The sequence below is a fragment of the Lissotriton vulgaris genome, chromosome 9 (genome assembly GCF_964263255.1).
Source record: "Lissotriton vulgaris chromosome 9, aLisVul1.2, whole genome shotgun sequence".
In the NCBI taxonomy this organism is placed as follows: Eukaryota; Metazoa; Chordata; class Amphibia; order Caudata; family Salamandridae; genus Lissotriton; species Lissotriton vulgaris.
Genome location: NC_141697.1, coordinates 852,009,929 through 852,586,644, shown reverse-complemented (window position 1 = coordinate 852,586,644; position 576,716 = coordinate 852,009,929). Strand labels below are relative to the sequence as shown.

At 44.7% G+C, this 576,716-nt stretch overlaps 2 pseudogenes; both read right to left on the bottom strand.

Moving 5' to 3' along the window:
- Positions 1 to 230,419: 230,419 nt before the first annotated feature.
- LOC147692358 (uncharacterized) lies at positions 230,420 to 236,738 on the bottom strand (annotated as a pseudogene).
- Positions 236,739 to 236,896: 158 nt separating this feature from the next.
- On the bottom strand, positions 236,897 to 508,848 carry LOC147692357 (cytochrome P450 2G1-like; annotated as a pseudogene).
- Positions 508,849 to 576,716: the final 67,868 nt, after the last annotated feature.

Here is a 576,716-nt window from a genome sequence, read left to right as displayed (position 1 = left end):
CAGACATTTTTCCCATACTACTCATTTGCTCATCACCGCCTACAATCCCACTCTTAACCTTGTATATTGTCATTCAAATCTCCACTTGCTCTCTCCAACTTGCACTTGATCTTTTCCCTCCACATGCACTCCCATACAGCTCAAGCATCTCCATCCCATGCAGGCAACCCACCACACTCAACAACAGCTTTTATGTCTCCTTAATATGTTCTAGAGGTGCCCACCTTCTCAAGATGTGCTCAACTACCCAGATGCCCACCCCATGGGCCCTCCACTCTGTACACCCGCTTTTTGCATTCTCTTTCCACTTTAAACATGCACTGTAAACTCTATGGGTGAAATTTGCGAATTCGCGGTCCGCGAATTCGCGCGAAAGCGAATTTGCGGTCCGCAAAATTCGCGAATTTGTGCGAATTTGTGGATTTTTTATTTTTGCGTGTTCGTGGGGGTTTATTCAGCGAGGCTACGCGAACTTACCCATGCGGTCGTTTTTGGGCGCGGCCATCGTGTTCGCGGGAGGAAAACAACTCGGAAAAACTCAGAATCAAGGTAAGTCAACGTGTCGTATTTTGACGATGGCTGGGTTAGCGCTTAGCTTTGCTACACGTTTCTCGCTTAAATTGGCTATACATAGAAACGCCATTTTATATGTAGCGGCGGCCATTTTAGATCACGAGCGGCCTCGTGGCCAGCGTGCCCTTTAGTCCTTCGCCCGTTCCACTGACCACTCGAGTCTGCCCAGCAACAGGCTATTTTTAGTATTGGTCAAGCTCACACATGCGCAATTCACAATGACCAGTCACTCCTTAGGAATGTGCCGCAAACTGACCAGTGGGTTTGAAACCACCCAATGAGCTGGCAGTGTTCCAAAACATGCCCTTATATGTACATAATGTTTTGTAACTTTGTGCCGCTTGTCTGTTTTTATTACCTGTAGAATTGTATAAAAGAGGGGGTCACACCGATGTTCGGTGTGATACCTCCTGCATTACCGAAGGGTGCTGTATGAGTGTACCACCACCCCATGGGGTCTTAATAAACTTGTTCTTCGACTTTTACAGTTTCCGTGCCAACAGTTCTTCCAATGTATGTGGGTTATCTTCGGAACATGTAGGCCTTGGGAACCCGATACTACAAATTGGCGACCACGAAGGGACTCATCGGCGACTCGGATGCCCGAAGGAGAGGTCGTGACGAAGGTTTGGACACTCGCCATGGACGCGCGCTGCCACTAAGTGACCCGAGTCTTGGCACCCACAGTGTTTTTCCCTTTCCTTCCGATCTGACCTTCCAGGTGGCGCCGGTCTCCGACTGAGTTTCGATCGTCTGTGTTGCTGGATAAAGTGCCATTTGGCTGATTCGATTAAAAGACCTTGGCAGTTGGAATCTGGACCTTTGAAAGTTTGGGTAAGGTTTGCGATCGGTAAGGTAGTCTATGGACGCTTACTGAAGTTCTATGATTTGTGATCGGTAAGGTAGTCCTCGGACGCTTGCCGAAATTCTGTGACCTATGACTTTGATTTGAGTTAGCTAACATTTGTGAACTTGTGAATTTGTGAACTTTGAACCTATATGTGTAGTGCACTTCACATAGGCAGGCATGTAGAGATGTTTCTCTAACTTTGTTTTTGTTCCTCTGAGCGGCACATTTGTGTGAAGTACTGTAAGTGCCATTTTATACGGTGTCACGCTTTCGTGATACTTTTTGAACATGCCTGTTTACAGCACGCTTCGAGGGATGTGCTGTCTTGGAAATGGTACCACAATTAGGTTAGCGGAATCACAGCCGGCTCCCCCAGAGGGAACACCAAATCGCGAAATGTACATTAAACATGGCCTTCCCCCTATAATGTACAGTAAACTCTGGCATAAGTATACAAAGTCGGATCCTGAATTGCAATGGCCACTACATGGGTCGTTCGATTTGCAAAAAGTACAGTTTGTGGAGCAATGTCTGTTTCAACGCAGGTCTAGACAAAACATGTTTGATTGTGTGCGAATGTGGGAGAAAGCGGTGCGTGAGCGAATGAAACGTGAAGTTGCCTTGGCGGACAAAGAGCAGCGCAAGGCTGCTCGGGATAAGGCTTTACGGCTTGAGGAAAAAGAGGCTCAGGAGAAAAGAGAGAGGGTGGAACGGGAACGTAAATTGCAAACGACGGGTCAATTCCCTATTCGTCGACCGCTTTATCCTGTCCTTAATAATGAAATTGATGATTTTTCATTGCTAGATCGGTCACCGCCTCCGTGTGTTTCGCCAACGGCTCCAGCTGAAGATTCGGGTGATGATGGGCAGGATAAGTCGGAAAAGAAGGGTATATCTGCTCTCAGGTTTACCACGGAGAGGTCCGCACATTTACGTAGTTGGGCTCGTAAAGTGAATAAGAATTGTGTTCCTCAGGCTGAGGTGGTTGCGGAGAGGAGTAGGTGGACGGATCATGAATTACTGTATTTTCTGTCCAATTTGGCGGATGAAGTTGTTACCGCGTATCGTCAACTTTCAGATACGTTTGAACCTAAAGCTGTGTCAGTATGTCGTGAGAATTTGGATAAAGGTTTATTTGATCTTGCAGATGTTGATGGCCTTTTCAAGCAACTGATCCAGCTGCGAGATGAAACAACCGGATTGCGGGAGGAGCGGAAAAGGAAGCAAAAGGAGTCCGAGTCGGAGAATAGCGAGCAGATTAAGGAGTGTTCTCTCCGGGGTTCAGATAAGAATTCTGCATTGCATGTTATGCCTATGCGTGAAGCCGCACCCTTGTATGTTCCACCGAAAGGGGAGGGTACAGATGATGATAGACGGTCAAAAGATGCGAAGGGGTATTTTGTATATAATTGGGTGTATACGCCTTGGAATAGAGCGGATGTTATGGCACTGAAAAATTCTTTACCTGATCTTCGTAAGAATCCGGCAGCATTCTACGAGGGGGTGGAAGGGGCTATTTCATCTTGTGTGATGACTCTGGTTGATATAGATTTGTTCTTTGGGTTAATACTTCCGCCTGAAATGTGGAGACAAATTCGTAAGAATAATGATGAAACAGTGCTAGGGGGTACATGGAAAGAGATTAATGAAGCTGATTTAGAAAGGAAACCAGCATGCAAGCCTTGTCAGTTGATTTTAGACCTTCCAGCGGCTATTTTGATTAAATTAAAAACGCTCGTTCCTTCTACAAAGATCGATTGGACTATGTTAGCTTCGTGCAAACAAAAGCCTGATGAAACGGTTTCAGATTTCTTTACACGCTTCGAGGAGGCATTCCATGATTATAGTGGTCAATCGTTAACAGACGATACAGGTCGGCATTTGTTTGTAGATAAGTATGTGACTAATCTCCTACCGGAGATTGCAAAACGATTGAAAACGAGTGAAAGTTCTTGGGCCACGGCGACCCCTGCGTCTTTGTTAACGATGGCTCAGTATTATGAGCGGCAGGAGATAGAGGCTAAAGAAAGTGTAGATAAGAAAGCGAAAGAATTGAAGACGAAGGTAATGTTGGCACAGGTCCGTGGGACTCAGAATAGAGGGAGTAATAGAGGAAGACGAGGTGGAGGTACTACGTCGTATGGTCGTACGGATATAGCGGAGGATCAATGTGCTTATTGTAAAGAGTTTGGGCATTGGGCTGAAGATTGTCCGGTACTTCGTGAACAACGTAGCCAGCATGGCCGAGGAGGTGGAAGGTTATGGGGAAGTTACTCGGGAGTGAGAGGTGGTGGAGGTGGTCGTGGAAGGGTTGAGCAAGGGGGCCGTGGCCAGGATGAACGAAATACTTTTGATAGACGAAACCAATATCAGATATCGGAAGGCGAGAATGTGGAACACCAGGATTATGTACATGCATAGGACTGCGTAGGATGGGGTGCGGAACCAATTGAAGTGCCTGTAGATCAGGAGGGTCCATATGTAACAGCGGGTATTTTGGGTTCTACTGATCAATTCCTAGTTGACACCGGAGCTACCCGTAGCGCTTTGTCTAAAAGATTGGTTCCGAGGGCTCCCCTGTCTGGCGAAATGATTACATGTGTAGGGTTTGATGGCACACCCTCCCCTAGCCCATTGTCAAAACCCCTAGCGCTTTGTCTCGACAAATTTTTTAGTTTTGGCCAATTTTTGTTATCGCCCTATACACCAGATAATATCTTGGGCATTGATTTGCTTAAATATTTTAGAGCAACGATACGGTGCGCTCCGGAGGGAGTGCGTGTCATTCTCAATGACAATTATCCTGACCCAAATAGGTTTTATACTATACAAGACATTTCAGCTTTGGCCTCTCTCCCGCACACGTTATGGGCGACATCAGATACGGATGTGGGGGAGATGCGTATTCCACCTATTCACATTACTGTTAAGGAAGGGGCTTCTCTGCCACGTGTGCCACAGTACAAGATTTCGAAGGAAGGAGAAATTGCCCTGACACATATTGTCCAAGATCTGATTGCGGCTGGGGTGGTGGAAGAGGTTTCTTACAATGTCTGTAATAGTCCTATTCTGCCGATTCTTAAGAGAGATACTGACGACAAAATTTATCGGTTTATTATTGACTTGAGGGAAATCAACAAAATTGTCGTTCCCCAATACCCGGTGGTGTCCGATATTACGACCTTGCTTACGCTGGTACCACCAACGGCTACGACCTTTAGTGTAATTGATTTGAAGAATGCTTTCTTTTCTATTCCTGTCCATCCCGATAGCAGATATCTGTTTGGCTTCACGTTAAATAATAAATCGTATAGATTTTAACGTGTTCCTCAAGGGTACACTGAGAGCCCGAGTATCTACAGCCAGGCTTTGAAAAGACAGCTTGACTCTTTTGAGTTGCAGTCGGGGGTTGTCCTTATCCAATATGTGGATGACCTCCTGCTTGCCGCTGATTCTTATGCACAATGTGAAGAAAGTACGATTGCGCTGCTTTCTTTTCTGGCACAGAATAATCATAAAGTTTCCAAGAAAAAGCTTCAGTACTGTAGACCCAAGGTGACCTACCTCGGTCATCTTTTGTCTAAGGAGGGGCGTGCATTGACATCAGATCGAATTCAAGCAATTTTAGACACACCAGTCCCCCGCACGCAGAGAGATGTACGTGCCTTCATAGGGTTGACGTCCTTTTGTAGACAGTGGATCATGGGTTTTTCACACATCATAAAACCTTTGCTAGCGTTACTGTCCAAAGCTACACCAATGCCCCTTGAATGGACAGATGAATGTCAGAAGGCTTTTGAACAGTTAAGACAGGCCCTTTGTTCTGCACCCGTGTTAGGCACACCAGACTACACGAAACTTTTCACATTGTACATGCACGAGAATGATGGGTGTGCGTTGTCAGTGTTAGTACAAGTACACGGGGACAAGCAGAGACCATGTGCATACTTCTCTGCTATTCTTGATCCTGTAGCACGAGGGTTGCCTGGGTGTTTCCGAGCGGTAGCAGCAACAGCAGTAGCCATACGGCAGAGTGAGGGAAAAGTGTTATCACATAAACTGTTGGTGTTAGTTCCTCACGCAGTAGATGCCCTGCTAAACCAAACGAAAACCCAATATCTCACGAGTGCACGTTTAACAGGATATGAGCTTACACTGTTGGTGCCACATATTACACTGAAAAGATGTGCTACTCTGAACCCTGCCACTTTATTGCCCTATCCGGTCGAGGAGGGTCAGGAAGAGAAACATCACGACTGTGTTTTCCTGACCGAGGAACAGACAAAGGGTCGTATCGACTTACAGGATATGCCACTTCCAGATGTGGATGGGGAACTGTGGGTTGATGGATCGTGTTTAAGGCTGCCAGATGGTACGACTTCTGCAGCCTATGCGATCACGACACTTAAGACAGTGGTAGAAACAGCTAGGATACCACAGAAATCGGCTCAGGCAGCAGAGCTGATAGCCTTAACAAGAGCCTGTGAATTGAGTACTGGCCTATGTGTGAACATATACACAGACAGCCGGTACGCCTTCGGAGTAGCACATGACTTTGGACTACTCTGGAGAGAGCGTGCGTTTTTGACGTCTCATGGGGAACACATTATGCACGGAGAACTAGTGCGTGATCTCCTAAACGCGTTGCTTTGTCCAAAGAAAGTAGCGATAGTAAAATGCAGTGCCCACAAAAAGATTACGGATGAAGTGGGCCAAGGAAATGCCTTCGCAGACAGTATAGCGAGACAAACAGCCATGTCCCGGACTAGCTCCCCCATGTATGTGACACAATCACAGGCTGAGCGATGGAGCGATGCTAGAGCAGAAATATTGGATATTCAGAAATCAGTTACTGAAGCAGAACTTGCGGCATGGGCAGTAGATGGGGTGCTAGACGATGAAGGGTGTTGGAGAAGCAAAGATATGGAGAAATGGAAATTGCCTGCGGCTTACTTGCATGTGATGGTCCAAATGGCACATGGGTTGGCACAAGTGGGGGCTCTCGCAATTACTCGACTATTGACACGAGTTTGGGAGCATCCCGAGATTGCTAATACTGCTAAGAGAGTAGTGCAGACCTGTCTGATATGCTTGCAGCACAACCCTGGAAAGGGGACCCATACTCCGAAAGGAGGGTTCGTTCCACCTTCTGCACCATTCGAGGTACTCCAAATGGATTATATCCAGCTTGAGCGCTGCAATAACCTGAAGTATGTCTTAGTGGTGGTATGTGCTTTTAGCAAATGGGTTGAGGCTTTCCCCACGAAAGACAATACTGCTTTGACAACAGCTAAGGTTTTGCTCAAAGAGTACTTCCCTCGATTTGGAATTTGCAAATATCTGTGGAGTGACAATGGGCCTCATTTTGTCGGGAAAATTGTGGAATATGTGTTGAAGGGGTTAGGGATTCAGCAGAAGTTTCATGCTGTGTTCCACCCTCAATCTGCAGGTCTTGTCGAGCGGTACAATGCCACGTTGAAATTAAAACTGGCCAAGATCGTGGCGTCCACGTCATTAAAATGGCCGGATGCCTTACCGCTAGCATTGCTCTCCCTCAGATCAATACCCCATTCTCGAACGGGCCTCACACCATATGAAGTGGTGTTCGGAAGGCAGATGAATATCTGGGGGGTGCCTAAGCCGCGATTGATACATGATGTGCCTTGTGTAATGATGAATGACTATTTGGCACGATTAACAAATGATTTGCTTTCTATTCATCAACAGGTTCGAGAAGTGCTCCCTGACAACTCTACTGGAGAGGGCCATGATCTTCGTCCTGGGGATTTTGTGATGATTCGGTCGTTTGAGAGGATGAATAGCTTGGAACCGAGGTGGCGTGGCCCTGAGCAAGTCCTTCTCGCTACTCGGACAGCTGTACGAGTGACCAACAGGAAGCGGTGGATACACTCAACCCACTGCCGTCGTGTCTCTCCTGATCTAGCAAATCCTGTTGTGTTGACCAATTATAAAGAAATTTTGGAAAAGGAAAAGAGCCCAGCTGTGACGTCGGCCGAAGTTGAGGGAGCCTTCCCGGACCACACTGCTTCTGGACGAGAGCGCTACAATCTACGGCCACGATAAAGAAGAGTTTCTTTTTGTGTTTTTATGACTGGTTGGTTACCGCTCCAGGTTTGTGAAACGGAAACCGGGAATTCCAAGGGGGGGGATCAGTTCTGCCAGTGTAGCGACACCCGTCTTGGCCCGGAGAAGAAAACAACGGCTACCTCGGAGTTCAGCACCATATTTTTCTTTTTTAGGTATACACGCATGTATATTTGAGACTTTGTGACCAATTTGAACTATTTGAGACTCTGCAAGAATTTTCCTGAACTATGGCATCATCAGCATCACGAGATAAGCGACTCTTGGGTGCCATTCTCTTTGTTTTGACTATTGTGGTGATAGCTGTAATAGCCTGGGTAGTTGAACTTGTGGTACCTGCACGCGAACATTTGCTGCCGACTACCCCGGCTCCATCTGAACATTTTCACTTTACCTTACCCTACCATGAAGAACGACATCGGCAAACTTATCTGAATAATAGTTTTATTCAGATCCTACATCATACGCACAATATGACAAATACCTCAAACTGCTGGGTGTGTGGGATGTTGCCTGGGCACCAGAAGAAAGGGGGTACTCCACTCATTCCTCTCCCATTTTCGCATAATGGATCTTGCAATGCCTTGTACACTCTCCTCTTTACTCTGAGATGGCCAACAAAAGGGGGAGTGCTTTTTCGTTTGAATAAATTGTGTCACCATGACCGGGATGGGTATCCACAAGCTGAGGGTACTCGATTCGAATGGGAGGAATACCGTCCCGATAATGTGTCTGCTTCACGAATTTACAGCAATCAGCGAAATATCAATGTATCGAATGCACATGTCATTAATGTTATTGCTACTAAAGCGGATCTATGTATACGCAATAAAGGTGTAATTTCTGTTGGGAAAAGTGAATGCAACACCACACTCACATTTGACAGTCCTAATGGTATATCGTTTGTAACATCCCGCAATACTTACTTCATCTGTGGAACGAAGGGTTATCATCAGCTTCCATTGGGATGGTCAGGCACTTGCTACGTGTCTTTTGTATTACCTCCTGTATTCATTGCCCCACCTATGTATCACAATGACTACATTTTATATCACAACTTTGTTTTAAACCGTGCCAAACGCGCTGTTGTTTTGGATGATATTGATCAAACGGACACTACTTTGCAGCAGTATGTGGACTTTAATTTGGGCCTGTTTTCCTTCGTTGGGGCAGCTTTGAACAGTCGAAAGATCCGACGATTGACCCGTGTTGTTGAGGCTGTGGCTAATGATACTGCAATAGCACTTGGAAATATCATGGAAGAAGTACAGATTTCTAGAATTGTTGCGCTCCAGAACCGGATGGTTCTAGATGTAGTGTTAGCTGACCGTGGGGGGGCATGTAGAATTATCGGAAGTAGCTGCTGTGTCTATATACCTGACAATTCACTGTCTGTATACGATGCTATCACAAAGTTACATAAGATAGCCGCTGAAATACATCCGGATAATGGTACTTGGACTCTGTCAGGATGGTTCTGGTCAATACTCACCACCTGGGGATGAAAACTGTTAACGATTTTATGTATCATTGTGGGGATTCTGTTCTTTGTATGCCTATGTATCCAATGTGGCCCAGCTTTATGTTCTATGTGCTTATCAGTCTGTGTACCATCGAGACGAGCTCTTGCTCATGACAAAATGATGCTTCATAAAGAAGTAACACAAATAATGTTAATTGATATAGAAGATGAACACCCTGACTATGTCCACTATGAGGTAGCTTCAGCTAAACGCTAAAAGGGTCGTCTGTCGTATTTTGACGATGGCTGGGTTAGCGCTTAGCTTTGCTACACGTTTCTCGCTTAAATTGGCTATACATAGAAACGCCATTTTATATATAGCGGCGGCCATTTTAGATCACGAGCGGCCTCGTGGCCAGCGTGCCCTTTAGTCCTTCGCCCGTTCCACTGACCACTCGAGTCTGCCCAGCAACAGGCTATTTTTAGTATTGGTCAAGCTCACACATGCGCAATTCCCACTGACCAGTCACTCCTTAGGAATGTGCCGCAAACTGACCAGTGGGTTTGAAACCCCCCAATGAGCTGGCAGTGTTCCAAAACATGCCCTTATATGTACATAATGTTTTGTAACTTTGTTCCGCTTGTCTGCTTTTATTACCTGTAGAATTTTATAAAAGAGGGGGTCACACCGATGTTCGGTGTGATACCTCTTGCATTACCGAAGGGTGCTGTATGAGTGTACCACCACCCCATGGGGTCTTAATAAACTTGTTCTTCGACTTTTACAGTTTCCGTGCCAACAGTTCTTCCAATGTATGTGGGTTATCTTCGGAACATGTAGGCCTTGGGAACCCGATACTACAAACGCAGCACGAGCAAGATTGTATTTTTAAAGAGCGAACAGGCAAAAAAAATTCGCAAACTTGCGAATAGCGGATTGTTTGCCAATTTTGCACAATTGGCGGACCGCGAAATTGCCAAAAATCTGCAAATTCTCTGAGCGGAACAAATTTTCAGCCCATGCTTAGTAAACTCTTTGCATCAACTCTCTATGACCCAAAACCAATCTACACCTGTTATCCACCCCTCTTCATCACATCTACTGAGAAAGCTCCACTTCCACTGTTCCCTTTGTAGCTTGGCACCCCAATTCTCTACATCTGATTTCATTCAAACTAATCATAATATACTTTAGATCTCCATCCTGTTCATTCTCTTTATACCTTATCCATCCATTCCTTGAGTTTCACATCTTCCCTCCATGTTCCTTTTCCAGCCTCTACTGAAGTCCATCTTTTCTCTTCATCATGTACACCTGCTCTCCCCACCCTACTTGTGATACCTACTTGCACTCTCCACACCCAGGAGCTCCTACACCCTGTATGTGCAGAGGCATAACTATTAGTGATAATAGTAAAGCTGGTGCGATGGCACCAGGGCCAAGGGATGTGAGGGGCCCTCTGAATTCTGATTATGACAGAGTTCCCCAACTTAAATAGGGGGTTATTGTGCCTATAGCATCTGATCTGCTATCTATGTGCAGTATTCACTCTCCAAACCCCTTGTACACCCACTGTATTCGCAAACCTCATCTGATCTCCACCCTACATATCTTTTCCAAGTCCTTTGAATCCAGTCTGCAATTCACACTCCTACTTTTCACTATGTAAATCTGCTTTTGGAATTCACCTGCTCTATCCTCTCTAAACACCACATCTTCCCATTGCACAACATCCACCTAAGTCAGCTTTGTACGCTTCACCTGCTGCATCCACTTTCTTCCCTACACATGTTTTCTCCATTCTTCTGTCTATGCTCTACTTGGGCTCTTTACGCTCGTCTTCCTCTCTTCACCTTGAACATTTGCTCTTCACTTTCAACATGTATTTGCAATATTCCACTTCTGTCTCCACCCCTATATCCATTTTCCCTACTGGACATCAGTTCTGCTAACTCTGTTCGCTTCCCGAATGGACTCCCCAACATGTAGATACTCTTTGCACATCTGATTCCCACCCTATATATTGCTGTACACCTGCAACAACTATTCTCCACATTGTATATATGCTGTTTTCATGGTCTCTCTATTACATAATTCCAGTCGCCACGACGTAAACAACAGCCTTTTGCTTTCTGTTAGCTTGTGTTGTTCCCATGCTCTCAAGATAGAATTTTGACCCAAACTAAATTTTCAGCTTGTACCTCCACTCATGTGCTCCTATTTTAGTCTCAGCACTGTTTTTACCTTCATATGCCATCTGTGCATGCTTCCACCATTCATATGCTCCTTCCACTGTGCAATTATTGTTAACCTCTCTCAAGTCCCATGTGTGCTCTCCACTATCTACTTCTGCTTTTTGCATCACATCCAACCTATGAATTTGTTCTATTCTCTCCACACACAACATCCTCCTCTGTACTACATCCACTCTCTGCCCTCTATATTCTCTGTTCAAGCTCTATATCTGCCTCCTGACATAGCTCTCCTTCCTCGTATACTCTCGCTGCCTACCTTGTCTATTCTTACCCTCCATTTGCTGCCACCTCTCAACAGATTTGTCCACCAAGTGTGCTGTCCATGCAGTACTCTGTTCTCTATCAACCACATATGCACTACACTGTTTACATTAGCTCTCCACTGTTTGCATCCTCTCACTACATCTGTCCATCAATATCCACTCTCCAAAATGTACATACACTCTCTGAGATCCACTTGCTCTTTCCATGCTTTGTGCTCACCATCTACAGGATGAACTCTCCACCCTGTCCATACACACCATGCTTATAAACTCTCCACTCTGCATTTTCACTTGCTATGGCCCACGCCCACTCTCTACGTGTGTTCTCCACACTTCTACACAACAAATGCAGTGAAGTCTTTATCCTGTACTTCTGCACTCAGTGCTCTGCATCCTCTCTCACCATTGCACACCATCATAGCCCTCTCATCAAGTTGTATAGCTGCTTCAACCTTCATCATCTGTTTCAGCTTGTACTTCATGCATATGTCTGGTTCATGAGCTCTCCATCCTGTGTGTCTACTCTTTAAACCATTCTTCTCCTTCCATATGTGATGTTCCCTATCCAAATGTGTTCTCCATGGGAAACATCCTTAACCTGACAGTCATAACAACGATCTGCCATTATCATGCAGTCACTACCCCGACTGCGACGTTACCATGCATTACTTTACCACGCAAGTTGTTACAACAAATTGCTGTAGGTGTGCATTGTTGTACTGATGTTGGATTTTTACGTCCAACACATTCCCTACTGTTGCATAGACTGGAATTGGAACAGTAATCTAATTATATTCCAAAGTCCTGCTTGGTAAGTTAACACATGGCAATGTCTTAGCTGGGGTAGTTGACTGTGTTGTAAAGGTATGCGGGTTAAATGCATGCGGGGTTCTGGAATACAAATGTTCTCCCCTCTTCACATGCACTGTAAACAATACATTGGGTGTTCACACTCTATATCCAAACATGCTCACCATTGTGTTTTGTCTCTACCCTCAACATCATGTACTCCTCCCTCAATCTGTATGCCAACCTACATATCTGTTATCCACCCTCCTTCACTTCACATTTGCTCTCCAATTACATTTTCTCTTTGCCGTACATCGACTCTCTTCCCTGTACTGCAAACTGAACACTCTATGTGCAAGCTGAACATTTTACATGCACTCTCCAACCTGCACTTACAATTTTCAACATGTCTGTAAGCTCTCAATTTATAAGATGCACTCCATATCCTATACATTCACCTTGGTCAAACCCATTCTCCATAACTGTTTTCATTCCACCTCACTACATCTGCAATGTAGGCCCTACCTCTCTCTCCATCCTATACATTCACAGTCCGATTTCTATCGCTCTGTTCCACCTTCACTCTCAAAACGCCTCAACACACAGTATATCAGCTCCCTACTTTGCTCATCTGTTTCACAAAGTACCTCCGCACATATGACCGCTAAGTGTGCTTTCCACCCTCATATGGTATTGACCTTCTACAGAACTTAAATTCACTTACCATGTGTTATGTCCATGATCCATTCCAGTCTTCACCCTCCATATATTGTTAAAACTGCACATTCATTGTGCACTCTCTATTTCCATCCTCTAAATGTGTTATTCACCCTATGCATCTACTCTAAGCCCTCTCTATCCAGTTTCCAAGCCCCATCGCTGCTTTCCATCATGTTCATTGCCTCTACACTATTAACTTGCCCACCATATAATCTCTCAGTTCTCTACATATAGTCTTGGCCCCCGATTCTACTGCCCACACTCTTCATACTCTATCTGCATTTGCTCTGTACCCTCAAAATACACCCATCTTCTCTCTACCATGTTCATGCACCCTCAACATGCCAACATGCCCTCTTCATCCTGTTTGTATTCTCCTTCCTCCACTTGACTTTCCACTCTGTGCTGTTTTTCTCCACATCTTCATCCCAACATATGAATCCACAGTGAATGCCCAACCTGCATATGTGTATTCTATTCTGCCCGTTTCCACTCTAACCGTCCCATTAGTGCATTTCCTCTCCACCCTCTGTGTGTGCTCCTTATGCTCTCTGAGTGATCCTTATCCTGTCCGTAGAGCCCCTATAATGCCAATGTTCTCTCTACCATCCTCATGTGCTCTCAATCCCTGCAGATCCATCCTCAACAGCTGCTGTCCAACCTGCAAATACACACTTCAAACACCAATTGTGCCTGCCACCCTGTACATATGGGGGGATATTCCCAAGTACGTGCGATAATCATCGGCAAAATCGGTTATCGCAATGTTTCATATCGCCCGTCTATCACTGGAAAAAAACTCTGTGTTAACATTCTATTCACAACACGGCTGTAACATGCAATATTATCCCAATACTGTGTCAAGTGTCTTTGATAAAGTCACCAGGATGGCGATAAAAATCTAAACCCCAACGTGAAAAAATTGCGATGGGCCCAAACGCGATTGAAAAATCCGCGAAAAGCTGCGCCAGGCCTGCAATTCACACACGTCAGGAGGAAAAAATCACTATAAAAATTGGAAAAAAAAACAAAAGCAAGACAACTACGAAGGACAATGGAGGTAGCCAGAGCATGTACAGAGGACAACCAGAACCCCACAAGCCAGCCAGAGGACCATCCCGGGACCTTGGGGTCAGGGAAGGGCAAGGACAAGAAGAAGAGGAAGAATCGGTTTAGTCCTCAGGAAAACAGGATCCTGATAACGGAGGTGATAATATACCATCAACTACTGTTTGTCATCTCTGCTGTGTCATTGGCAACAAAAAATTTAATATGTCAGTCCATCGTGGACAAGGTGAATGCCGTCGGAGTGCTGAAGAGTACAATGGAAGTGGTCAAGAGGGGCTGGAATGAAGTGAAGCGCAAAACTAAGCAGAAACTCGGCAACAACTAGAAAGCAGCAATGCAGACTGGTGGTGGGAGTGCAGCGCCACATGAGTAGCTGGATGAGATGGAGAAAATGGTGTCCACAGTCATCAGTGTGGAGACGATGGCAGGAGTCGGGGGACCGGACACTGCTCAACATGACCTGACACAACAGGAAAAGGGTGAGTAACGACCAGGGATTGGGGGGACAGGGGGAGATGAGCATAATGGCACACATGCACAATTAAGTATAGCACATCTGCAGAAAAACCATGCCCCAGACTCCCAACTCCCACCAAAATACCAATGTACCCAAGTATGCAACATCTCAGCACTGTATAAGGCACAGAAGTCAAAGGCACACCGTATGAAAGGGATAAGGGGCAGCAAAATCAGAGCTGCAGGGGCGACTCTTCCAAAATGCAGCACACACGCAAACCATGCAGAGCACATCAACATTGAAAACAAAGTGGTTCAAAACTCAACACATCCACAACAGAGCAGAGGACACAAATGGTGCCGTATGAAGAAACTGGCCAATCAAATTTGGCATTGCAGAGAAATGTGAGTTGACAATGTACAAGTACAAACACACATTTGTGATGTTGTCGAAATGTCCACTGTCCCCCATCAAATAGGCAGCGCCTCCCATACAGTCACAATGTACCATGTCATGCAGTCGGTATGGAAACATGTACAATGTGTCACCATACATGTGAACACAATGTTAAACTGCATGTTCCCTTCATATTGCAGAGTGAAAACCAACACCTCCTGCAGAGCAGACCGAACATCTCTTCTCTGATGATGAAAAGGACCACCACACCTTCGACACAGACACCCTCCAAGGGTTCCTTGACAGCTACGCCAACCCACCTCCAGTAGCAGGGCAGCTCAGCTACATCAAGGAGACCCTACCTCCTGCACAGACTACACAGCAGGCAGCACCCACCACCACGGCTGCCTCCCAGGACCCCCAAAGGTGACATGCTTCATCATAATAAAGGAATTTTGTCCTAATAAGTGAAGCATGTCACCTTTGGTGAGTGAGGCATTTTGTCCAAATAAGGGAATTTCCCACAGCTAGGTCTGTGTGTTATAGTCTGGGGCTTCTTTACAGTTCTTCACTAACCAATATCTTATCTTTGCTTTTCTGCGCAAATAGACCCAAGGATTTTACACTTGTATTTGTATGATACTATTGGGGATATAATCCTTTGTAGGTCTTTAAAATTTCCCTAGGACCCTCCTGCTATAAACTTGCTGTTGTGTTACTAGTTGCAGCATGCCACAGCCACTCCCTCACAGCTGGTTGACACCCACAAACATCCAGCACACGCGTCACAGGACATGTGACCCTGTCAATAAACAGTGCTCAACGCCATTTACACTCTCTATCTGGGTGTGTCTGTGTCATTATTATTAATGCGTGAGAGCCTAGGCCCTACCACATCTCACTCCCCACTGCCGGAGGTGACATGATGGCGTCTGCACCACGAGACTCAATCATAAAGGGCCCATGACTTGCGTTGCACAGACTTGGTGGCACCGGATGCATTGCGGCCGACACGGGCCTACCGCCACTGGACGGTAACTTCTGGTGCACTGAGGTAGGGGCAACTTAAGTGCTGAGCGGGTGTGCAGCCTGCGATGATGCCCCATCCTGGTGGTCCGGTCTGGTAAGGATTTGTGTGAGACCTGTTGGACCGCAAGGTGTATGCCTGAGCCACCGAGTTGGTGGCACCTAAAGAGCTGAGCGAGTGTGCCACCTATGATGATGCTGTGTGCACTGATATGATCTCTGCCATTACAATATCAAGACCCAGAATCAAGTTTGTGACCTGGTGTCCCGCGGTGTGGGGCTGCATGATGTGGAGGCTACCAAGGTCGCAGGTCCCGGGCTTGGAGTTTGCACTGGCACGTGGTGGGCCCTCTTGGAGACACGCCCGTGGCGGAAGGTGAGCAGTGAAGCCTGGGTGCGAAGTGTCTTCACTCTCTCTCCCTCTCCCTCTCTTCCTTTCACTTTCTCTCTCTCTCTCTCTTCCTTTCACTTTCTCTCTCACTCTGCCTCTCCCTCTCTTCCTTTCACTCTCTCTCTTTTCTTTCTCTTCCTTTCACTCTCTCTCTCTCCCTCTCCCCCTTTCACTCTCTCTCTCTCCCTCCCTCTCTTTCGCTCTCTTTCTCTTCCTCTCCCTCTCTCCCTCTCTCCCTCTCTTTCTCTTCCTTCCACTGTCTCTCTCTCTCTCCCCCTCTCCCTCTCTTCCTTTCACTCTCTCTCCCTCTCTTTCTCTCTCTTTTTCTCTCCCTCTACTTCTCTTCCTTTCACTGTCTCTCTCTCTCTCTCTCTCCCTCTCTTTCTCTCTCTCTCTCTCTCTCTCTCTCTCTCTCTCTGTCTTTTTTTCTCTCCCTTTTGTGGTTCAGGTTGTTGTCCAACTTTACAGCAGGTAAGATCAGGTGTTAAATTCCTGCTGCTAACGTGCCTTATCACCTGTTTTGTGATCTTATCGCCGATCTGGCTGGTCATTGAGAATGTTGCGAAGTGGTGTTTTTGCCGCTTTTTGCACAGGAACTCCTACTCTGCATCTCATTAGCGTTAATTGCCGGTGTCATCAGTGGCAATGTTTTTTGTGGCTGCTATCACAGGTAAACTGGTGATGATGGCTGTTAGCACCAGCTAGTGAATGGGGCGATACATTTATCGCAACTTTGCCTGCTACAAAGTGCCGATAACTCGGCGATAAGTCCTTGAGAATATGCCCCATGATCTCCAACCTCCAAATTTGTTTTTCTCTCTCCTTGAACTCTTTCCACACATCATTTGTAATCTTCACCATCTACATGCTCTCCACCCAATATTTCCCTTTTTACCCTCCTCTTGTTTTTGCCACCCTGTACAAGCAACCTCCACATTGTACATCCAATACCCATGAGTCACAGCGTTCTTGCTACATTGGTTGTGCAGGCTCTACATCTATTTTCTCCCTGTACATCTGCACTCCGCAGCCCTCATCTTCTCTCCATGTTCCCCTGTGCATATCTGCACACCATACCCCCTGATAAATACTGTATTTTACCTACCACCCCTGATCATTCACTCTCCATCAGGTACCTCAACATGCATACTTCACTTGGTACTTGTGCTGTCGACATTCGCTCTTTATTTTTCATGTTTGATCTCTGCTATCCACATTTTATACCATGCACTTGCACTACTAATCTTCATCCTTTGTCCACCTTCTATATCTGCACAATGCTTCTGTTCCCCTTACACATCCAATGTAAGCCCTATGCAGCCACTCTCCAAGTTGCATATCTTCTCTGCACCCAATAAATCTGTTCTCAGCAACTTAAGCCACTCTTCGCACAACACTTATGCTCTATGTGCGCTACATCCACTCTCCACCCTCTATATTTGCTAAACACTGTACTCACTGATCCTCTGCCCTTTATATTTTCTATCTAGGGTCTACATCATGCCTCCACAATGTATGTCACTCTCTCCATAACACCCACTGAGACGCAGTCCATGTGTCAGCCATCATTTCATTCTTTCTCTGTGTACCTAAATGATGGCTATCACCCTCCACACCCACTCATCTCCATTATTATGAGCTTTCCATGCCCACTAATTATCCACTGACACTAACTCTTTTCCTCGATAGCCGCCAAAAGCACTCTGCATTTTTCTCTTGGACCTGCTGTCCATCTGCTAGCCCTTACTTTAGATCTGGTCTTCAAATCGGCTCTTCAAATAAGCTCTCCATATCCTCTCTTAACATTCACTACACCCGCACTCTTTACAAGCATTCTCCTCATTGTCTACCAAAATCTGCTTTGCCCAACACATTTCACATGCCATATTATTAATCTTCTGTCCAATTGTGTACTGCTCCACCATCCACAAGCAGGAAGTCAAGTTTCTGCATGTTCATTCTTTAAATGCCACCTACTTCTGTCCCATGCTTTTCTGTTCTACACTACATTTGTTATGATCTTCTTTATCCCCTCTGCATCTGCTGCCCACATAGACTTTCCACATCAATATCCTCTCACAACATATAACTAGTTCAACATCCAATTACACCTAAAACCCATTCTTACTCAAAGAGTGACAAGGTTTATACCATTTGTCAACTGTGATTTATAACGAAAATCACTGCATTCCTTACAAGCATCCACTCGTGTAACCTTGTCACTAGCAACAGCCCCACAGTCCAACACCCACATCACTTACAATACCCCTTCACCTACAGCCACTAAAAACAGCTTGCCATTCATGCCAGCCCCACTAATAGCACAACTTATTAAAGCACACTTATAAACACTTGTCACAAGATACAGTGTCATTTTGTGCACCCTCTTCTCACTAGCAACCATTGAAGCTACTTATCACACCTTTTATTCACCATAATAATGTAACACTGTGTACATCAACCAACCCACCGGCAAGTCCACCATTTTTCACAGATGCTCACACTCTGTACCCTCAAACATCTTTTATCAGTCACTGCTTTGCATAGGTTACTTTGAACACATCCTATTCACACCTGACACCCACAAACGGCACAACTCACTCATAACAACCCAGAGATTGCATCATCCTAATCCCACTACTCACCTACAGGCACTGAAATTCACCCCAAGCTCGCCATCATTCCCTTTCTTCCTCTCACTCTTGTCACACACAAAACCACTGAAATAAATTAGCAAACCAAGGCACTCACAATTGACCACCCGAAGCCATTTATTCACAATAAAGTTCTCAAGTATCACACGACTGCATTTAGTAAATCACCCACCACTTATGAACTCAAAGGAAGTCTATTTGTATTACTTATCAACACCCTCTCACCCAGGTCAAGTCAAGTCAAGTCATAAAATTTGTATAGCGCACTACATACCCAGAGGGTTTCAAGGCGCTTAGGAAGAGGAGGAGGATTATTTGTCAAATATCCACGTTTTAAGCTGCTTTCTGAACGCTAGGTGGTTCTGGGTGAGGCGGAGGTAAGCGGGGAGTGAGTTCCATGTTTTAGCAGCCAGGTATGAAAAGGATCTGCCTCCCATGGTGGTCTTGTTGATGCGAGGTACAGTGGCGAGGGCTTGGTCGGAAGAACGTAGTTGGCGGGAGGGGGTGTAGAAGGACAGTCGAGAGTTGAGGCAATCTGGTCCGATGTCATAAAGTGATTTGTGTGCGTGGGTGAGCAGTCGGAAAGTGATCCTCTTATTGACGGGTAGCCAGTGGAGGTCTTTAAGGTGACCAGAGATGTGTTCGTTGCGTGGGATGTCTAATATGAGCCTGGCTGAGGCGTTTTGGATTCGTTGGAGTTTCTTCTGGAGTTTAGCTGTGGTACCTGCGTAGAGGGTGTTTCCATAGTCCAGTCGGCTCGTGACCAGAGCGTGGGTGACTGTTTTCCTTGTTTCGGAGGGGATCCAGCGAAATGTTTTTCTGAGCATGCGAAGAATGTTGAAGCAGGAAGAGGATACGGCGCTGACTTGTTTGTTCATTGAGAGTGAAGAATCCAGGATGACGCCAAGGTTCCGTGCGTGGTCTGTCGGGATGGGTGCTTTTCCGAGGGCTTCCGGCCACCAGGAGTCGTCCCAAGCAGAGGGGGATGTGCCTAGGATGAGGACTTCTGTTTTGTCTGAGTTCAGTTTCAGGCGGCTTTGTTTCATCCATTCGGCGACTTCTTTCATTCCTTCGTGCAGGTTAGTTTTGGCGGTGCCGGGGTCATTGGTGAGAGAAAGGATCAGTTGAGTGTCGTCCGCGTAAGAGATGATGTTGAGGTTGTGTTGGCGTGCGATGGCCGCGAGGGGGCTCATGTATACGTTGAAGAGGGTGGGACTGAGTGAGGATCCTTGAGGTACGCCGCAGATGACTTCAGAGGCCTCGGACTTGAATGGAGGAAGGCGGACTCTCTGGGTTCTTCCGGTGAGGAATGAGGTGATCCATTCCAGTGCTTTTCCTTGGATTCCGATGTTATTGAGGCGTTGTAGAAGGGTGCTGTGGCAGACTGTATCGAATGCTGCAGAGAGGTCGAGGAGGATGAGGGCGACTGTGTCTCCATTGTCCAGTAGAGTTCGAATGTCATCTGTTGCTGCGATGAGGGCGGTCTCAGTACTATGTTTTGCTCGGAAGCCAGATTGTGAGGGGTCGAGGGATTTGTTGGCTTCGAGGAAGGCGGCGAGCTGGTAGTTGACGGCTTTCTCGATGACTTTGGCCGGGAATGGAAGAAGCGAGATGGGGCGGTAATTTTTGAGTTCGGTGGGGTCCGCTGTTGGTTTTTTCAGAAGGGCGGTGAGTTCAGCGTGTTTCCAGTCTTCAGGGAAGGTAGCGGAGTTGAAGGAGCAGTTGATGACGTCTCGGAGGTGCGGTGCTATGACGGAGTCTGCTTTGTTGAAGATGTGGTGAGGACATGGGTCTGTGGGGGATCCTGAGTGGATGGAGTTCATCAGGCGGATGGTGTCCTCAGTGGAGATTGGCTTCCAGTCGTTAAGGGTGTTCACGGTGGGAGGATGGACAGCAGACGGCAGGGTGGGTTGGTTTCCGGGTTGGTTGTCAAAGCTGTTGTGGATGTCTGCAATCTTGTTGTGGAAAAAAGAGGCTAGGGAGTCGCAGAGGGTTTGAGAGGGGGTGATGTCGTTGGAGTTGGCCGAGGGATTGGAAAATTCCTTGACGATGTTGAAAAGTTCCTTGCTCTCACACATAGCTCCTCACAGTGCTTCTCTATCGTAACTGTGAAATTAGCATGAGAGTTTCAATTGGGAGAAGAAAAGATATTATAAATCACTGAAAGTTGGTGCAAACTCCTTTAAATTGGGAATGCTGTACGACAAGGAGTTTCTGTATTTTATTCCCCATTTAAATTTACAGTAATCACAGTGAGCAATGTCAGTAATAGTTACTAGAATTGTTCCACAATATTTTCAGGAAGGTGTCTGACATACACTAATTGAGGGTTTCTATGTTTGTCCTTAAGAGTTCACTCTAGTGCTGTTAAAGTCTAATCACAGAAAATTACTTTGATGCAATCAAGATGGAATAGCGCAGGAGTAGTAAACATCTTCTCAGAAGGGCTCACTGAGTTAGGCTGAATTAATAAAACTACATCCAGATGTAGTCACAAAGTAATTTGAAGTAATGCACATTCTGAATTAATCATGTTGTCATCATAAAGCAATCTGCTCCCATCATCTATATTTCATGGAACCATCATTAAGTAATGTGGTCTCATCCGTATTTCTCATGGAATCATTCTATAGTAGCTGAACATAATCACCCATTCTCCGAGAAAGTCATTGGGGTTTCATCCTGGTGTAGTAAACAATCATCACATGTTTTCCACTAAAGTCACCAGATGACCATCCTGCAGTAGTAAGTGATCAGCACCTTAAAGTAATCACAACATAAGCCTGGAGTAGTTTTTCTGATGATTCTAGAGTCATCTCATTTGAATATTCCACCCTTTACACATACTTTAGGATGGCTTGGGATGACTTCACCAAGCAATTACAGGAATAGCCCAGCTGAAATCATCGGATGAACTCAGAATAACTCCAGGAAGAGCTTCCTTTTTGACTTGGGTTTAACCCCCACTTCCAGCAAGGGTCTCCCATGAAGGTCAAGACCTTTTCTCTGTAGCATCTAAGTAGGCCTAGAGGGGACCAGGAGGCAATGACACCCACCAGGCCAAGATCTGAGGTCCCAGCCAGTCCACAACATCAGCTTACCAGTGAAAAGGAGAAACAGAAGCGCCCGGTCGGCACCACTCAACAAGAAGACAAGGGGCCCGATTCTGATGCAGGTTGGAAAGCTTCCCAACCAAATGGTTCCTGACCCACTCGGATCGGGAGAGTCCGACCGACGGAGTACGATGCACCCGGATGCTTCCCGATCCGATTTGGTTGGACTCTAATTGACTTCAATGGGAGCATATGTTCCTACCCGCATTATAATTGGGCCATCGGTCGGTAAGACATGTTCCCGATTCGATTTGGAAGGAGCAAATGCCATTAGGAGGCCTTCCTAACCGCATCAGAATCAGACCCTAGGTGGGAAAGTTTTCCTAACCGCATCAGAATCAGGCCCAAGGCCAGGACCGCCTTCTAAGTCCCCACTCAGACACGGAGGTAGGCCCACTGGCATGGATATCCTGGCCAGAGGTGCTTCAGGAGGCCAACACTCAGCTCCACGACATCCTCAGGCCTAAAAATCAAAGTCCAAATCACAGACTCAGGTCAAAGATGGCCACTGTCTCCTCCTGCCCAAGGGCCAACACACAACAACACTCTACCCCCTGCAGAGGCAATCACAAACTTCTCCTTCTCACCGCAGAGGCAGCCTTGCACCAACAGTTTCACAGCCACCAGTGAACTGCCAGCTGCTGGCAGGAAGTCTGGGCCGATCGAGGGCATGAGATGCATGCTGTGCCTCTTTAGGTAGGAAGCAATGGGGCGGATGCCGCTACCTAGTGGTCTGAGAGAGCAGCGGAGTATTTAAGGAGCTTTCCAATGTTTTTTGTGTTATTACAGATCTCTAGGCGTGATGTGTAATCAGGATGCATGCAGGATTCTCAAGGATACCGACAGCGGGGATTTGCAGCTCTTTAAGTGGATATCCTGATGGCCAACTTGCCTCCTCATAGGCAGAAATTGATAGCAAATTTATAAGCTTTCTCATAAAGCTTGACCAAGTTCCTTCATACACGTTTTTTTCCCTCTGTCTTGGTTTCAAAGGGAGTATAAATAAAAAATTTCTGGAGGGTACAGATTCAAGCTTTGTTATGTAACACGGTGAACAGACAAAATATTGATTCTCAATTATCGACGTACCAGAATATCGATATTGAAATATCATCATGCCAGAATTTCGACAGTCAGAATATCGTCGATAAGAATATCCAGTTGAAGGTAAGTAATATCATTTTTTTAAATATTGATGTTAAAAATATAGTTTTTTTGGTTAGTGTTATGTATGTTAGTATTTAATTTAATGTATGTGTTCTATATTTTTGTGTAACGATTGCTTTTGTATTTTAATTTATGTATTACATTTTTATAAGTTATACATTTTTTTTAACAACATTTTGTGTTTTAGTTCCGTAGCGGGTTGTGGGTTCATAGGGGAATAGGATAGAAAATAATTTAATTATAATAGATGTATTAATAATTTTTCTAAGTTATTAATTATTTTTTTATTACATTTGGGGGTTGATTCCGATTCGGTAAAATCCCCTACGAATCCCCGTACGTAGCCTTTTTCGCGTACGAATCGTACACCTTCAATGTCCCTGTACGTACGATGAAGTACGATCCGAACCCAAAGCAGATCTCCGTATGAATTGTACGAAAGACCATGGGACTTAAAAATACGTACAAATCGCATTCAGAACACGCAGTACCCGACGTCCGTACGGATCGAAGCAGCTTTTCACGAACCAGCAAGTACGATTCGTTACGACAACACTCCGTACGACTCTTTTTCTACTGGAGTGTAAAACGTCCGGAAAAGCATATTTCGACTCGAACCGCGTGCGAAACAGACCCCCCGGGTACGCAAGTGCACCCCATGACTGCAGGGGTACAGTGCATAGAGGTACAGAGCATAGGGGTACGGTGCGTACCCCCATGATTGCAAGACTACGGTGCGTATGTGAATGTATGGTTCTCCGTACGAATTGCTCATACGGCGTTTTCCGTACGAATCGCGTTCTCGTTTTCTGGTCCGGATCGTACTTGTCGGGTCGTACAGCATGTTTACGATTCGTACGGTTCACCGTGAGGGTCCTATATCGTACGGATTTTCCCTTGCTTTTCGTATGGTTCGCACACATTCGCACGTATTTTTTTTCTACTGATCGTACTACGCGTTTCGGACGGATTTGTACGATTCGTACAGAAACAGCTACGAATTCTCGTCGTCATACGGATTTGTTTCCCTAATCGGAATTGATTCCTTTGTGTTTTAGTTCTGTAGCGGGTTGTGAGTTTATAGGGAAATAGGGTGGGAAGTAATTTAATTATTATTAATTAATTAATAGTGTTTCTTTATTCATATTATGTATTTAATCATTTATATTATTAGTTGTGGTGATCAATGTCATGTTGATTACTTAATCATTGGTTACTAATAGGTATTAATCAATTGCTAAATATGTTATTTGTCTCATTTTTTAGTAGTGGGTTGTGGGTTTATAGGGGAGTGGGAAGTAATTTAATTATAATTAATGTATGTTTTTATTAATTAATATTTATGTTTTTAATATTTATATTGTTACATGTGGTTATTAATGTATGATTCATGAATTATTATTTGGATATCAATAATTAATAATTAATTAATAATTATTTTAATTGTGTCTTTTTTTTAAAGTGTGTTGTGCATTGATAGGGGAATAGGGTGGAAAGTGTTTTAATTGTAATACAAGTTTTACTATTTTTTTCTACAATATTTATTTAAAGGTATTTTATAGTGTTAATTGTGTGAACTAATTTACTAGTGATTGTTTTTAATGTGCTTGTTAATTGTTATTAGTTAATTAATTAATTAATTAATTGTCAATTAAGTTTGTTAATTTTGTCATGTTTTACAATATTGGTGGTGTTGTTTATAGGGGAATATGGTGGGAGGTAAATCATTTTGAATAATTAGTTATTTTTTAATTAATGTTAATTATTTTGCTGGAGTTGGAATACTAAATTATTCCCCTCCGCTATCCAACATTTTCCCTACTGTTGCACTTACTGGAGTGGAAAATTATTTTAACTCTTTCGCTATCCAACACTTTCCCTACTGTCACACTTGTTGGAGTGGGAATAGTAATTTTTACCTCCCAGCTAGCCAACACTTTTCCTACTGTTGCACTCACTGGAGTGGGCATAGTAATTTTTACCCTTCCGCTATCCAACAGTTTCCCTACTTTTGTACAAAATTATTATTTAAAATGTAATTAATATTTTATATATTAAAATTATAATATACGTTTTTTATTGATAAGATTTATGTTATAGGTGTTTGTGTGTATATATATTTAATTGTATTTTTTGATGTATTTCGAATATGTTATAATTAAATAAAAATAGTATTTATTAATTATTTTAAAGTAAATATATAAAAAATAAATTGTAAATATGTATGTTTAGTTTTTTTAATTTAATTTAATATTTATGTATACAAATAATTTATTTTTAAAAGTTAATAGTATTTTTCTTCATTTTACAATATTTTTTTCACATTAAAAAAAACTGATATATTTAACTTCGATATTTTAAACAATATATTTTTTCCATTATTTTTGTACTTACCATGTTGTAGATAGGATGTCGATATTCTGGAGATCGATATTCTTGACACGATATTCTGGTAGGTCGATATTGTTGTCAGTGATCCGCCAATGCAACACCTGTGCATAAGCAAATCTCTCCGTTTCAGGCAGGTTAAATCTTTGTCTCTGGGTCTTATATGAGAGGATCTGATAATTGGTAAAAAAAGAGCCTGTCATTAGACATCCCTTGTCCTTCAATGTCATAAAGTTTTCCAGCTCTTTAGCCAGTGTGAACTCTTTGTTGAAGGAGATGAGTATGGGAAAGGGCAAGGTTGTGAAGCTATTCTGAAGCACCACCTTATCTGGACATTAATGGTCACCCTGGTAACCATGATCAAGTACAGTCCCAGCTCATCTGCACCTTCTTTGGACAACAGGGTCGGCCATAGACATTTATGCTTTTGGACATTCTATAAAACACCATTATTTTGAATTCTCTTTTATCCCCATTCCACCAAAAATCTCAATTGGGCAGTTTGGAAGTATTATATGATATTTGAATTATCAGCCTTCCATTTGCTTTAGGACTATGCAGCATTTTTTCAGTAATACATGAGGATTTACCAGTCCATGTGTAGGAATTTAGCAGTCCTTCAATCTGTTTGAGTGTAGTAGGTGGGACGATAAGTGCTACTGTCTGAAAGAGATAGACGATTTGGGGCAGTGTCTTTATTTTAATAGCCGGTAGTCTCCCCAACCAAGAATATTGCTTTGTGTACCATTGTTGGAAGTCTTGTTTGATGTCTTTAATGAGGGTTGAGTAGTTCAGCTTTACCATTTGGGTGGTGGCCCGAACAATTGATATTCCTCTGTATCATACACTATCAGACATCCAAGGGATGTTTCTCTTTGTGGTGGTAGGGAGTTCAGTTGTAGGGCCTATGATTTGGTTATGCAAATTTAAAGTTAGAGACCCTCTGATATGAGTGCAATTCCTGGGGGATCACCAGTACAGAGACCTGCAGGGCCATCCCTATGGTTACACCTTTGATATTATTTCTTTGCTTTATCACATTTGTAAAGGGTGTGAAAATGAGTGGCGACAATGGACAGCCCTGCTTTGTCTATCTCTCTATCATCATTATATGGCAGTCCCTCCCTTCTCAGGAATTCTGTAATTTAAGACCAATCCACCCTATCAAATGCCTTTTCACTTTGACGGCCAGTAGTAAGGCATTTTTCCTGGTTCTTCGTGCAGTTTCTGAAAATGTAGGACAGAGTTTTTTTGTGTTATCCCTGCATTGGCTTCCTGGAATGAAGCCAGACTGGTCTGCCTCGAATAGGTCTGGGAGATTTGGGTTTCATTGGCTGCCAGTATTTCTGTAAGAAGCTTTACATCAATGTTTAGAAGAAATGGGCCTGTAGGAAGTACAGTGGACATGATCCTTACCTGGATTGGGAATAACCAGTATAACACTCCCAAGGTTGTGTATCATCAGGGCAGCCTGTCTCGCCAGTCTCATTGTAGAGCCTGGCATGAACAGGTGCTATCTTGTAGCGATGTAGCTTCTAAAAGATCGCTTTGTACTCACCTGGGCCCGTAGATTTACCAAGTTTAAGTTTAGACATGGCAGCTATAACCTCTGTGACTGTTATTAGGTCATATAAACCTTCCTGTGCGTCTGTGCAGAATGACCATAAGAAGACCTACTTAACTCTTTTCAATGACAATCTGGTACGTACTGTTTTTTTGGGGTATTTTTATAGTTTACATACAAAGTAAATAAACTCAGCCCAGAAATTGAGCACCAGACTGCTGGCAGACCAGCGTGAAACTACAGGCCCCATAGTTCACATCGCTTAGAAGGAGGAGGGGCTTGAACTGCACCCGCGTTGAAAAGTGTGCTCCATTGCAGGGGCCTCTGGGGCCTTAAAATTAAGCACCAGAGTGCTGGCGGAGCACCAGGGGACTACAGCCCCCATAGGTCACATTGCTTAGAAGGAGGAGGCACTTGAACTGCAACATTATTGAAAAGCATGCCCTATTGCCATGACCCATGCATCCCTGACATTGAGCAGCGTAGGGCTAGTGGAGCAGAGTGGTACTGCATCTTCCATAGTTTACATCGCTTAGAAGGAGAAGCGGCCTGAACTGCACCAGTGTTGAAAAGCACGTAACAATGCCACAACTCACAGGAAATGCGGGGATGCACCAAGAATTTGCCCGGGCAAAGAAAAGGCAGAGAACGGGCTCATCTCGGCCCATCTGCGGCTGATCCAGGGTGGGCTTGGCCACTCCTGTTATGCTGTGGGTCATCGGTCCACATGCCTATGCAAGGACTGACACAGACACAGTATCTAACGATATTCAACTGGCTCCGAGCACGTGCACTTAGGCCTTTTTATTAACAGGCTCACGTCACTCGTGACTCCCGTGAGGGATGCGTGTGGGGGTGCAAGTGTGCCCACTCCAATAGGGGAGTGGCTACTAAATCAGTGCCTGTCGAGACACTAGGACGTGTCTCGCAGGACACAACAAACCCCCATTGGCTCCCCTCAAGTTCTCATTTAGTGAGCTTTTCGTCACCCTGCCATTATGCTTTTCTGCACACCAGTTGGGGTGAGACTCCTTCCTGTAGCTACCTTGGTGGTTAGGAACGAGGTCGCATTTCTTGGCCCCTTGACTTCCTTTCTTAAAGCTACTGTCCATCCATGGGCCTGTTTTCATTTGTTTCACTTATTATCGTCAGACTTACCAATTGTATTTTATAAGATTGTGAGCTTCTTGCCATGGATTTTAGCCCTAATAAATGCACTTTTGGATAAATTACTGCTGACTGGCTTTATAAAGGTCTGTTTCTTACAGCTTGCTGATCTCGGACTTGGCCTGTAACTGTTTTTTTTTAACCTGTTGCCTGCTATTGCATCTAGGTATAGTGTGTTGTTGGCTGGAGATTGGTTGAAAACAAGTGTAATTGTTGCCCTAAACACATTCCCCTGCAGAAGTGGTATAGTATAGCCTAGGTGCAATAGGGTAATATTAGCTATTAGTTATTAGTAACTAGATCTGCCACCATGGTAAACCAAAAGGCTAATGATAAATCACCTGAGTTCCGAAGGCGACTAAGCAACCAAGATGATAATTGTACCCTTGATGGGATAGATGTCTTGATTGAAGAGGTCGAGGACCTCTTAGCTAAAACAGAAAAAGGGAAAAAAGTAAGGAAGGGGGGCAAGGGGAACGCAAAATCTTTTTTTAATATGGCTGCCTCAAGAGGATAAAATGCCCCCATAAGCACAGTGGTTCACATTGAGCCACCCCTAACCAATGCAACTAGCCAGCATAGCCCCCAATTGGAGCATTTGTTATTGACATAGTTGCGCCTTTGGGGATTATTAACAAAAACACATCTGATTACAACCAGTCACCTGCCTTGCCCAACAGTCCCATTGTTTAGCAATGCACGCACTAGGGTTAACACTAAGGGGTACATTACGATGCCGGTCAGACGAGAGTCCGACCGCCATCTCAGCAGGAGTGTGACTGGCCGACAAGCAGTCGTGGTCCTACATGCCAGATTAGGATGGGACCACTGTGTAGGTGGTCGTAAACATCCTTTCTTCTAGTGTGACTTGTGCTGCGGCCCAGAAAAGTGCCAGGCACCATGTGATACCAGGCATACGGTGCATTGATGTTTGTGGGGCACAACATGTGCCCTCCAGGCCACATAACTAAGGCCGAGGGGGTACAGGCCCTGCTCGGTGCCCCACAAGTCCCTTTTTGGCTACCTGTTTATGGCTGTGGGACCACCAAGAGCAGGAAGCTGGGAAGGGATATCCTAATCCCTATTACGGTGCCTGCTCAGGCACAGCCACCATTGTAGGGATTAGGAATCCGAACATCATCCCGAAGGGATCTTTGATTTACTTGGAGCTATGTCCTGCCTACCCCACCTCTGCTGTCTGACCAGCTGCATTGGAATGCAGTGGTCCGACGGATGCCCTAGATGTCAGGTGGTCCACCACTGATTGCCTGTTGGTAGCGGTCCACCCGCCATCGTAATGGGGGCCTAAGTCTTGGATCAACTTTCTAAAAGATGAAATAATGGGCCTACAAGATTGTATTAGCAGGTTGTCTGAGGCCATAAATTATAAAATGGATAACCTGACTGCTCTATTGCTAGATTTCAATGTCAACCTTAATGATGTCAGGGAGAACGAAAAATGTACAAACTTTTCTCCATCTAACAATGAAAAATCTATCAAAGCAGGAGGGCCAATGACCCGCCCAGTAGTGGGCAATCTCAAATCATGAATGTGCACATGTCACTAAGGCTGGGCTTCTCCTTTACCTTTTTGGATGTGGGCTCTTGTCCATGGGCCATTCCAGGGGTTGTATCGAAGCACCCTTTAAAAACCATGGGGCAGACTTGCAAGCCCCCTGCGCCACAAGTATGTCACTTTTTGTGACGTACTGGTGCTGTACTTTACTGCTCCATATTTACAAGGACAGGAAAAGCCACCCTGCGTGGCTTTTCCTGTCTTCGTGAATATGGCCCCTTTACACACAGCACTTTGTGTGAAAGGGGCGTTCCATGGGTGTTGCTGTGGGTGTTCCCACGCAACACCCATGGAACCAGACACATTTCCAGATTCATGAGGAAGCCTAAATCTGGAAATGTGTGTGAATGCTACACCACCCAAGGGGAGGCTTAGGGCGGTACAATGAGGAGAAGTGTTTTCATTTCTCCTAGTTTTTTCCTCTTTCAATGTGTACTGCATTCTACAGCATGCATTGAAAGAGGAAAATGCCTGTAGTGATTGTTTTCGTGCAGGAAGGTGCACCTTCCTGCACGAAAACAACCTCCCCATGACGCAGGCATCCTTGCACCATGGTGCAAGGTTGCCTGTGCCATCGCATGGCAGCTGTTTGTGCACCAGCGCATGGGAGAGCACAGGAATACAAGATATCATTGTATGTATGTTGCATTCCTGTGCTCTGAAAGTGACTCAGTACGGCGCAGCCAAATGGCTTGCGGAATGCACTCAGTCACTTTCTCGTAAATCTGCTCCTATGAGTATAAAGCCAATTGCCCAAAATGGCCTACACCTGCCCTTAAATAAGAAAAACCCCAAAACTAGGCCATCAAGGCATTGATTTATGCAGCATGATACATTCAAGCTCAATGTTCCAAATCTAGCCGGAGGCTCTAGAGAACCCCAGGAATCCTGGTTCAAATGATACTCATTGGTTCTGTAAAGTTAGAGATTGCAGCTCAATTATCAAGGATGACATCTTAGACACATTTTTCTTCACTGTTAAACATTCCACCCATGATTATATTGGCCAATGGCTTTAGAATCATAAGCTTATTGACATACTTTTAGCCTTGGACTACAGACTCAGGACCTACATGGGGTCAAGAATAAGACTGAAGATAAATCGTCAACAGTACACACTAGATAGCAACATTGTGAACTGCAATGTGTCACTGTCCTGCCTTCACCCACCTCCAGAAGTCCCTGTGCATGCCACAAATCTTTCTGAAGTAGATTGATTACACAAGGAACATAGTGAGGACGCCTCATTATTTCCCTAGGTAATGAACATTTTAACCTCTAAAGTAGCCTTGACCATTCCCATGCCTGCAAACTTGACAAAAAGGGGCAAGACACATCTATCCTCAATTGACACTCCATCTGTAGAGACAGAGCTGACACACTGCAGTGGCATACAAGTTCAAATGCTGGGGTTGAGTATCTATGCATTCGACACCATAGGAGTATTATTCAGGAACGTAGCAGGAGTAAAAGCCAAACTATCTGACCCTGAATGGGGCTCATTTATAGATCAACATCATATTGCCCTTCTCCAGGAGATGTGGACGTTAGAGCCGGTCTTCAGTAAAGGGGACATCTCTTGCTCGACCAATGCAGTATCATCAAAAGCATGCAAAGCCTTTGGCAGCCTTTTGATATGGTTAAAAATGGACATGTATGACAAGGCTAAGCAAATACCAACTGACAGAAAATACATTCTGTTCCTTGTTATTTCCACAGGTAGTTCCAGTGAGTTTAGGCACATGGCCATTATTAACATCTACATTTGTTCCCTCCCTGACAATCTACAGTCTGGTACCATTGATCTATTGATTGATATGATGGACCAGTTTGCCCAAAATAATCCCTTGTTACTGCAGTACACTAGTTAGGGATGGTACCCCATTGCTCTCCTTGTCCAATGAGGAGAATGAACTTTGGGGGGCACCCTGTGAATTCATCAACCCAGGCTGCATGCCAATAAAGGTCGCCAGTCAAATTACTGATTGTAACACATGGGCTGAGAATACTGCATGGCTCTACTTGCTCTGATTTTCCTTCTTGTCCCACCTTTAACACATGCACATATGCTAGCCATATAGATTATATTTTTCTTGACACTAGAATGTGGCACTATATAATAGATATGGTGGTGGTGCCTAGAACGGACAGTGAACACGAAGCACTTTGCACACAAATCTAATCCGGGTCTTTTTTGTTGATTACATGGCATGAGCTTAACATTTCTTCAAATGCCATTGCCACCACAAATGGCAGAAAGAATGTCAAATGGGCTTTGAAAAACTGGAAGTCCTACAATCTTGATCCAAATGTATTTATTGGGGAAATCCTGGGCCCATAAGAGCAAGTCGATAAAAAGGTGATTAACTTCATTAGCCTCCAATGTGAAATAACAGACTAACTAAAACAACACTTCACTAAGGTGAGGTGAGGGGACAACACTGGGAAATCATCCTTGGTACTACACTTGTGAATGCAGATCTGCCAAAACAATTTTATGAAAGCAGTTGAGAAAGGAGATCAGAGGGAGATAAAAGAGATGAGAAGAGGGTGAAGGGCAATTTAAGTCAAATGCAGAAGATACTCTGAGGAAGCACAGTGTGAGGATCTGACAGAATCTCTTCAAACCAATAATATGAAGACATTCTGGAAAATATATGCTAACGGGAGTATTACCATTGGCATCCATCCTGATTTGGTTGTGCAGCCTGAACTGTGGTTTATACAATTCTCAGAGCTCTATAGTAAGTGGGATATCCCTTCACCTTCCTATGATGAGGCCATTGAAGAACACATAGATCCTAACAATGTAAATAACGAAGGAGATTTTACTGAATTTAGTCTGGCCGAGATGGACTGGACCTTACAACAAATGAAGAGGGAGAAAGCTCCTTCCCCTGATGGCATTCAAGGTGACTTGTGTCTTTCCCAACCTGCAGTCTGGGTTCCCTATCTAAACACATTGAGTAACGCCATCCTGAGAGGGGGAATATTCCACCCTCTTGCTGAGAATCAACCATAGCCCCCCTCTTTGAAAGGGGGAGGCATGATGTCCCGCCAACTATAGGCCGATCAGCCTGATCAATAATAGTGAGAACATCTTCTGCAGACAGGTATTGTCAAGACTCATGTTGTGGATATCAGATCACCATATACTCTCAGACAGCTAAGCAGCACTCTGGACCAGGTGTTTTGCTTCAAGACGATATGTTGGAAATATGTCCGGAAGCGGTCCACCTATATGTATTCTTTATGGATTTGGATAGCTTCCTTTGACCTTGTCTCCAGGGAAAACCAATGGAGGGTGCTAGAGAACTACAGTATTTCAGATAAACTCTTAAGAATTATGAAAACCTTGCACTCTGAGACTTTTGCTCAAGTAAGGTGGCACGTGGGTGGTGAATTGTATCCTAGAATACCGATTAAGTGCAGAATAAGACAGGGCTGTGTTCTGACCCCCTAACTCTATAGTTTATATATCAGTTGTGTAGTTGAGTGGCTGGCTAATTGCAAACATAATGTGCCGAAATCCAAGGACATTAGCACTGCTGCAACTAATGTTTTCTGATGATACGCTACTGCTTTCCAGAACCCCACTTGGTCTCTTAGCACTTCTGGATAGTTTTGCTTCTCTCTGCACCTCAAGGGGTCTTGAGAATAATACTGCAAAATTAAAATTCAGAGCAATAAACTCTCATCATTCATTCAGAGGCAGGATGCGGGTGGAGGGGTCCCTTGTGGACAAGAGTTTCTACTATCTGGGAGTTAGGCTAGCCAAGACTCTCTCCTGGGTGCCCCAGATTGAAAGAAGAAGAGCCCTATTGCACCAAGGAGCACCACCTGTGGTTAGGAAAAATAAGGCCATGTCTAGTGGCACGGTCACACCTGTCCCTGAAGTTTACAGGACCATTGCCTTAGCTGCCGCTACCTATGGAGCAGAGGTAAGGGGCTATGCTGATGCCTCTCATTTGACCCTACCATAAAACAATTTTTTCAGGTCACTGCTTAGTTTGCCCTCGAGCACGCGCTTGATAACTGCACATCTTGACCTAGCATTGAGCACAGTAGCGTCTCGCACAGGTAAGAGCTGCAGTGTGGCGAGCACAAAGTAAGTGGTTTTATTTATTTATTTAATATCACTTATCCCATCATCTGTCAATTTCCACGACCCCCACCCTACCCAGCGCCACCACTCTTTCCTGTGCGAGCCACCACTAATTTAGCAAGTTAGACTAAGTGGTCCTTTTAAAAACTCTACGGTACTGGCTACATCTCTGTACATCTGCAGAACTGCCCCCCTACCATGAAGGTCTAATTGAACCTATTAAGATAGATAAAAGTGCATCCACTCATTGGTTTAACATTTAAACCAACTTTGTGTAGCCATCAAAATGGAGTCAGTATGGCAGCATCAATGCACAAAGGCATCTCCAATAAGGGGAAAAAACATTTTGGAAACCATGTTAACCAGGTTATGGAATGATCAAAAGAGGAGAGATTCACTCAAAAATTATTTTTGCACAAAGGCACTCCTAGCTGTGAGCCCTACCTGAATAGGCTCAGGCCCACTCAAGCAAAAATGTGGATGTCAAATTCAGAATCGGCCATCTACTGCTCAAATCTTTCACAGCTAATAGGGCAAAGACCACAGCACCATCTACTAATTGCCCTTTCTGTTTGATATATCCTGAGATGGAAGGACACTTCCTATTCTTCTGCCCAGGCTATGTGACTCCTAGAAGGAGGTAGATTGTTCCTATTTGCAAGCTGCCAGGCACCACACACTATGGGGAAGCCTACAGGCTTCTCAGATGTGACACAATATAACATATTGTATTTGCCATCTCCTGGTACTTTACTCTGGGCTTGGAGAATTATTTCTGGGAATCTTCACAAAGAGTCCTGGAGGCATTACTAGGGAAACCTTCTCTTTAGAATATGTATTTCTACCCATATGCTTGCACGTGAACTTTAAGATCCTATCTGTCTGTAAACTTAATCTATGCACTTTCATTATGTGATTTTGTTCCCAACTATATTTGACTACGCTCTGAGAATGGATCCTTATTCTTCAAAGCCCTTGGATGCACTATAATGGAACAAACTGTCCTCATCAACCCTAGGCACCCATTTTGTGCAGAGAGATTTAGATTTGGAAAGTCTGACAAATATGCTTGTTGGCATAAACTTGGGAATTCTTTTTCCAACTTATGCTTTCATACTCATATGTTTGCATGCGCACTTTAGGATTTAAGTTTTGATTATGCACTCTCATGATTACTTTTATCATTACCTTTATGCGTTTCTGCATTGAGAATGGATTTTTGCATTTGTATTTTTTAATTAATTGATGTATATTCTTCTTTTATGGTTTTTACAAACCGAAATAAAGAATTGTCGCAATTGAAATAAACTCAGGGCCTCATTTATGAAAACGATTGCATCAATGCGAAAAAACAGTCATGCAACAGTTTTCACTGCGCCCTCCTTGCGACATGATGGATGCATCATATTTATTGTATGTTGCGTCATGTTGCAAGGATCTGTCAGCGCAAAAGTGACGCACTGCTGGGGTGTGTCTGAAAACAGACGCAACTCCAGCAATGTGTCCTTTCACATGGGGCAAGCCCATGTGAAAGGGCCTGCTTCAGTCTCACGCCTGCTGGGAGGCAGGCGTAATGTTCTGACACAGTGGCGTGCTAGAAGTGGTGCAGTGAAAACTGAGATATATCACTGTGCCACTTCTACAAGGCTTTTTGCGGGAGAATGCCCACCCTGTATACATTATACCTGATGAAGGTGTAATGTCGTGCCGGGCTTTACAAAGTGACATATCTGCTTAGATGCACCAGTCTGTAAAGAGGGCGCAACATGGCTCATTTTATACGCCGCCACCCCATCACAAAAAGTGATGCACAGCCAGCATAAAAGTGCTGCAAGGCATCATAAATAAGACCCTCAATATTTTGATGCGATATTAGTGTGTAACAGTGTTTTTGCCTGGATATTTTCTCACACAGCCCAAGTAAGTGTGCTCTGATTTTTCTCATTGATACTTAGCTTCTGCAACTCAATGGGCTGTAATCTATAAAGTGAACTGTCTTTGTCTGCTCAAGGCACATCCTTAGTGTACAAAAAGGAACAGTGCAGCAGTGCAAATTGGTACCAACATGCCTAGAGTGGGGACTGTACATCCTTGAAACTGCTGATTCGTCTTTCAAAGTGAAGGAACTGACAGCACCGTTAGGAGGGGCGGAGGCCCCTGTTTGGCTAGCACAGAGGCTTGTGCAGAGTGTAACTCTTCCTAACTTCAGAGAATTGGTTCCCTCTAAGAACGTAGCTATCAGTGGTGCTGCAGGTGCTGTGGCACCGGGCCCCAAAGGCCTAAGGAGCCCACTGAACCAGAATTATTGCTATAGTTTATTACTCAACCAGGGTCCATGAGGTCCATCTTCCTTGCTTGAACAAGGGTAGATTATTCTTTGGATGCACCCCTTTTTTCCTAAGGGATGCATTTACTATGGACCACTTCCTGTCAGGTGTACAATCAGTGCTTATCTCTATGGCCTGTTTGCCCCTGAGCCCATGTCTGAAATATGTCACAGGTACTGGGGAAACGGGTGTGATTATTTGAAATAGACCACGCCACCACAAAACTGAGTGAAGAGCAGCAAAATGTGCAGCCACGTTTTCAGAATTAAGAATGTGGCTGCATAAGCCTATACATGGACAGAATGCCAATTGTGCGCTTGGCTTTTTCTATAGTGTAGCCCTCCGTTGCTCAAACCATTCAATTCATCCTATGCTTCAAAGCAGGAGGATAAAAACAATGTTTGAGTTTTGCTTCTTGTAATGATTCCTTCCGGGTCGGCTAAACTTCACTTCATAGAACATGATAATTCACCATACTTTAGGGAACTGATAGAGCGCTATGTTATTCTGAAAATTCTAGAGGTGCGTCATAATCACGGGTAGTCAGCATCCACATATTTAGAGGATTGTATTAATGTGTGATCATTAGAAATGTAGTAATTAATCAAATTATGTTAGAATGTTTAGGAGTATTCATATTGTTTGAAGACTAATGTAGTGTTTAACCGAGAAAATGTCTTAAATAATGCAGAAGGTATTGCTTCACATATAAGATGTTGCATTAGGATTAAACGTGCGCCATGTTAAAAGTTGCACATGTAGGTTTACTTATTCACGTGTGAAATGTAATGCATTAAAATGATTTTGAATGTAACCCTTATAAAGTGGTTTTAGAAATGTGTTTAAATGTGTAAAGGCCTGATTGTATGAAAACACTAATAGAGGCCTAACTGTGATTCTTAGGTTTTCTGAATTATTGTAGGCCTGAAAATGTATTTTTCCTTGGGAAAGGCTCCTTTTCTTAGTCAAATTTAACATTGCAGATTTGTTTGTGTGCAAGGTCGATCTGCTCACAGGCTTTCTGTCGCAGGTGCAAGGACACACGTTTCATTAGGCAGAATAGCCTTTTGTTTTAGTAGTTAGGATGGTAGAGACGAGCACCGTGGGAGTCAACAGGAATGTCAAGACAATACTTTTGGCTCGGAAGGTGCCTGGGACCCAAGGACACACCAACGGTTTTTGGATGAAGATGGAGTTTCATTGGAAAAGTACAAGCGAGAAGACCTGCAGAAGGGGTGTGTTTTAGGGCATGTTTAAAGTTTTTGGGGTTTTGCATTAGGGACAGTCCCCCGAGGGAGGAGAGGAGTGAAGGGATAGAGGGGAAGCAAGAAGGAGCATCTTAGAACAAGCTCTGTAGCTTAGGCTACTTACCCATGGAAAGTGAATGTATTTCTGAGGAAGTCTTCACTGCTGACACCTTTTTTCCTTCTTGCCTGGGTGGGATTATTAAGTAGGGATGTCACCTTAGTGTTAGTGTAGGGACAGACTAATATTCTTTCTTCTTTTTGGTAAATGCAGTCATTGTTTCAAGCAGGGACGGTTCTCATTTGCCTGATGCTTTTGGAAATCACCTTGATTGTAATTTTGAGTCGTTTGAGACTCTTGCGTAGGATTATGTTTGTATTAGTGCGTGTCTGTTTTCTTAACCTCTTGCTGAGGTGCCTATATGTTCACTTATTTATGGCTTTGTAATAAACCTCTAAAATTGATCTCCTAGTCAGTGGTCCTTCGAATTGGATTGATTTGGTCTCAGATAAAGTTATTGTGAATTGGATGATCTTCTCTTTACACATCTTAGCAGAGAAAGAAATGGTCCAGTCGATTAAGGATTCTAAAGATTGGTAAGAGTAAAAATCAGGATAAGAATCCGACCCTAACAGTTGGTAGCAACCGAGGATGGTTGCCTCTAGAGTAAGAGGAGATCGAGATTAGGATACGATTTTCCAGAGCCCCCTAGAATTCAGAAGATGATTGTCCAGCGGATTGTCAGTGGAAGACGGCGCTTCATGGAAACAGACGGAGAGTGACTGTGATGAAAGCAGCAGTTCGTGGGAGAGTGATTATGAATATGGTTATGTGTTGTTAGATTACAGTGTTAATGTTGTGATGTCTTTCGGAGTTGGAGTGACTGTTGCGTGATTCCGAGATCAGGGTGTGAGCACTTGCATCCCGGGAAAATCTTAGGCTTGACGAGTAGCTTAAGAGGTTGTGGTGTAGCAGACACTCAGAGTAATTGTCAACCATTGTGAAGGGAGTCGTGAGGTACCATCGACTGCCAGGACTGACATAGAGGGAGTGAATGTGTGAGTGTGTGAGTAACTGACATTGATCGTAGGTTGCTGTATGTGGAACATCGAGTGATTGTAACTTATCAGCTGAGGTGGTTGTCCGGTCGTTTCGTGGACAGACAGTTGCCAGATCGAGGTAAACAATTACACGAGACTGTGGACGTACAATCAGAAAAGTGATTGCTTGGACGTACAAGCAGTTATTTCAGCGGATGAATGGGACGCGTGAGTGGGTGAGAGATGAATTGTTAAGAAGTGGAACTGCTGTGAGTGGAGGAAAGTGATGTCAGAAGGTACCACGCTATGATAGGGCAGTTGGTTTGAAGCCGCACTGGGATTGGCGACTTGTCATCAGGAAGCAAAGACTCACATTAGAGAACTGATCATAGGGATATGGGCATAGAACAGACTTGACAAGTGGGAAGAAAGGTGGTCCAAGAAAAAGAGCACTAAGAAGATAATGGCAGAGATACCTCCTCCGGGAGGAGTCAACATCAGGAATAGGGAACTATCCTTCATGAGAGATATCTAGCGGAGGGTATGTGCATGTGCCTTGGAGTAGAGGGGATTTGGCAGCATTCACAAATACTTTCCCTAAATTGAGGGAGAGTCCAATTGAGTGGTATAAGCAGATTGAGCGGTTTGTTAAGATTTCGAAAGTGTTGTGGATCGATTTGAATACCTTGTTTAATTTTGTGGTCCCAAGTGATCTGTGGGCAGCTTGTAAAATTGCGATTGAATGGCCTACCTTGGAGCCGGACAGGGATGCTGTCATGAATGGTCCGTCACCGATTGTCATGAAAAAGTATGAGGAAGCGATTTCATGGCTGAAATCAAAGGTATCCCCACAGGATATTGATTGGGTAAAAATAGATCGGAAGGTTCAGGAGCCAAAGGAAACAGTGTGTGAATATTATGAGAGGCTTTTGCAAGTCTTTAAGCAATAAGTGGGTTGGATACGATGAACTCTAAGGATATGGGACAGTTTGTTTCTAAGATTGTCCTGGGTTTGAGACCTGAGATTCGCCTCATGATCCAACAGCATTTGATCTGTTGACAGAACAAACCAATAGACGAGATACTGCAATATGCTAGATATTGCAGCGATGAGGTGGATTCGAAACATAAGAAGCTTAAGTACAAACTGATGCTAGTTGAGATGCAAGCGGCGGACAAGGGAGCTTAGGCACAGTCAGGTGGAGGAACGCTGGGGAGGAGACAGAATGAGCAGAATAAAGCAAAAGGAAATGCAGAGGACCCCAAAGTAAAGGTAGATGTGGCAGCGCTGAAAAAGACCACCGTGTGTCACCTTTGTAACAAGGTTGGACATTGGAGACACGAGTGTCCCTTGAATTCGTTAAATCAGCTGCAGCAGGAAGGAGAAGTAGTACAGGTGCCTGAAGTGACAACCACTGTAATCAAGCCCAAAGCGATGAAAGGGGGGATGTTGGCTCCATAAGTACAATTTCCCCAGCCACCGAGGATCTCGCAAGGGACTCGGACGTACCAGCAGATGCCTCTTTTTGTTGGCAGAGACGACTGTTACTTAGATCCGTTGGCATGACGGTGCCTGAAGGGGAAGGAGTTAGACCAGAGGGGACCGTTCATAGAAGCTGATGTTGATGGTCACCCTACCACCTTTTTGATTGACACTGGTGCTACCCGTTTTACTGGGAGATTTGCAGTAGTTCCCAACCTACCCCTCTCGGGACAATCACTCCAAGTTGTAGGTGTTGCAAACAAAAAGATGACAAATCCGTTGACTGAACTGATTCCTGTGAGGATAGGAACATTCCAAGATAGACATTAATTTGTAGTGTGTGATTCAAGTTCTTCTTGTCTGTTAGTAAAAGATCTTTTGTGCAAGCTCAATTCAGGGAGTGGAATTGCAAACCAATGACGATGATGCCACCTTTAAAGTTGCAAATCAACACTTATGCATAGAATTGTACCCTGCAGTGACAGAGGAAGAGCTGCCACTTGATTTGAAAGATTCAGTCTCGCAGAAGGTGTGGGAATTTACGGGGCAAGACATAGGATTAATCAAAGGAGTAGAACCAGCCAGAATTCAGATCAAACAGAATGTTGAGTTCCCAAGAATGCCCCAGTATAATCTGACCCCAAAGACAGTTGCAGGGATAAAATCTCTGATTGATTCGTTGATTAAGCAGGGGATCCTGAAGGAGATAATGGGCAGTCCCTGCAACTCGCCTATTATGGGATTGCAGAAACTGAGTGGGAAATTTAGAATTGTGCAGGACCTACGAAATATCAACAATAAAGTTGTTCCATGTTGTCCAGTGGTACCAAATCCATCAGTGATATTGTTTCAGATCCCATGTGAAGCAGAGTGGTTAAACTGTGATAGATCTTTGTCAAGCATTCTTTTTAATACTGTTACATGAAGAGAACCAGTATCTTTTTGCGTTCAAGCTGGAAAACCGTGTGTTAACATGGTGTCTAAGCATGGGCGGAAAATCCGTTCCGCTCGCGGATTTTGCGGATTTTCGGTAAATTCGCAATCCGCGAGATTCGCGAATTTCCCGCAAAATCCGCAAATTCGCACGCAGCGGATTTTTTTTCTTGGTGATACAATTTTGCGGCGTGCGGCGTTCACTTACCGTCATTCAGCGTTTGCCGAGTTGTTTTTCTCGATATTTTGCGAGTGCTGCGCCATTTTGGATCTTGCAGCGGGATCCCGCGGGAGTTTGGTGACCGCGATTACGTCATCGCGGCTTGCCACCTTACACAGCAAGAGTTTGTCAACGCGAGTACGCCGTGATCACGTATCGCGTGAGTTCGCAATTGCGAACACGTAGATGCGGCGGGCAGCAACAATCTCGCACTCGTGAAAATACAAAATTAGCAATTCTGCACAAGACATCCACCAGCAAGCAGCATAAACCTTCTGAAAATGATGATTTTTATCTGAATAACTCCTCAGGTTGACATTTGCCTGCACTTCTTTTGCAAGGAGTCCATTTTGGGGAGGGGGGGGTGGGAGGAAGGAAGTGCCCTACAGTCTCCAACTTCCTGTTCCTGTCCAGCAGGCTCCTCCCAGTGCTTTGTCCATCTCCTGGTCACTTTTCATTTGGATCTGGAGCTGGAAGGATTACTTTTTGTGGATGCTGCTGGATATTTGGATTTGAGGCCTTTTTGACTTTCTTTGGATCACTTTTGGATTAGAAATTTCACAAGTAAGTTTGTTTGGGGCATTACAGTTGCTGCAACTACAATTTTGGAATTTTCGATTTTTGGGCTGTTGTTGGGGCCTTTTGCCCAGGGGTACTCAGTGGTGGGTGGACTGAGTCTTTCTGTGGGATGTCTTGAATTTAAACATCATGGAGGGCCTGGATGGCTTGGGATTGTGCTGATTTTTCTGTGATTTTCGTTTTTTTGGGCTGTTGTTGTGGCCTTTTCACCAGGGGTAGTGAGTGTTGCATGGGCCTAGTCTTTCTGTGGGGTGTCTTGAATTTAAACATCATGGAGGGCATGGATGGCATGGGATTGAGCTGATTTTTCTGTGTTTTTCGATTTTTAGGGGTGTTCATGGGGACAGGCCATGTGGGTGGGGGCCATTTTGAGTGCTGCTACAGGCAGGCCCTGGCCATGTGCTGGGAGGCAGGGGGCCATTTTGAATGCAGGCAGTGTTCTTAGGTCTGCAACCATTTTGCCTAGCTTTCAACCTTTATGCCCAGGGGTAGTGAGTGTTGCATGGGCCTAGTCTTTCTGTGGGGTGTCTTGAATTTAAACATCATGGAGGGCCTGGATGGCTTGGGATTGTGCTGATTTTTCTGTGATTTTCGTTTTTTTGGGCTGTTGTTGTGGCCTTTTCACCAGGGGTAGTCAGTGTGGCATGGGCCTAGTCTTTCTGTGGGGTGTCTTGAAGTTAAACATCATGGAGGGCATGGATGGCATGGGATTGTGCTGATTTTTCTGTGTTTTTCGATTTTTTGGGGTGTTCATGGGGACAGGCCATGTGGGTGGGGGCCATTTTGAGTGCTGCTACAGGCAGGCCCTGGCCATGTGCTGGGAGGCAGGGGGCCATTTTGAATGCAGGCAGTGTTCTTAGGTCTGCAACCATTGTGCCCTAGCTTTCAACCTTTATGCCCAGGGGTAGTGAGTGGTGGATGAACCTAGTCTTTCTGTGGGGTGTCTTGAATTTAAACATCATGGAGGGCTTGGGATTGTGCTGATTTTTCTGTGATTTTCGATTTTTTGGGGTGTATAACTGAACTGATGTTCCTCTGTCTTCCATTGTTTTTAGGTGCACAAGACTCAAGAGAACCACCAGTGCCAGGAAGAAGTCCTGCAGCGGTGTGTGTGTGCAGCATAACGTCACGCGACGTCACGTCTGGCCACAGACAACTCTGCAACTTGTGCAACTGAGGCCTGCTGTTCTGACCTGCTCTGAAGAAGATGGCCCCAAAAAAAGTTCCCCGTAGCTCCTCTAGCAAGAAAGTTGCCAGTAAGGAGCAGAAGAAGCAAGTTACCAAGGAGACTGGTGTGCCGCCCGCCACATTTTTTGGGAGTAAAAAAAAAAGTACGCCTGCAGCAGCAGCGGGATCTGCTGGGGACCAAGCTGGAAGCAGCACCCCCGCTCCATTGGGCTTAGTGCCACCACCACCACCACGCCAACTTAAGTCCAAGCCCTTGAGTGCTGCAGAGGCACTTAGTCTAGTTGTTCAATCACCATCGACCAGTGATGTTGGCTCATCGCAAGAAAGTAGCAGCAATGTCCCTCAATCAACACAGGTTGTTGTAACTCATCTGACGAGTGTTGAACAACCACAGCCGCAACAACAACCACATGTGCAAGTACAAGCCCAAGTACAAGTGGAAGGAGAGGCAGCGCAAGGAGATGCGCAAGCAGAGGTGCATGGAGGGTCACAAGTGCCCACAATAGTTGTTCCTCCCGAAGTAGGGGCACATCAGGAAATCGCCGATCAAGGCGAGGTATCATTTGAGGAAGCCACTCCTCCTGATGATCATTCATTATCTTCCACACCCCTAGCAAGGAAGAGATCAAGGGTGGTGTCTACATCTTCTTCAAGCACACCTCCTTCTGATGATACGGATCAAAATTGGGAACCAGCACCACTGCCGTCTGAGAGTGAGGCACACCATGATCTGACAAAGGTAGTTAAGCGTAAAAGGAAGCGCGTCCAAAGTCTCATAGTTATGGAGTGTGATGAGGCTCAACAAGAAGTGGCGGATACTGCTGCTGATGAAGACTCTCACGACGACGACACAGTCATCATAAAGGTCACTGCAGCCCCAGCGGGCATGCAGCAAACAGACATTTTGACCCTAGCCCGAGAAGCTGCTGAGCGTGATGATGATGTTGTCGGCGAGGAGGCAATGGAAACACCACAATCATTGGAGTTAACTAGTACACCAACACGTACCGCTTCCATATTTCTTACTCGCCACAAGGGACCTCCATCCACCTCGACCTCAATTAGTGGTGGTGAAAGTGCACAACATACGAACGTTCGGCAATCCACATCCTCCACTTCATCTGGCATTAGCAGCATGACCACCACCACCAGTATTGCCGCCTCCTCCGGCCCCCACAGACATTTCAAGTCCCCAGTTTGGGACTTCTTTAGTGTTTGCCCAAAAAAGGAAAACGTAGCCATTTGTAGCATTTGTAAGCTTCGAGTTAGTTGTGGTAAGTTTGGTACCAACTATGGTACCGGAGGCCAGAGAGGTCATCTTAGGAGACAGCATGCTGTCCAATGGTTTGCGCACCTACAGGAGATCAAGGAAGCCCGAATTGGAAGTCAAGAAAACGTTGATGTTTCATCTTCTGATGATGACGAGGAGGAAGAAGACGTGTCAAACACTTCACTTACACCCAGTACCCCTGTCAGCAGCACACCCCATTTGAGCCACACTAAAAGTGTGGGAGAGAGTGAGACACCAATGCGAAAAAGTTCATCAGCGAGCGTAACTGGGTCGAAGAAGTCATCATCATCCCGTAAATGCTTGGTCCAAGGCAACATTAGAACCATGTTGTTTACAGAAGCGCCATATGAACGCAACCACCCACTGACGCGTCTGTATAACACTAAGCTGGCTAAAATGCTAGCTCTGGACCTTCTCCCTTTTTCTTTTGTAGAAGGGGTTGGTTTTCTAGAATTAGTGGCAGCGCTCTGCCCTAAATGGAAGGTTCCTAGCCGGTTCTATTTTGCCAGAGTTGCGGTTCCAGCACTTCATGAAGATGTGCTGGAGGTGATTGGGGCAGCTTTGCAGAAGAGTGCTGTTCACACTATACATCTGACAACAGACATGTGGACCAGTGGCGCAGGCGCTGATTACATGTGCATCACTGCACACTGGGTCTCTTTTTCAGGGGTTAAAGCAAAGCTAAATGCAGGTGTTGACCCGGACCAAGTTTTTAAAGCTGCTCGGAAACATGCAACATTAGCCATGTTTGGCTTGGAGAAACGTCACACAGCACAAAACATTTTGGATGAGTTTAACACAAAGGTCTTTCACTGGCTGTCCCCAAAAAAACACCACATTGGTTATGTTTCCACGGATAATGGCACCAATGTAGTTAAGGCCATGGAGCTGGGTGGCTATTTCAGAGTGCCGTGTTTGGCGCACTGTATAAACCTGGTTGTTAAAAAATTCTTGAGTGATGAAGACAGTCCAGCGTGCGAGGTAGTGGCCACCTGCCGAAAAATGTGCAACCATTTCAGCCATTCTTTTAAGGCCCGGAAGTATCTGAGGAGCCTGCTACATGAACGTCGAATGCCAGTGAAAGCACTCATCCAGGAGGTGCCAACACGTTGGAACTTAACCTTCTACATGCTTGAGCGTCTGTAGGAGCAGTATACGGTACTCAATCACTATTTCTTAAAACAGGGTACAGCTCAGAAGGACCTGAGGATGGATGCGGTGCAATGGGACCTAGTTAAAAGCCTGACAGACATGCTTCGTCCTTTTGAGGTCTTCACGCGTGCAGTCAGCAAGGAGGACTGTAATTTGGGAAAAGCTATCCCATTGTTGTGCATGCTGGAGCATCAACTCAAGGCGGTGTCTTCTGTGTTTCAAAAAGATGAAAAAAACCAAGACCCTTTTGTTTTGGCGGAGAAATTATTAGAGCGCCTACGTGGTGATGAACGTCTTAAAATGATCCACTCAGAACAGCATTACATTTGTGCTACTATTCTGGATCCACGCTACAAAAAGGCGCTGGCAGGCCGAGCATTCTTTCCTTTTGCTGATGAAGATGTTACAAAGTACAAACGTTGGCTAGCCTTGTCAGCCAAGAGGTTTGAAAGAGAATGGCAGCTCATTGAAGGAAAAGGCAGTACATCAGCATCTGCATCAGCAGGCCGTCCCCAGTCAAAACAATCCACTTCTGCACCTGTGGCTGTGGCACAAGTGACCTCTCAACCATTAAAGCACCGGCAACCGGATCATCTGCACCAGACACAACAGTAACATTGGATGCTGAAGAGGATTGGCTAACTTGGCTTGGGTTTGGTTCTCAAAAGGTCACAGCAAAAAGTAAGCAAAGTGGAGGAACCTTGGAGGACCTTGAGTCGATGGTGCAGGACTATCTGAATGACTCAACAGAGGTCTATGTTAATGCTGACCCATTGGCGTATTGGCATGGGAAAAAAGAATTGTGGCCACAGCTCTCCAACCTGGCTATAAACTACTTGTCTTGCCCACTCGCAAGAATGTCTTCTGAACCTGTTTTCAGTGCTGCTGGTGGCATTGTAACTCCCAAACGGAGCCGCCTCTTGCCCAAAAATGTGGAGAGGTTAACAATGATCAAGATGAATCAGCACCTCATACCACCAGATTACAAAGTACGAGAAAGCACGCCTCATGAAGACGAGGAGGACAGCAACGTAGATGAGGGAATTTGTTCTCTGTTTTTGTGACACTGACCTCACCCTGCCTGAATTCGCAGAGTATGATGACAAACTCTTATTCTTATTCCCTCAAATCGAGCCCTGAAAATGGGACAATGAATCAATAACTTTCTTTTTCGTCCTTATTCACTTTTATTCCTGTGTCTGTCTTTCTTTGTTTTGCACAGTTAATTTAATTCAAACTTTAATCACCTAATCACAAAAACAAGCCCATCAGCAGAACTGTCTTCACTTGTTTGCTTATTGATTTGAAGGTGCCGCAGTCTGCATTCCTCAGGTTCACAAGTTCACAAGAACATGCTCCTCTATCCTCCTCCTCCAGACTACTATTTCCCTCAAAGCAGAGGGCTGGATTACGCCCAATGAAGAAAGACTCAGCACTTGTGGGGGTGTTCTACTTCTTTGCGGGTGAGTTGACGGCTCTGGGGCCATTGCTGGGAAGCTCTAATACCGGATACAAGTGGTTTGGACCAAATCGGAGGCGGAAATTTTGTTGCCGTTTTTGCTGACTTGCTTGCCTTTGAGGTGCTCTTTGGGGGGGTTCTGGGTGTTTGCGGGTGAGTTTTGGGGTCTGGGAGCACTGCTGGGACAGTCTAATCTTGATTGCATTTGCTTTTCAGGAAATCCGTGGTGGAAAACGGGAGTTTTGACCTAGCTGCACAGCGCGTTTGGACCGAAGGCCGAGAAATATTATAAGTATGAGATTTTCCTTTTTGGCTGTTTGGGGGTGTTGTGCATTTTTGCGGGTGGGTTGGCGGGTCTTGGGGCATTCCTGGGAAGGTCTAATACCGGATAGAAGTGGTTTGGACAAAATCCATGCAGAATTTTTTTTTCCTATTTCTGACATTTTGCTCAATGTAGCTTTTTCGGGGGCCTGTTTGGGGGGCTTCCTGGTGTTTGTACGTGGGTTTCGGGGTCTGGAAGAACTGCTGGCTCTGGATAATTTTGATTGCAAGAGGTGTGAAGCAAATCCATAGTGGCAGAGGGGAGTTAGGGCCTAGCTGCAGAGCGCGCGCGGAGTGATTTTGGAAATTGCCAAGAAAATGACTAAGTCCCCATTTTTGTACTTTTGATTTTTGGCTGTTTGGGGGTCTTCTACTAGTTTTTGCGTGGGTTGACGGCTCTGGGGCCATTGCTGGGAAGCTCTAATACCGGATAAAAGTGGTTTGGACCAAATCGGAGGCGGAATTTTTTTTGCGTTTTTGCTGACTTGCTTGCCTTTGAGGTGCTCTTTGGGGGGGTTCCGGGTGTTTGTGGGTGAGTTTTGGGGTCTGGGAGCACTGCTGGGACATTCTAATCTTGATTGCATTTGCTTTTCAGGAAATCCGTGGTGTAAAACGGGAGTTTTGACCTAGCTGCACAGCGCGTTGGGACCGAAGGCCGAGAAATATTGTAAGTATGAGATTTTCCTTTTTGGCTGTTTGGGGGTGTTGTGCTTTTTTGCGGGTGGGTTGGCGGGTCTTGGGGCATTCCTGGGAAGGTCTAATACCGGATAGAAGTGGTTTGGACAAAGTCCATGCAGAATTTTCTTTTCCTATTTCTGACATTTTGCTCAATGTAGCGTTTTCGGGGGCCTGTTTGGGGGGCTTCCTGGTGTTTGTGGGTGGGTTTCGGGGTCTGGGAGCACTGCTGGCTATGGATACTTTTGATTGTAAGAGGTTTGAAGCAGATCCATGGTGGCAGAGGGGAGTTAGGGCCTAGCTGCAGAGCGCGCGCGGGGTGATTTTGGAAATTGCCAAGAAAATGACTAAGTCCCCATTTTTGTACTTTTGCTTTTTGACTGTTTGGGGGTCTTCTACTAGTTTTCGCCTGGGTTGACGGCTCTGGGGCCATTGCTGGGAAGCTCTAATACCGGATAAAAGTGGTTTGGACCAAATCGGAGGCGGAATATTTTTTGCGTTTTGGCTGACTTGCTTGCCTTTGAGGTGCTCTTTTGGGGGGTTCCGGGTGTTTCTTGGTGAGTTTTGGGGTCTGGGAGCACTGCTGGGACAGTCTAATCTTGATTGCATTTGCTTTTCAGGAAATCCGTGGTGGAAAACTGGAGTTTTGACCTAGCTGCACAGCGCGTTTGGACCGAAGGCCGAGAAATATTGTAAGTATGAGATTTTCCTTTTTGGCTGTTTGGGGGTGTTGTGCTTTTTTGAGGGTGGGTTGGCGGGTCTTGGGGCATTCCTGGGAAGGTCTAATACCGGATAGAAGTGGTTTGGACAAAATCCATAAGGAAAAGCCTTTTGGCACTTTTTGTAACTTAGGGTTCGTTAGGGTTAGCCCTAATGTTGAATAAAGGTAGGGCTATGACCTTTTTCAAGATTTGCCCGGCGCTAACCGCCTTTGTACCATTCAAATTACCAAGCAATGAGGCAGGCGCCGGAGACCAGAAGGCAGGAAACAGAAGTTTTATTCCGACGGAGCAGAACACATCAGATCGGACAACAAGGTATCGTCTCGAGGTGCTCTAACAGCCTCTCTGAGGCCTGGCCTCTTATACACTGGTTTATGGCATGTAACCTTTCTTTATTACAATCAGAACATTGTGAAGTAAGGAAAAAGACATCCCCGTAATCCTCGTGTCAATCCCACCCCACATGCCTCTACAATAGAGATCCTCAACCTGCTGATAAGAGGAAGGGGTCATCGCGCAGCTGAGTGTTCTGCCGATTCTTAGGATGTGTGCGCCTGATCATTTCCCGGGGGTGGGGAGGTCTTGATCAATAGAGGGTCCTTTGAAGAAGAGTGACTTCATACAATAAGGGGCAGTAAATGATATCTCCCGGCTTAGGCGATGGCCTCGGACCTGTGTGGACAGCTGGACACGGGGGAAGGGGTCATCAAAGGAGTGGTATTCATGCCGCGTGGACAATCGAGCGCGGAGGGGAGGTTTATCAACAGAGGGGCATTCATGGGAGGAGAGGAGATGCTGGTCAGGCGCAGGCGTGACTCCCAAGGACAGGGTCATGCAGAAGGGTTATGCTCATGAGAGGGAGGGAGGGGGAGCCAGGGTGCGCGGAGGATGCCTGCTGGGTCAGAGGGGCGTGCTGGCGATCGATTGTGGACAGGGAGACCATGATACCTAAAATGGTTGTCGTGCACGTTGTACATGGGTGACAAGCTGGCGCAGATGATGTTCAGCTCGTGAACTAAAATTCCACAGTCCTCCCTTTTAACATGTCTCGCCAACTTGTCAGTTCGGATTTATCCCCATAAGGCCACGTATTTCTACTTCATAGAGGGGGCTCATGTGCTCATTTCGGTGGTCCAAAGTCTTTGGGCACATACAGTTAGAAACGAGGCTGCACAAAGATGGCAGACATTGAATACCTAAACAACACCCACATAATATTACAACAGGTATCAGTACGAAGGAAAACAACTTCCAACCCCAGCCCTTCAAAGTGTCCCAAAACCAGCTCCCAAGCGACCATCCTTCTTGTTCTTGGTGAACCTCCGAGGAAAGTCTGTGGAGGTGCTAAATTGCCTTGTAGACTGAAGGCGAGTTGTCAGGCACGTAGGTGCAGCAGCTAGATCCGATGATGCGGCATGCTCCTCCTCGGTCGGCTAGGACCACGTCTAGGACAAGGCGGTTTTGAAGGGTCACAAGGCGGACCGCCTGAAGCTCCGCCGTGTTGTTGGCGAGGATGCCAGCCGTGATGTTGATCGTTGTTTCTACTGCCTGGGTCAGGTGTCAGATAGCGCGGCTGTTTGCCATTGGGCCCCACAGAGGAACAAGTCCCTTTGCTGCATCCAGGAACTGGGCTCCAGTGGAGTCGGCTTGTCCGATGTCATCTGCACGCCTCTGCCGGTGATGGTTGGCAGGGGCTACATATGTGGGTTTGAAGAATGAAGGCAATGTAACAGATACCCTTCCAACCTTTCGGGAGCCAGGTGTAAGCTTTGGTGCCACACACAAAGTACATATTTGGAGAAGCAACAAAGGAAGGGGAATCAACTGAGTTCAATGTTCTGGTGATTCGGCAGGAGCTGTGACCCACCAGCTGTGTTCCCTGGCCTTCGAGACACACAAGACCTGTGACATTGATAACAGACAGAGCCACAGTCAGAGTGGCGGTGGTTTGTTTTTGCAGATGAGAGAAGGTGGATCTAGCTGGATTGTGGAGCACCTGTACTTCGACACGTTCTTTGGCTGGAATGTCTTTAAGGAAGGTGGCGCCTATGAGCGCAGGACACAGGGGAGCAGAGGTCTTCCCGGTTTTGTTCAGCCAGAACCCAGAGTAGAAGTGCGACACCGTCTGGCTGGAAGTGGCGTTGTCCTTGTGGCTCTCTTGCATGAGGATCAGCCAGGCGAGGCAGGAGCCGTGAACTGAAAAAGGAGAAGGGATGAAGGGGATAGAGTGTCCAGTGGCATGCGGGAGCAACCCGCAGATCCAGCAGTTCGTAGCATTTGCAGCAAGGTTGTGTTGGTGCAACAGTTGCACGAAGGAATTGTTCCAAAATTCCCTGCGCCTTTCTCGGAGCTGAGGCGACAGGGAGATTAGGTGATGCTCTTTCATAGGGGTTGGTCGTGCAGTGGGCAGCAATGCCTCATGAGCCGGCGTGCTTTCCTCCAGAATCCAGAAGGAGGTCATGAGGAGGAGGCAGAAGAGGAAGACAATAAAGAGGGCGATTGTCTTTGATTTGTGCAAATTGTCAGTCTTTGGGTTTCTATAGTGGGTATTTCCTGTTGCTTCCATCATCTTCTTATCTGGCGCTTCCATCATCTTCTTATCTGGCGCTTCCATCACCTTCAAGGGGCTCGGTAGCGGGCAGAACCACAGACTTCGTTTAACTTCTCTCCCGGCAACCCTTGGTTGTGCTTAGGTCACCGTTCTGAGATTCAACTTAGTCCGTGGCCTACTTAGCCGAAGCTCCCTCCTTTCGACGTAGGAAATACCCTTCTCTGGTTGGCACAGTGGGGTCAGAGAATTTTGCAAGTTCAAGTGCCTCAGTATCGGGATAACAGTTCAAGGTTGGCCGATCTTTGTTCAGGAGCTCTTCTTGGGTGTTGACGTTTTCTGTCGTGGCCAGGTTTGCAGAGACCTTCCGGCAGTGATGCGCGTGCAGCCAGTGCCTCTTCCCCTCCACTCGAAGCGCCGTCCGTGTGGTAATCAGCACTTGCCAGGGGCCCGTCCACCGGGGTTCCAGACTCTTGGTCCGCTGGAAGTTTCGTATTAGAACGAAATCTCCCGGTTGGATGTCGTGGCCGGGGCCCCTGGAAGCATCGGGGATGGCCTGCTGCACCTGTTGATGAATGACAGACAATGTTTTAGTTAACTTGCACAAATAATCAGATAGTAGGACGTCCGGGACGTCATGAATGGAGGTTGGTTTGGGAGCAGTCCAGAGGTTCATCGGTCGCCCGAATACAACCTCGTAGGGGGTCAAATGGTGTTTGGTGGGAGTGGAGCGCATCGATAACAATGCCAGTGGGAGGGCATCCGGCCATTTAAGTCCAGTGGTGGCCACTATTTTCGACAATTTCAGCTTCAGTGTGGCATTATGGCGTTCCACCAGGCCGGCGGATTGGGGGTGGAAGACTGCGTGAAATCTCTGTTTCACCCCCAAGCCCTTTAGGATCAGTTGGATAACCTCGGCTATGAAGTGGGGGCCATTGTCGCTCCATAAAATTCGACAAAGGCCATAGCGAGGAAAGAATTCTTTCAGTAGTACTTTGGCAGTAGTCATGGCAGTGTTGTCACGGGTTGGATAGGCCTCTACCCATTTGCTGAAGGCACATACGATGACTAGTACATACTTCAAGCCTTGGCATCTCTCTAGCTGGATGTAGTCCATTTGAAGGACCTCAAAGGGGTGATTGGGGATCCCAAACCCTCCCCGGGGTACCACAGTTCCTTTCCCGGGGTTGTTTTGCAGACAGATAAGGCACTGTTGGACTAGGCGTCTGGCTGAGTCGGGGATTTTGTCGTTGTGCCAGACTTTGGAAATAAGTTCGATCATGGGTGCAGATCCTATGTGTGCGGGGGAATGAGCCATTGTCAGTATGGGGATCAGGTATGAGTCAGGTAGCAACCATTTGTTTGCATCTTTTGTTCGCCAGCAGCCCTCATCATCCTTCAAACCCACCCCGGCCCACTTAGTCAGTTCGTGAGGGGTGCTGGTCGACTGGATGTCTCTGATCATTTCCCTTGTGTCAGTCCATTTCTCTGCTTGTGACCTGGTCACATACATGCGTGTCATCGCCCTATTCTCAGCTGTGGTTCGTGCAGTGATGTCGGCCAGCGCATTCCCTTGTCCGACTAAGTCTGTCACCCTTTTGTGTGCCTGACATTTGATCACCGCTAATCGTTTGGGGAGGAGAACTGCTTCAATCAGGGCGGAGACTAGATCTCCGTGGAGGATAGGGGTGCCGTGGGACATCAGGAATCCCCTCTCCACAGGAGCCCAAAATGGTGGACCACCCCGAAGGCATACTGGCTGTCTGTATATACGTTCGCGGTGGTCCCCGTGGCTATGATGCATGCTCGTGTGAGGGCTATCAGCTCTGCTGCCTGGGCAGATCGTTGTGTGATGCAGGCTGTCTCAACTACTGTTCGGGCTGTCATAACTGCATAGGCAGCTGAAGTGGTGCCATCTGGGAGTTTTATGCATGAGCCGTCTACCCATAGCTCTCCATCGGGGTCAGTGAAAGCAGTATCTCGGAGGTCAACTCTACTCCTAGTTTGTTCGTCCGTGAGGGTCACACAGTCGTGTATGGGAGGAACGTCGGGGTCATTTTCAGGTAGGGGCAACAATGTGGCCGGATTCAAAGTCGTGCATCTCTTTAGTGTGATGTGGGGTGCAAGTAGCGTCAATTCGTACCCTGTCAGTCGTGCGCTAGTCAGATGTTGAGTCTTGGTTTGGTTCAGAAGGGTGTCGACTGCATGGGGTACTAACACAGTGAGGGAGTTGGAAAGTACGATTCCCTCGCTCTGACGGATAGAGACAGCAGCGGCAGCTACTGCTCGAAGGCAGGCAGGCAAAGCTCTGGCTACAGGATCAAGAGTGGCGGAGAAGTAGGCGCAAGGGCGCTGCTTAGGACTAATTGATTGAGTCAGGACAGACAATGCACACCCCTCCCTTTCGTGGGTGAAGAGGGAGAAGGGTTTGGAGTAATCCGGGGTTCCCAGGACGGGTGCTGAACAAAGTGCATCTCGTAATTCCTTAAAGGATGCTTGACACTCAGGGGTCCAAGGGAGCGGGAAGGGGGCATCTTTGGCCAACAGGGCAAGTAGGGGTTTTACAATGAGGCTGAAATTGGGTAACCATTGTCTACAAAAAGAGGTTAGGCCAACCAAAGAGCGGACTTGCTTTTGTGTTTTTGGGACGGGGGTGTCTAGGATGGTCTGGATTCGGTCAGGTGTAAGTTTCCTCCCTTCTTTGGACAGGAGATGGCCTAGGTATGTCACTTGTGGCTGGCAGAACTGCAATTTCTTTTTGGAAACTTTATGGCCATTTTCTGCAAGAAAGTGTAGGAGTTGAACAGTGGCTGTGATTGCAAGTGGGGTGGTGTCGGCTGCCAAAAGGATATCATCGACATATTGGATCAACACCACTCCATCTGGTAGCTGGAAAGCATCCAGCTGTCTTTTGAGGGCCTGGCTGTAAATGCTGGGGCTTTCAGTGTACCCCTGGGGAGCTCTACAAAATCGGTACGAGCGGGATTTTAAAGTGAAGCCGAAGAGATAACGGCTGTCTGGATGGATGGGGATAGAGAAAAACGCATTCTTAAGGTCGATAACAGTGAAGGTGGTGGCAGTGGACGGGATGAGGGTCAGAATGGTGGTGATATCGGAGACTACGGGGTATTGGGGTACAACTACTTTGTTAATTTCTCGCAGGTCGATGATGAAGCGGTATGCTTTCTCATCTCCTTCGCCTTGCTTCTTAACAATAGGTAGGATTGGGCTGTTGCAGACGTTGCTAACCACCTCTTCAACCACTCCTGCATCTACCAGAGACTGAATGATCGCTACCAGTGCCTTCTCGCCCTCTGGGGATATCCGATATTGTGGGAGTTTCGGGAGCATAGCGTCCTGTCTCACAGTTATATGAATGGGGTCAATCATCATTCGTCCCACATCAGAGTCATTTTTGGCCCACAGGTACGGAGGCAGGGTGTCAAGCAAGGACAGGTCAGCGTCAGTTATGGAGCACATGTGTCGTGAGGGGCAGGATCTGGGCATGCCTGGGTTGTCGTACAGGATGACTCGGATTCCATCTGGGGAACACCTAATGGTAGCTCGAAAATGTTTCAGTAAGTCAATGCCCATAATGGCGTCAGGGGAGTTGGAGGAGAGCAGAAATGTTGTGTCAGTGGTGTTGCTTTCTAGGTCAAAGGTGATAGGCACGGACAGGGGATTAGTGGAGGGCGTTCCATCGAAACCTATCGACGTAATGTGTGAGCCAGACAAGGGTGCCCTTGGAATCAGTCGTTTTGATAACACACTACGTGTCGCCCCAGTGTCTACCAAGAATGGAGACTCTGTACCCAGGACCTTAGCGGTGACATAAGGACCTTGCTGGTCAACACAGAGCTCGACTGGATCCCTCCCTTGCCCCTGGCAGTCCTATGCAAAATCGGGGGCATTCTCACATCGGATAGTTGATATTGGTTCTGTCGGGGGCGGTCAAATGTGTTCGATCTCCCTGATCTGTCATTGTTTGTGTCGTTCATGTGCCCTCGTCCCTGTCCTCTATTTCTCGGACCACCCGCCACATCTCTGGGGTCCCTATTTCTGTTCATCTCTAGCAGAACCGGACACTGGGATTTCCAATGGCCGAATCCTTTGCAGAAGGCGCATTGGTCATTGTTAATGTCTCTACGTCCAGTGTAGGGTGTTGGGGTATTATCTTTAGGAGGTGAATTTCTGGGGGCGGTCGATTGGTAGTTCCCCCTTTGGTGTTCCCGTCCTACTGCTATACCTTGTATCTGGGCTATCATTACCCTTTCTTTTAAATCTTTCTTCTTTTTCTCGGACGCCCTATCGTTCTCATTCTTTTGGTGCTCGTAATACTGAGCCATCTGAAGGATGGCTGCGGGTTTGGAGGCCCCCCAACTACTCTCACTCGTCTGCAGTTTTTGGGAGACCTCTTGTGTTAGGCCCTTTACATAATTTTGTACAAACAGGTGCTGTCCGGTTGCGGTGGTCATGTCTTGGCCACTGTAGTCGGAGAACACTGTCTCGAATCGGGAGAAATATTCGGACACATCTTCCTGGGGTTTCTGTCGGCAGGCCGTGACTATCGACCAATCTACCTTTTTCTCTGGGATCAGTGTCTTTAACTTCTGAACTAGTTTGTCTGGGAGTTCTAGTATGTCCTTTACTGGTTTCCTTCCAGGCTCTCGCTGTCTATCTAGTTTACTGAGTTGGTCCCAGGTATGTCCAAACAGATCCGTGTGGTCAGCCTTCCGGATTTGCTTCCACACATCAGCTGGCAGGCATAACCCGAAAAACAAGTCAATGTCCGCTAAAGTCATTTTTGTCGAACCCAAGGCTGTACCTAATTCGGTATAGAATGCTGTCGGGTTCTTTCTTAAATCGGGCAGAGTTTGTTTAAAGGTTAGGATATCTTGTCGGTCCCATGGTTGGTAAACCCAATTGTACACAACTCTCCCTTTTGCATCTGCGTGATTAATATCGTTGCTTGTTCCCTGGCCACGTGGCGGGATCCAGTAAGGGGCCGCTTCTCTGATGGGCATCATAGTGTTGGCTACTTCTACTGAGGTTGTTTCAGGGACTGTAACCTTAGTTTCTGGTTTTTGCTCCGTGAGGTGGCGGAAGACCTCAAGCGTCTGCATGAAGAGTTCCGTCGCCTCACATTCAGTCCCATCTCCGATATCAATCTTCCTATACAGTGTGGTCAGTTTAGCGGGGCCCTTACTTTGATACCTATCTTCATATGCGTTCAGGGTGTGGTAGCTGAATCGCAAAATGAAATGCCGTCTGTGGCTATCGGCATGTGAGTTATACATGTTCATTGTGTACTCTTCGCTCTCCCTTCGTTCCACTAGTGTCTTTGCTATTTTGTCAATCCCATCCCGTTCATCTTTGCTCAACCTATTTGATCTGGCTGGTGGGTGCTCGCTAGCCTCGGGGGCATCTGTTGGTGCTGCTAATGTGGCTGGTGCGGAGGCCGTGAGGGCTGGTGCACTAGCGCTGAGGCCGTTCTCGCTCGTACTCAGGGCCTGCAGGTGTTGTTGGCAGGGAGCATATGGAGGGGGCATGTAGATGATTGGGGGACCTAGCAGTAACTCATCGTTCGCCCGCTGTTTGGAGGGCAATTCAGGGTAGAGCGCAGAGGGGGTCCTAACAGGACATTGACCTGTCGACCCTGATTCTTGGTTTTGTGCAGCTTCTTTTCTTTCTTTTATTTCTTCTTCTAGTTGCTTGGCGGCTAGGTGGGCTGCCTTTCGTAATTCTTTCCCTATTTTTGCTTCTTCTCTTTTCTGTCGTTGTTCCGTTTCTTTGCGCCACATGCCAATACTATCGAGCATAGTGGGCGTGGTCTTTTTTTTCTGGAGCGCTATTTCTAATGTTTTTATTTTATTTTCATCAAAGGAACCTATCAGTGGCCACTGACTTTCGGGGTTCTTCTTTGTATATTTATGCCATAGCTTAGTATAAGCTATAGCGACTAGTCCATGCTTAGTGAACATGTCCTTATTAGGGGTACCTTCCAGTGGAGCTGGATCGTTCATCTCTAATAAGCGGTCCGGGCTGTACAGGCTACCAATCAGTGGGGAGAAGATAGGCATGACGGGTTACAACGGGGACAAAGGTCTGCACTACCTATCTTATCACGGCGGGCAAAGACTAGACAGAATATTTCTATTCTCCGTTGTTTGCCGGCGGTGAATACCTCAAAAGAACCAATACCGAACAATCAGTGTTCGGTCAATCAAACAATCAGTGGGGAGAATAAGTGGGTACGAAAAAGGTTTGCGTTACCCACTCTTTCTCTACCTGCAAAGAGAGACCTTGTTCTTCCCTGTTTGCAGACAAAGAATCTCCAGACAATAATCCATGAACGACAGTTCGGGAAAACAGTGGGGGAGGAAGATAGGCACGACGGATTACAATGGGGACAAAAGTCTGCGTTACCTATCCTTCACTGTTTGCAAAGAGAGAGCCTGTTGTTTCTCCGTTTGCAGACGGTGAATCTCCAGAGGGTTCAACAAAGCGTAATACTAGTATTATCCAAACCAAACAATCATTTCTCGATTTGTCGTGTTTACACGACCTTACCCGGACCGCATGGACGGTTTCCTGTCTTCTGAATCCAGCGCCCGATCGTCCTCTCTTCTTCGTGATGTTCGTGGCACTCCTGATGGTTCCCAGTCAGGACCGTAGATCACTCGAGAGAGGTCTATTCGGAACTAGTGAAGGTCGGATGATCGGCTGTCAGACGAGGGTCTATCGGACACGAGCTCTCCCGATCGTTGCAGTCGTTCACTCTGTCGTCGGGACCTCTCCCACTGGATCCACGTGTCGCTGATGGGCCCCACGCTTTGGGACGCCAATTGTTGAATAAAGGTAGGGCTATGACCTTTTTCAAGATTTGCCCGGCGCTAACCGCCTTTGTACCATTCAAAGTACCAAGCAATGAGGCAGGCGCCGGAGACCAGAAGGCAGGAAACAGAAGTTTTATTCCGACGGAGCAGAACACATCAGATCGGACAACAAGGTATCGTCTCGAGGTGCTCTAACAGCCTTTCTGAGGCCTGGCCTCTTATACACTGGTTTATGGCATGTGACCTTTCTTTATTACAATCAGAACATTGTGAAGTAAGGAAAAAGACATCTCCGTAATCCTCGTGTCAATCCCACCCCACATGCCTCTACAATAGAGATCCTCAACCTGCTGATAAGAGGAAGGGGTCATCGCGCAGCTGAGTGTTCTGCCGATTCTTAGGATGTGTGCGCCTGATCATATCCCGGGGGGTGGGGAGGTCTTGATCAATAGAGGGTCCTTTGAAGAAGAGTGACTTCATACAATAAGGGGCAGTAAATGATATCTCCCGGCTTAGGCGATGGCCTCGGACCTGTGTGGACAGCTGGACACGGGGGAAGGGGTCATCAAAGGAGTGGTATTCATGCCGCGTGGACAATCGAGCGGGGAGGGGAGGTTTATCAACAGAGGGGCATTCATGGGAGGAGAGGAGATGCTGGTCAGACGCAGGCGTGACTCCCAAGGACAGGGTCATGCAGAAGGGTTATGCTCATGAGAGGGAGGGAGGGGGAGCCAGGGTGCCCGGAGGATGCCTGCTGGGTCAGAGGGGCGTGCTGGCGATCGATCGTGGACAGGGAGACCATGATACCTAAAATGGTTGTCGTGCACGTTGTACATGGGTGACAAGCTGGCGCAGATGATGTTCAGCTCGTAAACTAAAATTCCACACTAACAGCAGGATTGCATGTGTTTCGGGGTGTTCTAGATTTTTGCAACTGAGTTCTGGGGTCTTAGAGCACTCGTGAGAATGTGTAATTTTTGTTGCAAGTCATTTGAAGAAAATCCATGGTGGGAAAGGGGGGATTTGGCATAGTTAAAGAAAGCCTTTGCCACTATTCTTAACTTAGGGCTCGTTAGGGTTAGCAGTATTTCTATTGCATGTGTTTGGGTGGGGGGGTTTTCGAGTCTTGGAGCGATGCTGGCTATGGATACTTTTGCTTGCTTGCAAGTGGTTTGAATGCAATCCACGGTGGGTAAGGGGGTATTTGGGCCTTCTATTACTTTCAAAGTACGTTTTGTCACCAGTTTTCTGCTAGGCCTAATTTTTTGAGATCTGATTGGGGGTCTTCTACATTTTTGCGACTGGCTTTAGTAAGGGTCTGGGTGGGAGCACTGCTGGGAAGGTCTAATTTTGTTCTAAAACACAGTTTACAGTACACCTAGCTTGAGGGGAAAGATCCGCTAAATTAATTTGCCCATACTTATTTATCCTTCAAAAGGTGACTCAGACAGAGTACGCACTTTCAAAATTATTGTACTGTCTATTAGGAAAATCAAAGTGTGACTTTTTGCACTACACAGCGTACATACCTTATATTTATTTATCAGTGGTGTTCTAATATCACTTCCTGTTTTTCATTCAATAATTACAGGCCAGGTTTCAGTCTGTGCAATGGGTAAAAAAGGATGGAGTCAGGCTTCACATTAGCGAGCCGCAATTCAGCATCCGCCAGGCAGGCAGTGGACAGGGTGTCTTCTGGTCACCAACATTGATGGACGAAGCGTCAGCTGGAATGGAGGAGTGCCGCTAATAAGAGGAATTGTTTCCTGCATGCAACTTACTTACCAAATTCAACAGGACAACTACAACCACATACAGATACAGTATCCATTGTTTTCTTCTATGAGTGTGACTGCATTTCTTGGATCTATCTCTTGGATTTCTAAATTGATCCCTACAGCCATTCTATAGGTTTTACTTCGGCTATTTTTTAAACCTAATTTAATGTAAGAAGTGTTTCTCTGAGTGCAGAGATAGGCAAGTGAAAATGCTGCAGCCCTGTACTGTCGCATTCTAGTACTACTTACTTTTCAGTAACAATGCATGCAGTAGTGCATGCACTTCCTTTATGGCACTTAAAAGATTTATGGTTAGCTATGTACCCAAAGATTTCTTTATCTTCAATTATTGTTTGTCTATGCTGTGCTTTTTTTTCTTCTCTCAACAAAACCTACCCAAAAAGAAGCCCCCATTCCCATCCATTTTCCAAACCCTAACCCTCTTCCCCCGGGCTGTGTGGTTTTGATTGATGTGTGACTAAATGACATCAATAATTCCACACACTTGCTGGGGAGGATAAGGTCATAGCAACAGGCTGGTGAAGGAATCCGAGGATATATTCTAGACTTACTCAGCTTCAGTACCAATGTCAAAAAAATTCAACGCAAGTACTACTTATACTTTCAATACTTTACAATTTGTTAGGCTACATTGTGGCACTGTTCTAGTGTACTGTCACCTGCTATATTCTCTATCGTACCGTTCTAATGCTACGGTAAGGACAAACAAGGTTTCATTTTCTTTTTTTTCAGATGCTGCAACTGACACTGAGTAACAACACTAGTACCAACGCAATGATGACATTTCATCCGCCCAGGAATGCCATATCGCCATTTGACGTGCAGCCAGCCCTGTGCCTAGCCCTATTTCCAAACACAAATTACAGGTAGGATAAGCGTTTGGGGGGAGGAAGTATAATGGAGTATTAGGAGAGACGAGAGACTGACGCTAGTACTTGTAAAGTCCTAGGACTATTGAATTCACTTACTCTGTGAGAGGCACTTAGTTTTGAAAACTTTTGGGCAATTAATTACACAACTTGAATCAAGATGCCACTTAAGTGTCCCCAAAACAAAGTTACTGTTAAACCCCCACCCACCAGCCTCAAAAGCAGTAAAAAAACATGTATGTTAAGATAGAGTTTAAAGTATATTTATATCCCTGACAAAAATAATCTCCCACAAGACCCAACCCACCCCCACTCCCTAACCCCAACGAATGTCCGTGAAAAGTCCCAAAAAGTGAAAAAACCCAACTCCCAATTCCCACCCCCAGAAGTCTTTAAAAAAGGGGCAAGGGACAGTCTCCTCCTACTGCTGGCTGCTGCTGTTGAATTTACGGGCCAGGTCGGAATGCTCCTTGCGGAGGGTCTCGAGCAGGGTTTTGGTGTTGAGCAGCTCCTGCTCGAGGTAGGAAACCCTCAGGGAAAGGCGGTGCATACGTTTCTTCCAACTGCTGTGGGGGCAGCTGATTTCTTCGCTCGGCGGTGGTGGGTGGCTGCGGTACCCCGGCTCCGTACCGCTGGAGAACTGCGCCGTCTGGGTGACCCAGGGAGCGCGGAGGAGGATGCAGCAGTCCCTGTAGATGTAGTGGTAGACTGCGTGTCCCCCTCCTCCTGGGCCACCGCCGCCGATATTCAGCGACAATGGCCTCCAGCCTCCGTTGCCGGGCCCTAGTAGCCAGCTCCTTCCGGCTTGGTTTGGAAGGAGCATCTATATGAAGAAAGAAAGACATAGTCTGTAACCAATGCTCTTTAAGATTAACAAAAAATGATTCAGCAGAAAGTTGTGTCACAGTAGAACTAGCAACTTGCAAGTGCAGTACATAACTATTGTGGCCAGTATCTATCTAACCTCCCACTTCTTCACCCTTGCTCTAACATTAGTGGGAGTTTAAGGAATCAATTCTACGAGCACTATGGACTCACTCCATTAGAGTCGACTATGACAGTACACCAGTCTTATTCTTCTTCTTCTCTCTTGTTTAGCAAAATTGGTACGTTAACTTCTGCAAGCCGGCATCATGCCAGCGCAGTCAACTTGCACCCGAGGAAAACAGACGCCCGCCATGATGAGTGAGACAGACTTGCGTTACTGTACCAGTCCAGTACATACAGGTGGTGATGCTGTTACTTTGAGAATATACTGTTACAAGGGCTACTGCTTAATTAATTTAAGTTTCACCCTACAGTGCCAATGAATACTAGAAAAGGAAAATGAAGAAGATAAATAATCTGATTATCTATCACTGCACATGGTATGTATTTACTTACATATGGGATGACTTTAGGTGCTTTGCTTTTTTTTGAGTGAACAGTGATACATCCACACATGAATGACCGAGTTCTACTAAACTTATTAACAGAGGTAGTGAGTGGCCATCGTAATAGCCGGATATATGCTGTGCTTGCAATACAAACTACTGCTACTATTCATGGTAGTATTCAGACAAAATTACAACTTCTTTTCCTTGCCTTTCCTACACTGGGACGGACGTGCGGGTGCGGTATTACATGCTCTTCAAAGTAACACTTAGTTCATCCAGTGACCGTCTACTCTCTCTAGATACACATATGCTATCTAAGAGTCAGATAGTACCATGATCCAGGCATCCATCCATTCAAACTATGGGGCAGATTAGGATTGCGGATTTCCCGCATCCTCCGGGCCGGCGGAATCCACCGCCGGCCGGAGGATGCGGGAAATCCGCAGCAGACTGAAAAAGACCCCCGCCAGATTAGGATGGCTGGGGGATCGTTTTTCAGTCCGCAGCTTTTCCGCCCTCGGTCTCCTCCCGTCCGCGGCGGAAAAGCACTAACATGGCTGGCGGTGTCTATCAGACACCGCCACCCATATTAGGATGTCTGGAGGAACACATGCCTTTGCACAGCGGCATTTCCGACATGCAAAGGCATACGGACTTTTGTTTTGGGCCCGTTGCAGGCCCCCGGAGGTGAATGGGGGGTGCACATGTGGGGTACCTATGGTACCCCCCTGCATTTGCCTGCACAAAGCGGCAGGCACCATGCGGTGCCTGCTGCTTTGTGCATGCAAATGCACAACTTACATTTTTATCATTGCGGCGGGTGCTGCTTCAAGCAGCACCCGCCGCAATGATAAAAATACAGGGTGTGACCGCCATGGTGGCGGTCATATCCTAATTACCACGGAGGGACCGCCACTGCACCTGCGGACGGTCCCTCCTACTCTATGGTGGCGGACGGACTCAGGTCCGTCCGCCATCATAATAGGCCCCTAAATGTCAATCATTCTTCTTCATGTCTCTCATCTGGACAAACCTTACGTTTTCTCACGGGGAACAGCACACTATGCAGTCTGCAATCTCAATAAGTAAGGAATATAAGAGCTTACCACTGCCCGCCACTACCGTGGCAACCCGCACAGCAGTTTGGTCCGGCACTTGCACCGCCTCCTCCCCAGAGCTTCCCTCCACCTCCGCGCTGGGCCCAGCACCAGATGTTCCACCTACAAAGTACATTTAAGAATGTTAGATGTCATAGACATACACCACTCACTAGCATTTTGTCTAGGAATGAAGAAATGTGAATACAGAAACCAATCTAATAATTTGTGACTGTCTACTCTAAAGTAACATTTTCCAGTGAAGGGTCTGGTCTTGCTGCACTTTTTGGCACAACTGATGAATACTTGCTTTTTAACACGCACCATTTTTCTCATAACAGACAGGAGCTTCACTTCTAAGAAAAAATCATCATCATCACCACTAGGACAGAGGGACCAACGATTCATCACCAAAAAGAAAAATTAAAGTTCAAACCAGGTGAGGGCTCGGCTCGCCCACAATAAATGTGTGAAATAAATAACTATTAGCACTTTTCCATTTTTAATCAACCGTTTCTGTTTTATGACAAGCTTGATTTTAATAAATATTTTTACTTTAATAAAGCTTTAAAACTTAAATAGACTCTGTGGTTTTTGCTCATGAGTGAATGAGCAAAAGGTTTTGCACTTTGCAAGCATGAGCCCGTGCCTCTGACACTTCTGGACTCTGACTCCGTACTCTTGTCCTGCATTGGATAATAATCATCATTGGGGATCAATCATCGATGAATTCGGGAGCTAAATGACTCTGCCACACTATCTAGTCAGTAAGGAGATTGGGGGTTCTTCAAAGTCTGATATCACTGAGGTATGTGGAAAGTCTACCTGCGCCTATTATAATTGATAAACAATGCACTATTTAGTGTCCATAGTTCTGTTTGTGCAGATTTGTCGCTGCAACAGTAGTAGAATGGATTGTCCTCCTATCCAAACCAAAAGTAAAGCAGTATCTTATTCATTCTTGGTGGTCATTCACCTTTTTATTGTTGGCAATGTTCAAAGCATAAACATTTAGAAGACTTGAAAAGACATTATGGACAATCCCAGAGGACTGCACTCAGTGCATAGAGCTATTGCTGACTAGAATGGGAGTCCAATGGAATTGCTAAATGTGCAATCTTACTTAGCTACACAGATAGACTAATAAGAATAATCTAGTAATACCACAGGGAGTCATAGTCGAGACAGGATAAGAATTTAGATACAGTCTACAAGAAGATCAAAGACGATTTAGAAAAAAATCTAATGAGGAACGCTAGGAAAAAATAGGTACTCTATATTAAAATTAAAACTTACCGGGGCCAGCAAAGGAGCCCTCGCCTGACTGATCCTGTTCAGCAGCAGCAGCAGCCTCCTCCAATGCCATCTTGCCCCTGGGGGGAGCTGATGTACAACATGAAAGAAAGAAAGACCAGAAAACATGGATGAGATTTGTCAACCAAATCAAACATTTCAAAAGAACAATAACAAAATATTTTGGCGAAATAGCTAATAGACAATTATTCCACGGGATATATTGACCGATCTCATGTGGTCTACTATGTTATTAGTATTGCTTGATTTGCGGACCGTCGACTTTGAAAGTTCTTATGTAACTCACTAAACAAAGTACTAAAAAGCTTTGCCTAGGACTGGCAGGCAGCAGTCCGCAGCACACGAAGTGACAGACAAAGTCCATTGTGATTGCAGATCAGCGACAACACTAAAGTTTCCTACTACATTAACCAGTCATTAAAATACTCAAACTATCAATCCACCACCACTATTTCTTCTTATCGCCATGTGTACAAAGGAAGGACTGGACTTGAGTCTGTAGGGGCTAATTTAGAAGCCCCTTGCGGCTCTTTTGCTCCATTGTTGCGTGACTTTTGTGACGCAGTGGCAGAACAAAAGAGGCGCCATGGTGCGGCGTATATTAACAACGTGACGCATATGGAAGATGCATCACGTTGTAAAGCGCTGCGCCATCAGGGGGCGTTCCGGCGCAAGGGAGGGCGTTCCTGCGCAGGAACGCATCCTAAAAGTGGCTGAGAGAAATCTACAAGATTTCAATCAGTCACTTTGAGGACAATGATGCGTGACTTAAACCCTGCGCCTGCTTGAAGCAGACGTACGGCTTGATGCAGCATTGGGGAGATAGGGCACCCCAGAGCATTGCTGGAGCTGCGCCATCATTGCGACGCAACTCCAGCAATGCGCCGCCTTTACGGCACAGATGCGTAACGCTTTGGTGACGTTTTGGGCCCATGGTGCGCCGCATTGTAAATACGGCGCACCATGGGTGGTGGTGGCGTGGCGCACAAATACTGGCGCATCCCTGCTACTTTGCAGGGATGCGCCGGTAATTAAAAATCTGACCCTTAGTGTCTAGCATTAGGCAGTTCTTTAAACTACACTCATGCATATTTTCACAGGCCAATGAAATGAGCACAAAATCGAAAACAAATAAGCATAGTAGCAGCGCTACTGAGAAGGAGACCAGTGCACCTGAAATGCACAGAAGATTTTGAAATATAATTTACCTACAATGTAATCACCAGCATTATTGTTCTTGGTAAAAAACAAAACTTTGCAAGATAATAACACACAGAGCAGGAGAAAACATAGTAAAGAAATAGCTACTACTACTCACCAAGCCCGGGGATCTCAAGGCCGAGCAGGTCGAGCAGATCGCGTTCACGGTCCAGGACATCCGTCCAGTGGTGGGTGGCCTGGTTGTAGGTGCGCCGGACCCGAGAGTGGTGGTACATGGCCCGGCACACCTTCTCCCACCGCTTCCGGCGCTCCTGGATCCCGTACCCGCTAGTGATCCTGCCGCCTGCCATGATGGTCCTGGGGAGGCAGCGCTGAACATAAAAAATTAGTGCGGCCACCTCCTCCGGGCTGAAAATCTCCCGGGGTGCGGCCTGCTCCCCCCTCAAATGCCCGCACGGGAGCCTGGCATGGGGTGCGGGACCCTTCCCCTTCTCGGGATGCTTCCCGGCTCCCTTCACCATGGTCTGGGCAGAAAGGAAGCTAAATAATACAGAAAATAGAATAGGGAAGAGAAGAAAAGTAAAGAGTTTAAAAAAGTAGTTTAAAATTAACCAAAAGTAGCAGAAAACACAAAAATATAGAGCTAGAAAAATAGAGAGATAGATAATAAGTAAAATAGATTAAAAAAAACTTCAAACAAGCAAAGGATCTGGCGTTCGCAAATTTTGCGAATTTGCGAACTCGCAATCCGCAAAATCCACGAATTCTCGCGAATTTGCGGATTTTTTTGTGTTCGCAAGGGTTTCTGCCAGTTCGCGAGAGTTTGGTACCAGTTCGCAATTGCGAACTTACTTGTCGACTCGCAACGGTCGCGACTATGTTGTTTCTAAGCCTGGTTCATCATCACAGGTTCCCAGCACCCTCTGTTTCACCACTGCCACCCTCTGTTTCACCCATGCCACCCTCTGGTACATCAATGCCACCCTCTGGTTCATCATCACTGTAGATTATGGGGGGGAAAAGCAAGCACACCTGCCCTGCTTCAACTGACATGAATTAATTTGGGGTTGGTTTATTAATGTGTCACTGTTTTAAAATTCCAGGTCTGGCACCTGCTTCCTTATCAGTAATTTGCTTTCTGTTGCAGTGCAATTTTTTTTTCTAGGACCTTTGTGGCCTACTTGTAGCTATTCTATGAGCCTGCTTTGAGGGTCAGAGCAGGGTCATACAATTGTTGCAACTAGCAACTGAACTCTGGAGGGGCCCCAGTCAGGAAGCACTACAGGGAAATGGTTACTAATGATGAGTTTGAACTCTTGCACCTGCTGAGTGCTTTCAGTTTTGCAAAACTCGTTTTTCTGCAATTTTGCGGGATTCGCGGGGCGCGAACTTGCGCGAGATCGGATTCGGAAGCCGCGAATTCGTGCGAATATGCGATTTGTTTTTTTGCGGCGTGTTAGTTCGCAAGGTTTTGTGCGTTTTAGCGAGCCGCTTGTAGCGCAAGGCGCGAAGTTACCCTCGCGGTCGTTCAAGGGCGCGGCCATCTTGTTTCCGGGCGCGATGTGTAATCTCGCAAAGTGTGCGGCTCGCTAGTACAATTTCGCGTGTGTTCGCGAGGAAAATCTCGCGCGAACTTACCCGCGCGGTCGTGAACGGGCGCAGCCATCTTGTTTCTCATTCATTGCTATGGTTTCGGGCATGCTTTTTGTATCCTCTCTGTTTTTTTTTATCTATTTTACTTATTATCTATCTCTCTATTTTTCTAGCTCTATATTTTTGTGTTTTCTGCTACTTTTGGTTAATTTTAAACTACTTTTTTAAACTCTTTACTTTTCTTCTCTTCCCTATTCTATTTTCTGTATTATTTAGCTTCCTTTCTTCCCAGACCATGGTGAAGGGAGCCGGGAAGCATACCGAGAAGGGGGAGGGTCCCGCACCCCGTGCCCGGCTCCCGTGCGGGCGTTTGAGGGGGGAGCAGGTCGCACCCCGGGAGATTTTCAGCCCGGAGGAGGTGGCCGCACTAATTTTTTATGTTCAGCGCCGCCTCCCCAGGACCATCATGGCAGGCGGCAGGATCGCTAGCGGGTACGGGATCCAGGAGCGCCGGAAGCGGTGGGAGAAGGTGTGCCGGGCCATGTACCACCACTCTCAGGTCCGGCGCACCTACAACCAGGCCACCCACCGCTGGACGGATGTCCTGGACCGGGAACGTGATCTGCTCGACCTGCTCGGCCTTGGGATCCCCGGGCTTGGTGAGTAGTAGTAGCTATTTCTTTACTATGTTTTCTCCTGCTCTGTGTGTTATTATCTTGCAAATTTTTGTTTTTTACCAAAAGCAATAATGCTGCTGATTACATTGTAGGTAAATTATATTTCAAAATCTTCTGTGCATTTCAGGTGCACTGCTCTCCTTCTCAGTAGCGCTGCTACTATGCTTATTTTTTTCGATTTTGTGCTCATTTCATTGGCCTGTGAAATTATGCATGAGTGTAGTTTAAAGAACTGCCTAATGCTAGACACTAAGGGTCAGATTTTTAATTACCGGCGCATCCCTGCAAAGTAGCAGGGATGCGCCAGTAATTGTGCGCCACGCCACCACCACCCATGGTGCGCCGTATTTATAATGCGGCGCACCATGGGCCTAAAACGTCACCAAAGCGTTACGCATCTGTGCCGTAAAGGCGGCGCATTGCTGGAGTTGCGTTGCAACGATGGCGCAGCTCCAGCAATGCTCTGGGGTGCCCTATCTCCCCAATGCTGCGTCAAGCCGTACGTCTGCTTCAAGCAGGCGCAGGGTTTAAGTCACGCATCATTGTCCTCAAAGTGACTGATTGAAATCTTGTAGATTTCCCTCAGCCACTTTTAGGATGTGTTCCTGCACAGGAATGCCCTTCCTTGCGCCGGAACGCCCCCTGATGGCACAGGGCTTTGCAACGTGATGCATCTCCCATATGCGTCACGTTGTTAATATACGCCGCACCATGGCGCCTCTTTTGTTCTGCCGCTGCGTCACAAAAGTCACGCAACAATGGAGCAAAAGAGCCGCAAGGGGCTTCTAAATCAGCCCCTACAGACTCAAGTCCAGTCCTTCCTTTGTACACATGGCGATAAGAAGAAATAGTGGTGGTGGATTGATAGTTTGAGTATTTTAATGACTGGGTAATGTAGTAGGAAACTTTAGTGTTGTCGCGGATCTGCAATCACGATGGACTTTGTCTGTCACTTCGCGTGCTGCGGACTGCTGCCTGCCAGTCCTAGGCAAACCTTTTTAGTACTTTGTTTAGTGAGTTACATACGAAGTTTCCAAGTCGACGGTCCGCAAATCAAGCAATACTGATAACGTAGTAGACCACATGAGATCGGTCAATATATCCCGTGGAATAGTTGTCTATTTGCTATTTCGCCAAAATATTTTGTTATTGTTCTTTTGAAATGTTTGATTTAGTTGACAAATATCATCCATGTTTTCTGGTCTTTCTTTCTTTCATGTTGTACATCAGCTCCCCCCAGGGGCAAGAGGACACAGGAGGAGGAGGCTGCTGTTCGCCAGGATGCAGGCCAGGATCGGGCAGGCGAGGGCTCCTTTGCTGGCCCCCGGTAAGTTTTAATTTTAATATAGGAGTACCTATTTATTCTTAGCGTTCCTCATTCGATTTTTTCTAAATCGTCTTTGATCTTCTTGTAGACTGGATCTAAATTCTTATCCTGCTTCGACTATGACTCCCTGTGGTATTACTAGATTATTCTTATTAGTCTGTCTGTGTAGCTAACTAAGATTGCACATTTGGCAATTCCATTGGACTCCCATTCTAGTCAGCAATAGCTTTATGCACTGAGTGCAGTTCTCTGGGATTGTCCATACTGTCTTTTCAAGTTTTCTAACTGTTTATGCTTTGACAATTGCCAACAATAAAAAGGTGAATGACCACCAAGAAAGAATAAGATACTACTTTACTTTTGGTTTGGATAGGAGGACAATCCATTCTACTACTGTTGCAGGGACAAATCTGCACAAACAGAACTATGGACACTAAATAATGCATTGCTTAGCTTATCAATTATAATAGGCGCTGTTAGACTTTCCACATACCTCAGTGATAACAGACTTTGTAGTTGAACCCCCAATCTCCTTACTGACTAGATAGTGTGGCAGAGTCATTTAGCTCCCAAAGTCACCGATGATTGATCCCCAATGATGATTAGATTATCCAACGCAGGACAAGAGTACGGAGTCAGAGTCAAGAAGTGTCAGAGGCACAGACTCATGCTTGCAAAAATTCCAAAAGCTTTAGCTCAGCCACTCTATTCTGGAGGACCAATTAAAAGTAAACACATTTATTAAAAGCAAGTTTGTCATAAAAGTAAACGTTTAACTGAAAATGGAAAAGTGCTTAGTGCTGACGATTAATTGGACACATTTGTTGTGGTCGAGCCGAGCGCTCACCTGGTTTGAACTTGATCTTGCTCATGTTCTTAGAAGTCAAGCTTCTGTCTGTTAGGAGAAAAAGTGGTGCGTGTTAAAAATAAAAAGCAAGCATTCATCAGTTGTGCCAAAAAGTGCAGCAAGACAACAGCCTTCCCTGGAAAAAGGGACATTTTTACTTTAGAGTAGACAGCCACAAATTATTACATTGTTTGCTGTTTTTTTAACATTTCTTTATTCCTAGACCAAATATTATATAGTAGTGAGTGGTGTATTCTAACATTCTTAAATGTACTTTGTAGGTGGAGCAACTGGTGGCGGGGCCAGCGCGGAGGTGGTGGTGGTAGAGGAGGGGAACTCTTCTGGGGAGGATGTGGTGCAAGTGCCGGACGACACTAGTGTGCCTGTGAGGGTTCACACGGTGGTGGTGGGCAGAGGTAAGCTATATATTCCTTACTTATTGAGATTGAAGACTGCAGAGTGTACTATCTGGGGCTCTGGGAGGGGGAGGGGGTGCACCAGCAAGTGCAAGGAGCCGGCGCCCGCTATCTGAACGGGTGTATTATAAATCAACCAGGTAGTAGCCTCCTCTAAATGTACTTAGACTTAGCTGTGTAGTATTTGGCGAGAAGAATCCCAATCAGATCTGAGATGAACTTGATGTATGGGATGAACGAAAAGCGAAAGAAGGGTGTAAGTAAGTGTGGAAGGATGAGAAATGTAATGATGACTGGCAAAGAAGAATGATATGTGTTTGTTTGGTCCCCGAGGTGGCTGGGAAGGAAAGCCTGGGTGGGTGAAACAGAAACTGTATGTGTGCATATACTTTGAAAGGATGGATGCCTGGATCATGGTACTATCTGACTCTTAGATAGCATATACTCTTAGATAGCATATGTGTATCTAGAGAGAGTAGACGGTCACTGGATGAACTAAGTGTTACTTTGAAGAGCATGTAACACCGCACCCGCACGTCCGTTCCAGTGTATGAAAGGCAAGGAAAAGAAGTTGTAATTTTGTCCAAATACTACCATGAATAGTAGCAGTAGTTTGTATTGCAACTGCAAGCACAGCATATATCCGGTTCTTACGGTGGACACTCCCTACCTCTCTTAATAACTTTAGTTTAGTAGTAGTAAGTCATTCATGTGTGGGTGTATCACTGTTCACTCAATAATAAGCAAAGCACCTAAAGTCATCCCATATGTAATCAAATACATCCCATGTGAAGTGATAGATAATCAGATTATTTAGCTTCTTCATTTTCCTTTTCTAGTACTCTTTTGCACTGTAGGGTGAAAGCTAAATTAATTCAGCAGTAGCCCTTTTAACAGAGTATTCTCAGTGCCACCCGTAATAGAAAAGTAAGAGCTTCACCACCTGCATGTACTGGACCGGTACAGTAACGCAAGTCTGTCTCACTCATCATGGTGTGCGTCTGTTTTTCTCGGGTGCAAGTTCACTGCGCTGGCATTATGCCGGCTTGCATAAGATAACGTACCAATTTTGCTAAACAAGAGAGAAGAAGAAGAATAAGACTGGTGTACTGTCATAGTCGACTGTAATGGAAGTCCATAGTGCTCGTAGAATTTGTTCCTTAAACTCCCACTAATGTTAGAGCAAGGATGAAGAAGTGGGAGGTTAGATAGATACTGTCCTCAATAGTCATGTACTGTGCTTTCAATTTGCTACTTGTACTGTGACACAACTTTCTGCTCAATCATTTTGTGTTAATCTTAAGGAGCATTGGTTACAGACTATGTCTTTCTTTCTTCATATAGTTGCTCCTTCCAGAACAAACAGACCGTCAAGGAAGGAGCTGGCTCGAATGGCCCGGCAACGGAGGCTGGATGCCACTGTCGCCGAATATCGGCGGCTGGTGGCCCTGGAGGAGGAGGACACGCAGTCTACTGGTACAACATCCACTGGGACAGCTGCATCCTCCTCCAGGCCCCCACGGGCTGCCAGCCAGCGCAGTGCTCCAGCGGTACGGAGCCGGGCTACCAAAGCCAACCGCCACCGCCGAGCAGCAAAGACAGCAGCTGCCCCCCACAGGCGTTTCAAGGCACGCCAGCACCGCCTATCCCTCAGAATGTCCTACCTGGAGCAGGAGGTCCTAACGTACAAGACCTTGTTGGAGGGCCTCCGCTCCGACCATGCCACCCTCCGCAAGGAGTATGATGCCCTTGCCGCAAAAGTGAACAGCAGCCTGCCGTAGTGTCCCTTGCCCCTTTTTTAGAGATTTTTGGGGGGTGGGATTTGGGAGTTGGGTTGTTTTTTGGGACTTTTGAAGGACAATCGTTGGGGTTAGGGAGGGTCTTGCGGGAGATTATTTTGTTTGGGCTACAAAAATATACTTTTTGAAACTTTATCTGAGCGTACCTGTTTTTTACTGCTTTTGAGTCTGGTGGGTGGGTGTTTAACAGAAAGTTTGTGTTCCTGAAACTTAAGTCTGTGTCATTTTCTTCCTTTAAGTGTAAATGGCTAAATGTTTTCAACACTAAGTGCCTCTCACAGAGTAAGTCAATTCAAGAGTCCTAGGACTTTAGTAGTACTACCGTCAATCTCTCGTCTCTCCTAATACTCCATTATACTACCTCCCACCAAAAGCTTATCTTACCTGTAATTTGTGTTTGAAAGTAGGGCTAGCTCCACGGGAAATGGCGATTAAGGTTGGCAATCCTGGGCGGATGAAATGTCCTCCTCATTGTGGTGGTACTAGTGGTGTGACACAGTGGCAGTTGCATGCCTATGGAAAAAAAGAAAATGAAACCTGGTTTGTCCTTACTGTAGCATTACAACGGTACGATAGAGAATATAGCAGGCGACAGACAGTACACTAGAACAGTGCCACAATGTAGCCTAACAAATGGTAAAGTATTGAAAGTATAACTAGTACTTGCGTTGAATTTCTTTGACATTGGCTACAATTACAAGAAATAGTACTGAAGCTGAGTAAGTCTAGAATATATCCTCAGATTCCTTCACCAGCCTGTTGCTATGACCTTATCCTCCCCAGCAAGTGTGTGGAATTATTGATGTAATTTAGTCACACATCAATCAAAACCACACAGCCCGGGAGAAGAGGGTTAGGGTTTGTAAAATGGATGGGAATGGGGGTTTCTTTTTGGGTAGGTTTTGTTGAGAGAAGAAAAAAAAAGCACAGCATGGACAAACAATAATTGAAGATAAAGAAATCTTTGGGTACAAAGCTAACCATAAATCTTTTAAGTGACATAAAGGAAGTGCATGCAGTACTGCATTCATTGTTACTGAAAAGTAAGTAGTACTTTCGACAACCGCGAATGACAGAATGCGACAGTACAGGGCTGCAGCGTTCACTTGCCTATCTCTGCACTCAGAGAAACACTTCTTACATTAAATTAGGTTTAAAAAAATAGCCGAAGTAAAACCTATAGAATGGCTGTAGGGATGAATTTAGAAGCAGAGAGAGATCCAAGAAATGCAGTCACACTAATAGAAGAAAACAATGGATACTGTATCTGTATGTTGTTGTAGTTGTCCTGTTGAATTTGGTAAGTAAGTTGCATGCAGAAAAAAATTCCTCTTATTAGCGGCACTCCTCCATTCCAGCTGACGCTTCGTCCATCAATGTTGGTGACCAGAAGACAGCCTGTCCACTGCCTGCCTGGCGGATGGTGAATTGCGGCTCGCTAATGTGAAGCCTGACTCCATCCTTTTTTCCCCATTGCACAGACTGAAACCCGGCCTGTAATTATTGAACGAAAAACAGGAAGTGATATTAGAACACCACTGATAAATAAATATAAGGTATGTACACTGTGTAGTGCAAAAAGTCACACTTTGAGTTTCCTAATAGACGGTACAATAATTTTGAAAGTGCGTACTCTGTCTGAGTCACCTTTTGAAGGATAAATAAGTATGGGGAAATTAATTTAGTGGATCTTTCCCCTCAAGCTAGGTGTACTGTAAACTGTGTTTTAGAACAAAGTTAGACCTTCCCAGCAGTGCTCCCACCCAGACCCTTACTAAAGCCAGTCTCAAAAATGTAGAAGACCCCCAATCAGATCTCAAAAAACGAGGCCTAGCAGAAAACTGGTGACAAAACATACTTTGAAAGTAAAAGTAGGCCCAAATACCCCCTTATCCACCGTGGATTGTATTCAAACCACTTGCAAGCAAGCAAATGTATCCATAGCCAGCATCGCTCCAAGACTGGAAACCCCCCCCCGCCCAAACACATGCAATAGAAATACTGCTAACCCTAACGAGCCCTAAGTTAAGAATAGTGGCAAAGGCTTTCTTTAACTATGCCAAATCCCCCCTTTCCCACCATGGATTTTCTTCAAATGACTTGCAAACAAAATTACACATTCCCATGAGTGCTCTAAGAACCTAGAACTCAGTTGCAGAAATCTAGAACACCCCGAAGCACATGCAATCCTGCTGCTAGGGCTAACCCTAACAAACCCTAAGTTACTAAAAGTGCCAAAAGGCTTTTCCTTATGGATTTTGTCCAAACCACTTCTATCCGGTATTAGACCTTCCCAGGAATGCTCCAAGACCCGCCAACCCACCCGCAAAAAAGCACAACACCCCCAAACAACCAAAAAGGAAAATCTCATACTTACAATATTTCCCGGCCTTCGGTCCAAACGCGCTTTGCAGCTAGGTCAAAACTCCAGTTTTCCACCACGGATTTCCTGAAAAGCAAATGCAATCAAGATTAGACTGTCCCAGCAGTGCTCCCAGACCCCAAAACTCACCCACAAACACCCGGAACCCCCCCCAAAGAGCACCTCAAAGGCAAGCAAGTCAGCAAAAACGGCAAAAAGATTTCCGCCTCCGATTTGGTCCAAACCACTTTTATCCGGTATTAGAGCTTCCCAGCAATGCCCCAAGACCCACCAACCCACCCGCAAAAAAGCACAACACCCCCAAACAGCCAAAAAGGAAAATCTCATACTTACATTATTTCTCGGCCTTCGGTCCAAACGCGCTGTGCAGCTAGGTCAAAACCCCCGTTTTCCACCACGGATTTCCTGAAAAGCAAATGCAATCAAGATTAGACTGTCCCAGCAGTGCTCCCAGACCCCAAAACTCACCCACAAACACCCGGAACCCCCCAAAGAGCACCTCAAAGGCAAGCAGGTCAGCAAAAACGGCAAAAAAAAATTCCGCCTCCGATTTGGTCCAAACTACTTTTATCCGGTATTAGAGCTTCCCAGCAATGGCCCCAGAGCCGTCAACCCAGGCGAAAACTAGTAGAAGACACCCAAACAGCAAAAAAGCAAAAGTACAAAAATGGGGACTTAGTCATTTTCTTGGCAATTTCCAAAATCACTCCGCGCTCTCTGCAGCTAGGCCCTAACTCCCCGCTGCCACCATGGATTTGCTTCAAACCTCTTGCAATCAAAAGTATCCATAGCCAGCAGTGCTCCCAGACCCCGAAACCCACCACAAACACCAGGAAGCCCCCCAAACAGGCCCCCGAAAACGCTACATTGAGCAAAATGTCAGAAATAGGAAGAAATAAAATCTGCATGGATTTTGTCCAAACCACTTCTATCCGGTATTAGACCTTACCAGGAATGCCCCAAGACCCGCCAACCCACCCGCAAAAAAGCACAACACCCCCAAACAGCCAAAAAGGAAAATCTCATACTTACAATATTTCTCGGCCTTCGGTCCAAACGCGCTGTGCAGCTAGGTCAAAACTCCCGTTTTCCACCACGGATTTCCTGAAAAGCAAATGCAATCAAGATTAGACTGTCCCAGCAGTGCTCCCAGACCCCAAAACTCACCCACAAACACCTGGAACCCCCCCAAAGAGCACCTCAAAGGCAAGCAAGTCAGCAAAAACGGCAAAAAGATTTCCGCTTCCGATTTGGTCCAAACCACTTTTATCCGGTATTAGAGCTTCCCAGCAATGGCCCCAGAGCCGTCAACTCACCCTCAAAGAAGTAGAACACCCCCACAAGTGCTGAGTCTTTCTTCATTGGGCGTAATCCAGCCCTCTGCTTTGAGGGAAATAGGAGTCTGGAGGAGGAGGATAGAGGAGCATGTTCTTGTGAACTTGTGAACCTGAGGAATGCAGATTGCGGCACCTTCAAATCAATAAGCATACAAGTGAAGACAGTTCTGCTGATGGGCTTGTTTTTGTGATTAGGTGATTAAAGTTTGAATTAAATTAACTGTGCAAAACAAAGAAAGACAGACACACAGGAATAAAAGTGAATAAGGACGAAAAAGAAAGTTATTGATTCATTGTCTCATTTTCAGGGCTCGGTGTCAGGGAATAAGAATAAGAGTTCATCATCATACTCTGCGAATTCAGGCAGGGTGAGGTCAGTGTCACCAAACAGAGAACAAATTCCCTCATCTACGTTGCTGTCCTCCTCGTCTTCATGCGGTGTGCTTTCTCTTACTTTGTAATCTGGTGGTATGAGGTGCTGATTCATCTTGATCATTGTTAACCTCTCCACATTTTTGGGCGAGAGGCGGCTCCGTTTGGGAGTTACAATGCCACCAGCAGCACTGAAAACACGTTCAGAAGACACGCTTGCGAGTGGGCAAGACAAGTAGTTTATAGCCAGGTTGGAGAGCTGTGGCCACAATTCTTTTTTCCCATGCCAATACGCCAATGGGTCAGCATTAACATAGACCTCTGTTGAGTCATTCAGATAGTCCTGCACCATCGTCTCAAGGTCCTCCAAGGTTCCTCCACTTTCCTTACTTTTTGCTGTGACCTTTTGAGAACCAAACCCAAGCCAAGTTAGCCAATCCTCTTCAGCATCCAATGTTACTGTTGTGTCTGGTGCGGATGATCTGGTTGCCGGTGTCTTTAACGGCTGAGAGGTCACTTGTGCCACAGCCACAGGTGCAGAAGTGGATTGTTTTGACTGGGGATGGCCTGCTGATGCTGATGTACTGCCTTTTCCTTCAATGAGCTGCCGTTCTCTTTCAAACCTCTTGGCTGACAAGGCTAGCCAACGTTTGTACTTTGTAACATCTTCATCAGCAAAAGGAAAGAATGCTCGGCCTGCCAGCGCCTTTTTGTAGCGTGGATCCAGAATAGTAGCACAAATGTAATGCTCTTCTGACTGGATCATTTTAAGACGTTCATCACCACGTAGGCGCTCTAATAATTTCTCCGCCAAAACAAAAGTGTCTTGGTTTTTTTCATCTTTTTGAAACACAGAAGACACCGCCTTCAGTTGGTGCTCCAGCATGCACAACAATGGGATAGCTTTTCCCAAATTACAGTCCTCCTTGCTGACTGAACGCGTGAAGACCTCAAAAGGACGAAGCATGTTTGTCAGGCTTTTAACGAGGTCCCATTGCGCCGCATCCATCCTCAGGTCCTTCTGAGCTGTACTCTGTTTTAAGAAATAGTGATCGAGTACCGTATACTGCTCATACAGACGCTCAAGCATGTAGAAGGTTGAGTTCCAACGTGTTGGCACCTCCTGGATGAGTGCTTTCACTGGCATTCGACGTTCATGTAGCAGGCTCCTCACATGCTTCCGGGCCTTAAAAGAATGGCTGAAATGGTTGCACATTTCTCGGCAGGTGGCCACTACCTCGCACGCTGGACTGTCTTCATCACTCAAGAATTTTTTAACAACCAGGTTTATACAGTGCGCCAAACACGGCACTCTGAAATAGCCACCCAGCTCCATGGCCTTAACTACATTGGCGCCATTATCCGTGGAAACATAACCAATCTGGCGTTTTTTTGGGGACAGCCAGTGAAAGACCTTTGTGTTAAACTCATCCAAAATGTTTTGTGCTGTGTGACGTTTCTCCAAGCCAAACATGGCTAGTGTTGCATGTTTCCGAGCAGCTTTAAAAACTTGGTCCGGGTCAACACCTGCATTTAGCTTTGCTTTAACCCCTGAAAAAGAGACCCAGTGTGCAGTGATGCACATGTAATCAGCGCCTGCGCCACTGGTCCACATGTCTGTTGTCAGATGTATAGTGTGAACAGCACTCTTCCTCAAAGCTGCCTCAATCACCTCCAGCACATCTTCATGTAGTGCTGGAACCGCAACTCTGGCAAAAGAGAACCGGCTAGGAACCTTCCATTTAGGGCAGAGCGCTGCCACTAATTCTAGAAAACCAACCCCTTCTACAAAAGAAAAAGGGAGAAGGTCCAGAGCTAGCATTTTAGCCAGCTTAGTGTTATACAGACGCGTCAGTGGGTGGTTGCGTTCATATGGCGCTTCTGTAAACAACATGGTTCTAATGTTGCCCTGGACCAAGCATTTACGGGATGATGATGACTTCTTCGACCCAGTTACGCTCGCTGATGAACTTTTTCGCATTGGTGTCTCACTCTCTCCCACACTCTTAGTGTGGCTCACATGGGGTGTGCTGCTGACAGGGGTACTGGGTGTAAGTGAAGTGTTTGACACGTCTTCTTCCTCCTCGTCATCATCAGATGAAACATCAATGTTTTCTTGACTTGCAATTCGGGCTTCCTTGATCTCCTTTAGGTGCACAAACCATTTGACAGCGTGCTTTCTTTCAAGATGACCTCTCTGGCCTCCGGTACCTTAGTTGGAACCAAACTTACCACGACTAACTGCAAGCTTACAAATGCTACAAATGGCGAGGTTTTCCTTTTTTGGGCAAACACTAAAGAAGTCCCAAACTGCAGACTTGAAATGTCTTTGGGGGCCAGAGGAGGTGGCGATACTGGTGGTGGTGGTCCTGCTGCTAATGCCAGATGAAGTGGAGGATGTGGATTGCCGAACTTCAGTACGTTTTGCACTTTCACCACCACTAAATGAGGTCGAGGTGGATGGAGGTCCCTTCTGGCGAGTAAGAAATATGGAAGCGGTAGGTGTTGGTGTACTAGTTAACTCCAATGATTGTGGTGCTTCTTCCATTGCCTCCTCGTCGACAACATCATCACGCTCAGCAGCTTCTCGGGCTAGGGTCAAAATGTCTGTTTGCTGCATGCCCGCTGGGGCTGCAGTGACCTTTATGATGACTGGGTCGTCGTCGTGACAGTCTTCATCAGCAGCAGTATCCGCCACTTCTTGTTGAGCCTCATCACACTCCATAACTATGAGTTTTTTGATGACCTTCCTTTTACGCTTAACTACCTTTGTCAGATAATGGTGTGCCTCACTCTCAGACAGCCGTGGTGGTTCCCAATTTTCATCCATATCATCAGAAGGAGGTGGGCTTGAAGAAGATGTAGACACCACCCTTGATCTTTTCCTTGCTAGGGATGTGGAAGACAATGAATGGTCATCAGGAGGAGTGGCTTCCTCAAATGATACCTCAGCTTGATTGTGGATTTCCTGATGTGCCCCTACTTCGGGAGGAACAACTATTGTGGGCACTTGTGACCCTCCATGCACCTCTGCTTGCGCATTTCCTTGCGCTGCCTCTCCTTCCACATGTACTTGGGCTTGTACTTGCACATGTGGTTGTTGTTGCGGCTGTGGTTGTTCAACACTTGTCAGATGAGTTACAACAACCTGTGTTGATTGAGGGACATTGCTGCTACTTTCTTGCGATGAGCCAACATCACTGGTCGATGGTGATTGAACAACTAGACTGGCTGCCTCTAAAGCACTCAAGGGCTTGGACTTAAGTTGGCGTGGTGGTGGTGGCACTGAGCCCAATGGAGCGGGGATGCTGCTCCCAGCTTGGTCCCCAGCAGATCCCGCTGCTGCTGCAGGCGTACTTTTTTTTTTACTCCCAAAAAATGTGGCGGGCGGCACACCAGTCTCATTGGTAACTTGCTTCTTCTGCTCCTTACTGGCAACTTTCTTGCTAGAGGAGCTACGGGGAACTTTTTTTGGGGCCATCTTCTTCAGAGCAGGTCAGAACAGCAGGCCGCAGTTGCACGAGTTGCAGAGTTGTCTGTGGCCAGACGTGACGTCGCGTGACGTTATGCTGCACACACACACCGCTGCAGGACTTCTTCCTGGCACTGGTGGTTCTCTTGAGTCTTGTGCACCTAAAATCAATGGAAGACAGAGGAACATCAGTTCGGTTATACACCCCAAAAATTTGAAAATCACAGAAAAATCAGCACAATCCCAAGCCCTACATGATGTTTAAATTCACCACAGAAAGACTAGGCCCATGCACCACTCACTACCCCTGGGCATAAAGGTTGAAAGCTAGGCAAAATGGTTGCAGACCTAAGAACACTGCCTGCATTAAAAATGGCCCCCTGCCTCCCAGCACATGGCCAGGGCCTGCCTGTAGCAGCACTCAAAATGGCCCCCACCCACATGGCCTGTCCCCATGAACACCCCCAAAAATCGAAAAACACAGAAAAATCAGCACAATCCCATGCCATCCATGCCCTCCATGATGTTTAACTTCAAGACACCCCACAGAAAGACTAGGCCCATGCAACACTGACTACCCCTGGTGAAAAGGCCACAACAACAGCCCAAAAAAATGAAAATCACAGAAAAATCAGCACAATCCCAAGCCATCCAGGCCCTCCATGATGTTTAAATACAAGAAACCCCACAGAAAGACTAGGCCCATGCACCACTTACTACCCCTGGGCATAAAGGTTGAAAGCTAGGCAAAATGGTTGCAGACCTAAGAACACTGCCTGCATTCAAAATGGCCCCCTGCCTCCCAGCACATGGCCAGGACCTGCCTCTAGCAGCACTCAAAATGGCCCCCACCCACATGGCCTGTCCCCATGAACACCCCCAAAATCGAAAAACACAGAAAAATCAGCACAATCCCATGCCATCCATGCCCTCCATGATGTTTAACTTCAAGACACCCCACAGAAAGACTAGACCCATGCAACACTGACTACCCCTGGTGAAAAGGCCACAACAACAGCCCAAAAAAACGAAAATCACAGAAAAATCAGCACAATCCCAAGCCGTCCAGGTCCTCCATGATGTTTAAATTCAAGAAACCCCACAGAAAGACTAGGCCCATGCACCACTCACTACCCCTAGGCATAAAGGTTGAAAGCTTGGCAAAATGGTTGCAGACCTAAGAACACTGCCTGCATTCAAAATGGCCTCCTGCCTCCCAGCACATGGCCAGGGCCTGCCTGTAACAGCACTCAAAATGGCCCCCACCCACATGGCCTGTCCCCATGAACACCCCCAAAAATCGAAAAACACAGAAAAATCAGCACAATCCCAAGCCATCCAGGCCCTCCATGATGTTTAAATTCAAGAAACCCCACAGAAAGACTAGGCCTATGCACCACTCACTACCCCTGGGCATAAAGGTTGAAAGCTAGGCAAAATGGTTGCAGACCTAAGAACACTGCCTGCATTCAAAATGGCCCCCTGCCTCCCAGCACATGGCCAGGGCCTGCCTGTAACAGCACTCAATATTGGCCCCCACCCACATGGCCTGTCCCCATGAACACCCCCAAAAATCGAAAAACAGAAAAATCAGCACAGTCCCATGCCATCCCTTCCCTCCATGATGTTTAACTTCAAGACACCCAACAGAAAGACTAGGCCCATGCAACACTGACTACCCCTGGTGAAAAGGCCACAACAACAGCCCAAAAAAACGAAAATCACAGAAAATTCAGCACAATCCCAAGCCATCCATGCCCTCCATGATGTTTAAATTCAAGAAACCCCACAGAAAGACTAGGCCCATGCACCACTCACTACACCTGGGCATAAAGGTTGAAAGCTAGGCAAAAGGGTTGCAGACCTAAGAACACTGCCTGCATTCAAAATGGCCCCCTGCCTCCCAGCACATGGCCAGGGCCTGCCTGTAGCAGCACTCAAAATGGCCCCCACCCACATGGCCTGTCCCCATGAACACCCCCAAAAATCGAAAAACACAGAAAAATCAGCACAATCCCATGCCATCCATGCCCTCCAAGATGTTTAACTTCAAGACACCCCACAGAAAGACTAGGCCCATGCAACACTGACTACCCCTGGTGAAAAGGCCACAACAACAGCCCAAAAAAACGAAAATCACAGAAAAATCAGCACAATCCCAAGCCATCCAGGCCCTCCATGATGTTTAAATTCAAGAAACCCCACAGAAAGACTAGGCCCATGCACCACTCACTACACCTGGGCATAAAGGTTGAAAGCTAGGCAAAATGGTTGTAGACCTAAGAACACTGCCTGCATTCAAAATGGCCCCCTGCCTCCCAGCACATGGCCAGGGCCTGCCTGTAGCAGCACTCAAAATGGTCCCCATCCACATGGCCTGTCCCCATGAACACCCCCAAAAATCGAAAAACACAGAAAAATCAGCACAATCCCAAGCCATCCATGCCCTCCATGATGTTTAACTTCAAGACACCCCACAGAAAGACTAGGCCCATGCAACACTGACTACCCCTGGTGAAAAGGCCACAACAACAGCCCAAAAAAACGAAAATTACAGAAAAATCAGCACAATCCCAAGCCATCCAGGCCCTCCATGATGTTTAAATTCAAGAAACCCCACAGAAAGACTAGGCCTATGCACCACTCACTACCCCTGGGCATAAAGGTTGAAAGCTAGGCAAAATGGTTGCAGACCTAAGAACACTGCCTGCATTCAAAATGGCCCCCTGCCTCCCAGCACATGGCCAGGGCCTGCCTGTAACAGCACTCAATATTGGCCCCCACCCACATGGCCTGTCCCCATGAACACCCCCAAAAATCGAAAAACAGAAAAATCAGCACAATCCCATGCCATCCCTTCCCTCCATGATGTTTAACTTCAAGACACCCAACAGAAAGACTAGGCCCATGCAACACTGACTACCCCTGGTGAAAAGGCCACAACAACAGCCCAAAAAAACGAAAATCACAGAAAAATCAGCACAATCCCAAGCCATCCATGCCCTCCATGATGTTTAAATTCAAGAAACCCCACAGAAAGACTAGGCCCATGCACCACTCACTACACCTGGGCATAAAGGTTGAAAGCTAGGCAAAATGGTTGCAGACCTAAGAACACTGCCTGCATTCAAAATGGCCCCCTGCCTCCCAGCACATGGCCAGGGCCTGCCTGTAGCAGCACTCAAAATGGCCCCCACCCACATGGCCTGTCCCCATGAACACCCCCAAAAATCGAAAAACACAGAAAAATCAGCACAATCCCATGCCATCCATGCCCTCCAAGATGTTTAACTTCAAGACACCCCACAGAAAGACTAGGCCCATGCAACACTGACTACCCCTGGTGAAAAGGCCACAACAACAGCCCAAAAAAACGAAAATCACAGAAAAATCAGCACAATCCCAAGCCATCCAGGCCCTCCATGATGTTTAAATTCAAGAAACCCCACAGAAAGACTAGGCCCATGCACCACTCACTACACCTGGGCATAAAGGTTGAAAGCTAGGCAAAATGGTTGTAGACCTAAGAACACTGCCTGCATTCAAAATGGCCCCCTGCCTCCCAGCACATGGCCAGGGCCTGCCTGTAGCAGCACTCAAAATGGCCCCCACCCACATGGCCTGTTCCCATGAACACCCCCAAAAATCGAAAAACACAGAAAAATCAGCACAATCCCATGCCATCCATGCCCTCCATGATGTTTAACTTCAAGACACCCCACAGAAAGACTAGGCCCATGCAACACTTACTACCCCTGGTGAAAAGGCCACAACAACAGCCCAAAAAAACGAAAATCACAGAAAAATCAGCACAATCCCAAGCCATCCAGGCCCTCCATGATGTTTAAATTCAAGAAACCCCACAGAAAGACTAGGCCCATGCACCACTCACTACCCCTGGGCATAAAGGTCGAAAGCTAGGCAAAATGGTTGCAGACCTAAGAACACTGCTTGCATTCAAAATGGCCCCCTGCCTCCCAGCACATGGCCAGGGCCTGCCTGTAGCAGCACTCAAAATGGCCCCCACCCACATGGCCTGTCCCCATGAACACCCCCAAAAATCGAAAAACAGAAAAATCAGCACAATCCCATGCCATCCCTGCCCTCCATGATGTTTAACTTCAAGACACCCCACAGAAAGACTAGGCCCATGCAACACTGACTACCACTGGTGAAAAGGCCACAACAACAGCCCAAAAAAATGAAAATCACAGAAAAATCAGCACAATCCCAAGCCATCCAGGCCCTCCATGATGTTTAAATTCAGAAACCCCACAGAAAGACTAGGCCCATGCACCACTCACTACACCTGGGCATAAAGGTTGAAAGCTAGGCAAAATGGTTGTAGACCTAAGAACACTGCCTGCATTCAAAATGGCCCCCTGCCTCCCAGCACATGGCCAGGGCCTGCCTGTAGCAGCACTCAAAATGGCCCCCACCCACATGGCCTGTCCCCATGAACACCCCCAAAAATCGAAAAACACAGAAAAATCAGCACAATCCCATGCCATCCATGCCCTCCATGATGTTTGACTTCAAGACACCCCACAGAAAGACTAGGCCCATGCAACACTGACTACCCCTGGTGAAAAGGCCACAACAACAGCCCAAAAAAACGAAAATCACAGAAAAATCAGCACAATCCCAAGCCATCCAGGCCCTCCATGATGTTTAAATTCAAGAAACCCCACAGAAAGACTAGGCCCATGCACCACTCACTACCCCTGGGCATAAAGGTTGAAAGCTAGGCAAAATGGTTGCAGACCTAAGAACACTGCCTGCATTCAAAATGGCCCCCTGCCTCCCAGCACATGGCCAGGGCCTGCCTGTAGCAGCACTCAAAATGGCCCCCACCCACATGGCCTGTCCCCATGAACACCCCCAAAAATCGAAAAACACAGACAAATCAGCACAATCCCATGCCATCCATGCCCTCCATGATGTTTAACTTCAAGACACCCCACAGAAAGACTAGGCCCATGCAACACTGACTACCCCTGGTGAAAAGGCCACAACAACAGCCCAAAAAAACGAAAATCACAGAAAAATCAGCACAATCCCAAGCCATCTAAGCCCTCCATGATGTTTAAATTCAAGAAACCCCACAGAAAGCCTAGGCCCATGCACCACTCACTACCCCTGGGCATAAAGGTTGAAAGCTAGGCAAAATGGTTGCAGACCTAAGAAAACTGCCTGCATTCAAAATGGCCCCCTGCCTCCCAGCACATGGCCAGGGCCTGCCTGTAGCAGCACTCAAAATGGCCCCCACCCACATGGCCTGTCCCCATGAACACCCCCAAAAATCGAAAAACACAGAAAAATCAGCACAATCCCATGCCATCCATGCCCTCCATGATGTTTACATTCAAGAAACCCCACAGAAAGACTAGGCCCATGCACCACTCACTACCCCGGGGCATAAAGGTTGAAAGCTAGGCAAAATGGTTGTAGACCTAAGAACACTGCCTGCATTCAAAATGGCCCCCTGCCTCCCAGCACAGGGCCAGGGCCTGCCTGTAGCAGCACTCAAAATGGTCACCATCCACATGGCCTGTCCCCATGAACACCCCCAAAAATCGAAAAACACAGAAAAATCAGCACAATCCCAAGCCATCCATGCCCTCCATGATGTTTAACTTCAAGACACCCCACAGAAAGACTAGGCCCATGCAACACTGACTACCCCTGGTGAAAAGGCCACAACAACAGCCCAAAAAAACGAAAATTACAGAAAAATCAGCACAATCCCAAGCCATCCAGGTCCTCCATGATGTTTAAATTCAAGAAGCCCCACAGAAAGACTAGGCCCATGCACCACTCACTACCCCTAGGCATAAAGGTTGAAAGCTAGGCAAAATGGTTGCAGACCTAAGAACACTGCCTGCATTCAAAATGGCCTCCTGCCTCCCAGCACATGGCCAGGGCCTGCCTGTAGCAGCACTCAAAATGGCCCCCACCCACATGGCCTGTCCCCATGAACACCCCCAAAAATCGAAAAACAGAAAAATCAGCACAATCCCATGCCATCCCTGCCCTCCATGATGTTTAACTTCAAGACACCCCACAGAAAGACTAGGCCCATGCAACACTGACTACCCCTGGTGAAAAGGCCACAACAACAGCCCAAAAAAATGAAAATCACAGAAAAATCAGCACAATCCCAAGCCATCCAGGCCCTCCATGATGTTTAAATTCAAGAAACCCCACAGAAAGACTAGGCCTATGCACCACTCACTACCCCTGGGCATAAAGGTTGAAAGCTAGGCAAAATGGTTGCAGACCTAAGAACACTGCCTGCATTCAAAATGGCCCCCTGCCTCCCAGCACATGGCCAGGTCCTGCCTGTAACAGCACTCAATATTGGCCCCCACCCACATGGCCTGTCCCCATGAACACCCCCAAAAATCGAAAAACAGAAAAATCAGCACAATCCCATGCCATCCCTTCCCTCCATGATGTTTAACTTCAAGACACCCAACAGAAAGACTAGGCCCATGCAACACTGACTACCCCTGGTGAAAAGGCCACAACAACAGCCCAAAAAAACGAAAATCACAGAAAAATCAGCACAATCCCAAGCCATCCATGCCCTCCATGATGTTTAAATTCAAGAAACCCCACAGAAAGACTAAGCCCATGCACCACTCACTACACCTGGGCATAAAGGTTGAAAGCTAGGCAAAATGGTTGCAGACCTAAGAACACTGCCTGCATTCAAAATGGCCCCCTGCCTCCCAGCACATGGCCAGGGCCTGCCTGTAGCAGCACTCAAAATGGCCCCCACCCACATGGCCTGTCCCCATGAACACCCCCAAAAATCGAAAAACACAGAAAAATCAGCACAATCCCATGCCATCCATGCCCTCCAAGATGTTTAACTTCAAGACACCCCACAGAAAGACTAGGCCCATGCAACACTGACTACCCCTGGTGAAAAGGCCACAACAACAGCCCAAAAAAACGAAAATCACAGAAAAATCAGCACAATCCCAAGCCATCCAGGCCCTCCATGATGTTTAAATTCAAGAAACCCCACAGAAAGACTAGGCCCATGCACCACTCACTACACCTGGGCATAAAGGTTGAACGCTAGGCAAAATGGTTGTAGACCTAAGAACACTGCCTGCATTCAAAATGGCCCCCTGCCTCCCAGCACATGGCCAGGGCCTGCCTGTAGCAGCACTCAAAATGGTCCCCATCCACATGGCCTGTCCCCATGAACACCCCTAAAAATCGAAAAACAAAGAAAAATCAGCACAATCCCAAGCCATCCATGCCCTCCATGATGTTTAACTTCAAGACACCCCACAGAAAGACTAGGCCCATGCAACACTGACTACCCCTGGTGAAAAGGCCACAACAACAGCCCAAAAAAACGAAAATTACAGAAAAATCAGCACAATCCCAAGCCATCCAGGCCCTCCATGATGTTTAAATTCAAGAAACCCCACAGAAAGACTAGGCCTATGCACCACTCACTACCCCTGGGCATAAAGGTTGAAAGCTAGGCAAAATGGTTGCAGACCTAAGAACACTGCCTGCATTCAAAATGGCCCCCTGCCTCCCAGCACATGGCCAGGGCCTGCCTGTAACAGCACTCAATATTGGCCCCCACCCACATGGCCTGTCCCCATGAACAGCCCCAAAAATCGAAAAACAGAAAAATCAGCACAATCCCATGCCATCCCTTCCCTCCATGATGTTTAACTTCAAGACACCCAACAGAAAGACTAGGCCCATGCAACACTGACTACCCCTGGTGAAAAGGCCACAACAACAGCCCAAAAAAACGAAAATCACAGAAAAATCAGCACAATCCCAAGCCATCCATGCCCTCCATGATGTTTAAATTCAAGAAACCCCACAGAAAGGCTAGGCCCATGCACCACTCACTACACCTGGGCATAAAGGTTGAAAGCTAGGCAAAATGGTTGCAGACCTAAGAACACTGCCTGCATTCAAAATGGCCCCCTGCCTCCCAGCACATGGCCAGGGCCTGCCTGTAGCAGCACTCAAAATGGCCCCCACCCACATGGCCTGTCCCCATGAACACCCCCAAAAATCGAAAAACACAGAAAAATCAGCACAATCCCATGCCATCCATGCCCTCCAAGATGTTTAACTTCAAGACACCCCACAGAAAGACTAGGCCCATGCAACACTGACTACCCCTGGTGAAAAGGCCACAACAACAGCCCAAAAAAACGAAAATCACAGAAAAATCAGCACAATCCCAAGCCATCCAGGCCCTCCATGATGTTTAAATTCAAGAAACCCCACAGAAAGACTAGGCCCATGCACCACTCACTACACCTGGGCATAAAGGTTGAAAGCTAGGCAAAATGGTTGTAGACCTAAGAACACTGCCTGCATTCAAAATGGCCCCCTGCCTCCCAGCACATGGCCAGGGCCTGCCTGTAGCAGCACTCAAAATGGTCCCCATCCACATGGCCTGTCCCCATGAACACCCCCAAAAATCGAAAAACACAGAAAAATCAGCACAATCCCAAGCCATCCATGCCCTCCATGATGTTTAACTTCAAGACACCCCACAGAAAGACTAGGCCAATGCAACACTGACTATCCCTGGTGAAAAGGCCACAACAACAGCCCAAAAAAACGAAAATTACAGAAAAATCAGCACAATCCCAAGCCATCCAGGCCCTCCATGATGTTTAAATTCAAGAAACCCCACAGAAAGACTAGGCCCAAGCACCACTCACTACCCCTGGGCATAAAGGTTGAAAGCTAGGCAAAATGGTTGCAGACCTAAGAACACTGCCTGCATTCAAAATGGCCCCCTGCCTCCCAGCACATGGCCAGGGCCTGCCTGTAGCAGCACTCAAAATGGCCCCCACCCACATGGCCTGTCCCCATGAACACCCCCAAAAATCGAAAAACACAGAAAAATCAGCACAATCCCATGCCATCCATGCCCTCCATGATGTTTAACTTCAAGACACCCCACAGAAAGACTAGGCCCATGCAACACTTACTACCCCTGGTGAAAAGGCCACAACAACAGCCCAAAAAAACGAAAATCACAGAAAAATCAGCACAATCCCAAGCCATCCAGGCCCTCCATGATGTTTAAATTCAAGAAACCCCACAGAAAGACTAGGCCCATGCACCACTCACTACCCCTGGGCATAAAGGTCGAAAGCTAGGCAAAATGGTTGCAGACCTAAGAACACTGCTTGCATTCAAAATGGCCCCCTGCCTCCCAGCACATGGCCAGGGCCTGCCTGTAGCAGCACTCAAAATGGCCCCCACCCACATGGCCTGTCCCCATGAACACCCCCAAAAATCGAAAAACAGAAAAATCAGCACAATCCCATGCCATCCCTGCCCTCCATGATGTTTAACTTCAAGACACCCCACAGAAAGACTAGGCCCATGCAACACTGACTACCACTGGTGAAAAGGCCACAACAACAGCCCAAAAAAATGAAAATCACAGAAAAATCAGCACAATCCCAAGCCATCCAGGCCCTCCATGATGTTTAAATTCAGAAACCCCACAGAAAGACTAGGCCCATGCACCACTCACTACACCTGGGCATAAAGGTTGAAAGCTAGGCAAAATGGTTGTAGACCTAAGAACACTGCCTGCATTCAAAATGGCCCCCTGCCTCCCAGCACATGGCCAGGGCCTGCCTGTAGCAGCACTCAAAATGGCCCCCACCCACATGGCCTGTCCCCATGAACACCCCCAAAAATCGAAAAACACAGAAAAATCAGCACAATCCCATGCCATCCATGCCCTCCATGATGTTTGACTTCAAGACACCCCACAGAAAGACTAGGCCCATGCAACACTGACTACCCCTGGTGAAAAGGCCACAACAACAGCCCAAAAAAACGAAAATCACAGAAAAATCAGCACAATCCCAAGCCATCCAGGCCCTCCATGATGTTTAAATTCAAGAAACCCCACAGAAAGACTAGGCCCATGCACCACTCACTACCCCTGGGCATAAAGGTTGAAAGCTAGGCAAAATGGTTGCAGACCTAAGAACACTGCCTGCATTCAAAATGGCCCCCTGCCTCCCAGCACATGGCCAGGGCCTGCCTGTAGCAGCACTCAAAATGGCCCCCACCCACATGGCCTGTCCCCATGAACACCCCCAAAAATCGAAAAACACAGACAAATCAGCACAATCCCATGCCATCCATGCCCTCCATGATGTTTAACTTCAAGACACCCCACAGAAAGACTAGGCCCATGCAACACTGACTACCCCTGGTTAAAAGGCCACAACAACAGCCCAAAAAAACGAAAATCACAGAAAAATCAGCACAATCCCAAGCCATCTAAGCCCTCCATGATGTTTAAAATCAAGAAACCCCACAGAAAGCCTAGGCCCATGCACCACTCACTACCCCTGGGCATAAAGGTTGAAAGCTAGGCAAAATGGTTGCAGACCTAAGAAAACTGCCTGCATTCAAAATGGCCCCCTGCCTCCCAGCACATGGCCAGGGCCTGCCTGTAGCAGCACTCAAAATGGCCCCCACCCACATGGCCTGTCCCCATGAACACCCCCAAAATCGAAAAACACAGAAAAATCAGCACAATCCCATGCCATCCATGCCCTCCATGATGTTTACATTCAAGAAACCCCACAGAAAGACTAGGCCCATGCACCACTCACTACCCCGGGGCATAAAGGTTGAAAGCTAGGCAAAATGGTTGTAGACCTAAGAACACTGCCTGCATTCAAAATGGCCCCCTGCCTCCCAGCACAGGGCCAGGGCCTGCCTGTAGCAGCACTCAAAATGGTCACCATCCACATGGCCTGTCCCCATGAACACCCCCAAAAATCGAAAAACACAGAAAAATCAGCACAATCCCAAGCCATCCATGCCCTCCATGATGTTTAACTTCAAGACACCCCACAGAAAGACTAGGCCCATGCAACACTGACTACCCCTGGTGAAAAGGCCACAACAACAGCCCAAAAAAACGAAAATTACAGAAAAATCAGCACAATCCCAAGCCATCCAGGCCCTCCATGATGTTTAAATTCAAGAAACCCCACAGAAAGACTAGGCCCAAGCACCACTCACTACCCCTGGGCATAAAGGTTGAAAGCTAGGCAAAATGGTTGCAGACCTAAGAACACTGCCTGCATTCAAAATGGCCCCCTGCCTCCCAGCACATGGCCAGGGCCTGCCTGTAGCAGCACTCAAAATGGCCCCCACCCACATGGCCTGTCCCCATGAACACCCCCAAAAATCGAAAAACACAGAAAAATCAGCACAATCCCATGCCATCCATGCCCTCCATGATGTTTAACTTCAAGACACCCCACAGAAAGACTAGGCCCATGCAACACTTACTACCCCTGGTGAAAAGGCCACAACAACAGCCCAAAAAAACGAAAATCACAGAAAAATCAGCACAATCCCAAGCCATCCAGGCCCTCCATGATGTTTAAATTCAAGAAACCCCACAGAAAGACTAGGCCCATGCACCACTCACTACCCCTGGGCATAAAGGTGGAAAGCTAGGCAAAATGGTTGCAGACCTAAGAACACTGCTTGCATTCAAAATGGCCCCCTGCCTCCCAGCACATGGCCAGGGCCTGCCTGTAGCAGCACTCAAAATGGCCCCCACCCACATGGCCTGTCCCCATGAACACCCCCAAAAATCGAAAAACAGAAAAATCAGCACAATCCCATGCCATCCCTGCCCTCCATGATGTTTAACTTCAAGACACCCCACAGAAAGACTAGGCCCATGCAACACTGACTACCACTGGTGAAAAGGCCACAACAACAGCCCAAAAAAATGAAAATCACAGAAAAATCAGCACAATCCCAAGCCATCCAGGCCCTCCATGATGTTTCAATTCAAGAAACCCCACAGAAAGACTAGGCCCATGCACCACTCACTACACCTGGGCATAAAGGTTGAAAGCTAGGCAAAATGGTTGTAGACCTAAGAACACTGCCTGCATTCAAAATGGCCCCCTGCCTCCCAGCACATGGTAAGGGCCTGCCTGTAGCAGCACTCAAAATGGCCCCCACCCACATGGCCTGTCCCCATGAACAACCCCAAAAATCGAAAAACAGAAAAATCAGCACAATCCCATGCCATCCCTGCCCTCCATGATGTTTAACTTCAAGACACCCCACAGAAAGACTAGGCCCATGCAACACTGACTACCCCTGGTGAAAAGGCCACAACAACAGCCCAAAAAAATGAAAATCACAGAAAAATCAGCACAATCCCAAGCCATCCAGGCCCTCCATGATGTTTAAATTCAAGAAACCCCACAGAAAGACTAGGCCTATGCACCACTCACTACCCCTGGGCATAAAGGTTGAAAGCTAGGCAAAATGGTTGCAGACCTAAGAACACTGCCTGCATTCAAAATGGCCCCCTGCCTCCCAGCACATGGCCAGGGCCTGCCTGTAACAGCACTCAATATTGGCCCCCACCCACATGGCCTGTCCCCATGAACACCCCCAAAAATCGAAAAACAGAAAAATCAGCACAATCCCATGCCATCCCTTCCCTCCATGATGTTTAACTTCAAGACACCCAACAGAAAGACTAGGCCCATGCAACACTGACTACCCCTGGTGAAAAGGCCACAACAACAGCCCAAAAAAACGAAAATCACAGAAAAATCAGCACAATCCCAAGCCATCCATGCCCTCCATGATGTTTAAATTCAAGAAACCCCACAGAAAGACTAGGCCCATGCACCACTCACTACACCTGGGCATAAAGGTTGAAAGCTAGGCAAAATGGTTGCAGACCTAAGAACACTGCCTGCATTCAAAATGGCCCCCTGCCTCCCAGCACATGGCCAGGGCCTGCCTGTAGCAGCACTCAAAATGGCCCCCACCCACATGGCCTGTCCCCATGAACACCCCCAAAAATCGAAAAACACAGAAAAATCAGCACAATCCCATGCCATCCATGCCCTCCAAGATGTTTAACTTCAAGACACCCCACAGAAAGACTAGGCCCATGCAACACTGACTACCCCTGGTGAAAATGCCACAACAACAGCCCAAAAAAACGAAAATCACAGAAAAATCAGCACAATCCCAAGCCATCCAGGCCCTCCATGATGTTTAAATTCAAGAAACCCCACAGAAAGACTAGGCCCATGCACCACTCACTACACCTGGGCATAAAGGTTGAAAGCTAGGCAAAATGGTTGTAGACCTAAGAACACTGCCTGCATTCAAAATTGCCCCCTGCCTCCCAGCACATGGCCAGGGCCTGCCTGTAGCAGCACTCAAAATGGTCCCCATCCACATGGCCTGTCCCCATGAACACCCCCAAAAATCGAAAAACACAGAAAAATCAGCACAATCCCAAGCCATCCATGCCCTCCATGATGTTTAACTTCAAGACACCCCACAGAAAGACTAGGCCAATGCAACACTGACTACCCCTGGTGAAAAGGCCACAACAACAGCCCAAAAAAACGAAAATCACAGAAAAATCAGCACAATCCCAAGCCATCCATGCCCTCCATGATGTTTAAATTCAAGAAACCCCACAGAAAGACTAGGCCCATGCACCACTCACTACACCTGGGCATAAAGGTTGAAAGCTAGGCAAAATGGTTGCAGACCTAAGAACACTGCTTGCATTCAAAATGCCCCCCTGCCTCCCAGCACATGGCCAGGGCCTGCCTGTAGCAGCACTCAAAATGGCCCCCACCCACATGGCCTGTCCCCATGAACACCCCCAAAAATCGGAAAACAGAAAAATCAGCACAATCCCATGCCATCCCTTCCCTCCATGATGTTTAACTTCAAGACACCCAACAGAAAGACTAGGCCCATGCAACACTGACTACCCCTGGTGAAAAGGCCACAACAACAGCCCAAAAAAACGAAAATCACAGAAAAATCAGCACAATCCCAAGCCATCCATGCCCTCCATGATGTTTAAATTCAAGAAACCCCACAGAAAGACTAGGCCCATGCACCACTCACTACACCTGGGCATAAAGGTTGAAAGCTAGGCAAAATGGTTGCAGACCTAAGAACACTGCCTGCATTCAAAATGGCCCCCTGCCTCCCAGCACATGGCCAGGGCCTGCCTGTAGCAGCACTCAAAATGGCCCCCACCCACATGGCCTGTCCCCATGAACACCCCCAAAAATCGAAAAACACAGAAAAATCAGCACAATCCCAAGCCATCCATGCCCTCCATGATGTTTAACTTCAAGACACCCCACAGAAAGACTAGGCCCATGCAACACTGACTACCCCTGGTGAAAAGGCCACAACAACAGCCCAAAAAAACGAAAATTACAGAAAAATCAGCACAATCCCAAGCCATCCATGCCCTCCAAGATGTTTAACTTCAAGACACCCCACAGAAAGACTAGGCACATGCAACACTGACTACCCCTGGTGAAAAGGCCACAACAACAGCCCAAAAAAACGAAAATCACAGAAAAATCAGCACAATCCCAAGCCATCCAGGCCCTCCATGATGTTTAAATTCAAGAAACCCCACAGAAAGACTAGGCCCATGCACCACTCACTACACCTGGGCATAAAGGTTGAAAGCTAGGCAAAATGGTTGTAGACCTAAGAACACTGCCTGCATTCAAAATGGCCCCCTGCCTCCCAGCACATGGCCAGGGCCTGCCTGTAGCAGCACTCAAAATGGTCCCCATCCACATGGCCTGTCCCCATGAACACCCCCAAAAATCGAAAAACACAGAAAAATCAGCACAATCCCAAGCCATCCATGCCCTCCATGATGTTTAACTTCAAGACACCCCACAGAAAGACTAGGCCAATGCAACACTGACTACCCCTGGTGAAAAGGCCACAACAACAGCCCAAAAAAACGAAAATTACAGACAAATCAGCACAATCCCATGCCATCCAGGCCCTCCATGATGTTTAAATTCAAGAAACCCCACAGAAAGACTAGGCCCAAGCACCACTCACTACCCCTGGGCATAAAGGTTGAAAGCTAGGCAAAATGGTTGCAGACCTAAGAACACTGCCTGCATTCAAAATGGCCCCCTGCCTCCCAGCACATGGCCAGGGCCTGCCTGTAGCAGCACTCAAAATGGCCCCCACCCACATGGCCTGTCCCCATGAACACCCCCAAAAATCGAAAAACAGAAAAATCAGCACAATCCCATGCCATCCCTGCCCTCCATGATGTTTAACTTCAAGACACCCCACAGAAAGACTAGGCCCATGCAACACTGACTACCACTGGTGAAAAGGCCACAACAACAGCCCAAAAAAATGAAAATCACAGAAAAATCAGCACAATCCCAAGCCATCCAGGCCCTCCATGATGTTTAAATTCAGAACCCCCACAGAAAGACTAGGCCCATGCACCACTCACTACACCTGGGCATAAAGGTTGAAAGCTAGGCAAAATGGTTGTAGACCTAAGAACACTGCCTGCATTCAAAATGGCACCCTGCCTCCCAGCACATGTTCAGGGCCTGCCTGTAGCAGCACTCAAAATGGCCCCCACCCACATGGCCTGTCCCCATGAACACCCCCAAAAATCGAAAAACACAGACAAATCAGCACAATCCCATGCCATCCATGCCCTCCATGATGTTTAACTTCAAGACACCCCACAGAAAGACTAGGCCCATGCAACACTGACTACCCCTGGTGAAAAGGCCACAACAACAGCCCAAAAAAACGAAAATCACAGAAAAATCAGCACAATCCCAAGCCATCTAAGCCCTCCATGATGTTTCAATTCAAGAAACCCCACAGAAAGCCTAGGCCCATGCACCACTCACTACCCCTGGGCATAAAGGTTGAAAGCTAGGCAAAATGGTTGCAGACCTAAGAAAACTGCCTGCATTCAAAATGGCCCCCTGCCTCCCAGCACATGGCCAGGGCCTGCCTGTAGCAGCACTCAAAATGGCCCCCACCCACATGGCCTGTCCCCATGAACACCCCCAAAAATCGAAAAACACAGAAAAATCAGCACAATCCCATGCCATCCATGCCCTCCATGATGTTTACATTCAAGAAACCCCACAGAAAGACTAGGCCCATGCACCACTCACTACCCCGGGGCATAAAGGTTGAAAGCTAGGCAAAATGGTTGCAGACCTAAGAAAACTGCCTGCATTCAAAATGGCCCCCTGCCTCCCAGCACATGGCCAGGGCCTGCCTGTAGCAGCACTCAAAATGGCCCCCACCCACATGGCCTGTCCCCATGAACACCCCCAAAAATCGAAAAACACAGAAAAATCAGCACAATCCCATGCCACCCATGCCCTCTATGATGTTTAACTTCAAGACACCCCACAGAAAGACTAGGCCCATGCAACACTGACTACCCCTGGTGAAAAGGCCACATCAACAGCCCAAAAAAATGAAAATCACAGTAAAATTAGCACAATCCCAAGCCATCCAGGCCCTCCATGATGTTTAAATTCAAGAAACCCCACAGAAAGACTAGGCCCATGCACCACTCACTACACCTGGGCATAAAGGTTGAAAGCTAGGCAAAATGGTTGTAGACCTAAGAACACTGCCTGCATTCAAAATGGCCCCCTGCCTCCCAGCACATGGCCAGGGCCTGCCTGTAGCAGCACTCAAAATGGCCCCCACCCACATGGCCTGTCCCCATGAACACCCCCAAAAATCGAAAAACACAGACAAATCAGCACAATCCCATGCCATCCATGCCCTCCATGATGTTTAACTTCAAGACACCCCACAGAAAGACTAGGCCCATGCAACACTGACTACCCCTGGTGAAAAGGCCACAACAACAGCCCAAAAAAACGAAAATCACAGAAAAATCAGCACAATCCCAAGCCATCTAAGCCCTCCATGATGTTTCAATTCAAGAAACCCCACAGAAAGCCTAGGCCCATGCACCACTCACTACCCCTGGGCATAAAGGTTGAAAGCTAGGCAAAATGGTTGCAGACCTAAGAAAACTGCCTGCATTCAAAATGGCCCCCTGCCTCCCAGCACATGGCCAGGGCCTGCCTGTAGCAGCACTCAAAATGGCCCCCACCCACATGGCCTGTCCCCATGAACACCCCCAAAAATCGAAAAACACAGAAAAATCAGCACAATCCCATGCCACCCATGCTCTCTATGATGTTTAACTTCAAGACACCCCACAGAAAGACTAGGCCCATGCAACACTGACTACCCCTGGTGAAAAGGCCACAACAACAGCCCAAAAAAATGAAAATCACAGTAGAATTAGCACAATCCCAAGCCATCCAGGCCCTCCATGATGTTTAAATTCAAGAAACCCCACAGAAAGACTAGGCCCATGCACCACTCACTACACCTGGGCATAAAGGTTGAAAGCTAGGCAAAATGGTTGTAGACCTAAGAACACTGCCTGCATTCAAAATGGCCCCCTGCCTCCCAGCACATGGCCAGGGCCTGCCTGTAGCAGCACTCAAAATGGCCCCCACCCACATGGCCTGTACCCATGAACACCCCCAAAAATCGAAAAACACAGAAAAATCAGCACAATCCCATGCCATCCATGCCCTCCATGATGTTTGACTTCAAGAAACCCCACAGAAAGACTAGGCCCATGCAACACTGACTACCCCTGGTGAAAAGGCCACAACAACAGCCCAAAAAAACGAAAATCACAGAAAAATCAGCACAATCCCAAGCCATCCAGGCCCTCCATGATGTTTAAATTCAAGAAACCCCACAGAAAGACTAGGCCCATGCACCACTCACTACCCCTGGGCATAAAGGTTGAAAGCTAGGCAAAATGGTTGCAGACCTAAGAACACTGCCTGCATTCAAAATGGCCCCCTGCCTCCCAGCACATGGCCAGGGCCTGCCTGTAGCAGCACTCAAAATGGCCCCCACCCACATGGCCTGTCCCCATGAACACCCCCAAAAATCGAAAAACACAGACAAATCAGCACAATCCCATGCCATCCATGCCCTCCATGATGTTTAACTTCAAGACACCCCACAGAAAGACTAGGCCCATGCAACACTGACTACCCCTGGTGAAAAGGCCACAACAACAGACCAAAAAAACGAAAATCACAGAAAAATCAGCACAATCCCAAGCCATCTAAGCCCTCCATGATGTTTAAATTCAAGAAACCCCACAGAAAGCCTAGGCCCATGCACCACTCACTACCCCTGGGCATAAAGGTTGAAAGCTAGGCAAAATGGTTGCAGACCTAAGAAAACTGCCTGCATTCAAAATGGCCCCCTGCCTCCCAGCACATGGCCAGGGCCTGCCTGTAGCAGCACTCAAAATGGCCCCCACCCACATGGCCTGTCCCCATGAACACCCCCAAAAATCGAAAAACACTGAAAAATCAGCACAATCCCATGCCATCCATGCCCTCCATGATGTTTAACTTCAAGACACCCCACAGAAAGACTAGGCCCATGCAACACTGACTACCCCTGGTGAAAAGGCCACAACAACAGCCCAAAAAAACGAGAATCACAGAAAAATCAGCCCAATCCCAAGCCATCCAATCCCTCCATGATGTTTACATTCAAGAAACCCCACAGAAAGACTAGGCCCATGCACCACTCACTACCCCTGGGCATAAAGGTTGAAAGCTAGGCAAAATGGTTGCAGACCTAGGAAAACTGCCTGCATTCAAAATGGCCCCCTGCCTCCCAGCACATGGCCAGGGCCTGCCTGTAGCAGCACTCAAAATGGCCCCCACCCACATGGCCTGTCCCCATGAACACCCCCAAAAATCGAAAAACACAGAAAAATCAGCACAATCCCATGCCACCCATGCCCTCCATGATGTTTATCTTCAAGACACCCCACAGAAAGACTAGGCCCATGCAACACTGACTACCCCTGGTGAAAAGGCCACAACAACAGCCCAAAAAAACGAAAATCACAGAAAAATCAGCACAATCCCAAGCCATCCAGGCCCTCCATGATGTTTAAATTCAAGAAACCCCACAGAAAGACTAGACCCATGCACCACTCACTACCCCTGGGCATAAAGGTTCAAAGCTAGGCAAAATGGGTGCAGACCTAAGAACACTGCCTGCATTCAAAATGGCCCCCTGCCTCCCAGCACATGGCCAGGGCCTGCCTGTAGCAGCACTCAAAATGGCCCCCACCCACATGGCCTGTCCCCATGAACACCCCCAAAAATCGAAAAACACAGAAAAATCAGCACAATCCCATGCCATTCATGCCCTCCATGTAGTTTAACTTCAAGACACCCCACAGAAAGACTAGGCCCATGCAACACTGACTACCCCTGGTGAAAAGGCCACAGCAACAGCCCAAAAAAACGGAAATCACAGAAAAATCAGCACAATCCCAAGCCATCCAGGCCCTCCATGATGTTTAAATTCAAGAAACCCCACAGAAAGACTAGGCCCATGCACCACTCACTACCCCTGGGCATAAAGGTTGAAAGCTAGGCAAAATGGTTGCAGACCTAAGAACACTACCTGCATTCAAAATGGCCCCCTGCCTCCCAGCACATGGCCAGGGCCTGCCTGTAGCAGCACTCAAAATGGCCCCCACCCACATGGCCTGTCCCCATGAACACCCCCAAAAATCGAAAAACACAGAAAAATCAGCACAATCCCATGCCATCCATGCCCTCCAAGATGTTTAACTTCAAGACACCCCACAGAAAGACTAGGCCCATGCAACACTGACTACCCCTGGTGAAAAGGCCACAACAACAGCCCAAAAAAACGAAAATCACAGAAAAATCAGCACAATCCCAAGCCATCCAGGCCCTCCATGATGTTTAAATTCAAGAAACCCCACAGAAAGACTAGGCCCATGCACCACTCACTACACCTGGGCATAAAGGTTGAAAGCTAGGCAAAATGGTTGTAGACCTAAGAACACTGCCTGCATTCAAAATGGCCCCCTGCCTCCCAGCACATGGCCAGGGCCTGCCTGTAGCAGCACTCAAAATGGCCCCCACCCACATGGCCTGTCCCCATGAACACCCCCAAAAATCGAAAAACACAGACAAATCAGCACAATCCCATGCCATCCATGCCCTCCATGATGTTTAACTTCAAGACACCCCACAGAAAGACTAGGCCCATGCAACACTGACTACCCCTGGTGAAAAGGCCACAACAACAGCCCAAAAAAAACGAAAATCACAGAAAAATCAGCACAATCCCAAGCCATCTAAGCCCTCCATGATGTTTAAATTCAAGAAACCCCACAGAAAGCCTAGGCCCATGCACCACTCACTACCCCTGGGCATAAAGGTTGAAAGCTAGGCAAAATGGTTGCAGACCTAAGAAAACTGCCTGCATTCAAAATGGCCCCCTGCCTCCCAGCACATGGCCAGGGCCTGCCTGTAGCAGCACTCAAAATGGCCCCCACCCACATGGCCTGTCCCCATGAACACCCCCAAAAATCGAAAAACACAGAAAAATCAGCACAATCCCATGCCATCCATGCCCTCCATGATGTTTAACTTCAAGACACCCCACAGAAAGACTAGGCCCATGCAACACTGACTACCCCTGGTGAAAAGGCCACAACAACAGCCCAAAAAAACGAGAATCACAGAAAAATCAGCCCAATCCCAAGCCATCCAATCCCTCCATGATGTTTACATTCAAGAAACCCCACAGAAAGACTAGGCCCATGCACCACTCACTACCCCTGGGCATAAAGGTTGAAAGCTAGGCAAAATGGTTGCAGACCTAAGAAAACTGCCTGCATTCAAAATGGCCCCCTGCCTCCCAGCACATGGCCAGGGCCTGCCTGTAGCAGCACTCAAAATGGCCCCCACCCACATGGCCTGTCCCCATGAACACCCCCAAAAATCGAAAAACACAGAAAAATCAGCACAATCCCATGCCACCCATGCCCTCCATGATGTTTAACTTCAAGACACCCCACAGAAAGACTAGGCCCATGCAACACTGACTACCCCTGGTGAAAAGGCCACAACAACAGCCCAAAAAAACGAAAATCACAGAAAAATCAGCACAATCCCAAGCCATCCAGGCCCTCCATGATGTTTAAATTCAAGAAACCCCACAGAAAGACTAGACCCATGCACCACTCACTACCCCTGGGCATAAAGGTTGAAAGCTAGGCAAAATGGGTGCAGACCTAAGAACACTGCCTGCATTCAAAATGGCCCCCTGCCTCCCAGCACATGGCCAGGGCCTGCCTGTAGCAGCACTCAAAATGGCCCCCACCCACATGGCCTGTCCCCATGAACACCCCCAAAAATCGAAAAACACAGAAAAATCAGCACAATCCCATGCCATTCATGCCCTCCATGTAGTTTAACTTCAAGACACCCCACAGAAAGACTAGGCCCATGCAACACTGACTACCCCTGGTGAAAAGGCCACAACAACAGCCCAAAAAAACGAAAATCACAGAAAAATCAGCACAATCCCAAGCCATCCAAGCCCTCCATGATGTTTAAATTCAAGAAACCCCACAGAAAGACTAGGCCCATGCACCACTCACTACCCCTGGGCATAAAGGTTGAAAGCTAGGCAAAATCGTTGCAGACCTAAGAAAACTGCCTGCATTCAAAATGGCCCCCTGCCTCCCAGCACATGGCCAGGGCCTGCCTGTAGCAGCACTCAAAATGGCCGCCACTCACATGGCCTGTCCCCATGAACACCCCCAAAAATCAAAAAACACAGAAAAATCAGCACAATCCCATGCCATCCATGCCCTCCATGATGTTTAACTTCAAGACACCCCACAGAAAGACTAGGCCCATGCAACACTGACTACCCCTGGTGAAAAGGCCACAGCAACAGCCCAAAAAAACGGAAATCACAGAAAAATCAGCACAATCCCAAGCCATCCAGGCCCTCCATGATGTTTAAATTCAAGAAACCCCACAGAAAGACTAGGCCCATGCACCACTCACTACCCCGGGCATAAAGGTTGAAAGCTAGGCAAAATGGTTGCAGACCTAAGAACACTACCTGCATTCAAAATGGCCCCCTGCCTCCCAGCACATGGCCAGGGCCTGCCTGTAGCAGCACTCAAAATGGCCCCCACCCACATGGCCTGTCCCCATGAACACCCCCAAAAATCGAAAAACACAGAAAAATCAGCACAATCCCATGCCATCCATGCCCTCCAAGATGTTTAACTTCAAGACACCCCACAGAAAGACTAGGCCCATGCAACACTGACTACCCCTGGTGAAAAGGCCACAACAACAGCCCAAAAAAACGAAAATCACAGAAAAATCAGCACAATCCCAAGCCATCCAGGCCCTCCATGATGTTTAAATTCAAGAAACCCCACAGAAAGACTAGGCCCATGCACCACTCACTACACCTGGGCATAAAGGTTGAAAGCTAGGCAAAATGGTTGTAGACCTAAGAACACTGCCTGCATTCAAAATGGCCCCCTGCCTCCCAGCACATGGCCAGGGCCTGCCTGTAGCAGCACTCAAAATGGTCCCCATCCACATGGCCTGTCCCCATGAACACCCCCAAAAATCGAAAAACACAGAAAAATCAGCACAATCCCAAGCCATCCATGCCCTCCATGATGTTTAACTTCAAGACACCCCACAGAAAGACTAGGCCAATGCAACACTGACTACCCCTGGTGAAAAGGCCACAACAACAGCCCAAAAAAACGAAAATTACAGAAAAATCAGCACAATCCCAAGCCATCCAGGCCCTCCATGATGTTTAAATTCAAGAAACCCCACAGAAAGACTAGGCCCAAGCACCACTCACTACCCCTGGGCATAAAGGTTGAAAGCTAGGCAAAATGGTTGCAGACCTAAGAACACTGCCTGCATTCAAAATGGCCCCCTGCCTCCCAGCACATGGCCAGGGCCTGCCTGTAGCAGCACTCAAAATGGCCCCCACCCACATGGCCTGTCCCCATGAACACCCCCAAAAATCGAAAAACACAGAAAAATCAGCACAATCCCATGCCATCCATGCCCTCCATGATGTTTAACTTCAAGACACCCCACAGAAAGACTAGGCCCATGCAACACTTACTACCCCTGGTGAAAAGGCCACAACAACAGCCCAAAAAAACGAAAATCACAGAAAAATCAGCACAATCCCAAGCCATCCAGGCCCTCCATGATGTTTAAATTCAAGAAACCCCACAGAAAGACTAGGCCCATGCACCACTCACTACCCCTGGGCATAAAGGTCGAAAGCTAGGCAAAATGGTTGCAGACCTAAGAACACTGCTTGCATTCAAAATGGCCCCCTGCCTCCCAGCACATGGCCAGGGCCTGCCTGTAGCAGCACTCAAAATGGCCCCCACCCACATGGCCTGTCCCCATGAACACCCCCAAAAATCGAAAAACAGAAAAATCAGCACAATCCCATGCCATCCCTGCCCTCCATGATGTTTAACTTCAAGACACCCCACAGAAAGACTAGGCCCATGCAACACTGACTACCACTGGTGAAAAGGCCACAACAACAGCCCAAAAAAATGAAAATCACAGAAAAATCAGCACAATCCCAAGCCATCCAGGCCCTCCATGATGTTTAAATTCAGAAACCCCACAGAAAGACTAGGCCCATGCACCACTCACTACACCTGGGCATAAAGGTTGAAAGCTAGGCAAAATGGTTGTAGACCTAAGAACACTGCCTGCATTCAAAATGGCCCCCTGCCTCCCAGCACATGGCCAGGGCCTGCCTGTAGCAGCACTCAAAATGGCCCCCACCCACATGGCCTGTCCCCATGAACACCCCCAAAAATCGAAAAACACAGAAAAATCAGCACAATCCCATGCCATCCATGCCCTCCATGATGTTTGACTTCAAGACACCCCACAGAAAGACTAGGCCCATGCAACACTGACTACCCCTGGTGAAAAGGCCACAACAACAGCCCAAAAAACGAAAATCACAGAAAAATCAGCACAATCCCAAGCCATCCAGGCCCTCCATGATGTTTAAATTCAAGAAACCCCACAGAAAGACTAGGCCCATGCACCACTCACTACCCCTGGGCATAAAGGTTGAAAGCTAGGCAAAATGGTTGCAGACCTAAGAACACTGCCTGCATTCAAAATGGCCCCCTGCCTCCCAGCACATGGCCAGGGCCTGCCTGTAGCAGCACTCAAAATGGCCCCCACCCACATGGCCTGTCCCCATGAACACCCCCAAAAATCGAAAAACACAGACAAATCAGCACAATCCCATGCCATCCATGCCCTCCATGATGTTTAACTTCAAGACACCCCACAGAAAGACTAGGCCCATGCAACACTGACTACCCCTGGTGAAAAGGCCACAACAACAGCCCAAAAAAACGAAAATCACAGAAAAATCAGCACAATCCCAAGCCATCTAAGCCCTCCATGATGTTTAAATTCAAGAAACCCCACAGAAAGCCTAGGCCCATGCACCACTCACTACCCCTGGGCATGAAGGTTGAAAGCTAGGCAAAATAGTTGCAGACCTAAGAAAACTGCCTGCATTCAAAATGGCCCCCTGCCTCCCAGCACATGGCCAGGGCCTGCCTGTAGCAGCACTCAAAATGGTCCCCATCCACATGGCCTGTCCCCATGAACACCCCCAAAAATCGAAAAACACAGAAAAATCAGCACAATCCCAAGCCATCCATGCCCTCCATGATGTTTAACTTCAAGACACCCCACAGAAAGACTAGGCCCATGCAACACTGACTACCCCTGGTGAAAAGGCCACAACAACAGCCCAAAAAAACGAAAATTACAGAAAAATCAGCACAATCCCAAGCCATCCAGGCCCTCCATGATGTTTAAATTCAAGAAACCCCACAGAAAGACTAGGCCCAAGCACCACTCACTACCCCTGGGCATAAAGGTTGAAAGCTAGGCAAAATGGTTGCAGACCTAAGAACACTGCCTGCATTCAAAATGGCCCCCTGCCTCCCAGCACATGGCCAGGGCCTGCCTGTAGCAGCACTCAAAATGGCCCCCACCCACATGGCCTGTCCCCATGAACACCCCCAAAAATCGAAAACCACAGAAAAATCAGCACAATCCCATGCCATCCATGCCCTCCATGATGTTTAACTTCAAGACACCCCACAGAATGACTAGGCCCATGCAACACTTACTACCCCTGGTGAAAAGGCCACAACAACAGCCCAAAAAAACGAAAATCACAGAAAAATCAGCACAATCCCAAGCCATCCAGGCCCTCCATGATGTTTAAATTCAAGAAACCCCACAGAAAGACTAGGCCCATGCACCACTCACTACCCCTGGGCATAAAGGTGGAAAGCTAGGCAAAATGGTTGCAGACCTAAGAACACTGCTTGCATTCAAAATGGCCCCCTGCCTCCCAGCACATGGCCAGGGCCTGCCTGTAGCAGCACTCAAAATGGCCCCCACCCACATGGCCTGTCCCCATGAACACCCCCAAAAATCGAAAAACAGAAAAATCAGCACAATCCCATGCCATCCCTGCCCTCCATGATGTTTAACTTCAAGACACCCCACAGAAAGACTAGGCCCATGCAACACTGACTACCACTGGTGAAAAGGCCACAACAACAGCCCAAAAAAATGAAAATCACAGAAAAATCAGCACAATCCCAAGCCATCCAGGCCCTCCATGATGTTTAAATTCAAGAAACCCCACAGAAAGACTAGGCCCATGCACCACTCACTACACCTGGGCATAAAGGTTGAAAGCTAGGCAAAATGGTTGTAGACCTAAGAACACTGCCTGCATTCAAAATGGCCCCCTGCCTCCCAGCACATGGCCAGGGCCTGCCTGTAGCAGCACTCAAAATGGCCCCCACCCACATGGCCTGTCCCCATGAACAACCCCAAAAATCGAAAAACAGAAAAATCAGCACAATCCCATGCCATCCCTGCCCTCCATGATGTTTAACTTCAAGACACCCCACAGAAAGACTAGGCCCATGCAACACTGACTACCCCTGGTGAAAAGGCCACAACAACAGCCCAAAAAAATGAAAATCACAGAAAAATCAGCACAATCCCAAGCCATCCAGGCCCTCCATGATGTTTAAATTCAAGAAACCCCACAGAAAGACTAGGCCTATGCACCACTCACTACCCCTGGGCATAAAGGTTGAAAGCTAGGCAAAATGGTTGCAGACCTAAGAACACTGCCTGCATTCAAAATGCCCCCCTGCCTCCCAGCACATGGCCAGGGCCTGCCTGTAACAGCACTCAATATTGGCCCCCACCCACATGGCCTGTCCCCATGAACACCCCCAAAAATCGAAAAACAGAAAAATCAGCACAATCCCATGCCATCCCTTCCCTCCATGATGTTTAACTTCAAGACACCCAACAGAAAGACTAGGCCCATGCAACACTGACTACCCCTGGTGAAAAGGCCACAACAACAGCCCAAAAAAACGAAAATCACAGAAAAATCAGCACAATCCCAAGCCATCCATGCCCTCCATGATGTTTAAATTCAAGAAATCCCACAGAAAGACTAGGCCCATGCACCACTCACTACACCTGGGCATAAAGGTTGAAAGCTAGGCAAAATGGTTGCAGACCTAAGAACACTGCCTGCATTCAAAATGGCCCCCTGCCTCCCAGCACATGGCCAGGGCCTGCCTGTAGCAGCACTCAAAATGGCCCCCACCCACATGGCCTGTCCCCATGAACACCCCCAAAAATCGAAAACACAGAAAAATCAGCACAATCCCATGCCATCCATGCCCTCCAAGATGTTTAACTTCAAGACACCCCACAGAAAGACTAGGCCCATGCAACACTGACTACCCCTGGTGAAAAGGCCACAACAACAGCCCAAAAAAACGAAAATCACAGAAAAATCAGCACAATCCCAAGCCATCCAGGCCCTCCATGATGTTTAAATTCAAGAAACCCCACAGAAAGACTAGGCCCATGCACCACTCACTACACCTGGGCATAAAGGTTGAAAGCTAGGCAAAATGGTTGTAGACCTAAGAACACTGCCTGCATTCAAAATGGCCCCCTGCCTCCCAGCACATGGCCAGGGCCTGCCTGTAGCAGCACTCAAAATGGTCCCCATCCACATGGCCTGTCCCCATGAACACCCCCAAAAATCGAAAAACACAGAAAAATCAGCACAATCCCAAGCCATCCATGCCCTCCATGATGTTTAACTTCAAGACACCCCACAGAAAGACTAGGCCAATGCAACACTGACTACCCCTGGTGAAAAGGCCACAACAACAGCCCAAAAAAACGAAAATTACAGAAAAATCAGCACAATCCCAAGCCATCCAGGCCCTCCGTGATGTTTAAATTCAAGAAACCCCACAGAAAGACTAGGCCCAAGCACCACTCACTACCCCTGGGCATAAAGGTTGAAAGCTAGGCAAAATGGTTGCAGACCTAAGAACACTGCCTGCATTCAAAATGGCCCCCTGCCTCCCAGCACATGGCCAGGGCCTGCCTGTAGCAGCACTCAAAATGGCCCCCACCCACATGGCCTGTCCCCATGAACACCCCCAAAAATCGAAAAACACAGAAAAATCAGCACAATCCCATGCCATCCATGCCCTCCATGATGTTTAACTTCAAGACACCTCACAGAAAGACTAGGCCCATGCAACACTTACTACCCCTGGTGAAAAGGCCACAACAACAGCCCAAAAAAACGAAAATCACAGAAAAATCAGCACAATCCCAAGCCATCCAGGCCCTCCATGATGTTTAAATTCAAGAAACCCCACAGAAAGACTAGGCCCATGCACCACTCACTACCCCTGGGCATAAAGGTGGAAAGCTAGGCAAAATGGTTGCAGACCTAAGAACACTGCTTGCATTCAAAATGGCCCCCTGCCTCCCAGCACATGGCCAGGGCCTGCCTGTAGCAGCACTCAAAATGGCCCCCACCCACATGGCCTGTCCCCATGAACACCCCCAAAAATCGAAAAACACAGAAAAATCAGCACAATCCCATGCCATCCATGCCCTCCATGATGTTTGACTTCAAGACACCCCACAGAAAGACTAGGCCCATGCAACACTGACTACCCCTGGTGAAAAGGCCACAACAACAGCCCAAAAAAACGAAAATCACAGAAAAATCAGCACAATCCCAAGCCATCCAGGCCCTCCATGATGTTTACATTCAAGAAACCCCACAGAAAGACTAGGCCCATGCACCACTCACTACCCCTGGGCATAAAGGTTGAAAGCTAGGCAAAATGGTTGCAGACCTAAGAACACTGCCTGCATTTAAAATGGCCCCCTGCCTCCCAGCACATGGCCAGGGCCTGCCTGTAGCAGCACTCAAAATGGCCCCCACCCACATGGCCTGTCCCCATGAACACCCCCAAAAATCGAAAAACACAGACAAATCAGCACAATCCCATGCCATCCATGCCCTCCATGATGTTTAACTTCAAGACACCCCACAGAAAGACTAGGCCCATGCAACACTGACTACCCCTGGTGAAAAGGCCACAACAACAGCCCAAAAAAACGAAAATCACAGAAAAATCAGCACAATCCCAAGCCATCTAAGCCCTCCATGATGTTTAAATTCAAGAAACCCCACAGAAAGCCTAGGCCCATGCACCACTCACTACCCCTGGGCATAAAGGTTGAAAGCTAGGCAAAATGGTTGCAGACCTAAGAAAACTGCCTGCATTCAAAATGGCCCCCTGCCTCCCAGCACATGGCCAGGGCCTGCCTGTAGCAGCACTCAAAATGGCCCCCACCCACATGGCCTGTCCCCATGAACACCCCCAAAAATCGAAAAACACAGAAAAATCAGCACAATCCCATGCCATCCATGCCCTCCATGATGTTTACATTCAAGAAACCCCACAGAAAGACTAGGCCCATGCACCACTCACTACCCCGGGGCATAAAGGTTGAAAGCTAGGCAAAATGGTTGCAGACCTAAGAAAACTGCCTGCATTCAAAATGGCCCCCTGCCTCCCAGCACATGGCCAGGGCCTGCCTGTAGCAGCACTCAAAATGGCCCCCACCCACATGGCCTGTCCCCATGAACACCCCCAAAAATCGAAAAACACAGAAAAATCAGCACAATCCCATGCCACCCATGCCCTCTATGATGTTTAACTTCAAGACACCCCACAGAAAGACTAGGCCCATGCAACACTGACTACCCCTGGTGAAAAGGCCACAACAACAGCCCAAAAAAATGAAAATCACAGTAAAATTAGCACAATCCCAAGCCATCCAGGCCCTCCATGATTTTTAAATTCAAGAAACCCCACAGAAAGACTAGGCCCATGCACCACTCACTACACCTGGGCATAAAGGTTGAAAGCTAGGCAAAATGGTTGTAGACCTAAGAACACTGCCTGCATTCAAAATGGCCCCCTGCCTCCCAGCACATGGCCAGGGCCTGCCTGTAGCAGCACTCAAAATGGCCCTCACCCACATGGCCTGTCCCCATGAACACCCCCAAAAATCGAAAAACACAGAAAAATCAGCACAATCCCATGCCATCCCTGCCCTCCATGATGTTTAACTTCAAGACACCCCACAGAAAGACTAGGCCCATGCAACACTGACTACCCCTGGTGAAAAGGCCACAACAACAGCCCAAAAAAACGAAAATCACAGAAAAATCAGCACAATCCCAAGCCATCTAAGCCCTCCATGATGTTTAAATTCAAGAAACCCCACAGAAAGCCTAGGCCCATGCACCACTCACTACCCCTGGGCATAAAGGTTGAAAGCTAGGCAAAATGGTTGCAGACCTAAGAAAACTGCCTGCATTCAAAATGGCCCCCTGCCTCCCAGCACATGGCCAGGGCCTGCCTGTAGCAGCACTCAAAATGGCCCCCACCCACATGGCCTGTCCCCATGAACACCCCCAAAAATCGAAAAACACAGAAAAATCAGCACAATCCCATGCAATCCATGCCCTCCATGATGTTTAACTTCAAGACACCCCACAGAAAGACTAGGCCCATGCAACACTGACTACCCCTGGTGAAAAGGCCACAACAACAGCCCAAAAAAACGAAAATCACAGAAAAATCAGCCCAATCCCAAGCCATCCAATCCCTCCATGATGTTTACATTCAAGAAACCCCACAGAAAGACTAGGCCCATGCACCACTCACTACCCCTGGGCATAAAGGTTGAAAGCTAGGCAAAATGGTTGCAGACCTAAGAAAACTGCCTGCATTCAAAATGGCTCCCTGCCTCGCAGCACATGGCCAGGGCCTGCCTGTAGCAGCACTCAAAATGGCCCCCACCCACATGGCCTGTCCCCATGAACACCCCCAAAAATCGAAAAACACAGAAAAATCAGCACAATCCCATGCCACCCATGCCCTCCATGATGATTAACTTCAAGACACCCCACAGAAAGACTAGGCCCATGCAACACTGACTACCCCTGGTGAAAAGGCCACAACAACAGCCCAAAAAAACGAAAATCACAGAAAAATCAGCACAATCCCAAGCCATCCAGGCCCTCCATGATGTTTAAATTCAAGAAACCCCACAGAAAGACTAGACCCATGCACCACTCACTACCCCTGGGCATAAAGGTTGAAAGCTAGGCAAAATGGGTGCAGACCTAAGAACACTGCCTGCATTCAAAATGGCCCCCTGCCTCCCAGCACATGGCCAGGGCCTGCCTGTAGCAGCACTCAAAATGGCCCCCACCCACATGGCCTGTCCCCATGAACACCCCCAAAAATCGAAAAACACAGAAAAATCAGCACAATCCCATGCCATTCATGCCCTCCATGTAGTTTAACTTCAAGACACCCCACAGAAAGACTAGGCCCATGCAACACTGACTACCCCTGGTGAAAAGGCCACAACAACAGCCCAAAAAAACGAAAATCACAGAAAAATCAGCACAATCCCAAGCCATCCAAGCCCTCCATGATGTTTAAATTCAAGAAACCCCACAGAAAGACTAGGCCCATGCACCACTCACTACCCCTGGGCATAAAGGTTGAAAGCTAGGCAAAATCGTTGCAGACCTAAGAAAACTGCCTGCATTCAAAATGGCCCCCTGCCTCCCAGCACATGGCCAGGGCCTGCCTGTAGCAGCACTCAAAATGGCCCCCACTCACATGGCCTGTCCCCACGAACACCCCCAAAAATCAAAAAACACAGAAAAATCAGCACAATCCCATGCCATCCATGCCCTCCATGATGTTTAACTTCAAGACACCCCACAGAAAGACTAGGCCCATGCAACACTGACTACCCCTGGTGAAAAGGCCACAGCAACAGCCCAAAAAAACGGAAATCACAGAAAAATCAGCACAATCCCAAGCCATCCAGGCCCTCCATGATGTTTAAATTCAAGAAACCCCACAGAAAGACTAGGCCCATGCACCACTCACTACCCCTGGGCATAAAGGTTGAAAGCTAGGCAAAATGGTTGCAGACCTAAGAACACTACCTGCATTCAAAATGGCCCCCTGCCTCCCAGCACATGGCCAGGGCCTGCCTGTAGCAGCACTCAAAATGGCCCCCACCCACATGGCCTGTCCCCATGAACACCCCCAAAAATCGAAAAACACAGAAAAATCAGCACAATCCCATGCCATCCATGCCCTCCATGATGTTTAACTTCAAGACACCCCACAGAAAGACTAGGCCCATGCAACACTGACTACCCCTGGTGAAAAGGCCACAACAACAGCCCAAAAAAACGAAAATCACAGAAAAATCAGCACAATCCCAAGCCATCCAAGCCCTCCATGATGTTTAAATTCAAGAAACCCCACAGAAAGACTAGGCCCATGCACCACTCACTACCCCTGGGCATAAAGGTTGAAAGCTAGGCAAAATGGTTGCAGACCTAAGAAAACTGCCTGCATTCAAAATGGCCCCCTGCCTCCCAGCACATGGCCAGGGCCTGCCTGTAGCAGCACTCAAAATGGCCCCCACCCACATGGCCTGTCCCCATGAACACCCCCAAAAATCGAAAAACACAGAAAAATCAGCACAATCCCATGCCATCCATGCCCTCCATGATGTTTAACTTCAAGACACCCCACAGAAAGACTAGGCCCATGCAACACTGACTACCCCTGGTGAAAAGGACACAACAACAGCCCAAAAAAACGAAAATCACAGAAAAATCAGCACAATCCCAAGCCATCCAGGCCCTCCATGATGTTTAAATTCAAGAAACCCCACAGAAAGACTAGGCCCATGCACCACTCACTACCCCTGGGCATAAAGGTTGAAAGCTAGGCAAAATGGTTGCAGACCTAAGAACACTGCCTGCATTCAAAATGCCCCCCTGCCTCCCAGCACATGGCCAGGGCCTGCCTGTAGCAGCACTCAAAATGGCCCCCACCCACATGGCCTGTCCCCATGAACACCCCCAAAAATCGAAAACCACAGAAAAATCAGCACAATCCCATGCCATCACTGCCCTCCATGATGTTTAACTTCAAGACACCCCACAGAAAGACTAGGCCCATGCAACACTGACTACCCCTGGTGAAAAGGCCACAACAACAGCCCAAAAAAACGAAAATCACAGAAAAATCAGCACAATCCCTAGCCATCCAGGCCCTCCATGATGTTTAAATTCAAGAAACCCCACAGAAAGACTAGGCCCATGCACCACTCACTACCCCTGGGCATAAAGGCTGAAAACTAGGCAAAAAGGTTGCAGACCTAAGAACACTGCCTGCATTCAAAATGGCCCCCTGCCTCCCAGCACATGGCCAGAGCCTGCCTGTAGCAGCACTCAAAATGGCCCCCACCCACATGGCCTGTCCCCATGAACACCCCCAAAAATCGAAAAACACAGAAAAATCAGCGCAATCCCATGCCATCCATACCCTCCATGATGTTTAACTTCAAGACACCCCACAGAAAGACTAGGCCCATGCAACACTCACTACCCCTGGTGAAAAGGCCACAACAACAGCCCAAAAAAACGAAAATCACAGAAAAATCAGCACAATCCCAAGCCATCCAGGCCCTCCGTGATGTTTAAATTCAAGACACCCCACATAAAGACTCAGTCCACCCACCACTGAGTACCCCTGGGCAAAAGGCCCCAACAACAGACCAAAAAATCGAAAATTCCAAAATTGTAGTTGCAGCAACTGTAATGCCCCAAACAAACTTACTTGTGAAATTTCTAATCCAAAAGTGATCCAAAGAAAGTCAAAAAGGCCTCAAATCCAAATATCCAGCAGCATCCACAAAAAGTAATCCTTCCAGCTCCAGATCCAAATGAAAAGTGACCAGGAGATGGACAAAGCACTGGGAGGAGCCTGCTGGACAGGAACAGGAAGTTGGAGACTGTGGGGCACTTCCTTCCTCCCACCCCCCCCCTCACCAAAATGGACTCCTCGCAAAAAAAGTGCAGGCAAATGTCAACCTGAGGAGTTATTCAGATAAAAATCATCATTTTCAGAAGGTTTATGCTGCTTGCTGGTGGATTTCTTGTGCAGAATTGCTAATTTTGTATTTTCGCGAGTGCGAGATTGTTGCTGCCCGCCGCATCTACGTGTTCGCAATTGCGAACTCACGCGATACGTGATGACGGCGTACTCGAGTTGACAAACTCTCGCTGTGTAAGGTGGCAAGCCGCGATGACGTAATCGCGGTCGCCAAACTCCCACGGGATCCTGCAGCAAGATCCAAAATGGCGCAGCACTCGCAAAATATCGAGAAAAACAACTCGGAAAATGCTGAATGACGGTAAGTGAACGCCGCACGCCGCAAAATTGTATCACCAAGAAAAAAAATCCGCTGTGTGCAAATTTGCGGATTTTGCGGGAAATTCGCGAATCTCGCGGATTACGAATTTACCGAAAATCCGCAAAATCCGCGAGCGGAACGGATTTTCCGCCCATGCTTATTAATAAAGAACACAGAAGAGCACAGGAAGGGGAGAGTAAGCGGAAGGTATCAGACAGATTGAAAGAGAATACAATCTTAACTTTATAACCATGTACATTCTTAATACAGCTAATTTCCTCTGATTCTTGACGTGTAAAAAACATAATTGATCTCCAATGGCAAATCTCTAATATAAGAATAATGCACATAAAACAAATTGTCATGATGCAACACTTAATACAATTCCAAGTTGCTAATCCATAGCTGGCAATTTCATAAACGACATGTGCTCATAATACAAAATTTGACAAGAAAGCAGTCTATAATCATACTATACACAGTGGTACAGTCATAATAGATAACTAATCTTGCCCCAGGTAATATTGATATTCATTATCAGTGTTCATACCCTGCTCCACGGCCCTGAGTTTCATGAGCCATAGAACTTCCCGTCTTCTCAATTTCAACTGTCTATCTCCACCCCTGGGGTCATTCTTCACATGTTCGATCCCATGGAAACTCAAGATATGATCTTTCATGTTCTCATAGTTGCGCACAGCATGGCACGCAATAGGATAACGTGTATCACCATTCTTAAGGGCTCTGAAATGCTCCATCATTCTGTCTCTCAAACTCCTGATAGTGCTTCCCACATAAATCATTCCGCAGGAACACACTATCAAATAAATCACATACGACGTATCACAATTAATAAACATGTCGATAGTTTGTGTACCAGTGTCGTTGTAATTAAAAGAAGTAACTTTGTTCAAAGCCCATCTGCAAGAGCTACATCTACCACATTTGTAGAAACCTGTCAATCTATTAGGCAACCATGTCGCTTTCACTGGTTTTACAGGATAACTGGGGCGGACTATATTAGCCAGTGTCATACCCCTCCTGTATGTCAAACTTGGTTTCTTAGTAATAAAGGCAGCAAATCATTATCTGTTCTTAACAAATGCCAATGTCTATTTAGAATCCAGTATAATTTACCACTATCTGAACTGTAGTGGGTAATCATACGAACTGCACCCTCTTGTTGTCTTTTGGCATCAGCTGTCTTGGCTCTCAATGTATCTGTACGTCTTAAACTGTTACCTCTAGTCACAGCTTTCTTAATCACTCCTTGATCGTATCCCCTCTTAAGAAATCTATGTGACATATCTGTCAGATTGTGTCTAAAATCTGAGTCTTCTGTGCAATTCCTCCTAGCACGCACCATTTCTCCATAGGGAATCGCTGTAATTTGACTGTTAGGATGACAGCTGCTCGCATGCAACAATGCGTTGCAGCTAGTAGCCTTCCTATACATTCTACTCCCCAATCTGTTACCCATTACAAATAGTTCAATATCCAGAAAAGTAATATGGTCGCAATCATACTGAGTAGTAAAACGCAAGTTAAAATTATTATCATTCAGATAGTCAAAAAAACCTTTAAGTTGGTCAACAGAGCCCGTCCAAATCAACAAACAATCATCTATGAAACGTCCCCAATAATGGATATATTCAATCAAGTTTAGCCCCCTATGGCCCCAGATCCGCTCCGCCTCAAACCAACCCATAAATAAGTTGGCAAAAGACGGAGCGAATCTGGATCCCATAGCTGTCCCAAGGCGTTGTCTATACCATTTACCGTCAAACAAAAAGACATTGTTTTTCAAAACCAATTCTGCCATCCTTAAAAGCATCTGTGTATGATCATAGTATTCAGCAGCTCTCGTATTCAAGAAAAACTCAATAGCTGATAAGCCTATCTCGTGGTCTATGTTGGTGTATAGTGACACCACATCGAGTGTCACCACAATCATACCCGGCTCCCAAGTAATGTCGCTCATAATGTTAAGCACATGCTGAGTATCTTCTATAAAAGAAGGCAAGTTGTGTACATAAATCTGAAGAAATGTATCGATATACTGAGATAACCTCTCAGTTGGTCCTCCAATACCCGAAACGATCGGTCTCCCAGGAGGTTTGTCTCTACATTTATGCACCTTAGGTAAGGTATAAAGACATGTTGATCTCGGTGCTATAACTTGTAAATATGTATACTAATCATAATCAAGTAATGTCTGTTCATACCATAATTTAAGTTGTTGATCAATGTCTTTAGTCAATGCCACCAGAGGGTTACCAGTAAGTCTCTCATAATAAATCTCGTTATCAAGTTGTGAGTAAATCTCCTCCTTGTAGTCTTTGGTGTACATAAGGACAAAATTACCTCCTTTGTCCGCCATACAAATAGTGACATCATGATTCCTCCCTAATTGTTTCAGGACTACTCTCTCTCCTTTTGTCAGATTATCACCTTTCAAGTAAAATTTGTTTTTACCACATCTATCAATTGTCCTATCCAAATCATAATTCACCTATCTGTAAAAGGCATCAATAATATTGCCTGTCCCCAAATGTGGTGTCCACTTGGACCTCAGGCGTAACCCACTCCCCTCACTCTGAAAACGGGTTACTTCAAAATCATCAAGTAATTGGGAAATCGTCACTGGATCATCCTCTTTCTCAGTCAAAGACACAAGTAGTTGAGTATCTTTCATATTCACTATAGTCAAATTGCTCACATCTTTAATTTTTACATTTTTCTTTTTCTCTGGTACATTGACAAAAAATGTTTTGAGTTTCAATCGCCTCACAAATTTGTATAAATCAATCTCAATCATATACCAAGCAGCCCGAGTTGTAGGACAAAGCCTCCTTCCTTTCTTAAGGAGTGAGGTCATACTTTCAGACAATTTCAAGGATGACAGGTTCACAATCTCAATCTCATTAGAAATCACATTCTCGGTACCATTCATTGTTTCCATGATCTGGTCCTCATCCCCTTTCTTTCTCCCTGACCCTCCCCTCCCTCCTCTCTTGCCTCTCCTGGTCTTTTTATGGTAACATTCCTTTACTAAGAAACCAAATTTGACATACAGGAGGGGTATGACACTGGCTAATATAGTCAGCCCCAGTTATCCTGTAAAACCAGAGAAAGCGACATGGTTGCCTAATAGATTGAAAGGTTTCTACAAATGTGGTAGATGTAGCCCTTGCAGATGGGCTTTGAACAAAGTTACTTCTTTTAATTACAACGACACTGGTACACAAACTATCGACATGTTTATTAATTGTGATACGTCGTATGTGATTTATGTGATAGTGTGTTCCTGCGGAATGATTTATGTGGGAAGCACTATCAGGAGGTTGAGAGACAGCATGACGGAGCATTTCAGAGCCCTTAAGAATAGTGATACCCGTTATCCTATTGCGATCGAACATGTGAAAAATGACCCCAGGGGTAGAGATAGACAGTTGAAATTGAGAAGACGGGAAGTTCTATGGCTCATGAAACTCAGGGCGTTGGAGCAGGGTATGAACACTGATAATGAATGTCAATATTACCTGGGGCAATATTAGTTATCTACTATGACTGTACCACTTTGTATAGTATGATTATAGACTGATTTCTTGTCAAATTTTGTATTATGAGCACATGTCGTTTATGGAATTGCCAGCTATGGATTAGCAACTTGGAATTGTATTAAGTGTTGCATCATGACAATTTATTTTATGTACATTATTCTTATATTAGAGATTTGCCATTGGAGATCAATTATGTTTTTTACACGTCAAGAATCAGAGGAAATTATCTGTATTAAGAATTTACATGGTTATAAAGCGAAGATTTTATTCTCTTCCTCTCTGTCTGCTACCTTCTGCATACTCTCCCCTTCCTGTGCTCTTCTGTGTTCTTTATTAATTATGTTTACGTGTCTATTTACTTTTTTCTGAATACTAGACTTAATATGTAATTGTTCACTCTGTTCTTGTAACTATGTTGCTACCAACCGGGTTACTAATTTAGTGCATTTAGACGTTACTGATGTCTATTTGATTTTAGTTTTTGGACTAAAGTACGATTATATACATATATGCGACTTTCAGGTTTACACGTTTTAGTGTGATTAATGGTTTTCCTTGCGGGGACGGGTGCGTGCATTTTCTATTAACTTATTGAGCATGGGAGGACTAATATAGTCCCTTTACTGTGTGAAATATAACACTTCCGATTTTTATACGTGTGGTTCGCTCATGATTTTGGGCTCATTCTTATCGTAACGTATTAGGGAACGGGTGTTGACTTAGTATCGCAATACCACGCGCATTTACTGTAATGTACTTACATTCTATTTCTTTTGTTTTTTGATGTAAATATAACTACATGCACATCAATGTTTATTGCAATGATCAATACGATATGTTGTTAAGGAACAGTAGATATTACTCAGCAGATAATAGAAATTATAAGATTGACTAGTCTAAGATGGCGCTCACGGACTAAAAGTATTTAAGACCTATCCAAGATGGCTCCTACATAGTACGCCGAGTTACTTGCGGGAGAGCTGCCGTTTACTTTCGGTGAGTGTACGATATTGGGATAGACGTTCCTGGGATTGGGGGCTGTCTTTAAGAATGGACTATACTTACCCCAATGCTTTATTTACAGAATCCTTATACTTGGATGATTATTGTGGATACTTGCGTTTATTGCGTAAACTGGAGTCTTTCTGATGTGAACTATATTGAGGTGAGAGGGAGCGCTTGATGGGGTTACCATGAAATTACATGCATTATGGCAACCTGAGGGTTCCCTGCTTTTGTGGTATCGATTAAGATATGAGTTATAAGAATTACGCACAAATGTGACTCTTGATATTCTGTTCTATAGTTTGTTCTGACATTTATTGGTTACCACCCCGGTTGGAATTGGACATTACTGTAACTTACTTTCTAATCTGGATGGATTCTTAGTATTTTGTTTTGGTGGATTACGTTTAACCACAATTGTGTTATTATTTCTTGAACTTTGGTATGATGATTGGATCATATATTTAGAGATATAATTAATTGTATTATATGAATTTGAAGACAGATTTTGGAAATCCTAACTTTATTGATGGTTATGAATGGAGAATATTTCACTGACAATTAAGTGGAATACAAGGTTGGTGGATTGTTGTACTGAAAATGTTTTTCGTATTTTTAAGGTGCACTTACTTTCGGTGGTGAGTTTCTCTTGGGACTTGGACCTTTTCCCTTAATTTTCCTTCTGACGCGGGTTTTGGCTAGGGATGTATAATTCCATCACTCTATTAATGTCTTAATAATGTAAATATTTTTCTAGCTATACATTTATACAATGTTATTTGGGTTGCAGCCCTGAAGAAGTCGACTGCTATATTTAGCAAGACGAAACACGGGTTGGCTGTTATTCTTGCGTTGGATTTTGAACATGAACTTGTAAATAAACCTGTTGGAAGATCTGAAACTTGGAAAATCTTTTATGATTGCTCTAACTGATACATCATACACATGAAGATGGACTAAGTGGACATTTGTCAGAGAATTTTAGTGTGCTCTAACGGGTTCTTTTGGTGTCCCTAGACCAGTTGCCTATTTCTCAGCTACTCTAGATCCAGTAGCTTGAGCGTTGCCCCGATGTCTCAAATCCGTTGCTGCAACGGGTGTCAGCATTGAAAGATATGAAAGCATTATCATGGGTCATTCTTTGATTGTATATGTCCTGCATTCCGTTGAGTTGTTGACGACAAGGACCAAGACACAGCACCTTACCAACAATAGGCTCAAACGCTACGAGCAAGTTATTCTTGCTGCGGAGAATGTGACCCTTAGAAGGTGTTCTGTTCTGAATCCTGCTACATTGATGCCGTTATCAAACACCCTTGATGAAGATTGTCCAGACCATGACTGTCTCGATGTGATTGAACTTTGCATCAAGCCGAGACGTGACATTGTTGATGGACTATTGTCGGACCCTGATGAGATTTTCTTTGTTGATGGTTCATGCATAAGAGACAGTGTTGGTCAGTTGAGAGCAGCGTTTGCTGTATGCACCATTACGGGAGTGGTTGAAGCTGCTTCCCTGGAAGGAGTAAATTTCGCTCAAGTAGCTGAAAAAACATTGCATTGACTCGTGCTTGTTTGGCAGCTGACCAAATTCGAAATACCATTTACACTGACAGCCAATATGGATTTGTGTGATTCATGACTTCGGACAGTTATGGTCACAGAGAGGTTTTATGACATTGTCAGGATCACCCATTAGGAATGGGGAGTTTGTGAGGTTACTCTTAGAAGCCTTGCAGCGCCCTAAGGAGATTCCTGTTGTCAAGTGCACAGCTCATGGGAAGGGTACAGATTTTGTTTCACTCGGAAACCGATACGCTGATGAATGTGCACGTTTCTGTGCCGAGCAAGGTTGCACTTTTACTGAGAGACACATAGAAGGGAGCCAAGAAAGAACCAAGTTCAACATGATGTGTTAGATGAACTCAAGTGCCTGCAGGAACAGGTTTCAGAACAGGAGAAAAGTGTGTGGATCAAGTCAGGATGTGTGAAAGGAGATGTTGACATTTGGGTTTCAAGTGATGGGAGAGCAGTGTTGCCAGATGACTTGTTGAACCCGATGGCAAGGCAGATTCATGGTGTGGTACATCTGGGGAGAGATGCAATGGTGCAAGTGTTCAGACAAACATGGTACAATCCACGATTTTGTTCAGCGGCTGAGGCTATGTGTCAGACTTGTGTTACTTGCCAACAGATGAATGCTGGGAAATAGACTGTGGTTACATTGAGTCACATTGGGAGGTCGGGAGGACCTTTCAATAGGATGCAGTTGGATTTCATCGAAATGCCTAGGTGCAACAAGTAGCGATACATCTTGGTTGTGGTGTGTGTGTTCTCAAGATGGGTTGAGGCTTATCCAACACAAAGGTGTGACACACTCACTGTAGCTAAGTTATTGCTGCGGGAACTTAGACCTAGATTTGGAATTCCGACCTCTTTGGAATCGGACAGAGGAACGCACTTTCACAGTGAAATCATGAAGATGATTTGCACAGCACTGAATGTTGACCAGAGACTCCATTGTAGCTATCGTACAGAGGCTTCTGGGATAGTGGAGCAAGTTAATGGGACTTTGAAAGCTCGAATGGTGAAGGTGTGTTCGTACACATCTCTGAAGTGGCCTGACGCTCTGCCTCTGGTGTTGATGAGTATTCGTAGTACTCTAGATAGGAGAACAGGTCTTTCACCTCATGAAGTGTTGATGGGGAGGGCTATGAGATTACCAGCAGTGCCATTCACAGCCTTTATAAACATCACAGATGATCTGATCCTTGATTATTGCAAGGGACTCGCTGATGTGGTCTGTTCTGTGTATCTTCAGGTGCGTTCTGCTGTGGTTCCAGTTTAATTGATCTCTGTCACGATCTGAGTCCTGGGGACTGGGTGCTGGTTCAGAAGCACATGAGAAAAAGCTGCTTGGATGTTCGCTGGAGGGACCCTTACCAAATCATACTGGTAACGAACACTGCAGTGAAGTGCGGAGGATTGCCAAACTGGGTGCATGCTTATCATACCCGTCGAGTTCCAGCACCCTTGAAAGAAACAGCTCCTCTCCCAAATGAAAATCCAGCTGTGGTAATAGGGCCACAGGAGGGGACAAGCCAAGCTGTGAGGGTGGCTGATGAAGCTGGTTGCTCACCAGATCAGGCTGATGAGGGTCACGACAACAGCAACACCGAAACTGCATCAGAAAGGGGAAGTTACTGTGAAGGTGATCCAGAGTGAGCAGGGTGAGCAAAGTGAGAGCAAAAGAACTAGCAGAGCAGAGGTACAGTGGCCCGAGAGACAGAGGCGGTTGAATCTTCGGCTGGTCTCCAAGAGGGATCTTGCTCCAGTGTCTGAAGACTCTGAGTCAGATGAAAGCGAAGAAGGGCAAGCTCGTGGAGGTCTAAGGAGATCAAGATGAACAAGAGTGCCTTTTCGGAGATACACAACTCCAGAGTGGTCATACGTTGTGTCTGATGCCAGGAGTGCTGAGATACGGAAGGCTGAGGGCAGTGACAGTAGTCAGTAACATCCCTAACGTGAAATAGGACGTAGTGTTGTTGGTGCTAGGACTTGAAATCGAGGGAGTCCTGACCATCACAGTTCCAAATCCCCCAATACTAAGCACAATTCGTAACCTGATTTTGAATAGACTGATATTTCCTACGTTTGGAGTTGAAGTTCCATTGCATGAAACTATTGTTCTTTGTCTTGAACTTTTACAGCATGTTCTAGAAGTGGTTGAAACAAATCTTATTTTGGATTAAAGAGACTTTGTTGTAAAAAAGTTGAAGTTGATAACCTAGGTCCGAGTGGAAGAAGAAGAAGAAATTTAGAGGCTTTCTGTAGATTTTGGAGAAGGGTTAAGGAAGCTTTTTCGATGAAGTAAATAAGGAACTGAAATCAAATCAGGGGACTACCAGTTTTCCGAGGTGTTGTTTGGGTTGGTTCACAAACAGCTGAAGGAGGAGAAAAAGAGACTTTTGAACGTTGTTGCCGAACCAAGAATATTGAAATCCTTCTGAGACCATGGAGGCTGGAAATCCAAATCGTAGGTCTAGATGTATAGTAGGTACACTTGTAGGTGGAGTGATAGTTTTCATAATTCTAGTAGATGTAGTTTCATATTTAGCCCCACACGAGCAGGCAGAGGACACCTACTCCTACCACTCCTAGCAAGAAAGAGGTCAAAGTAGGAGACAAAAGAGCTTTGCTACTAGAAGAGAGTCGTAGGTTTCACATAGACCTTTCTAGAGGTGACTTTAAGCTTAATGCGTATGCTAAGTTGTTGTATGAATATATTGATGCTATGGATGCGAAGGATTGCTGTGTGTGTAAGCAGTTGCCCGCCTCAGTGGAGGAGGGTATTAGATATCACCACCATCCACTGACGTATGGAATGGAATGGAATGGAAATAGATTTATAGAGCGCGATTGCTGCCCGGGGGCGTCCAAGCGCTGGGGGGTAAGAATTGAAGGGACCGGTGAAGTGACACATTATAGCTCGGAGACTTTGGTGAATAGTAAGGTCTTCAGGTTTTTACGGAATGACAGCAGGTCCGGGTTGGAACGGAGTGAGAGGGTGTTCCAAAGTTTGGCGGTGTTCACCGAGAACATCCTACCACCGGCTCTGGCTTTCTTTACTCGGGGGACCACTGCCAGAAAGGCCTCAGAGGAGCGGAGGTTCCTGTATGGGATTACGTGTGGTTTATTGCTTAGCATTTTTTATGGACGAAGTCACTTTGAGTATTTCATTTCTAATTATGATGCAGTGCTTTCTGAGGTACCAGTTTATAAGCATTTGAATAAGTATAATTATTAAAAAACGGAAGATAGACTCAGAAAATATTTCATACCTTCTTCAGAGTTAAATACAGCTTATGCACATGGACATAATCTGACATGCTTGTTGTCAGATGTAGAGAAAAGGTTCATAGATTAAGTAGAAGATAGATACAGAAAACAGAGACGTGATCCAGGTGAAGGTAGAGTAGATTGGACAGATGAAGAAAAGTTGCACAAATGGAAAGGGAGTTATGGTCCAATAGCACTAGATGAACAGCAGAAAGGAAAGCTATGCATAAGGCATCCTCAGACATATTGTAAAAATGTTAATGTGGAACAGACCACATGTGATCATGTTTTCACTATAGAAGATTCAGCGAAGGACTTTTTGCAAGGTACGGTGCAGGTGATACCAACTGTATATAATGTCTGTGGAAGGAATGCCTGTGTGAGATTGCCTGCAAAATGGTATGGTACGTGTTATTTGGCGATCATTTTCCCTAAGATTTATCATGCAGAAGATTTGGAGCTTTTGGAAGGAGGACAACATGTAAGGGTAAAAAGGGGTGAACGTGCAGCAGCAGTAGTTGGAGATATTTTTGGAGCAGTGATACCATGATTGGAAGTGATTCTGAATGATGTGCAGATCAGAAGGTTGGCGACTGTTGTTGATGAATTGTCAATGAATACAGCTAAGTCACTATTGTTGGTTGAAGGAGAGATGTTGTCGATAAGGACTATGGTTTTGCAAAATCGCCTTGCTTTAGATGTCCTTTTGGCAAAAGAGGGAGGAGTCTGTAAACTTTTGAAGGACCAAGAGTGCTGTACTTATATACCAGATAACAACAAAGATCTGGAGAAATATATAAGTAGCATCACTTCAATTCATCATGAGATTGAGGATTGACTGAGGAAGGTGTTTGGGATAAAGTTGGTAAAGGATTTAGTAAAGTGGGAGTCTGGTTTGAAAGCTTGGGAAAAGGATTCCTTGGCTATGTGTTGAAGCCTCTTATTATAGTTGTGGCTTGTGTGATTGGATTGTGGGGGTTGGTTAGGGCTTACAAGTGGTATAAGTCCAACAGGATTGAGAGGTCACTGAGAGAGTAAGAGAGGCAAATGGAAAGACTGCAGGACAGTCAATATTGGAATCTTAAAAACATGAAGATATTTAGGCAAGGGAGAATGGCAACAAGTTCTGTTTAAGTCGGTTCTTTCCCCAAGGATAGTGTAATTTGGTGATGAGACAGGTCATCAAAGGGGAGAACTGATTGAGCGCCATGTTATTCAGAAAATTGTAGGGGTGCGTCATAATCATGGGTAGTCAGCACCCGCATATTTAGAGGATTCTATTAACGTGGAAATGTAGTAATTAATCAAATTATGTTAGAATGTTTAGGAGTATTCATCATATCGTTTGAAGACTAATGTAGTGTTTAACCGAGAAAATGTCTTAAATAATGCAGAAGTTATTGCTTCACATATAAGGTGTTGCATTAGGATTAAGCAGGCGCCATGTTAAAAGTTGCACATGTAGGTTTGCTTATTCACGTGTGAAATGTAATGCATTAAAATGATTTCGAATGTAACCCTTATAAGGTGGTTTTAGAAATGTGTTTAAATATGTAAAGGCCGGATTGTATGAAGACACTAATAGAGGCCTAACTGTGATTCTTAGGTTGTCTGAATTATTGTAGGCCTGAACATTTATTTTTCCTTAGGAAAGGCTCCTTTTCTTAGTCGAATTTTACATTGCAGATTTGTTTGTGTGCAAGGTCGTTCTGCTCACAGGCTTTCTGTTGCAGGTGCAAGGACACACGTTTCGTTAGGCAGAGTAACCTTTTGTTTTAGTGGTTAGGATGGTAGAGACGAGCACCGTGTGAGTCAACAGCGAGAAGACCTGCCGAAGGGGTGTGTTTTAGAGTGTGTTTAATGTTTTTGGGGTTTTGCATTAGGGACAGTACCCTGAGGGAGGAGAGGAGTGAAGGGATAGAGAGGAAGCAAGAAGGAGCATCTTAGAACAAGCTCTGTAGCTTAGGCTACTTACCCATGGAAAGTGAGTGTACTTCTGACGAAGTCTTCACTGCTGACACCTTTTTTCCTCTTGCCTGGGTGGGATTGTTAAGTAGGGATGTTAAGTGGAGGGACAGACTAATATTCTTTCTTCTTTTTGGTAAATGCAGTCAAGGCTTCAAGCAAGGACGGTTCTCATTTGCCTGATGCTTTTGGAAATCACCTTGATTGTAATGTTGAGTCGTCTGAGACTCTTGCGTAGGATTATGTTTGTATTAGTGCCTGTCTATTTTCTTAACCTCTTGCTGAGGTACCTGTATGTTCAGTTATTTTGGGCTTTGTAATAATCCTCTCAAATTTATCTCGTAGTCAGTGATCCTTCTAATTGGATTGATTTGGTCTCAGATAAAGTTATTGTGAATTGGATGATATTCTCTTTACACTTCTTAGCAGACAAAGAAACGGTCCAGTCGACCAAGGATTCTAAAGATTGGTGAGAGTAAAAATCTAGATAAGAATCCGGCCCTAACAGAACAATGCATTTGCTGCCCAGGTGGAAGTTTTGCATGGTTACATATATCATCATTGTTTTAGAAAAAGTTATTGCAATGCTGATACATTTTGAAAGCAGTCCCTGAATATTGAACTCTTTTTGTCCTGGGATAAACACATAACAGTAAAAGAAGAGTTAACTTGATTTTGTGTGTAAAAATGGGTAGTGTCCTTTATAACTGAAAAATAAGGTTACTGTTATTTATAGGAAGGTGCAAGGAAGCCGAATTTGTGGGAGAATGCATTGGAAATGAGAGAGTAAATACCGTGGTGAGTCGGTTGAAGCATCTCATATTTGCAACAATCCAATCAACAATTAGGAAACTATTGATAGCACACTGGAACTCGGGCCTCAAAAACATAAGTATGAAGGTATATCTATGCATGTGTAAATCCCCGTGAACATAAATCAACATTTTCAGTTGATTTAGAGAAAATATCTTCGAGCAAAGACAAAGGATGCGCCGCAATATGCAACGTCCAAACATAGATTTACGGTCATATGTCTGAATTTACTATTGTAAATGAACGTGTGCGAGAATACATATTTATAAATGTATGTACTCGTAATACGGCGTTGCGAAAATGTGAGACAAATCGCAAATATGCTACAAAACTTTGCACACTGGAAACTTACAAATAATAGCAATGGGAACGCAGCCGCACCTCAATGAGATAACAAACATGACATATCTTAGATACCCCAAAACAAATGAATATTATGGCATCCTGTGTCCTCGGTGTGTCCCTCCAAAACAAATAGATTTCATGCCAACAACCAGTGATTGTGACCCAAGCACTGTGAAGGAAAATAAACTTTACCGAGGAGGAAGATGCTGACTTTGTGGTCCAATATGTAGTGGATCGTTATTGACAACTATTCAGGGTGCCACCACACAAACTCAGTGACTGTGGTACTAGATTATCGCGGTCAGAATATTGTCTAATATAAATATCTTGTCTTAAATATGGTTTAGAAAAGTATTGCCTAATAGATTAACTAGTAGAAAATCTTAACCCAATGGGACCGTATTTTATAAACGTTGCTTGAGACACAATATTTATGTCAGATGACTCTTCTGTATACAGTATTCTGACATACATCCAGCTCAATATAGCTAACAGGGAGGTCATGTAACATCCGATCCATATGGAGAATTCCACTGCTGTTAATTAAAATGTGCACCTTGAAGGACGTATAAAAGAAATTATAAAAGAGGCTGGAGGCAGATGGTAGCTACATTGCATGTTCTCAAATCTGGAGCACCTTCAATCCAAAAGGGACAACCCACTGACTGAACTTAATTTAAGAAGAAAAGCCATATACCATGGATGGAGCCAAAAAACAGCAATGGATTATCCCCCAAAGGAGAAGTACAGTGTGCTCAGCGCAAAAAAACACAGATTGCAGAGGGCATTAAAGATCTGAGACAGAATTATTAGAACAAATATATCAAATTTATTACGACAATTCTTAAATTACAATAAATATAATTAATATACATTTAATAAATACTGTAATATGTAAAATACACAGTCTAAGAAAACCCAGGCGAAACACACATTCTCAAGACCAACTCGTACTCACAGCTAAATTCACACTCATTCATTCAAGCATGCACAAGAATCACACACGGTCCACTGCATCAAAAACCATTAGTCTACCCCAGAGGATTTTTCACAATATTGTACATACAATAGAACACAGTTTGCTATGTAATTCATTTGTATGAACAAGCAAACACCCTTTCACTTTGTTTCTTCATTGGGTGAAAACAAGAGAAAATTATTCGCAAAATTTCCTGTGAGCTTCACAGGAGGCCACAATTAAATAGCATAGAAGAAGACATGAAGGCCAGAGGACCCCAGCACTGGCACGCCTTTGGGGGCCTGACCTAACATGTAGGTCGCACCTTCTTCAGGGCACAATAGAAATGGAGTAAACTGAGCGCCTGGTAGACCTGAGGTGGATATAATTCAGTCAAAGATTACTGAATGTCCAAAAATGTCCAAATGGAGAGTAAGATAAACAGAGGTCCCACGGTAAGGATATACAGGGGATCAGCTGAGTATCTGCTCGATCGAGAATATTTCAGGATAATGGCCACCACAATGTAGGATATCCAAAAGGGGTGTGGAAAAGCCATCTGTGTTTTATTCCATTTGGAGGAGCCACCAGGCTTCCCATCTAACGTGTTGAAGAACTACACAAAATTACTGGACATCCCGGGCCCTACACAGATGGTTTTTCCCACCCCTTCTGGATATCCTACATTGTGGTGGCCATTATCCTCCATTATATCCACCTCAGGTTTCCCAGGTGCGCTGTTTTTCCCTGCACTCCATTTCTATTGCTCCCCAAAGAAGGTGCGACCTACTTGTTGGGTCGGGCACCGAAGCGGGCGTCTGCGCTGGCGTCCTCTGGTCTTGATGTCTCTTTCTTTACTATATAATTGTCGCCTCCTGTGTGGCTTACAGGAAATTGTGCTAATAATTTTCTCTTGTTTTCACCCAACGAAGAAACAAAGTGAAAGGGGGTTTGCTTGTTCATACTCATGAATTATATAGCAAACTGCGTTCTGTTATATGTACTAAATTGTGAAAAATCCTCTGGGGGACACTAATGAGTTTTGATGCAGTGGACCATGTGTGATTCTTGTGTATGCTTGAATGAATGAGTATGAATTGGGCTGTGAGTACGAGTTGGTCTTGAGAAGGTGTGTAGCGGCTGGGTTTTCTTAGACTGTATATTGTATATTACAGTAATTATTAAATGTATAGTAATTATATTTATTGTACTTTGAGAATTGTCATAATACATTTGAGATATTTGTTCTAATAATTCTGTCTCAGATCTTTAATGTCCTCTGCAATCTGTGTTTTTTGTGCTTTGAGCACACCGTTCATCTCCTTCGGGGGGAATGAGACAGTGCTGTTTTTTGTCTCCATCCATGATGTGTAACTTTTCTTCTTAAATTAAGCTCAGGCAGTGAGGCTTTCCCTTTTGGATTGTATGTAATTTCCTCTGCTCACCTGCCTAGGCATCCTTTTCAGGGCCCCCCTTCTGTGTAATTTTCCCAAATCTGGAGCACGTCGTCAATTTACACTGATAGAGGAGAACGAGATCAAAAACATCATCCTGCCCCAAATCAGCATGGCCTTTTCCAGAGAACAAGGTGACACGGCTAGACAAGGACCCTACCAGAATAAAGCTACTTAGCTGTGTATTTCTCCTCAACAATGTTAATTATTCACACTCGAATCAAGTCCAATCAGGCCATTCTAGCTCACTCCTACCGCTCTTTTCGGTAAAAACTCAAACCAACTCACAAGACTCTTCAAAAAGCATCCTCAAGTCTGTCAGAACAAATACACATTTTCTCCCAGACAAGTATATAACATTGTACAAACTTGCAGCCCATTTGTTTCTGCAGTCAGAGCAGGAGAATCCATGTTGTAACCATGACTGGCCATACAGAAACACAACGGCAGGTCTAGCACATGTGTTTTTGAACGTGACATCAGACACACTTTCTTTTCTGTATTCCTTTTCTTATCTGCACTAATCTTTCTCACAACTATTTCCATGTCATGGGGTATGTTAACTGGATCTACATGTGTCCTGTGCAATCCTGCTGAACCAGCAAACGCCTCCTATTTTTATCCACACTACCCCTGTAACTAGTACATGTACTCATTGCTTATCCTATTTTGTAACATTAATAGTAATGGGGTAGCCCTGTGTCCCTCAGAACATGGGCATTAACACAATAAACTACAAATGGTTCTGTTGGATCGAGCAATTTCTTAGCACGCCATAATTGATATGTGACAAGAAACACATCAAGAAAGATATTATGTAGTTTGAACAGTTAATATATTATTCTTGTTTATATATATGGCTGTCCCATGAGCATTTGAACAAATTGCAATAACAAGTGAGTGACTTTCTAGTGAGTAAGTGAAAAATGGTAACAAAGTGATATTGTGTGTGAAAATATATATACAGCAAAGGAAGATAGCGACAAAGTAAAATGAGCGACTCAATAAACATCCATCTTTATGCAATTTGTTTTTCATGTATTCTCATACCCCCTGGCACAAATTGTATTTAAACTTTGGGGTGAAGACACCGTAGAACATGGATTGGTGTAGAGCGTTGACGCTTCGACCCAGGAATGTGCGTTTTTTAGACCAACATTGCAGCAGGTCTTCTTGAGGACAGTGAGGTGAAAGGGGACAGCCTAAAGCGGCACAATAATTGAGAAAATCAATTAGGTGTGTTTCTTGGGCTTTTGAAGAAGGAGGGGTTGGTCAAAATGACCTACTAGGTACTGTGGTATAGGATTCCAGGTTATAGCTTTTTATGCAGCAAGATTCGTCATGAATTGAAGAATCATCCATTCGGTTGGACTCTGCAAAGAAAGAAGCAAGAGTCAAGTCATCCAAAATGATGGCCTTAAAAAGAGAGAAAGCACCTCTTCAAGTTAAGCGTGACCTACCTTCGCTTTAAGGGTACTTGAGTTGGAGGTGAGCCTAGAAACAGAAATGAGGGAATGTGATTAAACGCATGGCCAATGTTGCTAATAACATTAAGGAATTAGCCTGAAAACGCTTATCACGTACTTCTAGATGCAAGAGGACCCAGCAATCCAGTATGAAGGGACTGACAAACTCCATCATCCAAATAGAAATCTAAAATGTAAACATAGCATTGAATTTGGACTAAATGGTGGGTGAAAAAAACGCTTGGAAAAGCGCACGTCTTTCCTTAATGGTCGTTTATTTCAATGTGCTGATTCAGAGCTGTTTCAACGTTGGATAATGATCTAAATGCAAGAGCAACCGGCGATGTATTAGGTGAAGGAACACAGGGGCATATTAGCAAGGAACCTCGTTAAACTTATCGCCAATTAAGCGGCAGGAAACTGCAGCTAAAACGGCGATAATGGGCTTGCTAATATGCGTTATAGAATTCCTATAGAAGCCCAGGTTAGATATCCTGCACATCTAACCTGGGCTTCTATTGGAATTCTATAACGCATATTAGCAAGCCATTATCGCCATTTTAGCGTCAGTTTCCTGCCGCTAAAATGGCGATAATTTTAACGAGGTTCCTTGCCAATATGCCCCACAGAGTCAAACAAACATGCTGTTTCTTCGAAAATGCAAAGAACGCAGCTGGGGAAAACGGGCGTCTTACATTTGTTGAAAGGCAGTCAATTGAAATGGTTTCATCCGTGACCAAGGAAGGAGGCAGTGGCATGCACTAATGCAAGCTAGCAGAGCAGCTAGAATATTACCAAGACTTGCATACATCCCCAACTTGTCAAAGGAAGTGGGGATCAGACTTTTGTTCTACCAGTGATAACGTTTATGCGAGACAACTTTAAATGATTATAACAGCATTATTGGTCAAAACAGAAAAACGTTATAAGACACTTGGGGAAATATTATCAAGGAGGGCGATAAGAGATTATCGCCGCTTTAGCGGCCGTTTTTGGCCGCTAAGCAGCGATAATTCTATTGCCCTATTAGCAAGCTGTCGCTAACAGCAGTTAGCGACAGCTTGTAGGCGATAGCGAGCGGTTTGGGGCCCGCTTTGCATGTCAGCGATATTTATCGCTAATGGCATGCAAAGTGGGCGTACCCAACCTGTTAGCGACTAAAAATAGTCGCTAACATCGTGTGGTATTCTCCTCTTCTTCACTTTCTAATGATTCTTAGTAGAATGTTAGTCTTACTAGAATGTTACTAGGATAGTAGAATGGTATTGTGTCAGAGTGTGTTATGTCTTGAAACTGGGCAGTTGCTGTACATCCTAGAAGCTGGTTGGATGGGATCTTCTAAGAGAAATACACTACAACTACAAAATTGAATTATTACTAGACTCTGCCTCTTAAATTCAACACTGGCTTAGTCGGCAGCTCCTCTGTAAGAAGATCCTAACACCTTGAATATTCTACTTTCCTCTGGTGAGACTTTTAGTTTAATCAATTTTGGATCGTTTGGATTTCCACTGAAGATTTATTGACTTTCCGTGTGTTTTAAAACCCTCTGAGGGTGGGTTTTCAATTCTGTCCATCTTTATTTCAAGCAAACCGCACGGTCTGATGGTAATTATTATCTACACATTTGCTCGCCTGTTTCTGTTTAAATATAGGTTGGGAGCCTCGCTGCGTATTTCTTTAGTGTGGCGTGTTGGTTGATTGTGCACATCAATAACTCTTTAACATTTACAGGGCCGTTTCTAGGTGTTGTGCCGCCCTAGGCGAGAATTTAAAAATGCCGCCCCCCCCTCCCTTTTTCTACCATCACTCTCTCCCCCGTCATCCAGACTAGAAGAATAAATGCATTAGATATAAAAGAACTTGTATTAACTTTGCAAACATGTGTACACATTTTTATACTGTAACCACTGTCAGAAGTGCAGTCAGAGCTTACAACATTTACTTAGAGCACTCACCCTAAAAATAAAAGGCTTTCAATTAAGGAACCATAAATACAAGTTTGAACAGTATGAACATAAGTCCGCCCTATATAAAAACGCATAAATAACAAGGTAAGGGGTCCTCTGCTCTTAAGTTCTGCACTATGCACACAATTTTAGGATGCATACATCCAGGAAAGAAATATACAATATTATATTCTGATGATATAGTATAGTCCCATACAATATCGTATAGTTGATGGCATGCCCCCCCCCAACTTCCCACAGCCCCTCTTCCCACCTGGGCACTGTTGCTAGAGGCCCCACTCTCCAGCCGACCGTGAGAACGGGCTCGGTCCGGAGTCAGGCCGCAGCAGACAGTGGAGATAACATAACAATGAATGATGATACACCTCACCCGGCCGTCACCCACCCGCCCACCTCCACCTCATTTTCATTTACAGACACCAGAAAACAGACCCGGCTCCTCCTCAACCCCATGGCTTCCGTGCTGCGCCTCTACAGACCCGTGCTGCCTGTGCCTAGCTCTGCTTCCATGCGTCTTCTGCCTGCCTCTCTCTCAAGGGCAACATATGGGTACATTTAAAACACACCCACTCAAGTTTCTGCGCCAGGCAGCAGCCCTTATATCACGAGTGGCATTGTTCAGGTGCACAAGCCGGCATCGTGGGTCGGACTCACTGGTTGTGCTCAGAATGTGCTCTCGGACAAAAAGGACTCTCGATAATTCTGTATACGTGCCCTGGAACGTAAGGGGCTCTCAGTACATGTGCCGTCAGACTCAAGGGAGTCTGTGCATGCGTCAGCAGACAAGCAGGGTACTGCATGTGCGTCCTTAAAGACTTACTGGCTCTTAGCATATACAATTAGGCGCGAAGGGGGTCTGTGCATGTACCCCAAGACATGCAGGCTCTGTACACGCAGCATCAGACGCACGCTTAGTCCGTACATCTGCCCTCGCGCACCATACGGGTGCCCTCAGATACAAACGACGCTGGGAACCCATGGACACATAAGGGTGCCCTCAGGCACACAGGATAAGTGCTTCAGCGCTGAGCGCAGGGGTATTAAGCAGCGCCTAATAAATGTTACACTACAATACACGTGCCCTGAGGCACAGGGTGTCTTTGTACACGCACCTTCGGAGCTCTTTGGCACAGGTTGTATAATCCGAAATGTGGGAGACGCGAGTCTGCTTTTTGTACTCATGGAACCAATCGGAGGTGCATTTACGAGACATATTTTGAAGCTGTTTTGAGGCTGGATCTACTAATGTTCGTGTTTCCGTTTTCCCGTTTATTATGCGGCCTAACATACTGAACCCAACAGCTCTCATGCACTCACTGGACACAATGCTCATAAAACACAACAATTCAACAGTCCTTGGCTTTGTGACACTCTTGTGACCATACCTGATGGGAAAGGCCATAGCTGTCTTCCCTGCCATGAGGAGGAATCTTACAACACATTAGGCCTGCCTGCCCTGCCCCTGACTCAGTGAGTGTGTGATGAACATTATTACATTACACATTATTAACACATCATGATTCATATTCAAATTTGCAGCATGCAAATGCATCCGATTCCGAAAAATATATTTTTATATTTATTTTCACAATTGCAGCCAGGCCCAGCGAGCGGCCTTCTGACTGACTCACCGGCGGGCGGTGCGTGCACTGATCTGATTGACTGCTCAAGCCACTGCCTGTCTGCCTGACGACCTGCTGCTGCTGCGTACCGTCGTACGACACCACACGACCACCACACGGCCAGGCGCAGGCCTGACCACCACGGCTATGCTGTTTTTTGGTGTGAGTCGTGGTGCTGGCTGGGGTCGGGAGAGGGCCGGAGGGAGACGGACCGGACAAGACTCGGTGGTGGCACTGGCTGGCAGGTGGCACTGGCAGCTGCAGACCACCAGTGCAGCCAGTATTAATTACTAATTAAATAAAATTATGGGCAAAGGGGCGCCAGGCCAGCCGACACCACATGACGGACGACACACACACAGACCGTCCCCCGCGCGCGCCGAGAGCGCCGTGCGCGTCACCTGCCCTCCCTGGCCGAAGCAGCACTGCTCGTGATTGGCCAAGAATGTTCCTCAGGGCCATCATTGGTAGCGCTATCCCAGCGCTACAAGATTGAGGGCCCTGGGGACCCACTAGTGTGTCCTTGTCCTGCAGACCGTCCCGGGCGCACCCCGCTCTTCTACAAACACACACACGTGACGCCATAATAAATAAATCTAGGGTGTGTGTGCACCGCTCGGCTAAGTGAACAACAAGCACCAGCAAATGCAATTCAATTGCAAACAACATCGACAGCAGGCCAGGTGCGTGCGCTTCAAATCACTTGCCCAGTGCACTGAGTCCAGACTCGGACTCTACTGCATGATCAACAAAATGCCGCCCTCATAATTTTGCCGCCCTAGGCGGCCGCCTAGTCCTGCCTAATGGCAGAAACGGCCCTGAACATTTAAAAAAAAGGGGGAAATGCACAGAAGGGCTATTTGAGCATAAACGGTTGTTTTACTTGCCTCGCGCAACCTGTCTGCTTGCGCTTCTTCCTCCTCTGGAATCCAAAGTATGTAAGCACGCGCATCTTATGACGTGCTAGTACTACATATACGTCCAACGCTGCTGTTCCTGGCATTCTTCTCTGCTTGAAGCATGACGCGCTGGTACTACAGATTCGTCCAAGGCTGCTGTTCCTGGCATTCTTCTCTGCTGTGACCTCATCTCCCGGCATTCCTCGCTGTAAGGGAAGTTAAGGACGTGACCTTTATCTTCCTGCATTTTCGCTTTCCACATAAAATTTGTGTGTTGTCTATTACAGCGATACGCACGCTTTACCTAATGCTAGTCTCTTTTCAGTTTTGGCGTGTTGTTCTTCTCCGCAACACGCGCGCTTCTTTTGAATCTGGCTACAATAAAAGAAGATTTCAGTGCAAATTATTTTTATTTAAATTAACAGCGATTCGCACGCTTCTCAGGATTCAAGGTACTGTCAAACTGGATTTATTTATTTAGTTATTTTTCGAGCCTTATATTTAAACTACAGCGACGCGCACGCTTGGGACTCTTTGTGAAACCTTATATTTTATATTAGGTTTATATTTATCTATATATTTTAAATGTTTGTGGGCTTTATTTTATGAAATAATTGAAATGAAGATACGGCCATATGCACACTGCTTTACTAAATTCCGCAACTATATGTGTGGTTAATTTTATGCACAGTTTAAAGTGTTACTGATTGAGTATTTATTTTTTTATTTTTTGCTATTTGCATGAAGTTATTTAGTGTTCTCAATTGATGAGGAAAGGTTCTCTCATTTAAGCCAATTTTACATTAATAGTAAAAAAAAATAGCAAAGAAGTTCAGTTTAAATTATCCTGGTGAATTTTATTTATGATTTATTCACTATGGTTTTGATTCTGGGATAATAGGCAAGGTCATTTCTGATTTTTGATATTTTGTCCTGGTATTTTTGTGTTCTCCAATGTTTGCAGCAATGCAGAATGTCACAGCGGCCCCATTTTGTTTGTCTTCTCCTGGAGAGCCTCCAATACGATGGAAGAAGTGGAAGAACGTTTTTGAGAGGTATGCAAGGGTATGTGGTGCATCTTTGAGTAATGAAAGGAAGACTTCGCTTTTACTTCACTGTTTGGGAGCTGAAGGCCAGGATGTCTTTGATCATTTGCCAGAATTGTCTACAGCTGAAGCTGAAGGTTTAAATGTATATGAAATTTGCACATCAAAATTAGATAAACACTATCTTCCCAAGATAAGTACTATTTTAGAAAGGTACCATTTTGGTAAGAGGATGCAAAAGGAAGAAGAAAGTGTTGAAGGTTATCTAACTGATTTGAGAAAATTAGCCTCTTCATGTAAATTTGAAAATCTCACCGATTTATGTTGGGTTGCAATATGGACAAGGTGAGAGAGGAGTTATGGCTAAGGGATGAAACCACTTTAGATGAAGTGATAGCAATTGCTAAAAGAATGGAACATTCTCTTAAGTGAGTAGCCATTATTAATAAGGACAAACAGAATAGGTTTAAGATACAGAGTGTTAATGAAAAAAGCCAAGTGTCAGAGACAAAAAGACAATTTTGGCTAAATATAAGGCTAATGAGAGTGTTACAATGAATAAAAGTAAAAGTGGGTATAGAAATTCTTCTTGGAGGTGTTTTAGATATGACAAAAGCGGACACCTTGCAAATTATAGGAATTGTCCCGCCCTTAACAACACATGTGTTAAATGCAAGAAGAAGGGACATTATCCATTGTATGTAAGTCGAAAGTTCCATCAAGGGTTAAGAGAATTGATATTTATGAGGATGAAAGGGTGGATTTGAGTCCTGATGATTTCGAGTATGGTCAGATAGTTTCAGAGATTGTGTGTGGACCCATGAAAAAATCATGTCCTTTTGATGAGATTTTAGTGGAAGGTGCCTGTACCTGAGTTTTGTTTTATTCAGGCGCTAAAATCACTATTGTGTCTAATGATTTATATATGAATGAACTTAGACATAAAGTAAAGCTGTGTAAGCCTGACATCATTCCTCTGGCCTATAGAGGATAACCCATAAAATTGCATGGCTACTTCATTGGATTAATTTAATTCAGTGGTAGGATGATAAAGGAAAAATATATGTTTCGAAAAAAGGTGATAGTCTGATAGGTTGGTTGCACCAGGCCAATCTTGGTGTGTATTTGGATCCCAATTCTGATCCTCAGATTTTATTAAAGGATTCAGTATGTGTGGTAGAAAGAATTTGGAATGTGATTTTGTGAAAAAACTCAAATGTGAATTTCCTAAAGTTTTTAAGGATGGACTTGGTTGTTTGAGGGGTTATCAACATAACATTAAACTTAAGAATAATTCTATTCTAGTACCCTGATAAGTTAGAGGTGTGCCTTTGTCAATCAAAGATGAGATGGAAAAAGAGATGATTAAGTTGAAGACTAATGGGATAATAGAAGAAGTGGAAGGCACCGAATGGTTATCCCCAGTTGTGGCAGCTCGCAAAGCGAATGGAGATTTGCGCTTATGCATAGATTTGCGCCAATTGAACAAGAGTGTGGTGGTAGACAGATTTCCCTTAATGACTATTAGTGAATTGCTTGCGTTATTACGAGGTGCTAAAGTTTTTAGCACAATAGACTTGCCATCAGCCTATCACCAGATTGAACTGGATCCATCCTGCAGGGATCTTACTGCCTTTATCACCCCTTTTGTACGTTTCGCTTCATCAGGATGCCTTTCGGTCTGGTATCGGCTTCGTCCGTATTCCAGAGGATAATGGAAGGTTTGCTTAAAGGTGTTGATGGTATGTGCATCTATCAAGATGACATATTAGTTTATGGTGATGACATGGGGCAACATGATGCACGCCTTAAGGCTGTACTTTCTAAATTATCTGAAGGAAACTTAACTGTCAAGATTGAAAAGTGCAAGTTCAGAACGGAGTCCTTGAATTATCTGGGTCATAATATATCCGGTGGTGGTATCAGACCGAAGGAAGATTTGGTTAGTACCATTCGGAATTTGCCTTCTCCTTCTTCTAAAGAAGAATTAATGAGTTTTCTTGGAATGATAGAGTATTATTCAAAATTCATATAAGGTTTTGCTGAATTGACGTTGAATATGAGATCTTTATTAAAAAAAGGTGTTAATTTTGCTTGGTCTGATTCATGTCAGAAAGAATTTTGTTACATTAAAGAGAGATTATCTATTTCCCCATGTTTGCAAAGTTTTGATACCAATCTTAAGTCGGTCTTGACAACAGATGCAAGTGAAAAAGGCCTTGGTGCTGTTCTGCAGCAGTTTGGGCCACATGGAATAAGAACTGTTATGTTCCTCTCTCGTAGTTTGAGGAACCCAGAAACAAGATACTCTGTAATAGAGCGAGAGTCCTTAGCCATTTACTGGGCTGTTAAGAAACTCAAAAGGTATTTGTGGGGTGTAGATTTTGAGATAAGATCAGATCATAAACCGTTGGTATAAATATTTGAAAGTAAATGTTTAGATATGATTTTGAGCCGCATAACAAAGTGGAATATAAGTCTTCAAGAATATTCTTTTACCATTAAGTACATTCCAGGGGCGGACAACAAGGTGGCGGATGTTTTTTCACGTTTAGTGTCCGGTGTTAGTAGTAGTGAAGAAGAAATTGATGACTGCTTTGAGTGGGTTTGTGCGGTTGACCATAATCATATTTCTGAAGAGAGATGGTCAAATGAAGTATCTCTTGAAATGACGTTAAAAGAAGTGATGAGGTTAATTCAGGGTAATTGGTCAAGTGTAAAAAATGGAGCTGACGCAACCAAGCATTATTGGTGTGTTAAAAATGAACTTTCTGTAGACAAAGGTATGCTCTTTCATGGGTCTAGACTGATTCCTCCTCTAAGCCTTAGGAAAGAGTTGATAGATTTAACACATATTAGTCACCCTGGGATCACCAAAACAAAAGAAAGGGTTTGCATGTCATATTGGTGGCTGGGCATGGATAAACTCGTTGAAAGGGAAATTCGTCACATGCAGTTTGTGTGAAAAATCCTTGTCACTAAGAATTCAACAAATGGTCATTAGAAATCGACCTAAATCTCAGTGGAATGATATTGCCATCGACATTTTAGGGCCAATTAATAATTCTAGTTCACAAGTTTTTCTCTTGGTCATTATTGACATGTACTCTCGGTGGCCAGAAGTATTTTTTGGGGTAAATACTGATTCAAGTATTATCATAAAATGCTTAAAGGAATTTTTTTCTAGGGAAGGTATGCCAAAGTCAATACTTTCTGATAATGGTGTACAATTTACGTCAATAGGAATAAAAGAATATTTATCCTCGTGTAGTATCTTACACAAAAAGTGCTCTCTCTATCATCCCGAAGCCAACGGGATGGTGGAGAGGTTCAATAGAGTTTTAAAAGAAACCATTGTTCTTTCTAAATCACTCTGTCTGGATGTCATGTTCTCACTGCGTTGACTCTTACCTTAAATTGTTGAGTGGATGAAGGCAACGCAGAGGATTTCCGCAGAGACGCAAGTGACCAACTTCCCAATTCCCTAACTATAAACTCGCTGATTAATAAATACAGCTAAGCATAAAATTAGAAATATGGGAGGAGGGCCGGTACTGGACGTTGAAGTGTTGATTTACTTGCTGTCGACCTGCGAACAACAAATTAGGAAGGGTTGTTTAATCGGTCCCAGAACCTAACTCTTCTCTAACCTACTCTCTGATTAACCTTGGGGTTTAGGACCTTAGTTGCTCCTACCTGCGATCAGAAGTAGTTGGTCTTGGTCCAGTATTTCTTTGTCTTGTGGCGGAGGGGTGTTGGATCGTCGTCCGCTAACTGCAGTGGGCGCTAATCCAATGTGCTCTGTGTTTCAGATGATGAGTCTCTACAATTGAAGAAGATAATCTTAGAATTGTTCCTATTAAACATGAATTAAGTACCTCCTAAGACTACTGACTTACTTGCAATTGCTTTCATTTAGGTATTCAAATAGGCAGTTCAGGGAATTCTTTCTGCGCAGTAAAACCTGTTAAAGCAACTCCAAAGAAAAGACAAGAAAACACTTCCCAATCTAAAACATATTTTCCTCCAGTTTTAAGACCTTCTAATAACAAAGGGGTTATTAAATCTACAACATTGCACTTCACAATTGCAAAAATCTATTCTTGTTCAACATCACAAGAATCATTCACTTTCAATCAAAGTCTTTCCTTTTCTTGCGCCGCCTGAAACCACTTCTTTCAAAGTCTCTTCCTTTCTTGCGAAGGGCGCCTATAATTTTAAAATGTCACTTAACTTTTAACCTTTCTTGTCCTTGCAGGTCTTTCAATGTCTCAGGAAATCTTCAGGAAGTCTCCAGATGCAGGCCGGCGTTCATCAGAAGAAATATTCCCAGACGATGTCAAACGCGACCTCTCTCAAAGGAATTCTCGAGGCAAAGCGAAGTCTGGAGTTTGGGTGCGGTTTAAATAGTGAACCGCACCCAAGAAATTACGTGCACACGTAACGTTACGGAAGAGAAATCTCTCGAAGCATTCTACACCTTCAGCGCGTCCTGCGCGCAGCTTCAGAGAGCGCTCTCGGAAGCGCCGGAAAACTCAAAGCGGTTTTCACTTTCAGCGCGTCCAGCGCGCAGCTTCTGAGAGCGCTCCACGAGGCATTCCTTTGGAACAAAACGTACTTTAAGCTACCATGAAACTCGGAACTCAGTAATTAGCAGAGCACCTAACAGGAAAATACAAGTGTCATGAAACGAGATGTGATAAACAAAGAAACCATTTAAAAAGCGAAAGCACACGTAATGCAAAGCACACACTTACATACTGGCAGTGCAGGTGCACGGGAAAGGGTGGGTTTTCTTACAGAATCAGGATCTGGGCATTGCCTAGAAAAGGGGATTCATGACAGTACTCCCTCCTCAAGATCCCCCCCAAAACTGGTACTATAGGTTTGGGTTTGTTCGGATGTCTCACATGAAAAGATTTTACCAATCGAGGAGAATTCTTTAAGTGTTCTAAAGGCTCCCACGACCTTTCTTCAGGACCATAACCCTTCCAGTCGACTAGATAGAAAAACTTTCCCCTGACTCTTTTGGAGTCCAAGATTGCTTTCACCTCAAATTCTGGGTTACCATCTATAATCACTGATGCAGGTGGTATGCTAAAACGTGTTTGTGAGTTAAAGGGTTTCACCAAAGACACGTGAAATACTGGATGAATTTGATATTTTCTGGGTAGGATCAACTTTACACAGACTGGATTCACTACCCTTTCGATTGAGAAGGGACCAATGAACCTCGGGTTAAATTTGTGCTGACCCTTAAGTTTTAAGTTCTTAGTACTTAACCAGACTTTATCTCCAGGAACGTATTCTGGTTGCTTTGTCCTATGTTTGTCTGCAGATCTCTTTTGAATTTCTTTGGCTTGAGCTAGATGGAAAGCTGCCTGATCTTGAATAGAGGATAATTTGGAAACATATTCTGAAATAGTAGGCACTGAACATTCTTTTTTAGAAGTACAGGGAAAACTTTTAGGATGGAAACCAAAATTACAAAAGAATGGGGACATCCCGAGGGAAGTATGATCTACATTGTTGTAAGCAAACTCTAATTGACTTAACAAATCTGACCATTCCCCTTCTTCTGAGGTTAACATGCAACGAATAAACTGTTCTATGGTCTGATTAGTTCGTTCCGTTAGACCATCAGTTTGAGGGTGATAGCTTGAGGATAGTTTAACTTCCATATTCAATAAAGAGCTCAGACTTTTCCAAACATGGGAAATAAATTGAGATCCCCTATCAGAAATTACCACAGAAGGGATTCCATGTAATCGAATGACATTAACCATCAACTGATGTGCTAATTCCAAAGCAGTAGGTAATTTCTTTAGAGGGATAAAATGAGCCATACGAGAGAATTGATCTACAATCGTTAAGATAGTAGTATAGCCTTTATTGGTTTTTGGAAGCTCAACTATAAAATCTAAAGAAATAGTGTGCCATGGATGAGGTGGAATTGGAAGAGGGGTTAGCAAACCACTAGGAGCTTGATGTGACGGTTTATTTTGACTGCAAACACCACAAGTTTCCACAAAGGTCTGAACTTCTTTAAACATAGACGGCCACCAAAAGGTTCTCTTTATGAGCTCATAAGTTTTCATCTTGCTAGGATGAGCAGAAAGAGAAGTGTCATGATGACAATGAAGGATGTCTTTTCTTATCGACTCAGTAGGTACAAAGATTAAATCATGCATGTACATTAACTCATCTCTTACTTGTAGGAAAGGTAACTCTTTCTTCCAATGATCAAAACCTTTCTTGTCTAATTCCTTTTTGATTTCAGCTATGACATCACTTGAGGTTAAACAAGCTTGAAACCGTGACACAGGCAAGATTGGTTGACTTTCTTCTGAAGAAGAGTCTGATGAATTGTATCCCATTCTAGATAAAGCATCAGCCTTTAAGTTTTCCTTTCCGGGTCGGTATGTGATCACAAAATTGTAGTCATTAAAAAACATTGACCACCTGAGTTGTCTAGCAGTTAAAGGCTTTACAGATTTTAACACTTGGAGATTTCGATGATCAGTGTAAATCGTTATAGGATGACGAGCTCCTAACAGGTAGTGGCGCCATTCCTCGAAAACTGCTTTTATTGCCAAAAGTTCTTTGTCAGCTATAGCATAATTCAATTCAGCCGGAGACAATTTTCTGGAATAAAAAGCTATAGGATGCATTTGTCCTGTGTTTTTATCCCGTTGAGATAAAATTCCTCCTAAAGCATATTGTGAAGCATCCGCTTCTACAATAAAGGGTTGACTGGGATCAGGATGACACAGAATAGGAGCTGAAATGAATTTTTTCTTTAATTCCTGGAAGGCCTTTTCAGCCTGATCAGACCAAATGAATTTTACTCCTTTTCGAAGAAGTTTAGTAATTGGAGTAATTATTTGGGAAAAGTCTTGAATAAAACGACGGTAAAAATTAGCAAATCCTAGGAAACTCTGTACTTGTTTTACCGTAGTGGGACTGGACCAGGAGTCTACAGCTTCTACCTTTTTTGGGTCCATTTCAATTCCCTTAGGGCTGATGACATAGCCCAGGAACTCTACTTTTGTGACATGAAATTGACTTTTTTCCAATTTAACAAACAGAGAATTTGCAAGTAGTTTTTGAAGAATGGCACGCACTTGAAGAACATGTTCTTCTTCAGAATTAGAAAATATCAGAATGTCATCGATATAAACCACACAACAAACATCTATGTATTCATGTAACACCTCGTTGATGAAAAATTGAAACGCTGCTCGAGCGTTGCACAGTCCGAATGGCATGACCTGATATTCGAAAAGGCCAAATTTAGTGCGGAAGGCCGTCTTCCATTCATCGCCTTCCCGAACTCTTACGAGATGATAAGCTCCGCGTAGGTCTAACTTGGTGTAGATGGTTGCCCTCTTAACCTGATCTAACAGAGTAGGAATCAAAGGCAACGGGTATCGGTTTTTGATTGTCACATTATTCAAGGCTCTATAGTCGATGCACGTGCGCAACTCACCTCCCTTTTTTGGAATAAAAAAAAGAGAAGATGACACAGGTGATCTAGAATGCCTAATGAAACCATTTGCAAGATATTCATCTAAATATTCTCTGAGATGCACGTTTTCCTTTTCTGTTAAGGCATAAATCCTACTGCAGGGTAGAGTTGCTCCGGGAACCAAATCAATTCTACAGTCAAAGTCTCTGTGTGGCGGAAGGGTATTGGCCTTTTTCTTATCGAATACATCGATTAGATCGGAGTAAACTGAAGGGACCCCCTCGAGAGCCAAAACACTAGAAGAGTCCGAACTAAAGTCAAATCCTTGAATTGTATCATCAGACTTATTCAATTGAAAGCAGTTATTGATACAATGAGTGGATCTAAAAGTCACTGTCTTTGAAGCCCAATCAATTAAAGGATTGTGTTGTACTAACCATGGTATACCTAATATTAGTTTGAACTGAGGGGCATCAATAATATCAAAATGAATTCTTTCTCTGTGAATTGGTGAACAGTCCATTTCCAGTACTTCTGACTGTCTATTTATTGGACCGGAAGTCAGTTCCTTACCGTCTACTGCTCTTACAATCTCAGGATGATCTTTCTGAACGGACTTAAAACCTAATTGAGAGAAGTATTGAGTGTCAACAAAATTACCGGTAGCGCCAGAATCTAAAACTGCTTCTACTCTTTTAGTCGGAGAGGAAGGGTTCAAACTCTTTAATTCCACTAAAATACAGAAATGCTTACATCCCAAAGGGGGAACAGTAGAGGCCAAACTGGGAATTGCACTCGATGAACTGACCTCGACCTTCACCGAGTCTTCTAGTTTTCCGAAAGCTCTTGAATCAAGGCCACATCAGAAGTTTTAGTCCTTCCTTTATTGGGTTTTGTTGGACAATCTTTAACGAAATGTCCCGTCTTTCCACAGTAAAGACATTGGTTTAACTTACGTCTCTTATCCTTTTCCTCCTTTGTAAGGGGACCTCTTATAGAACCAATCTGCATAGGTTCCACAGCATCTAGTTTGGGGACTGATTCGCGAGGAGAGATACTTTTCTCTTTTAGAAAAGGATACTTGTGGTCACTCCTCCCCCTTTCTCCCTTTCTTTCTCCTAGACGGTGATTCAGTTTTACCACTAAATCAATGAAATCTTTTATGTCTTCTGGTGGTTCTAAAATTTGCGTAACCATGTCCTTTAAGTCATCTTTCAAACCTCTGTAGAATATAGAAACTCTTTTATCATAGGGCCACTTGGCTTCTAAAACCAGGCGATTGAACTGAGAGATATAATGAAGTAAATCAGAAGACCCTTGCTTTAAATTGAGTAACTCATTATCTGAGGATTGGACAAAGACATGTTTAGAAAAGATTTTCTTTAAAGCTCGCTCAAAATTGCTTAAATTATATAAAATGGGGTCATCGCTTTCTACCAAAGGTACTGACCAAAGAGCTGCATCTCCTCCAAAATAAGATAACATAAATGCCACCTTAGAAGAATCATCGGGAAAAGCAGATTTTTTGGCTAGGAAGTGTAAATGACATTGCTGTAAGAAAATGGAGAATTTATTAACATCCCCATAAAATCTCTCAGGTTGTGCTAAAGGCGTAGACACTGGGGTTACCACTTGAATCTGCGACTGAGCTCCTGACTCTGAGGTTGTGTCTATAAAGGTGGCAGGTTTTAAAATCGGCCTCTGCTGTATTGCGGTTTGTAAGGCTGCCATATCACTACGAAGAGATGCATTCTCATCTCTTAAATCCTTAAGGACAGCGACAATATCTTGTAAGGAAACTTGGTCCATTGCGTCTGGGCGAAAAGCTACTCGTGGGCTTTGCCTTCTGTCAAGTTCTCACTGCGTTGACTCTTACCTTAAATTGTTGAGTGGATGAAGGCAACGCAGAGGATTTCCGCAGAGACGCAAGTGACCAACTTCCCAATTCCCTAACTATAAACTCGCTGATTAATAAATACAGCTAAGCATAAAATTAGAAATATGGGAGGAGGGCCGGTACTGGACGTTGAAGTGTTGATTTACTTGCTGTCGACCTGCGAACAACAAATTAGGAAGGGTTGTTTAATCGGTCCCAGAACCTAACTCTTCTCTAACCTACTCTCTGATTAACCTTGGGGTTTAGGACCTTAGTTGCTCCTACCTGCGATCAGAAGTAGTTGGTCTTGGTCCAGTATTTCTTTGTCTTGTGGCGGAGGGGTGTTGGATCGTCGTCCGCTAACTGCAGTGGGCGCTAATCCAATGTGCTCTGTGTTTCAGATGATGAGTCTCTACAATTGAAGAAGATAATCTTAGAATTGTTCCTATTAAACATGAATTAAGTACCTCCTAAGACTACTGACTTACTTGCAATTGCTTTCATTTAGGTATTCAAATAGGCAGTTCAGGGAATTCTTTCTGCGCAGTAAAACCTGTTAAAGCAACTCCAAAGAAAAGACAAGAAAACACTTCCCAATCTAAAACATATTTTCCTCCAGTTTTAAGACCTTCTAATAACAAAGGGGTTATTAAATCTACAACATTGCACTTCACAATTGCAAAAATCTATTCTTGTTCAACATCACAAGAATCATTCACTTTCAATCAAAGTCTTTCCTTTTCTTGCGCCGCCTGAAACCACTTCTTTCAAAGTCTCTTCCTTTCTTGCGAAGGGCGCCTATAATTTTAAAATGTCACTTAACTTTTAACCTTTCTTGTCCTTGCAGGTCTTTCAATGTCTCAGGAAATCTTCAGGAAGTCTCCAGATGCAGGCCGGCGTTCATCAGAAGAAATATTCCCAGACGATGTCAAACGCGACCTCTCTCAAAGGAATTCTCGAGGCAAAGCGAAGTCTGGAGTTTGGGTGCGGTTTAAATAGTGAACCGCACCCAAGAAATTACGTGCACACGTAACGTTACGGAAGAGAAATCTCTCGAAGCATTCTACACCTTCAGCGCGTCCTGCGCGCAGCTTCAGAGAGCGCTCTCGGAAGCGGCGGAAAACTCAAAGCGGTTTTCACTTTCAGCGCGTCCAGCGCGCAGCTTCTGAGAGCGCTCCACGAGGCATTCCTTTGGAACAAAACGTACTTTAAGCTACCATGAAACTCGGAACTCAGTAATTAGCAGAGCACCTAACAGGAAAATACAAGTGTCATGAAACGAGATGTGATAAACAAAGAAACCATTTAAAAAGCGAAAGCACACGTAATGCAAAGCACACACTTACATACTGGCAGTGCAGGTGCACGGGAAAGGGTGGGTTTTCTTACAGAATCAGGATCTGGGCATTGCCTAGAAAAGGGGATTCATGACACTGGATTGGTAAAGAGAAATTCTGAGAAAAATTGAGGAATATAGGAAAAGTCCTCATTCTACCACAGGGAAACCCCAATTTTTCCTTTTTCAGAAAAGAATATCCAACTCTTATCTAGAACCTGGTTGGGTCATTAATTATTGTTTGGACAAAGGTAAAGAATGTGTGTCTAATGAGTTTGATCTAGAAAATAAAGAAGAGTGTAAGGCATTGCAAAGGAAAATACATTTTGATAAAAGGAAGGCTGTTAAAATGTTGAAGGTGAAAGTTGCCGATTTGGTGGCAATCAAAAAACCAGGTTTGGTAGGAAATGTATGTTGTAAGTATTTTAAACCTATGTCGGTTATAAAAGTGTTTAGAAATGCTGTGAAAACCCAAGATCATGGAGTATGGAATCTCAACAGAGCTGTCGTTTTAAAGAATTCAAATTTCATCTCTAATGATAAGAATTTTGGTGATGTTTCTGTACTTTGTGAAATCTCTAAAAAAAATGATCGTGCATCTGGTCAGTCACAACTTCGGAGTTCAACAAGGGAATCCAGTCTCTTTGATGGAGATGTTAAGAAAAATGGGAAAGGTGTTCAAGAATACTGTGCAACTTCGGAAATCATCTAGATTATCCAGGCGTCCTGGTCATTTTAAGGAATATGTTTAATATGTACTATTGTTTAGCTTTTCAATTTTATTATATGTATTATTTATTTATTTATTTATTTATTTGTTTTGTTTTTTGTTTTTTTCTTTATGAGGAAGGGAGAAGTGTGATATTCTCCTCTTATTCTCTTTCTAATGATTCGTAGTAGAATGTTAGTCTTGCTAGAATGTTACTAGGTCAGTAGAATTCAATTGTGTCAGAGTGTGTTATGTCTTGAAACTGGGCAGTTGCTGTACATCCTAGAAGCTGGTTAGATAGGATCTTCTAAGACAAATAAACTATAACTACGAAATTGAATTATTACTGGACTCTGCCTCTTAAATTCAACACATCGCTATCGCCTATTATCAACGCAGGCGTAGCGATGGAAATATTCGCGCTAAGCGCGAATATCTCCAAAAGCTAATGCCTGCTCAGACCAGTTCTTAGCCATTATATCCAATAGGAGGTGGATATTATGGCTAAGACCCTATTGGTGTTAATGCGTGAATATCGTTGTATTCTCAGCGATATTCACGCATTTCACCGCTGCTTGACGATAAAAAAAAACTCGCTAAGCCCATTTAGCGATAAATATCGCTAGTTGTTGGTAATATGCCCCTTGGAGCCATAGGCACATAGCTTTTGATAGGACTTGTGAAGGAAGAAGCAGGATACAAGTAAGATGAGGTGAGTGACTCCAAATCACTAAGACACCTACCTGATCCTGCCGCAGTGGTCATATGTGCAGCCTGTCTGATTTTAAATGTTTTTCCTGGTCTACTCATGGAAGTGCAAGGAAGGGGTAAGTGTTGCAAGAAAGGAACTACAAAATAGGATACAAATGGTTCTGTTGGATTGGAGCAATTTCTTAGCACGCCATAATTGATATCTGACAAGAAATACACCAAGAAAGATTTTATGTAGTTTCAACAGCTAATATATTATTCTTGTTTATATATATATGGCTGTCACATGAGCATTTGAACAAATTGTAATAAGGTGATTGTAACACCCAGGCTACAGCCCATATTCATATCCTCCTGGCAAAACAGCCTCTATTCACCTGTTCTTGAGTGGCTTTCTTCCTTTTGCTAACTCCGGGGGTATTCTCATTCACAATACAGGTCCTGGCCCAACAGTTGAGGACACACTTGATGATTACATCCTTGCTGCCAAGATCCCTGATGCTTCCTCAGACAGGATTTTTTCCCATGATACAATCCATTAGACAATCTACCACATCTCCTGCTTAACTCTTCTGCATGGGTTTGTGTTTTACAGCTGCTAGAATATTCTACCATCTCTGTGGCCACCCAACCATCACTTCCTCATGACACCCAGAAAGAGATGGTCAGGCATGCATAGCTGAAGGTGCGTGGCAAAGTAGCACCATAAGAAGACCCAATAGAAGGCAGTGTCTAGTTCAATTTAATAGTGATTGAACTGGCCCCTTGTTGGACCAGGCCTTTTTTACGGGGTCACACTGTTGGACCTGGCCTTTTCTGTAGGGTCCTCACCAAACATTATTCCCTTGCACCTTTAACTTTTTGCTGAATTTATTTTTGATGGCCGTAGGCCTCTGCATTTTACCACCGCTAATCAGTGCTGAAGTAATTATGCTCTCTCCTTAAAACACAGTAGAAGTGGCTTTTTTTCCAATTGGCATTTTATAATTTAATTGTAAGACCCTAGTAAGCTGGCACTAAATATAAATGAAATGCTACTAGTAGGCTTGCAGCACTGGTTGTGGCCCCTTCTTAAGTAGCACTTTGAACATGTCTCAGGCCTGCCATTGCAGAGCCTGTGTCTGCAGTTTTAAAACGGCTATGTTGACCTGGCAGGCTCAACCTTTTGCTAGGCTCAAACCTTGCTTTTTTATTAAACATGCCAACCCTAGGGTAGTCTGCAGGCAGCCCAGAGGGCAGGGTGTTGTGTATTTTAAAAGCAGGACATGTACTTTTAGGTGTTACTTGTCCTGGTAGTAAATAGGGGCCCGATGTAGGTAAATCTTATTTACCGACTCTAGAATACCGAAATTTACCAATTCGGTATTCTAGATTCGGTAAATGAGATGTAGGAAAAAATTCGGTAATTTTTACTGAATCGGTATGATTCGGTAATTACCTGAGGCCCATAGGAATCAATGTCAATTACCGAATCGGTAAATACCGATTCGGTTAAATTACCGAATTGTCAAGGGGGACAGGGTGTCACTTTGACACCCTGTTGCACCCCTGATTCTGGTTTGTGTGCCATGTGACACACATACATGACCTTAGGGCATGTATGTGTGCCACATGGCACAGGTGTACATGCACAGATGTGCATGTACACAGGAATTCGTTATTTACCACAAAATAGTATTTGGTGGTAAATAAAGAATTCTTAAGGGCCTGTGGCACTGTTTTCAGTGCCACCTACATCTAGATTTACCGATTCTGTAAATTTACCGATTCGGTATTTTGCAGAATCTGTAAATTTACCGATTCTGTAAATGTTAGGCCCCCTACATAACAAAAAACAAATACCGGTCGGTAACGGCCAAAATCGGCCATTACCGACCAGTATTTGGTGTCCTACATCTGGCCCCAGGTTCTTAAAATCATTTTTCACTGCTGCAAGGCCTATGTTTGCTTTAGGATAACAATGGAGTTATATAAGTGTAATTTTCAAATGGGAAGGGATAACAGATTCATGTTTGGTGTCTCAGGAGGAATCCTAATTCAACATCCCGATTTATGGTGCAGTTGGGTTTTAAATTACAATTTTGAAAATGCCACTTTTAAAAAAGTTGCCTTTTTTGCCTTAGCCATTTGATGCCTGCAGCCTGTTTCTGATCACATGACTGCATGTAGTTGGCATATGGGCTTTGTGTATTCCTCCTAGACAGCTGTTCACAATAGGGAGGTTAGGTGTGCCTGGATGGACCATCAATGGAGGGACGGGAGGATGGAGCTGGGCACAGCCTCACTTACACTTGAATAGGCTGTGTTCTGCCTTTACACAAAGGGCTGCACTCCCTTTGTTGTTAGTCTAGAGACAAAGCCGAGAAATCAGGGCTCCTGTGCACTTCAAAGGCATACCTCCGGAAGCTTCTCCTCACTTTGAAGGCACACCTGTGTATAAAAGAAGGACCTCAGACACCACCCCTTCAGTACAGTTCAGGATCTGTGGTTACTCTGCCAAGAATTAGGACTGCTGTGCTGCTACAATGATACTGCCACTTTGCTGGACTGCTGCTTTACTGGAACTGCTGGTCTGCTGTGCTAACCTGCTGCCCTCTTCCCTGGGGAAGAGGAAATGGTCTTGCAACTTCATCTTGAACCCAAGATCTCAGAGTCTGCTGACCTACTAACCTGAGCCTCAGAGACATAACAGGCACCCTAACAGCTTCTTGACCAATTCTCAGTGAGTACCTGACCCCCCTAGTGGTGCCTCTCAGATCCTGTAACCTTGGTGTGGCTTCCAAGCTCTTGAAATCATGCTTTTGGGCACTTCGTGACCGTGAATGGGCCTGTTCCCACAAGACCCGTGCCACTCGCACTGAAAACCAGAGTGAGCTGCCGCCAGCCCACGAGGGTTCGACAACATGAAGCTCCAGCCCGCCATCCATGACACCGGGTCTGCTCCATCTGCACTCCAACCACCGCCAGTAATGATCTCCGTGCTCCCTCTGGTGCTCTCCAATGCAAACGGGACTCTTGAGACAAAACTTGAGAAGGTAAACCTTCAGAAGGTCTAATCTGGGACTGTATCTGACCTGTGCTCCACGGTTGGCCTCAACATTTGACTTTGACCAGGACTAGCAAGAGCAGATAGCTGGGGTTGGCGATTTATGCTATTAGGAACTATTTTACAGTTCATACTTTAAAAATTCATAATTATGATTCCACTGATTGGATTTTTGTCATTGTGGTCTTGTTGTATTTATTAAATGCTGTTCGATGTTTCTAAGTTGATGTGGGATCTTTTTGTGTGGTGTTTTCACTGTTTTACTGTTCAAAGTGCTGCACAAATACTTTACACATTGCCTCTAACTTTAGACTGACTGTTCTGTGCCAAGCTACCAGGGAATGAGCACAGGTTATTGTGGGATCTGTTCTTGACTTATCCTTACAATGATTGTGGTTGCTGCTTTACCAGAGCACACACCTCAATCAAAGAGTAACCCCATTTCTAACACACCTCCAGACTTTTGCCCTCTGTTGCTGAACCTGTTTTGTTAGAATTAGGACTCTGTGCAATATTCCCCAAATATCAGTGCAAAGTGCTTGCCCTCTCTCCCTAAAGCATGGTAACATTGGCATACACCAGATTGGTTCATTTAATTTACATGTAAGTCCCTGGCATTGGGTAAGACACATACCCATGACCTGTAAATGAAATGAGATTAGAGATCAGCAACACCCATTGTGCCACCAACTAAAATAGGATTTTAAAACATTTTTAAGGCCTGCCACTGCAGCATGCAGTGCAGTTTTAAACTGCCATTTTGGCCTGGCAAACAAATCTTTTGCCAGGCCTAAACCTACCTTTTGACATACGTATATGTCAACCTGGAGGTAGGACCTAGCAACTCTTAGGGACGGGTGCATGGTATTTATAAAATAGGACATGTGGATTTAAGCTTTACCTGTCCTGGCAGTAAAAAACTCCTAAAGTCATTTTAAACTGTTGTAAGGCTATCTTTCCCATTAGCTAACACCGGATTCCCTTATTACATTGAATAATAAGTAACTTGGATTGGGAGCAGGTAGATAATTTTTTTTTAACTCTTTTGAATTGTAATTTAAAAACCTCTTTATTGGAAAAGTCAGATTTTAATTTACAACTCAAACAATGGCACTTTCAGAAAGTTGGCATTTTTTCTTCCCAGCCAACTGCGCCTTTTTGCCAACGTCTTGGGTCATATGACTGTGAATGGCTCTGTTGTTGGGGTTTGTGTATTGCTTCTAGATAGTAGCACATTGGAGGCTTAGGTGTGGACAGGATGGGCAATCATGCCAGGATAGCTATGGAGGAGCTGTACCCAGTCTCACTTACACTTCAAAGAGCTTTGCCTACAGCACACACAAAGGAACGTGACACATTATTTAGTCAAAATATTGAGTTTAAAATATTGAGTTGCAAAAATATGGGAAAAAAATATTGGGATACAAAAACATTGTGATGCAGAACTTTTGTTGTCAGCAATATCGATTTTTTTAGGTAGGTAATATTGTTTACAAGAATATCTTTGTTACCAATATCTTTTGAAATAATAGAGGGGCATATTATCAAGGGGGTTTATCTCCGCTTTTTTGGCTTTAAAAGCCAAGAAAGCGGAGATAAAATGATCTCCCTATTACCAAGTTGTCGCTAACACCAGTTAGTGACAGCTAAAAGGAGATAGCGACCATCTTGGGCCCCGCTTTGCATGTCAGTGATATTTATCACTAATGACATGCAAAGTGGGCGTGCCAAGATGTTAGAGACTGGAAACAGTCCATAACATCGCTATCTCCTATTACCAACTTTTGGAGATATTCGCGCTAAGCGCGAATATCTCCAAAAGCTAACACCTGCCCTGAGCAGTTCTTAGCCATGTTATCCAATGGGAGGTGGATAACATGGCTAAGAGCATTTGCTCGATAATGCATGAATATCGCTGACTTTTCAGCGATATTCATGCATTGTGGCCGTTTTTGATTGCATTTGCGATAAACCTTGCTAATAGCAAGGTTTATCTGCGATAAAAATCGCCGATGTGCGGCGATAATTTTTGTCTCTAAACAAGTTAGAGACAAAAATTATCGCTAGTTGTTGGTAATATGCCCCATAGTTATCAAAAATATCATTTTTCAGTCATTTTTATGTTTTAGTTCATATGTTAATTTTATGAGGTATTATCATATGTATATTTGTTAATAATATTTTTAAATACAGTTTAACATTTTAAGGGATTTATGAAAAAAAAATTCAATTGCAAATAGTAAGTTATAGTGCAATAGCAAGTTGCTAGGTTTGTAGGGGTATACGGTGGAAATTTAATTAAGTATAGATAATTAACAACACATTTTCAATCTAAGAATACTTATTTAATCGAATATTAAATATGTAAATTGTGTAATAATATTCTTAACTAAAATATTAGGTGAGGGTGGCTGGTTTTGTAGGGTTATAAGGTGGGAGGTTTATGGAATAATAAGTAATTCACAATTAATTATTCATGCATTTGTACCTATTTAATTGATTATTAATTAGGTAAATTGTGTAATATTTATATTATTAAGTTATATAATTGGGGTGGGTAGCTGGGTTTGTAGGGTTACAGGATGGGAAGGTAATTAAGTAATAATTAATTACCAATTACTTATTAATTTATTTTTCATCATTTATTTGAATATTAATTATGTAAAATGTGCATCAATTATATTTTGTAAGATATACTAGATGTGGGCCGCTGAATTTGTAGGGGTGTAGGTTGGGAAGTTAATTAGGTAGTAATCAATGCATAGTTGTTAATGTATTTGTTATTATTCAAATGATTATTAATTATGTAGAGTATGCAATTATTCTATTTTCTTGTGAAATATTAGGTGTGGGTTGCAAAGTTTGTGGGGGTATAGGGTGGGAAGTTATTAAAGTAATAGTTAATTGCTAATTATTATTCTAAGAATAATTAATTAGTTGATTAATAATTATGTTAATTGTGTTAAATGTATGTATTTCAGTTACATTTTAAGTGTGGGCTACTCGGTTTGTGGGGTAAAGTGTGGGAGGGTGATTAAGTAATAAATATTTTTAATTGATAATTTAATTGTGCAATAATTTAAAATGTTTAATTGTTTTTTATACATAATTTATTTTTTGAGTAAATAATACATTTCAAATCATCAGTTTTATATTTCTCATTTAGATACGTTTTGTCTTTAAAGTGAAGTACTTTCCCTACTGTTGCACAGACTGGAGTGGGAATAGTAAATGTAACCCCTTTGAAGTCCAACACTTTCCCTACTGTTGCATAGACTAGAGTAGAGGGAAAAAAGTTACCCCTTCGAAGTAGGATGCTCCCCCTTCTGTTGCACAAACTGGAGTGGGAAAAGTAAATTCAAAACCACCAAAGTTCAATGCTTTCCCCACTATTACACAGACTAGGAGTGGGAATAGTGTATTTTACCCCTCCAAAGTCCAATGCTTTCTCTACTGTTGTACGGACTGGAGTGGGAATATTACATCATACTCCTCTGAAGTCCAACACTTTCAGTAATGTTGCACAGGGTGAAGTGGGAATAGTATTTCTATTATTATTCTTTAAATGTATTTATTATTATTTATTTTTTCACTTTTAAAATATTTGTCGGTAGGTGTATATCTCCCGACAGAGAAGGTGATTAAACATAATGTGTGTGGCACCTCAAGCGTGAGCCTCTTTCATTTGGAATAGTAGCGGCCTGCTTGGTCGCGATGTGCCCAGCTGCGGAATTAGCAGCTCCTTTCGCTGATTATGGTGAGCACAAAGGAACAGCGTGTACCGTTGTTGTAAAGGGAAAACTAATGCGGGCCCCAGCTCCCAGTGGGAATTGAGACTGTTTGGGGGATAACAGCAGTGAAAGACTACCGAGACCAGAAGGCTTACAGCACACGCCCACTAAAGGCAGGACTTTAAACATCGCTGCAAGTGCGGCGCAAATTTCAGCAGCTGTGTCCCTCACGAGATGCCAGTGAGCAAGGACTACGGAAGCCCGAAACGCGTTTGGCGCATGTCACTGCTGTTCATGGTGTTCCTTATGCCCTGCATTCCTCCCGACAGAGAAGGTGATTAAACTCGCTGTGTGTGGCACATCAAGCATGAACCTCTTTCATTTGGAATATTAGCAGCCTGCTTGGTCGTGAGGGGCCCGCTTCGGACTTAGCAGCTCCTTTTGCTGATGATGGTGAGCACAAAGGAACAGCTTGTACCGTAGTTGTGAAGGGAAAACTGATGCGGGCCCCAGCTTACCTGTGTTCAGCGACCCAGTGGGAATTGAGGCTGTTTGGGGGATAACAACAGTGAAAGACTACTGAGACCAGAAGGCTTACAGCACACGTCCACCAAAGGCAGGACTTTAAACATCGCTGAAAGTGCGGTGAAAATTTCAGCAGCTGTGTCCCTCACGAGATGCCAGTGAGCAAGGGCTACGGAAGCCCAAAACTCGTTTGGCGCATGCCACTGCTGTTCATGGTGTCCCTGTGCCCTGCACTCCTCCCGACAGATATGGTAATTGAACGCGCTATGTGTGGCACCTCAAGTGTGAGCCTCTTTCATTTGGTATATATATATATATATATATATATATATATATATATACATATATATACATATTACCTACTGGCGGTCGCCAGTAGGTATATATAGTTAGGATTTTTTCTCTATGGGATTTTTGAACATTCTATGTCTAATAACTTTGGCGTTTGTGGACGGAATTGGCTGAAATTTTCAGGAAAATGGAACATTTTGTTTCTGAGCAGACCCTGACAATTTGGGGGGGTTTAATCAAGGGGGGGCCGAGAAAAAAGGGGGGTCCCAAAACGCGTTTTCCCATGTTAATTTCCATAGGGCGGTTGGCCTCACTTTTAGCTCGAACGGCTGAATGGATTTGCACGAAACTTGGCAAAATTGTAGGGACTGTTAGCCCGATGTGCCTTTGCTAGGTCTCAATATATGTGCTCCAGTGGATTTTGAGTAATTTAGGTTCAAAAAAAGATATATATCTGGGCGGAGCCTAACCACACATCTGATCTGATTGGCTGTCAGCACTTCATCCAAGAAGTGTTGGCAGCCATCTTGGGACCAATATACATGATAGCACCTCATTAAAAAGCATTGTAGTTAATAGAGGGTTTTAGGACTTTAGTTACATTATAAATCATTTGTTGATGGTACCATACTCGTTTTAGGAATTGTGGTGGGTTCTAAGGTGATTTTACCATGTGAAAAAACCTTCTGCTGTGATATCATGAATATTGTTTGAAAGAAAACTAATATCTCATGATTTTGCCACAGTGGTTTGGAAGGGGATCTATAAGCTAAACTGAAAGCATATTTTCTGTAAATTCACATTATCTTTCTCAGTCATGTGAAAATGAAGTCTGACATTCTCAGTAAAACATGTACATCCAACAAGGACAGAGACTGTCAGTTGATTCCTTTGTGTTCTACTGCAGCCTCCTAGAGTGTTCTAAAGAACAACTAGAGCGCTAACAGTCCTACTTATTACAAAGGTATGGCACACCTGAAGCCATCTTGATTGGAATAAAGTGGTAACTCTTAAAACATTTAATTTAAAAAGAAACAACATGAGGGGGTATATTTTGCCATAGAAAGTATGATTAGTGCTGCAGAATGAAAAATTAGGGCACATTTTGAGTGACTTCTCAAATCCTTTTCTATTTCATTAAAACATTCTGACATGCAGTCTCCCAAAATGGCCACCAGAGACAAAAGAGCCCAAATGTAGCCCAAATATCACCCAGATGTAGCCCGAGTATAGCCCAATGACAGAATGTCCCAGAGTGTTCTAAAGAACAACTAGAGCGCTAACAGTCCTACTTATTACAAAGGTATGGCACACCTGAAGCCATCTTGATTGGAATAAAGTGGTAACTCTTAAAACATTTAATTTAAAAAGAAACAACATGAGGGGGTATATTTTGCCATAGAAAGTATGATTAGTGCTGCAGAATGAAAAATGAGGGCACATTTTGAGTGACTTCTCAAATCCTTTTCTATTTCATTAAAACATTCTGACATGCAGTCTCCCAAAATGGCCACCAGAGACAAAAGAGCCCAAATGTAGCCCAAATATCACCCAGATGTAGCCCAAGTATAGCCCAATGACAGAATGTCCCAGAGTGTTCTAAAGAACAACTAGAGCGCTAACAGTCCTACTTATTACAAAGGTATAGCACACCTGGAGCCATCGTGATGGGAATAGAGTGGTAACTCTTAAAACATTTAATTTAAAAAGGAACAAAATGAGGGGGTATATTATGCAATAGAAGGTATTATTAGTGCTGCAGAAAGAAAAATTAGGGCACATTTGAGTGACTTTTCAAATCCTCTTCTATTTCATTAAAAAATTCTGACATGCAGTCTCCCAAAATGGCCACCAGAGACAAAAGAGCCCAAATGTAGCCCAAATATCACCCAGATGTAGCCCAAGTATAGCCCAATGACAGAATGTCCCAGAGTGTTCTAAAGAACAACTAGAGCGCTAACAGTCCTAACAGTCCTACTTATTACAAAGGTATGGCACACCTGAAGCCATCTTGATTGGAATAAAGTGGTAACTCTTAAAACATTTAATTTAAAAAGGAACAAAATGAGGGGGTATATTTTGCCATATGAATTATGATTAGTGCTGCAGAAAGAAAAATTAGGGCACACTTTGAGTGACTTCTCAAACCCTCTTCAATTTCATTAAAAAATTCTGACATACAGTCTCCCAAGATGGCCACCAGAGACAAAAGAGCCTAAATGTAGCCCAAATATCACCCAGATGTACCCCAAGCCCAATGACAGAATGTCCCAGAGTGTTCTAAAGAACAACTAGAGCGCTAACAGTCTTACTTATGACAAAAGTATGGCACACCAGAAGCCATCTTGATTGGAATGAAGTGGTAAGTCTGAAAACACTCAATTTAAAAAGGAACAACATGAGGGGGTTAATTTTGCCATAGAAAGTATGATTAGTGCTTCAGAAAGAAAAATTAGGGATCATTTTGAGTGACTTCTCAAATCCTCTTCTATTTTATTAAAAAAATTCTGACATGCAGACTGAAACATGCACTTTGAATACCAGCAGCAGACGTCCCTGGTGAGCAGTAGCTTTACTACAGTGATCTAATGTGCAACTAGAGTGCTAACATTCAGAATGTATGGCAAATGTGTGACACATCTGAATGCCTTCTTGATGGAACCAAAGTAAACAAGCATTGAAAATGCAATAGATCTCGCCCTCGTTTAAGAGAAAGCCATTCTGTTTGTAATGAGGTGGCTTTTTAGCTTTGCTTTTATTAGTGTTTTTTCAACTTTCATGTAAATAACATGCATCTGTATGCATATAAGTATATGTATGCATGCATTTATGTTTGTATTTATATAGATATACAGATGATATATGTTTATATATGCATGTATATATATATATTCACTGAAAAAACCATAAGCTATAGACCATATATAGTTAGGAATTAGCATTTACAAAACCTTGAAAATTCACTGAAAAAACCATAGGTTATAGACCATATATAGTTAGGAATTAGCATTTACAAAACCTTGAAAATTCACTGAAAAAACCATAGGTTATAGACCATATATAGTTAGGAATTCGCATTTACAAAACCTTATTTTACTCACACAAAACCATTGAAATTCCATATATAGTTAGTTGCACTAACTATATATCGCGCACCCGCAATCCACTGCTGATGATGTCACATATTACATCATTCATGACATGGTCAGTGACATCACTGATGACATCACTGATGACATCTCAAATGACATCACTGATGACATCACTGATGACAACATCCAGTGACTGTATGTTTCTGTAAAGTTAAAATATGTCTTACATATTGAAGAATGAGTGGATGTATAAGTGTCTGGATGAAGGATTTAGTAGGTGCATGACTGACTGTATGAGTGAGTGTTTAATGTGTCTCACTGAGTGCATGGGTTAGTGACTAAACTGTCTTAATTTGTGCATCATTATGTCTGTTGTTCTGTAAACTGTTGCATGTGTTGATAAGTAGCTATATGAGTAACTATATGGGTTATTGATTGGTTGCCCAAGTATTTGTATGGGAGACTGAGTGTGTGTGTGGGTGGCTGGGAGGTGTATGACTCTGTGCATAGATGTGTGAGCAGTTGATTCACTAGATGTATGGTTTCAAAAGTGCATGTGGAAACAGCTGTATGGGCGGTTGACTGTGTGCATGAGTGTATTGGTGAGTGAATGGATATCTCAGTGCTACATGTCAAAGTAAGTACATATGTAAAACACAGTACATGTGAGAGTTGACATATATAAATAACTGTGCATAAGAGCCAGTGAATGTGTGAGTGGCTGTATGGATCATTGTGAACTTGTATCAGGGATTGTATAAGAGAGTAAATATGTGTTAGTATATGTTTGAATAAGTAAAGTTTGTATAACTGTATAGTTGAGGAAATGGAGGTGTGATTGATTCTTTGCATGACTGACTAGGTGTGTGAGTAACTCCATGGATGAGTGACAGTCTGTGAGTGTCTGTTTACACTGATTGTATCTAAGGTTATATTAGAGTCTGAAGAGGTTCATCGTATTATCACATGAATGATATCATCAGTGATGTGATCAGTAATGTCAAATGAGATGTCATCAGTGATGTCATCAGTGATGTCATTTGAGATGTCATCAGTGATGTCATTTGAGATGTCATCAGTGATGTCATCAGTGATGTCACTGACCATGTCATGAATGATGTAATATGTGACATCATCAGCAGTGGATTGCGGGTGCGCGATATATAGTTAGTGCAACTAACTATATATGGAATTTCAATGGTTTTGTGTGAGTAAAATAAGGTTTTGTAAATGCGAATTCTTAACTATATATGGTCTATAACCTATGGTTTTTTCAGTGAATATATATATATATATATATATTTCCACCAACGTGTTCCCGTTACTGAGGGCACTGCTTCTCACAGCCGGTGCGAGTTCCAGGGACGGGCTTTCCCTGCAAATAATCAATCACCAGCACAATTATACTCGCACTCCACCAGGATTACTTATAAAGCAGGTTTATTTCAACAGCATGCCTTTACAGCATGCTATCATTCACCAACGCGTTTCAATCTATCGATCTTGATCACGGTTACAAACATTTGTCCCTCCTTAGTTTCAACATTATATACCAGGAAATCATAGTAGCATTGTCATGATGCATTATGGTACTGGTAGTTACTTTATACATGTATATCATTTTTTTGCTTTTCATTTCATTTTAACAGTGTTTATATTATTGCTTCTAAAATACTGGTACCGGTCAGTACAGCTGCATATGTTCTATTAGTTTTCACACTTTTCTGAGCATGGTAGAGTCATTGCATATTCTCTAAGTGAGTTAGTGCAATTAAATACTCTTGTAATCATGATGGCATTTTATCCTATGGACACCCATATGGTCACACATTGAATATATGTATAGAGTGTAATCGATTCATTACCAAGTAACCTCTAAGTGAGTTACTATGAATACATAATCATATACGAAATCTTATTGTGATTTCATTTAAATGCCCATTGTATTACTCATTCATGCATATGTAAAGTATAGCGCGCCTTGTTCAGTCTTTTAGGACTCATTGTCCAAGTTCTGATATTATTATACAGATTGTACATATTTAACCCACATATATCTTCCTGTTTGACCAGAATATTCTCAAAGGTGGTAACACTTTATCAAAGGTGCACATAAAGTTCTTCATCCCCATTCAACCCTCCGGAAATCTTAGTTTTAAATCGGATTATAAGTCTCGATTCTAATCGACGTAGGGTCATCAGTCTATTTCCCCCTCTTTCTTTTATTGGTATAAATCGCAATAAAAGATTGGTACTGTTGCCAATCCACTGTACGTCATATCCACTGTACGTCATATCTTTCCATGTCCTTTTTTCTTTTTCATGAGTTAACATATGTTTAGACATGGCATAGCTTAGATCACAATTGTCAATCGCTCGGATATGCTCTAGTATTCTTTTATGTAGAGGACAGATGGTGCTTCCGATGTACCTTTTGCCACAAAAACATTGTAGTAAATACACCACATGTGTTGTTTTGCAATTAATGTTCCCTTCCACCGTGAAGATTTTTCCCTTAGGATCTTTAATTTTGGATAGATTACGGCCTACTTGACAGGCCTTACATTGGCTACATTTAGTAAAGCCTTTCCGTTTTTCATCTAGCCAATTGTTACTTTTTTTCTTCAAAGTGGCTATTGACCAATTTATCCCGCAACGACGGGGCTTTCCTGAATGTCATTTGTGGAAATTGGCCCACTTCCTTTCCTATGTCGGGATCTTTTTGCAAAACATGCCAATATTTTTGTTGTGTCTTCCTTATTTTGTGGCTTTCCTTCGAGTAGGTCAATATCATTCTGATTGGTTCCTTCGATGTTGATTCGGGTTTTAATTCTCTTTTCGGGATCAATGTCTCAATTCGGTTTTTTTCTCTCGCTCTTTTTTCACCTCTTTCTATATCACATTTTGTGTATCCTCTGTTACTGAATCTGTTTGCAGTTTCTTTGAACTTCTTGTCCATTTCCTTTTGATTTGAGCAATTTCTCTTCATCCTGACAAATTCTCCATATGGGATATTCTTCTTTTTTACTTCAGGATGGAAGCTCTGTCCATGCAATATACTATTCGTGGCTGTTGTTTTCCTGTGGACTGTAGTTTCCAGCTTCCCATTCTGGACATACACTCTAGTATCTAAAAATACTATTTCAGTTGTACTTATACTGTGCGTAAATTTCAGTCCCAGTTCATCTTATTTAGGATCTTCATGTATTCCAGAAGTTCATTATCCGGGCCATCCTATATTAGGAATAGGTCGTCTATAAATCGCAGCCAGAGAATTACTCTGGCTACATATTGGTCATTTCCTTCTCTCCAAGCTATCATTTTCTCCCACCAACCCATTGCTAGGTTGGCGTAGCTTGGAGAGAAGGAAACTCCCATCGCCGTGCCACAGATTTGGGTGTAGTGTACCTTGTTAAAAACAAAAACATTATTCCTAAGGCACTTCTCTACCATTTCGATAAGCATATCACAATGTTTCAATTGTTCCAATGGTTTTTGTTTCAAAAAGTATTTTACTGCTGTTAAACCCATTTCGTGATTTATTGCGGTGTAAAGAGACACCACGTCTATGGTTACCAGCCGGTAGCCATCTGTCCATTCAATGTTCATCAAATGTCTGAGGAAATCCCCCGCATCTTTTATATACGAGGGTAAGGTAGGCACAATTGGGGCTAAAAAGTGGTCGACATAAATGGCAACATTCTCATATACAGACCCACAACTGGAAATGATCGGTCTTCCAGGGGGTTTATTCAGTGTCTTATGCACTTTCGGGAGAAAGTATATCGTTGGAGTAGTTGGTGTTTGATTGTTCAAAAATTGCACTTCATTTTCATTTAATAGGCCTGAATCTTGCCACTTGTTCAGTCGAAGTTCTAGATCTTTTACCATTTCATTAATTGGATTTTTATTCAACCTTTTATAGTTGCTCGTGTCCCTCAATTGGCGCATTGCTTCGTTGATATAATCCTCTTTATCTTGGATTATTATATTCCCGCCTTTATCGGCGGGTTTGATTTCAAGATTTTCATTTGCCATTAGGGTTTCCAATGCTTTCCGTTCTTCTGTAGTCAAGTTCTCCTTTTGTTTTGTTTTAATGTTGCACAGTTTGTCCAATTCCTCATTCACCAGATCGTAAAAGGTATCAATTTTATTTCCAGGATGTAATATCGGACAGAATTTCGATTGCTTTTTGAAATTCGTGCATGGGTGGCCACTTGTTCTCTGTCCCATTTCATTTAATATCTGAGTATCTGAGATGTTATCTTCACTTGTATCATGTACCAGTTCATAAGCAGTTCTTAATGCTGGTATATCCTGAATGCTCCATCCTTGATTTTCATTGGTGTTGATACTAGGACTAGTTGGATCTATTTTTTGTTTTCCTTGTCTTTTGAAAAACCTTGCAAGTTTCATCTTCCTCACATATTTATAGAGGTCTATTTTGGTTTCAATTGGATCCCAGTGTTTTTCTGGACAAAAGGTCAGTCCTTTGTTCAGTAGAGTCTCTTAGGCTCTTGTTAATACGTGTTTGGATAGGTTGATGATTAAATATGGCTCATTTTCTTTAGGGTCATTTATGCATTCGCTACTCTGTTTCTCAGATTGTATCCTTGATTTTTTCCTTTTACTTCGTCTGGTTTTGCGTTTTTTCCCCCTGATGCTTGCGATCCACTTCCTCTTCCCCGTCCTCTTGAGAAGCCCCTTCCTCTGCCCTTGCCTTTGCCTTTTGGCAATTGCTGGTCGAAATATACCAGTTCCATTTCCTCTAAATAAGAGGGGTTTAGGCCTTGTGGGGTTGGGTCTTCATTTTCACTGAAGTCAGTGTCTGATTCGCTTGGGGTGACATTCATTGATGCAGCAAGAGGTTTCTTATTTGCTTTTAATTGTTGTTTTAGATTTATGAAGCGTTTGGCAAACGTGAGGATTGTTCCTGAGGCATAATCATGTTGATCTCTTCTATATTTTCTTTCCTTTCTTTCCTCTACCTCTTTTTCATGTTTGTCCAAATTAGTTTCCATTGTTTGACGTAGTTTTTTGGATTCATCATCTTTGTTAATTTCCAATATTTTTGCTTCAATTTCTTCCACCCTTTTCTTTATCTCATCTATGTCTATTTTTGCGTACTTTACAATGATCATCATCATATTATAGGAGCACTGCATGTTGTTATTTCCCCAATCAATTAAAATTTCAGACCTTGTATCTGTATGGTTTGGGAGCGTAAATATCCTCAGCCCCCTCGGTACCATTTTTTGTTCCAAATATTTCTCAAGTGTAATGATTTCCCAACTCTTTGTTGTTTCTTTTTTCAAAAGCTTTTCCATCTGAAAAAATAATTGTTTCAATGTAATTTCACCAGTGGGTATTGATGCTTCAGTGTTGGTTTTTTCTGCTCCATCTGATGTGGTTTTCAGAAACATTGCCTCTGCTCTCTGTGCACGTTTGAGAGCTCTTTCCTCCATATTTCCAATAGCAATATTTAACACTGTCTTTTATTGTGCGTAACTTTGTGACAAAGCGCTTTTTCGTTGTGTGGTTCTCGCTCCACACAATGTCCTGCTTTTCCTGGAGAGTTTATTCTACAATTGGGCAAAGTATGCGTCAGTTCCAAACGTACTACTGTCGCTTTAATTGCCCAAAATACACTCGCTGCGACACATGCAGGTTTAAAGCTTATCCGGCACATTTCGGTATCGCGCTCTCACCTCAATCGTAAGCTCGCGCTTCACTCCGTCTTCCGTGCCTCAATTGTATTTTGCAGAGCATTTTCTTCAGTCAGGAATCAGTCTTCAGAAGTCCGGGAGTCTCTGTATCTCAGGACCGCAAAACAACAGGGTCTGTTCTCACACGTTGTCGCGTTTACCGAGCCTCCGCGGTTTGCAGTTTTTTCTCCACAGACGGCAGTAAGACCAAAGAGCTGTCAGGTGCGCCTTCGTATATCCAATTTCCACCAACGTGTTCCCGTTACTGAGGGCACTGCTTCTCACAGCCGGTGCGAGTTCCAGGGACGGGCTTTCCCTGCAAATAATCAATCACCAGCACAATTATACTCGCACTCCACCTGGATTACTTATAAAGCAGGTTTATTTCAACAGCATGCCTTTACAGCATGCTATCATTCACCAACGCGTTTCAATCTATCGTTCTTGATCACGGTTACAAACATTTGTCCCTCCTTAGTTTCAACATTATATACCAGGAAGTCATAGTAGCATTGTCATGATGCATTATGGTACTGGTAGTTACTTTATACATGTATATAATTTTTTTGCTTTTCATTTCATTTTAACAGTGTTTATACTATTGCTTTTAAAATACTGGTACCGGTCAGTACAGCTGCATATGTTCAATTAATTTTCACGCTTTTCTGAGCATGGTAGAGTCATTGCATATTCTCTAAGTGAGTTAGTGCAATTAAATACTCTTGTAATCATGATGGCATTTTATCCTATGGACACCCATATGGTCACACATTGAATATATGTATAGAGTGTAATCGATTCATTACCAAGTGCCTACCTTACCCTCGTATATAAAAGATACGTGGGATTTCCTCAGACATTTGATGAACATTAAATGGACAGATGGCTACCGGCTGGTAACCATAGACGTGGTGTCTCTTTACACATCAATAAATCACGAAATGGGTTTAACAGCAGTAAAATACTTTTTGAAACAAAAGCCATTGGAACAATTGAAACATTGTGATATGCTTATCGAAATGGTAGAGATGTGCCTTAGGAATAATGTTTTTGTTTTTAACAAGGTACACTACACCCAAATCTGTGGCACAGCGATGGCAGTTTCCTTCTCTCCAAGCTACGCCAACCTAGCAATGGGTTGGTGGGAGAAAATGATAGCTTGGAGAGAAGGAAATGACCAACACGTAGCCAGAGTAATTCTCTGGCTGCGATTTATAGACGACCTATTCCTAATATGGGATGGCCCGGATAATGAACTTCTGGAATACATGAAGATCCTAAATAAGAATGAACTGGGACTGAAATTTACGCACAGTATAAGTACAACTGAAATAGTATTTTTAAATACTAGCGTGTATGTCCAGAATGGGAAGCTGGAAACTACAGTCCACAGGAAAACAACAGCCACGAATAGTATATTGCATGGACAGAGCTTCCATCCTGAAGTATTAAAGAAGACTATCCCATATGGGGAATTTGTCAGGATGAAGAGAAATTGCTCAAATCAAAAGGAAATGGACAAGAAGTTCAAAGAAACTGCAAACAGATTCAGTAACAGAGGATACAAAAAATGTGATATAGAAAGAGGTGAAAAAAGAGCGAGAGAAAAAAAAAACGAATTGAGACATTGATCCCGAAAAGAGAATTAAAACCTGAATCAACATCGAAGGAACCAATCAGAATGATATTGACCTACTCGAAGGAAAGCCACAAAATAAGGAAAACACTACAAAAATATTGGCATGTTTTGCAAAAAGATCCGGACATAGGAAAGGAAGTGGGCCAATTTCCACAAATGACATTCAGGAAAGCCACGTCGTTGCGGGTAAATTGGTCAATAGCCACTTTGAAGAAAAAAAAGAAAAAAAGTAACAATTGGCTAGATGAAAAACGGAAAGGCTTTACTAAATGTAGCCAATGTAAGGCCTGTCAAGTAGGCCGTAATCTATCTAAAATTAAAGATCCTAAAGGAAAATTCTTCACGGTGGAAGGGAACATTAATTGCAAAACAACACATGTGGTGTATTTACCACAATGTTTTTTGTGGCAAAAGGTACATCCGAAGCACCATCTGTCCTCTACATAAAAGAATACTAGAGCATATCCGAGCGATTGACAATTGTGATCTAAGCTATGCCATGGCTAAACATATGTTAACTCATGAAAAAGAAAAAAGGACATGGAAAGATATGACGTACAGTGGATTGGCAACAGTACCAATAAAAGAAAGAGGGGGAAATAGACTGATGACCCTACGTTGATTAGAATCGAGACTTATCATCTGATTTAAAACTAAGATTCCCGGAGGGTTGAATGGGGATGAAGAACTTTATGTGCACCTTTGATAAAGGGTTACCACCTTTGAGAATATTCTGGTCAAACAGGAAGATATATGTGGGTTAAATATGTACAATCTGTATAATAATATCAGAACTTGGACACTGAGTCCTAAAAGACTGAACAAGGCGCGCTATACTTTACATATGCATGAATGAGTAATACAATGGGCATTTAAATGAAATCACAATAAGATTGCGTATATGATTATGTATTCATAGTAACTCACTTAGAGGTTACTTGGTAATGAATCGATTACACTCTATACATATATTCAATGTGTGACCATATGGGTGTCCATAGGATAAAATGCCATCATGATTACAAGAGTATTTAATTGCACTAACTCACTTAGAGAATATGCAATGACTCTACCATGCTCAGAAAAGCGTGAAAATTAATAGAACATATGCAGCTGTACTGACCGGTACCAGTATTTTAAAAGCAATAATATAAACACTATTAAAATGAAATGAAAATCAAAAAAATGATATAAATGTATAAAGTAACTACCAGTACCATAATGCATCATGACAATGCTACTATGACTTCCTGGTATATAATGTTGAAACTAAGGAGGGACAAATATTTGTAACCGTGATCAAGATCGATAAATTGAAACGCGTTGGTGAATGATAGCATGCTGTAAAGGCATGCTGTTGAAATAAACCTGCTTTATAAGTAATCCTGGTGGAGTGCGAGTATATTTGTGCTGGTGATTGATTGATATATATATATATATATTATATATATATATATATTTTTTTTTTGCACAAGAATACGCCGCCCTCAGGAACTTGCACGTTTTAAGATTTTATTTCACAGAGCCCAGTCTGCACACCAACGCGTTTCAGCCTTGCGGCCTTGGTCACGGTTGGTGGTATTACTTTCAGCCACTGTTTTTATTTAATTTCCTGTTGACACGCCCATGAATTCTGGGACATGTAGTTTGAAGATCTTAACACAGTAATTCCACAGTGCAAACATTCTTTTTTGATGTAGCTGTTTTTCGGTGCATTTTAACCCTTCTTACATATTTATACATATTGTTTCCAATTTTCTTTAGATGTTCTTGTATCCCTGAGCAGTAGTAACATTTTCTACAATATTTTACAATGTGTAAGTTAATTCTCACAATTAATCATTTACCGTCCTCAGATGGAAATTTTAAATAGCCCTCATTTGAAGCTATTAATGGTTTGATTTGTATAGAATTTATACACAAAGCAAAGCCAACTCTTAAGGTGGTTTCAAAAACCCTTAGTGGGGAGGGGGGGTGGACAAATTGGGCTGACTTTGTGAGGGGTATAGTACCCATTTAAGCCAATTGGCCATTGTTTTGAGAAAGTGTTAAATAAGGGACGCTCAAGGGATCAAACAACTTGAGAATAGATTAAATAAACGTTAACAATTTGTCCAACACACCCATTTTTCTAATAAAACAAAACAAAACAAAATTCTGCCAAACTATCTCAAAGTGTCGGTTGCCAAAACAAATTCATTAATATTTCGAGATATTAGAATGTCTTTCATTAGTGTTCATTCCAAATGGGCATACATTTCTTCATCGACATTCATTCCTCTGGGCTGTTTGGTTCTCATTCGGATAATGTATTTCAATTCCAGTTGTCGTACTTTTTTCTTATCGTCTCCCATTTTCTCATTTGGTTCGATGGCATCTATTGCAAAGAAACTCATATTTAGCCAATGCCATTTTGACAGTCCAGAAGATGCTTGGCAGTGGCGTATGTGTGGCCCCAATTTTTTACAGCACGAATGTGCTCAAGAATTCTCTTTTTAAGTATACAAATGGTGCTGCCTATATATAGCATTGTGCAGTCACATTGGATTGCATAGACTACTAGTTTAGTTCTACAGGTGATCTTTTTATTTATGGTGATCAATCTACCTTCGGGATCCCTGTGGTTTGTTTGTTGGTACCAATTTTGCACGCTTTACAACCATTGCATTTTCTGAAGCCAAGTTGTTGGTTGGATAGCCAGTTAGATTTTGTACTTTGTGGATTAAAATTGCTCCTGATCAGTGCATCTTTGATGGATGGGGCTTTGCGGAACGCTATTTGTGGTCCAGGACCTATGATTTTCTTGAGGTCTTGGCCTTGATCTAGGAGTGGCCAGTATCTCTGTACAGTTTTGCGAATTTTTTGAGATTCTTTACTGTAAATTAAGATGAGTCTTGGTGGTTGTTGTTCATTCGCTTCTTCTTTTGACGGTATAGGTTTTTTAATCAGAATTTCAGTTCTAGTTAGCTTGCCCACCTTCTTCTTGCTTTTGTTAAGTTCTCTTTCATAGTATCCTCGTTTCCGCAATCTACTTGCACTGTTTTTGATTTCTACTTCAGCATTTTTGTTTTGTGAGCAATTCCTCTTCATTCTTAAAATTTCACCGTATGGGATACTGCGGATTAGTCGTTGAGGATGGAAGCTCTCAGCGTGTAGAATGACGTTAGTGGCTGTTTTTTTTCCGAAATAAAGTTGTTTGCTGTTGATTATCTTGTATATAGATTTTGATATCTAGAAAATCTATGTGATTGCGGTTGATGTTACATGTGAAAGAGAAGCCAATGTCATTTTGGTTGAGGGAGTTAAAATATTGTTTGAATTCTGATTTACTGCCATTCCAAATTAAAAAAAAGTCGTCAATATACCTGGTCCACAATACAATTTTGTCCATTGTCCCATTGTGTTCCGGTGCCCATGCAACTTCCTTTTCCCACCATCCCATCGTTAAGTTCGCGTAGTTGGGAGAAAATGACATTCCCATGGCACATCCGCAGAGTTGGTGGAATAACTCGTGGTTGAATAAGAATTCCCGGACCCTGCAGGGTGGCTGCCTGGGATGGAAATCCTGGTAATGAAAACAGCAATCAGAGGTGCCACAGCACAGTTCCAAACTTCACAAAGCATTTATTAAAATGTTGCATTCTGCATCTGTGTGAACTCCTGAAGCGTTTCAGCTTGAATGCCTTAATCATAGGAATATTTACAAAAAGGGGTGGTGAGGGACAGAGTCTCTGAATTAAGCAGAAAGCTCTCACCCAGTCAAAAGATCAGGGCTAGATCCAACACCGTTTTTTAGCTCACTGCACCATCCCAGTTTCAGAACCTGGCTGTATGCAAATTAGTCTGTTCCTGTCCCAGTGCATGATGAGAACAGGACAAACCAAACTACAGAAGCCAATTCTTACACTGGGAAGGAAACAAGCTCCCGGGGACCGGTTTCTGGCATTACAGCCGTCTTCGGCCCGGTTTGCTTGAATCCTGATGGTGCAATGAGCAAGGGTCTCACATCTGAGAATACCCTTCCACGCTTAGGGTGGACATAAATATTTACAAAAAGGGGTGGTGAGGGACAGAGTCTCTGAATTAAGCAGAAAGCTCTCACCCAGTCAAAAGATCAGGGCTAGATCCAACACCGTTTTTTAGCTCACTGCACCATCCCAGTTTCAGAACCTGGCTGTATGCAAATTAGTCTGTTCCTGTCCCAGTGCATGATGGGAACAGGACAAACCAAACTACAGAAGCCAATTCTTACACTGGGAAGGAAACAAGCTCCCGGGGACCGGTTTCTGGCATTACAGCCGTCTTCGGCCCGGTTTGCTTGAATCCTGATGGTGCAATGAGCAAGGGTCTCACATCTGAGAATACCCTTCCACGCTTAGGGTGGACAAAAATATTTACAAAAAGGGGTGGTGAGGGACAGAGTCTCTGAATTAAGCAGAAAGCTCTCACCCAGTCAAAAGATCAGGGCTAGATCCAACACCGTTTTTTAGCTCACTGCACCATCCCAGTTTCAGAACCTGGCTGTATGCAAATTAGTCTGTTCCTGTCCCAGTGCATGATGGGAACAGGACAAACCAAACTACAGAAGCCAATTCTTACACTGGGAAGGAAACAAGCTCCCGGGGACCGGTTTCTGGCATTACAGCCATCTTCGGCCCGGTTTGCTTGAATCCTGATGGTGCAATGAGCAAGGGTCTCACATCTGAGAATACCCTTCCACGCTTAGGGTGGACAAAAATATTTACAAAAAGGGGTGGTGAGGGACAGAGTCTCTGAATTAAGCAGAAAGCTCTCACCCAGTCAAAAGATCAGGGCTAGATCCAACACCGTTTTTTAGCTCACTGCACCATCCCAGTTTCAGAACCTGGCTGTATGCAAATTAGTCTGTTCCTGTCCCAGTGCATGATGGGAACAGGACAAACCAAACTACAGAAGCCAATTCTTACACTGGGAAGGAAACAAGCTCCCGGGGACCGGTTTCTGGCATTACAGCCGTCTTCGGCCCGGTTTGCTTGAATCCTGATGGTGCAATGAGCAAGGGTCTCACATCTGAGAATACCCTTCCACGCTTAGGGTGGACAAAAATATTTACAAAAAGGGGTGGTGAGGGACAGAGTCTCTGAATTAAGCAGAAAGCTCTCACCCAGTCAAAAGATCAGGGCTAGATCCAACACCGTTTTTTAGCTCACTGCACCATCCCAGTTTCAGAACCTGGCTGTATGCAAATTAGTCTGTTCCTGTCCCAGTGCATGATGGGAACAGGACAAACCAAACTACAGAAGCCAATTCTTACACTGGGAAGGAAACAAGCTCCCGGGGACCGGTTTCTGGCATTACAGCCGTCTTCGGCCCGGTTTGCTTGAATCCTGATGGTGCAATGAGCAAGGGTCTCACATCTGAGAATACCCTTCCACGCTTAGGGTGGACAAAAATATAGCCAGGTTCTGAGCTGGGATGGGGCAGTGAGATAAATAACGGTGATGGATCAAGCCCTGATCTTTGGACTGGGTAAGAGTGGTCTGCTCAATTCAGACACTCTGTTCATCACCACCCCCTTTTGTAAATCGATTTTGGCCACTATAGGTGTGGCAGGGTATACTCAGACATGAGTCCCTTTCTCACTGCTCCATCAGGATTCAAGCAAGCCGGGCCGAAGAGGCTGAAATGCCAGAAACCGGTCCCCGGTAGCTTGTCTCCTTTCTGGTAAAGAATTGGCTTGGTAGTTTAGTCTGCCCTGTTCCCATGATGCACTGGGCCAGGGACAGACTGATTTGCATATAGCCAGGTTCTGAGCTGGGATGGGGCAGTGAGATAAATAACGGTGATGGATCAAGCCCTGATCTTTGGACTGGGTAAGAGTGGTCTGCTCAATTCAGACACTCTGTTCATCACCACCCCCTTTTGTAAATTAATCATAGGAATAGCAACTTCGCAAGCCCCAGGTTTTTATACATTCACAATCATGTGACCTGCATTCAGAACTACATTTCCCAAAATGTCTTTCAGACTGCAAGACAATGTCCGTTATACCGAATGGTGTTCTGCTCTTGCAGTACTGCTGCATACTGGCTGAATCTCACAATACGGCAGGTCACAGATATTATAATTTTGTATTTTGCTCAGTGAAGACCATGGTCACAAAATGTTGCTGTAAAACATATCAAATCTGTGCAAAGCTTCTGGTTCTTATCAAGGTGAGGTTTTTGCCTCCCTTGTTTCCCTTTCCGATCTCCATCGAGGTAAGTATTTGGATAATCCATTTTCCTTTTAGGAGGCAGGCGGGTCATGCCCCCTATTGGTTAATCTCACACAAAAAACCCAGACAGAGTCAGAATTCCTCTATAAACAAGCATTTGCAATGCAATAGGTCTTGCATTAAGAAAGTTTGAGCTATTGGTATTGTAAATGACACATTTTTTATTTATGTTTTGTTTTTGAAAATAGCATAAATAATAGCTTTGTCATTTACATTGCCAATAGTTATAACTTTCACAAATGTGACACCTATAGCATTGGTAATGCAATATGTGTTGTATTGACGTGACCTACATGTATTACAAATACCAATGGCTTTTAATTTTTTTTCAATAATTAATACTTAAATAAAAGTTATTGTAATTTATAATGGCAAAAGCTTAAAGTTTTGTAAATAAATGTTGTGAAAATTATGTTTAGTGTATTTTATTGTGACGATAATCCGAGAACAGAAGTGAAATATTACCATCTTTTTGTTACATTTGTAATAAAGCTTGAAACATTGAGAGAACATATTTGAACAAGATGTTGTTGAATGGTTGCACAGATTGATGCTGTGGTGGCGCTGAGTGAGGTTGTGATGGCAAATGAGTGATGCTGTGGCGTTCAGTGATGCTGTGGTAGCGCATAGTGATGTTGTGGTGCCCCTGAGTGATGCTGTGGTGGTGCGGAGTGATGCTGTATGCTATGCTATGTTTTGTTTTGCTTCCTATATTTTGTTTTGTTATGCTATGCTATGTTTTGCTATCCATTGCTTTGATTTGGTATGCTATGCTATGCTGTGTTTTGTTATGCTATGCTATGTTTTGTTATGCTATGCTGTTTTGCTATGCTATGCTTTGTTATGCTATGCTATATTTTGTTGTGTTTTATTATGCTATGCTTTGTTTTGCTATGCTATGTTTTGTTATGCTATGCTATGTTTTGTTGTGTTTGATATGCTATGTTTTGCTATGTTTTGCTATGCTATTATATGTTTTGTTTTGCTATGCTATGTTTTGTTGTGTTTTATTAAGCTATGCTATGTTTTGTTGTGTTTTGCTATGTTTTGTTAAGCTATGTGTTGTTGTGTTTTGTTACGCTATGTTTTGTTATGTTATGCTATGTTTTGTTATGCTATGATATGTTTTGTTTTGCTATCCTATGCTGTGTTTTGTTATGCGATGCTATGTTTAGTTTTGCTAGCCTATGCTTTGTTTTGTTGTGCTATGCTATGCTTTGTTGTGCTTTGTTATGCTATGCTATGTTTTGTTATGTTTTGCTATGCTATGCTATGTTTTGTTATGCTATGCTATGTTTTGTTGTGTTTTATTATGCTATGCTTTGTTTTGCTATGCTATGATCTGTTATGCTATGTTTTGTTATGCTATGCATTGTTATGCTATGCTTTTTTATGCTATGTTTTGTTATGCTATGCTAAGCTTTGTTTTGTTATGCTATGCTATGTTGTGTTTTGTTATGCTATGCTATGTTTTGTTGTGTTGTTATGCTAGCTATGTTTTGCTATGCTTTGCAATTCTGTTTTGTTATGTATGCTATGTTTTGTTGTGTTTTGATATGCTATGCTATGTTTTGTTGTTTATTTTGCTATGTTTTGTTAGGCTATGTTTTGTTATGCTATGCTTTGTTTTATGTTATTTTATGCTATGTTTTGTTCTGCTATGCGTTGTTGTGTTTTGTTATGCTATGTTTTGTTATGTGATGCTATGTTTTGTTATGCTATGCTATGTTTTGTTTTGCTATCCTACGCTTTGTTTTGTTATGCTATGCTATGTTTAGTTTTGCTATCCTATGCTTTGTTTTGTTATGCGATGCTGTTTTGTTGTGTTTTGTTATGCTATGCTATGTTTTGTTGTGTTTTGCTATGCTTTGTTATGCTATGCTATGTTTTGTTGTGTTTTATTATGCTATGCTTTGTTTTGCTATGCTATGTTTTGTTATGCTATGTTTTGTTATTCTATGCTATGCTTTGTTATGCTATGTTTTGTTATGCTAAGCTTTGTTATGCTATGTTTTGTTATGCTAAGCTTTGTTTTGTTATGCTATGCTATGTTGTGTTTTGTTATGCTATGCTATGCTATGTTTTGTGGTGTTTTGTTATACTATGCTATGTTATGCTTTGCTATGCTTTTCAATGCTATGTTTTGTTATGTATGCTATGTTTTGTTGTGTTTTGTAATGCTATCCTATGTTTAGTTGTGTTTTGCTTTGTTTTGTTATGCTATGCTTTGTTATGCTATGCTTTGTTTTATGTTATGTTATGCTAGGTTTTGTTATGTTATGCTATGCTTTCTTTTATGTTATGCCATGTTTTGTTATGTTACGCTATGTTTTGTTCTGCTATGTTTTGTTGTTATGTTATGCTATGCTATGTTTTGTTTTACTATGCTATGTTTTGTTTTGCTATGCTTTGTTATGTTATGCTATGCTTTGTTTTGTTATGCTATGTTTTGTTATGCTATGCTATGTTTTGTTGTTTTGTTATGCTATGCTATGCTTTGCTGTGTTTTGCTATGCTATGTTTTGTTTTGTTATGCTATGTTTTGTTTTGCTATCCTATGCTTTTTTTGTTATGCTATGCTATATTTTGCTATCCTATGCTTTTTTTGTTACGCTATGCTATGCTGTGTTTTGTTATGCTATGCTATGATTTGTTATGCAATGCTGGTGAGGGTGTGTGAGTGTGTGTGAGGGTGAGTGAGGGTGAGGGGGTGTGAGGTTGAGGGGGTGTGAGGGGGTGTGAGGGTGAGGGTGTGTGAAGGTGATGGTGTGTGAGGGTGAGAGGGTGAAGGGGTGTGAGGGTGAGGGGATGTGAGGGTGAGGGGGTGTGAGGGTGTGGGGGAGTGAGGGTGAGGGGTTGTGAGGGTGTGTGAGGGTGAGTGAGGGTGTGAGGGTGAGTGAGGGTGTGTGAGGGTGAGAAAGTGAGGGGGTGTGAGGGGGTGTGAGGGTGAGGGGGTGTGTGGGTGAGTGAGGGTGGGTGAGGGTGAGAGGGTGAGGTGTGTGAGGGTGATTGAGGGTGTGTGAGGGTGAGTGAGGGTGTTTGAGGGTATGTGAGGGTGAGGGTGTGTGAGGGTTAGGGGGTGTGAGGGGGTGTGAGGGTGAGGGGGTGTGAGGGTGAGGGGGTGTGAGGGGGTGTGAGGGTGAGGGGGTGTGAGGGTGTGTGAGGGTGAGGGGGGGTGAGGGGGTGTGAGGGTGGGTGAGCAGGAGTGAGGGTGAGGGGTGTGAGGGTGAGGCGTGTGAGGGTGAGGGGGAGAGGGTGTGTGGGTGTGTGAGGGGGTGTGGGGGTGAGAGGGTATGAGGGTGAGGGGCTGAGAGGGTGAGAGGGTGAGTGAGGATGAGGGTGTGTGAGGTTGAGGGGGTTTGAGGGTGAGAGGATGCGTGAGGGTGAGAGGGTGAGTGAGGGTGAGGGGGTGTGAGGGGTGAGGGTGAGTGAGGGGGTGAGGGTGAGGGTTTGAGGGTGAGTGAGGGTGGGTGAGGGTGAGTGATGTGAGTGAGGGTGTGTGAGGGTGAGAGGGTGTGAGGTTGTGGGGCTGGGAGGGTGTGGGGCTTTGAGGGTGAGGGTGTAAGGGTGTGAGGGTGAGGGTGTGAGGGTGTGTGAGGGTGAGTGAGGGTGTGAGGGTGAGTGAGGGTGTGAGTGTGAGTGAGGGTGTGTGAGGGTGGGTGAGGGTGTGAGGGTGGGTGAGGGTGGGTAAGAGGGTGAATGAGGGTGAGGGTGTGCGTGAAGATGAGGGGTGTGTGAGGGTGAGGGGTGTGAGGGTGAGAGGTGTGAGGGGGTGTGAGAGTGTGGGGTTGTGAGGGTGTGAGGATGGGTGAGGGTGAGAGGGTTGTGAGAGTGAGGGGTGAGGGTGTGAGGGTGAGGGTGAGTGATCGTGTGTGAGGGTGGGTGAGGGTGTGAGGGTGAGTGAGGGTGAGTGAGTGTGTGTGAGGGTGTGTGAGGGTGAGGGGGTGTGAAGGTGAGGGGGTATGAGGGTGGGAGGGGGTGAGGGGGTGAGGATGAGAGATGGTGAGAGGGTTGTGAGGGTGAGGGGGTGAGGGTGAGGGTGTGAGGGTGAGAGGGTGAGAGGGTGTGAGGGTGTGTGAGGGTGTGAGAGGGTGTGTGAGAGTGAGTGAGGGTGAGTGAGGGTCTGTGAGGGTGAGAGGGTGTGAGGGTGAGTGAGGGTGAGGAGGTGTGAGGACGAGGGTCAGAAGTAAATGGTGGCAGGGCAGACATCATAAGACAGAGAGAAGAGACTGGTGGTGACTGCATTGGCCAGTTTCAGAATCAGGAGGGACAGAGTCAGCACAGTCTGCAAGGTATCAACGTGTCTAGAGGCAAAGCATAGCGGATGTAGCATTGCAGCTAGCAAGTCGAGTGTTTTCAAGCTGCGTTTACCTAGAGAGATGGCAACACAGCAACAGCATTTGAGGAGCAAGGCTACTGTAAACAAGCACGGTAGGCTTTCACGTTCATCCAGAAACAAGCTCTCGGCATTGCTGTGGCGGGGGGGCGGGGTATTGGGAGCGCGAGCGCATTCCTTTGAAGTCTGATGCGGGCGTGGGAGCGGCAGCCTTTGAAGTCTGATTGGGGGAAGCGGCAGCCTTTGAAGTCTGATGCGAGGCACAGACACAAGGTGGTGTGACATGGCTGGCGATGGCGTGCACGCGCATAGATCACATGAACTGTGTCTAATCCGCAGTTTGGGCAGACTTTTCGTACTGCTTACTGAAATCTCGTCGCAATGCTTAAACATTGCTTCAGCGAGACCTAAAAACCTTAAAGGACGGTCTGTTGGACATGACCTGCTGCTGCTGTCTCTCGAAAGCCCCAACTGTCTTTATTGCCCAGAATTCCTTAAGTCTCTCTATGCATTCCACTTTGATATTAGAGCATCTTGTCCACTTTGCTCCCAGTATAAACAGAATAGTGAAAACTATTCATATGCCAACTACATGTAATGCATGTTATAAGGACACTAGCATTTCTACTCTAGATTCTCTGGAAGATGAATAACCATAGAATCTCTGGATGAACATCTTCAGGCCAGTCACTGAGTAATATTGCTAATCTCTAGTTTACTACTCTGTTGGCGGGATGGTAATTTTAATGTAACATTCACTAAGCATGTTCATGAGTGTATCAACTCAAATTAATCTGTAAAACCACTGGGGGTATTTTATGTGGGTAATGATTGGGGGCTATTGACAAACGGTTTGTAAAAGTGCCTCAGGCCACGTTTATTTGTGAACAACCCAACAATCGGTCACTCATAGGCATACATGGAAGGCTAGGTACACTAAGTAGTAGAAAAAATTAAGCTTTTTACAGTAATTCGAGAGCAAGTAATACATCTTGTTCAACAAGTTTGAATTTAGATGTAGTCACTCACTCACTCTGAAATAACTTTATTTCGCCAGCACAATGATGGCATAGGGTGTAAGGTGTAGTCAATGTTGTTAGGTTTGAGTGTCCTCCAAGGGGACTATAAAAAAGGTAATCAGTAGCATTTTCAAATATATATTCTGTTTTTGTCCCTTCAGTGGTATTGACTTTAGGTTGGTTGATGCCATCCTTAGATGTAGGGCAATAAAGTCTGTTTCAACCCTCAAATTCGACATTATGGGTTGATTTATCTGGATGGATGTCATGTAAAGGACCTGATAAAAGGGAAAAGTATATCACTGGCTGTAACCCAATGGATGATTTTTAGTGCCAAAAATACACTTTTGTTCTTGGTACTTTTAGTTGGTTACCAATGCCAAGTAGAAGGAAGAAATGAGATAAAAACTGAAAGAAAGTTTAAAATAAATTTAGTTTGATACCTTTTAAGAGTGTTCAGTGTAGAGATGGAAGGAATCTCAGACAGAAGCATTCCTAGGATGCAATGAAAAACATGGACTGGGTGAAATACTTCAACAGGGAACTGGAAATCTTGAGAGCTTTGCACCTGAAGAAAAGTGGTGCACAAGAACCAGTGCATTGATTGTTTCAATAAATGATACTCTAAGTAAGGTAATTTAGTTTTATTGACACTTTTTCATCTGTATAAAAAGAGAAATCCCCCAAAACTGGATATTTCAAATAACCTCTAGTGAAATGGAGATTCAGTCAAATGCAGCTCTGGTGCTCAGCAGAAAAAGAAAACTAATGCTTGCAGTGTACCTAAGATAAACATATCATGAATGACTGCGCTGTGGGGCTGAAAGTGGACAGTTTTTGGTGCTCCACTGTCCTGTATCAATTCTTAATGTGGGGTGATGTAGAGCTGGTATGCCTGTGGGAAATTTCCGAAGCCAGTTGTTACTGGTGTGAGGTCAAGTTCTTCCTGGTTAACAACAGGCTTGATGTCAAAGTTCTGCAGAAGGGCAGTGAAGAGAAGGAACAGTTCCATGCGTGCCAGTCCCTCTGCAATGCAAATCCGCTTACCTAAAAACACAGTAGAAGAGAGCAGTCAGTTCAGTTAAAATAACTTTATTCAATTCAAAAAGAATCATAAAAGTATACTATAAAAAAAAAAATATCATACATACAAATCACATATGGTATTTCAAATTCCAAAATTCACGGATGACAGACAATATACAAAGAATCATATCACTATGCATTGTTGGGCTAAATTATTACATAAGCAGGGGTTTAGCCTCTCACACCAACCCCCATGCTTAATGAGAGGAGCTACAAAGTGCAGTGCATTAAGGCAAATTACACATATACAAATCACAAATATTATTTCATATTCAAAAAGAAGGAATCGTGGACAAATACGCAATACACAATATATCACATTAAAAACATAAAATCAATCAAACAAATTCATAATTCATAACGATTCCTAATTAAAAGAGCAGATCTCATAAAACTATGCATAGAGCTACATATAGCAGCAGTTGATAATGATCTCAAGTACTCAAAGCCTTCCAAATATGTGCAAGGTCTAATGTCTCTCAAAGAGGTTTAATAAAGCAATCTCTTGGGGCTTTATAAAGTGTACAAAAGAGTACAAAGTGCACTGTGCATTGTTGGGCTACATTATTACATGGGCAGGGGGGCAGCCTCTCACACCAACCCCCTTGCTTAGGGAAAGCAGCCAAAAAGTGCAGTGCTTTTAACCAGAATCTGGTCAAATAAAAACGCCATTGTATATGTGTGGTAAAAGACAAGTAAAACTGTGTTATGTGATATAACCACTTGGTCAGATGTGTGTTTATCTTGTCTAAATAGTCCTGAGGCAGTATAATAGGCATTCTTAATGACCATCCGGATTAAGAGAATCAGGATTTTCCTAAACAAAATTTAGGCCTATTTTATAAAAAGTTTCCTTCACATAACATAACCAAGGTATCATCATGGCCTTATCGAGATTCTTACAATCTTTTAAAATTTCTTTTGAGAACAACAAATCCTCGGAGGTCCGTATTTTCCCCCAGAGGAGCAAAGGGGACACATGAATTCTATCTCTCACGAAATATAAACCCACCTCAGAGTGACAGAAAGTGTTTGGAGAACTGTTAGGGATAGATAAAAGGCGTTTTAAAAATTAGTTCTCCATAATTTGTATTTGTTCACTGTTATGGGATCCCCCTACCCCTGCCCCGTAAGTCGCCACTGGCAAACATTTGGATTTATACAAGTCATCAACTCTGCTATTGGTTTTTGGCCCAGTTTGCTAGCGAAACGGAAAAGGGCCTCTACTGATCTATTCGTTTTTTTAAGCCGGGTAGTTATCAAGTAATCCCAGTTTAGTGTTTTATTAAAAAGATTTCCTAAATAGTTAAAATTTGTAACTTTCTCAATAACCATATTGTCCACAATGTATTTACAAGTTTTAGTTCTATTTGAACCACAGACCATTGTGAATGATTTAGTTAAGTTTACTCTAAGATCTACCGCCATATTCATGAAAATCGGCATTTGCGATTCTGAAATAGCGAAAAAAGCGAATCGCTATTCAGAAATTGCAAATCCGAATTCATGAAGAATTGCGATAAAAAAAAGCGAATCGCACGCGATCGCAAATTCCGTTAGCGATGACCGAAAATCGCAGAATAATCGCTATTTCCGGCTACCCGCGCCTGGACTGCGAGCTCGCAAATAGCGATATCGCTATTTGCGATATCGCTATTTGCGAGATCGCAAACTCGCAAGATCGGGAAAACGGGAAGTCGCATTTCGAGCCCAGTGATGACATCACAACCAGGAAGCTGCCGGTTCCCACCACCATTTTCCACATTGAGGCAGAGAGAGAGGGAGCTTTTTGGAGAGCTGCAGCTAACTGGAAAATTACACAGATCCACAACCCTGGTACCATCATGGCTGAGGAACCTGCACCTGGCACCAGCAGCTCGTCTGGGCGCAATAGAAAACTGAAATTCTCTGAGCAGGAGCTGGAACACCTCATTGAGGGGGTTGTGGCCAACCATGACAGACTGTTTTGCGCAAATTCTCGGAGGGTCCCAGAACAGGAGAAGCGGCGCATATGGCAGGGGATAGCCTCGGCAGTGAACTCCGTGGGAGTGGCGGCCAGGTCCCTGGAGGAATTAAAAAAGCGGTGGTACGACCTCCGAGGCCGTGCCAAGGAGAAGGTGGCGGCGCGCCTTGGGGAGTCCTCGGGCACTGGAGGAGGAGGACCAACTGTACCACCCAACACTCCCCTCGAGGAGCAGGTCGAGAACACCATGGAGAAGGAGGCCTGTGTCGGTTTTACTACACTGGACTCATCCCGCACCACCCAAGACACCCAAGTAGCATGCGACTGCGACCCTGCCCCCTATGGATGTCCATGACCAAATAGGCTCCCCCAATGTCCCAAAGGCATGCCATAGTTGCACATAAAGGAATGTCCTGAAGCATTGTGGGAGATGTAGTCTGGCCACAATGTTGTAGTACCACAATGCAGCCAGACAGGTCCCAAAGCACACAAAGCCACTGCCATTCAGGGAATGTCACCCAGCATGCATGTAGCAACTGCACGTCTGCCAGATACATGCAATTAATGATCCACCACTTACCCCCACAGGTGGCGATACCAACAACAGCGATAGGCTGGAGATCGATGAGGGCGTCCCGGAGGTGGAGGTGCCAACACCAACCCAGGCACCAGCCCCTGCCGCTGCATCTACACCAGCAGCAAGTACCACCTGCAGCGTCCCCCCTGCAACTGGTGCAACACCCACATCCGCTGGCAGGCCAGCCCCCATTGTGCCTCCTGCCACCGCTGCTCCTCCCAGAGCCGCAGCCAGGGCAGTCACTTCTGTGCCCCCTGCATCTACTACAACAGCCACACCAGCAGTCACACCCCCTGCGACTGGCGCGCCTGCAACACCGGCGGTCATACCCCCAGCAGCTGTCGCCTCTACATCCGGGGGTGCGCCAGTGACCACACAGCGGCCAGCCTCACACTCAGGCCAGCAGGGCAGGCGTGGCAGGTCACGCCGGCAATCCACAGCAGCTAGCAGGCGGGCCAATGCTCATGGACTGGCGCGGCTCAGCGTCGAGAGACGCATGCTCCGCATTCACCAGTGCCAGGCTCAGCAGCAGGGAGCTATACAGCTGCAACTGCACATGATAGGGCGCAATGTGGCCTCTGTTGCAGGCCACATGGAAGGCATGAGGGCAGACATGGCAGGTGTGGGAGAAGGACTGGCCCGCATGGCTGCAGCCTTGGAGGCCAACACCGCGGCCATGTCGAGAGAGCGCAGTGTAACACGCCGGCGCCACCGCCAACTAATGACCCGGCTTGACACTAACAGCAGGGCAAGTTACGTGTCAGTGAATGCTACATCTCTGTTGGCGCGGCGCTCCCTGACCCAGCAGCACCAAATCATACAGTGCAGCGAGGACATGACAAGGGTGCTGGAGACCCTCACCACGGCCGTCATTGCTCTTCACCCTCCAGCTATTCCATCTGTTGTGGGGGGTGATGATGCGAGTGAGGGGGCGTCCAGCGTCAGCTCACAATCTGCCTCACAGGCCCCACCACACACCAGCAGCACCATGCCCCCCCCATTGCCTGAAGCCCCGGAGGAGGATGCCCCTCTGAGGCGCCATGGCGGAACGCGCACTAGGCGCTCCTAGAGCACTGCAGTTAATCAATGGCACAGGCTGAGGTTAAGCCTGCCATGTAGTGATGCACAGCAGTATGGCGTAATACTGTTTGTTGGACTTATTTGGACAGGAACCTTATTTTTATTTTTGTGAATTTAACAAATACATTTATTTTGCTACACACATTAGCGTTGTGTCATCATTACATTTTGCATGCATTGTTGATTTGTGGGGTGATGGAAGTGGTTGTACTAGAAACTGTTCACTGTGATGTGGTTGCGACGTCTGTGCCCTTCTGCTGGGTTCTCCCCATGTGCATGGCGCGCATGTGCAGGTGGCCGGTTGTCCCCCTCAGATTCACTGCCAGAGATGTCAACAGGTATACGGCGCTTGGTTGCAATGTTATGTAGTATTGCGCAGACAGCCACAATGCGGCAGCACTTTTCAGGACTGTAATACATGGCCCCACCTGTCTTGTGCAGTATGCGGAACCTGCTCTTGAGCAGGCCAAATGTCCTTTCTATGCAATTCCTTGTCCGTATGTGCAATATTGTAGCGCCGTTGCTGGGGTGTAGCAGGGTTGAGGTATGGGGTCAGGAGGTATTCACGGAGGGCGTAGCCACTGTCACCTGAATGAGAGGAGCAGATGGTGATTGCCTGTGCTGCGCTGTTACATCTTTGCAATGTGACATTTCAATCAAAGTGTACTTACCAAGTAGGTGTCCTTCCCCAAACTCTCCCCTGACCAGTCGTGTGTGGAGTCCGCTGTGCCGGAAAATGAAGGAGTCATGGGTACTCCCTGGGTACTGTGCGACAATGTCAGTGATGTATGTCTTAGCATTGCAGACCATCTGGATGTTGAGGGAGTGGTAGGACTTTCTATTGCGGAACATATACTCCATGCCAAGCATGTACTCAGCATATACTCAGCGCCAAGAAGCCCTCGGGCGTACGCGCGCTCTATAAATTTTTATTAACATAACATAACATAACATAACATGCCAGCTGGTGGGCAGATGGCGACGTAGGTACAGTCTATACATCCGAGCACATGTGGAAAATGGGCTACATTGTAGAATTGTAGCTTGGTCATGTCAAATTCCTGTTGGCTGGCGGGGAATTTGATGTGACGGTGTAGCTGGGTGAGCATGGCGTCAACAAAAGTGTGGAGGCAGCGTGACATGGTGGGCTGGGATATCCCCCCAGCAGCCGCTACTATCCCCTGGAAACTCCCGGAGGCCAGGAGGTGCAGGCTACACAATACCAGCACATGTGTAGGCACAGCATTGGTACGGCTTGTTGGGTGCTGCATCAGGGGGTCAAGGTCCTGTATTAGCTGCATTATCATTTCCCCATTCAGCCTGTATTTCGCATATATCTGCTCTCTGGTTTGGCCCAGCAAGGTGACCCGCTGGCGGAATATCCTGTCCTGGATCCTGCGTCTCCTCTGTGCTAATCGCTCTAGCCTGCGACGCCTCACCACCATGTACATTCCTGGCATTGTGGGTCTCCTAATGCTGCTGATGATGATGGTCCTTATGTGTGATTGGTCAGGCCAGTACCTGTTGGTGATAGGACAACGGTTTTTTGAAAGTTTTTTTTCCATGGCTTTCATGGTTACCACCTGCTTTGAGTTGTCCTTATTTTGCGCGGTGCAAATAGCGATTTTTGGGTTTTTCGCTAATAGCGATTTTTCTTGAATACCGATTGCGATTTTATTGCGATTTCGCAATTATTTTCGCAGAATCCGTGGTGTGTCGCTATTTCCGATTCGCTAATGCTCACCTGCCGGGATTCTGCGAATATTTTAGCGAATTCGCAAATATGTGTTTGCGAATTCGCTATTTTGTTGTTGAATGCCGATTACGGGAATTGCGCCCGCATTTGCATTTTCGCAGCGATTGCGGGCGCAATTTTACTTCATGAATCAGGCTGCTAGTCCCAACATAAATTCGTTAAACGCATTCAGACATTTTCGCATACTATTTGCTGTTAGTGTCATCAGCACGGTATCATCCGCATATGACAATAAAGGTATGTAATTGCCATTTATTTTGGGAAAATCTAAACCTTTTTGCAATAAAAACTGTTCTAAACCATTTGTGTATACTAAAAATAAAAAGGGGGCCAGAATACAGCCCTGGCGGACACATTCAGATGTGGCAATTTTCCTGGTTTTTTCACCACCTGGGCCATATCGTACAGCTACAGAAGTCGCAGCATGCAGTCTACGCAGCAGAGTGGCAAGCGGTTCCTTGAATACCATAGACTCCATTAATAACCACAGCTTTCCCCTACATACAGTGTCAAATGCACTGGATAAGTCCATAAAGGCCAGGTGAACTGAGACACCCTTGGCCTTTATGTACTTACCCATAATCATGGCCAAATTAAGACACTGTTCCGTAGTCCCTCTACCTCTCCTAAAGCCATATTGGAAGTCCACGATAATGCCAGAGGCATTCGCCCATGTCTCCAGGCGTGCTAATATTACTCTCCCCAATAGTTTGCAAGAGGCATCTATTAGGGAGATTGGTCTATAACAACAGGGATGGCTTTTATTCCCTTTTTTAAAGATGGCCACGATTTCGACCTCTTTCCAAGATGATGGAATATGTCCCACAATAGTTGCCTTGAAAACATTTAGCAGGAGGGGTGCCCAAACTTGGGGGTTATTTTTAAACAAATCCAGAGGTACAGCATCAGGCCCTGGAGCCTTATGAGCGATACCTTTTCTCAAAGCCTCCTCCACTTCTTCCAACGAGAGCGATAAACTAAGCTGCCGTGCAGTCTGGATATTAAAAGGGGCATCATCTTCACATTCATTTGATAATAGGATGCCCTTTGGGTTAAATAACTTTGAATAGTGGGCCTTCCAAACGTGCCCGGTTATAAGCGAGACCATAGACCTATCTTCATTAATAAAAAGTGGACGATTTATAACCTCCCAAAATATCCTGCTATCTCTCAGGTCACTAGCTTTCTCAAGGTCATCCCAAGTCTGCTTCTTCAGTTCTATCTTCCTTTTGTCAATAGCCTTTTTATAGGTTTGTCTTGCGTTCTTAACCATTTCTTTATACCGGGGGACCGCGTGAAGTGCCTTCCTCAACGCTGTTTGCGCTGAGGAGCATTCAACATTAAACCATTTCATGTCCGGCATAAGACCCTTCCTAGCAGGTTTAAGCAAATTTATGGCCACACTCTTACAGAGAGCTTCAAAATTCTGTAATATCAACTCTGGGTCAGAGGTGACCATTAGACAAGTCATAATTTGTGATGAGTTGGCTTTGAGAATCCTTTCCTCCAATATTTTAGGATCAATCTTGTCCCATTTTATCCTTATCCCTTGATTATGATTGTATATTATTGGTTGTTCTAGGGACTTTTTCCTTGATACCACAGTGCTCAGAGATAGAATAAGGGGGTTATGATCACTGGAAGGATTTGGTTCTACCCTGAAATCATCAACAAGGTGGACATATCTGCTGGAAATTAACATAAAATCTATTTCAATCATACACCCCCGACCCCCTGAAATGTTGGAATGGGTACCGTTGGTATATTGGTCAGGGTGTCAAGTATACAAAGATCATTAACCACAATGATGTTATTTAGGGCGTCATCTGTATAGTATGCTTAAAATGTGCCAGGGGTTGTTCATTAGTGTCAAATAGCCGACAAGTTTGGCTCCCACTATATTGACATAAGGTACAATTGAAATCCCCCAACCACATAATGCACAAGGGAGACATTTTCTCAGTCACTTTAGTAATTTCCACCTTCAAGGAATCAACAATAACAGACGTATGAGTATCAAAAATATTATAGTACCAATTAATTAGAAGCAAGGGTACAACAATCAAATTAGTACGCAAAGTCAGTTGATACCATGGAGAAGCAAATATTTTTTCTATCTTTAGAGACATATTCCATATTGAAATTGAGGTCATTAAACCACCCTTTGCCCTCCCGGAGAGGGATGGTTCAGCCCAAAGAGAGCAGTCAATTATAAAGTTGATTAATCAACTAAAGTATCCATTTTACTGTACAAAATGGACAACCAAACTGTTCATGTTTGATAATGTCTTTTGTTAGTTCTGTTGCCATTCTGGGTCACCTATTCCACATTTTTTCCGTATGCAGTTTTTTCTGAACTGCTGGTCAGGCTCTGAGATTCCTATGGATTTTGAAAGCCTGTTCTAAGGAATATGCAGATCTTTGGGCTGAGAAGCAGCCTACCTGAGGCAATAAATCTGTCTGATGGCTGAGGCAGGCACGTAGAAGCACATATGCTAGTCATGGACAGACTTTCCAGGGCTAACAAAGTCACAGCCCTGGTGTTTGAGGACACGCATCAGTGCAACCCCATTTGTGTCAAGGTGCACGATAACCCCTACAGGTAACTCCAGGAACTCCAGGCTTAAGCCCTGTAGTGCCCAGAGCTATCTGCCATCCTCATCCTCACCCATCTTGTCACAAAGTGGCATGGGGTCAGCAGTCTCACAGACCCTTATCCCATTCTGTGATGAACGGGGTGAGGATGAAGTGAAAAAAGTACAAATTTGAATGCTGGAACCTCCTCATCACTGCCTAGTTTCAAATTTTCAGATTCCTGCCTCAGCGCTCAAGGCAGGATCGGTCTATCTTCCTGCTTCTAGGGTCTAGCTAACACTGACTGTTTAAATTGTAAATGAATTTGTCAAATGCGTGCGTCCATGTAGGTGAGGAATATATGCATGTGTGTGTGTGTGTGTGAGAGAGAGAAAGTGTGTGTGTCTGCTTGTGCGTGAGAACGTGTGTGTGTGTGTGTGTGTGTAAAAGAGTGAGTGAAGGAGAGTTAAGTGAGTAATTGTATGTGTAACAGTGAGTGAGAATGAGTGAATCACAATGAGTGAGAATAAGTGCAACAATATGAATGAGAGAGAGATAATGAGACTGTGAGTAACAGTGAATGTATGTGATTTTGAGGGAGTCAGTGAGAATAAGTGCATGTGAATGAGTGAGGGAGCATTGAAAGTATGAGCGAGAGTGAGGGTGCGTGAATGCAAATGAGTCCCACTGTAAAGGAGAGTGTATATTTGAGTATTCTACTCTTTGAGTCTGCCACTGCCCCTGGCACACTGATAGTAGTTCTAGTCATGTGGGGGTACCAATGGCAAAATACCAGCAGGGGCCTATTGGAGGTAATTCTTAACCTTAACGGTAGCTTTAGTAAAAAAGATTATACTTCCACATTGTGGGTAATTATTAACATTTGGGACACCCTTGGCAAACTGGAGGTACTTGTAGGAAGCTGACTCTGTATATACTGTCCCAAAGTAAGGTATAGTGTGCACAGAGTCCGGTGGGTCCCCAAAGGCTTACAGAGGTACAAGTAGATAATATCTACCTCTCTGTTTGTGGTAATATGGGTGATCAGTAACGCCTTATCAGAGGGTAATGTTAAGCATGTATTGTACACACTCAGGCAAGAAATGGTATCACACACTGAAAGACTGAACTCAGACCAATTGTTTGTATCACAAACATTTCTTTAGTTGTATTGTATTTTTAGAACTAAGCAGAACTTGGTACAGGTAAGTAGAATTGTACTTTCCAAGACAGATTGATCAACAAGCAAGCTGGATAAAGATGATTTTTGTTACAGGTTTGCAATTTGTGATTACTTTTCAGATTACTTTTTAGAGTACTTTTTGTAATATGCCTAGATATCACACTGGGACATTTCCTAGAAAAAGGTAAGTAACATGTTTTTCGTTAAAACACAGTTGCTTAGGTTTCCTTACAAAACACAACTCCACACAGAACTTTTTCCAGAGGAAAACAGTCAATGCAATCCTATGGAAAACAAGCATGGGCATAGCCATTAGGTCTCACCTTTGGGACCTTATAAGTCTTTAGGTATCCAGCACAATATCCTTTGTGCAACAACATCAACTGTTGCATGGCTAAACACTTATAAGATCCCAAAGGCGAGACCTATTGGCTATGCATCCTCATTGCAACCAACAACAAGCTTCTGGCATAGTGGAAAGCCTTTGCAGACTTGTCATTTATCACCTGCTTCTATCTGTATTTGTGGGTTAAATTGTTAGTAACCGGCTTAAATCTTTGCTCAGGCAGTGTTACCATGAGCAAAAATTCCAAACTAAGTAATACTATCACAAAATGTGTTGTACTATGCTGCATAATTTGCCTTTTCTTGCCACACAATTTAGCCAACCCTGCCACATAATTTGACCCTACATGCCACATAATTCCAATGGCACTGCCTATACCTCCATTAGCCAGGCGAGGTCCAATAATTTGCTTAATTGATTGACTTTGTTTTTGGTAAATTTAATTTATCTGGCTTGCCAAATTTTTCAATCTGAGACACTACAGCCCACATTACTGACTAATTTTCAGTAATATTTCTTCCACTTCTCCTTACTGATTTGTCCCTTGTTTTGGATGCCTCCAGAATATCCACGTTATGGGATGAACAGTGCTACGAAAACAACATGTTTTTTTTATCGAAAAGAAAGCCCATTTAGCTTTGCTAAAAGTCGAATAAACTACAAAACCTATTTTTTTGTCAAACTTCCCAAAAGCCATGCATGTCTTGCACATGAGTGCTTTGCTGTAGCAATTACTGCTTGAATTGCACAGATTGGTAAATGAAAAACAGACCAGGATTAATGCAGAACGCTATTCCTCTAGGGAAAAGTGTTTGTCAAGAAGATGAGCGCGGAGTGTAAAGTAAGCCACGCTTTTCATTTGTGTGTGGTTTGTTCTCTGCACCGAGTGTGAAAATAAAAATAAAAAATTCTGTCAGCGCAGATATGTTTTTGACACTTGCATCTTCACCTTTTCTGCATATATGGTAATTTCGAAGCAGGGAAGCAAGTTGAAGAGCAGGCTCCTGAAGGCGTGCGGGTCTTGAGCCAAGCAGGCTGCCCGTGGAAACTGTGCAACGCTGATTCTTATGTAGGAGAAGGCTGTAGATCCACGGGCATCTGCTCTCTTTTCACCTCAAGATAAGAGGTAATTCTTCTTAATAGGGCCCACCCTACAAGGGTCCTTTCAACAGCGGCTCCTCTCTATTTGGTACAAAAGGGGGTGGTGATGGGCGGAGCATATGAACCAATCAAACACTCACACCCAGTCAACAGACCATAAGTTGGCAGGGTATGCTCAGACGTGAGTCCCATGCTCACTTTGCCACTGGATTCAAGCAAACCTGGCTGATGACGGCTGGAATGCCAGAAACCAGTCCTAGGAAGCTTGAATCCGGTCCAGGGAAGGCATGGCTTGGCAGTTCGGGCCGGACTGTTCCCATGAGGCACAGGGTCAGACTGATTTGCATATGGCCATGTCTGGACTGGGGTGGCAGAGTGGGCTAAAGAACGGTGATGGATTAAACCCAGATCTGTTGACTGGGTTTGAGTGTTTGATTGGTTCAGATACTCCGTCCATCACCACCCTCTTTTGTACCTCTCTATATGGGCCCCCTGCACTATTCCGGATGGACCCCTTCTAAAAGGACTCCTTCAAGGTTCCTCTACTTAAGGATCCCTTCATTAGGGACCATTTCTACAAAAAACCCTTAAAGAGCGGTACCTTGAATAGGGGCCGCCATATACAGAGATTGTATTCACCAAACACAAAAAAATTATGGCTTCCTAAGTGTAAATAACGTTCAAGTATTCATGCCTCACTCCGCTTTCCCCTCAGGCCCTCCAGTTAACCATTCAGAGGACTTCCACAGGCCGGATATTTTCACTTCTATTCGTGAAGTGGACAACACACGAGCAGGGGTCAAGCCGTCTATGTCATTTGCCTAATAACAGCTGTCTGTGGGTGCTTGAAGTGACTGAGCTGCGATATGTAACGCTAGATAAAGCCTTTACTGTATACTATATAAATTGTTCGCTCTACACATTTAAAGTCAAATTAAAAAAAATACTGATCCATATGTGAATATAATCCAAAATTGCATATGGAATAGAAGAGGGTTTCCAACAGGGCCTCTCCCCTTCACCTGAAAATATGACAGAGACAAAGTATGTGAGTGGTACTGAACCATTCCCAGACATTTGAAACACCAACCCGCTTGATGTCAATCACAGACCCCGGGTGCCACACGTCTGTGGACGCCTCTTCCCAGTGCCATTAGTACCTCTTTAGTTAACACCCTGCCTTCCCCGGGCCGGGCATCCATGTGGGGTTCTCCCTGATCTCTTGAAGTAAGGAACCTTCCCCTGCAGTGTGAAGTTTTAATTGTGCTCACACACTGTGCCTCCAGTGACACAGCTTGTGCCTGTAAGAATGCTGACCTAGCCCCCGCCTCCTGCTCTATTCCCCTGGCACTATAGCTCAAAGTACTCTGTCGTATCAGACTAAATACAATATCCCCGTCTGGCCGGGACCTGTTTCGGTTACTTTGAGGAGCTAAGAGGAGATTCCTTCCTCCTAGCCTCGGGCTCCTCAGCAGCAAGAGGGGGTGGAGGGTGGGGGCTCCTGTTTCCATTACCAGCATTACTCTTGAAGCAAAGAGGGAAAGAAGTCTCGAAAATGCTTGATAGAGGCTATTTAAGAAAGAAAAAATCAGTGGTACATATGCTAAATGCGTGGTCCCTTGATAATTGGTTCCCCTACCTTGACAGATTACCCAATCGCGGATTCAGGCAAGCGATCCTCAGAATTAGAATCGGGATCAACCCATGGTTAATAAGCAGAGATCTTAATTCAAAAATGTTAGATAAGGAAGGTCACTGCAAGTGTTACTTGAGGACAAAGGCAGACCCGCTGCATATCTTGTTTGACTGTTTTACACTCCAAGACCTTAGGAAACTTCTGTTGCGTCCTGTCTTCATAAAATATGATGTAAAAACAAGATCACAGGCAGCCAGTCTCTTAACAGAAACCCCTACATCGATATCGCAATTGCCCTCGGGAAATTTTTAAAGGTGTCTCTGACTGCACTGAGAGATACAGAATAACATGTAGTACTGGATGAGTTTTTAGCAGATTGTAATTGTACGGAGTAATAAGAATAGGAATAGGTTTTATTAGACAAATTAAGTTTTAAGATAACTGTAAATTTTACTGATTTTTTGTACTTTTGATAATGGTGTGTACGAACCTCGTAAATGGACAAAGTTTTAAAAAATAATAAGTCATACTCCATTTTGTGCTATTCTCATTGCATTGTTTAAAGACTACGGTCATAATAAACATATATTTTGACTTGACATTACCAGACTCAAACTTCAGAATGGTTCTAGTTTAAAAAAGTCCCTTGTGTGATTAATCCCGGGAGCCAAGGGCTGCTCCCTCCAAATGCCTCGTGGTCAGACTTGTGTCATCGTCTTTGGTCATTGTCATAGTCTATGGGTGTTTTCTTACCCAAAGAGACAGCTTCTAAGCTTAGAGGGAGGCAAGGGACACACACGTGGCTCACCTTCCCAAGCGTGAGCACTCATTTCCTACCTCGCTAGGAGCCAATCTTGAGGTAAACGGAATGTACATGTAAACAGACCCGGACTGGACATAGCGGGCACCGGACAATTCCCCCGGTGCACCGCACGGGTGGGGGCCGGTTTTGGGCCCCTGGGGGGCGTTTTTGTTACAGGGCCGTTTTTGCAGCCCTGTACCAAAATCGACTGAAAACCAGCCCTAGCAAAGAGCTCAGCCGCACCTCCAACCCCCCCCCCCCCCCCCCCCGAGTGCGGAGGGGGGCCGGCCATGCACTTTGCCAGGGCTGGTTGTGGTTCCCAGTCCGGCCCTGCATGTAAAGTCAATAACCGAACACAATAGTAAAACGAGTACAACACCAACATGCCAGTGTGAGCAGGCAGAAGTGAAGAAGGGGGAGGGAGACTGCATTTAAACAAAGCATGCACATGCTGATTAAAACCACATTGCCCCTGCACGCTGCTGCTGGTTCCCGAGAGCAAACGCTCTGGCAGTGAATATTTCCCTAAAAGCTGGGGCATCCACAAGCCTTTGGCCAATTGCGTGCTGAAGCCAGACACAAAGGCATCATCTGCGGCGTCCCCCAGGGCTCATCCCCCAGGGCTCAGACCGACACTGTTCAACGTCTACATGGCCTCCCTCGCACAAGTGGCCCGCCAACACGACCTCAACATCATCTCATACACCGACGACACCCAGCTCATCCTCTCCCTTACCAAGGACCCACACACCGCCAAAACCAACCTCCGCAAGGGAATGAAGGCTGTTGCAGGGTGGATGAGGAACAGCGGTCTGAAGCTAAACTCGGACAAGACGGAGGTACTCATCCTTGGACCCACCCCCTCAGCCTGGGATGACTCCTGGTGGCCGACCACACTGGGGACAGCACCAACACCCACCGACCATGCACGCAACTTAGGATTCATCCTCGACTCCACCCTCTCCATGTCTAAACAGGTCAACGCCATCTCCTCCTCCTGCTACAACACCCTCTGCATGCTTTGCACGATCTACAAGTGGATCCCAACTGAAACAAGAAGGACAGTGACACAGGCCCTTTTCAGCAGCAGACTGGACTACGGCAACGCACTCTATGCAGGAATCCCAGCCAAACACCTACGACAACTACAACGCATCTAAAACGCCTCCGCCCGACTGATCGTCAACGCCCCCCGCCGCAGCCACATCACCCCCCCACCTGAGAGCCCTACACTGGCTCCCCGTTGACAAGAGGATCACCTTCAAGCTCCTCACCCACACACACAAAGCACTCCACAACGCCTGACCAGCCTACCTGAACAACGGACTTAGCTTCCACACCCCCACCCACCAGCTCCGTTCTGCCAGACTCGCGCTCGCCGCTGTCCCCCGCATCCAACGAACGACCTCCAGTGGCAGATTCTTCTCCTACCTCACCGCCAAGACCTGGAACACCCTCCCTACCCACCTACGGCAGACCCAAGACCTACTCTCCTTCAGAAGACTCCTCAAGACCTGGCTCTTCGAGCAGTAGCGGCAGTCCCCCTCCCCTAGTGCTTTGAGACCCTCACGGGTATGTAGCGTGCTTTACAAGTATTCTGATTGATTGATTGATTGAAAGGCCAATGGTGTGTGAGACCCCACATGCACAAGCTTCTCCTGAAGCTGAAGTGATTCCAAGAGGTCGATTTCCAATGCATCGCATGTGCGCTGCCATAGGCTCGACCTAAAAATTCGGCTTTGACCATGGACGTCGTACGGTTTGCAGAACTGCAGAAACTTTCTTCGAGTGGGCCGATTATACGAGGGCATTTCCCCCCCCCCTCCTTTACTCTGGTTCGAGTGCTGGGAAGACTCTTGTGGAGCCCGGTCTCTCTAAATTCTTGAATACTTCAATCTGGGCGACATTTTTCTATACGTATAGCCTGTCTTGGGATACCTTAATCGTGCGCCTTCATTTGGACATCTGACGACCAGCACCGTACGCTGTATCAAGATCCCTGTGCGGTGTGTTGGCTTGCTATCTCTTGATAGCAGGATTATCTCCTAAGAAATATTCCCCGAGACTGAAGATCGCCTAGTATGATCATATCTGCGAATCTCTGAACTCCATGATGAAAATACTGATTGTGGATGTTACTTCGAAATTAAGCCCCTGCGTGTAAATCTATACTGCTATTATAAAGAGAGAACACAAACATTTTGGCAAGGTAAACTCGGGAACCACAGCGCCAATCCACACACCCAATACATTGTTGTAATCCTCAGGGTGTGCAGATGGACATAGGCTATAGAAAATAAAAAAAACGTACATTTAAAAATATAACTTTCAAAAAAAAGTAGTGCCCTGAAAGTAGCGCCGGCCGCGACGCTGACGGCCACGACGTAGCGCTGGCCGCAACATACGTGATGACGAGGAGGAGCGGCGGTGAAGTGAGGAGCTCGGGGAGGAGCAGCGGCTCAGGTAAGGCTCTGGGACACGGGACGGGAGGGAGCCGGTGCAGGAGGTTGGCCCGGAACAACTGCGGTAAGGCTCAGGGTCTGGGGGCAGCATTTCAGGCTTGTGTGCACTCCCGCCCCGGCCCCCGGAAGCCACGACATTGTCCGGGACACAGACAATGTCGTGGCAGGCGGGGGCCGGGGCGGGAGTGCACGCAAGCCTGAAATGCTGCCCCTAGCCCCCTTCTGCCCCGGGCAACGCTGGGGCGGGCTGCTAGTATATATATAAAAAATATTCTTGTTTATCGATGAACTAACTTTATCTTATGAGAGAAAAAAGAACCATTATTATGCCTTTCAAGAATTTAGGCCTACCAAGAATGATACAAATTGTGCCCTGATGAAGGAACTGTGGACACATGGTCTTTTTACGAAACGCACGTCGGCGCTTCTTTTTCTTGTTGTCTTGATATGTATATGATTTTATGTATGTTTCGGTTTATTGTCTTTTTATGGTAAGGTAGTTGAGTTGTTGTGTTGAATGGGTGTTCTGGATGTTTGGTTTGATTTTTTTGAATGAAGGATGAATATTGTTGGTTCTCTTGTAGATAGTGTTGTATAGAATTGAATGTATTGAATAATATGATGATGTTCTCTTGTTTTGAATTTTTTGTGATTTGATAATGAATAAATAAGAATATGCTTTTCTGAATAATGCTTGTTGTTGGGACAATGTTGATTTAAATACTGTATGGTGGATACATTACCTAAATACTAAGTTGATACCGTGGAGAGGTTAGTTCTTGTTCTAGATCATGGGTTTACCCAGGGTCAAGGATGCACTCAAAAAAATCACCCTCAATGGCACTAGGACAGCCAAGTGCAGAGTGCTGTTGCCCAATGTTAGCCTGTGGGGCTAGGGGGCTGGCGGTTGGTGGCTGCTCTCAGGCAGGCCACAGGGTTGAGGTAGCATAGCTCCTAGGGTTATGTTCAGTTCAAAGGGCGATCTAAGTTAGCATGCAAGGTGCACCCACAGCGGCATAGGGACAGCCAGGTGCAAGGTACTCAATCAGCGAGTCTGCAGGCGACATTGGGAGGCTCGAGGTAAGTCAGGGAATACCATATCCCAGGTCAGGATCACTGGGGGGACCTCTTCATGGTGTTGGGCACCTCAAACTCAGGCCGTGGGTGTCGAGTGCAGAGTGGTGCAGACTCTTGAATTTGACTGGAGCCAGAGTCTGTTTCTTGAACAAGTTCTGTGCTCATGGGAGACAGAGTCTTTGTAGGGAAGGCAGGGCAGGACATCTGGGTTCTGGGGGACTGCTGGCTACAGGACACACTGGGATGCCACCGGAGCAGGTCAAAGTCAGGATAGGCCGGTAGGGCTGGGGCCAAATCAGTTGGTATCCTATCTCTTCTTTCTTCAGAATTGCTCTTCGGCCCACCTTCTTCTTGCTTGTCTGAGGAGGCAAGGTCCATGGTGTTTCAGGTAGGAACAGGTTGGGAACAATTGGTCCCTCCTTGGGGTGGGTACACTACCTATTATGCCACCGTCCAGTGGGAGGGGGGCATAAGCCTCACTCTGGTTGTCTGGCTACCCCCATCTTCAAGATGACGGGGACTGAAAGTAGTGCTTCGCCTCATGTCCCCCATCTGAGGGTTGGGATTGGCAAAGGTGGGCACACCTCTCCTCCTATCTTAGTTTTCCCAACAAAATCCTTCCCCCCAAAGTGGGGGTTAGAAATGGTGGGGGAAAGTTAGCTAGGTGCAGCAAATGGCTGGGTCAGCTCACAAAGGCAACAAGCCTTTGAAGCTTCCTCTCCGTGGACCCTGCCCATACTGGGGAGGAGGCCTGGCACCTCTGACCAGGATTTTCTTTGTTGCAGGACCCCAAGAGCAGGAGGCTCTCAACCAAGGGGTCCAGAAACAGGCCTGGGTTGGCAAATGGAGAGTAGCCACTCAGCCAGGTCAAATATTTTAAACAATCATTATATGGAAGGGAGTGGCTATAGCTTGCTCATAAGCTACTATTCACAAAGATACAAAAGCAGATAATGAGAAAAGTAATGTTATGCTTGCCTTTAAAAGTTTTTTTGCTTTCATGTTCCCTGTGGTAAGCATGGTGGTGCTTAGTGCAAAACATTTTCAACGCTGCTTTATGACAGCAGATAACTGGAGGTGATAATATGTGACAAGCATCTTTGTGCAAATTTTTTGCATTGCATTTTGTTGTGATGGTGATTGGTTATCATATGTTTGTGCTATTGTTCTGTTAATTGAAAAAAAAATTGATAGACAGAATGTAGAACAATGTCATACATTCACCCCAGTACAGAGATCTGGACCTAAATCCATAGTTTTTTTGCTCACCATGCCATTCCAGTTTGGACCCAGCCATATGCAAATCAGTCTTGACCCTACGCCCAATGGGAACAGTGGAGCCCGAACTGCCAGGTCAGGTTCTCCCTGAACTGGAAACAAGCATCCTAGGACCGGTTTCGGACTTTCCGTCCTCATCAGCCAGGATCGCTTGACTCCAGTGGCATGGAGAGCACAGGACTCACGTCTGAGCATACCCGTCCCACTCAGGGTGACAAATGCAAAAAGAACAATTGATGGACTGAATGCAGAACAATGTCATACATTCACCCCAGTACAGAGATCTGGGCCTAAATCCATCATTTTTTTGCTCACACGCCATTCCAGTTTGGAACCAGCCATATGCAAATCAGTCTTGACCCTGCGCCCAATGGGAACAGTGGAGCCCGAACTGCCAGGTCAGGTTCTCCCTGGACTGGAATTAAGCATCCTAGGACCGGTTTCGGACTTTCAGACCTCATCAGCCAGGATAGCTTGACACCAGTGGCATGGAGAGCACAGGACTCACGTTTGAGCATACCCGTCCTACTCGGGGTGACAAATGCAAAAAGTGCAATTGATGGACAAAATGCAGAACAATGTCATACATTCACCCCAGTACAGAGATCTGGGCCTAAATCTATCGTTTTTTGCTCACCATGCCATTCAGTCTTGACCTTGCGCCCACTGGGAACAGTCCAGCCCAAACTGCCAGGCCAGGTCCTCCCTGGACTGGAAATAAGCATCCTAGGACCGGTTTCGGGCTTTCAGCCCTCATCAACCAGGATAGCTTGACTCCAGTGGAATGGAGAGCACAGGACTCACGTCTGAGCATACCCGTCCCACTCGGGTGACAAATGCAAAAAGGTCAATTGATGGACAAAATACCGAACAATGTCATACATTCACTCCAGTACAGAGATCTGGGCCTAAATCCATTGTTTTTTTGCTCACCATGCCATTCCAGTTTGTACCCAGCCATATGCAAATCAGCCTTGACCCTGCGCCCAATGGGAACAGTCCAGTCCGAACTGCCAGGCCAGGTCCTCCCTGGACTGGAAACAAGCCTCCTAGAACCAGTATCGGGATTTCAGCCCTCATCAGCCAGGATAGCTTGACTCCAGTGGCATGGAGAGCACGGCACTCATGTCTGAGCATACCCATCCCACTCGGCGTGACAAATGCAAAATGAACAATTGATAGACAGAATGCAGAAGAATGTCATACATTCACCCCAGTACAGAGATCTGGGCCTAAATACATCGTTTTTTTGCTCACCATGCCATTCCAGTTTGGACCCAGCCATATGCAAATCAGTCTTGACCCTGGGCCCAATGGGAACAGTGGAGCCCGAACTGCCAGGTCAAGTTCTCCCTGGACTGGAAACAAGCATCCTGGGACCGGTTTCGGACTTTCAGCCCTCATCAGCCAGGATAGCTTGACTCTAGTGGCATGGAGAGCACGGGACTCACGTATGAGCATACCCATCCCACTCGTGGTGACAGATGCAAAAAGAACAAGTGATGGACAGAATGCAGAACAATGTCATACATTCACCCCAGTACAGAGATCTGGGCCTAATTCCATTGTTTTTTTGCTCACCGTGCCATTCCAGTTTGCTGCCTTATTATATTATTGTGTGGTTTTGTTGTGTTGCACTGCAGTTGTGTTACATTGTGGTTTGACTGTTTTGTGTCCTGGTATATTTTCGTTGTGTGATGTTAAAAGGTGTATGTTAGGACTTTATGTTCTGTTATTTACTTTAGATATGTGAACAAATACTGCTACATTTCCAATCAAATAACACACAGTAGGTCACATTGAGGGACAAAGACTACGACTCCCAGCAGCCCCTTGAGACCAGCGGCACACTCCTGACACGCCAACTTGCGCCCGGAGGCGCTACAAAACCCACAAACGCGCCCCGCAGTGCGGGACGCTCAAAACTTGCCTTTTTCTCGTGATTCCGGATGCTGTGAGGGGAACAGCCTGCTTTCCTGGTGCCGCACCATGAGGGAAACGGCTGGGCTCATTCCCACACGCTGTGAGGTAAATGGCCAATGTGGGACAAAAACTACGACTCCCAGCAGCCCCTTGAGACCGGCGGCGCACTCCTGATGCGCCAGCTTGTGCCCGGAGGCACTACAAAACCCAAAAGACCGCCCCGCAGTGCGGGACGCACAAAACTTGCCTTTTTCTCATGATTCCGGATGCCGTGAAGGGAACAGCCTGCTTTCCTGATGCCGCACCGTGAGGGGAATGGCTGGGCTCATTCCCACATGCCATGAGGTAAACGCCCAACGCGGGACAAAGACTATGACTCCCAGCAGCCCCTTGAGACCGGCGGCGCACTCCTGATGTGCCAGCTTGTGCCCGGAGGCGCTACAAAACCCAGAAGAGCGCCCTGCAGTGCGGGACACACAAAACGTGCCTTTTTCTCATGATTCCGGACGCCGTGAGGGGAACTGCCTGCTTTCCTGATGCCGCGCCGTGAGGGGAACAGCTGCGCTTATTCCCACACGCCTTGAGGTAAACGGCCAATGCGGGACAAAGACTACGACTCCCAGCAGCCCCTTGAGACCGGCGTCGCACTCCTGACGCGCCAGCTTGCGCCCGGAGGTGCTACAAAACCCACAAGCGCGCCCTGCGGTGCTGGACATGCAAAACTTTCCTTTTTCTCGTGATTCTGGACGTCGTGAGGGGAACGGCCTGCTTTCCTGATGCCGCGCTGTGAGGGGAACGGCTGGGCACATTCCACACACTGTGAGGTAAACGGCCAGCACGGGACAAAGACTACTACTCCCAGCAGCCCCTTAAGACCGGCGGCGCACTCCTGACGCACCAGCTTGCACCCGAAGGCATTACAAAACCCACAAGCCCCCCCCGCAGTGCGGGACGTGCAAAACTTGCCTTTTCCTCGTGATTCCTAATGCAGTGAGGGGAGCGGCCTGCTTTCCTGGTGCCGCGCCATGAGGGGAACGGCTGGGCTCATTCCTACATGCCATGAGGTAAACGGCCAATGCGGGACAAAGACTACAATTCCCAGCAGCCCCTTGAGACTGGCGGCGCACTCCTGACGCGCCAGCTTGCGCCCGGGGGCGCTACAAAACCCACAAGCGTGCCCTGCAGTGCCGGACATGCAAAACTTTCCTTTGTTCTCGTGATTCCGGCCGTCGTGAGGGGAACGGCCTGCTTTCCTGATGCCGTGCTGTGAGGGGAATGGCTGGGCACATTCCCACACGCTGTGAGGTAAACGGCAAACGCAGAACAAAGACTACGACTCCCAGCAGCCCCTTGAGACCGGCGGCGCACTCCTGACGCGCCAGCTTGTGCCCGGAGGCGCTACAAAACCCACAAGCCTGGGCGAAACCTGGGCCAAGGGCGGGCCTGTCCTTGCCCATCAGGGACCGTCAGAGGCCGGACTGGGCCACCCCCCTTCACTCTTTGAAATATTTACTGGACTGAATATCCCGCACAGCCCAGAAAACAGAAGGTACTGCTTCGAGTGTTCTCCAATGCATATGGTCTGTGTTCAAGTATTATAAGTGAATATTGCGAACAGACCACTTCTGTTAGAGTCCAGGATTTGGTTTGAGGAGCCTGGGAAGCAACCGAAGACTGGATTCTGTGGAAGTTGTTTTTAAAGTGTCTAGTGCTGCACTTTTTTTTCCTCTCCATATTTAAAACTATTGTGACAGATTTCTTATAATGAACAGGGGCAAATGTTCCCTGGGGTGGGGGGTGGGAACTCTAGATACGTTCCTAACAAGGGCAGAGTTGGCGTTAATTCATGAAATTCAGCTTACTGAACGTAGACTCTCACTGGAACAACAAACCCACACAGTTGGACCTCCAACTAGCAATCCATGTATAACTGTAATGTCCCAATCTATTGTAGAGGATCCAGAGGATGCAGCTCCAATAGAGAACACAGTGCCTAGTACCAAGAGGCCCAGGTCTAGGCCAAATGTGAGCACTAGAGGCCAAAAGGCTAAATCCGCTGAGTATAATAGACTCACGCCCCCACCTAAAAAGAGAAAGGGACAGGGCTTAAAAAAAAACGCAAGAAATCCTGTAAAAAAAACAGGATGGTAAGAGCAAGTCTGTGGGTAAGCCACCAAATCAAGAGCAGGCCCCCACTATTAGTGGTGATGATAGCTTATTGCCAGGACCACAGTCTGCAACTGGGTGGGAGGATTTTCTGGTAAAAATTGAAGTGACAGTGGAACTTATGCTGGACTCACTAAAGCACATGCTCTCACAAATTAATGACAGGTTGGCATCACTGGAGAGCTCTTTGAATATTAACCCGACGGTGTGCACCAGATGTAGCAAAACAGCCCTCTTGAGCTCTAAAACAGCAATACAAGACAATCATGCTTTAGAGAGACATGACAATGGGGTGGTAAGTCAACAGCAGACACAGCAGACAAAGCCATATTATAACACTTCAAATGCTCGAATGACATCAGAGCCGTGGAGAGTAAGAGCATATAATGCCCCTCTTAACCAAGTGCAGCCAATCCGGGTTGGGCAAGACATATTATCAGGGCCGGGATCAGGGAGAGGGAGGCTGGCAGAAAATCTTATGCCGTCCAGTAATATGGTGAATATCCCTCTAGCCACAGCAGACAGTCTAACATCAAGACAGGAATGGCCACCAGAATTTAGGAACCTGTCCCTCCCGCCCGAAGCAACTCCGTACACCATTATCTTAGCGAATGTTCCCCTTCTCCCAAATGGAACAGTTGAACATTGGACAACCCTGAGAAAAAAGGCCTTACATTTCCTGGGGGTAAGGACGGGACTTTCTAATACTCTTTTCGCTGAGTTTAAAATGGCTAGATGAATTGCCTGGGTAGGAGGTTCAGTTAAATCCTTTCTCGGTGATTGTATAGTGTTATCATTTGGTTCACCCAACCCGATTAAAACCATTCTGGAGAGAGTTGGATCCAGATATGTCACTTCAAGAAGATATAAATGTCCTACCACTGGGTTTTTTCTATCAACCCCCTAGGCGCTTACAGTATCAGAGGAAGATAGTGAACTGTTCAGGAGGTTTTCAACAGAGATTTACTATTCCAACCAGCAACCAATTTGAAGCCTTAAGCTCCTTGGGGGAAATAGATTGACTGAATGCAGGTGTATATCATCCCACAGAGAATACTGAGGCAGTAAAGTCCTTTGGGGAGGACTACTTACAATCTGGGTTGTGTAACTTGGGGGTAGAAGACAGTGAGTTTGTAAGTTCAGGGGTCGAGCGAGTGAGGGGCCAAGAAGATAGTGACAAGGTTCCCTTTACTCTTAAAACTACGGCTACTTGACAATCTTTTGAACCACCCTTCATTGGGGCTAGTCTTAGTATCAGGAACAAGTCACCGTTACCGCCTGTGTACGACGAAGTGCCCCTCTGTGATATTATCTCTTGGAACATAGCAGGATTGCAATCAAAAATAGATAACCCAGAATGGCTTAAGTACACTAGGGATAGAGATATTATAGGCTTACAGGAAACCTGGGTTAATGAGTCAATCCATATTAATGGATTCAAAACTTTTCATACACCAGCCGTGAAAGGCCGGGGGGGGGGCAGGCTTAAGGGCGGCCGGAGTCTGTATATTTCTAATAAGTTGGAAACTGTTCAGATACAGGCTTTTTTGAGTAGCAGCTTCTATCAGATAATTAAGGAGTCAATAATTTTGAATCAATGTAAAATATTAGTGAATTTTTATAATAATGTGATTTCAACAGAACTCTGTCTGGTTTTAAAAAATGTAAGTAAAGAGCTACATACAATTTGTAAATCTAGTCCTACAAATTTTGCGATAATTATGATGGGCGATTTTAATTGTGCAATGTGTTCCATTGAGGATAGGAGACTGTGTGGTCATTTATATGAGGAAGCGACTCATCTAAGCCATTTCTGTCATTGCTCGGCGGGGAAATTGTTTAATGAAGTTCTAGCTACATATGACCTAGGCTTGGTAAATGAGCTTGTGGAACCCCCAGTAATGATGTCTTACACCTATAATGGAAGAGGGGCCTCTATAATCGATTATATATTAGTCTCCAATAACCATGTCTTAAGACCACGTAGTTTTGGGGTAGATCAGATTTCCTTAAGCGACAACGTTCCGCTATGCTTGGCTGTTGCTCTACCGGTCAAGAAGGTATCTAATTCCAACAAGGATAGTGAAGAAGCGGGTGAATTAGCTCAGGACAAATTTAATGGGTATGCACTCAAATGGGCAACAGTGGATCCCTCAGATGTAACTAGATCTCTCATGGTTAATTGTAAGACAGCAATTGAAACCTGCCTGTCCGAGATAGTACCGGCTGAGAGCATAGTTGCATCTTATGTGGAAATATCACCAGCCCTTAAGAATCTATTAGTGGTGCAGTATCGAAAGAAAAACAAGGATTCAGGCTGGTTTGATTCAAGATGGACCAAAGCTTATTGTAATTTAAAATTAGAATTACATAGGCAGCCTTGAATAGAGGAAAACATCAGACTTGCAAGAATGGAATATCAACAGGCTCTAAGGGAAAGGAAGAATACCTTGAGAAACGAAGCATGGGAAGCCCTACATACAGCGGCAGTCCTGAAGGATATTGCAGCTTTTTGGAGGGCGGTGAAGATACCATTACTAATCACACTAGAAGGTCTATCAATAGCTATTGCTATTTCAGAGGAGGAGTCGATAACCCACTTCGTGCAGGTATACAATGGTACTGATGCTACTCATATTTCACCTGTCGAAGAATTAGAGAACAACCACCCAGAATTGAACTTAAATTTCACTTTAGATGTAAATGTAAATGTAAATTGGTACTTGTATAGCGCACTACTCACCCACAAGGGTCTCAAGGCGCTTGAACGAATACCGCTGTGGAACCCATCCTGGCTTTCCCTGTGAGGCGTCAACTCCTGGGCACCCCCAAGGTGGAGGCCAGGCATCCTTAGCGTTGTGGGGGCCGTTGTGGAGATTAAGCAAGCTATTGCCCAGAGTTGCAGAGTGGGACTCCATGATTGGAATAGGCACCGAGGCGAGAATTATCAGGTCCGTGGAATTTTGAGCCCAAGACCCGCCGAGGTAGGGAATTGAACCGTGGTCCCGGGCTAGACCTCTGCATCAGGGTCTACCGCTCTAACCATTGAGCCACACTTCTCCTTCTGAAGATATTAGAGCATTTCACGGGAGTAAGTCCGGCAAAGCACCCAGTCCGGACGGCATCCCGTTAGATTTGTTTAAGTTCAACGTCACACTATGGGAGCCCATTTTAACGCAGGTTTTAAATGCAAGCTGTCAATCAAAACTGCCAGAAACCTGGGGTATGTCACTAATAGTACCAATCTTCAAAAAGGGAGTCCGGGCTGCTATAGACCGATCTCCCTATTGGATTCAGTGGTGAAAGTGGCGGGGTGAGTGATTTTAAAACGCTTGCAGGAATGGTTAAAAGAAAAGAAAATTTCAACTGATAAACAGTATGGCTTTCAAAAGATGCTTGGTACCATAGAGCAATGCTTAAACTTATCCCTACTCATAGGAAAATATACAAAGGCTAAAAATAGTAGATTATACATGGTCTTTGTCGACCTTACTGCTGCCTTCGATTCAGTGAGTCATGTATGACTATGGGTAGTCCTTGAGGACTTGAAAGTGGAACCCCAAATTATTCTTTTTCTTAGAAATCTCTAAATTAGCGCAAAGGCTAGTGCGCATTATGGAAAGGGAGGAGAACATACAGCCAACTTTCCCGTCATAAGGGGGGTGAGACAGGGCTGTGTGCTCGCCCCCTTTTTTGATTAATTTGTATACAAATGGATTAGGGCATGGGTACAGTGTGGTATGTGGCTGAGGGCCGCACTGATGGGGCGGGGTCAGAGGGGGAGGAGGCAGGGCTACAGCAACAAAAAAAAATGGTTGAACACAGGTCCCTGCAGCAGACGCCTTCGTCCACTGAGCCACCAGACCCGGCATACAGACATGTCTCTCTCTCTCTCTCTCTCTCTCTCTCTCTCTCTCTCTCTCTCTCTCTCTCCCTCCCCCTCACCCTCTCCCTCTCTCTGTTACCCTCTCTCCCTCCCTCGCTCTCCTTCCCTCGCTCTCCCTCCCTCCCTCTGTCTCCCTCCCTCTGTCTCCCTCCCTCCCTCTGTCTCCCTTCCTTGGTTTTCCTCCCTCTGTCTCACTCCCTCGGTCTCCCTCTCTCCCTCTGTCACCCTCCCTCCCTCTGTCTCCCTCCTTCCCTCAGTCTCCCTGCCTCCCTCTGTCTCCCTCCCTCCCTCTGTCTCCCTTCTCCCTCTGTCTCCCTCCCTCTGTCTCCCTCTCTCCCTCTGTCTCCCTCTCTCCCTCTGTCTCTCCCCCTCCCTCTGTCTCTCCCCTCCCTCTGTCTCTCTCTCTCCCTCTGTCTCTCTCTCCCTCTGTCTCTCCCCCTCCCTCTGTCTCTCCCTCTGTCTCTCCCTCTTTTTCTCCCTCCGTCTCTCCCCCTCCCTCTGTCTCTCCCCCTTCCTCCGTCTCTCCCCCTCCCTCAGTCTCGTACCCTCCCTCTGTCTCTCCCCCTCCCTCTCCCTCCCTCTCTATCCCTCCCTCTGACTCCCTCCCTCTCTGCCTCCATCCCTCTCTGCCTCCCTCTCTTTGTCTCCATTCCTATCCCTCCCTCTGTCTCTCTTTGTCTCCCTTCCTCTCCCTCCCTCTGTATCTTTTTGTCTCCCTTCCTCTCCCTCCATCACCCTCTGTCTTCCTCTCCCTCCCTCTGTCTCCGCCTGACTGCCTCTCTCTGTCTTCCTCTCTGTCTCCCTCCCTCTGTCACCCTCTGTCTCCCTCCCTCTGTCTCCCTCCCTCTGTCAACCTCTGACTCCCTCCCTCTCCCTCTCCCTCCCTCTGTCTCCCTCCCTGTCTCCCTTTCCCCACTGGGCATTGTTTGTTCAAGACGGATGCGTCTGTCCATGTCCATTTATACCTTGTTAAAACCATGTTAAAGGTGTGGCTGTGCCAGTGGATGCCTGCTGCCACAAACTGAACACCTGGTGTGAAAAAAGCATGATAGACCACCAGTGGCCCTTTTACATGAAGACTGCCCTGTGAAAGCGTGTGCAAGTGATCAAGGATATGCTGCATATGCTGCCTTTCAGTTAACATCCTGTGAGGGCAACTTGTAAAATTCGAGAAGTAAACATTTCGGAGACCTTCTGTTTTTTTCTGGTTACTTGCACATATAGCTGTTAATTGGGGTTATTCTGTGGCCTGGTCACATTTGCTTTGGCAATGTGTGGCTGATCTAGAATGAATGCACTCTCCTAAGATCCAGTGTTGGGAAGAGATGTGTAGAACAGAGGGGTATCCAGAGGAGTTTGGGCGTATGGACCCCACCCTGTGCCGTGCCTCACCCAGTGCCTGCATTCATCCTAAGAGAGAGGTGATGAGACACTTGAGCTACTCTCCGGTTAGGGAATCTCCCTCGTGCCTAACTCTGTAAATATCTTAGCTAATGACTCCTAAACAATAAAAAAACTACAGCACTTCTTGAGATGTAAGATAAAAAAACGATTTCAAAACTTGAAATGGGTAGGACGTCAGCTTAGAAATGTATATGCACATGTGAGCCACACCGTGTGTGTTTTTTAGAGATCTGTAATGAGGTGTAATGGTGCAAATAAGACTAGCACAGCCTAGGGCTGAGGCCATATTAACAATATGCCCAATGGGAATACTGGGCAGATGGACCGAGCAGCAGTGGCAAAGGAAACCCGACCTGAGCAATAATCCCTACCCTGGTACGATACTGATGCATAGGGTCTGGGGCGGGCTAAGACAGCTTCATCAGAGTGCACACACAGCCGCACCCGAGCACTTCACAAGTCTTTAAAAGACCATTTACATGTTAATTAAGCTTTGTTGCATTTCACCTCTTAGCACCCCTGCATCTCCATTCTGACAATCACTGGAATCCCCCGGCCCCCACAGAGCAGAGTCTCTCCGAGTCTGGGCGTTTGCTGACACATTTTACATTTTTTTTTAACTCAGGCACCATGTCTGGAAGGTCCGCAGGCCACCAAGGAAGGCTTGCCGGGCCGCTGGCGGCCCGCAGGCTGTACTATGAGTACCCATGGATTAGGGGATGCTCTAACAAAAACTACACATGATTTCCCCAACGTTGCCGGCCTGCCCATCCCGATACTTCTTTATGCGGATGACGCTGTTATGTTGGCGAGAACTCAAATTGCCCTCATAAAGGTCCTAAATGGATTTTTTGTTTTCATGAAGTATCTAGGCCTTAGTATCAACATCTCTAAGACATATGTAATGAGATCTGGCCATGGACCCAAGCAAGTGAAAGATATCTTTGTAGAATGGCAGAAATTAAATTCAACTAAGAGTTTCTGGTACTTGGGCGTTTTGTTTAGTCAAAACGAATTGTGGGCCCAAATCATAACTGCTAACAAACTGACTCTTATACGAACTTCGAACGCCCTGATAGGGTTCTCTAAAAAATTGGGCCGGAAACCCCCCTTCGGAGCTGATCCCAATTTATAAAGCGAGATGCATCAGCTCCATGATGTATGGAGCAGGGGTTTAGGGTCTAACAAACACAAAATAGTTGCAGCAAGTGGAGAATTATTTTTAAAGATTTATTCTGTCTGTTCCCCCTAGTACGTCAGCTTTTATTTGCCATGAAGAGTTGGGCCTTTCTATTTTATCTGACTTAATTAAGATAGAACCAATACTATTGTGGCATAGTGTCTGGGTTAAGGAACAAACACAGTTAAATGGGGATATTATTGCTGATTGCCTCCTACTCGATGGAGTACAAAAAATACCTTGGGTTAGTTACCTACGGGACTTTACTAACAATTTGGGCCACTCAGAGTATTTTACAAATCCTAGCTCCATGCAGAAAATTTTGCGGGAAGCATTAAAAAGGGAAGGGCTAGGTATGCTAGAAGAAGCCAGATTACCATTCATGCCAGTCCACAATCCATACTGTTTTTTTCTGCAAATTGTATTCAGAATTGAGAAAAGTGCGGCTGGTCCCGCTTATAAAAGCTTATGGATTAAGACAGTGTCACCCCGCTTTTTTAAAACTGCAACAATTAGAAAACGATCATGCCATTTGGAGACTTGCCATGTTCTTAAAGAAAGTATTTTATTTAAGGAAAAGACTAAGTAATACCGTTGAATTATACATTTTTAACTGGATGGTCTTTTTTGAAATCTCTATGGATTAACCTTTTTCGTTTTCGTTGATAGCTTTGTTTGCACAGTATGAAAGCTGCCACTCTGTAAAAATTTTAAAAATTGCTTTTAATATAAAAATGATTTTAACCTGTGCTTTTATGATTGTAATTTTGTAACAATCGAATAGAGATTTATGAATTGAATTGACGTCACAATGAGAAAGCAAGATGGATGCCCAAACGTTCCAGAAGTAACGTTCTAGACATGCCTGCAAGGCTAAGCAGCAAAATCAGCGAAGACAAGTCAAACACTAAACAAAGTTGATCATCGTATAAATCTTCGTCTAAGAGTACTTCAGTTCCGTTGTCAAGTGACAATGAAGAAGAAGGATGTGTGATGTTGATGTTTTCCTCAGATAAATGTGCGCCTGTTGAACTGGTCACATGCAAAGAAGAATATAAATCAAAGGGAAGTCGACGTGTAAAATCACAAAAGTCATTCAACTATTGTCAGAAAATCACACTAAAAGTAAATGGATGCTCCATACCTTTTATTATTGACAGAAGTGCATTGACAGACATTATGCCTGAGGAGAACTACAATAATATATCTCCATTGCCCTGTCTGACAAAGTCAAAGACCAAAGTGTATACATGGACTGCAATGACACCATTAAAGAGTCAAAGTTCATTTGTAGCAAACATGAAAAACAAAAGAGCAAAAGTACAGGCACACATTTATGTACTTCAAGGTACTGAGTCAAATGCCTGTTTATTCATGTTTATGTTTATGTATGTTTATGTATTTATTTTTATATAGCGCATATATCACCGTTCGGTCTCAGAGCGCTTGCTGGGAGCTGGACTAAGGATAGAGAGACAGGGGGATTTTATCAAATTTAAAAGAGCCAAGTTTTAAGATTTTTGCGAAACGTTTTGTGGTTAGGGTCAGTTCTGATGAACAGTGGTAAGGTGTTCCAAGTGGTGGGGCCTATTTTAAAAAGCTTCATTTTCAATACTGCTGCCGATGTGGGACTGATACCTGTGAACTAGAACATGAATGCTCATCACAAAATAGTAAGTCAGTTTCCATCATTGTTTCATGGATTAGAAAAACTTAGGACAATAAAAATGAAACTGCATATCAATGAGGACATTTGTACTGTTGCTCAAAGATATGGACAAATTGCATTTCATCGACAACAAGCTGTTGACAAAGAGCTTGAGCCATTACTAATGCATGATATCATTGAGGGATCTACTGGTCCAATGCCTTGGGTTTTGCCCATAGTCATAGTGCCCCAAAAAAAGTTATATTTTTTATTTAACAAAGGGGAGATGCAGTGTCTGTGAGTTTTCGGTGATAGGAGCCTTTTGGTTCCTGATGGACTTCGTAGAACTGTGACATAAGAGTTCGGGAGTGAGTAATAGGGTTGATGTTTAGAATGTGAAGTTTGCAGTTACACATAGCGGAATAAAGGCATGTAATACCAAGCTCCATGGGTGGTGTAGTCACTTATGAGTATGCAGGCTGGGGAGGACACTACAATTTCGACACTACACACAATTTACGTGAGTCTCTTCAGGACACAAACCTGCTGTCTGGCACAACACCTACAAGTAGTGTACATCCTTCGTTTGCTGAGGTGGTCGTTGTTAGTTGCCTAAATAAACTAAACAGTAGATAGAGGGTCTAAGGGAAAGTTTTAAGACCATGCAAGTATTTACTCCCCTAAGATAACTTGTAGAACAAAACAAATATCCATGGGTCTGAAAAAATCTACACAGTACCTGTTATGCCATAATCCTATTGTGTCAAAATCCTTCAGAGAGGGCAAGAAATAATTTACTAAAATGGAAAATCCTTTAAAATCCTTTAAAAAGGATGGATACCCACCACTCATCGAAGTGACATGCTTCATCATCTGGGTTCTCCTTCCTGATTACTTAGTTATGTAACCAAGGGCTACAACCTTCTCACTAAGTGAAGGGAGCTCACAGATGTTTTTGATCTATTCAAATCAATGAGAAACTACAGACGAGAGGAGGTGTTCTCTAAATGTGAGTGATGGACACAGTACATGTAAGTGAAAGGTGATGTTAAAATTGGTAGTGGAAGAAAAAATTATTTATTTTATATCTTCTACTAACCAAGGTAAAAACAGTGCAAAAAGCAGTTTTAAGCAAAGGAACTGCCGCAATGTAACTGATTCGGGTCTGGTCTACATGTTTCGGCTTCTCTCTGCAGCTTCAAGGAGGCTCGAGGTACTGACAGACAGAGCGGGCCTCCAATCCTGAGCTGTGGCCAGGTGGGGTGAGGTCTATTCCCCGGAAGACACAGGATTTAACAATACCCTGCCACTTCTGGAGGAACTTCATACCTGCAAATCAGTTGTTTGTTCGGTTGTATTGATTCCAACCTAGAATTTTCACTTGTTAATTTGTATTTGATTCACTACGCAGTAGCAATTAATTTGTTGTGGTCCTGAGGAAGACCTAGGATGAATTTAATATCCTTAAAGACCTTTGTTAGTTGTCACCATGCAACGGCGAGTTGGGATCCAAAAGCCAACTAACATTGACAACCACAGCACACAAATGGTCTGCCAGATGGCATGTTTGTGCCCTAAAGAGACCTATGTAAATTGTGTGTAGAGTCGAAACATCAACATTTTCTATAGCAATTGTCTATTATTCAATCAGTTAAAGTCAGTTATCAGTAAATATATATTGCACTGATTTTGTTTATATATGACATACAATACCTGTTTGGAGAATAAATGGAGCAAATAGTTTTTTTTTGTGAAGAGAGAGAGTTATATTCACTGAGTAACAAAACAGTCCCAGAAAACCGTTGTTTGTTCAAATATTTCCAACCAAAAGCAGTACATGTCTTTAACATTCAAATCACAATCAACAAGTTACCACTGTCTATGGTAGTAAAATACTGATGCAGCACATCTTCCACTATTTGAGACACATTCAACCCTTTACTCCAGTTGTCCAGGTTATGAGATACAGCCCTAGTAGTCAAATCACCTTCATAGCTAAGGTTACAAAGTATCCCAGTGGTAAACAAAGCAGCATGTCATTTCTGCACAACTTAACATGTACTAGTCTTTAAGAGTGGCAGAATAGTCTCTCTCTCTCTGAATGGATGTATGATAAATCGTCAGGGAACCAAAGGGATCCCTTGTCGGAACTTAGGATGCCTCACACAACTAATTAGCTTGATGACTATTGTCATCCCGCCAGATGGTTGTCTTGTCTCATCATCGGCTTCCTGCTCCAACGTCAAGCCGGCGCTGCAATGCCTGACGGGTAGCACTAAGTGCTACGCTTTTGTGGATTTCTTTTGTTCCTGGCCGTTGTTGAGTGCGTGTGAGGGGCCTAAGAGGTGAAGTAGTGAGCGTGAAAAAGTGTGTTAAAAAAGGTTAGTATAGTCCACTAAGACAACTTTATTCATGTGGCTAACTGCCTTGTTAAAATGGTGAAGGGAGGGGTACCGGGACTCAAAAACAATGTAGTTTGGCCTCGTTCAACCCTCGCCTATGGTCAACATGTTTCATGCCCTATCGGCAATTCTTCAGGACCTAATTGTGCTCATAAACTCATGGTATGCCCGAAGCGGGCTAAAAAGTGTGTAGTATACAACCTGAGGGGTCAGTAACCAAGGCAGGCAGGTATCCTGCGTGGAAATCAGCAATTTGAAACCTATTAACAAAAACAAGTTGCATTGGGAACAAGTTTCGAAGTGTGACTGGATTCAAATGGATATTCCTCAGTAGATCACTAACTATCAAAATCCATGTACAAGCAAATCTACATTGAACATCATTTGTGGGTTAAAATGCAGAAAATGTTGAGGCAGGTCACATAAAAGTAGACTGCAGCAACAGGAGGCAGATTTACAAGCCCCTTGCTCCACTCTTGAGTCACTTTTCCCATGTTAAAAGTGATGCAAAAGTGGCACAAGGGGTTTGTAAATCTGCCCCCAGGTGTTTATATTGATTTAGCAGACACCATTCATTTTGTCCCCATGTGCTTTAATTTCTTGAGGGTTTACAATTGCGTATTCTTCCTAAAGACTGTGGGGCATAGTCTCAAGGAACTATTGCACGTTATCGGAACTTTATCGCAGCCAAAGTTGCGATAAATGTATCTCCCCAGTCACAAGCAGGTGCTAACAGCCCATATCACCAGTTTACCTGCGATAGCAGCTGCAAAAATCATTGCCACAAATGACCCCGGCAACTGTCGCTAATGAGATGCAGAGTAGGTGTTCCCGTGCCAAAGGCCGCGACAACACCACTCCGCAACATTCTCCACGACCAGCCAGATTGGCGTTAAGATCACAAAACAGGTGATAAGGCGCGCTAGCAGCAGGAAATTAACACCTGCTCTGACCTGGTGTAAAGTTGGATGACAGCCTGCACCAGAAAAGGGAGCACAGGCCACAGCCACACCTGAAGACAAACAGAAGCCATGGAGCTACTGATCATGCAGCTCGGAGCTCCAACAGGGCCACAACACCCACCACCCCCAGGCCCGCCACCCCCAGGACCCTCACCGCCCCCCATACCACCACACAGGCAGCGCAGACACAGACAGCAGACCTTCAGAAAATATACCAGCCTCACAGACTTAACACCAGAGTATGTCATTGCCCACTACAGGCTCAAAAGGACAACCATCCTCCTCATCCTGAACATCATTGACCACAAGCTGACGGTACCAATACAGCAGACAACCAACATCCCACCTCAGACAAAGTTGCCGGCTGTGCTGCACCTGTTGGCCTCTGGTACCTTCCAACCAACAACCGCCAGAGTCGTAGGAGTCTCAAGGCCAGCCCTATAAAAGTTCCTCAAACCTGTCCTGGATACCATCATCAGCTTGGTACCCCAGTACCTATACTTCTCCCACACTGTGCAGGAACAGCTGGAGACCAAGCAAGGCTTCTACGCCATAGCTGGCTTCCCACGCGTGTTGGGGGCAATTGACTGCACACATATCCTACTTGTTCCCCCTGCAGACACTGCACACAATTACCACAACAGAATGCACACGCATTCCATCAATGCGCAGGCAATAATGGACCATCAGGGAATCTTCACCAACGTCGTCGCCAACTACCCAGGCAGTGTGCATGATTCTTACATCTTCCAACAGTCCATCATCAACCAGCGCTTCGAGGCTAGCTCCTACGGAAATGCACTGCTCGTTGGTAAGTACCAAATGAACACACCACAAACCCAACTCCACAATCATGCAACTCACATCTCTGGGAATGCACATGTCACAAAGCCACATACTATACTCCCTTTGATGTGGTGCCACCTACGCCATGCAAAGCATTCCAACCACATGTGTCTGTGTACCCTTGCTGACTTCAGCCTTTGGCCTACACTGCGGTCCTGCAGGCCTCACACCAATCCAATGCAGTCTGTATCAGGCATAACACGGCACCGTCGCTGGCTAAACACCCGCTCAGCTCTGGGGCCACTACCTCAGTCAGCCACAAATCTTCTCCACATGCCATTCATCGTGTGTTAGAGATCCAGGAGGAGATGGCTTGGCAGTGGTTGACCGGTGCTGACCGCTGCCTCTAGCCTACACTGCGGTCAACAAGGTCACACATTTCGAACTGAGTCTTTATTTCTTTATGGCAGTGTTCATGTCACAGTATGCAAGGAGAGGAGTAAGAGGAAGACGCGCTTCAGTCCGGAGGAGCAAAGGGTCTCCATTATGGAGGTGATAGGACACTACCAACATCTGCACTGGTGCCACTAACTCTGTGCAACTCAGGCCTATGACAAGTGGCTGTGGGCCACTGCTGACTGCTGCCTCCAGCACACACTGAGGTCGAGTAGGTCACACAATTGGAACTGAGCCCTACTCTCTTCATGGCAGAGTTCGTGTCATTGTACAAACCTCATCGCATACTGCATACCCTTCAGATCTGGTGCCACTAAGTATGTGCCCCAAAATTCATGGGCACTCTCTGGTTGAACTTTGGTGGCGTCTGCGTCCATGGGCTGGGGGTTGTCTTCATCATCATGTAGCTGATACTGACATGGTGGTAAAGAGGAGTCTGTAGTATTCAACTTTGCCTTTTGCCTGTTTATGCTCGCTTCTGCCCTCTGCATCATGCCCTGGAAGGACACCTTCCACTGTCCACCGCAACCCTCTGTGACAGTCACCTTGGACACCGATGAGGATCCGTTCAGCTCGCTTGGCCCCACCTCAGTGCAGTGCAAGTCAACATCCCATGGCGGTGTGCCTGTGGTTGCTGCAGTGCATCCGGGGCCACTAACTCTGTGCAGCTCAAGTCATGGACCCTTGCTGTTTAAAGCTTGTACTGCTGATTGTTTGATCATTGTTGTGGTTGTTGCCAGCACCTACCAACTCCTGAGGGGTGGCTTACACTACCCAACACCCTTCCAGCACAGGCGTCACTGGACATTTGATCCTGGCAATAAAAGGGGCCAGGCGCACATGCCGGTAGTCAGTTCCACAAACTCACTCAGTGTCTCCATGTGGTCATTATGTATGCATGAGGGCCACGGGCAATACCACATTACATTGTGCTGTGTACAGCAGGCGCAACCATGTCACCGCAGGCAGTGGGGTAGACCTGGGACATGTAGCCGTGTCGTCCTCCATGTGAGCGTAAGCGGAGTGGATAGGCCTACAACAGTACAGCGTTGGGGTGTGGCTCTTCCACATGTGGATCTGGGTGTGGTTAAGTTTAGGCCTTGCCAAGGAAGTGACTAATGCGTGTGTCTCTGTTGTAGTGTCTGCGCCACCCGTCCCGCAATGGACAATGTTGCTATGTGGCATGCCCCCGGAGTGCAGGCTCAGCCGAAGGGGTACATGAGAGAGGGCATGCCCGCTGGGGGTCAGGAATCACACATCCCAACTGTTGTGTATGTCGCTATTAGCTACATCTGTGTCAGCCCTTCTTTACAATAGGCCTACACACACGTGGTCGGCCACCTTCAGCACACATCATCACTGTGTTGTAGTCAGGCTTGTGGACATGCGCATACAGGTATGACAATGGTGTGCCGTAGGGGTGCATGTGATTCAACTGCGCTGCACACACTAGTGACTATGCTCGGGGGGAGGGAGGCGCAGCAGTGAGACTATGTAATACACATTGATGGCACTCATTTGCAATAGGCAGTTCATGTCATACAGGAATCACTAAATCACACACCAATGAACCAGTCACATCATGCAGTGAGTAGTCTTGACTTATGTCTCTCTGCACTGTCACAGGTGACCAAGGATATGCACTCTGTGTTTGGATGATGACATCCCTCTGAGCCCCGAACACACAGGTCCAGAGGCAGAACAATTTAGCCCACAAACGTACCAGGGGCATTGTGGAGTGCACATTTGTTGTGTTGAAGTCACGTTTCAGGTGCCTGGACGTCACAGGTGGAAGGCTCCTGTACAGCCCATAAATTGTGTGCAAGATGATCGTTGCATGTTGTGTGTTGTACAACATATGTGTACGCAGCAATGCCCCATGGATAGGAGTGCCAAATGCAACGGACGATGATGATGAAGATGAGGCAGGTGGACCACACCCCACTGCAGATGCAGCAGAAATTGACCATAGGAACATCATCATTGACAATTTCTTCTCATGTTGACGTCACATTGTGACGGTCCTTAGCAATCATGGGACAGTATGATGAATGACCACAGGCACAGCATGTGCAAATAAATGCATTCCAAAAAATATTCCCGGCGTGCATGTCACTCATCTGTACAGGCACATCACTCAGACAAGTGTGGGTGCGACATGTAGTGCTAGCAATTTTGGAAATTGGTCATGGATGGTGGGTGGGTCACCTCTGTGCAGTGAGGCTGTTTAGGGTGTTCGAACTGCCAGTTCTGTGTGTCACAGTTGAAATGGTATCCCACTCTTCGGTGTTTCACATGTCTCCCAATTCATTCCATCCTGGCTGTCATTTGTGGCCTGCAGGTGACAACAGGGCTTCTTTTGGGCTCTGATATGTGCCGCCATGATGCAGGGATGCACCCTGTGACTCAAGTCCCATGATATGGGGAACATGTACGTAAGGGAGAGTCACTGCCCCTACATTAGTCCATGTTTTCATTATTGTTTGGTCACGGCATGGCACGTCTGTGTGCAGGGGGTGTTGAATGTCCCTCTGCAATGTGAAGAGGAAATGCGGTTTCACAGTGTGTCCCATGTGTGTTTTCACATTGGCGCAGGTTACATACAGAATGCATGTCAATGTACATTGTGACTGTTTGTGAGGGGATGCCTATCAGATGCGGGACAAAGGTCATTTGTTCTACCTCACGGCTGTGGGGTTGTGCTCGTATGTTGTCATCTCACCATATTTTTTACTCTGCTTTTATGGAGCATTTTCCCACATGACGCGTGGAAATTGCAGGCCTGTCGCTGGTTATTGCTGATGTTTGCATCGCAATTGGCCTCATTGCTACTATTTTCGCTTAGTCTTTCGCATTTTTGCTGTGTCGCGTTGACTTTAACGCCGACATTTGACATGTTGTAGTGGGCCTATCGCATATGAATACTAAGTTAACACGTCGTTGTTTTCCCCGCGATAGACTGTGATATGAAGAGTTATGTTAAGCTAATTTTGCAGTAATTATCACACATTCTTGAGAATATCTCCCTGTGCTTTCAATAAACAGGTGGTACCCCAGTTGCTCTGGAATGGCCTTTTCTGAATCTGTCAACAATGCAGATATCTAATGGCGCACTATTTGCATTTTCCACAGACATACCTCAGACTTGTCTTAAAATGCTCCTGCAACTTTAATAAATTGGTCACTATCTACAATTGTTAACTTTGTTATTATTTTTAAAGTAGCAGCACATGTGCCTGTTTTCAGTGTTTGTACATTCAGCGGGACTGTGTCTGAACTTGTTAGCAATTATTATTATTTTTTTTAATATGTTTTTATTGCAGGCATCATATAAGTCAAATGTTACAACATTGCTCTCCCCCCTGTCTAGTGGGTATGTCGCATTAATCGTCTACTTCAATCTTTACACAGCCCTATTGCCCCCATCCCGGAGGTCGGGCGGCGTAGGTCAGAACAAAGAAAAGGATATTCAAGATTAGATCATAACACCCAACTAGTAGGAGCATCTCGAGTCTGCTTTTCTCTTTTTCCTTTTTTGAAACAACCCCTCGAACATAAGTCCCCCCCCCCATAAATCCCAATCAAATAGGCAGCTAAAAGAAGCAATGCAATTTACTTGATGCACTCTTATATCTACTGTAGTCCCTCCCCAATCATAATCTTGCAACTCTCTCATCCGGCAATTATACCTGTCAATTCCCACCTCTCTCTATGTCAGGTGTCCTTATTCTTTGTCGTGCCGGGGAGTCCCTCAATAAGCTGAAGGCGTTATGTGTTATGGGTCGGTGGTGCACCCTACAGCGTTCGCTAGGGGTCCCGATGCGCCCAATGTTGTCTCCTGTTACCCCTAATGTGGTCACTCATCCCTCCCCCCTCCCACAGTCCCACCACTTCGCAGAATATCTTAGTCTAATTCTGGTGTCATGAAACAGGAGTATTAGACGTTGTGGAGTGTAGTGTGTCCTGGGTGTGCTGTCTGGGCTCTCTGTCAGTGTCCAGCTCCTCCTCTTCATCTTGTACTTCCAGATCCCTCAGGGCCTGTACTAGTACCTCCCATGCCGACGCTGCTGCTAATGCTCTGTCATCCCTTCGTCTGTGTGCCATCTGATATCGAAGGGTGCTTTCACACGTGGCCCATTTCAGGAATTCGCTCATCCAGCGTCTATACGATGGACCAGCTCTTGCCTTCCAATGTTGAGTAATCTCTCGCTTGGCTAGTATAAGGCCCATGTCAATGAATTTGCTGGTATTCCTGTGCTTGGGGGCATGTGGGAACAAGTGTAGAACCCCGACAGCCATATCAAACTGTATCTGTCTCCCCGTCGCCTCGTTCAAAACTTCTCCTATTGCCCTCCAATAATCTCCCAGCCCCGGGCAAGTCCAAAGCATGTGATCTAATTCTACAGCCTCCTTAGAACATCTTGGGCACGCCGCTTCCTGTACTCCAAAATATTTCCGGACTTTCCCTGGGGTCAAGTACGCTCTATGCAATATGAAAAAATGCACTACCTGGAAGCGAGCGTTTCTAGTGCTTTTGCGGGCACGTCTCACTATCTGTGCCCAGGCTGTATCCGGGATCTCTTTACCTATGTCCGCTTCCCACTTAGTTTTCAACACAGTCAACGGAGGTAAGTTTTCACGGAGCATTCTGCTATAGAGGCATGTGACCGCTTTATGAGTGCCCGCTGCCATCATGGTATACTGACAGGCCAGTGATGTCGTGGGTTCCATTAGTCCCTCCCGCCAGTGTGCCTGTATCGCCCTGGTGATCGCGGCATGTAACAAGAAGCCCCCCCTAGACAGATCAAATCTTTCCTGGAGCGCTTGGTAAGGCAGTAGGGCCCCATCCTCATAGAGATCTCCCACAACTTGTAGCCCCGCCTCCTCCCACTTCTGCAGTTGGGACCAGTCCCCTCCGTGCGGTAACGCCGTCAGCATCCCCAGTGGAATTTCCGGTGCATACGGGTGATGCACTCCTGTTAGGCGTTGAGATCTGTTCCAACAAAGTTGGAACGTTCGCTCCTCAATGATCAGATCACGTAAGTGCAGTTTCTGCTGCAGTGTTATATAAGCCAAATGTGTCGCGGTGTACCTCTCTCTCTCTCCTGCTCCGGGCCACTGAAAACTCTCGCCACCTCCTGAGTAAACAGCTGTAGTTGCGCTGCCAGATAGTAAAGTTCGAAATTTGGGACTGCAAGTCCCCCCTCGTCTTTTGGTCTAATGAGCATGTTCTGGGCAACCCTACATCTCCCCGCCCCCCAAAGAAAGGTGGAGCCCTGCGATTTCAGCACTTTGAAAATGGAGCAAGGTATCCACACAGGTAGCGTTCGGAAGTAATATAAAAGTCTCGGTAAGGCCACCATTTTCAACAGGGAGATCCGGCCCATCAATGATAGAGGTAGAGTCGCCCAGAAGGCCATGTTGCCTTTCAGTGCTCGTATACATCGACCCACATTACCTTCTAGCATGTCTGCCGGAGTATGGTATATATGTACACTGAGGTATTTGAAGCAGGTGGGTTCCCATTTTATCAGCCGGTGACCCTCCGGTCTGGGCTCTCCTTGTCGGACAGGAAACATGCACGTTTTGGACCAGTTGACTTTTAGGCCCGAGATCTCCCCGAAGCTATGCAACAATCTTTCTGCTCCGGTCAAAGCTGCCCCCGCATTTTCCAGGAATAGCAATAAGTCATCCGCGTATAAGGATATCAAATGTCTTCCTTCCCTGTCGACTGACCCTTTGTAATGTCTTCCCGTTCTGATCTCACAAGCTAAAGGTTCTATTGCAAGGGCAAACAAGAGGGGGGACAGTGAGCACCCCTGTCTAGTCCCGCGCGTCGCCTGGTATTGAGGCGATATCAACCTCCCCACACGAACCCGTGCCGTCACCGAGGTATATAAGACTCTCGTCCATATATTCCTCACCCAATCCGAAACGTCGCAAAACATTGTACAAGTAGTCCCACTCCAGGCTATCAAAAGCCTTCTCTATGTCTACGGAGAGGATCAGGGGTACCTGTGCCTCAGAGTCGTCTACGTTCATGAGGCGTATGAGTCTCCGAATATTCGAGGTGGTGTTACGCATGGGGATAAACCCCGACTGGTTGTCGTGGACCAACAAGGTCATGCATGGCAGCAATCGGGCCGCTAATATGCTGCTAAGGATCTTATAGTCCGTGGTCAGCATGGACAACGGCCTATAGGAGGTCCTGTCTCTACCCTCCCTCCCTGGTTTCAAGAGCGGAATCACAGGAGCTCAGGGTGTCCCGGCCTCGCTATTTCAAGTCTCCGGAGGTTTCCCTCCGCTGTATCAAGATCCCCTAGGAGAACCTTACGTACCCCCGCCTGCTTCCCAATACAGAGCCCCCTGGTGACAACCTTGAAGGCGTCCCATTCTGCTGCCCTAGTCGCGGCAGTACCAACATTCACTTCGAAATACCGCCTAATCCCGTCTTCCAGCATCGCTTGAAGCAGCGGGTCGTCCAAGGTGTTGGGCCGTAATTTCCACGTGGGAACACATGGAATCTCGGGCATCCAGTTTAGGGTGACCAATAGGGGGTTATGGTCTGAAATTGTCCTGGCGAGATATTCAGTCCGCACTTCTAATGGCATTATCAGTGGAGAACACAGCATTGCGTCCAACCGGACATGCAGCTCGTGCACTCTCAAGAAGTATGAGTAATCCCTACCTGCTGGGTGTTGTGTGCGCCATACATCAACCAGATTCCATTGTGCCTGCCAATCCAACCTGCCCTTAGCTAACCTATGAACCGGGGACTCATTGAGCAGAGGGTGAGACCTGTCTAGCAAAACATCTGTTACTGAATTAAAATCTCCACCAACCACTATGGGTCCCGCTAGTAAATGTGCCAGTGTCCCCGACAGTGTCCCCAGGAATACCAGCTGTTCCGTGTTGGGTGCATATATGCTGCATAGGGTAATGTCTCGGCCCCGTAACCTGCCCGCCACAGCCACAAATCTACCCTCAGGGTCAATCACCTGTCTGGTCATCTGGTCCGGATCAACGTCCCTCTAGCGTATGGGGAATAAGCAGTACTAAACACTTGTCCCCGCCATCTGCGTTGCAGAGCTAGCCCTTCTGTTGCCGTTAAGTGCGTTTCCTGGAGAAAAGCAATCTGGACCCCTCTACAAGTAAAATAAGAGTGAACTTTATGCCTTCTCACCATCGTATGGAGCCCCCTTACATTCCAGGTCACACATTTCAAGTTATCAATGTCAACCATAATCCCATTCCTTCGCAGTACTGATCAAACCGACTTTCGATCTAGCTTCAGTGGTGGAACCTTCCCAACAATCCCCCTTGTACCCCGCCCCACCCCCCTCCCAACAATGAATTTAAGCATCCATTTCAAAGAAACATCCCCAACTGTTACCCTCCCTCTCCTCCCCAGAACAGGACCCAATAGCAACCCATCAGCCCCCGTCCAAACTCCCCTCATTCAACTTATCCCCAGTCTATCCTGCAGTCGTCGCTGCAGTAGCCTTAAGGGCGGTTAGGGGTAGGCTCTGGACCAACGGGCGGCTGCGCCAACTGTAACCCGCCCCTCTAGGATCCCAGAGAAATGATATGCGGTGATCGAGTTCTCGACCACAAGTCACCTTATTTTGTCCCCATCAGTGTTAAGCAATCAATGTTATGAGAAAGATTCGAATTCTCACGTGTCAGGCATCCAGCACTTTGTCTGCTGAGTTTGGTGTCACCTTTGGGCCCTTGTCCCGTGTTATTTCCCTTTGAGTCCGTGCCTTGTTTCGATTGTGGCGGACTGGCACCCGATAGTTCCACCACTGCTTGTAGCGCTGCCTTTCGTTCTTCCGCTGTTTGCGAGGCCGATGGTGTTCGGGTGCCCCGTCTCTTTCCGTGGAGTCTTTGTGATTTCCGCACCTGTGTCTTTCTCAGCATCTCCTTTTCCTGCTGACGCGTGCCGTCGGTTCCTGCTTTATAAGTTTCTATCCACGTCCAGGCGTCCTCCGGGGTATGGAAGAAACGAGCCGTGCCATCCAATTCGACTCGCAGTCTGGCCGGGAAAAGCAGGGAATACCGTATACCCTCATCTCTGAGTGCTCGTTTCACCAACAGGAAGGAGGACCTAAATCGTTGCGTTTCGTAAGTGTAGTCCGGGAACATGGAGACCTTACTATTATCTACTTGGTATGGGCTATCCACTCGAGCTTTCTGCAGCAGCAAGTCCCTGTCCTTATAGTGAAGTAGTCTTGCTATAACCGGTCTAGGTGGCAGGCCCGGTTTGGGAGGCCTGGCAGGAACCCGATGTGCTCGTTCAAGCGTAAAGAAAGGGGACAGGCCCCCTGGGGCCACAGTTGTCTTGAGCCAGGAGTCCAGGTAGCTTATCATATCGCTCCCTTCAATTTTTTCCGGAAGGCCGACCAAGCGGATATTATTGCGTCGACTCCTATTTTCGGCGTCCTCGGCCCTCTTCTCCAATGTTGTGTTATCCGGGCAATGGCATCCTCCGCCTTCACCTTCAAGACCGAGTGATCGGTGGTCAGTTCCTGCAGCACTACTTCATTCTGTTTGACTCTGTCCGCCAACTTGGCATGGTCTGCTCGGAGTAGCCCGAGCCCGGATGCCACCTGCGCAATGTCCTGTTGCAAGGCGTCTTTTGTGGCTGTTATGGTGTCAAGTATCCGGTCTTGCAGCTGCTGGAGGTCTGCTGGTCCCGCCGCAACAGGATCTTGCGTCTCCGTTGTCGAGGTGCCCTCCGCCTTCCCCTTGGGCTTCCCCATATTGTGGACCGTCTCACAATTCTTTGTGGACCTCTTATGGTGCACCCGTAGTCCCAAGTCCGAGCTTGTCAAGGGGGAGGGGTTGTCCAAGCGTCGGCGATGACCCCTTTCCGGCCTTCTTAGAGGCCTTTCGTCTGTGCCGGCTCAGTGGTTTGTTGTGTCCCTGTGGCTGCGGCCCGTCGCAAGCCTCTCAGATCTAATTAGTGCTCTCGGCTCAGTAGACTAGCGATTTAGCCCCTTCCACCTCGTGTCCAAATGGGTCTTAGCAATGTTGCGGTGGGTCGGTCGCCAAGCCGTGCCCCTCCCTTGTACTTGGTGATATGCCCGGGCGCTGTGCAGGGAAGCTCTCTTGGATATCAAATTTCACAAGAATGGTGTACTTGAAATGCCCCCAGCCTGTCCACTCTCCCTTCCGCCGATCCGGGTCCCCCAAGTGGCCCTCTCGGCCCTCCTGCGCTCCGGCCTTGGGTTTATATTGTCCCCCGGGGGCCTAGATGTATCTCAGGGGGCCCGGGATTCCCTCGCCGAGTTGCGCTGTGTGATTGAGGTCTCGGGCGTTTCCCAGACAATAGGGGAGCCTTAGCTGGCTGCACTCCGGTCCTCTGACCCGCCGAGCACTATGCTACCATGTCAGGTCCTGGCCCAAATCCGACACTCTCTAAGCTGCAGCATTGGCACCCCTTCAGTCCCGCAGCCGGCGCTCCTCTCCCTCCAACGCTAGCGGTCTCTGTGCTATGCCGCCGTCCCCTTCTCCGCATTCAGGTCCTGTGGCAGCGCGCTCCCCTGTTGCCGACCAGTACCTTGTTTCCGACTGTCCAGGGCACTGCTCCGTTCTCGCCAGCTATCGTCGGGCTCTGGGCCCCAGCCCTCCACAGACCTCGACAGACCTCGCTTCCTCTCGCTCCGGCCCCTCGTCCGCTGCCAGCTGCCGGTCCCTTCACACACCCTCAGTCTTGGTACCGGATGGGACACTTCATTCACTGGCACCACGGCTCCGCTCACCTTCGCCCAGCATGCGACGCCTAGCGCACCTCCTCAGAAGTCCCTACGGAGCTCCACTTGCCCGCAAAGAACCCTCCTCCAAGGCCCGATCACCGCACAAGCGCCATTTTGGGTCCCGCCGGCCGAAGATCTTTCGATTCTCGCTCCGCCGCCAATGCGGGTTATGGAGTATTTTCTTCAGCGTCCGACTGTGCCGCTGCAGTCCTGTTCTTTATTTCAGTGTAGCGAACCCAGTTTTGTGTGGTTTACCGCTCTACAAGCAGGATAAATGAGGGATCGGACGCAGAGCTCCGAGCTCACGCCACCATTCCCGTCGGCAGTCAAGCCACGCCCCCTTGTTAGCAATTATTATATATTTTATTGGGACTGTGCCTTCAATTTTGTGCTTCATTTCTTCTGCAAAGCACATGAACATCTTAGCAGAATTGTTAGGATTTTAATTGGTATGGTATGCATTGACGGAAATGCTTTGAAATCAGTTTGTATCGAACACGCTAAAGAGTGGAAGAGCAAGCCAGCAGAGTCACATGTGAAGCCCACATCCAGTAACAGGGACCTACTTTTCAACATTTTGTGTTGAAAAAAAGTTATCATATTCCACGTTTACAATTTTCAGGGCCAGTAGTATAAACCAGTGTGGGCATCATCTTTCTCTGGCAAATATTTTCTCAATATGGCAAGAACGGAGCGGTTCCGTCACCAGCATGCGCCCGCCGCGCGGCCCCCGCCCCCTTAGCACTGCGGCGGAATAGCCGCCGCAGTGAAGGGGTTAATATTAAAATGTTAGAAACTCCCTCAATGGATTTATTCGGCCTCATTAGGGGTCTTAAATACCCCCTAGTCCAGATGTTGATACGCATGGGTTGTAAGGAACCACTGTGTCTCTCAGAACAATAACTGATCATGGATCAATCCATTGTTTAAATAATTTTAAGTTTAATAATGTTATTTATTTTTAGTAGATGTTATGCACTATTGCACATGTATATATTTTAAATATCTTGGGGTCATTTTTGATACTAAACTAAACTGTAATGCACTGAGAGAAGAGAAGGTGATGGACATGATGAAAGCAATAGGAGCCATTGCACACTTTGCACACAGATTAGGTACATGGTCGCCTGGGGTGATTTTAAAATTATATCAGTCAATTTGTATATTCAAGTCCGTGTATGGAAGTGAGAGCTGGGGGCACAAAGCAGTGGTGGCTGAGACTGGTGTGAAAACTTCTGCAAGGCACCCCAGCTTACTCTGTTCATGAAGAACTCGGGGTGAGGTATGTGTCCGATTTAGTCGCAGTCAGGCCTTATCTTAACCCCTATTTAAATTAAATGGGTTTTAGACAAGTTCGAATTGCACTTTTGCACATGCAACTTCTGCAGAACGAACGCACTTTATTTTTGGTTACGCACTTTTTAAGAACAATGGTGAGATCTCGGAAAAACAGATATGCCCAGGACTAAGAAGTGTTTTATGAATAGATATTTATTATGATGACTATTGAAAGTGTTTTAAAGGGATTATTTTCCCCCAGAAAAATGCTACTCCTAGTGGCAATGAATCCTAGAACTCCCCATTCATTTGCTGCAGCCTGCACCAGGCGTGCAATTCAAAAACAAAACCCCAAATTGCTTTGCTTTATCATTTAGAGAATATGGGGCACATGTACCAAGATTTTTACCGGTCGCAAATGGGCCCATTAGCAGAATTTGCCCGTTTGCGACCAGTAAAAAGCCTTTTCTGATGAATGAACCCAAAATGCATTCGCAAAATAGGTAATCACAATTTTGGCGATTACCTATTTTGTAAATGCATTTAGGGAATCACAATTTGTGCTTTCTTCAGCCATTACCATCTTTAGATACCGTATTTTTCATGATATAGCCCTGCTTTCATATGTGTTTTTGACTATGCAAAAGTATCCTTTGTATCTGAAAGTTCCTGCCCTGACATGGAATAGGACAGACAAACGAATGATTAAACTACAAGCTACTCAGCTGAGTCACTCACCAAGAGACAGGAAGACAGGACGGAAAAAATAAAGTTAGTCAAAAACATGGTCACTGTCAATGCTGGGGCATTTTTACGTGGGACAGCAAAAAAAGGATAAAGGTTCACTAATCAGTTAATTGACAGATCCCGTCTGATAAAAGGATGGCTGCTAATCATTAGCTGAAGTGCAATGTAGAAACCCATGCATGCAAAGACACTTAAAGGCCCAGGTTTACGAAACTGTTATTGCTGAGGTCATTTTTGATTGGAACATGAGAATGGTTTAAAGGTAATCAGTCATGACACACCTGAAGCAGAACCAACTACACAACTTCCGCAGCTATCACAGCACCGAAACCACTCTGATCACAGCCACCAATGACATCCTGAAACCTCCTCAACCGTAGAAAGGTACCATCTTTGATCTTCCTCAACCTCATGGCAGCTTTCCACACCGTATCCCACCAAATGCTGATTGAAAGACTCCACCACTCTGGCATCCAAGGGGATGCACTCAGATAGTTCAGCTCCTTCCTTATTAGAAGAACCCAGAGGATCCACCTCCCACCTTTCACCTCTGAACCCAAGGAGATCACCTATGGTATCCCCCAGGACTCATCCCTCGGCCACATGCTCGTCAACGCATATATAACCCTGCTTGCCAACATCGGCAGATCACATGATTTCAACTTATGTTCCTATGCAGATGACACTTAACTCATCCTCTTACTCACTGACAACCCTTCCAGCACCAGAATTAACTTCCGCATATGCATTACAAATGCCGCCACTGAATGAAGAAAAACTACTTGCAGCTGAACACAGACACGGAGACAGCAACACATGGAATGACTCCTGGTGGCCATCAGAACTAGGACCCACACCCACTCCCTATGATCACAGCAGAAACCTTGAATCATCATGACAACAAGCTCACCTTGTAATCACAGATCAACGCCATCTTGTCCGCCTTCTACCCCCCTCTGCGCATGCTATGTAAGATCTTCAAGTGGCTACCCCTACATGCAAGAAGCACCGTGACACAGACCCTCATCACCTACCAACTGGGCTATGGCAATGCCCTCTACGTAGGAATCGCTGCACACCTCCTAAGAGACTTCAGAACATACAGAATGCAGGTGCTTTGGAGGAATGAACAAGGGGACAAGACAGAGGACCGCACCACTACATGAGTGCATCTATAGGCACAAGCTAGCCAACAAGGCTAAGCGCGTCCCTGGTGACAGCTCAGCAGGAGACCAAACGTAAGCTGCCAGCAATCACAAACTGAGTCTCTACCCCATGCTTCCCAGTGCAACTCTCAGTTCCCAAGCATCGGCTGCTTGAGACAGCTGGCATCCCTGCTTGCAACCGCACATGCCAAGGGAGAAGAACAGCACCAGCAAATACACAGAGTTACGTGGTTGCGAAGTCCCTCCAGTCCCCCTCAAACCATGCAAATCATCGCCCCCTGTCATCTAGGGCGTCCAATGGCAAACACATCATCATTGCCATGATCCTCACTCGCTCTAACGAAGTAGCATCTCATCACCAAGGTGGAGCCTTACGCCTGCAAACATCCAGAGACAAATGAGGCTCCCTAAGCAATATGATAGACCAAGTGTCCAGAGACTATCTGATAGCCCAGTGTTCTGTTAGTAATCACACCAACCATGGGTCATCTGTCCATTGATGTTGCACATATGATTTGGATGTAGCTTCTGCTGGTAATCCTGCAGTGGTCTCCAGCAATCAGCCCTGCACAGCCAACGCAGTCCCGTGGCAACCCATCAGAACGGTCCTCAAGACAGGCTGCTCTACCGTCATGGTATCAGAAGGCACCTGGTCATCAGAGGAAGATATCCCAAGCATTGTCAATGCCATCCCAATCTTGAGCAGGCTTGCCTTCACAGAGTCAAGACGTCCATAAGAGTAAGATCCGCAGAGGACTCGACCGATGCTCCTGATGCATCAAGTTTGAACTGCTTACACCAGCCGTATCACTGCAAAGGCACACAAGGCCGACAACAGTATGTGAGTGTACAGTGATCCAACTGACTGGTTGTCCAAGAATCCACACTCACTCTACACAGTATTCGTGCCAGGTGGTAGCTGGTTAAATTATTGACAGGTGCTGTGATGCCTAGTGCACCCAGGTGCACCTGTCCACCTAGCTACAACTGTCCTGTGGACTGCCTATCAAAGCTGAGAGACTAAGTGGTGTCTTTGTGGGTATCAGTTTTATTCCCACAGGTTGGACTTGTTTTTGTTTTCAATAAAGTTTGAGAGAAACGTAGTGTCCCAGCATGTACTAGCTACCAAGCACACCCTTCAGGGCTGGCCTCTACCACCACCCCCCACCCATCCAATACAGGTGTCACCAGTCAGTTGAACCTTCTAACAATAAAAAAGAGACTGGATGCACATGCTCGTGGCCAGTTTTAGTACCCCATTAATGGTGTGCATGTCACTCATTGATTAGCATGTGGGCCTTGGGCACACAACATTACACAACTCAAGCATTTGTACTGGGACTTATTTTCCTGCTTCGATAGTGGAATAGAGTACTGCAAACCCCAGAATATAAAGAAAAATCCTGGATTGGGTGCACTATTCACTCTTGGAAGTGGAATATTTGACAGCTATGTATCTCTCTTCTTCTCATGCATGTGCTGACTTTTTTCTCTGCTTTATCCTTTTTGCCTCTCCACCCTCTATCGTTCTGCCCCCTCCCCCTCTGCTTCCTTCTCTCTTATTGATTTGCTTCCCCTTCTTTTGTTTAGTTTTGGCTGCAGTCTTCTTGTTTCTCTCAGGTAGGCATACCAGGCTAATAATGTTGTTCTATCCATACAAAGTACTAGACCATCCACTGCAACAGTAAGGACATATGACTTCCGCAATAGAAAATAATGAGTGAATTACAAACACGTCACATCGATCTGTCATGGGACTAATGGAAGGAAGACAAGGTATTCTGTAGAAGCAGCTTGACCTCTGAGGGCCCGATTCACAGAAGTAAACTGAGATGAAAATCTAACTTTACGTCTTTGGGTATTAACAAAGGGCATTTACGAGTTGTAAAGTTAGACTTTTGTCTCAGTTAAACTTAAGATTTGGTCTTAAGTTTAGCTTTTTGGTCTTAGACAAACTTAAGACCAAAACATAACTTAAACTGAGACAGAAGTTAGACTTTCGTTTCAGTTTACCTTTGTGAATCGAGCCCTCAGTTTTTTATTGTGTTTAGCTTTTTGTATAACTGATACCACACGATTGCAAGAAAAGTGTTGGACACAGTTACAAGCCATTAAATGGAATGTGTTGCTCGCTTAAATTGCTCAGCTGAGGTACATTACACTTATGAATTCCTCCCAGATTGCCTGCCTTTGGATTAGGACCCAAATCATCAATACTTCTAATGATCTGAAGGCTGACTGTAAAACTAATGTATTTGTAATGACAAAATTGTGTCAAAAGATAGAAGTCAGAAAGAAGTACCATCTGGATGTTCTTAACAACTGAATACTCCTGCCTAATCCTTAATGAAATCTTCCCCTCACTCACTTGTGGCTAAGAGGTTTTGTCTATACATTTTGAACAGAGATTTAACCTGAGCAACATCCTGCTTAGTCAAGGTTTCAGGGCTGTGAAAAACTGTGACTTCCTCAAGTCCTCAAACATGGACTTTACGTAGTGAATCCAGGAAGTAATCAGTCGTCTATAACAGGACAGAACTATTACAGTCAAGAACTATTTCCCTATTAAAGGCTTTGTGCGGATTATTCCATATTCGTCATACGTCAATTAGGTCACCTTGAGGAGCTTTTTCAAAAAGATGCTCCAAACCTCTGGAACGTCTTCCTGGAGTTCCTTTTGAGGGTTCAAAGTATCCAAAACACACATCCAAGGGTGTGGAATCTCCTAGATGGTCCTTTGCATGTCTGAACTACAGTTCCCACAATGTACCCAGCCAAGTCCTTAAAAGTCCACTGGACACACTGCAGGATGGGGACTCTTGGTGGAAATGATGCAGGTGGGTTCTGTTGACCTGTAGCTTGCAAAGTCCATTCCTTTATCCCTCTTGAAGCAAGGCAAAGTCCTTAGGACTGCAGTACCAGATTGTCCAGGAGGTGCAGTCTGTCAGAGTGTAGTCCTTTAGGTGCAGGATCCAAATTCCAGCAGGGCAGTACTTCTTTTCAGGCAGCGGATCAGAGGAGCTATGCAGCTCTTCCATATTTATGCAGTGTTCCTGGGTGTCAAGCAGGAGGTCACACCTGACCAATGTGATGCAGAGTGCCACTCAGATGTATCACCATATGTGGCATATTCTTGCCCTAGAAATCACCACATCTACAAAATTCACAATGGAGAAAGTCTCTCCTTAAAGAGTTAGATTGGGCTAGGCCAACTCACTGGCATGCCTAAGATTTACTAACAGTCCCCTTCCACTCCCTTCACTAATCTAATTTCTGAGGCTCCTGAGTGGCTGAGGGTGCAGGATATGGAGTTCAGCCTGTGCTGGTCCCAAACGTCAATCTACCTTTGAATTCATTTTGACTCCCTCGCCCTCTTCCTGCCTTTTGGCATCTGCATCTAAAGTTCTCCACACACAGGAAATCCATTGTCTACTCTGACAGGACACTTCACACCACATCTAGCAGTTCTGGCTCTGTTTATAAAAGGTTGTTCAATCAGGAAAAGGCTGCTAGAAATCTAGATTTTGGCTCACATAAAAGTTTAATAACTTTACTCATAATTATTAGAAATCTAACATTGGCAAATTGTTGAATTTATCTTAACTATTAATCTGATAACTTGAAGTATATTTTTATCTCGCTCTTATCAATATTTATACTTAAACAAAATACCTCAATATTAGCCTATGGAGCCCTTCTTTACAATAGGGGGTGATATTTGCAGTTTTCCCTCACTAGGGCTTATTAAACATCTTTTATAAGATCCCTGCTTATGGTCACATGGCCCCCTACCCAACGGGGCATCTAGGGGAGACGTTAGGGGTGACTTACATGTAATAATACGATAGATTAATTCTTGGTTAGTATCCGACAGCAGGCAACACAGCCATATGCACCCCAGTGCACGAAATCTACTAGGCCCCTAAACCTCCCTGCCCTATTATATTCTAGGGACTCATAGATAATCTGTTTCTCCCGTCTTATTATTTGCTTGGGACTGACAGGGGTCTGTCATTGCCAATTGAATTACCATACACCTTAACAGCAGAGCACTGGCCCTGGGTCAGGTAAGCAGAGCCCAGGGAACTGCCATACTCAATTACCACCAGTACCAAGCAACAAACCGGGGTGATTAGTACACAAAGGATGACTTTCTCACAGTGGGATACCCAGAAATCACCTTTGCGCTCCATTCTGTACTCCTTAAAGTGGCTTGGGGTTACAATAGTCCCATATGCCTGTACCATACAACAAAACAGTGAGGCAGTTCCTCCTATACACTTCCAATGGGGGACAGTTTTTTCCCCGATACATCTGGCCAGGTTAAAAACATACTCAACAGAGCCAGAAAATGTGCACCATACTGAATTAGTACAGGGGTCCTCAATTCCCCTTGGAATCAAATACTATACCCAGGTAAAAGTAATCCTGGGTAGCGCTACAAGTTAGCATATTTTTCACTCTGGGGAAGTTGTAAGCTTATAATAAGAAACTAGGTCTAAAGGGTTGTTACGAGAAAAATATACAAACTTTTTCAAATAGTGTTTGAACGACCTCCTGGTGGTGTTGGGCAATTTACCCATTGTGTATTATTGAAAACTGTACCTAGAGTACTAGCTCTATGTAAATAGTGATGGGCATAGTGATGATAACAAAACATTCCACCATAATTATAAGAATTCAAATACAAATCTTCACTTTCAAATACTGTATAGGATTCCATTTTAGAAAGCATGCTTTTGACAGTGTCCACATCCCATTAATTGGAGAAGGAGCTAGGAATAATAAAGTAATCCCTGGACAGCGTAAACACATAAGGAATCTGCAGAAATTCTGTATGATGAAAAATATCAAATGGGACCTTATCCCAAACAATTCCATCAGAGATAGGAACTGCAGAAATGTTCACAAGGGATGAGCCTCTTTGCACTTTATATGAAGAACAATGAGGTTTCAATACCTCAGCTCAATGGTGCCTGGTGTTAAAAGGCAAAGGGGGTGTTGCCCTAACAGAATAGGTGAGTAGACTAAAGGGAGAGAATGAACACCATGAAGCAGCTTTAAAAGAAGTGCTCACTGCTTGGTGCTGCTCCGTAAAATGATTTAAGATATTTCCTTCTTGTGAGGTCGGACAGAGTCCTCCAACAAATGTGCACACAGGGCAAGGACAGTTTCTCGCCTGAGGGAAAAGCGAGGAGAGTTGCATCAGTCTGGTGGGAGTGGCTGGAAAAAGCACTAGTGGTTGAATTTAAAATGGGGTGCTTATGAAATGGCCCCTGGTGCAGTCAGCAGAGCATCAGTGACATAAAGGGGAAGAGGCATTACTAGCCGACAGCAACACAGTGTAGTGGGTGTCAACAATTTGTTCGGCAGTTCCTCTTTCTAGATAATCAGCACGTGTGCAGCAGTACATGTTAGCTCATTATTGTAATCAGGATGAACGTCTCCAAACAGGTCCAATCTAAAGTGATACCACAGGAACCAGTTGTTGGAAAAAGAAAGGCTTCTACAGTACGGTAATAAGCAAGCGCACAGCAGTTTTTTTCCCCAAGTTACTGAAAGCTGAATTGGGAGTGGGAACTGTCATTAATCATAACAAACAAAACATGCTGAGTCTTCCTTCCTAGGATGCCTGCCATATTTGTAGAGACACAGCCTGTCTATGAAAAAGACACCTTGAGAATTGCTTTTTAGTTTCTACCTTTCCACAACATTTGTATACATCCTTGAACAAGCTAGGAATCACACACCTAGCAATTTAGTCTCCCAGCCCTGCCTCACGATAACACTAAAAACATCTGTGTTGGCAGTGCATGCCTGCGAGCTTGCAGTGTTCCCTGGGTTAATTTTTGGAATGTGACCAATATATTTGAGATGGTCACTGATAGCTTTAAAACTCAACAAGTCCAATGGCACAGCCGTGATACATTTGGTTTTTGATTTGCTTGGCAGTGAGTCGAACAATTTGCCAAGTGTTCTAAGCCTTGCTGGGCTTCTTATTCTTTAACTAGGAAGCAGACCTGGTGGCTGCTGAACTCTGAAATGTCAGAAGGGCTGGGGCATAGTGAGTCAAGCTGGCTCGAGCAAGCCAGACTTCTGGTGAACTTGAAGAACAGATGCAGCTGGTAGAAGTTAATGTTCAGATTTAGGAACATAACATTACAAGCTGTATCCCTAAAATATGTTGTCTTGTGGTTGCTATGGCAACAGAATTCCCTCCACCACTTTCAAAAGTCACAGGCCACCACTGCATCAGATACCAGTACTGCAGCAGAGCAGTCTGGAAGGTAATGTCCATTTAAAAGCAAGAAAAATACTGTAACAAATCCAATCCAAATAAAGAGGAAAAGTAGTAAATTTAAATCCAAATGTAGGACTAAGGAGGAATCATATAAGGCTGTTTCAGCCAAAGAAGAAAAGCATGTGCACCATGTAGTACATAACTAGAGGAATCAAAGGAAAAATCATCAATGTCAGCAAAGTAGCCAGAGGCAGTCTGCGTAGAAACAGAAACCTCATGTGGTACTGGAGAACTGGTAGACACCTCCAAATGTGGTTGTTAATAAACAACTTCATTCTTAGAAATAGCTGTAGAAAACTGTATATTCACAACTTAAGTGCATCCTGTATCAGTAGTAGTAGGAGGAAGCAGTAAAACATCAGCATCTAAAGTCCCCAGTTGAGGAGAAACAATATTTGTATTAATTCATGATTGTAGAGGGTTTTCCTGCATGGGAGTGAAAGGAGACAGGTAGATGCCAAGGAGCCCATTTGACCCACTATGTAGGACTGGCATATGGTGTGGTTTAATGAGATCAATAGAGACAAGCAGCAAGCAGTGGCAATATCACAGTTTAATAGTCTTGTATATCCTTATTAATGTACTGTACTGTACTGTACTGTACATGTACTGTACTGTAAGACTGATTAATGTATTTGAATGCTGCATTTGGAGATCAGTACTTTTATTTAATGTTATAACTATTTATTTTAGATTAATAAAATATTTTTGCATGTGAATATACATTTATGATAAATTTAAGTAGGATGTAGATATGTGTATTTAGATTTTAAAGCAGTTTTATGTTGATATAATTTTTAATGTATTTATTTTGGTAAAGAAAATATTTGATTGTGTTCAGAAAAAATAGTTCTTATTATGGGATATATATTTTTATTTTTATTTATTTAAAATTTGTGTTTTTGGTATTTTTTATTGCTAGGTGTTAACGCAATTTCTTAATATTTATGTCGTCGATATTGGTGGTCTCGATATTTTTGAAATAGTCTATTCTTAGTTAAAAGTGACAATATTTTTGTTTCTGATATTGTTGTTTTTGATATATGTTAAATTTGTTATTTTTAAATTCAATATTATTTTCGATATTAGTGGCTTTCTTAAATGAAGTATGGGATGTTGATATTTTTGTAACAATATTAATGTGTCAATAACCTTGTAGGTAGGTATTTGTGGTGTAGATATAGTGTCCGTGATCTGGCCTGACCATGGTCCCAGAGCTACAGCAGGAAGAGCAGAACAACTTACTCACAAAATAATTGTGTCCTCCAGCAACCTGTACCCTGAAGTTCTGGAGCATAGGAGAGGTTAAAGAGAATTCAGGCTGAAGCTGGCCAAACTGAATCTGGCTTCAGGGGAGAAAAAGCAGAGGCATCCAAGGAGGAAGTTGGCTGGAAGTTGGCTTGAAATAAGGCCTTGGAGGAGAAAAAGCTAGCTGAAAAGATAGCAGCTCAGAGGCCATTGGAGGATAACAAAATATATTTGGCTCATCAGATGAGTTAGAAGCTGGGCTTGAAAAACCAACATACAGGGTCCAGCAGCAATAGTGTCATGGACAACCCAGTGCCCATTGGAGATAGGGTGGTCCGCATACCCGCATACCCAGGGATCTAGTATCTAAGGTGCTGATCAGGAAGGCGATGAGACTGCCACCAACAGCCCATCGGTGGCAGTCTCACCGCCATCCTAAGCAAGTTTCCCGCCAACCACATAAACATGGCAGGGGGTTTGTTGGTGGTCGGAAAGACCAACCATCACGCATCCAACGGGATCCTTGAGCCCGCCGGGGCGGCAGAAGTGGTTGTCTTCCCTTCCATGGTAGCGGTGCCTACCAGGCACTGCCGTAGGGATTACAATGTCCCTTTCCACCCGCCTTTTTATGGCGGTTAACCCGCCTTGAAAAGGCTGGTGGAAAAGGACTTTGGTGGCCCGTAGCGCCTCCTCTTCCCGCGTCCCACCGATGTGGGCACCCTTATCTCCTTGCACCATGTAGCAGTCACCACATGGTGCCTGCCACATAGTGCAAGGTTATGTGGAGTGTCCCTATATTGCATTGCGGTGGGTGCTGCAGCAAGCAATACCTGCCGCAATACAAAATATAGGCATTGGGACCGCCATGGTGGTGGTGGTCACATTGTAATGCCTATGTCTGGTTCGCTGACAGCCTGTCAGGCGGTCCCGATTCCCTATAGGGTGGCGGGAGGACGTAAGTCTGACGTCATCCTAATCAATCCCAAGTTTGTGGCTAGAAATTATTTAGACAAATGTTTGAGAACTGTTAGATAGCATTAAACATGCATAGGGACCGCAAGAAAGATTAGGGAGTCTGCCTCTGGAGAAATATACTAACTGAGTGGAGTGATTCACTATTGGCCCTAGGGAAGGGTGACACAATGAAGTACAGACTCAAGAAGAAAGGACTTGTCAGGAAACATGATCTTACCCCTGATAACTACAGGTTGAAATCTAGAGACATTCAGAAGCTGACAAGGCAGTCCTGTGGGGTTTTCATGGATTACTTTCGCAAGGCATTGGATTGTAAGGTTAACGTTAGGGGAGTGAGTAGCTACAATGTGCTGTATAATTAGGCTGTAGGGGAGCAAATGCTCAGTAATTCTTTTCCAGATGTGCTCCAAAATCTGGTACATCCCCAACTCACTGTACCCCAAGAGCAGGCAAAGGAGGGGGACTGCTTGCTCATCACCAGGGTTCACAAGAAGATACCTGGTGGAGACCCCAAGAAGGGTAGACAAAGTGCTCCCCAGCAGAAGAAAGGGGGTAACAAGGATATAACCAAAGAGTTTGCTGTGGAAAGAAGTCCCCGGGCCATTTAAGCCCACATGGGTCCTGCCTCCCTCCAATCGAAATTTGCGTGGTACACCCCAGTTAGGCAACTTCGCTCTTCTGAAGCCAAACTGGCAGTGGTTTCCAGATTCAAGAAGGTTAGATCCGGAGGCAGATCCTTCGAGGTAACAGCCGCCAAGCTCTGGAACACGGTTCCAGTGGAAATTAAGCACATCTCTGAGCTTCTCCCTTTTAGGAAAAGGATCAAAACTTGGCTCTTCCCTTAGACAATTTGTTCGTTACTCCAGCCCTTGTTGTCTCTCGCTTCTTGCCCCTATGGACTTCAGTTAGCGCCAGGATGCCTGCAATGGTGACAGTCGCGCTTTACAAATGCTGAAAATAAATAAATAAATAATGCAATGGGTGTTACCAATATTGGCACTTTGAGGGGGAATCCAACTGTAAGGAGAGGAAGCAGCCCCACTCTGATATGCAGACCACAGGGAGGGCAACTATAGTTTTCTGAAAGGAGGTAGTGGAGGGAAGAGTAGTGGGTACCCTAGTGTCCTTGGGTGACAGAGAGAAGGTAAAAAAGGCGCATATTCTAAAAAGTATAGGCAATGGGTCACCATCAATGGGCAGAGTGTGGAGGTTCTGAGAAACACAGGAGTCATCATGACTACTGTTACATGTCATCTGGTTTCCTCAGAGTAGGCAATCCTCAATGAATCCACCAAGTTGTGACAGCTGGCAACCACAAGAGTCAGTACTCCATGGCTCTGGTTCCCTTTGGATGGCGGGGTCTCATGTTATTTAAGGGTAGCTGTGAGTATAGCCATGCCTATGTATTGTCAGCTTCAGAATGACATGCAGCTTACCATCAATAAGGAGGTGGAGCTTGATCCCACTTTGAGATGTTAGGGTTATCTGAATGGGTGTGCCTAACAACATAGTCTATGGCATCCCAAAAGGAGAGAAAAAAGGTCCTGAAGCCTGGAACAATGACCCAGGTGCCTGTCAAATGAGAAGGTGTAGGGGGCATTGGAAGCCTGCTTCAAAAGTTCCCACAGCCAGTGAGGAAGCTGATCCTTAGGGGGATGCCATGGAACCTACAGGGGAGGATATTGTCCAACTTTGGGTTATCACCTCAAATACGTAATCCACTTCAAGCTTCTATGCAGGACATACCTCCCATTTCACAAAACAACGAAATGGCTTCCAATAAGATTGTCAGGACTAAGACAAACTAAAACAACACAAATTTTCCTTTTAACTAAAGAAATCAAATAATGTGGAATGTTTGTGACTTTGTGGAAACACATGAAAATAATCTAAAACAGCAACAGTTAATGACTTAGGACTGCCACTTAAATGCCTACAAGCACCAGGACCATCGACAATCCCTAAAGAAGGGGGATGTAAGAAAAAGAAATCCCAGGGGAGAAAGGATCTTCACTGGCTACCCATGCCATCTTTTTACCACCCGCAATTTAGCTCAGAGACTTCAAATATAACAAACAATAATCTAGAAACAGCAAAAAATGATCAGTACAAGCCTTCTCTAAAATGCTCACTAGGAAAATTGCAAAGAAGAAAAATAAATCGTAAGGGAAAAAGGACTCACACTAACCGTCTGTGCCATCGCTCACCACCCATGACTGAGTGGCAAATTGCAGAATTCATAGAAATGGATTAAAAACAACTAGAAGCAGAACTAATCTATTACTTTGGACTCTCGTTCAAATGGGCAGAAGTGCCAGGTTGTTGACATGTCGTGAATGTCGATTCACTAAAATGCCAGGGGTAGAGAACCACACACACTCTTTTGACCTCAATGAAATCACAAGATGCAACATCATATGATGTTTGACCCTGAATCCCCAAAAAGTATGCCATAAGAACTTTACTTTTATGAAATAATAGTTGACGTCACTGAAGCCTAGGGTATACCTCAAAGAGAAAAAAAGTATAACTAAATCACATGGAAATGACAGACATTCATGTCGATAATCAGGGATGTCCTGGGCTAGTGCGGCGGGACAATGCAGACCCGCCCTCTTAAGACTCCAAATGCTGGAAACGGAAAATGTCTGTTATCTTGTTAGTAATTTTTTAAAATGCATCATGAAACATAGAAAGAATCTCTAAAAATCCTCATCAAGCCCACTTTGAGCGGTTTCCTACATATTTCGATCAACTCCTTTTTTAACTGTTAAATGAATTTTATATGAAATGCTATGTAATGTGTGTATTTTTTTTTACTATGAAATTACGTAATGTACGATATTACCTGTCTCTTTTATGGTTTTTCCACTGTGAATAAGCCGAATAAAGATCTTTATATATATATAGTGAACATCTCTAAATTTAGAGTGTGGTTACAGAGTGGTGAAGTATTTTTCCCTGTGGTCCTGTTGGGGTACAATCTGCATGCTGAACTGTAAATCAGTCCATAATCTAATTGTTTTAATTTTCAGTCATGGAAAGCCTAGGGCCGTAAGTGTAACTAAATAAAAGATCCAATTTGCCTTTATAAACCCCAGGCACTACATCATAGTTGCATGGGTTTACTGGGTGAGATCTTTCTATAATTTGGGTATCCAAATCACAAATGTCTTCTTAAGATGACAAGTACGTTCGTTCTTACTCACCAACCTCTTTTTTCTGCATTTCCTTGTATAATTATGACAAGCATTGTGGCAATGTCTCTATTTTTCCTCAAATGGGCAGAACATAAAGGGATAACATCCATATCCTCTTTGAGTGGTTTCCTGGTACTTCTGCCTCATATGTTACCACACCTCACTAGTCACACTACACTATCATTAAACTGCTGAACAACACTTTCTGGATATTTTTTTTCTACCGAATATGTGCCCAGAGTCAATGATTACTCACCTTGGGAATCGTGTATCCTCTGAACTTTGTGTTACAAATCACAGAATGGGGAACTCCAAATGAGGTTACAATATCTTTGGATCTCATGGATGACGGCATCAATTTATGGCATTTTATTCCTGTCTTCGACAGAAATCTGACGGTGTCTGCCGATCACCTCGTCTATTTCTTCCTGCATCTTTTCTGTCACAACAAAAAGGATCAAATCGAGTTTTAACTGACTCAATTAAGTGAATATTATACTTCAGTAAATTTGAGTTTATGCTGATTTAGATGAAAAATCTATGAACTTTGCTTTGAATCATATGTGTACATGGTGAACTTTCGTTATCTTATCTGTAAAAGTTGCACAACTTCACCATTGCTTGCAGTCCTCAATATAAGCTTAACTAAACAAGATCCAACTCTTCCATTGTATGTGTAATCAATTAGTTAACTTTTTTTTGTGAAAAGAGATAATTGACACATAAAACAACATAAACACAGAAGGCACCCCCGGCCATTGCAATTTTACTTCCTCAAGTACATCACATATGTAAATGTATTGCGATTTATATAGCGCACGTATCAGCCGAAGGCATCAAGGCGCTTGCCTTGGGAACCCGCGCTGGCTTTTTCCCTGTGAGATAACCCCTACTGGGCATCCCCAAGGTGAAAGCCAGGCATCCCGCAGTGGGTGGGCTGCCATAGTGGAGATTAAGCAAGCTATTGCCCAGAGTTGCAGCGTGGGACCCCCTGATTAGAATAGGCACAGAGGCGAGAATTATCGAGTCCGTGGACATTTTGGGCTCAGGACCCTGCCGCGTCGGGAATTGAACCCTGGTCAGACCTCTGCATCCGGGTCTGCCGCTCTAATCAGTGAGCCACACTCCTCCACTTATATAAAAGACATAACTCTATTGTAATGTTTCCTTTGAGAAATGTGGGTATTGGTTGAGGAAGGTGAAACACCTATTCAAGCAAACAACCACAATCCTTGACAGGGTGAACCACAAAAGTCAGTAAATTATCCTATGTTTAGCTCTCTAGTAGCTTGGCACAAAAGCAGTCAGGCTTAATTTATGGCCCGATTACGACTTTGGTGGTGTGGAAGCGGGGTCGCTACGCCGCCACCCGGCTCCAACACTGCCAAAGCCGTGTAAGCAAGGCCTGCCAGAATACAAGTTTTCTCGTGTCTGGTGGCTATTTCTTTGTCAGTACCATGGTGGTGCCTCTGAAAATGGGAACTGTAATTAGAGAGCCAAAGGCATGTCTTGCACGGCATGGACTCTGCATGCAGTCCATATTGTGTGGTAACTGGGGTGCATTCACACAGAGTCATTGTGATCGAAACGATATAACAAGCATTTGCAATGCAATAGGTCTCGCATTTGTGAGAGTTTGAGCTATTAGCATTGTAAATGACAATGCCTTTTATTTATGTTTTAAAAAACAAAACGTAAATAAAAGCCATTGTCATTTACAATGCCAATAGCTCACTCGCATAAAAGTGAGACCTATTGCATTGCAAATGTGCCCGACTGAGCACATTTCCAAATGTAAGAATTAAACAGGAAAGCACACTGTGACACCTGCCTTGACATTGTGAGCTGTAAAGTAGAGGTTACTTTTTTTCCCTCCTAACCAGACCTAAGGTTACCTTGGCCAGTATGGGACCAAACCCCTAGGGCCTAATCAACATTTAAATCTCAAATATCTTGCACTTCCCAAAACAGCCTTCAGAGGCCCTTTGTGCTAGTGTCCCTCGAGCTGACATGCCAAAATGGACAGAAAGTTTGACAGCCTAGGAGGCGTATGAGATAGGAAGGGAATGACAGGCCTAGGGGAGGGGTGTCCTTAGTAGCGCCACGGGACTGGGCTTCCTCCGGGCCGAAAAGGGGGCTGGATGAGGTGATGTCATCGGATGCGCTGGAAGAATATTTAGGTACGTGCCCTGGGATTCTCAGCCTCTTTGTCCCCTAGAACCGCCGGCAAGCTGCAGGGGCACGTCGTTGACCATGAGAGGGTTCCAGTCGGCGGCGTGCCGTTTGTGGCACAGGAGGTTTGAGGGGGCCTAGGCGTAGTTGGGTTTGTTAGTTTTCGGAAATGTTTACGAATCCATTGGGGCGTAGGGGCATAGCCCCACTAAGCCCCATGGACCTACCGCGTCGTCACTAAAAGCCCAATACAAATATTTAAAAAAATCGAGCTATCTGCCGGCCGGGAAACCGGGAGACACCCGACTTTCCCGGAGTGCGCGGGGGGGGAGGATGCAGCTGCGCAAGAACGGCGAAACAGATTGAACTCCCGCACAAAGCGGCAGGAGGTGTGTAGGAACACACGGTGCAGCACAGGAGGCGGCCAGTGCAATCGGCACATCGTGGTGGAAAGCAGAATAACCAGGAATCCCCCGAGACAGAGGAACGGAAGATGCAGCCCAAGATGGCGGGGTCATAAAGCCCAGCAACATCGCAAATCGCAACAGCTACTGCGACACCGGAGAATTTCACCAAGCTCAAGCCAGCAACAACGCGAGGAGGAGCCCGGTGGGAGGAACGACTTAGGTCAGACCGGGACGAAATGGAAATAGAATAAGGGCAAGACAATAGAAGACACCAGGCGATAAGGTCGGCCATCTTGAGTGTCCACGCGGCAAAAACAACAACAACAGCGGGCTACGAGGAGGAAGCACAGGAGGCGCATCTAGACTGAAGGTGCCCACAAGCCGCCATACACTGAGGTGAGAAGCGGCGCCAGATAGCGACAACCACCCTAGGCACGCACCAGACCCAGCGGAGGAGCCAAAAGGTCCAGACGACCGGGCAAGAGTGACGGACCTCCACCAGCGCCGCTCAAGAGAGCGACCTCAGCAAGTAAGCCGCTTGCGTTTTTTAAAATCTGTAGCATCTGGCATAAACAGCGTAAACAGCCGGCTGTAAAACAACGGCGGCCATCTTGGGAGGGGCAGAAGCGAAGCGAAAACGGGCGCCAAGGCAGAACGCACGATCACATGACAGCAGAGTGTGAGGCACGATCCTAAGAGGAGCCAGGAGAAGCAAGCACGGACCCCCTGCTCATAATACCCAAGTGACTACCCAGCACAGAAGCCACAAGTCACCGAGAAAACAGTAATATCAACGGCGGACATCTTGGGAGGGGCATAGCCAAGTAGGAGCAGGCTTTGAACGCACGTGCAGAACGCATGAACGCATGAACGCATGAGAGCAGAGTGCAAGGAACGATCCCATGAGGAGCCAGACAGAGTGTCCAAGTCACCTAGCATTAACCAAACGTGTAAACATGGCGAATAAGACGGCAGCCATCTTGGAAGTGGGCGAACCACACAAGCGACTACAGGACGGTGTGGCAGAAGCCAGCAATCAGTAGAAGCAGACACCTCCAGAGCGGGACAACCACATAGGAAGGTACGAAGCTAGGGGAAGGCACGAGCGAGAGGAAATCAACGGCGGTCATCTGAAGGCAAAGTGGAGCAAAAAGGGCAACAGCAACAACGTGAAAGTAGCATTGGCATCAGGGCGAACCAGAACAAGGACAATTAAGTGGCCCAGCAGGTTCACGTTTGGGGGCATAGCAAAGACAGAGGAAGCCACGATCTACGCCAAATCCAGCCCAACACAGGGAGCGCGACAAGCCGACCAGCACAAGAAGGGTAGGACGCCCGCACATCAAGGAACAATAGGGTTTGGCGGGATGACGACCAACGACATCAAAAAGATTAAAACAAATCAAGATTCACCAATCAAGCTGAAGACCTTACAGAACACGGAGACAGTGATGGATCTGCTCCTAAAGAAAATAACAGAAGCCAACGACTTAGCAAAAGCCACAAAGATCTCCATGGACAATGTCCAACTAGAACTCACAGCCATACGGGCCGACCAGAGTAAAATAGTGAGCAGAGTAGGCGAAACGGAGAAAAGAATCAGCGACATAGAGGACAAATCAGTAACCATGGAAAAAGACGTTCGCTATATATCCAAGATCTCAAGCGACCTGCAAAGAACGCTAGCAGAACAAGAGGACAAGAACAGGAAAGGGAACATCAGAATCCTAGGTATTCCGGAAGAAGAAGAGGAAGAAGCAGGCTCATGCGCCGCGCTACTCGAAGTTCTGATACCCAAGCTGACTGGGCTGAACTTCGAAAGAACATTCGAAATTGACAAAGCATACAGAGTGCCTGCCACAAAACAGCTGCACATGAAAGGCCCAAGAACAATCATCTGCAAACCGCTGAGAGCTAACCACACTGAGGCGATCTTTGCCTATGCACGTAAGGGCCAACCCCTCAACTGGAAGGGCAAGAAGATTATCATCACCCAAGACTTCTCTAAAGGCACAGTAGAGACAAGGAAGGCGTTCCTGGCACTGAGGGAAGCAATGAAGAAGGCCAGGATAACATGTAGCTTTGTGGGCCCAGCAAGAATAAAGATAACAGACAGGAAAGGCACGCAAACGTTCGACGATCCAGCAGAGCTACGCAGATACCTTCAGGAACCAGACCAAGAAGAGATGGAACAAAGAAGCCCGGGGACCGCAAAAAGAAGAGCATCCTCTGACGGATCGGAGACAGGCGAAATTGGCACAGCAGGTCGTGGATGAAGGACACTGTCAAAGACGGGGCCGATCTGTCATATACCCAACTTGACCACTGCTACCTCAGCTGGAATGACACATCTACCTCATGATAAAAGAACACAGATCTAAGCTAAGACAAAAGAAAGCCATCCAGGGAATGGACACGAGATATGCACAAGTTCCAACCAAGAACACAAAACCACTCAGAACACTGCTACCTCAGTTGGAAAGACACACCTACCTCATGATAAAAGAATATAGAACTAAGCTAAGACAAAAGAGAGCCAATCCAGGGAATGGACACGAGATATGCACAAGATCCAGCCAAGAACACAAAATCACTCAGAACTTTGAGCCATACCTGGGAAACTGTGATGGACAAGATATCCTTTTATCGACGCTTAACAAGGGAGGGTGCGGGGGGAAGATCTAATGAACCCGGGGGAGCGGAGGGCGGTGAACCGCTGCTGTCGCACGTTTACAGTACTTTGACAGGGGGAGGGGGGAGGGGGGGAGGGAGAGGGGGAGGAAGCAGGGGGAGGGTCATGCAGCGCGGACAATCATTGCTTGGTGGGGCTACCAACTTTTTCTTTTCCTTCTTACTTCCTTTTCACCTACTTACACACACTTCCCTATCCCAACCCAGACCCCGGGGGGGGGCCCAAAGACAGGCGGCGAAAGGTGAGTCCACACCGAAGACAGAAATCACATAGAGGTCACGACCCAGAGAGCAGCTATCCTATAGGTGAACCATGACTCACAACACTCAAGACCTAGCTCAGATTACAGCTGACATCAAGATTGTGTCACTGAACGTCAAAGGTCTCAACCACCCCGTCAAGCGACGGAAAACACTAGACTACCTGAATAGGCTCAAAGCTGACGTATACGTTCTCCAAGAAACTAGAGTGACCACAGAGGATGCTAAAAAACTTAAGGCAAACTGGATAAGCGACATAGTTTGCTCACCAGCAGTCAACAAAAAGGGAGGGGTGGTAACCATTATAAGCAAGAAAGGGAAATTCAAGACTCTGGGCAGTGCAGCAGACACGGAAGGCAGGAGACTAGTCACAAGCATCAAAAGAGGAGAGGAAGTAATACACATAGCTAACATCTACGGGCCGAATGCCTCGAAAAAAAAGTTCTGGGAGGAGGTAGAAAGCGAGCTCAGCAGGATCACACCGGGAGAACTAGTGATAATGGCAGGGGACATGAACGAAGCGATGGATAACGCCACAGACAGGCACCCACACAGGCCAAGCCATGCCACACAAGAACAGAACACGCTAAAAAACCTCTGCACCAAGCTTGCACTAGCAGACCCATGGAGGCTACAACACCCCAGTGCCAGGGAATACTCATTCTATTCAGCACCACACAACTCATATAGCAGAATAGACTATATCCTCATGTCAAGCTCGCACACACACTTGACGGACAGAACAGAGATAGGACCTATAACAGTCTCAGACCATGCCCACATCTCCCTCTCCATAAGCGGGAAGCACACTGACCTACCGAGCAGGGGGTGGCGTCTCAATAGTGATATACTTGAGGATCCCGCCAACACCGGGGAAATTGAGGAGGCGATCACAGAATATCTCTTATTTAACGACACAAAGGACACAAAGGAGGAGACACTGTGGGACGCACTCAAAGCCACAATAAGGGGGAAAATTATAAGTATTAAGGCAAGAATGAACAAAAAAAGGAACAAACAAATTAAAGAACTGGAAGAACAGATAAAGGAACTAGAGAACAACCACATCGCAAACATACTAGACAGGAACACACTCACAACACTAACAAAGAAAAAGTATGACCTCAACAGACTATTAAGTGAGAGGGCAACGACATGGATAAACAAATACAAATCCATAAACTTATGCTCGGCCAACAAAGCAGGGAGGGCACTTGCAGGGTACCTAAAAGCCAAACAGAGACAGCACTCAGTTGCAGCAATCACCGACACAGACAACAGAACGCACACAGGGAACAAACAAATCCTCGAAACCTTCAGGAGGTTTTACAAAGAACTATACACCGCAGACAAAGCACTAAAGGCGGATGGAGGTGCGAGCCTTCTCGAGAAACTTGACCTACCCAAGCTAAGCTGCGAACAAAGTGAGGCGCTAGACCAAAACATAACAAAAGCAGAGGTAGGGATGGCCATAGACGCACTAAAACCTAACAAAGCCCCGGGGCCGGACGGATTCACAGTGACCTTTTACAAAAAGTTCCATACGCAGCTCAAAGAAATACTAGTGAGAGTATTCCAGACCTGCGCAGAGAAAGGAAGCATGACAGACTCAATGGCAGAGGCAAACATTATTGTCATCCCCAAAGAAGGGAAGGACCCACAATTCCCACAAAACTATAGGCCAATATCCTTAATAAACGTAGACTGCAAAATCTACGCTAAAGTAATGGCAGCCAGAATAAACACATACCTACCCACCCTCATACACAAAACACAAGTGGGATACCTGAAAAACAGGCTCTCACAGGATAACACGAGACTGCTCTGCCACCTAATAAACCGCACGGCAAACAGCACAGAAAAGGCAGTAATGATTGCACTAGACGCAGAAAAAGCCTTCGACAGAGTCTCGTGGCCATTCCTGAACGAATGTATGCGCAAATTCGGATTTGGAGATAGGTACAGAGGAATGATAATGTCCCTATACAAAAACCCCCGAGCTCGAGTGGTAGTGAACGCAGCAACATCAGAAACATTCACCCTAGGTAGAGGGACTAGACAAGGTTGCCCCCTGTCACCAGGATTATTCCTGCTGGCAATAGAACCCCTTCTCCACATGATCAGAACAAACACGCAGATCACAGGTGTGAAAGTAGAAGGTCAAGCCTTCAAACTCGCGGCCTATGCGGATGACATCCTGATCTCCACAAGCAACCCACAGGAGTCAATCGAAGCACTGGTACAAACAATAGAGGAATATGCACAAGTCTCAGGGTATAAACTCAACAGGGATAAATCAGAATGCAAACCACTGAACTGCCACACTACCAGATCAGTACTAGGCAAGTCAGGCCTGGCGTGGCAAACGAAACCCCTAAAATATCTGGGACTCCTCTTTGGGAAGGACCTCAGATCAACACTAGAGTACAACGAGGAAGCAATGCTGAAAAAGATTAAGACAAAGCTAGACACATGGGGACCCAAATTTGTCAGCTGGTGGGGCAGAGTAGAGACAGTTAAGATGATGATCACCCCGATGCTCAACTACTTGCTGTCAATGCTACCAATATCACTAACGACAGACTTCTACAAACAAATAGACAAAGCCATCAACCTGTTCCTATGGGGAGGTAAAAAACCGAGAATAAGTCTAGCAAAGCTCAGGCTGAAAAAAGAGCAAGGGGGACTGAACCTCACAAACTATAAGGCCTTCCAGACGGTATGCCTTGCCAAACAAGGGTTACACTGGATAGCACCAACACCAGAATATTTGCCAGTATGGCTAGAGCTAGAAAGGGGCATTCTAGGAGGAGCAGACCCAATCATGGCCCTCACAGCAAATAGACACCCAGAAGCCAAAAACTCAATAATACGGAACACAAAAATAGCACTACTGAGACTGGATAAAGAGCTAGAAGTAAGCATCAGAGGCACCAAATGGGAGTCATTATGGTACAACACCAAAATCACATACAAAGGGAAGACGCTAGACAGCAAAGAATGGCTCAAAAGGGGCATAACTAGACCGTCACAACTAGAGGCAGGAAACAACCCACTCACCTACAAGATGCTCCAACAAACAAATAGCCTACCAGACAAGGAATTCTACGAGTTCCTAAAAATCAAGGCAGCCATCACCAGAGCGAACCTCTCCAAACACAAACCAACCATCATACAGTATGCACAGAACCTAAACACGGCAGGTCACCAAACAGCGCAGATCTACAAAATAATCACACCACGCAGCACCACTCTTAATGACAAAACAATAGCCTTCTGGGAAGAGACCATCCACAGACCGCTAAGTGAAGAAGAGAAGGCCAGACTATGGACATCAGCGTCCAAAAACAAGATCACACCACAGTTAGCACAAACAAAATACTGGATATTACACAGACTACACTGGACACCGGCGAAACTAGAGAGAATAGGGGCTAGCGACAGCAGCGAGTGCTGGAACTGCCACAAAGCAAGGGGGGACCTAGCCCACATGATATACGACTGCCCCAAAGTCAGAGCGTTCTGGAATAAAGTATACAACCTAATAGACTCGATCACAGGATGCCAGATACAACGAGGGCTAGCAGGGATAATCACCGGATTCCTTGAGCCACAACTCCAATCCAAAGTAATACGTGATCTAGTAGACATGCTCCTGGCGGCAGCTGTTAAAAATATTCTGGGGTACTGGAAGAACTCCAGCAAAGCCACTTTCAAGCGCTGGTTCAACTGGGTAACATTCCTTCGAGGGGCAGACAACATCACCGCCAAACACAAGGCGGCGAACCACACAGCCAAAGAGGACATGTGGGCACCCCTAGACAAGTATCTGATGCAATAAACCCCCCCCCTCTCTTTCTCTCTTCTTCCTTCCTTCTCTCTTTGCCACCACCGGGCCAAGCATACATGTACAAGCAGCCCAAGCAAGACAACTGTATACAATGTACATGTGAAACTTATTCAATTCAATAAAAACTTTTGAAATAAAAAAAAAAAAAGAGAGGACCAGGGGGCGGGCCGCAGCCCCCGGGGTTACACAGGGCGACTGGGCGAGGAGTCATGGTGCCCCCCCAGCCAATCCTGGCACTGCATACAGCGCCAGGATTGGCTGGTCAATACATAGCTCGCATGGGAGAAAGCGGGGATTCCCATTTTGGTGTGTAGTTCAGTTGTAGAACTGTATACATTACTTTGGGCTCAATATGTATGTTCCGATTTTGGTGTGAAGTTGTAAAAATGTATACATGACTTTGGTGTGAATATGTACCATCAAAACTGCAGGGCCACACCAAAGGGGAGAGGATGTGGTCTGACGGTTAGCGCAGCTGACTTTGGTGCTGGGAAACCAGGTTCGAGCCTCTTATCGAGCCATAAAAATGTATACATGACTTACTTTTGTGTTAAATAAGTAGATATTTTAAAAAACAAATAAAAATGATGTTCCGACTAAGGTGTGAAATTGGTGTCGAATAAATACATGTTTTAAAAACAATTAATATTAATCATGTATCATTGGTGCTGGAGTACAGACTGGTATTGAACACTGACAAGCTGTGTGCAAGTTATATGGTCATAAAAATACATGAATGATGGATGGATGCAGGATGGATGATGGGTGGGTGGATGGGTTGATGCATGAATGGATGCAGGATGAATGATGGGTGGATGCATGAATGAATGATGGATGCAGGATGGATGGCTGGATGGATGGGTGGATGCATGAATGAATGATGGATGCAGGATGGATGGGTGGGTGGATGGATGGGTGGATGCATGAATGAATGATGGATGGGTGGATGGATGGATGGGTGGATGGATGGGTGGATGCATGAATGAATGAAGGAATGCAGGATGGATGGGTGGATGGATGGGTGGATGCATGAATGAATGATGGATGCAGGGTGGATGGATGGGTGGATGCATGAATGAATGATGGATGCAGGATGGATGCAGAATTGGTGGATGGATGGGTGGATGGATGGATGGGTGGATGCATGAATGAATGATGGATGCAGGATGGATGGGTGGGTGGATGCATGAATGAATGATGGATGCAGGATGGATGGGTGGATGCATGAATGAATGATGTATGGATGCAGGATGGGTGGGTGGATGGATGGGTGGATGCATGAATGATGTATGGATGGATGCAAGGTGGTTCGGGCTCGCTCGCTCGCTGCGGTGCAATATGCAAATTAGTTTACGCCACACCACTTTCAAATGTCACCAGCCGCCCCTGTTTACGATCATGAATGTAAATAATCCTTTTAAAGGGGCGTCCCGCTGCCATATACGGAGGAAGCGCCTTTGGTTTTCATGGGCATTTCCTTTTAGAGGGCCGCGCAGTAAAAGAAAAGATGCGGCTCGTAGTGCAAGGCGTCAAGCTGCCATATGCGAGGGACGCGCCTTGGTTTCCTTGGGTATTTCGGTTCAGAAGGCCGTGCCGTAAAAGAGTAGATGCGGCTCTTAGGCGAGGCGACCTGCTGCCATTTGCGGGGGACGCACCTTCGATTTCAGATGTATTTCCTTTCAGAAGGCCGCGCCGTAAAAGAGAAGATGCAGCTCATGGTGCGAGGCATCCCGCTGCCATATGCGGAGGGGGGGGGGGGGGCGGAGACTGCTGCCCCCGGGGGAAGTGAAGGTCGCAGACAAGTCTTCCCCCGGGGTTTTCGCGTGATAAGCGGAGGGCGGGACTACAGGGGTTAAAGGAAGGGGTGGCATTGGGGAGGAGATGAAGATCCGGCCTCTTCCTGGCACCTGAGCACCACCGGGAGGACGTTTAAGTCTGTTAGGATGTAGGGTCGGTCTTTAGTGGTGGCTGATTTGTCGATCGGCTGGCAGGCAAAGGGTTGGCAAGTTGTCGTGTCAGTCTCCGGGGAGATGCCCCTGGGGAGTTTTTGGCGCGGCGGGTGTTTTCGCCACGAGGCGAGTGCGGAGTCTGAGCAGGCCGGTTGGAGAGGTCATGGCGGGCGTGTCCATCGGGTGCAGCCCCTGGCCGGGTTGGGGATTCGACATGCAGTAAGTGGTGCACATGTGGGGAATGGCCGGGTGCGGCGGGGGGGTTGTGGTTTGCACAGAGGTTCTGTCACCGTGCATGTCGGATGTGGCAGATAGAGAGGGGACACCCTGTCGGGGAGCGGGTGGGGGGCGGGTGTCCCGCGCCGCGCGCCTGCTTTTCATTTCCTGAGGCTTTCCCGGGGTTTCGTCTCGTTGCCTTTGTCTGTGGGGGGAGAGGGGCCTGGGGTTCGGTGTATGAGGCTGATGGGGGCCCCGCAGCGGGGTTGGGGGTGGGGGGGTGTTTTTTCTCCCTCCCCCTTCGTCCGCAGGCCTGGGGGGGGCTTTCCCTGGACGCCTGGGGGGAGGGCGTGAACGGTCCCAGTTCAGGCAGCGGGGTGAATTTTTGGTCGCAGCTGCTCCTCGTTTTGCGGGGGGTATTCCGTTCATTGCTGCAGATGGGTGGTCCTTAATTTTGTTGCGGGCATTCATCAACAGTGGTTAGGCAGTGGGCAGTGAGACACATTCAGCGGCGAAGCCCGGAGCCGGCAGTGGTCCAACAGGCCCCCAGCCATTTTTCTGCAGCGAGGTGGGGCATGGGCCCACCCATTCTGGGAGCCCGCTCTATTCTGGTTGGTCACGGGGCTCTGGTGATAGCTGTGGGGGGGCCGGGGTCGGGTCCCGGTGGAGTTTGTAGGCGGCACGGAGTAGGGTATCAGGGACAAGTGTGAGGGACGGCCGGGACTGCACGAGGCCCGGTGGTGCTTGGGCCTACCTTGTTGTGGCGACCCGGTGGAGGGAGCGAACTAAGGATGGTGGTCAAGCTCGGCACCTGGTGTGACACCAGCGGGGCGCACTACGGCCTCCAAACGCTGGTCTGAAGCAGTAGGGGGGGTCCGCGGCGGACTGCCCTCCATTGGGGGATTCGCGCAGCATCCAATACAGTTTTTATCCAGACACTGTTAAATATGTACTGTGTATGAGTTGGCATGGTTGTTGTGGGAGAAGTGCGTGGGGTCGGATGGTGTGGTTGTGAGGGGAGAGTGGGCTTTGTGGGTGTTGTGTGATGGGGATGTTGGGTTGACTGGTTTGGTGCGAGAAGGGTCAGGCTGATTGGCTACTACGGGGGGGGTACATGGTGACAGGACTGTTCTTTATTGTTGCAGGGGTCAAGGGTGGCCAAGGTTGGACCTGCAGGCACAGCCTCGATGGGCTATGAACGAAAGGGCGTTGTGCTGGAGCAACCCCTTTGGTACGTGATTACGGCTGCGGACTGGGGATGCGAACATCTTTTGCGGGGATCATGGCGATTCAGATGCAATGTGCTGCGAGTGTGGGGGGATGTGTTGTTGGATACCAGTGCTGCTGCGGCAGGAGTCATGATGGGAACACAGTGTGGGCGGCATGATTCACAGTGGATACTATGGCAACGGGGATGACAGGGATGGCCGGTCGGCTCCTAAGTGGCATTTGGTGACGTGACATTGGCTTTCAGGTGGATGGGGGCTCTGGGGTTGGATGCTTACACTGGCGGTGGGGAGTTGTGTTCCTGCGAGATTCGGACTCTACCCGCAACCTGACGGGCGGGGCAGCGTGGCAGCGTTACTTGGGCGCAAGGTTGGAGTAGTGAAGGCGGGGTGCTAGATGCGCCGGGGAGGTGGAAGACAGGTTTTGGTGTACCATGTAGGTGGCGGAATGCTTCACATCTTGGCTTAGCGGATGCGCGATGGGTTTGTCAGTGGGGTTATTCACGCAAAGGTAGGGGAATGGTTGTGACGGGCTATGCCAGAGGGTAAGAGGTTTATTTTTTTGTTCCCAGGAGTTGGTGGCATGGCAGTTTCTTGGGCGTGAAAGGAGTGCAGGAGGGAATGCACAGCCTATATCAGCGGACACAGGCCTGGGAGAGTATTCATGGGATGAGCGTAATATGGTGGCGAGCGTCTGACGCGTCGGCTACGGCGGGGGTGTTTTTTGGTGGGAATTTTTGAGAGAGGTGTGTTTTTTGAGGGAACGAGGCATTTCTGAAGGTGATGCATTTGCGGGGGTGTGAATGGCGGCTCGGGGTGGACCTGTTTGGACAAGTGCGCATGAGTAGCCGAGGGCGTATAACAAGGGGGCGTTTTTGGTGCGGGGATGGCCGAGGTGGGGCGGGAAGATGTAACGCGGTGGTAGAGGTATAGGGCCGCTGTGTGCTGTGGTCTATGAGGATTTGTTTGTCATTGAACTGGGTGCTTGGTACTGCACGCCATGGAGGTGGAGGTTTATGGTTCAGAGGTAGCTGCAGATAAGAAGGGACTGAGGGGAGGGTAGGTTGGATTGCGAGGGGCATGTTGGTAGTGCCAAATTGGGGCACAGGCTTTTCGAGCGGAGCAGCGGAGGTGCGGTGTAGTTGTGACAGAGGTGTGACATGAGGGCAGTGGGGGCCGGGTGTAGCGGCGCACTGGTGTCGGTTTGTTCGGGGGCAAGGGTGTGTGTGGGAAGATCACAAGGGATTATGAGTGAAGGAAGTTGGAGGGAAGGAGTCATTTTTTTTCGAAAGGGGGGAGACATTTCTCCTGGTCTTTACTGGCCTTGTGCGTAACCGAGCTGTTCTGTGGCGGGACGGTCTGGCAGAGGCGTGTGGTTCTTGGGTGCTCGGGGGCGGCAACAGCTGTGGTGTCATAGGGTGGGTCCTGGGGGGGGGCACTGACGGGGGCGCAGGGTGGACAGTGAGGTGTCTGTGGCGATGTGGGTACTGGGGGCATGGGGTTTGTATTGCAGAGGTGTTTAGGCCGACGGCCATAAGAGGGCTGGGGAACGCCATGTATTTCTTGCAGGACTAATTTTTCTTTTTTCTACCATGGGGTCTGGAAGAAGATCGGGAGCCAGGGCAGTCACCTGGATGGGGTGGCCTTTTCTCCCGGCATTTGGTTAACATAGGAGGCGCGCTAGCGGGTGTGTAGACGTTACTGGGTAGGGTCCACGATCATTGGGTGGTGAACTGGTGAGAGAACGGGTCGAATGAAATTTGTGGGGGGGGGGGATGTTTGTGCCAGTACGATCACCGTTGGGCGCAGGAAATGGGAGGTTGCCCTGATTTGAGGATACATGAAGGGGAGAAGTTGACTGGGATATGTCAGGTCTGGCATTATCCTGGGATGCTTGGCGGGGATGTGTTTCCAGTGAACGGAACATGGGGTGTCCTGGACATGCGCATGGTTTGTGCTTGGGGGAAGATGGTTTGGGGGGTCAAGTATGTGGAGGTCCAGGCCATGGCGCTCTGGGTGATGGGACTGTTTGAAGTGAGATTGAAGGTGGGGGCCTTTTTTCACGGCCCCCATCTACCGCCTGCCCCTCCGTCACTCACTTACATTCGAACGGAGGGGCAGGCGGTAGATGGTCGTCCACAGGGGCACCGAGCAGGGACAAAGTTTGGCCCGAGAAAACCTGGGTACAGAATGCAGGCCCGGATTGGTGAATAGTCATTCACTGCGTGTAGTGGGGATCCACAGTTAGCTATCCACTGCAGGGCGATATAAGAGATGAGGGAAGATGACCGGGCAGGAGTTTGATTCCTTAACAAAGACTGAATTTTGTTGGCATTAAGATTCCTTTTCTAGATCGAGAGTGGTCTACAACTGTTATGGTTTGCCAAGGGATACAGAGGACTGAGGTACAAGGGGTGGATGGTCGTTCACCTCGGAAGTGGGGGGGCATCTTGGGTGACCAATGATTGGTCCAGAGTTGTTGGTTTTGGTGGACTCAGGTGCCAGTGGTGGACAGTCGTTCGCCGCAAGGGGGGCACTTATCCAACGCACGAAGATATACAAGATGAAGTGAGGATGAACAGGCAGTGGTTTCATGCTTACCTGAGACCAAAGTTTGTTTTCATTGACATCACATGATCATCTAAGATCACGTCACACTCTAGAATGCTCCTTTGTCTTCATGAACTTCTAAGGTTACTCGTTCTTTGCAGACGTGAAGCAATTCCATATAGAGGGGGGACAAACTTACATGTTACACGGCCTTTGGGGGGCGGGGGGCACCTTTATGGGCCAGGAGCGGGCAAAGATTTACATTGGTTGTTGCAGGGGCAGAGGACGGTTGTACAAGGGGTGGATGGTCGTTCACCTCAGGAAGAAGGGGGCCCATTGGATGGCCAATACAGTGGTCCGGAACGGTTGCTGGTTCTGCTGAGATGAGTACAGGTGGCGGATGCACGCCAGGTGGTGGATGGCCGTTCACCGCGGAGGGGGTGAATTTTTCGGCCAAATGATTGGGACCGGACATGTTGCTGGTTTATACGGGCATTGGTCAAGGTGGTGGATGATCGTTCACCGTGTTGGTGGGGGTGCCGTTTTCCGGCAGGGAATGGCCCCAAAGGGTTTTTTTTGCTTACCCGGCATGCAGGTGCAGGCGGGAGTGATGGACTATCACCGCGTTGAGAGCAGTTTTTTCTTGGTGGGGTTTGTCCAGGGGACGTTCCTGAATTGCAGGGGACGCATGTTAGGTGGATGGTCGTTCCCCAGGTGCTGCTGAGTGGAGGCTGCCTTTAGGCACTGGACTGAAGGGCGCGTGGGCCCGTTTCTGGAGGGGCACCTTTTGCGATTCCCGTTTATATCAAGAGTGGTATTTTGCTGCAGGACCCAGGGTGAGGGGGTGGATTGTCGTCCACTGGGAGGCTTCAGGTGCGGCTGGCAGGAGGCGAAAGGTGCACAGGACAGTGGGGGGGGGTGGGGCAGGTAACCGCCCTACGGGGGTTCCCTGGTTGGCGGTACTTGGAGGGGTGGGGAGTCACATATGGGCGGATCCACCCCTCGGGTGGGGGGAGAACGGTACACAGGTGACTGATAGTGGGGTAAGGGAGGCAATGAGCAATAAAGGCAAAGTCAACAGAGGATGCTTGGAGGGCAAGTGAAGGTGAGAATGGGGAAAGGAAGGAGGTTATCGAGTGAATAGGTGAAGAGTCAGACAGGTGAGAGGGTTTTGGAAAGGCAGAATGGAGAATGCATGGGTATGGGATGGAAATGTATATTTCATGCATTGATGTACTGTTAATAAGTCTAAATGATTATGAAACGTATATTTCATCCATTGATGTACTGTTAATAAGTCTAAATGATTGCAACCTTGTCCTAATAAATGGCCTTTTACGCTTCAAGTAACAGCGTGGAGTGTAGTTATTGCGCAAAAGCCTTTGTTAGCGAATGTTTCCCGCTAAGGGTTTGGAATAATATGTCGGTTTTCACATAACTGATCAATGGTTTGTTTTAACGCGTGGGACACGCCTTTGTTGTCTCCTGGTTTCCCACGCGTCACTGATAAGAGTTTGATGGTGCAATTGTTTGATGAAAGCAGCGCCTATACTGCTTTACGCAACAGTTTTCCGCGGTATGGATCCCTGCAGGTGCAAGTAATTTTCGATGTAACAGTGAAGTACAGCACACTACTGATGTGCTGCGCGCTGCCAGGTTATGGTCTCGCTGATGCTTACCCCCTACCCGTATCGGGAGCTGGTCGCGGCTGGCTCTTCTCTAAAGCTGGCTGAGGGAGGTAAAAGCGCCTCTTTGAACAATAGTCTACTGTCCTCCACATCTGCACAGCGGGCGGAGCTCGTGAGTGTGTGTGAAGAGCGGTACCATCCAGCCAGCTCGCGATGCGCGGCATGCCCACAACAGGCAGACGATAGCTCATGGTGGCAGAGGGGGGGGGGCGTAGTAGTTGAGATGCAGTGAGAGGCGGCCCACAAGCTTCCGCATTGTTATCCGGAGCGGGGACGGCTAATTGGGATGGTCCTATTCCCAGACACGTAAGGGGGAGATCTGCAAATGCGCTTCATGCAAATGAACGTTTTCAAGACAACATTAGTCCAGTTCCTTGTACTGATTTTCCTTACGATCTGTACTGTTGACTGCAGTTGTATCGCATAGTATTAGAAGTCTTTGTTGCGCATTATGCCGTTGGCTCCCTGTATTTGCTGTACAGCCATGCGTAATGCCTTGGTAGAACTGGTGCGACGGACAAGGCAGAGGTATTAAGTATATGCATTCATGTTATGGGGTTGATTTCGTTGCAGTCTTCTCATGTAATATATTGTTGCGCAGTCCGAGACCGTGAATTGGTTGTTTCATCAGTCATTAGGAAAGCCTGGTAATTATTTTGAGCGGGTATTATTGGTTGCAAAACACGTCTTGGCTGTTTGGGTATTCAATATGCGTCGCTTGTAAAAACACTAGGGGGCAGATTTATGTTAACTGGCGCATCCCGAGGGATGCGCCAGTTAACATGCGCCACAGTGCGCCACAGCTACGCCACCCATGGTGCGCCGCATTTATGATGCGGCGCACCATGGGGCAAAAACGGCACAGATGCGTCACGCATCTGTGCCGTAAAAGTGACGCATTGCTGGAGTTGCGTCGCAAGCGCGACGCAGCTCCAGCAATGCTCTGTGGGGGCCTATTCTTTCAATGCTGCCTCAAGCCTTACGCCTGCTTCAAGCAGGCGCAGGGTTTTGACGCAGCATTGCCCTGAAAGTGACTGAGTGAAATCTCATAGATTTCACTCAGCCACTTTCAGGAGGCGTTCCTGTGCAGGAACGCCCCCCCCTGCGCAGGAACGCCTCCTCATGGCGCAGTGCTGTACAACGTGACGCATCTCCTAGATGCGTCACGTTGTAAATAGGGCGCAGGGATGCGCCACGTTTCCGCGCCGTTGCGTCACGCAACGGCGGCGTAAACGTGGCGCAAGCCCTTCATAAATCTGCCCCTAGTTATTCATGCGCACTCAGTTGGCAAGCTCGGCACTTTAAAGTTCATCTAATTTATGCGACAAGTGCTTCAACACACTTACCTTGCGTCAGTGAATTGGCGTTTTTTTATTAGCCAGCAAAACCTGTCTTGGCTGACTGGGTATTCAATGTGTCATTCATAATACCGCTCGACATTCATGCACAATCAGTTGGCCGGCGCTGTACTTTGAAGTTCATTTAATTTCCGAAAGTGTGCTTAAACACACTTACTCTGCGTCGGCTGTCAGTTTCCACAGTTAAGGAGTTATGCTTTTCTTAATTACATTTCAAATGGAGACAGTGAGTTGCTTGTCATTTTAGCTGCCATGAACGCTATAAATTTTCGTTGTTTGAGGCTATATGTTCGGCTAACACCATATTTCCTGGCCTTGTTTCAGGCTGCATATTTCCTGGCCTTGTTTAGACCTGCCAGGGAGGCTGCTGGGGCTTTTGGAAGTGGCCAGATGCCGTTCTGACTCCCACAGTGTCTTAAAGGGGAATCCTAAGACAAGCATTCCGTGGCAGTGTGTTTTAATGCCCTACATAACTTTTGTGTGAAGCTCAAGCAAGACGGAAAGCGTCAATGCGTGGTAATGGTCAACAGTTACCAAGCATGCTCTCTAAAGTTAAAGGTTTTAGCAACACAACCTATCACAAAAGAAGATATTAGGGTAATACACTAACAGCTACCAAGCATGCGCTTTCAAATTTGAAGGTTTAGTAACACAACTTATCACAAAAGAAGATATCGGGGTAATACACTATTTCCAGGAAAGTGACAGCGACGCGATTTTCATTTATTAGATGTGTTTGAAGAAAATATGGGCTCGCATTTTTAGTCGAACTCGAATGTTATTGGGAGGTTAGCAGGCCCCCTATCCATAAGCCGGGGGCCAGGCTTCATGACACAAGGCAGAGCTCCATTACGTACAATACAGGGTTGGATGTACATAAATGCAGTGCGCCACCCCAACAACAGGGGAAATAGTGCAGCAGCTGCTGTATACAGCGATGGCAAAGTTGGAAGGTGCGTTGACGTCGCATGCCAGTGATTACTTGGTACAATCCTCATTTACGTTGGTGTTCCAGTGTATTAAACGGGTTCCTTTTGAAAGGTTCATGTTTCTTTCTCTACATAAGCATTTATGGTTCAGGGGCTACACCAACAGGTGTTCAGATTCCAATTCATATGTCTGAATAGAGGCAACAAACGTGTAGTGCTTTTTTCCACAGCTTATTGTATGAGTCGTCAGACTGGGCTGGAGAGATTTATGGTTTGCCACATACATTGCAGTGCTTGGAGGGCTGCCTCTTGGTCATGGGTTTAATGCCTGGCGAGGTACACTTAGGAGCTCACCTTGGTGGAGGTAGACAAAAAACGTGATTCTATTTGTTAAATAGGCAGCTGTTATTCAGTGCTAATATGCCCATGGCGTATGGGTGGTAACAACTTGGGAGTGACTCCTTGCACGCAATATTATTTGTAGATATGTGGTGGCGTCCATGTCAACATGGGGCTCCTATCGAGTAATAACCCATGCATTGCAAGGGTTGGTGTTCAGCCTCATGATAAAAGGGTTCAATGCCCAGTGGGTAAGCTTAACATTTCATCTCCGAGGGGTTGTACAAAAAGGCAGCATCCAGTTAGCAAAAGAAGCATCTGTTATTCATTGCCAAGAGGCCTCTTCGCCAGGAGAGGGGGTTTAACCCAAAAGCACGTTAGGTATCGACATAAGGATGGGTGGCTACAAATTGGTAGTAACTCTTTGCAAGTTTGGACAAGGGTTAGAAGGATGGCAGCACTAAGGCACACCTAATTTGCGTTTTAAGGTTCTCGTCCGTAAGTTTCTTCTGTGGTGTATCTCAGTTGGTAAACTGCTGATACAATTGTATATAATATTGTATGGGTTCTTTACTGCAGAAATTATATAATACAGGGTTCTAGGGCTACCTACATAAGGTATCTAAATTGGCACTAGGGTTCCCTCTACCTCTGGTGTGGTGTGAGGTCAATGTCGGGTTGGTGTTCTTGGTCGCGCATCACTCCAAGCTGGGCTGCACATACTCCAGGAGAGGTGTTTAAAGAAAGGGCAATATATAACAAGATGTTGGGCGATGCCGCTGTGTAAGAGCTTTATCACCCAGGAAGAGGTGGTGTTGCTTTATGGAATCTGCCTTCTCCCAGGCTTTGATTAACTGCATTTTCAAGGTTATCCCAACAAGGACAAACACGTAGCTTTGCGTAATTTACAAACATTGTTATGCAGGTATTTCTTCTTTCTCCTAAGTGGCATCAGACAAGTAGCATGTTGTTTGGGCTGCAAGCCACAGGTTTTGTGAGGAACGGTCAACAGTCCTTGTTAAGGACACATAAGGGTGCCGTGGGACGGAAATACATTGCGCTTATTCTTTACCATATATCTGCTACATAATAGGGCTTTCCTTAATTGAGTTGTGCTCAATTACCAAATAATTATAATCAGAATTTCCGTTATTCTGTTAAAGATCAGTAATTCCCAGTGAGCTCAGGGTAACATGCAGTGGGGCCTCAGGAAGGGCATGCATCCTAATAGTGGAGGTGTGCTGGGGTGCAACACAAGTCTCTAGATCATCTTCCATAGTAAGGCCAATCTTAAAATGCACGCACACCAAATGCTTTGGAAGTGACTAGACTTATCCTGCGGATTTGGTCCCACTTTTGCTCGTAATACTATGGTCTGAGCAAGATATGACTCCTTGAGAGAATACAAGCTTTTAGGAAAACAATTGACCAACGGGACCATCATTAAATTCCTTTGAGAATTGAGTATGCAGAGACTAAAAGCCTGCTACATGATGAGAACATAGTTTTACTTCTATGTTCCATGAACAAGGAATTATTAATTAATCTTGGGACAAAGAGTGAAGATTTCCCACTTGGTCCGCCACCACTTTAGGGGCCAACACTACTCCTTTGGTTGCCCAATGTACTAGTCCTGATGAAGAATCGCATGGCCACGGTCCAACTTACCTCTAGGCCCTAAGACGAGTCGAAACGTCGACGCTCCTTTCTTTTAATACCTGGATTGTGAAACACATTTTCTGGTGCAATAGACTCTTGGAAGCAATGTTTCCATTTAATGAAAATTGTGTATAGAACTTACATCACAGGCCAGGTTACTGTAACACGGTGAATTGTGTCAACCGATCTATTGTGAATACAAAATTGTAAATATATTTCTATGCCTTTCTTTACTCTTTTTTCTACTAAGCACCTGATATTTCTCTATTTTCATGCACGCCCTCTTTGGGCAACCTAAAAGCCTCTCACATAAAGATAGTTATAAATGCAATGAATTAAAATTGCCCCTGATTTTGTAACTATTGCTGTTGCATTTTTTGTCCTTCTTGTCATAAATGTTGTAACACATTGAATGTGCAGGGTTGATCTGTGAGACATGTCCCATAACTAAGTGGAAATATTGAATAAGTATTGATCAATTCAATTTCAGTGAAAGTAATGGTTGAAGACCATTGTATTTCAATAGTGTTAAACACCCAGGTCTTTGACTTTTTGGGTCACCCCATTTTGGATAATGGTAATCTTAAAATGCAGGCATAAGGTGGTGCCTAATTTGCTACGGTCGTGCCTGATGAACTTAATGCCTTTCACAGATTGATGTGGCTAAAGCATCATGCTGTCAATATATATCTGTGATTCGTAGGAAATCTAGGGCCAGAGTATGCACTTTTGGGGGCGCAAGAATGCCCGGACGAGGGGAAAAATTTGTTTTTTTCTGAACATGGTTCCCTTTTCTACATAAAGCCATCACTGGCGTGAAATCGGTGGCATATAGGGGTTGCGTCTCCTGCATTGGCAACATATTAAGATACTAGGAAAACAAGGGGGAGAGTAAGGGACTGTGTCCACTTGTGGTGGACGAGGAATACTCCTGCTCCCCTGGTCACGGATATTTGAAAAACAAATGAAGGAGTATCACCCGATGTATAGGCTGAAGGTTTTCCAAAAGTGGAATAATTATTCCTTTTTTTTAAAAACCCTCACTCACCACCTAGTGGTGACATGCTTCATCATCGGGGTCCACCCTGGTGGACTAGCGTCACCAGGGTGTGCTTCGACACCTGTAATACACTTTGTAGGAGTGAATTTTAATAAAAAGCAACTGGACAATAATAAAATAATAAAGTGCGAGATACTGGAAGGGGAGTTACGACCTACGTATCTCGATATGTGTTATAGTGCGTTGGTTATAGCCGAGCAGCGGAAGGTAGACGTAGGTTATGGGCCTCTCGCCACGCCAGTAAACTAATACGTTGTACCGCGTGATGCACCTGCCCCCTGCCCGCCGAAGCAAAATAGGAAACTACCAATAGTTTTTGTCCATGCTCCATATTTTTGAGAGCACTCTACCTTTGGTTAATTTTACCATTTGTTCTTTAAGGATTTCGGATAGGGTGAGTCTTTTAGGGGACTCATACCATCCATCTCCTTGGTCCTGATGAATACCGGGCACTCTCCCTAACGGTTGAAACATGTTGACCAACCAGCAGATAGGGACTCTCAGCCTCGCGCCCCTCCACCCTCCCCCTCCAACTATATGTTACTGAAAGTGACATTTGCATAACGGCGCTGCTTAGAGTGGCATGAAAAGGTTACCTTACAAAGTTCGGATTCTTATTCATATCGTGTGATTTTGGGAAAGTGACTTATCTATTGTGCGTAAAATCACAAACGTGAAAAGTCATCAAGCGCAAGTGTAAATTTGTGAAAAAGAATTATAATAAAATACACCATATTGTATTGTCTCTAACTTCCCACTCACCTAAACACACCCCGGACAATGACAGAATCTAAATACACCTTGCACAACTGTCCGCAATGGCATCATCACGCAGAGCACTAGCATGCCAGAATGCCAACTGCTTATCCTCCCGGTGACACGCTGCCATCGCGACAACACGACAAGAAAAATTTACCCTCCCACCCCACACTCAAAGGCTAGCCTGGAAGTGCATTGGCATAGCCAATAGGTCTCGCCTCAGGGACCCTGTATGTGTTTAGCCATGCAGCACATTACATTAGCTCCACGCAAAAGCATAGATATACTGATGTTCAAATATGGCCGGCTTTACCATACACACCATGTGCAAACCAACATCACTGTTGTTTCATTAGGCTGTGCTCTGGGCTCAGTGAAGTACCGGCCTTAGGTGTGCAAGATCCTAGGGCACTGAAGGGGCATGCCAGACCTTATTATGGAAACTCAGAATTGAATGTGGTAGTGGTGGTACCAGGTAGGCCTGCCAGGCGTGGACACCATGCTGGCTGCGGGAAGGGGCTATCGGGCTGTGCTACGGTGTACGAAAAAAACAGCGAGTGGACCTTGGCGGCGGGTGTGCTGTGTGTGAGAGCACAGCACCAAGCACATTTGGAAATATATTTAAACAGCATTACACCCCGCCGGCAACTGAATGATTTTATGCCTTACTCCAGGGCTAGGCACACTTACTTTGGGGTGACGGCTGGTGGCGGGGAAGAGCAGCTGCAATTTAACACGGCCTTGCTCAGCTCTCTCTGTTTCATGTGGCTGGCCGCCGGGCATGATGAGGGCATGAGGCTCCACTCACTCAGCTCAGCACAGTCAGGGGTTACCAGTGCTCTGGGAAGCAGCGGAGCTGTCAACAAACCACCATGTCTACTCTCAGCATTTCCAGGGCAAACCCATAAAAAGCATTCATAAAAAAACAGAGATGCTGACTTTCAGTAAACAAGCTCGTGGGGACGTGGCAAACAAAGCGGCCATTCGCTTTTCTTGTCTGAACATGCTGCCCAAAGAAAACAAAACACAAACACAGCTCCTAAAGCAAATTAAAAGAAGCACACAGTAAGAAAAGAAAAAGGTTTCACCATCAGTATTTATAACAACCTAAATTTTCGCTCTTTAAAAGGCACGCAGCTGTGCCATTAAATACAATAAAAACGCGCCCAGTTTGTGGCATGTTCCTCCACATGTTTTCCATAGAGACAGACCTGGCTGACTCTCTCTCCGCATAAATAATATAATCTAAAACGCTGGACATGTGCCGGTCACACTGTAAATCACAGCGCGGGCAGCAGAGGGACAAAGGTGGGCAGCAACAAGGAGACGTGGTGGGTGGGAGGGGAAGAAATAACAAGTTTGAAACCAAGTGAAGCAAACGGTGCGAGGAGGTGGCTCAACATATAACGCTGCCGACTTTGGAGCAGGAGAACAGGTTTCGAGCCTCGGCGTGGGTGGCATCATTTAACTATGAATAAAGAAACTGATATCTCATGCATATTACATTTAACTAAATTAACAGTGTCGGGTGAGGGCAGGAAGCAGGGAGCTGCCAGATGTGGAAATGCTAGCAGCAAAGAAAAAAAGTAGTCCCTAAATAAAAAGATGACAGCCAGCAGCGTAAGTTAAGTGTAGTTGGCAGATGCTGCTTCCTCCAGAAACGGAAGAAAACGGAAGTGATGTATCGGACCACCAGCAAACAACTAGCGAGATAAGAACAGCAATGCCAGATTCCACCAATGGCAAGCGACAAAACAAAGAGAAATGCAATGGGTGTAGTTTCACTAGTAATGCTGATTACTTGATACCTCGTAGAGGCAGCGCATGCGCTGCCTATGCGAGACCTAAAAAGTGAATTACTTGTAGGGAGGGAAAGGACCCTGATGATCTAGAAAGTCCAGATAGCTCACTTCTGAGTTAAATGGCAAACCACTTGTCCAGTCAATTGTGATAAGTCCAAATCTGAGAGGGAAGAAATGTGGGGAATCATATTTATCCCTTCTTGAAATACCATTTCTAAGTAAACATTGTAATAACACCTATAGGAGTCTTGTTTTTTTCAAAAGACATACGCTAGTTGTATGTATGAAAGTGGGTACAGAGTACATTGGCTTATGTTAAAAAAATCTTATGTTTTAACCTCACTTTATTCATTTGCGCTTATTCTCACCTCTTAAAACCCTTCCCCGGTCCACCTCTGCTTGCAGATTGTTGTGGAGGGAAGATTAAAAAACTCGACCGCGTCCCGGAAGTGACTACTACTTCCGGCCTCCCAGTGGCACGCAGGTCAGCAGTCTAGTTACTCTGCGCAGCCAAAGCTACAAATAGAATCACTTTCCTAAACACCTCAGACCTGCCAGAAGATAAAAATTGAATTGAGCGCTGGTAAAACCGTAAGCACCTGGTAAAGGGCTCCTGCTAAATCTTCTTGAGGGACGTTTATCGCGCTGCGATCTTTTACTCTTTTTAAAACCCATCTTATGTTTTAAACCTCACTTTATTCATTTGTGCTTATTCTCACCTCTTAAAACCCTTCCCTGGTCCACCACTGCTTGCAGATTGTTGTGGAGGGAAGATTAAAAAACTCGACCGTGCCCCGGAAGTGACTACTACTTCCGGCCTCCCAGTGGCACGCAGGTCAGCAGCCTAGTTACTCTGCCCAGCCAAAATATAAAAGAAGTATGCCTCTCCGTTCGCGCAGTGGAAGATCAGCGGGCGCGCCCGCGGCGCGCCAAAGGCAAGCCCGTCTGCGCCCGTCCGCGCCAGACCGGGCCAAGGGCTAGGACCCTCTACGTCACTCCCTGCAGCTCCCATATGCTACACTCGTGAGACCCTTTTCCAGCTTAGACAGACCACCCACACACCATGTCTCCACTCCCTTTCCTTGGAAGAGCGACAAAACAACTGCTCTCACTGCCCCTATCCCCTAGCACCACCAACTACGCCCAAAATGCGGTCGATCAAGATGGCCCTACTCAACTGTAGGTCCCTTCCTAAACACTGTGTAGAAATAAATCTGCTCCTCCAAGATCTAGAGCTAGAGGCTCTGTTCTTGACAGAAACCTGGCTATCTCCAACTTCAGAGCCAGACATTGTCCAAGCCCTCCCGCCAGGCTACCTAATTCAACGCCACGACAGGCCCTCTGGAATTGGCGGTGGAATTGCTGTTATCTATAAAAACCACCTGTCCTGCCGTCTTCTAAACAGCCCTGTCCAGGACTGTGAAAATCCACACTTCTCCATCCAAATTTCTCCGCTAAAATCATTCTCAGGCATTATCATTTACCGCCCCCACAGGAGCACAAGGACGGTTCTGTAGCTCCTTGATGGAAGCCACCATCTCCCAGGTTTGTTCATCTCCCAATTTCACAATACTGGGAGATCTAAATCTCCACTTCGACGACGCAGCAGACAAAGTGGCAGGAGACCTAATCTTAGACCTAGCCTCCTACCACCTCCACCAGAAAAGCCACCGTTCCACCCATGCTAAAGGCCATCTCCTTGATCCCATCTTCTCAAATATCTCCGAGCTATGTGCAGACGAGCCCCTCCCCATCCCCTGGTCAGATCACTGCCTAATCACATTCAAGTACCAAATCCACACTGAACCCCCGGAAGACCCCCTCCTTGCATTCCATCTCGCCCATGGTCAAAACTAATTATCAAAGACTGAATACTCGAACTCGAAGCGACAACACCAGTCCTCGAACCAGACTCAGTCCTAGCTGACCAGCAATTCTCCACCTGCATCAAAAAATCCCTAGATCTAGCTCTGCCAAAAAAACCTCTCCCTAATAAAAAGGGAACCTTTAAATCCCCCTGGTTTACCCCTGAGCTTCGCAACTTGAGAAAACAATGTAAAAAACTCGAATGCCTATGGAGGACGGACTGGTCCAAATCAGAAAAAAATCGAATACAAATCAGCTATGAGATCCTACAAAGCCAGCTTAAAAAGTACCCAGGCGGCCTTCTTCGAAGATAAAATCCAAGCCGCTGCCAACTCTTCTAGGGAAACATACCACATCATCAGAACACTGATGAAAGTCCCACACCCACAGCCTGCCAAAGATCCCTCAGGCCAAAGATGCAACAAACTAGCAGAATTTTTTTTTCCACTAAGATCCTTAACATACTAAAAACCCTTCCCACTCCCAACCACCCCCCAGACCCACCCACCAGTTCCCGCAACCAATGCCCCTCGCCTGGACTCTTTCTCCCCGCTAACAAAGGAGACTCTCCCGACTATCTTAAATTCCATCAAGAGTGGCTCCCCTACGGACCCTGCACCCCTCAACAAACTATAACTCGTGGCTCCCAATGTGACCCCTCTCCTTATCAACCTAATAAATTCCTCCCTAGGAAAAGGCATCGTCCCCCCCAACTGGAAAAGGGCCACAGTTAAAGCACTGCTAAAAAAATCTCACCTTGACCCCTTAGAGCTGGTCAATTATCGACCAATTTCCCTTCTACCAGGAATCAGCAAGGTGGCGGAGAAATTTGTCAATCAACAACTCTCCACCTTCCTTGAATCCAACAATCTCCTCCACCTCTCTCGGACAGGATTCAGGCCAGGACAGGGCACTGACACCGCCCTTATAGCAGTGGTTGAAGAAGCGAGATCGATCCTGGACGCAGAGCCTAGGTGTCTGGCTCGATCATGATCTGAACTTCCATACACAAGCCAGGAAAACCGCTGGAACCTGCTTCGGCCTCCTGCGCACTGCAGGCAAAATCCTCCCCCTCATACCCCCTCAATCCAGGAAACTCCTCATCCAGGGCCTCATTATGTCCAGGCTAGATTACGAAAACGCTCTATACCTTGGCGCCCCGAAATCGGTCATCAACAAACTCCAACATGTCCAGAACCCAGCAGCCAGGCTGCTTACAGGCACAAAACACTGATGCTCTGCGAAGCCCGCCCTTATTTCCCTACACTGGCTTCCAATCTTGGAAAGAATCACTTTCAAAGCCCTATGCATCACTCACAAAATCCTTCAAGACAAGGGACCCCCTATCTTGAGATCCTTGGTCAAACCATACAAAGCTAACAGGAAGCTAAGATCTGACCTCCTCTCCCTGGCAAGCGTCCCCAGAATCAAACAAGCATTGGAAATGCAATAGGTCTCGCAGCATTAGAGTTAGTGCTTTTAGAATTGTTTATGGGTTTTTTTTGTAAATCTTTAGCATTTTTGTTTCCTGTAGCCAATGCTAAAGAATTACAAATAAAAAAGCCATAAACAATTCTAAAAGCTCTAACTCAAATGCTCCGAGACCTATTGCACTGTGTGAGGGTGAGGGTGAGTGAGGGTGAGGGTGGGTGAGTGAGTGAGGGTGAGTGAGGGTGAGTGAGGGTGAGTGAGGGTGAGTGAGGGTGGGTGAGGGTGGGTGAGGGTGGGTGAGGGGTTGAGGGTGAGGGGTTGAGGGTGAGTGAGAGTGAGGGTGAGTGAGGGTGAATGAGGGTGAGTGAGGGTGAGTGAGGGTGAGTGAGGGTTAGTGAGGTTGAGGGTGAGGTGTTGAGGGTGAGGTGTTGAGGGTGAGGTGTTGAGGGTGAGTGAGGGTGAGGGTGAGTGAGGGTGAGTGAGGTGTTGAGGGTGAGTGAGGGTGAGGGTGAGTGAGGGTGAGGGGTTTTGGGTGAGTGAGGGTGAGGGGGAGTAGTTGCGGCTGAGTGAGGGTGAGTGAGAGTGAGGGTGAGTGAGGGGTTGAGGGTGAGGGGTTGAGGGTGATGTATGTTTGCCACCAAACTCCCCAGGCCACTAACGCTCGGACGTCCCATGCAGCTTAAATGGTGCGAACTGAGTTTACAAGCGCACGAGGCCAAGGTATTATGGGGCTTATTTAGAAGCCCCTTGCGCTGCCGGTGGGTCTCTTGTAATGTGTGGAAAAGTGACGAACCGGCGGCGCAAGAGGCTTGCACATAAGCCCCCCATGTATGTAATACATTCATCCCAGAATGCGTGTGCTCAAACACCGGCAGAGCAAAAGCAGCGCATTCCTTCCAATAGGGTGCATTGTTCCTGTTTGTTCCTGGTGTGCCTGATTAAAGGTGTGCCGTGGCGCAAAGTGGAACAGTGAACCCATTATGTAATACGGGCCAAGGTCGTTACACATCGGTAACTGGAAATGTGCAGTTTGTAGAGTAAACAAAAGTCTAGCTGCAATGGACAGCGTGAGTGCCAGAAATGAAGTTAGAAGCCCCTATGTCATGAACATAATATTCATTCTTCTTCTGTACATGCAATGTTTTCACAGGCAGACCAAATATATTAGCTATTTATGAGCAGCTCTGGGAACACATTGCAACATAGATTTTTTTGGAGCAACTCCAAATTCATTGTGGTAAAAACACGCTACTGCAACATTTTGCAGCAACATTGTTCAAGTTTTGTTTGTTGTGTCATATGGCAGTGTCAGAACTTCCTTATATATGCAACGTGTCAGTGAGGTATTTTTTTAAATCTTATTTAAATCTTATTAGCTTATTACATTTGTTAGTTGTGTTAAATGTTATTTTTCTTTAGCTGCAATGTCTGCACCCAGCATTTCCTAACCACCTTTGATGTAAACTGGGAAGCCAGTACTTCCGGCCAATACGTCAATAAAAACAATTGAAAAAACTGTACAATGGTTATTTGGGTACAGAGTGATACTGTGTGGGTGAGGTATATGTGGCACGACATGGTGATGATTTAGTCGTATAAAAGCAAATGAGAAAAATATGAATGAAGTTGGAGCCTTATGAGGTTGGATATCTTTTCAGCTTTTGATTTTTTTTTTAAATAAATAAGTAACTCACGGAAAAGGTTTATGAGACATTCTTGGCACTGCAATATGACACAATAAAAACGGCAACAACGTTGTTGAAAGTGTAAAAACGGCAACAACGTTGTTGAAAGTGTTTGCGGTAGCATTTTCTTACTATGTGTTATTCCTGCTAAAAAAAAATGTATTTTCTAGTGTGCTGCCAGAAATATCAAAAAATAGCTAATACATTTAGACGGGTAGGGAGAGGCGGCGGGAAGGGGAGGGGGCGGAGCGGGTTAAATTAAACAAACGAGACGGAGGGAAGAGAGGGGAGGGGGGAGGAGAAATGCGACACGGCGGGAAGGGGGGGGGGGCGAAGCGGGTTAAATTAAAGAAACAAGACGGACGGAGGAGAGGGGAGGGGGGAGGAGAAATGCGACACGGCGGGAAGGGGAGGGGGCGGAGCGGGTAAAACAAGACGGACGGTCGGTGAGTGGGTCTAGGCATTTGTGTGCAGTTTCACCAGGGATGGTGTATTTAGAGTTGGGAGAGGGGCCTTTCAGACGTTCGAATCAGGCCTAGAGATACTCGCACGGGTCTCAAAGTAAGCTGAACCCCGTTGCAGCCCCTTTCCATGCCAATTAAAGTATTCCGGCGCTTCTATATTGTCTGTGTTTTATTGCATTGCTGTTTGCATGTTTAGTTGCCTGGTTTGTGGGTGCAGGGCAGGGCTATGGTCAAAGGCTTGTTTGAACAACACCGTTTTCATGGTAGTTACTTCCTGGATGTCAAGGGAAGATGTTTATTTCCCTCCCCTTGTCTGTTCATTGGCATATGGCCGTTCGTGGGATTGTGGTTTCTAGGAAGTAAGGAAGTGTACTTTGCCTTCTCACTATTGTAATATCGTCTATTGTGAATCGCTGATAGCATACCCGATGACGCTGCTGCCTCCTGTTGGATTTGCTGGTGTACTGCACAAAGATGTCGGCTTTCGTTTCTGCGCAGAGATGAAATACTTCAATGCACGTACAAAGTCTTCTTGTATCGTGGCTGCTGCATGTGTTCCTGTGTGGCTGCTGCACGTGTTCCTGTGTGCAGTGTTGTATCTGGGGTGTGTATATTTAGTGGCAGCCAATGTTGGCCGGAGCAGGGGGCGGAGCAGGGAGAGCGGGCGTTGGAATTTAATTGACACGGCCGGCCGGTCGTGAAACTGAAAGCATGGCCGGCCGACCGTGAAAGCCTTTGATGCGGCAGGGGGAAATGCGAGACGGCGGGGAGGGGGCGGAGCGGGTAAACAAAGACGGACGTGCACGCGCTTTTAAGCTCAATGCGCATGCGCATTGAGCTTAAAAGTCACGGGCACTGCAAGGAATCGCCACGATTCCTTGCAGTGTGGATAAAGAGTGGATAAGTCCCAATACTCTCGCCTTGCTCGATGCGCATGCGCATCGACAGGCGAGACCTAAAAAGCACGATCTGCGGGACGTCTTTATTCATATAACGCTCCTAAGCTGTGGAACGCCCTACCCCTCAACATCTGTAGGGAGACCAATCTATTAACTTTCCGCAAACTATTGAAAACTTGGCTATTACCCCAGGTCACTCCGTTCACAGACAAAATCTGACGAGTCCAGCGCTGGGACACCCACGGGTAGCTACGCGCTCTATAAATTCACTTCCAATTCCAATTCCCCAAAAAACTTTGAGCTTTGTTAACACTGTAATAGACATTGTCACCCACATTAGAGAGTTGGATAACCACGTTAGCGAGGAGGCCTGGGTGGCCCATTTGAGGCAGAGTTTGGGGACTGTGGACTATGCCCCAGCCACCTTAGTCCCTACTACATGGGTACCACCTATTAAGCATCTGGTATTTTGGTTGGCAGAAGTGAGATATGGACTGCTTCAATTTAGTACTGCCAAGGCTCCAGGCCCAGGTGGGGTGCCTATAGATTTCTTCTTAAAGCACCAAGAACTATGGGCCCCCTCTGTTGACTAATATTTGTAATGCAATAAGTAAGGTGGGTCACATAGCATTCTAGAAAAGCACTATAATAGTCCCCAATTATAGGAAAGGGGATAAATCTCTGCTGCAAAATTACAGACCGATCTCCCTACTAGACAGCACTACACAAGTGATGGGGCTCTTACTGCTGAATAGATGGAAGGAGTGGGTAAGTGAAAGGAATATTTTAATTCCAGCGCAGTTTAGCTTTCAAAAGATTAGGGGTACAATAGACCAATGCCTGAATTTAAGTTTAACAATTGCAAAATACAAAGCTGCCAAGAGCGGTCAGATTTTCGTGGCTTTCATGGATGTGCCAGCCACATTTGACTCTTTCCTCCACACTAAGTAATGGCAGATAATGGAGTACATGAGTATAGATGCAGCGATAATTAGTTCTATCCACTAGATATACTCAAAAGCTACTGCTTGCATGTGCTTTGGTAGGGATGGGGAGTGCACAAGATCTTTCCCAATCCTAAGGGTAGCTAGACAAGGCTGTGTCTTCGCCCCATCTCTATTTTAAATCTATACTAATGGGGTTGAGGCCGCTGTCTTAGGGTCCACCCCAGACGTCCCCTCTTTCAATGCAGTTCCCCAACCGATACTGGTGTATGCTGATGATGCCTTTTTAATAGCCAGAACAGGGGTTTGCTTGACAAAGATTGATAGCTACATATGTGGATTTCATGAAAAGTTTGGACCTGCGAGTGAATAAATCCAAATCCTTTGTAACGGTTGCAGGGGTACGTTCCACGAAACTTCATCCTTTTCATATAGGGGCCAGAAGGCTGGAGGTAGTGAACACTTTCCCCTATCTAGAGCCCTGTTTGATAAACACCTTTTATGGCTAAATATGGTGGCCGTAAGGGCCCTTGTAATGGAGAGATGTGTGATGGCCATACTCAGCTTTATTAAGAAATTGGGGTCCAAACCTATTGAGACAATAAAAAAGATATATAGTGCGATGACCATCTCTGCTGCCACATATTGGGCAGGGGTCCATAGGACGGTGGTAATAGATTCGCTCCAGCTGTTAGATGATATTTTTTGTAATGGGTTATTGAACCTTACTCACAGCTATTCCAGTTACATCTGCCACTCCCTTATTGTTATGGCATTCGATTTGGAGGAGGGATACTGTGAACCTAACTAAATTCATCATTAGAGATTGCCTATCGCTGGCAATGCTCACAAGATTGTATGGCTGCAGTATGTCAAAACTACACTGACCTCATTGGGCTTGGCTGAGTTGTTTATAAATCCTAGTAGCTGCCTAAATTTCTCCAAAGAAAATAAAGGACATCTTTTTAACAAATGTACCATATGCGAGAGAGCTGGAAAATCGACGCAAACCCTCTGTCAGTTTATACCAAATGACCACTTCCATCTTGGCGAGGGAATACTCATATCTTGAGTTTGTGAGGAATCAGCAGCATAGGTTTATCTTGGCGAAGTTCCAACTTAACTTTATTCCTCTGATGTTGGGTATCCCAATGAAGAGGTATTCACTTTCCGATCTATCATCCTGCACGTGTGATGGAAGCTCTGAGTACTCTGATCTTCATATAGTGTTTTTTGTAGTTTTTATAAAGAACAAAGAACAGGGTACATTGTCCTGATTTTGCACAAATATAATTTTAAATAATGTCGCCCAGCACTCTATTCCCTTAAAAAACTCAGTGACCCATTTGTATGCACTGCATTTGCTACTTTCTTTTGGTACACCATGAAATGGAGGAAAGCCTGTACATATTGGGTGTTTGAGGAAAGATGAAAATGTGATTGTATTTATATTTGCCGACACTGTAATTCATAAAAGCTACAATTTTTGTGCTGTTATTGCACGCAATGCACTAAAGTGACAGAACATCATGTGACCTACTTTTAACTTAAAAGGGTATTATACACTCTATAAAAAACTATCTGTTGGCGCTAGTTATTATCTATGCCGAATGCCTTATAAAGGGGACTCGTTAGATTTTATTCCGTTTATTAATGAACTTTTTCTATTGCTTCCTTTTATTGTTGACTGTTTTTAACCTATTTACTTTATATCCGGTGGAAAAACTGCGAAATAAAGATTTTTGACTGAATCACATTCTCAATGAACCATGAGCTACTATTTTTTCAGAACCTATGTATTATTTTTTTAATATTTGTTTTATTTTAATACAAGTTTTTAAAACATATACACCTGCTTAGATGATTAGTCGCCTTCTCTTTTAAACTGTGTTTTATATTTTAAATAATCATCAATGTATTTGAGATGTTACTCGAAGGCATCCCTAAATAATAAGATTTGCCTTTGCAGCATGTCTTCAAAGTGAATCCGTTGTTTGTACTTTTACCTACCTCACTGCAGTTACCCATGCCCACAACGGAAAACTGGGTTGACCTTTTCTGTAATATAAAGCATATATGCAGCACAGAAACAGTACTACAGGAATAACATAACACAAGCAAAATCCCACACCAATGAAGAAAAATAGAGTAACATTTATAAATTATATGACATCAAAAGGAATAAAAAATTCAAACAGTAGAGCCGGAGAAATACGATATTAAAGGTTTGAGAAAGCGCTAACTGTGGGCATCGGGTCGCCCTGGACCCGTACAAAGGAACAAGTTCAGGCCAACTGAAGTGGAGTGCGGGCCGGATACAGGGACCAGGTCGGTCCAGATAAAAACGTTACCTTCTCAAATTTGGGTGTACAGAGTTCAAAACGACAGTACTTCACAGCAGGGTCTCAACTAATGCCAGCCAAGGGCACATGCACCTCTTAGGGATCAGGAACTCACTCCAGAGTCTAGCATGGCTCCTGAAAGTCCAGTTGAAAGTTCAGGAAGGGCGTGTTGCAGCAGGTTAGCTGGGCAGCCGAGCAACAAGCTGTCTAGGACCGATTTCTCATGGCGGCCAGGGTCAAGACACATTTGCATTGGCTGGGTCCAAACTGGAATGGCATGGTGAGCAAAAATAGATGGATTTATGCCTGGATCTCTGACTGGGGGTGAGTGTTTGAGATTGTACAGCATTCTGACCAACAATAGTTTTTTGTTTGCATTTGTCACCCCAAGTGGGACAGGTATGCCCAGAGGTGAGTACCGTGCTCGCAATCCCTCTGGATTCAACCTATCCTGATGGTGAGAGGAGATACCACAAAAATTGGTCCTAGGATGCTTGCTTCCAGTTGAGGGAGGACCTGGCCTGGCAGTTCAGGCTGGACTGTTCTCATGGGGAGCAGGGTCAAGACTGATTTGCATATGGCTGGGTCCAAACTGGAACGGCATGGTGATCAAAAAACGTATGGATTTAGGCCCAGATCTCTGACTGGGGGTGAGTATTTAACATTGTTCAGCATACCGTCCATCAACTGTTCCTTTGAATTTGTCACCCTGAGTGGGACGGGTATTGCCATGCCACTGGGTTCCATCTATCATGGCTGATGCCCCAAATCAGTCCAAGGATGCTTGTTTCTGCCCCAGGAGGACCTTGCCTGGCAGTTCGGGCTGATATGTTCCCATGGGAAGTAGGGTCAAGACTGATTTGCATACAGTTAAGTCTGAATCTCTGACTGGCGGTAAGTGTTTGAAATTGTTTAACATTCTATCCATCAATTGTTTTTTTTGCATTTGTTAACCCGTGTGGGATGGGTATGCCCAGAAGTGAATCCCGTGCTTACCACACCCCTGGATTCAAGCTATCCTGGCTGCAGAGGGATGATACCCTGAAAATGGTCCTAGGATGCTTGTTTCTGGGCAAGGGAGGACTTGGCTTGGCCGTTGGGGCTGGACTGTTCCCATGTGGGGCAGGGTCAAGAATGATTTGCATAATGCTGGATCTAAACTGGGGTGGCATGGTGAGCAAAAGAACAATGGATTTAACCCAGATCTGTGACTGACGTTGCATGCTTGACAGTTTTCAGCATTCTGTCCATCATCTTTTTGTGCTGCTATAAGTCTCTGTTAGTGGGAAGAGTATGCCCAGACCTGGGTCCCGTGCTCGCTGTGCCACTGGAATCACCCTATCCTAGCTGATGGTGGGCAATACCCCTAAACTGATCCTAGGAGGTTTGTTTTGGGTCCAAGGAGAACCTGGCCTGACAGTTCCGGCTGGACTGTTCCCATGGGTAGAAGGTTCAAGAGTGAATTACATATGTCTGGGTCCAAACTGGTGGGGTGTGGGGAGCAAAAGTGCAATGGATTTAACCCAGACCAGTGACTGGAGTAGAATGCTTGACAAGGCTCACCATTTGGTTGATCATCATTTTGTGCTGCTATAAGTTGCTATTAGTGGAAAGGACGTGCCAAGACGTGGGTCCCATGCTCGCTGTGCCACTGAAATCAAGCTATTCTAACTGACGAGGGGTGATACACTGAAACTGGTCCTAGGATGCTTGTTTTGGGTCTAGGAAAGACCTGACCTGGCAGTTCGGGTTGGACTATTCCCACGGAGAGCAGGATCAAAACTTGTTTGCATATAGCTGGGTTGGACTGTTCCTATGGGGAGCAGGATCAAGACTAATTTTCACATACCTAGGTCCAAAATGGGGTTGTGTGTCAGGCAAAGGAATGATGAATTTAACACAGACCTGTGACTACAGGTGAATACTTGACAACATTCAGCATTCCAACATCATTCTTTTGTATTACTTCCAGCCCCCAATACACCACAAGGAAAGGCTCCAAATAAATCACAAATTGCAAAAGCCGGAGCAGATAGATGGCTCAATACTGAAGCACTGGGAAGGTTAGCTAAATATTACCCTTAAGACTATGGGTATAGTGCAACAACCCCTAAGATTTTTTGCCTGTGCAGTTTGCCCCCGATACAGACACATACAGGGGCTGTAATACTGGTTAATCTGACTAGACTGCTTCTACTAAGAACAACACCCAGAGAGGAAAGAGATGTTGGGAACCAGAAATGGCAGAAGATGACACTCATGACAGATCAACCTTGTCTTTTCACCCAGAAGATGTATTGCGCCCAAGGTCCTCTGACTGGTCACCATTCCCTTTGGCGGCACATTATGTTCAATCAAGCATACAAAAAGGTTCAATAAAGAGGTCTGAAGTTGTTTGAGGTAGAGTACCCAAGACCAGATTTACTGGAACAAGTCAGCCGTCCCAGAAATTGCCCCCAGCCTACACACTTTCCTCAAAAAGTATGCACAAAACCCAAAAATTGTCACAGATTATTCTTGGCAAGCATGCCAAAACAAGCTACTAGAAATATCGGGTCTCCTCATGGAAATACTGATGCTTGCCTTGCAAGCTGAAGATATTCAAACAACTTTGAACCGTGATGTCTTGTCAGAATGGACCTACCAACTGGGGAAGACTAAGGCCATCATTTATGGGATTTTGGAATGGGGCAGCACATCAAGTTACCTTGCAGCACTGCCCTACACCAAAGTGAAAGGGCAGAAATGCACATTATTTATCCAATATGCTGCATTCCAGTCCTTTCCCATTGCAAAGGCACCATTCCGGCAGCCTAGTGCCAAAACAGACACACTTGCGTCATGGTGCAAGGGTACCTGTGCAGTCAGTAGGATTGTTTTTGTTCAGGAATATGCCCCATTCTGTACAAAAACAATCCTGATTGGTATTCCCCTCTTTCTATGTGTGCTGCAGAATGCAGCATGCATGGGAAAGGAAAAAACTAGGAAAATTAAAGTTATTTCTCCTCGTTACGCCTCATCTCGGGAGGTGTAAGGTTTTGGCACAACCACAGGTTTACATATCTGTGATATTTGTAAATCTGGCAAAGCATCAAAATCCATGGGTTTTGCATGAAAACCCCAACCGAAATACCCATGCGACGCCTTCCAAGCACAAATTAAGGCAACACAGCTATTTGTACTGCCTTGCCTTACTCCATATCTTTGAGGCCATTCAAAGCCGCCTCATAAATATGATTTTGGAGTTTGCGCCAGTGGAGCATCTCAAAAAGTGATGCTCTAGCAGCGCAAGGAGCTTATACAAAATACCCTAAATGCGCTATCTCAACTGAGAGGCACAAATCAATATTCATGAGAATAGACCGCAGATTAGTGAACCTGTCTTCAGTTGAGGCACCACCTATAGCACATAGGCTCCTATTTGGAGATTATTTCATAAAAAGATCTGGGAAATGTTTACATATGTACACAATGCTTGGTGACGTGCAATCGTCCTCATAGAAAATATTTCAGCCTGCCCTTTTGGCATGGCCAGAAGAAGGAGGGGGCCTTCGCCTGGCCAAACATACTTCTAAAGTTCCCAAAGAAGACATGGGTATCAGAGGAGAGGGAGTTGGCAAGAAAGCCCCAGAGGAAACATATTCTTTCACACCAGTGTAATACGAGGACATGGTAGATACTCCAGGATAAACTACAGAGGCGATTTCCAGATCAGGAAATAACTTTACAGGGAAAGATTTTTCCTTTAACCAAAGTGATTTGAGAGGTAGAATGAGGCACTTAATCAACAATCGGGTGAAAGCACTCAAGATCTTTGGGTTTTAGATACCATGCAGTTATTCAGAATATAATTCTATGGCACACCACATCAGAAGGTTTTACCCACACAACTTTCTTTTTTTTAAAAGAAACACCCATTATACATACTCAAAGAACTGCTGCACAAGGAAGCCATATGTCTTACCACCCCACATTCAGGGGTTTCTACAGCAACATATTATTGGAGGATAAAAAGGAGGAGGTTACAGGTTGGTATCAAATCTCAAATATTTCATTTACTGGGTAATAAACATACATTTAAAAATGAAAAGGATCCATTTGATAAGGGACTTCTTATAAGAGAGAGACTGGATGGTCCACTTGGCCCTTGACAAACCGTATCTTTGCCCCCCACAAAATGAATGGATGTGCTTCATTTTACTCAAGCATTGCTAAGGATTAGATAGTAGTTCTCTGAATTCACCCCAGTTCGAACGGTTGATTTTGTTGAGCCGTAAAGCCATCTAGGAGGCAGGTTTGGTCTAGTTATTATTATTATTATTATTATAAATTTTTATAGAGCGCGTAGTCACCCGGAGGTATCCCAGCGCTAAGATCCCTACCTCTACAGGTCAGTGGGCCAGGGAAGGAAGGGGGGTGAAGAGGGAGGGGAGGGGGGGGGGCAGGAGTTCGGGGTTCCGGACGAGCAAGTTTCTTTTAGGGAAAAAGGTGGGTTTTCAGCCGCTTCCTGAAGCGTAGAAAATGTGGTTCGATTCTCAGGAGGAGGAGTTCAGTTTTGTCATTTGAGCTGTGTGGATAGTCCTTCGATCCTCCAGGGCCGAGGTTGTGTTGGGGTCCAGGTTTGAAGGCTTCTTGTAGAAATAAAGATCATCGAAATCAGTGCACCTTTCTGGCTGCTTTTGTCTAGGATCCTCATGCTGCAAGTTAGGCTTTTACTTAGTTGGACTTACCTCATGCTTTTGTCTCCCTCTCTTTCGATGTTGAGTATACAAGTGTTCCTATCCTGCCAGATTTATTTTTATATTTCATGAGCACAGCTATGTGCAGGAGTGTAGCAGAAGAAAGATAAAGATTAAGCCGATGGTTGATGCATTCAACTGATGCAATGCCTAATGAGGAGCAAAGCCACTGAGTACCTCTGTTGATTTTCAGAAACAAATCTTCAAGGTAATATGGGCAGAAAGTTGGTAAAGGCAGTGAAAAATGGCAAGTAAGCAAACATGGCAAGGAAATACAGAAACACAGAGAAACCGGGGGGTATGAGCCTAAAAGTTGCTGTTCGGCGCAGTTGCACAAGGGCAGCTACTTGCTCCTATGCCACTTGCTTCTAATCACTTTCAGTTTGTAGCAACCAGCTCCTGTCACCCACCTCTTCTGCCGCATAACTCCGCTCTGCCTGCTGATGAACTGCTCTCGGTACTCGGCCCGGCAGCTGCTTCACCTCTTCCCATTTACATACTCCTCCTTAAGGGTCATATTTGCTCTCCTTATGCCTCTAAGCTCCTTGGCCACTCAGGTTGCTGGGTGTGCTGAGATATTCCCAAGATCTTGGGGTGCTGCTGAGATCTGTTGGAGTCCGGCAGATATTACAGCTATGAGGGCTGTAAAAATCTCAGGTCTTGGGCTTTTAGGTGGGCTACCCAGTCAGGCTCCCGCCTGCTTGGCTGGTAGGCCAGGCGTGGCCCTGTGTAGCTGCATTAGGGTTTCAGTTGCAGCGCTCTCTGAATCTCTTGAACTTCTGCTGCTGTTTATTCTCCAGCCCAGTTTGTTTCAAACATACCCGCCAAGAGGCTAAGACAACTGCCCAATGCTTATGCAGCATGGCGTGTCAGGTGGACTTGGTGAGAACTACATCCACGCTGGCAAGTGCCATGGTCAAAGCTAATGCTTAGGGGAGCCTGCAAGAGTTCAGAGAGCCTAGGGATTCTAGTTGATACGGGATACACATTACAGATCTTAGCAATAGTACATCTAGGAGCTACTTTTACAATTAGTAATAAAACTGACGGTCTGGCCAACCTCATGCTAGAACTCATCTTTCATTATTTATCATATTTAAAGGGACATTTAAATCATGTGGCAGTGTAATGGCATAATGATCTGTGCAAGATGAGAAGAACTGACTCCACCCTTACCATCAGTATGTTTCATGTGCTGTGTCTGAATAGAAACAAAGAGTAGAAAAAGGTAAGAAGCACCCGGGCTGCTCATTTACTGCCTACATATGACACACACAAATGTACAATTGCCCCCCAAAAAAATTGGGCTTCCAGTACCCATGACTGTCAACTGGCAACTTGACTCACATATAGCTGTAAATGGTCAAAACACCAAATTGAATTCACAGATAATTGGGCATGCATACATGTGCAATTCTTTACTAATACAAACTTCACTGCAATAATCCGAAAATGTGGGCCTGCTCATTTATAGTTCTAAATTAAGCATTTGGCAGAGTCCCTCAGAATTACAGCAAAGCCAGCACAGATTGGGAAAAGGACGAAAATACAAAACCTACATAAAATTACCTTTCACTTCTGGGTATTTCAGAAGAATCAGGCACCCATATGTCAGGGTAGAGGCAACAGTTTCAATTCCCGCAAAGAATATCTGCAGGGTGCTTATCAATAGGTTTATCATGTTAAATTCTGTTGCTGGATTCTGCTTTTCCTTAGAAAGGAGAGAAGAAGTATGAAGAGTTATAAATTGTTTCCCCACTTTTTTACCTCAACATTGGCAACTGTATGACACTGCTTGATCTATTGAAACTGGCATCCAATTCTCAACCACCACAGTTTAGAATCCACAGTCTCGGAGTCGTCAAAGAACTTGGCGTCAGGCCAGTTCTCTGTAGCTTCTTTCACCCAAGTGCAATTAGGCAATAATTATATTGGCATCAATCTTGGAATGAAAGGAAAGAGTGTTGGAGATGTTTGTAGGTATACATGTTGCAGCGACATGGATAGGGACAGATTGCAAAAAAACAACGAAGCCCCTGCACTAAACACGATCAGTATTGTCTAGGTAAATTATGTCTCGGTTAGGCTAGTTGACTGTGCACATCAAGACTTTCCTTGTAGCAGAACAATAGTACAAATATAAGAGTTCAAAAGACGTAAAGTTCTTGGTGTTGTCCACCAGTTTAATGTTCCTCTGTACAGAGGAACATTAAACACCAAGAACTTTACGTCTTTTGAACTCTTATATTTGTACTATTGTTCTGCTACAAGGAAAGTCTTGATGTGCACAATCAACTAGCCTAACCGAGACATAATTTACCTAGACAATACTGATCGTGTTTAGTGCAGGGGCTTCGTTGTTTTTTTGCAATTTGTGTGGATCTCCTTGGTCCAACCTTGAGCGGTTGTGAGGGATTACCGCCCGCCCTTTTGCGTAGACTTGTTTACTTGTTGATACTAGACACTTTGCGGTCACTCAGGCGTGCGCCTAGTCACTTCTGGAACCCCCCAAAAACCCTCCCAGCTGTATAACATGGATAGGGACAGAGTTGGAAGGTGTTTGGACAATACATTGATTTAAAAATACCAGGAGACAGAAATATTGGTAATTAAATATTGTGACACGCAAATATCATGATGCACAAATATCGTTGACAAGAACATTGTTTTTTGATGTAGGCAATATTGTTTTTAATAATATTGATGTTTTCAATATCATTTTCAAGTGGTTAAAATATCATGTTTTAATTATTTGAATGTGTTTTAGTTGGTATATTAATTGAACGGGCTACTACTTTTTACATATATGTTATGCATTTTTTTATTGTAGGTTTTACTTTTAAGTGATTTAGAATTAATTAATTAATTCTTAATTCATTCATTCATTTTTAACCCCTTCGATGGTGATGACGGAGCGGTTCCGTCATCAGCATCGGTTGGGCTGTGCTGATGACGGAACCGCTCCGTCATCAGCACAGCCCCCGGGGGGGGAGCGCTGGCGCTCCCCCCCCCGGGGCATTGATCAATGTGCCTAAAGCAGGGGTGGCAGCGGAAGAGTTTCCGCTGCCACCCCCGGGCCCCGCCGCGCTTCCTGATGACGTCAGCGCGCACAGCGCACGCCGACGTCATCAGGAAGTGCTGGACACGCTGGGAGCCATTTCTTTCCAGCGCGTCCAGCGAGTGTAGGTAGGTTTTGTCCTCCGGTGGGGCGGGGTGGGCCGTTGTTCAGTGCCTTGAGGCATCGGGGGGGGGAGGAAACAGTGTTTCCTCTCCCCTGATGTCCCAATGCAGGGCATTCCTGGTGCACCAGAAATGCCCCACTAGACACCAGGGATTGTTTGTTTATGCCTAAATTGTGTGCACGAAGCGACCCCTTGGGCAAAAGTCGCTTCCTTAGGGGGTCAAATGAATTTTCAGACTTTTCTGCCCCCCCCCCCCCCGCTGGGGCAGATCAGCCGTTTTTCTGGCCGATCTGCACCCAGGGGGGGCAGAAAAGCCCACTAGAGCCAGGGATTTGCAATAATTTCAAAATCGGAAGTGACCCCTTGGGCAAGGGTCGCTTCCTTCGAGGGGGAAATTTATTTTCAGACTTTTCTGCCCCCCCCCCCTGGGTCAGATCGGCCGTTGTTTTGGCCGATCTGCACCCAGGGGGGGGCAGAAAAGCCCACTAGAGCCAGGGATTTGCAAATATTTCAAAATCGGAAGCGACCCCTTGGGCAAGGGTCGCTTCCTTTTGAGGGGCTAATAGATTTTCAGACTTTTCTTCCCCCCTGGGGCAGATTGGCCGTTTTTGTTGGCCAATTCTGAACCCAGGGAGGGGTAGAAAAGCCCACTAGAGCCAGGGAATTTTTTATTAGTAAAATTGGAGGCGACCCCTTGGGCAAGGGTTGCATCCTTGGGCCCACATTTTTTTAAAAGTATATTCTGCCCACTCTGGGGGCAGATTGGTTTTTTAATTTGGCCTTTCTGCCCCAAGGAGGGGCAGAAAACCCCACTAGACATCAGGGAATTCTTTTATTTTAAAATGGAAGCGACCCCTTGGGCAAGGGTCGCCTCCTGGGGGCCCCATTTGAAAATAAATATTGTGCTTGCTTCCAGGGGACATATATTTGTTTATGTGTAATCAGCCTTTCTGTCCCCGTTTGTGTAGTGACATAGCCAGTGACATAGCTTGTTATAATGTGTATTGTTTTTCTTGTAAAGTGTAATGTTTTAATTTCCCCTTTTTAGGTTTCGCCTGGCCGAAGGCTGCGCACTTGTGCGCAGCTTTTCGGCGCAGGTGAAATCTTTTGTTTACAATATGGGCTTCAGGAACGTCCCCCGGCTCCCATTGGCTAGCTCCATAAATGGAGGCTAGCCATTGGGAGCCGGATCTGTCCGTCAAGGCCGGACCAGATTCGGGGGCGTTCCTGCGATTTTTTCCCTCTCCACCCACTTCTGTTCGTCATCGCGGCGGTGGGTGTGTGTTATTTTTTTTTTCGAATCGGCCTGTTTCCTTCCTTTTACAAGTGTCTGTTGTTGGAGTTGGCTGCAAGATTTGAGTTCCCACGAAGCGATCAGGTAAGGAGCATTTTGTTTATAAATGTGTTTTCACTTTGTAAGTTTACGCATTTTGTCCTGTGCCCGTTCCCGGCCCCCCCGTCCCGCTGTCCGTGCACCGTTCCCGCCCCCCCTCCCGCTGTCCTGTGCCCGTTCCCGCCCCCCCTCCCGCTGTCCTGTGCCCGTTCCCGCCCCCTCCCGCTGTCCGACTTTATAAAATATTAAAGGAGGTTTGTTTTGTTCTTGGCTAATTTGCTGGTCCTGCTGTGAATATGGTGGAAGTATAGAGCAGACATCCTCACAGCTGACTGTGGATCGTGGAAAAAGTAACAGGGTAGCAACTAAACTGAAATCCCTTCCAAAAGCCAGCGTCTCGCCCCCAGAAACCATCCTCCACGCAAGCCGCACCCACCCTCCCTTGCCAATATTTACGTTGACATAACTTGTCTCCGACGCCTCTTTGAATCTCGCACACCTACTTGCACATTTTCACGGCAGGACTTTGACAATAAATTGCAAAGAATAATATAATAAATAACTCGGACTACCAGCCGAGATTTGCAGCGCTCGTGCGTTTGAGTCAATTGATTCTCGAGCGGGACAAGGTGAAAAGAAACTTTATTTCGTGGGTTAAGCAAAACTGTGCGGAGAAAGATCCTCTAAAAACGGCAGGAAAGCTCATGTTGTGATGCTGGTCCCCCCTGGAAAGGGCATATGGAACCGATTTCAGACCTTGACACCTAGAGGCTAGTTCCTGCAAACCCGGAAAATGCCCCTAAACCATTTGCTACTCGTCTCTCGCAGTCGTGTCCATCAGTGCACGGTCCTGGGGGCTGGGGGTCTTGGAGGGAGGAGCATCCAGGAAGGTGCTCCGGGGGCGCTGTTTTCTGGGTTGGGCTCTTCTCACAAGCTGGGGGTGGGGGTCGTAGTAGGCTTGTCTGGAACAGCTTGCGCTCCTAATTCCACTTCTGAGTGTTGTTATTGTCTGCTCCCCAGAACAGGTACTCCCGGCGACGTGCCCCCCTGCTCAGGACGCACGCAGCACGCTCACAGGTAAGCATGCCACATGCTTCTTGGTTATGTGAAAGCTTTATGTCTTAAGGCAGAATAAATCAGCTTAAAGTTTTAAAGATGAACAGCTCCGATAGCAAAAATGCATTTGTGTGTAAGTGTGTATTATGTGCACACATTACACCCTCACTCAAACTATTTATTATAAAGTGCCTGCATTGCATATGTTACAGCTGAGCTGTATTGCTATTAACTGTTTATTTTTAATATGAGTTTGTGATATATACACACGCTGCATGCACTTGTGTCTTTGTGCGCGTTCGGGTGTTTTATGTCTTGGAGGAAATGTCTTTTTTTACATTTCATTTATCACCTCCACCCACTTTCGGAAAGGCCCTGCAGTGGTGCTGTTCTGGCAGAGGGAGAGGGTGTTAAACATAACAATGTGATTTATGGCCTCACAAAGTTTTGTTTACATGAATTAACTCCTAATTACAAGTGCTCTTTTTACTTGGAAAACACGACAAAAAACAAAGCTCTTCCTGGGGCCCTGGTGTGTGTTTCTTTCTTTCGTTCAGTTCATCTGGCATGTGTTCTAGCCGATTATAGCTTTGCACTATGTACCCTTCTCCTTTGTCAGCCATGCTTTTTAGTTCAAAGAAAATGCTGAGATGCCGGTTTCCATTTTAAGGAAATGACCTGGTTTCTTTATAAATACTGACAACACTATACAATTTCATCCGCAATGGAGGGGTGGGGTCAGAACCAAATGACGTATCTACACCCAAATGTTAGCTGCACACAGAAGTGAAAACGGTACCTTCACGGGGCCACACTAGAGACTGATGCTCGCACTTCATGCCTCCTGATCTGGTTTCGATGAATTGCTTTTCGTTATGAGTGGCAAAGGAGAACATCCGACGCATTTTGTTTCTCGGGTCCTGGAACCCCGCTCCTATGTTTAACTGTCCTGATGAATTCTCCTATGGACTCCACTTAGAACATAAAAGCCCAGGGTTTTTAGCATGCAATAAAGTATTTAACCAAGAAAAAAAGGAGCTCATCATTTAACGGTCAAGAGTCAAGGGGCCTTATTTATGAAGGCCTTGCACCACCAGTGCGTCACTTTTTCCCATGTTAAAAGTGACGCACCGGCGGCGCAAGGCCTTTATAAATAAGGCCCAAGGTTCTTTAGTAGACGTGTATTTTCCAAACCGAAGAGATCTTTCTATACATGAAACAAAGTGTACATTTCAAAGTGGATTTACTGCTGCAAGCCGAGATTTCGGATCAGAACCGGGTGTCTCTCCAAGTCAGGGGATGGGGCAGTCCTTTAATGAGGTAGGAGAGTTGAACTTTTACAATCATCAAAATAGAGAACGATAATAGCGGTTTCGTTTTTACACACACAACACACACGTATTTGTTCGTGAATTTATTTCCGTCCCTTTAGCAATTCGGACCAAATCCATTTGTGAGGCAGTGTCATGGGAATTGCTCCCTTGTGACAATGCATCTTTGGTTTGTGGAACGCGAGGCTTGGACCAATTGCGTCTCATTTCCCGAGGCGAACCGCTATATATATTGCAAGAGTAAGACTTGAGATCCCAGGCGGCGGATTTTTGTTTACTGAAAATTGCTTTGCATTACATTTCCTCTGCCTTCGAATTATTTTTGCTGGCCTCCAGCTAAACTCGGACGGCTTTTTTCTTTTTTACCAAGCGCCTGATCTGCTCAGGAATGAAATCTGAGAAGAAACTACAGGGCTGTGAGTGCCCATAATTTCATTGATTAGAGTTGCCACTGAAGTAAATTGATATTAATGGACATTTTTGGATACTAAACTATCTCTGCTGCTGCCTCCTGTGTTTGTTTAGATTTCCACTGCTAGGAAGCCTTTAACTGATCTACTCGCCTCTCTGTTCATTTGCATATGGCAGACTAATTGTATTATGAATCGGGCCCCTTCCGCAGGCTCATATTTCAGGTCTTGTGGTCTGTTGATAAGGCCCTGTTAGGTGAAATTAACTCCTCTCCAGCGGGGCTTTATTCCTGCTAACACGTTTTAACATCAACCAGAGTGGTCTCTCAACCCTCCTGTCGGGGGCATTAGAAGACAGGGCAGCCAGGAGATTCGGAAAGGGTAGGGGTTTGAGCTGGGAGCTGCAAGGGTCTGGTCAACGGGCTGCATACTACGGGTCACTGACACCCTGTTAAAGATTGCCAGGCCCCTTCAAGAATCAGCCATTACATATTAACTATGTGGCTCAACAAGCGGGGAGCTGTGTGAACCCAAGTGCCACTTTTTATATGCTGATGAGTTTTGTGGAGATGAAAGGAAACGCCTGGACTGTATACAACGTGCCTAAAGGCCTGGGTATCCTAATCGGAATCCACAATTACTAACCTCCAAATGAGAAAAAAATGCAGCAAACCGCGGTTTCCCCCTGTGCCTCTGCCAGGGTGCTTATCTGCTGTAAACACAGTTGTAAGATAGTGAAGTCAGACTCTAGTGACTGAGGCCCGATTAGGCTTTGCATAACACTTACTAATGTCATCAATGAGGCCAGGACATTACGCAGGGCGAGCCGGGCACACAGACGTGCACTCGCCATTTCCCAATGAGTAGCTGCAGTTTGCCTGGCTCGTCCTTTCTAGGTATATGGGAACACCTAGGGCCTCATTTATGAAAAGTGACGCATCGCTGCGTGAAAACAGCGATGCGTCACTTTTCACTGCGCACTCCTTGCGACACCAATGATGCGTCATATTTAATGTATGACGCATCATGTCGCAAGGAGTTACAGATACGTCAGTATTTCTGATGCATCTGTAAGCGCAAAAGTGACGCATTGCTGGAGTGTGTCACAAAAGTGACGCAACTCCAGCAATGCGTCCTTTCACATGGGGAAAGCCCCATGTGAAAGGGCTTGCGTCAGTCTTACGTCTGCTGTGAGGCAGGCGCAAGATTTTGACGCAACCGCATCCTAAAAGTGATGCAGTGAAATCTCATAGATTTCACTGCGTCACTATTACGAGGCTTTTTGCGGGGGAACGCCCCCTCTGCATACATTATACCTGACGCAGGTATAATGTGGCGCAGGGGTTTAAAAAGTGACGCATCTACCTAGATGCGTCACTTTTTAAATATGGCGCAACAAGGCGCATGTTTCACGCTGCCGATGCGTCACAAAAAGTGACGCATCCGCAGCGCAAAACTGACGCAAGGCCTCTAAATGAGGCCCCTAGTCTCTGGCTCCTACACTGTGCCTACTTGCCTGACTAGCACATCTGGCTCCTACAACTACTGAGACAGAGAGCTGGGTCAATGCAAACTGCTCACTCAGCAGGGAAACATCCCTTCTGAGTGTCGGAGGCCTACGCCCAAACATCAAACAGCACATACACCCAGAAGACACCATTTTGCTACCAGGCCCCTGATAAATCGGCAAGATGGCCCACTATTGTCCTCTGTGTGAGAGAGCGTGGGTGTGAGCCGGCCCACCGCCCAGCTCCCTCGCTAGCAAAGTGCAAGCTCAGGTTATCGGCCCCAGAGAGGGGGAGACGGTCCTCGCAGGCCCTGCTGCTTCGCCCAGCTCCTCCCTGGCCTTGCAACAGGATGTGAGCTGCCCCTAGCTTGGGGCCTCCAGACCTCGCCTCGGTGCCAAGGGCAGCCACCCGCTCCTCCGCCGCCTGGAAGCGCCAAGACACAGCTCCACTTCTCCTCGAGGCTGCGCAGCTTTTCGGCGCAGGCGAAATCTATTGTTTACTATATGGGCTTCAGGAACGTCCCCTGGCTCCCATTGGCTAGCTCCATAAATGGAGGCTAGCCATTGGGAGCCGGATCTGTCCGTCAAGGCCGGACCAGATTCGGGGGCATTCCCGTGATTTTTTCCCTCTCCACCCACTTCTGATCGTCATCGCGGCGGTGGGTGTGTTATTTTTTTTTTTCGAGTCGGCCTGTTTTCTTCCTTTTACAACTGTCTGTTGTTGGAGTTGGCTGCAAGATTCGAGTTCCCACGAGGCGATCAGGTAAGGAGCATTTTGTTTATAAATGTGTTTTCACTTTGTAAGTTTACGTATTTTGTCCTGTGCCCGTTCCCGGCCCCCCCCCGCTGTCCGTGCGCCGTTCCCGCCCCCCCTTCCCGCTGTCCGTGCGCCGTTTCGCCCCCCCCCTCCCGCTGTCCTGTGCCCGTTCCCGCCCCCCTCCCGCTGTCCGTGTGCTCGTGGTGCTTGTGCTTGTTTCTTTCTTATTTTTTCTTTTGTCTTATTCAGTCCGGGTGATAAGTAGCCATGATCGTGCCATGACTCAATCTCTCAATGGGAGTGGAAGTTACTGCGTCAAGCAGGTTTATATAAATATATTTAAATTAGTGCTTTCTCTTCGCACTCAATTGTCACGCTTTAGTGCAGCAGCAGGAGTTCGCAGATGATTGTCTGGCACAATTGTTGCTACCGCTCAGAATGCGCCTTTCTAATATGCGCTTCTTTATGTATACTGGATGTTTTTAGGACGTTCCCCACATACGTATTAGACCTTTAGGAAAGGACCGTTCACACGCGACCCTCTGTTAAATGGGATTTCGAGGGCATAATGTATGGGGTATTTTTAATATGACATTTGTTCCCCCTTTTTTCACAGTCTTTTTTTCACAGTCTCTTTTTCAAATTCTGTTTTCTCAGTTTTTTTCTTGTGATCGATCCTTTGATTGACAATTCGTTTTAGCCAGGTTAATATGGCCGCCGGGTCCTCGATAGTAAGAGGAGCTCCTTTGTTGAAATTTCGTCCTTCATTTATGTTCACGGTCACATTCTGTCTTGTCACTTCCGCTTACGGAGTTGGAAGTCGACGCGGGAAAAAAATGGCCTTTAAAAATGGGTTTGCATTCGGGTTCTTCGTTTGGATCCACCAACCTGTGTTACCATGCCGGGAGGTCGTTATCATTGACCGGGGTAAGTTCTATATGCACACCGCTACTTACGCTCGAGTAACATCTAATTTAGAGTGTGGTGTCATCCTGTTTGTAACTTTCTGTAACTCCCAGCGTGTTTAAAGTTAATTTCCGCTGTAAGGATAGCTTTGGGAACCACGGTTATTTGCTGTTGCATATAAGATAAGGATGCTTGTACTATATATTGCTGCAATAATTTCTTTCACGGCACCCCGTGTTTTTATGCCTAATATTTACAGGCTCATATGCTCTCCTCTGTGAGTGGCACACAACATGCAATTACCTCGGACTGGGGCCATTGCATTAGTTTTAAATTAGCATTTACGACAATGTGGTTTTGTATGTTGTGCACGGACAGTATGCACACTTCAATCCAGTGTGTGGCTTGTAAATGTACAGCTGCTTGTTTTCCTGGCATATTATCCTATCGACATATCGGATTGCCTTCTTGACATCTATATGTATTTTAAATTCTCTAATAGAACTTTAAAGGTCCGCGTGGCTGCTGTTTGGATTTAGACGCAGGCCATGGTCAGTGCTAGTTTAATGTGGGGGATAGGATATATGTCTCGACACTATCGGGGCTAACTAATACTGAAATGAGCTTGGGCAGAGGTGATTATCTAAAACTTTCATTGCACTATTAACTCGCAGCTGTCTTTTCTTTCAATCGCGTAATATTTGGTATTAGCAACACATGTTGCCTGCTTCTATTATAAATATAGATCAATTTAGGGTAGTAATGTTATCATCATGGCATATGTATTTCAGATGCCATATTTATGGGGCTTCTCTTTCCCCTGCAGCATCCTCTTTTATAGAAAGGAGGCAATACATACTGATCAAAAACTTTACTTCGCAATCAATTATCTTGGCGTATATCGGAAGGGCCAGGTAAGACATTGGGGGCTTTTTATCTTCTATTGATACACTCTGTTTTTGGCGTTTTTTTGTCGTCTGGCATTAAGTTTTTCTTTTCAATATAGGAGGTGATATATATCTCTAAGAAGTCACTTTTCATCGTTTGACTCAGGAGAGTTCTTCTGTCTCAGGTAAAGCATCACGCTATTGCTATCGTTATGATCCTTTAAGCTCTATACATCTAGTGATTTGTGGTTTTGAATTCTGCACGTTGATACAACTTGTTGAGATGATACGCCGATCAAGCTGGCCTTCTTTGTGATTTAGATAATAGCTGCAACTAGAATATTATAATACGGCCCGCTTACTAATTTCACTATTTACTTTATATTACGTGTTTCACAATGTGGTCACAGCCAAGAGCTCAGTCTGACATGTTCTGTATTTTTCTTAATGTATTTCTTTTTGCACTTTGGAGTTTTTGGATTTCAGTGCTTCCTTCATTGGTAGTGGACTGGGTTTTCTCCTCCTTCTTGCTCTCTCTCTCCTGCCATCCCTCTCTTTTCTGCCTTCTTACTCCCTCCTGCCCTCCCTTTCCACCTCTCTCTTCTGCTGTCTTTCACCTTCTTGTCCTCCATCTCTCTCCTGTTCTCTCTTTCCTGTCCTCTCCTCCTCTAGCCCTTCTTCTCCTTCCCGCCCTCCCTCTCCTACCTGCCACCCTCTCCTTTCTGCCCTCTCTCACACACTCCTACCTTCCCTCCTGTCCTCCCACTCCTTCTTGCCCTCCCTCTCCCTTCTGCCTATTTTCCTTCTTGCCTTCCCTCTCTCTCCAGCCCTCTCTTCCTTTTGACCTCTCTTCCTTCTTCCTTCTTACTCCTGCCCTCCTACATGCCCTCCCTTTCCCTTCTGTCCTCTCTCTTGCTCTCCCACTATTTTCTGACCTCCCACTCCTCCTTGCATTTTCGCCTCCCTACCCTACCTCTGTATCCTCCCCACTCTTCTTTGCATATGCCTTCTCAACATGCGCTATCACTGCACACAGCCTCTCAGCACACGGCCTCTCTGCACATGCCTCTCTCCATATGATCTCTCTGCACAGGGCCGTGTGTAGAGAGGGCAAGTGAAGATAAGGCATGTGTAAAGAGGGCGTGTGCAGAGAGGGTGTTTTCCAGATAGGCACTCCATATTTCTGTGTAAAGTAAAACACATCAACGTTTTACACATAATTCAAAGAAGTTAGAAAAGACCATTTGTCAAAAGCAATACCAAAAGCACAAACTTTAACAAAGGCGAAACCATTGCATTGTAAATGCTTGTTTTTTCTTGTTCTAGGCTTTTGCTCTTTAGACTGTTGGAGTGTGCGGTTTTGTTACTGGTGGTTCTGCTGTTTGTGTAGTTGCATGTGTTTTGTAAGTGACCTTTTTTGTACTATTTCAATGTAAATGTGTTTTTTGCAAAGTGTGTAATAATACCAGTATGTTCTGTTTCTGTTTTTTCTGATTGTAAAACATGTTTTGCATTAGTGCTTTTTTCTTTTTTCTAGTGGGATATCGTTGACTATTTGCTGTGTCTTTGCAGAGTTGGTGCTGGTGAGTGTAGCTGTATTTTGTAAGTGAATTGTATAGTTATTCAGTTTATAGATCTTTGTGATAAAGGCTTACATTTTTTTACCTACTTTGCACAGTGTTGGTTGTTGAGTTGTTTGTGCAGTCTCCTTTCTTAGTGAGCATAATGGCTAGTCGCCGGATTGCCGCTCAGCAAGTTGTTGGAATGCTTTTTGATTCTTTCTCTGACCATGGTGCTGAGAGTGACTCTGATTCTGAGGCAGAGGTGGGAGGTGAAGATTCTGGTAGTGAGCTTTTTCTCCACATGGCATTGTCTGATGATGAAGATACCCTGAGTGCTGATGAAGCTACTTTTGGTGTGGATGAAGTGCTTGTGTTAGAGGAGGACATTGCTGCGCCGATAGTGCGGCAAGAGGCATCTGGGGTGCAGCCTGGGGCTGCTAGACTTCACGTTGGTATAGTGCGGCAAGAGGCATCTGGGCTGCAGCCTGGGGCTGCTAGACTTCCAGTTGGTGTAGTGAGACAAGAGGCAGCTGGCCGGCAGCCTGAGGCTGCAAGACTTGTCATTGAAAGTTCTGACCTCTGGGTTGCCCCAGGCATGGTGCAGCCGGCATTGCCTGAATTTACTGGTGTTCCAGGGTGTAGGGTGAACACTGAAAACTTTTTGCCAATTGATTTCTTCAAGTTGTTTATGGATGATGTGTTTTTGGCAGAGATTGTAGAGCAGACTAATTTGTATGCAGAACAGTTTTTGAGGGAGAACAGTGCCAGCCTTAAGCCCCACGCTAGAGCTACCCGGTGGACTCCCACAAATTTGGAGGAGATGAAAAAGTTTTTGGGTTTAACTTTTTTGATGGGCTTGCTTAAGAAACCATCAATGGCTTCATATTGGTCTACTAGTCCCTTGATGGCAACAGCTATATTTCCGGCAGTCATGAGTCGTGATAGGTATTTGCTTCTGCTTCGGATGATGCATTTTGTTGACAATGGTTTAGCTTTGCCACGAGATCACCCTGATTGTGACCGTCTTTTCAAGATTCGGCCTGTCATTGATCATTTCGTTGATCGATTTCCTGAGATCTTTGCTCCTGGGAAAGAAATTGCAGTGGATGAGTCTTTGGTGTTGTTCAAGGGCCGCTTGGTATTTAGGCAATACATTCCTAGTAAGAGGGCACGCTATGGAATTAAGCTTTATATGCTGTGTGACAGTCGGACTGGCTATGTCTCTAATTTCAGGGTGTACACCGGTAAGGAATCCCAGATTAACCCCCCTGGTTGTCCGTCGACTTTTGGAGTGACTGAGAAAATTGTGTGGGAACTTGGTAGAGGATTTTTCAACAAAGGCCATCTTTTATATGTAGATAACTTCTACACTGGTGTGCGGTTGTTCAGGGAATTGGCCAAAGTGGACACTGTTGCTTGTGGCACAATCCGCTCTAACCGTAAAGGTTTCCCAAAATAACTTGTTTGTCAAAAGCTTGCTCGGGGACAGTGCAGTGCATTGCGTTGTGAGGAGCTTTTAGCTGTGAAGTTTTCAGACAGGAGAGATGTCTACATGTTGACTTCCATACATGATGAAAGCACTGAAGCGGTGACTGTTTGGGGTCAGGTTGCAGAAGCGAGCAAACCTGTGTGAATTATAGACTATAATAGGCACATGGGTGGTATTGACAGAGTAGATCTGAGGTTGGAACCATATGCTGCTCTTCGTAAGTCTTACATTTAGTACAAGAAGTTGGCTATCCATCTTTTCCACTTGGCAACCATTAATGCTTTTGTTGTGTTCCAGCAATCTTGTCCTCAGTCAAAGATAACTTTTGTAAAGTTTCAGGAGTCTGTAATAGGCAGCCTTGTTTTAGTGGAACAGGCAAGTGTTCCTAGAGTTGGAGTGGTGGAGGATGTTGCCAGATTGAAAGATCGCCACTTTCCTGATCAAATTCCTCTTACAACCTCAAAAGACTCTCCCAGTCGGAGATGTAGAGTCTGTTGGCGAAGAGGTTTGCAGAAGGAGGTTCGTATGTACTGCCCCGACTGTCCTTTTAACCCTGGGCTGTGTGTACCTGCTTGTTTTTAGAATGTATCACACACAAAATAATTTTTGGGAGCATCCATGAGTGGTAAAGTGAATTGGCTGGTCTCTATTCTTTAAACCTTATTGTTCAGTTTCAATGTTGGCATTTGTGTAGTGTATTTAGATTTAGTTGTTGTGTTAGTAGATTTGTGTCAATTTGCAATTTGTTTTTGTTTTTTATTTGTATTGAAAAAAAACTAAAGTATGATGTTGGTTTGCGTGTAGTGTCCATTGACGGTGTGCATGGTTTGGCGCTTGGCTGGCGGTGTCTGTGGACTGGTGCTTGGCTGGCGGTGTCTGTGAACTGGTGCTTGGCTGGCGGTGTGCGTGGTCTGGTGCTTGGTTGGCGGTGTGCGTGGTCTTGCGCTTGCCTGGTGGTGTGTTGGGATTGGTGCTTGGCTGGTGGTGTGCCTGGGCTGGAGCTTGGCTGGCGGTGTGTGTGGAGTGGCGCTTGCCTGGTGTTGTGTGTGGACTGGTGTTTGGCTGGTGGATTGTGTGGTCTTGTGTTTGGTTAGCGGTGTGCGTGGTCTTGCGCTTCCCTGGTGGTGTGTTTGGATTGGTGCTTGGCTGGTGGTGTGCCTGGACTGGTGCTTGGCTGGCGGTGTGTGTGCAGTGGTGCTGTCCTGGCGGTGTGTGTGGACTGGTGCTTGCCTGGCGGTGTACGTGGATTGGTGTTTGGTTGGCGGTGTGTGTGGTCTTGCGCTTGCCTGGTGTTGTGTTTGGCTTGGTGCTTGGCTGGTGGTGTGCCTGGACTGGTGCTTGGCTGGCGGTGTCTGTGGACTGGTGCTTTCCTGGCAGTGTGTGTGTGGACTGGTGCTTGGCTGGCGGTGTGCGTGGTCTGGTGCTTGACTAGCGGTGTGTGGTCTGGTGCTTGGCTGGTGGTGTGCGTGGACTGGTGCTTGGCTGGCGGTTTGTGGGAAGTGACTTAATGCTGGTTACTACACACAGTGCTAGCTGAGCGTCACTCCATGTAATCCATGACTTTGTGTAGTTGCTGTGTCAGGAATGTGTGAATGTGAAAGTGATGGGCCCTTGATTGGCGTTGTCTGCTGGTGGAAGTGTAGTAATGTGATGGGTCCGCAGCTGGCGGTGTGAATGTTTTGTATGTGTCACATGTATGAAAGGTGTATGAATGGCCTGTAAAGAGGTTGGTGCCTTGTCGTGGCTTTACAGCTCACGAGCTGTGAGTCAATGGTTCTGTTTCTTGTCCTTTCCATTATTAACAGTGTATTTCATTTTTTGTGAAATCACTTGCTAATACAAAGGTATATACTGAACCATCACTCACCCTCGTGCCAAATCTAACCAGTATGTATGTTTGAAAACTTGATGTCTGTGTATTTTTATTTTTTTTGAAGCAGGACGCACTTTGTCACTTTTTTTGTAAATGTTGTGATGTGTAGATTTTGTGCCTGGTGGTGTGAATGGTCTTCTGTGTGTCTGGTATGAAAGGTGTGTGAATGGCTTGTAAAGCGGTTGGTGCATTGAAGTGGCTTTACAGCTCACGAGCTGCGAGTCATTGGTTCAGTTTTTTTGTCCATGTAATTGACAGTGCATTTCATTTTTGTGAAATCTCTTGTTAATTAAATTATGTATACTGAACCATCACTCGCCCTCGTGCCAAATCCAACCAGTATGTGTGTGTGTTTGAGGAATAGATGGCTGTGCAGGGATCTTTTTTTTTTAGTCTCTCTGCCAAGGTGTACATTCCTCCTACGAATAACCTACCAATTGTAGATATTGTTAAACCAATGGGACTACATGGTGATGTCTCTCTGGTGAAATCTAACAATTAATTTTATCCACAATATCCTGCAAAACTCACAATGTCCGTCATATTTTCCTTGCAATTTTGTGCAATATTTCTAGGTTGTGCAGATTTATGCAAGTAGTGGTCACCGTAATGCGAGAAACAATACATCTGTTCATAATTAGATGAACCTTGTAAATAATCATGTTCTGTAAATTTTGCTGACATCACTAAATCCGACATCATATTATTTATACTTTCAAAATCCCAATCATCAGAAAATGTACTAGGTTTTACAAAGTCACTTAATGAAACCTTGAACTGGTTAGGATATTTCAAGATTTCGACCGGGCCATATATTTCATAGTCAGTTTTGTCCCATACTACCCCGCCGGGTATTGGAATGGCTGTGAAATTTACTGATTAAAGTTTTCTTTTCTCGATGTGAGATGATTTGTGTGGTGTCACGACTAAGTTGATGTTCTGACTTGCTGTGTCCATTGAACTGTATTTTCTTTCAATGAATTTTCCCAAACAAAGTACCATGATGAGCCAAAGCAGGAGGAAAAACACGCCTAGCCCAAACCAGAACTCTAACCATGGAGAAACAAGATAAATTTCCTTGAGTTGATGAAAGAGTTCTGTTGTTTTTCCTTTAAGAGTCTTTGTTTCTGGCGTCACTTCAGGGTTGTCTTGATCTTCAGAAAAGTTATCGAAGTTGATGAAGTAGCCAGAGGCAGTTCTGTCAATTGCTGGAATCGCATTTCCTGTTTGATTTTCATTAGCACATTCTGATGCCACATCATTGTAGACTGGTGTTTCTTGACGAACTGTTTCAATCTGTGTTTCAAGAGGCACGAGTTCCATGGCATTATTGCATAGTCCCTCTCTGTGCACTGCAGGTTTATCAAATGTGATTAGTCTTTCAGTTTGAACCTCTTGGATTGTTGCAAATTTGGGTATTCTGTTATTTCTTGGGAGTCCACTTGGCCTACTGTTGATTATAGGCCACATGATTGTGGTTTTACCAGGTCGATTGATACAACTCTGTTTTCCTTTTTACCAGCAAGGGGCGGTAGTACTACTGATCTTGTTCCGTTGATTGCTAAGACACGGCCCAAATTCCTTCTTCACCGCTATTTTCTCTCTGACTAGATCCCCAATCTTTGGAATCCAGACAGGCCTTGCTGGGGCTGGTGGTGCCTCTTCAGTGGTAGTTGGCTGTTGCTTTATTTTTATGTTGCTTAAGGATTTTCTTGTTTCATTCAAGTCCTGCAAAACAGCCAAACGATCTTTGATGTCAAAGTCTTTATTCTTATCTTTTACCACTGATACCTGACTATCGAGGTCCTGAATATGCATTCTAGTTCCGAACAATAGTTCGTACGGGCTGAAACCTTTTAGAGAATTTCTTGGCAAATTATTTAGACTAAGTTGGACACTTATTAAATGTTTGACCCACCTATCACCCGAACCTAATACCTTCGCTGTTATAGATTGCTTTATGTCTCGGTTTTTTCTTTCCACTACATTGTTCCCTTCTGGGTGAAATGGACAAGAGAACCGCAACCCAACACCCATACTGGCCATGGCCTCCTTATAGACTCGAGAGCTGACAGCAGGACCCTGGTCAGAATGGAACATGGCAATTGCGTATGTGCCGATAAAGACTCGCAAATCTTTTATAACCGTTTTGGCGTCAGCCGAGCGCTGGGGCCACATTTTTTAAGTGAATGTAGTCTAAAAACATATTAATAGGACGCTGGATTGCATATAGACAGCATTACGCTACCTACATATCAGGCCATGGCATTACTGCGCTTGACTCATTGCTGCGATCTCTATCGCAGTCCGGACAGTTCTTCACATATTTATAGTCGTTCAGGCTCATCCCCGGCCACCAGTACTCTGATTGTAATTCAGTCAGAGATACCTTCATCTGTATGTGCCTTAGACCTTCACCCATGTGTGCGTCTGCTATTAATAACTTTCTCCGGTTCGTGTTTGGAATTACCCTATCCCCCACTCCAGGGATTCGAGCAAAAGGAACGGAGTTTGCATCAATTACGTATGCATAATTGAGTGGATAATTCACGGGTAGCGCTGCAGTTTCCTATTAAGGACGTTTTTACTGCCAGCATGGTTTCCCCGTCTATGTATTTTTCTGAACGCTTTTTTGTGGCTACGGAAGCCGGTTTAGTTGCTTCCGCTGAGGCTGTAATAGCCAATGAATTCCCTGCAACGTGAACGCCATCACGTCGAAGATTCTGTGCGTGTATCATGTGAGTCTTTAGTAGTTCTTTCTGTAAAAGAACTACTTGTTTCCAAAGCATTTTATGCTTGATTGTGTCACCTGTGTCATCTTTGTAATCATTTTGAACCCAGTTCTGCAAATCATTATTGTAAGAATTGACGCAAAAATGCGAATCGCACACGATTAGTGTCGGGAATTCTAGGTCGGCATTTTCAAGCGCCATCTTCAAAGATCTAATTTCAGCTCGCTGAGCTGAACATTTTCTCAGTGATTCAGTTTTTGTTATTTTCGGTCTGAATATACCGCAGAGCCAGCGACCTTTAACAATCGCGCAGGCTGCATCGTAGGATTTGTTTTCTACATTGTAGTGCTGTACAAATCTGTCTGTATATATTATAAGAGAGTACTGTTGTAGAGGTAGAATTTCGATTGGCAGAGGATATTCTTTTTCATATGTTAAATCATTCAGTTTTTTCATGTTCGGGTCATAGTAGTATTTCACTTTTTTAGTTTCAAGAGTGTTTCCCCACTGTATCCACTTCGGATCTAGTGACACTGTAGGCAGGTTTACTGGGCTGAATAGTGCTTTGAAGGCTGATTCTTCTGTAAGGACCGTTATACTTCTACCTTGGGCAAAAGCTCTCTCTTTTGCCACTGCCGTACGAAATGCTTTTACAGAATTCTCTGTAAGACTGAATGTTTTCTCTGCTTGTGTGTACAAGTGAGATTTGTAAGCTATTGGTACCGTTTCTCCCTCATTAGAGGTCAGGTATGTGAATCCGGATCTTCCTGGGATGACTCGGATTACAAGGTTGCGTTTATTGTAACGTGTTTCTAATTTTGTTTTAGCTAACATGTCTGTTTGCAGTGATCTCAAAATTTCTGTGTGTTTTTGAGTCCAGTTGATTGGTTTAAAATCAGGTTTAATTAATTCGTAGAGAGGTTTAACCCTCTCCGCATAATTTAGAATGTATGTTCTTCCAAAATTCAGGAAACCTAGAATCGATTGTAAGTTCTTCAGCGTTTTTGGTGCTTGGAGTACAGCGCACTTCTCTAAGAAGTTGTCCGCTAGGCTTTTTCCTTCACTTGATAATTCGTAACCTAAGAATAGTACTGTCAGATGGGCAATTCTTGACTTTTTAAAGTTGAATTTGTAACCCTCTGCTGCGAACCCATGTATTATGGTGTTCGCTCTTTTCAAGTGAGCATCCAAGTCGTTGTCTGTTAGATAGATGTCATCAACATAAGATAATGCCTCATCATCATATATTTGCAGTAACTCTGTTACTCTAGCTGAGAATAGTCCTGGGCTGTTCTTGAATCCCTGTGGGAGCCTACAGAAATTTTTCTGTGACCCCATTATTGAGAAAGCGGTCAAGTACCTGCTTTCTGGGGCAATATTTTGACAAAAGAACCCATTAGATATATCTAATGTTGTTTTATATTTTTTGCGAACTATGTTATTCATTAGTGCAGCACTATGCGAATTTTTTATGCTGCAAATGTTTTGCAACATGAGTTAAGGTGTCTGTAGTCCAAGACTAGACGATATGAATCGTCTGGTTTGGAGACAGGAAACAAAGGATTGTTCATTTGAGAGGTGCATGTTTCAATCACCCCCTGGTATTCAAGTTGATCTAAAATCTCCCTGACTTGTTTTTTAGCTTCTTGCTTAATTGGATACTGCCTTTGTGCAGTCGGTTGATTTTTTAAATGGATTTTGTGAGGAGGAGAGTCCTCATCTCATCCTACATGATTTTTATATAATGCTGGTGCTTGGGCTACTGCCCATTTCCTTGCATATATATATTTTGTGTGAATCGGAATGTGATTCGAGAAGGCAGGCATAATCATTTCTTCGCCATGAGGGCACTCCCTGACAAACTCTGGGGGCCAATCTTTTTCAGCTAACAGGATGTCATAGCCTTTTGAGAGGTTATCCCAAAACAGACCCCTTATTTTCCTAGTCTTATCACCCTCTATACGCAGTGTTATTTCGTATATCTTATGAGGTTCGCTAACTCTGGTGTCCGCAGTTTCTACTTGAATGTATTCATTCGTGTCCACTGTCTCCAGATGACTCATCAGGATCTTGCGAGCTATGCTGATTTCTGCTGCACTGTCTAGCATTGTCTGTGCCCACTCCCCGTTTTTCAGCTGTGTCCTCAGTATTCTCGGCATGTTCGATTACTCTAATACTGGCTACCTTCTTTTTTGGAAATTCTAATTTTTTACTTTGAGCAGGTTCCTTGTCTTTGGACTTGGTGTGCTCTCCTGGGTCTGACCGTCCTCTTCTTTCCGATTTCTGCGAAAAAGATCGAGAGGGACGAGAATCAATACTTTGATATCTATCAGGCTTTTTCAAGTTATCCCTATTTCTATTGTTGTATCTTTTCTCAGAGGGCTCCCTCTGGGGAGACTGGTGTTCTCGAGTCGGAGTTCTTTCTCTCCGTCGAGGAGACCTTCCTCTGGACTGGAAAACTTTTTCCTTGGGATTGGATTGTTTATTTCCATCCCAGTTCTTTTTAGGAGTGTTTGAATTATTTTTAATAAATAATTTTTCAGGATTTTCGAGTAGTTGGGGTTTTACTGGTTTCCCACCTAAACTATCTCTACCTAATTCTTCATAACATTTTTCTATAATTCTGGCAAGCTCAATTGGTTGATCTGGTATATCTGTTTCCTTCAATTTCTGGCGGATCGCCACAGATGCTGCTTCTCCTTTTATATTGGCTAGTAATATAGCCGAGACCTGTTGAAGTCTTTCAGTAATTTCATACCAAGAGTTAAAGCGGGTTCTGGACCGTATTCATTCTGAATCTGTTTTAGCACATCTGGTATTACCACTATGGACGGAACACCATGTGTTTTTGTGTAAACCTGGTTCAAGATCAAAAAGGGGCAGCCAGAAACATTAAACTTCTACTTGTGGAGAGAAGTAGAAACCACTGAAACCTGCCTAGCCAGTCATTTTCTGGACACTGCACTGGATCAGCTGGGGTTACGGCAACTCTGGGCAACGTTGGGGACTATGGCAAGCTTCAAAAAAAGTGTGAACAATATCGTTAAAAAAGAGTCCATTTTACAAGACAAAGCAGCTTTGGCGGAGAGTTCACATGGCGGGCTCACTATTCAATCTCACAGTAAAGCGACTCCTCAAGCTTATCTACTCGCCAACTTCTCTAAAGCCACCAAAGAGAAGTTTTTGAAATTTAGGTTAGGAGTATTACCAACAGCATACCATCTGCCACCTTGGCTGCGCCCGCCTAAGCCAGCAACGTGCCGCCTGTGCAGGGAAGGAGAGGAGGACATAGTCCACATCATTACCATCTGCCCTGAGCTGATGCGGGAACTCCGGTCACTTCTTAGACCCATTTTTAACACAAACCAAATACAGACGTGCCGACAAGCAGTGCTTGCAAGCTTCTTAGGCGATGGCATTCAATTAAGCTGCTACTTGGTAAAATTTTTAACTGCAGCAGATCTTCGATGAAAACAGCTATCATCGGATCATCGATGAAGCTGTACTGGAACAGAGATGGCGACGACCTGTCAATCCTTTGTGCTCACATCTGTGACTTTGTTTTTAAGCATACAATTTTTTAGCATTTTTTTTTTGCACATACAAGCTCCAAAGAAAAATATCAAAAGGTTATTTACCCTTGTATAAACCAATGAATGTTGAGTCAGGACTATGCACTACAAACATACACTGATCAGGCCTTACGAACTGCTGTTTACCGATAAAAATGAAGAAACAACACTACGGGTCATCAAGTTTGGAGGAGGGGATCCGCTCCGTGATCTTAATGTGCGCTTTTTAATTGAGGATATAAGCCTATTTTAAACTAATGTTTTATTGCTTATAAACGATGCTCATATATCTTTTTTGTAATGGTTTTAATTCACTGCACAATAAAATATACCCATCCTATCCTAAAATGGAGAAATTACAACATAATGTCTTAATGTCAGAAAAACTGAAATTGCTCACGATTGGTTACTCTAGATTTCATCATGGTGTTGACTTTTAATGCATTCCAATCTACCCAATCACAATATAGACAAACTGAAGAAAGCTATCATATTAAATTCAACTTAAATTCAATTCACCCTTAAAGGTACATATTAGAGCCAGATGAACTAAATACTGGTCACAATTTGTGATCAGTATTTTTGTGACCATTGTGGTATTTTGTAAACTGAACTATGCACTAATGAGTCATTTGAGAAATTCTAGATCATAGTCAGTTGCAATTCTACCCACCTCATGAATGTTAATGAGGACCACTGTCTACTCTTAAAAAATAATTGTTTCAGCACTCATAAAAGGGAAGGCGTCCCTTGCGGACCCCATCCCATTTGTGAATGGGTTAACACTACCTTTCAGTAGTTACCAAAATATGGCATACCGTTTGGAAAAGAAGCTACAAGATGCCTGTAGGAAGCTGGCTCTGTATATACTATAACAAAAAGAGGTGTAGTGTGCACAAAGAACAGTGAGTACCAAGAGGTATAGCGGAGGATAAAGTAGATAATACTTAACTCTTAATTTACTGGTAGCTGGGCTGAGCAGTTCGGCTTATTAGATGGCAGTGTAAATGCATTTGTTGTACATGCGCATACAAACCAGGAACTCCAATTCAATTACTAACTCCCAGCCAATGGTTGTAAGAATATTACTTTAGTTTTTTTTATTTAGGAACCAAGTTGAAATCAGTTACAGGTAAGTGGACTTTTTAATCATGCACCGGAGATTGCTTTTTTTAAAGTTGCCCCTGGGGGAGACACGGAAGGCTTTCAGCGTCTCCCCCAGCCCTCCTACCACCCATCTGTGATGTCAGCACGCCGCAAGGCGCTCTGACATCTTTGATTTCCCCACCGGAGCCGTGGACAGCCACAGGTAAGGCCGCGCTCAACTCCGATGGGGAAATCAGGCTGAAAACGGCCTCCCCAGCTTTCAGGGAGGCCTCGTTTGAAAGGAGAGAGTCTCCCCTTTGTATAGGTTTGCTAGGTATCCCTAGGTGTCGGCAGAGCTAGGGTTCAAAATCTACAGCTAGGCACTTTGTTGAAAAAGGGTCCATTTTCACTGCGAAAATGTGGAGTGTTCGCGTTGCGTTTGGGGCCGTTTCCTATGGCGGGTACTTGGGTCTCCCACACAAGTGAGGTACCATTTTTATTGGAAGACTTTGGGAAACACGGAGGGTGGAATTTTGTGGATCCACGCAGATTCTATGACTTTCCACCACAGAAATGTGAGGAAAATGTGTTTTTGTTTGACTTTTTTTTAGGTTTGCAAGGGATTCTGGGTAACAGAACCTGGTGAGAGGCAGTCAAGTCACCCCATCCTGGGTTTCCCTGAGTATCTAGTTTTCAAAAATGTATAGGTTTGATAGGTTTCCCAAGGTGGCGGCAGAGCTAGGGTTAAAAATCTACAGCTAGGCACTTTGTTGAAAAAGGGTCCGTTTTCACTGCGAAAATGTGTTGTGTACACGTTGCGTTTTGGGCCATTTTCTGTAGCGGGTACTTGGGCCTCCCACACAAGTGATGTACCATTTTTATCGGAAGAGTTTGGGGAACACAAGGTGGGTGGAATTTTGTGGATCCACGCAGAATACAGAACTTTCCACCACAGAAATGTGAGGAAAATGTGTTTTTTAAATATTTTGTTTAGGTTTGCAAGGGATTCTGGGTAACATATTCTGGTGAGAGACAGTCCAGTCACCCCATCCTGGATTCCCCTGATGTCTAGTTTTCAAAAATGTATATGTTTGATAGGTTTCCCAAGGTGCCGGGAGAGCTAGAGTTCAAAATCTACAGCTAGGCACTTTGTTGAAAAATGGTCCGTTTTCACTACGAAAATGTGGTGTGTACAGGTTGTGTTTTGGTCCGTTTCCTGTCGCGGGTACTTTGGGCTCCCACACAAGTGAGGTACCATTTTTATCAGAAGACTTTAGGGAACATTGGGTGGGTATAATTTTGAGGATACACACAGATTCCAGAACTTTCCACCACAGAAATGTGAGGAAAATGTGTTTTTTGACATTTTTTTAGATTTGCAAGGGATTCTGGGTAACAGAACCTGGTGAGAGGCAGTCAAGTCACCCCGTCCTGGATTTTTGGGACGTTGCCTGTCGTGGTTACTTGGGTCTCCCACACAAGTGAGGTACCATTTTTATCGGAAGAGTTTGGGGAACACGGGGTGGGTGGAATTTCTGACCTCACCCCATTAGGTCAGAAACCTGTCCGGCGGTGTCTGGTTGACAGGGACCTGTAAGCCAATACACAAGAAGTCATTCGTTTTTCAGGGGGCATCTCTAATATGCCCTCTGAGTGCATTTCATAATAAATCCAACACTGTCATCAGTGTGGGTTTATTATGCTGAGAGGTTTGTTACCAAACTACTCAGTCTTCAGTAAAGCTGTTATGGAGCTGTGGAGTTCTTGTTGACAGACTCCCAGCCTATGCACTCAAAATGGCTTCACTGCACATATAATGTCTTTGAATGGCACAGTCGCTGTAGTGGCACATTGCTCATGCAGCTATGCCCTCACCTGTAGTATAGTGCATCCTGCTTTGGGGCTGTAAGGCCTGTCAGAGGGGTGACTTACCTATGCCACAGGCAGTAATGGGTAGGCATGGCACCAAGGGAGCTGTGCTATCGTCTAGTTTAGTCACAACACATAGCCTGCAATGGCAGTGTTTATGTGTTAGATGTGGGGCCCTTTAGGGGCACAATACATGCTGCAGCCCTATGGGACGCTCTCTAGTCATGAGGCTCTTGGTACCATTGGTGCCTTTTACAAGGAACTTAAGTGGGCCAGAGGTGTGACAACTGTGGAAACGATGGTACAGTTTAGGGAAAGAACACAGGTGCTGGGGCCTTGTTAGCAGGCTCCCAGCAGACACTAAGCCAACTTAGCATCAGGTATGAGGGAAAAGGTTAGGAGATAAGCGTGCAAAAAGGGGCTCTTTCCTACAATGCCCCATCAAATACCATACTGAAATTTTTTTGAATTCCACCTCTGTTCCTGATTTATACATCTGTAGGCAAAAGTGTTCAGTTCCTCTCTGCTTGTCTAATAATTCACTCTCTCCCATGTCCCCGTCACTCTTCAATCAAATAAATGATCTTTTTTTTTTCTCTGGGATAAAATTGGCAGCCTCTTTATCAGAAAACATATTTTCCTAAATGATGTGAAGTAGTGAAAAATGTAAATATCATTCTGAAAATTGAGAAATATTGTTATTCCTAAATATTTTTCCTCATTAATTCAGTACCTGGTTTCACAGTGTGTATGCATCACATTGAGGTTCCAGTGATGTATAACAAGAATGAACATAAAAATACAATTAAAGAATTGAAGCCCATTCTTTTGAGCTTATTAATTGATCTATTTAAGTACATTTCTAGGATTTCCCTCAAGAACTCAATGAAAGTCTAGTGTAATGAGACATTATTAAATTTATCTCATTAAGATATTATGAATTATATTTTAAGAAAATTTTATTTTGGTGCTACGGGTGCAACATTGAGAATTAACCATTGTTGCCATTTATATATGTCTACTTTAAGTTATACATATCACTATAAATAAATTGGGAATGTTTGTCAAGCATTTCCCAAACGTGAGTTCATTACTGTACATTTCCATTGAGCTGATAAGACCAGGCTAGTGGCTCCTCTCTTCCCAGGTAAATCCTGTAGAATCATTGAAATAGGGAAGAAGAGGGTAATTTAGAATTATGTTTACCAGCTTCCTATGGCTGATGCAGCGAAGGCATTGCATGCTGAGTGCCACTAAATGTAGAGTTGTCTGCTTCTTTACTTTACATTTGCCCCCTGAAATGGTGCTGCATCCTTGGCGGAAGCCACTCAAGAGGAAAAAAGAGTGTAGCAGCAGATCTGTCTTCGCCAATATTATCTCCTAAAGCAGGGGGTCCTGTCCCGTTTTAGAAAGAAGATAACTTATGCCCTCATGAGCTGGGTGTGAGATATTTTGCCCGTTTTAAGGTCTCGCTATTGATGCAGTGCACAGCGCTGCAGGCTAGCGAGATCTATTATTATCGACTTGGGTTCGGAAGGGGGACAGGAGATGTGCACTTGCCTGGTCAGGCGATGTGCACGCTCACAGCGTGTCTTCACTGGCGATCTGAGCATGCACCCTGACAGCCCATGTGCACGCTCACTGCTTGTTGTTACCGCCCTTGCACCTTTTTTGGCCGACCCATTGGGACAAGCGCACGCCATCTTGGTTTCGTCCCGTTTGGTGTGTGTGCTTGTATTGTGTTTACTGTCTTTTCATTCGGGTAGAGCCAGCTCCTTCCTTCACTTCCCCCCACCCAAAAGCAAACTTCTCAGAGTAGAGCTTGCCATTCTGCCTCTCGTAGTGCCCAGACAAAGTGTTCTGCCGCGCACCCTCCTCTATCTCTCCCGCTGCCCTCATTTGCTGACCTCATTGTGGCCTCCACGCCCGTACTGTTGAATATTTAAATCCCAATGGGAGTATTGTTATAAACACCCACGAGCCACTCCACGAACTGCTAATCAGCTCTGTGCACGCATTCTTGGTGTGTGACCGCTGATTAGCGTGTTTGGGCAGCCGGCTCGGGCCTCCCTAGATAATGCGGCTGTAAAGGCAACCAATGCAGCCACTTGGTCAACCAATGTGGCAGAGCGGGACTTCCATAATTGTATCCTCCCCGCTCGGCTGACTGACCTGGGAGTTGGGCAGGGCACACGTCAATCCAGTGAGGCAGCAGCAGGTCGCTCGCTCACTCTTTCCAATACGGTGCTACCTGCAAGCTGACCACCCACTGGCAACAGTGCCACTCAATCTCCTTGGGGGTGCAGGAGAATTGACTAGCCCCCATGGACTCCTTGACCTCGGGGGTCCTCACGGGCAACGGTGAACTACTTAGCTGCTGGAGGCAGAGCACTCTCCCTCTGGGTTTCCATGGAGACAGGCCCTTGCAGGGCCCTGGTTGATATGGCAACCCTCCCGCCGTGGTGAGGCTTCACCAAAGACGGGGCCCCACAACGGGGGCTTCAACAGTGCAGCCGGCGTTTTCTCCTTACGGTCAGCGCTCCTTGCCAGCCTGGGTCACTTAGGCAGAGGCCCGCTGGAAATCGTGGTGGAAAATGGTGCGTCCTTGGCAGCCTCCTGGGGCATTCAGCCACGCTACCTTTCACCCCCAGTGTGAAAAGCTTTATTTCTGCTGTGATGTCACCGACCTCACTCTGCTTTTTGTGCATACATAGCTAGCCTCGCTACTGTCTAACTGCTCCTATGACCGCACTTGTTTTAAATGGCTTTGCTCCCGACGTTGCTTCTGTCCTTTAACACAAATTCAGTGTTTCCTTTAAACAGAAGGTGAGCCCGTCGCAGCTTCTGCTATCCCCCCCACATACAAATAACAGTGAGTGATAACACCAAGTGTCTCCATGTGTGTAGCCAGACATCTCCAAACAAAGCCTAAAAAATGGGCAAAAAGAAATGCTTTTGCCTGCTTTATAAGCCTGTTTATCGCGGTTTCCCTTCTTCTGCCTTTGAAACCGGTAAAGTTTCCATAAAGTGTACAGGTTTCAAGTTTAGATCACATGCTGCTGTGTAAAACTCAGTGCATTAAACATCAGGCAACAGTAACAGGCTTACAGCTCGTTTGCCTATGCCTTTATCTGTTTTCTTCGTGTCAACAGTTGTCCAGAAGCGAGTTTTTGCTGTGCAAAAGGCACTGTAAGTACGTTTCATTACAATCAGGTTCTTGTTTGTTAATCTTAGGCGGGTGGGGCTGGTTTTGAGTGGGACCCTCGTGTTGCTGTTTTGATTGTGGCTCAAGGATACAAACATGGTTCTCACTGTTAACAAGAGCCCTCCTTTTTGCGTGATGTTGAATTGCCTGTGCCAGGAAATCTTGCCAATTTCGTGACGAGCGCACACACCGCTGCGGTCATCAATAAGTGTGTATCAGTTGTGAGTCAGCACTCGAAGATCGCATGTTGCCAGGCATCATTAGCACACGCAGTCGCTTTTATCTCTATTATAGTTGTTGCTGGAATGTTAACTATCTTTTTTTGCCGGGAAAAGTCATAACATCTGGTTGTACACGTGCATTTCACGAGAATGCCCAGGGAAACAGTCCTGGTGAAATGAATCCACACCTGACGTGACCACTTGAGATCTGTGATCAGGCATTGCCTGCATTTTTCACTGTTAGTCAGGAAGTGCTCCACGTTGTCACTGTGTTTAATAATACATTTATTTGAACGTTGAAATAGGTAGAAGCACAATTTCAGCGTGCCCCCTCCCCACACACACACTCACAGAAAATTAGGGGCATATTACCAACAACTAGCGATAATTTTTTGTCTCTAACTTGTTTAGAGACAAAAATTATCGCCGCACATCGGCGATTTTTATCGCAGATAAACCTTGCTATTAGCAAGGTTTATCGCAAATGCGATAAAAAACGGCCGCAAAGCATGAATATCGCTGAAAAGTCAGCGATATTCATGCATTATCGAGCAAATGCTCTTAGCCATGTTATCCACCTCCCATTGGATAACATGGCTAAGAACTGCTCAGGGCAGGTGTTAGCTTTTGGAGATATTCCCGCTTAGCGCGAATATCTCCAAAAGTTGGTAATAGGAGATAGCGATGTTAGCGACTGTTTTCAGTCTCTAACATCTTGGCACGCCCACTTTGCATCTCATTAGTGATAAATATCACTGACATGCAAAGTGGGGCCCAAGATGGTCGCTATCTCCTACTAGCTGTCGCTAACTGGTGTTAGCTGCAGCTAGGTAATAGGGAGATAATTTTATCTCCGCTTTCTTGGCTTTTAAAGCCAAAAAAGCGGAGATAAACCCCCTTGATAATATGCCCCTTACTTCACTGGATGGGAGATTTTATTGTAAGCAGAATAGGGAATAATTGCCCCTAGGGCTTGGTAGTCGCACCAGAAATGCAGCTTTTTGGGCATGCACACAGATAAAAATAAACAAATCCGGCTCAAACTGTAATGTTGTTGTTGGCAGCTTTTTAAAGTGTGTTTGCGTTTTGTGTCCTTGGGTGAAGTGCTGAACTATCTCTGTTGGTGGTGTGGTATCTCCTGTTTACATCCTGGAGGAAGCCCCAATCGGTGATAGTCTTCCCATTGCATGCTGTTATGCACTGTTTTCTTTAATGCCTTTCTCCTACTGCAGGCATGACATACTACCCTGCAACTTTCAGCGCGGCAGGCCCTCTTTCACTTTCCAAGCAGCCGAGGACAATGGCGGCCGAGGTGTCGCATTAAAAAGAGAGAGTTTGAGCTATTGGCAGTGTAAATGACAATGCCTTTTATTTGTGTTAATTATCAAAAAGGATAAATAAAAGGCATTGTCATTTACAATGTCAATAGCTTAAAGTCTCGCAAATGCGAGGCCTATTGCAGTGCAAATGCTTGTTCTTTCTGAGACCACCATGTATGCACCACGTATGATATGGTGGACTGGACAGAAATGACGCCAATGGGAATGCTTTAAAGAAGATGTTGTCTGGTCTACTGCCAGGATTTTCCTGATGGTGTGTGGCAGATAATTTGTCAAAAAAACAACCCCCCTCTCACACACACACACTAAATGTGGCAGGGGAATACACTTTTGAATAAAGACAATGTTTTGAAGGCTTACCTCTCCAAATTAGGTATTGAGTCTCTACACTTGCCCAAGAATCCCAAGAGAGTTAATGAAGACATTAGAACAAATCGCCAAACATTTTGGAATCTCTGGATGGTAGTCATATGCCCTTGCATTGTTGAGATAAAAGAACTGTTTACCTGATTTGAAGACCCCATCTCGTTTAAATGGAGTGATTCTGAGTGTCACATTTTTTACTTTTCCAATATATCAGAATCATTTGGGTTCACGGTTGAAAGTGCAGCTCAGTATTGGATTGTCATTGACTATGTATTTGCAAGCCTGCAAAAAATGTTTTTTTGAGTGGGCACCTCTTTGAGATTACAATTCTCTTCCCACCCACCTTCAGTTGCAAACATTTGTAGGAAGCATATAATCCATGTCTTGAGGAACCATATCCCTTAGAAATATTCAGAAATACACAAACAAATTAAACTTACTGCCAACAGCGAGCTCACAATTTTCCCGCTCTTTATTTGGAGGAAGTTTCCAAATAAAGGTAAAGCAAACGGTCCAGGGGGCAGATTGAGTGTCTTGTTCCAGGCATTAATTAGAAACAGGCAGGCGAGCCAGGCAATCAGCAAGGGAGTGACTATTCCGAAGAAATCCATTGTGTTACGCGTTGATTAGATGAAGCTTTTTTTTGCAGAATACTCCCTTTAAAAGAAGAAATAACAAAATTAGATATTACGACAGAGGAATTGTAGAAGAACAGTCACAATAAATGATTTGGGCTGAGCGTACACAAAATAAACATTCTGCTTGAATTGTTGCACAAAATTCACAATGTTTGCTCTTTACGATTATGTGAGGCTGATATGAAACCTCTAGCAGGTCGTGCAGAGAAAATGAACAAGCATTAACATAGCCAATAGGTCTAGCCTTTGGGACATTATAAGTGTTCAGCCATGCAACAGTTGATGTTGGGTTAAGGATATTGTGCAGCATAATTTAATACTTATAAAGTCCCAAAGGTGAGACCTATTGGCTATGCCAATGCTTGTTTAATGTAACTGGTGCTCACGTAAAGCAAATGAATACTTTCGGCTTGAGTTCATGCTACATTATAAAAACTGCAGAATGCACCAAGAAGTAAAAACAAAGCCTTACCATAAGGAATGACAAATAGATAGATACCCATTTACTGGCTGTTTTGTGCAGAGTGAAACTGGAAAACCTTGATAAATTGGAGCATCCCTGCTTAAATTGTGTGATCTTTGGCAAATATTTTATTTCACCAAAACTCTTTGTTCCTTTATTATCGCGTATGAAAGCACTTTCGAATGTGTGAGCTCCGACTTCCAGTTGTACTAAACTATCAAGTTTAATAAGTTTTTATGTATTGTCACAGCTACCACATGTTAAAAGTGATACCATTTTTGAACTTTGAAGAGACTTTATCATATTTTACGTGTTTTTCGTATGAAATACATAACACATGTTAGGGGCTCACCTCGTGCACGGGCTCTAAGATCCAAGCCCGACCCTTGACTCGGCTCTGGCTCGGCTCTCCCTGTTAATTTGTTGTCTAGCCCACCTCTAGCATCTGGGCTATATTATCAGGACAGAAGTTAAGCTACCTAGCGAGTTAGGAATTTAGTTGATGATCAGTAGGAGTAGGTGTCCAGAGACTGATTATCTGATGTACTTCATCACTGTAAATGAGCTTGGGGGAGCAAAATGGAGAGTCCTGGGTGCGGTGAGTAAGGGAAAAGGCACACCAGAGAAAGCTAGAAAACACATGCACTTTGATGGAGTGCTGAAACAAACAAACAAACAAGAATAACGTTTTTGGTGAACTAAATTATTTTGGCAAGAGCACACAAGGAGCAACTCTTGAAGAATCTGATACAAAGTGTCCAAGCAGAAGCTGCCTGAGGCCAGCTCTCTCAGCTTCCCCTTGGCCTGGCCATTTCCAGGGCGCGTGCCCAGTCCCCAACAACTGGCCTTTTTGTGTGCTTGAGCTGTAGTGTGGTCTGTTGTTACTCACTGGCCAGAAGCTTGCAATTATGTTTAAATGAGAGGGGCATGGTGAGGGAGCGGGGAGAGTGAAAATTCAATGAAAGTTAAAGAAAAAACAGAAGAGGACATGTTGGTGGCGCCTGGCTTGATGAACAACATGCCTTGTGGAGCGTCATTTTAAAATCCTTGCTACATTTCAGAATGCCGGTTTCTATTTCAACTTTTTTATCAACAATTGGACACTGTTAGATTTGAATCAAAAATAGAAAAGAAGCCCAAAGGAAAATTCTCTCAAAAAGTATGTGGGTGCGTTATGGTCTGCACTCACTAGTAGTGTACACCAATCACTGTATATGAATCACAAATGCAAGTCCAAATCCTCACCGCTGACCACCAATGTTAGATTTGGGGGTCTCTAGTTGGCATAGGTAGGTACCTGTGACAAATGGGGACCCTTGCGTCTAGTCAGGGTAAGGGGCTACACTCCTAAAATAACCCCTGCTCACCCCCTTGGTACCTTGGCATGAGCAGGCAGGCTTATCTCAGAGGCAGTATGTAAAGCATTTGTGAACACATACAGTACTACAGTGACAACACTACAAATGAACACCCCACAGGTTGTATTATAAAAATAGGTATTTTTATATAGACTTAACACAAGACCAAACAACAACAATCCACAATACTGTACTCAGAAATAGTCTCTAAAAGGTTATAAAATAGCTCAGTTCTCTCAAGTTGTAAATGCAATACTTTACTCTCAATGTACCTTAAATGCGTAACGCAAGGAAAACAAAAGGGTCGCAGGGAAGTTGATGCGTTGGTTCCTTACACGCAGGGGAGTGGATGTGTTGGTTCCTTACTGCTGCGCAGGGGTGTTGATGCTCGCTTCCTTACTGTCTGGGGAGTTGATGCGTCGGTTTCTTACTGCTCTCCGGAGTGATGATACAAGATGGCACCTAGATGCAATACTCTTCTCCGGTGTGATGCGACAAAATGGCGTCTCGGTTGCGATGCGACAACGTTGGTGTGATGGGTGCATGCCCGAAAGCCTGCGGTGACTCGATGATCTTCGGAGCCACGAATGGCCCTGCAACGCGCTTCTCCGGTGATGCAACGATGTCCTCTGTGGCAGCGTCCTGCTTCTCCGGCGATACACCGCGCTTCGACAATGCGATGATGACAGCTGAAGCGGTGGCTCGCTTCCTCGGCGATGCGATGACGCGGCTGCGGCGGCAACATGCTTTTCGTTGTTGCATCGTGCTTCCAGTTCCCAGCAACATGCAGTCTCTCAGAAGGCCCAGCACAACAGCAGTCACTTCAGTTCCCAGCAAGGGAATTCAGGGAGAGCTGGTTGGTTAGGTTTTGTATCCCAGAGACTTCAGGCAGGAGGCAAGCTCTAGTTCAAGCCCCTGGAGATTCTTCTCCAAGTTGATAGGAAGCACACTCAGTCCTTTTCTCCTCTCTTTGGCAATGAAGCAAACACTGCAGGCCAAACACACAGCACAGGGATAGTCTCCTCCTTCAGCTTCCTGGTTCTTCTCCTCAGCAAAGATTTGTCTTGATTCCCAGAAGTGATCTAAAGTTCTTGGGTCTGGGTCCCAATATTTATATTATTTTTCACTTTGTTCTCTAAAGGCAGAGGTGCCTTTGCCTAGTCCAAACCAGTTCTTGTCAGTCCTGGAGCCCTTTGTTGACAAGACTCCTGCTTCCCTTTCAGTGTGTGGGCCAGGGACCTCAGACACACCACAGGAGATGGAGCCAGAGTTGTGGGGGGAAGGCACAGCCCTATTCAGGTCCCAGGTGCAACTCCTCCCTCTCATCTGCATGCAGATCTCTCTATTCAGCCCTGTGCTGACTCGCCCTGTCTCCTGGAATCCCCCAGCCCCTGTCACTCAAACTCCGGGCAAGGAATACACAACCGAGCAGAGGAAGGCTTGGATAGTTAGGCAAGAAAATACCTACTTTCTAAAAGTGGTATTTTCAAACACAGAATGATAAAACCAACATAGCTAAAAGATATATTTTATCATTCTGAGTTCAGACATACTAAACTCGAATTTCTACCTAGTTCCCTGCGTCAGTTAGGATTATAGGATGTAATAATCTAACTGCCCATTCTGGCCTATGAGGAACAGGTAGCCTTGCAATAGTGAAAAATGAAAATGGCTGTAATTCACTATTGGGACATGCTACACACATCAGGGCATGTCCTACCTTTTACCTACAATGCACCCTGCCCTTGGGCCTACCATAGGGGGGACTGATATGTATAAAAGGGAAGGTATAGGGACTGGCAAGTGGGTACACTTGTCCAGTCAACATGGCAGTACCAGACTGCACACAGGCTCTGCAATAGCAGGCCTGAGACACACTTTACAAGCTGCTCCGGTGGGTGGCACAAGCAGTGCTGCAAGCCCACCAGCAGCATTGGATTTACAAGCCCTGAGCACACGCAGTGTACTGTACTAGGGTCTAACAAGTAAACCAATCAAGCCAATCATGGAGTCACTAATCCATACATCAATTTATCATAGAGAGCATGTGCACTGTGGCACTGAACAGCAGTGGCATAGTGCCCAGAAGCATCTAAAACCAGCAAAAACATAAGAGGAAATAGCAAAAAGTGGAAGGGAGACCCATGCCAATGGTGCCAGGTCTAACGGACACCATGAGCAAAGTTAGAAAACGGAATAGAGGGCTGTTAAGGAGTTGTAAAATTAAGGCGGTCTGGAAAGGAATAGAAGCAACAGGATTGAACAGGTGAGAAGAGATAAACAAGTGAAAGAAAACATGAGCGCTTGTGTGGAAAGCATAAGGACAAAGAAAAAGGAGGTCCTAAAATAGGAGCAGTGGATGGACAAGATTACAATAACATATGTCCTGCAGGTTGTACTCAGATTTCAGCAGCCAGCAAACTAACCCACCAGTCTACCTGATTCGCTTTAAGTACGTTTGTGATCACTTGTCTCTGCAAAGAACTGCAACGGGTCCCCAATGCTGATCTCGAGCATGTTTCGCAAGAAGGGCAGTGGGACGGGCCCTAGGGGTCGCAGGTGCGAGGGATAACACAGCCTCCGGACCTCCAGCAGCAGGAAGAGGCTGGCTCCGCCCAGCAGCACCGATAACCAGGCCGGACAGTTCACCCTGGCAAGAGAGACCATTTCCGAGTCCTGGCGCGCGCACTCTCACTGCGCACTGCTCACACGCAGCCCGAAGTAAAACAAGCTGTCTCCCCTGTTAGTGCTATACGGAGTCGGAGTCCCAACAAAAAGAAAACAGTTTTCAAAGTTCACGTCGGGTGGGCACTTTCTGGTCACAACACACTAATAAAGTTGATTAGAAAGTGCTGTATTGCTGATAAAAATAAAATGTGTGCTGCATAGGCGAGGCCGAAAAATAAAACCAATTTGTCTTGGGCCTGGCTTTGGTGGTGGTAATTCTCCACTCCGGAGTTAATAATACGAGGGTCACACGTGTCATGGCGGTGCAGAATTACCATAGAACATATGGTGAACAATAAAAAATGAGGCATTACTGGGGAAATCAGTAATGATGAGTCCAATACCCCCAGTAATGCCTCATTTTTCCTCCTAGTTTCACCAAGACATTCCATCTGATTTCAGCAAATGGAGTCCTAGGTGACACCAGAGCCATGGTGAATCTTCAGATCAAATAAGGCCTGCAATAGGAGTTATTTGCCCCATTGAAATTAAAGGGCAACTCCGAATACAGAGAGTAATATAATAAAAAAAACGGTTGCCAGATCCAGTAACAAATAATGCACCAACTCTCTGCAACCAGTAACTTATTTTGAGAACCAACCTATGTAGTACCAGATCTGTTCACAAAATAAGTAATCTTAGTGGTCACACAGCCACCTGTCAAATGGATATTAATATTAATTTGGCTGGTCACAAGTTGCAACCCACTACAATTGTGCATTATAACAGGAATGGTGGCCTGCAAGGGTCAGCAGACTACCAACCCTGTGATTGGTTTTCAAAATCTAAAATTTGAAGCCCTGACGCCAGCTCTAAAATGGTTAGGGTCCAAAGGGGACTCAATTATCTTTGCGAATCAGTTACCATCCCAAATTGGAAGTCAGTCATTGACCAATGATTGCGACCAATATTCCTGTTCCAGACATTGCTACATATGGTACCGTATCACTATTTGGAAGGGATGCCCTCTTGCATTTGGCATCTTTTGGAGTGTTTCTCTTGTCTTGTCTGCTTTCTGACCTCCTGTTTTTGATGGTATGCTGGACTTCATTTTTGCTCGTTTAGCGTCTCTGCACACTTTTTCACTACTGTCCAGTGTTGAAGCCCAATTGCCCCTACTGTAAATTGTGGTAGGATTGGTACTCCATGATTGGCATATTTGATTTACTGGTAAGTCCCTAGTAAGGTGTTCTTCAGGTGCCCAGGACCTGTAAATCAAATGCTATTAATGGGCCTGCAACCCTGGTTGTGCCACCCACACATGTAGCTTTCCAAAAATGATGTCTCAGACCTGCCACTGCAGTGTTTGCATGCAGTTTTTAACTACCATGTCGGCCTGGCAAGAGCACCCACTTACCAGACCCTAACCTTCCCTTTTCTTACATTTAAGCCACCCCTTGGGTAAGCCCAAGGTACCCCCATACACAGGGTGCAGTGTAAGTGAAAGGTAGGACATGTACTTGTGTGTTTTACAGGTCCTGATTGTGAAATACTGTGTACGCATGCCGTTACATTGTAATGGTATGCGTGGTAAAGGCATATGCGATGTAAAAGTGTGCGTTGTAATGGTAACGGGTTGTAACAGCACTTGAGTTGTTAGAACCGCGTTGTAATGACATGCGTTGTTTTGGGATGTGATATAACGTCATATATTCTATCGTTTTGGTCTTGTTTTCCCCAGATAAATATTGGTTATATTTCTAAAAATGGTGTGGTGTCATTTCGTAGTGTTTTCACTGTATTACTGTTGATTATGTGCAAATGCTTTACACTCTGCCTCGGAGATAAGCCTGACTGCTCGTGCCAAGATACAAAGGGGGTGAGTTTGGGTTATTTTGGAAGTGGATGCCCCTTATCCCGACTAGGAAGTAGGGTCCCTGCTTGGACAGAGTAACAACCTGCCAGCCAGAGTCCCCATTTCAAACATGCCCACAATACACCTCTTCCTTATTTGCAAGAGGGTCTCTAAACCCATTTTAGAAGTCAGTAAAACTTTACCAGCCCCTAAAATTGGGTTTCGAACATAGCAACTGGCACAACTTCCCTAACTCTCCGCATACGTTGTGCTCAGCACGCTAAAGGTATTCTCAACCACAGAGCTCACCATAGACTAACCTGTGACCAATTATTTGTAAGTAACTTTTTACCTTTCTAATTAACCTCTGAAAAATAGAAGCTTGAATAGGCCCAGCTGTAAATCAAAGCTGTAGTGTGGATTATTATAGGCGGGCGACCAGCCCCCTAAACACAATGTTTACATTTTCAGAGCATGGAAATGGAAAGAGTGCGATCGAATCAGAAAGACACACGTTTGGCAGTGATTAACACATGCGCAAACATGGAACGAGTGATCAAAGAGGTGACAATTATCTTTTAGGATCCATGCCGCCAGGCTCATTCACAAGAAACCCAGGAGCACGCATGTGTCCCCACTCATGCGTGAGTTACATTGGCTCCCAGTAAGGCAGAGGGTGCTTTTTAAAGGGTTATGCATTGCACATAAATCCCTTTATGGTAAGGCACCAAGTTACATCAAGACCCGCCTGACCCCATACACACCGTCCAGGGTGTTAAGATCTGCCGAAGCAACTATGCTCACGCAACCCCGGTTCAGATTGGCGACAGTGGGCGGTCGTGCCATCTCCAATACCCTTCCAGGGGTCTGGAACAGTCTGCCGGTGGACTTGCGCAAAGAACCCAATTTGCTGACCTTTCGGAAGAGGCTGAAGACGGTTCTGTTCCAGAAAGCTTGGGGAGGGCTATAAATCGCCTGTAGTGTTTCTTTTGGTTCCTGTGGTGTTTACTGGACAAGCGCTTAGAGACCCCAGGGTTATATAGCGCTATATAAATCGAAATAAATAAATAAAATAAATAAATGCCGGGTTGACCTTATGTGACCCCACCGCGCTGGTGAAGTTACTTCAAAGTCCCTTTAGGGCATGTAACGAGCACAGGCCTGCACCCCCTCGTGTGAGGCTGGTTAGCAGCGAGGCCAATCAGCATCAAGCACTGACTGACAGCTGGCAGCTTTGCCTGGCACTTCTCGGTATACATGTGTCTGTTTACAAGATCTTCCTCCCTGATGCTGTTTTATACCTTTCAAATGCACATTACCAGAGCAGAAAAAAAATTAATTTAAGCACAACGTGTGAATCCCACTGCCTCTGTGTTTGTTTCAGTTTCCTTTTAATACATTAACCATCCTAATTGTTTAGATACTGACTTTATTATAAAAAGACAACAAACTTTACAATCTAAAACAAGCAGATGCTGGGTGACGTGAAGCAAGGAGTGGATGAGAGGGCATTGGGCAAGGAGGGAGATGAGAGAGAGGTAGGGAAAACCGATTGACCCACCAGACCGCTGTAAAGCAAGGTCTGACGTCAGCGGTGGATACATTACACAATCAAACTCCGTGGGACTGAAATGCCCCTGAGGGGGACAAATACAAGAATATGTAGGAAAGCCATGAAACAGGGTCAGGAAGGATATGAAACAGGGTCAGTGAAATGAGATAGATAACACAGGTATACAATCATTAATTAGCAAGAGGGTGATCCAAAGCCACTCTGAGTACATGTAATATTAGAAAAACAAGCAATGGCATAGCCAATAGGTCTCGCTTTTGGGACCTTCTAAGTATTTAGTTATGCAGCACAATATCCTTGGTGCAACCACGTCTACTGTTGCGTGGCTAAACACGTAGAAGGTCCCAAAAGCAAGACCTAATCACTATGACAATGCTTGGTGTGGTTGTGTGTGTGGTTGTGTGTGTGTGTGCGTGTTTGTGTGGTTGTGTGTGTGTGTGTGTGTGTGTGGTTGTGTGTGTGTGTGTGGTTGTGTGTGTGTGTGTGTGTGGTTGTGTGTGTGGGTGTGGTTGTGTGTGGGTGCAGGTGTGGTTGTGGTTGTGTGTGTGGTTGGGTGTGGTTGGGTGTGGTTGTGTGTGTGGTTGTGTGGTTGGGTGTGTGTGGTTGTGTGTGTGGTGGGGTGTGTGGTTGTGTGTGTGTGTGGTTGTGTGTGTGTGTGTGTGGTTGTGTGTGTGGTTATGTGTAGTTGTGTGTGTGGTTGTGTGTGTGGTTGTGCGTGTGTGGCTGTGTGTGTGTGGTTGTGTGTGTAGTTTGTTTGTGGTTGTGTGTGTGGTTGTTTGTGTAGTTGTATGTGTGGTTATGTGTGGTGTATGTGTAGTTGTGTGTGTGGTTGTGTGTGGTTGTGGTTGTGTGTGTGGTTGTGTGGGTGTGTGTGGTTGTGTCTGTGTTTGTGTGTGGTTGTGTGTGGTTGTGTGTGGTTGCGTGTGTGTGTGGTTGTGTGTGTGTGGTTGTATGTGTAGTTGTGTGTATGGTTGTGTGTGGTTGTGTGTGTGTTGTTGTGTGTGGTTGTGTGTATGTGTGTGTGGTTGTGTGTGTGGTTTTGGTTGTGTGTGTTGTGTTTGTGTGTGTGGTTGGGTGTGGTTCTGTGTATGTGGTTATATGTGTGGTTGTGTGTGTGTCTGGTTGTGTGTGTGGTTGTAGTTGTGTGAGTGGTTGTGTTTTTGTGTGTGGTTGTGTGTGTGGTTGTGGGTGTGGTTGTGTGCATGTGGTTGTGTGTGTGTGCATGTGTACGTGTGTTGTTTTGTGTGTTTGTGTGTAGTTGTGTGTGTGGTTGTGTGTGTGGTTGTGTGTGTGGTTGTGTGTGTGTGCGGTTGTGTGTGTGTGTGTGTGTGGTTTGTGTGTGGTTGTGTGTGCGGTTGTATGTGTAGTTTTATGTGTGGTTGTGTGTGGTTGTGTGTGGTTGTGTATGTGGTTGTGTGTGGTTGTGTGTGTGTGGTTTTGTGTGTGTGTGGTTGTTGGTGTGTGGTTGTGTACGTGTGGTTGTATGTGTAGTTGTGTGTATGGTTGTGTGTGGTTGTGTGTGTGTGGTTGTGTGTGTGGCTGTGTTGTGGTTGTGTGTGTGGTTGTGTTGTGGTTGTGTGTGTGTGTGTGTGGTTGTGTGTGTGGTTTTTTGTGTGGTTGTGTGTGGGGTTGTGTGTGTGTGTGGTTTTGTGTTTTGTTGAGTGGTTGTTGTGTGTGTGTGTGGCTGTGGGTATGTGTGTGTGCGTTTGTGTGTGTAGTTTTATGTGTGGTTGTGTGTGTGGTTGTGTGTGGTTGTGTATGTGGTTGTGTGTGTGGTTGTGTGTGTGTGGTTTTGTGTGTGTGTGTGTGGGTGTGTGTGGTTGTGTACGTGTGGCTGTGTTGTGGTTGTGTGTGTGGTTGTGTTGTGGTTGTGTGTGTGTGGTTGTGTATGTGTGGGTGTGGTTGTGTGTGTGGTTTTTTGTGTGGTTGTGTGTGTGGCTGTATGTGTGTGTGTGTGGTTGAGGTTGTGTGTGTGTGGTTGTGTGTGTTTTTTGAAGCCCTTCTTACTTAAGGTCTGGCCAGAGCAGCGCAAGTGCTGGGTTAGGCAGACCTAAAAAGCAGAGGCCTAAATGGGCATGACTGAAAAACCCATGAATGGAGGATAACTTTTTATACAGTTGTTTCCCAAACCTGGGGAGTTCTGCACATGCACCACCTGCTCTGTACATGTGATACATATCTTTGTGAGCTCTGGGCAGCTGGGGGTGGGTCGTGGAGGTCGTCTGAAGGGGGAGGGTGGCTTTGACCACTGATTGCTCACCATGCAGTGCTGGAGAGGGCAGGCAGGGGCTGAACTGTGTCTGCCCTGGAGCTCCTGACCCCGTGGTAATACAGGGTCTGGATCAGCACCTGGTAAAATGGTCTGCTATTTCTGGACAAGGAAATATTAGATTCAAAAACCCCAGACCAATCAAAGTCGCTGGGAGCAGTATTCTCACAGGGGTTACTGATCCAGCCGCCTCGTTGTGGAAACCTCTCTGTTGTCCACAAGGCACTACATGACTAAACTCCCAACCACATTGCTAATCGTTTCATTTCTTATCGACTGACCTGGAATCTTATGTCAGATAACACAGGCATGTTGGCACCCCAGAAATTCAGATACAAAAGATAGGTTGGCCTCTCTCTGCATTACCAGAGACAGTGGTTGCTATCTTTAGTACCTGGGTCAACGCTGTGACCTCTCAACCAGCCCCATTAAAATCCATGATGAGCCAATCCAAAAACCCCTTCAGCCCCTTTGTTCTCTCACAAACTGAGGGAGCAGTTGTAGACAACAAGAACAGAAACTTGCTCCAGGGTAAGACCAGGCTTTCCCTGGTCTTAATTCTGGCGATGCCTCCTACTTACGCCTCCCTTGTAAATAGAAGGCAGCGTCAGAATCAAAGGGTGTTGTGCTGGAACGCCCACAGCAATACCCATTGCCCTCCCCTTTCACCCTAAGCATAGCATGAAAGGGGGCCTTATTTAGAAGGCAGCTTTAAGCCTAACGCTGCCTTGTAAATAAGGCAAAGCCCCTATCGCCAAAGTAAAGTCACAAACAGTGACGCTCCCGTGGCGATAAGGGCTTATACATATGACCCCTAGGTGTGCCAGTTGTCGCCTTTGCTGCACTTGATTTTACACACACACACACACACAAACCGTTCATGGTCGCTTACCAACAGGGGAAAATGCTGCCTTTGATGGGATTTACTAGGATTTTGTGCTGTGTTTGTGTCACAAAAGTGACGCAAACCGTCGCAAAATCTTTTTTTCCCTTTTTTACTCTCCGGTGCTAAACTTGTTTAGGGCTGGAAATAACAGAAAAGTAATGCGCTTCTTTGCATTAATTTGTGCCATGGGGGCGTACCAAGGGTGGTGCTTGGGCGTTCCCATGCAACCACCCAAGGTTTCTCACGCTAAACCCAATTTACCAAATAAAGTATATCAGGTTTAGCGTGAGAAAACGGTGCCCTTTTCAGGTAGGCGCAAAGAAGGAGGATTGCTTTAATTTCTCCTTCCTTTTCAGACTTTGCATGTGTGCTGCACTTTATAGCACACATACAAAGTGGGAAAATGATTAAAGTAAGCCTGTTCATAGAGACTTATTTAAAAGGCCCTTGTGCTGCCAGTGCGTCACTTTAGTTTAGGAAAAAGACAAGTATCTGCGGCGCAATGGGGTTGTAAATAAGCCCCATAGTATTTTGTACTGGAAGGGTTCCTTTCAGTACAAAACCTATTCTGATGCCAAGGTGTCTCTGTGTCGCATGTCAGCTGATTTCAGCTGCAGGTGCTAGCAAGACGGGAGGAGAGTGCCTTATTTAGTAAATGCAGAGCGCTACATGAAAAAATACTAAATCTGCCTTCAGATCTCCTAGGTCGCTCCCCAGTAACCACCTCACTGCCTGTGTCTGCCCCATCACTGGTGTGGGCTGTCTCCTTCATGGAGGACAATGTGGCTGGCATTAAGGCCAAGCTCTGGTCCATGGCGTACAACCGCTCCATGATAGCAGCCAGAGGCGCAACTAGAGCCAAATTTTGGGGGGACTGGGGGGTGTGACTAAGAAAATTTTCCAGTGATAGTCAGAGTGGGGATGCAGGGGCTCTAAGAAGGGGTGAAAACATAACAAAACCTCATTAACAGGCATATGGTATTTTAAAGACTTGTGAAGTACTAGGGTGCGGTGTGTGTGTGTTCCCGGGAAGCTGTCTCAGTTCGGGCTGCCACGCAGGGGGGGGGGGGGGGGGCTGGAGCCCTTTGAGCCCAATGGGCGTTGTGCGCCTGATAGCAGCCATATCTGATCTATGCTTGACTTGCTTTGAAGGCATCCCAGGCAAGACAGTTCTTGTAGTAGCAGATATGTAATAAGCCTCCCAGCAATCTAAAATAAACGCTGTGTATTAATATATATGACAGTGACAAAACCCACAAGCAACTAATTTGAGCACCAGTTACGTTACATACACATGGACACATTCGTTGTTGGTAGGCACGGGGAGATTGAGTGATTTGCCCAGACTCACAGGATGTTGATCAGTCGCCGAGACTCGAACCTAGTTCCTCAGATCCAAATCCGGTAGCAGTCTAGCCGTTAAGCCACATCATCGTGTACCACCTTCTATGGGGTTCACAGGGAGAGAATTAAAAACATATTTTGTATAAATACATTTCCTCGCTATTGCCCAAATCAACCTAGACCGGACTTAGGTTTGCAAAGCACCCAGCGCCTTTATGCATGGACCGTGCCCCCCTACCCCCTTGCCCTAAACACCAGTAGCAAACCGCCTCCTCGCACCACCAGCCAGGAGCAAGAACACCGAGAGAAAGACATCCCGCCCTCTGACTCCTCCCTACCTCCAGCTCAAATAGGTTCCCAATGGGTTCCTGCGACGGTAGTCAGCAGCCAGTCCAGGCCCCAGCAAGTGGCCAAAGGTCCGGGCCCCCCACAAATCCCAGGAAGCTTAGAAGGGATTTCTTTGTCACAAACCACATTGACGGGTCAGGAATCAATAGAGGGGATCGTATGATGCGTAGGGGTCGTCTAGGAAGCAAAATGACCCCCAGTGGAACTGTCCTTGTATTTAAGCACCCGCCAAGTGCCCAGGCTACCCCCGCAGGCAACCAATGGCGATTATCGGTCAAGCCCGCGAAAATTCCAAGGTGCGGTCACCCTGATAGCAAGTTTGGACGGGTCCAAGCCCGGCCGTACCTGTCCCGGGGGCCTGTGGGTCGGCGTGGTGCCACGTTTACTAGTCTTTATATATAATAGATATACATGCACTGTAATGTGATTTGTGTGCTAGTTTTCTAGCAGAAACCCCATTTTCGCGACTAAAATTAGCACCATGATGCCATTTGTTCTAAAAGATAGTGTGAAGTGCCATTTTACAGGCTTTTGCTTAGTTTCATTTTGCATTTCTTGTCATTTCCATAACGGAAATCAGGCAACTTTCAATCAGATCTACAAAACTAGCAGTGCAGCCCCACAACCACACTGGGAGCTCAGAATCAAAGAAGGCCTGAAATAGGACGTGCAAGAGGGAATGACATGCGTGCTTCCAGGAAAGGGAGTTTACTCATCAGTGAAGCCGTTCCTTGTATCACACACAGCTCTCACACCGATGGAGTGTCAGTGGCATCTGAATAACATCAGCAAGGTGGGGAAACTCGCGTAGAAAAAACAACAGGGCGCATGCAATACAGGCTGGCAGGAAACCATACATTATGCTCAGCAATCTAAAGGTATTCTCAACCATAGAGAGTAAGAAGGTCCATAAATAAACTGTGGCCAATTATTTGTCAGTAATTTATTACCTTTTTTTTTTTTACAAAGTTTTATATACCGCGAACTTGACCCGAATCGGGTATCAGAGCGCTTTACATAGCAACAGTTGCATTACACGAGGACACATTCATGTTTGTTAGGCACGGGGAGATTAAGTGATTTGGCCAGAATCACAGGATGTTCAGCGTCATTGCCGAGATTCGAACCCAGTTCCCAGGTCGGAGGCCCTAGCCCTTAGGCCAACTCCTCTCCCCACCTTTCTAATTAATCTCTGAAAAATAGAAGTTTGAATAGACCCAGCTGTAAATCAAAGCTGTAACGTGGATTAGGCGGGGGCCCAGCCCCCAGGCTAAGTATAATATTTACATTATCAGAGCATGGAAGTGGATAGAGATCGATCGAATCAGAAAGACACCTTTGGCAGTGATTAACACACGAGCATACATGGAACCAGTGATCAAAGAGGTGACAATTATCTTTTAGGAGCTATCCCAGGTTGACCTTATGTGACCCCACCTCGCTGGTGAAGTTACTTCAAAATCCCTTTTGGGCATCAACAAGAGCTGGAATGTAACGAGCACAGACCCGCACTCCCACCTGTGAGGCTGTTTAACAGCGAGGCCAATCAGCATCAAGCACTGATAGACATCTGCCAGCTTTGCCTGGGCACGTCTCTGTTACACTTGTCTGTTTAAAAGATCCTCCGCCCTGATGCTGTTTTATACTTTTCAAATGCACATTACCAGAGCAGAAAAAAATGTAATTTACGCACAACGTGTGATTCCCACTGCCTTTGTTTTTGTTTCAGTTTCCTTTTATACATTAACCATCGTCATTGTTTAGATGCTGACTTTATTCGAAAAAGACAACGAACTTTATAAACTAAAACAAGCAGATTCCAGGTGACGTGAAGCAAGGAGTGGAAGAGAGGGCTTTGGGCAAGGAGGGAGAGGAGAGAGGGGGAGGGAGAGGAGAGAGGGGAAGAGAAAACGGATCGACCCACCAGACCGCTGTAAAGCAAGGTCTGACGTCAGCGGTGGATACATTACACAATCTAACTCAGTGGGACTGAAATACCTCTGAGGGGGACAAATAAAAGAATATGTAGGAAACAGGGTCAGGAAAGCCATGAAGCAGGGTCAGGAAAATGAGATAGATAACACAGCTATCCAATCATTAGCAAGGGGGTGAACCAAAGCCACTCCAAGTACATGTAATAATAGAAAGAAAAGCAGAGGTCTACATCGGCATGACTGAACAAACCATGGCCCCATTACTAGTTTTCCATTAATTCATTGGAGAGAAACGGACAAAATTCAATGGTACAGGCCAGTATCTCCCATTAATTAATGGGCATCATGAGATAAACTTCCATGAATGGAGGATAACTTTTTGTACAGGTGTTTCCCAATCCGGGGAGTCCAGCAAATTCATCACCTGCTCTATAGGGGTAACAACTATCTATGTGAGCCCTGGGTTGCTGTGGGAGGGTCGCAGAGGTCGTCTGAAGGTGGGGGCGGGGGGTGCTGCATTCTCTGGGGTGCACACTGACTGCAGACCATGCAGTGTTGGAGAGGGCAGGCAGGGGCTGAGCTGTGTCTGTCCTGCAGCCTCTGACCCTCTTCACCTGTTGCATGACAGGGTCTGATTCTGCATCTGGTAGAATGCCAATTCATATAATTTGTCTACCCCAAGGCCTCACTCACCTCACTGGCCGCTTCCTTTATGTTTTAGATTTCACTCCACCAGGACTCTTGTCTTCGTGGTGCTTGCCCTCAAACGCCAATTCACTCCGCCCCTGTCATACCCGCTTTCTCGATGTGATTGTTCACCCTTAGGTACTCCATTCTTCAATTATCTCACTCGCTGCATTTCCTCGTTGGCTACATCTTTTTTTGGTCACAAATGTATTTATTTTCTCCAAGGGCTCATGGTTGTTCCCATCTCTACCCTCTGTGCTTGCGTTCTTCCCAGGCGTGGTTCTTCCAATTGCTTCCCCACGCTCTGTGCCTCCTCGGCCGGTTTCTTTTTATTCCTTCCTTCTCACCATCCCCTTGAACCACCAAAAATGCTTCATAAGTTTACAGTTTGCAATAGATCGTATCACGCTAAAATTATTGTTCAAATTATGACATTGGCTTCTTACGCCACAAGAGTAGACATTTCAAACAAAAATAAAGCCCATTGGGACTTGGGTAAAATTAATTTAAAATATTAAGAAACGTTAATTTCCATGGAATTCCCTTTTTTGGGTGCACATACGTGTATTCTCCCTGCTGTTGACGTAAAAAGTGGACCAGTTTTAATTATTTTTTCAAAAAACGCATTGTTGATACTTTCTACAAATAGAGATTATTTTTAATAGGCTCTTTTCATGAAGGGACCATCGGCACCATTTTTAAACAACAAATTACTATTTGATAACTGTTCCTAATGAGCACTGGCAAAGCCAATAGATCTCACATGTATAGCAGCATGGGTGCTGTGCATACCAGTTGAAAGTTTGAACAAGCATTGGCATAGCCAATAGGTCTCGCCTTTGGAAACTTATGAGTATTTAGATATGCTGCACAATATCCTTGTTGCAACATCATCAACTGTTGCATGGCTAAACACTTATAAGGTCCCAAAGGCGAGACCTATAGGCTATGCCAATACTTGTTGTAGTCTTTGTTCAGAGAACAAACAGTCTTCTGCATTACCCATGCCTTGTATTTATCCAACACCTGTTTACCGCGGCCTAGCAACCCTCTCCTAGTTAAAGGAAAAATACAAGATGGCAGAAAGAACTATATACCAAGACTTTTGTCCGTATGTCACTATGGATGCAATACTTCCAAACGTTCAATTCTTGTCTGGTCCCAGTGGCGATTTCTCATTCTTAGTCCTCTAGGCAGTTCAGCTAGCTGCTTCTCTGGTCCCATTGGTAATTCCTCATTTTAAGTCCTGTAGGCAATGCTGCAGCTGCATCTTCTGTCCTGTCAGTAATTCCCCATTCAAAGTCTTCTAGACAGTGCTGCTACCTGCTTCTCTAGTCTCATACGTGATTCCTTATCCTAAGTCCTAAGACAGTGCTGCAGCTGCTTCTCTGATCTCAGGGGTAATTCCTCATTCTAAGTCCTCTAGGCACTGCTGCAGCTGCTTCTCTAGACTCATAGTAAATTCCTTATTCTAAGTCCTCGGACAGTCCTGCAGCTGCTTCTCTGGTCCCAGGGGTAATTCCTCATTATAAGTCCTTTAGGCAGTGCTGCAGCTGCTTCTCTGGTTCCAGTCGTAATTCCTCATTCTATGTCTTCTGGGCTGTGCTGATAGCTGCTTCTCTGGTCCCTTTGGTAATTCCACATTCTAAGTCCTGTAGGCAATGCTGCAGCTGCATCTTTGGTCCTGTCAGTAATTCCTCTTTCTAAGTGCTCTAGACAGTGCCTCTTCTCTAGTCTCATCGGCATTTCCTTATTCTAAGTCCTCTAGACAGTGCTGCTACCTGCTTCTCTAGTCTCATAGGTGTGAGAAGTTGGCCTGATATATGATGCTCACTAATTCTGGTGATCACCTTGTATCAGTCCAGACAACCCTTATGGTGATTGGTTGTAAGTCAACCTTATAGACCAGCTATCCTAATGGTAGCATAGACAAAGCAGTCTTAGGCTAAACTCTTTTGGCATGTGAAGCCTGCTGTTTTACCACATATAACCCCTTGAATACCAGATGAAAGGACATCACACAGGTTGTTATGAAAATAAACAAGATATTTATTAATAACAAACACCTCTGAACTCTTTATGAGATCAGAGGGCTAAGCACATGACAAGACTCTTAGGAAAATACGTTTAAGTTGCACGAATTACAATGTTGCCCTAGGAGCGCAGCAAACCATATACTAAACAAGTGGTATAAGGAAGTCGATAGAAGGAATGGAGCTGTCCAGAGGCTGTGGGATCGCTGGGACTACACTACAATAACTTTAGGTAAGTAATAGGAGGCCCACGGAACGCGTGTGCAGAGTGTGAACTCACACGCAAGATGCGTAACAACGTCTATGGACAGTACAGTTTACGAAAAAGGTGAGTACGGACAATCCTGACTAGTTAGGACTAAAACGACTGGAAATCTGGACACTAGGAGAGTCAATCTACCCTTGAGCACCAAAATGCTCTTGTTACCTCACCCACGGGCTGCGGGTGCATAGGTGCAAAGTCGTGTCGGGTTTCTGCGTTGAAGTCTATGGAGCCTGAAAGAAAATATGCTGCAGGCGACCAGGAGGAAGATGTCCGGTGTGATCCAAGGGTGGATCAAGGAAGATGAAGACCTGAAAGCAGAGGAGACAATGTTCAAAATCACTAGCCAGTGACTGGATTGGAACCAGGAAGGAACCAGATGCTGTTGTCGCGACCAGGTGAAGAGTGGACGCTTGACTCTGCAGCCACGTGGACCAGGAGGTGTCTTCGACGACCAGGATGGAGCACGAGCTGTCCCACGCAGGCTCTCGCTGTCGGCGGTGTTGGTTCCGGATTCGGCGTCAACAGGCCTTGGCAAAGGCAACCCGCACGGTGAGTGGAAAAGGCGTCTGGTGCAGACCAGGAGGGTCCGGGGTGCTTCTCCTTTGCAGGGAAGCAAGGGCCAGTCTGGAGCAACCAGACCAGTGTCGTAGATGTCGTGGATCGCCGTCTAGGAGGTCACTAGCCAGCCGGCAAGTGACCAGACAACGCGTCGAGCAGCAATCAAGCAAAAGGGCCCCACGCAGATCTCGTGGATGCTGGAGGGCTGATCTTCTGTGCAGGAGCTGCTCGGGGCTGGGGCTTCTCAATCCCCAAAGCACTTTGTCGAGGATGCCTCTGAAGTTGTGCTGGAAGCGAAGTGCAGTTTCTTCAAGATGGCCAGTCCCACGTGTCTCGTCGCACCCACGGATCTCAGCTGTGCTGCAGATGTAGGTAGAGGTCGGAGAGGTCTGGAAGTCCGGGTCTCGTCGGGCTCTGAAGTCTGGATCCACTCTGGAAGACGACAAAGTGAACCGCTGGAACGCTTGATGGTGCCTGCTTGTGCAGGGTGGTCACTCCTTGGCCACAAGGGAGATTTTTTCAGTCTTCTGTGGAGCAGAACGTCGAAGTCCAGAGTTTCTTCTTGTAGTTTCAAATCAGGATTAATCTAATTTGGAATGGGACCAGCTCCTACCTTTATTCTCCTAAAGGGGGCTGTACTATGACTAGGTCCCTCCTATGGGTGGGACCAGGAAGAGGGATGGTTACACCCCCTATCCTTTGTCCGGTTTCGCGCCGGAGCTGGGGCTGGAGTGCCCCAGCAACTGGTTTGAACCGGTGTATGCACAGGGACACCTTGTGTGCCCCAGGCATGTCTCATTCCTTTCAGGCCTGTCCTACCTAATACACAAAATCCTGTCTGGGGTGGTGCTAGCACCTCCCAAGGCAGGAAACCCTTTGTCCAAGCCTCCCTCGCTGGAAGGACTCCCAGCAGCAGGAGGTCAGACTTGTGTCTGTGGTGGCAGCATCCATTTTGTGATGCTGAGGCTCGAGTTAACTTTAACCGGGGTTCACAGTTACATACATGTCGTGTCCCTCTAAAAGGGTGGAATGCTACCCTCATCGCCAGAACTGGCGAGGGGGTAGTATTCCAATTCGTATGACACCTTACTCAACATGTTTTGATAATGCTATGCCAAAGTTAGCAATAATCGCAAGGTTATAATGCACTTAAGAGTATATGGTATAGCGTTATCATGGAAACAGCTAAAGGACTTGGGTCCGAAAGCTGCAGACAGGCTCAGCTCATGCTAGAACACTATCTCACATAATTCCAAGCACTCTGCCTCCAGGATTGTTAAGGCCTGCCATGGGAGTGACTTATAGGAGTATATGTGTCCATTTTAGGTTTAGATATAGGTATACTATATCTAAAGCAAAGGGTGATTACACCACCTTGCCCCAGCTGATTGACCAGCCAGTTGTGTCAGATTTGGAGGGCCAGCCAGGGGTGGCATAATGCATGCTGCAGCCCCTGGTAGTTCTGAGGAATAGGAGACATTTGACCACAAGTACAAACCATTTTTGCTAGTTGCAAAGAGGAGCACAATCAGCCTGTATGCAAACACAAAAAGGATTTTTGACATGCACAAAGTCCAAATAGCAATTCGATAACTTGTTTCCAAATCGCAATTTGGGTTTTGAGATTTGATATTAGCAAGAGGGGTGTTAAGAGTGTCCCTTTCGAATAACCATAACTACTCGCAGGGCCATCTAAAAATGTTTTGCGAATGAAATGAGGTTGCAAAACATTTGCAATTTACTGCCTACTTCAAGTTGTAGGCAACCCAGTCGCAAACTGGAAGGAGTCCCCAGGAGAATCCTTCCCCTTTGTGAATAGTTGCGAACACATATTTTAAGTGCATGCAGTGGTCCCAGGGACCACAGCCTGCTCTTATAAAAAAGAAACTGTAACGTTACATTTTTCTTTTTGAAACGCATTCCGTTTGCCTTTAAGGAAAATGTGCTCCATTACAAAAACAAGCATTGGTAAATTCATTAGGCTCCGCCTACATGGTTAATGATAAGCTGTTTTTTCTTGTGAGTTGTAGCTCGGTGAGCATTTGTGTAATATAAGTTACTGAAACCCAGTTAAAGTGTTATGACTTGTTTATTGTGAAAGGCAATATATTGTGCTGGACACAATGTGTTTGGCATGGGTGACATTTTTGCTGGGGAAGCTACCATAATGCTACGTGTGGACACATGTATGCTATAATTATGTCAGAGATGTATACCGCAATTCCAGTCAGAAATGTCCATAAGTAGGCCAAGGATGTCCACAGTATGTCCCAAATTTTCATTAGGGAGGCTGCAAGCCACTATGTCTTCGTAAGACCACAGTGACTTTTTTGACCACAAACAATTATGTTCTTGGTCAGACCACTATGCCTTTTGTAACCAGACAGCTCTGCTGTCTGGCAAGTTTGACCTAAAAAGGTATATGTCTGAATGAATCTCTGCCTCAAGTAATTACTTTAGGGCTCATTTTAGTGCATTGTTTTTCTTAAAAAAACAATAAACATTGCACGACTCCAGATGTGGAAATGGAAATCAGCACTGATCTGGCTACGGAGATACAGTTCTGCTGTATTGTCAGGCCACGTCCCTGCTGACCAGTAACACCAACAACCCTAACAAATTGTAAGCCTTGCTAGGAATCCATGAGGAGTATGTTGAAAGTACAAATATCCAGAGACCAAGATAAGGTGAAAGCAGGTCTGTTTATTATCCATCCACTCTCCTCACTTGAGAGTGTCTCAATATTCCATGGCAAGCTTCAGGGTAGGGCATACCAACTGGGTCAGAGGGGAAGGGGTGGATGGAACATACCATTTGGGAGATTAATTACAACAAGTAGCTTGAGTACGACCACACAGCTATAGAACCCATGGCTGACAATGACAGTAGCAGTCAAAACAAAACAAATAATGGCTGGGAAGTTTGCATTCGTCTTAGCCACTGTTAATGAATTACTCTGGGTTACATTCAGTCCATTGCGGCATGAGAACTTCTCTAAGTCACTTTGACAAACTGTCAGTACAGGGGGACAGCCAATAAATTTGCAGGGAGAACCGAGCCAAGGGTCTGGCTCGAATCTTTGAGCCTGTGCACAAGCCGAGACCTGAAAATGTTTGCTATGTAAATCATGCAACAAACATCAGGCAAAATAGGATAAAATCACTTTAAAATTAAGAAATGTGTATTTCTATAACATGTGAAGCTTTCACATTATTACATCATTACTCATTGTAATACTTTTGAAACAATCTATTAGTGCACTAAGAGTCAAGGAAGTTACCATATTAACTCTGTACTGCTCTAGATTATTACAGAGCAACATTATAGTCTATCAAATCAAGCTCAAAAGATTTTTCTACACCTGGTATTCTGAAATTATATATTTGAAAGTGCTTTCATACATAATGAATAAGACGTTTTGGTGACATAAAATATTTGCCCAAGATCACACAATGTAAGAAGCGAAGCTGTAATTTATACAGGCGTTTTGGTTTTACTTTGTATAAAACAGCCAGGAATTGATTATCTTTTTGTCTTTCCTTACATTAAGAATGAGTTATTACCTCTTTGTGTGTTTTTTTGCAGTTTTTACATTGTGTGAGCTCAACCCAAAGGCTAAATTGGAGGGCTTTACATGAGCGCAAGCTGTTACCAATGTTCCCTCTAATTTTTTTCCTCTGTGTGCGGCAGTGTAGGGTCTCTGTGGCACTAGTAAACAAAATAAATATGAAAGAGAGAGGTGTTTTGGAGACTTGAAGGTCACTGTTAAAGGTTGATAATGAGAGTATCCGTGGCTGAGGTTATCATTGGGGTGCCAACAAACATCGTCACAGCAGGCGCCACCAGCACCCTGTTCAAATGGCACTACTAATTACAGTGAAATTATGAAAACATTCCACATTGCAATTTGAAACCTTGGCAGCTATGTTGCTGCATTTCTTTTCTTAAAAGGGTTGGGCTGCGGGGTGATTGTGTGCATTTGTTAGGGTTTTCATGTTAATTGCAGCTCATGATGGGTGCTGCGATTAACATGAAAACTTTAACAAATGCACAGGGACATCTTAAGGATTTTGAGTGCCAGGGCCAAACTTATTTCCGGGGCCCCTGATTAGAACAGCTTTGGATTTATGATCCAATTTCAGATTTTTTATGTCCTTTTTGGCCAGGTCACTGACACTGCAGAGGCACACTGGTCCAAATTCTAAATGTGCTTCCATGTAATATTCAGGGATAGTGGTACGTGTTTTTAAAATTGTAACATAGCCTGAAGGAAAAGGAGAAGAGACAAGTGAGAAATATGATTTAGTGGTGGAGAAAGGGGGAGAGAGGACAAAGTAGAAAAAAAGTCAGGGCGCAAAGAAGAGAAATGGGGAAGGGGTAATGGAGAAATTGGTAAGAGAGGGACGGAAAGAAAGGCAGCCAGAGGCTTTGGAAAACTGGTAAGAGAGAAAGCAAAGAACAGGCAGTGAGAGGGAAATGGAGACAGGATTGGGATGGGGAGAAAGGGAAGGTGGGTAAACATGGAGCGGGACTGATAAGAGGAAGAAGAAAAAGAAGAGAAGGAGACGGCGAGAGCAGCTGGGGAGTGGAAGAAAAAAGGACAAAAGATATGTCAGAGAAGACATCGAGTATGGTATGGCAATGCTTCAGAAAAAGCATTTCTGCATATCGACGTTGGGAGGTTCTATAAGGAGCCTTTTCCGCCATCTTGTCATTTCCAAACGCTTGCTCGATGTAACCGTGCTCACCTGAACAAACTAAGAAGGGTGGAAGGCTGGTTAGGCCTTGCCAAGATTTTTAATCTTGCCAAGACGCAGGTCTGAGCAGATGGCAGCTGCGAGTGTGTAAATGACTGATCCATTTATTGGGAGTATTCTGTTCACTAACACTTGCTTACCTTCCCTTTTTGAAACTCAGTGACAGCAACATTGTTGTGGTGTCACTAGGGCTTTATGGAAGCTTTTTCAATATTATATGAAAGCCATAGTTGCTGCCTATTTATCTCATGCAACTAACAACTACTGACAAAGCCAGTAGTCCGACTTGTTGTAGGTATGATGTTACTTGTTGTATCATATGTCTGAATGCAATGACAGAAACAGGAAAATACAAGTTGGGGGGCACACTATGCCAAGCACGAAAAGTCTAAAGTCACACAATCACCCTGCAGCCCAGCTCTATTGAGAAGAGAAATACAGCAAGTCTACAAACACGGCCTGTGCTTTACACACCATGTTTGTAAAGTTGCTGCATTTCTTTTCTTAATAAAGCACAGCTGCAGGGTGATTGTGTGCCTTTGTTAAAATGTTCAGGTTAATCGCATCGTCCGTCGGGAGCTGCAATTAACAAGAACATTTTCAGATGAAGTGAAACAGGATGACTAGGAGTGGGCAGTGCGTTTAGAGGCTTCTATAGGTGAGAAAAGTGATCACTGAACTGCTATACAACTTTCAAATCCTTGAAAAAAATACAAACTTAGACCAACATTACTACGCTGACAGGAGATCTGTGAAAACCTGCACCATCACTGCCCTGGTACATCACCTAGTCCCATGGAATGCTCAGGTCACAGTTCATCCTGCATAAAAAACACACTCTTTTAGATGTCAGTTTCTCAAGACAATAATAGAACAATAATTAAGACTCTAAGAAAGACTCTGCTCCTCCTCTGCTCAAGACAACTGTTGCCATCATCAGTGTCTCACTGGGTCAAGGTTTATCTAGTCTATTCTTCAGACTTGCCATAATGAGCACCTACATTTAAAAAATAGAGAAATACCACAAACATTTCCCTTTTCTTCCTTCCTCTGACCCCATTAAACCTGGAAAGAATAATCACTCTACAATTTGAAAAATATTTAGAAGCAAGCCAACTGTTGAATTCCCATTAGTCACTTTTCTGTCCCAACCACAGTACGGAAGCTGCACTACTAGATGAATGGCAAGCGCCTATCACAAGACAGTCTGCTTACCCTGATGAATTTCAGAGGTGAGCTTTGTACAGAAGATCACCCCCTTTCTCCCTAATATATGCAAGTACAAAAAGCGAATCTCCTTAACAGTCAAACTGCTGCTTGTTAAAATGTCACATTTTGTCAAAAGGGGTTGTTAAAACTGTACTACCAACGTGAACATAACAGACACTCAAGCAAGTCTCTGTCATTGGCAGCCTAATCACAACTAGAAAGTTGGCTGGAGAGTTTCGCTGTTTTCAAATTCAGATGGATTTAATTTATACCAGCCATTGCTCCTGCATATTTATCTTATGCAACTAGCAACCAATTACAAAGTCAATAGCATGACTTGTAGGTATGATCAGGGTTTTAAGTAGGCCAGGTCTCACAAGTGCAAAGCACTGACAGTTTTTTAAAGGGGGCCTAAAACGGGTCTCTATCGGACAGTCTGCAGTGACACTAGGCACATCCATGTGCGCCTGCTCACACTTCTCACTTCTCACTAGTAGAGAAGTTGGGGCATGACGTCTGGTGAGCCTTGTAGGTAGGGTGACCAGGAGTCCCGGATTTATCTGGACCGTCCCTAATTTTCCAACAGTTGTCCAAGCAGATTTCGGGAAAAATTGCTCATGTCCCAGTTTTTTAAGAGGGTGAACTAAAAACAGCGAGATGCATGTTTTTTAGGTGTTCCAAAGCAGGACTGGTAAGCAGCTGTTATAAGTAAGCAGTTTAATTAACAGGCATGATGCTGGTTTTAAAAATGACATTTTATTTATTTTCTTAGTGCCTGCTCTGTGCTTCTATCAGGATGATGACTGTCATTTTTGGCACTTTATTGATATAAATTTGTGGTCCTTCCTCTATTTTTTCAAAATGTTCAGTTTTTTAGTTGCACGCTCTAGTCACCCTACTTTTAGGGGATGAGAAATCCTTTAAAGAGAGTAATTTTCTCTCTGGATTTCCCTTCTCTTTTTTAAGTTTGAAACTCAGAAGCAGCAAAATTGTTGTGGTGTCACCAGGGCTTTAAATTGAAGCCTTTTCAACATTACATACAAGCCATAGTTGCTGCTTATTTATGTTATGCAACTAACAACTATTGACAAAGCCAATAGTCCTGACTTGTAGGTATGATGTTACTTGTTGTACTTGTTGTACTTGGAGAAGTGTGGCTCAATGCTTAGAGTGGCAGACCTTGATGCAGAACGCTGGCCAGGGACCAGGGTTCGATTCCCGCCTCAGCGGGATTCAGGCTTAAATTCCTCTGACCGGATATTCTCGCCTCAGTGCCGATTCTAAGCATGGGTCCCACTCTGCAACTCTGGGCAATAGCTTGCGTAGTCTCCACAAAGGCCCCCTGATACACAAGGGATGCCTGGTTTCACCATGGGATGCCCAGGAGTGGACACCCCACAAGGAAAAGCCAGGAGGGGTTCCCTTGTGGTAGGAGTACAAGCGCCGGGATGCCTCCGGGTCACTGTTCGCGCTATACAAATACGCCACATATATCTGGATGCAATGACAGAAACAGCAAAATACAAGTCGGGCAGTACACTGTGCTAAGTACAGATTTTTAGTTTATGTGTCTTAAGCCAGAGCCTTAATTATACTGGCCACGCCCCTTTGCGAGACCCCCCAGTTTTTTCATCCCACTTAAAGCCCTGGGTATGATGTTACTTGTTGTATCATATATCTGGATGCAATGACAGAAACAGGAAAATACAAGTAGGGTGGCACACTATGCCAAGCACAGAAAAGTGTAAATCACCCCACAGCTGCGCTCTATTAAGTAGAGAAATTCAGCAAGTCTACAAACACGACGTGTTCTTTTCACGCCATGTTTGTAGAGTTGATGCAGCTGCAATTCTTTTCTTATCAGAGATGTGCTGTGGGGTGATTGTGGGGCTTTGTTAAAGATTTCAAGTTAATCACAGCCCCCGTCTGGAGCTGTAATTAACCTGAAAACTTTAGCAAAGTCACACAATCACCCCACAGCCCAGTTCTTTTAAGAAAAGAATTGCAGCAACTCTACAAACACAACGTATACTTTTAACTCCGTGTTTGTAAAGTTGCTGCATTTCTTTTCTTAACAGAGTTTTGCTGCGGGGTGATTGTGGGGCTTTGTTAAAGATTTCAGGTTAATCACAGTGCCCGTCTGGAGCTGTAATTAACCTGAAAACTTTAACAAAGTCACACAATCACCCCCAGCCCAGCTCTGTTAAGAAGAGAAATTCAGCAAGTCTACATACATCGGGCCCGATTCACAGAATGAATTTAAGACTCAATCCTAAACTTACTACTATTTTGGTATTCACAGAATGCACTTACTCATTTCGGTATTCACAGAAGGCACTTACTCATTTCGGTATTCACAGAAGTTAGTAGTCCTAACTTTAGGACTCCTAAATGCCTTCTGTGAATACCGAAAGTCTGAAAATTAGGATTTTTCTCAGTTTAGGAGTCCTAAAGTTAGGAGTCCTAACTTTACTACTACTAAATTGAGAAAAATCCTAATTTTAAGACTTTCGGTATTCACAGAAGGCATTTAGGAGTCCTAAAGTTAGGACTCCTAACTTCTGTGAATACCGAAATGAGTAAGTGCATTCTGTGAATACCAAAATAGTAGTAAGTTTAGGATTGAGTCTTAAATTCATTCTGTGAATCGGGCCCGATGTGTACTTTTCACGCCCTATTTGTAGACTTGCTGAATTTCTTTTCATAATAGAGCGCAGCTGCAGGGTGATGGGAAGATTGTGTGCTTTTGTTCAAAGTATTCATGTTAATTGCAGCTCGTGACGTCGCTTCAACTAACATGAATACTTAAAAGCACACAGGGGCAGATTTACAATAAGTGGTGCATCCCTGCATATCAGCAGGGATGCGCCACTTATTGAGCGCCATGCCTCTGCCACCATTGATGCACCGCATTTACAATGCGACGCACAAATGGGCAAAAACGGCAGAAATGAGTCATGTATCTGTGCTGTAAAAGCGGCGCATTGCTGGAGTTGCGTCGCAAGCGCGACGCAGCTCCAGCAAGGCTCTAGGGGGCCCTATCTTGTTAATGCTGCGTCAATCCTTACGCCTGCTTCAGGCAGGCACAGGGTTTTGATGCAGCATGGGCCTAAAAGTGACTGAGTGAAATCTTGTAGATTTCACTCAGCCACTTTTAGGAGGCGTTCCTGCGCCGGAACGCCCCAATCTGCGCAGGAACGCCTCCTTCTCGCGCAGGGCTTTACAACATGACGCATCTCCCAGATGCGTCACGTTGTAAGTACCCCGCACCATGACACTTCTTTTGCGCCGCCGCTGCGCCACAAAAGTGACGCAACAGCGGCGTAAAAGGGGCGCAAAGGGCTTGTAAATCTGCCCCAAAATATGCACCGCAGCTGGGCTCTATATGAAAAAAACCCTCTGTTTTCGCCCCCCTCGCTTTTTAAAAGCAGCGGCGCAAATGTTCTTGTTTGATGTGCTGTGTGTGTGCGCGCTCCACACACCGCACTGCATGCTTCATGTAACAGAGGTTGGCGAGCGCCCATGCGCGCAAGTTATTGGGAACAGTGGTTGTTACATTCTAAAACATGTGGTGCGATACATGCTGTAATCCTCGGTGGGAGTCGCATCGGTGCCTTCCTGCTTGGCAAAAAAGGATTGCTGACTGTTCGCACCCGTGAAGCTGATTGGTCACCAAATTAACTTGGGCATCCCTCTGGGGCCACGTGGTGCCAGTGGATATGTATTGCGCTTGTGACTTGAGAGATTACCTCCAGTACTGTGGCCACTCTTAATCGCGGCTCAAGAGGGGGTGGCATTGCGATGGCTGTGAAACGTTGTTTTCCCTGCGAATGGAAAGAACTAAAACTCCTGGGCTGCGAATGCGCCCGTTTTAGAATTTCTCTTTCCCATTGTTACAGCTTCTCAGGTCTCCTAATATACCGGCCTCCGGGCTGCGATGCCGCCTTTAGAGCCGCTCTCCCGGATCTCATTAGCATAGAAGCGCTTGGCTGTGCTAATTTTAATGTGGTAGGTGATCTCAATCTGCATTTTGATTGCACCTCCCAACCTGCTATCAAGAGCTGCCTAGCCGACCTAGAAGCCTTGCAGCTCCTACAAAGAGTGTTATCCCCTACCCACTCAGGCGGCCATACTCTAGACCCGTTCTTTACCACCTTAGAGGACATAATTTTGTATCCACCTGTCCCGCTGACATGGACTGATCATATGCTGGTGAAGGCAGCTATTCCTGTGACAGACCCTATCTTTGTGGCACAGAACAAAACCTCTTTCTCTCGCCAGTGGAGCAAACTAAAACTAGAAGATTTTCACTCCCTACTTGGAAAGACTCCCTTACCTACCTTTTCGGATGTCGACGGAGGGTATGACTCTTTCTGCAATTAGATTGAAACGGCCCTGGATTCCCTTATCCCCTTGGTACGTTCCAAGTGCCGTACTAAGGCTCATAGCCCGTGGTATGATGAGACCTTGGCGTCTCTCAAGAGAGAGTGCAGGCAAGCGGAAAGGCAATGGAGGAAAGCCTATGATCCCGTGCGCAAATCCTGCTACCTTACCGTATCCAAGGCATATCATAGAGCGGTCTGTCGAACGCGGGCTGCATATTATGCGCAGGAGTTCCGGAACAGCCCTAACCCCTCTAAACTTATCTTCAAGGTCCTAAAAGACCTGACGACTAAGAGGGCCTCTGCTGCAGAAATTTGTACAGACTCTCATTGTGAGAGTCTGCCCTCTTTCTTTGTCCAAAAGGTGCATACAATCTATCGCACCTTTCCAACTGCCGTGCACCACTTGGACTTAGATGTCGGTCCAAAGGGCAATGCTCCAACTTTGGATATGCTGGCCCTCCTTTCTGAGGAGGGTTTCGATCTATTGAGCCAAAAAATCAAATCTGGCTCCCCAGCAGACCCCCTCATACCGACTCAGTTCAAAAACATGCAGGCAATATGTCGTTCTCCTTTGTTGGCCCTTATTAACACGTCTCTGACCTCAGGGATGGTGCCCACCAAGTGGAAGCAAGCGGTAGTTACCCCCATCCTAAAAAAGCCTACCCTAGATCCTGTAAAACCCGAGAACTATCGCCCCATCTCACTGCTGCCGTGGCCTGCTAAAATCACCGAAGCCCACGTGAATAGGATCCTGGCCGACCATCTCGCCAAAGCTAACATCTTGGATCCCACGCAAAATGGATTCCGTGCAGGCCACAGCACGGAGACTGCCTTGTTATACATGGTTGAACATCTGCGCTCCGTGCTGGACACCGGACGAACAGCGGCACTCTTGTTGTTAGACCTGAGTGCCGCCTTCGATACGGTGTCCCACGAGATCCTATTGCGGAGATTAGCTGAAGCTGGGGTTAGGGGCTCGGCTCTAGGATGGTTCCGCTCTTTCCTCACCAACAGATCCTTTCAGGTTGCGATACCACCTGGAAAATCCACCTCTCACCCGCTCACCCTGGGAGTCCCACAGGGTTCATCTTTGAGCCCCACTCTTTTTAACCTTTATGTGAGCCCGCTGGCTGCGGTAGTCAAACGCTGGGGCCTGACAATGGTGTCCTATGCGGACGACACGCAGCTGGCGGTCACACTAAGTGGGGACTCAGCTGTGGACGCCCTCAACTTCTGTGAGGGGCTACGCGCCGTGGCCAATTGGATGAACCTAAACTGCCTCCAATTGAACACAAAGAAGACCGAAGTGATGGTGGTGGGTAAGCAACCTGGATGGTGGAATGACAACTGGTGGCCCCCCGAGCTAGGAACAATTCCTTCTCCTGCCATTGAGATAAAAAATCTCGGGGTATGGCTGGACCCTACATTGAGCTTCATCTGCCAAACTAAGAGGGTGGCTGCCTCCTGTTTCGGCATAATCAGGGGTATCAGGCCGGTGCTTAAATTTTTCGATGCCCCTACTAGACAGCTTGTAGTCCAGGCCTCGATCCTATCCAGGATAGATTATGCCAGTGTCTTACTAGCAGGTACGAACAAGGCAGAACTCATGCGGCTACAACGAGTGCAGAATGCCGCCGCAAGAGCGGTACTAGGATTGCCTCGTCGTTGCTCGGCGTCTAGAGCATTGCAATCGCTCCACTGGCTGCCTGTCGCTCGCCGGATCGAGTTCAAGGTGCTTTGCCTAGCTTTTAAAATTTTGAAAGGTATGGCTCCACCTATTTTGAGGAATTTACTGACCCCATATGTTCCTTCTCGATCCTTGAGATCGATGGGTCAGAATTTGGCTGTTGTTCCACGCTTTCTGCTGAGCAGGATGGGTGGCCGCTCCTTCCGGGTAGTGGCGGCCAAATTGTGGAACTCTCTTCCCAGTGAAATCCGAGCTATGGAGGATTTACTGCTATTCAGACGTGCCATCAAAACTTTTCTTTTTAACTAATTTTTCCTGGCTTTGCTGCGTTCTGTGATGTTGTGTTTATCTCTCCTGGCGCCAGGACGCCCCTTTGCTGGGGCAGCTGTGCGCGTTACAAGAACCAATAACATAACATAACATAACATAACAGTACGGTCTACCCAGAGAAAGAGCAGCTTGTGCACTGTCACATGGAGAATCTACACTCTTTAGCCTTGTAAGGGAAAGTGGGAGATTTCAGAACTGATCTGAGCATGTACAAATAGTGTGATCATTCCCCCATTTATGATTAAATTCTTAATTCTGCTTGAACGTGTCGCGATATGAACATCCGTTTTGATAAAACAACCTAACAGTGGGAAAGGGTTGTGAAACAAATACAAGGGAGTTTGGGAAACGGAGGGAAGGAAGAGGTGATAGGGAGTGAAGGAAAAAGCTGGGATAGGAAAGGAGAGAAGGGAGCAGCGTGAGTAACAGGCAGTGAGGCATATGTGGCAATGGAATTCTAGACATAATAATAATAATCCACATTTATAAAGCGCACAATCACCCGTAAGGGTCTCTAGGCGCTGGGGGCCGTCGGGAAGATTAAGCGAGCTATTGCCCAGAGTCACATGGTGCTGGGCTAACCTGCCGCCGGGGCCGGGGATCGAACCGTGATCCCGAGATTAAGCAAGAAGGAAAGGTAGTGAGGTAAATATGGCCAATGACGGTAGGGGCCTGTGGGACGAGGAGCATATAGAATTAAAGAACTATGGTGGAAGAGAAGGCTGGAGAGTGACGGTGAGGAAGAGGAAACAGCAAATAATGTGGGGAGCAGTGGGAGTGAACTGACAAGTGTTTGGTTAAAATATAAGGATGGAGTGCGGAGAATGATGCCAGTTGGGAAAGAGAAGGCTGGCAGGGAAGGGGCGCTAGAGGGGAAATCAAGTGAGTGAGTCAGTAGGCAAATCTTATCCGAATGAGTGAGGCATCGAGTCAGTGACTTAGAAGAATAGCAGAGGATGAATGAGAAGGTTGGAGTGGCGAAGGATGGATTATGAAAAAAAGAGAAATATGCTCATACTATAAATTGACATAAAGAAGCAGATCATATAAGCAGTAGGGGAAATTGTAAAGGAGAGAATGAAAAGTGGAAAAAGACAGAAATAACAGAGAATAGAAGGGGCAAAGTGTCAGGATATCTATAATCTCTATATTCATTGACAGACTTTCACAGAAGCAGCATGACGCTGATTCCCAATGCCCTTCCTCGAACACCACTGTTAGGTTGCTTAAATATCCTTATACATGTATGTGCCAAGGGGGGAAGGGGATGGGGAGAAAAAGAAGAGACAGCCAATCAAAATGTAGTTCCACTGTAGAACATTTCTTCTTTCTTCTGCTGACTTCTGTGTTTTTTTCAATTAAATATCCGAATCCTTCTTATGCTCGGAACTGAAATGCAACAAAATGTTTTACTTATAACATCCTACCTCTACAATGTTTAATAATGCGCAAGATTATTCAACGCCCTAGTGACCAACTATTCCGCAAACAACTCTTGGCTATTGACTCTCTTCTATTCTTTTGTAGGCTGCATGTATCTTGTTTTTAAACATTCTATTTAATAACCTTTAGCTCTAAATGCATTAATTCGTATAAACATTTCCTTCACAGAAAGTGCTTGCGTCGCTGGAATTGAAGGCTGAATGTGTTGCTTCTTCAGCAAAAGTTCGATCTATTCACAAGTAAGTTCTATTTAATATTATTTATTTATTTTCTTTTTTATCATTGTTCCATTATTACAATCACCTAAGTCAATTATGTTGTCACCGTGGTTAGAACTAAGCTTTCAGTTGGAAAGAGGCTTGTTAATAAGTTTCATTTTTTACAGCCGGTGACAACGAGAGGGCTAACTGGAATTAGAACCTTTTTCCTAATAATTAATCTTACGCTATTCTCAAAACCAATTGGCAAGCAAATGACCGTACCTTTGAATATATATATTCTTTGTCCCTTTTAAGTTGCGAGTGTCACCCGTCGCGCGTTGCTGCGATCTCAGAAGAAAGGAAATTCAAAGAAACTCGTTATGATAACATTAAATTTACATTGTGTCATTGTTATTGAAACATATTCATTTTATTTTTGAAAACATTTCTAAGTGTGGCTTGAGCAGTGCATCTTCGATTGGCTTCCAATCTTGATTCTGGTTGCTCTCCTGTTTCATTTGAGCGGGCTTGAGCAGTGCGTAATTGATCGTCCTTGTGCTTTGTTGATGGTCATTGCAAAAGCGAGTTGCACCGTAAACTTTAAACGTTCAGTATTGGAAAGATTATGAGGGCCCTGGGGGGCCGGGGGGGCCGATGTTTAACACATTTTTCTTTTTTTTTGTTTCCCAGAAACCTTCGCGGGAGTGTACTCAACAACTTTTAACAATTTTTTAAAAAATGTTTTTTATTTTTGGCCAGAAACCTTCGCGGGAGTGTACTCAACAACTTCCCAAAGTTTCATGCTGATCGGACGAATGGTGCAGTAATGCATAAAGGAAAAACAGACATACTTTCGTTTTTATATATATAGATTGAATTGCTCAGAGAGCGAGACGCTACTCCCACAAGCCAGAAGCATGCGCATAATGACTGACCTTAGACAGGAATTCCTTCCTCAATTAAATTTCCGAAGGAACTACAAGAACGCCTGATTCATCCACCCTCTTCTAAGTGTCACGTGGCCCATAGGGACATTGTCGTTTTTCACTAAGTTAGCATTAGCAGGTTGCAGTTTGACTGCTGCTTTGCGCACGTTACTACACGTCTTTATTTTTTGCAATATTTTCCATGGCTGCTTCCACATGAGAACTCATCGCTGTTTTCACTCTCTGCATGTTCCTGGGATTTTGACTGAACATTATGTGCAAGGTTTAACAGCAATGTCCCTCGTTATTAGGTCTTGCTTACGCAGAGCGCATGCACTGCATAGGAGGGGACCACATGTAATCGATTCAGTTTTTGCTTTAACAACGTGCACATGTTGCATTGCTTTGTATAGCAATGCTTGCACGTTTGACGATTCCCTTGCGGGAGCGAGCGGCGTCATTTGGTAGCAATTATCGGACTCGCTCCCGCAAGGGAAACGCTGCACATTCCTGCTCTCGGCCGCACTTCCTTAAAAATACTGCATGATCATTTTTTATAAGACCGGGGCCTGGCGCTGGCTTCTTATGTCAGTTACAAATACATCTATTTATAAAATGAAAGATAAACGATATAACTCTGTACTTGTAAAGATGATATGCACAAGTCAGATGGCAGCTTAGGTTTAATCTATGTAGGTAAAAGAGAGGCACCCTTTTCCAAAGTAGGGAGGATGAGGAGGGGCAGGCATGTTGTAGAGGCCATTTCTTCAATAGCGCCCCAGCCAACATACTTGCAGAGCTTGAATGTGTGCCCTTCACCACCCTCTTCATGCTGGCTTTTAGCCTGATGGCTTGACACTGAGCAGTGACACAGACCAGGTTGCTCTCCTGCCCGCACCACCATGGAAGGAAACAAACACCCAAGGAAGGATTGCTTCTCTTGTTTGCAGGCGAGTTTTAATACCATGCTGGTCTCACGAGACTCACAGATTTTGTAGCAAATCCGCGATTTGAAAATTGTGAAAACCATAGGGAGCCTGTTGAAGGACTACCTTAGATCAGAAAAGTGCACTCTATCATCAACACTTTGCCACCTTCAGTTCTTTACATCATATCTGCATTCTAGCCATACTCCCATCTCTTTTCTACCCACCTTTTTTGTGCAACTCTCCACACCCCCATTCCTTATCTCAGATCTCACTGTCCCAATGTACCAAAAGACCCATCCAGAGAATTTCAATGGAAATATAGAAGTGCAGGTACTCACTCCTTAGAGTACCTGTTTGCTGCTGAGATGTGCAAGTACTCTGCGTTTCTTGTTAAAGAAGTGCAGATAATTTAAAGCACTGTACCCATCAGGAAGAATCTAGATTAAACAATGCTTACTAGCCTCTCCATTAAAAATCAGCATTCTGATTGGCAAATATGGCTCAAAAAAAAGTATTATAGGCTTCATACCCATGAAACCAAAGACATCTACTGTAGTAGCAACTTCCTCAGCTACCCCACCATTTACCAAACCCTCCTCAGAGGACTGATTGGCCTCTGATTCCCTCAAACTTGTTGTCCTCATCACAAATTTTTGAAATCCCACAACAGGCCAGGCTGTACCCTATGACTACCACCCTATAGATAATCCTTCACACACTCCTCAGTCCTAGCTATATTTGATTTTTAAGCTCTTTGGTCTCTCTTTAGTAGCCTTGCAACCCGTCAGACTTTATAATGTGTCTACATTAAGTTTTTGTTGTGCTTCATAGGTGCAAATGATTTCAGATCCTGGTTGATTGTAAGTTAAAGTAATTCTTCCGTATCAGGTCGATCTGAACTACTCCAGGATGGATCCCATTCTCCCGACATTTTGCTGTCAACCTTGAGACTGTAATTATTTTGTTTCTCTTGTCTTACTCAAATATCTATTACTGGCAAACACATAATTTTTTATAGTGTGATGCTCTTGGTTTTTGGTTGTATTTCCAATAAGAAAACTCTTTCCCAGTCTTTGACCAAGGTTTGGTGGAGATTCTGGCATAACAAAGCTGTGGTTTCTTGAAGCTAAGCTCGATGGGGTAAATCAAATCACCTGATTCAAGTGGGCACACCCTCTTCACTCTGCCTCCCTGTAGGAAGCTGGCTCCTCAAACAGTATATCAACAAGCATTGGCATAGCCAATAGGTCTTGGGGCCTTGTAAGTATTTAATTATGAAGCACAATATTCTTGGTGCAACATCAACTGTTGCATGGCTAAACACTTATAATGTCCCAACGGCGAGACCAATTGGCTATGTCAATGCTTGTTTTGTGCTGGCAAACCTTAGCCTTTAGGCAAAACATACTAATGCAGCTGTTGTTTGGATAGCGTACTTTGGGTTTTAATGGAGTACAAAAGTAGGTAGCACTCACTTGGAGAGGGATCTTACCAGAGAGACGAGCGAGACAGCACTTATTATGTAGATCTACCATCTATAGGCTAAGGTATTGGATCTGCTGACAAAGCCCAGAGATCTTCTATTATATAATAATACTTCTTCTTAGCAAGGGGAGGGAGGTTCGGCACTATATAGTCTTGTCTCTATTGTCTTTTTATGATGATATCTCCCTTCATGATGTATGGAATAGCTGCTATGCTGACCGTATTTGTGCTTTTGCATTTTCCTGCTTGTTGTGGCACGTATACTGCATGTTAGGGCATGTTAGTTAAAATACATATTTTAAACAGTTTCTTGTCTCTGTCAGATCTTCTTGTGGACAAGTACAAGAGATTGAGCGAAAGGGTGTGTCTTGTTACTGCCATTCCTGAGAGGGAGTGTTGTGTTCTGGGGTGTCTAATCGTTTGTTTTTTGTGAGTGAGTAAGGGAACAAGTGTGTCACTATAACTAGTCGGTCCTGCGTTTGTGGGTACTAAGGTGGTAGGAAGACCCAGTCCCTAAACACCAAGGTCCCATATTCCTACGCATAGCTCTGTATTTGTGCAGAATTCCTGCAATATGGCACCATCAACGTTTGTTCTGGTACTTATTCTTGAGACCCCTACGTAGAGCCTGTGCTTGTCCACAGTTCCCTCTACCAGTTTCTGGAGACATCTGTGGTGTGAGGGCTTAGCCTCTTATATTTTTGTTTTACAGGTTTTTCAAGCTTTAAATTTAAAAGCTTTTGTTTCTGTTTATGTCCCGGTTGTGCGCTACTGTTCTATTGGTTTATCCATTTTCATTTTTAATATGGTGGTCGCTATTACAGCACCTAACTGCATTCTTGACGATGTGGAGTTCCCAATGGGGGGGGGCGTCCTTTATTTTTGTTGTCCAGGCGGACGCGGCTTACCGCTTCAAGGTTTTTTTACTCTTGGGTTACATTTCCGGCAGTGGATGGAAATGATAATTTGTTTCATGAACATACAGCAGGTGTGGTTCAGTGAAATTTTCACCATTATGCACTACTTGAAGTTCCGTTGATGGCCTGGGAGCATACCATATGGTTTAATGGCACCCTTCCTCACCCTGTTTCAGTCGTCCGTTTTGGCCCCTTATTGGTTGATGGGGCCCTTGGCCGGTTTTGGCTGGTTTCACACTGCATCGAAATGATCTTAATGATAAACTTGCAGAGCTGCGTCAGTTACATACATCCCTGATTCATATACACAGAAGTGTCATACAATTTATGTCACGTAATATTCAAGTGGCTATGGCTGAGGCTGCTTCTCAACAACCTGATGGTGGTCTTGTAATAAGTTCCATCATGATTAATTCAGAATGGGGATGATTTTCCATATTGGCTAGCTGAACATTTGAGCAACGCGAAGCTGTTTTTCCGCATGCTACTCTTGTTGAGAAACACTGGAGCCTTACAATGAGTTTACAGAGTGGTATGGTTCCCACTTCAGCTGATTGCACCACCTGGGGATGGTGCTTGCTGCGGTGTATCCGCTGTGCTTTGGCACCCCCTCCATGAGCGTTCTACTGAGTGTTCTAAAGAAGATACAAGATGAACACAGGGCAAGTCCACCCCTGGAATTTGGATGAGATTAGTGGGCATGTTCCCTATTTTCTCCCATATGATTCGGGCCAATGTCAAAGGTGAAGCAGTTAGCTTACAAGGGCATCAACTCCTCTTGGCTGAGGCGGACGTTGAACGGCAGAGGCAGTTGCTGATTCTTATTGCAGATGTATATACATCATTGGAACACAATATTTTGGGAGTAAGGCCCTTTACTCAGGTTCAAAATAAGCCTCCTCCTGATAAGGATAGTCCTCCAGTCTTTCCTAAAAAGACTTGGAAAAAAAGTCAGCGGCAGCAACATCAGAAGCCTGGTTCTCGTGCAGGTTTGCCTCCATCTGACGCTTCTGAACGCAGAAATTATTTCAGTAACTGCTCAAAAATAAAGAAAACTGAGAGGTTCCAGGTTCCTGATCTTTGTTCTCCTCATTCCTTTCAGGAATCATCGGATCAACAATTCGTAGAGAAGGGCGTCAGGATCGCAGAGAAGGCGAGTCTGCGCATACAAGACGTGAGCCGCAGCGTCAGTTTGATGTAAAAGTCGATCATGGGGAAACACTTCAATATCGTGCCCCATGGAGTCAGAGGATGGCTACGCCTCTGAGTAGCCAGAAGTGACCCTGCCGGTCCCACCCCCAGCAATGCAGCAATGGAGAACTTCACCTCAGCGAGCTGCGAGTAGCTGCAACAAAAAGATCCCTAGAAAATGCTGGAAAAACGAGCGCTGGACGCCGCAAATTAGATATCAAAAGCACAGAGTACAGTCCTTGACTGATCCATGGCAGGCTTTCCCCATTAGCAGACGCGAAAATCGGGACGTCTGGTGCAAGGGAGGCTGCTGGCAGTAAGCCGGCTGCGCAGATCCCCACGGTCGTCTCCGGGCTGCTCTCCTGACTGCTCTCCCAACTGTATGTCTCCCGAGTCTGCGTCTTCCTTTGCTTTGGTGAAGCCGGGGATATATGCGGAAAAGGGAGAGCTGAGTTTGCTGGAGTAATTTTTTGGGAGGCAGATCTTGGAACTCGGTGTTTCTCTGTGTTGAAATTGAGTGCTTTCACAAGGACTGGCTGTAGGGTGTGACCTGACGGAGCTCCCAATGGCATTCAGAGAAGTCCGGAGATTCTGTGGAGGTCCATGATCTTAGGTATGGAGGAGCTAAGGGGGAAACAGAGGAGGAGGAGGAGGAGAAAAGAAGAGAAGGAAGAACAAATGGGGAAAGAGGGGTAAAAAAACAAAAGTGAGAAAAAATGGCGGAAAAAATGGGAAAAACTTTAAAGCACCCAATGTAATCACCAAAGTTGACTCCGCAGCCTGGCTCAAGGCAAAAACTCACCTAGCCCAGGCAAAGGAAACCGCAGGATTGGCTAACAAGGAGTATACTACCAATCCCCAAGATCTCCATGGCCTGGACACTAGCCTTGAGAGCTCAGAAGAAGAGGTGCCCCCCCCAGCATCTCCCTGGAATTGGGAGAATTGGTAGAAGATCAAATTACATCAGCACCGAGTTTGACAGAACTTTTACCCTCAATGGCTAAATCACAACAAGACAGCTCGCTGTTAAAAGGGGTAAAGGAATTTCCTCTCTTCCTAAAGAAAGCGACTTTACCGCCTCCTTCTCCCAGCTCAACCATAAAAACATCCAAAGGGCCGTTGGCGACACTAGAGACAGTAGACCATCTACCAATACCGGACCAAACGTTATCACAATGCCTCCAACAGATTGGTCAGGTTCAATTCTCGTCCGCAAAGAGTAAATCAGCTGTCGGGGATCAGGACCAAGACCTGGGGGCTCTTTTGGCATCATCTAATGCGTTAGTAATGACTACTCTCAGTATGATGCAGCCAGCTATATCTGCATCTGAAGGCAATAAGGTGTTCGAACATGCAACACCTAACTCTCTACCACTCCAGGATCCAGCCCAATGTCAGTCTCAACCCCAGTCTCAGCTTCAACCAGTGACAGTGGGTACAGGGGGGAGTTAGAATTGGGGGTCTATAGTTGGCACAGGTAGGTACTTGTGATAAATAGGGACCCTCTCCTCTAGTCAGAGTAAGGGGGATTATACTCCTAAAATAACCCCTGGTCACCCTCTAGGTAGCGTGGCTCGAGCAGTCAAGACTTATTTCAGAGGCGGTGTAAGTTAAGTATTTGTGACCACATACAGTAACCCAGTGACAACACTACAAATGGACAGCACACATGTTTTATCAAAAATAAATTGTACTTTATGTAGAGTTACCACAAGACCAATAAACAACAAAAAGAATCCACAGTACTATTAGATTTCAAGAGTTCTGGTTAAAAGGCTTAAATCAAGGTTCTGTGCAAGTTGGTAGCCTTGTCCAGCTACAGCGGTGTTGAAATAACACAGATTCTAACAAATCCAGCGGACTGCGTCGGTCCGGGCCCACTCAAATGTCAACAGACTCAGTCATAGTACCTTTTACTTGTGCGGCCGGCACGGATGTGCGAGCCGGTTCCGGTGATTGTCGCGGTGCAGAAAGGAAGCGTTGCAGGATGCGGTGTCGCTCGATGTGGTGCAGACAGCGGCCCGTTGACAGAGTCGGTGGATCCAAGGCTTGCGTTGCAGGGCGAGATGGTGCTTCGATGCGTGCTTGCAGTTTGCGGTGCGGCGAACGAGCCGGAGTTCAGGAGCTGGCGTCAATCAGTCCGGACAGCAGTGCGAATCGGGTGGTGCGTCATGAAGCATGCGAGGCGGTGCCCAACTCCGGTGCGGTCACAGGACTCGAAATCAGCAGCAGTGACCGCGTCGGTCAGACCAGTTCGATTCAGTGTAGCAAGGCATTGCACGTCGCAGTGTCCTTCCAGTCGCGGTGCAGGCTACAGCTCTGTGACGGCTTCAGGACGGAGTCAGTGAGCGCAGAGCTTACGTTGTTCGAGGCGGACGTTGCTTGATCTGGTGCCTACAGGACACCGGGCCAGTCACAGCTCCTTGCCTCTGTAGCCACTTGTTTCCAGCAGCACTTCACAAAGGCTGATGAAGTCCACTGGTGCTGGGACTTCAGTCAGGGGGCAAGCTCTCTTCCATGCCCTTGGAGATCTTTGCACAAGTTGAAAGTAAAGTCCACAAAGTCCTTTCTCCTCTCTTTTCTCAGTCAGGCAACCACTGCAAGCCAATCCCCCGCGCAGCAGATCAGCTTGGATCAGCTGAGTCTCTCCTCAGTTTCTTCAGGTTCCTTCTCCTGAGCAAAGGTTTTGTCTTGTAAGTCCAGCAGTGATCTAATTTCTTGGGATCAGGGTCCCAATACCTATACCCCAAAGTCCTTTGTTCTCTGAGGGGAGAGGGGCCTGTGCCTAGTCCAAACCAGTGCTGAAGCACTGTTTACCAGGCTTCTCCTTTCCTTTCACAGCACAGGGCAGGCACATCAGACGCCCCACAGGAGGTAGAGACAGCATTGTGTAAGGCAAGTACAGTCCTGGAGCACTTTGTTGACAGTCTTCCTTCTCTTCTTTCAGTGTGCAGGGCAAAGACATCAGACACATCACCATCACAGGGGGCAGAGCCGGCATTGTAGAGGGAAGGCCCAACCATATTCAGGTCCCAGGTGCAACTCCTCCCTCCCATCTAGATGCAGATCTCTCTATTCACCACCGGGCTGCCCCAGGCTGTCTCCTGGAATCCCCCAGCCCTGTCACTCACAAACCCAGATGAAGGAATACACAACCTAGCAGAGGCAGGCTTAAATGGTTAGGCAAGAAAATACATACTTTCTAAAAGTGGTATTTGCAAACACAGAATATTAAAATAAACTTCCCGAAAAGATGTATTTTATTATTCTGAATCCAGGCATACTAAACTCGAATTTCTACCATGTTCTCTGAGTCTGCTAGGATTATAAACATGTAATATTCTAGCAGCCCATTCTGGCCTATGGAGAACACGTAGCCTTGCAATAGTGAAAAACGAAAATGGCTGTAATTCACTATTAGGACAGCCCACACACATTGAGGCTTGTCCAACCTTATACTTGCAATGCACCCTGCCCTTGGGCCTACCATAGGGGTGACAAATATGAATTTGTTGGCAAGAAACATTGTGACAATGAAGGATGCTCAGGGGGTGGCACATTCTGATCCTCAAGAAATCTTTAAAATGTTTGGGCAATTTTACTCAGAACTATATGCTCAGCATAGAGGGATCGATGAGGATGGGTCAGACTGGTTAGAAATGTTTGAATTGGGTTTAAAAAAATTGGATCCTAATGGTAGCGCTGGAATTGGAAGCCCCGATTACGGAGGAGGAGATGGAAAAGGCTGTAAAAAGTCTCGCTATTGGCAAAGCTGCTGGCCCGATCGAATACCTACTGAGGTTTATAGACAGTTTTACAATATTATTAAGAAGGAGCTTTTAGTAGTGATGCAGGTTGCCCAGTGGGGCTTTCCTCCTAGATCATGGGCTGACGCCACTATAGCTGTTTTTTGCAAGAAGGGAAAGCCACCGGATTCAGTAGGGTCATATCGACCCATATCGTTATTAAATGCTGACAATAAAATTTATTCGAAAATACTAGCTGATCGAATATCCAATTGTATGGTCTCTTTAGGGTCATCGCATCAACATGGTTTTATACCAAAAAGAGGGACGGTAGAGCATGTCAATAAAGTTATCACGTTATTTGACATCGCGGCTGTTAAGAAAAAATGACCTAGCGCTCATTTTACTTGATGCTGAAAAAGCATTTGACCGCGTTCAATGGGGATATTTGTGGAAGCTGATGCAAAAAATGGGTTTCGGTCAAAGTATTTATGGTCGCCATACAATCTTTATATATTACCCCGACGGCCACAATTTCTGCTATGGGCTTACTCTCGGACCTTGTTAATATTACACGTGGAACACGCCAAGGTTGTCTTTGTTCCCCTCTTTTATTTGCCCTTTACATTTATTCTTTTATTGAACAGCTGAATCGGAGCACTTTGATCCCACCCTATCAAGTAGCTGAGCATTATTTTTCTGTGTTCGCTTATGCCGATGACTTCGCGGTGACAACGGTAAACCCCGGTATGGCCAAGGAGTTTGGGCGAGTGGCAGGATACAAAATGAATGAGTCAAAAATGCAGATTCTCTGTTCTGAAACTGTAGGATGGTTGGATGGGAGAGTGGTGAAGGAGGCAACATACTTAGGTATTCAACTGAGGGCAAATACGACTGAATTAGTCGAGGTTAATTGGAATACATAGATGAACAAAATTAGGCATTCGCTGGATAGGTGGGATCGCCTGTATTTAACTATTATTGGTCGCACGAATGTGATAAAAATGAACGTGTTCCTAAAAGTGCTATATTTATTCAGGTCAATGCCCTTAGAAATTACTACGGACAAGATACAGGCCCTGCAGGCGAGGTGTGGTAAATTTATTTGGAGCCCAGGGAAACCGAGGCGGACAATGAAGTTTATGACTTTACCGTACATAAGGGGAGGAATGGGAGTCCCAGATTTTTTTTTGTATTATGTAACTTGCTTTTTATTAAAGATGAGGGTGCTTATTACTGGAGATATAGAAGCCAATGTGGCTAATATCCCTTCTATTTTTGAAATGCAACTTGGGTCATTTGTGAAGCAATCATTTTTTAAGGAGATTGACGGGTCCTATTACAAACGGACACGTTTCAAGGTAGTAATGGGCGCATTCAAGGTTTGGAAATGGCTCTTTAATAGAATGGCGATAGGGAAATTATCTTATTACACGCCTTTTAATGCACATAGGCTTTTTCCAGACATATTTTATGACGATATGGCAACAATCTGGCAGCGCAAAGGGGTTAGATGTCTAGGAGATATGTCTAATGATGAAGGGACCTGCAAATCTTTTGAGGAGCTAAAAAATCAGTTTTATTTCCCTAGAAACTTTTTCTTCAAATTTCTGCAAATTCGGGATTTTGTACATCGACGGAAAGTTATATTACAGCAGTATATAATTGTAGAAGCAATTAGGAGGTCAGCTAATATAGGTACAGTATATCAACTGTTACTTGCTGACAGGAGTGACGATTTAGAAAAAGTGAGGGTAAAATGGCTGGGCTTACTAGATGATTCAGAGATAGATGTGGAAGATCTTTTACTCCTTTCCAAGGAGGCATTAATGTGGGCAAATTTAAAGGCTCAGTTTTTTAAGACTATGTATGATTTATATTATACTCCGATTCGAATGGCGAAATGGGGAGGAGGCAATAACGGCAAGTGTTTTAGATGCTGGGATGATGATGCTGGGGCAGTACATATCTTTGTAAGTTGTGTTAAACTTCAAGGTTTTATAATAGATCTTGAATTTTTTTATCCTTTGTATTAAGCATAGCGATACATATTACCCCTGCTATGTTGCTGTTGGGAAAAATACCAAAGCACAGGAATGTCGAGCCATTATATAAATATCGTCACTTCATATTTTATGCAATGACCGTAGTTCGCCTATGTATAGCCACTGAGTGGCTTCAGGAAAAAACGCCTGTTTTTCACCAATGGCGTGCTAAAATGTTAAATTTGTATAATCTGGAGTGGGGCCTTTTTTCTATTAAGGGACCAAGGAAAACAAGACTGGGCATTAAAATTTGGAGCGCGTTTCGTGATTATTATGAGGACTGATAAATGTTCTTTTGTAATGTTTTAGGGAAAAGTATTTGAAATGTGATTGCTTTATTTTGGTCTGTAATTGTTGCTGTGAATATACAAATAAATAAAAAAAAAGGGGTGACAAATATGAAGTCAAGGGAAGTTTTAGGGACTGGCAAGTGGGTGCACTTGCCCAGTCAGCATGACAGTACCAGACTGCACGCAGGCTCTGCAATGGCAGACCTTAGACATGGTTTACAAGGCCGCTTCTGTGGGTGGCACAACCAGTGTTGCAAGCCCACTAGCGGCATTTAGATTTACACACCCTGGGCACACTTAGTGCACTGTACTAGGGTCTGACAAGTAAACCAAATATCCAATCATGGAACCTCTAATCAGTACATCAATTTACAGTAGGGAGCACTCACACTGTGGCACTGGACAGCAGTGGCACAGTGCCCAAAGCATCTAACACCAGCAAAAACACATGAGGCAACAGCAAAAATGGAAGGAAGACCCACGCCAATGGTGCCAGATCTAACAGGGGGTTACTACTTGTTGATGCTCCACTGGGACAGGAGAGCACTCTTGCTGAGAGTTTGAATCAGGTCAAGGTGGCACACCAAACCAACTTCAGTAGTAGGGCAGAAACATCCAGGATATACCAGATGGACATCAGAGATATGCTGAATTTTATCTTGGAAGAGGTTTGCGAAAATAAAAAAATCGCAAAAACTCGAGATTGCCTTTTTGCATCAACGGCTAGACAAAATAGAAGAAGCAATGAGATACCTTCCAATCATATTACAAGAGGCTGAAACTAGAATCTCACTACTTGAAGACCAAATGAATGAGATCTTTGGGAAAGTGAAAGAAGCAGCCAAAAATAAAACCCTACTAAAGAATAAACTTGAGGAACTCGAGAATCATTCTCGGTGGTCAAACCTCTGAATAGTGGGGGTCCCAAAGGGAATCGAACGGACCCAAACCCTGCAATGGGTCAATACATTTATCAAACAGAGAGTTCTCCCCGAATTTGAAGGAGATTTAACCATCATCAGGGCGCATAGAGTTCCTGCTCAACCCTTTCCAAACTCAACGATACCACAAACAATTCTGCTGAACTTTGCAGACCCCAGTGTCAAGGAGCAAATCCTAACAAAGGCGATTCAGCAGAGGCAGTTTTCTGTAAACAAAATGTCTAAATGTCGCATATTTTCTAATATGACAGCAGCTGCAGCTCGCAGACTAAAGGAATTTGTTAAGATGCTCTACTTGTTTAAAGCTCGGATGCTCAAGCATCAATTGCTCAACAGTCTAAGCTGCGGGATTTAGTTCAAGGAAAGTTCTATCTGTTCTCGGATTTGAAGGAGGCTCAGGTGTTACTAAAAGAGATCTCGGCTGGACCTAGATTTTGATTTAATATAAAAACCCCTGGGCCTACAATTTTTATAAGGGGTTTCTTCCGGTCGAGACATGAAGGTATGGTGGCGATTTAGGCAAGTCTGAGTCTCCGTTTTGCTGGGGGCAGCAGGGTCACCCTGGCTGTAATGCCAAGACACCCATGACGCTAGCTGGGTGGGTCAAAATGTGGCTAGCGTGGTTAGTGTTTTTTTTCCACATTTCGTTGGGTGGGTTCCCTTTTTTTGGGATGGGAAGGGGTTATGTGGGGGGATTTGAAGCAGAAAAAAGAGCAGTAGCAAAAGGTACAGATAGTGAGAAATATAGAGATTTGTTATTGAGCAAACTAGAAATCCACCCTAAAAATAGCAACAGAAATTGCTAGCAAATGTAAGATCCTGTCAGTCAATGCCAATGGAATTCTTAATAAACGAAAATATGGCTCTCTTATTAGATGGCTTATCTCATTTAAGCCCCAGGTCTTGTTTTTGAAGAGACACATTTAAAAACCAATTCCCCCAAACTAAATTTACCTAGAGTTTTTTCTGATGCCTTTTTTGCGTCTGCAGGCCTTGCTATGAGAGGGGTCGCTATCTATTTTTCCAAAAATCGACCGTGGGTATTTGAACAAGTACGCAGGGATCCACAGGGGAGGTGGCTATGGGTGGTAGCAAAGCTGAAGTGGAAGACTTTAAATTTCATAAACTACTATGGCCCAGGCTCGGATGAGACTTCAGGGCTGGTCAAAATCAAAGAGCTTCTGAGGGGGTCCCCGGGTAGATTATTATCGATGGCGATTTTAACTATATACAGAACCTAAGAAAGGACACCTCAAACAAAAATAAAAAACAACCAAAACGCTCAATCGGGGGGAGGGGGGAGTTGGGGGTGCATTAAAATTCTGTTTGTCATTCTTCATAAAAGTCAAAGTCATTATTATTCTGTATCTGATGTGTGCAGAAGCCTCCGGATTGCAGAGCTATGCAGCTGATGTGAAACGAGACGAATAAAATTTGTTAAAAAAAATAAATAAAGAAAGAAAGCCCAATACAAAATAAATCTTTTGAAGCCATTAGGCACGATTATCAATTAAGATCCTTGGTGAAATATTATTGCTGATCAGAACTCCACTTGTTGGTCGCACCGCTTCCAGACCGCTTCCAGAATAAATTTTTTTCTTGCATCAAGATATCTCCGGATTCTAAAGGCATATATTGGGAGCAACCCCTTCTCCGATCACGCGTTCATAGGGCTTGAGCTCGAGCTTGGGGGAGGAGAAGAGAGCAGCCCAGGTGGCAGCTGGACCACCTCCTTCTTCAGGATCAAGGTTGGGTGGAGAATTTTAGAGAGTGGAGCTCCGAACCCTTTTCAGTGTGGGGGGGTTCAAGGTTGCGTCTCGTGGACAAATAAACTCCTTCTGACCGCCCAGTCTATTGCTCGGCGGCTCAAAATAGCAGAACTACAAGGGGGGGTCGAGAAGGAGTATGCCCACCAGATCCCATTGCGCCCACATCGACTGGAGCATGATAGAAAGGCTCTGAGAGGCTTTTTTGTCTTAGAGGAGATCAGCAGTTCCCAATTGTTATCAACAAAACGTTTATGAGGACAGCGAGATGGTTGGCAAACTATTGGCTAATTCTACAAGAACTAAACAAGAAAGCAGCCATAGTATTAAAGGTGAAGGACCCAAGACCGGAATAGAAGTAGTTAACAGCAAGGAGATTCCACCGATCTTTTTAGAACATTTCCAGCAACTTTATAGTACTGAATATTCTGTGGGGGAAGAGTCCATACAGGAGCACTTCCTGAATGTTAATATCCCTAGCCTCTCCGTTAGCCAGATTAACTAGTTAGAATGTGATGTGGAATCTGCTGAGATCTTGGCATCCATTAAATCAACGGCCAGGGCTAAAGCGTGTGGTGAAGATGGCATCCCCATAGAATTTTATAAAACATTTTCAAAAGAATTAATTCCACATATGACAAAATTATTTAATTACATTAAAAAGGGTGGTCAGGTCCCCTCTTCTTTTAAGGAGGCAATTGTTGTTTGCTTCATAAAAAAATTTAAAAAAACATTGGACGTTAACTCTTACAGGTCTATAAGCCTTCTTAATTCAGATTATAAGATTTTAATGAAGGTATGGGCTGGGCATTTTTTATTTGCCGCACAGGACATAATTCATTAATATCAGGCTGGTTTTATAGCAGAAAGATCCATGGCAGTCAATACCGATTTCTTAATACAGGCTTTGGATTATTTTAACATCAATTCTATCCCGACCTGTATTATGATGGTCAATGCAGAGAAAGCCTTTGACTTGGTAAATTGAAAAACTTTGTTCTTCGCCCTCAGCCAATTTGGTTTCCTCCCCAGGTCATTACCATGTTACTTAATATTTATGAGGGGGCTTCGGCCCAAGTGGTAATAAATGCAAAACGGGCAGGTAGGGTAAAAATAAGCCGGGGGACAAGACAAGGCTGCCCCCTCTCTCCATTGCTTTTTACCTTTTTCATAGAACCGTTAGTTATTAAAATGCGTAATAATGCTGCTATTCAACCTCCAATTTTAGGTATGGCTAAATTGAAACTTTTTGCGGATGACATTATTTCATACCTGAAGCCTAGTAACGAGAATTTGGAAGTGGTATTGAGTGAATTTCGAAAATTTAAATTACTAGGGCGCTATAAACTAAATTCAAACAAAACTGATGTCTTAGCCCTCAACACAGATTTGAATTTTCTTCTACTTTGTCTGAGGGCACAAGCTGCAAAGTCAGATCCAATTAGATATTTAGGAATCTATGTGTCTAACCAATATCAACAATTATACAAATTGAATTATGTAAAAATGCAAGACAAAATCAAGAGACTACTAGAACAGTGGCTTTTAATCCCCCTAACTTTGGTGGGAAGAGTATCATTAATTAAAATGTCCATACTTCCGTTACTTATTTTTCTCTTTATGAATGTCCCTAATAAAATAAATATGTCTTTTTTTAAAGAAATGGAAATTTTAATCAGAGAGTTTGTCTGGGGAAAGAAAGTTTCAAGGGTCAAACTAACAGCATTATAATTATCGACTGCACAGGGGGGTCTGGCTCTACCTCAATTAAGAACCTATTATGAAGCTGCTTTTTTAGATCTATTAGCAGGCTTAATGGGATCTAAAAGCGCTGGAGACAGTTTCTTTATTTATAAAATGATACAGGAAACCAATTCACAAATTCTAGTATTTTTAAAAACCTCCAAACTTCCCAAAAAACAAGATATAAGACATTGAAGGACTACTATTCCAGACTTCAGTCATTTATATGTCTCGCCTACGCAGTGCGCATGCGCTGCATAGGAGAGAGACCTGTAGCCATCGGCACAGCTTTCCGTGCAAAGATGTGCACGCGTTGCATTGCATGCAATGGCAATGCGTGCACATCTGGCAATTTCCTTGCGGGAGCGTGCAGCGCCATATGGTGGTGCCATATGGTCACACGCTCCCGCAAGGGACTCTCACAGGTCCCCCTCCCCTGCTGCCGCACGAGACAAGCAAGGGGCACCTTCTGACGCCGGGAGGCTGTGCACGTATTAACTGCATTACATAGCCGCTTCCGCCGCAGATGTTCACAGTTAAATGCTCCGCAGCAGTGGGCCTGGAGCTGCATGCATCTGCTGCCCCTCGAGCGGCACCGTGTTTTGGGGAGCTGGGTGGCTTTGATTGGATAAGCCTGGGAACAGACCAGGAATCATGGCGTGCTTTACTGTGCTGCTGCAGTATTTTATGGCGCACCTGCGGACGCGTTTTCTGGCAGGCAGAGGTCCTGGAGGGCGATCAGGGCTCGGCACATCCCATAAACCGCAGCTCAAGCACCAACGTACAGAAGTCCATATCCATAAAATGCTGGGCACGGCTGAGCATAATAGTGCAAAACCCCTGTCCGCTAAATCAAGTTATGCTAGGAATGCCCGGAGCTCTGCTCAGGATGGACAGAGGGATGGAGGCATACATAGTGCAACAGTGCCCCCCAGTAGCTGCCACTCAGCAAAGACTTTGAGACAAAGCTCAGTCGCAGACGTCTAGAGAAACAGAAAGAAGTTGTGATGTTTAAGACAAATGGGACATCGTGGAAAGACAGAGCTCCGTCACAGACATCTAAAGAGAGAGAGAGAGCTCTGCTCAGTCACAGACGTCTAAAGATAAACTAAACATGAACGAGAGAATTAGCTCAGTCACAAAAGTCTAAATACAACACTACGGCCGCCACCTGCCAGCTTGACAGAACTCCGCTCCTACGGACATACATTAGGATAGAGCCAGCCCTTTACAGTGATAGCCAGGCACAGGGTTTGCGCTCTGCTGCAGGTGAATAAAAGCATTGGCTATGCCAATAGATCACCTAGTGAATGCACAATCTAGGCAGAACTAAAAATCAATGTGCGCTAATCATTGTCTTGCTCCCATCTGTGCTGTTGCCATGTTTACACAGGTTAACACTGCCTGAATAAAGGTTTCACATCATAAGTACCAGTTTAACACCAAAATACAATATTAAGCAACAGATAGGGGACCAGTTAACCTTTGCAAAGGTCCTTCCACTGCCCAGCAGCACGTGTTGCTGCATTTGTATTACTTTTGAACCGTATGAGCTAGAAGCAAATTATTTGCGGGTAAAACCTGCAGGATATGCAGCAGATGCTGTATTATGAGGCAAATGTGGCAAATCCTTAATTTTTAAGGGAAACGTCACTGCTGCAAACTCTCACAAATCCAATGGCCCTAATGCTATGGGACTGCTACACCTAGGACCGTCATATTTAACATTCCCTGCACATTGACTTACAACATGCATGAGTCATTGCACCCATACAATATCTGTGCAAGTAAAGCGCTCTGACACCCTGACTCGGGCCGAGTAGCGTTTAAAAATAAATGGGAGAAAACTGAGTAAGTGCCATATAAATTATATGTACCAATTGTAGTATGGTTGAGGGGACAGAGCTTATGGGCCTGTCAATAGCTTACCCAGCAATTGACATTGTGCCCAGCAACATTGGGGGAGTGCCACCTAGGGACTCTGACCCAGTAGCTCTTGGAAGACTGGAATCTCCAAGAATGAACGGTTTGAGCACTTGCGATCCAGCCACCCCAGCTTTGTTGTGTGAACCTAGTAGGGCTGAGGGAAGGATGGTATCCTGGAATATAGCTGGATTGGGCTCTAAACTGCAATCACCAGAGTGGGTTTCTTTTATAAACGGCTTTGATATATACATCTTCCAAGAGACCTGGGCCTGTGAGCCCTTGTTCCTTCTGGGATACCTGAATTTTCTCGTGCCGGCACTTAAGGGCCACAAGGGCCGGCCGAAAGGGGGGCTAACTATCTGGGCACGACAAGCACTATTTGATAGAGTGATAGAGCTCCAAACTGGCAATAGTGATATCCAGCTGATCAGGTTAACCTTGGGATCAGGGAAAACCCTAGATATATATAATTTGTATGTCAGAGGGTCAGGAGGCGGGAAATCTCAGGTCCTGGTAGCCCTATGATCATCTGATAGGCATGCAGCCGTGTGCTAATAATATAATAGTTGTAGAAGATTTGAATATGACTTTTGAGCCTCTTATAGTGAGTGATTGGTATGTAGGGGAAGAAGAGGATTCCCACTGGGGGAATCCCTAAATTGGACCTGAAACCTATCAGCAGATGGTCAGCTAGCATTATTCAGATTAATGGAATAGGCAGCAAAAGAGGGCTAAGAGCATTGAATGGAAGAACTATGAGTGATGGGCAAGGTGAAAATACTTTTGACAACGGTCGCTCCCAAAGTAGGATTGACTATGTTTTCTGTAATTTGGCAGTCTGGCATTTGATGAAGGATAGGAAGGTAGTTGGCAGGCAAGAGAGCGACCATAACCCCCTGTGTATCACCCACCTTTTATGGGGTGGGGACCCAGAGGAGTTAAGTATTGAAGAGGAGGCCTTAGCTGAGATCGTCCCAACAAACGATATGAGGCGGGTGAGGTGGGACCAAATTGTGATGAAGAGCGAGGTGCTAAAGAGCATCAGTGATGAACTAGATAACACCATCTCTGCTATAGACACTATAATGGGGTCAGGAATCACGAATTATAAAAGACCTGGAAGAAATTACAAACTTGCATGGCAAATGTTTTGGAAACCTAAAGGGGCACTTCTATAGGGCAGTATCTAAACCCATAGCTATTAATAAATGCCCAAAAAGAGCGGGGTGGTATAATGAGGCTTGCAGACTCGCCAGAACAGCCTTAGGAACGGCAATTAGAAGAAGAGACCCTATTGCTGTTAGAGAAGCTAGACATGAATATAAGAACAGTATAGCCATGGCCAAGAAACAATGGGACGAACAGCACTGGCAAGACTTAAAAGCTGCCAGTTCTGCAAAGGATTCTAGACTATTCTGGAGTATCGTTAAATGGGGGCAAGGAGGTCGCCCTGAACCACCATCAAATTATGTAACACAGAGTAGTTGGCTAGAATACTTTGGTCCCCAATATACATGCCGCCCCAAGGACAAGATTAGAGAATCTGTAGATACTACCACATATTTAACCCCTCCTTTTAATAGCATCGATGCAACAGTGGCACTTGACTCAGTCTCGAGGGGAAAGGCACCCAGAACTGATGGCGTTCCTGCGGATGTTTTCCTCCATGACAAAACGCAAAGGGGCCGTTACATTATGAAGTTGGCCAATGCAGTGGCGCTAGGAGCCCCAGTACCAAAGTCTTGGCAAGGGGCTGTAATTATTCCTGTGTATAAAAAAGGCGACAAAACTCTGCCTGGGAATTACAGGCCTATTAGCTTAATAGACACGGTACAAAAGGTGATAGGAAAAATTACCCTAGAGAAAATAAGGGTCTGGGTAGAGGAGGAAAACATCATGTCTCCTTTCCAAGCAGGCTTCCGCAAGCTAACTAGCACCACAGATCAGATATTTTGCTTCACTTTACTCCATTGGAAGATGGTGCAGCTAGGGAGATGTAGCCTTTATGCTGCATTTATCGATCTTCGAGCAGCCTTTGACCTAGTCCCTCGGTCACAGATGTGGAAAGTGTTTAGCGAGATGGGCATGCCGCTGGAAATCTTAACGCTAGTGATGAGATTGCACGAGTCAAACTATGCGAAAATCCAGTGGGGGAGGCACGGGCAAGTTACCACCGAATTTCCAGTAGAGCGAGGAGTGCACCAAGGTTGTACCATGGCCCCCACGCTCTTCTCATTATATGTCAACGGAGTAGTAGAGCGTATGTTGTTGGGAAGCGTAGATGCCCCTACCTTGGCTGGAGAAAAACTCTGATTTTATTATTTGCAGACGACACGCTCATTATTTCTAAAACCCCTAGCGGCCTGCAGCGAGCTCTGAAGATTTTGAAGTGCTTTTGTACTGATCGTGGGCTAGAAGTTAATGTAACAAAGACAAAGCTCATGGTATTCAACCCCCATTCCAGCTTTAAAGGGAACTTTCACATGGATGGTCAAAAGGTGGAAAGGGTATCGGACTTTGTTTATCTTGGCATTCATGTAGCAAAGGGTGTAAAATGGGGGAAGCATATTGAGATGGCGGCTCTTAAATTTCGTCAAAATGCAGGTACTATAATTGTTGAGCATTAAAAAATCTTTGACCAAGCCGATACAGCCAGCACTCCAAGTTTATGAGGCGAAAGCCCTTAACTCTGCTCTGTATGGTGCTGAAATCTGGGGCTTTGATAACCTAGCCTCACTTACACTTGCTGAAAACAACTTTTTGCTAAATCTTACTGCCCTTCCTCAAAGTACACCCGTGAAACCATTACGCTATGAATTAGGTAGGAAAGCCCTATCAGATATGGCCACATTATGACCAATTTTATATTGGCGCCGTATCTGGGTTACCCCTGAACTTGCGCACTATGCCCAGGGTTTCATGGATGTGATTAAAACTGATACATTCCATAAGATAGACTGACTAAAGGAATTTTGTCAAATCCTGGGGAAGATGGGCATGATGGGGCTGTGGGAGAACCCAGAGCTAGCCCAGTTTCCATCTAAAGACTCTCTTAAAGAAAAATATTGGGAAATGGTAGCTCGTCGGATTTGGAATGATGCCGACCCTTCTTCCATGGAAGGTTGCTACCTGGAAGCGAAAGTCTTGCCCAGTTTGGAGCCCTACTGGGATGTTATCACTAAGCCTGGGGACAGGAAACTCTATTTCCAGCTTAGAGCAGGCTCGCTCCCAATTAGATCATTAACAGACAGATGGGCTGAAGATCATTCTGATGTTTGTCCGGCCTGTAAATACGGAATTGAGAATATTTCCCATTTTCTTTTGTCTGAGGCGCCTATTCAATCCCCCGACGTGTTTGGCTAAGTAAGATGTGTAAATCGCTAGGCACGAGGGATAGTAAGGTGGCTTTAAGATTAATTTGCACTAGCACTTTGCCGGGCATCTCTGTGGCGGTTTCTAAATTCCTGGTTTGGTCTAGGTCCATTAGAAAGAAATTTCTACTGTGAAAAACCTTTGGACTGATTGATTTTTTCTTCCTAGCTTCCATCTACACAGCAAACCGGAATGCCTAGATTATGTGATTTGGGTATCTGCTGGAACCATCCTGTGATTATGTGTACTTTGATTCTGATTGATTTATTGATGTATTTTATAAGTATTTTTGTCAAAATGCTTTTTTCTAATTATTTTTAGTAAAAAAACGTTCTTTTTAATTGTATTAACAAAGTGAAATGATAAGTATTGGAGTCTTGTAAATATATTTTTATATTGAACAAATCTGTTCTTTTTAACTATGTACCATGCTTTTATGAGTTTTATCTCGAATAAAGCAAACTTGACTGACTGACTGACTGAATATTTTCACAATCATTCCTATGGGCCTCCTGGCCCATAGGAATGCATGGGAAATTATTCCTTATTTGCGAATTTGCAAAATGCGAATTCGCAAATAAGAAAGACTAGGAAATCGCTAAAATATAGCGATTTTCTACATACATTCCATTTTGCGATTTCTAAATAGCGATTCCTTAAAAATCGCTATTTAGAAATCGCAAATTGGAATCTTGATACATCTGCCCCTTGATGTCCCAAAATGTCTTTCAGACTGCAAGACAATGTCCGTTATACCGAATGGTGTTCTGCTCTTGCAGTACTGCTGCATACTGGCTGAATCTCACAAAACGGCAGGTCACAGATATTATAATTTTGTATTTTGCTCAGTGAAGACCATGTTCACAAAATTTTGCTGTAAAACATATCAAATCTGTGCAAAGCTTCTGATTCTTACCAAGGTGAGGTTTTTGCCTCACTTGTTTCCCTTTCCGATCTCCATCGAGGTAAGTATTTGGATAATCCATTTTCATTTTAGGAAGCAGGCGGGTCATGCCCCCCATTGGTTAATCTCACACAAAAAACACAGACAGAGTCAGGATACCTCTATAAACAAGCATTTTCAATGCAATAGGTCTCGCATTAAGAAAGTTTGAGCTATTGGTATTGTAAATGACATATTTTTTATTTAGGTTTTGTTTTTGAAAATAGCGAAATTAATAGCTTTGTCATTTACAATGCCAATAGTTATAACTTTCGCAAATGTGACACCTATAGCATTTGTAATGCAATATGTGTTGTATCGACATGACTTACATGTATTGATATTACAAATAACAATGGCTTTTCATTTTTTTTCAATAATTAATACTTAAATAAAAGTTATTGTAATTTATAATGGCAATAGCTTGAAGTTTTGTAAAAAACTTTTGTGAAAATTATGTTCAGTGTTTTTTATTGTGACGATAATCCAAGAACAGAAGTGAAATATTAACATCCTTTTGTTACATTTGTAATAACCCTTGAAACATTGAGAGAACACATTTGAACTAGGTGTTGTTGAATGGTTGCACAGATTGATGCTGTTGTGGCGCTGAGTGAGGTTGTGATGGCGAACGAGTGATGCTGTGGCGTTCAGTGATGCTGTGGTAGCGCATAGTGATGCTGTGGTGCCCCTGAGGGATGTTGTGGTGGTGAGGAGTGATGCTGTATGCTATGCTATGTTTTGTTTTGCTATCCTATGTTTTGTTTTGTTATGCTATGCTATGTTTTGCTATCCTATGCTTTGATTTGTTATGCTATGCTATGCTGTGTTTTGTTATGCTATGCTATGTTTTGTTATGCTATGCTATGTTTTGCTATGCTATGCTTTGTTATGCTATGCTATGTTTTGTTATGCTATGCTATATTTTGTTGTGTTTTATTATGCTATGCTTTGTTTTGCTATGCTATGTTTTGTTATGCTATGCTATGCATTGTTCTGTTTGATATGCTATGTTTTGCTATGCTATATGTTTTGTTTTGCTATGCTATGTTTTGTTGTGTTTTGTTAAGCTATGCTATGTTTTGTTGTGTTTTGCTATGTTTTGTTATGCTATGTGTTGCTGTGTTTTGGTATGCTATGTTTTGTTATTTTATGCTATGTTTAGTTATGCTATGCTATGTTTTGCTATCCTATCATATGCTTTGTTTTGTTATGCTATGCTATGTTTTGTTCTGTTTTGTTTTGCTATGCTATGTTTTGATGTGTTTTGCTATGATTTGTTATGCTATGCTTTGGTATGCTATGCTATGTTTTGTTGTTTTTTATTATGCTATGCTTTGTTTTCTATGCTATGTTTTGCTATGCTATGTTTTGTTATGCTATGCTACGCTTTGTTATGCTACGGTTGTTATGCTAAGCTTTGTTTTGGTATGCTATGCTATGTAGTGTTTTATTATGCTATGCTATGTTTTGTTGTGTTTTGTTATGCTATGCTATGCTATGTTTTGGTATGCTTTGCAATCTTATGTTTTGTTATGTATGCTATGTTTTGTTGTGTTATGTTATGCTAAGATATGTTTTGTTGTGTTTTGCTATGTTTTGTTATGCTTTGTTTTGTTATGCTATGCTATGTTTGATGTTATGTTATGCTGTTTTGTTGCTATGCTATGTTTTGTTCTGCTACATTTTGTTGTGTTATGTTATGCTATGTTTTGTTTGACTATGCTATGTTTTGTTTTGCTATGCTTTGTTATGTTATGCTATGCTTTCTTTTGTTATGCTATGTGTTGTTATGCTATGCTGTTTTGTTGTGTTTGTTATGCTTTGTTATGCTTTTTTGTGTTTTGCTATGCTATGTTTTGTTTTGTTATGCTATGTTTGGTTTTGCTATACTATGCTTTGTTTTGTTATGCTATGCTATGTTTTGCTATCCTATGCTTTTTTTGTTATGTTATGCTATGCTATGCTGTGTTTTGTTATGCTATGCTAAGTTTTGTTATGCTATGCGGGTGAGGGGGTGTGAGTGAGTGTGAGTGAGGGTGAGGGGTGTGAGGGTGATGGTGTGTGAGGGTGTGTGAGGGTGATGGTGTGTGAGGGTGACAGGGTGAGGGGGTGTGAGGGTGAGGGGATGTGAGGGTGAGGGGATGTGAGGGTGAGGGGGTTTGAGGGTGAGGAGGTGTGAGGGTGAGGGTGTGTGAGGGTGAGGGTGTGTGAGGGTGACTGTGTGAGGGTGAGTGAGGGTGTGTGAGGGTGAGGGGGTGGGAGGGTGAGGGTGTGTGACAGTGAGGGGGTGTGAAGGTGAGGGGGTGAGAGGGTGAGAGGGTGAGGGGGTGTGAGGGTGAGTGAGGGTGTGTGAGGGTGAGTGAGGGTGTGTGAGGGTGAGGGTGAGGGGTGTGAGGGTGAGGGGGTGTGAGGGGATGTGAGGATAAGAGGGTGGGAGGGTGCGGGGATGTGAGGGTGTGTGAGGGGTGGTGAGGGTGAGGGGATGTGAGGGTGAGGGGGTGTGAGGGTGAGGGGGTGTGAGGGTGAGGGGTGTGAGGGTGAGGGGGTGTGAGGGTGAGTGGTGTGAGGGTGAGGGGGTTGAGGGTGTGTGAGGGTGAGGGTGTGAGAGGGTGAGGGGTGTGAGGGGGTGGGGGGTGTGAGGGTGAGGGTGTGTGAGGGTGAGGGGGTTTGAGGGTGTGTGAGGGTGAGAGGGTGAGTGAGGGTGATGGGGTGTGAGGGTGAGGAGGTGTGTGAGGGTGAGGGGGTGAGGGTGAGTGAGGAGGGTGAGGGTGTGTGAGGGTGGGTGAGGGTGAGTGACAGTGTGTGAGGGTGTGTGAGGGTTAGAGGGTGTGTGAGGGTGTGGGGCTGTGAGGGGGTGAGGGTGAGGGGTGTGAGGGTGAAGGTGTGTGGGGGTGTGAGGGGGTGATGGTGAGTGAGGGTGAGGGTTGTGAGGGGGGTTAGGGTGTGAGTGAGAGGGTGTGAGGGTGATTGAGGGTGTGTGAGTGTGTATGAGGGTGAGTGAGGGTGTGTGAGGGTGAGAGGATGTGAGGGTGAGGGTGTGTGAGGGTGTGATGGTGATTAGGGTGGGTGAGGGTGTGAGGGTGGGTGAGTGTGGGTGAGAGGGTGAGTGAGGGTGAGGGGGTGTGTGAGGATGAGGGGGTGTGAGGGTGAGGGGGTGTGAGGGTGTGGGGAGTGAGGGGTGAGAGTGAGGGTGAGAGGGTTGTGAGGGTGAGGGGGTGAGGATGTGAGGGTGAGGGTGTGAGGGTGAGTGAGGGTGTGTGAGGGTGTGAGGGTGAGAGGGTGAGAGGGTGTGAGGGTGTGTGAGGGTGAGGGTGTTTGAGGGTGAGGGGGTGTGAGGGTGAGAAGGTGTGTGAGGGTGAGGGTGTGAGGGTGAGTGAGGGTGGGTGAGGGTGAGTGACAGTGTGTGAGGGTGTGTGAGGGTGAGAGGGTGTGTGAGGGTGTGGGGCTGTGAGGGGTGAGGGAGAGGGGGTGTGAGGGTGAGGGTGTGTGGGGGTGAGGGTGAGTGAGGGTGAGGGTGTGAGTGAGAGGGTGTGAGGGTGAGTGAGGGTGTGTGAGGGTGAGAGGATGTGAGGGTGAGGGTGTGAGGGGGTGTGAGGGTGTGAGGGCGGGTGAGGGTGTGAGGGTGAGTGAGGGTGATTAGGGTGGGTGAGGGTGTGAGGGTGGGTGAGAGGGTGAGTGAGGATGAGGGGGTGTGTGAGGGTGAGGGGTGTGTGAGGGTGAGGGGTGTGAGGGTGAGGAGGTGTGAGGGTGTGGGGGGTGAGGGTGCATGAGGGTGAGAGGGTTGTGAGGGTGAGGGGTGAGGATGTGAGGGTGAGGGTTTGAGGGGGAGTGAGGGTGTGTGAGGGTGTGAGGGTGAGAGGGTGTGAGGGTGTGTGAGGGTGAGTGAGGGTGAGTGCGGGTGTGTTAGGGTGAGTGCGGGTGTGTTAGGGTGAGCGAGGGTGAGAAGGTGTGAGGGCGAGGGTCTGAAGTAAATGGTGGCAGGGCAGACCTCATAAGACAGAAAGAAGAGACTGGTGGTGACTGCGTTGGTCAGTTTCAGAATCAAGAGGGGCAGAGTCAGCACAGTCTGCAAAGGATCAACATGTCTAGAGGCAAAGCATATTGGATGTAGCATTGCAGCTAGCAAGTTGAGTGTTTTCAAGCTGCGTGTCCCTAGAGAGATGGCAACACAGCAACAGCATTTGAGGAGCAAGGCTACTGTAAACAAGCCTGGTAGGTTTTCACTTTCGTCCAGAAACAAGCTCTCGGCATTGCTGTGGCGGGGGGCGGGGGAGCGGGAGCGCGAGCGTATTCCTTTGAAGTCTGATGCGGGGGCAGGGGAGCGGCAGCCTTTGAAGTCTGATTGGGGGGAGAGGCAGCCTTTGAAGTCTGATGCGATGCACAGACAAGTGGTGGTGTGACGTGGCTGGCGATGGCGTGCACACGCATAGATCAAATGAACTATGTCTAATCCGCAGTTTTGGCAGACTTTTCATACTGCTTACTAGAATCTCGCCGCAATGCTTACGCATTGCTTCAGAAAGACCTAAAAACCTTAAAGGACAGTCTTTCCGACGTGACCTACTGCTGCTGTCTCTCGAATGCCCCAACTGTCTTTATCGCCCAGAATTCCTTAAGTCTCTCAATGCATTCCACTTTGACATTAGAGCATCTTGTCCACTTTGCTCCCAGTATAAACAAAATAGTGAAAATTATCCATATGCCAACTACATGTAATGCATGTTATAAGGACACTAGCATTTCTACTCTAGATTCTCTGGAATATGAATAACTATAGAATCTCTGGATGAACATCTTCAGGCCAGTCACTGAGTAATATTGCTAGTCTCTAGTTTACTACTCTGTTGGCGGGATGGTAATTTTATATGTAACATCAACTAAGCATGTTCATGAGTGTATCAACTCAAATTAATCTGTAATACCACTGGGGGTATTTTATGTGTGTAATGATTGGGGGGTATTGACAAATGGTTTGTAAAACTGCCTCAGGACACGTATATTTGTGAACAACCCAATAATCGGTCACTCTTAGGCATACATGGAAGGCTAGGTACGCTCAGTAGTAGAAAAAATTACGCTTTTTACAGTAAGTCGAGAGCAAGTAATAAATCTTGTTCAACAAGTTTGAATTTAGATGTAATCGCTCACTCACTCACTCACTCAGAAATAACTTTATTTCGCCAGCACAATGATGGCATAGGGTGTACGTTGTAGTCAATGTTGTTAGGTTTGAGTGTCCTCCAATAGGGCCAATAAAAAAGGTAATTAGTCGCATTTTCAAATGTATATACTGTTTTTGTCCCTTCAGTGGTATTGACTTTAGGTTGGTTGATGCCATCCTCAGATTTAGGGCAGTAAAGTCCGTTTCAACCCACAAATTCGGCATTATGGGTTGATTTATCTGGATGGATGTCATTTAAAGGACCTGATAAAAGAGAAAAGTACATCACTGGCTGTAACCCAATGGATGATTTTTAATGCCAAAAATGCACTTTTGTTCTTGGCACTTTTAGTTGGTTACCAATGCCAAGTAGAATGAAGAAATGAGATAAAAACTGAGAGGAAGTTTAAAATAAATTTAGTTTGATACCTTTTAAGTGTGTTCAGTGTAGAGATGGAAGGAATCTCAGACAGAAGCATTCCTAGGATGCAATGAAAAACATGGACTGGGTGAAATACTTCAACAGGGAACTGGAAATCTTGAGAGCTTTGCACCTGAAGAAAAGTGGTGCACAAGAACCAGTGCATTGATTGTTTCAATAAATGATACTCTAAGTAAAGTAATTTAGTTTTATTGACACTTTTTCATCTGTATAAAAACAGAAATCCCCCAAAACCGGATATTTCAAATAACCTCTAGTGAAATGGAGATTCAGTCAAATGCAGCTCTGGCGCTCAGCAGATAAAGAAAACTAATGCTTGCAGTGTACCAAAGATGAACATATCATGAATGACTGCGCTGTGGGGCTGAAAGTGGACAGTTTTTGGTGCTCCACTGTCCTGTATCAATTCTTAACGTGGGGTGATGTAGAGCTGGTATGCCTGCGGGAAATTTCCGAAGCCAGTTGTTACTGGTGTGAGGTCAAGTTCTTCCTGGTTAACAACAGGCTTGATGTCAAAGTTCTGCAGAAGGGCAGTGAAGAGAAGGAACAGTTCCATGCGTGCCAGTCCCTCTGCAATGCAAATCCGCTTACCTAAAAACACAGTAGAAGAGAGCAGTCAGTTCAGTTCAAATAACTTTATTCAATTCAAAAAGAATCATAAAAGTATACTATAAAAAAAATAATATCATACATACAAATCACAAATGGTATTTCAAATTCCAAAATTCACGGATGACAGACAATATACAAAGAATCATATCACTATGCATTGTTGGGCTAAATTATTACATAAGCAGGGGTTTAGCCTCTCACACCAACCCCCATGCTTAATGAGAGGAGCTACAAAGTGCAGTGCATTAAGGCAAATTTCACATATACAAATCACAAATATTATTTCATATTCAAAAAGAAGGAATCGTGGACAAATACACAATACACAATATATCATATTAAAAACATAAAATCAATCAAACAAATTCATAATTCATAACGATTCCTAATTAAAAGTGCAGATCTCATAAAACTATGCATAGAGCTACATATAGCAGCAGTTGATAATGATCTCAAGTACTCAAAGCCTTCCAAATATGTGCAAGGTCTAATATCTCTCAAGAGAGGTTTAATAAAGCAATCTCTTGGGGTTTTATAAAGCGAACAAAAGAGTACAAAGTGCACTGTGCATTGTTGGGCTACATTATTACATGGGCAGGGGGGCAGCCTCTCACACCAATCCCCTTGCTTAGGGAAAGCAGCCAAAAAGTGCAGTGCTTTTAACCAGAATCTGGTCAAATAAAAACACCATTGTATATGTGTGGTAAAAGACAAGTAAAACTGTGTTATGTGATATAACCACTTGGTCAGATGTGTGTTTATCTTGTCTAAATAGTCCTGAGGCAGTATAATAGCATTCTTAATGACCATATTCATATCCGTATTAAGAGATCCAGGATTTTCCTAAAAAAAATTTAGGCCTATTTTATAAAAAGTTTCCTTCACATAACATAACCAAGGTATCATCATGGTCTTATTGAGATTCTTACAATCTTTTAAAATTTCTTTTGAGAACAACAAATCCTCGGAGGTCCGTATTTTCCCCCAGAGGAGCAAAGGGGACACATGAATTCTATCTCTCACGAAATATAAACCCACCTCAGAGTGACAGAAAGTATTTGGAGAACTGTTAGGGATAGATAAAAGGCGTCTTAAAAATTTGTTCTCCATAATTTGTATTTGTTCACTGTTATGGGATCCCCATACCCTTGCCCCGTAAGTCGCCACTGGCAAACATTTGGATTTATACAAGGCCATCAACTCTGCTATTGGTTTTTGGCCCAGTTTGCTAGCGAAACGGAAAAGGGCCTCTACTGATCTATTCGTTTTTTTAAGCCGGGTAGTTATCAAGTAATCCCAGTTTAGTGTTTTATTAAAAAGATTTCCTAAATAGTTAAAATTTGTAACTTTCTCAATAACCATATTGTCCACAATGTATTTACAAGTTTTAGTTCTATTTGAACCACAGACCATTGTGAACGATTTAGTTAAGTTTAATCTAAGATCTAGTCCCAACATAAATTCGTTAAAAGCATTCAGACATTTTCGCATACTATTTGCTGTTAGTGTCATCAGCACTGTATCATCCGCATATGACAATAAAGGTGTCAGAATTTGCTGTGTTTCACCTGCCTAGACACGGAAACTACAGTTCCCATGATCCTTTTCTAGTTCTCCTCAGGAAGTACATTAGAGGAGGAGACACGCTTCCGGGTGCGTGTTATTCTGATTTCGCCCCCGGCGTGAGAGCGGATGCTCTGCGCGCCAGTTCCTGTGTTCCTACTTTCACCATTTAGAGGTATCGGTGAGTCTGAGGTAGGATCTCTCGTCCAGGGAGTTCCTTTGTTCATCGCGCTGACTCTCCTGACTGCGGTAAGACCTTGCTCCATATTTACCGGTAAACCTGTTACCGGGTACATTTCTCAACCGCGGCTGCGGTGGCTTGTTTCTGTGTTTGTTTTGCTCTTTACTACAATGATACGAGGATAGTATCAGCTCACAAACTGCCGCTTGTGCATCCAAGGAGTTGGAGGCAGTAGTCTTTTGTTGCGAAGCACGCTGGCGGTCGAAACCACGCGTTACCGTGATTTTCCTGGCTGTATCCTATTTATCTAGATAAAATCCCTGAACTCAGTAGCGGAGCGCTGTAGTGAGGTAACTACACGTTACTGTGTATCCAAGGGACTGTGTTCTGGAAGTAAACAGAATGTCGTGGTGGACGCAACTACGCGTTGCTGTTAAACTTTATTGTTTGTGGATATTGAATTCTACGACAGGGGTTTTGAGGGGCGGAGTGTTGTGATTCTTGCCTCCTACACACTTCCATGCCCTTGGCTCGTTGTCTGCATCTGAATTGATTTCTGTATACCCCATGGACCCCCGATTACTACATGTCCTCTGTGTGGCCCTGTGGTATGTAGGAGGTGGATTGTTTAGAGTCACAGTATTGTTTGAAGTATCAAAGTGGGTGAAGGCCACATTCACATCTTGCTTACGTTTTCCATAGGGAATCCCAAAGGCAGTGCTGGAGTGACTAGATTGGTTCATTATCAAAGGTCTTTTCTTCCCTTATAAACAGGTATACATGTGCATGTTTAGCGAGACTTTATGAGTGTAGCAATATGTTTAATCCTAGCATTTACTGAATGTCTTGCTTTATTTTACAGGTATCCTTTCCCTGCAGACCCTTTCCTTTTTCCTTCCTTTGTTTTTTATTTTAGTTTGTTATTTTTTCCCTCGCCTAATGGCTCGAACACCCTGTATATTCTATTCGGGGTGTTGGTGACATTTGGAGGTGGAACCATTAGTGCATCAACTGGATCCCGTGGAGGTAAACCTGACAAAAGGTATGTAATTGCCATTTATTTTGGGAAAATCTAAACCTTTTTGCAATAAAAACTGTTCTAAACCATTTGTGTATACTAAAAATAAAAAGGGAGCCAGAATACAGCCCTGGCGGACACCTTCAGATGTGGCAATTTTCCTAGTTTTTTCACCACCTGGGCCATATCGTACAGCTACAGAAGTCGCAGCATGCAGTCTACGCAGCAGAGTGACAAGCGGCTCCTCGAATCCCATAGACTCCATTAATAACCACAGCTTTCCCCTACATACAGTGTCAAATGCACTGGATAAGTCCATAAAGGCCAGGTGAACTGAGACACCCTTGGCCTTTATGTACTTACCCATGATCATGGCCAAATTAAGACACTGTTCCGTAGTCCCTCTACCTCTCCTAAAGCCATATTGGGAGTCCACGATAATGCCAGAGGCATTCGCCCATGTCTCCAGGCGTGCTAATATTACTCTCCCCAATAGTTTGCTATAGGCATCTATTAGGGAGATTGGTCTATAACAACAGGGATCGCTTTTATTTCCTTTTTTAAAGATGGGCACGATTACCACCTCTTTCCAAGATGATGGAATACGTCCCACAATAGTCGCCTTGAAAACATTTAGCAGGAGGGGTGCCCAAACTTGGGGGTTATTTTTAAACAAATCCAGAGGTACAAGTCAAGTCAAGTCAAGTCAAAAACCACTTTATTCGATTTAGTTAAAAATCATAAAAGCATACTACAATCAATTAAAAGACAGTCCAAATTCATAAAAATTCCATACAGTACAATAACAGTAAATATACACAATTTTTAAAACAGCTAAAAATGACAAGAATAAAATTAACATGTATAAAAAAAGGGGGAAGTGTTTTGGCCTACAACCCCGACCCCAATGTTACATTTGCAATTTCCTCCTCCTAATCCTAACAGCAGCGACAAGATAATTTGCCACGCCAATGTTCCCTCTAATTTTTTCCCTCTGTGGGCGGCAGTGTAAGGTCTATGTGCGCTGCAGGGAAGACTATGTGCGCCATGAACCAGACCGCGCGTGGAAGAGCAGCGCCAAATATCACTCTAAACCTTTGCTTAAAAAAGTGAAAAAATGGAAAGGGGCGACCACTCGGTCCCCCCGAACGTATGGCGGAGTACCCCGATCCCCCGGGAAGCCATTTTTTGGCGGGAGGCGCGTCTCGGCTGGTATGCCCGTAGTGGCGTAGCCGGGGCGCGCCTTTTCCCGCCCTAGAGTGGGCTGGCCTAGACACCGACGCAGCCAGCCACGCCCTCGGGACAGGCAGGGGCGGGTTTACGCCCGCCCTGAAGACGGATAAAAGGGATCCAAGACCAGAAGACGTCCTCTTGTTCTTGTGCTCCGAAGCTGCACCTCCTCGCTACACGTGAGCTCGGGACAGAACGAAGAGCCAATTTTGAGCGTTTTGATCTTTTTCTTTGTCTTCTAGATACTTCGTCGGAGAGATGCCCAAGAAAGGCGCAAAGAGAATGACGACCGACCAGATGGTGCGGGCCCTTTTCAAAGAGATGTCCGACATAAAGAAACGGTTGGCGGAGCGAGACGGGGAGGAGGGTTCGGGCCCTGCACCGGCTGGAGGGAGACCTAAGAGGCCGAGAAGGGTTCCAGCCGGTGGAGACGTCCCGGTTCCCTCTGCCCCGCTCGAGGCGCCGACCCCAGTACCGATGGAGGGGAATCCAATCCCCGTTGTCGTCACCCCGACATCCAATGAAGACATGCCCCCCGAGCTGGCAGCACAGCTAGCAGCATGGTTGGGGGATAGTAGTGAGGGCGCCACGGCTGCCGAGGCACAGGCGCTGATAAAAGGGCTGCGTGAGAAGAGAGATGCAGCTAAAGTGACCGCGCCGTTGGCGGGAATAGACAAGCCGCAAGCGGCAGAAGCAGCGTCCGGTTCAGGTAAGCGGCCATTGCCGATTGCAAGGGACGAGTCAGCACCCTCTCGTAGAGAGAGATTGGGACAACATGTGCCTTTAGCAATAAAGGAAAAGATCTGGGCGGGGGAGTATGTGAATATTTTCTCCTTGCTTGTTGATCATTATGAGGTGGAGCATGTTAAGAGTCAGAAGGACCTAATGCATCCGAGTGTTTGGCGCGCAAAAATGGCCGCCTTTAAGGTAAATGAGAATATTGGCAACTGGGGCAATGCGTGGGGTATTTTTACATCGATTTTGGGGGAACGTAGGCCCGAGTTGCTTCCTGAGTTTCCCATTTATCAGTCACGAATTATGAGTTACTCGACAGCGTATCAGGGTAACCATTGGTTCTGTTATGACAACTTGTTTAGGAAAGAAAAGGAACATAACAAAGGTTTAACGTGGGAATTGTTACGATTCTGTGACATGGGACAAAATGAAAGAGTCAGGAATGTTAAAAATGCCGTTAGTAGGGAGCAATGTTGTTGATTACTCCCGCCAAAATGTGGGGACGCCCTTTCGGTCAGGTACGAGCACCGACGATTACCCGAGACCTGCCGGCAACACGGGGAAAAGGGGTTTCTGCTTCAATTTCAACAAGGGAAAATGTACCAGGCCTCCGGGATCGTGTAAATTCAAACACGAGTGCAGCAACTGCGGGTCGTCCCATCCTGAGTCCTTGTGTCGAGCCAAAACGAGTGAGAATGGGGGTAAGGGAGGCGCCAAACAAGCCTAATATAGGCCGAGGGGCGCCTTTACCGACCCCGATTGATACTTTGGCGATGACTCCTTGGCTCAGCGAGTACCCAGATCGTATCTCCGCTGGGGTGCTGCGGAACGGTTTTTCTTATGGTTTCCGCATCCCGGTGGGGGACTTTCAGGGTACCGGGACGTGCAGAAATCAACTTTCCGTTTTGCATCATACATCTGTAGTACAGGAAAAAATCCAGAAAGAGGTTAGCAAGGGAAGGGTCGCCGGGCCGTTTATTGTACCCCCGGTACCGTATTTTGTCTGTTCTCCGTTAGGGGTGGTCCCCAAGAAGGACCCAGGTGAGTTTCGACTAATCCATAATCTGTCAGCCCCACGGGGTATTTCGGTAAACGATGCAATTGATCCAGAAGTATGTTCGGTGCGGTATGCATCATTCGATGAGGCAGTAGCCATTTTGAATCGCCTGGGGCCCGGGACGCTGATGGCAAAATCAGATATCGAGTCAGCTTTCCGGTTGCTCCCGGTACACCCTGAAGACCAGCGTTTTCTGGGATTCATGTTTCAGGGATCATATTACATGGATAGATGTATGCCAATGGGATGCTCTATATCGTGTGCATATTTTGAAAAGTTTAGCACTTTTTTGCAATGGGTGTTCACGAAGAAAACGGGTTTCCGAAATGTGATGCATTACCTTGATGATTTTCTGTTTCTTGGACCCACCGGAAATCCCGAATGTGCCCAGGCCTTGGCTGAATTCTGTGTATTGATGGGTCAATTTGGCGTGCCATTGGCACCAGGTAAAACTGTGGGTCCCACGACTTGCCTCGAGTTTTTGGGGATCGAGTTGGACTCTAGTGAGGGCTGTTTCCATCTACCAGCTAGCAAGGTGTCGAAATTCAGGGCAGCCCTGCAAGTATGTTTAAATGCATCTAAGGTTACACTGCATCAGTTGCAGCAATTGGTGGGGAAGTTGAACTTTGCCTTGAGGGTGATCCCAATGGCTCGCCCTTTTTCCCGTTCAATTGCCCAAGCGATGGTTGGCCTAAGGGAGGGTCATCATCGCACGAGGTTATCGGCTGAGGTCCGCCAGGACATGCGTATTTGGTTAGCATTTTTGGCGGACTTCAATGGTCGAGTCGTCTGGAACAAGCCAGCCGTGTCCTCTGAAGAGCTTGGGCTATGGACAGATTCAGCGGGAAGCATAGGTTTTGGCGCCATCTTCGGCACGAAATGGTCGGCACAAAGGTGGCCCCCATGGTGGCATGAGGGGGGGCTGACGAGTAATATTGCTTTCCTTGAACTGTTTCCCATTCTGGTGGCCCTGAGAACCTGGCCCGAAGGGTTCAAAGATCATTCTGTCGTATTCTGGTCTGACAATATGACCGTTGTAGAATGCATCAATAGTCAGGCGGCCCGTTGTAAATTAATTTTGAGGCTGCTCAAAGAAATTGTCTTACTGTGTATGCAGCTGAACGTGATATTCAGAGCAAAACATGTCCCAGGGGTGATGAATCAGGCTGCTGATGCACTGTCTCGTTTTCACATGCAGGCTTTCTCGGGTTTCCTTCCCTCAGCGGACCCAGAGCCGGCACCCTTCCCCGAAGCTCTCTGGTCTCTCGGTGCCCCGAACTTCGTCACCTCGTGGGAGAGAGTCTAGCACCCAGGACGAGGAAGGCATATGAAGGGGCGTTTCGGGCCTATTTAGCCTTTTTAGGGGCTGAGAGAGGGGGACTTTGGGGTCAGGAGGAGTGGGTAGTACATTTTCTGATGTTCTTACAAAGGGCCGGGAAGTCGGTGGCTACGGCCCAAAGGCATCGTGCCGCCATTTCCTTTGTTGCCAGGGCCCATAACATCCAGGACCCGACGGCGTCTTTTGTAGTACAGAAGGCGCTGCGTGGGTGGCAACGCCTGGAGGGTCGCAGAGTAGATGAGAGACGACCGATAGGTCTGGATAGGTTGTCCCAGTTGATGGCCACACTCCCTACCACATGCTCGTCTCCTTTCGAGGCGTGTTTGTTCCGGGCTGCATTTACGCTGGCATTTCACGGGGCAATGAGGATAAGTGAGCTGGTTGCAAGGAACAAACAGGATGTGGTGGGGGGTTTGTGCCGGGAACACGTTCAGATAAGGGGTGAAAGGATGATTGTCTCCTTTGCCAGGTCCAAGACCGACCAAGATGGGATGGGAGACTGCACGATCATTCGAAGGATCCCCGGGTCCTCCATGTGTCCGGTACGGTGTTTAGAAGATTATCTAGCACGAAGGGTGGCATCATGGGGGGGGACATTGTTGAGACACGCAGACGCCACCCCACTGACGAAGTTTCAGTTTCAGCGGGTGCTTGCAATGTCCATTACCGCAGCGGGCTTGGACCCGGGCGAATTCGGGACCCATTCCTTTCGAATTGGGGCTGCCACCGAAGCAGCAGCCAGGGGTCTTAATGTTGAACAAGTGAAACGAGTGGGGCGGTGGTCCTCCAATTGTTATAAGAGATATGTGCGATTGCACATGTTGTGAAGCTGTAATGATGTACTCACGCTTCTTGTCTTTTGTTTGGTTTTCAGTTGCGCAAGCCTACGAGGCGAGGCGGACTATCCAGTCGACCCAACACCAGGCCAGCGGTCAGACGTCACCGGCTGTGAGACAGGAGGTGTGGGTCGTGGGCCACTCATACGTGAGGCGTGCCGCAGACGTATTCAAAGCAGGCGACATGATTCACGTACCTGGGGAATACGGGTACAGAGTGTCCTTCTACGGAAGGGGCGGTCTCTGTATTGACCAGTTTCAAACATTCTTTGAGGGTTTGCTAGGGCGGACGAGGTCACCGCCGTCTGTAGTCATAGTACATTTAGGGGGCAATGATTTGGTCACCATCGGTAGACGACTTCTCCTAGAGGCAGTGCTTTCCACGGTAAGTTGGTTAGCAAGGAGAGTTCCGGGGTGCATAATCGCGTGGTCTCATATGATCCCACGTAAAGTGTGGCGGGGGGCTGTCTCGATTCCTGCTTTGAATCATTCTGTTAGAAAACTTAATAACAAAGTGAGTAGGTTGTTCCGTTCCAAGACACTGCATTCTATCTCGCATAATTGTATTAACAATGACAGTATGTTTTTGGGGGATGGTGTGCATTTGTCACGGGTGGGGAATGAGTTACTCATAGGAGACTTCTTGGCTTGGTTAAAAACGTTGAAACATGACCTTTAGGTAGGAGTTTTGTGGGGGGTCCGGATAGCCGGTCAACTATCCGGACCTGTGGCGGTAAGGTCATGATCGGTGAGCACTAATTGGTAGATCCCTATGAGTGGGCGTCACCCAACACGGATGGGAGCGCTCGGGAGAGGTGGCCATTGGCCCCTCAATGGGGAGGCGGTCCCGTCTAAGGATGGGTCGCCGGAAGTAAAGGAAAGGCGGTCAAGGCCCCTTCCTTTGTAGGAGGGGTTACAGCCCCCTCCTGGTGAATTTCCCGGGGCCAGTGACATCTGCGACGGCAGATGCTGTAAGTTGTGTGGGGTGGGGGGAGGTCCACGATACCTTCTAGATACCTCACACGAGTTTTCGAACGACCTTTAAATGGCGTCGAGTTCCTAAGTGCCCCCGTCAAGTCAAGGGAAATTGTTAGTAGTTGCACTTGAGGTAAGCCTCTGTGCTGTCGCCCCTCCCAAGTGGGAGGGGTAAGTCTGGTTAGGGATCTTGACACCGGTTATGACCTTGCCGTTGGCCCTTAAACGTTAGGATGTACAATTTCAGTCATTTTAGAGAATGTTTTGTAGGATGCTAGTTCGGCTAGGAGAACCTCTGTATTAGAGAATATGTTAAGGTTAGCCAAACATCGCAATGTGGTAATGAAATTGTACATAACATGAAACGTTTAATGTTTTAATTTGTTTTTAATAAATACGGCCGGGAGGGTCACTCCCTCCCACTTCCAAAAACTTCAAGAACTGTTTCCGGTTTCCCTCCTTCCGGGTATTGTGTTGAGAGGGGGTGGCGGGTATCTCAGCCATATGGAAAGGGGCGACCACTCGGTCCCCCCGAACGTATGGCGGAGTACCCCGATCCCCCGGGAAGCCATTTTTTGGCGGGAGGCGCGTCTCGGCTGGTATGCCCGTAGTGGCGTAGCCGGGGCGCGCCTTTTCCCGCCCTAGAGTGGGCTGGCCTAGACACCGACGCAGCCAGCCACGCCCTCGGGACAGGCAGGGGCGGGTTTACGCCCGCCCTGAAGACGGATAAAAGGGATCCAAGACCAGAAGACGTCCTCTTGTTCTTGTGCTCCGAAGCTGCACCTCCTCGCTACACGTGAGCTCGGGACAGAACGAAGAGCCAATTTTGACCCACCCACCAGCCCCTGAGGACAGCAAGTTGTTTTTGTAATAAAGAGGATCTACGATTATGTTTTGCTGTTTTAGTTTACAGGTTGTGATGGTATCATGTTTAGGATTAACCATAACGAAGGATAGTGTATGTTGTGAAGGTTTTTTTCAATAAAATGATTCGATATAGTGTTGAAAAATTTAACCATGCCTTTCGGTCGTAGCGACCAATGTTTTGTATGTTTGAGTAGCATTGTCGTATTTATTTTTGGTAGGCGGTAAGGTCATGATCGGTGAGCACTAATTGGTAGATCCCTATGAGTGGGCGTCACCCAACACGGATGGGAGCGCTCGGGAGAGGTGGCCATTGGCCCCTCAATGGGGAGGCGGTCCCGTCTAAGGATGGGTCGCCGGAAGTAAAGGAAAGGCGGTCAAGGCCCCTTCCTTTGTAGGAGGGGTTACAGCCCCCTCCTGGTGAATTTCCCGGGGCCAGTGACATCTGCGACGGCAGATGCTGTAAGTTGTGTGGGGTGGGGGGAGGTCCACGATACCTTCTAGATACCTCACACGAGTTTTCGAACGACCTTTAAATGGCGTCGAGTTCCTAAGTGCCCCCGTCAAGTCAAGGGAAATTGTTAGTAGTTGCACTTGAGGTAAGCCTCTGTGCTGTCGCCCCTCCCAAGTGGGAGGGGTAAGTCTGGTTAGGGATCTTGACACCGGTTATGACCTTGCCGTTGGCCCTTAAACGTTAGGATGTACAATTTCAGTCATTTTAGAGAATGTTTTGTAGGATGCTAGTTCGGCTAGGAGAACCTCTGTATTAGAGAATATGTTAAGGTTAGCCAAACATCGCAATGTGGTAATGAAATTGTACATAACATGAAACGTTTAATGTTTTAATTTGTTTTTAATAAATACGGCCGGGAGGGTCACTCCCTCCCACTTCCAAAAACTTCAAGAACTGTTTCCGGTTTCCCTCCTTCCGGGTATTGTGTTGAGAGGGGGTGGCGGGTATCTCAGCCATAATGCATTTCCACACATACAGCGCCACGTTAAGGCTCTTAAGGCAGGTTTGCAAGTTGGATACACACACACAATGACATGAATTGGTTACACAGGCAAGTACACTTCGGGTTTAGAAATATTAAGAAGCTTTAGGATACATTCTATGGCATTCTCAGGCATCAGCCCATAAAGCTGACAGGAAATGTGTCTTAGGTTGCGGGAAGGTATAACCACATTTTGACTTCACATGTGGGTACAAATTGCATTCCTTTGACTCTAGAAAGTAATTTTCAAATGTAAGAAGAATAGCTGGGTTTCTAATGCAGTTAATGAAATGAAAAAAATAAGCTGCACCCTGAAGAGGCGGCAGACAGGATATGCCTGCAAAGTTTAAGGTATTAAGAGACCACATAAAGCCATAGAAACACAGATGCAACGAAGAGAAACTTGTATTTCCCCCCAACAGAGAGAACGACTGTAACTGAAAGACAGAGATCTGTAGAACTTTAAAAACATTGGCAGATCCTGGGAATTTCAATTTCCCCATAACTGGTCTCCTGCTGGGATGATAATATCCAGAAGTATTTTAGAGATATAATTCTAAATATCCAAGACAAAATTCTAAATAAAGCCCAACAAAACAGTCAAAATAGTGACAGTTGTTGGTCTACTACTGAAGTTCAAAGCAGGGCAGAAGAAAGACGTTTCACCCTGGAAGAGATCACCAAGGCAGAATGCATTAACACTGAGAGCAACCTAAAGGCCTCCTTGTACATCTTTCTGAGGTCATCATACTCTTGTTCGTCTATTTCTGCAATCTGTTTCTCGAAGGGATCAGATTGAGATGAACAGTGGTAATAACTAATGATAGTCTAAATCTGTTGCACAAGCTTTTTTACATGACAAACATCAATTTCCTTATTCCCTTGTTTCTACAGATATTAGGAAATGTTCGCAATTTGCTGCTGGTTTTAGAAACTTTAACACCTTTCTCACCCTGTCTCTTTCTACATCGCATTTCAGGCAATGAGGAAGCCTGAAAAAGCATCAGATAGGAAGGTAGAATGATAGGGGCATGGATGACCACCTCCCACCTGATTATTACGGCCGCTGTTTTCAGTTGTTTAACAGCATAACACTTTCTCGATGTTGTAGTCTTGATTTCCTTTCATTGAGCTAATTAGAATTAGATTATGTGAAAAGTTAAGAATTGGAGAATGTATCCATAATGAGGTGTAGTGAGGTAGTCACCTGAACGGGGGCCAAGGAGTTTGGCCTTAGCAGCAGCTCAGTCTAGCAACACAGGGGTACTCATTAGGTCTTGCCTGAGAAAGTTCATGCGCTGCATGTCCTCTCGCTTGCGAGAGATATTGTATACAATATGGCACTTGCAGCCAACCCATTCCTTACCATTCATTGGCTTCATTCCCACTCGTGTTTGATGCCTTCTAATTGGCCAGCGTGCTGGCCTCACTTCCTCTCCTTTTGGCTGGAGCATGTACAAAGTACTGACTGCTTCAACTTGATTGCTATCCTCCTGTTGATCACATTGCGATTTTGTTTTTGTTTTTTTCTTGCTCTCTCCTGTTTGCCCGTTTTGCTTTTTCCCCTCCACTCTCTTCCACTGTCTGTGTTTCTTCTTCCTCTCCCACCCCTTTGTGATACCTACCGTCCCCCATTTTCTGTGATGCTTCTTCCCATCCCAACCCCATACTCCTGTGTATGTGTTGATTCTTCCCCACCCACTCCCACTTGTCTATGTTGCTTCTTCCCCTACCATCCTCACTCCATCTTGTCCGTGTTGCTTCTCCCCCCTCCCACCCCCTAGTCTGTGTTGCTTCTTCCTATATTTTTTTAAGTTGGTATTGCATATACTAAACATCGCAATAGCCAGTAAGTCGTCACAGAACTTACTTTCATGCTGTAAATATAAGGCAGTTTGTTTAGATTTTTGGAGTCCTTGTGCAAAGCCTTATTTGCACAAAATGCATCCTAAAGGACCCGACTTTAAAAAAACTCTGCTTAAACGGATGACAAGGATTTCCTTAGAAGCAGACCTTTGCTTTCAGGATGTAAGCAATGAGCATTTTACTCTGTCATCACTCATTCACAATTTTGAACTAAAAAAACACATGGTGTTTATGACATTTTAGTAAGAGTGCTGCATAATATGCTGGTCTCAATGGATAGTTTGGGTGTTAATGTAAACTCAGTACAAACAGTTCATCAGCAATTTTAGACAAAGGTGTCCCGGTACACAAGTCTGCTTTGCTCTGCATAATTCCTGCTATAACTATAGAATGCCAAATGAGCTCTGGATTCAAATGTTTGACCATGAGAACTGCTGGTAATTTCACTTGGAACATTTCACACTGTTGATTAGGTAGAGCCTGCTAGCTAATGATGCAAAACATATTGTGGGATTATCAAGAATTTACAAAAGCTTGGAGCCTGCCTATTGCTTTTGGTAGGCTTTCCTGTCACTCTAATTTGCCTGCTTTTTATTTGTGTTCCTGCTTGTCAATTTTGTCAAGTTTGAACCTCCTATGGAGAACAGCCTCTTTACCACCGCTTTTGACTGGTAGGCATTTGTGCATCCACTTCTTGCTTTTCAACTACTACTTTTTTTTCCTTTTTGGTTAACACTGGAGTGGATGTGTTTTCCAGTTGGCTTCCTTGTGTAGTTCTCTCCTCTGCACTCCTTAGTTGCTGTCTTTCACCAGTGTTCTTTTTTCTCAGACCCCTTCTTGTTGCACTTTCCCTTGTGTACTTCCCCCTTTGCTTTCTCACCCGTGTACTTCAGCTTCCCGCATGCTCCATGTTGTTTACTTCCCAGTTACATTTCCTCCTAACCGCGCCCATGCTTCCCACCACTTGCACCCTCTTCTCTCACCAGTTGCTTCTCACCTCACCCCCACCCTCCGTTTTGCTTCCAGCACACATGCCCTCCTCTGTCAGACGTTGCTTTTCCTCCCCTGCCCTTGGTGTTGCTTTCCCCCCCATTTTTCTCGCACATTACATCTCCTTCACAGCTCCACCCTCTGTGTCAATTCTGTCCCCAACCACATTGTTTCCCCTCACCCGCGCTCTCCATGTTGCTTCCCCCCACCCTGTTGCCACCCCAAATCCAAATAGGATAAATATTGGGGGGGAAAAAAACCTTAACTACATTATTTATTTTTCCATTTTGTGTGGTGCTCACACCTACAAAATGAAACGACTGCTGCATCATTTTATTTGATTTTTTAGCTATGTTGCACAGCATTGGGATTGCTGTAGAGCAAGGTAGAAGCACATTGGCAAAGTCAGTAGGTCCCAAAGGTGAGACCTATTGGCTGTGCCAATGCTCTTTTTTAGATCAGGCATTAGCTAAGACATTTTGGTTTACTGTAATTATACATATAATTTATGGGATTCTATAATCCCTGTATAAAAAAACACTGTTTTATATTAGGGAATTTCTAAAGCACCCAGTCTCCTATTGTAAAGAAATTATAACTCAACTATAATAATTTATTTCAGTTGAGTGCTGACGTCGCAATTGCCGCTGCCAGAGGCAGTAGCCGAGGAGAAAGGCAGGCCATGCTACAGTGCATTACTAAAGCAGCTGTTTAAAGAACGAAACAACATGTCTTTTATATCTTCTCCTTTGTTTTCCTAACTGTACACTGACAACCATGTTGCCAATAAATATCTCCTTTATGCTTATTTTTTGCACTCCCTAGGTAATCATAGAAAAGTTAGAATCTTCTGCATGATTCTGCACATTCTGAGCCACTGTGACTTTTAAAAAAAACAAAAATCAGACTTGTATTAAACCGATTCTAAAGTTTTGCACCAAATATCTAACAGCATTTTGATCGGTTTTATTTTACAAAAGAGATTCTATTTTTATTCTTCAGGTTTGCATACGTGCTCTCTTTTTCTTATGAAAGAGCTACGCACCAAGAATTTAAGGGGTTTGTGGGAAAGGTGATAATGTTATCATGTATTATAAAGGGTAAACTACCCTTACAGCAATTCCAATAACATGCTACACGTAAAGACAGATACCGGGAAGAAATCCGTTAATGTAATGATGAACAAATAACGTTTTGTTTCGAAATTGTGTTCATCAAAAACATAACATTAACGTATCTGGCAATTTCTTCCATTCTTCCGGATTTAACAGCCAGCACTAGCTTGGGTACTGACGTAGACCATTACGTCAAACTCTGGTTTCACCTTCTAGTTTAGGTCGTCAAAAGCAACACTGGACTCAGACGCACAATTCGGCCACAATTGTGGCTGGCGATTCGTTTCCATCTAAAGCTGTACCTAACATGTAACGTAATACGCGGCACACAAATGAAAGGCAGCAAGTCTACAAGCACGACGTGGTTGTAGACATGCTGCCTTTCATTTGTTAATAGGGCACAACACTGAACAGCCGGGCAGATTGTGTGCCTTTGTTAAACTAATCATGTTAATCGCAGCGCTTGACAGGCGCCGTGATTAACATGACTAGTTACAAAAAGGGACAATCTGACCGTTTTCGCGCCGCACGCATTTTAAAAGCGGCGGCGCGAAGTTCCTCAGCTTCCCGTGCGCGCTTAGTAATTTACAATGCGCGCTCCAGGCGATAGATGTGCGCTGCCGCGCATCCGCGCAGCTTGGAGGGAACAGTGTGCCACGCTAAACATCACCAAAGGAGATTCTAACATTTGTAAGTACAGGAGGGCTGGTTTTGCCTGTAAAAAAGCTTTCCCTTTCAATAAAGGTGCCAAATACTTCTGTCTTGGAATAATGTAGAAAGGACAGAACAACATTAGATGCATATTGTTTTGAAGGGAAAATTTATCACATTTACATACAGGTGCATCCTCAGGCTTGTACCAACCCTGGCTATCACCGAGCACCATATAAATCTGGTTAAATCGAAACTTAACAAGAAGCCACCTGTGAAATGGAATGTTTACTATGGCGAGGTACGGTTGAATGGCAATGCAGGTAATTGTCAAAAAATGGGCTCTAACCGTAGATTTTGTTAGTTGGTTTTCCTCTCTCTCCAGGTTCTTCAGTTTTAAAAAATTGAGCTTGACCCAATCTAGGTCTGCTTTTTTTAGACCCTGAGGGGAGGAAAATATCTCGGGCGACCAAGTACTACTGAGCACTTATAAATATATGACAGCCAAGCAATATCTTTATATTTATCAAGTTTTAAACAGTCCAACAATATTTTATGATTTAGACCTAAGTTTTTATTGAACCAAACCCTAATCCATAAAAGAATCGGTGCCATAGAGAGGATACCCTACTCCGAGCTCCTGATGGACTGAGAAGGTGGCTGTCGACTGAGGAAGCCCCAGCATAGACCGAAAAAACTTGTTGGCCTCCTTTTGGATAGTTTCGGTTTTTACATAGCCCCACAAACCAGCTCCGTACCTTGCTATAGCCAATGTTTTTGCCCTGTACAAGGCTAATAATGCACCGCTCGGTTTCCCCCCCAGTCTCCTTGAGAAGCTTAGGATAGCATTTACCGAGCTCCTCACCGCTTTAGTTTTGGCTGTTATTTGTGGAAACCAGCTGCCCTTAGAATCAAAAATTACACCAAGGTAGGTAAAAACTTTGACACTAGTGATCGCTTCCCCATTACAGTAAAAGGATTTGATATTATTTTTAACAGGCCCAAATACCATAACGTGCGATTTAAAATTATTTACCACTAGGTCAAGTGAGGACATAAAGTCACTAAATGAGTCCAAAAGCCTCTGGAGACCTAAATGTGTCCGGGCTATTAGTGCGGCATCATCCGCGTACAGGAGTACTGGAATACGAGTATCTCCTGAACGCGGTGTGTCCACGGTGGCAGTTAAAAGATTCTTCTCCAAAGAGTTTATGTATAAAGTGAACAGCATAGGTGCAAGGATGCAGCCTTGCCGCACACCCCTGCCCGATTTAAACCAAGCTGTACAGTTTCCTTCCTGATCCATTCTGATGGATGCCTTTAAATCTTTATGGAGTTCAGCTAAAAAGTGGACCAGAGGAGGGTCCAATCCCAATTTTAGCAACATGGACCACAGCCTTGCTCTGTTGACTAAATCAAATGCTGTGGATAAATCCATGTAAGCAACAAAAATTGCCCCCTTTTTAGCCGTTGTATATTTTGAGATAATCATATGCAGATTTAAGCATTGGTCCTCTGTCCCTCTACCTGAACGGAAACCATACTGGGCATTGGACAAGATATCATTTTCCAGTGTCCACTTGTTGATTCTGGCAAGCAAAACTTTACCCAGGATCTTCATAGAGGAATCCAACAAAGATATAGGGCGGTAACATTTGGGGTCACTTCTTAGCCCTTTTTAAAAAATAGGGACTATGATTGAGCAAGACCAGGTTTTTGGGAAACCCCCTACAAGTACACAGTTAAAAACATTCACTAGAATCATTGCCCACATCTCTGGTTTTGATTTGTACAAATCCAAAGGAACCCCATCTGGCCCCGGAGCTTTATTCTTTGCAGAACCACTTAGCGCAACCTCAACTTCATTTACGTTAAATTCTAATTTGGGTAGTGAGTCAGAATAGCAAGGTGTATAAAATATCTCATAGACATCATTACTCCCATATATTGCTGAGAAGTGATTTAGCCACTCTGCTTCCGGAATATTTACTTCAAGGTCTAGATTACGTGATTGGGCAAATAAAGGGTTATTTATTATTGACCAGAATTTAGAGCTTTGTTTGAGGGAGGTAGAATCCATTAAAGAGTCCCAGGCTTCTTCTTTAATAACTTTTTTTTCGTGTCTTTACCGCCTCAGCATATTTCTTCCTCAATTGAGCTACCAAAGTCTTATTTCTGGGAGAATGTTTAAGCGCTTTCAACAATGCAGAGTGAGCTTTGGAACATGTGTGGTCAAACCAACCAAAAACTGGGGCAGGCCCCCTCTTTGGACTCAGAGTGAGCTCTTCTTCCACTCTGGAACAGATAGCCTCAAAAGCGGCAACTTTCTCTTTCCCCCCCATGTCTGGGTCCCTACATGTCTCAAGTTCCACTGCCAATTCTTGTTCAATGAGACCTAAGAAGTCCTCTGGGCAGACTTTAGACCATTTTAGTCGCCTCCCTTGATCTTTACTCTTTACATTCTTCACAGAGGTGGCCAACAAGGCCCCTTGGAGTAGACCAAGCGACCCGTCCAAAACTAAAGACACCGGATTGTGGTCACTAAACCCACTAACTATGGCATTATAAAACAATACAAAATGGAGGAGACCAGGGGACATGAAAATGTAGTCAATAATCGATTCACTACCCCTCGCATTGTATGTGACCACACGGTCATTTAAATCAAAAAAGCCTGGTTCATATAAATCGTTTGCTGATAGCAGATCTTCCATAGCTGAACCCTTTGAACTATGCTCAAAATGAGGAAGAGTCGTAAGATCAGGACCATCAGCATCCTTGATCTGGCAATGTAACCCACACAAATGAACATTAAAATCACCCATTAATATGAGTTGTACAAAAGTGGTTTGTTTTGACATATAATCAGTTAAAAACAAAGTTAAACTTTCTAAAACAAAATTTGGGGGTCCCCCCTGCATAGAATTATAACAGTTAATTAAAACTGTCTTGTTTTTATCTGGTTGGAGGATTTCCAGGAGCTGAAAATAGTGTAAGGAGCTGGGAATTTCCCTTACACTGCCAGCTATATTAACGGACACCAGGAACAACAAGCCCCCTCTATCCCTTCCCACCGGTGAACTCTGAGCGTTAAGAAAAAAAGAAGAATATCCATCCAGCCAAAAAGCATTATCCCTTGACCAGGTTTCCTGTATGGCTATTATATCATGTTCTTTTAACATTTTTAACCAAATCGGGTCATCCTGTTTGGTACGTAATCCCGCGATGTTCCAGGATAGTACCTTGACATTTCCCCTGCCCAGAACTGTTGAACCATCCCTGTTACTAGATAGTGTATTACAGGGTAAAACAGTGATAGTGTTATCATCCTGGCCATTTGCTATCTTGTTTGTTTGATTATACTCTAGTCAGTCAGTATCAACCGGATTGGCAAGACCCGTAAATCTATTGGACAGGGTTAAAACATCTATGGGATGTATTGCAGTATTAGCTGACCCACCACCCCTAGATTTCTTTGTCACCCAATTGTTCCCTTGAAGAGGTGTAGTTTGTCTATCCTCTACCCAAACATTATTATTATACTGCGGCCTAGTATTCCCTCCGCCGATTGACATGAGTGCAGGTGGATAGAAAAAACCCAGAGGCATAGCGCGCACACCCTTACCTACTGGATACAAGGGAGAGGCATCCCAGAAAAGGCGGCTTGTGACATCACGTGATTTAAAATTGACTATAACACAATCCCCTGCCACACATTTCTTAGTTTTGCCCACCCAGTTGACCCTTCTACCCATCAATATATTGTCTGCAATGTTACTTTCCCCCGAACAATTCGCATTGCACCATTTTTTGGTGTGGTTAAGAAGGGTTTCATAGTGTTCTACCTCCCCTTCAGCAAGTTTAGGCACATTTACAAGCACTGCTACAAAGGGAGTTGCATCTGGGGGTAAATGTACCGGAAGTACCCTACCCGCCCGTTCTCCCTGTAAACCACGAGGCCTTTCCAATAAAGCTGGTCTTGACACAGCTTCCGGAATAGGCGTGTATCTACCATTTACAACTTTCCCTTTATTATGCACCGGGTTTTCAATGGGCGATTTAGTAACTGTGTTAGTCGGGGGACCATTAACCTTAGATGCAGAAACCTGCTGAACTAGGGGACATAGCGGCATTTGTATTGACGAAGCAAGGACCTGATTGTTTAAAAAGTCGTTAATGCGATCACATTTTTTCAACAGGTCTTTAACACAATCCTTCAAAGTCTCAGTTATGTCAGTCGCTATCTGAATTAAGGCGGATTCAAGTCTATCTGCAAAAAGTTTCTCTAATAAAGACGAGATTCCCTCCTCAGTGATGTACATAGCGTGCTGATCTCCAATCTGGTGACTTGCTATACTCTCTTTGTCACCAGAGCCCACGGGTATGGAAGGAATGGAAGGTATAACTGTAACTGGCAGCTCTGTAATGGGCAGAACAGTGGGGGACTGGGCCATCTTAGATCTACATGGTTCAATAATGACCCCCGGCTCCAGTGGTATACAATTAATTTGAGAAGTGTTCGAGGCGCTTGAGTCCACAGGAGTTGTATTCAAGCCCAGCTCTCGCTCAGAAACCGCAATCTGGGTAGATAGTTCATCCACTTTTGTAGTCAAATATGTGATTATACTAGTGGTGTACTTGGGAACCTTGGCTTTCACTTCACCCAGCACCGGTGTTGCTAGTTTTCGCTTACCCATGTTGTTAGGGATGTGGCCCGTCCCGGCCCTGGTCGTCCATGGACGGCCTTAGACGGCCCGCCCTCTGCCCGGGCTCCGCCCGCACGCGTCCCGCGACGCGGGGAGATGTCCTTAGCTTTATGCGCCTCCTGGCGCTGATTTCCCAATTGCGGCTTCCGGCCGCGAGGGCTCTTGGAGCCTGTAGTCACTCTCACTCGTGGTCTCCTCCCAGCTGAGACTACGCTCTGATGGACGAGAGCTGCGGTGGCAGAGGAGACCTGCTGCGATGCTACCGAGCGGCGGGGGACAGGCGGGGAAACAGCTGGCTCTGCTCTGCGGCGAAAAATGCCCCCTGCAGCTCTTGTGCACAGGCGGGGGAACAGCACGCCCAGCAGCGACCCCGGGAGACAGCCAGTGAGCACAGGTATCAACAGAACACCCCCGCTCCACCGGGAGATGTCCTTAGCTTTATGCGCCTCCTGGCGCCAATTTCCCAATTGCGGCTTCCGGCCGCGAGGGCTCTTGGAGCCTGTAGTCACTCTCACTCGTGGTCTCCTCCCAGCTGAGACCACGCTCTGATGGACGAGAGCTGCGGTGGCAGAGGAGACCTGCTGCGATGCTATCGAGCGGCGGGGGACAGGCGGGGAAACAGCTGGCTCTGCTCCGCGGCGAAAAATGCCCCCTGCAGCTCTTGTGCACAGGCGGGGGAACAGCACGCCCAGCAGCGACCCCGGGAGACTGCCAGTGAACACAGGTATCAACAGAACACCCCCGCTCCACCGGGAGATGTCCTTAGCTTTATGCGCCTCCTGGCGCTGATTTCCCAATTGCGGCTTCCGGCCGCGAGGGCTCTTGGAACCTGTAGTCACTCTCACTCGTGGTCTCCTCCCAGCTGAGACTACGCTCTGATGGACGAGAGCTGCGGTGGCAGAGGAGACCTGCTGCGATGCTACCGAGCGGCGGGGGACAGGCGGGGAAACAGCTGGCTCTGCTCTGCGGCGAAAAATGCCCCCTGCAGCTCTTGTGCACAGGCGGGGGAACAGCACGCCCAGCAGCGACCCAGGGAGACAGCCAGTGAGCACAGGTATCAACAGAACACCCCCGCTCCACCGGGAGATGTCCTTAGCTTTATGCGCCTCCTGGCGCCGATTTCCCAATTGCGGCTTCCGGCCGAGAGGGCTCTTGGAGCCTGTAGTCACTCTCACTCGTGGTCTCCTCCCAGTTGAGACCACGCTCTGATGGACGAGAGCTGCGGTGGCAGAGGAGACCTGCTGCGATGCTACCGAGCGGCGGGGGACAGGCGGGGAAACAGCTGGCTCTGCTCCGCGGTGAAAAATGCCCCCTGCAGCTCTTGTGCACAGGCGGGGGAACAGCACGCCCAGCAGCGACCCCGGGAGACAGCCAGTGAGCACAGGTATCAACAGAACACCCCCGCTCCACCGGGAGATGTCCTTAGCTTTATGCGCCTCCTGGCGCCGATTTCCCAATTGCGGCTTCCGGCCGCGAGGGCTCTTGGAGCCTGTAGTCACTCTCACTCGTGGTCTCCTCCCAGCTGAGACCACGCTCTGATGGACGAGAGCTGCGGTGGCAGAGGAGACCTGCTGCGATGCTACCGAGCGGCGGGGGACAGGCGGGGAAACAGCTGGCTCTGCTCCGCGGCGAAAAATGCCCCCTGCAGCTCTTGTGCACAGGCGGGGGAACAGCACGCCCAGCAGCGACCCCGGAAGACAGCCAGTGAGCACAGGTATCAACAGAACACCCCCGCTCCACCGGGAGATGTCCTTAGCTTTATGCGCCTCCTGGCGCCGATTTCCCAATTGCGGCTTCCGGCCGCGAGGGCTCTTGGAGCCTGTAGTCACTCTCACTCGTGGTCTCCTCCCAGCTGAGACCACGCTCTGATGGACGAGAGCTGCGGTGGCAGAGGAGACCTGCTGCGATGCTACCGAGCGGCGGGGGACAGGCGGGGAAACAGCTGGCTCTGCTCTGCGGCGAAAAATGCCCCCTGCAGCTCCTGTGCACAGGCGGGGGAACAGCACGCCCAGCAGCGACCCCGGGAGACAGCCAGTGAGCACAGGTATCAACAGAACACCCCCGCTCCACCGGGAGATGTCCTTAGCTTTATGCGCCTCCTGGCGCCGATTTCCCAATTGCGGCTTCCGGCCGCGAGGGCTCTTGGAGCCTGTAGTCACTCTCACTCGTGGTCTCCTCCCAGCTGAGACCACGCTCTGATGGACGAGAGCTGCGGTGGCAGAGGAGACCTGCTGCGATGCTACCGAGCGGCGGGGGACAGGCGGGGAAACAGCTGGCTCTGCTCCGCGGCGAAAAATGCCCCCTGCAGCTCTTGTGCACAGGCGGGGGAACAGCACGCCCAGCAGCGACCCCGGGAGACAGCCAGTGAGCACAGGTATCAACAGAACACCCCCGCTCCACCGGGAGATGTCCTTAGCTTTATGTGCCTCCTGGCGCCGATTTCCCAATTGCGGCTTCCGGCCGCGAGGCCTCTTGGAGCCTGTGGTCACTTTCACTCGTGGTTTCCTCCCAGCTGAGACCACGCTCTGATGGACGAGAGCTGCGGTGGCAGAGGAGACCTGCTGCGATGCTACCGAGCGGCGGGGGACAGGCGGGGAAACAGCTGGCTCTGCTCCGCGGCGAAAAATGCCCCCTGCAGCTCTTGTGCACAGGCGGGGGAACAGCACGCCCAGCAGCGACCCCGGGAGACAGCCAGTGAGCACAGGTATCAACAGAACACCCCCGCTCCACCGGGAGATGTCCTTAGCTTTATGCGCCTCCTAGCGCCGATTTCCCAATTGCGGCTTCCGGCCGCGAGGGCTCTTGGAGCCTGTAGTCACTCTCACTCGTGGTCTCCTCCCAGCTGAGACGACGCTCTGATGGACGAGAGCTGCGGTGGCAGAGGAGACCTGCTGCGATGCTACCGAGCGGCGGGGGACAGGCGGGGAAACAGCTGGCTCTGCTCCGCGGCGAAAAATGCCCCCTGCAGCTCTTGTGCACAGGCGGGGGAACAGCACGCCCAGCAGCGACCCCGGGAGACAGCCAGTGAGCACAGGTATCAACAGAACACCCCCCATCCAGAGGTACAGCATCAGGCCCTGGAGCCTTATGAGCGATACCTTTTCTCAAAGCCTCCTCCACTTCTTCCAACGAGAGCAATAAGCTAAGCTGCCGTGCGGTCTGGATATTAAAAGGGGCATCATCTTCACATTCATTTGATAATAGGATGCCCTTTGGGTTAAATAACTTTGAATAGTGGGCCTCCCAAACCTCCCCTGTTATAAGCGAGACCATAGACCTATCTTCATTAATAAAAAGTGGACGATTTATAACCTCCCAAAATATCCTGCTATCTCTCAGGTCACTAGCTTTCTCAAGGTCATCCCAAGTCTGCTTCTTCAGTTCTATCTTCCTTTTGTCAATAGCCTTTTTATAGGTTTGTCTTTTGTTCTTAACCATTTCTCTATACTGGGGGACCGCGTGAAGTGCCTTCCTCAATGCTGTTTCCGCTGCGGAGCATTCAACATTAAACCATTTCATGTCCTGCATAAGACCCTTCCTTCCTAGCAGGTTTAAGCAAATTGATGGCCACACTCTTACAGAGAGCTTCAAAATTCTGTAATATCAACTCTGGGTCAGAGGTGACCGTTAGACAAGTCATCATTTGTGATGAGTTGGCTTTGAGAATCCTTTCCTCCAATATTTTAGGATCAATCTTGTCCCATTTTATCCTTATCCCTTGATTATGATTGTATATTATTGGTTGTTCTATGGACTTTTTCCTTGCTACCACAGTGCTCAGAGATAGAATAAGGGGGTTATGATCACTGGAAGGATTTGGTTCTACCCTGAAATCATCAACAAGGTGGACATATCTGCTGGAAATTAACATAAAATCTATTTCACTCATACACCCCCCGACCCCCTGAAATGTTGGAATGGGTACCGTTGGTATATTGGTCAGGGTGTCAAGTATACAAAGATCATTAACCACAATGATGTTATTTAGGGCGTCATTCTGTATAGTATGCTTAAAATGTACCAGGGGTTGTTCATTAGTGTCAAATAGCCGACAAGTTTGGCTCCCACTATATTGACATAAGGTACAATTGAAATCCCCCAACCACATAATGCACAAGGGAGACATTTTCTCAGTCACTTTAGTAATTTCCACCTGCAAGGAATCAATAATAACAGACGTATGAGTATCAAAAATATTATAGTACCAATTAATTAGAAGCAAGGGTACAACAATCAAATTAGTACGCAAAGTCAGTTGATACCATGGAGAAGCAAATATTTTTTCTATCTTTAGAGACATATTCCATATGGAAATTGAGGTCATTAAACCACCCATTGCCCTCCCGGAGAGGGACGGTTCAGCCCAAAGAGAGCAGTCAATTATAAAGTTGATTAATTAACTAAAGTATCCATTTTACTCTACAAAATGGACAACCAAACTGTTCATGTTTTATAATGTCTTTTAGTATTTCTGTTGCCATTCTGGGTCACCTATTCCACATTTTTTCCGTATGCAGTTTTTTCTGAACTGCTGGTCAGGCTCTGAGATTCCTATGGATTTCGAAAGCCTGTTCTAAGGAATATGCAGATCTTTGGGCTGAGAAGCAGCCTACCTGAGGCAATAAATCTGTCTGATGGCTGAGGCAGGCACGTAGAAGCACATATGCTAGTCATGGACAGACTTTCCAGGGCTAACAAAGTCACAGCCCTGGTGTTTGAGGACACGCATCAGTGCAACCCCATTTGTGTCAAGGTGCACGATAACCCCTACAGGTAACTCCAGGAACTCCAGGCTTAAGCCCTGTAGTTCCCAGAGCTATCTGCCATCCTCATCCTCACCCATCTTGTCACAAAGTGGCATGGGGTCAGGAGTCTCACAGACCCTTTTCCCATTCTGTGATGAACGGGGTGAGGATGAAGTGAAAAAAGCACAAATTTGAATGCTGGAACCTCCTCATCACTGCCTAGTTTCACATTTTCAGATTCCTGCCTCAGTGCTCAAGGCAGGAGGGGTCTATCTTCCTGCTTCTAGGGTCTAGCTAACACTGACTGTTTAAATTGTAAAAGAATTTGTCAAATGCGTGCGTCCATGTAGGTGAGGAATATATGCATGTGTGTGTGTGAGAGAGAAAGTGTGTGTGTCTGCTTGTGTGTGAGAAAGTGTGTGTGTGTGTAAAAGAGTGAGTGAAGGAGAGTTAAGTGAGTAATTGTATGTGTAACAGTGAGTGAGAATGAGTGAATCACAATGAGTGAGAATAAGTGCAACAATATGAATGAGAGAAAGAGAATGAGACTGTGAGTAACAGTGAATGTATGTGAATTTGAGGGAGTCAGTGAGAGTAAGTGCATGTGAATGAGTGAGGAAGCATTGAAAGTATGAGCGAGAGTGAGGGTGCGTGAATGCAAATGAGTCCCACTGTAAAGGAGAGTGTGTATTTGAGCATTCTACTCTTTGAGTCTGCCACTGCCCCTGGCACACTGATAGTAGTTCTAGTCATGTGGGGTACCAATGGCAAATTATCAGCAGGGGCTTATTGGAGGTAATTCTTAACCTTAACATAGCTTTGGTAAAAAGATGATACTTCCAGATTGGGGGTAATTATTACCATATGGGACACCCTTGGCAAACTGGTGGTACTTGTAGGAAGCTGACTCTGTATATACTATACCAACATAAGGTATAGTGTGCACAGAGTCCAGTGGGTCCCCAACGGCTTACAGAGCTACAAGTAGATAATATCTACCTCTCTGTTTGTGGTAGTGTGTGCGAGCAGTAAGGACTTATCAGAGGGTGGTGTTAAGCATGTATTGTACACACTCAGGCAAGAAATGGTGTCACATACTCAAAGAAGGAACTCAGACCAATTGTTTGTATCAAAAACATTTCTTAAGTTGTATTTTATTTTTAGAACCAAGCAGAACTTGGTACAGGTATGTAGAATCGTACTTTCCAAGACAGATTGATCAACAAACAAGCTGGATGAAGATGATTTTTGTTACAGGTTTGCAATTTGTGATTACTTTTCAGATTACTTTTTAGAGTACTTTTTGGATTTCTTTTTGTAATATGCCTAGATATCACACTAGGACATTTCCTACAAAAAGGTAAGTAAAACGTTTTTCATTAAAACACAGTTGCTTAGGTTTCCCTACAAAACACAACTCCACGCTTTTTCAGAAGAAAACAGTAAATGCAATCCTATGGAGAAAAATTAGGTTATCTGTTTGCAGGTAAGCAATCTGTCTTTGGGATTGAGGTTCTGAGGGTTGGGGTTGTCACAGGTGGGCACTCCTATCTTAGTTTTCCCAACAAAAACCTTCCCCCCAAAGTGGGGGTTAGAACCGGTGGGGGCAGGTTTGCTGGGCGCAGCAAATGGCTGGGTCAGCTCACAAAGGTGACAAGCCTTCAAAGCTTCCTCTCTGTGGACCATGCCCATCCTGGGGAGGATGCCTAGGAACAAGGAAGGGTTTGGCTTAAGCGCAGTAAGGCTGCGCCACATCTATATATAACAAAACAATTGCCAATACTGCTCAAACATTTTTGTCAAAGAAACAATAAGTTGAGTTCATCATTCTCAACTTAAAAGACCACTCTTTCAGTCCTGAAATGTATCACAAAAAATGTATTTATTTCTTTTCAAAATCTTTTTTGATTTTTTCTTTTGCTTTAAGACATCAAGCGTTCATGGATCACAATTAAAGTAATTCTGTTTGTTCTTGAATAAACGCTAAAAAGGAAATCCAAATAATTGGAGGAAAATGGTGAGTATATACAATTTGGTGTAGAAAGGATTGTGTAGACAAAGACAATAAAAAGACAGACTACATATATTTCAAACACTTATTCATCAAACTTACAAAGCATCACTCATACCACAGATGTTCAAAACAATATGTAACACATACAAATTGGTGAGGGGAAGGAAAAGTATGTACAAGTGATTAGAAGTAAAAGGCCTGAATCGAATCATTTTAACAATCCAGGATCATAGGGGAAATATAGGAAATTATTCCCACACTCCCCTCAAAAGTTTGGCCCTCTCAAATATTTACAACTAGGATGGGCCTAGGGAACTGAATTTCTCTTTTGAAGAACAATTAGTAGCTAAGTTTAAATGCAATCAAATGAATCCAATACAAATCGTGAAGTCATAAAGTTAATATAAACAGGTCTATCAATACACGTAGGTCAAACAGGTCTATCAATACACGTAGGTCGACGCGTTTCGAGTCCCATTAGTTCATGGGACTCTCTTCAGGACCACAAACAGATAAAATCTGTGGGGGTTTCTTTTGAATTTCTTTGATGGAAAATGGAAACAAGGCGCATGTGTCTCCTTTATAAATCACATCTGTTAATCCACCTCAGTTGGAAGAGAGGAAGTTATATTCTTCATTCTCGATATTCCGTATAAGTATCCGTCGGTCTGCTGTGTCTCTCGTAAACTCGTTCGGCAATTGACTCTGGCACCCCTGCCCAGGATTTTCTTTGTTGCAGGACCCCAACAGCGGGAGGCTCTCGACCCAGGGGTCCAGAAACATGCCTGGGTTGGCAACTGGAGAGCAGCCACTCAGCCAGGACACTAAAGTTAGGTCTTTTTTCAGGAGGCATCTCTATGTTGCTCTCTGGGTGCATTTGGCAATATATCCTACACTGGCATCAGTGTGGCTTTAATGTGCTGAAAAGTTTGATACCAAATTTCTCAGAATTCTGTGAAGCCATTATGGTGCTGTGGAGTTTGTAATGACAAACTCCCAGACCATGTACTCTTTATGGCTTTACTGCACTTACAATGCCTAAGAATGGACTTAGACACTGTTAGGGTACAGGGCTCATGAAGCTGTACTCTCACCAGTGGTATAGTGCACCCATCTGGAACGGTGTCTTACTTCTACCATAGGAAGTGGGATGTAGGCATGTCACATAGGCATTTGTGCCATGTTGACTCTTCACTTTTCTCTGCACCAAAAACATGCAGCCTGCAAGTGCAGTATGTGTGTATGTGTTAAGGTACAGGGCCTGTAAGGGTGGCACAATATGTATTGTTTTTCTTAGAGGCCTTCCCTGGTCACAGTGTCCTTGGTACACATGGTACCTTTTACAAGGTACTTACATGTGGCAAAGCAGTTGCCAATCTGGGTTGCTAAGGTACAGTTTTACGGAAAGAACAAAGGCCCTGGGTACCTGGTTAGCAGGAACCCAGGGAACACTTAGTCAAAGAGCTTCAACATCAGGCACAAAGTAGGGGGCAACCATGCAACAATGGGCACTTTCCCACAGTACTGGCAAACTGGACATAATTCTTTGCATAAGGGACACCCATGGAAAAATGCTGGCACTGTCAATTCAAACACTGACTTTGAAAACTAAAGTCCCCTGTCACCCAGTGTTGTCATTGTTTCCCTTGACCCTGAAAGCTGTATTGTGAAATGCTTGACACCAGTGACTGCCCATTATCAAATATTTTAAACAATCATTATATGGAAGGGGTGGCTATATCTTGCTAACAAGCTACTATTCACACAGATACAAAGCAGATAATAAGAAAAGTAATGTTATGCTTGCTTTTAAAAGTTCTTTCCTTTCATGTTCGCTTTGGTAATCATGGTGGTGCTTAGTGCAAACACTTTTCTACACTGCTTTATGAAAGCTGATAACTGGAGGTGGTAATATGTGACAAGCATCATTGTGCATATTTTTTGCATTGCATTTTGTTGTGATGGTGATTGGTTATAATATGCTTGTGCTATTGTTCTGTTCTGCTGCCTTATTATATCATTGTGTAGTTTTGTTGTGTTGCACTGTAGTTGTGTTACATTGTGGTTTGACTGTTTTGTGTCCTGGTATATTTTTGTTGTGTTATGTTGATTTGTGTATGTTAGGATTTCATGTTCTGCTATTTACTTTAGATATGTGAACAAATACTGCTACATTTCCTATCAAATAGCAACACACAGGACCTGACCTTTATGCCCAATTATGGAACAAGGGACTCTTTTGTTATTCAGTCAATATAACTCTGTCTCTTGACATAAAAAAAGATATGCTCTATTTATTCTCCAAAACAGGTATAGTATACCTTATATAAACATAATTAGTGTAGACAGTGCAGTGCTCAAAGGTGCAGTGATGCGCAACATTTACAGTGATACATATATTGTGAAGCCTTTATGTTATGAGCATTGGGACCTTTGTGGTTCTGAGAGGACTTCAAACAGGAATTAAATATGCTTCTGTGAGGTGATAATGTGTGTTTATTCAAATCATGACATAATCGGTACTGTTAGGGAAATGTGTGATTGCTAAGATCCGTGTGTGATGTGTTTCATTTACGTGCTCCGGGCTGGAGACGATGTGACATACAGGCAGGATCTCTCAAAGTTCCAAAAACAGCAACAGTACGATATGTATTCACTGATTACTGCAGTCAGCTGATTTAATAACAGACAATCTCTATATAAAATGATGATGTTTCTGTAATGTCTTGTGAGTTAGCCCTGAGGGAGTTGCGGGGGCCTTTGTTATGCCACTGAGCCAGAGTGAAGCGTTTGAAGATAATAAAAACCACACTGAGAAGTTTACTCATCATTGACCAAAAACCTGCTAGTAAGGCTGTGATAGAGGTAATGCACCACCATGCAACACTGATCTATAAATCATACAGTACGACAACATTAAGACAGTGAAGTTGAGTGCACAGATGTGCTAAAAGCAGAAAACATTTCTAATGCAAGGAAATGCTAAAGTCTGGATAAAACAAATACAATGAAAAGAGACAAGAAGGATGAAGAACCTTGCAAGAAACAAAGTCCCTACTCACCGCTAAAGAAGAAGATAGCTGTTAACTGCCAGAGAGTGGGTGCGACAATTGATGCACTATTAGAAACAGACAACAAGAAGATTGCCAAATAACTAAACAATCTTGCCGGTGAAGGAGTAAAAGAGGTAATAAAGAAATTACCATGAACTAACAAAGTCACATACCATCAAATTAAAGAAGCATTACATCTAAAGTTCAATCCAGTGCTGAATGTTGATTACGAGAGATATTTTCAGTCAGGAACAACAGAAAGCTGGTGAAACAATCAACAAATTTGTTGAGTGACTTGATACGCTCATCAAATATTGTAAGTTAAGTGAATTCAATGATGAAGAAGATATACGTCACTAAGTCATCAATGGAAGTCTGTCAGATTCATTCAGACAACAATGCTAAGAGAATCCCTTAGTCTGGAGGGAGTTCTCAAGGCTGCCAGAGCTGAGGAGCATGCTGATTGACAAGCTTCTTTGATGGAGGCCGGAGGTGCCCGAAGTGAGTCTGTCACACACATGAATAGTAAGCAGAAACACAAAGCTGAGGGACACAAAGTGATGCCTTCAAAGAAAAAGAAACTGTGCTTTAGATGTGGATTTTAGTTTCCATATGAAGGTACATGTCCTGCCATTGGGCAAGTATGTAAGGGATGTGGGAAGGCAAACCATTTTGTAATGGTTTGCCAGGCTTAGCAAAAGCTAAGTGCGTCACGACAAGAAAGCAAGATGGATGCCCAAACGTTCCAGAAGCAACGTTCTAGACACACCTGCAAGGCTAAGCAGCAAAATCAGCTGAGACAAATCAACACTAAACGAAGTTGATCATGGCATAAATCTTCGTCTAAGAGCACTTCAGTTCAATTGTCAAGTGACAATGAAGAAGACGGATGTGTGATGTTGATGTCATTCTCAGAAAAATGTGCGCCTGTTGAACTGGTCACATGCAAAGAAAGAAGAATATAAGTTAAAGTGAAGTCGACGTGTAAAATCACAAAAGTCATTCAAATATTGTCAGAAAACTACACTAAAAGTAAATGGATACTCCATACCTTTTATTATTGACAGAAGTGTATTGATAGACATTATGCCTGAGGAGAACTACAATAATCTATCTCCATTGCCCTGTCTGATAAAGTCAAAGACTAAAGTGTATACATGGGCTGTAATGACACCATTAAAGAGTCAAAGTTCATTTGTAGCAACCATGAAACACAAAAAAACAAAATTACAAGCACACATTCATGTGCTTCAAATGCCTGTTTATTAAGTTTCAATACTGCTGCCGATATGGGACTGATACCTGTGAACCACAACATGAATGCTCATCACAAAATGGTAAGTCAGTTTCCATAATTGTTTCATGGATTAGAAAAACTTAAGAAAATGAAAGTGAAACTCCATATCAATGAGGAAATTTGTACTGTTGCTCAAAGATATCGACGGATTGCATTTCATCGACAACAAGCTGTTGACAAAGAGCTTGAGCCATTACTAATGCATGATAACATTGAGCTATCTACTGGTCCAACTCTGTGGGTTTTGCCCATAGTGGTAGTGCCCAAAGAAACAGTTATATTTTTTATTTAACAAAGGGGAGATGCAGTGTCTGTGAGTTATCAATGATGGGAGCCTTTTGGTTCCTGATGGACTTCATAGAACTGTGACATAAGTGTTCGGGTGTGAGTAATAGAGTTGATGTTTAGAATGTGAAGTTTGCAGTTACACATAGCGGAATAAAGGCGTGTTATACCAAGCTCAATGTGTGGCGTAGTCATTTATGAGTATGCAGGCTGGGGAGGACACTACAGTTTAGACCCTACAAACAATTTACGAGAGTTTCTTCAGGACACAAACGTGCTGTCTGGCACAACACCTACAAGCAGTGTACATCCTTTGTGTGCTGAGGTGGTCGTTGTTAGTTGCCACCATGCAGTGACAAGTTGGGATCCAAAAGCCAACTAACAATGACAACCACAGCACAGGAATGGTGTGCCAGATGGCATGTTTGTGCCCTAAAGAGACCCGTGTAAATTGTGTGTAGAGTCGAAACATCAAAATTTTCTATAGTAATTGTTTATTATTCAATCAGTTAAAGTCAGTTATCAGTAAATCTATATTGCACTAATGTTGTTTACATATGACATACAATACCTGTTTGGAAAATAAATGGAGCAAATAGTTTTTTGTGTGAAGAGAGAGAGTTATATTCACTGAGTAACAAAACCGTCCCACAAAACCGTTGTTTGTTCAAAATATTTCCAACCAAAAGCAGCACATTCCTTTAACATTCAAATCACAACCAACAATTTACCACTGCCTATGGTAGAAAAATACTGATGCCCCACATCTTCCACTATTCGAGACACATTTTGACCACACCTTTACTTCAGGTGTCCACGTTATGAGATACATTCCCAGTAGTCAAACCACTTTCATAGCTAAGGTTACAAAGTATCCCAGTGGTAAACAAAGCAGCATGTCATTTCTGCACAGCTTGGCATGTTCTAGTCTTTAAGAGTCATTGACTTGTTTGCATCTGGGTGAGCAGTTAAAAGAAGCATTGACAAAATCAGTAGACCTGGTTCTTTATTTATATACATAGAGATAACGGCACAAATACAGATGGAGGCAACATATGTGAAGAGAAGAATGTAGATATGATTGCAACAGGAACAGATTACATTGTTAAAGGTTTTCAATACTCAGCGTGGTTTAACTTAAATGAAAAGAGGTAGAAGTAATCATTTATCAGTATACATTCCAGTGCTTGAATATAGTGTTATAAATTAATTTTTTGTAGGGTTTACATCCTGATTATTCTATTGTACAGTTCTCCGGTTTTTAGTGACATACTTTACAATCTTAACTTACTCTTTATATATTTTATTCGATACAATGTATCATAAAAGTACAACATAAAATACATACACATAAATTCCAGTGATACATTTTTTAAAACACAACTTCATGACAGAAGATTAAAAAGTGATAGAGAAGTTTAACATTTAAAATTCATGTGGGGATATGAGATGTGAACAACTGGGACAACAACCTTAGCCTAATAGTCCAAGCACTTGATAAAAACTTGGCGACCCCACAAACAGTAACCATGCAGGTGGTATTGGAAACAATAATTCTTAGGGCTGTTTTGCAATCCCTGACTCCAAGATTTCTAAGAACTGGCTTCAACCATTTGTTCCTAGCCTGTTTATAGGATATGCATGAAAAGAGAAAGTGGCCTAAAGATTCTTCCTGGCAGGGACACCCCGGGCATTTCCTGTCCATTTCCCTCCTCCCTTTCCACCCTACCATAAAATTTTTGAGAGAGAGTGCCATATCTGAATTTCAGAAATAGAGTTCTGTCACGAGGAATCTGAATAAAGTCCAAAAATGGTTCTAGCTTAGTAGTAAGCTTATGGGATAAAAATTTCTCCGTTAATTGGCCCCAATTTGGGTTTAACAGAACCTTAGCCTCTATCCAATCCCAATAAAGTTTTTTAACTGTTTGTTTAGGTGGGGGAGTTTGGGATACCCAGGCGTCACTTAAACCTAGGGTAACCATAAGCTTCTTTAAATCGTTTAACCACTTTATCTTGCTTGAAACATTCAGGACAATCAATTCATCCAATACTTGAGCATAATTAACTAGTTCCGGGGTCCTCCTAAGACGCACCCAGAAAAGTAGTGGTCGAAGCTGGACAATGTCGCAAATGGATCTCTTACCCAAATCTGCAAATAAAGGTTTTAAAGGAGTTGAGACAGGAAGCGAGACTAAGTCTCTCACGAACTTGTTCTCAGCCACCACCAATGATTGGGTATTCTCAGTGCCCCATAATTCAGATCCGTAGACCGCTGATGCTAACGCCTTTCCCTCATAGACTGTCAGTGTAGGGGCAATTGGTCTGCTCACAGAAAGGCGTTGGTTCTTTAAAATGGCACCAGATACTCTTTTGAGATTTAAAACCATTTTCCTCAAATGGGGTTCCCAATTCATTTTATTACTAATTCTAACCCCGAGGTAATCAAATTCATCCACTACCTCCAAGGGTAACCCGTTCAAGGAAAGATGGATCTTCCTGTGGTTTCTCTTTGCAGCCATAACCATTAGTTTCGTTTTGGAAGTATTTATCGTTAGCCCCCGCACTTTACAAAACACATTAAAACGATCAAGGAGTGTTTGCAGACCTTTGGGTGTTTTAGACAACAGGAGGGTGTCGTCGGCAAAGAGGAGTGTTGGTGTTTTTTCCTCGGCCATGACAGGGGTGTCTGCCGGTACCTCTCTCAGATGGTCCACCACTACATTAATGAACAGAGAAAACAAGGTCGGAGCCATCACGCACCCCTGCCGCACCCCTCTATTGACCAGAATCCTCTTGGTGAGTTGGCCCTGAGCACCCCACCTAATCCTAGCGAAGTTATCTTCGTGCAATTTGATTATAAATTGCAACAAATAACAAGGGAATCCCATGTCCAAAAGAACCTCCCAAAGTTTGGCGCGGGGGATTACGTCAAAAGCTGTTTTTAAATCTATAAAGGCCAGGTACAGGCTCCCTCTAGTTATTAACACCGTTTTCCAGAAAACCGCACAAAATCTAAAAACCTGGTCCATTGCGCCTACATTACATCTAAAACCGGCCTGAAAGTGAGTCAGAATATTATTTTCCATTAGCCACAACTCTGTCCGATTTATAATGACCCTGCCAACTACTTTTTGAACGGTGTCAATTAAACTGATTGGTCTGTAGTTGGCAGGGTCTTCTCTATCGCCTTTTTTAAAAATAGTAATTACCTCTGCACCCTTCCAGGAATCGGGTACAGAGTGGCCAGACTGAATAAGATTCATAATTCTAGCTATGAGATCTACCCAAACTATAGGATCATGCAACAGTAAATCCCCCGGAACACCATCAGGACCAGGAGCCTTTCCTGGAATTATTTTGTGAATGGCATCCTGAACTTCACGGGGGGAGAATATCTCATCGATACTGCCATGCTCTGGGTTGACCATACTAGCAATACCCACGGCGGGAGATGTTAGTGAAACTTCCACGCTACCTTCACAGTATAATTTTAAAAAGTGGGAATGCCATTGAAGCTCAGTAATATGGTTTGGGATGGGCTCAACCCCTCGCCTATCAAGGATATTAATTAGACTCCAGAAAAGAGTGGGGTTTTTCCCATATGCCGCATCCTTGAGTGCCTGCCAATGGTCCTCTTCCCATAACTTCTTAGCTGTCGCAATACTTTTGCGATAATCTTGTCTAGCAAATCTTACATCTATTGGGTTCTTGCTTTTCATAGCCAAGGAAATTGCTTTCCTTTTTTCCCTACAATTGGCTGTGTACCAAACATTATTCTTGCTTTGGTTGCGCTGAACCCGTTTCTGCCCTTTAGATATTTTAGTAAAAAACCCACCTATCTCCCCCATAAGATTCTTATACCTGGCTGCTAGGTTTAACCCCGGGGTGTGGGGGATTATTGGAGTGACCGGTGCCAGGTCACACCGTGCGGCCATGATTAGTACCTTGATGTTATCTAGTTTCCCTTCATCGAACCTAACTGCATTCCACTTAAGCCTGCGATTGCAGTTAGATGGAACTACATCTTTTGTGGTCATTTCTTTGGGACCGTTTTTACTAAACTTGACTCCCCAATAAAGTGCCATACATAAAGGATTATGGTCGCTGTCTGTCCTTTGTATGACCTTCATATCCACTAAATTCACCCATGACTGCAAATCCAACAGGATATAATCAATCCGTGATGGGCTACCTATCCGATTAAAGGTCATTGCTCCCTCACGATCGGATAGGGTACGACCATTGAGGGCCCGTAAATTGTGATCCTGTACCAAAGCATTTAGCTGGATTACTCTCGCAGTCCATTTCTTGATTGGGGTAAGGGCTAGGGTTGGTATGAAATGAAATGAAATGAAATGAAATGAAATGAAAAGCAGTTTTGTATAGCGCAACAGTTGCCCTGAGGCGTCCAGGCGCTAAAACTAGAACAGTGTCTTCCAGAGAACAGTCCAGGAAGGGCCTGAATTAATTAAACAAGAAGGTCTTGAGCTGTTTGCGGAAACTTGACAGATTGGACTTGCTTCTCAGATGACATGGGAGAGTGTTCCACAGTCTGGACGCATTGTAGGCAAAAGAGCGTCCTCCTGATCTGGCTCTGTAGATCCTAGGGACTTTTGCCAAAAAGGCATTTGAGGAACGAAGTGACTTATTAGGCTGGTAGGGGAGGATGAGGGCATGATTAATTTCTGGGCCTGTCTTCCAGAAGGCTTGGTGGGCAATACAGAGAGTTTTATACTTTATTCTATCCCTGACGGGAAGCCAGTGTAGGGTCCTTAGGCCGTGCCTTATTGAGGTTCTGCGTGGAAGTCCCAGCAAAGTGCGGGCTGCACAATTTTGTGTTCGCTGCAACTTTTGTAGGCTGTACTCCGGAGCCCCGAGGTACAGTGAGTTGCTAAAGTCAAGGCGAGATTGAATTAATCCTTGGATCACTATCTGCCTGGCCTCAAAGGGGAGAAGAGGAAGGATTTTTTTAATCGACCTAAGGAGGCCAAAGCAGACCGCCGAGACCTTGGTTGCCTGGGTATTAAAAGTCAACGATTTGTCCAACCACACTCCCAGACTTTTTATATTATCTCTGGGAGTGGGAGGAGCGCCCATGCTCGAAGGCCATAATAGCTCCAAGGTGGTGGGGGCTGCGGGACCTAGGAGCATGAGCTCCGTTTTATCATCGTTGAGTTTCAGGCAGGACATGGTCATCCAGCTCTTGACCTCCTCCAAGCATGTCGCTAGGTTGGTTTGTGGTTGGCAGTTGTTCCCTTGCACAAGGGAGACCACTAGCTGGGTGTCATCCGCATAGGTAATGATGTTAATACCATGCGGACGAACAATCCCAGCCAGCGGCCTCATATATGCATTAAAAAGTGTAGGGCTCAGCGAGGAGCCCTGCGGCACCCCACATCCCAGCGGTCTGCTGGAGGAGGAGGCCGAACCTTCAAACACCTGAAAGGTGCGATCGCTCAAGAAGGACCTGAACCAGTCCAGGGCTTCTCCAGAAATTCCCAGATTGAAGAGGCGATTTAAGAGAATTTTGTGGTTTACCGTGTCAAAGGCGGCACTCAGATCGAGGAGGATCACTGCCACTGATCCTCCCCGATCCATAATCCGCCTTTCCTCCTCGGTCACTGCCAACAGGGCAGTCTCCGTCCCATGTTTAGGGCGGAAGCCCGTCTGAGAGATGTCAAGCAGGTGGTTGTGTTCAAGAAACTCAGTTAAAAGGATGTTAATATGTTTCTCGAGAATCTTGGCAAACCAGGGAAGCAGTGATATTGGACGGTAATTGCTCAGATTGCCTGGATCCAGAGTGGGTTTTTTTAGGAGTGCTCGCACCATGGCATGTTTCCAAGCCAATGGCACTAGCCCTGTCTTTATGGAAGAGTTCAAAAGCTCCAAGAGTGTCGGAAGGATGATGTTATCAGCTTGGATCAGTGCACTGGGAGGGGCAGAGTCCAGAGGGGAGCCGGATTTTACTTGATGCATCAGGAGCCCAAGTGAGTCTAAATTCATAGGGGTGAGATTCATCAGATGGTTCTGGGGAAGATTTTCTGGTTTTATGCCAGGATCTGATTTAGAAGAGGGGGATTCTATTGCCGGATCTGGGAAAGACAGATAGATGGTATTTACTTTGTGGAAGAAGAAGTCGACTAGTTCATTGCAGCGGGATGTTGGATTGTGATTGTCTGTCGGTGGAGGTGGAATCGTTGTCAGAGTTTTTAGTATCCCATATATTTCCTTTGGTTTGGATTTTGCCATCATAATTTTGCCATTGTAAAAGGCAGCTTGAGAGGCTTTGAGGTATGGACTGACTCCCGGCTTTATTAAATAAACCCATAAAATCTTCCTCATCCAAAGGCTCGAAGGTACAATTGAAATCACCCCCCACTAATATTTTAGATCTAGTGGGGAGTGAGGATAGCCTATTATCTAACAAATCTAGTGTAGGAGAAATTTGGCCACCCGGGGCACCTCTAGCATATACACAAAAAAGTTCTAGTTTGTTATTACCGGAGGGACTTTTAACAGAGATATGCAGAATGTCATTAGAGGAGGTATTGTGAGTAGTAGTAAGACAATTTAAATCTATCTTGACCCAGATGAGTAAACCTCCTGACGGGCGACCTTTTCCCAGGGAAACCGCAGGAATAAAGAAGGTTGAGTAACCATTTTTATATTGTGGCCGGGTGCACCAGGTTTCTTGGAACATACATATATGGAAGTTATTTATAAAATCATTCCAGGCAGGATTATCAAGATTTTTTTTAAGACCTGCTATGTTCCATGACAAGATCTTGATGGGAGTATGTGATGATGATAATTCTTTGGACAAGGTCAGAGTATCAGGTTCCCTTTCTAATATACCTGGACTGATGCTGGCCTTGTTGAATGGTACCTCCCTGACCATATTGTTAGCTCTAGGGCCCGGAGAAGTAGATTCCCCAATCTCCCCATATAATTCAGGGGACTGTGATGGTAGTCAGTCCACCCCTTCTAACCCACTATAACGATTGTAACAGGGGAATAAAGGGTGGTTGAGCTGAGGTCGCAACCCTTCTCCATTCCACTGCCACTCACCCACCCAGGGTCTCCCTGCCCTCCTACCAACTAGATTACAACCTTCCTCTTCAATCCCACCCCACCTTTGGAGGATCTGGTTACTAGGATTGTCCCTCCTGTTTCTCCCTCTCTCGGTCCCTGGGTTGGACGACCTCAGCCAGCTCCACCTAGCATCTTGATGGTTCTCTTGCATATAGAAAAATGACAAGGGTTTGGCTGCTACCACAGACTTGTTGTCACAGGGAGGGGAGGAGCAAATGAATTCTACCAACCGCGGATCCTCAAATGTGACAACAATGCAATCACCCTTTAAACTTTTCTTATTCCCACCTACCCAAGGGGCCCTCTCTACCATGAGGATTTTAATACTTAATCCAGGAGGTGGGGGATAGTTTCTGCCTAACCAGTGACAGATTTTGTTTTTAAGTGCCCAAAAAGGTTCGGAATTGGCAGGAGCCAGTTCAGGAATGCCAGTCAAGACTACCACATAAGGGCAGGCATCAGGTGGTAGATTGATGCGCCGGCGTATGCTGTTCTTTTTAGAATAGGAAGATGGTAAACTAGGAGCTGGAGTAGTAAGAGTGGTGCTATTCTCAATATGAGTGTGGGCCGTTGTAGAGGGCTGATTGGTACTAGTTTTATTACTCACTGGTGCTGGTGTTTTAGAAGCGGTATTGGCCCCTGTAGGGTGCTTTTTAGGAATAGGCACCTTGTTGCAGACAGGAGTGATACAACAGGAGTGACAAAAGGAGTGACAGGAGCAGGAGTAACCATCTTTGATTCTTGCAATAAAAGAATAGACCCAAGCTGTTGTTCGATTTTCGCTAATCTGGTCTCCAAAGGCAAGAGTAGTGATTTAATCAGGCTGGACATGGAATTCATAAAAGAGGCATTACTACCCTCTTGGTCTAATGAGGATTCATCACTAGTACTAGCATCTAGGATACTCGCCAAACTACTGTCAGGAATTGTATCGTCTGGGGCACCCATTGACAATAATTGAGAAGCAGGGACAGCAATAACACTCTCCAAATGATCATTAATAACCAAGTGGTCTCTATCTTCTACCACCAATGGACCCATAACAACCTCCCTATCAATTTGTCCCAAGGCCTCTAGTGCAGTAGGAATAGGGTTATCAATCATATGATTCAGGTTTTTTGGAGCTAACGCAGCACTTTTCGCACTACCCACTTATAAAGAATTACTCTCTTGATGAATATCAACTACTATTAATGCTGTATTATTCGACAAGGGGGTGGCAGTAGAAGGTGTACTCTTAGGGAGAGAGTCTGGGGGTGGTGTTGCAAGACACAAAGGGGGAGGCAAACCTTGAGTGAATTGGCTAGAAACAGGATCTGAACTATTTAAATCATTTATATTTGGGGAGCGAGCTAGGGCAATATTGCCTAAAGAGGATCTTTTGGCTTGGACAAGATCCATCGAGACCCTCCTTTCCATGAGTGCGATTCCCTGGTCAATCAAAGAATTAGTGAGCGAAATAAAATTATCTAAAGTGCCAATGACTTTTTTGGTTTTATCATTACCCGCTCTCTGACTTCGTGTTTTGCGGGCAGACATGGTAAACAGTAGAGCAACAAAAATGTAACAAGTAAAAAATAAAGAAGTGACTTAATACAACAACCAGGAAAAATATCCGTGGGAAAAGGGAGAGAAACAAAGGGACCTCGCCAGGCCAGGCTCTACAGGCCTCGGAGGGCCACAGAGGGCCCGCCCTTTGCCCGGGCTTCGCCCCGGGCGCTCACGCGCAGCGGGTGTACGTCCTTTTAAAGTGGCCGATCAAGGGCGTAATTGGCGGGTGGGCGGGTCCGGCAGGGAGAGCAGCCCAGGTGGAGAAGATCAGGCGCGCAGGGACTCCTGGTCCACGGAGTCCCTGCCTTCCGCTCGCAGCCCTGCCGTAGTCCGCTGTGCACCCCTAACTGTCAGCAAAGAACCCCAGCTGCTCCCGTGGTTAAGACCGTGCTGCGGGACCCGCGAAGCGGGTCCGGCAAGTTGCTGTAGTGATTCCAGGGGTCTGAGGTGCCACGAGAGTAAGCAGCAACAGGTAGGCAAGAGTTAAGGTCTAATGATCCCTTACTTACACAATGGATCCAGAATGCAGTGGATAGCAGCATTCCAAACTTCTCTAAGACAAAGTGCAGGCATTTGTAGGTAGCACTAGTGAAAGGTTCTCAAATACAAGTTGTACTCCCAATGATCATTAGAAGCATCCCCTGGCGCTCCACTCATTCATCTTCTGGTTTGCCAGAATTCCATAAATATCATGATGCAATGTTCACAAGAATTCATTTTATTTCATCATTATTATTTGCATTAGTTTCTTTCAAGGGCTTATATTGTATGCTTTTTCATATAAACCAATGTTCAATTAGTCCAATGCATTTCGGGCTATTATGCCCTTCATCGGGGACCAAAAAGCTGAAAACAAGGAGCATAAAAAAACGTAATCAATTCACAGGATTGCTAATCTCATCATAAGCATGCATCTCAATAACAAAAAACATTCTTACATTATAACTGTGTGGTGAAGCGTGAAAACAACTCCCAAGTGACCGTGGTGAAATTAATGACAATGTATAATGGAAATGTCGCCTGCAGGCACTCACGTTAAAGCAGTACAGTCTCCAATGTATATACTGAACTGTAGGAAAAGGTACTGACATTAGGTCACGCTAAATGCATTTCTAAAGCGTCACATTACGGAAAAACTTTTAGCAACAGAAACTTACTCTTAAGACGCCGCAGCGTCTCTCACGCGATTCAACAAATGTGGTCTTTCTCGAGCATGACTCGCGGTGGTGTGGAATAGCCAATGAACAAACCGGTGAGAAAGGAAATAACCAAATCCTTGGTGAAACGAATGGTGATTGGTCCAGCGTCCGATCATGTGATCGGGAACTGGGTCAATGCAAGTTTGAATGTTAAAAATAAGTCGGGCGCTAATAAAGTTGCACAGAAAAGGAATGAAAAATAAAAAGACGAACAGAAAAAAAAAGTAAACTAGCAGCATGTGGATGCAAGTGATGAAGCCATATCTAAGGGACTCTTCTTCCAACAGTGAAAACACGGCACATGAATAAGTCTAGTAAATAGTTCACAGGTAACACATAAATTCTATACGGTCATTGAGACCGAAAGGCTTGTGAGAGTTAAGCTGATAAATCCAACTATTTTCTCTTTGCAAGAGATAACGATTATTATCCCGACCTTCTATTTTGGAATAACCTCCAGAATCAAGAATTGGAGTTGTGAAATGGTATGCGATGTTTCAGAAAAATGGACTGTGTTGTGAGTTCTGATATTAGACTTATGTTCGTTCAGTCTGGTTTTAATTTTAAAAAATGGACTGTGTTGTGAGTTCTGATATTAGACTTATGTTCGTTCAGTCTGGTTTTAATCTTGCGCGTGGTTTTTCCCACGTATACCTTTCCGCAGGGACATTTAAGCATATAGACCACATTAGTTGTGTCACAGGTTGCATTCACTCGTAATTTAATTTTGTGCCCTTTCATGGGGTGAGTTATACAATTGCCTCCGATGATGTTGTTGAAATTTCCACATTGTAAACAGGGTCGAGTTCCACGGAAAATAGTCAAAGGGTCAGTTTTGGTTTTTAATAGTTCACCTAAATTTTTGCAACTTGTGAATGCAAAGATTGGTTGGTGGTCAAAAGCATGATTGAAATCCGGTTCTGCTTTCAAGATATGCCAGTGATTTCGGATGATTTTTTAAAATTTATAGCTGGCAGTAAAATATTTAGACACAATAGTGGTTCTATTTTCTTTGTCTTTCTGTCGTGTTTTCAACAGTTCTCCTCTCGGCATACTTATGACTTTGTCTTTGGTTTGATCAATAAGATTGATTGGATAACCCCTGTCACAAAATCTGTTGCCCATCTCATTGAGTTTAGGTTGAAGTTTGTTGGGATCGGAAATAATTCTTTTAGCCCTCATCATTTGTGATAGAGGCAAATGTTGTTTAAGTGACTGCTGGTGGAAACTTTGAAAATGCAAGGTATTGTTTCTATCCGTAGCCTTCCGGTACATCTCTGTTTCAATGCCCTCTTCATGTATATTAATCCGTACGTCTAAAAAGGTAATGGTTGAGTCTGAGATTTCCCAAGTTAATTGAATTCTCTCATTTTTCTGATTCAAATTGATAAGTGCTTCCACTAGAGATTCCTTTGTGTCTTTCCAAAGAATGAAGATGTCGTCGATGTATCGAACAAACATTTTCAGGTTGGTCTTCCAAATGGGATTTTTAAAAATGTGTTGCGTTTCGTAGGACTTCATGTAGATATTCGCATATACAGGGGCGGCACAATTGCCCACGGAAGTTCCAACCAGTTGTTGGTACCAGATGTTGTTGTGCACGAAGTAGCTATGATACAATGTGAAAATTATCAATTCCATAAGGAAAGTCTGTGTGGGTAAGTCGTATTCAGTAGTAAGGATTGCCTCTTCCGTGGCCTCGATTCCACCACCATGTGGAATCGAGGTATAGAGGGATTTAACATCAGCAGTACAAAGAATCAGCCGTTCATTGGTGTCGATTTTCAGGGCGTTTAGTCTGTTCAAAAAATCGGTGGTGTCCTTAATATAGGACGGTATTTGTTGAACTGTTGGTTGCATGTATCTGTCGATAAACTGTCCGATGGGCTCGTGTATACTTTCCTTAGTTGAAACTATGGGTCGCAGCGGAGGATCTGATAGGTTTTTATGCACTTTGGGCATCATATAAAAGGTAGGGCTCCTGGGGTTAGATTTAATAAGAACGTTTTTGGTTCTTTCATTGATTGTCTCCTTAATCCTAGCCTTAGTGATGATTTCTTTGAGCCTGTTCAGGTATTCCTGTGTAGGATTTTGATCAAGCGGTACGTAGATATTGGTATCTGATAGATGTTCATTAATTCTTTCCTGATACATAGTGGTGTTCATCACAACTAGGCCTCCGCCTTTGTCTGCCTTTGTGCAAATTATCTTTTCATTGTTCGCCAGTTTTCTCAATAGGCTGATGTCTTTGTTGGTGAGATTCCTGTGTCTCTGCCCGCAGTGTTTAATTTTGCAAAGGTCTTGCTTTACCAAAGTTTCAAATAAATCAAGCGTTTTGTGACTCATTGGAGCCATAAAGGAGCTTTTAGGTCGGAGCCCCTTAAGTTGGTCGCTATCTTGAGATGTAGACGTTAAAGCAGTGTTATCGAAAAAATGTCGTAGTCTCAATTTACGCATAAGTTTAAAAAAGCTGATTTCCAACTCCAATGAATTCGTTTGAGTTGTGGGGACGAAAGAGGTCCCTTTTTCCAGTACTGCGAGTTCTTGTGCTGATAACACACATCACCTGTTGTTTTTGCAATTCCGCTATAAGTGTACTGGGGATGCCCAGACGTGGGTCCCAGGCACTCCACACCACTGGAGTCAAGCTAGCCGGGCTGATGAGAGGTGTTACCTCGAAACCGGTCCGGTCCTCGGATGCTTGATTCCGTTCTGGGAAGGACATGGCTTTTGTAGTTCGGACTGGACTGTTCCCATGGGGCACAGGGTCAGAGCTGATTTGCATCTCGCCATTGTCTAACCCAGGGTGGTGTGGAGTGCAAAAAAACGATGGATTAGGACCCAGATCTTTTGACTGGGTTGAATGTGTGACATTGATCCTCATTCGGTCCATCACCTGTTGTTTTTGCAATTCCGCTATAAGTGTACTGGGGATGCCCAGACGTGGGTCCCAGGCACTCCACACCACTGGAGTCAAGCTAGCCAGGCTGATGAGAGGTGTTACCTCGAAACCGGTCCGGTCCTCGGATGCTTGATTCCGTTCTGGGAAGGACATGGCGTTTGTAGTTCGGACTGGACTGTTCCCATGGGGCACAGGGTCAGAGCTGATTTGCATATCGCCATTGTCTAACCCAGGGTGGTGTGGAGTGCAAAAAACGATGGATTAGGACCCAGATCTTTTGACTGGGTTGAATGTGTGACATTGATCCTCATTCGGTCCATCACCTGTTGTTTTTGCAATTCCGCTATACCTGGTGACAGCTCAGCAGGAGACCTTACGTAAGCCACCAGCAATGACAAGCTGAGTTTCTACCCCATGCTTCCCAGTGCAACTGTCATTTCCCAAGCGTGGGCTGCTTGAGACAGATGGCATCCTTGCTCAATACTGCACACTCCAAGGGAGAAGAATAGCACCAGCAAATACACAGAGCTATGTGGCTTCGAAGTCACTCCAGTCACCTCAATCTATGCAAATCATTGCCACCTGTCATCTAGGTCGTCTAATGGCAACCACATCATCATTGCCATGACCATCACCCTCTCTAACGAAGGAGCATCTCATCACCAAGGTGGAACCTTACACCTGCAAACATCCAGAGACAAATGAGGCTCCCTTAGCAACGTGAGGGACCACGTGTCCAGAGACTATCTGATAGCCCAGGGTCCTGTTAGTAAGCAAACCAACCATGAGTCATCCATCCCTTGTGGTTACACTTATGATTTGATTTGTCTGTGGTTTCTGCTGTTAACCCTGCAGCAGTCCCCAGAAATCAGCCATGCACAGTCAACGGGGTCCTGTGGCAACCAACTAGAACGGTCCTCAAGAGAATTCCCGCACAGGAATCTGTAAGCTGTTCTTCAGACAAGGTATCGGAATGCACTGGGTCATCAGAGGAAGATACTCCAAGGATCGTCAATGCCATCCCAATCCTGAGCAGGTGTGCCTTGACGGAGTCAAGGCATCCATAAGAGTAAGCTCCGCAGAGGACTTGACCGGCGCTCCTGATGCACCAAGTTTGAACTGTTTACACCAACCGCATCACTGCGAAGGCATACGAGGCTGACAACAGTATATGAGTGGAAAATGACCTAACTGACCGGCTGTCCAAAAATCCAGACTCCCTCTACACATTGTTCATGCCAGGTGGTAGCTGATTACATTATTGCCACGTGCAGTGATGCCGAGTGCACCCAGCTGCACATGTCCACCTAGCTACTTCTGTCCTGTGGACTGCCTCTCGAAGCTGAGAGACTAACAGCCTGATTCATGAACGGGCCGTTTTGCGAGGCTCAAATAGCGAATCATAAGGAATCGCTATTTGAGACTCGCAAAACGGTAATCATGTAGGAATCGCAATATTAATTGCGATTCCCACTGATTCCTTATTTGCGATTAGCTAATTGCTAATCGCAAATAAGGAATAACTCCCCATGCATTCCTATGGGCCACAAGGCCCATAGGAATGCATGGGGAGTCATTCCTCATTTGCGATTAGCAATTAGCTAATCGCAAATGAGATTGCGAGTACAAGGGTGCCAGGGGTGTCCAAAGGACACCCTGTAGCACCCCTGCAATGGTAAATAACACAGGTGTTGCACACACACATGTCCAAAGGACATGTGTGTGTGTAACGTGCAACTCAGAAAAATGCATTTAAATGCATTTTTCTGAGTTTTCGCATTTTACCACGAGGTTTGACCTCGCGGTAAATTGCGGCCCGAAATTGCGATTTTGCAATTGTAAAATGGATGATGAATTACATTTAAGGAATCTCAAATAGAGATTCCTTAAATGTAAATCCTCGCAAATATGCGAATTAGCAAATAGCGATTTTTGCATTAGGGATGTTGAATACCAAATGCAAAAATCGCTCTTGCAAAGGGCCAGATTCTCAGAATCTGGCCCTTTGCGAGCCGATTTGGCCTTGATGAATAAGGCTGTAAATGTTGTCTTTGTGGGTTTTTATTTTATTCCCACAGGTTGGACTTGTTTTTGTTTTCAATAAAGTTTGGGAGAAACGTAGTGTCCTGCTGGGCACGTTCTAGTGTCCCAGCTTGCACTAGCTCCCAAGCACACCCTACAGGGCTGGCCTCAAAAACCACCCCACACCCATCCAACACAGGCCATCAGAGAAGTCGATGAAGATCAAAGATGGTGTCGCTCTACAGTTGAGGAGGGTTCAGGATGTCATCAGTAGCTGTAATCAGGGTAGTTTCTCAGCTGTGATTTCTGCAAAAGTCATGTAGCTGGTTCTGCTTCAGGTGTGCCATGACTGATAAGTGAACCTTTAAACCATTCTCCCGTTCCAAGCAAAAATGCCCCTACCAATAACAGTTTTGTAAACCTGGGCCTTTTAGTGTCTTTGCATGCATGGGTTTCTACACTGCACTTCAGATAATGATTAGCAGCCATCCTTTTATCAGACGGGATGTGTTGATTAATTGATAAGTGACCCTTTATCCTTTTATTCTGTCCCACGTAAAAATGCCCCAGCTTTGACAGTGACCATGTTTTAGATTAAATTTATGTTTTCCGTCCTGTCTCTTGGTGAGTGGCTCAGCCCAGTATCTTGTAGGTTAATGATTTATTATTCTGTCCTATTCCATGTCAGGGCAGGGACTGTTCAGGTACAACGCATATGTTTGCATAGTCAAAAACACATTTGAAAGCAAGGCTACATCATGTGAATAATGGTATCTGAATCAAACATGAGCACCGGCAAAGCTAATAGGCATTGCTTTAATGTGTTGTGAATGGTCGTGAGCTAAAGATGGTAATGGCTGAAGAAAGCTGACCTATATCAGGCGATCTTTATTATATGGTCCAATATTGTCATTGAGGAGATCTGGGAAATTCCTGAACCTTGAGGCTGAAGTTTATGTAAATGTCACAAAACCCCTGAGATGGCAACATCGGACCATATTTTACATGTTACTGGTTATGTATTTTTCATACCATATGTTGATGGTGAGCTAGTTAGTTTGAAAAATAGTGTTTTTTCAAACAAGGAAATGTTTATCGAAATAGTAAAGGACATTTTGGACCATTCTGCTCGGTTGCCTGAAAAAGAAAAGAAAAGAAAACAACCTAATGTTACGACTGTCGAAGTTTAAAAAAAAAAGCTGCCTTTACACTGTTAAACAAGCATTTTGAATGCAATAGGTCTCACATTTGCGAGATTTTAAGCTATCGGCATTGTAAATGATAATGCCTTTTATTTAAGTGTTTTTCAGAGCAACACATTAGGGCATTTATGTGCGCCATATGCGCGCACATTTACATTTCAGGGGTGCAGTAGGGTGTCCTTAAGACACCCTTGCACCCTTGAAATTATTCTCAATTTGCGATTTGCAAATTGCGAATCGCATATTGAGAATAACTTCCCATTCCTTCCTATGGGCCTCCTGGCCCATAGAAATGAATGGGAAATTATTCTTTAATTTCGATTAGCAATTCAGGAATTTTAAGAAATAGCTAAAAAAATAGCGATTTTCTACATACATCCCAAATTGGAATTCTCAAATAGCGATTTCTAAAAAATCGCTATTTGAGAATCACAAATGATGTTGATGATACATCTGCCCCATAATCTCTAAATTATAAGGCATAGCAATTTACGGATTTGTTTTTGATTTGCACGTCTGGTGTAGCATGCAGCAAATGAATGGGACATTCTAGGATTCATTGCCACTAGCAGTAGCAGTTTTTTTTGGGCGTGGGGCGAATAATCCCTTAAAAACACTTACAATAGTCATCATATTATATACAATGTACACTTATGCATAAAATCTATTTAAAAATAAATAACAATATTAATCTTAAAATTGTTTAAAAAATTGATTGATCCATGATCAGTTATTGCTTGCCGCCGTCTGACCACGCCCCCTGCCACCGAGCGGCGTGGTCTCCTGCGGTCGAGTGCTGTGTTCACTGTGATTTTAGGGTCCTGTGCCCCGTTTTTCCTTGCTGTGTGCCCCTTTACTGTTAGTGAGATTGTCTTTTGCTTTGTTGTATTTTTCTATCGCCTGTCCCCCTGTTCTCGCTCCCCGCTTCCCGCCTCCGCCGCTAACCACGCCCCCTTTCTTTCTGTGCCCTCCCCGCTCCCGCCTCCCAGCTGCTCCGCCCTCCCTCGCACTTGGCCATATATGGCGACCGTGCGACGTAGGTGAGTGTGACCTAGCTTAGGACACCCCCGCGCCGCACGGCCACCAGCTGCTGCGTGTGCCTCCCGCCACTCGCCTGCCTCGCTGACCCTGCCGCCGCCGTCTGACCACGCCCCCTGCCACCGAGGGGCGTGGTCTCCTGCGGTCGAGTGCTGTGTTCACTGTGATTTTAGGGTCCTGTGCCCCGTTTTTCCTTGCTGTGTGCCCCTTTACTGTTAGTGAGATTGTCTTTTGCTTTGTTGTATTTTTCTATCGCCTGTCCCCCTGTTCTTGCTCCCCGCTTCCCGCCTCCGCCGCTAACCACGCCCCCTTTCTTTCTGTGCCCTCCCAGCTCCCGCCTCCCAGCTGCTCCGCCCTCCCTCGCACTTGGCCATATATGGCGACCGTGCGACGCAGGTGAGTGTGACCTAGCTTAGGACACCCCCGCGCCGCACGGCCACCAGCTGCTGCGTGTGCCTCCCGCCACCCGCCTGCCTCGCTGACCCTGCCGCCGCCGTCTGACCACGCCCCCTGCCACCGAGCGGCGTGGTCTCCTGCGGTCGAGTGCTGTGTTCACTGTGATTTTAGGGTCCTGTGCCCCGTTTTTCCTTGCTGTGTGCCCCTTTACTGTTAGTGAGATTGTCTTTTGCTTTGTTGTATTTTTCTATCGCCTGTCTCCCTGTTCTCGCTCCCCGCTTCCCGCCTCCGCCGCTAACCACGCCCCCTTCTTTCTGTGCCCTCCCCGCTCCCGCCTCCCAGCTGCTCCGCCCTCCCTCGCACTTGGCCATATATGGCGACCGTGCGACGCAGGTGAGTGTGACCTAGCTTAGGACACCCCCGCGCTGCACGGCCACCAGCTGCTGCGTGTGCCTCCCGCCACCCGCCTGCCTCGCTGACCCTGCCGCCGCCGTCTGACCACGCCCCCTGCCACCGAGCGGCGTGGTCTCCTGCGGTCGAGTGCTGTGTTCACTGTGATTTTAGGGTCCTGTGCCCCGTTTTTCCTTACTGTGTGCCCCTTTACTGTTAGTGAGATTGTCTTTTGCTTTGTTGTATTTTTCTATCGCCTGTCCCCCTGTTCTCGCTCCCCGCTTCCCGCCTCCACCGCTAACCACGCCCCCTTTCTTTCTGTGCCCTCCCCGCTCCCGCCTCCCAGCTGCTCCGCCCTCCCTCGCACTTAGCCATATATGGCGACCGTGCGAACGCGCAGCCGTCACGCGCAGCGGGAGCGCCGATTGTGCGCCGAAGGCGCGCCAAAGGTAAGCCCGTCTGCGCCCGTCCGCGCCTGGACCGCGCCCAGTGCCGGAACATCTGGCCCCTGCAGACCCCTGCCCACCCGCCGGACGTACGACGCCGCCACCCTCAACACACTCAACGCCGGCCGAGTCCCGGGCTGCTACCGAGCCACCCCGAGACGCACCCACGGACCCTTCTGCTGCCACGCCTGCAAGTTCACCTGCATCCGGAGCTGCACCACTCCAGCAGTGCCCAAGACCTCGACGAGCAACAGCAGCAGCCACCTGAGATGCATCCTGCTCAACACCCGCTCCGTCCACAGGCACGCCATCGAGATCTGGAACCTGCTCGACACCACAGCCCCAGACGTCGCCTTCTTCACAGAAAACCTGGATGAACGCCTCTTCCGCGCCTGACATCGCCATCGCCATCCCAGACGGCTACAAGATCATCCGGAGGGACCGCATCAACCACACCGGAGGAGGCATCGCCATCGTCCACAGGAACACCATCCGCATCACGACCAACACCGATGACACCCTCTCTACCGCCGAGCACCTGCACTTTCAAGTCCACATCAACCCCAAGACCACCCTCAGAGGCACCCTCATCTACAGACCCCCTGGACAACGCACACAATTCAGCGAAGACATCGCCGACTTCATCAGCCCGCACACCCTCTGCTCCGCCGACTACATCCTCCTAGGGGACCTCAACTTCCACCTGGAGAACAACAACGACCGCAACACCACCACCCTGCTGGACAACCTCGCCAACCTGGGACTCAAGCAACTGGTGACCACCCCCACCCACTACGCCGGACACACACTCGACCCCGTCTTCTCATCCAGCAAGGACATCGCCTTCAGCCACGCCACCGGACTCCACTGGACGGACCACAGCTGCGTCCACTTCAGCTTCGCAAGGACCACGATCCACCACCACCAGCAACAGGCTGCACGCAGGAACTGGAACAAGGTCACAGCCGACCAGCTGGCGTCCTCCCTGAGCACGAACCCTCCCACCAGCACAACGAACCCCAGCCAGGCGGCCACCAACCTCACGAAGTGGATCAACGACTGCGCAGACGAGCTCGCCCCCCTGAGGACCCCGCCCAGCAGACCCGGCAGCAAGAAAGCCCCATGGTTCACCGACGAACTCAAGAGCTCCAAGAAGAACTGCCGAGCCCTCGAGAGAACCTGGCGCAGAGACCCAACACGGGACAACATGACTGCCCTTAAGCTCGCCACCCGGAAACACCACCAACTCATCCGCGCCACCAAGAAAACTGCATTCAAGGAACGACTGGACAACAACGCACACAACAGCAAAGAACTCTTCAACATCGTCAAAGAGCTCTCCAACCCCAACTCCGGAAACAACGACATCACCCCTTCGCAAGACCTCTGCAACTCCCTCGCCTCCTACTTCCACAACAAGATCGCGGACATACACAACAGCTTCAGCACTCAACTGACGAGCACCACGACCGAACCACCGCCCCCCACCACCACCCTCCGCGCCTGGGCTCCGATCAGCACCGAAGACACCATCCGCACAATGAACTCCATCCACTCCGGATCTCCGACCGACCCCTGCCCTCACCACATCTTCAACAAGGCCGACGCTATCATCGCACCCCACCTGCGGGACATCATCAACACCTCCTTCGACACCGCTACCTTCCCGGAGAGCTGGAAGCACGCCAAACTCAGCGCTCTACTCAAGAAGCCATCGGCTGACCCCACCGACCTCAAGAACTACCGCCCCATCTCGCTGCTCCCGTTTCCTGCAAAAGTCATCGAGAAGACCGTCAACAAGCAGCTGGCCGCCTTCCTCGAGACGAACGGATCCCTCGACCCCTCGCAGTCTGGCTTCCGGGCCAACCACAGCACTGAGACCGCCCTGATCGCAGTCACAGATGATATCCGAGCGCTGCTCGACAACGGAGAAACAGCGGCCCTCATCCTCCTCGACCTCTCTGCGGCCTTCGACACTGTTTGCCATCGTACCCTAGCACAACGCCTCAGCAACATCGGAGTCCAGGAGAAGGCACTGGAGTGGATCATCTCCTTCCTCGCCGAAAGAACACAGAGAGTCCGCCTCCCCCCGTTCAGATCTGAAGCCACCGAAGTCATCTGCGGCGTCCCTCAAGGCTCCTCACTCAGTCCAACCCTCTTCAACATCTACACGAGCCCCCTCGCAGACATCGCACGCCAGCACAACCTCAACATCATCTCCTACGCCGACGACACCCAGCTGATCCTCTCCCTTACCAATGACACCGCCACCGCCAGAGCCAACCTTCACGAAGGGATGAAAGAGGTAGCCGAATGGATGAAGAACAGCCGCCTGAAACTGAACTCGGACAAGACGGAAGTCCTCATCCTGGGATCCTCACCCTCCGCCTGGGACGACTCCTGGTGGCCCCCCGCCCTAGGCAGCGCACCCAAACCAACAAACCACGCACGCAACCTGGGCTTCATCCTGGACTCCTCCCTCTCCATGACCAGACAAGTCAACGCCGTCTCCTCGTCGTGCTTCAATATCCTGCGCCTGCTACGTAAGATCTTCCGGTGGGTCCCCACCGAGACCAGGAAGACGGTCACCCAGGCCCTCGTCACCAGCCGTCTGGACTACGGCAACACCCTCTACGCCGGAACCACCGCCAAACTCCAGAAGAGACTCCAGCGGATCCAGAACGCCTCAGCACGACTCATCCTGGACATCCCCCGTTGCAGCCACATCTCCGGACACCTGAGAGATCTGCATTGGCTCCCGGTCAACAAGAGAATCACCTTCCGTCTCCTCACCCACACACACAAAGCCCTACACAGCCAAGGCCCAGGATACCTCAACAGCCGCCTCAACTTCTACGCTCCCAAACGCCAGCTTCGTTCGACCAGCCACGCCCTCGCCGCCGTCCCCCGCATCCGCAGAGCCACCACAGGGGGACGGTCCTTCTCCTACCTCGCCGCCAAGACATGGAACTCCCTCCCCACCCACCTCCGCCGGACCCAGGACCACCTCGCCTTCAGGAAGCAACTCAAGACCTGGTTGTTCGAGCAGTAGCGGATCCCCCCCCCCCAGCGCCTTGAGACCCTCTGGGTAAGTAGTGCGCTATATAAATACGATGATTGATTGATTGAGTGAGACACAACTGTTCCTTACAAGCCATGTGTATTAAAATCTGGACTAGAGGATATTTGAGACCCCTAATAAGACCGAATAAATCCAGTGGGAGTTTCTAACGATCTAATATTAAAGCCCAAAGATAGTTTATTCCATATAACTAGGCGATGGGAGTCCCTCCCTACCTACCGGAGAGGACTGTGTTCCATTGAACTATTGGGTGCTTTATGCACTGCTATTTTCTTCTGCTAAATTATTCCAAGGGTCAAATCTTCAACTGCAAGCTCCTGTGTTGTAATGTGAAAGCGCTGCCTGAGTTTGAACAACAGCTGCACAATAACAACAGTTGTCCTGTTATAATTTCTACTGCATGGATATAATCATGATAACTACTGTGAACCTTCTAATAATAAAAGAGCCTGAGTGCGCCTGCTCGTTGCCAGTTTTAGTACCCACTAATGGTGTCGGTGTCACTCATTGATTAGCATGTGGGCCTTGGGCCCACAACATTACTAAACTGAAGCCTTTATGCTGGGACTTATTGTCCTGCTTGGATAGTGGAATAGAGTACTACATATCCCAGAATGTAAAGAAAAATCCTGGATTGGGTTCACTATTCACACTCGGAAGTGGAATATTTGACAGCTATGTATCTCTCTTCTTCTCGTGCATGCACTGTCTTTTTTCTCTGCTTTATCCTTTTTTGCCTCTCCAACCTGCTATTGTTCTGCCCCCTCGCTCTCTGCTTCCTTCTCTCTTATTCATTCACTTCCCCTTCTTTTGTTTAGTTTTGGCCGCAGTCTTCTTGTTTCTCTCAAGTAGGCAGACCAGTCTACTAATTTCGTTATGTCCATACAAAGTACTAGAGCATCCCCTGCATCACTGAGGACATATGACTTTGCGAACGAAAAGAATGAGTGAATTACAATCACGTCACATCGAACTGTAATGAGACTAATGGAAGGAAGACAAGGTATTCGGTAGGCGCAGCTTGCCATCTGCTGGACCTATTCACAGAAGTAAACTGAGACAAAAGTCTAACTTTACAACCTTTGGTATTCACAAAGGGCATTTACGAGTTGTAAAGTTAGACTTTTGTCTCAATTAACTTAAGATTTGGTCTTAAGTTTTGCTTTTTGGTCTCAGTCAAACTTAACACCAAAATGTAACTTTAACTGAGACAAAAGTCTAATTTCACTACTTGTAAATGCCCTTTGTGAATACCGAAAGTCGTTAAGTTAGACTTTTGTCTCAGTTTACCTTTGTGATTCGGGCCCTCAGTTTTTTATTGTGTTTTCGTATAACTGATACCCCACAGTTGCAAGAAAAGTTCTGGACTCAGTTACAAGCCACTAAATAGAGTGTGTTGCTCACTTAAATTGCTCAGCTGAGGTACATTACACTTATAAATCCCTCTCAGATTGCCTACCTTTGGATTAGGACACATAGCGTCAATACTTCTAATGATCTGAAGGCTGTCTGTAAAACTAATGTATTTGTAATGACTAATGTGTGTCAAGTAGTAGAAGTTAGAAAAAAGTAACATCTGGAAGTTCTTAACAACTGAATACTTCTACCTAATCATTAATGACATCTTCCCCTCTTCTCTTGTAGCTATTAATATAAATTATTTAAATTTATCAAGCTGCTGGTGGAGACTGCTTTATTTTAACTTCATTTGGTAGGTTACAAAAGCTGTGCCCCAATGCTACAGAGAAGTGAATATCACCTTGCAGTCTTTACTGGTTTTATGATTGCTTCATTTTCAATTATGTAGGTGAGCACCAGACTAAAATTGAAAAAGCAGGATTGTCTAAAATCATTTTGCATGTTTAATAAACTTTTTATTATTGAAGAAGAACCCTGAGTTACAATAACCAGTTTTAAAGAATGATGCAACAGAATGCTTTATCCGAAAAAAAAAATTCACACATCACAAATTGAACAACCCGTTAAGTAGTTTCTAGTAAATGAAAGTAGGGGGGCTTTAATCACAGCCTCAGAGTGTAAAAGGTTTAGGTGAAAGCTTTGCACATTCAAAGAATTAGCAGCAACCTTTATCAAATAGCAAACCAATATGTATTTAACTAATTTCATCAATCAATCAATCAGAATACTTGTAAGGCACGCTACTTACACGTGAGGATATCAAGGCACTGATGGGGGGAGGGTGGGCGCTACTGCTCGAAGAGCCAGGTCTTGAGGAGTCTTCTGATGGCGAGTAGGTCTTGGGTCCGCCGTAGGTGGGTAGGGAGGGTCTTTCAGGTCATGGCGGTGAGGTAAGAGAAGGATCTGCCGCTGGAGGTAGTACGTTGGATGCGGGGGACAGCTGCGAGGGTGAAACTGGCAGAGCGGAGATGGCGGGTAGGGGTGTAGAAGCTGAGTCTGCTGTTCAGGTAGGCTGGTCCGGCGTTGTGAAGTGCCTTGTGTCCGTGGGTGAGGAGTTTGATTGTGATCCTCTTGTCAATGGGGAGCCAGTGTAGTTCTCTCAGGTGGGGGGTGATGTGGCTGCGCGAGGGACGTTCACTATCAGTCGGGCGGAGGCATTTTGGATGCGTTGTAGTCGTTGTAGGTGTTTGGCTGGAATTCCTGCGTAGAGTGTGTTGCCGTAGTCCAGTCTGCTGCTGATGAGGGCCTGTGTCACCGCTCTTCTTGTGTCGGTCGGGATCCACTTGTAGATCCTGCGAAGCATGCGGAGGGTGTTGTAGCAGGAGGAGAAGAGGACGTTGACCTGTTTAGACATGGAGAGGGAGGAGTCGAGGATGAATCCAAGGTTGCATGCATGGTCGGTGGGTGTCCGTGCTGTCCCCAGTGTGGTCTGCCACCAGGAGTCATCCCAAGCTGAGGGGGTGGGTCCAAGGATGAGTACCTCTGTCTTGTCCGAGTTCAGCTTCAGATGGATGTTCTTCATCCAGTCGGCGATGGCCTTCATTCCCTCGTGGAGATTGGTTTTGGAGGTGTGCGGGTCCTTGGTGACGGAGAGGATGAGCTGGGTGTCATCGGCGTAGGAGATGATGTTGAGGTCGTGTTAGTGGGCCACTTATGCGAGGGGGGCCATGTAGACGTTGAAAAGCGTCGGGCTGAGGGATGAGCCCTGCGGAACGTCGCAGATGATGTCGGTGGCCTCGGATCGGAAGGGCGGGAGGCGGACGCTCTGAGTTCTGCCGGAGAGGAACTACATGGTCCAGTTGAGGGCCTTCTTTTGGATTCCGGCCTCTCGGAGGCATGTCTTTAGAGTGCGATGGCAGACTGTGTCGAAGGCGGCTGACAGGTCCAGGAGGATGAGGAGTGATGTTTTGCCGTTGTCTAGTTGACGCCTTATGTCATCTGTGGCAGTGATGAGGGCGGTCTCGGTGCTGTGGTTGTGTCTGAACCCGGACTGGGACGGTCCAGGATGTTGTTATCTTCCAGGTAGCGGGCCAGTTGCATGTTGACGAATTTCTCGATGACCTTCACTGGGAACGGGAGCAGGGAGATGGGCCGGAAGTTCTTGAGGTCCTTGGAGTCCGCCTTGGGCTTCTTGAGGAGGGTGTTGATTTCGGCCTGTCTCCAGCTTTCCGGGAATGTTGCTGTTTCGAAGGAGATGTTGATGACCTTCCGTAGTTTGGGTGCGATGGCAACTTCTGCTTTGTTGAATATGTCGTGTGGGCACGGGTCTGTCTGGGATCCTGAGTGGATGGAGTTCATGATCTTGCGTGTCTCGTCGTCGTTGAAGTTGGGCAAGGAGGACAGGCGGTTGGTGCTGGTGGTGTTCACAGGGGAGGTGGGGTCAGGCGTAGTCAGGGCGGTCGTGTTGTTGAAGCTGGCATGGATGTCAGCGATCTTGCTGTGGAAGAAGGTGGCCAGCGAGTCGCAGAGTTCTTGTGAGGGAGGTATGTCATTGGCGTTGGCGCTGGGGTTGGAGAGTACCTTTACAATGCTGAAGAGCTTTTTTCAGTCGTGTGCGTTGTCATCCAGGCGGTCTTTGAAGGAGGATCTCTTGCCTATTCTGATGAGGTGGTGATGACTGCGAGTGGCGTCTTTGTGGGCTGCGTGGTTGCCCAGAGTGCGTTCGTGGTGCCATATCTTCTCCAGTTTCCAGCAGGAGCGTTTGGAGGTCTGCAGCTCGTCGGTGAACCAGGTGGCTCTCTTGCTGGCGTAGTTGTTGGAGGGTTTCTTGAGTGGGGCGAGGGTGTTCTCGCAGTCGTCGATCTACTGTCTGAGGTCGGAGGGGTCGGTGGGTGGGTTCTGGGCGAGGGTGGTGGTCAGCTGTTCTTCGGTGACTTTGCTCCAGCAGCAGCGAAGCAACTGTTGGGTGTGGTGGTGCGTAGTTGGTTTGTTGAAGGTGAAATGGATGCAGCGGTGGTCGGTCCAGTGGAATTTGGTGGTGTGGTCGAAGGTGACGTGGTTGCCTGTAGAAAAAAATCAGGACCAGTGTGTGGCCAGCGGCGTGGTGCGGTGATGAGTTGTCTGAGGCCGGGATTGGTGAGGTTGTCAATCAGGGTGGTGGAGTTGGTGTCGTTGTTGTTCTCAAGGCGGAAATTTAGGTCCCTGAGGAGGACGTAGTCCATGGAGGCGAGTGGGTGGGTGCTGGCGAGGTCGGCGATGGAGTCGCTGAACTGAGCCCGGGGTCCGGGTGGTCTGTAGATCAGTGTTCCTCTGAGGGTGGTGTTGGGGTCGGTGTGGATTCGGAAGTGCAGGCGTTCGGCGGTGTTGAGGGTGTCGTCTGCGTGGGTGGCGATCTTGAAGGTCGACTTGCGGACAATGGCTATTCCTCCTCCAATTCCGTTGGCGCGATCCCTGCGGGTGATCTTGTAGCCGTCCGGGATGGCTACGGCAATGTCGGGCGCCGAGGAATCGTTCCACCAGGTCTCGGTCAGGAAGGCCACGTCTAGGGCGGAGGTGTTGAGCAAATCCCAGAGCTCGACTGCATGTTTGTGTGCGGAGCGGGTGTTGAGGAGTATGCAGGGGAGGTGGTTGGGTCTGGTCCTTGGGAGGTTTGGTGGTTCTGTCGCAGGTGAAGCTGCAGGTGTGGCAGGAAAACGGTCCGTGAGTCCGTTTCGTGCGGCCTGGAAGCAGGTGTCGTTTCAGCCGGCATTGAGTGCGTGGAGGGTGCTGGCATCGTAGCGGAGTCTGGTGTTGTGGTGTTTGCGGGGTCCAGGGGTTCTGGCGCTGGGCACGGTCCAGGGGGTCTGGCGCTGGGTGCAGTCCAGGTGTGGACGGGAACAGACAGGCTTGCCTTTGGCGTGCCTTCGGTGCGCCAGCAGCGCAGCCACACAGCGGCCGCCATATGTAGGCGAGGAGGGAGGGAGGAGCAGCTGGGAGGCGGGAGGGGGTGGTGAAGGGGCATGGCCGCAGCGGCAGGAAGCGGGGACCAGGAGTAGGAATGGGGGAGGTGGGGGGGGGAAGATGCGGGCAAGAGAGTGCAAAAGCGGTAATAAAAGAGCGCAGAATACAAAGAAGGAATCCAAGGATGGATTATAGAAAAAATAACAAACCACCAGGCGCTGCGGTGCTAGTGGGGCACAGGGGACAGCTGGCGTGAACTCACACTCGAGGGAGCAGCTCGAGGGAGCAGCAGGCAGTGGCAGCAGCGGGCGGTGAACAGGTGGAGCTGTTCGGAGGTAGGGGGTGACCTGAACATTATGCTTCAAAACCATTGATTGTTCCCATCTTACCTTGGTTGGTAGGTAATTAGGACCTTCTTTCTGCATTATTTCTTAATGGCTCCCCAAGAAAGACTTGGAAACAAAACAAGCAGCATTTTGTTGAAATTTGTTCAAGAATGCACTGTCCACAACTCAATTTCACAAAAAAGGAAAAAAGACATCCTATAGAGCAGTGTTTCTGTTCTCCCTGTCAAATAATGCACACACCTGTAAAAGAACAGGACCAATCCTATCCGAAAACATCAATGGGGACAGACATTCCATTAGAAAATGCCAGGCGCTCACCCTCATAACTGTGGCAAGCTTCATCATTGGGCATTCCCACACTTGAACACGTGAGTTCAAGTGGGCTATTGCCACCTTTCATGGGAGCAAGAGTGTTTTTAATATTTAGGGAGAGAGAAGACTCCTCTCTCCCTAAAGAATAACAAAAAGGTGTAGCTCACTTGATCTCACATGAGTTATGATTAGCCTTGGAAGAGTGCATTGTAAAATACATCAATTGGCCCAATTTTTATAAAAATACATTGGTGGGAGATTACTCCCACCCGCACCCCCCTAAACACCGTAGTGATTTTTGAGCTTGCTTGCTTGCTTCACTCCACCACATCCATTTTGGATGGGTTTCATGGGGGATATTCTAATTTTCTGGCTACTTCCCCCACATTTGAGAATGTTGGCCCGTTCCTAGCTAGCTTACAGTGCCCCATCTGAACCACTACCCTTAAAAGGGTACATGATGGTAACAGCAAACTCAAACATAATCAATCTTTATTCCCCAAGCAAAATGTGGAAACAGATCTACACTTTTGTTGTTTTACTTTTGCATGCCCAAAGTAAACACCAGAAAGGAAAGTATTGGGTTTTAAAACATTTATCAAAAAAAATTACAAGAATGGTGAAACAGATAAACAGTGCAACCATTATGACGTTACTATGATTATACTCTTTCCTAATAATGCCTACACTATTGAGAGCATAGTAAGACTACCCTACCCTTGGGGTATTCTAACTTCCCATACCAGACCAGAGTATGGTGAATCAGGAAGCCGACATTTGCAGGACAGGCCATCTCTCTGACGGTGGTTTGGGGGAACTCCTTTGTGGCACCAGCACCTGATTGATAGTAGGCTGACTATTCCTAGGAAGCTTGCTGAGGAGGCGGACCACTGGGCGAGCACCCGGGTCAACAAGGGTCACGTGGGAGACTCAGTCAAGAGGGGGCAGGGCCCCCAGCAGAAGAGTGGGGGGACAAGGGTAAACAGAGGGAGTTCCAAAGAGGGCCCCAAAGTAATTCCCAAGGGAAAGGTTCCCAGCCTCTCCCTGAGAAGAAGCCCGGGGCCCCAACAGGTAACCCTGTTTACAGGGGACCCCTAAGGTGTTACAAGTGTGGCGAAGTGGGTCATTAGTCGAGTGAACCCCGGTGCCCACAGTTTGGAAAGACAGCACCCACTGGTGCTCCACCCCGGCAGATAGCAAGTGTAGCGCTGGGTGAGGAGATGGGTGTCCAAGGTGGGTGGGATCCCGCAGATGTCCCTTGTCTCTTTAGGAGACTGTGATGTGGTCACCAAGACCCAACTGCCTGATAACACTAAAACGTACAGCCAGTGGGTGACCATCAATGGCCATGGAGTGGAGGTTCTTCGAGACACGGGAGCCAGTGTGACAGCTGGCAAGTGTCACCTGGTGTCTGAAGAGCAGGTTGTCCCAAATGCATTTTACCCAGTTGTTGCCGCTGACAACCCAGAGAGCCATTGCAAGGTGGCCCAGGTTCCCTTTGAGTGGGGGGGGGTCTCTGGTACTCTTCAGGTAGCTGTGAGGCCCGCCATGCCTGTTGACTGTTTGTACGGAACGATTTGGAGAGCTCACCTTGGGCGGAGGTGGAGCCAAGTGCTCATTTGGAGATGTTGGGTCTGCCTGACTGGGTGTGCATCACCACACGGTCCATGGCAGCCAGTAAGGGTGCTCAAGAGGACCTGGAGACTAAGGGGGAGGCCCAGGAGCCTGCCTTAAAGAGAAAAGGCAGGGGGCACGGGAAACCGGCCCCGAAGTTCCCATGGTCCAGGAGGAGGTAGACCCTGAGGGGGGTGCCCTGGAGCCTACAGGGGAACATGTAGCTGAACTGGGGGACCTGTCTGAGCTGATCCATTGGCAGCAGGAAGGAGGACCCTCCAGGGAAGAGTTCTGCAAGGAGCAGAAGGAATGCCCTTCTCTTGTGGGTTGGCAGCAGCAGGCTGCAAACCAGACAGCAGGTGATTAGTCTGGATCACATTGGATCTACTGGGAGAATGGTCTCCTGTATAGTGAGCCTAAGGTTGCTGAGCCTGGGTCAGCCCGTGTGCTAGTGGTACCCCAGTGCTTCAGAGCCTTCCTACTGGGGCTGGCTCATGATGTGCCATTGGCAGGACATTTGGGGCAGGACAAGACCTTTGAGAGGCCTGTCACCCACCTTTATTGGCCCCAAATGTGCAAGGGTTCAGACACTCATTGCAGGACATGTCAGACTTGCCAGGCAAGTGGAAAGAGTGGGAGGAAGCAGAAAGCCCCTCTCCAGCCATTCCCTGTGGTCAGCACCCCCTTTGAGCGGGTGGGTATTGACGTTGTGGTACCACAGGACCCCAAGACAGCCATGGACAACAGGTTCATCCTGATCTTGGTGGACCATGCCACCCGGTATCCAGAAGCCATACCTCTTAGGACAGTGATTGGAATTTTCCCATGAGTGGGATTCCCTAGAGAAGTGGTGTCTGACCGAGTAACAAACTTCATTTGCAAGTATATGAAGTCCCTGTGGCAGGTGTACAGTATAACGTACAAGTTCACCACTCCTTACCACCCTCAAGGAAATGGGTTGGTTGAGAGATTAAACTGAACTGTGAAAGGCATAATTATGGGTCTTGAGGAACCTATGAGGCGTAAGTGGGATGTCCTCTTACCATGCCTGCTGTTTGCATACCGTGAGGTTCCACAGAAATCTCTAGGGTTCAGTCCTTTTGAGCTTCTCTATGGTCAACCAGTAAGAGGACCTGTGAGTCTGGTCAAGGAAGGCTGGGAGAAATTTCCCAGGAAACCTCCCCAGGATGTATATAGCTACATGCTGGCCTTCAGGAACCAGACTAGTAGTTTCAGGCAACTCGCTGAGGTGAATCTGGAAGCCAGCCAGGAGGAGATGAAGCGGTGGTACAACCAGAATGCCGCTCCGGTAGACCTTCAGCCTGGTCAGAAAGTGTGGGTCATGGCCCCGGTGGAGCCCAGCCCACTCCAGGTTAAGTGGACCGGACAGTTTGAGGTGGTGAAGCGCAAGAGTCCTGTTACCTACTTGGTGGACTTGTGCTCTCCCAGGAACCCCTTGCGGGTCCTTCATGTCAACCGCCTGAAGCCCCACTTGGAGAAGTCCCAAGTGAGCATGCTCTTAGGGACAGATGCTGGAATGGAGGAGAAGACCGAGCATCTTTCTGACCTCCTGTTGGCGCCAGAGGGAGATAGGTCAGCGGATGGTGTCAACCTCTAGTCCACCCTGACCCCTGCACAACAGAGCGAATGTCGCCAGCTGCTGGGACAGTTTGCTGATTTGTTCTCCCTGGTTCCCGGTGTCACAGATTGGTGCGTCCATGATGTGGACACTGGAGATAGTCTTCCTGTGTAGCACAAAACTTACAGGGTGACTGACAGGGTGAGAGCTTGCATCAAGGAGGAGGTCTCAAAGATGCTTGCGTTAGGAGTGATTGAGTCCTCTAACAGTCCTTTGGCCAGCCCAGTGGTCTTGGTCCCAAAGGCTACCACACCGGGTGCCACACCAGAACTCCAGTTTTGTGTGGACTACCAAGGGCTCAATTCAGTCACGAGGACTGACGCGCACCCCATCCCCAGAGGTTATGAGCTCAGTGATCGGCTAGGGGCTGCTCAGTACCTCATCACGTTTGACTTAATGTCTGGGTACTGGCAGATCGTCTTGACTGATGGGGCAAGAGAGAGGTCAGCATTCTCTACACCAGATGGGCACTACCAGTTCCGGGTGATGCCCTTTGGGATGAAGAATACTCCTGCCTTCAGAGGTTAGACGAGTTCCGTGCCGCCTACCTGGATGACATCGCAGTGTTCAGTGCCAGTTGGGAAGAACATCGGCACCACCTCTGGGAAGTGATGAGGGCGCTGCAGAGGGCAGGCCTCACGATCAAGGCGAGTAAGTGCCATATCGGGCAAGGTTCCGTGGTGTATTTGGGACACCAGGTTAGGCGCAACCAGGTGGGGCCGCTACAGCTCAAGATTGAAACCATCCTGGCTTGGCAGCCCCCTAAGACCCAGACAGAGGTGAGAGCCTTTTTAGGACTCTCTGGGTATTACAGGAGGTTTGTCAAGGGATATGGCAGCATTGTTGCACCCTTGACATAGCTGACTTCCAGGAAGCAGCCCAAGAAAGTGATTTGGACTGACACCTGTCAGAATGCTTTTGAGGCCCTGAAAACTGTTATGTGCACAGCATCCGTGCTCCTGGCACCCAACTTCTCCAGAGAGTTTATCATTCAGACAGACACTTTCGAGCATGGTGTGGGGGCTGTTCTGTCACAGATAAATGAAGAGGGCCTAGATCAACCCGTAGCCTTCATCAGTAGGAGGTTACTTCCACAGGAACAGAGGTGGAGTGCGATTGAGCGTGAGGCATTTGCTGTGGTCTGGGCACTGAAGAATCTGAGACCATACCTGTTTGGCACTCACTTCCGGGTTCAGACAGACCACAGGCCCCTCAGATGGTTGATGCAGATGAGGGGTGAGAATCCAAAGCTGTTGAGGTGGTCCATTTCGCTAAAGGGGATGGATTTCATGGTGGAACACCGCCCTGGTACAGAACACGCCAATGCTGATGGTCCGTCCAGATTTTTCCACCTTAGTGATGAGAACTCCAAGGAGGTAGGGAAGTTCTCCCAACATTTCAGCTGGAGGGGATGCGTGTTAGACCTGGCACCTTGGAGAGGGTCTCCCTTCCATTTTTTGATGTTGCCTCATGTGTTTTTGCTGGTGTTAGATGCTTTGGGCACTGTGACACTGCTATCCAGTGCCACAGTGCAAGTGCTCCCTATGGTAAATTGATGTATGGATTAGTGACTCCATGATTGGCTAGTTTGGTTTACTTGTCAGACCCAAGTACAGTGCGCTGAGTGTGCCCAGGGCTTGTAAACCAAATGCGGCTGGTGGGCTTGCAGCACTGGTTGTGCCACCCACAAGAGCAGCCTGTAAAAGTGTGTCACAGGTCTGCCATTGCAGAGCTTGTGTGCAGTCTGGTACTGCCATGCTGATTGGGCAAGTGTACCCACTTGCCAGTCCCTAAACCTTCCCTTTTCTTCAGATCAGACACCCCTATGGTAGGCCCAAGGGCAGGGTGATTTGCAAGTATAAGGTAGGACAAGCCCTGATGTGTGTGGCCTGTCCTAATAGTGAATTACAGCCATTTTCGTTTTTCACTATTGCAAGGCTACCTGTTCCCCATAGGCCAGAATGGGCAGTTTATTATATCTTATAATCCTAACTGACTCTGGGAACTAGTTAGAAATTCAAGTTTAGAATGCCTGAACTCAAAATGATAAAATACATCTTTTAGTGAAGTTGGTTTTAACATTCTGTGTTTGACAATACCACTTTTAGAAAGTAGGTATTTTCTTTTCTAACCATCCAAGCCTGCCTCTGCTATGTTGTGTATTCCTTGTCTGGAGTTTGAGTGACAGGGGCTAGGGTATTCCAGGAGACAGGGTGCGTCAGCACAGGACTGAATAGAGAGATCTACATGCAGATGGGTTTGAGGAGTTGAACCTGGGACCTGAATAGGGCTGTGTCTTCCCTCCACAATGCTGGCTCCACCTCCTGTGGTGCGTCTGATGTCTCTGCCCTGCACTGTGAAAGGAAAGAAGGAGTCATGTAAACAGAGTGCTCCAGGACTGACCAGAACCGGTTTGGACTAGGCAAATACCTCTCTGCCTTCAGAGAACAAAGAGAAACTGTGTATAGAGGAGGGAACCCAGACCCTAGATATTTAGATCACTTTTGGGAAACAAGAAGAAACCCTTGCTGAGGAGAGGAAACAGAGAGACTGAGGAGAGACTATCCCTAAGCTGAAGTGCTGCTTGGGGGATTGGTCTGCAGTAGTTGCCTGACTTCAAAAGAAAGGAGAGAGGAACTTTGTGTGTACTTTCATCAACTTGTGAAGGATTTCCAAGTGCTTGAGAAAAGAGCTTGCCTCCTGCTGAAGTCTCAGGGACAACAGACTTCGCCCACCAGCTCCTCAAGAGTTCTCTGGAAGTGCCTGCAGTTGTTTTGGACTTTTCTGAGGAACTGCATGTTGCAAGGAGCTGGAAGCACGACTCATGAGCAAGAAGCGTGACCCGAACTGCCGCTGTCGCTTCACAATAACAAAGCGCCTCGCCGGAGAAGAGGATGGACTTCGCCGCAGACGGTGCAGCTTCACCGGGAAGCGTGTCCCGGGGCCTGTCGCAGCTCAGAAGAACCATTGAGTCATCGCAGGGCCACCAAAGCGCCTCGCCGATGAAGAGGATCGACCTTGCATCAGATGCCGCCACATCTCCGGGAAGCATGTCGCAGGGCCTGCCGCGGCTCGCATCATTGTTGAAGCACCATGCATCACCGGAGAAGAGGATTGGCGTTGCATCAGATGCCGCCGCATCACCGGGAAGCATGCCACAGGGCCTGTCGCGGCACGTATCATTGTCAAAGCGCCTCGCATCATCGGAGGAGAGGATCGGCGTCGCATCAGACACCGCTGCATCACCGAGAAGTATGTTGCAGGGCCTGTCGCGGTCCGCATCGTGTCGCATCAAAAGGAAGATGCCATCTTTGTTTCATTGCACCGAATCTTCATCGCATCACGGCGTTGCGAGCCGCATCACCACGGAAGCACAGTAAGAAACCGACGCATAACCTCCCCTCACAAAGAGGAACCAAAGCATCACCTTCCCTGCAACACTTTCGCTGTATAGCGTTACACATCCTAAGGTACATTGGCTCAAAGTATCGCATTTGAACATCTAAAGAGAACTAAGCTAATTCTTCCATTTTAAGGACAGTATTGTGGATTTTTGCTGTTTGTGGTCTTATGTTAAATCTATATAAAGAATAATTATTTTTATACTACAACTGGTGTGGTGTCCATCTGTCGTGTTGTCACTGGGTTACTGTATGTGTTCACAAATGATTTACACACTGCCTTTGAGATAATCCTGTCTGCTCATGCCAAGCTACCAAGGGGTGAGCAGGGGTTATTTTAGGAGTGTACCCCCTTACCCCGACTAGACGCAAGGGTCCCTATTTGTCAAAAGTGCCGACCTCTGCCAAGTAGAGACCCCAATTTCTAACATAGGTGGCAGCGGTGGGATTTGGACTTGCATTTGTGATTCATATACAGTGATTGGTGAACACTACTAGTGAGTGCAGAACAAAACGCGACCACATACTTTTTAGTAGATTGTTTTCCTGGGATTTTCTATTTTTGCAAAGAACTTAGTTTTAAAAAGAATATTGCATGTGAATATACATTTATGGTATATTCAAGTGGGATGCAGATAAGTGTATTTATAATTTAAAGCAGTTTTATGTGGATATCTTTTTTTGTCATGAATGTCCGGATGACGCAGTTCAAAAGAAAACATTCCAAACGTTGAGTGATGCCCTGGTGAGGAGGCTGCTTAAATCTGCTGTAAGAGCAGAAGCAGTGGTCTGTGCTTGTGATTTACCTGATAATTTAGGAGAACTCTGGCGAAGAATTGTGACCCTGACAGGTGTTTCAAAGGCAGCAGCTTCACGTTGAATGTCTCACGCGCACAGCTGATTTAGGAATTCGGAATTTCACATTCGCGTTCACTGCATTTTAGTCTGTGGTACTATTTGGAATTCCGTTTAAGCGCGTGGAGGCTGGACCAGGCACTGTTAGCATGCGTTGCAGAGAAAGGTTTAGAGTATTTCATTTGCAACTGAGTATCTCAGGAAGGCATGTTGCCTGACTACAGCGGACGCTTGGGTGTCTTTGTTGGTCATGCTTAGGTGAATTGTGTATTGCATTGCCAGAAACAGCATTAGCATGTCAGTTTTGTGTGGCATGCTATGTGGAAGTGATACAATATACATATTAGTTAGTGACTGCCTATCTTATGATCAGTTTGCTTCATTTTATGAAATAAACATGTTATTTGGATGGAACGTGCTATTTAATGTGTTGACTTTGCTCGGAACAGAGTGGCTAGAAGCCATGCTGCCCTCAGTGGAATCACACAGCACTTTACCACAAACAATTCAGCATGAATAATCTAATAGAAGCAAATGTTGAGCAGGCAATGTTTTCCATTTATGCTTCTTGATGCTATTGATTGGCCACACGCTGGGTAATTTGCTCATCACAAGGAACCCCACAGCATGGGGTGTTTATCTCACCTTCAATAGCACTTTCGCCGCTCCTCAGCTGCTCGTGTTGTGATCTGAGGTTAAAGAGAGTTATCAACATTAAAAAGAAGTTTTAATAATTTATAACAACATCTCAGCATGAGTCTGTCTTTCCTCCTTAGCCTCTCTCTTCAGTTCTTTTGTTGCACACATTAAAGGCATTGCAAATCTTCCGCCTATCTTTAAGTGAAAAGTTCTAGGAGGCACTTAGCCTCATCTGAATAGGAGCACAGGAAGTTGTTGAAGAACAGTAGGTCTGGATGATGTGTTCCTCTCTTCGATACTGTATCACATACGCTTTAACTTACATGACCTCAAGGTTATATATACACACATACATATACATATACACACACACACACACACATATATATATATAAACACATTAGCAGCTAAGCGCGCATAAAGTACTTACATAGCGGCATTTCTAGTCTGCGGCACGGCGCGGCTAACCTGGACCGCTGATATGTCCAAACAAACACGCTGACATGGTTGGGACGTCTGTACGATGGTGATACAGGCAAACCAGAGGGCCTACTAAGACAGGACCTTTTATTAGGAACATCCATGGCAAGTACACGGGGAAACCGTAGCAAAGTGTGCTAAACTATTATTTTTCTCACGAGAATTCCATGCAAATGTGGTTTACCTTAATGTTAGCTGTGATTATTAACATGCTACATGACGAAAAGGTTGCAAATATTATTTTAAACACATGTTTTGGTGATTTTAGGAATTTATATCATGTTTGAAAAATATTTCTGATGTAATGCTCGTCATATGTGTAAAAACTGAAAAAAGACCTTTTCAAAATACAGGTTTAGCCTCAATGTAACCATGGCAACATCTGGATCTAACCTGTATGCTAATTGATAGACACGCCCATGGCTCTCTTGCTGTATATATGTAGAAACTGAATGTAGATGCAGATGTAGTGAACAAGGCGGCAACGCCGAAACGCGTCTAAGCAGATACTGATCAAATAAATCGAGTTTGGATTCAGATTCATGGTGTCAGCGCCTTCTTCAAATTGTACAAGTTTGGCAAGACTGGATATATATATATATATATATTACCTACTGGCGGTCGCCAGTAGGTATATATAGTTAGGACGGTTTACCATAGGAAATCCCCAACATTCTATTGGGGATAACTTTGGCCCTGGTTGATGAATCTTCGCAAATTTCTCAAAGAAGATGGCTCACTCCGCTCCGCTCCTTCCCTGAAAGTTTGGGGGGGATTCATCAAGTGGGGGCTGAGAAAAAAGGGGGGTCCCAAAACGTGTTTTCCCCATGTTAATTTCCATAGGACCTTTAGACTCAGCTACAGCTTGAACCGCTGAAGGGAATTACACCAAACTTGTCAAAATGGTAGTGTCTGGTATGCAGATCACGCTTTTGGTAAAATTGTGTAAATCCCTCCAGTGGTTCCTGAGAAAATTAAAAGAGAAATCAAAGAGAAATCAATTATATATCTATAAGCGCGAACGCGTGCGCGCACCCCGCGATTTTTCGTGATTTTTTTTTGGGGGGGGCTTGGGGGGCTTCTCTCTTTCATTTTATTGTTTTTAATGTAATTTCGAGGGTGCCCACCCCTCATTTCGCCCCCGAGATCACCGCCTCCGCCCGAGCTGCCTTAAGATGGCCGCCTGCCTGGTTGTGGGCGGGGCCGGGAGGACGTGGTTTCCGCTTCCCCCTGCCTAGGGGAAGCCTTTGCTGTGTCCGTCCGGGGTGGATTCTGTGGCGTAATGTTGAAGAATAAACGTAGCAATGCCTCCGCAAAGGAACTATCGGGAACGATTCCAGGTCAGAGCCGGTCTCCTACACGGTGTCGAACATGCTGGCCTCCTGTGTTTTGGTGACGGGCGGGGGTGTTGGGTGGGTGCAAAGTTGAGGGGGAGACTTCAGTTTCCGGGTCTCCCCAACCGCCTGGCCGCTCAGCAACACCCACTCCTTACTGAGCGTTGCGGCGTGTCCTTTCCCATGTTCCCACCGCACTCCGCGTTCACCACATCCAACTCTTTCCTTCAGTCCACACCACAAAGCAGCCGATTGAAAGGGGGCGCCGCTTCTCAACAGAAAATGCGGGCAATTCGCCACGGAACCTTGGAAGCGACCGTAAAAAAACACAGGAACACACAGCCGTGGTCTCCGTCTATTTGAAATGAAATATGCACGTATCACATCTGCCAGCCGCAGGCGCAGGGGGGCCAAGCGAGCATCCAGCATTCACACACTGCCTGCTTCGTCCACAGACAGCAATGCTCCCACGTTCGCAAATCCGATTGAAAGGGGGCGCCGCTTCTCAACAGAAAATGCGTGCAATTCGCCACGGAACCTTGGAAGCGACCGTAAAAAAACACAGGAACACACAGCCGTGGTCTCCGTCTATTTGAAATGAAATATGCACGTATCACATCTGCCAGCCGCAGGCGCAGGGGGGCCAAGCGAGCATCCAGCATTCACACACTGCCTGCTTCGTCCACAGACAGCAATGTTCCCACGTTCGCAAATCCCCGTCAACAAAGTGAAAGGCGACAGGAGAAGGCAAGGCAGTGATGTGGGGACCTCCGTGCGCCCCTCACAGTGTGCAGGTGATGCAGCTCTGCGTAGTGTCATCCAGCAGGGTGTAGGCGGTGAGAGCCACCGTGACAGCAAGTGTCTAAATTATGGATCCAATCACGGGGACGGATTCCTTCTATAACGCATGCACGATTCCAACCAGAGGGGAGACGTGGTCTTAAAGAGGCGCTTTCACCCCCAAAGTAGGCTCAGGGCGCCTCTGAGTCCTCGGCACACACGCTGGACAGGGGGGGGCTGCAGCCGAAGGAGAGCTCCGGCTCCATCGCCTAGTGAGATACAAAAATCGTGATTGTATTTGAGCTTGTGAACTGTCCATCAAGAACTTGCAATAGCGCCATCAAAAATTGATATGCGATTCAGCCATTAGACATCTGTCTTAAGAGTTTTCTGGAGCACCTGAAAAGTGGCATTCTGTTCCGAAGAGTATCTAAAGTTAACAACGAACTAGAGCAAAAATGGTATAATCAGCAAGTTAACACATGCCTAATCCCATGATTAACTCTTAGGCGACAATCTATTTTCCTTCATTAGCACATTTTATTTCTCGAACAACTTAGGTTGGGCACATTGATTTTTCAATAAATAGTTGTTACCTTATGCACATATTAAGTGTTTTCACAGTAATGATGCAAATGCGAGGCATGCAATCTTTACACCTTCCACTTTTCATCTATTGTTTCCAAATATTTTAGAAATATGTTCATGCAAGATGGATGTTAATTGTAAATCATTAAAAAATCGATATTATATATGCTAAGGTAAACATTCAAAACAACGAGGAGACCATTTGTGACTGTATCCGACTAAGTACGATGCATATGATATTGTGGTCGAAATTCTAATAAATGGAATTAGGAAAATATAAATATTTTTTTAAGTTCTCTAGTAATATAGTTAATGCTCGATAATTTTTGCTAATGTATTTTGGGGCAGGTCTTAACTTAATTTCAAGGCATTTTATACGAAGATTGTTTGCCTGTGTATTTGTATTTGTATTTGTATTTGTATTTATTTATTTGTAAAGCGCAAACATTGTAATTTATTTAACGCGGTCATCCTTGCTGAGGGTTTACTAGACTGGCTGCAACAAAGTGTTTTCACTGAGGATAACTGCTCTGTTGTTCTTGGATCTAGGGCATCCCATGTGTGAATTTATGAAACTCCCTCTGTGCCATTTATTGTTAGTAATTGCGCCTCCCCACCCGCCCGCTGATGCTTGCAACGTCTGTGATTTTATTAATCTGAATAATTACATTTTAATGGTAAATGTTACTGGGAAATCAAATGCCACAGCCCACATCCATCCATCCACCCACCCATCCATCCATCCTGCATCCATCCATCATTCATGCATCCATTCACCCATCTATCATGCATGCATCCATCCCTGCATCCACCCAACAATCATTCATCCATCATGCATCCAACCATCGTTCATGCATCAAAAATCGGATCCCTAGGGCTGCTCAGGTGGTCCCACAAGGATAGTAACATATTTAAACGTTATCCGCTAATAGAATTAGCATTTTCAAAACCTTGCAAATTCACTGAAAAAACCATAGGTTTCTGCCCTTACATATCTATATATTAGCATTTAAAAAACCAATGAAATTCACTGAAAAAACCATAGGTTATTGTTACGCTGGGGGTCGGCTGGGGTTCAGTTATGGGCAACAGGCGGGCTCGTGGTAAAGAAGGTTTTATTGCAGTAAACCAGTGATCAGTACAACTCTTCCTAATCGGGTTAAATCTCCGCGGGGATCTACTCCTGCTACGTCTTCGTCGGGTGACCTTCTCCTTCTCTCGGACCCCTTCCGGGCTTCGAGGGGGTGATTCTTCCTCGTCTGAGTCCGTCGCTGCGAGTACAGGGTTCTCGCTCCCCAGAAGGCAAAAAGAGAACAAGGGAAGTATCAGAAATCCGTACAAGACCTCGATTTCAGGGTAAGGGAGTGAGGGAAACCACCGGTGCTCTAGTTTACAAAGGTGCACTATCGTGAGTGGGAGGGGAGTGTGCACAGGGTAGGGGTCCGGGGATGTTAGGTTTCCCGTGGTCTGGTACCTAATGTACCTTGAAGATCTACCCAGCCCCGCAATCGGTCACGCACCTGTGAAAGCCACGCACCTCCCCTGGGTGAGTGGCTGGGCGACTCGCGGGAACGGTGGCCTCCTGGCTTCTCTCCGTCCGTAGCAGACGCCGACTCTGCTTCCTGAAGGTGACTCTCCGTCTCTCCCCCGGCCTCTGATGTCCCACGCCGCTCTCGTCCTCCGCCTCTCTTACTCTCTGCTGCTTCCTCCGATCTCCTGCTTCTCCCGCCGTCCTCTCCTCCTGTCTCCGTATTCTCCTCGCTCTCTGTCCTCTCCTTGCCTTCCTCCTCCGTCCTCCGGGTGATCAAGCACACCTGTGCCTCGGGGCTGACTCCTTTTGACGGAAACGAGTAGTAGGCCGACTCCTCCCACTCTGCCTCTTGCCACGAGTTAAAGGGCCAGTCCTCGACAGCATTATCAGCAATACCGGGCTTGGTGTCCTGAGAGGGGAGAGAGACAGGGGAGTATGGTAAAGGTACATTGTTGTCCATATCCCCGGAGTCCCACCTGTCCCGATGCATTCTGGTAGTTGTAGGCGGAGGTGTTGGTCCGATGACTGGGGACCTCGTGTACACCCCGTTACACACCTCCCCCCTAGGATGCTCCCGATCGGGGAGCGGATGTCGAGAGAGGAAGTCCGCGCTCACATTCTCCGTTCCTTTTTTGTGTCTGACGGTAAATGAGTAGGGCTGTAACGCTAGGAACCACCTCATTACACGTGCGTTATTCGATTTATTACGGGCCATCCACAAAAGGGGAGCATGGTCTGTGTACAGATCGAACGGGTGCCCCTCCAGATAATATGCAAGTTTCTCAACTGCCCACCTGACCGCCAAACATTCCTTCTCAATAGTAGCGTATTTCAACTCCCTCGGGAAAAGTTTACGACTCACATATACAATGGGGTGCTCCAGACCATCCGCCCCCTTTTGAGACAACACCGCCCCAATCCCATACTCCGAGGCATCTGTATGTAGGATAAAGGGGACTGAGAAATCGGGGGAAGTTAACACCGGGGTGGAGGTGATGAGGCGTTTCAACTGTTGAAAGGCAGTGAACATGGGGTCAGTAGGGCGGATAGGGGTACCTGATTTACCTGGGTTACGCAAGGCGTCAGTAAGGGGGGCTGCTATGTCGGCAAACGAAGGGATAAACCTACGGTAATAACCCACTAACCCCAGAAAAGCCCTCATCTCTTTTCGGGTGGTCGGGAAAGGGGTATCGGCAATGGCCCTTACCTTCTCAATTTGAGGCTCTATCACGCCGTGACCCAGCATGTACCCAAGGTATTTCACTTTCTGGAGAGCTATCTTTGATTTTTTTGCGTTGACTCTAAGACCGGCGTTCTCCAATGCCACAAAGACCCTGTGCAAATGCTGTAGGTGGTCTTCCCATGATTTACTATGTATCACAATGTCATCCAAATAGGCTGCTGCGATGGATGAGACCGGGGCCAGAACGGTGTTCATGAGCCTCTGGAAAGTAGCAGGGGCTCCATGTAACCCGAAAGGGAGGACAGTAAACTCGTAGTGCCCTGTATCTGTACTAAAGGCGGTTTTCTTTTTATCTTCCTCCCTCAAGGGCACCTGCCAATATCCCTTGGTTAGGTCCAGGGTCGTGATGTATCTTGCTTCTCCCAGTTTTTCTATCATTTCGTCGACTCGGGGAATTGGGTATGCATCGAACTCAGATATGTCATTAAGCGCCCGAAAATCCATACAGAATCGTCGACTTCCGTCCGGTTTGGGGATCATAACGATGGGACTTGACCATTGGCTTGTAGATGGTCTGATTACCCCCAGGTCTAACATGTCTCTCACTTCCTTCCGGATGGCTGCTCTCCGTGCTTCTGGAACCCGGTAGGGTTTCATCTGTATGGTTTTTCCGGGAATGGTCTTGATACAATGTTCCGCCATCGTCGTTCGGCCTGGTTGATCCGAGAACAGGCTCTCATGTCGTTGTAGGAGCTGTATTAGGTCGTCACTTTGGGTTTGTGTTAATTCTTCATTTATGATCAGCTGCTCTCTTGTGGTGTTGTTCTCTCCAGGAGTACTGGTGGCCACCTGTACATCAGTGGGGGGTCTTCCTAGCCATTTCTTAAGCATATTGATATGGTAGGCTTGTGTCCTCTTTGGGCCGATCTGTAAGGTGTAGGTGGTTTTACCTATCGTCCCTACCACTTTGTAGGGTCCTACCCAGGAAGCCTTAAACTTTTGTGTGGACGAGGGCAGGAGTACCAGAGCCCAGTCCCCTTCCTTCAATTGTCTCCATTTTTTTCCTTTGTCGTAGGCTTTCTTTTGTCTTTGTTGACTGTCCTCTAGATGGGTGTAGGCCAAGTCTCTCAACTTTCCCAGTTTGGTTTTGACACTATGGGCATATTCCAAGGTGGAAGAGGTTTCTTCGGGAATCTCATTTTCCCAGGCGTCCTTTGTCATTTCCATCAACGATCTGGGCTGTCTTCCATACAAAAGTTCAAAGGATGATACTCCCAGGCTACTTTGCCATTGTCCCCTTATGACATAGAGAGCCAGAGGAAGTATTTGATCCCACTCGTTGCCGTTGACTTCCATCATTTTTCTTAAGGTGGTCTTTAGGGTGCGGTTATATCTCTCCACTAACCCGTCCGTTTGGGGGTGGTATACGGAGGTTCTGATTTGATGGACGTCCAGATTTTTACATACTTCTTTCATCAATCGGGATACAAAGGGGGTTCCTTGGTCTGTCAGGATTTCTTTGGGGAACCCCACTCTGCTAAATAATTCGATCATCTTGTCGGCGACTTGTCGGGTAGTAGTGGCTGTTAGTGGGAAGGCCTCAGGAAACCTCGTGGCGTAATCCACAATCACCAATACGTACTGGAATCCTTTCTTGGTTTTGGGTAAAGGGCCTATGATATCCATTCCTACTCTCTCGAATGGTTTGCCGATGATGGGAAGAGGCTGTAAAGGTACTGCTTGGGGTCTGGTCATATTCTTCCTCTGGCACAAGCTACATTCCTGGCAGTATCGGCTAGCGTCTTTGTAGATGCCGGGCCAATAGAAATATCGCAATATATTTTGCGCAGTCTTCTCTGCTCCTATGTGCCCGGCCACTAGATGGCTATGTGCAAAGAATAGTATCTGTTCCCGGAAGGAGAGGGGAACCAGGAGTTGGCCTTCTTCCTCCTCTTTACCCTGTCTGTACAGTAGGTCCTGATGGATCACAAAACGGGGATACCTTGGTTGGGGATTGTCACCATCCTGGTGAGCCTGTTCCCAAGCGTTGAAAAGGGAGGGATCGTTGATCTGGGCAAACTTAAAACTCCGGTCTAGTACCCAGGGCTCGGGCGACAAAAGAGCTGGTTTGGGGGAGCTAGAGGGGATCTCGTCTTTTTGTAAGCTGTGTCTAAACCATTGTAGGAACCGTGGGTTGTCTGTCCCTATGATTAAATCTTCGGGAAGGGTGCTAAGGACTCCTACCCGTATCAACTGCTGGGGGCCCTTCGGGGTATTTATGGGGACCTGAGCAAGAGGGTAGGTTTTGACATCCCCGTGTACACATCGGATGGCTACTAATTGGCGGGGTAAGTACTGGGATTTAGCTACGTGTTTCGTTTGTATGACCGACTGCCTACAGCCTGAATCTAGCAGTGCCTGGATGGAGGACCCGTTCACCTGTACACTTACTCTGTACGTGCTCCCCATCTCCGCGGAGTAGAGAACAGCCCGGGGCAAGTATCCCACTTCCATGGGCTCATCTGGAGGTCTTTTGGAGGGACAAAACCGGGCAATGTGTCCCCAGTTACCACAATCGAAACATTGTGGCCCTGCAGAGGTGGGGGTCTCAGGTTTCCATCCTCGGAGCTTCGGGGGATCCACAGGGCGGGATGGAGGTGGTCGCCTGTCTGTCTTTACCGGTGGTTTGTGGACACGATCCGGCTCCCACCCGGATGAGCGGGGCTGGGCCCTCGTGAAGTTGGTTGCCATGTCGACTGCTTCTGCAGTAGTCAGGTTGGGGTGTTGTCTGAGCCACCTCTGGGTAGCGAAAGGCAGCGCCTCTAGAAATTGTTCCAGATATATTCTATCCATGATTTCTGCCTTAGTGCTTGTGGCAAGGGTCAACCACTTGTCCGCGGCCATTTTTAGTCTCACATATTGCGTCTTGGGGTTCTACCCGGGAACACCACGTTCCTTCCTAAACCGGAGTCTATAGGCTTCATGGTCCAGTCCTAAATGATCTAGGATAATCTTCTTTACGTCCTCATAGGGAGTGTCTCCATTTGGGTTGGCAACCTGGTAGGCTGCTTGGGCTTCTCCGGACAGGAGCAGAGCCAAAAAGAAAGGCCATTTGCTGATGGGCCATCCACAGGCCCTGGCAGCCCTCTCAAAATTGAGCATGAAGGAATCCGGGTCATCCCCCTGATGGTATTTCTGTAGGGACACCGCTGAAGTGCCATGGGGAATAGGTTGCGCATCTCTAACCGTCCCTGTGGTCCCCGGATTCACCCATAACTGCTGTGTTTCCTCTTTAGTGGCTAGGGCCTTCTTCAGTATCTCGCGGTCAGCCTGTGCTGAGGTTAACTGTTCCTCGGCCACCCATCCAAGCTTCTCCTGTCCTTTTATTAGCTGCTGTATGAGGGTCTCCATCTCTGTATCGAGGGTTATATTGCCCGCATTCTCCACCACTGTTACGCTGGGGGTCGGCTGGGGTTCAGTTATGGGCAACAGGCGGGCTCGTGGTAAAGAAGGTTTTATTGCAGTAAACCAGTGATCAGTACAACTCTTCCAAATCGGGTTAAATCTCCGCGGGGATCTACTCCTGCTACGTCTTCGTCGGGTGACCTTCTCCTTCTCTCGGACCCCTTCCGGGCTTCGAGGGGGTGATTCTTCCTCGTCTGAGTCCGTCGCTACGAGTACAGGGTTCTCGCTCCCCAGAAGGCAAAAAGAGAACAAGGGAAGTATCAGAAATCCGTACAAGACCTCGATTTCAGGGTAAGGGAGTGAGGGAAACCACCGGTGCTCTAGTTTACAAAGGTGCACTATCGTGAGTGGGAGGGGAGTGTGCACAGGGTAGGGGTCCGGGGATGTTAGGTTTCCCGTGGTCTGGTACCTAATGTACCTCGAAGATCTACCCAGCCCCGCAATCGGTCACGCACCTGTGAAAGCCAAGCACCTCACCTGGGTGAGTGGCTGGGCGACTCGCGGGAACGGTGGCCTCCTGGCTTCTCTCCGTCCGTAGCAGACGCCGACTCTGCTTCCTGAAGGTGACTCTCCGTCTCTCCCCCGGCCTCTGATGTCCCACGCCGCTCTCGTCCTCCGCCTCTCTTACTCTCTGCTGCTTCCTCCGATCTCCTGCTTCTCCCGCCGTCCTCTCCTCCTGTCTCCGTATTCTCCTCGCACTCTGTCCTCTCCTCGCCTTCCTCCTCCGTCCTCCGGGTGATCAAGCACACCTGTGCCTCGGGGCTGACTCCTTTTGACAGAAACCAGTATTAGGCCGACTCCTCCCACTCTGCCTCTTGCAACTAGTTAAAGGGCCAGTCCTCGACAGCATTATCAGCAATACCGGGCTTGGTGTCCTGAGAGGGGAGAGAGACAGGGGAGTATGGTAAAGGTACATTGTTGTCCATATCCCCGGAGTCCCACCTGTCCCGATGCATTCTGGTAGTTGTAGGCGGAGGTGTTGGTCCGATGACTGGGGACCTCGTGTACACCCCGTTACAGTTATACACTATATATAGTTAGGAATTAGCCTTTAAAAAACCAATGAAATTCACTAAAAAAAACATAGGTTTTAGACCTTATATAGTTAGGAATTAACATATAAAAAACCATTGAAATTCCTCCTATATAGTTAGCTGGACATTTTATTGACATAAAACCCAATGAAATTCCATATATAGTTAGTTGCAATAACTATATATTGCGCACCCGCAATCCACTGCTGATGATGTCACATATTACATCATTCATACAATGGTCAGTGACATCACTGATGACATCACTGATGACATCTCAAATGACATCACTGATGACATAACTGATGACATCTCAAATGACATCACTGATGACATCATGACACATCAATACCAGTTACTACATACGCACTCACTGATTCCTATGTCTACGCACACATTCACTCATTCACCCATACAATCACTCGTACATACAGTCACTCATTTTTACAACACTGTCATATGCACTCATACACCTATGCAGACACTCACACACTGCCACTCATCCATGGAGTTACTCACACACCTAGTCAGTCCTGTAAAGAATCAATCACACTTCGATTTCCTCATCTATACAGTTAAACACAGAACACCTTACTATTCCAAACATATACTAACACATACTTACTCTCTTATACAATTACTTATACAAGTACACATTGATCTGCACATAGTCACTCGCCTCCCAGCCAGTTGCACACACACTCAGTCTTCCATACAAATACTTGGGCAACCAATCAATAAGCTATATAGCCACTCATATAGCTACTGATCAACACATGCAGCAGCTTGCACAACAACAGACATATTGATGCACTCTTTCAGACAGTTTAGTCATTAACCCATGCATTCAGTAAGACACATTCATTCACTCGCTCAGTCAGTCACGCACCTACTAAATCCTTCATCCAGACACTTATACATTCACTCATTCTTCAATATGTAAAACATATTTAAACTTTACAGAAACACACAGTCACTGGATGATGTCATCAGTGATGTCATCAGTGATGTCATCAGTGATGTCACTGACCATGTCATGAATGATGTAATATGTAACATCATCAGCAGTGGATTGCGGGTGCGCGATATATAGTTATTGCAACTAACTATATATGGAATTTCATTGGGTTTTATGTCAATAAAATGTCCAGCTAACTATATAGGAGGAATTTCAATGGTTTTTTATATGTTAATTCCTAACTATATAAGGTCTAAAACCTATGGTTTTTTCAGTTAATTTCATTGGTTTTTTAAAGGCTAATTCCTAACTATATATAGTGTATAACCTATGGTTTTTTCAGTGAATATATATATATATATATATATATATATATATATATATATATATATATATATATATATATATATATATATATATATATTCACTGAAAAAACCATAGGTTTCACACCAGTTATAGTTAGCTGGAAATTTTACTGATATAAAACCATTGAAATTCCCACGTTATAGTTAGTCGGACTCACTATAACTTGCGCGTGCAATGCACTGCTGATGACATCACATATTACATCACTCATGACATGGTCAGTGACATCACTCATGACATCACTGATGACACCATCCTTGTGACACAGTCACAGACCTCCTCTCAGTGTAAAGTAACCCTTGAGACACATATTCAAAAATAGAAACTGAAATTTTTAAAAAATGGACATACCTATATCAGTTACAACAAGCAATTCTGTACTTCCACTATCTATATACACATCCACTCATTCACCAACAGTTCTATATAGTCACTCATACATATACTCACTCATCATATGAAGAGATACACCTATACATCCTGTTACACACCGACATTCATCCAAAAGTTACTCACACACATATTCACACGTGCAAATAAACTATTGAACAACCATTTATTTGAATATAGAGTTATACACACACTTCCACCTTACTTCTACTGAAAATTACACATATTTATTCTCTTAAACAATCACTTATAGAAACACATACTTATTTAAACAGGAAATCTTACAATCTCTTACTCTCACATATACTCACTTATATACATCAATATTCATATATACTAGACTAAAACATATGTAGTTACTGATAAAGACACTAGTGAGACAGTCATTCACTCACTAACAAACACATATAGACACTCATCCACCCATACAGTCCTGTATATATGCTGTCTTCAAAACACATAGAAACAAAGAGTCAGTCAATCATGCATCTATGTGCTAAGTAATACCTCCACCAAACCATATAGACACTCATACTGATACTACTAAAAATATCAAATAACCCATATACATACGCATGTAGCTACTTATCAACACATGTAGCCACTTATACACAAAGTGAAACACTAATATATGTATTTAAATATTTAAACATAACTCACTAATATTTATTTTTCAGAAAGACACATATTCACTGGATGGTGTCATCAGTGATGTCATGAGTGATGTCACTGACCATGTCATGAGTGATGTAATATGTGATGTCATCAGCAGTGCATTGCACGCGCAAGTTATAGTGAGTCCGACTAACTATAACGTGGGAATTTCAATGGTTTTATATCAGTAAAATTTCCAGCTAACTATAACTGGTGTGAAACCTATGGTTTTTTCAGTGAATTTAATAGGTTTTTTAAATGCTAATTCCTAACTATAACTGGTGTGAAACCTATGGTTTTTTTCAGTGAATTTCAAAGGTTTTTTTAATGCTAATTCCTAACTATAAGTTTCACTTTATAAATAAGACTGTTAGCACTCTAGTTGTTCTTTTTAACACTCTGGTACATTCTGTCATTGGGCTACAGTTGGGCTACATCTAGTTGAATTTTGGGCTACATTTACAATTTTTGATCTCTGGTGGCCATCTTTGGGCTACATTGGGCTACTTTGGGCTACATTTGGGCTACATTTTGGCTCTAACATATATTAAGCCCAATGTAGCACAATACATATTTTTATAAAGTTAATTTTTTTACAAACCACTTCAGAATAGGGCTACCTGTCTCTACAATTATCCCATTTTTTTTTTTTTAATTTTTGGGGGGAGCGCTCCCAGAGCGCGCCCCGGAGTGCGCCCCGAAAAGCGTATTTCTGAAAAGCGCCCCCGGGCGCGCTCCGGGGAGCGTCCCGTGAGCGCCAATATCGCAAACGAAAACATGATCGTGACGTATCGCGTAGCCGCGACCGCGTGATACGCACGGCGTAAGCGCACCCGGAAGTACTCGAGCGAATACGATCGCACAACGTAAACTTCCGACGCGCTTACGCTGCGCGCCCCCGGGCGCGCCCCGGGCGCGTAGCGTAAGCGCGTCGGGTCATGTGAGCAGAAAATAACACTTTTCATTGGTTCATAACAGTTTTAGTTTCATAATGATGAAGCCCCTGGTCTTGTGACCTGAAAATAACACTTCTCATTGGTTCAGGACAGTTTTTTTTTCTAAATGATGAAAGACCCCACCTTTTTTCCTTATTCTGACTTTGTCCTTTGACTGAGGAAGACCTGTTTGTTGCTCTCTCTACTTTTTTGCTCCAAATAATGGCTTCAGTAGTAGCATCAGCTGGTGCATCTGCCCCACCACCACCACCACCACCACCAAGAGGACCAGCTCCAAATTATATTGGTGGTCAAGAACAGGAGGAGGAGGAAGAGGAAGAGGAGGAGGGGAGAAGAAGATGGCTGCCAGAAGAAAATACACCTTACAAACCCAAACCACACATTGTTTGGCAGTTTTTTTCAATTCCAGAGGGGAAAAAAAAGGTGAATGCTCCCAAGGTGACTTGCCTCATCTGCAATGATGAACTTTCACGGGGCAACCCAAACAAGAAATATTCTTTTGGTAACTATACCATGATTCGGCACATGACAAGAAAGCATCCAAACAACTACTCTCGCGCAGAGTTCCGGGAACTGGCCAGTAACCTCCCCCAGTCATCAAGGACCCCCTCCCAAAGAAACCAACCCACTTCCTCGCAACCAGAAACATCTGAGGTGATGCCTTGCATTCAGCCGAGATTTGCTGATTTTAAAATTACTTGCACTGCTTGTGGCAAGCTTATCTCCTATGGGGAACAAAGTATTAAGCTCATCGTCCTTGCAGGTGATAATCACAAGTGCCCCAAAAAGAAATAATTTTTTGGGTTTTTTGTTTTTTTGCTCCAGTTGAGCCAGTTTCAATTCCCTTTTTTTGTTTCTCCCCCTAAAAAATACAAAAAAAAATATAAAACTGTTTTGAAAAGCCAAAAAAAGTTCAAAAAGTTCCAAAAAAACAAAAAAATATAAAACAACAAAAAGAAGAAAAAAAAAGTTCTTTTAAGAACTACCTCCAATTTCTAAATGAAAACTTCATTTTTTTAAAACTCTGTCATCTTTTTCCCTCATTTTACGCTCCCCCGGTGCGCTACCTGGTGCGCGCACCGGGCGCTTCCCCCGCGCAAAACGAAAAAAAATTTTTTTTTTTTGAGGCCCCGCGGGGCCCTTTAATGGCCCCCATATCAAACCTAGGGGGTCAGGGGGGGTCTACCCAGCCCCCTTATGGTCAATTCCACCCTTTGTTTTTGCCACCTCTTATGACTAGATTTTACCGATAGACAAGATGGCGGCCGCTCCGGACTGTTTAGAATGTTTACAGACAACTGAGAGCCAATCAGCTTTCTGCGCGCAAGTCGCGTGTCGCGCCTGGAGCGCTCACTGGTGGGCGTACCGGAGCGCGGCTACAGATATATATATTTTTTTGGACGTTAATTTCTCAAAATCCACTGAAGCACATATCTTGAGACATAGCAAAGGCACATCGGGCTACCAGTCCCTACAATTTTGCCAAGTTTGGTGGAAATCCATTCAGCCGTTCGGGCTAAAAGTGAAATCGACCGCCCTATGGAAATTAACATGGGGAAAACGCGTTTTGGGACCCCCCTTTTATCTCGGCCCCCGCTTAACGTATCCCCCCCAAACTTTCAGGGAAGGACCGGAACCCCGCGAGGCCATTTTCAGGAAATTTTCAGGCAGATTCGTCAACCGGCGCCAAAGTTATTCCAAATAGAATTTTCAGATTTAACATTGAAAAAAATCCTAACTATAACTACCTACTGGCGACCGCCAGTAGGTAATATATATATATATATATATATATATATTCACTGAAAAAACCATAGGTTATAGACCATATATAGTTAGGAATTAGCATTTACAAAACCTTGAAAATTCACTGAAAAAACCATAGGTTATAGACCATATATAGTTAGGAATTAGCATTTACAAAACCTTATTTTACTCACACAAAACCATTGAAATTCCATATATAGTTAGTTGCACTAACTATATATCGCGCACCCGCAATCCACTGCTGATGATGTCACATATTACATCATTCATGACATGGTCAGTGACATCACTGATGACATCACTGATGACATCTCAAATAACACTTTTCATTGGTTCATTTCACTTTTGGTTTCCTAATGATGTAATACTAGGTCATGTGATCTAAAATTAACACTTTTCATTGGTTTAGAACTTTTACTTTTCCCAAATGATGAAAACCCTCCTTCTTTCCTCACTCTGACTTTCATCTTGGTGAGAGAAAGACCCTTTATTAACATTGTGATATGGCTTCATTAGTAGCTTCAGCTGGTTCTAACCCACCACCTCCACCAGATCCAAGGAAGAGAGGACCACCTGCTGAAGTAATTATACAACAAGAAGAGGAAGAACAGGAAGAGGAGGAAGAGCAGGAAGAGACACCGTTTTTGCCAGAGGAGCCCAGGAGGTATAATCGAAAAGAGAACTACATTTGGAAATTTTTTTAATTTCCTGAGGGGCAAAAAAAAGTGAATGCACGCTACGTGTTTTGCCGTATATGCGATGATAGACTGTCAAGGGGGACTGATAAAAAATACAGTTTCGGCAACTACACTATGCATCGGCATATGAGTAGGTGGCATCCTAACAACTATAGTGCTGCCCAGCTACGTGATGAGCAACAAAATCCCCCTGCGATGGCAAGAAGATCGGTTGTTCAAGAAGTGTCGGGACCAGAGGCGAGGGAGATGGTCCCAAACATTCAAATGAAGTTTGGGGAAGTGAAGCAAGTGTGCGTGCGCTGTAATCAACTCATTTGCAACAGAAAAACAGGGTAGTCCCTCTTATTTAATTAAAGAGAAAGGGGATAGACCTTGTTTATATCATGCCACCATAGCTCAAGAGATCTACACAAATAAGGCCACTGATAACAATTGTCACAAAATATAAATACACTTCAAATAAAATATCTCACAGATTTATTACACACAATTTGTACAATATCAAACATCAAATAACTGTGCCACAGTAGTAAAATTAAAAAAGAGTGTCAGCATCATGCACCAATGATGTACATCTCTATAGTATATGCATTACACAATTTAAAAACAGCAATAGATTAAAAACCAAGTTGTCGACGCAGCGTTTCGGTTTCCTAAGTTGACACCTTCATCAGGACAGGGTTTAAAAAACGGACTCGTGAAGTCTTTGAGCCGTAACTTCCTCTCATTCAATATGAGGAAAATGGTCCTTAGTGCATCACAGGACACCACATATCAAGCGAGTCAATTTCAATAATTCTAATAGACTCTCCTTGTATCTTGGTAATATCAAGGAGATGACTTTGTTATGGAGGAACAAGGAGCCACCGGTATATGGGACTGATTTTTTCTCAAAGTTCCCCTATCGGATAAGGGACCAGCAGGAAATGAAGCACGTGACTGGATGTCGTCAGGCTATTTACATATGTGGAAGGGTTTGATTCCTTGTCCGGGTCTAGGAGGTATTTTTCTCATTCACCACCTTTCGTCCGAGATTCGGCCTCCCTGCTCCTTGTTCTCTCCGGGTTCATCGGGTAGTAGCTCTGTGTATTTATATTTTGTGACAATTGTTATCAGTGGCCTTATTTGTGTAGATCTCTTGAGCTATGGTGGCATGATATAAACAAGGTCTATCCCCTTTCTCTTTAATTAAATAAGAGGGACTACCCTGTTTTTCTGTTGCTCTTTAGCTCCTCGTCCCTGGATTGGTTTCTTGAGGAGACCTCCCTTTCTGTTTTTTTATCAACTCATTTGCTACAGAGAAAGTAGCATTACTCTAATTATGAAAGCTATTGATAATCATGTTTGCCCGAAACGCCCCAAACAATAAATTCTTATTTTTTTCGTTGCTCCTGTTGAGCCCTTTTAAATGAATCGTTTTGTTTCCCCCCTCCCCCCAAAAAAACAAAAAAATATCAAAATGTTCAGAAAATACAAAAAAAATAAAAAAAATGTTCTGAAAAATAATAAAAAAAATTTAAAACAACAAAAACAAAAAAAAAGTTATTTTCAGAACTACCTCCCCATTATAAAAAAATTGGTAGAATTTTTGAAACTCTGCCAACCTCTATTTCTTTTAGTTCGCTTCCCGGTTCGCACTCCGGTACGCGAACCGGGAGCGAACCAAAAATTTTTTTTTTTAAAAAGAACAGTAAGTATAAGGGAAGGAAACAGACAGTTATGTTAAAAGAAAGACAGCTATAGGGAGTAAACAAAAGATACTGTTACCCGCAATCCACTGCTGATCATGTCACATATTACATCATTCTTGACATGGTCAATGACATCATCAGCAGTGGATTGCGAGTAACAGTATCCTTTGTTTACTTCCTTCCATCCTTCCATCCAGGGATGAAAGAGGTAGCCGAGTGGATGACGACCAGCCGCCTGAAACTGAACTCGGACAAGACGGAGGTCCTCATCCTGGGCTCCTCACCCTCCGCCTGGGACGACTCCTGGTGGCCTCCCGCCCTGGGCACCGCACCCAAACCGACAGACCATGCACGCAACCTGGGCTTCATCCTGGACTCCTCCCTCTCCATGACCAGGCAAGTCAACAACGTCTCCTCGGCGTGCTTCAACATCCTACGCATGCTGCGGAAGATCTTCTGGTGGATCCCCACCGAGACCAGGAAGACCGTCACCCAGGCCCTCGTCACCAGCCGACTGGACTACGGCAACGCCCTCTACGCCGGTACCACCGCCAAGCTCCAGAAGAGACTCCAGCGGATCCAGAACGCCTCAGCCAGACTCATCCTCGACATCCCACGAACCAGCCACATCTCCGGACATCTGAGAGACCTTCACTGGCTCCCCGTCAACAAGAGAATCACCTTCCGCCTCCTCACCCACGCACACAAAGCCCTACACGACCAAGGCCCGAGCTACTTCAACAGCCGAGTCAACTTCTACGCTCCCAAACGCCACCTCCGATCAGCCAACCACGCCCTCGCCGCCGTCCCCCGCATCCGAAGAGCGACTACAGGAGGAAGGTCCTTCTCCTACCTGGCCGCCAAGACCTGGAACTCCCTCCCGACCGACCTGCGCCTGACCCAAGATCACCTCTCCTTCAGGAAGAAGCTGAAGACCTGGCTGTTCGAGCAGTAGCGGCACCCCCCCCTCCCCCCCCCCCAGCGCCTTGAGACCCTACGGGTATGTAGCGCGCTTTATAAGTGTCACTGATTGATTGATTGATTCCTATGGCTGTCTTTCTTGTAACATAACTGTCTGTTTCCTTCCCTTATACTTACTGTTCTTGTTTTAAAAATTTTTTTGAGATCAATCAGAAACAGTAACATTAATAGAGACAGAATGAGTGAATAAGAATGAAGAAGTATGAGAAGAGAGGGACTGAGAAAAATAGTGGAAGGAGTAGAATAATTAAGTAATAGAGAAAGGAATGAGGGAAGTAGCAAACACAGGAAAGTAAGGATTAAAGAAATGAAGCAGTAGAACTAATAGATGTTAAATGTGATAGATTAAATGATTGATTCAGGATGACGATAAGGTGTGGCCTCTCCAAAAGTTTGTTTAAGGTGAGGCCTACTCAGGGTTGCATTTCAAATGTATGCTTGTTGAAGAATACAGAGGAGATAATACATGTGAAGGCCTACCATTGAAGTAAAACATGTCCACTTCACTCTTAAACAACGGCCAGACCTCTTCTGTGTCCATAGACAGACCTAAACTTCATCTGCACAATGTCATTCATAAACTTAGAAAACACAAGTAATGTAATTGAAAAACGTGGAGTTTCTTTTACTCATTTCACAATCACATCACCTGTGTTGCCTTTGCTTAGGTATCTCATAGTGCAGATGTAGTCCAGGATAAAAAAAAAGTACCCAGAAGTGCAGCAGTGTATGCATTAACTTTGATATTTACAGAAGCCTCAGTTTCTCCATGTCTACCTCACATTTCTAAATGTATATCATAAGTACAAAAAGTAGAACATTAATTATACATGTTAAATGGTTTATTTTTGCTGTTCTCAGAATGTATCAAATTTCACTTAAATCAGTGACTTGAAGGTATTCATCATGTAACAGCGGGGAAAAAAAACACAATCAAAATGATTGTGTTTAAAAAACCCATACAACATAAGAAATCTGAATTCAAAACTCCTTAAAATTAACTTACTTTCCATAACGTCGAAGGATGTCCTTTGAACAGCGTACACTCTGTTGTGCTATTAATATTTTCAGCCCGCCACTTTCTGAAAGAAAACCTCCATCGTTTTGAAAAATATGTTACATACAATAAAAGACTTCTCACATTCTACCACATGTTTCCACTTGGCCAAATCATGTTGCAGCGATTTACAACTCTTGTAATTCTTGTAATCAAATCCCGTCATTTTCTATTTTCGCAACTTTCAAAAAGAAAACATTTAAGATTACTTTCCCAATCCTGGACTACTAATATCTTATCCTTCTTGCTCACTCATGTTCTACTTTTCCTATGACACTGATACTGCTTACTATGAAGCAGACTTACTTACATCAGGTTTATATAGTTGGATTTTTAAAATGACATTATAATTAAAAGTTTTGGACCAATAATCTAGACAGCATTCCAGACTTACATTCCCTCTACTTCATGAACCTTTTGCAATTCCTCAGAGGAAATCCCGAGATTCTTTCCTTAAAATTTTGGTTTTAAAAACACCAGGTAAGAATTTTTAAGGTCAAACGGCAATTTTTTTTTGAAAGTTACAACAGAATCGTTGCAGAATGACCAGCCGTTTCTAGACTTTAAATAAACTGTGTAATGTCCTGATGTTGTTGAAGGACCATCGTGATAGATAATTGCTACAGTTACAAAAGTCCTTCCTGATATTGACAGCTGAGAAGCAACAATTTTTTTTATTAAAGTTGACAATTTTGATCCATCAGGCCTACATCGTTGGATCATTAAAATGACATACTGGCCATATCTTCGTATAAATAATGTTGACATCATTTCAGATTTACATTGGCTACACTCCATGTTGTGATCAGCTGCATTTACTAGCTTATTAAAGGAGACTGATTTACTGTCTGGCAAAGTTAAATATATAAATCTTTCTGAGTCTACACTAGTAGTACTTGATAATATACAGTTCTCGCAGTCATGCTGCCATTGATAAGAAAGCCCAAACAGGTGATCTACATCTACACCCTCATCTTGCAATACATCAAGCATATACATTAAAAACTCCTGACAATCCTGCTGATTATTTTCAGAGAAGTCTGTTTGACCTGAACATTCATCTAACAGATAACGAACTTCAGACACACTTTCTACTTTTGTTAGATCAGTGCTACATTTCTCTAACACAGAATTCAACAAACAGCATAAACTTTGTTCCGAATTGAACACAATCTGTTCTTTTAAAGTCTCTAGTGAAAAGAGAACATTAACCACTACATTTGCATAGCAGTTGACACCAGAACTGTTTTCAAATTGAAAACCGACAACATCTTCAACAGAATCCGTTTTCTTTCTGCTTACAATTTTCGGTTCATCGACTTTTCGGCTTTTTGCTACAACCTCCCTACTATTAGTGATATTTCTTCGTTTACGGCCTACCACACGTTTCTCAAACAAAGGATATTGAGGCAAATGTGGCGCATACTCTCTTCTTAACCTATTGTATTCCTTAACACAATCTAGATCCGCACAAATGTTTGTGACATCACAATCAATCAAGTACAATCCCGATAAAGTTCTAACTCGTGACAATGCCACATATGCCATACCCTCTTTGAACACAGAACTGCCAATATTCACCAATGCACTATCTACACTTAAACCTTGCGATTTATGGATTGTCACCGCATATGCCAAGCAAACAGGAAACTGTTTACGGCGAACATATAAGTCTTTAACAAACAAAAACCTAGCAGAACAACGACCAATTAGCTGTACTTCCTCAATGCCATCAAATTTAATTTTTAAAAATTCAATACCATCTCTACTTCTGTATTTCTCAAAATCAACAACATTACCCATTGATCCATTTACCAGACCTCTTTCAACATGTAAATTCCTTCTCAAAATGATTCGGCAATTTAAACACACATTCAAAGTCTTTTCAAAACCCGCTGTTTTAGATATAGTCTTCTCTAATGAATCCAATTTTGATTTCAAATTCTCAGACAAAATAATTGTTGATCCCATATGCTCTATTCTGTCAATAGCTTCAAGTTTCACAATCTCTTGCTTTTCTAAATTCAACATTTTGTTGTTGAAGATGGCACATTCTGCAAGAGTTGGCATCAAACATATTCCGGATTTCTTCTCAGTAATATTCTGAAAAATATTCTCAGGCACAACGTCTTGTTCTGGATATAAATTTGACAGTAATCGTGCATTTAAAGCTTCTTTCCCATGCTCGGTCACTTTTCCAATTCTAATATCTTGTAGAATATTCTTGTAATCTTCATCCTTTGCCTGACGCATATTTTCATGCAGTTCAGCATAATTGAAGTTTAACCATATATTGACGCTGCCAATGCTCCCTAGGCACTTCCTGGTATCTTCATGCGTGAGTATTTTGAACACAGGTTGTCCTTTTACTGGTGTCAGCTGCAGAAGATCTCCGAAAACAATGATGTGTTTGCCACCAAATAACACATCATACTCAGTTTTAAGAACTTCTTGCATTCTCAAATGCACAAAGGCAAGCATGACATTGGAAACCATGCTTACTTCGTCAATGATAAGAAGTTTTATTTTCCTCAAGACTCTTGAAACTTCACAACAAGCATCCCCAGATAACTTGTGGTATTGTAATTTGTTGTCATGCTCCACTGGCAGCATTAGTAGACGATGCAAAGTTATACCTTTAATGTTATGTGCTGCCAGTCCAGTAGGAGCGGTAACAACACAAGACAGCGATGACTCAGTCCTTTCCTGCAAATAACAAGAAATTGCTTTAATAAGGAAACTTTTTCCAGTTCCCGCTTCTCCACTCACGTACAGTCGGACAGGCTTCAACGACGTACATGAGCACTCTTTCTTCTAATGACTTAATCCATGATCAATTTGCTTGGTAACTTCGTCATATATTTTCCTCTGCTCAACGTTGAGTTGTTTTTCCAAGTCTTCTAAGTTAACCGCATCCTCCTGAGCATGTGCCATGGCTCTTTCCACTTCATTCATAGCAGTGGCAGCTTCATTTTCGATAATAGGTCCTCCTAGTGGATCCTGACTCAATGAAACAGAACTCTGACTGTCCTGAGAACTGTCTCTGGCAATCTCGGCTGCAATCGTTGCTTCCTGCTCAATTTCCAAAGTCAACATTTCTTGATATTTGGGAAAAGCAGGACATTCTATGGTCTCCTTAGCAGCAGTGAAAGAGTCTTCGTAACAGAGGAAATCTCCAAGCAGTTCCTCTTCTGCACGCCAAGGCTTGAAAAGTTGCAAAAGTGCTAAATAGAAAAACTCCTTTTTTTCTGGAGATTCGCCACTCAATTTTCGATGGTTTACTAATTGGCATTTTCTTTGCTTGACCAGACATCCCTCACTTCCAATTACAGCATACACTCCTTTCTCAATATCTTCTTTGATGTTCCTCTTGAATATATAATTTTGTAGAACCTCATATAGACAAACATTCTCAATGTGACTGCTTCGATTTGGATAATATGTATCCAACATGTTGGTCTTCAAAATGTCGGTACTGTTTGGTTCCTTTTCCGCCAAATACTCAATTTCCCGGACAGGTTTTAGAACTCGATTTCGCGTTGCAGTAAGACCAAGACTCGCCCAAACGATATTCCTGGATTTGGCATAGAGACTTGCTGAAGACAACCGGTCAGAACATTCGTAAGCTCCGATTTCTCGATGCGACAACATCTTCAAACTGAAACTGTACAACTTCTTGCTGAGGCTTTTTTCATGGGAAATATCCTCCCACATATCCTTCAATTCTGTCTTTTCTTTTTTGGTGATGTAAGATGTCACATACCGAGCCACAGCCATACAGTTGTCAGCCACAATCTGTATATCCATTTTAGCATTCCACATGGACAAAATCACTGGGTTGTAGTCGTTGATGTACTTGGACTCTTTGTTCCTTTTCAAATTGTATGTATTTTTGGGTGATTTCCTCGTCACATTATGTCGCAGAGAAGACATCAAACTGTTCACTCTTCCTTTAGAAATCACCGGTCGTGGAAAGCTGAAACGACATTTGGTGTAGAACTTGTCCTTGTTTCTGAATTTACGACGACAGTACTTTCCACAACGATGGCTTTGGAAGCGTAGAACTTGTTCTCTTAGGCTTTTCTTCTCCGTTGCGTTTGGAACAGCACACGTAGAAAACTGTTCTATGAAATTCATCACTAAGTCATCCGGATCTGTTCCAAATTTAGGTGCATCCTTGATCCACAGCAACATATGTATATGAGGAGCACCTCTTGCTTGGTACTCCTTTCTCCAGAAGAAATCCAACACCTCTCCAAGAGGTGGATTCTTCTTATTTGTGATGAAAGACATCATAGCTTAAAATCTATGATTGAAGTACCTGCATACATTCACTGGATCCAAAGAACACAGTTCTCCAGGTGTCTTGAATTCAATGTTTTCAATATTTCCATTTGCCTCTCGTAGAAATTCAAGTAAGTCTTCCCAGCCATACTCGGCACAGCTCAGAGTGAGGAACCATGTTGGAGTTCCTAAGTTCCTCAGCATACATTTTAAATCACCATGACGACGGTACCAGTACTCATTAGTACCACGCTGACACGCCATGAGATTAATTAGGTGAGAATCCAAAATGCTGTCTTGGACATTGACTTTATGCATAAAGTCACTTGCCGAGATGTTTTGCATCTGTATACCACTTTTTAAGATGTGGTTCACTGCATATGACAGTCCAGACAGATCGCTTTCAAACAGGAGATGAAACAAATAGGGAATGTATTGACGAAACCTAGGATCTTCTGCATACAATCGTAAAGTCCGGTATTCAGACGCAGGAATTTGATGAGGTCGCTCATCATATCTTCCTCCTTGACCTGTTGGAAATAGCTGTGGGAAACACCGAGCTTCCAAACTTTCCTCCCAAACACTAATGGGACTCCCTTTGGCTTGTTTCATTTGAAACAACTCAATAGCATTCCCCATGACTTCCTTGGAATGCAAAGGATGAACACTATAATGTTCATATATTTCTTCACTTTTAGAGGCCTCTACTTTCTCAATTTGGCCAGCACACAAATCGCTATCCTCTTCATCACTTACTTCCTCTTCTGCAACATATACATTCTTATAGTACTTATTATTTTTCTTCAAATACAATGTTGCCTTTTTGACTTTCCTAACATCCACTAAATCTTGCCATATTTTCTTATTCTTTGTCCGAACCCCATTAACCAAGATAACCAGAGGTTCCTCTTCCACTTTTTCTACTCCAATTGTGTTAATGTTTTTTTTTCAAATCTAGAGGCAAATAAACAACTCTTCCCTTTAATCCTCTCTGTAAATCTGATGGAGGCAACTTCCCTGTCTTTGGCTCCATTCTTACAATAGCCTGAAAGGGATGGATACTTTGAATCAAAATAGATTCATAAGTATTTAAATCCTTCAATTCAGAAGGAATCTCAACCAATTCCAGATTATTATGAACCGCCCTAGCAGGCATCTGGTTTTGGTTTAATTTGTTACAACAATAAGTACACACACGTTGATCCGATCTCAAATCAAAATAACTTTCTACCATCAAGTATGTGGCAAAATCCTTCCATTCACTATTATTTTCCCTTTCACTTTTTGCATATAAATCCACTAACTTAATCTGATTCTTGTAATAAGTGCGTCGACAACACACACAAGTGAAATTAGGCCTCTCACTTGATTTCATCTGAAACGTGGCAATTTCCTTCTGAAATTTATCTGTACTGGAAACCTGTACATTATCTTCAACATTACCCTCTACTTCTGGGTCAATTTGAACATTCTCATCTTTACTTCCAAAGTAACAAAACTCAATTTCTTCACAAATATTCTTGACATCTATTTCAGAACCATGCAAAAGAGCAGCACATAATTGTTTAAGCATAATTGCTGGACTCTTAGCATGATACAACATTCTCACTATTTTCCTCACTTTATTATGATGCACTGCTAGCATCCTGAAATGATGAAAAACACTCTGGCATACTCTCCTGGAAAGACAAGCCAGTGAATGACCACGCAAACCTGTCATTTGTCTCACTCTGCAAGGATCTAATTCTTGCAACAACTTCATTTTCTGCTTCAAACTTTTCTTATTAAATGTCCGTACAAAATCACAAAGCAAATTGATGGAATCCTGTCGCACACTGCAAATAGAACTACACTTCCAAATGTACACAGGACCCTTAGGACGTCTTCCTAAAACCTCATTACCTAACACCTCGTCTGTCTCTGTTGTCACAAGTTTTTCTTTTTCAAGTGGACAACCATCCTTCACTTCATAAGCTCGACCACTGGTGTCAACTGCAAACACCAAATCATTATCTTGAAAATAACTCTCCTCATTAAAAAATGCCTCACAACTTGAACTATGCATCCATTCTCCGGAAAAAACTTCACAAAAGTTACTACGATTAACTACTCTCTTCCATCTACTATTTGATTTGAAATCAGAAATTACCTTGTTTAGTGTCCTAATTCTATTGATTACCAAAATAAACAACTTTCGCTTAATTTCGAAAGCATGATCAATAATTTTCTCTACATTTTTCTTTTACTTATAAAATGCCACTTTCTGTTGGCCTTTCTTAATATTTTTTAATAAATTAACTATTATCCTGTTGCGGAACATTCGTTTTCGAATGTCCCTAAACTGTTGTTTCCTTCTACTATCATGCACAGAGTTATCTCTTGCTCTAGCAGTAACATTTTTGATTGATCTTTCCTTTCCATTTAAATTGCTTCTCTTTGTCTGGACTGAAACATTTTTTGTTGAAATACTTTTTTTACTACAAATATTTCTTATGAATGATTTCGTGCTCTTACCCGCAGCTTTCTTGGTGATTTCACAAGTTTTTTGGGGAGAGGACTGCTGCAATAATAGATGATCCTGCTGTCTTTGACGTTTTCTAGCCTTTCTAATTCGATTCTTAGTTGGCATTTTTCAAATTTTGAAATGATCTACAGTTGAATCTGTGGAAAAATATAATAAAAAATGTCATTAACCACTATTACCAAACAGTAAATGAATAACAGTCATCAAAAACTTAACACCCTACTTATTATTTAACATAGCAAATCTTTTGCACCACCACTGCGTCACAAAAGTGACGCACAGTGGTACAAAACAGGCATACACCTTTCATAAATCTCTCCCTAACATTTTAAATGATTGATTCAGGATGACGATAAGGTGTGGCCTATCTAGAGGTTTGTTTGGGCCCAGATCTTTGGACTGGGGTGAATGTGTGACATTGATCCACATTCGGTCCATCACCTGTTTTGTTTGTTTGAGGTGAGGCCAACACACGGTTGCAGATGAGATTTTCACTTGTTGAAGAAAACAAAGGAGATAATACATGTGAAGGCCTACCAATGAAGTAAGTTATGTCCACTTCACTCTTGAACAAAGGGCAGACCTCTTTTGAATCTGTGGTCAGACCTAAACTTCATCTGCACAATGTCATTCATAAACTTAGGAAACAATAGTGATGTAATTGAAAAATGTGGAGTTTCTTTTCCTCATTTCAGAATTACATCACCTGTGTTTCCTCATTGACTTAAAATGTCCTTAATACACATGAAAGCGTTTTTTTGATTGCCCTTGCACCATTTTTGGGACATTTTTAACATGGCTATGTAACTCCCATAATCAAAATCTAAATTTGCCAAGCACAGGTGGGAGCGTATTTACAAGAAACTTGCCCCATGAAGAACGCTTTCCATTTAAAAAGGGAAAAATAACATCATAGACACTCAAATGCCTTATAAATATGACCCAAACAACCTATTAAGCTCTAGCAGTACATATCCAGAAATGTAATTGATTTCAAAAAATCGTTTTTAAACACAACATATAAATCAATTGTATGCCTACATTCAGTTGGAAATGACTGTAAATGTCCTTAAGACACATGAAAGCGTTTTTTTGTTTGCCCTTGCACCATTTTTGGGACATTTTTAACATGGCTATGTAACTCCCATAATCAAAATCTAAATTTGCCAAGCACAGGTGGGAGCATATTTACAAGAAACTTGCCCCATGAAGAACGCTTTCCATTTAAAAAGGGAAAAATAACATCATAGACACTCAAATGCCTTATAAATATGGGCCAAACAACCTATGAAGCTCTAGCAGTACATATCCAGAAATGTAATTGATTTCAAAAAATCGTTTTTAAACACAACATATAAATCAATGGTATACCTACATTTAGTTGGAAATGACTGTAAATGTCCTTAAGACACATGAAAGCGTTTTTTTGATTGCCCTTGCACCATTTTTTGGACATTTTTAACATGGCTATGTAACTCCCATAATCAAAATCTAAATTTGCCAAGCACAGGTGGGAGCATATTTACAAGAAACTTGCCCCATGAAGAACGCTTTCCATTTAAAAAGGGAAAAATAACATCATAGACACTCAAATGCCTTATAAATATGACCCAAACAACCTATGAAGCTCTAGCAGTACATATCCAGAAATGTAATTGATTTCAAAAAATCGTTTTTAAACACAGCATATAAATCAATTGTATACCTACATTCAAGAGGAAATGACTAAAAATGTCCTTAAGACACATGAAAACGTTTTTTTGATTGCCCTTGCACCATTTTTGGGACATTTTTAACACGGCTATGTAATTCCCATAATCAAAATCTAAATTTACCAAGCACAGGTGGGAGCGTATTTACAAGAAACTAGCCCCATGAAGAAAGCTCTTCAATTAAAATGGGAACAATAACATCAGAGACACTCAAATGCCTTATAAATATGGCCCAAACAACCTATGAAGCTCTAGCAGAACATATCCAGAAATGTAATTGTTTTCAAAAATCGTTTTTAAACACAACATATCTGTTTCAGCTTACATGAGAGACCATGGAATGGGCTCCATGTACAACAATAACTTGTGTTACTGCATGCCAGATTGCTACACAGAATATGCTATTACAATTTCTCAAAGAAACAAAATCTATTTGTATATCACTTGAGACAAAGCCACATTTTAAAAACACAGCTTTCTTCATCATTTTCTCCTTAAATCATACTATTCTCTATCTAAATTAAATAAATCTTTTCTCACCTTAGCAAATACTTTTTGAGTTTCAAAACAGTCTCAGAAATACTCCAAATTGTCTTCAGCTGAACAAAGAGGATGCACTCCAGAGGCTGCAGCTATAGAAAGCACAGAAATGCTGATATTCATTACACATATCTCTCATATTAGCCAATCATAACTCTTCCCTCACTTTTTTCAAATCAAAACCCTTCCCCCCTCTGCCCTCTCTGCCTTTTTTGCTTAGCAACCACCTCATGAAAGACCTCTCATGTTTGCAAGTTCACACAACAATGTTTCAATTGAACTCTGAACTCTCAGTGCACCTGCGTATCCAGTGCAATCTTTCATTAAATGTTTTTTCCTTGACCATTCAAATTACATCTTTCAAAGAGCACATCCATGCACCCTAACTTTCTGTTTTCAGAAATGGAAATGCACCAATCACTGCTAATGAATCATTAGCACTGGAAATCCACAGTTTTTTTTCTTTACAAACTCCTACTGTTTCAACTGCCCTTTCATTACCACACTTCATCTGACTGCAGCCCAACGTTCTCTCACCATGTTTAATGTCTGTATTGTTGGACATAGTTACATCTACTGTGCTCAAAGGTATGCTGAGAACAGAAATTTACCTAACCTCAATTTACAAGATGTGGAAATTAAGTGGTTGGGCCAAAGAGGATTAAAATGTCACCAATTGATACCATTGGTGAAAACCTTTATGCATTTGCCAAAACCTGACCTGTTAATTGTGCACTGTGGAGGTAATGATTTGGGCACTTTGACTGGGGTAGGTCTGGAAATGCTTTTAAAGGACACCTTTGAGCAATTAATGGCACTTTTTCCTCAAACTGCCTTGGTATATTCCAATATATGCCAAAGACAGAAATGGAGGTTGTCCAACCAATTTTGTCCACAAATTGAGAAGTCGAAGAAGCATGTAAACAAATCTGTTTCAGCTTACATGAGAGACCATGGAATGGGCTCCATGTACAACAATAACTTGCGTTACTACATGCAAGATATCTACAGAGGAGATGGAGTTCACTTCTCAGATGAGGGCAACAGAATTTTCATTTTGAATTTAAGACTGTGCATTGGTACCTACTTATAAGTACCAAAATGTACCATAAACCCAAAAGCTCTTCTCAGAGCTACCCTACATCTGATCACTCACAATTATTATTTTTCTCTAACTTTTTTCTCTAATTTTTAACAAACTACGCTCCCCGGAGCGCTACCCGGTACGCGAACTGGAAGCTAACCGCGCAAAATTTTTTAAAAAAATGTTTTTTTCCCGAACATATGGTCCTCCTCAGCCACCCTCAGAAAACCTAGGGGGTCAAGATATCTACAGAGGAGATGGAGTTCACTTCTCAGATGAGGGCAACAGAATTTTCATTTTGAATTTAAGACTGTGCATTGGTACCTACTTATAAGTACCAAAATGTACCATAAACCCAAAAGCTCTTCTCAGAGCTACCCTACATCTGATCACTCACAATTATTATTTTTCTCTAACTTTTTTCTCTAATTTTCAACAAACTACGCTCCCCGGAGCGCTACCCGGTACGCGAACTGGAAGCTAACCGCGCAAAATTTTTAAAAAAAATGTTTTTTTCCCGAACATATGGTCCTCCTCAGCCACCCTCAGAAAACCTAGGGGGTCAAGATACATCTACCGTGCCCCCTTCTACCCATTCTGAACATTATTTGCCCTCCATCTTGTATCTTAATTCGAACGAAACACAAAATGGTGGACTCCCGTTACGCTGCTGGTTCGCGGACCGGGACGCATACCGGGAAGCGGTCCAATAAAAAAGGTGGGAAAATAATTCACAGAAAAACGACTGGAGACACTCTCAACAAATATACATTAGCTCATACTACATAACAATCCCTTTCATTTTCACAAATTTGATTGAAATTCCATTTAGCCATTAAGCCTGTAGACCTCTCTAAATACCGTGAGGTAAATTACTTCACAAAACACATCTGAAGTGTTGGAATTCACAACCAATGAAAATGTTACTTTCATTTTCTACTTTTATTACCTGACATTTGATTGGTTATATACCTGAATATATATAAAGGAAGAGAAGAAAACACAGCCATTTTGACTGCTACTTCTTGTTGTACATTACATTTGAATTGTCACTAAACACTTCAACTTGTTTGTGAAGGTAAGTTGTTATTTTTAAAACTGAAGTATATTGTGCACTATAAGTTAATATGGTAAACTTTTTCTGATAGTTATATACTATCCCTCTTTAGTAGTTATAGATTTAGATAGACTTCTCTGTTATAGTTATGGATGGAGTTAGGCTTCTCTTGGTTAAATCACATACACTTTTTTATAGTCCTACTTCCACTCTGATACTATACACTGCCAAAAGATAAATTCACTGATAAAAACTGCCTATCTAAAATTAATCCCAACAGTGCCCTATCTCTACTAATATATATATTTTTTTATCCAAATTTCAGGCAAAATGAAAGGCGAGCTGCAAGTTCAATTTAAAATTGTACTGCAAGAGAGCAGCCAAGGAAACATTGATGAAAATGAAAATGAATTTATGGATGAAAGTAGGGACCAGGAACTACTGCAATGTGTGGAAGCAGTGGATAACCTGCTTAAAAATGAGGACATTTTACACCCTCATAGACTACAAAATATATTCAATGACAATTATGAAATTTCTGACAATGAAATGTTAGAAAATTTAATAAATTATGAAACACAATCAAAATAAAAAAAAATGCTTAAAAAATAAAGAAAATAAAAAATAATCAACAAAAACAACAAACAATTAACATACAGTATTTGAAAAGTCTATCATTCTTTTTTCCTTATAGTACGCTTCCCAGAACGCTTTCCGGTTCGCGGACTGGGCGCTCCCCACGCAAAAAAAAAAAAAAAAATTTTTTGGCCCTGCTGGGCCCTTTTAAAACCTCCACATAAAACCTAGGGGGTCAACGAGGATCTACTATGCCCCCTTATGGTAATTTCCCCCTTTGTTTTGGCCTCCTCTTGTCTCTCGATCCTACCGAGAGACAAGATGGCGGCCGCTCCGGACTGTTTAGAATGTTGACAGACACCAGAGAGCCAATCAGCTTCGCATCGCAAAGTTCCGTTACGCGAAAAGTACGCGAACCGGAGCGCTACCCGGAGCGCTGTTACAGATATATATCTTTTTTTGAACGTTAATTTCTCAAAATCCACTGAAGCACATATATTGAGACCTAGCAAAGGCACATCGGGCTAACAGTCCCTACAATTTTGCCAAGTTTCATGCAAATCCATTCAGCCGTTCGAGCTAAAAGTGAGGCCAACCGCCCTATGGAAATTAACATGGGAAAAACGCGTTTTGGGACCCCCCTTTTTTCTCGGCCCCCCCTTGACGAACCCCCCCCAAATTTTTAGGGGCTGCTCAGAAACAAAATGTGCAATTTTCCTGAAAATTTCAGCCAATTCCGTCCACAAACGCCAAAGTTATTAGACATAGAATTTATCAGCCCATAAAAATTTGGGGGGGTTTCGTCAAGGGGGGGGCCGAGAAAAAAGGGGGGTCCCAAAACGCGTTTTTCCCATTCATTTTTCCATAGGGCGGTTGGACTCACTTTTAGCTCGAACGGCTGAATGGATTTACACGAAACTTGGCAAAATTGTAGATATGGTTTGCCCGACGTGCCTTTGCTATGTCTCAATATATGTGCTCCAGTGGATTTTGAGAAATTAACGTTTTAAAAAACAGATATATCTGTGACAGCGCTCCGGTTAGCGCCCCGGTTCGCGTACCTGACGCATAACGGAACTTCGCGAGGAGAAGCGGATTGGCTCCCCGGTGACTGTGAACATTCTAAACAGTCTGGAGCGGCCGCCATCTTGTGTCTTGGTAGGATCGAGACACAAGATGTGGCAAAAACAAAGGGGGAAATGAGCATAAGGGGGCAGAGTACATCCTCCCTGACCCCCTAGGTTTGATGAGGGGGCTTTAAAAGGGCCCCGCGGAGCAAAAAATAATAATTTTTATTATCGTTTTTTTTGCGGGGGAGCGCCCGGTACGCGCACCGGGAAGCGGACCGGGGAGCGTACTATTAGGAAAAAAGAATGATAGAATTTTCAAATATTGTATGTTTATTGATTGTTCTTTTTGTTGTTTTTTTGTGTTTTTTTTATTTAAGGAGCAACATGTAGGTACCAATGCAGAGTCTAAAATTCAATATAAACCTTCTCCTTTGTAGATATCTTGCATGTTGTTTCAGAAGTTATTGTGGTATATGGAATTCATAGCATAGTATGTGAGGAAAGCAGAAAGAATATGGAGGCAGGAGATGAAAAAGAGATGTTAAATACACATTGGAGATAAAATAGTGGGAGAAAGGAAGTAACTATGAGCAAATTTACTATGTTACACAAAATAGTTGCACAGTATATTTAAAGTCTGACTTTACATTATAATCAATTTGGTACTAGTTTAAAAAATAGATATAAAAATGAATAATGTCTCAAACAATTTTTGAATTATTTAATATAAATTTATTTCTCAGATTCGTTTTCAAAATTTAAAAGAACTTCTAATAATTTATTGTCAGAAATGTTCTCATTTTCAATCAGGAAATCTACTGATTCTACACATTGAAGAAGTTCATAGTCCCGTGATCCATCAAAGAATTCAGAGTCATTGTGTTCAATATCTGTATCTTTGTTGCTTTCCAGAACAATTTCGATGGTATTTTTTTGCTCTCCTTCCATTTTTGTGCTGTAATTTGAATTTAAAAAAAATATATCAGTAGAAATAGGGCACTGTTGGGTTTAAGTTCAGACAGGTAGTTTGGTTTTTTTAACAGTGATTTTATCTTTGGGCAGTGTATGGTATCAGACTGGAAGTAGAAATATAAAAAAGTGTATGTGATAAAGCCTAAGTAAATTCATAATTATACAAGACAAGCCTGACTCCATCCATAACTATAACAGAGAAGTCTAACTTATTTTATAACTATTACAGAGGGATAGTATAACTATCAGAAAATGTTTTCCTAATTAACTTAAAGTGCACAACATACTTCAGTTTTTAAAATAACATCTTACCTTTCAAAAAGAAGTTTAAGTTCTCAGTTGAAATGCACTTGAAATGTACTTCAGGAAGTAGTAGTCAAAATGGCTGTGTTTCTCTCTCTTTCTTTATATATATTCAGGTACATAACCAATCAAATGTCATGAAATAATAGAAGATAATGAAAGTAGCATTTTAATTGGTTGTCAATTCTAACACTTCATAAGTGTTTTTGTTAGGTAATTTACCTCAGGATATTTAGTCAGGCCTACAGCATAATTTTCTCAATGGAATTCCATCAAATTTGGGTAAATGGTAGGGACTGCTATGTAGTAGGGCCTATTCTATATTTGATAAAAGTGTCTCTAGTGGTTTTTCAGTAAATTACTTTCCCACCTTTTTTTTAGCGAGTGCTCACCGGTGCGCGCCACGGTACGCGAACCGGCAGCGTAACGGAAGTCCTCCATTTTGTGTATCGGTAGAATTGAGATACAAGATGGAGGACAAACAATGTTCGGAATGGGTAGGGGGCATGGTAGACACTTTGTGACCCTCTAGGTTTTCTGAGGGGGGCTTAGGACGCTGATATATGCAAAAATAAAAATAAAAAAATTGAAAAATTTTGCGGGGGAGTGCCCGGTACGTGCACCGGTAAGCGAACCGGGGAGCGTACTTTGGTGAAAAAAAAAGTTAGAAAAAGATAAACGTTTTGAATGATCAGAGGTAGGGAAGCAATGAAAAGAGCTATTGGGTTCTGTGGCTAATTAAGGTACTTACAAGTAGGTTCCAATGCACAGTTTTAAATTCAGGAGGAATATTCTATTCCCCTCATCGGAGAAGTGCACACCATCTCCTCTGTAGATGTCTTGCATGTTGTAACGCAAGTTATTGTTGTATATTAAACCCATTGTAAATTCTCTCATGTAAGCAGAAACAGATTTATTCACATGTTTCCGTGCTTTCTCAAATTGTGGAAAAAATTGGTTGGACCACTTCCATTTCTGTCATTGGCATATATTGGAATATACCAAGGCAGTTTGGGGAAAAAGTGTCCTCAAGTGATGAAAGGTGTCCTTTAAAAGCATTTCCAGACCAACCCCAGTCAAAGTGCCCAAATCATTTCCACCACAGTGCACTATTAAGAGGTCAGGGTTTGGCAGATGCATACAAAAAGTATATTAAAAACATATAAAATATATTTTTACTTTAAAAGAAGAATACATTTTACAGCTTTTGATATTTGCGATTAAAAAACCATTGAAATTCACTGAAAAAAACATAGGTTCTAGACCATATATAGTTAGGAATTAGCATTTAAAAAACCTTAAAAATTCACTGAAAAAAACATAGGTTATAGACCATATATAGTTAGGGATTAGCATTTACAAAACCTTATTTTACTCACACAAAACCATTGAAATTCGCATATATAGTTAGTTGCACTAACTATATATCGCGCACCCGCAATCCACTGCTGATGATGTCACATATTACATCATTCATGACATGGTCAGTGACATCACTGATGACATCACTGATGACATCATCCAGTGACTGTATGTTTCTGTAAAGTTAAAATATGTCTTACATATTGAAGAATGAGTGGATATATAAGTGTCTGGATGAAGGATTTAGTAGGTGCATGACTGACTGTATGAGAGAGTGATTAAATGTGTCTCACTGAGAGCATGGGTTAGTGACTAAACTGTCTTAATTTGAGCATCATTATTTCTGTTGTTCTGTAAACTGCTGCATGTGTTGATCAGTAGCCATATGATTAACTATATGGGTTATTGATTGGTTGCCCAAGTATTTGTATGGGAGAGTGAGTGTGTGTGTGTGGGTGGCTGGGAGGTGTGTGACTCTTTGCATAGATGTGTGAACAGTTGATTCACTAGATGTATTGGTTCAAAACTGCATGTGGAAACAGCTGTATGGGTGGTTGACTGTGTGCATGAGTGTATTGGTGAGTGAATGGATATCTCACTGCTACATGTCAAAGTAAGTATATTTTTAAAACACAGTACATGTGAGAGTTGACATATATAAATTACTGTGTATAAGAGCCAGTGAATGTGTGAGTGGCTGCATGGATCATTGAAAACTTGTATCAGTGATTGTATAATATAGTAAATATATGTTACAATATGTTTGAATTAGTAAGGTGTGTATAACTGTATAGTTGAGGAAATGGAGGTGTGAATGATTCTTTGCATGTCTGACTAGGTGTATGAGTAACTCCATGGATGAGTGACAATCTGTGAGTGCCTGTTTACACTGAGTGTATCTAAGGTTATATTAGAGTCTGAAGAGGTTCATCGTATTATCACATGAATGATTTCATCCGTGATGTTGTCAGTGATGTCATTTGAGTTGTCAACAGTGATGTCATCAGTGATGTCACTGACCATGTCATGAATGATGTAATATGTGACATCATCAGCAGTGGATTGCGGGTGCGCGATATATAGTTAGTGCAACTAACTATATATGCGAATTTCAATGGTTTTGTGTGAGTAAAATAAGGTTTTGTAAATGCTAATCCCTAACTATATATGGTCTATAACCTATGGTTTTTTTCAGTGAATATATATATATATATATATATATATATATATATATATATATATATATTAAGGTAGTTATAGTTAGGACCTAGTTTCCATAGGAAATCCTCAACATTCTATTTGGAATAACTTTGGCCCTGGTTGAAGAATCTTAGCGAATTTCTCAAAGAAGATGGCTCGGTCCGCTGCGCTCCTTCCCTAAAAGTTTGGGGGGGATTGGTCAAGTGGGGGCTGAGATAAAAGGGGGGTCATAAAACGTGTTTTCTCCATGTTATTTTCCATAGGACCTTTAGACTCGGCTACAGGTCGAACGGGTGAATGGATTTATAAGAAATTTGGTAAAACTGTACAGTCCGGCTTGCAGATTACGCTTTTTTTGGAATGGTGTAAATCCGTTCAGTAGTTGCTGAGGAAATTAAAGTTAAAGTCAATTATATATTTATAAGCGCGCACGGGTGCGCGCACTCAAGCGGCTGCGCGCGCGAGCGGAATTTTGCTGCGTGACGTCTGTTAACGTTCGATTCGAAGGAAATCAGGAAGTGTTGACCGCCATTTTGTCATTGCGAGTAAATATATTGTTGATTTCAAAGCGTTGGAACATGGAAAGGGGAGAAGGTAGAGATTGTTTTGCTGCGTAGGTTTTCTCAGGGTGTGCAGTAAGGCCCTTAAAGGCGAAAATATATATATATATTTTTTTATTTAAGTTGCGTGGTGCGCGCACTCGGTCGCGCACACCTTTTTTACAAGAGTGTGAAAATGGAGATAAATCAGAAGTTTGAGTGCTTAGATATAAGGTGGCTCTGAAAAGAGCCATTGTGTTAATTGAGTGTTTTCTGCATTTATAAGTAAGTACCGATGCAGAGCCTGATGTTGCAGAGGAAGATTCTGTTTCCCTCATTCGTGAAATGAACACCGTCTCTCCTATAGACGTCTTGCATGTGGTATCGCAAGTTGTTGTGGTAAATAGAACCCATGCTATAATCTCTGAGGAACGCAGAAACAGATTTATTTACATGTCTCCTTGCTTTCTCAAATTGTGCACAATGTTGATTGGACCAATTCCATTTCTGTCTTTGGCATATATTGGAATATACCAAGGCAGATCGAGGAAAAAGTGTCATCAATTGTCGAAAGGTGTCTTTTAGAAGCATTTCCAGACCTACCCCAGTGATTGTGCCTAGATCGTTCCCACCACAGTGCACAATTATAAGGTCTGGTTCTGGGAGATGCATAAAAGTTTTCACCAATGGAATCAATTGGTGACATTTCAATCCTCTTTTGGAAATCCATGTTATGTGTAAATTTGGTAAGCTGAGGTTGCAAATTCGTCTGCTTACTGCATATTTTTCACTCCAGTGAATATAACTGTGTCCTATTAGCCAGACCTTCATTTTCAAGGGATTTGTAGTCGTCCTCCGATCGGTTCTGGAAGTGGAATGGTAGTTAGAAGTTGAAATTCTAAATAAAGAAAAAGGAACAGGCTGGGTGTGGTTTAAAAAATAAAAATGATTGGTTGATTGTAAGAAGTGGAGATTGAACAGTACGTTGCATGTTAATGTTTATGTTAAACGAAAAGTACTATTGGGTGTGAAAAAAAAGACATGTAACAGAGCTGTGGATTGGCAGGTGTTTCTGGAGGGAAAACAGTGTTGTTACTTTGCTGTAGAACGTTGAGACATGAACTTTTGACCTCTGCCTTCAGCCAGGTGCAGAATGAGGTGTTACCATGGAAACAGCCAGAGATGGCAGTGGGTGGTGGGTGACTTTTATGTGACATTGAAAATATTGTGAGGGAGAACCAACTGAAATGTAAATGCTTACGTTACGCGCTCCGTGCCGCGGATTGCTTCCGGAAGCTGCGCTTCGCGCCTCGCGCACCGGAGCACTTCCGGGTGCGCTAACGCGGCGCGTCATATGACGGATTACGCAACAACGCGATACGTCGTTGGTGCTCCACCGGAACAGTGTTTCTGGATGTTTCAGACTGAAGCTGGCGTCAGCATGAGAGCACCCCGTGGCTACGTCGTGGCCATTCCGCGAGCAATCATGGCAGTCGCTCCTCACCCGAAGTCTGCAGGAGTCGGGGGCCTCAGTGACTCTTGTAGAATCTTCAAGGCTGAGGGGACGCTTTTGGGAATGGGGCTCATGCCCTAGCAGTCAAGCGTCCGAGTTCCAGGGTTGCCGAGAGCCATCCTTGCAGGCCAGGCCCAAGTCTGTGGAGTCGACCGCCATTTCCTGAGCTCCGTGGCAGCCGCCTGTCGTTGTATCGGAAGAGTGGGTGCAATTCAGCCAGATGGCGGGTGAGACGGTGTAATAGCAAGAGCAGGCGTAATTCAGCTGGCCGAGCGAGGCACTGTGTCGCAGGAGCAGGCGCATCTCAGCTGGCCGAGTGAAGCGCTGGGGTGTAGCTAAGAAACCTCCACCTGGTGAGGTGGGAGAGGCTCGTTCGCGCCGCCTTTCCCTTCCAGTGCACCCCACGCTGTCTCCTGGCGCAGGTATATGTGATGGTTGGACCAGGGCACCGCAGGACGTGTCTTCAGGTCAAACGGATTGTGGGACAAGGTCCAGAATGGAAAAGGCATCAAAAGGCAAGAAGTTCCGCCTATCCCCGGGGGCCGGCCGCCTATGTCGGGGGCGATCTCAGGCCATACCAGGGGAACAAGACTTGGGGAGGGGGTAGGAGTCAAGCGCCCCCTCCGAGTCCGCGTTTCTTGGACCCTGAAGTATGGCACTCAACATCCAGAACTTATGACATTTGTGCAAGGCAGGGACATCGAAGCCTCTCAGGGACCAAGCATATCCAGAGTCCTTCCTACAGAAGGTGGTGGGGGTGGCGGCATTAGCAAGGCATCCCCCCACACAACTTGTCGGACCCTGAAGTATGGCACTCAACATCCAGAACTTATGACATTTGTGCAAGGCAGGGACATCGAAGCCTCTCAGGGACCAAGCATATCCAGAGTCCTTCCTACAGAAGGTGGTGGGGGTGGCGGCATTAGCAAGGCATCCCCCCACACAACTTGTCGGACCCTGAAGTATGGCACTCAACATCCAGAACTTATGACATTTGTGCAAGGCAGGGACATCGAAGCCTCTCAGGGACCAAGCATATCCAGAGTCCTTCCTACAGAAGGTGGTGGGGGTGGCGGCATTAGCAAGGCATCCCCCCACACAACTTGTCGGACATCACCTCTGGATGTACTGGGTGTTCAATTTCAGAATTGAAACTACTAAGAAGGAATTAGAAGTGTTGTTTTCATGTTGCAGCAGGCTGCCATGTAAATAGTTATTTAATAAAACGTTTTACCCTGTTACTTTGCTGGTGTGTTGTATATATTTATAATATTTGCATAGTGTTTGTCGTTATTTTGAGCGGGGTGGGCGGCGGAGCCGAGCTGTCTTGCAGCCATCATGGCGTCGAGCTCGGTTCCTCTCACTAGTTTCATGTTTTTTCTAACGATTTATATGTTATAGTTTGCTAGCACGATACAGCGGATAGTCCGCATTTTATATATATGTCATTTTTATTAGGGGGGTCCAAAACCATAGGTTATAGACCATATATAGTTAAATATCTGAAGTCCATCTCTGCACTCGATGGAGATACAGGTCGTTGATCAGAAGATGTGCTGGCCACCTCTAATGGTAATAGCGTGGCCAGGGCTCTTGTCGTTGCCTCTGCAAATTGCACAGGGTGCACTTGTTTGACATGCCGCACCATGGTATGTATGGAAAAGGAATATTTTTTGGCTGGATTTCTTTTTGAGAGAACCAAGTCACATATCGTGCAGGTTACTTTTGGTGCATTCACTTTCTTTTGATCTTCAGGATAAGTGAAAAATTGACAGATGAAAGATTTATTTTTTCTTATTAAAGGTAGTCGATCATTTTGGTCAGATTCGGAAGATGAATGAGATACGGTAGCCATTTCACCAAAGTCTTCCGAAAGATGTAGGACGTTGTTCTCTCTTGAGAGTAGAAAAGATAGTGAGGGAAGTGGGTGGGGTGCTGCGTGTAAATTCCAGAATTGAAACTATTAAGAACCAATTGAAAGTGTTGTTTTCATGTTGCAGCAGGCTGCCATGTAAATAGTTATTTAATAAAACGTTTTACCCTGTTACTTTGCTGGTGTGTTGTATATATTTATAATATTTGCATAGTGTTTGTCGTTATTTTGGGTGGGGTGGGCGGCGGAGCCGAGCTGTCTTGCAGCCATCATGGCGTCGAGCTCGGTTCCTCTCACTAGTTTCATATTTCTCATAAGGGGTTGTTCCTAATTTTTCTATTTTAGCGAGGTCAAAAAAAGATCCCATCAGTGGCCTACTGATTTTGCTCGATTCCTTTAGTTTTTTCTAACGATTTATATGTTATAGTTTGCTAGCACGATACAGCGGCTAGTCCGTATTTTATATATATGTCCTTTTTATTAGGGGTGTCCTCCGGTGGAGTCGGACGATCTACCTTTAATAAACGGTCCGGGTTGAACCAACTATCATCCTGATTTTGTATATCTTCTGAGCTGGATTTAAGCACACAATTGTTAAAGTATGAAACGTTTTATATTTCTGAAAAAAATACCAAGGTGTGTACATCCAGTAACGCACGAAAGTTTAAAAAGACATTCGGCTGCATTTACTGAAAAGTTTCATAAGAATAAAAAAAGAAGTCTAGGTACAGTCTCTTTGACGTACTATAAGTTGTTTGAGGGGTGTATGAAGAAATTCAATAAGTTCAAATTGCAAAGTTTCCACGGAATATATAGGCAGGTGCGCGCACTCGGTCGCGCACGAAAGCCTGGAAATGCGATATCCATTTTATTGACAACTGTTGCCGAGAGTGCGCACACCGGGTCGCGCACGAAAGTTTAGGAAGGCTATTTTTATTTACAGACAAATTTTAATGTGCTTAAAAAAAGGCAAGGTACAGACTTTCGAATTCTGTATCGCTTTACAAGGAGTCTATGCAACTTGAACAGTGAAGAAAACGGCTTGTTTTCGAAAAAAATATTGCCAGAACTTTATTGACAAAAGTATAGGTTGCATACACGACCTATTTCTGAATTAGCATTTTAAAAACCAATGAAATTCACAGAAAAAACCATAGGTTTTACACACATTATAGTTAGGAAGTAGCATTTGAAAAACCTATGAAATTCACTGAAAAAAACATAGGTTTGACACATGTTATAGTTAGCTGGAAATTTTACTGATATAAAACCAATGAAATTCCACGTTATAGTTAGTTGGACTCACTATAACTTGCGCGTGCAATGCACTGCTGATGACGTCACATATTACATCACTCATGACATGGTCAGTGACATCACTCATGACATCACTGATGACACCATCCAGTGAATATGTGTCTTTCTGAAAAATAAATATTAGTGAGTAATGTTTAAATATTTAAATATATATATATTAGTGTTTCACTTTGTGTATAAGTGGCTACATGTGTTGGTAAGTAGCTACATGCGTATGTATATGGGTTATTAGATGTTTCTCTTAGTATTTGTATGAGTGTCTATATGGTTTGGTGGGGGTATTACTTACCACATAGATGCATGAGTGACTGACTCTCTGTTTGTATGTGTTTCGAAGACAGCATATGTGCAGGACTGTATGGGTGGATGAGTGTGTATATGTGTTTGTTAGTGAGTGAATGACTGTCTCACTAGTGTCTTTATCAGTAACGACATATGTTTTAATCTAGTGTATGTGAATATTGATGTATATAAGTGAGTATATGTGAGAGTAAGAGATTGTAAGAGTTCTTGTTTAAATAAGTATGTGTTTCTATAAGTGATTGTTTAAGAGAATAAATATGTGTAATTTTCAATAGAAGTAAGGTGGAAGTGTGTGTATAACTCTATATTCAAATAAATGGATGTTCAATAGTTTATTTGCACGTGTGAGTATGTGTGTGAGTAACTTTTGGATGACTGTCTGTGTGTAACAGGATGTATAGGTGTATCACTTCATATGATGAGTGAGTATATGTATAAGTGACTATATAGAACTGTTGGTGAATGAGTGGATGTGTATATAGATGGTGGAATTACTGAATTACTTGTTGTAACTGATATGGGTATCCATTTTTTTTTAAATTTCAGTTTCTATTTTTGAATATGTGTTTCAAGGGTTACATTACACTGAAATTAGGTCTGTTACTCTGTCACAAGGATGGTGTCATCAGTGATGTCATGAGTGATGTCACTGACCATGTCATGAGTGATGTAATATGTGACGTCATCAGCAGTGCATTGCACGCGCAAGTTATAGTGAGTCCAACTAACTATAACGTGGAATTTCATTGGTTTTATATCAGTAGAATTTCCAGCTAACTATAACATGTGTCAAACCTATGGTTTTTTCAGTGAATATATATATATATATATATATATATATATATATATATATATATATATATATATATATAAATATATATATATATATATATATATATATATATATATATATATATATATATATATATATATATATATATATATATATAACCATTATTTATATAAATATATAATTTTACATGATAATATTCTTTAATATATATATCAATCAAAATGCTTATTTCAATCCACAAAAAGCCAGCTCGAGCCCAAATCCATAAAGCGTGAATTTATTTTTTTAACAGTACACTAAGGGTATCGAATAAGGATGAGGAGACGTGGGTCCATTTGGGTTAATATGTTTTTATCAAAATGTTTAATGAACCAGGTCTGTTCCGTTGTTTAAAGATAGCGATCAGTAAATCGTAAGCCATGTTTGTGTTTTTAACTCACATTTTCAATCATTGATTGCACCATTTTTCATCTTTCGTAGGAGATGGAATTATCAGCTTGTCATGTTGAAGAAATGCATCAGAGCTTTTTTGATACTGCATTGAAGTATACATTTCGGCTGAAATTATTTTTTTGGACAGTGCAAGATACATTATATTGGCTCAATTGGGCAGGATTTTGCCACAGACTTGATTAGAACAAAATAGGGGAACTTTTTGGGAAAAAGCCCACTGGGGCAGAATTGAATTAGCATAGTCGGACGAATTTTCTATTTAATATAATGAAGAAATTCTTTTTTCTGTTATAGGCCCACTGGGGCACAATAGGAAATCTTTTGAGATAAATATGCTTGCCATATATTTATACACATTTATTGTTGAATCACTTGAATATGCAACATAACGCCATGCAGTATTTTGCGGATATGCAGTCGATTTGGTTAATTTTGCATTGAAAATGACCATTCCAAAATGGATGCCACTTTTCCATGAGTAATGTGACATTGCGATAAGTAGTCCTACACTTATTTTGTTGAATGTGCACTATATGTATTTTGATTTGACAAGCAGTCCTTTGACCCGTGACCAAGGTGCGGCTGCACCAAAACGCGTCCAGCGTTTGTTTGCTACATGTTTAATGAATAAATTCACGCTTTATGGATTTGGGCTCGAGCTGGCTTTTTGTGGATTGACATAAGCATTTGGATCGGCATTAGAGGTTTGCGACCTCACTCGAGCCTGCCGCCGCAAAGTTGGCAGAGAGACCCACAACTTCATTGGGTGGATACCAAACCTAGATAGAAATACATGCACCCTACTAGTCACGTATTATGGCATAACTTGGGCACTAGACCCATAAGCAACATGAACATAATCCAATGTGCGCAGTTTCATACTGTCACGCACAAAACACCAAGTAATCTGACACATTTAGACACAATCTAGTGTACTACACAGACAAAACAGATTTCTTTCCACTACCGACATGATGTAAAGTAATGCAGCGTAGATGCACAAATATGCACTGTATTTACATGCACTTACTCTTTTGTCTAAAATGTGACGATCTAACATGTTTTGATTTTTCTTTTATGTCTATGACAATGAAATGACACTATACACTATACCTTTAAAACCATGTACTGTGGAGGCGTGGGTCATGTGACCAAGACTACGGCTGTAGTCGAAACGCGTCATCCCTAGCTGCCAAAATTAAAAACTTTACCTGCTTTATCGATCTGTGGGCTCGTCTCATCTCTATTCCTGCGGATTTCTTTGCCAGAAATACATTGGCGGCGGCGTCTACCAACGAAGCCCAGACTCGACTGGAAGGGTACTCCGTGTCCGTCCGCCCTTCATATGGATCCCTTGTCGTCAGGAGTACCCGCAGAATGAACCTTAGTGCATGCAGTCGACTTCTGTGGTAACCGGAATCCTGGTCCGTTACAGAGTAGCAATCCATGGGAAAGCGAGTTGGTGAGTACAGTGTTTCTCGGCAGTGGCTGTCTCACCCTCTGCCGGTACCAGGTTGCACAACAATACGAGGAGGAGCCAGGAGCAGTGGGGAGTGCCTCTACTTCCACCTGACCTGTCCCGATCGAGCACAGCAACTGCTGCACGGACATTCAGAGTTCATGTAAGCCAAGGGGCTTAGAAGCGTGAGATCAATAGAAATAGCAGGAGTGCACATCAAGCACTGAAAACTTCAAAACCGAACACCATGGCAGACGAGTACCTCAGGGGACGTGAGGAATCTGCTAAAGTAATCTTTACCAACACACAACATGAGCCCCAATCAATGGGGAGTAATGTACCAACAGTGACACCAACAAGCCTTCGCCAAAAGGGTAACACATTAGAATGCCTGCGCCGCAAGGAAATTAGCAGATGGTGGGAGGTGACCTCCTTACAAAATTATCTGGAGAACAATTGAGTCCCGAGAGGACTGCGCATCTTTATTACACCCACCCTGGCTAAACCAAAACCCAGAGTACTGCAAGAATGGGTGGCAAACACTACTGCATGTTCTAGGCGCATGATGGACATCCTAATTGCAAACACATGGGAGGAACAAAAAGCATTACTTGTGCAAATCCAAGAAGTCCTAGATGAGTTGAAAAAGAGAAAGAACAACCAGAGGTGGAAAAAATCATCAAAACAGTAGAGGAGAGATTGAAAAAATTTGAAAAACATGTTGTGGCGAAAAAGCAACGCAAATTTGTACGCAATGAAAGAGATTATGCAACAGGCCGCATACTAACCTTTGCAAGGAAATACGAAAAAGTAAGAACCGAACTCAGAAAAGACAAGGCCATGGAATCCCTTGAACTGAGCAAAGATGACTCTGCTACAGACATGAGCTCGGACCAGGAGTAAGTTGATAGCAATGCCTCAGGCAGACTGGTACAACAGTCTTTTTCCCGGGAGCACCTGTTGATCCAAAAGGCAAAAGAACAGTCGAACAAAGGGAGACCCAAAGGGAAAAGGCAAGGAAACGCAGAAGAAACTGCAAAAGAAACATCAGGCGCCGACAAGATAAAATTCACTGGCATGGGAACAAGAGGCCAGAGAGCGAAGAACCAATGACGGTAGAAGCCACACAAAAATGAACGATAATGAATCTCAGTAATAAGACTCTTTATGATGCTGAAATAAGTGTTTTAGAATTGGCTTTGTCATTCTGTCCAGATAAGGGGCTTGACTATGCCCAAGCCAGAGTTGATCTATATAAGTTTGAACGTAAACTCAAATTGTGTAAAATGCATGCCTGTAAAAAAGATAGCAAAACGATGCATACCAACCAATCCAACTAGGAAAATGTAGGCATTTCAATTGGGGACGTTCCTGCATTACAGACCATGACAAACCTGGCACAGCAAACACCACTCAAACTCACCCACATGACCCTTGATCCATTTGATCCCTCACACACATTTGAAATCACTACTCTTCTAGGCACTGACACAGATGCAACACCACTCACTAGTTTTAGAGATAGATTCAAGTTTGTTCCTATACTTCCAAAAGATAACATTGATGTATTCAGCGACCTAGTAGCCCAAGACCTACTAACCCTGTTAGAGAGAAAGACAGGCAGACGTAACCTCACCAAAGAGCAGAGGGAGGCATTGAACAAGCTACAGAAAGACCAAAACATCGTCATAAAACCTTCTGACAAAGAGGGCAATGTTGTCGTCATGATACGTGAAATGTACCTCAAAGAGGCACATCGCCAACTGCAAGACAGAACATGTTATACAAAAGTAGACAAAAAGTACCTTACCACCCTCAAAAGTCTATTCCATGACAAACTGACTACATGGAACGAGCTGGAGCTCCTATCTTGGATGAAAGGCAATTCCTCAAAAATGATACACCCACAACACCAACTCTATATCTTCTACCGAAGATACATAAAAGTGACACTGACCCACCTGGGAGGCACATAGTTTCATCCAAAAACAGTTTATTTGAGAATACCAGTACATATGTAGACTACTTTCTATTCCCATTTGTCAAGGATCTTAAATCGTACTTATGTGATACCACTGACTTTTTGCACAAAATACAAAACATTCAAATGAGCGACCGGGATTGGTTGGTATGCTTAGATGTAGAAGCACTCTACACAAGTATACAACATGAAGATGGGCTCAAGGCCTGCTGTTTCTTCCTGAAAACCGCAAGGCAGACTACTTACAGCACACAAATATGCTACTTGATATGATCGCTATGTGCCTTAAGGAAAATGTATTTATGTTTGAGAATGTACATTATAAACAACTGCAGAGAACTTTCATGGGCACTTGCTTCGCCCCCAGCTACGCTAATCTCATGTTAGGCTGGTGGGAGAAGCAAGTGCTCTGGAATGACCAAACTGAAAAATGGGCCCATAATGCGTCGAAATGGCTAAGATACATAGATTATATCTTTTTTGTATGGAGGGGGACTGAGAAAGACCTCAACGATTTCATTGACTGTTTGAATTGCAATACTGTCAATCTCAGGTTCACAAGACACTATAGTCAAACCACTGTTGAATTTCTGAACCTAAAACTCATAGTAGAGAGAGGGAGAAGAAGTACCAACCTATTCAGGAAGAGCACAGCTGGAAATTCCATCCTCCATGCTTCCAGCTCCTACCCCCTAGCTTCAGATGGGGTATCCCCTACAGTGAATTTCTTAGAGATAAACGTAACTGTAGCTCAGAGGAAACCCTCCTTGACACAGGCAAAACAGGAAATGAAAAGAAGGTTCTTAGACAGAGGATACTCCAAGAAAGCTCTCCACCAAGCTGAAACCAGAGTTGAGTCCCAGTGCAGAGAGGAAATCCTTAAAGCAAACAATGCAAAGGTTTCCAATATGGAGAAAGAGAAGCTTCCCCCTAGATTCATTACCTAGTTTTGCAGCCAATCAAATCAGATTCGCAACGCCCTTAAAAACAGATAGGACATCCTTAGACAGGACCCCATATTGAGGAATGAGATAGGATTAAGACCATTCATCACATACGAAAGGAACACATCACTGAGGGACATTTTGGTCCAAAGCCACCTCCATCCCAAAGAAAATAATTGGCTCAAAAAATCCAAGGGGTTCCGCAAATGCGGTAAATGCAAGGCCTGTAGGCCTAGTGTCAATGTTACGGAGACCACCCTAGAAAGGACCAAAACAAAATGGAAAATTCCACAAGTAATAACATGCAACACTGAGTATGTAGTATATGCCATTGTCTGCCCCTGTGGCCTTTGGTATATTGGATGTACCATATTTGCAGTCATGAAACGGATCTTGGAACACTGACGTGCCTTCACCAATTATGGTGATCTTAGCTATAGTATTGCGAGGCACTTTGCTAAGAAACATGGGGGAGACTGGACCAGAGCCGGATTTTTTGGTGTAGATACAGTCAACCCCAATCAAAGAGGAGGTAATCGTATTGCCTCCCTTCGCAAACGTGAATCACGCTTTATCCTCTTAGCGGGCTTCAAATTTCCATGCTGCCTGAACTAGGACGAAGAACTGTATAGTCACTTGTAAATATTTCAAGCCGGAATGAAACAGTTTGTACATAATTACACAGTAGATATCTTCACCCCCTCTTTCCCTGACCCTCCACTATCACACCCCACTGTTTTTAAAACGTCACCACTGCTGACCTCAGGATTTGATACAATCTACCGGCAAAGGAGCAGAAGTTGGCTATTCTCTTTGACGGACAGCAGAGTGCAGCAGAACGCAGTAGAGAGCAGTAGAGAGCAGAGCGGCAAACCAAAATTCCAAACGCCGCCGCCACGCCAAGCAGCCAAGCCTCCCGGCAACCGGCAACCGGCAACCGGCAACCGGTAACCGGGAACCGGCAATCGCCTGGCAGGAGAGATCGGCGGAAGGCTGAAGGCTGCGGGAGTGCTGCGGTACTATTAACCCGACCCAGTGGACCCTCAGCAGATACAGTAGTGTGAGGGTCTGGGGTCTGGAGCTAATGAGCAACGAGTTGCCGTAAACTGCTGCAGCGCAGAGTAGAGGAGCACTTGGGGCGAACTTTGAAAGCGAACTTTGAAAGCAGTACATTTAACTGCTTCTCGAGCAGGGCTGAGCTGGGGACAGGAGCTGCATAGACTTGTCATCTGGGGCTGTGCAGAGCACGGACACCGCAACTCTAGGCTCGAGGCGGCTGGTGCTTTATGCAGTATATGTGGTCAGTGCTCCCCGTATCGCACTGCCTGCCTATCCCCAGCCAGCAGCAAACAGCAAACTGTCAGTCCCTCCTGTCAGACCCTCCACAGGCCTGGTGACAGACAAGCGCACTATTTAAGAGTCAAGGAAGAGTGGGAATCATGGGCAGAGCCTTATCCCCTGCAGGAGTGCTGTCGAGAGGCAGGGGAAAGGCGCAGTGATAATCACCCAGGACAGCGCCCAGAACAGCTGGGCTGACGGCACTTGCACTTGCATCAGTAACCGGTAAGCAGTGTCACCCGGTCTACCAGCAGGATTTCATCTGCCCTTATTGTCTAAGTTTGCCTCAACCCCTCTCCCTGCTTATATTAAAAAGCTTCGGGCCTTGTCCCGGTCCATGGCTCCCGGCTCCTGGTCTCTGAATAGACCCTGAATAGACCCTGAATAGACCCTGAAAGAGGTGCCCCTGCCGGCGGACTATTTATTTAAGAGCGTTGAGCGCTAGCTTGATTGTCTAGCAAAAGAAGAGCCAAACTATTTTGAATTGAACTGAACTCTGTACCGAACTGTACTATACTAAACGGTGCTGAACTGTAGTGAACTGTACTGTGCGGGAAGCCAGAGAGGCGACGACAACGACAAGACATCGAGTAGCGGCTATAACTCACCGCTATGTTGGAGTTAGTTTAAGATAGTTGAGAGCCGAGTGTAGAGTGAGTGGGCTTATGGGCGGAGGCATTTGAAGTAGTAGCTGTGTGTGGGGGGGATAGCCTGGCGCCCCTGCCCTTGCCCCCTCTCATTCACCCGCTATTGCTGGTTTATCGGTTCACCTGTATTGCCTCAGCCACCATAGTCCAGGCTGCCAGACGGGGGTCAGCGTGCGGTTCTTGCCTGAATCGCTGCCGAATCGCCCAGGCCCAGGGCGGGGTGGCATGAGGGGTAAAAGCAGTTGTGAGCTGCCATACTACAAGGCGGTGGCATTTACTTTATTTTATTTTTGTGCACTCTTTACAACTAATTGATTGTCCATCTGTCTAATTTTTAATTTATTGAATTGACGCTTGTACTAGTACTCGGTGTTTCACTTTCAATTACAATAATCGCCAAACATAATGACAGCTAAAAAGCTAAGGTCTGGGCGGTTATTGGTAGGAAGGACTTGTTCAAAGACTAAATGAAATCCCCTACGTAACAAGGATGTTTCTGATATGCAGTTAAAAGGAAAATGTCAACTATATAGTCTATGGGAAAGGGGAAAGGATAGAGTCCCCCAAGTGGGATCAAAAACTGTAGACAGAAATGGAGAGGGAGACGGAGATGGAGGAGTAATTGTGAGTGGGAACAGCCATTATGGTGAAATAGTTGAATCAACAAAAATGGCAGAGGTTGTAGAACCATATACTGTGGGGGAGGATGGGTCCCTAGGTCCCCTGGAACCCCGGACCCATTTGTCGCAAACTGTAGGGGGTCAAAATAGTTCTCCAACCCTCCAAGGATCCTCTGCACCTACTTTTAAAACAGCGGAGGTGATAGTGCATAGACCCACACCTGCCCCCGGTGGAACCATAGAAGAACCACTCGGTCCCTTTTCGGTTGGGGTGGTTCGAAGTAATGATTTCTCTTTTCCAGATCTAGATCTTGAGCTCTGCAGGAGATATATCGCCTGTGATTCTAGCAAGATTATAAAATTAGCAAACACCCCAGTAGCTAGGCCACTATAGGACTTCAATTATTCAGCAGTCCTCCCTCTAATAAATCCAATTACTCTCCATCACAGTCACGCACCTCCACAGGCCCTGATTTAAACATTATTGATATTCAACTCAGTCAAACCATCAGGAAGGATATATTTGTCTCGGACTCTTTATTATCTCTAGAACATCTGCTATCTTCCATTCTAAAGTTACTTGAAAAATGTGTTGGAGGGTCAGACTGTGTGCTGGAAACCGTAACACAAATATTAAAGGTTTTATTAAACAGTAAACAGGGGAAGGAACTTAGTTTAAAAACTGACTCTATACAAGTAGGACTGGAAGCGAAGAAAGATAAGGTGGTGGAGAACACGGTTGAGAATGCTAACGGTAATTTAATCCTAATTGACCATGATGGTAAATCCCAATCCTTTGAGCAAAAGAATACAGTCGTTACGATTGAGAAGATCCTTGATTCCTCATCAAACGCAATAGCAGTTGATTGCGTTCGTGAGTGTGCTGAAGAAGCGAAAATCGCGGTGGACTTAGAAAAAAGGGTAGAAAAGGAGCTATTTCCTATTTTTAAGACCCAGTCAAATGATGAGAAAGAGGGTGTTTTGGATTCATCAGGTGTGGGAAAAAAAGGGAAAAATGGGAAACTTAAAAAGAACAGAGGGGAAAAAGATAGGAAGATTTGCAAAAAAGAGGCAAAGAAAAATTTGTTTTAAAGAATATGTAGAGACCTCTATTGGAAAGGATCCTTCCCAGGGGCCATCACACAATGTATCACAAGATATGATCCAGTATGTTGAAGCAGACCAAGTGATCCTAGAGCCTAAAGAGCAGGTGATAGGGCCATTGTTGACTTGCAATGCCCACCCTCCAAATACTACACACTCCCTGTCAGCTCCCTATAATTTCGTAACAGAGGGGTTACCAAGTGTTAAAATTGCGGTACAGCAGATGCCTGCTAGCATAGTTTCTTCAGCGCTCAATCCCTTGGCTATGCCGTTCCCTGAAGCGGAAGAAAGCAAAGGTGAACTTATGATGCCTAATGATGTCCGTGTAAGGGAAATTATAGATACATTCTATTTAGACTTCTTGCCTCTGTTTGATATGGATCTTATATTGAATAGGTCTTCTCTCCTCAAATGTCTTCTGGAGATCGAAAGTTTGAAACTTATCCAAAGTAGTGATATAAGTTTAGTCTCCATCTTCAAAACAGAAGTTGGGCATATAACAAGGGTAAGGTTCAATTCCAAAATTATTGTAAATCTTATACTTTAATGGTCAGAAAGCCTACAAAGTAGGGGGATCGACGTCATCCCTTTCTTGGAGAATTCACGAAATAGAGTTCTCGGTAACAAGCCCCCGATAATTGAGGCAGACTCAGGCAGTAGAGACCGCCCTCTTGACACCGAGGACTTAAAAATCTGTATCTCTAAAAACGGAAGACAAGTGAAACTTTTAGACCCTATCCCTCTCTCCTCTCAACGGAATGCCATAGAGGAGAGCCTACATTGGAATTGGTTACCTGGCGTCCTGTCGAGCAGATCCAATAATAATCTCCCCCTGAACCCATTCTTTTAGCAATGAACTAAAAATCGTATCGTGGAATGCTGCAGGAATAAAGAATAGTAGGGAAAAGCTGCATTTTCTACACACACTAGGTGCAACCATGATCTGTCTCCAAGAGACTTGGTGTACAGAGAAATTATTACTAGATAAAGATTATTTTACGCTAGATGGCAGAGCAATACCATCCAGGAGAGGACATTCAAGGGGCGGGGTGGCTTGTCTGTTGTCTAATAAGATAAAATGGAATTTTGTTTATTATTTAGACCCTAGCAACCTTTTTCAGGCAATAACATTGTTTAACTTTGACAACGCTGGAAAATGTAAACCACTGATCCTGATAAATGCTTACATTCCCCCAGACGCCTGCCACAATGCACTTTTAAAGAAAGTCTTTTTATACATAAAGAAAGTGACTGAAGCTGAACCTACCGCTCATATAAATTTATTAGGGGATCTTAACTGTAAGATCTCCAACCTTAATTTAGATATATTTAGAAAAAAGGAAAAAGAAGAATCCTTGCAGATTCCTCAAGCGCTTCTACCACGAAATATTAGGAAAAATTTGAGAGGGAAACTGCTTCTTGAAGAATTGACAAAAGTGGACGGCATTATAGCAAATGGAAGGTTCCCCTCAGATACACCGGCGAACTTTACCTGTAAATCAAATAATAGTCCTAGATACATCCTAGAGTATGTGATAGTGGGAAGTACCTCCTTCTTCCTTCTGAAAGATCTTAAGGTCTCTAATACACTCCATAGCGATCATAAAGTGCTAACTCTCACTGTAAATTTAAATCCAATTCTGACCGATCCTTGGACATTAAATAGTGAAGCGGTTGGCTTTGGTAAGAAATCAGAAAGATGCCACTGGGATATCAGGGCTATTGGGGGTTGGAAAGTATTTTAGAGGCCGCCGTTGAGAACTTGGTTAATTGGAACGGCTTTAAAATAGCATGTTTTGCCGACTTTATGAATACGGTGATTGCAATTGCAAAAAAAAATCGAACCAAAAATGTAATATTAAAGTAACTCCCAGATCTCTACGTCTACTTAATATTGAAATAAATAAATAATTAGGGAACAATATTTGACCTAATCCACCAAAAGATATCGTAGAATTTTGTTACTAAAGAGAAGAAGGACTATGGTGAAGGTTAAGATGAGAAAAGAGAGGGAGGATAGTATATGGATTAAACTGAGGGAAGCTGCATTGAAAGGCATTGAAAGGTCTCTCATCCGGGAAGGCTGTGGAGTTAGATCAAGACCACTTCCAGTGTCCATTGAGGAGCATATATGGGTTGGTTATATCCAGAACCTTTATGCAAGTAACGGATCTGTAATTGATTGCAATGGAGTAGATGTAGACCTCTCACCATATGGACTGCCTTCTGAAAAAGATATTGAATTGGCCATCAAGGGTTTGCGCTCCTCTGGGGCGATGGGCCCGGATGAGCTCCCAATTTCAGTTTTAAAACAAAACAGTTCAATGTGGAGTAAAATCCTCTTCCCGGGATTCAGATTTTGCTTTTGCAAATAAAACCGTTCTCCCATCTTGGAAAGGGAGTATATTAGTACCCCTCTTCAAGAAGGGAGACTGCGATGCTCCACACAATTACTGACAAATTGCACTCTTGGATGCCGTGGGTAAAGTCTTCGCCAAATGCCTTCTGCCGCAAATCAATGACTGGGTGGAATTGGGTGAAATTCTCCCCTTCGAACAGACTGGATTTAGGTGAAGGCACGGTACCATGGATAATCTAACGGCATTGCAAGTAATAACTGAAAAGTACGTTAAAGTCCGAAGAGGGAAAGTGTATGCAGCCTTCATAGACTTCTCCACAGCATTCGACAAAGTAGATCGTCCTTTGCTGTGGAGAAAACTATCGGACCTCAGCATGCCGGCCACCCTTCTGGAGTTAGTTCGAGCTCTCCATACTGACACTTGGTGTAGAGTTTTGATGGGAGGGGAAAGAGGTCTATCCCAAGTTATTCCTACAACAAACGGCTTACAACAAGGTTGTTTATTAGCCCCTTTATTATTTTCCTTATATATCTCTGACCTCCCCTATACATTATCTTTAAGTGAAGGTATCGCCCCATTATTGGGGGGAAAATCGATAGTCTGTTTGCTATATGCCGATGACATATTAATACTGGATTTAACACCGAGGGGATTAAATAGTCGTCTGCAGGTATTATATAAATATGCAGAGGCCCATCACTTAAAGATAAATGTGTCTAAAAGTAAAGTAATGTGCATGGTGGGAAAAAAAAGATAAAGTACGGGAATTATGCTTGGTCTGTAGGTGGACAAAAATTGGAAGTGGTAAAATCATATGTCTTCCTAGAAAAGACAGTGTGTGGAAATTCGAGTGACAAAGCTCACATGGAAACAATATTCGGAAAGCAATGTCACAAGGTAAAAGCTTAATCTCCCTTTACAGATCCACAGGCAGAAGACATTTCGCACTTCTACTAGAGGTTTTCCGTGCAAAAATCCCAGCTTCCCTGTTGTATGCCATTGAACTACTCGACTTAAGAAAATGGGTCTTTTTAAATATAACAGAAGGTAAAATCTTGCAGAATCTAGCCTCAGTTAATTCTGCCTGTTCTGTTGCTGCTCTTAGGTTGGAATTTGGTTTGCGTAGTAGTTGGGTACAGGGTCTTGCAGGAATAGTACGATGGGTTACAAGCCTTGTTAAGGGTGAACGAGGTACATTAAGATTTTTTATTCGGAAAGAATTATTAGGAACCTTAAATGAGCAATCATTTATTGTAAAAAAAATTAGAACTGCGGTTGACTTGCTTCAATTGGATGAATCTGTACTTTTTACTCTATCATCATATCAGCTAAAGGCCACTTTGAAACAGGCCTCCTGGAAATTAAGTTTTACTATGGACAGGGAGGCCCGCATTTCAAAGAGAGGCATCCATCCAGCTATTGACTCTTGTCTGATAAATAAAGTACAATCTTATATTACTTGGAACCTCCCCCATGGAGTGCGCCGTTTTGGGATTTTATTGAGGCAGGGTTCTCTCCCGCTGAATAATGTATTGTCCAAATGGTACGGTTCCTTCCCAGTCTGTAATCTGTGTCATAATTCTATCCAGGATGTTACCCATGTGCTTTTCATTTGTCCGGCTCTTTTATTGTTTTGACGTAAGTGGATGAGGCCAATCTGCCTACAAATATCCATTTTGTCGGCCACCGAATTTATAAACGCCATTTATAATCCACCAAATGAAATGTTCTGCCATAGGATTTTTTACTTTTTTAAATGTTTTTTAGATTTGTATTAAAATACCACTCAGATGTTTTTGACTATTATCTGTGATTTTATCTGACGTTTTACAAGATTACGTGTATTAGTATTTCATATTTTATTGTTTGAAAATGTATGTCTTATTTTGTGTCCTTTTTACGTGGATCTCATTCGAGTTCCAAAATCATATATAAACTGAACTTGACTTAACTTGATACAATCGTGTCAATCAGTTACTTGTAATTGTGAGAAAATGTTACTCATGTTTACTATTGCCATTAATCGTGTTAATATTTACATGTACTAATTGATGTGTTTCTCGTTGTAGGATTGTGGTGACATACATCGCATAGAAAATCACGTCTGAGTTACAGATATGAGCACCGTAGTCCTGGGCAGCAACCAATCGTGGCTTTAGTCACTCCTAGCACATTATGATACGATACCTTCACTGCAAACAAACCCAGATAGAAACACATGCACCCTACTAGTCACGTATCATGGCATAACTTGGGCACTAGACCCATGAGCAACATGAACTTGATCCAATGTGCGCAGTTTCATACAGTCACAAACAAAACACCAAGTATTCTGACACATTTAGACACAATCTAGTGTACTACACAGACAAAACAGATTTCTTTCCACTACCGACATGATGTAAAGTAATGCAGCGTAGATGTGCAAATATGCACTGTATTTACATGCACTTACTCTTTTGTTTAAAATGTGACAATTGAACATGTTTTGATTTTTCTTTTATGTCTATGACAATGTAATGACACTATACCTTTAAAACCATGTACTGTGGAGGCGTGGGTCATGTGACCAAGACTACGGCTGTAGTTGAAATGTGTCGTCCCTAGCTGCCAAAATAAAAACTTTACCTGCGGGCTCATCTGATCTCTGTTCCAGCGGATTTCTTTAGAATATATATATATTCACTGAAAAAACCAGAGGTTTCACACCAGTACATACAAACAGTGAGTCAGTCACCAACCCATGCAGCCAATTATACACAAAATGAAGCACTGATACATATATTTAAATATTTTAAAATTACTCGCTAATATATGTATTCACTAAGGTACACTTAATAAGCCAGTTAACCAATCAATTTATTTTTTTTTAAAACATCCATTTAGACACTTATTTAAAAATGTATTGTTCCATCAACCTTTACAAGTACATTTGTAAAACATATTTATTTTACAGAAAGACACACATTCACTGGATGGTGTCATCAGTGATGTCATGAGTGATGTCACTGACCATGTCATGAGTGATGTAATATGTGACGTCATCAGCAGTGCATTGCAGGCGCGCAAGTTATAGTGAGTCCAACTAACTATAACGTGGGAATTTCAATGGTTTTATGTCAGTAAAATTTCCAGCTAACTATAACTGGTGTGAAACCTATGTTTTTTTCAGTGAATTTCAAAGGTTTTTTAAATGCTAATTCCTAACTATAACTGGTGTGAAACCTATGGTTTTTGCAGTGAATTTCAAAGGTTTTTTAAAAGCTAATTTCTAACTATATATAGGGCCCAAAACCTATGTTTTTTTCAGTGAATTTCAACGTTTTTTTGATAGCAAATGTCTATAGCTATGAAATGTAATATTTTTGAAAATGAATGAATCCTATATTTTATTTGTATTTAAAACAATTTTTTAATGTATATATATATTTTTTTTATTATTATTTTTTACCCTGGAGCGTTCCCGTGGCGCGCCCTGGTGAGCACCCCGGAGAGCGTAGTCTTTTGAAGCGCCCAGGTGCGCGAAGCGGGGAGCATCCCGTTAGCGCCAATGTCGCGAACAAAAACATGATCGTGACGTATCGCGTAGCCGCATCCGCGTGATACGCACTGCGTAAGGGCACCCAGAAGCACTCGAGCGAATACGATCGCGCAACGTAAACATCTGACGCGCTTACGCGTCTTGTAAGCGCGTCGGTCATGTGACCTGAAAAAAACACTTTTTATTGGTGCAGAACAGTTTTGGTTTCATAATGATGAAATCCCTGGTCTTGTGACCTGAAAATAACACTTCTCATTGGTTCAGGCCTTTTTTTTTTTCCAAATGATGAAAGACCCCACCTTTTTTCATTATTCTGACTTTGTCCTTTGACTTAGGAAGACCTGTTTTGCAATCTTTGAGGCATAGTTTGTACTTTGAAATGGCTACAGTAGCAGCAGCAGCTGGAGCATCTACACCACCACCACAACCACCAAGAGGACCACCACAAGATGACATTGGTGGTCAACAAGAGGAGGAAGAGGAGGAGGAGGAGGAGGAGGAGGAGGAGGGGAGGAGAAGATGGCTGGAAGAACACAATACCTCATACCAGCCAAGACCACACATTGTATGGGAGTTTTTTTCGATCCCAGAGGGCAAGAAAAAAGTCAATGCGGCCAAGGTGACTTGCCTAATCTGTGGCATAGAACTTTCTAGGGGGAACCCTAATAAAAAATATTAATTCGGAAACAACACCATGATTAGACACATGCAGCACAGGCATCCAATCAACTATTCTGCTGCAGAGATGAGGCAACTGGCCAGTAACCCTCCCCAATCTACAAGCGCCACCTCCAAAAGAAAGCAACCCACTCCGTCGGGACCAGAGGCAAGGGAGACGATCCGTTGCATTCAGCCACGGTTTGCCGATTTCCGAATAACATGTATTCATTGTGGGAAGACCATCTCCTATGGTGAACTGAGCATAAAGCTCATCGTCCTTGCTGGGGACAACCACAAATGCCCCAAAAAACCCCAATTTTTTTTTTTTTTTGCTCCAGTTGAGCCATTTTCAATTCCCTGTTTTTTCGTTTCTCCCAATGAAAAATCCAAAAAAATATAAAACTGTTCAGAAAACCCAAAAAAAGTAAAAAATGTTCAAAAAAACAATAAAAAAAATATAAAACAACAAAAAGACGAAAAAAACTGTTCTTTTTAGAACTACCTCCAATTTATAAAAAAAGGCTACATTTTTTAAAAACTCTGTCATTCTTCTTTCCCCATGGGCCGCTCCCCGGTGCGCGTACCGGGCGCTCTCCCCGCGCAAATCAAAAAATATATATATATATATTTTGCTCCGCGGGGCCCTTTTATAGCCCCCACATCAAACCTAGGGGGTCAGGGGGGGTCTACCCTGCCCCCTTATGGTCATTTCCCCCTTTTTTTCCACCTCTTGTGTCTCTATCCTACCGAGACACAAGATGGAGGCCGGTCCGGACTGTTTCGAATGTTTACAGACACCCGAGAGCCAATCAGCTTTCCGTGCGCACCTCGCGTGTCAACCCCACTGCGCTCCCCGGTGCGCGTACCGGGGCGCGGCCATAGATAGGATCAGGAAGGACTTTTAAAACGTAACAGATACCTGAGCCCTGAATACAACCCTGGCGCTGAAGAAGGCTACATAGAGGCCGAAATGCATTCGCCAACATCGAGGGTCATTCTGCTGAAATAAAGGTGTCTCCATCAGTTTCCCCGCTTGTGACCTCATTTCTTCATCTGAAGGATCAGATTTGCATGTTGCAGCGCGGTTTCCAGAGACGTGCTTATGAGGTCCCAGTAGCATTAAGATGGCCTTGGCACACCCTGGTTCCCGTTTCGATGGATTGTTTGCTTCCAAGTTATTGGAATTGCCACGGCCCACCAGCAGGCTCGGGAGAAATGAAAGCGGTGTAGAAATCATGAGATTTCTCGTTGGGCAAGGAGGATTTCCCCCAGAGTCCCCGCCGAAGATTAACCCGGAGGCTTGAAGGTTGCTGCGGTCAGGGGACGCAAGGAGACAGCCATAAATCAGCAGGATACATAGGGACTCACAATCTTGCTGATACTTGATCCACCCCCGCCATATTCAACCAGCCAGAAACACTGAACTCTGGGACTTGCAGGCGTTGTTCTACCGGCAGCCTGCGTGCACAAAAGTGATTGACACATACCTGGGGGGTGGAGCCTGCCATCCAATCACAGGATCAGGAAGGACTTTTAAAACGTAACAGATACCTGAGCCCTGAATACAACCCTGGCGCTGAAGAAGGCTACATAGATGCCGAAATTCATTCGTCAACATTGAGGGTCATTCTGCTGAAATAAAGGTGTCTCCATCAGTTTCCCCGCTTGTGACCTCATTTCTTCATCTGAAGGATCGGATTTGCATGTTGCAGCGCGGTTTTCAGAGACGCACTTATGAGGTCCCCGCAGCGTTAAGATGGCCTTGGCAAACCCTGGTTCCCGTTTCGACGGATCGTTTGCTTCCAAGTTATTGGAATTGCCACGGCCCACCAGAAGGCTCGGGAGAAATGAAAGCGGTGTAGAAATCATTAGATTTCTCGTTGGGCAAGGAGGATTTCCCACCGAGTCCCCACCGAAGATTAACCCGGAGGCTTGAAGGTTGCTGCGGTCAGGGGACGCAAGGAGACAGCCATAAAAGGGCAGGATACATAGGGACTCACAATCTTGCTGATACTTGATCCACCCCCGCCGAATCCAACCAGTCAGAAACACTGAACTCTGGGACTTGCAGGCGTTGTTCTACCGGCAGCCTGCGTGCACAAAAGTGATTGACACTTACCTGGGGGGTGGAGCCTGCCATCCAATCACAGGATCAGGAAGGACTTTTAAAACGTAACAGATACCTGAGCCCTGAATACAACCCTGGCGCTGAAGAAGGCTACATAGATGTCAAAATGCATTCGCCATCCTCGAGGGTCATTCTGCTGAAATAAAGGTGTCTCCAGCAGTTTCCCCGCTTGTGACCTCATTTCTTCATCTGAAGGATCGGATTTGCATGTTGCAGCGCGGTTTCCAGAGACGCGCTTATGAGGTCCCTGCAGCGTAAAGATGCCTTGGCACACCCTGGTTCCCGTTTCGACAGATCGTTTGCTTCCAAGTTATTGGAATTGCCACGGCCCACCAGCAGGCTCGGGAGAAATGAAAGCAGTGTAGAAATCATTAGATTTCTCGTTGGGCAAGGAGCATTTCCCACCGAGTCCCCGCCGAAGATTAACCCGGAGGCTTGAAGGTTGCTGCGGTCAGGGGACGCAAGGAGACAGCCATAAATCGGCAGGATACATAGGGACTCACAATCTTGCTGATACTTGATCCACCCCCGCCATATCCAACCAGCCAGAAACACTGAACTCTGGGACTTGCAGGCGTTGTTCTACCGGCAGCCTGCGTGCACAAAAGTGATTGACACTTACCTGGGGGGTGGAGCCTGCCATCCAATCACAGGATCAGGAAGGACTTTTAAAACATAATAGATACCTGAGCCCTGAATACAACCCTGGCGCTGAAGAAGGCTACATAGATGCCAAAATGCATTCGCCAACATCGAGGGTCATTCTGCTGAAATAAAGGTGTCTCCATCAGTTTCCCCGCTTGTGACCTCATTTCTTCATCTGAAGGATCGGATTTGCATATATATATATATATATATATTCCCACAACTCCTCCAACAGAAAGAGCGGAAGCCACAGCGGGGGACGATTTGGAAATGCCTTTATTTCAAACGTGGCATAATGCATTTCGGCCTCTGTCGGCCTTCCTCTGATGCATATTAATGTTCAGGAGGCAATGAGAACACCTGATTAAGTCCATCCTGCCCTATATATATATATATCCTACTGGCGGTCACCAGTAGGTAGGTATAGTTAGAACATAGTTTTCATAGGAAAAGCATTTTTTTGATTTATTAATACCTTTGGTGTCATTTGACAAATGTTCACGAAATTCTCCCAAAAAAAGGTCTGTCCAAGTCAGCTCCTATCTTGAATTTTTGGGGTTGATTCGTCAAGCAGGGGTTGAGAAAAAAAGGGGGTCTCAAAAAGTGTTTTCTCCATGTTCATTTTCATAAGAAATTTTATTACAGGCTACAGCCCAACTGCTGAACAGAATTATACCAAATTTGGCAAAAAGGTAGAGCTTGGTTTAGAAAGTAACCTTTTTTTAAATGGTGTAAATCTGTTCAGTAGTTGTTGAGAAATTCAAAAAATAAAAGTCAAAAAAATCAATTTCCCATAGGAAACTTTAGCCAAGGCTACAGCCCAAACTGCTGAACGGAATTACACCAAATTTGGCAAAAAGGTAGTGCTTGATTCAGAAAACAACTTTCTTTCAAATGGTATAAATCCGTTCAGTAGTTGCTGAGAAATTAAAAAAATAAAAGTTTTGATATCTGGGGCAGATAGTTTGCGCGCCCTCCCGATCAAGCGCTTCGCTGTGATTGGCTGCCAACACTCCAAACTAGGAAGTGTTGGCTCCCATCTTATGACTCAGTAGAACTGAGTCACAAGAAAACAATAGAAAAAAGATTAAAAAAGAAGAAGAAAAGGGGTTAGGGTAGAAACACCAAGACCCCCTAAGCATGCTCAGGGGGTCCCACAAGGACCCCTAGGCCCCCAAAAGATAAATATAGATATATTTCTTTACATTTCCGAATGCGCGCTGGGCATGCGCACCAAAACAGTGATACTGGAACTAAGTTTTAAGTTCGATGTAATGACATCAGCGGGCCAAATGCACAATCGTCATTACATTGAAAAAATAAATAAATAAATACCTCGGAAAGTTGGGGAAGCTCTTCCCTGCCTCCTGAGGCAAAAAAGGGAAATCCATCCGCTGTTTACAACAGAGGGATTATGCGATGGTGTGTCGAGGACATCACTGTTACATCCATGTCACCAAACTGGTTATTTTAGCCCCCCTTGATTTTTTGTAACTTACTCATGAGGATCGTATAAGACCCTGATCCCGAGGCACTGCACACAAGGAAGTATGCAAATTGTTGGCAGACGTTGTGGTCAAACCATGAATCTTGAATCATATTTGTATTCTTGGATGGGCGTGTCAATTGGTTTCTAATCCCCTCCAGGACTTCTTCAAAGGCTAATATCACCTGGTCTGGGGGGGCACTAGCATCTAGACAAATCATGACCTCTATATTGATATCATCAATCAGAGTATGAAGAAAGTCTTGTCCCTCTACCCTATCCCATTTTAGTATGTAGCCATTATTTCTAGCCAGGACAGGTTTTGGTACTAAATCTATCTGTATATAGTCACTAGACTCTCACCTCATAACAAAAGAAAGAAGAGCATGATCACTAAAAACCAATAAGTCAACCTCCTTATTGCTAAATCTAGCCCTTAGGGATTTAGAAGTAATTATAAAGTCAATTGTGGAGCCAGAATCAGGGATCCAGAAGTCTCATCTATAACTCCTGAAGATAAATTGACACTGTTTTCAATTCCCATTCCCCATTTAACTAGGATCCTAATTAAAGCTTCTCCATATGTGGGGCGTGGCCAAGCTTTACAATCTGGCTTATTCCTGCAGGCTATCCCATCTTACCTGCACTTCAATATCGTTTCCTGCTTCCCCACGGCGAGGGGAATCGATTGCTGCTGCTTCTGCTTTCCTGCTCTGCTGGGCGGCTGTGCTACGCCGTTGTGAGGCATCGTCTGGCCTGCGATCCGGCTCCCGTGTGGGCTGGGACGTCTTCCTCGGGGATCGCGCCACCTCCTGGCGCTGCCTGCTTCAGGCTGGGATCGGAGATCTAACCAACAAGTCCCTGGTTAGTGGTGCCGCCTTGGGGGGGCTATTGCTGGTGTGTTTGGCGGTCCGCGGGCCGATCCACCGGGTTTCGGGACACTTCAGCCTTGTTGCTGCCTTTTAGCCCCACCTCCCTCTGGCCATCTGTAATGGCGGCAGCCTCTGTCTGGACCCAGTGACGGGTAGGTGGTCGCCCCGCACTTACCCGCCTGCCTTGTCCCCTGAGTGGTGAGCACCCCCCTCATGCTGCACTTCCTCTGAGGCCCTGCTAGACTGGGACCCCCAGCATCGCTGTTACTGCGCTGCAACTTCTCCCTGGCGGCCCACCTGGACTCTGCCTGAGGCCCGCCTGCTATTTGGGCCCGAGCTTGCACTTCTCTATTGCCCCACCACCTGGCTCCTGTTTCTGTTGGAGGCCCCGGGCGCACATCTTGCGGGGCCTCTCCCTTGTGGTTTACCAGCGCCTGCCTTGTGTTGGGACCTACATTGGGCTCCTCGGAGCCCCACCTCCTGTGATATACGGTTGGCCCGGGTGCATACCTCGCTGGGCCTTGCCCTTGTGGATTTCCGGCACCGGCCCTGCGCTGGACCCGCACCAGGCTCTTCAGCGCTACATTGCCTGGCTCCTGTTACTTGTGGTGAGGCCCTGGGCGCACACCTTGCGGGGCCTTCCCATTGTGGGCTCCCGGCGCAGTCCTTGTGTTGGGCCCTGCGCCTGGATCCTGCTGCTAGTTGCTGTGGCCTTTGCGGGGGCCCTCTGGCATAGGGCGCCCTCCTTCTCCTGTTGCTGGTGCGTGGTGCTGTGGGTACCCACCGGATGCTGCCTGATTTGGGGGTCCTGTCTGTGCCTTGTCTCCTCCCCTTGGGGGGGCTCTCCTGTGCATGCTGCCAACATCGTGGGATTGGAAGTGTCCGCACCTGGCTATCTGCTCCTGTGTTTTCTCCCCCTGGACCTGCTCTCCTGTGTCCTTGGTGCCTAGCTGGGGTGCCCGGGGCTGCCATTTGGGCTGCTGACCTCTTTCTACTGCAAGCGGTGTCTTTTGCATCTCCCGTTGGCCTTTTTCCTGGTCTGATGGGTCTTTCATCATGGGGAAGACCGACCCAAAGCAGCCCAAGATTGCTTTTGATCTCCGGAGGTCTTCCCGACAGGACGGAGCAAGCTCTGAGGGTGCTGACTCTGCCTGTACAATGGATGCCCCCCCCAGTCGTGATGGTGATCTGAAAGCCATAATGCTCGATGTCAAGTCGACCGTGTCTTGTATCGCAACCCAACTGGACCAACTCTCTGCCTGTCTGGACTCGGTCAAGGCCTGTGTTGACTCTCACAACAATCGCTTGCTCCATGTCGAGTCCAGGGTGTCGGACGCCGAGGATGCTGCTACCCAAGACCGTCAGAAACTCCTTCAAATGAATAAAATCTTGGCGGTCATCTGGGAGAAGAACGAAGACTTGGAGGCCCGCTCCCGTCGGAGCAACCTCCGTATTACGGGCCTTCCGGAATCAACAAACATCGCAAGAATGGAGGACTTTGTCGAACAGTTGATAAAGGAACTCTTCGGTGGGGCTCTCTATCCAGTCTTCGTTGTGGAGTGCGCTCATCGCTCCCTTGGCCCGTGTCCAGGTTCCCGGGCTCCCTCCATGCCCCATCATTGCATGATTTCGGAATTTTCGGGATCGGGACGCCATTCTTCGAGCGGCAAGAGACAGGGGCACCATTAATCATCAGGGTAACAAACTCTCCTTCTACCCGGACTACACACTTACTGTGCAGGCGGCCCGGAGGGAGTTCCTCCCGGCCAAGCGCATTCTTCAGAAGCATGAGGTCGCTTAATCCCCGGCCTACCCTGGAAAACTGAGCGTCCATCAAGGGGCAAAAACACTGGTCTTTCAGGATCCAAGGGAGGCCCTCTCCTTTGCCAAGAAGCTTGACAAAGCTACCCGCTCCTCTCCTTCTAAATCTCAGACTGGCAGTGTAGATCGCTTAAGTGACAATGATTGAAGTGTGAACATTGGCTCTCATCTATTCTTGTTTTGTTCGATGCCTAACACCACCTAAGCTTGGCCACCCTGCTTTACTGCCTAGCCCTGCCCTGCCATGCCCCCATGGGATGATTCCCTATTCCAAAGTTGGATTTCCCTCTCCTAGTTGTGGGTTCCCAGGGTGGTGTGGGTGGGTTACTCAGCCTAATTGGGGGGTTGGAGTGGGCAGTGGGTTGGGGGGTTCTTGGTCGCTTGGGTTGTGGCGCGGGGGTTGTGGGTTGGGTCTTGGTCCGAGATGGTTGGGTTGGGGTGGGGTGGGGTTTCTTCCAGGGGTTCCCTCTTTCCCTATGGGGGAGGTGGCATCAGTTTGCCGCCGTATGTTTGTTAAGTACTGTTTTCACTAGTCTTGTTTTTTACACTCTACTGTGCTTCCTGCCTTGCCTTGTCTCAAGTCACAGGTTATCCCCTCTACGTGCTTACAGTGCGCCTCCGGTCCCTCCCCCCCTGCTTGTTGCACCTCCTGTCTGAGTTCATGGGGCATCACCCCTGCTCACCGGCGCGCTCTGCACTCCTGTGCTGCATCTGCTGGCTTTCTACTTGCGCAATCTCCCCATGCCGCCCTGTTGATGAAAGTCCCCATTGTGTTGCTCACACTTGTCTGCGGTGCCTGCCACCTACGCTGCATATCGCTGCAATTGGGACCACCTTCTTGAGACTATTGCCTCGGTTGGTGGCCCTCCTGCCTTGCGCTGCATAGCGTTACACTCTGGACCACCTCCCCATGAATGACGTCTGCTGGACCTGGAATGTCCATGGTCTGAATGACCACCGTAAGGCCAGACTGATCCACTCACACTTAGAGTGACACAGGTTGGACATATGCCTCTTACAGGAGACTCATCTTATGCCCGGATCCCTCTCCAGACTCCAAGCTGGATACTGGGGGAAATCCCACTCTTCTACCTACTCGGCTTATGCTAGGGGGGTTTCCATTCTGATACGCAGGGGTCTCCCTTGGCACACTGACCAGGCACTTATTGATCCGGAGGGCAGGTACGTTATCCTCCACGGCTTACTCTTGGCCCAGCCTGTGACGTTTGCCGCGGTCTATGGTCCCAACTTAGATGATCCAGACTTCTTTAATCATATTTGGCACCTCATTTCCACATGTGGCCCTGCAGCTGTAATCTGGGGAGGGGAATTTAATGTTACCCTATTGGTGTCCCTTGATCGGTCTGGCTCCTACACGTCCCACCCGTGGGCCACCGCGGCCCTCACATCCATTTTAACTGATAACCTTCTTTGCGATGCTTGGTGCCACCTTCGGCCTGATGCCCGTGAGGGTACCTGTGTTACTGGAGCGAGGGGCTGTTGGTCGCACATGGACTTCTGCCTGACTTCCCAGCCTGGCTCATCGATGCTGTCCACATGGCACGTACCTTTTCTGACCACCTACCGGTCCTGATCTGGCTCCGCCCTCCTCACTCTCCCCAACGCGCCTTCACCTGGAGTCTCCCCCGACAGGCTCTCTGGGACACTGTCTTTTGTGTGGAAATTCAAACGGCTATAACTAAATATTTTGACTTAAATATGGGATCTGTGGACTCAGCTTCGGTGCTGTGGGGGGGTTTAAGACCGTTATTCGGGGTGAATGTATTTCTAAACAGGCGGGTGTCCTCTGGTCCATCCGCACTACTTTGGCTAAGCTTGAGGCGGAAATCACAGACTTGGACGCCACCCAGGCTGCACGCCCTAATCCTGAAACATTGGCATTAATACGCAAAAACACACTGAATTCTCTGAAGAAGCCGACCGCGAATTATCCTTCTTGGGCAGGGAGGGTCGGGCCCGTCGTTTCAGTGAGGGCGACCGCCCTGGACGCACTTTTGCCAACCTCCTCCGTCCACCACGAACGGCTTCCTATATAACGGCCCTTAGTGTCAGTGGTTCTTGCAGGACGACCTCCCCGAAGGAAATTAAGTCCTGCTTCCTTGACTTCTATTCACAGCTATATTCTGCAGGTGCTCCTCCACCGCGGGAGGCCTTCGATCAATATTTTGCGCCCATTGCGCTGGTCTGGCTAGAGGACTATCACCGGAAATTTCTGGACGAACCATTCTCTAGGGAGGAAATATTCACTGCCATTAGTAGCTTACCTGGGGATAAGGCACCGGGCCGGGATGGCCTGCCGGCCTCATACTACAAAATGTATGCCGATCCCCTTGAACCACACTTGGCGGCTATGTATAATGAGTCCTTCGATAATGGTCTCTTTCTGCAGTCACTCCGTGAGGCAATGATAACTTTGCTCCTTAAACCCGACAAAATTGCTGACTGCCGCGATTCATAACGCCCCCTTTCCCTAATTAACATTGATAACAACATTTTCACTAAACTGATTGCCTCCCACCTCCTGTTAATTATGCCCCTTATTGCCCTTCCGGACCAATCTGGTTTTATTCCTGGCAGGGCCACCTCTCACAATCTTCGAACTTTTTTCTTTGTTTTACATCAAATCAATCCCAATCTTCCCGCAGTGGCTGCTCTACTGGACTCTACAAAGGCATTTGATACGCTTGAGTGGTCCTTTTAGTTTTACATCTTGCCACGCATGGGCTTCAGTGAGGTGTTTGTGTGTAGGATCCGGCTTCTCTACACCGATCCCTTGGCTCGTCTTCGTATCAATGGCCAGGTATGCGACCCCATTAGTATAGCCCGTGGCACCTGGCAGGGGTGCCCTTTATCGCCAATTCTCTTCGCCATAGCTATGGAGCCCCTGGCCGCAAGGCTCCGGCAGCACCACACCCCCAGAGGAATAAGTTTTTCTGCTCGCTCCCTTCTCGTCTCCATGTACGCGGACGATGTGACCCTATACGTCCGTCATCCTCAAGAAAACCTCAGCCCACTGGTCTGGGAAATTATACGTTTTGGCGGATTTTTCGGAATCCAGGTGAACTGGGGCAAGTCAGTGTGCTTTCCCTTGACTGATGCCACCAAGCCGTTCACACCGGACTTCCCGAATGAGTGGACCATGGGTCCCACACGCTAATTGGGCATCTGGTTGAGTAGGGACTTGGACGAACTGTGGAGCTCTAACTTTAGCCATGCAGTTGATTGGCTGGAATCTAGGATTCCATCTTGGAGCCGGCTTACGTTATCCCTTGCAAGCCGGATCGCAATCGCTAAGATAGTGGTTTTGCTGAAATTTCAAGACCAGTTTTTAACTATCCCCATCCCCCTAGCCTCTCATTTCTTTCGCAAATTACGCTCCCTCATCATCTCTCTCTTCTGGGCGGGTAAACAACCAAGAGGTGCATACACCATCCCCACCCTCCCCATGTCTGTCGGAGATATGGGCGCTCCAGATTTCAAGATCTATGCCTTGTGCGCCCAGGCCAGCTTTCTGCACTTTTGGATCCACCCTACCCCTTATCAATCTCACGTTGCTGTTGAGACGGATATAGCATCCCCCTGGCCCCTGTCCACAGCCTTGTTCATGCCGGTGGTGCGCCCGTGGGCGGAAGTCGATACGGTTGAGACACTACGCTGGACCTGGTCTGACTTTTGCCGGCTCTCCAATCTCCCCTTGCTTTCTGCTAACGCTGTGCCAATAGTAAACCACCCAGATTTTCCCCCACTTCAGCCTTCTGGCATGTCTAGGCACGTGACTTGTTTGGTTCTGCGGACGATGGCAGACCTTTACCCTGGGAACACTTTCTTCTCTCCTCATGACCCCTCGGGCACGGTGGACACGCTTTTATTCTACCAGCTTTGTGTTATATGCCGGAAACTACATTCCACAATCCCTCAGCCCCCACCTACCATGCTGGCATTGGACTTCATTTATGCATCCCCGTCCCCGCACAAATTAGTCACTAAACTATATGCTTTCACTCCGACGTCCACCTCTATTTCTTCGGATCGGGCACGGGTGGCTTGGGGCGCTGATTTAGGTATTGATATTGCACAGGCTGACTGGCTATATTGTTGCAACCAGACTAAGAAGCTGTCTCCCAATTACTGGCTCTGTCTGATACATTTTAAGTATTTGCATAGGTTGTACCGCACCCCCCGTCCAGCTCCACAGGCTTGGGCTCATTCCACAGAACACTTGTATGCGTTGCGCTGCCCCTGCTGTGGACTTTGCGCATTTGGAGTGACTGTGTCCTAGGGTTTCTGAATTCTGGCGGGAGGTGTGTTCCACTATTTCGGATATTACTAGCTCCACAGTGCATCCTGACCCCCCCCCCATGTGCATCCTTGGTTTTGTAAAATTCTGTCATGATGCTTCCCGACGCCTGATAGCGATGCTGCTGGTTCTGGCTAGGCGTAGGGTGGTCATGTGTTGGGGTTGTAGACCTACTCTTAGGGCTGAAAGCTGGCTGGAGGATGCTTCGCGGTGTCAAACTCTGTTGTCGGAGTTCTGGGACTTACTGCCCGCCAAGTCCCGACCGGTTGACATTTGGGGACCTCTGTTGACTTATCTCCGTTCTAGTCCCCACTCCAGTGGTGCTGCCTCTGCTGCGCTCCCCGCCGGCCCTGCACCCGCAGCGGCCGCCGGTGGTGGTCAGTGACTGCCTCCTCATTCTGTATTGGCCCCCGCCTTTTGGTACTCTCCACTGATCTTTTTTCCGTATGTGTCCTCTTATAAGGGAAGGGACCCGTGGTGGTGTCGCTGAGATTTCCATATTCACACATTCCTGTGTATTGCAAGGTGTAATCTACTGGGTTCTGACTGAATGACTTGATCTCTCCTGTGTTAATTTGAGATGCTATGTTGTACGGTGTACTGTGTCTGACTTACATTTTCTCAATAAAGGTTTTGAAGAAAAAAAAAGCCTCTCCATAAGTGGTATGTTTAAAATGTATAACCGGGTCCCGATGACAATCTGTTACCCCACACGCAATATTGTCCAATAAATTACGAATTCTGATATTAAAATCACCCATTCAAAAAATTCTTAATGTTTTAGGGTGTTGGGCACTAATTTCACCAATCTCCATTTCCAATTCCATTTCCATACTATCCATCATCCCCTCAAATGTATTATTATAAAAAATGATTATTAATATGTCCCAATCTTCCTGGTCCTCAAATATTAGACAATGGAAATATACTGAATCATTGAAAAAGCTTTAGTATTTAGAACAGTATTCGCCACCAATGTCACTAATCCACCTTTTGCCCTGCCTGCTTTAGGTGGAACCGCCAATGTTTGATAAATTACAAAACCATCCATCAATATTGGTGCTACCGCCCAGGTTTACTGGAGGCACACAATATCATATTTATTTATTTCATATTTCCACTCTTTTTCATCCCTCTTATGACAGAAAACTGCTATGTTCCAGGTAATTAGCTTAATTTTTTTCAATCCCTCCTTACCCTTCACATACCACTCAGTTGCCCTATCTTTTCTATTACCCTGGCCCGAGAGTCAATCACATTAATTTAAACCCTCTAATGGGCAAACACATTGTTAGCAATAACTTAGTTAGGTCCTCTCAGGGGTTACAACTCCCGGTAGTAGCTCATCATATTATCTTCTGCCCATGCCTGGGTACTGCAAACGTTTGTAAAAAATAACATAGATTGGATATATATCAGTGTTCCTATTGGATGCTAACCGGGCCATATATTTACCCACCAGCTGTACCAGATAGGCTTAATAGCCTTCCATTTCTGCTGATTCCCACCATTTCTGGTATACTTAATAAGACAAATCATGTTATCGAAAGGTGCTTGGTTCAGCCCAAGAGTTAAATTGAGGATTTCTGGGTTATAATCACTTAGGACGCAGCTTTGGATATGAAAATTATATACCATACTACCCCAGGGCTTAGATAGTACAATGAAATCAATTAGTGAACCCTTGCCTCTGCCCATAAATGTTACCTGCTGTGAAACTTCAATGGCTCCAGGTCATGGCTAAACATAAGATCTTAAACACTCAGCAACCTGCTCAGCTTTTTTTCTACAAGGATTGAGTGTAAAATGCAGAAGATTAGAGTAGCCATCACCAAAGATGCCACAAACATTATCATCAGTAATACGACAAAGTCTGAGGCTAAAATCCTCTGTTCATACTGAGGTAACTGTCTCTGGTTCATATGCCAGGGAATGAATAATTTGAGTGTCTGCACAGGCTTAAATCACACAATTATAAAATTTGCTACACCCACACATAGGGGGTCATTAGGATTGCGGTTTTTCCGCATCCTCCTGGCCGGCGGAAGTGTCCGCCGGCCCGGAGGATGCGGAAACACCGCTGCGGAGCCTTCAAAGACCCCCCGCCAGATTAGGATGACTGGGGGGTCAGGAAGACTGTCCGCCGCTTTTCCGCCGCGGTCGCCTTATGACCGCGGCGTGAAAGCGCTAATATGGAGGCGGTGTCTAACAGACACCGCCAGCCATATTAGGATGGGGGTGAACAGATGCCTTTCCGCGGCTGCTTCTCCGCTGTGGAAAGGCATACAGTGATTTCTTTGGGGGCCTGTTGCGGGCCCCCAGGGTGACAGGGGGCTGGGGGGTGCACTTGGGGGGTACCTATGGTACCCCCCTGCATTTGCATGCACAAAGCGGCAGGCACCGCGTGGTGCCTGCCACTTTGTGCATGCAAATGGGAAGCATGCATTTTTAACATTGCGGCGGATGCTGCTTCAAGCAACACCCGCCGCAATCTTAAACATACAGGATGTGACCGCCAAGGTGACGGTCACATCCTAATTTGCACGGAGGTCCGCCGCTGCCCCTGCGGTCGGTCCCTCCTCCTCTGGGGTGGCGGACGGACGCAGGGCCGTCCGCCATCCCTATGGGGCCCAGAGTTCGTACAAAATGGTACAATGAGGTTAGAGTAAATAGATACAATTTTGAGCTCATAAGTTTTGCAGGATCCTCCACAATACAGCTTCTCGAAGCATCATTCAAACTTACATTTATATGGAACACAACAAGATACATTGGTCCAGCCTGTACTCTGCAAGCGCTTTCTTAGATTCATTACCAATTAGAACATTCTGCAATGATTACACCAAAATAAACATTTGCTCTCATGATAAAATAAAAAAACAGAACATCATGTTCAACAGCATTGAAATTCAGCTTGCCTAGAAATAGAAGTTCAGGTGTCATGAAGCAAAATGGCATCCAAAGTTAGCCCTTTTAAACACAGACCTAAATTAGCTTTGGCTAATCTAAGTGTGAATAATACACAGTTAATAACATAAGCGTGTTTCCATGTTAATGTTGATATAATGCAAAAATATTAAGGCCCTGTCTTTTTAAATACTATGGGCCCGATTCACAGAACTAACTTAAGACAAAATCCTAAACTTACTACTTTTGGTATTCACAGAAGTTAGGATTTTGTCTTAAGACAGACTTAAGACAGACGTAAGTTAGGATTCTCTCTTAAGTCTGTCTTAAGACAAAATCCTAACTTCTGTGAATACCAAAAGTAGTAAGTTTAGGATTTTGTCTTAAGTTAGTTCTGTGAATCAGCCCCATAGATGTAGCTACAGCCCTAGTCATGGCTCTGATACCCTAACTGATTCTCTTGTACTCCGACATTGACTGGGCAGTAGTGGAAACCTGTGAGACCTCCATTAAAGGTCTACAATGCTGCAACCTGCTTATCTAGTAATAGTCTATGTTATTGTTGTCTAATGACTTGTGCCTGACTTCAAGGACACCTCACTTACCTGCTCCATTCTGATGAGGAAGCAGTCAATGTAGTCTCGAGGATTGCTGAGATTCAGAGTCCCTTGATGAATTTTCACTGCCTTTTCAGCGAAGGCCTTAAGATCTAGTAGGTGTTTAAATATTTTGGGATGAGGTCCTGGTAGAAAATCCATCACACGTGGATATGTGTCATACATCTAGGCAAAGGGTATATATAGTAAAAGGCATGTTATACATTTTCTTTTTCTACGTTTTTTATTTCATATTTTTATACATTGCCATAAACTGTCTTGGTGCTTGTTAGAAATTGGGTCTGTAGTTGACAGGTTTTACGCTGTCCAAATAGGGGCAACAATCCTAGTCAGGGTAAACTAGATACATATAAAAGATAACCTGTGCTCACCCTCTGGTAGCTTGGCATAGAGCAGTCAGGATTATCTAAAGAGACAATGTGTAAAGTATTTGTGCAAAACACATACAGTAGCACAAAGGAGAAAAATACAAAAATACTCTAAGCAGGGTTATTAAAATAGAGAATATTTTTATGAGAACATCATGACCAACACATCAAAAATGCAACTAGTACAACCAGAGTTGAATAAGCCTGTATGGTTGTCAGAGTGTGCGGGTGGGTAAGATGGTGTGTGACTGCCTGTATAGATGAGAGAGTGGGTGAGTGTTAGATTTGGCATCTTTGGAGTGGTTTACCCTGACTTTTTGCCTATACCTCCTGTATTTTTGATGCTGAGCTGGATCTCGTTTTTGCTGGCTTAGATACTTTGGGCACTTTGCCACTGCTGATCAGTGTCAAAGTGCAAATGCTACCTGTGTGTATTGTTATAACAATTGGTTCTCCCTGATTTGGCATATTTGATTTACTAGTAAGTCCCCACTAAAGTGCACTGTGTGTGCCAGGGCCTGTAAATCAAATGCTACTATTGGTCCTACAGCACTGATTGTGCCACGCACATGAGCAGCCCTGAAAAGGTATCTCAGATCTGCCACTGCAGTGTCTGTGCACTATTTGTTAACTGCCATGTCGACTTGGCAAGTGCACCCACTTGCCAGGTCCTAACCTTCCCTTTTCTTACATGTAAGGCACACCATAGTAGTCCCAAGGTACCCCCATGAGCAGGGTACAGTGCATGTGAAAGGTAGGACATGTACTGGTGTGTGTGTGAAATACCCTGATAGGGAAATAGTGCCATTTTAATTTTTCACTATTGAAAGGCTATCTTGCCCCATAGGATAGAATAGGAAATATGTTGTAACATCTTACAAGTATAACTTCCCATTGGGACAAGATAGAGAAATAAAGTGTTGGCTCTTTGAACTCAGAATGTAATAACCCATCTTTTAGCCAAGATGGTTTTTAAATTGTGAGTTTGAAAATTCCACTTTTAGAAAGTAGGCATTTTCTAGTTTAACCATTCTCTTTGCCTCTGCCTGTTTGCATATAGACTGTATGGTTTTGGAATGACAGGGCCTGGGGATCTCCATTCATTGTAGACAGCCACTGGGGGTTGAGGTGTTCCTGGCCCTTTCTGGATGAGTCAGAGCTCAGCTGAACGGGGCTTGGGAGTATTTAGAGTAGTGGGAGCCGATTTCCCTGCACCTGAATTGGGCCTGTCTCCATTACACAATGCTGTCTCCACCCCCTGTGGTCATACTGTACCAGTGAGAACAGAACTGGTTTGGAATGGGCACAGTGGCCCTTGCACAAAGAGAACAAACACATTTTGGGGTATAAGATAAGTATTACACCAGAAACCCCAGAAATGTAGATCACTTCTGCACTCAAGAGGAACGTTTGCCAAAGAGAAGAGCTGAAGAGCTGTGAGGAGGAGTACTGCCCCTTTGCTGTGTGCTGTGTGGGGTTTAAGTATGGGCGGAACATCCGTTACGCTCGCGGATTTTGCAGATTTTCGGTAAATTCGCAATCCGCAAGATTTGCGAATTTCCCGCAAAATCCGCAAATTCGCACGCAGCGGATTTTTTTTTTCTTGGTGATACAATTTTGCGGCGCGCAGCGTTTATCATCGTTTGCCGAATTACTTTTCTTGATATTTTGCGAGTGCTGCGCCATTTTGGATCTTGCTGCGGGATCCCGCGGGAATTTGGCAAGCGCGATTACGTAATCGCGGCTTGCCAACGACGCGAGTACGCCGTGATCACGTCTCGCGGTACTTCGCAATTGCGAGCTTTGAGATGCGGCGAGCAGCAATAATCTCGCACACGCGAAAATATAAAATTTGCAATTCTGCACAAGAAATCCACCAGCAAGCAGCATAAACCTTCTTGAAATGCTGATTTTTATCTGAATAACTCCTTAGGTTGACATTTGCCTGCACTTTTTTTGCGAGGAGTCCATTTTGGGGAGGGGGGGGGTGGGAGGAAGGAAGTGCCCCACAGTCTTCAACTTCCTGTTCCTGTCCAGCAGGCTCCTCCCAGTGCTTTGTCCATCTCCTGGTCACTTTTCATTTGGATCTGGAGCGGGAAGGATTACTTTTTGTGGATGCTGCTGGATATTTGGATTTGAGGCCTTTTTGACTTTCTTTGGATCACTTTTGGATTAGAAATTTCACAAGTAAGTTTGTTTGGGGCATTACAGTTGCTGCGAGTACAATTTTGGAATTTTCGATTTTTGGGCTGTTTTGGGGCCTTTTGCCCAGGGGTACTCAGTGGTGGGTGCACTGAGTCTTTCTGTGGGGTGTTTTGAATTTAAACATCATGGAGGGGCTGGGTGGCTTGGGATTGTGCTGATTTTTCTATGATTTTCGTTTTTTTGGCCTGTTGTGGCCTTTTCACCCGGGGTAGTGAGTGGTGCATGTGCCTAGTCTTTCTGTGGGTTGTCTTGAATTTAAACATCATGGAGAGGCTGGGTGGCTTGGGATTGTGCTGATTTTTCTGTGATTTTCGTTTTTTGGGCCTGTTGTGGCCTTTTCACCCGGGGTAGTGAGTGGTGCATGTGCCTAGTCTTTCTGTGGGTTGTCTTGAATTTAAACATCATGGAGGGGCTGGATCATGGCATGGGATTGTGCTGATTTTTCTGTGATTTTCGTTTTTTGGGCCTGTTGTGGATGGACAGGCCATGTGGTTGGGGGCCATTTTGAGTGCTGCTACAGGCCCTGGCCATGTGCTGTGATGGAGGGGGCCATTTTGAATGCAGGGAGTGTTCTCAGGCCTGCACCCATTTTGCCTAGCTTTCATCCAATATGCCCAGGGCCCAGGGGTAGTGAGTGGTGCATGTGCCTAGTCTTTCTGTGGGTTGTCTTGAATTTAAACATCATGGCATGGGATTGTGCTGATTTTTCTGTGATTTTCGTTTTTTGGGCCTGTTGTGGATGGACAGGCCATGTGGTTGGGGGCCATTTTGAGTGCTGCTACAGGCCCTGGCCATGTGCTGTGATGGAGGGGGCCATTTTGAATGCAGGGAGTGTCTCAGGCCTGCACCCATTTTGCCTAGCTTTCATCCAATATGACCAGGGCCCAGGGGTAGTGAGTGGTGCATGTGCCTAGTCTTTCTGTGGGTTGTCTTGAATTTAAACATCATGGCATGGGATTGTGGTGATTTTTCTGTGATTTTCGTTTTTTGGGCCTGTTGTGGATGGACAGGCCATGTGGTTGGGGGCCATTTTGAGTGCTGCTACAGGCCCTGGCCATGTGCTGTGATGGAGGGGGCCATTTTGAATGCAAGGAGTGTTCTCAGGCCTGCACCCATTTTGCCTAGCTTTCATCCAATATGCCCAGGGCCCAGGGGTAGTGAGTGGTGCATGTGCCTAGTCTTTCTGTGGGTTGTCTTGAATTTAAACATCATGGCATGGGATTGTGGTGATTTTTCTGCGATTTTCGTTTTTTGGGCCTGTTGTGGATGGACAGGCCATGTGGTTGGGGGCCATTTTGAGTGCTGCTACAGGCCCTGGCCATGTGCTGTGATGGAGGGGGCCATTTTGAATGCAGGGAGTGTTCTCGGGCCTGCACCCATTTTGCCTAGCTTTCATCCAATATGCCCAGGGCCCAGGGGTAGTGAGTGGTGCATGTGCCTAGTCTTTCTGTGGGTTGTCTTGAATTTAAACATCATGGCATGGGATTGTGCTGATTTTTCTGTGATTTTCGTGTTTTGGCCTGTTGTAGTGGCCTTTTCACCAGGGGTAGTGACTAGTGAGTGTTGCATGTGCCTAGTCTTTCTGTGGGGTGTCTTGAATTTAAGCATCATGGAGGGCATGGGATTGTGCTGATTTTTCTCTTTTTTTTTTGATTTTTTTGGGGTGTATAACTGAACTGATGTTCCTCTGTCTTCCATTGTTTTTAGGCGCACAAGACTCAAGAGAACCACCAGTGCCAGGAAGAAGTCCTTCAGCGGTGTGTGTGTGCAGCATAACGTCACGCGACGTCACGTCTGGCCTCAGACAACTCTACAATTCGTGCAACTGCGGCCTGCTGTCTGACCTGCTCTGAAGAAGATGGCCCCAAAAAAAGGTCTCCGTAGCTCCTCCAGCAAGAAAGTTGCTAGTAAGGAGCAGAAGAAGCAAGTTACCAAGGAGGCCTGTGTGCCGGCCGCCACGTTTTTTGGGAGCAAAAAAAACGCCTGCAGCAGCAGCAGGATCTGCTGGGGACCAAGCTGGGAGCAGCACCCCCGCTCCATTGGGTTCAGTGCCTCCACCACCACGCCAACTTAAGTCAAAGCCCTTGAGTGCTTCAGAGGCAGTCAGTGTACTTCTCCAATCACCATCGACCAGTGATGTTGGCTCATCGCAAGAAAGTAGCAGCAATGTCCCTGAATCAACACAGGTTGTTGTAACTCATCTGACAAGTGTTGAGCAACCGCAGCCGCAACAACAACATGTGCAAGTAGTACAAGCCCAAGTACATGTGGAAGGAGAGGCAGCGCAAGGAGATGCGCAAGCAGAGGTGCATGGAGGGTCACAAGTGCCCACAATAGTTGTTCCTCCCGAAGTAGGGGCACATCAGGAAATTGACAATCAGACCGAGGTATCATTTGAGGAAGCCACTCCTCCTGATGATCATTCATTGTCTTCCACATCCCTAGCAAGGAAAAGATCAAGGGGGTGTCTACATCTTCTTCAAGCCCACCTCCTACTGATGATCTGGATGATGATTGGGTACCACCACGGCAGCCTGGGAGTGAGGCACACCATGATCTGACAAAGATACCTAAGCGTAAAAGGAAGGTCATCGAAAAACTCATGGCTATGGAGTGTGATGAGGCTCAACAAGAAGTGACGCATACTGCTGCTGATGAAACCTCTCACGACGACGAGCCAGTCATCATAAAGGTCACTGCAGCCCCAGCAGGCATGCAGCAAAGAGACATTTTGACCCTATCCCGAGAAGCTGCTGAGCGTGATGATGATGTCGACGAGGAGTCAATGGAAACACAACAATCATTGGATTTGGAGTTAACTAGTACACCAACACCTACCGCTTCCATATTTCTTCCTCGCAAGAAGGGACTTCCATCCACCTCGACCTCAATTAGTGGTGGTGAAAGTGCAAAACGTACTGAAGTTCGGCAATCCACATCCTCCACTTCATCTGGCATTAGCAGCAGGACCACCACCACCAGTATCGCCGCCTCCTCCGGCCCCCAAAGACATTTCAAGTCTCCAGTTTGGGACTTCTTTAGTGTTTGCCCAAAAAAGAAAAACGTAGCCATTTGTAGCATTTGTAAGCTTCGAGTTAGTCGTGGTAAGTTTGGTACCAACTATGGTACCGGAGGCCAGAGAGGTCATCTTAGGAGAGCGCACCCTGTCCAATGGTTTGCGCACCTAGAGGCGGTCAAGGAAGCCCGAATTACACGTAATGAAAACGTTGATTTTTCATCTGATGATGACGAGGAGGAAGAAGACGATTCAAACACTTCACTTACACCCAGTACCCCTGTCAGCAGCACACCCCATGTGAGCCACACTAAGAGTGTGGGAGAGAGTGAGACATCAATGCGAAAAAGTTCATCAGAGAGCGTAACTGGGTCGAAGATATCATCATCATCCCGTAAATCCTTGGTCCAGGGCAACATTAAAAAGATGTTGTTTACAGAAGCGCAATATGAACGCAACCACCCACTGACGCGTCTGTATAACACTAAGCTGGCTAAAATGCTAGCTCTGGACCTTCTCCCTTTTTCTTTTGTAGAAGGGGTTGGTTTTCTAGAATTAGTGGCAGCGCTCTGCCCTAAATGGAAGGTTCCTAGCCGGTTCTATTTTGCCCGAGTTGCGGTTCCAGCACTACATGAAGATGTTCTGAAGGTGATTGGGGCAGCTTTGCAGAAGAGTGCTGTTCACACTATACATCTGACAACAGACATGTGGACCAGTGGCGCAGGCGCTGATTACATGTGCATCACTGCACTCTGGGTCTCTTTTTCAGGGGCTAAAGCAAAGCTAAACGCAAGTGTTGACGCGGACATTGTTTTTAAAGCTGCTCGGAAACATGCAACACTAGCCATGTTTGGTTTGGAGAAACGTCACACAGCAGAAAACATTTTGGATGTCTTTAACACAAAGGTCCTTAAGTGGCTGTCCCCAAAAAAACGCCAGGTTGGTTATGTTTCCACGGACAATGGCGCCAATATAGTTAAGGCCATGAGGCTGGATGAGTATTTCAGAGTGCCGTGTTTGGCGCACTGTATAAACCTGGTTGTCCAAAAATTCTTGGGTAATAAAGACAGTGCAGCGTACAGAGTATTGGACACCTGCCGAAAAATGTGCAACCATTTCAGCCATTCTTTTAAGGCTAGGAAGCAGCTGAGGAGCCTGCTATATCAACGTCAAATGCCAGTGAAAGCACTCATCCAGGAGGTGGTAAAACGTTGGAACTCAACCTTCTACATGCTTGAGCGTCTGTATGAGCAGTATACGGTACTCGATCAATATTTCTTAACAGAGGGTACAGCTCAGGAGGACCTGAGGATGGGTGCAGCGCAATGGAACATAGTTCAAAGCCTGACACGCATGCTTCGTCCTTTTGAGTTCTTCACGCGTGCAGTAAGCAAGGAGGACTGTAATTTGGGAAAAGCTATCCCATTGTTGTACATGCTGGAGCACCAACTGAAGGAGGTGTGTTCTGTGTTTGAAAAAGATGTAAAAAACCAAGACTCTTTTGTTCTGGCTGAGAAATTATTAGAGCTCCTACAAGGTGATGAACGTCTTAAAATGATCCACTCAGAACAGCATTACATTTGTGCTACTAATCTGGATCAACGCTACAAAAAGGCGCTGGCAGGCCAAGCATTCTTTCCTTTTGATGATGAACATGTTCCAAAGTACAAACGTTGGCTAGCCTTGTCAGCCAAGAGGTTTGAAAGAGAACGGCAGAAAATTGAAGGAAATGGCAGTACACCAGCATCAGCAGGCCATCCCCAGTCAAAACAATCCACTTCTGCACCTGTGGCTGTGGCACAAGTGACCTCTCAGCCGTTAAAGACACCGGCAACCGGATCATCTGCACCAGACACAACAGAAACATTGGAGGCTGAAGAGGATTGGCTAGCTCGGCTTGGGTTTGGTTCTCAAAAGGTCAGAGGCACAGCAACAGCTAAGCAAAGTGGAGGAACCTTGGATGAGGACCTTGAGTCGGTGGTGAAGGACTATCTGAATGACTCAACAGAGGTCTATGTTAATGCTGACCCATTGGCGTATTGGCATGGGAAAAAAGAATTGTGGCCACAGCTCACCAACCTGGCTTTAAACTACTTGTCTTGCCCACTCACAAGCGTGTCTTCTGAACGTGTTTTCAGTGCTGCTGGTGGCATTGTAACTTCCAAACGGAGCCGCCTCTCTCCCAAAAATGTGGAGAGGTTAACAATGATCAAGATGAATCAGCACCTCATACCACCAGATTTCAGAGTACGAGAAAGCGCGCCGGATGAAGACGAGGTGGCCAGCAACATAGATGAGGGAATTTCTACTCTGTCAGGTGACACTGAGCTCACCCTGCCTGAATTCGCAGAGTATGATGACAAAGCCTTATTCTTATTCCTGGACCGTGATACCGAGCCCTGAAAATGAGACAACGAATCAATAACTTTCTTTTTCGTCCTTATTCACTTTTATTCCTGTGTGTCTGTCTTTCTTTGTTGTGCACAGTTAATATAATTCAAACTTTAATCAGATAATCACAAAAACAAGCCCATCAGCAGAACTGTCTTCACTTGTTTGCTAATCGATTTGAAGGTGCCGCAGTCTGCATTCCTCAGGTTCACAAGTTCAGAAGAACATGCTCCTCTATCCTCCTCCTCCAGACTCCTATTTCCATCAAAGCAGAGGGCTGGTTTACGCCCAATGAAGAAAGACTCAGCACTTGTGGGGGTGTTGTTCTACCTCTTTGCAGGTGAGTTGACGGCTCTGGGGCCATTGTTGGGAAGCTCTAATACCGGATAAAAGTGGTTTGGACCAAATCCGAGGCGCAATTTTTTTAGTGTTTTTGCTGACTTGCTTGCCTTTGAGGTGCTCTTAGGGGGGGTTCCGTCTGTTTGTGGGTGAGTTTCGGGGTCTGTCAGCACTGCTGGGACACTCTAATCTTGATTGCATTTGCTTTTCAGGAAATCCGTGGTGGCAACCCCGACTTATGGCCTAGCTACGCAGCGCGTTTGGACCGAAGGCCGAGAAATATTGTAAGTAGGAGATGTTGCTTTTTGCCTGTTTGGGGGTGTTATGCTTTTTGGCGGGTGGGTTGGCGGGTCTTGGGGCATTCCTGGGAAGGTCTAATACCGGGTAGAAGTGGTTGGGACAAAATCCACGCCGATTTTTTTTGTTGCTAATTCTGACATTTTGCTCAATGTAGGGTTTTCGGGGGCCTGTTTGGGGGGCTTCCTGGTGTTTGTGGGTGAGTTTCGGGGTCTGGGAGCACTGCTGGGACACTCTAATCTTGATTGCATTTGCTTTTCAGGAAATCCGTGGTGGCAAACCGGACCTATGGCCTAGCTACGCAGCGCATTTGGACCGAAGGCCGAGAAATATTGCAAGTATGAGATTTTGCTTTTGGCCTGTTTGGGGGTGTTATGCTTTTTGGCGGGTGGGTTGGTGGGTCTTGGGGCATTCCTGGGAAGGTCTAATACCGGGTAGAAGTGGTTGGGACAAAATCCAGGCCGATTTTTTTTTGTGCTATTTCTGACATTTTGCTCAATGTATCGTTTTCGGGGGCCTGTTTGGGGGGCTTCCTGGTGTTTGTGGGTGGGTTTCGGGGTCTGGGCGCACTGCTGGCTATATATACTTTACTTTGCAAGAGGTTTGAAGCAAATCCATGGTGGCAGAGGGGAGTTAGGGCCTAGCTGCAGAGCGCGCACGGAGTGATTTGGGAAATTTGGAAAAAAATGACAAAGTCCCCATTTTTGTACTTTTGCTCTTTGGCTGTTTGGGAGTCTTCTACTCGTTTTCTCCTGGGTTGACGGCTCTGGGGCCATTGCTGGGAAGCTCTAATACCGGATAAAAGTGGTTTGGACAAAATCCACGCCGATATTTTTTTGCTATTTCTGACATTTTGCTCAATGTAGCGTTTTCGGGGGCCTGTTTGGGGGGCTTCCTGGTGTTTGTGAGTGAGTTTCGGGGTCTGGGAGCACTGCTGGGACACTCTAATCTTGATTGCATTTGCTTTTCAGGAAATCCGTGGTGGCAAACCGGACCTATGGCCTAGCTACGCAGCGCGTTTGGACCGAAGGCCGAGAAATATTGCAAGTATGAGATTTTGCTTTTGGCCTGTTTGGGGGTGTTATGCTTTTTGGCGGGTGGGTTGGCGGGTCTTGGGGCATTCCTGGGAAGGTCTAATACCGGGTAGAAGTGGTTGGGACAAAATCCAGGCCGATTTTTTTTTGTTGCTATTTCTGACATTTTGCTCAATGTAGCGTTTTCGGGGGCCTGTTTGGGGGCTTCCTGATGTTTGTGGGTGGGTTTCGGGGTCTGGGCGCACTGCTGGCTATATATACTTTACTTTGCAAGAGGTTTGAAGCAAATCCATGGTGGCAGAGGGGAGTTAGGGCCTAGCTGCAGAGCGCGCGCGGAGTGATTTGGGAAATTTGGAAAGAAATGACAAAGTCCCCATTTTTGTACTTTTGCTCTTTGGCTGTTTGGGGGTCTTCTACTCGTTTTCTCTGGGTTGACGGCTCTGGGGCCATTGCTGGGAAGCTCTAATACCGGATAAAAGTGGTTTGGACAAAATCCACGCCGATTTGTTTTGTTGCTATTTCTGACATTTTGCTCAATGTAGCGTTTTCGGGGGCCTGTTTGGGGGGCTTCCTGGTGTTTGTGGGTGAGTTTCGGGGTCTGGGAGCACTGCTGGGACACTCTAATCTTGATTGCATTTGCTTTTCAGGAAATCCGTGGTGGCAAACCGGACCTATGGCCTAGCTACGCAGCGCGTTTGGACCGAAGGCCGAGAAATATTGCAAGTATGAGATTTTGCTTTTGGCCTGTTTGGGGGTGTTATGCTTTTTGGCGGGTGGGTTGGCGGGTCTTGGGGCATTCCTGGGAAGGTCTAATACCGGGTAGAAGTGGTTGGGACAAAATCCAGGCCGATTTTTTTTGGTGCTATTTCTGACATTTTGCTCAATGTAGCGTTTTCGGGGGCCTGTTTGGGGGGCTTCCTGGTGTTTGTGGGTGGGTTTCGGGGTCTGGGCGCACTGCTGGCTATATATACTTTACTTTGCAAGAGGTTTGAAGCAAATCCATGGTGGCAGAGGGGAGTTAGGGCCTAGCTGCAGAGCGCGCGCGGAGTGATTTGGGAAATTTGGAAAGAAATGACAAAGTCCCCATTTTTGTACTTTTGCTCTTTGGCTGTTTGGGGGTCTTCTACTCGTTTTCTCCTGGGTTGACGGCTCTGGGGCCATTGCTGGGAAGCTCTAATAGCGGATAAAAGTGGTTTGGACAAAATCCACGCCGATTTTTTTTTTGCTATTTCTGACATTTTGCTCAATGTAGCGTTTTCAGGGGCCTGTTTGGGGGGCTTCCTGGGGTTTGTGGGTGGGTTTCGGGGTCTGGGCGCACTGCTGGCTGTATATACTTTACAAGAGGTTTGAAGCAAATCCATGGTGGCAGAGGGGAGTTAGGGCCTAGCTGCAGAGCGCGCGCGGAGTGATTTGGGAAATTTGGAAAGAAATGACAAAGTCCCCATTTTTGTACTTTTGCTCTTTGGCTGTTTGGGGGTCTTCTACTCGTTTTCTCCTGGGTTGACGGCTCTGGGGCCATTGCTGGGAAGCTCTAATACCGGATTAAAGTGGTTTGGACAAAATCCACGCCGATTTTTTTTTTGCTATTTCTGACATTTTGCTCAATGTAGCGTTTTCAGGGCCTGTTTGGGGGGCTTCCTGGGGTTTGTGGGTGGGTTTCGGGGTCTGGGCGCACTGCTGGCTGTATATACTTTACTTTGCAAGAGGTTTGAAGCAAATCCATGGTGGCAGAGGGGAGTTAGGGCCTAGCTGCAGAGCGCGCGCGGAGTGATTTGGGAAATTTGGAAAAAAATGACAAAGTCCCCATTTTTGTACTTTTGCTCTTTGGCTGTTTGGGGGTCTTCTACTCGTTTTCTCCTGGGTTGACGGCTCTGGGGCCATTGCTGGGAAGCTCTAATACCGGATAAAAGTGGTTTGGACAAAATCCACGCCAATTTTTTTGTTGTTGCTATTTCTGACATTTTGCTCAATGTAGCGTTTTCGGGGGCCTGTTTGTGGGGCTTCCTGGTGTTTGTGGGTGAGTTTCGGGGTCTGGGAGCACTCCTGGGACACTCTAACATTGATTGCATTTGCTTTTCAGGAAATCCGTGGTGGCAAACCGGACCTATGGCCTAGCTACGCAGCACGTTTGGACCGAAGGCCGAGAAATATTGAAAGTATGAGATTTTGCTTTTGGCCTGTTTGGGGGTGTTATGCTTTTTGGCGGGTGGGTTGGCGGGTCTTGGGGCATTCCTGGGAAGGTCTAATACCGGGTAGAAGTGGTTGGGACAAAATCCTCGCGGAAAAGCCTTTTGGCACTTTTTGTAACTTAGGGTTCGTTAGGGTTAGCCCTAGCAGCAGGATTGCATGTGTTTCGGGGTGTTCTAGATTTTTGCAACTGAGTTCTGGGGTCTTAGAGCACTCGTGAGAATGTGTAATTTTGGTTGCAAGTCATTTGAAGAAAATCCATGGTGGGAAAGGGGGGATTTGGCATAGTTAAAGAAAGCCTTTGCCACTATTCTTAACTTAGGGTTCGTTAGGGTTAGCAGTATTTCTATTGCATGTGTTTGGGTGGGGGGGTTTTCGAGTCTTGGAGCGATGCTGGCTATGGATACTTTTGCTTGGCTGCTGGCAAGTGGTTTGAATGCAATCCACGGTGGGTAAGGGGGTACTTGGGCCTACTTTTATTTTCAAAGTACGTTTTGTCACCAGTTTTCTGCTAGGCCTCGTTTTTTGAGATTTGATTGGGGGTCTTCTACATTTTTGCGACTGGCTTTAGTAAGGGTCTGGGTGGGAGCACTGCTGGGAAGATCTAATTTTGTTCTAAAACACAGTTTACAGTACACCTAGCTTGAGGGGAAAGATCCGCTAGATTAATTTGCCTATACTTATTTATCCTTCAAAAGGTGACTCAGACAGAGTACGCACTTTCAAAAATATTGTACTGTCTACTAGGAAAATCAAAGTGTGACTTTTTGCACTCCACAGCCTACATACCTTATATTTATTTATAAGTGGTGTTGTAATATTATATCACTTCCTGTTTTTCGTTGAATAATTACAGGCCGGGTTTCAGTCTGTGCAATGGGAACAAAGCATGTCACCAAGGGGCAACCCTGGTGAGTGAGGGGACACCTAGAAAAAGAGCAATTTCTCCTTTTCTATCTACTATACCTTCCAGACCAACCCCATTGAGTGTTGTGAATGGATTTATAGTGACCAGCAAGGCTCTCAGGTATCTGGCAACAGAGACCTTATGTTGAATATAGTTATCAATAATTCCACACACGCCCTGTACTGTCGCATTCTTTCTTCCACAGTTGTTGAAAGTACTACTTACTTTTCACTGACATGCATGCAGTAGTGCATGCACTTTCAAAGATTGATGGATAGGTTTGTACCCAAAGATTTGTTTATGTTAAATTTTTTGTCCATGCTGTGCTTTTTTTACAGGGTGTCTTCTGGTGACCAACATCGATGGACGAAGCGTCGGCTGCAATGGAGGAGTGCCGCTAATAAGAGGATTTTTTTTCTGCAGGCAACTTACTTACCACTTTCAACAGGACAACTACAACAACATACAGATACAGTATCCATTGTGTTTTTCTCTGACTGTGACTGCATTTCTTGGATCTCTCTCTGCTTCTGAATTGATCCCTTAACACATCACTTAGTCTACTCCACAATCACATCTGCACCACACATAGTCATTTGTAAGTGCTCCTACGTAATTCGCAAGTCACAGCACGCCCCAGCCCGTAGAGGACTGGGATGGCCCCAATGATGAAGCATGTCACCAAGGGGCAACCCTGGTGAGTGAGGGGACACCTAGAAAAAGAGCAATTTCTCCTTTTCTATCTACTATACCTTCCAGACTAACCCCATTGAGTGTTGTGAATGGATTTATAGTGACCAGCAAGGCTCTCAGGTATCTGGCAACAGAGACCTTATGTTGAATATAGTTATCAATATTTCCACACACCCTGTACTGTCGCATTCTTTCTTCCAGGGCCACCAGCCGCCGGTATTCCGCAACAGTGGCATCGATCCTCCGTTGCCGGGCCGCTCTAGCCAGCTCCTTCCTCCTTGTTCGTTTGGAAGGAGCATCTATATGAAGAGAAGAAAGACATAGTCTGTAACCAATGCTCTTTAAGATTAACTCAATCATTCAGCAGAAATTTGTGTTGCAGACAGAACAACTAGCAACTTGCAAGCGCATTAAATAACTATTGAGGCCAGTATCTATCTAACCTCCCACTTCTTCATCCTTGCTCTAACATTAGTGGGAGTTTAAGGAACAAATTCTATGAGCACTATGGACTTCCATTGGAGTCGACTATGAAAGTACACCAGTCTTATTCTTCTTCTTGTCTCTTATTTAGGAAAATTGGTACGTTATCTTCTGCAAGCCGGCATAATGCCAGCGCAGTGAACTTGCACCCGAGAAAAAGAGACGCACGCCATGATGAGTGACCTAGACTTGCGTTGCGTTACTGTACCCGTCCAGTACATGCAGGTGGTGAAGCTCTTACTTTTCTATTACGGGTGGCACTGAGAATACTCTGTTAGAAGGGCTACTGCTTAACTAATTTAACTTTCACCCTACAGTGCAAATGAGTACTAGAAATGGAAAATTGAAGAAGATAAATAATCTGATTATCTATCACTTCACATGGGATGTTTTTGCTTATATATGGGATGACTTTAGGTGCTTTGCTTTTTATTGAGTGACCAGTGATACATCCACACATGAATGACTGAGTACTACTAAACTTATTAAGAGAGGTAGGGAGTGGCCACCGTAATAACCGGATCTATGCTGTGCTTGCAATACAAACTACTGCTACTATTGATGGTAGTATTTGGACAAAATTAAAACTTCTTTTCCTTGCCTTTCCTACACTGGAACGGACGTGCGGGTGCAGTGTTACATGCTCTTCAAAGTTACACTTAGTTCATCCACTGACCACCTACTCTCTCTAGATCATGGGTACTCACAAACTTTCTCTCAGGGGCTAAATTTACAGTGTAGTTTGTGGCCGAGGGCCGCACTGGTGGGGGCGGAGTCAGAGGGGGCGGGGCTAAAGCAAAACGAAAACTTGTGACCATGAGGTTGCACACAGGTCCCTGCAGCAGATGCCTTCATCCACTGAGCCACCAGACCCAGCATTTATATACATCTCTCTCCCTCATGCTCTCCCTCCTGCCCTCCCTCTCCATCTCTCTCTCCCTCCTGCCCTCCCTCTCCCTCCCCTGTCATCTCACTGTGTGTGTGTCTGTCTGTGTCAGCCTTCAGCCCGGGCTGAGACAGCCACACCAAAGTACTTAACAGGTCTTTAAAAGACCATTAACATATTATTGAGGCTTTGTTTGTTGTAGCGCCCCTGCATCTCCACCCTGACAATCACTGCTTGCCCGGCCCCACAGAGCAGAGGCTTTGTTCTATTTCACCTCTTTGTGGCCCTGCATCTCCACTCTGCTCTGTGGGGGCCGGGGGAGCAGTGATTGTCTGCAAGGTCTGCGCACCGCCAAGGAAGGCTTGCCGGGCCGCCACCGGCCTGCGGGCCGTACTATGAGTACCCCTGCTCTAGATACACATATGCTATCTAAGAGTCAGATAGTAGCATCATCCAGGTATATGGACACATACAGTTTCTGTGTCACCCACCCAGGCTGTTGTCCTTCCACCAATCATTGCTTCATCATTCACCAAGCCATGCATCTCATATTCTTTCCTTCCCAGCCACGTCTTCAATCTCAATAAGTAAGGAATATATAAGAGCTTACCTCTGCCCGCCACCACCACCGTCTGAACTCTCACAGCCGGCACTGGAACCGCCGCATCCTCCCCTGAGGAATTGCCCTCCGCCTCGAGCACCACCACCTCCGCGTTGGCCCCGCCACCAGATGTTCCACCTACAAAGTACATTTAAGAATGTTAGAATAAACCACTCACTAGTATTTGGTCTAGGAATGAAGACATGTGAAAACAATGTAATGCAGCACTTTTTGGCACAACTGATGAAGGCTGGCTTTTTAACACGCACCATTTTTTTCCACACAGACAGAAGATGGACTTCTAACAACAAGATCAAGTTGAAACAAGGTGAGAGCTCGGCTCGACCACAAGAAATGTCTTCAATTAATCGTCAGCACTAACCACTTTTCCATTCTCAGTTAAACATTTCGTTTTTTTATTATGACTTCATTTTAATAAATGTGTTTACTTTTAATAAAGCTTTTAAACTTAGAGAGACTCTGTGTTTTTTGGTCCAGACTAGAGTGACTGAGCGAAAGGTTTTGCAATTTTTGCAAGCATGAGTCCGTGCCTCTGACACTTCTTGACTCTGACTCCGTACTCTTCAGCTACGTTGGATAATCATCATTGGGGATCAATGATCGATGAATTCGGGAGATAAATGACTGTGCCACACTATGTAGTCAGTCAGTAAGGACATTGGGGGTTCAAAGTCTGTTATCACAGAGGTATGTGGAAACTCTAACAGCGCCTATTATAATTGATAAGCAATGCACTATTTATTGTCCATAGTTCTGTTTCTGCAGAAGAATTGTCCGCGCCACTGTAGTGGTATGGATTGTCCTCCTATCCAAACCAAAAGGTAGTATCTTATTCTTTCTTGGTGGTCATTCACATTTTATAGTTGGGAATTTTCAAAGCAGATAGAACACTTCAAAAGACATTATGGACAATCCCAGAGGACTGCACTAAGTTGATAGAGCTATTGCTGACTAGAATGGGAGTTTTGCCAACCGTGCAATCTTAGTTAGCTACACAGACAGACTAATAAGAATAATCTAGTAATACCACAGGGAGTCATAGTAGAGGCAGGATAAGAATTTAGATACAGTCTACAAGAAGATCAAAGACGATTTTGAAAAAATCAAATGAGGAACGCTAGGAAAAATAGGTACTAGTCTAAAATGAAAATTTACTGGGGCCAGCAAAGGAGCCCTCGCCTGCCAGATCCTGGCCCTGTTCAACAGCATCCGCCGCCTGCTGCTCCTGTGTCCTCCCCTCGCCCCTGGGGGGAGCTGACGTACAACATGAAAGAAAGAACAGAAAACATGGATGATTGTTGCTTGTCAATGTCAACCAAATCAAACATTTCAAAACAACAATAACAAAATATTTCCGCGAAATTATATTGATTAGGGTTAGTTTTCATTGATTTGCGGACCTGTGACTTCGAAAGTCACGTAACTCACTAAACAAAGTACTGAAAGGTTCACCTAGGACTGGCAGGCAGCAGCCCGCAGGCAAGACGCAAAGTGACAGACAAACTCCATTGTGATTTCAGTCAGATCAGTGACAACACTAACAGTTGCCTGCTACATAACCAGTCATTTAAATAGTCAAACTATCAATCCACCGCCACTATTTTTCTTATTGTCAGGGGTACAAAGGAAGGGGCAGATTTAAGCCCCTTGCGGCTCTTTTGCTCCATTCTTGCGTGACTTTTGTGACGCAGCAGCTAAACAAAAGAGGCGCCATGGTGCGGCGTATAATATTATAACAACGTGACGCATTTGGGAGATGCATCCCGTTATAAAGCCCTGCGCCATCAGGGGGCGTTCCGGCGCAAGGGAGGGCATTCCTACGCTGGAACACATCCTAAAAGTGGCTGAGGGAAATCTACAAAATTTCAATCAGTCACCTTTAGGACAATGATGCGTCACACAAACCCTGCACCTGCTTGAAGCAGACGTACGGCTTGACCCAGCATTGGGGAGATAGGGTACCCCAGAGCATTGCTGGAGCTGCGCCATCGTTGCGACGCAACTCCAGCAGTAAAGCTTCGGTGACGTTTTGGGCCCATGGTGCGCCGCATTGCAAATACGGCGCACCATGTTTGGTGGTGGTAGCGGGCCGCACAATTAATGGCGCATCCCTGCTACTTTGCAGGGATGCGACGGTAATTGCAATTCTGCCCCTTAGGGGCATACTTACTTACGCGTTCTGGCGCATCTCCAGAGATGCGCCAGATCAAATGCGTCATGCAAAACTACCCTTGCGACACGGCAGATGCGCCTCATTTACAATGCGGCGCGCCCTGGCGCAAGGGTAGGCACTTGCGTGATGCATCTCGTCACGTAAGAGCGGCGCATCGCTGGAGTCACGTCGCCAACGCAATGCAACTCCAGTAATGCTCAGGGCCACCCAATACTTAACATGCTGTGTCAGTCCTTACGCCTGCTTCAAGCAGGCATAAGGAATTGAATTGACGTAGCAGCGTCGCCGAAGTGCCTGCGTTAAATCTTGTAGATTTCACGCAGGCACTTTTGCGAGGCGCACAGCCGCCGGACCGCCCACCCTGCGTACTAGGAACGCACCCATTGTGGTGCAGGCCCATGGCTTTATAAGGTGACGCATCTCCCTAAATGCGTCATGCTGTAAATGACTCGCAGGGATGCGCCACGTTTACGCCGCTGTTGCGTCACGCAAGGCAACGTAAACGTGGCGCAAGGGGCTTGTAAATGTAATCTGCCCCCTAGTGTCTAGCATTACGCAGTTCTGTAAAGTACACTCATACATAATAGTTACTCAGGCCAATGAGACCACAAAATAGAAAACAAATAAGCATAGTAGCAACGCCACTGAGAAGGAGAGCAGTGCACCTGAAATGCACAGAAGATTTTGAAATATAATTTAACTACAATGTAATCGTCATCAGCGGCATTATTGGCTTGCTCCATGTAAAAAATAAATATTTGCAATACAACAACACAGAGCAGGAGAAAACATCATAGTAGTGAGCGATGAAATAGCTACTACTACTCACCAAGCCCGGGGATCTCCAAAGCCGAGCTGGTCCAGCAGGTCGCGCTCCCGGTCCAGGAGGTCTGTCCAGCGGTGGGTGACCTGGCTGTAGGTGCGCTGGGTGGGATATGGCCCAGCACACCTTCTCCCACCGCTTCCGGCGCTCCCGGATGTTGTAGCCGCCGGCCGCGATCCTGCCGCCTCCCGCGATGGTCCTGGGCAGGCGGCGCTGGACGAAGTAGACCAGCGCGCCCACTTCCTCCGGGCTGAAGATCTCCCGTCGCGTCACCTGCTCCCCCCTCAATCGACCGCATGCTGTCCTGGCACGGGGTCCAGGACTCCTCCTCCCCGCCGCCGCTGCGGCCCTCAAGTGCCTGGGCAGCTTCACGGCGCCTGGCTTCACCATGGTCTGGGCAGGTAAGGTAGGAAGTAGAAAATTAAGAAGGAATAGGATAGGGAAGAAGAAAAGAAAAGAGTTTAAAAAAGTAGTTTAAAAGTAAAGAAACATAGCAGAAAAGACAAAAATATACAGCTAGGAAAAGAGAGGGATAGATAAGAAGCAAAATCGTTCAAAAAAAACTGAGAACAAGCAAAGGATGGCAAAGATAGCAAGAGGATTAAACACCATGCCCAGACACAGGAAATGAATGAAAAACAAGATGGCCGCCCGTTCACGAGCGCGAAAGTAAGTTCGCACGAGATTTTCCTCGCGATCTCGTGCGAACTTGTACTTGCAATGCGCTTACTGCGCGAGATTATACATAGCGGGCGGAAACGGAAATACGTCACGCAAACAAAATGGCCGCGCCCGTACTCGACCTTGGGGTAAATTCGCGTGTTGCGCTGCAAGCGGCTCGCGAATACTGCAAAAAAACTCGCGAAACAACAAGCCGCAAAAAAATGTAAAGCTCATTCGCACAAATTGGCGGCTTCCGCGGTCGGTTTCGCACGACGCCGCGCCTCGCGAATAGCGCGAAAAAAACGAAAAACGATTTTTGCAAAAGCAAAAGCAATGAGCAGGTGCAAAAGATCACCTCATGATTTGTAACGATTCCCTGTAGTGCTTCCTGAGGGGGCCCTCCAGAATTCGGTTGCCTGCTTGCAACTATTGTGTGACCCTGCTCTGACCTTATCTATATGCCACAAAGGTCCTGATTTACAGCTAAGGGAGCAGACAAGCAGGTGCCAGGCTGGAACTTCAAATTCAGTGACACATTAATTAGCCCCTAATTCATTATTGTCAGTTGGGGCAGGGCAGGTGTTGTTAATAAACTAACCCCAAATTAATTCATGTCAGTTCAAGCAGGGCAGGTGGGCTTGCTTTTCCCCCGCATCTTCTACAGTGATGATGAACCAGAGGGTGGCATTGATGTAACAGAGGGTGGCATGGGTCAAAGAGAGGGTGGCAGTGGTGAAACAGAGGGTGCTGGGAGGCTGTGATGATGAACCAGACATAGAAACAACGTAGTCGCGACCGTTGCGAGCCGACAAGTAAGTTCGCAATTGCGAACTAGTACCAAATCCTCGCGAACTGGCAGAAACACTTGCGAACACAAAAAAAAATCCGCAAATTCGCGAGAATTCGCAGATTTTGCGGATTGCGAGTTCGCAAATCCGCAAAATTCGCGAACGCGAGATTCGCAAAATTCGCCCATGCTTAGTGGGGTTGGCCCGCAGTTGCTGTTTCTGCCAATGAGAGGACAAAGAGTGGAACTTTGCTTTGAACCTGCTTGAAGACGATCTCCAAGGGCCTGTGTGTGCTGGCCTCCTGTTCTGAAGTTTTAGGGATACAAAGACTTTACCCCCAGCTCCCCTTAACTCTGCTGCTGAGAGTTTTGTCATGCCAGTAGGTACCTGTTCCAGTTCTGGGCCTCTGGAGGTTGTTCCTGCTGTTGACAGCTGGAAGAAACCTAAAGAACTGATGAAATGAATGAAACGCTCTTCTTGAGGCTGTTTTTCCAATGCAGCACCGCTGTGCAAGAAGAATCTCCACGCATTGCTGCGCCACTGCCGAACTGCCGTAGCACCTGTCGTGACTGCAAGAACTGACTCATAGAGTGATTGCTGCTGAAGAAACCGACACAGACCCGCTCGACGCAGCCGCATTGATCACTGCCATATCCTGGATTTCCACGCATCGCACCTGTGCGGCAAGTTTTCACAATGCATCCCCCACGGACAAGATCCATCTTGGAGTCAATGCATCACTTCTCCCTACAGACCGGATACAAAACATCACTTCTCCTGCGTGAAGCAGAACTGTCGCATCACCTCCCCATTGTCTCACGAATTGGCGCATCTCTTCGTTTCTCGACGCTTACCATCTCTGTAACTGTTTGGCCAAGGGAATTTTGATGCATCTACAGGTATTTTGTGAGAAATCACGCATCCATAGTTTTCTATAGACCCAGTTGCTTGAAACCTTTTTAAAGTCATATTCTTATTACATGTATGTTGCATTGTTGTCGATTTGGTCTTGTTAGGTTTAGATAAAGATACTTAATTTTTCTAAACTGGTGTGGTGTCCATTTCTGGTGTTATCACTGTATTGATGAGTGTTTTGAGTACAAATTCTTTACGCATTGCCTTTGGGATAAGTCTGTCTGATTATGCCGAGCTACCCATGGGTTATCTAAAGTGTGTATCCCCTTACCCTGACTAGAAGCAAGGGTCCCTGCCTCTGCCAACTAGAGACCCCCATTTCTAATAGTGAGTGCATGTGTGAGGAGTTGTATTGGTGAGTGTATGTATAGCTGTGTCACTCAAAAGGTGTATGTATTTACTTCTGCTCATAATATAGGGCACATGGGTATTCAACAGTATATTCGAGGGGCTCAATAACACATATATACATAAGACATGTAAACCTGTGCAACTGAATTGCAGAGCAGAACTGATAAGATTTGACCACCTATAGGAGAAGCTCCCCGCTTTTTAAGCTACCATCTTCAAATGCATAACACGAGTGAGAATACATGTCCAAGTAGACATATGCCTCAATCATGACAGCTGCAGACCTTTAAACTTGACACCTTGCACTTCCTATTTGAATACAGAAAGAAGCAAGAGAAGTGCAGAAAAAAAGAGAGGTGCAGACAGAGTAAGAAATGTGCAGAAAGAGGCAGGAGAAGTGCAGAAAGAGGCAAGAGAGTAGCAGAAAGAGGCAAAAGAGGTGCAGAAATAGGGAAGAGGGTTGCAGAAAGAGGCAGGAGGGGTACTGAAAGAAGCAAGAGAAGTGCAGAAAAAAGAAAGAAAATTCCAGAAAGAAGCAAACGAGGTGCAGAAAGAGGCAAGAGGGATGCAGAAAGAAGCAAGAGAGGTGCAAAAAAAATCAAGTGAAGTGCAGAAAGATGCAACAGATGTGCAGAAAGATGCAAGAGAACTGCAGAAAAGGCAAGAGAGGTGCAGAAAGAGGGAAGAGAGGTGCAGTAAGAGGCAGGAAGGGTGCAAAAAGAAGCAAGAGAGGTACAGAAAGAGGCATGAGAGGTACAGAAACAGGGATGAGTGCTGCAAAAAGAGGCAAGACAGGTGCAGAAAGAAGCAAGAAAGGTACAGAATGAAGCAAAGAAGTGCAGAATGAAGGAACCAGGGTGCCGAAAGAGGTACAGAAAGAGGGAAGAGAGGTGCAGTGAGAGTCAGGAGGGGTGCAACAAGAAGCAAGAGAGGTACAGAAAGAAGCAAGATAAGTATAGAAAGAAGTAAGAGGTGCAGAAAGAGGCAAGAGGGGTGCAGAAGGAGGCAAGAGAAGTGCAGGAAAAAGCAACAGATGTGCAGAAAGAGGCAAGAGAGGTACAGAAAGAGGCAAGAGAGGTACAAAAAAGGGAAGAAGGGAGCAGGAAGAAGCACAAGAGGTGCAGAAAAAAGCAAGAGAAGTGCAAAAATAAGCAACAGAGGTGCAGGAAGAGGCAACCAGGATGCAAAACGAGGCAAGAGATGTGCAGAAAGAGGAAAGACGAGTGCAGAAAGAGGCAACAGGGTACAGAAAGAGGCAACAGGGTACAGAAAGAGGCAAGAGAGGTGCAGAAAGAGACAAGAGTGGTACAGAAACAGGCAAGAGAGGTACAGAAATAGTTCAGAGGGGTACAGAAAGAGAAGAGAGTGGTACAGAAAGAGGAGAGAGGGATGCAAAAAGAGGTAAGAGAAATGCAGAAGGAGGCAAGAGAACGGCACAAAGAGGCAAAAGAGTTGCAGAAACAGGCAAAAGGGCCGCAGAAAGAGGGAACAGGGGTGCAGACAGAGGCAATAGGGATGCAGAAAGAGAGAAGAGGGGTGCAGCAAAAGGCAAGAGGGGTACAGAAAGAGGCAAGAGAAGTACAGAAGAGGGATATAGAAAGAGTCATGAGGGGTGTAGAAAGAAGCAATAGAGGTACAGATAGAGGCAACAGAGGTGTAGAAAGAGGTAAGGAGCTGCAGAAGGAGGCAAGAGAAGTACAGAAAGAAGTAACAGAAATGAAGTAAAAGGCAAGAGAAGTGAAGAAGGGAGCAACAGAGGTGCAGAAAGAGGAAAGAGAAAAAAGAAACAGGCAAGCGAGGTAAAGAAACAGGCAACAGAGAAGCAGAAAGGTGGAAGAGGGGTGCAGAAAGAGGGAACAGGAGTGCAGAGAGAAGCAAGAGAGGTACAGAAATAGGGAAGAAGGTTGCAGAAAACGGCAAGAGGGGTGCAGAAAGAAGCAAGGAGGTACAGAAAGAGGCAACAGAGGCGCAGAAAGAGGCAAAAGAGGTACAGAAAATGGAAGAGATGAGCAGAAAGAAGCAAGAGAAGTACAGAAAGAGGCAAGAGTGGTGCAGAAAGAGGGCTATTTTGATTGTACCTTTCTACAGACTCATACAAAGTAGCCTAATCACTAATCCTTCTCCCACGATGTCTTAAACCTCACTTTTCTCTTGAAGGTTAACTATTCATCCACTGCTCAGAATGTTAGGCCTACCAAATGTAAAACAGCAATCCTAAGTTAACCATATCACTGTTGTAAGTCTGACCAGGTTTGTGAAGGTATGCATGTATGTGTATCTGTTTTGCCTAGTGACATGTTACATAAAAATAAACATACAAATACTTAAATGCCTGTGTTTCAAACAGCATACTCTGTACATTTGTGTACAAAAAGGTGTATGCATTCCTTTCTGCTCATAATACTGGGCACATGGGTATTAAATAGTATATTTAAGAGACTGTATAACACCTGTATACATAAGACATGTCTGCCTGACAGAGCAGAAATGAGATTTGACCACCTATAGGAGAAGCTACCTGCTTTGTAAGCTACCATCTTCAGATGCATAAAACATGTAAGAATATATGTACAAGTAGATATATACCTCAGACACGAGAGCACACAGACCTTTAAACTTGACAGCTCCCACTTCCCATTTGAGTATACAAAAAGAGGCAAGAGAATTGCAGAAAGAAGAAAGAGAAGCGCAGAAAGAGGCAAGTGAGGTGCATAAAGAGGCATGAGAGGTACAGAAAAAGGCAAGGGAGGTGTAGAAAGAAGCAACAGAGGTGTAGAAGGAGGGAAAAGGGGGCAGAAAGAGACAAGAGAGGTACAGAAAGAGGGAAGAGATGCAGAAACAGGCAAAAGAAGTGTAGAAAGAGGCTAGAGAAGTGCTGAACAGGCAAGAGGGGACTGAAAGAAGCAAGAGAAGTGCTGAAAGAAGCAACGGAGGTGCACAAGGAGGCAAGAGAACCACAGAAAGAGGCAAGAGAGTTGAAGAAACAGGTAAGAGAGGTAAAGAAAGAGGGGATAGGCGTGCAGACAGAGGCAAGAGAGGTGCAGAAATAGGATAGAGGCGTGCAGAATGAGGCAAGAGGGGAGCAGAAATGTGTAAAAGAGTTGCAGAAAAAAGCAAGAGCAGTGCAGAAAGAAACCACAGAGATGCAGAAAGAGGCATGAGGGATACAGAAAGAGGCAAGGGAAGTGTAGATAGAAGCAAAAGATGTGCAGAAAGAGGTAAGAGAACTACAGAATTAGGCAAGAGAGGTGCAAATAGAGGCAAGAGAGGTACACAATAAGGGAAGAGGAGTGCAGGAAGAAGCAAAATAGGTGCACAAAGAGGCAAGAGGTGCAGGAACAGACAGGAGAGGTGTAAATTGAGGGAACAGTGGTACAGAAAGAGGCAAAAGAGGGGCAGAAAGAGGGAAGAGGGTGCAGAAAGATGGAAGAGGGGTGAGGAACAAAGCAAGTGTGGTACAGAAAGAAGCAACAGAGGTGTAGAAACAATCAAGAGAAGTGATGAAAGAGGCAAGACAGTTGTAGAAAGAAACAAGAGAGGTGCAGAATAAAGCAAGAGAAGTACAGAAAGAAACAAGTGAGGTACAGAAAGAGGCAAGAGAGGTACAGAAAGAGGAAAGTGAGATGCAAAAACAGGGAAGAGGGAAGCAGAAAGAGGCAAGAGAAATGTAGAAAGAAGCAGATGAGGTGCACAAGGAGGCAAAGGAACTACAGAAAGAGGCAAGAGTTTTAGAAACAGCAGGAGATGTGCTGGAAGAGGAAAGAGGGGTGAAGAAAGAGGCAAGAGGGGTGCAGAAAGAAGTAAACGAGGTGTGGAAAAGAAGCAAAACAATTGCAGAAAGAATCAACAGAGGTGCAGAAAGAGGCAAGAGGGGTGAAGAAAGAGGCAAAAGAGGTAAAGAAAAATGCAACAGGGGTGTATAAAGAGGTAAGAGTGGTGCAGAAAGAGGAAGGAGAAGTGTCGAAAGAAGCAACAGAAATGCAGATAGAGGCAAGAGAAGTGCAGAAAGAGGGAACAGGGATACAGAAAGAGGGAACAGTGGTACAGAAAGAGGGAACAGGGGTGCAGAAAGAGACAAAATATGTGCAGAAAGAGGAAAGAAGGGTGCAGAAGGCGGCAAGAGGGGTGCAGAAAGAAGCAAGTGAGATGCAGAAAGAGGCAACAGAGGTGCAGAAAGAGGCACAGAGGTGCAGAAAGTTGAAGAGATGAGCAGAAAGAGGCAAAAGGAGTGCAGAAAAAGAAAGAAAGGTGCAGAAAGAAGCAACAGATGTGTATAAAGATGCAAGAGAACTGCAGAATGAGGTAAGAGTGGTTTGCACACCATTAGTACCAATTTAATAGCCATATTTAGCAATAAGTAACAGGTGACTATTCTAGGTTTGCAAAGGGCTTTCCACCACCTGTAACACATGTGGCTGCATTTTTGGTAAAGTTTGAACCGTTTGAGCTAGAAACAATGTTTTTTTTGTTCAAATCTGCGAATTATGCAGCAGATGATGGATTATGTGGCAAATGCAGAAAATGTATAATTGTGCGAAAGTCAGGGCAGCCAAACAGTTCCATAATTCCAGTAGCCCTGCTCCTACCTCTGACTAGGTTCAGAAGTGCTCCGCAGTGGTTCCTTCTTTTTTTTGTCTCATTGAGTTTATATTTTAGCCTCTAGGGAAACGAGGAAGACTAAACCTGAGTTTACCACTCCACAACACAGACTACCATACCACATAATTACTCTCCATAACACATAATCACACTCTGCATAATTCCAATACACTAATCACCACATACTTTCTGCCCACGTAAGTTCACTGCACAACATACTACATAATTGCGCTAAACACAACCCACATCCATTCCACACAACATTAGTAAAAAACGTTTACATTTACAATGCCAATAGCTCTAACTCTCGCAAATGTGAAACCTATTACATTACTAATAGTTCTTTGACTAGTAGTCGTGTTTGCAGGGAGGTGGAGAAAGGGGGCTGGGCATTTGACTGGGACTTCATCCCCGAACCCTTAGTGTACCAGGGGGCACATTTGCAAAGGGGTGGGGAAAAGGGGGCATAGCCTCTGTAGACCTCTTAGCCATCCCATTGTATGCGACTTACTGGAGGTAACAGGATGGGTAGTTGGCCCCCTAGGACAACCTTGGGTCAACTACTCCTCCTATTAACTCCAGTAAGTCCCACACAGCAGCATTGGTAAGTTCTCATAGCAGGCCATGCCCCCTTTGCCCACCAGTCTGCAAACGTACCCCTGGTGCATTCTTCGATGGGGATTAAAGTCCCCATTTGAGATGTCATCAGTGATGTCATGAGTGATGTCACTGACCATGCATGAGTGATGTAATATGTGACGTCATCAGCAGTGCATTGCGGGCGCGCGAGTTATAGTTAGCTGAACTAACTATAACGGGGGAATTTCAATGGTTTTATATGAGTGAAATGTCCAGCTAACTATAACATGTGTGAAACCTACGGTTTTTTCAGTGAATTTCAAAGGTTTTGTAAATACTACTTCCTAACTATAACGTGTGTAAAACCTACGTTTTTTTCAGTGAATTTGCAAGGTTTTTTAAATGCTAATTCCTAACTATAACATGTGATAAAACCTATGGTTTTTTTCAGTGAATTTCAAAGGTTTTTTAAATGCTAATTCCTAACTATACCGTGTGTTGTACAATTGTGGTCGAATGTGTGCATGGTTTCATCTCTCTTGATATATGATGGACGTCGGCTGTTTGATGTACAACAATCCTTTAACCCCTCCCACGCTTATGACGGAACCGCTTCGTCATAGCCCTCGGGTGGGCTGCGCTGGTGACGGAGAGGTTCCGTAATGGCCTGCCCGGCACGCCTGCGCGGCGCTGATTTCGCGCCTGCGCTGACGTTCTGAAGAACGGGCAGGGCCATGACGGAACCAGATGCGTCACGATGTAAATAGCCCGCACCATGGCGCATCTTTTGCACCGCCGCTGCGTCACAAAAGTGACGCAACGGCGGCACAAAACAGGTGTAAGGGGCTTGTAAATCTGCCCCAAGGTGTCTAAAGGTAGGGTAGTGAGTTAAGGGAAATTAAAAATTATGGGAAGAGCAGTATGGAAAAGAAAGTAAAGGAGTAGGAGTGACAGAAGGGGAGTGAGGATGGACATATGGAAGGAGACTAAGGGACAAAGAGATTCGCGCCTGCGCTGACATTCTGAAGAACGGGCGGGGCCATGATGGAACCAGATGCGTAACGTTGTAAATAGCCCGCACCATGGCGCATCTTTTGCACTGCCGCTGTGTCACAAAAGTGACGCAACGGCGGCGCAAAACAGGTGTAAGGGGCTGTAAATCTGCCCCAAGGTGTCTAAAGGTAGGGTAGTGAGTTAAGGGAAATTAAAAATTATGGGAAGAGCAGTATGGAAAAGAAAGTAAAGGAGGAGGAGTGACAGAAGGGGAGTGAGGATGGACATATGGAAGGAGAGTAAGGGACAAAGAGAGATACATAGAGTAGGATAAGGGGAGTGAAGGTAAAGGAAATGGAAAGATGGTGAGGGAAGGGGATTTGAGGATGATAAAAGGGAGGTAAGTGATCCCTGTGGGACCCCCTGAGCAGGCCTAGGGGGTCAGGGTGCTTCTACCCTGCCCCCTTTTTGAGTTCTACATGTTTGTTTTTCTGCTTTCCTGTGCCTCAGTCTACAGAGGAACAAGATGGCTGCCAACAATTTATGTTTTAGAGTGTGGACAGACAGCGGCAGCCAATCAGCATGAAGCTCGTGCACGGCAAGGTGCGCGCACGGTGCGCGCTTATAGATATATAATTGATTTAAACTTTCATTTTCTCAGCAACTACTGGAGGGATTTACACCATTTAAACAAAAGCGTGATCTGCGTACCAGACCCTACTATTTTCCCAATTTTGGTGTAATTCCGTTCAGCGGTTCGGGCTGTAGCCGTGTCTAAAGGTCCTATGGAAAATAACATGGGGAAAACACGTTTTGGGCCGCCCTTTCTTCTCGGCCCCCGCTTCACGAATCCCCCCAAAATTTTCAGGGAAGGAGCGAAGCGGAGCTGGCCAAAATGTAAAAAAAATACACGCAAATTCGTCCACCGGCGCCAGAGTTATTCCCAATCGAATGTTGCGGATTTCCTATGGAAACTAGGTCCTAACTATAACTACCTACTGGCGACCGCCAGTAGGTAACATATATATATATATATATATATATATATATATATATATATATATATATATATATATATATATATATATATATATATATATATTACCTACTGGCGGTCGCCAGTAGGTATATATAGTTAGGATTTTTTCCCTATGGGATTTCTGAAAATTCTATGCCTAATAACTTTGGCGTTTGTGGATGGAATTGGCTGAAATTTTCAGGAAAATGGCACATTTTGTTTCTGAGCAGCCCCTGAAAATTTGGGGGGGTTTTGTGGAGGGGGGGCCGAGAAAAAAGGGGGGTCCCAAAACGCCTTTTTCCCATGTTAATTTCCATAGGGCGGTTGGACTCACTTTTAGCCCGAACGGCTGAATGGATTTTCACGAAACTTGGCAAAATTGTAGGGACTGTTAGCCCGATGTGCCTTTGCTAGGTCTCAATATATGTGCTTCAGTGGATTTTGAGAAATTAATGTTTAAATCAAGATATATATCTGTAACAGCGCTCCGGGCAGCTATCCGGTTAGCGAACCTTTCGCGTAACGGAACTTTGCGATGAGAAGCTGATTGGCCCTCCGGTGTCTGTCAACATTCTAAACAGTCCGGAGCGGCCGCCATCTTGTCTCTTGGTAGGATCGAGAGACAAGAGGAGGCCAAAACAAAGGGGGAAATTACCATAAGGGGGCATAGTAGATCCTCGTTGACCCCCTAGGTTTTATGTGGAGGTTTTAAAAGGGCCTAGGAGGGTCCAAAAAAAAAAATTTTTTTTTGCGTGGTAAGCGCCAAGTTCGCGAACCGGATAGCTTTCTGGGCAGCGAACTTTATGGATAAAAGAATGAAAGACTTTTCTAATACTGTATGTTAATTGTTTGTTGTTTTTCTTGTTTTTTTTTGTTTTCTTTTTTTTTAAAGTGTTTTTTTTATTTTGATTCTTTTTCATAATTTATTAAACTTTCTAACATTTCAGTGTCTGAAATGTCATTATTTTCTTGAAATATTGTTTGCAATCTGTGAGGTTGCAAAATGTCCTCATTTGCAAGGAGGAGATCTACTGCTTGGACACATTGCAGCAGTTCATTATCCAAGCTTTCATCCATAAATTCCATGTCAATTGGTTCTATTAATTCCTGGCTGCTCTCTTCCAGGTCCATCTCAAAAGAAACTTGCTGCTCGCCTTCCATTTTGCCTGAAATTTGGATTAAAAAAATATATATTAGTAGAGATAGGGCACTGTTGGGATTAATTTTAGATAGGCAGTTTTTATCAGTGAATTTATCTTTTGGCAGTGTATAGTATGAGAGTGGAAATAGGACTATAAAAAAGTGTATGTGATTTAACCAAGACAAGCCTTACTCCATTGATAACTATAACAGAGAAGTCTATCTAAATACATTACTACTACAGAGGGATAGTGTATATCTAGCAGAAAAAGTCTACTATATTAAGTCATAGTGCACAATATATTAAATTATAACTTACCTTCACAAAGAAGTTGAAGTTTTTTGAAGCTATTGAAATAGGAGGTACAACAAGAAGTAGTAGTCAAAATGGCTGTGTTTCCTTCTCTCCCTTTATATATATACAGGTATATAACCAATTAAATGTCAGGTAATAAAAGTAGAAAATGAAAGTAACATTTTCATTGGTTGTCAATTCCAACAATTCAGATGTGTTTTGTGAAGTAATTTACCTCACGGTACTTGGAGAGGTCTACAGGCTAAATGGCTAAATGGAATTTCAATGAAATTTGTGAGAATGGAAGGGATTGTTATGTAGTATGAGCTAATCTATATTTGGTGAGAGTGTCTCTAGTCGTTTTTCTGTAAATTACTTTCCCGCCTTTTTTTAGGACCGCTTTCCGGGAAGCTGCCCGGTTAGCGAACCTTAAGCGTCACGGGAGTCCACCATTTTGTGTTTCGTTCGCATTAAGATACAAGATGGAGGGCAAATAATGTTTAGAATGGGTAGAAGGGGTCATGGTAGACTTATCTTGACCCCCTAGGTTTTCTGAGCGTGGCTGAGGAGGCTTATATGTGCGAAAAAAAAAAAAAAATTTAAAAATTCCGCGAGGTTAGCTTTCGGTTAGCGAACCGGGTAGCGCTCCGGGGAGCGAATTTTGTGGAAAATTAGTGAAAAAAGTTAGAGAAAAATAATAATTGTGAGTGATCAGATGAAGGGTAGCTCTGAGAAGAGCTTTTGGGTTTATGGTACATTTAGGTACTTATAAGTAGGTACCAATGCACAGTCTTAAATTCAGAATGAAAATTCTGTTGCCCTCATCTGAGAAGTGAACTCCATCTCCTCTGTAGATATCTTGCATGTAGTAACGCAAGTTATTGTTGTACAGAGAGCCCATTCCATGGTCTCTCATGTAAGCTGAAACAGATTTGTTTACATGCTTCCTCGCTTTCTCAATTTGTGGACAAAATTGGTTGGACCACCTCCATTTCTGTCTTTGGCATATATTGGAATATACCAAGGCAGTTTGAGGAAAAAGTGCCATTAATTGCTCCAAGGTGTCCTTTAAAAGCATTTCCAGACCTACCCCTGTCAAAGTGCCCAAATCATTACCTCCACAGTGCACTATTAACAGGTCAGGTTTTGGCAAATGCATAAAGGTTTTCACCAATGGTATCAATTGGTGACATTTTAATCCTCTTTGGCCCAACCAGTTAATTTCCACATCTTGTAAATTGAGGTTGTGTAAATTTCTGCTCTCAGCATACCTTTGAGCCCAGTGGATGTAACTATGTCCAACAATCCAGACGTTAAACATGGTGGAAGAAGGTTCTTCTGCAGTCAGATGAAGTGTGGTAATGAAAGGGCAGTTGAAACAGTAGGAGTTTCTAAAGAAAAAAAACTGTGGATTTACAATGCTAATGATTCATTAGCAGTGATTGGTGCATTTCCATTTCTGAAAACAGAAAGTTAGGGTGCATGGATGTGTTCTTTGAAAGATGTAATTTGAATGGTCAAGGAAGAAACAATTTATGAAAGATTGCACTGGATACGCAGGTGCACTGAGAGTTCAGAGTTCAATTGAAACATTGTTGTGTGAATTTGCAAACATGAGAGGTCTTCCAGGAGGTGGTTGCTATGGAAACAAGGCAGACAGGGCAGAGGGGGGAAGGGTTTTGATTTGAAAAAAGTGAGGGAAGAGGTATGATTGGCTAATATGAGAGATATGTGAAAAGAATATCTGTATTTCTGTGCTTTCAATAGCTGCAGCCTTTGGAGTGCATCCTTTTTCTTCTGCTGAAGACAATTTGGTGTATTTCTGAGACTGTTTTCAAAACTCAAAAAATATTTGCTAAGGTGAGAAAAGATTTATTTAATTTAGATAGAGAATAGTATGATTTAAGGAGAAAATGATGAAGAAAGCTGTGTTTTTAAAATGTGGTTTTGTCTCTAGTTATATACTAATAGAATTAGTTTCATAGAGAAATTATAATTGCATATTTGGTGTAACATTCTGGCATGCAGTAACACAAGATATTGTAATACATGGAGGCCATTTCATGGTCTGTTATGTAAGCTGAAACAGATATGTTGCTTTTAAAAACGATTTCAGAAATCAATTACATTTCTGGATATTTACTGCTAGAGCTTCATAGGTTGTTTTGGGCCATATTTATAAGGTATTTGAGTGTCTAAGATGTTATGTTCGCCTTTTAAAATGTAAAGTGTTCCTCATGGGGCAAGTGTCTTGTAAATACGCTCCCACTTGTGCTTGGCAAATTTAGATTTTGATTATGGGAGTTACCTAGCCATGTTAATAGTGTCCCAAAAATGGTGCTAGGGCATTCCAGAAAACACTTTCATGTGTCTCAAGGACATTTTTAGTTATTTCTTCATGAATGCAGGTATACAATTGATTTATATGCTGTGTTTAAAAACGAATTTTGAAATGAATTAAATTTCAGGATATGTACTGTTAGAGCTTCATAGGTTGTTTGGGGTCATATTTAGAAGGCATTTTAGTGTCTTTGATGTTATTTTTCCCTTTTTAAATGGAAAGCGTTCCTCATGGGGCCCTGAGCAGTTCTTAGCCATGTTATTTAATAGGAAGTGGATAACATGGCTAAGAGCATTTGCTGGAAAATGCATGAATATCGCTGATTTTTCTGCTATATTCATGGATTGTGGCCGTTTTTTTTCACATTGCTTCATAGGTCGTTTGGGTTCATATTTAGAAGGCATTTTAGTGTCTTTGATGTTATTTTTCCCTTTTTAAATGGAAAGCGTTCCTCATGGGGCCCTGAGCAGTTCTTAGCCATGTTATTTAATAGGAAGTGGATAACATGGCTAAGAGCATTTGCTGGAAAATGCATGAATATCGCTGATTTTTTTGCTATATTCATGCATTGTGGCCGTTTTTTTTCACATTGCTTCATAGGTTGTTTGGGTTCATATTTAGAAGGCATTTTAGTGTCTTTGATGTTATTTTTCCCTTTTTAAATGGAAAGCGTTCCTCATGGGGCCCTGAGCAGTGCTTAGCCATGTTATTTAATAGGAAGTGGATAACATGGCTAAGAGCATTTGCTGGAAAATGCATGAATATCGCTGATTTTTCTGCTATATTCATGGATTGTGGCCGTTTTTTTTCACATTGCTTCATAGGTTGTTTGGGTTCATATTTAGAAGGCATTTTAGTGTCTTTGATGTTATTTTTCCCTTTTTAAATGGAAAGCGTTCCTCATGGGGCCCTGAGCAGTTCTTAGCCATGTTATTTAATAGGAAGTGGATAACATGGCTAAGAGCATTTGCTGGAAAATGCATGAATATCGCTGATTTTTTTGCTATATTCATGCATTGTGGCTGTTTTTTTTCACATTGCTTCATAGGTTGTTTGGGTTCATATTTAGAAGGCATTTTAGTGTCTTTGATGTTATTTTTCCCTTTTTAAATGGAAAGCGTTCCTCATGGGGCCCTGAGCAGTTCTTAGCCATGTTATTTAATAGGAAGTGGATAACATGGCTAAGAGCATTTGCTGGAAAATGCATGAATATCGCTGATTTTTCTGCTATATTCATGCATTGTGGCCGTTTTTTTTCACATTGCTTCATAGGTTGTTTGGGTTCATATTTAGAAGGCATTTTAGTGTCTTTGATGTTATTTTTCCCTTTTTAAATGGAAAGCGTTCCTCATGGGGCCCTGAGCAGTTCTTAGACATGTTATTTAATTGGAAGTGGATAACATGGCTAAGAGCATTTGCTGGAAAATGCATGAATATCGCTGATTTTTCTGCTATATTCATGCATTGCGGCAGTTTTTTCCACATTGCTTCATAGGTTGTTTGGGTTCATATTTAGAAGGCATTTTAGTGTCTTTGATGTTATTTTTCCCTTTTTAAATGGAAAGCGTTCCTCATGGTGCCCTGAGCAGTTCTTAGCCATGTTATTTAATAGGAAGTGGATAACATGGCTAAGAGCATTTGCTGGAAAATGCATGAATATCGCTGATTTTTCTGCGATATTCATGCATTGCAGGCCTTTTTTTATCACATTTGCAAGCACTTCTTAGCCATGTTATCCAATGGGAGGTGGATAACATGGCTAAGAGCATTTGCTACAAAGGTTGTTTGGGGTTATATACCATTTTTGGGAAATTATTAACATGCCTATCTAACTCCCATAATCAAAATCTAAATTTGCCAACCGCAGGTGGGAGCGTATTTACAATAAATTTGCACCATGAAGAATGTAAAATAGCATACTAGATACTCAAATAACTTATAAATATGACCCAAAACATCTTATGAAGCACTAGTAGTGCATATTTCCAGAAATGTATTGGTTTTCATTTAATGATTTACTTCATTGGTAGGCCTTCACATGTTTTTTTACCTTGGTTTTTTTTCAGTGAAAATCTTATCTGCAACCATGTGTTGGCCTCACCTCAAATAAACAAAACAGGTGATGGACTGAATGTGGATCAATGACACACATTCACCCCAGTCCAAAGATCTGGGCCTAAACAAACCTTTAGATAGGCTACATCTTATCGTCATCCTGAATTAATGATTTAAAATATTAGGGAGTGATTTATGAGTGTTGTATGCCTGTTTTGTACCATTGAGTGTCATTTTTGTGATGCAGTGCTGGTGGAAAATATTTGCTATGTTAAATAATTAGTACGGCATTAAGTTTTAGATGACTGTTATTTATTTACTGTTTGGTAATAGTGGTTAATAACATTTTATAATATATTTTTTCACAGATTCAACTGCAGATTCTTTCATAGTTTGGAAAATGCCTTCCAGAAGTCGAATACGAAAGGCTAGAAAACGTCAAAGACAGCAGGATGATGTTTTATTGCAGCAGTCCTCTTCCCCAAATACTTGTCAAAACACCAAGAAAGGTCCGGGTAAGAGCACGAAATCATTCTTAAGAAATATTTGTAGTAAAAAAAATTTTGCTCAAAAAAATGTGTCTGTTCACAAAAAGAAAAGTAATTTAAATGGAAAGGAGAGACACATCACAAATGTTACTGATAGAGGAAGAGATAACTCTGTGCATGATAGTAGAAGGAAACAACAGTTTAGGGACATTCGACAACGAATGTTCCGTAATAGGATATTAGTTAATTTATTGAAAAATATTAAAAAGAAAGGCCAACAGAAAGCGGCATTTTATAGGAAGAAGAAAAATGTAGAGAAAATTATTGATCATGCTTTTGAAATCAAGCGAAAGTTGTTTATTTTGGTAATCAATAGAATTAGGAAACTAAGCAAGGTCATTTCTGATTTCAAAACAAAAAGTAGATGGAAGAGAGTAGTAAATCGTACTAACTTTTGTGAAGTTTTTTCTGGAGAATGGATGCATAGTTCAAGTTCTGAGGCATTTTTTAATGAGGAGACTTATTTTCAGGATAATGATTTGGTGCATGCAGTTGACATCAGTGGTCGAGCTTATGAAGTGAAGGATGGTTGTCCAGTTGAAAAAGAACAACTTGTGACAACAGAGACAGAAGAGGCGCTAAGTGATGAGGTTTTAGGAAGACGTCCTAAGGGTCCTGTGTACATTTGGAAGTGTAGTTCTATTTGCAGTGTGCGACAGGTTTCCATCAATTTGCTTTGTGATTTTATACGGACATTTAATAAGAAAAGTTTGAAGCAGAAAATGAAGTTGTTGCAAGATTTAGATCCTTGCAGAGTGAGACAAATGACAGGTTTGCGTGGTCATTCACTGGCTTGTCTTTCCAGGAGAGTATGCCAGAGTGTTTTTCATCATTTCAGGATGCTAGCAGTGCATCATAATAAAGTGAGAAAATTAGTGAGAATGTTGTATTATGCTAAGAGTCCAGCAATTATGCTTAAACAGTTATGTGCTGCTCTTTTGCATGGTTCTGAAATAGATGTGAAGAATCTTTGTGAAGAAATTGAGTTTTGTTACTTTGGTAGTAAAGATGAGAATGTTCAAATTGACCCTGAAGTAGAGGGTAATGTGGAAGATAATGTACAGGTTTCCAGTACAGATAATTTTCAGAAGGAAATTGCCACGTTTCAGATGAAATCAAGTGAGAGGCCTAATTTCACTTGTGTATGTTGTCGACGCACTTATTATAAGAATCAGACTAAGGTAGTGGATTTATATGCAAAAAGTGAAAGGGAAAATAATAGTGAATGGAAGGATTTAGCCACATACTTGATGGTAGAAAATTATTTTGATTTGGGATCGGATCAACGTGTGTGTACTTATTGTTGTAATAAATTAAACCAAAACCAGATGCCTGCTAGGGCAGTTCATAATAATCTGGAATTGGTTGAGATTCCTTCTGAATTGAAGGATTTAAATACTTATGAATCTATTTTGATTCAAAGTATTCATCCCTTTCAGGCTATTGTAAGAATGGAGCCAAAGACAGGGAAGTTGCCTCCAGCAGATTTACAGAGAGGATTAAAGGGAAGAGTTGTTTATTTGCCTCTAGATTTGAACAAAAACATTAACACAATTGGAATAGAAAAAGTGGAAGAGGAACCTCTGGTTATCTTGGTTAATGGGGTTCCGACAAAGAATAAGAAAATATGGCAAGATTTAGTGGATGTTAGGAAAGTCAAAAAGGCAACAGTGTATTTGAAGAAAAATAATAAGTACTATAAGAATGTATATGTTGCAGAAGAGGAAGTAAGTGATGAAGAGGATAGCGATTTGTGTGCTGGCCAAATTGAGAAAGTAGAGGCCTCTAAAAGTGAAGAAATATATGAACATTATAGTGTTCATCCTTTGCATTCCAAGGAAGTCATGGGGAATGCTATTGAGTTGTTTCAAATGAAACAAGCCAAAGGGAGTCCCATTAGTGTTTGGGAGGAAAGTTTGGAAGCTCGGTGTTTCCCACAGCTATTTCCCACAGGTCAAGGAGGAAGATATGATGAGTGACCTCGTGAAATTCCTGCGTCTGAATACCGGACTTTACGATTGTATGCAGAAGATCCTAGGTTTCGGCAATGCATTCCCTATTTGTTTCATCTCCTGTTTGAAAGCGATCTGTCTGGACTTTCATATGCAGTGAACCACATCTTAAAAAGTGGTATACAGATGCGAAACATCTCGGCAAGTGACTTTATGCATAAAGTCAATGTCCAAGACAGTATTTTGGATTCTCACTTAATTAATCTCATGGCGTGTCAGCGTGGTACTAATGAGTACTGGTACCGTCGTCATGGTGATTTAAAATGTATGCTGAGGAACTTAGGAACTCCGACATGGTTCCTCACTCTGAGCTGTGCTGAGTATGGCTGGGATGACTTACTTGAATTTCTACGAGAGGCAAATGGAAATATTGAAAACATTGAATTCAAGACACCTGGAGAACTGTGTTCTTTGGATCCTGTGAATGTATGCAGGTACTTCAATCATAGATTTGAAGCTATGATGTCTTTCATCACAAATAAAAAGAATCCACCTCTTGGAGAGGTGTTGGATTTCTTCTGGAGAAAGGAGTATCAAGCAAGAGGTGCCCCTCATATACATATGTTGCTGTGGATCAAGGATGCACCTAAATTTGGAACAGATCCGGATGACTTAGTGATGAATTTCATCGAACAGTATTCTACGTGTGCTGTTCCAAACGCAACGGAGAAGAAAAGTCTAAGAGAACAAGTTCTACGTTTCCAAAGCCATCGTTGTGGAAAGTACTGTCGTCGTAAATTCAGAAACAAGGACAAGTTCTACACTAAATGTCGTTTCAACTTTCCACGACCGGTGATTTCTAAAGGAAGAGTGAACAGTTTGATGTCTTCGTTGCGACATAATGTGACGAGGAAATCACCCAAGAATACATACAATTTGAAAAGGAACGAAGAGTCCAAGTACATCAATGACTACAACCCAGTGATTTTGTCCATGTGGAATGCCAACATGGATATACAGTTTGTGGCTGACAACTGTATGGCTGTGGCTCGGTATGTGACATCTTACATCACCAAAAAAGAAAAGACCGAACTGAAGGATATGTGGGAGGACATTTCCCATGAAAAGAGCCTCAGCAAGAAGTTGTACAGTTTCAGTCTGAAGATGTTGTCGCATCGAGAAATCGGAGCTTACGAATGTTCTGATCGATTGTCTTCAGCAAGTCTCTATGCCAAATCCAGGAGTCTCGTTTGGGCGAGTCTTGGTCTTGCTGCAACGCGAAATCGAGTTCTAAAACCTGTTCGGGAAATTGAGTATTTGGCAGAAAAGGAACCAAACAGTACCGACATTTTGAAGACCAACATGTTGGATACATATTATCCAAATCGAAGCAGTCACCTTGAGAATGTTTGTCTATATGAGGTTCTCCAAAATTATATATTCAAGAGGAACATCAAAGAAGATATTGAGAAAGGAGTGTATGCTGTAATTGGAAGTGAGGGATGCCTGGTCAAGCAAAGAAAATGCCAATTAGTAAATCATCGAAAATTAAGTGGTGAATCTCCAGAAAAAAAGGAGTTTTTCTATTTAGCACTTTTGCAACTTTTCAAGCCTTGGCGTGCAGAAGAGGAACTGCTTGGAGATTTCCTCTGTTACGAAGACTCTTTCAATGCAGCCAAGGAGTCCATAGAATGTCCTGCTTTTTCTAAATATCAAGAAATGCTAACTTTGGAAATTGAGCAGGAAGCAACGATTGCAGCCGAGATTGCCAGAGACAGTTCTCAGGACAGTCAGAGTTCTGTTTCATTGAGTCAAGATCCACTTGGAGGACCTATTATCGAAAATGAAGCTGCCACTGCTATGAATGAAGTAGAAAGAGCCATGGCACATGCTCAGGAGGATTCAGTTAACTTACAAGACTTGGAAAAACAACTCAACGTTGAGCAGAGGAAAATATATGATGAAGTTACCAAGGAAATTGAGCACGGATTAAGTCATGAGAAGAAAGAGTGCTCGTGTACGTCGTTGAAGCCTGTCCGACTGTACGTGAGTGGAGAAGCGGGAACTGGAAAAAGTTTCCTCATTAAAGCAATCTCTTGTTATTTGCAGGAAAGGACTGAGTCATCGCTGTCTTGTGTTGTCACCGCTCCTACTGGACTGGCAGCACATAATATTAAAGGTATTACTTTGCATCGTCTATTGATGCTGCCGGTGGAGCATGACAACAAATTACAATACAACAAGTTATCTGGAGATGCTTGCTGTGAAGTTTCAAGAGTCTTGAGGAAAATGAAACTACTTATCATTGACGAAGTAAGCATGGTTTCCAATGTCATGCTTGCCTTTGTGCATTTGAGAATGCAAGAAGTACTTAAAACTGAATATGATGTCTTATTTGGTGGGAAACACATTATTGTTTTCGGAGATCTTCTACAGCTGACACCAGTAAAAGGTCAACCTGTGTTCAAAATACTCACGCATGAAGATACCAGGAAGTGCCTAGGGAGCATTGGCAACGTCAATATATGGTTAAACTTCAATTATGCAGAACTGCATCAAAATATGCGTCAGGCAAAGGATGAAGATTACAAGAATATTCTACAAGATATTAGAATTGGAAAAGTGACCGAGCATGGGAAAGAAGCTTTAAATGCACGGTTACTGTCAAATTTGTATCCCAAACAAGAGATTGTGCCTGAGAATATTTTTCAGAAAATTACTGAGAAGAAATCCGGGATATGTCTCATGCCAACTCTTGCAGAATGTGCCATCTTCAACAACAAAATGTTGAATTTAGAAAAGCAAGACATTGTGAAACTGGAAGCTATCGACAAATTAGAGCATATGGGATCAACAATTATTTTGTCAGATAATTTGAAATCAAAATTGGATTCATTAGAGAAGACTATATCTAAGACAGCGGGTTTTGAAAAGACTCTGAATGTGTGTTTAAATTGCCGAATCATTTTGAGACGGAATTTACATGTAGAAAGAGGTCTGGTAAATGGATCAATGGGTAATGTTGTTGATTTTGAGAAATACAGAAATAGAGATGGAATAGAATTTTTAAGAATTAAATTTGATGGCATTGAGGAAGTACAGCAAATTGGTCGTTGTTCTGCTAGGTTTTTGCTTGTTAAAGATTTATATGTTCGCCGTAAACAGTTTCCTGTTTGCTTGGCATATGCGGTGACAATCCATAAATCACAAGGTTTAAGTGTAGACTGTGCATTGGTGAATATTGGTAGTTCTGTGTTCAAGGAGGGTATGGCATATGTGGCATTGTCACGAGTTAGAACTTTATCGGGATTGTACTTGATTGACTGTGATGTCACAAACATTTGTGCAGATCTAGATTGTGTTAAGGAATACAATAGGTTAAGAAGAGAGTATGTGCCACATTTGCCTCAATATCCTTTGTTTGAGAAACGTGTGGTAGGCCGGAAACGTAGAAATAGCAGTAATAGTAGGGAGGTTGTTGCAAAAAGACTAAAAGTCAGTGAACCGAAAGTTGATAGCAGAAAGAAAGTGGATACTGTTGAAGAGATTGTTGGTTTTCAATTTGAAAACAGTTCTGGTGTCAACTGCTATGCAAATGTCGTTGTTAATGTTCTCTTTTCACTAGAGAGTTTAAAACAACAGATTGTGTTCAATTCAGAACAAAGTTTATGCTGCTTGTTGAATTCTGTGTTAGAGAAATGTAGCACTGATCGAACAAAAGTAGAAAGTGTGTCTGAAGTTCGTTATCTGTTAGATGAATGTTCAGGTCAAACAGACTTCTCTGAAAATAATCAGCAAGATTGTCAGGAGTTTTTAATGTATATGCTTGATATATTGCAAGATGAGGGTGTAGATGTAGATCACCTGTTTGGGCTTTCTTATCAATGGCAGCATGACTGCGAGAACTGTATGGTATCAAGTACTACTAGTGTAGACTCAGAAAGATTTATATATTTAACTTTGCCAGACAGTAAATCAGTGTCCTTTAATAAGCTAGTAAAAGCAGCTGATCACAACATGGAGTGTAGCCAATGTAAATGTGATATGATGTCAACATTATTGATACGTAGATATGGCCAGTATGTCATTTTAATGATTCAACGATGTAGGCCTGATGGATCAAAATTGTCAACTTTAATAAAAAATTTTGTGGCTTCTCAGCTGTCAATATCAGGGAGGACTTTTGTTACTGTAGCAATTATCTATCACGATGGTCCATCAACAACATCAGGACATTATACAGCTTACTTAAAGTCTGGAAACGGCTGGTCATTCTGTAATGATTCTGTTGTAACTTTCAAAAAAAAATTGCCGTTTGACCTTAAAAATTCTTACCTGGTGTTTTTAAAACCAAAATTTTAAGTAGAGGGAATGTAAGTCTGCAATGCTGTCTCGATTAAAAATCCAACTATATAAACCTGATGCAAGTAAGTCTGCTTCATAGTAAGCAGTATCAGTGTCATAGGAAAAGGAGAACATGAGTGACAAAGAAGACTAAGATATTAGTAGTCCAGGATTGTGAAAATAATCTCAAATATTTTATTTTTGAAAGTTGCGAAAATAGAAAATGTCGGGATTTGATTGGAAGAATTACAAGACTTGCGAATCGCGGCAACATGATTTGGCCTAGTGGAAACATGTGATATAATGAGAGAAGTTTTTTTTCTATGTAACATATTTCACGTATCGATGGAGGTTTTCTTTCAGAAAGTGGCGGGCTGAAAATATTTAAAGCACAACAGAGTGGATGCTGTTTATAGGAGATCGTTTGACGTCATTGAAAGTAAGTTAATTTTAAGAAGTTTTGAAATCAGATTTCTTAGGTTTTATGGGTTTTTTAAACACAGTCATTTTGATTGTGTTTTTTTTTCCCCGCTGTTATATGATGAATACCTTCAAGTCACTGATTTATGTGAAATTTGATACATTCTGAGAACAGCAAAAATAAACCATTTAACATGTATAATTAATGTTATGCTTTTTGTCCTTATGATATATATTTAGAAATGTGTGGTACATATGGGTAAGCTGAGTTCTGTAAATATCAATTTTAATGCTTAGAGTGCTGTACTTCTGGGTAGTGTTTTTTTTTAAAAAAAAAAAAGAGGCCTCACCTCAAAGAAAGCTCTTGAAAGCACACATCTTATTTGCATCCTAAAACAATCATTTACAATGTTAGACACAATTTTATTATGGCTTTACATCTTTTTTGCGCTGCTATTGCATCACTATTGTGAGACATCAGCAGTGCAAGAAAAACATCATGTTCCAAAATAGGCCTCAGTTCAGCAATATCAAGATACAGTTTCTTTCAAATATATATCTTTAGGATTGTGTAGGGGACGTAGAGAAGCAGAGACTTCTGTAAATGTCAAAGTAGTTGAAAAACTGTTTCTTCTTGAACCTTTTCCCTTGTCTTTTCTAATTTTTAAATACATGTTTTAATATTTTTTGAAATGTTTGTTCTTTGTTTTACAGATTGAAAGTATGAAAAAATATTTAAAAAAGGTAACAAGAATTATAAGGTAAATGTTTTCCACTCTTTTTACCCGCAATGCACTGCTGATGATGTCATTGACACTATCTCTCATTTACTCTCTCTAGCTGTCTTTCTTTTTACATTATTCTCTGATTACTTCCCTTATACTAACTCTTCTTTTTTTTAAAAAAATATTTTTTTAGTTCGCTTAAAGTTCGCGAACCGGTCAGCGAACTTGAAGCGAACCAAAAGAAATAGAGCTTGCCAGAGTGATAAACATTCTAGCAATTTTGTTTGAAAGGGGAGGTAGTTCTGAAAAGAACTGTTTTTTTTTGTTTTTGTTGTTTTATATTTTTTTTTTATTTTTTGAACATTTTTTGATTTTTTTGTATTTTTAGAACTGTTTTATGTTTTTTTTGTGTTTTTTATGGAGGGGAGACAACAAAAAACAGGCTTTCAAAACGGCTCAACTGGAGCAAAAAAAAGAAAATTACTTCTTGGGTGCATTAGGGCATTTATGATTTTCATATGCAATGTTCATGAGCTTGACACTCATGTTGCCATATGACAGCATATCTCCACAGTAAACACAAGATAACTTTATGTGCTGGAAGTTAGGTTGGATGTTTGGCACAGTCTCTTGTGCCTCTCTTCCCGTCAAAGACAATGTGGATGTAGATCTTGCCACAGGAGTTGCCGTCGGATTGTCTTCAAGATCCCTTAATTCAGCCCGGCTATAGTTCAAGGGATGCCACCTGCTCATGTGACGATGCATTGTATAGTTCCCCATACTGTACTTCTTTTCTGTGCCTCTCGACAATCTGTAGTCACAGATGAGGCAGGTGGCATATTTTGCATTCACTTTCTTTGTTCCAGGAGGGATGGTGAAAAACTGCCAGATGAAACTGGTTTTTCGTTTAGAAACCCGGGGCAACTCATCAACAAATTGTTGTTCCTCTCTCTCCTCTTCTTCTTCTTCCTCATTTTCCTCCTCTCTGTTAGTCATAATTTGACTAGGTGGTCCTCTCTTCTTATGAGGAGGTGGAGGTGGTGGTGGGGGTGCACCAGCTGCAGCAAGAATGGAAGCCATTGTGGATCTTCAGATAAATGGTCTTTCTCTCACCAAGATGAAAGTCAGAGTGAGGAAATAAGGAGGGGTTTACATGATTTGGGGAAAACAAAAGTTCTGAGCCAATGAAAAGTGTTATTTTTAGGTCACATGACCTAGTCATACATCATTTGGAAACCAAAAGTGAAATGAACCAATGAGAAGTTTGATAAACAAGTCACATGACCTGTTCCGCTTACGTTACGCGGCGCGCGCCGCATCCCAGATCGCTTCCGGTTCGCGGTCCGGAGCACTTCCGGGAGCGCTAACGCGACGCGTCATTAGACGCATTACGCGATAACGTGATATGTCGCGCTTCCGCGACGCGTCACTGTTCCGCTAACGTAACGTTGACCGGTTCGCGGACTAGATCGCGGCATCAAGATGAGCTAACGGAAAGCTTCCCGGTTCGCGAACTAGAAGCGAAGAAAAAAATATTTAAAAAAAATTATCAATAAATATCTATATATATTTTGGGATTTAAAGAATAATATATTTTACAGCTACAGATGTTAGCTTTTAAAAAACCAATGAAATTCACTGAAAAAACCATAGGTTATAGACCATATATAGTTAGAAATTTGCATTTAAAAAACCATTGAAATTCAATGAAAAAACCATAGGTTATAGACCATATATAGTTAGGAATTCGCATTTACAAAACCTTATTTTACTCGCACAAAACCATTGAAATTCCATATATAGTTAGTTGCGCTAACTATATATCGCGCACCCGCAATCCACTGCTGATGATGTCACATATTACATCATTCATGACATGGTCAGTGACATCACTGATGACATCACTGATGACATCTCAAATGACATCACTGATGACATCACTGATGACATCTCAAATGACATCACTGATGACATCACTGATGACAACACCCAGTGACTGTATGTTTCTGTAAAGTTGAAATATGTCTTACATATTGAAGAATGAGTGGATGTATAAGTGTCTGGATGAAGGATTTAGTAGGTGCATGACTGACTGTATGAGTGAGTGATTAAATGTGTCTCACTGAGTGCATGGGTTAGTGACTAAACTGTCTTAATTTGTGCATTATTATGTCTGTTGTTCTGTAAACTGCTGCATGTGTTGATAAGTACCTATATGAGTAACTATATGGGATATTCATTGGTTGCCCAAGTATTTGTATGGGAGACTGAGTGTGTGTGTGGGTGGCTGGGAGGTGTGTGAGTCTGTGGATAGATGTGTAAGCAGTTGATTCACTAGGTGTATGAGTTCAAGAGTGCATGTGGAAACAGCTATATGGGCGGTTGACTGTGCATGGGTGTGTTGGTGAGTGAATGGATATCTCAGTGCTACATGTGCAAGTAAATACGTATGTAAAACACAATACATGTGAGAGATGACATATATAAATAACTGTGGATAAGAGCCAGTGAATGTGTGAGTGGTTGTATGGATCACTGTGAGCTTGTATCAGGGATTGTATAAGAGAGTAAATATGTCTAAGAAAATGTTTGAATAAGTAAGGTGTGTATAACTGTATAGTTGAGGAAATGGAGTGTGATTGATTCTTTCCATGACTGACTAGGTGTGTGAGTAACTCCATGGATGAGTGACAGTCTGTGAGTGTCTGTTTATACTGAGTGTATGTAAGGTTATATTAGAGTCTGAAGAGGTTCATTGTATTATCACATGAGTGATGTCATCAGTGATGTGATCAGTGATGTCAAATGAGATGTCATCAGTGATGTCAAATGAGATGTCATCAGTGATGTCATTTGAGATGTCATCAGTGATGTCATCAGTGATGTCACTGACCATGTCATGAATGATGTAATATGTGACATCATCAGCAGTGGATTGCGGGTGCGCGATATATAGTTAGCGCAACTAACTATATATGGAATTTCAATGGTTTTGTGCGAGTAAAATAAGGTTTTGTAAATGCGAATTCCTAACTATATATGGTCTATAACCTATGGTTTTTTCATTGAATATATATATATATATATATATATATATATATATATATATATTACCTACTGGCGGTCGCCAGTAGGTAGTTATAGTTAGGATTTTTTTCAATGTTAAATCTCAAAATTCTATTTGGAATAACTTTGGCACCGGTTGACGAATCTGCCTGAAAATTTCCTGAAAATGGCCTCGTCGAGCTCCGGTCCTTCCTTGAAAGTTTGGGGGGGATTCGTCAAGTGGGGGCCGAGATAAAAGGGGGGTCCCAAACGCGTTTTCCCCATGTTAATTTCCATAGGGCGGTCGATTTCACTTTTAGCCCGAACGGCTGAATGGATTTCCACCAAACTTGGCAAAATTGTAGGGACTGGTAGCCCGATGTGCCTTTGCTATGTCTCAAGATATGTGCTCCAGTGGATTTTGAGTAATTTAGGTTCAAAAAATATATATATCTATAGGCGCTCTCCGGTGCGCGCACCGGAGAGCGCTCCAGGCGCGCCACGCGACTTGCGCGCAGGAAGCTGATTGGCTCTCAGTTGTCTGTAAACATTCTAAACAGTCCGGAGCGGCCGCCATCTTGTGTCTCGGTAGGATCGAGACACGAGAGGTGGCCAAAACAAAGGGGGAAATGACCATAAGGGGGCAGAGTAGATACCCCCTGTACCCCTAGGTTTGATGTGGGGGCCATTCGATTTTCGCGGGGGGAGCGCCTGGTACGCGCACCGGGGAGCGTATCGAGGAGGGTACTATGGAAAAATAATCACTTCAAAAAATTGTATGTTTATGTTTTTTTTAAATTTTTTTATTTTATGTAAGTACCTACATGTAGGTACTAATGAAGAGACTTAAATTTAATGTTCACCATCTTCTTTGTAGACATCTTGCATGTTGTTATTGTATTTTTTGTGGTATATGGAATTCATAACATAGTCTGTCTGGAAAGGAGAAACAGATCTTATAAGCACTCCCTGCGAATTTCTAGGGGATCATGAGTAGTCTATCCTGCTCCCTTATGAAAATGAGGTGTAAAATATTCATAGGAGATAATATAGTGGGAGAAAGGTAGTAACTATGAGTAAACTTACTATGTAACAGAAAAATAGTTGAACAGTATACTATAAGTCTCACTTTATATTTTATTCAAACTGGGGGTGGGATGCACACCAATTACTCATTTTTTAAGTCAATATTTAATCATTTTCTGTTTGTCCAAAGTTCATCATTTGTAGCGTGCTTACTGGTTGTCGTGCCTCCCCCAGTGACACCTTTAGAAACAATGAAGAAGGGTGGGGTAACACATGTCACCCCTAAACCAGTCGCACAGCTTAACCATCTCGCCATCTGGCCATATTCCTTGTTTTTCCATTTTCTGATATTTAATTCTTTCAACCATTTTATTCCACGTTTTTCCGCATTTTCTGTAATTTTCTGTCATTAAACTTCACATCCGGGTTGTAATCTGCCATTTCCCAAGTTTCTAATGTTTGAACCGTGCCCTCCGGACCTCAATTTCAAACACGAACAAAGCAGTGGTTCGTCCAAAGCAGTATTTATTTTAAAAGTCCAATGCATTTCGGGCACCTCACTGCCCTTCGTCAGGGAACACTACAAACAACAATTAATAGCAAAAGATTATCATCATATATTCTCATGAATCAATAATTACATATTCATCTAACACATCATCAAGTTTTGAATAAATAAACGCTTACTCGTGAAAACTAATTATGCAACTTTTCGTGTGTAACCTGTCGCCTCAATATACACAAAACACTACCTTTATACACGATACCTTAACAACAGCGTTTTTATCATTCGTGCCCAATGGTTCTCTACATAGAAACTGCTGACTCTTATTCTCCTTCCCCTTAGAATAGCATTTTCTCATCACCCCGTTTCCAATGTTGACCAAAGCATCCATACTATCATGTTCGAGTCTTCTACCCATAAATCACATTCTATCTCCCTACTACATTTTCGCTCCGTACACACTATGAGTAAACTTACTATGTAACAGAAAAATAGTTGAACAGTATACTATAAGTCTCACTTTATATTTTAAACATTTTTGGTAATACTTTATGAATTACATATAAAAATGAATATTGTCTCAAACAATTTGAAATTATTAAATATAAATTTATTCCTCTGATTCTTTTTCATAATTTAATAACATTTCTAACATAATATTGTCCGGAATTTCCTCATAATTATAAGTACATGATTCCATTTCTTCCAAACATTCTATTAACTGTTCATCCAAAGAGTCATCCATGAAATCTACTTCATCTTTTTGGTCTTCTGGTTTTTCCACCTTTATTTTGATAGAAGTAACATTTCCTTGATTTTCTCCTTCCATTTTCTTTCTGAAAATTGCATACAAATTAACTATATTAGTAGAGTTAGGGTACTGTATACCAGAGAAGCCTAACTCAATCCATAACTATTACAGAGAAGTCTATCTCTATCTATAATTTTTACAGAGGGATAGTATATAACTAACAGAATATTTTTTCAGAAATTAACTTAAAGTGTACAATATACTTCCATAATAACAATTTACCTTGGAGAAATCAGTTGAAGTTGTCAGTGTAATTTGTTCTCAAATGTACTTCTGGAAGCAGTAGTCAAAATGGCTGTGTTTCCCTCTCTTCTTTTATATATATTCTTGTACTTAACCAATGAAACGTCAGGAAATAATCGTAGAAAATGAAAGAAAGTTTTTAATTGGTTGTAAATTCTAACATTTCATATGTGTTTTTGTCATGTAATTTACCTCAGGATATTTAGTCAGGCCTACAGCATAATTTTCTCAATGGAATTCCTTCAAATTTGGGTAAATGGTAGGGACTGCTATGTAGTAGGGCCTATTCTATATTTGATGAAAGTGTCTCTAGTGGTTTTTTTGTAAATTGCTTTCCCACCTTTTTTTATCGAGCGCTTACTGGTGCGCGCTCCTTTACGCGCACCGGCAGCGTTACGGGAGTCCTCCATTTTGTGTTTCGGTACAATCGAGACACAAGATGGAGGGTAAACAATGTTCGGTATGGGTAGAAGGGGGCACGGTAGAGACTTTTTGACCCTCTAGGTTTTCTGAGGGGGGCTTAGGAGGCTCATAAAGGTTAAAAAAAAAAAATTATTCTTTCATTTTCCACGGGGGAAGCGCCTGGTACGCGCACCTTTAAGCGTACCGGAAAGCGTACTTTGGTGAAAAATAGTGAAAAAAGTTAGAAAAAGATAAACGTTTTGAATGATCAGAGGTAGGGTAGCTCTGAAAAGAGCTTTTGGGTTTTGTGGTTGATTTAGGTACCTACAAGTAGGTTCCAATGCACATTCTTAAATTCAGGAGGAATATTCTATTCCCTTCATCTGAGAAGTGCACACCATCTCCTCTGTAGATGTCTTGCATGTTGTAACGCAAGTTATTATTGTATATTGAACCCATTCCATAGTCTCTCATGTAAGCAGAAACAGATTTATTCACATGTTTCCGTGCTTTCTCAAATTGTGGACAAAATTGGTTGGACCAGTTCCATTTCTGTCTTTGGCATATATTAGAAAATACCAAGGCAGTTTGTGGAAAGAGTGTCATTAATTGATCAAAGGTGTCCTTTAAAAGCATTTCCAGACCAACCCCAGTCATAGTGCCTAAATCATTTCCACCACAGTGCACTATTAAGAGGTCAGGTTTTGGCAAATGCATAAAGGTTTTCACCAATGGTAACAATTGGTGACATTTTAATCCTCTCTGGCCAATCCACTTGATTTCCACATTTGATAAATCAAGGTTGTGAAAATGTCTGCTATCTGCATACCTTTGAGCCCAGTGGATGTAGCTGTGTCCAAGGATCCAGACTGAAAACATGATGAGAGATGGTTCTGATGCAGTCAGATGATGTGTGGGAATGAAATGGCAGTTGGAACAGTAGGAGTTTACAAAAAAATAATTGTGGAGTTTCACTGCTTTTGAATCAGAAGCAATGATTGGTGGATTCAGATAGTTGAAAACTTAAAGTTAGGGTGCATGGTTGTGTTGTGTTAAAGAAGCAATTTGAATGGTTAAAAAAAGTCACTAAAAGCTAAAATACTCTGGATAGGCTGGTGTATTGAGAGGTCAAACAGCCTTGCTGAGTTAATTTGCAACATTGTACAATAAACTTTTGAACCTGAGAGTTCAGTTAGGAGGGAGTTGCTATGGAAACAGATAGAAAGATCTGAGAGGGGGAAGGGTGTTGGTTTGAAAATAGTGAGGGAAAACTTTTGATTGGTTGAATTAAGGCATATGTGTACAAAGTTAGAGATTTTCTATGCCAGTCTGTGGTTTCAGTGTATTGAGTGCACACTTTTTGCTCTGCTAAAGAGAAATTGGTGTGTGTGTCTGACACTGTTTTCAATCTTCCAAAGCTTTTGTAAAGGTAAGTAATGATTTATTTAATTTACATAGAGACTTGTTTGCTCTATGGAGAATATTTATAAGCAGATAGTTATGTTTTAGAAGTCAAATGGAATGCTAGTATATAAGTTCTGTGTTGTGTTTCTTATATGTTATTGAAAAATCAATTTTTGGGTGTAATTGATTGGTATTTGCATTTGGCCATTTTTTATGATTGCCTTGTGCAGCTGGTGCATCACTTTAAACATGGGTAATAAGTGATGCACTGGTGGCGCAAGGCCTTCATAAATAAGGCTCTGACTTTGTTTGCCGTTGATTTGATTTTGGATTTTTGATAATGCTTGATATCAACGTTTGAAAGATAAAGGATTTGTTTTTGGGGAAACAGTGATGTTTCAAAAGTGATATTCTGTGCTTGTACATAGGTTGTGCGCAGTAATTTTTAAATGTTATTCAAAAATCGATTTTTGGGTGCAATTGATTGGTATTTGCATTTGGCCCTTTTTTATGATTGCCTTGTGCAGCTGATGCATCACTTTAAACATGGGTAATAAGTGACTCACTGGTGGCGCAAGGCTTTTATAAATAAGGCCCTGACTTTGTTTGCTGATATTGAGTGGTTGTACATAGGTTCTGCGCAGTGTTTCTTACATGTTATTCAAAAATCGATTTTTGGGTGCAATTGATTGGTATTTCCATTTGGCCCTTTTTTATGATTGCCTTGTGCAGCTGATGCATCACTTTAAACATGGGTAATAAGTGACACACTGGTGGCGCAAGACCTTCATAAATAAGGCCCTGACTTTGTTTGCTGATATTGAGTGGTTGTACATAGGTTCTGCGCAGTGTTTCTTTCATGTTATTCAAAAATCGATTTTTGGGTGCAATTGATTGCTATTTGCATTTGGCCCTTTTTTATGATTGCCTTGTGCAACTGGTGCATCATTTTATACATGGGTAATAAGTGACGCACTGGTGGTGCAAGGCCTTTATAAATAAGGCCCTGACTTTGTTTGCTGATATTGAGTGGTTGTACATAGGTTCTGCGCAGTGATTCTTACATGTTATTCAAAAATCGATTTTTGGGTGCAATTGATTGGAATTTGCATTTGGCCCTTTTTATGATTGCCTTGTGCAGCTGATACATCACTTTAAACATGGGTAATAAGTGACGTACTGGTGGCGCAAGGCCTTTATAAGTAAGGCCCTGACTTTGTTTGCTGATATTGAGTGGTTGTAGATAGGTTCTGCGCAGTGTTTCTTTCATGTTATTCAAAAATCGATTTTTGGGTGCAATTGATTGGTATTTGCATTTGGCCCTTTTTTATGATTGCCTTGTGCAACTGGTGCATCATTTTATACATGGGTAATAAGTGACGCACTGGTGGCGCAAGGCCTTTATAAATAAGGCCCTGACTTTGTTTGCTGATATTGAGTGGTTGTACATAGGTTCTGCGCAGTGACTCTTACATGTTATTCAAAAATCGATTTTTGGGTGCAATTGATTGGAATTTGCATTTGGCCCTTTTTTATGATTGCCTTGTGCAGCTGATGCATCACTTTAAACATGGGTAATAAGTGACGCACTGGTGGCGCAAGGCCTTAATAAATAAGGCCCTGACTTTGTTTGCTGATATTGAGTGGTTGTAGATAGGTTCTGCGCAGTGTTTCTTTCATGTTATTCCAAAATCGATTTTTGGGTACAATTGATTGGTATTTGCATTTGGCCCTTTTTTATGATTGCCTTGTGCTACTGGTGCATCATTTTATATATGGGTAATAAGTGACGCACTGGTGGCGCAAGGCCTTTATAAATAAGGCCCTGACTTTGTTTGATGATATTGAGTGGTTGTACATAGGTTCTGCGCAGTGTTTCTTTCATGTTATTCAAAAATCGATTTTTGGGTGCAATTGATTGGTATTTGCATTTGGCCCTTTTTTATGATTGCCTTGTGCAACTGGTGCATCATTTTATACATGGGTAATAAGTGACGCACTGGTGGCGCAAGGCCTTTATAAATAAGGCCCTGACTTTGTTTGCTGATATTGAGTGGTTGTACATAGGTTCTGCGCAGTGATTCTTACATGTTATTCAAAAATCGATTTTTGGGTGCAATTGATTGGAATTTGCATTTGGCCCTTTTTTATGATTGCCTTGTGCAGCTGATGCATCACTTTAAACATGGGTAATAAGTGACGCACTGGTGGCGCAAGGCCTTTATAAATAAGGCCCTGACTTTGTTTGCTGATATTGAGTGGTTGTAGATAGGTTCTGCGCAGTGTTTCTTTCATGTTATTCAAAAATCGATTTTTGGGTGCAATTGATTGGTATTTGCATTTGGCCCTTTTTTATGATTGCCTTGTGCTACAGGTGCATCATTTTATATATGGGTAATAAGTGACGCACTGGTGGCGCAAGGCCTTTATAAATTAGGCCCTGACTTTGTTTGCTGATATTGAGTGGTTGTACATAGGTTCTGCGCAGTGATTCTTACATGTTATTCAAAAATCGATTTTTGGGTGCAATTGATTGGAATTTGCATTTGGCCCTTTTTTATGATTGCCTTGTGCAGCTGATGCATCACTTTAAACATGGGTAATAAGTGACGCACTGGTGGCGCAAGGCCTTTATAAAAAAGGCCCTGACTTTGTTTGGTGATATTGAGTTGTTGTAGATAGGTTCTGCGCAGTGTTTCTTTCATGTTATTCAAAAATCGATTTTTGGGTGCAATTGATTGGAATTTGCATTTGGCCCTTTTTTATGATTGCCTTGTGCAACTGGTGCATCATTTTATACATGGGTAATAAGTGACGCACTGGTGGCGCAAGGCCTTTATAAATAAGGCCTTGACTTTGTTTGCTGATATTGAGTGGTTGTACATAGGTTCTGCGCAGTGTTTCTTACATGTTATTCAAAAATTGATTTTTGGGTGCAATTGATTGGTATTTGCATTTGGCCATTTTTTATGATTGCCTTCTGCAGCTGATGCATCACTTTAAACATGGGTAATAAGTGACGCACTGGTGGCGCAAGGCCTTTATAAATAAGGCCCTGACTTTGTTTGCTGATATTGAGTGGTTGTACATAGGTTCTGCGCAGTGTTTCTTATATGTTATTGAAAAATCAATTTTTGGGTGTAATTGATTGGTATTTGCATTTGGCCATTTTTTATGATTGCCTTGTGCAGCTGGTGCATCACTTTAAACATGGGTAATAAGTGATGCACTGGTGGCGCAAGGCCTTCATAAATAAGGCTCTGACTTTGTTTGCCGTTGATTTGATTTTGGATTTTTGATAATGCTTGATATCAACGTTTGAAAGATAAAGGATTTGTTTTTGGGGAAACAGTGATGTTTCAAAAGTGATATTCTGTGCTTGTACATAGGTTGTGCGCAGTAATTTTTAAATGTTATTCAAAAATCGATTTTTGGGTGCAATTGATTGGTATTTGCATTTGGCCCTTTTTTATGATTGCCTTGTGCAGCTGATGCATCACTTTAAACATGGGTAATAAGTGACTCACTGGTGGCGCAAGGCTTTTATAAATAAGGCCCTGACTTTGTTTGCTGATATTGAGTGGTTGTACATAGGTTCTGCGCAGTGTTTCTTACATGTTATTCAAAAATCGATTTTTGGGTGCAATTGATTGGTATTTCCATTTGGCCCTTTTTTATGATTGCCTTGTGCAGCTGATGCATCACTTTAAACATGGGTAATAAGTGACACACTGGTGGCGCAAGACCTTCATAAATAAGGCCCTGACTTTGTTTGCTGATATTGAGTGGTTGTACATAGGTTCTGCGCAGTGTTTCTTTCATGTTATTCAAAAATCGATTTTTGGGTGCAATTGATTGGTATTTGCATTTGGCCCTTTTTTATGATTGCCTTGTGCAACTGGTGCATCATTTTATACATGGGTAATAAGTGACGCACTGGTGGTGCAAGGCCTTTATAAATAAGGCCCTGACTTTGTTTGCTGATATTGAGTGGTTGTACATAGGTTCTGCGCAGTGATTCTTACATGTTATTCAAAAATCGATTTTTGGGTGCAATTGATTGGAATTTGCGTTTGGCCCTTTTTATGATTGCCTTGTGCAGCTGATACATCACTTTAAACATGGGTAATAAGTGACGTACTGGTGGCGCAAGGCCTTTATAAATAAGGCCCTGACTTTGTTTGCTGATATTGAGTGGTTGTAGATAGGTTCTGCGCAGTGTTTCTTTCATGTTATTCAAAAATCGATTTTTGGGTGCAATTGATTGGTATTTGCATTTGGCCCTTTTTTATGATTGCCTTGTGCAACTGGTGCATCATTTTATACATGGGTAATAAGTGACGCACTGGTGGCGCAAGGCCTTTATAAATAAGGCCCTGACTTTGTTTGCTGATATTGAGTGGTTGTACATAGGTTCTGCGCAGTGACTCTTACATGTTATTCAAAAATCGATTTTTGGGTGCAATTGATTGGAATTTGCATTTGGCCCTTTTTTATGATTGCCTTGTGCAGCTGATGCATCACTTTAAACATGGGTAATAAGTGACGCACTGGTGGCGCAAGGCCTTTATAAATAAGGCCCTGACTTTGTTTGCTGATATTGAGTGGTTGTAGATAGGTTCTGCGCAGTGTTTCTTTCATGTTATTCAAAAATCGATTTTTGGGTACAATTGATTGGTATTTGCATTTGGCCCTTTTTTATGATTGCCTTGTGCTACTGGTGCATCATTTTATATATGGGTAATAAGTGACGCACTGGTGGCGCAAGGCCTTTATAAATAAGGCCCTGACTTTGTTTGATGATATTGAGTGGTTGTACATAGGTTCTGCGCAGTGTTTCTTTCATGTTATTCAAAAATCGATTTTTGGGTGCAATTGATTGGTATTTGCATTTGGCCCTTTTTTATGATTGCCTTGTGCAACTGGTGCATCATTTTATACATGGGTAATAAGTGACGCACTGGTGGCGCAAGGCCTTTATAAATAAGGCCCTGACTTTGTTTGCTGATATTGAGTGGTTGTACATAGGTTCTGCGCAGTGATTCTTACATGTTATTCAAAAATCGATTTTTGGGTGCAATTGATTGGAATTTGCATTTGGCCCTTTTTTATGATTGCCTTGTGCAGCTGATGCATCACTTTAAACATGGGTAATAAGTGACGCACTGGTGGCGCAAGGCCTTTATAAATAAGGCCCTGACTTTGTTTGCTGATATTGAGTGGTTGTAGATAGGTTCTGCGCAGTGTTTCTTTCATGTTATTCAAAAATCGATTTTTGGGTGCAATTGATTGGTATTTGCATTTGGCCCTTTTTTATGATTGCCTTGTGCTACAGGTGCATCATTTTATATATGGGTAATAAGTGACGCACTGGTGGCGCAAGGCCTTTATAAATTAGGCCCTGACTTTGTTTGCTGATATTGAGTGGTTGTACATAGGTTCTGCGCAGTGTTTCTTTCATGTTATTCAAAAACCGATTTTTGGGTGCAATTGATTGGTATTTGCATTTGGCCCTTTTTTATGATTGCCTTGTGCAACTGGTGCATCATTTTATACATGGGTAATAAGTGACGCACTGGTGGCGCAAGGCCTTTATAAATAAGGCCCTGACTTTGTTTGCTGATATTGAGTGGTTGTACATAGGTTCTGCGCAGTGATTCTTACATGTTATTCAAAAATCGATTTTTGGGTGCAATTGATTGGTATTTGCATTTGGCCCTTTTTTATGATTGCCTTGTGCAACTGGTGCATCATTTTATACATGGGTAATAAGTGACGCACTGGTGGCGCAAGGCCTTTATAAATAAGGCCCTGACTTTGTTTGCTGATATTGAGTGGTTGTACATAGGTTCTGCGCAGTGATTCTTACATGTTATTCAAAAATCGATTTTTGGGTGCAATTGATTGGAATTTGCATTTGGCCCTTTTTTATGATTGCCTTGTGCAGCTGATGCATCACTTTAAACATGGGTAATAAGTGACGCACTGGTGGCGCAAGGCCTTTATAAATAAGGCCCTGACTTTGTTTGGTGATATTGAGTTGTTGTAGATAGGTTCTGCGCAGTGTTTCTTTCATGTTATTCAAAAATCGATTTTTGGGTGCAATTGATTGGTATTTGCATTTGGCCCTTTTTTATGATTGCCTTGTGCAACTGGTGCATCATTTTATACATGGGTAATAAGTGACGCACTGGTGGCGCAAGGCCTTTATAAATAAGGCCTTGACTTTGTTTGCTGATATTGAGTGGTTGTACATAGGTTCTGCGCAGTGTTTCTTACATGTTATTCAAAAATTGATTTTTGGGTGCAATTGATTGGTATTTGCATTTGGCCCTTTTTTATGATTGCCTTCTGCAGCTGATGCATCACTTTAAACATGGGTAATAAGTGACGCACTGGTGGCGCAAGGCCTTTATAAATAAGGCCCTGACTTTGTTTGCTGATATTGAGTGGTTGTATATAGGTTCTGCGCAGTGTTTCTTTCATGTTATTCAAAAATCGATTTTTGGGTGCAATTGATTGGTATTTGCATTTGGCCCTTTTTATGATTGCCTTGTGCAGCTGATGCATCACTTTAAACATGGGTAATAAGTGACGCACTGGTGGCGCAAGGCCTTTATAAATAAGGCCCTGAGTTGCTATTGTATAAACTTAAATATGTTGCAATTTATTGTTTATATTGTTTGCTTTTTAACATTACTTTGTTGTTTGCTAATAGTGGTCTTTCATGTGTTTTTTTACCAGAACAACAGATTCAAATCAACTTCTGAAAAGCAAGCAAAAATGCCTTCAAGGCAAAGAAATATCAAAAATACCATACGGAAAAGGAGAACATCAACAACAGAGTTTATGGAATCCTCTTCAACAACTACTTCAAAAAACACCAGAAAAGCTTCTGGTAAGCCAATTAAGTCTTTTCTTCGCAACATATGTCGTAGAAAAAAAAATGATATTGCTAATGTGAATATACAGAAAAAGTCAACAAATCTAAAAAGGAAGGAGAAGCCCACAAAAAATGTTTTCATTGGAGCAGGAGAGAAGAGAATGGATAGCAATAGAAGGGTAAATCTTTTTAGGGACATTCGTAGGCGAATGTTTCGCAATAGGTTAGTTTTAAATTTGCTAAAAAATGATAAGAAAAGTAAACTGAGAGCTGCTTTTTACAAGAAAAAGAAAAGTGTAGAAAAGATTGTTGATCAGGCTTTTGAAGTTAAGAAAAAATTATTTATTTTAATAATCAATAGAATTAGGATACTTAATAAGGCCATTGATGTTTTCAAATCGAACAGTAGATGGAAAAGAATTATTAATCGGAGTAATTTTTGTGAAGTATTTTCTGGTGAATGGATGCATAGTTCAAGTTCTGAGCCTTTTTTCAATGAGGAGAGTTACTTTCAGGAAAATGATTTGGTGCATGCAGTTGACACCAGTGGTCGAGCATATGAGGTGAAAGATAGTTGTGTGATGGAAAAAAGAAACTTGTATCTAGAGATGCAGAAGAGGTGTTAGCTGATGAAGTTTTAGGGAGACGTACTAAGGGTCCAGTGTACACATGGAAATGCAGTAGTATTTGTAGTGTGCGACAGGAATCAATCGATTTGCTTAGAAATTTCTTACGTACATATAGTAAGAAAAGTCTCAAACAAAAAATGAAGATCCTGCAAGAGTTAGATCCTTGTAGAGTGAGAGAAAGCACAGGTTTGCATGGGCATTCACTAGCTTGTCTTTCTAGAAAAGTTTGTCGGAGTGTTTTTCATCATTTTAGGATGTTAGCAGTGCATCATAATAACGTGAAGAAATTAGTGAGAAAGTTGTATTATGCAAAAAGTCCCGCACTTAAGCTTAAACAGTTAAACAGTGCTCTTTTGCATGGATCTGAAGTGGATGTGAAGACTATTTGTGAAGAAATTGAGTTTTGTTATTTTGGGAACAAAGAGGACAGTGTAGAAATAGATATAGTAATGGATGGTAATGCAGAAGATAATGGACAGATTTCAAGTATTGAAAAGTTTGATGAGGAAATTATCAAGTTTAAGGTGAAAGCAAGTGAAAGGCCTAATTTAACTTGTGTGTGTTGTCGACGGACTCATTATAAAATTCAGACTAGGTTAGTTGATTTATATGCAAAAAGTGAATTGGAAAATAATAGTGAATGGAAGGATTTTGTAAGTTATTTGTTGGTGGAGAATACATTTGATTTGAGTTTGGATCAGCGTATTTGTAATTATTGTTTAAATAAATTAAATAAAAATAAAATGCCTGCTAGAGCAGTTTATAATAATCTTCAGTTGATAGATATTCCTTCTGAATTGATGGATCTAAATACTTATGAATCTATTTTGATTCAATGTGTCCATCCTTTTCAGGCTATTGTACGCATGGAGCCTAAGACAGGGAAATTGCCTCCATCAGATTTACTGAGAGGATTAAAGGGAAGAGTTGTTTATTTGCCTCTAGATGTAAAGAAAAATATTGATACAATTGGTGTAGAAAGAGTAGAAGAAGATCCTTTAGTTATTCTAGTTAATGGAGTTCCAACAAAGAGTAAGAAAATCTGGCAAGATTTAGTGGATGTTAAAAAAGTCAAAAAGGCAACGTTGTATTTGGTCAAAAACAATGAGTACTACAAAGATGTAAGTGTTGGAGCAGAGGAAACAGCTATAGAAGAAGATAGTGATTCTTCAGTTGGACAAATTGAAAAAGTTGATGTGTCTAGAACTGAAGAAATATATGAACATTATACTGTTCATCCTTTGCATTCAAAAGAAGTAATGGGAAATGCAATTGACTTGTTTCAAATGAAAGCAGCAAAAGGAAGTCCCATTAGTGTATGGGAAGAAAGTTTGGAAGCTCGTTGTTTTCCACAATTATTTCCAACAGGTTGTGGTGGACGATATGATGATCGACCAGTTCAAATTCCTGCAGCTGAATACCGGACTCTAAGATTATATGCTGAAGATCCAAGGTTTTGTCAATGTATTCCATATTTATTTCATCTTCTGTTTGAAAGTGATTTGTCTGGGCTTTCTTATGCAGTTAATCATATATTGAAAAGTGGAGCTCATTTTCAAAATGTTTGTGCAAGGGACTTTATGGAGAAAGTTAATCTGCAAGACAGTATTTTGGAATCTCAGCTAATCAATCTCATGGCATGTCAACGTGGAACCAACGAGTATTGGTTTCGTCGTCATGGAGAATTGAAATGTATGCTAAGAAACTTAGGAACTCCTACATGGTTCCTCACTCTTAGCTGTGCTGAGTATGCATGGGACGATTTACTTCAATTTCTACGGGAGGCAAATGAAAACATACGAAATATAGAATTGAAAACACCAGGAGAACTGTGTTCTTTAGATACAGTGAATGTTTGCAGATATTTTAATCATAGATTTGAAGCTATGATGTCTTTTATTACCAACAAAAAAATCCTCCCCTTGGAGAGGTTTTGGATTTCTTTTGGAGGAAGGAATATCAAGCGAGAGGTGCTCCTCATATACATATGTTGTTGTGGATTAAAGATGCACCCAAATTTGGATCAGATTCAGATGAAACAGTGATGAGTTTCATTGAAGAGTATTCAACATGTGCTGTTCCAAAATCTACTGAAGAAAACAATTTAAGGCAACAAGTTTTACGTTTTCAATCTCATCGTTGTGGAAAGTACTGTCGTCGAAAATTTAAAAACAAGGAAAAGTACTACACGAAATGTCGTTTTGCATTTCCTCGACCAGTGATTTCTAAGGGAAGAGTAAATAATTTAATGTCATCTCTACGACATACTGTGACGAGGAAATCTCCCAAAAATACATATAATTTGAAAAGAAATGAAGAATCTAAGTACATCAACGATTACAACCCAGTGATTTTGTCCATGTGGAATGCTAACATGGATATTCAGTTCGTTGCTGACAACTCTATTGCTGTGGCTCGATATGTGACATCTTACATCACAAAAAAAGAAAAGACAGAACTGAAGGAAATGTGGGAGGACATTTCACATGAAAAGAGTCTAAGCAAGAAATTATACAGTTTCAGTCTGAAGATGTTGTCGCATCGAGAAATTGAAGCATATGAATGTTCTGATCGGTTATCATCAGCAAGTCTCTATGCCAAATCAAGAACAATCATTTGGGTGAGTCTTGGTCTTGCTGCAACACGAAACCGAGTTTTGAAATCTGTACAAGAAATTGAATATTTGGCTGAGAAAGAACCAAACAGTACAGATATTTTGAAGACAAATATGTTGGATACATACTATCCAAATAGAAGTACTCACCTTGAGAACACTTGTTTGTATGAAGTTCTTCAAAACTACAGTTATAAGAGGAACATCACAGAAGATATCAATAATGGAAAATATGCACTCATTGGCTATGAAGGATGTCTAGTAAAGCAGAAAAAAGGCCATTTGATTAATCATCGAAAATTGAGTTGTGAAGTTCCAGACAAAAGAGAATTTTACTATTTAGCTCTTTTGCAACTCTTTAAGCCATGGCGTACAGAAGAGGAACTACTTGGAGATTTTCTCTGTTATGAAGACTCTTTTAATGCAACTAAGGATACCATAGAATGTCCTATTTTTCTAAATTATCTGCAAATGTTGAATGCAGAAATGGAGCAAGAAACCACAATTGCTGAAGAGATAGCTAGAAACAGTTCTCAAGATAGTCAGAGTTCTACTTCATTGAGCCAGGATCCACTAGGAGGACCAATTATCCAAAATGAAGCTGCCACTGCCATGGATGAGGTGGAAAGAGCTATGGAACAAGCTCAAGAGGATGGAGTTAACTTAGAAGATTTGGTAAAGCAACTAAACATTGAGCAGAAAAAGATATATGATGAAGTCACAGAGCAGATTGAACATAGATTTAGACATGAGGAAAAAGAGTGCTCATGTATATCGTTTGACCCTGTCCGACTGTACGTAAGTGGAGAAGCGGGGACAGGAAAAAGTTTTCTAATTAAAGCCATTGCAAGTTATCTGCAGAAAAGGACTGATTCACCACTGTCTTGTGTTGTAACTGCTCCAACTGGTCTGGCAGCACATAACATTAAAGGGATTACTCTACATCGTTTATTGATGCTGCCAGTTGAACATGATAATAAATTGCATTACAACAAGTTATCTGGAGATGCGTGTTCTGAAGTTTCAAGAGTCTTGAAGAAAATGAAACTTCTTATCATTGATGAAGTAAGCATGGTCTCAAATCTAATGCTTGCTTTTGTGCATTTGAGAATGCAAGAAATTCTTAAAACAGAGTATGATGTGTTATTTGGAGGAAAACACATTATTGTTTTTGGAGATCTATTGCAGTTGACTCCAGTAAAAGGACAACCAGTGTTTAAAATGCTCACACATGAAGATACCAGGAAGTCCCTTGGAAGCATTGGAAATGTTAATATATGGCTACATTTTAAATATGCTGAACTGGTTCAAAATATGCGACAGGCCAAGGATGAAGATTATAAAAATATTCTACAAGATGTAAGAATTGGAAAAGTGACTGAGCTTGGGAAAAAAGCTTTGCATAGTCGATTAATTTCAAATTTGTATCCAAATGAAAACATTCTTCCAGAGAATATTTTTAAAAAAATGACTGAGAAGAAATCTGGGATATGTTTGATGCCAACTCTGCAAGAATGTTCCATCTTCAACAACAAAATGTTAGAGTTAGAAAATGAAGAGATTGTGAAACTGGAAGCAATAGATAAAATAGAGCATATGGGTGCAACAATTGTTTTGTCTGAAAATTTGAAAACTAAATTGGATTCATTGGAGAAAAGTATTTCAAAAACAGCTGGTTTTGAAAAGACTCTGAATGTGTGTTTAAATTGTCGTATCATTTTGAGAAGGAATTTAAATGTTGAAAGAGGTCTGGTAAATGGAGCAATGGGTTATGTTGTTGATTTTGTGAATTACAGAAATAGAGATGGAATTGAATTTTTAAAAATAAAATTTGATGGCATTGAACAAGTACAACAAATAAGTCGTTGTTATGCTAGATTTTTACTTGTAAAAGACTTATATGTTCGCCGAAAACAGTTTCCTGTTTGTTTGGCGTATGCGGTGACAATTCATAAATCTCAAGGTTTAAGTGTAGATGGTGCTTTAGTGAACATTGGAAGATCTGTGTTTAAAGAGGGTATGGCATATGTGGCATTATCACGAGTCAGAACTTTATCAGGATTGTACTTGATTGCGTGTGATGAGACAAAGATTTATGCAGATCTAGATTGTGTTAAAGAATACAATAGATTAAGAAGAGAATATGCTCCACATTTGCCTCAATATCCTCTGTTTGAAAAACGTGTGGTAGGCCGAAAAAGAAGAAATGAGGATAATTGTAGGGAGGTAGTTGCAAAAAGACAAAAAGTAGAGAAAACTGTAAGTGAAAACAGGAAGAAAAAGAATTGTGGAGAAAATGTTGTTGGATTTCAGTTTGAAAATAGTTCTGGTGTCAACTGCTATGCTAATGTAGTGATTAATGTTGTTTTTTTTCTTAAAAGTTTACAAGAACAGATTGTTGAAAATCGGGATCAAAGATTGTGTGGTTTATTGAATTCTGTGTTTGAGAAATGTAGCAGTGGTACAGCACAAATAGAAAGTGTAACAGAAATTCGAAATATTTTAGATATGTGTTCTGGTCAAGATAAATTTTCACAGAACATTCAGCAAGATTGTCAGGAATTTTTAATGTATATGTTTGGTGTTTTGGAAGATGAAGGTGTAGATGTAGATAATCTTTTCAGTCTTTCTTATCAATGGCAGCATGACTGCCACAATTGTAGTTCATCAAGTACTACTAGAATAGACACTGAAAGATTTATATATTTGACTTTACCAGACTGTAAATCAGTGTCATTTAAAAATCTAGTTAAAGCAGCAGATCATAATATGGTGTGTACCCAATGTAACTATCCAATGGTCTCCACATTATTTATACAAAGTTATGGTCAGTATATCATTTTAGTTTTCCAACGATGTAGACCTGATGGAACTAAATTGACAACTTCTATTAAAAATTTTGTAGCTTCTCAGTTATCAATTTCAGGAAGAACCTTTACAACTGAAGCCATTATTTATCATGATGGATCTTCGACAACCTCAGGACATTATACATGCTACTTAAAATCTGAAAATGGATGGAGTTACTGCAATGATTCTCATTTAACTTATAAACAACGTTTGCCTTATGACTCTACAAATTCTTATCTAGTGTTTTTAAAACCAAAGTTTTAGTAAAGGGAATTGGCCTTTGAAGACGGGAATAGATAATAAAAGTTAGTTAGTTAGTTAGTTAATCTAATGTTTTAAATTATTTATCTCATGTAGATACTTTAAGTGGATCTCAAAGTAAAAAATACTGATATATCTGACACAAATTGGCCGTGAGGAAAGTGTAAGATATGATGTTGTTAGATCTTTTTTCATAGGAAGTCGATGAAATGGAAGTTATAGAGCACAGCAGACTTTTTTTCCACCAAAAGGACCTTCACTATCTGCAATTTGGCCTCATGGAAAAGTAAGTGAATCAAAGATTAGTGTACATATATGAGATGTATGTTTGAATGGTTTTTTTTAAACACAATCTTTTAGATTGTGTTTTTTTTTCCCGCTGTTATATGATGAAGACTTTGATCTCACTAATTTAAGTGAAATTCAATATATTCTGAGAACAGCAAAAATAAATAATGTAACATATTATAGAAGTTATTGTGTAGTTTGCATTGTGTAATTTATATTGTGTTCACATTGTCTTACACTCATTTTCTTTTTCACCCTTATTTACCTTTCTTTACTAATTTACACTCTTTTTTCATCGCTGTTTCTTTAGTGCACTTCATTCACAACTTCTCAATCTAATAGGAACTGTCTGCATTTCCTCTGTTCCTTCCACCACTTTTTATCTTTTCCATATTCTCACAGTACCACTGCTTTAGTTTCCTAACCCTCTCTTTCTTTTTCTCCATTTTTTTTTCTTTCGCACTCATTGTACTGTAGTTCACTTAGTTCTTCCTTTTGTCTTTCTGTGTACTTACTCTCTCACTCCTGTTTTATCCATCGTTCTATACTAACTTCATTCCTTTCATCCCTTCACTCTGTGACTTCACTTCACTCACTCTCAATCATCTTCTATTCCTCTTTTTTATTTATAGTTTCTCAATCAGACTTCTCTCCTTTTCACTCATTTTTCTTTTATTTCCTTATCTTTACTGATTTTGTTTTGATATCTTACATTCTTTTAGTATCTTATTTATCTTTAGGAATTTGTTTTCTTTCTATTTCTTTTTCCTTTTTTTTTCTCTTTCTACATTACTTTCTTTCTGTTTTTGTATCCTTCACTATTGCTTCATTTCTTAGTAAACTTTTGTAGATTTTTAAACCTCATGAACTGTTGCTTCTATTTTATTATATATTTTTAAGTAATTATAACGTGTTTTTTCTTTTATCTTTCACAGATACAAGTTTGCATTGATTATATGGTAAGTGTGTTTACAAAATCTTTTTTGTTATCACCTTTGGTTTTATTTTCACTATTTTTCTCTCACCCTACCTCACCCCTGTTTCCTTACTTTGCTTTTCTCACTTATTCTTTTCTTCCATGTTTACTTCCTACCACATTCAACTTCTTTCAGTACCTCTGTCTATGCACACTCCTTCATTTACCTTTTTTACTGGTTCACTTAGTCCCTTTGTGACACTCCTTCTTTTACTCTCTCTCTTCTTTCGCTCTATTATTCCCCATGTCTTACCCTTATTCACTTACATGTACCCTGTTTCACCCCTCTTTGCTTATATTCACTGCTATTTACTTTCCCTCCATCACTACTATTCCTTTCCTCTCATTCCGTCACTACCTGTCATTCACATGCTTAACTGTCCTTCCTTTTACTTTCATCATCCATTTACATTCTCCCAGAATCTCTGCTTTAGTCTTCTTCCTATTTCTTCTCTTCTTTTGCTCCCTTATTCATTTTTCTTTTCTCAGTTACTTCCTCTTACACTTTTTATCTGTCTTACTATCTATTACACAGTCCCTCTGTGTTCCTCCCTTTAGCTCTCTTTCTCTTAACACCACTCTCTCTGTCCCCATTCCTTATGGTCACTCCTTCATTAATTTTTTTTTCTTTTTTTTTGTTGGAGCGCTGACGGGACGCGCACCAGGGCGTTCACTGGTGCGCGCACCGGGAGCGCTCCAAAGTCAAATTTTTAAAAAAAAAGTAAAATATTCTTTTAAAATAAAAATAGTATCTTAATATACATTATAGGGTTCATTTTTAGAAAAACATACCTTTCTCAGCTAAAGACATTTGCGAAAAAATAAGCTTAGAAATTCAATAAAAAGTACATAGGTATGAAGCCCTACAAAAAGTTAAAAATTAGCATTAAAAAAACCTATGAAATTCACTGAAAAAACCATAGGTTTCACACCAGTTATAGTTAGGAATTAGCATTTAAAAAACCTATGAAATTCACTGAAAAAACCATAGGTTTCACACCAGTTATAGTTAGGAATTAGCATTTAAAAAACCTATCAAATTCACTGAAAAAACCATAGGTTTCATACCAGTTATAGTTAGCTGGAAATTTTACTGATATAAAACCATTGAAATTCCCACGTTATAGTTAGTCGGACTCACTATAACTTGCGCGTGCAATGCACTGCTGATGACATCACATATTACATCACTCATGACATGGTCAGTGACATCACTCATGACATCACTGATGACACCATCCTTGTGACACAGTGACAGACCTCCTCTCACTGTAAAGTAACCTTTGAAACACATATTGAAAAATAGAAACTAACATTTTCAAAAAATTGCATATACCCATACCAGTTACAACAACCAATTCAGTAATTTCACCATCTATATACAAATTCACACATTCACCAACAGTTTTATGTATTCACTCATACATATACTCATTCATTATATGTAGTGATACCCCTATTCATTCTGTTACACACCGACAGTCATCAAAAACTTACTCATACATATACTCACACATGCAAATAAACTAATAAACATCCATTTATTTGCATATACAACTATACACACATTAGCACATTACTTCTAAGGAAACTTACACATACTTACTCTCTTAAACAATGACTTACAGAAACACATACTTATTTAAACAGGAACTCTTTCAATCTCTCACTCTCAAATATACTTACTTATATACATCAATGCTCATATATACAAGATTAAAACATATGTAGTTACTCATAAAGACACTAGTGAGAGAGGCATTCACTCACTAACACACACATATACACACTCATCCACCCATACAGTCCTGCACATATGCTGTCTTCAAAACACATATAAATAATGAGTTTTGCATTCATGCATCTATGTGGTAAGTAACACCCCACCAAACCATACAGACACTCATACTGATACTAAAAAAACATCTAATAAACCATATACACACACATGTAGCTACTCACCAACCCATGCAGCCACTTGTACACAAAGTAAAACACTGATACATATATTTAAATATTTAAACATTACTCGCTAATATATGTATTCACTAAGATACACTTAATAAGCCAGTTAACCAATCAATTTTTTTTTAAAAAACATCCATTTAGACACTTATTTAAACATTTATTCTTCCATCGACCTTAACATATACATATATAAAATATATTTATTTTTCAGAAAGATACACATTCACTGGACAATGTCATCAGTGATGTCATTTGAGATGTCATCAGTGATGTCATGAGTGATGTCACTGACCATGTCATGAGTGATGTAATATGTGATGTCATCAGCAGTGCATTGCACGCGCAAGTTATAGTGAGTCCGACTAACTATAACGTGGGAATTTCAATGGTTTTATATCAGTAAAATTTCCAGCTAACTATAACTGGTGTGAAACCTATGTTTTTTTCAGTGAATTTGATAGGTTTTTTAAATGCTAATTCCTAACTATAACTGGTGTGAAACCTATGGTTTTTTCAGTGAATTTGATAGGTTTTTTAAATGCTAATTCCTAACTATAACTGGTGTGAAACCTATGGTTTTTTCAGTGAATATTATATATATATATATATATATATACATATATATATTACCTACTGGCGGTCGCCAGTAGGTATATATAGTTAGGATTTTTTCCCTATGGGATTTCTGAAAATTCTATGTCTAATAACTTTGGCGTTTATGGACGGAATTGGCTGAAATTTTCAGGAAAATGGCAGATTTTGTTTCTGAGCAGCTCCTGGAAATTTGGGGGGGTTTCGGCAAGGGGAGGCTGAGATAAAAGGGGGGTCCCAAAACGCGTTTTTCCCATGTTAATTTCCATAGGGCGGTTGGACTCACTTTTATCTCGAACGGCTGAATGGATTTACACGAAACTTGGCAAAATTGTAGGGACTGTTAGCCCGATGTGCCTTTGCTAGGTCTCAATATATGTGCTTCAGTGGATTTTGAGAAATTAACGTTCAAAGTAAGATATATATCTGTAACAGCGCTCCGGGCAGCGATCCGGTTCGCGTACTTTTCGCGTATCGGAACTTTGCGATGCGAAGCTGATTGGTTCTCCGGTGTCTGTCAACATTCTAAACAGTCCGGAGCGGCCGCCATCTTGTCTCTCGGTAGGATCGAGAGACAAGAGGAGGCCAAAACAAAGGGGGAAATTACCATAAGGGGGCATAGTAGATCCTCGTTGACCCCCTAGGTTTTATGTGGAGGTATTTTGCGCGATGAGCGCCTAGTACGCGAACCGGAAAGCGTTCTGGGCAGCGTACTATAAGGATAATAGAATGATACACTTTTCAAATACTGTATGTTAATTGTTTGTTGTTTTTGTTGTTTTTTTTTTGTTTTCTTTATTTTTAAAGTTTTTTTTTTATTTTGATTGTTTTTCATAATTTATTAAACTTTCTAACATTTCAGTGTCTGAAATGTCATTATTTTCTTGAAATATTGTTTGCAATCTGTGAGGTTGTAAAATGTCCTCATTTTCAAAGAGGGCATCTACTGCTTGGACACATTGCAGCAGTTCTTTATCCAAGCTTTCATCCATAAATTCCATGTCAATTTGATCAATCAATTCTTGGCTGCTCTCTTGCAGGTCCATTTCAAAAGAAACTTGGTTTTCGCCTTCCATTTTGCCTGAAATTTGGATTAAAAAAATATATATTAGTAGAGATAGGGCACTGTTGGGATTAATTTTAGATAGGCAGTTTTTATCAGTGAATTTATCTTTTGGCAGTGTATAGTATCAGAGTGGAAATAGGACTATAAAAAAGTGTATGTGATTTAACCAAGTCAAGCCTAACTCCATTCATAACTCTAAATCAAAATCTAAATTTGCCAACCGCAGGTGGGAGCGTATTTACAAGAAATTTGCACCATGAAGAACGCTTTCCATTTAAAAAGGGTAAAATAGCATAATAGACACTCAAATGCCTTATAAAT